The following is a 453,189-nucleotide window of genomic DNA, read 5'->3' on the forward strand; positions in this document are numbered from 1 at the left end:
AGAATGTTTCTTCCCTCATCAGCATCAGCATCTTTTCATTTGAATGATTTTAAGGGTATTAGAAGTTTCCGTTGAATTGCCTCCTAAAGCTCATGTCCTGAAGCAATGGTTGGTGTGTGGTCCTTCTCTGTGTTGAGCTGGAGCTCATGTAAAAAAAGGAAGATGCTGGTTTTGCTTTGCTCCTGCTGACGGAGAATAGCTATTGGCCAGTCCCTTTCTCCTGCCAAAGCCTGGAAAACGTTTCTGTCATTGGAATTCCACCAAGATTGGAACTCCAGCAAGCCCCATGGTTTCTGTGGTAGAGCAACACGGTCTAACAGTTTGATAATCTCTTGTGCCTTGCTTCTCCTGAGTGTTGCTTCACATCTAGCCCTAAAGGCAGGAGGTTGGGGCAGGTGATGGGCTTAATTACAAAGACTGGCTGTGCTCCTGCCTCTCTTCCACCTTCCCCCTTCCCATCTGGCTGTAGGAGGAGACTTTCTGCATCCTAGGGGAATCATACTTTTTTTGGGAAAATACATTTACGGATGAAAGATTGAGGTCTGGAATATTCCCTTCCCTTCCCTTCCCTTCCCTTCCCTTCCCTTCCTTCCCTTCCCTTCCCTTCCCTTCCCTTCCCTTCCCTTCCCTTCCCTTCCCTTCCCTTCCCTTCCCTTCCCTTCCCTTCCCTTCCCTTCCCTTCCCTTCCCTTCCCTTCCCTTCCCTTCCCTTCCCTTCCCTTCCCTTCCCTTCCCTTCCCTTCCCTTCCCTTCCCTTCCCTTCCCTTCCCTTCCCTTCCCTTCCCTTCCCTTCCCTTCCCTTCCCTTCCCTTCCCTTCCCTTCCCTTTCCTTTCCCTCTGTTCCCTTTCTTTTCTCAACAAAACAGGTGTGTTGCTTTGATACTGAAGTTGATCCAAGGAAAGGAAAAGAAGAAAGTTCTTCCAGAGTGTAATTAATCCCATCTTAAAACAAGTGTGTAAGACAGGTAGGATGTCTCTCTCTCTCTGAAAGTGCCAATCTGTCACCACTATCTATAGAAGGAGTCTTCACGAGTAGCTTAGAGTAGGTGTTTGACTTTTACACAGTTAAATTTAGAGGAGATGATTGCCACTTTTTAAGTCAGTCAAAGTGTTTGTTTATCAATGATTAACTATTACAGATTGAAAAGTTGTGAGAGAGAACAAAAGTAAAAATATAATGCCATTGATAGAGATATCACATAATAAGGAATAGCAGTAACAGCAAATGCAGATGGTTAACATTTACATTCCCCATTGTTTTTATTTTACTGTTAAATCTTCCCAGATTTTAAGTCTCGTTTGATCTGAAGAAGGAAAAATTTGCCTCTGCTTCGGTGTAAGCAAAAACTGCTGAAATATTTGTAGGATTAAGAAGTGATTTGTCCTGGAAATGTCAATTCTTCTATGTAGGGTCATTAATCCATAAAATGAATTTGCAAACATTTATATGTTTCCTTTAGTGTTTTTGGTGTTTTACTTGACATGCTTCTGACTGTTCCCTAAATGAAGATTGCACTCAGACGATCCTGCAAGGAACACAGTGGCAGTTTGTGGGACTTGGTTTTGCATGTATCTTGACCTGATGTATACAGTCTGTTACAGTGAAATAAATGGATTTGTCATTTAACAGAATTGTATTTCAGGCTGTTACCCAAGGGTTTCATTGTGTACAGTGCTTTCACCGGTCATAACTATACTGTAAAAGTAGATAGATAAAATAACTTTTTCTATTAAAAAAGTAGTTCTTGACTACAGCCTGGTTTGCAAAGTAGATAATACCTGTAGAAATGGCAGATGCTCAGAAGTTCTGGAGTATTGTGACACTAGAAATTTTAAAAGAAGTTGGAAAAAGCATATGGTATATATGGACGGGAAATCCTGTGGTAGTTTTGATTTTACACAGGGAAAAAAAAATAAAAAAGGAGTTGCTTAGGTCCATAAATCTGTTGTATGCTGTATTCAAATAGAGATTTTCATGATCTTAGCTTTCCTCTTTCCTCAGAACGTTGCTTTCAAGTACAGATGGGCCTACACCACAAGTTTGGGATCCAGATTGGGGTTTGGACCTGACATTCATCAGAGTGTAGGCATCTGAACCTAGCATCTGAGGTCAGCATCTTGTGGAATTAACAGCCTACTGCAAGGTCTGGATTGAGTCTATCTTCCCCATATTTCAAGGTATAGGTTTGGAAAATGCAAGGATATGATTTGACCTGATCTGTAACTTTAAGGTATTTAAATTAAAAATTGAAAGACTTTTAATGAAGTAGGAGGCTATATTTATGATTATTATTGTGCCTGAAGGATGAAATTGCATATAAGGATCTAATTCATTGGAGATTATAATAAGAGACATACTTAAAATGGTTTCCAATCTAAATACTGGTTTGAGGTCAATAAGAGTACCTATGGCAAATTATTCAGTCTCCTGATTTATAATCCAGTGCTTTTACTCCAGTATGGTTGTTTAATTGTAATTCAGCCTGTTCCTAGAATAAAATATCATACATTAATGAAACAGTATACCTAGGTGGAGAAAGAGACTTAGCCTGCAAACACTCTGAGTTCCTCTTTAGGCTGAGAATCCCTCATATTTCCGAGACTAATGATTTCTAATCCGTTTTTAAATGTTCCATGTGGATAGTGAAGGCGTAACTATCAAAACACGGTAAAATCATAATGCCTGTGCAGCTATAAATTACTGTTTTCAAAATGAGCTGGAGGTCTCCAACTTATTCCTAAGTGCAAAAAATTAGATAACATAGAACTGCTCAGACATTACTAGAAGCAAGTTTTCTGCCTTTTTCCAAATGCCAGGGAATTGTGGGTCTGCCCACAAACTCCATAGAAATGTCCATATGGACGGCAATAAACCTAGTCCTAGACAGAATACTTGAATAGACTGCAAACATTTCAGATCAGAGATCAATGGAAAGAACTGAGTTGTTTTATCGCAAATTTCTCTGATATGAAAAATGTCTCTCTAATTTTTCGTTCATCGAACTGTGAACTGCTTTGTATGAGACAATGACTGCTTATTCTACTGATGGTAAAGTGCTGCTTCCATGAAAGATGCAGCTTAAAAGCAATGCTGAAGAAGGAAGTGGCTTAGAGTATTTTCATAAGCCAAGTATATACTGGACATTTCAGAAAGCAGGTAAAAGAGAACCTCAGGCTCACTTTTACTTGAGTTAAATACAAATGCAACAATTACTTTTAAGGAAGAAAAAGATGCACGATTTAAAATATCATTAGGATAGTCTTTTGTGGGGCGCAGAAAAAACCTTTACAGATGTTATTGGCTCTTTGGGGTTATACTAAAAATAAAAATTTGGAGAAGTGCCTCATTTGAATTTATACTCCCTTTGTGATCCATCAAAAAGGATTCATCTCCTATTCAAATGACTAGTCAATATGTTAGTCAGATCAAATACCGCTAATAAGATGCTAAAAATGCTTCTGAGGAACAGGGGGATTTCTTTAACAAGCCATAAAGTGCTTTTTAATCCATTTCTGACTTGTTAAGTTCTTTGTGATTCTCACAACTGTTCCATCATGACGCAGTTCCAATCCTTTGTGCAGAAGGAGAAAATCAAGGTGTAAATCAAGGGCAGTGCATACATATTGCCTTTCCTCTTCAACTGTTCCCAAAGCCGCTGTGGTCCTTGTTGTACTTTCCTATCATACATCTATTTAAGACACTGGTGCTGGTGGATACTTTGGCTTGATAAACCTGTTTTTTATGAGATTTTCCAAATCACAGAGCATAAGTTTTGTGAAAGATTTAAAACAGCATAAAATAATGAAACCATGTTGTCTTATTAGGACAAGAGAAGAGGAGATCCTGGTACCCTGAGACAAGGAAAACTGCATTTTCAGCTGCTTAGCAAAAAACGCTCTCTCTACTTTGAAGACTTATCAGCTGAGTTATCTGTCTGAGGAAAGTGGCCTAATAATTCAGTTTTGCTGCAGACATGGCCTCAGCTGCATGGGGCCCAAGGACGTAGGAGTTCTCCAGATACATTTCAAACAGTAGAAAGAAATGTTGAATGGATGCAGATATTATGAAGAGGCTAGTTAGATTTTTTTGTGTTTTGTTTTGTTTTGTTTTTTTTTGCATATCATCCTGGTCACATCAGCAGAACAAATTTCTTCTTTAGTTAACTCTGAGCCTAAAGAGTGATCTTTAATATTTGCCTGATACTCAGGATGCCTCAGTGGCAAAACCCCTCATCTATTTGGCTTTAACTGAAGCTTCATATCACTTACATCTTTAGTTTTTTAAGCTAAACATATATAAGTCTTGGGATTTCAGCTACAGTTGAAACTAAATGATTAATTAAAAAAAAAAAGAAAGTCTGATTTGTTTTGCCCACTGACTGCTCATCTCTGAAGTGATTACAATAAATCAAACCTTTCATAAACCAAGTCTTTGGAGATAACCTTGAAAATGGCATACAAAATTCCTCTTATGGCTTCTTTTAATTTCTGAAAGCACACTGAATCTGACCATCCCTGTTGTTTCTGATTGATCAAATTTGTAGCTGATATTGTAATGTACTGGAGACGAGTTTTTCTCTACATTTTCTGTGGAATATGGGGCACCATCTTATAACGTATTCTTCATTCAATAAAAGTAAATGAGTTCATTCATGAAAATAAGGTTTGCAGGATTAGGCCTGTGAATATCAACCATTTGGGACTGAGAAAATAAATAGTAACATTTAATAAATATACAGTGCACTAAGACTATATTTATTAGTCTTTTGACATTTTTATCTGGCTCCTATAAAGAAGTCTTTGGAGCTGGGACAACTGGTGCAGGTAAATTTCCTACGTTGTGAAAGGATCTGGTATTTAGTTTATGGGAAGCAGGCCTGAGCAGATGTGAAAAGTTCAAATAAAGGAAGGCCAGATTAAACGCACTTTTGTGGCTGGAAAATCAAAACAGATGTTATTATTCAACCACAAAAAAATCTATGTGCACTTAAGTAGCATTAGGTGTCTGATCAACTACATTTTTTAAGTGAAAATAACAAAACGATTATAAAATTATATAGGCTGATAAAATGGCTTTAAAATTTTACCAATAGACTGACTAGTTTGGTCTTCTAGTTAATGGGAAGGTGTAGAAGTGAAGTAGATCTTATCTATAGAAATATGAGCAAATCTAATTTGAAGAGAGAATCAAGAGAAGAAGATACAGGCACTGGGAAAGAGTGTGGACCCTCCATCTGAACCCCAATGCATGTTAGAGCAATAATGATTTAAGATGGATGCACTTTATAATTGTCCATAAACTTTCCTGGGCTCCTGCCCATGTGAAAAGGTTGATCTTGGCAGAAGATGACAAGTGTTGAAGGTCCTCAGGAGCCCTTGAGAGCAAGTATATATTTGCAGGGTGTGAATGTTGGCAAATAGTTTTAAAGATTATTTCTAATTAAAAGAAAATGCAATCTAGGTTCAGAAATGTGTACATTGGAGAAAACAGCTAAAAGAAATAGAATAGTAAGGGAGGACTGAAATTGGTATCTTTGTCTGTAAAAGCAAGATCATGTAGACAGTGGCAAGAAGTTTTCTTTCTCTTTTTCTTTCTTTCTTTCTTTCTTTCTTTCTTTCTTTCTTTCTTTTTTCTTTCTCTCTTTCTTTCTTTCTTTCTTTCTTTCTTTCTTTCTTTCTTTCTTTCTTTCTTTCTTTCTTTCTTTCTTTCTTTCCCTTTCCCCCTCCCTCCCTTCCTTCCTTCCTTCCTTCCTTCCTTCCTTCCTTCCTTTTATTCATTCTTTCTTTCATTCTTTCTTTCATTCATTTGACAAGTGGCATGGTTTGCAGGGACTTTTTTGTTGTCCTGGCATGTTTCTGCTCTCGATGTACTCATGGTAAGCTTGCTGATAGTTAGAGGTTAATGAAGTACTCTTAATACTGACTCAGTGGGGTTGACAAGCCTTGTTAAATGTGCCACATAAAGTAGGGAGCTCTGGTCAATGCTTTCCTGTTCAGAGGGAAATGGAGTCTAAGACTTGAATATTTCAAATATCTCAGGAATGGTCAAAGAGATTATAAAGCTGCAGTCCATTTTTGTTGCAACTGTTTGAGCTGCTGCATGAATAACATGGGTATGCATGTTCAAGACGGTGTTGTGTGACCACAGAAATTTCTGCTGTCCACACTCTTATTCAGTAATTGATCATTGCTTGCCTGCTTCCTGGTCTTCAGAATCACCAGGTCTGACCTCTGTTAACCTCCAAACTTACCTCTAGGCTACCCTTTCTTGCTGCTTATCCAAAGATGAAATCTCCCTGAGTTGCTGAAGTGCCTGAGTGCCTGACCATGGGCAGTACGTGGGCAACCGAGCGTCACCATGCCCAGCAGACACAAGGCTCCCCCAGCCCTTCTGCCTGAGCGTTTCTGGAAACAGGTCACGGAGATCTGCTCTGAAGAAGTGGACTCATCTGTCGTGCAGAGGTAAGAGTGGTGCAGCCAAAGGATGGCTACTCTACCACGTAATTAGGATGGGGAACTTTGCTCAGTGACCCTTTAGCTCGTTTATTCTCTGTGTGTACTGCCATAGGACCCATCTTTGCACTGCAGTGTGCACTCTCAAACGTTAAGAGAACATGGGGTTGCCTGTTAAACTCGGTTTAATCTAAAGGTAGTTGCAGGTAATTTGGGCTCTGTCCTGGTTGTAATGGTCTTTTGTTAGAAGAACTCAAGATAATTGCTCTCAATATTTAGGTCATTTTAAGGAGGAAAAAAAAAAGGGCAAAAAAAAAAAAAAAAGCTGTAGCTCCTCATTCACACAAGTCTTCCCTACTTTTCCCTTACTTATTTAAAAATGCATCAGTGCTGGAGGCCACACCTTTTGGGAAGGTGACTCCTTAGCTGTGATTCATACATTTCTGAACCAGTTGTGCTTGGGAAGAGTGTAAAACTGAAAATCCCCACAGAAACATGATTAAATGTTAATTCTAAAGGTGAAATCCTGACTGGCTTTCAGGCAAGGTCAGGCTCCTAAAAGCCAAAAACTAAAGGTTTTTAAAAGTCTGAAACTCCTGTGAAAGTCTGTGTTTTAGCAACTTGAATCCAATTGAAATACAGTGTAATTAAGGCTTCCAAGACACTTGGGTTTTATTTCTAAGAAGCGCTTGGATGACCTGTAGGAAACTTCCAGCATTTTCAAGGGACCATGTAATTTTAAAGCTATAAATGCTGGTCATTTCTACCTGGAACCTAAACAAGCCTCTGTGAAAATGTATATTACTTAAGAAAAAAAAAAAATAAAAAATCTTGTGGCCTTAAGAGTCAGCTAATATTATTGCTTCTTCTCATTTGAAGAGGTCTCTCCCGTTCTCAAGGAGCCTGTTGTTTCGGTACTCATGTGAAGGTGGGAAAAACATGACGTGAAAAAGAGACCCTTTGTCTTTGCTTTCTTTCCTAAAGTGGATGCTAAGTATCTTACTGATGCGAAAGGGCTAGAGAGAGCAAAATGTGTAAATAATTTAATAGGGAAAAGAATTGTAAGATAGCAATTCACCAGAGTAAGGACAATAGAGTACAAAATGCCATAAAAGATAATAGGCTTATATGAATTGGCATGTGTTAGTGATTATGCAATCATTCATTTCCCACAGATTTCTTTTTATAGGAAACTTCGGAAAATCCCCAAAGAACTGACCGAGTCATTTAACCACAACAGGTTTCTTTTCAACATGGCTAGGAGTGGGCGATAAATATTTTCACATATTTGTGCGCTGATGGCTCGTTTTCACCCGCTGGAAGCAGCGGCGCCCTGTGCTGCCACAGCCACCCGGAGAAGCCGGGGACCACGACCCCACGCTGAGCGCGTCCTCCTCCGCCCCCCAGTTTCCTTCCCTCTCGCGTGGGACCAGGTGACGGATGCAGACGGGAACGTACTCGTGTAATTGGGGGCTTTCAGCCTGGTTTGGTGCACGCCTGGCGCGACAGGAGCTGGGGCAGCCGAGGAGAGGGATTTCTGCTCCAAAATGTGTTCCCAGCTCTGGGCTGGATGCAAATCCCTCTGGCTTGCAGTGAGCAGCTGAGTGCTCCTCGGTCACTGGCAAAAGTAGTCGTTTTCTTTGTTGCTGTCACAGACAGTTTAAATACTTACATTTCTGGCAGCAGTTTTCCCTCACCAGTAGGCTAAGGAAAACAAGACCTCGATACACACTTCCTAAGAATTTTTTTTCTTTTCTTTTCTCTTTTTTTTTTTTTTCTCTTTTTATACAGGTTATTTTCCTTGCAGTTTTCAGGACAGTTGCTCACAGCCTCCAAATGTCCCTGTAGCCTCAAGATGTGCTGTGAGTGGGCTTGGCCCTCTCCAGGCTGCCTCCCTCCAGGGAGGCCCTAAGGGACCTCAGCATCCTCATGTGTGCACGGTGTGTCTCAGGCTCTCCTCTCGCTAAAGCAGCTCTGAGCTGAGCGGCTGCGGGAGAGGTTGCTGCTTGCTCATTCCTCCCTCCCCTGCTCCGCTCCTCTTACTGGGGCTGCTTTGCTTTCTTTCACTTTGCTCTGCTTTGCTTTACTTTGCTCTGCTTGACCCTACGGAGCAAGCATGCTTACGCCATGGTGGTGGTGACTGCTGTAGTGCAAGGAGAAGATGCTCAGGTTTACGGTGTTTTTTGGAGCATTTTGTGGAACCAAAATATGACATCCTGGCTCAGAGTGGGCAAATGAGGCTTAATCAAACTCGCCTCAAAGCCTTCAAGCATAATTTTGCTGGTATCATTCAGACAATCTTAGTTGCTCTGTGCAAAGTACTATTCTTGCTCCCGTATAAGTAGCAGGATGAAGGGAGAGTCAGTGGAAGACTTTGAACTCCAAATCGCTTTAAAAGACTGAAAAAGGAAACTGGTTAGGGGATCTGGATCTCCCTCATGGTTTGGCTTTCAAATCCAGAATTCTGATGTCTGAGAGATGTCATAAATCAAAGCCATCCAACAGGTTACAGACATCTCTGAATATCAAATAGTTTATTGTTAAAAAAAAAAAAAGGAAAGAAAAAAGAGAAAAAGAAAAGAAAGAACAAAAAAGAAAGAACAAAAGAAAACTGCCCATTAAATCCCATTAAATCCCACAAGTGGTTAAAAATGGTCATTAGGAACATTTGCAAATGTTTAGCTTAGCTTAAGTTAGATGGACATAATTTCGATTAGGCCATGTACTTTTTTTTTTTTTAACTACATTACTAAGCTGGCTATGAATAGTAATGTTTTCATTTTTTAAATACACCGACTCCCTTCACAGTTTCAGCTCTCTTCTGTCATATTTGGAACTTCAGAACATGTGCAAGGACAGAAAAATACCAAAGGGATATGATACAGAGCGAGTCTGACCGGTCCCTTCCCAAACCAGCAACATGCTCACCAAAATCCTCACCCAGCACCAAAACGGCGGCAGCTTTGTGGCAGGAGACTGGGCCCTCCTGTCAGTTATCATTCACAACTACAGTGTCACAGAAGTTTGCTTCACCTGCAGTACCACAGAGTCACTTAAATCTTCGTGTTTGTGTTTCCAGTTTGCCATTAGAGGCCAGTGGCTTGGCTGCAGCCCCGCTGCTCAGGGTGCACAGCGAGCTCTTGGAGTCATGTCCCCGGCCTTCAATCTCACTATTTTCTCACTCAGTCTTTTGTAACATGCCAGTCAGTTTTACATACCAATGCATGTGGATGTATAGTTGATTCCACCAGGAAGGCTGATATTGCAAATGCCTGTTTAACCCCGGGTTGAGGACACTGGTGGCACGTAGCACTAGTCAGCACAGGATGCACCGCTGTTAGATGGGGGCTCATGCTAGGCAAAGCTGGTGGGTCACTGCACCGTGAGACAACATTTAGGCTCAAACAAACCTTAATAAATGTTCAAAGCATCTGAACACACATGTGGAAGCGTGGCTCTTCCTCCTCCCATACACCACCTCACAGCAATGTCTGTGCACGGCCTCACTTGCCGGGATGCAAAGTTGGCATGTCATTTTTAAATATTGCAAAATATTTTTGCAGTAAGAAAAGACAAATAAAAGGTAAGCCCTGAGTTGCCCATTAGATGCTTAATTAAACAAGGCATGAACACAAGTTGGAGTTACACTTGCAGCAGTGCATTGACTGAACCAATGAATGCCTGTGATTTTAAAGTACTGTTAATCTAAGGCAATGAGTTCTGAATAATGTTTATTAACTATATTTTAATGACTTGTCGGTTTTCTAAAACACATGCTGGAGTATTTTAGAAATCACTTAGTAAATGTAGTTTTAATTCTTTTCCCATATTCATGGGCTGCTGCTTACTTTAAAAAAAAAAAAAAAAAAGAGATTAGAAGGTTCAGATTTAGAGCAGCAAATTGCTGTGCTAATCTGCAGGTATTTCTTTTCTTGATATGGCCAGTAATGTCTAATCTTAGCAACGCAGGCCCAATCATTGTGCTTTTTCATTAGAGCTGCAATGAACTGTGTGCCAGGGACTTGAACTCTGGTGAGCAAACTGCTCCGAGCTTGCAAGATTTCATATGAAAATGTACTGTGTGTGTTAAAGAACAAGTCTAAAAAGAACCCGTTGAGTTTGTGCAGAAGCTGGAGAGTTCACTATATCAACGCTGGTAGGAACAGCATGCCTTTGGACCTCCATGCAGTGGGGTGGTTAGGGCTGGCCAGGAACAAGAATCCTGTGTCATGAAAAATTTTCAAGCCTTTAAATTTGTTTCCATTTCTCAGGAAGGAGAAATAAAACCCTCTGGTGTTATCTTTTTCCCTACAAAATATTATGGGGAAAGGCTATGGTGAGAACCTTCCCTGCCGGATGCCGTCTTCAATGTGGGTACCCCCATTTCAGAGCTGGGATCTGCACCTGGACCTCCCGACAGTCACGTTACCTTCAGGGTACGGGTGAGTCTGCGTTGACTTTCTCTCTCCCCCTCCTGCTACCCAAAAGCTCCATCTGAAATGGAAAAAATCCCACCAGTAGCATCTTTGGAGAAACATGTACTGTTTTGTGGGAGATTCAATGCAATTATATGTTTTTGATAAATACAGTTTTTCTTAACTTCCTGGGTGTTGTAATGGTCATGACTGGTCTGTGAGCCAATCCCAAGGTGCTGCTGAGCATGGAAGTCTCAATAACTTTTTGTCAGGTTTTCTAGTTCCTTGAGCTTTGCTTTCTTATGTTCTGGCATTGTTTCCAGTATTTCAGTGTTTCTGTAGCCAAGTGACCTTGCAGTCTGAGAGATGATCCATCTCCTCACGGAACAACCTTCTCTACCTTTGTGGTTTCCCTTTGTCTCTGTGGTCTCCTAATTTTTTTGTAATCTTTTATGTTACTAATTTCAAGTATCCACTGGGTTTGATCCTTACCAAGGAGCTTATTTTTATTTCTCAATTCTTTTGCTCCCAGATCAGGGGATTGATCTTGTACTTTGAAATCAGTGGTCATTTGACTGTGGGTATTAGACACACTTAAGCTCCTGAAGACCAAAACAGTAAATATGGAACAGAAGCAGCCTTGATTTAATATTGTGAGCCTAATAAGCCTCTGCTTTCTGTTTTTCTGCTTGGACCTATGGCCTACTGTAAAGCATTTAGGGTGTGGGGGGCACTGAAAGAAATCACCGTCACTTTCCAGAACAGACTTCAAAGGCAAGCTCACTTTTCCCGTTGCTTTTTATCTTCCTTCTATTTCTAGTGCTTACTTTTTTTTTTTTCTTTTCTTTTTCCATGCTGCTGTTCCAATTTTTGCCCACTTTTAATTTCTCTATTAACTTTAATTAGGCTCATGAGCTTGATCACCAGGTGGGTTTTCCCCAAGCTTCCACAGCAATACTTTCCATCGGCAGCTGACTTGCAAGGGAATTTTGTTAAGCTGCAGATAGGAGATAGAAGCCTAATGTTATCAAATACAGAGTGTTTCAATGCTAAGTGTATTTTATATCTGGTGAATTTGCCAGGAAGCATTATTTGCGTGATTATTTTTAAGCAGGCAGGCTTGAGAGCCCCTGACCAGCAAGGTATCAGAGGGCAAATGAGAGGAGAGCGATGTTAGCCAGGGAAATGATTCATACCTGTGAAGCTAACCAAATGCTTGTGAGTCTCAGGGAGGTAGCTCTGCATCTTCCAACTGCCTTTTTCTGACAAAAATGCGACATAGGAAAAAAAAAAAAAAAGGAAAGAAAAAAAAGAGAGAAATAGAGAAAAAAAAATCCCTGGATTCACTTCTGGAGAATCTCGTCACATGCAAAGTTGACTGCTAGGAAGGTTGGCACACACCTTTTGGACATTTTGTGTATGGTTTTCCTAGACAGGTTCTTACTGGGTAAGCTTTTCCTGTATCAAATACTAAGTAGTGTAAAATATGAGCTATCAGGGTGAATTGCATTTTTTTTTTTTTTTTATGATTTGCATATTCAGAATCTGCCTTGGGTCTTCTTGTTTTTATTCTTCTTCTTTTAAAACTACATTTACCTGAAGAAGGGCTTAGCTCTGAGTGCACAGAATAAGCGTTTTCTCTGCAGTTGACTTTAATCCTACCAAAAGAATTAACACTTGGAGCAGAAAACCTTCTTTGGGTCCTACAGGGCATTAGAACATCTCAGGTACTGGCTGCTGGTTTAATAAAAGGATAGGATTTCCATTTACTTCAGGCAGGCTTAATGTATTGTTCTTGTAGTGAGACAGTCAGAATGAGTCAGGAGCCAAAGAATACACTTTATAGACACAAATAATCGTAAATTCAGAATGTCACCTTTAGGCAGAGGCATTTTTATTATTGTTAGTGGAGCTGCTGAGTAGGTTTGATGTTTTATTCTCTTGAGTACTAAATGTTCCAGAGTACCACAGCCCTATCTTTATCAGGCTCACAAGGAGGGAGCACAGCCAAACTTGCTTCCTATACTTCTCTATGATTGATAGCAGATGGCATGCTTTAAAATAAACCTATCCATTAGCAGTCCTCAGTGTTTTTACTCAAGGCATTTACAACTGTCTCAACCAGAAAACACATTCGCTCCACAAGCTAGTTTCAGTCTGCAACAGCTGTACAGGTGCAAATCTTTCATTAACTCTTAAACAGTGGTGAAATAAACGTTGCACCGTATTTTATTTTTAGTGGAGAGGTTGTTCTTCAGAGGAGGAGTGGATTTTATTCTCCCTTTGCATATGGTAGAGGTTTGTGTTAAATGATATTAAGTTATGGTATATTTTTTTTCTAGCCTCTTGCACATCTTTAGGATGTCATGTTGCCTTAAGATCAATGTGGACATTTGTAGGTGTACTCTCCAAATGATCAGATGGCAATACTGAGGGAATTGTAATGGGGGACTGGGATTCCTGGGGGACTCGTGGCCTATTCCTCTCCCTCTCTGTGCAGAACCACCCAGTGTGGCCACACTCGGTACTGCCCCGTGGAGGAGAGGCCGCATGGTGTCCCCTGCCCCTGTCTCACTCTGGGGTCGATTTTTTTTTCTGGTTTATTGAAAAATGTAGGGAGATGCGAGCACACGCACATATTTTTCAACCTGATTCAGAGCTCACTGCTGTTAGGCTATTCTATACATAAATTGCTAAAATCTGTCCCTGTGTGCACTTTATTTTGCCTAGATTTCTATGCAATAGACATAAAGGATGTTAAAATTGGCCTAGAAGTCCATCCAATACAATGAACTCCCAAGCACCTCCCCAAACATTAGTACATCAGCAGCTAGAGCTTTAAAATATTAGTAGAAAATCTTTAATATTATCATTTAACATTAATATTAGACAAGATCTTAAAATATTAGAGCCAGATAAAACAGTATTAACAGGGGTATAGGAGTCATTAAGCAGAATAACCATCACTGACTAAATGGATGCTGAAACTTTAACATGCAAACCAGTGTAGATGATAGGAACTTCACAGAGACGAGAGGATCCTTTCATTTAAAAGGAGGTTGGAGAGACGAAGGTTAGGGATTTGAAAGCTGGTAAATAAAACAACACAGCAGGAAAAGTTATATGGAATGTGCCATCTCATTAGTGGCGATCATGTCCTGTGTTATTTTTCTTAAGCTGAAAAGATAAAACAAGAAGACAGGCAATATTCTGTTGCAAATAAACGGAAATTGGGGCATTTTTTTGTATAAATCTAAAGTAGCAGGAGGAAAATATATATGTGCTCTCAGCACTGGAAGTCCATGTAGGGTAATGGAGATGCTAAAGTGATTTAACAAGACGGTCTGTAGCTTGTGTGCCTTTTTTATGACATGTCAGGCAGATTTTGGGGAACTTGAGCTTGGCCCCATGGAGAAGGGGGTTCTGCCAGCCCAGGGAGTAGGGGTTTGCTCCTGAGGGTGGCGAGCCGCTGTACCAGCTTGTGTCAGCTCTTTCTGTGAGCACCTGGAGGACTGGGTGCTAAATGAAATGAGGGGAAAAAAAAACAAGGCCAGCTGTAGACATAAGAACTTTAAGAGCATCAGTACTTGCTTCTAGCTAATCTCTCCTGATGACTCCCGTAAGCAGGCGAGGCTAGTTGTTGCTGTTAATTATTCAAAGCCCCGCACCAGTTTCATAGCTGAGTGGAGTAAGAGGATGTGCAGTGTCCCCATTTCTCAGTCTGGCTGGGGGAAAAGGCTTCAAATGGGGTTTCTCCTGCCATCGCTGCCTGACACCCTGTTTTCAGGTGGGAAACATGAGCCTGAGAGGAGCTGCAGCTGACCCCAGTCCTTGGCCATCTGGCACCGTGAAACCTCACCTGTTTCGTTAGGGTCTGATGAGCTGAATGCAGGGAAGGGTTCAGTAATGTCCTCCTGCATTATAAAGCAGTGAGCGTGCTGACTGGTTTGGGGAACTATGTTCTACGTTCTTGTATGTAGAATAATAATCCGAAAGGTGCAAGGTCACATTTTTTAATGCTTCATCACAGGAGGAAAGGGAGGGAAAGGCACATGCTTTGAGGTCCACATCACAACTGCAGTGTCCTCAGGCAGTACAGCCACCACTGTTTCAGGATTATGTGTATTTTCTCTGCTTAATGTTCACATTAAGAGACAAGAGTGGAAAAGGCATGGCAGTGGAGTCATTTGGGTCTTTAGATACATATTCCTCACCTTGTTTGCTGTCCCAATAATGATACCAAAACATTTTAATACATCACACAGTGTGATGTAAATCAATTGGAAGAAATAGAAAAATAGTCATAAAAAAAAGCCTGTTGCAATAGGCCCTCTCGGATCTGTTCTAGAAACAAGGACTGATGATTGAAATAGGCCTGTTATTTACACAACCAAGGCATCTGCCATTTTTATAGATTTAGCTTCATTATAGCAAAGACCATATATTTCATTATAACCTTCAGAATTGCTGACTGACTTTTCTGTGAAATTGGGTTTCTGTTTGGAGACCAGGACTGCTCACACCCACGCAGGCAGCTCCTTTAGCTTGAAGCTGGGAAACTAAAACACTTTTGTGTTACATTTAGAGATGGCTACGCTGTTTGCTGCTTTTGGTTCACTGGTGTTATGGGGTTATTGTGTTACGGTGTTATCAGACTATTCCTGATGTGATTAGCAGCTTTCTGAAGAAGAAGAACAACTGTGGATAAAATAACTTTGTGTGAAATAACTTCTACAACATGCAGAGTCTGATGTGTTTGGTGGCCACTGACCTCAGGGTGGTTATTTCCAGGAGTCAGAGTGCACAGGTGCCTAAATATCTACAGGCATTGGCATGCACACTCCTCCAGGGAAGCAGGGAAACATTTTCTTCTTTAAACGAGAGTCTTAATGTTAAGTGTATTCTTAAGCACTATATGAGCTGGGGGGCCAAAGCACACAGTTTATTAAGATATCACAAATCATTGCAAATTATGTAGGGGCTGTATAGTATAGTTTCATTTAATAAAGAAAAAAATCCTTTTATTGCCCCTCCAACCCCTTTATTTATTAATAACCTAGGAAGATGTGATGTTATTAAGATGTGAACAAATTTGTCCTGGATGCCATCCAGCATACCCAGAACTGGTGTTGCACCATAATAACCACTTTTTCTGAACGAAGCAATAAGTCCCAGTCCCATCCCTGGGCTGGTGAGTGCTGGAGGGGAGCCCAGGATGATGGGGAAGGGGAGGGTGGACAGGGCTACACATAATCCCCAGTAGATATGGCCTTTCAGTGAATAAGATGGATTTCTGATGCTAGTCTCCATGCCATTCATAGCAGTGTTCCCAGTAGTAAAGTTGTGCTTGGACTAAAGAGCCCCCCTCATGCCCCCTGCTTCCTTGCCAAAACTAAGCTCAACTAAAATAAATCATATTTTAGGAAGCTAATTGTACAGCCAAATAACAGAAAGGTATTGAAAAACTGTTGTATGCCTAACATTAAATGAATTTACATTGGCAGTATGGAACACATATACTAAAAATAAATATAGGAACATGGCAAAAGTGTAAGCTATGGAATTTAAAAAATGTAATGCCAAATATTAGTTATGGTATCCAGACTTATTACAGAACTAATACTCTATTACACACAAACTTATACAGTTTAGATCGGTTCTGAATAAAATTTGCTCTTTTATCATTTGATTGTATTTCTTGGAAAACGGAAACATGTCAGGATAACTTTTTTTTATCCCTTTCCGGAAGTGTATTACAAAAGGTTTGTATAAGTGCCCTCACCAGCCTTTGGGCTGGAATATGAAAGTGCTTAGCGGTCCCTAGCAAGACCCTGGAAGCAATTTGGCAAGGACGCGATGCCATCCCAGGGAGGCTGCAGGGCACTTTCAGGCCCAGTCCAATTTCCACTGACGCCCGCGGAAATGTTCACACCACCTTCAGCACTGAAGATGCTGTCACCAAACCTGTCCCTCAAGAAGGGACATGTCGTTTGCAGGACTTGAAACCTGGCTGGTTGTGTCATCGCCTTCCTTGCTGTGCAGGAGGTTTTTTGGCAGACGTGGGGTTGGGAGCTTGGGGCTGCATCTCACCTGGTGACAAAACCAGCAGCAAACCATGGGGCAGAGCTGTGAGACTGTCCCCCAGGTCACCCACCCTTCGTCAAGGGCAGAGCAGATCCAGGCTGGGGGTGATGTCAGCTGGAAAAGCAGGTACAACCTAAACAGAAACAATCCATTAAGGGAGGAGGGAAAGAAAAAAACACACACGAAAAAAAAACTTTTGGAGAAGATTTTAAAAGTTTCCTGATGGATCAGCATCCTTGAGATTAAACATTCCCATATGTAAGTTGACATTTGAAAATGTAAGTCTTATGAAAGATAAGAAGGAAATTGTGAGAAATGCAACCTTAAATATTTTGAAGCATGACTTCCTGGATTATGTGGCGGTTGGCAAAACTTTCAGGGGAAAGATGCACGCCTCAAACTGCGCACGGTGTAGGGCACTCGTTTGCCTAAAAGTTTCCTCCTGTCACTCAATGTTTTTGTGTTCGAGCCCTTCCACACCTTCGGAGGAGAGCTGCTGTATCCTTTCTGCGTTGCTTTTAATCTCGCAGACAGATGTTTTAGATCAATCGCTCAAAACGGATCAGTTTAGCAGTCAGAAAACACTGTCAGAAAAGATTTGTTGTAGAGAAGACAAAACCGTGAAATAAAATTGAACTTTTATCCCCATTTGGATGGGAACTGTGCTTGGCTGGGGATCCCAAGGGGATGAACACAGTGGCCTATCATGTGTTGAAAAAACAAACAGATGACAGGGCTCCACAGTAATCAAGCAAACACGGCTTCCGAGAAGCAGTGTGATCACCATTGTTCGGTGCAGCGGGACCTAGGAGGAAGATAATTATAGGGGGAAGGAAGGTGGCCTCGGGCCTGCAGCGAGGGAAGCCGCTGTGAGCTCCTGCCGGCTGCGAGCAGCCCGTGCCACGCTTGCAGTGAAGGTGTGACACACGCACAAGGCTTGGCAGAGCAGTTGGACCTCATCTGAGGGGTGATTAACATGCCAGCGGTGGTGGGTGTCAGTATTTCCTCTCTGCAGTGGCACATCGTCTTCCCATGTCTAAAAACCCAGCGCAAGTAGGTGGGTGGCTCACGTAGCGGCCACAAGCCCCACGCGGCTCCTTGACAAGGCAGAGGGGGCTCAACCCAAACCTCCCAACCCAGTGTGGTATCTGGCTGCCTCTCCCTGATTATGTGTCAGCAGAAATTTCAAAATGTAAATTTTTTTATTTCTTAAATTTATTTTTCCCAGAAGGCTGTGTTGTGTCCCGTGATGGCCTGTTCATATGCTGAGCTGGAGCTCTGCTTGGCACCATCCTTCGGTCTAATCACATTTCGGTGCAACACCAGGCTTGCAATGGCAAATCTTCCTACCGAGGACTGTGTCTCTGCTCCACTGTCATTGCTGTGTCCTGCGTGCCCGTGCCGGGGCACGCCGTCTGCTTTTTGGGTGCATTGTACTTTGTTTTGGGAGGTTTTGCGGAGCGGTGCCTTCGCCGGCTCGCCTCCCTCTATATCCTCCGTGCTGGATGAGTTTGCATTGTGTGGTGTTTTCCTCTTCATTTATTGCAAACAAATCTGGTCTCTGCCATTTGTTTACTCTTATACTCTGTCTTTATGCCTTGGTATGCATTTTTAATTAGATGCGCTTCAGTTCTTTCGCTGCTTGTTAACACTTTCGGATGGGAAGTATGGTCCCCACCAGCCCTGCAAGCGTTCTCTCTGCTTAGGAAATGCAGATTTGTTTCTCCTACCCCTGATAATTGTCTGGTACAGAGACTTGGTCCCCAGCCCACCTACCTGCTGGCTCCAGGCGTTCCTGTGGCGGACTCTTAAGGCCATTCCCCTACACAGCCAGGGCAATCTGAGTGCACTTTACTCTGAAATACTCTGCGTACAGAGAACTAGTGTTTTGGCTATTTGTCTGGGCTGCTTCCGGGCCTCAGCAGCTCCAGCTCGGATGCCTGACATGGAGAAGTGGTGGACAAAGGCTGCAGTGTGCACAGATCAACTGCGTGCGTTGTCCAAAGCCCCTCTGCAGACAGAGATCAGGAATGCGCCAGGCTCGTGAAGGCATTGGCCACCCGACCAGTGAATGGAGGATGGATGAGCCTGGAGAGGGATCCTGAAGCCCTAAACACATGACAGCTTTCACAAAAAGGCATCTTTCCTGAGTGCCACTATTGTTAAAGCATCAAATTCTCTGTTTTTTTTTTTTCTCTTTTTTTTTTCCTTTTTTTTTTTTTTCTTCTTTTAAATAGTGTGAGCCCAATAGTACTTGTGTTGTTTTCTTCTGCCTCCATATCTGCCTCATGCCACAGGCAAAAGACTTCATCCTTGCTAGCTGCCCTCTATACCACCAGCTTTCTGGAGATGGTGTGGGCACTGGGATGGGAAAACTTGACCCCACTCCACCCTTTCTTTCCAGTTTGCCTGCCCTGCTGAAGCACTCACTCGCTCTCCTGTTTTGTCAGAAAGTGTGCGTTCTCCAGGATTTAAGCCCTTTGAGGGACTGCAGGACTGAAAAGAGGCAAAAATGTCTCTTCCCTTCTCAGACAGTCTTCCCTGACCCCGTTCTTTGGCTGGGGGCAAGGTTGCCAAAGGTCAATATCCACTTCAGTGTGTGGAGAGATCGATATCTGCTGAAGCCGGTGCCTAGGCTTGCTTCCTCTCCCTCGCCAGCACTATATTTCACAGAGAGGAGCCAAGAAATGTTTCTCCTCCCTTCCAAGAAAAAGGGGGAGAAAAAGAAAGGAAAAAAAAAAAAAGGAAAGAAGGAGAAGAAGAAAAAAAAGCCTTGTCTCCACACTTACTCCCACCAGGAGGGTATTGTGTTTGGCCTCTGCTCTGCTTTTTGTTATCCATTTGCATGGCATGATGTTTGCTTTGGCCGGCGGGGGAGCGGCCGGCTCCTTGGCCAGAGGATGGGTCGGGGCAGGGTCCTGCTGCGGTGCGCAGAGCAGGGATGCTCGGCCCCTGGTCCTGGGAGGTTTTGGGGTGTTGGGAAGCAGAGGGCATCCCAGATGGCAGGGTTTCAGGGTGGCAGCATGCTGGTAGTGGGAGCAAAGAGCTCAGTGCTGAGCCTGCAAAAAAAAAAGTCACTCTTTGGAGCAGCATCGTGTTGGCAGGGAGATGAAGTGCGCGGGCTAATAGGTCTCTTCCACTTTAATTTCTATTTGAAAATGACTCTTTGTTGCTGTTCTCAGACTCAGCACCAGCCGTTCCTTACGCCACACACCAGATCTTTCTTTCTTTTCTGCCCTTCGCTTCACGGAGAAGGCTTTAAAGCAAACAAACACAAAACTGTGAGAAACCGAGGGAAGATATGGACTGGCCCACTCGTTACTGCTGGAATGTGGAAACTATGAAGACATCTTTTTTTATTACCAATGCTGGAAAGCACAGTCACTGAGTGGGCTGGAATACAATTTATACTACATGCAGTAGTTAAAAAAAACTGCAGAAATGGGTGTAACCCTGGGCTGTGGTACAACTGGCCTTTCAGCCCCCACTTGAGATTCCTCCATCCCAGGGGGCAACTGTGGTTTGGAAGAAGAGCGTGCATTTAATTTCACTCGGAGAACTTATTGGAGTTGGCACTTCAAGAAAGACTCTGAAGTATATTTTTTGTCATGATTAGTGGCCCCCTCACCACTACGTTTGATTGTGTTGGAAGCGGAAAAGTTAAATTCTTATAAAATGATGATTTACAATCCTTGATTATCCAGGTAGGGTGCGCGGATTGCGCCAGCTTGGTCATGGGACTCCAGCCTCATCCGAGCTCATTGCTGTGAGAAAATAAAACTAAAATGTAAAAAAGCTGAAAACACATCCTCTGATTGCTCAGGGAATTTTCTTAGTCATACGTTATCTTTCCTAGTAGTTTAAGTTATTTTGTCTCCACTAAAACCCAAAGCAAAACACTGCCCTGACACTTTCCCCTTGATTTCTGATCTGCCGCAGCCAAATTTATTTTTATCTCGTGTCGTCTTTTCCCCTATGGTTATGCAAATCCTCGGAATAGGGGGCAAGGGGAAGAGCTAATTTTAAAGTCAGTAAATTCCAGTGGAAGATTTCTTCAGTCGCTCCGAGCAGGACTATCCTGGGTGCTGTTGCAGAGCTGTGGCTACCTCCAAATAGCACAGGGGTAGGTGCCAAGTGGGGAGGCTGAATATTTTCCTTGTAGACACATAACTTTGCCCACAGGATTGAAGTCTCTTGCCTTAATGCTCTGTTAAGCTTCTCTGCAAGTACAAAGCTGTCTTAGGAGGCACACGTTGGTGAAATGTATCTCTGTACAACCAGCTGCTGAATATGACCTCTGTGTGAAGAGGGTTTGGTGGTGGGTGAAGGTGGGACTCCTGAGAAATATCTTAGAGAAAACATGGGACATCGAAACCTTATTGCTTCTTCCAGCAATCTTTCTCTGTTTTTGTTAACACATGCTATATTTTGATAAAATTTTTGTGTTTTTCATTCCCGCCCCCCCCGGCAAGAGAATACGATTTTCTTCCAATTTTTTTTTCTTTTTCTTTTTTTTTTTTTTTTTTCCCTTAATACAAGTTTTCCTCAAAACTATTTAATCTATTAAATCTAATATGCAGCAGGAGATTCTCTGTGGATTTCCAGGCTGAAAATCCAGCAAGGGTAACCGTGGGGTCTGCTTTGTGAACAAACACAAGTGTACCAGTGTGTATATACAGGTGTAGGAACTGAAATGCAGACTGCTCTGTGCGTTTTACCAAAATCATAGAGGTAATCAGAGTATGTGGCATGTGTAACAGCTTCCTACCAGCACTGTGCTTTTGTTCAGCGTGCTGGTGCTGGGTTAGTCAATGCAATTTGTGGTCAATGTCTGGAATCGCATTCGGATCCTCTTTGCTCTTCCTTTGAGTACCATTGCAATACTCATTACTGCAGCGAATTAACCAGAGTCAGGAAACTGCTGTGGGGCCTGAAGTTTCTGTATCCAGCAAAACACATAAGCCTCTCCTGGTATGATGTGTCAAGGGGCCATAAGTGTATCTTTAAATGCTTGGTAAATTGGAAAGAGTTTAAATATCCATTTAGGCCTTTCTCTGTTTTGGGGAATGGAAGATGAGGATGTGAATATTTATGAAAATAAAGTTATTTAGGTGCAAGGTTGCAGGTTTGGAAAATTTGGCCCATAGAATACATGCACTAGGGGTGCTTGTGGTTGCATAAGATAACAAAATTCACAAGTTGTTTGGATTAATCTCCCAAGCTACTTCAGGGACATATTGTTTTCACATTCATGTAGCCTGATTAAGCTGCATATGAATTTATGTCCCAGTCTTGCAACCTAATAAACCTATACAATTTAAAAAGCATGACAAGGGCTATAGGGTTTGATGTGTAAATTCTGCTTACATGAGGCACCGTGTGCATGCCTGACTCTCCGCAGAAAGAGCTGAATGCATCCCATGTCAGTCCAAGAATGAACTACATGTCCGAATGCCAAAATAAGTAGAATAAATAATTTGTTTCAAATATGTGTTTGGGAGCTCTCAACCTAGATGCTCCCTTCCAAAAATTCAGCTCTCCGTTTGCAAATTCTCTGGAAGTACAGTTTTTGTTCAAACTTTTGGAGTCCCTTTGATCTGGCTGGAAATTAGAGCACATCAGGCCTCGTACGTAATCAGAAAATGCCGTGTGAAAACAAAGACTGCTGGGAGTAGCATCTTTGTGAAATTCCAGCTAGACCAAACTCGTTCGGTGCTGCTCGAGCCCTGAGCTCACTGGTCTCATGACTGTGCGTGCAGTCCGGGCTGCTCTCTGAGGGCGGCTCAGGGAAAGAGTTAAGCCTGTTCTCCTCTTCTAGTTGGCAGAAAGTTTGCAGTTTAAAATTACATACTGACTCTGGTGTAGAGACACAAGAAATTATAGAGCAGACACTGTCCAGGACAACGTATAATTTAAAATGTACTAAAGAATGTATACCACATGGCAAAGTAAGTGAAGTGCTTCTTCAAATATAAGTGTTTTGCATAGAAAGGCTGTAATTATCCACTCCTAGGGAAATGTTTGCATTCATTCTAAATCAATATTTACTATTCATCTCTTGTGTTCAACAAAACAAGGATTTAACATTTTTTTGTTTTAATGAGGTACTAAGACTACAATAATACTACAATGTAATTGTCTTGATACAAAATATTGCTAAATTATGTTGCTATTTTGGGAGCGAGCAGTTTGTAAAAGGAAGGGTATCCCTGTTTGTGAAATGTTACTGTAGTAACACACAATCCAAGCTCAGCCAAGCAGGGAGACTCACCAGTTTCAAAGAGACGTTAAGCTGCCTCTCTGTTAAGGCCCTTAACTAGGATCATTCGGGTGAGTCCTCCATCTCCCCCCCTTTCCACCCCCCCCCCCCGAAAGCATCAACCTCTTTATAATGATTCCTTTTCGGCTGGCATCTCAACAACAACAACAACAACGCTGCAATTTCTGTTTCTGGTTTTAAGGTTGCTTTTTTTCCCCCCCCAGCATCCTGCAGCGAGGCAGCGGGAGCCGGGCGCGGGCGGTAATTGGGCTGCCACCATCCCCACACACTGGTTCAAACCTGCTGTTGCAAATGGAGTTGCCTGAACTTCAACCTCCTGGGAAAATCTGGGGATGTTTCCATAGGATGGTACTAGAGCTCTGTCCTTTATCTTTTTCAAGGAACTAATCAACTTCTAATACATTTCCTGGGGAATACATAGTGAAGGAAGTGGTCCTAAAATTACATAGGGACGATCAGTCCTTCCTGCAGCAGGATCCTGGTGAGGTGAGAGCATTTGAGCAAGGTCAGAGGTTTTGGAGGAACACCACATGCAATCACAGCTTGTACCGCTGCTATACTGTGGTTTAGAGGAAGTCCTTACACCAAGCATCCTTCTGTTTGAATTTACCTGGCACGTCTTAAGAGCCGTATTTCTCCAACTACTCTAACTTAAAAAACAAACAAGCAAATAAACAGAACCACCATAACAAACATACTTTTGGCACTGTTGTGGCTCCATGTGAATCAAATCAGATAACTGAAAACACTTTGGTTGGGAAATCCTTTAAAATCCTCTTTTTTTAAAAAAATAAATATATATATATATTTTATTCTTGCATGCTGCTCACCATACTGCAGACTCTGGCCCACCCTTCCCAACATTAAATGGTTTCACTTCTACTGCTAAAATTCATGGTACATATAAATGTAGGCTCTTGAGTGAATTTCAGTCTTGTATCCAAGTAGATAGCTCTGTATTTTTTTCCTATGAGTTTGAAGTCATTCTTCTTCTCCAGAAAAAGTCATGCACATAACAGGGTGAATAGCCCTGAGAGAAGAGCACTCTCTTTCTCTAGCAAATGTTATTGTAACTGGTGTTTTAATTCTCCAGATATCTCTCAGTGTACAGGGTAACAAAAGGCTGTGTAGTGCCTAATCATTCAGCAGTGATCCAGGAAAAAAGCAGAAGGTTAAGAGCAAGTTCCTAAAGTCTGTAAAATCAATGGGACACTAGAAAGGGAACTGAAGTGTACCAGAAGGGACCTCTTGAGGGTCATTAAAAAAGCAGAAACTGATTATGAACAGAGCTTTTACCCGAAGAACTGGAGGGGGCCAGCAAAACCATTCTGCTGCACTCCAGTTAAATGTCTAATAGTGGAGACATTTTCTGCACAGCCCATAAAGGATAATGAGGACGGCTTTGATAGCTTTCAAGAAAGTTGTTCTTGTCAGTGTTCACAAAAACATGATCTGAGCATGCACTTCGAGCACACAGGCTACGGTGATTGCACATAGACTGTGAAAGGGAAGATGGTAACACACTACTGTGCCTTCCACCTCTGTAATATGCCCTATTTATTATACATGAGAAAAAATTGCATAAACCTAACTATGCCATGTAAATGGTAACAGTGAGGAAGGTTGGTGTTATGCTTACCAACTTGGTACCTCGCCTTGATGCTAACTGGGATGTGCAGAAAGGTGGCAGTGTCGGGTGATCTCATGTGTATTAGCTTAGATTCATATCTCTCTTATTCCAAAATAAATGAGAAATAATATCTTGACCTAAAGCTTATTGAAATCTGTCATCATCAGCAAAATTTGGATTAACACCTAATAGCTTTCTGTTCAGTTTCTGTTCAGTTTCTGCCCTGGGAAAGCAACCCACTGAAAGCCTAAAACACGGCAGTGGGAATAGAGATGTTTGTGCTCTTCCTGTTTCTGACCCTGAGCGTCTGTGAAATTTTGAGTGAGTCACAGTTTTTTTGTGATTCATTTTCCCAAACAGTAAAATTAGTACAAACTCACATATCTTCCTGGGATACTTTAAAAAATTATTTGTCAAAAAAAAAAAGTTTGAGATGCTATTGGAACAGTTTTAGAAGTTCAGGATGGTATTGGTCACCTTAAAAGGTAAGGAGCTGGTTCTGCTTTTGTACTACAGGGCTGTTATGTTGGGGAAAAACATCAGAAACAATTCTAGTAAAAATTAACTAAGTTGTTTGTACTTCAGAAGAAAAAAACTTTTCTGTAGAAATGGATATTCTCAGGGATGAACCAAATGTGAGTCAGTCTACCACCGGTAAAGCTGAATTGTGAAACATTTGTGTCATTGCTCTGTGATTCCAACTATCTTCAATTAATAGAAAAAATGCAGGAAATTCAGGTGGAAGGAATGCATGGAAATTGAAGTCAAAGAAAATATTCGTTGTGGCCTTGGCAAAGTGAATTTTCTAAGCTGAAGTAGCTTTTAAGCAATTAGCATCTGCTGAGTGCAATTACCGAGTGACACGCAGCCCCAGATGGAGGGCTCGAACAGCCAGTGGCCATCTGGATTTTGGTCTTTGCACGGGGAATGCTCTGTTCTGGCTCTCACCTGGCCTGTGAGACAGCCCTCCCTCTGCCCTGCGTGGCACAAGCAGCCTTGAGTCACGATGGGGGAGACCAGTGAGATGGTTCCTCCACCTATGTCAGATCCAAAGCTTCCTGAAGTCCCCAGAGAGATTATTACTGACAACGTTGACCTTTGAGTTGGTGCCTTGCCCCTAGTTTTCCAAAATGAGGTAAGTTACTGGGCTAAAATCCACTTTTGAACCATAAGTGGCTTGATATACTCTGGTCTCCAGTGGGACATATGGCTTGGGAGCCCTGGCCTCTGAAATCGCACATAGAAAATCAGCTCTTAAAGGGAGAATTTTGTCAATGGGCTTTTGTACTATTATTATTATTTTTTTTAATGCAGTGGTAAAAGGTATCAGGCCCAACCACAGAGAGAATTCCTTGAAGTAATCCAGTTTTTAAAGTGAAGCTATAGTTTAGTTTGTGAAAATCAAAGAGTAAAAATCAACTGACAACAGTTTCTGACTACTCTGTATCTAAAAATGGGCCAACCTCATTTAGTCTATTTAAAATTTGTGTATCCATACTGTTTGTATGCCAAGTTCAGCATGATGGAAACGAAAATGGTTGAGGTATAAACCCTTGGAAAACAGGGTTTATAATGGAAACAGTAATTGACTTTTAACTACCGCATCAAAAATACAATACTATAATACAAAGCCTAGCTCTTGGGATCCTAGCTCCACTTCTAACCTCAGGTTGGCAGAAAAACACCTCACCACAAAGCTAACTAATGTTTATAGTTTTTTTTTTTTTTTTTTTTTCTTGCAAAAGGAACATGGCAAGTGAAGAAAATTTATAGGAACAAAGCAAAATTGGCAAACAGTTCAAAAGTTCTCTCTTGTAAGTTTTTGGTGTTTTTCCCAATCACTGATTCTCTCTCAGCTCATAAGACTAAGAGGAGATGCCATTCTTCTTCCCTGGATGAATACTGTGTTTTTCTGATAATTTTAATCATGAAGCTTGAATCAAAACTGAGCCTTCCTCTCAGCTTTACAAATAGTTTGACTGTTCCTCCAGAGGTCACAGACTTGGTTATCCTGAAAGGACAAGATAAAAAAAGACAAATTCTTTACAGCTGTTGATTTCCCCTTCCCTGTGTGACCATGGAGAGCATAACAATGGTTCTGGGAATGGAGCAAAGTAAATCTTCTACTGATCTCATTAATGATGCTTACTAAAGATTGTCACCTTTGTTTAGTCTGAGCTGGGGTGCCATTTCTGCTGCCAGTTATAATTGTCATGACATCATGACACGTTGGGTTAGGCTGAAAGTACTGGTACCAATTCTCGTTAGGGGCTGAAAAACATGGAAGATCAGGGAGTTCGTTGGAGGACTGCCACTGAGCCATGGTTGAAAAAGATGGATTGTTCCATGGACATGGGAAATATAACTGGATACTGCAAGATCTGCATGCATTTTTTAAACAAATAAAGGAAAGAGAAATTCCATGGAGATCGATGTGCTTGCAGTACTTTAAAAATTATTGTTTCTCTGTGTATCAGTATGTAATCAAGTTCATATTTTAATAGGTAATAAAGAAAAGCAGAGAACAAAGCAGGAGCGTTTTATGTCCATAAATGGCTTTAGTTCAGTTACAGGTTAAGAAAAAAATGTAATTGCTTTGCTTTGCTTTAGGTATTGAAGATGATATACAGCCATAATCTTAGATTATGATGAAGCTGCACCTAAACTTCTGCCAGTATCGCTTGCTGCACTCATCCAGATGCGGAGAGACTGCTGGAAGGAAAGACCATGTCCAGGGTCCCTCATCCCCGAGCCAGGATGCACAGGAGGGCTGCCAGGTGAGATGAACGATGCTGGGAGAGTTGTAGGTTAGCATCAGCATCCGCTGTAGGCCTTCCATGCTGCCATTCCTTTTTAGATTCTTTTCTGTTTGTGAGCTGTTCAAATCCAGACTCTTCCAAATCAAGCTCCTGTCACCATCTATATCCATATGAGAAGAGTGGATATGCCAAAGCAATAAAAGACATTGTAATTTTTTATTCTTTCTTCCTATAGTTTCTGAGTGCATGGAAAATGCTTGCAATAGATTACTCAATGGGCAATAGCTGTAATAGTGGTTGCGACCATACCAGCTGGGTGCCAAGGCTGAGCAACTCAAAGGTCTGTTGATGATCCCTGTTAGTGCACATATGCATGTTCAAAATGAAGAAAATTGGTCATGTATATCTCAACTGTATAATTTGCCTACTTTAGGCAAATTTCCCAGTATTGTTTCTCTGGGCACTTTTTTTCTTAGTTATTGAAAACCCTTCACTGCAAACTATCTTAATGATGTTAGTGTAAAGAAGATCTGGTACCTAACACAAAGGATTATTGCTAAAGCCCCTTTTCCTGGAGTGGAGGTAACTTACCTTTACTGGCATCCATGTCTTTACTCAAATACAACTCCATTTGAAAACGATTGGGAAATTGCCAGTGCAAATACCAAATAAAGACTTCAATATTGGCCCTTTATGATGAGTGATTTATGATTTATACTTTCAACTGTATAAGCTATGCATTTCTATTCAGATTTTGAAAAACAAGCCAGAAAACAAAACAAAAGAAAAGAAAACAAAACAAAACAAAAACAACACACACACAATAGCTTAGTGAAAAATGTATATGGTCATGGAATGCCAGTACAGTCTTTGGCAAAGGATCAAATAATGATAAGGCTTGTCTCTATAGGGATATTAACGTTGTTAAAGAAATCAATGTGGAATAATTCTGAGCATGTATGTTTAAATTATGAAAAAAATACAGCATGAATATACATTTTACAGTTAACTGCTCCCTGTTGTTTTGGGCACTTGTCCTGCTTTAGTACAAGTTTTGAGGGGGAAAAAGCTGACTGGAGCACAAGCTACATTTCAAGTCCTATTTTAGTCTTATTTGTGATCATGGATTTCCCTAATTTTCTTATCATTTTTTCTTTGATTTGCTTTTCTAAGGGTATTATCTAGCTCAGCTTGGCACAGTTCGAGCGCACAACTGCAACCTTTTCCATGACCCAAAAGTCAGTGCCACTCTGTGGGCTGGCAGTTTGCAAATAAAACTTATCCTTAATGAAGTGTGGAAGCTCCTGTTCTTTTCCTTCCTCGGGAGACGTGCCTTAATCTCTGGCTCAGAGCCTTGTCAAATGCTGCAGTAAAGAACTGGCAAGCTCAGTGCTGCTAATGGATTGAAATTTCCACCAGGTTGTTCATTTTTTATTTTTTTGGGAGGGCCTTTTTTTTCTCCCCCCCCCCCCCCCCCCCCCCCCCCCGTCAATACTGCAGCAGCCACAGTACTGCTCCAGTCCTCATTCTTCTGCAATGATTGGTTAGGGAAATTAGTGACAACTCTACAGTACATGTAAGGGAAATGTATATTGTGCCAAAAAGTATCAAGGATTTGGTCTCTTATGTAGGTCAATTATTAAGGGAAAAAATAAGATTAAAACCAGGGGCTGTTCTGTGTATTTGAAGTTCATCCTGGAGATATAAAATTGTGGTGTTTATGCTTATAACTTTTGACAGGTTCTCTAAGTCATAGGCATTTTGTCTCTTCTATAGTAGAAGCTAAAAATGTTTGGATTTTTTTTTTTTTTGTTTTTGCCAGAAGGTAACCATAAGCTTCTGAATCACATATGAATTGCTTGAAAATACTAAAATGCACTATTGGAAATTTTGATAGTCTCTTGTATTTTTTTTCAGAATATGTTAGGCTAATATTGGGACTAGGGTGGCTCTTCCTAGTTCTGGCATAACAAGAGAAAACTGCATTTTTCACAATTTGGATTTTTTTTCTTATTACAGAGATGTGCTATGCAATCGCAGCTTGACTTTTCTACTGACACTGTTTTTGTGCAGCTGAAAATCAATTAGCAGAATTTATCTCTTCACAAAACCCTTTTGAATCCAGGAATCCAGACTGGACTTAGATAGGGTGCAAGAAGTTATGCACCTTTGCAGTGTGTTTTGCAATAACGTGTACTGAAACCTGTTGTTTTTCAGAATTTGTGAACTTTAAGCTCAAGAAAAAAAAAAAAAGAGAGAGAAGGAAGAAAGGAAAAAAAGCATTTGTATATTCACTCATGCTAGAGGCAGGAATTTGTAGTGTTCCCTTAATCGCTGCTAACCTGGTTCTGTCAATGTCAATAACTCTGTGACATCTTGGGAGGAGGAAAACCCATGGGCTGATGGGTACCGAAAGCAGTTCAGTGCTAAAACGTTATCAAATAATGTATGTGAGGTAGTGCTGTGTGTTCCGTGTCATAGTGCTGGAGGATTGCTGGTGTGATTACACTCATTTGAGACATAGGGGCTCCTTGAGAGAAGGCAGGCTGCCTTCGTGGCAGGATGGATGGAGGGAAATGTAAAAGAGGTGTTTTCGTACAGCTTTCATACGCCCTTGAATGTTACTGGCGGGGAATTTGGTGCAATTTATCCACCGAGCAGATGGGAAACCATGTTGGTACACCGCCTCAGTGCAATTTTGGTCTGTTTAGACTTTCAGGCAGAGCTGTAGTAGTCAGGGTCTTCCAGCAAGGAATTTATGTGTGCTCTTATGCATATTCCACCAGCACCTGTAAAATACCGTCTCTTTATACACTAAATGTTTCTCAAAAGCTCGTTACCTACAAAGGCTGGATCCTCACCTAGTGTAAATCAGGAAATGCTCACTGAGAGCCTGGCCAAGTACATTGTGAATATTTAATGTAAGCAAAGAGCAAAGCCCCTGCTTTTGCCGGATCAAAATGTTTGCATGCTGCGTTTAAGCTGGTGTTTTCCATAGAATTGCTTTGTACCTATGGAAGGTACTGAAATACTGGAAAAACTAATCTTGAAATATCTTCATCAGCAAGAATGGTATAACCTGCTGTGGAGGATCATGGAGACCTCATGTCTCGTTATTTCTGCTCCTTAAAGGATTTCATTAAGGAAGGTGTATGAGCTGAGTCCATCCATGCACCATTGCACATAGATGGTCTAGAACCTGCACATCATCTCTGCAGCTGTCCAGGTTGCAGATTCCTTAAAAATACTTCTGAGCTGCCTACTAGAAGAAGTGGTTTGCAATCTGTAAGGACAGTAGCTAGATTTAGGATGTGAAATGGCATATAAGAATTGATCAAGCTGTGATATGTCATGCCAGTTCAGTGATTTTCTGGAGGAAAATTTTAAAAATAAAACTTAAGGGTTCAACTTAAGGGTTGAATTTTATGTTAAAAATGTGCATTTCCAGAATGATTTGAAAGAGTAGTGAAAGACATCTGAGTCCTTGGGATTAAAAGGATTTTTTTTTTTTTTTCTGAAGCTCAGAGACAGGAACCATGGGAGTTGGAGAGGGAAGGCATGGGAAAAGGCCTGAGGAGAGAAATTAAAATCTAATTTGTTCAGGTTTTGCAAGGATGGTCTAAAGAAATTAAATCTAACATTAAATCTACCAAGTGATAAGAAAGGAACTGCTGGATTGGGGTGTAATGCTTTGCTGCTGGATTTTGGATGAATGACTTTGGACTTCAGGGTGCTGTCTGGACCTTGTACCACTGAAGGATATCATCACACAGTTTTTCTCTCCTCTACCTGCACAGAGCTTGATTAGTAGTGAAGGCCCAAAGTGACTAAGACATGTATTAATGTAAGGCCTCCAGTTGTAAATCAGTATTTGAAATAAATGGTTTTAGCTATTCATTATGGAAACTTCATTCTGAGAATAATTATAAGTCTAAAAGTGAAAGTGAGATTTAAGTCCTGTGTTGATCTGCAGAGATTTGGCAAGCAGTGTACATACTTAATCAGTCACACTGTAGCTTCCACGCTTAAGATGGAGCTTGCAGCTTGCTTGTTCTGAGAAATACAGTATATTCATTCATCATGTTAATTCAAATTAGGGCATCTGAGGAGTAATGACAACCTTATTTTGCAAAATTATTTGCAATGGTTTAAAGAATGTACCTGCCAATATGAAAAATCAGTAAATCTGATCATGGCATGTTCAACAAGAGCTCAACAGCCCAGTTTTGTACTATGCAAAATATCAGAATCCTACAGAGCAGCTCATACTCCCATGATTAGCTTGTCCAAAATTTGCATTAGCATTTGAAACTTTCCATTTCTTCTTTATAAGGAAGATTCTTTGATAAATTTCTGTTCTACTTGTCTCACTACATAGCAACATTCATCCACTGCACTGGAAATTTGGGCTGTATCAGAGCTGCACTAGAAATCAACATGCTAGTTACTAAGTTATTTTAGAAGTTTTTTTTTTTTCTTTCTGAAGAAGAAACAAAGTTTTATTATTACTCCAGCTTTTGCAGAGCCTACATTTCCTTGATACTTAGAGCTACTTACATCTATCTCCTTACTGAATTTCAGTGTTACCTTTTATAACATACAGCTCCTGATTGAGTACAACATACACTGTCTGTGGCAATAGTTATTGTTATTCTCTCTTCTTATATAGTTCTTACACGGTCCCATTAGCAGTTTCTTCTGCACCTCCTCCTTCTCAGAATAAAAAAAAAAAAAAAGAAAAAAGAAAAGAGAAATAACAATCTTGCTCTTTTTCTCCCTTCTGAATAGGTAGGAGAAAATTGCTTGATTAGATTATAGGGTCTGTATATGTGTGTAAAGAATTTATTGTGGGAAATCTATATTAGTGCCAAAACGATTAGTGTTAATTAATGTTCCCAAGTTTAATAACAAAAGAATTAATAGTGAACAGCCACTTACTATAAAGTGTTTCCTTGACATCTCTTGCTAAAAATAAAAATTCTGAGCATGTCACATAGATTTTGGGAAAGAAGAAAAAGAAAGATTAGGTAAAGAAAACATCTCACTGTAATTTAAACCATTATTTGTCTGACAGCTTTTTATCTCCTGTCTGGAAGAAATAAACATATTAAATTTTTTATTAAAATAGTTAGGCTTTGTAAGAGTATTTTTTCCCAGTGCAATAATAAATATTTATTTCTGCCAGAAACAAAGAAGTTTGTCTATGAGGCTTTTACTGATGCTTAGCCAAAGGTATGAGTCTTTTAACTAATAAATACAGCTCTTACAGACTTGCTTTCTCTTCTTCAGTATAAATTTTGATGTATAAGTAACATTCCTACAGAGACCTGGTCATCCACTAGTATTGATCATCTGCCTCCCTGTCCTCCAAGGCATTGGCACCTTTGATTATTGTTTATGAAGGATGAAGTGCACTATATCAATTAAAGAATAGCTCTGAAGTTCAGAGTTAAACCACAGCCACAGTAAATTTCCAAATAAATAACAAAGGCTTAAAGCAAGATTTTCAGACATACGGGCTGGACACTGGATGTGGCCAGAGAAGGAGTTTAACATGACCTAGCAAGCTCTTGCAAAATCCTCCTTCTGTTGCTTCTGCTCTTCCTATCCCCTGTTGTGCTCAATTGGCATTGCTTTAAATATCACCTCCTAGCCGTCAGCGCAGTGGGGCAGCGTGTCTGGACGAGATGGTAGGAGACTGGTGTTAGGCACTCAGATCAGAAAGGGGATTGCATCCATTTGGGAAAAAGCACTTGGCCAAAGTGTCCAGCACAGAGTGAAATTCCATCCTTTTGAAGAAAAACTGCATAAAAGAAAAATACTGTCAGATGTCCATGTACTATTAAGACAGAATAATTTATACTGAATTCTGCTCTTAGTGTTTTGGTAGATCTGTATGTGCTCCGCCTATGATCTGGATGTGGCTAGGGTTTCTATGTCTGTGCTTCTGGCAAATGTGGTCACTATTTAACCCAGACTGTATTTTTGTGCTTACCATCTGCTTAATTCTGAATGTCAGATCCACAACTGGCCCGCTAGTTATTTCTATTCAGTTATTTTGAACTCGATCGGTGCAGCAGTGAGGAAAGGATGTACTGGTTATACGAAAATGTCAGCCGAGCTCAATCTCTTCCCAAAAGCTAAAACTAAATCTTTTTGTGAAAACAAGAACATTCTCCTACATTTTTATTGTGTTTTCTGCAATCTTGTGCATTGTTGGTTTTTGTTGAATTTAGAAAAAAATGGAACTATAATAGAAAACTCTTACAAACTCAGCTTTAACTATCTGGTTTCAATGTGCACACAGCAAATGTTTATTATGTGATTTCCAGCAATATTCTGTGTTTTCAGGTGTGGAAAAACTCCAGTATGTGACTTAGCCAGGAAGTGTTTAGATGAAATGGCCTATCAGATCTTGATCCTGACCATGCCACCCTTTCAGCCTTTCTGGCCAGGCTACCCATATGCCTGTTTGAATATGTCTTGTGTGTCTATATGTCTGGAGTGTCAAACAATTGGGCATGTTTTTAATGACTCACTGCACCATAGAAATCTGGGCATAACCAAGAAATACTGTGAAAATCACTCACAGTGTTTCTTGTAAGAGAAATTACTTAATACTTTTTTATACTTCAGAGGTCTGATTCAGTCATAGTCTCAAACAAATATCATCACTGTTACCAGAGAACGTATTGATAGGTGGATTAGACAAGCAAGAGGGCTGGAAAAGAGGTCTGCTCCAAGTTTTCTGATGTACCTTGAGGACTGACATCTGGAGATGGTAGCAGTAGGAGAACTGCTACAGAATGATCAGGAAAGGGTATTTCTTTGGTGGCTATAGCTCGGGTCGTATTGCAGGATAAATGGGAGAGTCAACCCTTGAAGTCTTGGGGGTTTGCCCATCTCTTGGGTCTTTGCAAGGGTAGGGAGGTCTAAGCAGCACATGTGGTCCACAGCTCCACTCTGCCCAGCCACAGGGCACTAAACAGTGTTTCCAGGGCTTCCCCGCACCTTCTTGTTTTCCTTCGTTCTCAGTCATGAGACCTGAGAATGGATCACATCTCCGAGTAGCTCCTTTGAATAGGGTGCTGTGTATGCTCCATCTCTCTGAAAGGTAGCCTTGGCTGCCAGACCAGCAATGGGAGAGGGGACATGGAGATCTTACCCTGCATTCAGCATGTGTCCTCACTTTGGGGAGGTTTTTATGTGTTTCTTTCTTTCTTCTCCCTCAGGTAACCTTCTGACACCCTCAACCTCTGCTCAAAAACAGCTAAGTCAAACAAGGTACTCAGTATTGTTGAATAAACCTGTATTACACAGAGTCTGCATGTTGCCCAAAAGCAGTTATCCAAGCTCTATCTGCCAGAGATGAAAATGTTAAGGTATGGATGATTGTAAACCATTTATTGTTTATGAATTCAAAGTCCTCTCAGATGTCCCTGGGTGCTGGATTTTGCTTATGGATCTCTGAACTAGCTGAAGGAAATGTAAAATGAAATGTAGACAGACAGCTCCCTCTTGAATACATATCCATGGAGGCTCGGGAACACTTGTTATGCTAGCAAGGGTGTGGAATAAATTACACTGAGGAAATTTGCTGTAGATCCACCTATTTTGGACGATAGGCTGTGTGCACAACGTGAAAGCCCCTCCTCAGGGAGCTGCCGTCACCGTGGTGCAGACAGGTGGATCTGGAGATGCGCGGGCCTGCAGAGTGGCAGAGGACCAGCAGATCAATATTTAATGCGAAGGCTGCTGCAGCCCCTCACATGCATAATTTATTCCTGCTTTTGGGTACAGATGGACCTGAATCAAGCCGTGCATCCAGACTGCGGGGTATTAGAAGTGGGTCCAAGTGCTTCTGATTGTCCTTCCCTTCAAAATGGGGCAATTCAAAAGCTGATGTTCAACCATATCCCTCCTCCTCCCTTCACGCAGGGAAACACTTCAGGGAGGCCTTTGAAATTTGTGTCAGATTACACTGACTTTCTCTCACTGAGGGCACACAACACCGTACTGCAGAACAGAATTAGGACCTTAGAAAGAATTAAGCATTTCTGATTTTGATTAAGTGCACTGACAACATACAAGCAAACTCAATCTCATAAAACAGAACTTTATTGTACAAATTGACACACAAAATAAAAACCCATTGGGATTAAATGAAATAATCTGAAAAACACATTATGATGAGTAACCTTACCACCCTGGCTCATGTCAGCAAGTGAATATCTCTGCTTGAGATTTTTTTTTCCCTGACAAACGATTAAATACCAGTGATACGATAACATGCAGTGCTAACATAACAAGGTATGAGCAAGAGGGATTTGCTTTTGACTAGTTAAGAAGTAGGCTTACTAATTCACAAATTTATTATAAGATTAGCCTTTAATACCTGATAATCACCTTCGTCAAGGAAAATTTCTGCTCTTCAAAAGGCAAAGGAAATTTATAGATGGGTCTTGAGCCAGGCTTGTGGGTGGTAGACAACGTTTATGAGAAGTCCTGTCTCCCCCATGGAATAAGGGAAGAGATGCTTTGTTAGCAGGCTGGGTACAGCAGAGCAGAAACAAGACAGGCATGGCAAAAGCTCAGGAGCTTTAAGATTATTAATCTCTTCACAGAAGACAAATTTGATCTCTGTCAGACTGTCCATTAATTTTGATGGAGATACTTTTAAGATCTTATGTTTGTATTTTAGTGGACCTATCACAGCTAAATACACAAGTGAAAATGTATTCTTACAGCATACACAGATGAGTATTCCCATTTCAAAGGTGATGTTGTCATACAGATACAAGAACATCAGTGTTTGCTAGAGTCTTGTTATTATCTGCTTTGCAATAGGCCATCTGGACTTCAACTAAGAAAGGGCTCCCAATGTGTTAGGCTCATGCAAACATCTGGTGAAAAAAGGCCTTTCCGCCCAAGGACTTTTAGCTTGAACTAATAAAAGAGGCAAAGTGTGGGAGAGGAAAAAAGAAGGACAGAGGGGGGGAAAAAAACAACACCAACTTTCTGCAGTCCCACAACCTTTTACTAACAGATGGAAGTCTGTCTCCTGACTCCTAGCCTAGTCCGATTGCCAATAGAGGAGAGTGTGTAATTGCTGAGCATGAATATATACCCGAGTCACTCATGCGACATTACTATGAACAGGTACAAGAGTAGCACAAGCTCTGCAGTATGCAAGAAGTTACAGTACAGATGAATTGTGATATAAGCATTTGCTGCGTGGCTGCTATAAGCTTTAATGTTCAAAAACAACAGGCAGATGACAAAATTTTGTGCACAGGTGTAGAATCGGGTATAAAGTTTTCCACTGTGGATATCAGGCAGTCATGTCAGTTTGGTTGCTCTTGTATTGCCCTGTAAAAAAATAGGTGGAACAAGGTTTTGAGAATCAGCAGTTGTAGAAATGAGGAGAGCAATATAAACATTGTTACCTCAGACAGAATTTCTGAAGCTTTATTTCCTATGAATTTGGGTCTCTCATTTCCCTACTACCACCAGGTACCAACATCTTCACCTTCTTGCATTGCCCCCAGTCCCTCCACAGAACCTACAAACAATGCCTCAGTTTCCCCTGAACTTCTGCTTGCACGAGAGGCTGGGCACCATGCAGAACCTTACACATGCCTCTTGGCCAAGGCCAAGATAACAGAAATGGTGCTGTAGAGCCTTGTAAAGACTCCTGCAGCAGAGGCACTCCTTTTAATCTCGTACCTGTCTCCAGCTGCCAATGTTTGCAGAACTTACAGGAATTTAATTATCTTCAGGGCTTCTATCTCTCTATTGAATTAGATTGAAGTAAGCCAGTGAATTTTCACATGGTTAAGGAAGGAAAGGTCTGGCAGAGAGGGCTGATGTGTAAGCTTCATTTCTTCAGCATAGTTGTCCAAAAAATTGAACTCAGCTAAGTGTGGTATTTTGAAAAGTATAAAAGCATCTGAACTGTAATGAAGTTTGGTTATGAAAAAAAAAAAAAGAATAAATAATGGGATTAAATAGAGAAGAAAGCAAAGGTTAGAGGTCTTGTTATAGCAATCTCTTCCTTGCATGACAAGGAGAAAGAGATTAGAAGTCTCCATGACTGAGAATATGCTCTTCCCCAATGAAATAGTAGTTTCAAAGTCCAAACGTGAGAAAAAATGGCTTGTTTTTCCAAAGTATTAAAGGGATCCGAGGCTCAGGGTTCTTAGTCATTTGCTTTCTATCAGTTTCTACACACCGGAGCAGGACAAGCAGGTGGGAGAGAAAGTCCTGTCCTTCAAGCCTGCAGCACCCAGTATCAAAGGTCTTTGTGGGGCTGGGACCAGGTGAGGGTCCTCCTGGAGAAGTCGCAGGCAAATCCACACACCATAGTAGACAGAGAAGCAAACAGTTTTCATGTCTTTTAAGTGGCAATTTCAAGGCTAAATGTGAATGTTCTTGCACAAAGATATGGGCAAGAGGCCCTTTGGAAATCATTCAGCAAAGTTATAGAGCTGCCTGAACCTGAGCCAGGCAAAAATACTAGGACCTGAACCAAAAGGAAATATTTTATAGCTTGAATGCCTTTTAGCAATCATTTTTTCTATTTGGAAATGCTTTTTTCCTCTTGTAGCTTAGATGAAAAGATTAAAGTATGATAATGATGTAGTGGAACTGTCATGTTTGGCCAGGTGATAACTAAGCATTCTAGATATCCTCGTATTGGCTTTCAAGCAATCATGTATATGTATATTTTTATACCTAAAATTAGGTATGTATGTACATTCCCTTTCTATTTTTTTCATGCTATTTATATATAAATATACATATATATTTAAAGGTGATGGCAGTGATACACTAAATGAATTAGAAGCCCACTCTAACTCAGTTCATATGCGCACAGGGACTGCAGGATTCAAAGACTGAGGGTTACAGAATCATATAATACTTTGGATTGGAAAGGACCTTAAAGCTTATCCAGTTCCAACCTCCCTGTTACGGGCAGGGACATCTCCCACTAGATCAGGTTGCTCCAAGCCCCATGCAGCCTGGCCTTGAGCACTTCTAGGGATGGGACAGCCACAACCAATGGTCAAGGTGAGAGCTGATTTCTCAGCATATTTATTCTAAAACTCTTTCACAGATGTTATTAGAGGCCTCTCAGCTTCAGTTTTCATTGTTCCATACGGGGTGCCTTCAGCCTTCCTCCATACGTGGTCCTGGACAGGAGCTGATGGGGGCTGATCCCCTACCTCACACTCTCAGACCCACAGGTCCACAGCAAATTTTATTCCAGCCCACAGTTTGTAATGAGGAGCCAGTCACACCAACACTCTCTGTGATTGTACCTGCATTATTTATCAGCCAACGGACTTAACTCTGTCCCTTTTCTCAACCCAGCTGTAATGACTGTGTATTCAGGGTCAGTTCTCTCATCCCTTGCCAGTGGTGTGGGGTGAGGAGAGGCAGGGATTTTCCATGGCTCTCAGTGCAATTCCACTTCAGGTTTTTAGGGACTTGGATGCACCTAAGTGATTCTTAGGCATTTGTCTTTAAAAATAGAAGTATTCCTTGCAGGGAGGCGTAGTCACAGAAGCTGTAGCTCAAAATCAGTGCATGCCATATGACAGTATTAATATATAAAAACTGCTAGATGAGGAATAGGGCACAAAAAAACTGCAAGGCAGGCTGCTTGTAAGCACGGTGCTTACAAATTTGTCTGTATACTTTGACAGTCAAGCTAATTTTCTTTTTAATAATTCCATTAATAATTCCTAATAATTAGCTGATCTAATTTAGATTTTCATTTCCTAATTTCAAAGTTATATTATTACAAATAGCCAAGGAACCTGGCCCTTAAAAATGGTGATAATATCCCAACGACCTGGGACCACTGTTGGAGAAAAGATTTCGCCTGAAAGGATTTCAGGAAGTTACAAAACTCCTTTACATGGCCTGTTGGATCTGTGTATGATTTCCAACATTACACAAAATAAATACCAGGAGACTGGTGTGGTTTATACAAGAGTTTATAGAGAAAAAATCCACCCACCAGCTCCCTTGCTGAGGATTACAACCAGGTCTCTGCTGCCAAGTTCTCTGTTTAGGTAAAGCATGAGAAAATCTGCCATTTTTTTAGAGTCACAAAAGGGGTGCTACGGGGGGGCAGTGAGAAGCTGACAGCTCTTGCTGCTTAAAAGGCAGCTGTTCCTTCTCAGGTACTATTATTAATAAACCCTAAGGTAATGTTTGCTCTGAAATATGTCTAATTGAAATAATTTACCCTAACCCTTAGAGAATTATGAAACTGTTTTCATCATGTTCACACACAGCAAAATAATTATGAGATGCCATATGGAAAAGACATCATGTGGTATATGTATTTCTGAATGTATACTTTTTGAAATGGTTCCCACAGATAAATCATATAGCTAATTTACAAAGAGGAGGTGGATAGTAGTTCTTAAGTATGCAGTTTAAGTTTAAAATGTTTTCAGCCTGGGTAAATTTACAGTGGTGATGACATGCAGTAATTGCACTGATCACAGGACGTATATCACAGAAGATGTCGATAGCACCATTAACTTGCTCCTCACAAAATGGAGCAGGGAAATTCTGCTTGTGGTGCTCCGCTGCTGTGATGCGGCACTGCTCAGAGTTACGGGTCCTGCTTCATCGTAAAGTTCACCCAGTTGAGGCACAGGCAAGGAACCACTGCCCTGGCTGCCTGATGGTGGAGGTCTGTCTGAGCCTGGGGGGTCTACGGTGTTTTTTCCTGAGGCCCTATGGGCAGCAAGTTCTGTCCGAATTACAATCTCCAGCTTCTGATGGATGGGACACATCACCTAAGGGCAAGCCAAGCCCTTGTGATGCTTCCCCATCACCAGAGTGTCTCTGGGACCTTTCTGGTTTGCATCCAGAAAGCTCTGAGCTGACACCTAAGCAAAGGGAATACTCTCTCCCCATAAAACTATTTTGAGCAGAGCCCACAAGAGAAATGTTCATGGTGTTCTTATGAATTTTATGTTGGTCTTGAAGTTTTTACAAAAGGTTTTATTCTTAATCTCTACTCACCAGCATTATCATGCTTATGTATAATGTATCTATATATTTATGCAGAGCTGTGTGTTTCATTAGATGTGGTAGCAGAATTCTGTAGGGCACCTCTTGGACCTTTTCCAGAAATAATTGTGGTAGATGATGAGACATCTGAACCATCAGGAAAAGAACCTCAGAAGTTTTGAAGGTGCTTTTTGAATAAGGAACTCTTATTAACATTTCTAGAAATCTGGCTGGAGATCAGGCTTTCTTGTCAGACTTCTGGTAGTTCTTGTTTCCAGATGGATGGAAGAAAAATAAGAGAATAGCTTATTACACCCGTTCTGTTTTATGTCCGATGTGAAACCAGAAAGTGAAGAAGACAGACAGAAATCTTGTTCTGTCCAGTCCACTCCCTTTATTTTAATGATTCAAAAAACAAAATAAAATAAAAAAAAAAAGTGGGGAATCTCTACTTTCAGCAGTTCAAATTATTTTGTTATGTATTGTGTGTATATTTTGCTCCTATATTTTGTTGAAACTAGCTCACCACTCACTTCTGCAATTATTTCTATGCTGATTGGCGAAATAGTTGAAAGATGTTGTATACAAGGACAAATTCTCCCCAAGCACTCTATTTTGCAAGATCTATAGTGATGCACTGCAACTGCAGTGTTTATCCCGCAGTAATGACAGCATTATCCTGCATTACCACTCTAGGTAGTGTATTTGTCAACAGCCAGCTACTGATGAGTACAAGGAAAATATTTGCCCAGCTTTTATTCCATAGCTTTACCCCAGTAATGCCATTTCAGGAGGACCATACTGTATTTTTCAGATTCGTGATACATAAACCAAAAAAGCCGTGGCATTTCTGTGGCTGTAACGCCAGTCCTGAAATGATCATCTTTAGATATAGTAATTATAGCAATTTCGATTTTAAATGAAAAGGAAAAAGAAAAGAATAAAGAAGTGATATTCCCCACAAATACCTAAAAAAGGGAGTTTTCTAATACCCTCACTGTATGCAGAGCACTGGGGACGGCCGTATTTGATGACTCCCTAATCTTCCCAGGAGTAACCACATATGCTAATATTTACTCACTATGTCTGTACAGAGACAGTATCTGAATGCTGCTGAAGCATTAATGTGCAAGTATTTAATCTGAGCTTTTCTGCCATGGATAATTCCTGGGAGCCGCCTGCACTGGAGAGGTAGCCGTGCATCCTCCTCCTTTCTGTCATTCCTGCTTTTGGATGAGAAATGTGATGCTATTTCTCTATTCCTAATGTTGCACAGACGAAAAGGCATGTTCCCCTTTTAGCAACTTCCAGTCATTTGTTTTTATGCTCACTGAAGGTGTATTGCATTCTGTGCTATTAAAGTGCCCTAAACCAAAAGTAACATTTTTTTTTCTTGCGAGTTACAATAGATTATTATTTCACTACAGTATCCGAAAGCATGAAATAGAGATTTATGATACCCCTGTGTTTTCCACTTCACTTCATGTAATGCAGGGAAGGTAAAGTGTCTCTGGCTGCACAGTATCCCTCTTTCTTTTTTTCTTTTCTCTTCTTTGAGCTGTGTGCTGCGTGATTAGAGGATAGTGAGAAGGTCACTGACCAAACTTTATCTTTCACACAGTTTCCCACAGCATGTATTCCTCCTAGGAAACATTTTCTCAGCTCAGGTTATTTCCAAAAATGTTCTCAAACTATAAGAACAGTCCTTGCAGTAAAACATTTCATTCCCACTTTTTATCCTTTATCTAGCAGCGCAGTGTTGACAGCATTTATGTTTCTTCTATTGACTGGGCCAAGAACAACAGGATTAATGAGGTTGTCTCTTCATGAGTGCATTATATTTTTTCCTCTGACCTTTCAAACATGGGAATCTTCTGTTTGCAATATTTCTTAAGGAAGGAAAACCCCTCCTCGCCGGGGCCCGTTTTGATGGGGGCCGCCAGGGTGGGGGCCCGGGTTCCCCTGTGTTTGGGGCACCCCGTGCGAGGCTCCATGCCTCACGCTCGGCGACGTACGGGCCGAGAGGAAGCTGTGAAAAAGCAAAGCAGGGAGCAGCTTTGTTTCCTTGTGCTTTAAAGGATTGGCTGGAGGACGTAGGATATTTTAAGGACTTTCTCAAGCTCTGAAATTGTGATTATAGATTTTGTGCAGCTGCCTGCAGACTGTCTTACTGCAGGAACTGCTCAGGAGCTGGGTGGACACAGATCTGCTCTTTTTTATTTTTTAATTTTTTTTTTTTTTTTCCAAAGGATTGCATATGTTCAGGCTGGGCAGGCAGGGGAAGGAGTTGTTGCTGGGATTGCAGCCTTCCACAGAATGCTCTTGCGCTTTATCTTTCCTCTTCCTGATTATTTTTGACACTGGGTAACTGGAACGCAATCAAGATAGGATCATTTCTAAGTGCAACAGGACAGGGAACGTGAAGAATTTTCCCAAGGATGGGAGCACAACTATCTTTAAACACAACAAATAACTTTGCACATATGACATCTTTTAGTTAACCTCCTCAAAATACGTCAATTAGATAAGCTTACCATAATTAAATTTTTGCATAAGATTGTTAAGGGTGACTTATTCCCATTTTTCATCTGGGGATATGGAGGGACAGAGAGTCGGAAAAATTCCCACTTGCCCCAAAGCTGTAATACATGTGCATGTCTCTAAGATATTATTTTTTCTCTTGGTGGGGAAAGAAGCATCAAAAATGTGTGCACTCACATGTTGCATCTTTTGGGACAGTAGAGCCTTTACAGAAGAAAAGATACTTTACTGTCAAGAAGCCACTTGACCTCCTCCAAAGGTAGAGGGTAGAGAAATTGGCTTGATATCTTGGAGAGGGGGATGGAGGAGGGATAAGTAGAAGTATTGTATGTGTGTACATAGAGGTGTATGAATATATAAATATAACCACTCCAATGATTTAAAAATAGCTATACAATGAAGTGGAAAGAAGAAATATTGAAACACTTGCAGAATATGGTTTCCATAGGTGTGGAGCTCTGCTGCACACAAGAAATTCATCTGCTATGCAGGAAAAACAGCACTTATCTGCTGATTTTAAGAGAAAGCACAGTGCCCAGGGGACTCTCTCAGAGGCCTCCAGTGCTGGCTTTGCTTGCTGTCCCTGGTGCCGAGGGCCACGATGTTGGGCTGAGCTCCAGGCTGTGGTCCAGCAGGGCCAGAGCTCAAGCACCCGGCTTGGGTTTTAAGCAAGTTTGAGATCTCTGTGTGTAGATTTAAGTCATTCTGGAACTCCGAGAGCGAGCTAAACGGGTCTTGTAGACATCACCTTATTCATCCATGTTATGCCTAGGAAGAGAACAGAAATAAAGATTCCCGTCTCCTTGCTGTAGTGATTTAAATAATCCCATGTATTAGCTCTGGAAACAGGACAGGATGCTTTTATGGCATTTTAAGTTAAAAAGTCATCAGAGAACCTAAGATATTTCTGAACAGCTCATCAGAGTAATATTTCATGAGATTTTGAAATATTTCATGCTGAAAATAATGATGCTTATACTGTAAAGAAGGTAATTCCCCTGCACACTCTCCTCAGGCACTGGCAATAGTCACTTGCAAGTACCAGGAGACCACTACTTGGAGGTACTTACGATATCCAAGATTTAAGCATGAGCATATTCCATGTTTTAAATTTGTGTTTCCTGGCTTTCAGAGCTTTGAGTTTTGTTGCTTGAACTCTCGTTTCCTCCTTTCAAGATTTCTATTGTAGCTGAACTCGAGAGAACACTTAATAAGTCTGCTTTTGCTTTTGTCAGCGTTTAGAGCCATTAACTGTACACACCTCTGATGGGGAAGTTCTTGTATTCTATGTTTCTCTTCTAATAATGTACACAGAAGCCTAGTTCTGCTGACTTCTACTGTTATTTAGCTAGAATAACTTGATAAAGCTAATGAAACTGCAATTTGCTTTATGTTCCTTTAAGCAATTGAGCTCCCTGCCATTCACTTGTAAGATATTCTCATAAATCCTCAAATGAAAATAATTTTTGGGTTGTAACCCTCTAGACTTTAAGATTTTAAAATCCTGACACTTCAAGATTAAAAAAGAGAAAAAAAAAAAAAGAAAAAACAACGCACAAAGACAACTGTATCTATCTGTGAACGGTGAATACATGTTTGTGTAGTTTCCCTCATTTGCATTTGTTGGTAATTAATTAAAAAACATGAGTTTAATTAAACTTGGAGTTAGGGGATTCATTAAAATAAAAACAAAAAGCATTTCAGTTAAAAATGTAAAATAATTTGTTCAGTGGAGTTAGCTGGTGCAGCTTAAGGATTTGCAGAGAAATACCGGCAGTACTAAAACGTCAGGGACCGCCACAGCACACGGGTAGAGGAGAGCGGCTGAGCAAGGAGCGAGTGTGCGCTGGCAGCAAGCAAATTTCACGCTTTGGGTCCTTAAACTGATATAAGTGCATTTGCCATCAGGTTCTTTCTGGTCTGAGTCTGCAGCTGTGAAAAAATGACATCCATACAGGTCCAAACAAGAGGGTTGCAGACTAAATGAAGGTAAGATTTTTAAAATAAATGACAAACTTACAAAAGATGTAAAAAAAAAAAAAAAAAGAAGAGGAGCCTTAGGGAAATAGATCTCACTCATGCAAACTCTGTAACTAAATTAAACTTATTTATAATATCACAAGAAGTCCTTTCTCTTTCTGATCCCTTTTAATCACAACTAATTGTCTTAAACATTTGTTTTATTTTTGCCCTTTTTTTTCCCCACCCTTTGGAGCAGGGAAGGGGGTTTACTTTTTTAAGAAAAGACATATTATTCTGTTGTTGAAAGTAATAATAGAAAAAAAAAAAAGATAATTAAACCTAATATTTATTAAACATTTTTCTAACCTGCTCTCTTTGTTTCTGCCCCTTTGGCAGGGCTGGGCTTGTCTGACCAGCAGAAGAGAACAGACCCTCTTTAGGGAATCCTCCCATGCAGACAGCAGAAGTTTTGCAGATTTGGTGGGCACAAGCCACAGGAGCTAATGCAACATTTGCTCAGTTACATTACTGTTCCTGTGGGGCTGGAGCGCTACTGGAAAAGGAAGCCTCTCAGCAGGATTTTCTGATTTTTGGTCAAACTGACCTCAATTTTTATTTTTTTTTTCTACTTTATACTTCTCTTGAAGTAGTTAACTTGGGGAGTAAACCATTATTATAATGATATATAATACTCACTAAAAAATTCCTAGTTGTATTCATCAGATTCAGTTTCCTGTTTAATTAAGATACAACAAGAATATGAAACGTGTACCAGCAATCCTACACTAGTTAGCCTAGGGATGTGTTTTGAGGGTGGCTTAGTACCTATGTGCAGTATGTTGGGCAACACCTGTGAGCGTGAGAAGGACTGGATGTAGGAAAAAACAAACACAAAACCTATGTTGGATCTTTGAGACAAGGAGCTGCCTATGGGTGCCTGTTTCCCGCACCGCTGGGTGGGAGGGCTCCTGCATTAACCAAACACCTACGCCAGCCACGGTGCAGGAAAAGGTGGCCTTCATGCACAGGGAGCAGATGCTCCACAGCTGAAGCCTTTCAAAGGAGACACCTACAGAGCCCCTGGCCTTATGGGATAACTGAATCGTACATAAATAGTCTTTAAAGGGAGCATTGTCTGTCTTTTTTTTTTTTTTACAAAAAAAAAAAAAAAGAAAGAAAACTAAGTGGGTTTTTGTGTGTGGGTAAAGTAAATATGGTTAGAAAGACATGACTTGTTAAGAGCTTTCTTGAGGACCCCACACTCACAAAATCTTTTAGGTCATGTGTTTGCTTTCCGAAACATTTGGTAAGTAATAAGTGCCAAGGGACTATATGCACTCCATCTGGAATTAGCAGATTCCTCTTTGTTCAATTGTTCCTAAATTTGGAACCAGCTGACTTGCTTAAAAGTATTTTGATTTTCTTTTAAATAAATATGGGAAATAAACATAGCCCAGGACCTTCAGAGAGGTGCATTATTAGTCTTCTCCCTGGCTCCACGAGCTGCCTAAGTCTTAAAGAGGCATTTGCCAATTCTGATGCTTGCTGTTGCTTTATGTTAACAATTTGTTTGGAGTGGCCCATCATTTTTGCTTCCCTTTTATAAATAGTATCAAAGAAATCAGAGATGGAAAAAGAACTATTAGGTCATCGAATCCACTCCACTGCCAATGCAGGCTTGTTCCCTACAGTGTACTTTTTCCATCTCTTTGTCCAGGTTAAACTTGGAATTAAGTTTAAGAGCCTGTAGGTCTGATGAGAGGTACAAGAGCAAGTGGAGATTTTACTCTTTTCTTCTCTCTTTACTAGACAAATGTCTCATTTCTATCTCCACCTTACCCACAATAAAGAAAAGTCATGTCAAAAAATCAAGTACATGCTTTCTCTTTGCAGGTGTTGTAGATCACTACTTTATCCCTGTTAAAATTTAATTTTTGCTTGGGGAAAGCAAAAAATGAAGAGAAAAGCAACACTTCTCCTCTCTTCCCTGGTGTTCTATAACACCAAAGACTAAGAGCTTGAGACCAAACCACCTGCTTGTCCAGTAGGCTTATGAAAAGATATTGTTTCCTTGAGGGCCTTTACAAATGTTAAAAGCAAAACAAAACCAAAAAACACTGCCTCCTTTAAAATAAATAAATAAATAAAATGCAAATACGTGTGAGCAAACACTTTAAAGAATTGAAAGAACACCCTAGAATCACCTGAAATTGCACCAAATTCCTGATACAGAACTCATCTGGGGGGCCATTTGACACTGCAAATGTTTTCAATGAAAAGCTTGCAAATCAAAGCTCAGAACGGTTGTCCAACGTCGTTACTCTTGGCATGCAAAGAATTATTAAGAGGTGCAGATCTGTAGATTTGGGATCACAGCCTAAGATATTCAGTCTGTATATGTTGGTCTGCGTCCATGGATTCGAGTGGAACGATGCCTGTTTACAACAGCTGAAGACGGATGATCTGCTCTCTCCACTGACTGCAGAGAAGCTTAGTGAGACTTGCTTTCCTAAGTCAGAGCTGGCCTTTGTGAACTGTGCCTTACGATTCATTACAGAGCAGGATCAAGGTCTTTACCTTGTTCATGGTTGCTCAGAATTTTGTTTCATCCAACATTTGTTCAAAATATAAGCAAACATTTTATTCCTGCTTCAAGCTTTTATAAGAGTAGAAGCAGTGCAGCACAAGCAGATACATATTTTCTGTATGGCTACAAGGTCTTTTTATTTGGTCTAGTTACACATCTGTAACTATTTTACCAACTTATGTATTCATACGTACGGTAAGTCAAAGGAGCTTAAGTTTTCAGTTCTTACACTGAGTCACAATCATTCTGTTTTGTAGGTTGCTTCCTATGCATCATGTTTCAGCAGCCTAAGGGCTTCTCTAAATCATTATTCTTGTCTCTCCTAGCAATATAGAACTTAAACTTTAGTCAAACATTGCATGGGCTAGGGAAAAAACCTGATGAAAACTTCTTTTCCTCTGTCAGTCAATCCTTATTCTGAAGATCAAACCCGTATTTCCTCTGTGTCCTTGGAGAAGGTATATTAGTGGGATGAAGTGCCAATAGCACTCAGATGGATCTGTTGAAGATATCATTGTTTGGACTTGACCAGAACATGTCAGTACTGATTGGTCCTTTTAAAATTTAAGGTTATGTGTAGGTGTTCAGGAGATGCACCGAAGATTCATGGAGATGAAGATGTCTGCATACACCTTAGATTAGCACCTCTTAATTCTTCAGAGCAAATGAGCTCTCAGCTTTAAGAAACATGGTACTGTGGACTACCAGTTGTAGTTAATATATGCTGTTATATATATTTATTTTATATGTATGTTTATGTTAGGAAATATTCAGTGGAATTTTGTGATTTGAAAAGACAGACATTTGTTGTCTTCTGTACCTGCAATGAGTAAAAATATCTGCTATGAAAGGTGTTGGCATTTGTGAAAATTTTCTGAAAACGTGTCCTCCTCAAGGATTTTTTGATGACAACAAAAGAAGAAATACTCACTCTTGTTCCCAAAGAAATTAATTAAAACATTGCCATTAACACCTATGGGAGGACAGAACCCCAAATAGCTATATAAATGAAGAATTTGTGGTTTCTTTTTGATTATTTATAAATGGTTGTTATTGGTTATTATTTATAAAGTTGTGAAGAACAACTTTGTTATGAAAATAAATTTGTTATTTGTATCTTGTAAGTCTTTTATGAAATGAATATGCTTATGCTTCAAGTTTTATAGTCTTTTTATGTGACTTTCTATGCTCCTAAATGTCATTTAAATTATAAAAATTACTGATGGATGGCAAAAGTCTTAGTAAAAGACGTTAAAATGCACAAAAAAGCAAACAGACATATCATACAGTAGATGAAGCAAATCCAAATTTTAGAACAAAGGAAAATGTTATCAAAGTTTCGATCCTATAAACCATGGTTTCTTTTAATGGAATTGAAGAAAGGCCCCCTTGGCAGGCCAGGGTATTGCATCATGTTGTAGTTAGAACTACTGACTTGATTCTGTGCTGTTGTTTGTGGAGATGACTAAGTTGTCATTTTTAATTAGCTTTATGCTCTTCTCAAAGGCTAATTACTTTACTTTTTATCAAGATTACTTGATTGGCAATGACAAGGGTGCCATGGTTACGTATTTTTAGAGAATTCCCCAACCTGCACAATTATATGATTTTCTGTTCCCCCTGGATTCTTTGTGCAGTAAAGCCTTTAGTAAAGTAATGCTTAAAAAAACCACCGTATTTACTATTGATATCAGAAAAAAAAAAAAGTATTTTTATTATTATTATTTTTTTATTTTATTTATTTTTGGCAGGAAGGCCAGGGCTAATGTATTTAGTCAGTGTGAAAAGCCATTACCCTTAGTTTACCTCGCTGTCAGTGACACTAGTGCTGCTCTATTACCTTGGTTGAAGTTACCTCAGGCAAACTGAATTTGAGATGTGAAGCTTTTCTTTTTTTTTTTTTCCTCTCTACAGTTGTGTATCCTCCCTTGTCATCATGGAAATCTGGACCGACTTCAACACATGCTTATTTCAAAACATACAAATAAGGCAATCAGATACTGATGTTCAGAGCATTTACCTCCCTGTTTACCCAAATTTTGTTGAAGAGCCCTTGAGATAAGTAGGAGTGCTGCAGCCACAGGTGAAATCTCTCCTTTCTTTAGCCACCTGTAGATTACTATGATATATTCTTGTTTGAAACAGCAGCTGCCCAAAAGGAGGTGCTTGTGTGAATGCTACCTTGAAGGGGGAGACAGTGAAAGGGAGGATGAAAACTTCTCTGACGTTTTTCAGAATACAGTTATGCCCTGAGAATCACTACTTTATTCCTGTTCCGCAACACATAAATACACGTCAGATGTGTGGTAAACCAAATTCTCTCAGGAGCTTGTCCTGAAAGAGGAAAAGACACGATGATTTAAAGGCTACATCTGCAGTTCTTGCAGCTGCTTTGGTTCCTGCTGCTGGAGGAAAATTCCCTGCATCAACAGCCTCTTGACGCAGGGGCTTGGAGCAGCTCCTGAGGCAAAAACCCAAATGAACCAAGCATTGTCACTAGCCTGTTGGACAAGAGAGGAGTGGGAAGCCACCGTGCAGCTCACAGGAACGCGGTCACTTCTGCTGTCAGATGCCCCTTCTGGCATTACCTTTCCTGCTGCGTTGCAAGTGGAAGAGGACTCCAACCCATGTTACACTAATTGCATTCTCCAAAATCTGTGGAAAGTAAGATTAGACCAGGCAACTTCCTAAACAAAGTGAAGGTCAGCATGGTGTGGTACTGGCTTGGCATACCCTTGTATTAAAACTCACAGGAGGAGCTGTTGAAGGCTGTGAAGCCTGCTGGAATGTCTTCAGTTGTAGGAAACACGTGCGACATTTCTGTAAGAAGGCAGCTGAAGATGTGAGGATGTTCTGGAATGAAGGCTTGCACAACCTCTGTGTTTTGACGTTATTCTCCTTGGTGGTTGACTGGGAACGTAGCAGCTCCAGCTACCGCAGCAGTGCGGTGTGATTCCTTCCAGCCTACGTTGTAAAAACCACCTTCGTATTAAACATCGCTCCTCCTTAACAGGCTAGTAACACATCTATGATTTCAGTAATTAAAATAAGTTATTATTGCTTTTTGCTTATGTTAACACCCCAGAGCAAGCAGACAGACAAGTCAGGTAGGCCAGCAGTTACCGGGACTCTGGGAACAGGGCTTAGGCTCCCTGCTTCCTCTGCAGTGAGAAAAAGAGGCAGGACCAGACGCTAAATGTATTAAATGCCTTAATCCTATGGAATTTGATGGAAATTGGTGCCTAAATACTGTGGAGATCTATTTTAATCTCTATATACCTTAGTTCTTCATCTGTCATATAAGGATAATAATTATACAGCGAAGTATAACAACAAATGCAATAAGGAAAACAAAGTGCTCAGCTACTATAATCGCTAAATGTAAAAAAAAAAAAATCTAAGGAAGACAATATGCTTATTTCTTTTTTATGAATCTTGTTTATGTAGTACTATCCAATTGTAGAGAGAAGTGTTTACCTGCTTGTTTATTAATTTACAGTTGTGTTCCCCAGCTGCAATCAGAGCACAGTTTCTCTTTCAGAAGTTTATTAAAAGCAAGCATCAAAGAGAAGGTAAGGATACAACTCGACTTTTAGAAAGCAGAAGAAAAGTATTTATTCCTCAATGTAAAACTGAGGCTTTTTCACTTCTAAGCTAACTTTCAGCATCTCAACTTTCTATGTGGAGCCTTGCTTCCAGTAAAAATAAATGATCCCACATTCCGTCATGATAACATATGCTCATGCAGAGCTCAAAATTAGAAGGAATATGAAGTGTTCTATTAATTGCATGAATGTTGATTGTTAAAATCATGTGCTAATTGGTAATATCTGTGTGCAGTAGGTTCCTGCAATATGTGTTAGATTACATTAACTGTGCTTGTGACTCAGATATCAGGCATTATGCATTTTATAGAAGGATTTAAAAAAAAACAAAAAACTTTGTGTAATTAGGTTCTATAGACTATCGGTGTAGAAGACTTAGTGGAAGATTGTGTAAAGGGCATGTGAAGTTAGAGGCATGAAGAATACTGAACTCTAAAGATGCATCTGCTCCTCTTTCCCATGGTGTGCTTTCCCTCAAACACTCTCCAAAGTAATTCTCACCATGTTTGCCTTCAAGTAATTCCCAGGGAATGAAGTAAGAGCTCTTTCTCACAAAGAGGGCTACCATGGTGCTTACAATATAAATTTGACTGTTTCCATCTTTTTTTTTTTTTTTTGAGTGAGCTTTCTCAGTTTTCAGTTTTTTCCTTTGCATCGCTTAGGCTTTGAACCAAGAAGCATTCAGGTAAGTTACAGATAAATTAGATTACCACTGGTACTCACCTATCAATGTGGAACTTGAGCATACTTAGCAATGTGACTCTCCTCTTCCAGATGTGCTTCTTCTCCTTTCCTAATCCCTGGAGAAATTTTCATATGGATCTGTTTTGTTCATTGATGTTTCAATTTTATTGAGTGCCATGGGTATTTATCAAAACAGGCAAAACAGAGGGAACTAAAACTTAAAGCTAAATATGGTAAGTTATGAGTGGTTTGAGGTGTAATGGTGATTTTCACTCCCTGTGTTGCAAAGCTGTGGTGAGGGACTGGGAGATGAGTCTAACACAGAAGCATGGGGTTGCAAACTTTGATACCCAACCCATACAATATTCTGTGTCATCCTCTTTCCAGAAAAAAAAAAAAAAAAGTATTTGTTCATTCACATTTATGCACAAGAGACACATCAGTCCTCTCCTCTCTGACACACTAGTACTGTATGTTGGCTTGGCAGATTTCGATGGAGCTCTGTAATGTGCACAGGTATCATGTGCCTGCCCACTGCAGAGTAAGCTGGAGGGAAGGGTGGGAGCAGACCACCGTTAATTCATGCAAGCTTAAATATTCCCCCAAAGGAAGATTCAAAGTAGCAATGATTAAGAAAAAAAATAATCAGAGATTTCTCAGCTGTTAAAAAACGAAAAGAAAAAAATAGAAAAAAAAATAATCTGTTTAAATGTTTCACGGATTGCATTGAAAAGCATATTTAAAATGGAACTGTTCTAACTAGCATGATTTTAATTCATTTTACAGTGGACCAACTTGGTAATGATGCAATGAATTAAAACACGTTGTCTGAGAGGAAAAATGGATGCAGTTTTGGTAAAGAGAGCATTTACAGAAGTGTTAGAAGTCTTGAGCCTTTTCAGGGCTATTACTCTAATATCTGTTGATTTACTGATCTTGAAACAAGCCAACCCCATGGGTTCAAGAGCTTAATGTTAAGGCACACTTCGTCAGTTGTCCTGAGAAATGCCACAGATTTAAGAGGAAATCAGTTTTAGCCCCCATCCAAAATGTTGATGCTGAATCAAACAGTGCATGAACTATATTCAGAGTTTTAATTAAAAGAAAAACTGACAAATTACTCACATTCTAGTGTTCATAAGATGGTTATCCATTATAGAAAGAAATATTTTTTCTAATGTACATGCTCTCATACATGAAATAGTTTCTAGATTTATTTTATTATAATTGTAAACTATGGCACAAATACTTCATCTTACCTCCTTAAAAATGTTTTCCAATTTCTTAGCAATCCCTCCCCTTGCTCTCCGCCAACTCTGATTCACAAGCTGATGCATTAAAAAGGGTGAACAAATGTAGTAGATGAGATGACCACTGGAAAGAGTTGGAAAAAATAACAATTAAAAAAATTAACCAGAAGAAAATTGCTTACTAATTTTTAAGATACAAAGGTTAATCTAAAATGACTACCAGCCCTCGAAAGGTTAACTGTCAAATTAAATAACAGGGACATACAGTGGTCACTGGCTACCTGGGGGAATAAGTTGTTAAATTACTTAATTCAGTTCACATAATTTACACAGAGATTAGCTCCTTGTGTCTCTGCCTGGCTGCGCTTTGCATATTGGAAGCTTTTGTCCCCATCCTGTGCCCATGAGGGTCCTGCTGCAGGTGGGCACGATGGCATAAATGGAACATGTTTCTGTGGAGGCAGAAGTACATCAGGGAGTGGGGCAAGTTGTCGCTCTGTAGGGAATAATAAAAATCAGGTTACTCTAATTTCTTTTGAACAGCTACAGCTATATGGGTCACTATGGGCTATGGCATGATTCCCAAATGTGGGGTTTGGACTGGGGTCACCAAGTCAGGGCTGGCAGCGAGGAGATGCTGAGGAGCACCGGCAGCTCCGCCAGCAGCGCTCCATGCAGAAGCAGGCGAGGTCTGGTGCACCCAAGACCGAAGGACGTCACTAATTTTAATGAAGCCGAAGGGAATCCGGGACAATGCTGGATGTGTTGATGTGGGCTATTCTTTTCCCGTTATTCTCTGTTCCATTGTTCTGAACTGGCAGGATTTGGCAGCCTGGAGGTGGATGTCACCGCGTAACTTTCTGTCCTAGAGAGCTGCTCCGGAGGATGGCTGAGGTCCGTCGAAAGGCTGCAATGGCCCCAAATGCTCTGATGTTTGCCCCTAAAATCAGGCAGGGAAGGAGGGCAGGCTTACAGGGCTGTGTTCATTGTAGGTACCTCAGCAAAAGCCTCAGTGTCGCTAACACAGGGACTGTGGGGCAGCACTGGTCCCCAGGGTCTTCTCTTGCCCACGGACATCCCTTGCATGCAGGCCATGACATAAGCATCCCACTGGGCTGGAGGCCATTCAGGGCATTTCTCAGGCCACACTGAACTCAGACGCCCATGTCCTGTTTAAAAAGTGCTTTTTGCTACCTGCCAGGCCACTGAACTGGCAAAAATTATTTCTCCCCTCCCTTCAAGAGCGATGGTTTCCTGCTGTTAATCCAAACCATAATAAAACCTTAAATATATACTGTGAAAAATGTTATGCCTACTTAAGCAAGATAGTTGCCTGTAATAGTGTGCCATAAAGCAATCTGAAATGTTTATTGTCTGCTCCCCAACTGCAGTTTTATTTCTTTTTAGCAGTTTTTCTATCTACAGAATTTTCTTCACATTGAAAGTTTCGAAAGAAGTTTTTTCCCTTTCCCTGGATACTCAGTGATTATTTGCAAAGCAGATCCTGCTGCCAGTACAGATACGCACATGCATTTTTTCAAAACTTCCAGTTTCCTAAACTATTATAGAAAAAAATATCATTTAAATCAATAGAAAGCCTTGATATGATATGCTTTAAAGGGCAGCCTGACTTCCAAAGGAAGAGATAATGTAAAACAAGATCTCTTTTGTAAAGACTGAAGTAGGAAATCAGGAAAAGAAAAGAAGAAGGAAGAAGGAGAAAAAAAAAAAAGTTAGGGGGTGGTAAAGATGTTGCTGCTGGATCTCGCTCCAGAGACAAAATGTGTGTTTCATTGCCACGAATAAACTGTATCCAGGGAGCAAGCAAATGAAAAAGTGAGGACAGGAGATATCTTATTTTTGTTGTTTGTTTCCAAAGAGTCCACCCCCACATAGGTCACTTGGAATTCATTTGTCTACATCCTGGACTGCACGTAGGGGAAAAAAAAAATGCCTGGGATCTGAGAAAGAGGAATGCGATAGGGCATGGGAATCACAGCGTCACGGTGGTCACCAGAGCATAGTTTGGCTTGTCTTAAAACAAGCAAGCACCGTCGGACCTCTGTAATACCAGCAGATCGGCAGTGCTATCGGGCTACCTATCAGGGGCTGAATGCTTGAGAAAAAGTGTGTGGGTTTTCAGACGGAGCCTGGGGCGTTGGAGGGCTCTCGGAGCTGCTGCTTTCCTCTTGACATCCAGCACTGCTCGGTGACCTCGGCAACAATCCAGTGTACTGTTACAGTTCATTTCAATAATTAAACAGTTCAGGGATGGCAGGGCTTTCTTGTTGTCAATAGAAAATCAGGGCTGCAGTTGCTTCTTTTTTTTTTTTTCTCCCCTTTCCCTCCGCTGAAATCAGAAGTGTTTGTTTTTAATTATATTAGCTAGAGACAATTAATTTCACAATCGGAACAAAAAAGAAATGTTTTGCGAGAAGGACTGGCAACTGGTAAATGCAATTATTATTGTAGCACATTTTCAAAGGAAGAGATCCCAGATCCAACAAAGTCATATGTATAAAATTTCAGTCATATAATATAGTCTCAAACAGCAGATTTACTCTGCAAAAGATGGGAACTGCTCTCCCATCTGGAGCTCTGTTCTGTTCGTGCCACGTGGACCCATTTGATACCCGCTCCGAAGAAACACCAGCCAGCACAATAGGCCACTGCCCATCAGCTGCTCTGAATAATTGGTTGATATGCCATTTTAAACTTGCCTTACATGGAGATGATTAATATCAGCCTCCTTTTAAGTGCTGTCTTGCAACAACAACTTAAAAAAAAAAAAAAAGTATCTGTGCAAACAGCAACATTTACATTTTTTGCTGTTTGAGCAAAAACGAAAATAATTCAACTTTATGTCAGGGGTGTCTTGCAAAACGTCCTCCAATTAAAAGCCTATTTTTTGAGAATCTGGCTGCACCCCTTTCATTGCCCATCTGGCTCCCTCCCAGCTGCTCCCTGCCCAGCTCGGGGCTGCCGCTCACTGGTGTCACCGGCTCTTCTCCGTGCTGGGCTGCGGGGCTGCTGGGCCATGGTCTGCCCTCACTTGCACTGATTTACTCTTATGGGAATCGGTGAAATTGTTGTGGATTTATACTGCAAAAGGGCTTGGACATGGCTATGCTTAAACCATGTGCCCAGTGGGTTACTGTAGCTGGAGATAGGGGTTGGTGAGACTCTGCAGGGTGCATGGAGAAAATTGGACATCCCACAGAGAAAAGCACAGCTCCAGGGGGCTGAGCAGGAAAATGCTTTCATTCAACTCCTAAGCATCCCACGTGGGGAGTAAGCACCCCTGTCTTCACGCCGTGGTGGGCACCCATTTTCTTGCAGTCCCCAAGGCACGGTGCTCACATCTTCACCGAGGAAATGCTGCGCCAGGCAGTAAGAAACATGGCTTTATTGTCATTTTCTGGGGGGAACTCCACCCCGTGGAGCCCTCTCTTTAACCCAGCAATGGGGAAGCGAAGGTGGCAGAAGAGACGGTGAACACCTCTGTCTGTGAAACTTTAATTTCATGTGGGTGTAGCTGAGTCCCTACTGAAGCAGCCTCAGACACGAAGCAAAAGAAGCTTCACGAGAAGTGTGACTTGCAAGGGCCACCGCTCTGGTGAGATGGGGGTGGTGGTAACCTCTATTTCCATCCCTTTTTCAAGGCTGTTTAAACATTTTACATTAGAATACTTAATGTATATATTCTGTAAAATTCTGTTAGTTGCCTCGTGAGTCTGTCTGTCAAAACGAAGCCATTTTTAAGCTCCAAGCACCGAGTAGCAGCTGTACAAGGAATATTTTCTGTGCTAAAGGTCTGAAACAGAAGTTAAACATAGAGCTTTGTTAGACTGGAATCTAAGGCACTAGGTTGCAGGTAGGGTTATCAGCTTGGCCTTTAAAGTTCACACTTCCAAGTCCAAGTGCAAGAAAACTTACGTAGCAAACTGGCCTTAGCTGGAAGAGCAGGTAGAAATATCCCGTGTTCCCAAATTCACAGAGAGCAGAGAGGGGGTACCCACAAAACCTGCTGTCCCTTGTGATGGGGCTGATCTTGCTTTCAGGGGGAGTTCCCCAGAAGCCTGCTGAGCAGTGCTGATTTATATCATTGTCAGAGAGATCAGCTTTGCACTTTGACTACGTTTCTAGTTCCTCTGCTTGCCCTGTTGTTTTTTCTTTCTTTTTTTTTTCCTCAGGGGAAGTGGGGGGGGAGAGGTGAGAGGTGTGGGGGTGAGAGGGGCATGGGGAGGAAACCTTGCAACGCTGAAATGAAATATGAAGTTTCTCATTCTTTCCAGGTAAATGCATGCCAAATCTTGCAACGATATTGGCATGCTCCCAAAGTTGCAAAATAATGAAGAAAATGTTGAGATTGGGACTCTGTGCCCATTTTAGCAACATGCCTTTAAGTGCAATTAAAGCTGCCACTCAAGAAACACAACAAAAACAGAAGAACAAAGGAGAGCTAAAAGGTAACATAGAAACGTTCTGAAGTATCACCTTATACCTGCAGTTTCATTCTTAAAAGGTAATAATAATTATTTAGGGGCTGTGGGTATTTTGGTCTACACATCCATGGTAGGCCAAGTCTGGTCAGCCCAACGTGAGATGTGGTGCCTATGTCTAAAAGCAGCTATTTTAGGGGCTACACTGCACTGGTCTAGTCCATGGATGGGTTACCTACCAGCTGTCAATGTGGCTCTTGTAGACATCTGGACCACCTGGGAGGTTATCTTCCTACTGCTTGTATCTAGGTGTCCAGACCTGTCATACCACGAGGGAGACCCTAACTTTGTCTGTAGGATGGGACAATATAAATGTATAGAAGTGTAAAGGTAGTTTAAGGACACTTAAGTCTTGCTGCCACTTGCTATTACAATTATTGATTAATGCTGTTATTACAGGGAGAGGCCTCTCAGTGTGAAAGCGTTTTTGTTATTCTTCAGTCTCCACCATCATATTTTTTGCAGAAGTTACTCATGACAGATGCAACTTTCCTGGCTCCAAAGGTAGGGAAAATAAAACATAACATATTGCAAAAACTTATGAAAACAAAACAACTGGATTTCCCATGCTGTGTCCCTGTTCTGGCTGTAATAGGCTGAAACCAAGCTTTCTGAGTTGTTACCCTCAAAGGACATTGCACAGTAAGGTACAAAATCTTACAGTAACATTTAAGAAGCAGTCTGATCCTGGGAGTCACTATAATGGCCTTATAAAGACCTGTAGAAGAATGATTTCAGTGATCTATTATTCAAATTCCTATCCATCTATAGGCAAAAGGAAGAAATATTTTTTTACCCCTATGTTTTTTTTGTAGGATGCAAGAGAAAATAGCAAAAATGCAGGAACCCCTGGTGGTACCAATCAAAGTGCTCCTGGTACACCAATGGATGACATAGACTGACTCTGCTCTGAACTTCAGATCTCCAATCCAGTTTAAAAAATACAAAAAACAAACAAACAAACAAAAAAACACAAAACAGATGTGAACTGTGAATATCTCTTAGAAACTGCAGAGCAGAGAAGAAAATTAGTCTCCTTACAGATGTCATGGACAAGGAAACCTGAGCCTACTCCCATCAATTTCGGTGGTAGGCTCAGACTCACTGAACTTTGGTTGTCCCCCTCAAAGTGACACAGACAGAATAGACTGGGAAAGCAGAAGTTTATAGTTAGATGGTTGCTTCTTTTGGAGCCAGGAACTGCAAACATAATGACATGATTACAGCGCTGAAAAGTGATCTAAAGTAATAAAACAGAGGATATTTACCTTGAGGACAGTTGTGTTTTGTTGTATATTTAAGAGAAATAACATGTTTGGCTAAGATACTTTTAACACACAGCTTTTTTTTTTTTCTTTTTTTTTTTCTTTAATATGTAAAGGTTTCCAGAGTGACTCATGAGAGCAGCGCTCCAATTCCTGTTTCGTTAGCTGTCTCAGTAGATATGAACCGAGCTGTTGAGAAGATAGGAGCTGCTGCAAACTTACTGCTAGTTCTTTACCAGCAATTTTAACTTTTTGGTGTTTCAGGTTCATTGACATTGTCATTTTTTTTCTGCTTTGCAGACTGAGACGGGATTTGTACTAATAGGCAGGAGTGTTATTGTTCGACTGCTAATAGCTAAGCACTGTGTTTAGCAGGGGTAAGGGAAGCAGGTAGGTTAAGGACATAGAAATACAACTTTCAGGGTACTTCAGGTCCCCCTACCTGCTGCTGCACTTTCCTTATTCACTTTCAAAAACTTAGCTAATTGGATCTTGACATAATTTAGTTTTCCTGACTCCTCCATTCCCGCAGTGATGATGCACTACAACCTCGATCCTCTGTTGTCTGAAGACCTTTTAATTTGCATGGGAAGTATATGTATGACTAATTTATACCACTTGATTTTTCTTTTTACTCCTGTTTCCTTTCCAGCTTGCTCTTTAGCTGGAATAATATTTTCTCCTTGCTGATGTTTACAGACTGATACATTAACTAACAGTGATCCTGTTCTCCTGGAGCTTTAACTAAACTGGATTCTTCACCATACACTGTATTTCAGAGCAAGCTCTAGCAGCTCTCTCTACCATGACAGTGGTACTTCATCCTGGAAATAATTCACCTGGTGAATCCTTAGGTGCATCCTAAGACCACACTGGCTTTTTCACGGAGTTATGTTAATAGCTGAAATTGTCAGGTAATAAACTCATGTATATTCTCCCTGTTGCCTTCCGCTTGTGTTAGGTAGAATGAAATTTAACAAGTTTGTGAACCAAATCATAGGTCATAAAAGTTTTTTTTTTCTTTTTTTCTTTTTTTTTTTTTTTCACATATCTTTGCATTTTCTACTTCTGGCTGAAACCAAGGGCAAGAAAGCAATTCCCCTGAGACTAATCTTGGAGCCCCTTGTTCAGATGAAATGTTCACTCAGGTCAAAGGGACTTTGTCCCTTAAATGGGGACAGTCAATAGAAATCTCTGCCAGCCTTTCTTTTAAGATATGGTCTAAAATCTGTGTCCATGTAGCAGTAGCTTCACCCATCTTAGCTCAGGAGCCAGGATAAAGCAGTGGTTTCAATGCTATTAATTTAATTTTTTATACATTATAATGATGCAAATTTGGCAAAGACTTGTAAAATCATGTATAAAACAGAATTTTCCATTTCTTCTGTGTGCAGGTCTTCCACCAAGGGCTGGGAAATGCATAAAGCTCTTCCCTGTAGGAGGAGGTATTTCTCCTATTGGCACACGTGTGGCACTTCCCCCATTCCCTTATCTTAAGCTGAGGCTAATGCACTGTTGTTCTTTCTTGGTGCAGTGGTATCTCCCATATGCATCTGTAGAAAATTGTTGGAAAGTGTTCTACAAAGACCAAGAGAAATGTCAAAGGCAAGTGCAGAGGTGAGACTTCCTTAGGTTTGGATGCCAAAAACTCTGTCAGCTGTAGAGGTACAGCAAATTCACTTTTCATCACCCATCAGCAAAAATGGGAGAGAGAACTTAGGCATTTTTTGTTCTTTAGATGGAAGAAGCCATAGAACTGGGCCTTGAGGAGAGATTGCAGAATTTGTCTTAGGATAATTCCAGTAAACCTAAAACAGGAAGTGGAATTTAATGAGGGACTTTTCTCTTTTTATTATGCTTTCCAGATTCTAGGGCTTCAGATAAAAATCTAAGTGTTTCACTATTTGCTTTAGCTAAAATCAGAAAACAGCTTCTAACACACAGTCATGTTGATAGAGTCCTGCATAATTCCTCTCGTGCTAACTCCACACTGTTAGCACTTGACCTGCATAAACATCCCTCATCCAATCGCTGATTCTGCTGCATTTGACAGTTGATTTCACAAGAGATAGACCATTAACTCTGAAAATAAATTAACTGAAAATAAATAAATTTTAAAATGAAAACAAAATATAGCAGTAAAAAAAAATACAGTGAAACGAAATAGACATTAAAACCACAGTAAATGAGTATCTGAATCAGAAAAAGAGTCTAGACCCAATTGTTAGTCACTATACTTTACTTCAGTGGAAGGATGCCTGACTATAGCTGTGGTGATGTCTTTACAAAGTAGCCTCGGCTGTAATTCTACATCGGTAACTCTTTCCTGGCACTGTGTTTTTCCAAAACTATGGTGCTAATATCAGCTGAGGGTGTCTGAAGGGGACTCTGTCACTGGTTGCTATGACTCTGAGCTTTGTTTGTCCTGCTCAGAAGAAAAAAAGCTCAAATTTATTCAGAAAATAAATGAAAAATAGCCTATGGGCTGTACCTTCAGATCAAGTGAACTAGGGAGGGCTTCATTACTTATTGGTTGTGTATGAGGGTTCAGCCTCTGTTCTCATCTTGTCATGCATTGTTTTCACTTTGCAGAGTGAACATGACTATGTGGGAAGAAGAGTGAAGATTCATGCCCAGAAAACATTATTCTTACCTCACACCAGTTTTACTTCGTGTTACTTCGTTGAACATGCTAGGATGAGATCAGCTAGCTGTACAGTGAGGTGAGCAGCCCTTCCGTAACATTCAACATACTCAAAAACAGCAGCTATAGATCTGCTGATACACTCCCTGCAGTGCTGACAAAAAGTTAATGATGCAGGACTAGGCTTCCTTTGCTGTCGCTTAGGTTGTTTTAATTGATATTTGAGATGAACAATGTTACTCAGCACTGAATAAATGGACGCACATATTACCTCCATCAAGTGTTTTACACTCAGCTCACCTTCAGTCTCTTACTGTCTAATGGAAGCATAAAATACCTCCTTGCTGTGTTCATTTTGACTAGTTAGTAGTATACGGTGGCTGCATTGAAAACTGTTCATAGTAAAGAGTTTTAATACTTTTACTTTAGTCATCAGTGTGGATTTCTAGCAGAACATATCCTTGATTTTACTTGCAGATGTGACGATCAGGATATTTACAGCACGGGATGTGACCTTCGGCTGCCCTGGGTAAGTCACCTCCTGCACACTCGGATGTCAGCAGTTTAATACTGAGTGGGTTAAACTTGACTTTCAGGCCTCATGATTTGCTGTTTACTCTTTTGCCTTTCATTTCTAATTACATGCTAAAAAGTTCTCTAGGAAAGTGGTCAGTGCCTTTTGAATTAGTTTAAACACCCTTGGAAAAAGGAGGCTGCTCACCTCCTCCACCTCATCTAATAAGAACTTCCAAAAGACTGGACCTCCTGCTGTGAGGGAGGGACCGTGAGACCCCCTACCATGGGGTGGACTCTACCCATACAGAGCAGGATGCAGGTCCGTGCTCTAGAAAGGAAGCTCCTACAGTTATAAAAGATGAATTATTTAACCTTAAGCAAATTCATTTTGAAGATAGGAGTGTCCCACCTCATTCCAAAGGGCTTCCAGTTCTGGATTTTGGTACATTGTCAGACTGCTGAAGCCATATCACCCTCTCTTAAGCCTTAGCAAGGACTTGAATGACCCTTGCAGCCTTTGCCACCTTACTTTTCCCTGGCTCCCACATCACTGTGAGAGTCACCAGCCCTGCTAGACCACACAGAGTATGTGGGCCACGGCTCTGCGCCTCTCTGCAGGGAGAGGTCCTTTCTGCATTTGGGAAGTAGCTAATTGGACTGCACAATTGATTCACTTGTCTGCTTGTGGAGGGTAATTTTTCAGTTTTACATTTGCTGTCTGATAAGGCTCGTTGCAGTTTTGAAAGTTAATTTGGACGTTAACTAATATCTGGTTCATATCCTCGAGGATTAGTAAGATTAAGTTACTTATGAATAGGTATTCCCTATTGTTTAAATACAAATTGTTTAAAATATTTGAAACTGCACTCTTAATAAATGTGTTTGAATTCTAGCACCTGGCTGGTTCTTAAGAAGCTTAAGAAAGTTTTGTCCCAATTGATTTTAATAAAGTAAAACAACCAAACCAAAAGATCCAAGCAACAAAATATGAAGATATCTGAATAATATTGGATATCAAAGAAAACCATCTTATGGTACAAAAATATTTGAATCTGGAAGATTTTGACACTTGATGCAGACAGTATATTAAGAAGAGCTAAGCAATTTTTTCAAATCAACACAGAGGCAAAGGAGTTCCTGCATGTTGATTGCTGGTAGTGTTAGTTAAAGTGCAGCAATAAAGTTTAGTAAACTTTTTACCTTCAATAATCATGGGCTTACCTGGGTCAAAAGCATTAGTCATGGATATTCATTACAAACTGCAAGCTCATAAAAGACAGCATATGGCAGTACTGAATTTTTTGCTGTATAAAGTTAAATTCATAGTTATAACATCTGTGCAGAATTTGGAGTCCCAACAATTAGACTGAGGTCAATGTACTGAGGCAAAGATTGATGGCATTCTGTAAATCTTAAATGACAAGTGAAATAGGTGTAAAATAAACAAACAACTTTATTTCTTATTAAAGACCAGATAACCAGGGTGTGAATGTTAAGTGCTCAGTAATGAGGACCAAGAGGAGTAGTATAATGTTGTGGGTTGTGTAACTGGGTTGTAATGCAGAAGCAGGAGGTACGATATTGAGCAGGTTCTTGATTGCTTTTTGTGTTGATATAACAGAAATAATGGCTAACAGCCACGGAGTAAAATGCTATGAACAGCAACTAGTGAAATTATTCTTTGCTCAGACTGATTTGTGAAGGTTTATAAGTGAGGTGAGGAAGTAGGCAGTGTTTCTAGAGACTACAGAATCCCAGAATGGTTGAGGTTGGCAGGGACCTCTGGGTCCACCCCTCTGCTCAAGTGTGAACACCCAGAGTAAGCTGCCCATGGTCAAGTCCAGGTGGCTTTTGAAGATCTCCAAGGAGGAGACTCCACAACCTCTCTGGGCAACCTGTGCCACCAGTACTCAGATATTTGCAGCTTTGCTTCAGCACCTAAAAATCACTTCCAAATTTTTGCTCTTTCCATTTTTTTCAACCTTTATTTATTTATTTATTTACTTTTTTATTTTTATTTTTTATTTTATTTTTTTTTCAGTGACAAGAAAACTGCTTGGCAGGGAACACTTCCATTATAACTTAGGTTCTAGATTTTTTTTTTCCGTAATAAGCAAACTTTTCTAAAGCCATGTATGACCTTTGACTTGGTAAAGTTTTCAGTGTGTACTGCAGCATATGGGGAGAGAGCGGGAGAGATTGCAAGTGGTGAGTAAAACCAACATAACTGGGGTTACCCCACCACTGTGCTCATCCTTTGTTTTGAATCAGTTTGTCCATAGTGTCCTAGCCTGAAACTGGAAAAATTTATGACTTGCTGATGGAGGCAAAATTAGTGGCTAAACTACGTGTTTAAAAAGGAGGAAGGGTTAGTAGGTATTTACCCAATTTTTGAAGTAAAAGGTTTCAAACCAACTGTGATTAAAAAGATGAAAATGGACATATTATGACTTTATCACAAGCCCATGCATCTGTATGGTTCTGGTTGTACATGGCCCTCAGGTCACCGCCTTTTGTGGTTTGCCTACCATGTGTTCTATCTCTATGGCATATGCTACTCTAAAAGGGGAAAAAATATATATATAATAATATAAAAGAAACCAAAATCATACCACAAGAGACATAGCACAGAAATAACATCTGTTGCTCTTTTACCTGCTCATACTTTCCCACTTCATAGTTGAGGTTTCTGCTGATGGTTCACCACGCTGATGCTTCACTATGCTGATGTACGTGAATGTCTGTAGCAATGTGTCTGACTCTGCAGTAGGGTATGAAGAATGGGAAGAAAGGGGAGAAGATTATTTTGCTCAGTTGTGAAGTTAGAGACAAGGACTCTTGTGCTTATTTTATCCATGCAGTTAGGAAAGCATGCAAATGAAGTGTGAAACATAAATTATTCTCAAAACAGAACAGGGCCATCGAGGGAAATCCAAATCCGGGACAACTGCAAGAAATCACATAAAGCTGGGACTAAAAACACATGAAGAGGGAAAGGTGTTATTTCAGAGGGAATAATCAATTAAAAATGGACCTAGAATATATATTGTTTTATTCTGTATATATAATCTGGAATAGTATTTTCAAAGAAGATATATCACTTAAAAAACATGCTACACTGCCACTCCCCCCAGCCAAATCCTGCCCTCATGTGTGTCCAGGGTATTATGCCAACTGACAACACTGCACGTGTACTCGTGATTTCGTCATAGAGTGTTCTGTTTCCAAAGCAAGAAAAAGACTAGAGGACCTTGTTGGAAGTGGAAGTTGGGCAAGAAAAATATACTCTACTGACCAAAAAATAAAACCACGTGTAAACACTGGAAGTGTTGTATTGATTATCTTTAAACCGAAGTATTTATCAGTGTCATTTTTACTGAGGTTATCCCTGGCAAGCTCTTTATTGCTATAAAGGAAGCTCTCAGTTGGCAGCTCTGTGTAGTGGTCATTCTCTTAAAAATGAGAATTTAGTATCTTCTGGCATTATATCAAGCTCCAGTAAAACTCCAGAAGAACCTTATATATAACCTAACTCTGAAGATTGGCTCAAAATTTGGAACAATGAGTACATTTCTTAGTTTCAAAGATGAGCTTTTTTTTTTTTCATTTTCTTTTCTTTTTCTTTCTTTCTTTCTTTCTTTCTTTCTTTCTTTCTTTCTTTCTTTCTTTCTTTCTTTCTTTCTTTCTTTCTTTCTTTCTTTCCTTTCTTTCTTTCTTTCTTTCTTTCTTTCTTTCTTTCTTTCTTTCTTTCTTTCTTTCTTTCTTTCTTTCTTTCTTTCTTTCTTTCTTTCTTTCTTTCTTTCTTTCTTTTCTTTTCTTTTCTTTTCTTTTCTTTTCTTTTCTTTTCTTTTCTTTTCTTTCTCTCCTGTAAGGAATAATAATGTCTTACTTAAAAGACACACTCATGTTTTTGGCCTGTGCTCATGACATCTTGTGCAGTTAAGACACTGGGTTTCCTAAGCAAGGAGAGACACCTTTCCTTACTTGGGAGTAATCCAAGGAAAAATGGTTATGCTATGGATGCATGCAGGAAAGCTAGTCAATAGGTGACAGTGATCTTTTGACTGCACTTCCCAGCCAATGTCATATCATATTTCTTGGAATAAGGTACCGAGGAACTGAGAAAGTATCTGATGGGTTTACAGTTTGGAAAGATTTTATCCAAAAAGCCCTGATTTGCCAAAAACAAGTAGTTAAAAGGAAATATCTTTGTTTTTAGACTTACTCTACTGGAAGTGAGTGGATTTGGTTTCTGCAGGGCTCATCCACCTGCACTGGTCAATAATGGGGACTTCCCCAAGACATGGCCCTGAATGCTGCCAGTGTTGGTTTAGCCTACTTCAAGAGGAACCTACCAGCTACGGAGGGCCTACTATTACTGATCCCAAAAGCAATTTCAGTATCAGAAGTGCCCCAGCTCTTGCTTTTCCATGTTTCCAAACACCGATTTTCAGCATCTGACATTTTAAGAGAAATGTCAAAAATAATAATAATAATTAAAAAAAATCAATTCTGATTTGCAAAAATGAAAGAAAGTTAAGTTCAACTTTTGCAAGAGGAAGTTGAATAAACAGCCAAAAAATAAATTTCAGCCAGCTACAGGTGTATAGGTGTAATGGTCAGGGTTTTACAGATTTGTGCTTAGTAAAGAGACAATGGCTTTCATCAGAGTAGTGTCATTGTCTATTTGCATTCAGAAAGCAGTGGTTTCTTCACATTTATTCCTCGGGTTACACACTTTTCATGCGAGTTAACAGTTGTGTTTAGTTTCCACCCCAAAGAGGCTGGCATCCTGGTGGACTGCGCTGTGTGCTACGTGCATGTGCTGAGCACTGATTAGTTATTATTCATGAAGCTGTTCCAGAGGAGCTAAGCTTTGGCTATGGCTAGAGGAGTAGTACTTGAGGTGGTTTTGAACCTGCTCATTCCAATACTAAAAATATCATGTGAAGGCACGCAGCCTTACGAGGGTTTCTTGACAAGCTAACAGGGAGCACCGTGCTGTCTTGGTGCCCTGGGGCCACCATTGATACCTCTGGTACACCCCAGCTCTTCTTACCTACACTCTGCCCTGTATCTAGACTCATTTTTATCTCATTTTAGAGTTCACCGTACTCTGTGACTGTGCGGGACCATACATGATCTGAAATGGAAAACCTGACCATAGCTATCTGAATGGAAGACTTTGGGCTGGGTGTTGCACAAAAAAAAAAAAAAATTGTGTACTCTCAGGTCTGTGGTAGAAAATTTCTCCAAGGTGCAAGATGACCTCAGAAACATTCTCATGTTTGCGCTGTTTTTGTTTGTTTCTGTTTTATTTGTTATTTCTGAAAAGAGGGAAATAAGAATTTACAGATTTTTCTTTATTTTTTTCTTCAGAAATAAAATATAATCATGTCACAGTGCCCTGTTTGGGAGATACATTCTTGGCTTCCATGCTACTTAAACTGAGATCAACTTGTGTGGCCTTGAACAGAATGGGAGACAGGCATATTTTTTATTGCTGATTCCAATTCAGAAATTCTTAACTTGCTTAGAATTTGCCAGATTAAATGAAAAGTTACTGTAATTAGGGATTTATTAAAACATGGATCCTTGATCCAATACAATATAATAACTCATTTGTTTCAAATAAGACCTATATAATTGTTCCATCATTGGCCTAAACAATTCGAGCAGAGGCTTTGAGCCTATCCATTCAGTGCAGTCATGTGTGTTCTCCAAATCCACTTGCAAAAAGCAAAATGCTCTGTGAAATTTTTGATCCCCAAACTACTCTGCAGGCAGAAGCCCCTAAAACAAAATGTGTCATTGTAATTAAAAATTAAAGTGATGAAAGCCTTTATTATTCAGCACTACAAAGCAAAGGCTATTAAAATACTATTTTTATACATAAGGCTCTATTTTAATATTTTGTGAACAACTTTCCCACTCCATATCTTTAAAAACAATAGTTATTGATTTATAATCTTATAAATAAGGCAGTAAAATATTGTAACACAAAACTATAAATAGATATTAAAAAAATATATATGAAAATTGCTCCCAAGTCAAGTCCATATATGGCACTAGTCAGCAGAGGGCCATTTTACAGAGACATATAAACTGCAGAAAATAATTTCTATTGAAAATTCAAAGAAATCTGAAACTACACACTGCCACAAACAATGCAGCCATAATTAAGGAATTACCCATTCCTTCTCCTCATCTTTGAAATAAGCCTTCTCCTTTATTTAATTGGTTGGATACAGAAAACATATTACTATATTTGGGTCCTATTTCCCTAGCATAAGAATAGTCCTACAAGGAATTCCCTGTAAAACAGTGTTGCAATTCTACACTATATTAGAAAAAAAACACGGGAAAGTGTTATCCAATGGGCAGATGTTAACTTAAAGTGCACATTGTTTGGAAAAGGAGTTAATTAACAACTTATTAATTGGATAGAAAGTCTGAAACTGTTGTACTTCTAGCAAATACATAATTTTCTTCAAGTATTATTAAAGCGTTTTTGTTGTACCTATTAAAGATTCTTGTCTCTAAGTTAATTTCATTATGCTAATAAGCTATCATCGTTACAGAACCTAAGCTTTGATCCATGTTAATTGTCGTGATCTTCAAAGACAAAGTCACCACTTACTTTAAATGAATTTTACATCTTTTTAAAGAATCACACGGAAATTAGGGGAAGTAATTAATTTTTTATTATGTGTCTCAATATTTTTAAGGGAGGAAGTCAATGGTATTGGCTAGAATTCATTTTAACATTTAACTAGGGAAAACAGCATGAGGCAAAAAAACGTTCAGATGCAAAAGATTAAAGAAAATTTGAAACTGGGACCTAATTTGTCTTGATAAACTTTGGTGTTTAATATGCTTCTTTTGTTCTCAGTGTGAAACTGCAGGGTTTTGATTTGTAAAAACTTTTTGAAGAATTAATTCTTTCTAATTTTTATTCCTTTCTTTGCTTCCCTTTTACTGTAAGACAGTGGAGTTGACCTTCAAACCATAACACTTTAAATATCTATGAACATACAAGGTTAAATCTATTAGTGGTCTGAGATAGCTGTTACACACTTGCAAAGTGCATACCTTCTGCAGCAAATTTTATCTTTTACTGAATGATAACAAGCTCACATCAACCCTATGAGTTTTAAAAAAGAATAGAATAAGTGTAGTAAGTGATCTATTCCTCTTTGCTTTAAGTGTTGGTTATTTTAACCCTTTGATGTTATTCAAAGCTCAGTTGTTTATCAATAGGGTACTTTTCTATTCAAAATCAGGACCTAAGTGTTAGCATCAACACAGATATGACAGTTTACACAAATTCTCCTTCATCTGTTTCAGACTTCTCTTATGCAATATGAACATTTTGTATTTTATTTTATTTTATTTTACTTTACTTTGTTTTATTTATTTATTTATTTATTTATTTTATTTTATTTACTTATTTTAAGAAAGAAAGTGTCTGCTGTATTATCCTGACAAAGTCCAACATTTAAAGTCATGCCAAACTGAAAATTCTCTCTGTCATATTTATGGAGTACAAGCATCCTGTTGCACTTGCAATGAAAAATAGTGCCTTTTAAAAAGGCAGCAGGTGAGTAATTTAAGGATAGCAATAGTGATCAAAATCAAAAAACATATTACCTACTTCATTCTCCCTAGTTAGCAGCATGTAAATACTGTAAACGCAAGCAAACATCAAGTTAAACTGAACCTAGACTGGTAGGATTTCTGCTACAGACAGGTGGTGAGCTCATTGCAAGGATTTTTCAGTATTAATGCTGTACTCATTTAGACTAACACCAGGCTTGAGTGACCCTCATCTGGATTTAACCTATGACCTGTCAATCCAGAGACATACTTTCAGACCTCAACATCAGTTTTGCATTTATTTTTTTTTTTTTAAGCATAGATGACTTTAATCATTAAGCAGCTTTCATAACTGGAACATATACATGTACTATTCATTGCTCTTTGATTTGTAATCTAGGTTTTTGCCCATGTAATCCCCAGTGTCTGAGTGAATTCTGCTGAAGTTCAGAATTCTTTGATTGAGTCTGTAGTGATTGGGCAGAGAATTGCATTGCTTGTCCATCTGTTTTTTCACTTTTTGTGGCAGCATTTTTTGTTGTGCTAAAAGGTCCACAGATATGGTATGACTGCTTGTTTGTTTGCTTGTTTTTTTGTTTGTTTGTTGTTTTTTTTTTTTTATTATAGTATTTGGTTATTAGTTTCATACACAGCAGGAAATATTCTGATGAAACAAGATTTTATTTGATTTTGATTTCTTTTTAGACGTTAATTTTAAATATATCTAGACAAGAAATATATATATATATTTAATTTAGATGAACTTTTGGAAAATCACAAATTATACTGGCCATCAAGTATGACATGAAGGCTTAAGCCACCGTGTTGTACAGAGAAGCAAGAGCCACCTCACTACTTTGTTAAATCCAAGAAAAGCGTTTGCTTCCAAAGTGCCCTCCTCTTGCCTAAAAAATTTAAAGGCAAAATTCTCCTTAGCACATCTTTTCTTAATAATGGTATCACTCCATAAATGTTTATGTTAAAGCACAATTCAAGTGTACTCATCCCAGCAGTACTAAGCTTGTCAAGTGAGTCATTTTTTCACCTGGCAGTATGATGTTGTAAGACTCAGTTGTCTTAACTAATCCTGGCTAAAATGCAAAATTCTGTTTTGTAAGAAAATTTCTGGCCGGCTCTAATCTTAACCTCTTGCCTGTCTGTAGCTTCTAAATCGATGTCACAGTTGTACTAGCTTTGAAAACCCATATGTTTGTAAACTAAATAAACCTTGATATTCAAGGAGATGAAGACAAGAATTACATCTCTTGGCAATGGTGCTTTGTGCTCAGTTTCAGCTAATGTTGGCTCCTCATTTTTATGCCCAAGTTCTACGCCAAATCTTCCTTATCTATGCAAACATATTAACACCGACTTTGCTAATGCTGTGATGCATCAGCCTCTTATCTTCAGTTTTGACCGTAATGTTACATAATAACTTTGAAAATGCATTTTTTGATAGATCAGGGGGACCGCCTTCAGTTTCCTAACTCTTTTATGGAGCTGCCTCTTCTACCCACTGACTAAATTGGCTGCTCACTGCTCCCAGCCCGCTAAGGCAGAAAGGCTGCCAAATAGTTTCCTGCTCCAAAGACTCTCTGTATCCCTTCTGTGTCATGGGCCATGACTCTGCAACTCTAGTGTTTTTCCCAGGTATATTTTTCCCATTATATTAAACTTATATTATTTGCCTTTCATGATGCAACCCCAGGTCTTTCCAAAGTTGCCATAAACCTCTACTCCTCCCATTTTCTACAGTCTACCATTAGGCAAGGTTCAGAATCTTCTTAAAAAAAAATGTGTAATATATTAACCTGTAAAAACTTTGGTGCATAAACAAAATGGGACACTAAAATACAATTTATAAGTTCTTATAGGTGTTTCTAATACTGCCTACTAGAACTATTAAAGTTGCATAAAGATAAGAGAAAAACATTTGTCATGAGTTATATCTGGCTAAAAGTCTTCCTCTAGGAATTTCATAGCATATTCCTTCACATTGTATTATTGCCTTAATTATTTTTTGGCCTAGACACAAAAGCGCAGTTCCATCTCTCTCCCTGTCGTGTCCAAAGAGTATGCACATTCTGTTCATTCCAGATCTCAAAAGAAAAAGCCTAAAAAGACTCTCCTTTAGCTATTTAGGAAAGGCTCAGAAAACTTTCCTAAGTGTGGCTACTGTGTATGCCAAGAACTTTCTTATTCATGGAAGATGTCCTCAAGCTCTCTGCTATTGTTCTGAGGTCTTCCCCTCGCCCAGCCTGGCTTCTCGGCATTCCTACAACTGCTCTGCTCCTCACGACACCCAAGAATTCAGCATCCCCCATCCCATCTATGGTCTGCAGCCTGCAAACACAGAAAACTGAGTCAAGCTCTTAAAACTTCCAGGCTCCCACTTACGAAGCCAAAAGCATGAAACCTTGGAGCTATTAGGGTTTCTGTGCTCTTTATATTAAAGTTACAAGTTGTAGGGTAAGGGGATCAGAGAGCTCATTGGGCTTCTCATGGCTGAAAGTGTCTGTTAATGATCTCCCAGAAATCTCAGAAAAGCCAAAGGATGAAGGTCTTTGGTAGGCTGGCTCTCCCAAATGTTCTGTTTCCAACTTGTCTTTAGTCTGATATGGATCAAAAAGACCCCAGAAGCCTTGGAAATCATAGTCAATGAGCCTATTTAGTGTTTTATAATATTTTAGTCTCTACTGCAAAATTTTCGTACTGCAACTTTTCAATTCTTTCCTTCTTTCTTTCTTTTTTTTTTTTTTCTTTTTTTTTTTTCCCTCCTCGGCTATTAAAAATTCCACTTTTAATGCAAAGCAGAGATGGTGTTCTGTGACCACCCTATGAGCACAGTGATCTGCAGCTCAGTTATAGGAAATCATTCCCTTTAAACAAGAGACTGAGACCGTGATCCAAACAGGATTTCCAGTATTCTACCACCCAGATGACAGCTAGACTGCCCTGCCTATATTATGCTCCAAAATAAAACTGAAAATAATGCATATTTTCAACGTCTTTGTGAGAGAATATAGATTAAATGGAGTCAGGGAAGCTTCAGGTTCTTACTGGAGGTGCTCTACATGGCTAGGTGCAAACTTGCTCAGCTCAGTCTGAAATTCAGTCTGCACAAAGGGTCTGCAAGGATGGCACATCCTGGTCATCTTCATGACAGCACCTTAGTGAGACCCAGCACTTCTGGATAGGCTCTTATGTTGGACTGATTTTACCTAAATCAGGCATCTAAAGCTTAACTGTTTTTGTTTTACAATCTGTGACTGCATAGCCAGCTAACTGGGTATTTGCCCCCCCACCCCTTTTTTTTTTATGTATCTCTTAGAAAAGTAATGACATTCTCAGAAAAGCTCTTCAATTTTCCTGTTTTCCAGAGCAGTTGCTCATGAAAAAGAAGTTTGACTTGAGACTTGCTGTGGGAATGTTATTCAAACACTGGTTAAGTGCCAGAATGTGTTGGGAAGAAAGAGTTTCCAGAAAAATATCACCCTGATTAAAACCTGATTTTACTGAGTTTTCGTTATGCAAAGGGTTACCAGAATAGTAAAACAATGTCATTAGTCAGATTTTCCTTCCCTTACTTGATCATTACCAGTGATACTTTTATTGCTATTATTTGAATGATTATTGTCACAACAACTCATCAGTGAGCTACTTAGGTACTGCTTTCCTCTAGTCTCACTTATCACATGATAAGTTAGATGTCTTGTTGATGCCTGTCCTTGTTTGGCAGTTTTTCCACATATTCTTATTCTTTTATAATAAATTTAATTAGATATATGAGAAAAAGCTGGAAAGAAAATCATAATGCCAGTGATTTTTTTACTCCCTATGTTATGTTCTTCGTGAAGTCACCAGTGTAACTATCAACAGAAAACAGCCTGTCTTATGCTAAAGGAGAAAATTAAATCAGCAAACAGCAAAGGACAACAGAAAATAGTATTTTGATAATTGAAGGGATTATGTATAAATTTTCTCTTATAAGGCCATTTTTAAAGGTTGCATATTTAGGTTGGTTCTTTTCAAAAGATAGAGCTGTGGGCAAATCACATTTGATACTCTTAGTAAGATCTTCAAAATGGCTGTGGGTACACAACTGCTCTCTAAATATTGGATGGAACAAACATCCACCATGGGTTTTCTGTGAAACATGCCTTGTTTTTCATCTGAGCCATGGATGTGGTTAAAACACCCTACTGTATTCTGCAAGTGCTGTACTCCTCTTGGTAGGAGATTATAAGATGTTGGGGTTAACTGTCAGATGCTTTACTCTTCTAAAGACCTTTGCCTTTTAACTAAATGCTTGCTTATCTTTCTAATTTAACATAGTCCCACATTCTTTTTGTAGTAATTTTGGGCTATCTGATAACATATAATGGAAAACATGTTTATGTCTTCCACTAGTTCTTGTTGCATATTTCAAATGCTTAGAACAACAATTTTCAGAAGCTTTCATTAAGGTTAATTTAAAAACTACATTAAATACAAACAGATTTTCTCACAAACAAAATGCAATGTGTACTTAACAGACTTCTGTATGTTATATTTGATAAACTACCTCATATAAATGCAAATTCTGACTTTATGCCAGAACCAGGTGGTATGGAAAATATTTCTATTAAACAAATAATGCTGGGAGAGCAAACTTCAAGTTACGGTATGCTACACTGAGAAAGAAGATCTTTTCACTGAGGTCAGATGTATATTTATGTTATTTCTTCTAAGGACGTTGCTTCTCATGCACTAAAGAAGATGTTGTACATCTCAATGTAAAAGGCAGGTATACGTATACATAGGATAAATATCCATTTTTACCAAACTTGATTTTTTTTTTGGGGGGGGGGGTGGTGGTGTTGACGTTGTATGTGGTTATTGCTGACTCCATTTGCTTTACTGAACATCTGTATAGGAAGATATCACGCTCTGAGCTGAACTTGGAAACTGAACCAGGAGGGTCAAGAGAAAGAGGAGCAACTCTCAAACCTGGTGTCATTAGGTAGGATATGCAAAAGGAGCTTCCTATGCTTTTTGCTGGGTGCCAACTCCTCTTGCTGCAGTTGGATAATGTTCCCTTGGAAAAGGAACACGAAAATTAAAGCTGCCAGAGGCGACTCTAAAGAGCATATGATGGAAACAAATTGAGTCACCACCAATGTGGCTAACATTGTTGGTGGAAACTGGGACACCCGCATGAGCCATTGTTCGCTGTACCTCGTCTGGTTTATGTAGCTCACTGAGTTGAAAGCTGGATCTGCATTAACCTTGTGATTTGAGGAGGATTCATGCAATGTGGTTTCAATTGTCTATGGATGCTTTCAGTTTGTACTGCGCACTGCCAGTAACAATTGGTCCTACTGGTCTCCCACATTTATGGTGTTGTCTCAGCTCACCCTGCTGAAGCTGTGGTGAGGACTGTTTCCTGATGTGGTCACATTTAGTGGGCTGCTGATCGGCAAGTCTGCTAGGAGAGGGTTTTTTTCACTCTTCCCTCTACCCCAATAACAGCTGCTGCGCACAAGTTTTCCCTGAATAATTTTTGCTGTGGAAAAGGGCTTTTTTGTTTCTCAGGCTGGTCTCTGTCCTGACTTGGTCTGAAGCTGCCTTTGGAACTGTTGTGGACATATGAAGCCATGATTTATTTGCTGGGGCTCTACTCATTTGAGGATTTGTTCAGAGTGAGGCTCATACTGGTTTTACCACCTATTTCCGTTGCGCTCGTGAACACTGCTCCTGCCTGTGAACATTTTTCTGTGGGCATGGGGATGATGGGACCTACTAAAATAGCGAGTGATCACTTCAACCACCACCAAATTACAGCCATGCCTGAGGCAAATTACAACAGCTTTCTGACAGTGTCACCATGCTATCTTTGTGACAGAGATGGAGATAATGAGAATTAATTAATCAGTCTTTGATTAGAAAAAAGAGGAGGGGGAAATCCTTCTGCTGTGATTCCACTACAAAACACATGAAACTGGTGAGGCTTTTATTTGATGTTACTTCTCAAATATAGGGCAGGCATTGTTAATGCGGCATTCAGGATTGCGTGTTCGATCTCTCTCCCCTCCATACCCACCACTGATGGACCGAAGGAGCCAAAGGTCCTCATTTTATAGATAAATATATATTGAACACTAGCACCATGAGACTGATGCAGATGCTGTTATTGTTATATCACAAAAACTCCATCTTATCTGAAGATCTTCAGTCAAGTCCCAGGTACTTTCTCCTTGACCAGAGTCAACTTTGTCTTTCTTGCAGTATTTGGGTCTAAATTCTGTGTTGCACTCTTTAGACTGATGGCTAAATCCTAGAAATTTGTCCCTTATGATAAAACATGAACTACATGGTGCCAGTGTCTGACTGGAATTACAATTATCTAAGTAGATTCATTTGTATCCCTTTCATAGCAGCTTTTCTCTGGGCACAAGCTTTTTCTGTGGGGCATGGGAAGAACAAAATTAATCTTATAAAGAGGAAGGGGTTTACACTGAAATCAATAGTTACAGAATTAACTGGGTAAATGACTTTTTCTTAATTCTTTCTGTTCTCAGAAGATGCAGTTTTGATGGGTACACAAATCCAATGGCTGCCAAAAAGCTGATATCACATGAAGTATTTCATCTCAGTTGTGTTGAGCTGGACTAGACTTCAGTATTACTGAAAACAGAGAGTGTAAAAATGTCAGCTTAGGAGGTGTAAAGAATCTATTCTAACTATTAACCATGAGTACGGTAAAGAATAATAATGCAGCTATGTTGTAAAAAAAAAAATGTTATCACTTTTAAAAGAATAGCATAGCTCTCCCGGGTAATTTTTAAAAGTGAACCTAATATGTGATTTTATAGCTTGGAGTTGAATAATGCTCTAACAAAAGGTGTTTGCACTATATCAAAGAAACAGAGCATAGGATTACACAGTGGCAATCAGCAGGTCTGCCACAGTGCTGAAATTTTTGATGCCATTGCACTGGCTGGCTGGAACTGCAAATCCCAGAGCCCAATTCACAGGCCAAATTCATTTCTCATTGTGTACCTTCAGTGCTCGGAGCTCTCAGATTTTCACTTCCAGGCAGGCAGGAGCAATCCTATTATTCTTCTTACCAAACTTTAAGCTTAACTTCAGCTCTTCTCTGCATCTAGGGGATGCAACCCAAAAGATGTGGCAGCATCAAGACAGGTGTTCCCAGCCCAGCATTTAATGGCATAGCATTTATCTGCAATGGAGTGGTAAAACCTTCGAACATGCAGTTCACAGAAATTAATCGTACCAAGAGCATCTATAAAATCCACAGCACTCCTTTAAAGAAAGCACAATGTCAACATTTTTCAGTGTGTATCTTCTCTAAAGGCAAATAATCACTTTTCCCATTCATGATCTGTAAGTGATTGGGCTGATTTTTTTTTTCCCCCCTCCATTTCTCCATTTAGGTTGCAACAAAGGTTAGGCTCAGGGCATTTAAAATATGTATGGGGGTGCTACAGCTTGAATCATATGGTATATCTTCCTGCTGCAAATGTACGAGGCAATATAGCATCTGGCAAAATATTTCCTCTATACTCTGAGAACTATTGACATTTTTGTTTGCAGACCTGTTGTTAGATTTACACCTGCACCTTACATCTGTGCACAAATAGGTTTTCCCATCTGCCAACAAAAGTGTTGGTTGGTCATCTAAAGCTGTTTGGTTTTCTACAGGCTTCTCAATCTCCTTTTTGCTGGGCACAAAGCCTGGTAGCATCAGCTCCTGATCTATACTAGGCCCAGTGAATAACACATACACCAGCACCAGAGTGTCCCTACTCTAGGTCATATCGACCATGTTAATTCAGAGATACCATAGATATATGAAGCTTCAGTCAGGAAAATATATATTTTATTTTTATGTTAATGCAAGACATAGGTTGCAAAGTGAGTTGCTGTGCATAGGTGATCGCAGATGGATTTAGACATACCACAGTATCCTAGTAATTTTGTCAAAGGTAGAGAAGGGGAAGTTTGCTCTTATAAGAAGAGCACAGATATGGGAAAGAAAGCCTGTTTTCACACACCTCAGCGAACCCTGTTCTAGTTTAAAATACACATTTTTTTTCAAATTCCATTTTCCCTATGGACTTAGAGTCATAGAAAATTTAAAGTATATAAATATTTATACCATCTATGCAGTTCTATGACTAGTATGTTTAGCTTTGTATTGTATATAAAAACCACCATAGGACTGATATTTTGATAGGTGTAATATAGGTTAATACCTGCAACCCAGGTATCGACACCTGGGATATCACTGACATAGCAGGTACTTGGACCAGCCTCTGAGATGAGTATGCTGTGTGGCATGGTTAAACTCAAGCCACAGCCACCTTCCTTTGGATTCTTCTCATTCCAAATACAGTGAGCCTTTTGCATTTGGGTACTTTCTCTTGGATTTCTTTTACTAGTTGACACAGGAATTTCAAACCATGGCATCTAAATTCCAGGTCAGTGTTAAAAATTTGGTTTCCAAGTGAGTCCTTCATTTATTTACAAGGATCAGGTCACACCTATTGTAAATTCTTTTCTTCCTTATACATTTACAAGTAGTAATGAAAATCAGAGTGTTGAAAATTGAATATTATTTTATCAGGATGTTGGTTGCTTCTCTGTAGTTTGTCATTGGGCTCTACCAATTAGTAGCAAACCCTTATGTCAGATACACCTTACATCCATCTAGTGACCGAGAACTTTCAGCATCTTGAAGAGTTAGGGCCAACGTTTGAGTACATCGCTTCCTTTATGTTACCTGATAGCAATTCTGAAAGTTGGAATATTTATGGGCACTGAATTATTTTTAGTTTGGTTATTTCATTATAAAATTTTATTCTTAACATGTTTTGACCTGTTCTGTAATTATATTTTCATACAAGTTATGTACACAAAACAAAGTTTTCACTATATATATATATATATGTATATACACGCACATATATGTGGTTTTAAAAATGGGATACTGGTTTTGATTCCCTTAGTCTGTATAAACTAGTTTGTGTGTAGTCCCAAACACAACTTGCTACAATGTAGGGTATTTATGAATGGTTCTACATAAAAGGAATGAAAATAACTAATTATAATAATACCACTAAATGTCATGGCTGGATAGAAAATGGAAATCCCTTCCCATTACATATTTTCCTTTTTTTAGAAATGAAATTAATCCAACTCTTGGATGAAAATTCAAAACCACAACATTTTTCATACAAAAGGATTTCCAAAAATATCATATTTTTAGAAAATCACAATGATTTTTCAAGTTGCTGATAAAAAATAAATTGATTAAAACTTTTTTAGCCAATTAACCAGAAAGCTGTATTTTAACAACACAGAACTTATTCAAACCAACTATGGTTTTCCCAACAACATTTTCCTGGAAAGGATATTTTCTATTAAAAAGAAAAGTTCTGATATGGTCAACTAACAAGAGCATCTGGTGCACCCAGCTGGCCTAAGGTAAGATCCACTATAAGTACATAGCAGCAGATATTTTCCTAAACTGTTGTTTCAGATCATAGATAGAAGAGCCATCAGCATCTCCAAGAAACTATTCCAGTGCCCAAATGTCCTTGCCATGAGCCAGACCTTGGCCTGTCTGCATCAAAAAGGAGGACTGGGACCTCTCTTCTGGCAGACACCTGTGAAAGGGAAAACAGTGTTTTCCTTTTAATATCTAGCAGAGAGGTAGAGTATTGTGTTTCATTAGGATTTAACAAGAGGTGAGACCAAGAGCTGTTTAATCACCAGAATCATGAAGACTAACCCAAGTATGCCCTGGCTTCTTTGGAGGAGGTCAAGCAGTGGCAGTGAGGCATAAATGTCCAAGTCCCTTCCAGCTGTCCTGCCAGCTTCTGCCTTGAGCCACTAGAAAAATAATATGAGAGGCTTTTCTACTGCTAAAGTGTTCAGTAACAATCAAAATGTCTGGGAGGAATATTTTTATGGGAAAATTTTTATTTCATCACTTTCAGTAACCATTCTTGCCTATTTTTTCCCTAAGTGTTAAACATTTACAGATCTGTATATTTATTTTTATTTTATTTAATTTTAGCAGCACAGGACCAGCAGAGACCCTCTGAGCACTGGGTTTCACATCCATATCTCATAATCCCATTTGAGAATTGACCAAGCCTCTGGGGCTTCTGTTTCCTTCCTTCCCTTGTCCCTGTGCTCTTGTGGGATGGCTGCTGGAGAGCTCTCATGGTCAGATCCCTTTGTCAAGCTTCTCCTGAAGCTCAGTAACAGCCATATGATATCCATTCATACTTATGTTAACAGCAAATCTCCCTGCTTCTTTTAACCCCATTGGCTTATTTATAGACAGAAATTGCATCTCAGCCTTCATTTTATTGGTCTTGGTGTGCCTCACTGCTTTAATCTCCTCCAACAATACAGGCTCTCCTCTGAGCACCTACAAGTCCTTTGCAGATGTTGTCATCAGAATTAATCTAAACTGGTACCAGGCAGAGAGAGGTTAACCTGACACATGCTACCTTTAAGAGACCCATATGGCAGTGCATTTCATTTTGTATTTACTTCCACATCCATAGTTATTCCTTCTTGCAGTTCTTATGCACAATTTTAAACACCATTTATCTGCTTGATGGGTTTGAACCTGCCTGAATCAATGTTTTCTCTTTCTTAAATGAACCCCTGTAAATCCTCATAGGAGATGCCACATGGCACATTTCAGTTTACCCCATTTCCCGTACTCAAAATTTCACAGAATTTCTAGTCCAAGAACAAGTTTGCCATAAAGAACCTATGAAATGGTTACAGAGGCAAATAGAGACATACATATAAGAAAGCACATGTGTATTCACATAGAAATCAAATACATTCTATGCATGTAAAAATGTGTGTATGTAAGTGAAGTATGAATAAATACATATTTATGAAAAAGGCAGGTTTATAGGAAGAAAAATGTAGAACAAAAATATAACTGAGTGTTTCAAGAGAAAAGCTCTAGTGTGGTTGTTAGGTGAATCTTGAGACAGAATGAGTGGAGGGGGCATTTGTGTATCTGATTTCTTTCTTGCTAATGGTGAAAGGGACTAACTGCAAAATGGGAGATAGGATTAATGATTCTTGGAATTCGTTCTTATCCAATGAAATAAAAATACTGTTTGGGGTCACACTTCTCGCACCTTTTCTTAGTTAAGACTTGCTTCAGTCCAGCAGTAATGGGTTTCACAAAGCCACTTTTTGCATTGTTAAACAAATATACTTATTATTTGAGAAAACAATATTCAAAGCACAATAAACATTTGTAAGTATAGCATGTTATGTAGCCACATAAATTCTTTTTAACATACTACTTTGCTTCAACAGATAAAAATAATTCAAAATTAACTTGCTAGACTCAGACCCTATCTGCACGCACAGTTTCCATGGAAGTCAGCATGTTGTAGGGCAGAATTTAGTCTGTGTGTTTAATTCATCTTAATCACTATTATTAATTCATAAGTACTGTTTCCAGAAATGTATTCAGTTAGTTTTACATTAGTCAAAATCAATTGTATGTGATTTATTTTGATCATTCAAGATTACAATTTTGATGTATTTGCTCTCATCCTCTATGTCAAGCCAGGCAAAGAGAAAAGGCACTGCTAAGGATGAGGCGCCTTATATCTATTAACTTTATTCTTTATTTCCCTTTATCACATGTCCACACATTCTTTGGGGCAAACCCTGTCATTATGGGGACTTTCGCAGAGTGGAACAAAGCAATGGAAGATGTGATGCCATTTAGACCTGGCACTGCCTGGACCTGGAAAGCACCTGTATCCAGAGTCACGTGGTGGTCGTGCCAGGCTGGCACCTCTGTGGGTGATAAAGGTTCTCCATTCACAATGTAACTGGATGTGAATAGATGAAAATGGGCCAAATTCTGGCTCAGCATGATCACTTCTCAAAAGCTGTTCCAGTTCAGATCTCACTTTGGTGTGAGCCCACAGTGTCGAGCCCGTCACCGAACCTTACCAAGCTGTAAGGTGAGACATGTTGCAAGGGAGACCTCCCCATCTTGGGCATGAATGTACTGGCTGCATTTCAGTGGGCTTCTGAATTAGGTTTGTAGCGTTTTCTCATTCACTAGCCATGCCCTGAATATCTACCACCCGGCAGCCAACTCTGCCATGCTCACAGGCATCCAAGAGGGAGCCACATACAGCTGGGGGAAGCAGCAGGGAGCCAGAATCCAAATGGTGGGCTGGAGGGTGCGCCGACCTGGCCCTGCCACCAGTTCATCTTGGAAACTGGAAAACAGCACATCTAGAGGCAGCTGTGAGGATGTGTGGACCATCCAACCCCAGTTTTGGACATGCAGGAGGGCTCTGATGTAACTCTGTGCGATTCCTGCTTCCAGCTTGCAGAAACACTGGTTGTGACCATGTCTGACTTTTACAGGCAGCTTTGCTGGGGATTTGTGTTGAAAAAACTTGCAAAATTGAGTCCTCACTTTACGAATGTAAGTGGCGGCTTCAGGTCTGTGATGAATGAGGATTTTGTTTGGCTGTATGTTTGTATCATTAGGTTGAGCCCCGCTCATGTTACGTCTCCAGTTTGCACTTATTTGTGCGGCTTTCCAGTTGAAAACACCACTAACGAATAAAGCTGGATGTTAAAGTCCATTCAAATTCGTGCCATGATTATATGTCTTCTGAAGATGCTCATTAGCTGCCCCACGAATCTTTGTCTTTCTCCCAGTCTTTCCAGTTAAGTATTTCCATTTTGAAAAAAAAAAAAAAGCATTCCCATTTTCATCGCTTTAATGGCATCTCCAGCCAGAGACAACTCTAAATGGTGGAGAGAGGAAAAATAAAATAAAATCACGGTCACAAAAGCCCAGTCATTAAACCTGTGATCCACTTGAGAGGAACTTCCCTCCCTCTGCGCAGCGCCGGGCTGTTGTACGGTGAGCTCCGTTAAGCTGAATTCACAAAGCTTTTGTGGAATTAAAACAGCATGCTCCGTACCAAGATGCCTTCACTTCCTGTGCCTTAATGTTAAATCCTATAGTGCTGTGGATCTTATAAATGATTGAGTTATTTTTAAACCACTGGATGTCTTCCAGTCACTCTATTTCACACTGGATTAATTATGTAAGAATACTGACTTGTTCGTCACTAATGTTACAACTTTTAAAAACAACATGCTGTTTAAATTCAGGCTTGGCAACTCTTGCCTGAATCCCCTCAAATTTATGGCACCACACCCATAGCATAATAAAATCTTTAGTGGTCCTTTGTCTTTTAGCTTGCCTTCTATTTTTTCTCAAGGGTGTTTTATGCTGGAAGATGCATACAAAAGTTGTCCAGATGTTATTTGTATCAGAGCAGGGATTTCAGGCCAGCTATCTGTGGTTGCAAATGTTTATTTTAATGGGTTATTGTGCAATCCTTGCTGTGTGGACCTCAGTGGCCTTATATGTACGTTCTCAGCGATGCCAGCACATTGTTTTGAGATATATTATTCTAGTCCAATAGCACTGTTACTGGCCACTGGGGGAGCAAAAAATGTAACACCTGTAGGAGCACAGGCAATGTTTTCGCCAAGGTCCACGCGGCGGCTGGGTGCGAAGGGCCGGCGGGTGGGAGCGGGATGCGGGGGCCCGAGCCTGTGCTGAGACAAAGAGCTGCGCTCGGTCCCCACAGTCCATGCTGGGAGTTTGTTTTATCATAGCTCTCGAAACAAGTAGAGGGGTGGGTTTGTCATACATAGCTGGGAGTCTAATAAAGTCTTAACTGATGTTTCCTTGATGCTGGAGTAAATTGTTTACCTCGTAACTAAAAACACGCTGTGTGTGCACCAATTAGGACCGCGAATTTCAGCTCATTAAAATAAATTTCAAATGCGAGTTGCATGATGTGCTGTCAAGGCTTTGAACAATTGCTGGAGGAAAATACCGGAGCTTTCCATCGAGGCCACAGGCCGAGCCAGGTGGTGAGTAATAGCAAACGTCCATCTGTGGGCTCTGCTCTACCTGCACGGTCGCACCCGTGTGCTGGTGCCCGAGGATTCACAGACGTGGTGGAGCCATGCCGGGGTGAGATATTGCACCAGCAGACCATTCTCACCAGGTTATTTTGGGGTCTTTCATGGAGAAGAGTTCAATTCAACCTAAATTTGCACCCTAAAAGTGCCCTAAAAGAATTGCATTTTCAAGAAACATGGGTGACCAAGATGATGGTCATTAATGTGATGGAGTGATGCTCACTTGCATGTGCAAATAATCAAGCCTCTTTAACCTTTGAGACAAAATAGCTATCTTTTTTTTTTTTTTATAATATTGGTTTATGTATTAAGTCACATTATTTTAATGTGCTTGGTTAGCATAGATAAGCTTAAACCATTACAAGGTAGTTTAAACCCACATAATTTCCTTTTTGTAGGAATTTGTGTAATTTACGCTGCTGCCTCCAGCTTCCAGAGTTCCAAAATCATGCTTAAAATAATTAGATTAAAAAAAATACAATTGGAATTGTTCTCTGTCCTTTTATTTTTCAGCCTTAAACCCTACATTTCCAAACTTCTCTATAATGACAGGAGTCTAGTTTTAAAAAGCAAAAGTTAGTGTTTTTAAGCATGGTATGATTCTCAGAGTTGCATGTTAGATGTTACTGGTGAAATGGGTACCATCAGCAGCAAGGACCTTGTTTGTAATTCTGCCCAGCCCCACTTGTTTTCATCACTGTTCAATTACACAGGGCCTTTCCATAAGTAAATTAGTCCAAATAACTATTTTATCCCCAAATTGAAGGTATCGTGTCAGTTGTGAGTGGCATCAATCCTGCCATGGAGATAGCTTAATTGGGAACCAGTGAAAGCAGTAAACAGATGGCCTTTTGTAAATCTGGGGCTGGGATGGATGTTAAATATTTGTGTTCATGAGATTATAGAGTTGGAGAAAAGCACGATGGGGCCTTTCTGATGAGACCTCACGCATCCTACACGTGTGGGCCTGGTGCATCTTCTGCTGGCAGTCCCAGGGCATCATCCCCAAAACCAAAGGGTCAAATATTTAATTTTGGAGCTCCTCCATGCTGGGGAAATCCTGGGTGTAATAAAGACCAAATCCTTCCCAGAAAGCCTGGGGCCATTCACTTAAATGAGCTCCAGGTCTGTTTTGGTCTTGGGGTGCGAGGATGGTCCAGCATCGCTCCACCTGCAGGTCGTGGTGTGTGAAACCCTGCAGCAACGCCTGGGAAAAGGCAAATCCCCACCTCAGGTCTTGGCAGGCAGCTCGGAAAGCCATTGCTTCTCATTTTATGTTCTGCAGAATGTAAATGTATTTGTAAATTTGAAAGCAGCTGCTGATGCTCAGCAGTAAACTGGTTTTGTTTTACAAAACCTTTGCTGTTTGGTTTTAAACGAGCAAAGTTTCGCGTGTATCCAGCACTCCTCTTCGCATTTCAGGGAAGATTTTGTCTAGCTGCCTCTGTGACATATGGTAGTGCTTAGTGCGTGCTGTATGGCCTGGAGCCATACCACTGCAGCCTGTATGTGCTTCAGATCTCCCAGGCTCAGGGAATCGGGACAAGGCAGTATTTGAAGGCAAGGGACCTCCTAGAAAACGTCGGAGCAAGGCGTGATGTGCGGCTGTGAGGACGAGATGTTCCTCTTGCCGGGCCGCTGCTGAGCCCAGTCCCCGTGTGGAGATAAGGTGTCCATGAGCTCGCCCAGCTTCGGTCTGTGCGGACTGCAAAACCGGCCGCTAAATGTGCTGTGAAAGAAAGCGCAGACCGTGGCCATGGGAAAACAGCAAACAATCCCACTTCCTCAGGTAGCCCAGAGGAAACGGTGGCGTGGAGAACACTGGCAGGCCTTTCCTCATCTTATTTCTGGGGGGATGTCCCCGTTACCACCACCCTTTATGGGGCACAGCCAACCCTGCTGAGAAATCTGGCTGCCCGGGCACGGTGGGGAGGGAGAGCAGGGCTCCGAACAGCTTAAATACAGGGCGCAGTCCTTGGCACAAGCCTGATGCACTGCTTGGTTGTCACACAGCCTGCTCCTGGGAAGATGAGGACCAGAGGCATCCTCAACATAGTCCAGGGGCTCAGACCCCCCTCCCCATCCCTCATGTCTGTGTGTCAGGGTGGGAGAGCAGGGAAGGCGCTTGCGGTGAGGGAGAGGGATGTGGGTCTGGCTTTGCAGCCTCTTCTTGGCGAAGTTATTAATTTCTTCTGGGACCTTGGGAGACTCATTTAACCTCTCTTTGTCTCAGATTCAAACCTCTACAAGCAGTTATTATAACATTTGGCTGCATTATGGCATTGTTGAAAGGCTTAATTAAATTAAGTGTTCTGAGATCTTTGAATGAAAGGTGCTATCCAAGTGAAAGCCTGTTGATGATGATGACTCTAAATTATGAGGCCAAGTCCTTCACAAGTTTTACGCAGTCTTTGGTCAGACTATGTTATTTTTAAACACTATTTCATGCAGCATTAAAATGGTTTGGGGAGTGCCATGTGTGTAGTCATGACATCTGACCCACAGTGGGAATGATTTGTTAATGGAGGATTTTAAGGGAAGGAACCAGCCACACGTTGATCACATACAGGAAAACACATGTTGATCACATACAATAACTTTTTTTTTTCTTTGAATGGCTAGGACTTTTAGTTATTCAGAAGAAATATTCTCTAAGATAGGAAATGAAAAGGATCATCTTGATTATAGGTGTCATGGCCAAAGGATGCGTGTCTTCTGTCTTCAGACCTGTGAGTATACCACTGCAAGGACAGCATGCAAAGTCTGTCAAGGCTTCCACTAGTGGGTATCTTACCAGCAGCAAGAAGGTAGAGCTCCAAAGTCCTCTTTAAATTCATATTCCTTTGCTACTTATGCAAAATTTCTGCGCTTTGCCAGGAGGACTGTGCCCCTAAAACTCCCCATTTTTCTGCAGGCTTCTCTTCACTTGTTTCTTCAGCTCAGAATTCCTTCTGCCAGCATCCCTGACACATGCATCCTCAGCATTGTTTTCTCATTTGCCTTTTTTTTTTTTTCTGAATTTAAAAGACACATTTGTCCTAACTTCTTTTATTGGGAAGTTTTCTTTGCTATAATCTCACCAGCAACCCCAACAGGCCATTTTTTTCCCTTTCTCTGTTGCCACCTCGAACAAGCCATCAGTCCTTCTTAGCCCTTCACGCCACCTTGTTTTCCCTTTTCAGAGGTTCCTTCTACTGCACAAAACTCACCTTATCAAAGTCACCAGAAACACAACTGTAAAGACTTTATCAGTGTATTTTATACAGGCTTAAATTTTTCATGAGTACGATAGGTATAGGACCACAGATAGTTTCTGAGGCCGGGCTTGTTAAAGGTCTGCTTTACAGCCTACTATATAATAAGTAGGAGTCTTTCAATAGACAGGAAGGATGGTATTTTGGTTAAAGCCTTCAGGAGATCAGGATTCAGCTTCTAGCTCTGCATGCTTCCTGTGTGGTTTTGGGAAAGACACTTTGTGCCATAATTCCCCATCTGCAAACTAAAGATGATATTACATCCTGTTTCTCACCTTCTCCCTGCAAGCTCTGTAAAGCTGCAGAGGCTGTAAGCACTGGAGAGCAAATACTGTCATTTTATACACAGCACTTTCTACAATAGCATTTCACTTTCAGCTGAAGACTAATGACTATCGTAGTGCTAATAATAAATAATAATTGTCACTGTAAATAGTACTTCTAGCCTTATGTGCACTTGAAGTTGATTCTTCCAGACTTCCTGGAAGTTTATCTTGGGACCAGCCTGAGTAATCACATCAAACTCTACTAAATAAGGTGAATTTCTTTTCTCTCATATTTTCTCACTATTCACTGAAGGAGAATGAACAGTAGACTTAAGACCATCAAACTCATTTCACCTTTGTTATACTTAAACTAATTAGTCTCAGAGATGAAAAACACATTTCTCAGATTCCAGATAATCTTAAACAAAACACTTCATGCTGATTTTATTCTGCCTCTATCTGTGCAAAGATTAAACAAAACCCACAGTTGGTTGCATTTGCCAGGCTTTAAAAAAAATCATGCCATGGAAAGACAGGAGGAAAATAAATCCAAGGCAAGGTTTGCAGTGCTATGAGTTTGCTCATCCTTAGTTTATCTTCTGCAAATGAGCATGTATAAAACAGTCCACCTACTGTTCTAGTTGCTACGATATAATGCAGTTCCACTGAATGATCCTGTTAACCTAACCTTCAATTTGCTGGGATTTGAACTCTGAATTACAGCTTACTAACATAGTTTAACAGCTGGTACAAGGGCTTCTTTTGAATTTTTAATCACATGAATTAAAGATTGCTGGAGATGCTTTTCAGACCTCCACTAGCAGTGATCCAATGTACAGAAAGACAAGTATAGGTAGCCCCTGGAGGATTAAGAGCACAAAGGTACCATGGCTTGTGAAGCTACACTGCAGTCTTTGCTTGCCAAATTAGGAATCGCAGTGCAAATTATTCATACGAAGATAAATTCACATTATGGTTCCAACTGGACCCTGAGACATTTAGCTCTATTTTGAAATCCCCCTTTTCCCCTTGTTTTTTTATACATAGTGAGCACTGCTCAGAGCGCAGCTTTTGAAGATAAAGCTCAGTTTAGCAAAATGTTTCTTTTGTTCCGTATATAAAGGGAACACACACACACACACAGAGGCAAGACAGAGAAAGAAATATATATAGACTGATTGCAACTGATATCTGGAATGCAACGAAAACAAACATGACTGTCTGTGGATGTTTCGGGGTGGATGTAATCATTTGTTGCCGTCGCACAGTGCGTGGAATGCCTGTGTTTAGATTCTGCACTCTTCGCGTCGCCCGTTATTTATTCCAAGAAGAGCTTTCTTATTGAGGATATTTCTCAGGGAAGAAAAAAAAAAAAAGAAAAAAATTGAAAAGAAAAGCAAGAAAAAAAAAGAGAAAAATGTAGTTCAACTGGAAGCTTCTCTACCCTAACATGCCAGCTGATGAGTGCTGTGAGAACTTGGGAAAACACATCCTGCCTCCCAAGTTCATGAGCCCTGCAAGCCTGAAGATCAGCATAATAAAGTTGATGGAGTTGTTTAAACAAAATAAGTAGGGGGAAAAAATAAAATTAGGGCAGCAGGAACAAGAAAGCATGTTGCTTCTTAATTATGCTGTGTTCTCTCTCTAATGGATTGGCCTCCCCACACGCTCTAAGTAAAGCAACTGGCATGTGGCATCTTCTGCAGATCGAGGAGCAGTGGCAAGTGTACAGCTGTTCGTGCTGACACACAGGTGTTTGATTTTTGGATTCGTTAGCTAGACAGATTTTTAAGGGTGTATGGGGGAATCATCTGCAGTTGTTGCACAGAAAGTGAGTTGTCCAAGAATACCGGAGTTAATTATTATGTAAATCCCACTCCATAGCCACGGCTCAGAGCATGAATCAGAACCATGTCTCCCTGCTCCCTGCCAGCTCGGGGTCACTCTGATTTCCTTTCTGTACCCTTTTCATTAAGTGCAACATGTGAGCTGGCAGCAGATAGGGGCTGCGATGGCAGTGCAGAGGCAGGGTGGGGCCATGCCGGCCCCATCCCCATCCCCATCTCCATCCCCATCCCCATCCCCATCCCCATCCCCATCCCCATCCCCATGCCCTTTCCCATCCCCTTCCCCATCCGCACCCCCATCCCCATCCCACTCCTCTTGAGGAAGAGACAGGTGGCTGTGCTGAGCCACGGGAGGGGTGTTGCTGAAGCTATGGGGATGCTTTTCATGATCCTGGGGGAAAACGTCAACATCCATAGGTGGGGAGAAAGTTCAGACTTTGTTTTAGCAGCGTGCTGTGTGTGTACAGACAATCTTTTGCACTCGGAGCTCATACCTGTGTTAAGAGTGGGTGGCAAAGCAGTAACTTAATGCATGGTATGCGGAGGGTATTTTTGAGTGGAAACTGGGAATAACACCAGATCATACCAAATTCCCTCTATTGATAGCCAAGTGATTTGCCCTTTTACTTTCAGAAACCTCTTAATGCAACCATGCCTCAGTTTCCCCAACTGACAAGTTACCTGATTTCATCAAATGATAAACATTATAAAAATACAGGCCAGGGTGCTTTATTTCCTGCAAATTGATAACATCCTATTATCTATAGATGCTTTTATGTTCCATTCAGAGCCCACAAATGAAACAGAAGTGGCAAGAGTGAATCGAGAGCTCAGCATGAAAGGTTTTGGAGGGCTGCAGCAGACAGGCCAAAATGTGCTCCTAGGTCATTCAGGGCTCCTGGTGTATATCAGAGGACTGTCGATGGGCCCATTCCCCTCCCACACCCAACACCAATTGAACTGAGGTCCTTCACAGACTCAGGAGGGTATCCTGAAATATCATTCAAAACGAAAGAGAGAAAAAAAGATGAATACAAATGAAAAAAGCTAAAGCTTTCTCTTTGGCCATTTGGGACATAATGTCACCCTGCAGGCAATATAGTTTTGTTCTGTGTGCTCTGGGAGGCTGAGGTCCCAGTGCTGCCGCCGTGGCGAGCGCCATCCTCTCCGGGCTGCATTGCTCTGGTGGTGCCTGAGCATCGCTTTGATGGGCAGCACCAGAAGAGCGGCAGGAGCGGCGTGGCCAGCATTAACGCTCTCCTGTAACTCAGGCTTGAGTGATGAAACCGAAGAATGTGGAGCAGCTGGGAGTGGGTCTTGGAGTGCTGATAGTGGGCAAGCTGGGGAGTATCACATTTCTCCCCTGGGAATAGGCATTTTTCCTCCTAGAGTTAAGTCTTTTGTTTTGTTTTTGCATTCTGCTCTCAGTTTTGCTCCTTTCCCGTAGCTGACAATGGGAAATAAATCAAATCCATCACTTCTGGCTTGCAGTTTCCCAGGGAGGAGGAGAGGGGGAACACCTCAGCCCCTTCCCCCATGACTCCCAGCCTTGCTCACTGATCTCGAAAGCGATGCACTCCCGTGCCGTGGCACGCACGCCTGGCCCAGCATCGCTACACGGTTCCCGGGGTCTGGATATTACCATCCATCACAGCAGCTCTGGTTCCAGTGCTTGCTAACGTCTGAATTTCCTGCTGGCTCAATGAACGGCTTTCAGCTTGTGGTACATTATATAGCTACTGGGTGAATGGGGCTGAGCGTTCCCGTTTGGCTGCGAGCGCCGTGTTCACCTGAGCTCGCTGGCAGGATGAATAGTTCACCGCGGTTCTAGTGCTAACCCCCTTTGTGAACTAGCAGTGAGCCATGTACCTTATTACAAAGGCCGACAGCTCCCTGGAAACTTAAATCCACTCTTTCTCCTTCCCCTACCATAGGGAGCTATAAAAGAAAAGGACTTGGTTGGTAGGCATGTAATATAACAAAAAAACCTCTGTTGTGGCAGGATCCAGACTCCCCAGTAACAATGAGGATTACGCTCTCGCGTCAAAAATGCAGTTGCTAGTTTTAACTGCGGTACCTTATTATGGATTCCTACAGTGTGCATTTATGTCAGGGGCTCGGATGTTTGACTTAAGTCAAGTCTGGGCAGAAAAGAGAGCTCAGCGTACTCTTATTTTTGATATGGAGGGAAAAGATTCAACTTGCTACGCTGTTTCGATGAAACCTTCCCTCATACCACTTCTCAGAGAGCTTTAAATAGCCCGACACTGGCACTGGGCAGGAGCTGGCAGAAGAATAGATTTTTCATCTGATGGCTCGCCAAGGTTGTTTTCAAGAAGGAGAAGGAGAAGAAGAAGAAGGAAAAAAAAAACTTTTGCATGCCAGTCATTCATTGCCTGCCAGTTCCCATGGTTCTCCTATGGATGGTAGCCACATAACTATTCAAAGTACAGTAAACACTGAGGAAAGCAAAAAAGAAACTCATGAAGAGGAGAACAGCGAAAGGAAAGGAGCTGGATGGGGGATGTGTGGTAGTAAGAGTCGCACAGGGATCATTTAGGAAGTACCATGAGTGCTTACCTCATTTCCCTCGGCAGCTGGACCAGCGTGCTGGAGGCAAGACCTTGGGGCTGCTGAACGGGGGAACCAATGCGTGATACAGCAGCACCCTGGCAGGACGGGAGGGAGAAGGCAGCAACAATTTTCCCAGTCTCAGATATGATAAAGAAGGGTGTCTACAAATGTCTTTTAGCCACATATATGGTCCACTGTCTAGAGGGGCGGTCCCAGGGGATTTGTGTCACCACGCTGCTGACTTCTTTTCTGCTCCCTTTCTGGAGTGAAGGTAGTGTTTTTTGTTTGTTGGCTTGTTTAAAATCATTATTTATTTATTTATTTATTTATTTATTTATTTATTTATTTTTCATAAGACAGTGAAGGAACAGAAAAGAAGGGAGGTGAAGTGTTACAACTTTTCCTCCCACTGACCTGGTGCACTGGTGTGAAAGCATTTTTATTACCCGCAGCGTAAGTGAGCTGCAGGTAGAGATGCTCTTGAGAGATGGTTTGTTTCAAGGGAGATGTGTATTGCCTTCACTGTGTGTGACATGTTTAGCCTCAACGGGACAAGGACAGCAGTGTACCAAAGCGTGTTTACCTCATTCAGAGGAAACTTTGTAAATTTATATAGAGAGAAAGGTTATCACTATGGATTTCTCTGATATGTTTAAGCACAGGAAAAGTGCTCAGATTGGTAAAAAATGTTCCTCCCTCTTAGCAGTACAGTGTGTTTTACATCTCAGTTCCTCTTTAGTACCCTCCTTAACAGAAATCTATTTTCTTTGACAAGTTGACTGAAATCCTACAGATTTATTTGCTGTTTACATTATGACTTATGCAAATAAAACTGTACCAGATTGGATCTGCAGGTTGCTTTTAGCTGACTCAGAAACAGTGTATACTGATTAAAAGATAATGTGAAGTCTTGCTGCCCTGGGACAGTCCTGGGATGGCTCACTTTTCTCTTGAGCTCCTTGTGCCTGACGTTGGTGTTTAAGAAAGACAGCCTGTTCTTTGCTATCACCACCATACCTTTGCTATTCCTGTTGTTCTCTTTGGTGCTTTATGGACAGGCTCTCCCCTGCAGTCCTGTGCATGAGAAGTTGTCCCTGCTTTCTGTATACTTGTGTAAAATGAAAATTCAAAAAGGAGTTATTAATTGTATCAAAATATATCCTTATGCATTTGTTTAAGGAAAGAACAGAAAAAACAAACAAAAACAGAAAAACAAACAAACGAACAAACAAAACAAAACCCAGCCATTCACTGAAGGAAGAGAAAGGTGTTCTTAGAGAAGAGACTTGTAAAGGGCCACAGGAGCCTTTAGCTAGCTGGAGGGATTGGCTCTTGTGTGAAGATTAAAAGAATTGAAAACCGTGGTGAAATGCTGGCAATGTCTAAAAGGTGATGATAAACATCTGTAGGGATCTGGGGACTGTTAAACTGGGAGGACCAACACGACCCACATGGTGTTCCCCCAGAAGCTCAGAGCTTGGTGCTGAGCGATGCTAGGCTGCATGGTCAGAAGGGGACACTGGGCTGGCCGAGGCTCTGCTTGGACTTGCTTGGTGCACGCTGTGTGTTTGTGAAACCAAGAGAAGAGGGTTCCTGGGAGACTGTGGTGGTCCCACCACCTCCCTCACCAGCTTCCAGACCGCTCTCCTGCAGCTGCAGCCGTGATTCATCTATTCCCATGCTCTTCTGGCCAGCAAGAGCACAGCAGGCACCTGGTGTGCTAAATAATCCTCAAGCAGTAGGCTCAGAGATAATTAACTCCTTAGTCACCACGTCAGGGAATTCTGCAAAATGAATGCCTAGCAGTGGGACGGGACCCTGTGTGACCATGGTGGGAGCCCTGTTTGGTGTCGAAGCAGAGGCAAAGCAGCGTGATGGAGAAGCATGATGTAGGCAGATCTAACAAAGGGGCAGCCTACTTCAGAGAAATAGAAGGAAAATAAAATTGTCTGTTTTCAGTGTTTATGGGTCTTTTCAGCACACCTGCAAGGAATATTGGAGAGGACAGATGTTAGACGGAGATATTAAAGGCTGAAAGCCTCTCAGTCTCCATCCCAGCCTCAGGAAGGCAGGGAGCGTAGCAGTGTCAGGGAGTGTCTGAGGGAGGTCAGGCTGAGAGCTGATAAGCAAAGGGCTCCCTTTGAACCATCACAATGTTTCCAGAACTGGAGATTAGTGGCAGCCCAGGTGCTGCTTTGGGTGGCTTCCAGCGCTGCACATCAAACAGTGGGCTGGGACAGGATGGGGGGTGACCGGCCAAGAAGGAGCCCTGCCTACCATACCCATCCTAAGATCTGTGGGACCGTTCTCCCCATCACAAAGTTTCCAGTCATTTAAAAAAATTCTGCCTTTTTCTGTACTGGTTTCGAGGAATGATACAGCCTTGTACCACTAATAAAGATACACAAGGGGCAGAGAGTTGGAAATGGCTCTCTTTTGGACCATTTCTTGATGCTTTTTGTTCTGGTGAGTGAGGGAGCAGGAGGAACATGCTCAGTGCGAGCGTGTCCCCTGGTGACTCTGTGCCTGTGCAACGAGTTGGCCCTGCTGCATGGAGCTGCCTTTGCTCTCCTGATCTTCCACGGGGGAATTTGCAGCACGGAGTGCAGCTGAAGAAAATTTCCTATCCTACAAAAGTAATGTCTAAAGGGACAGGCCTGGTCTCTATGATGCACATTAAAAAAAAAAAAAAAGGTCGTGCATGCTGAGAAAAGAGACGTATGGCCATCTGGGACCAAATTCTGACTTTGTTCCTGAGCTGATGAATAATTCAGAGGGCCAAACTGATATCCAAGCAGCAGAGCGTGGGTGGAGACCTCTCGCTTTGCAGCGTACCTACTGCAGATAAGTCATCGCGCTGAATGACCGGTGCGGTTCCAGGGACACACAGTGCTGGGGGAGAGACAGGAAATCTGTTTAAATACAAAAATAAAAATAAAAATGATGAGTTAGAGAAAGGTTATTTAAAGCTTAAAAGAATTTGGCAAAATGTCTAATGCTGTCATCCACTTCTCTTTCCTTCCCGTTCCCTGGTCGCAGTTTTCTGCCATGTTAGCGTGTGCAGGAGAGGTGGCCTTGTCAAGCTTTCAAAAGGCAGCATACTGAAAAGGTCAGGGTAGTATAGTATGACAGAGCATGTAAGTCATTATCATTCTAATATTGCCTTTGTAATGAGAATGAGAGCAGAACAAATTATTGTGAAATACCCAGTAAAACTTGGGAAAACATCAGAGTTAGCATTACCACCAAAGTTCTCATTGCTGGCTTTTATGACGAGTGGATTCTATGTGTGTCTTCACAAACATGCTCTGAAGCTTGGAGGAGTCTGAAATAAAAAGATTTGTGGCAATTTCCATGGTAACTATTCATTTTTTCCCCCAACTGCATAAGGAAAACTCACATTACTGCAAGGTTGGGAGAAACTGAAGCTAACTAAAGAGCTTAGGGATTCTGTTTGATTTTTGTTGTTTGTTTTGTTTGTCTGTCTGTTTGTTTGTTTGTTTTAATTTCAGGTCTGTCAAAACTTTGGCACTTATTCCTGCCATCTGACAACATGAAACCGAGAGTAAGGTATTGATATTATATCTAGATCCATTTAACTCGTGCAAGTGCTATACAGCATAATTTTATTGCTAGCAACACAAGACTATTTACCTGGATCACTTTGTAGAGGTGCCTGTTTTGCGAAAACTTGGGTGACCGATAAGAAAGGAATATCTCACACTCTCTTATAGGTTCCTTAGCATAAATCAGTCAAAAATTTATGACGTTCCTGGCTTGGAGTGCAGGTCATGGAAGACCATATAGAAAATGATGACCAGATTAGAGAAACACCAGTCTGTTGGCAGTAAGTCCCAAATGATTTTGGGTACCTGTTTATGAGTGACTGTTGTGCTGAAACAAGTCCTTCAGACCAACCATCACCTCTGTGGTGGATCAAACCCAGCTAGACCAAGGGGCTTCACTGTCACTAGTGGTGACTAACAGTGACTTGAGTCTGTTTATGTCCTTCTGCTGTGTACTGTTTAATGTTGCTTCATGTTACTCCTCTATATTTCCATTAATATATGCATTTTATCTTACTCTGACAAACTGCAGCCTTTTACACACTCGGAGATTTAAATAAAGTAGATTATAGGTTGATTTATGTAAACCATTGAAAACTCCACTTGAATAGGTTTACAAGCTGGCTTTTGTCAGTTTAGCTTTCTTTGATATCCGAGATTGCAAATTAAAATATGAAATGAAATGAAAGTTACACCAAATCTGCAACATGTCATCTATAGCAAGGAAGCTGGCATTTCAGAGGAGTGAACTGTACACATTGCAGGGCTTTGATCTTCAGGTCGAGGAAGCTGCAGGCAGAAAGGTTTTTCGAAAATAAGTTGTGATCACAAGAAAACACCTGTTACATGTCCTGGCTCAGGTACCTCTGACAGACAGGAAAATTGGTTCCTTGCCAGGCCACGTGCATGATCTGGGTCGGATAATAATATTACAAGGTAATTTTATTACTTATGGAGCATTGTGTCACTGGGATGGATATGTTTTGGTCATTATTTGGGGTGTATAGTGGCTCCTGAGTAGCATATGGACTCTCCACACATTTATAGGCATACAAGAATGGTTGTCCTGAGTGGGACCGAAGGTTTGCAGTCCTTAACAGTGGCTGATGGAGATGTCCTCAAAATTAGGACAAGAAACACTTTGTATGCACATTTCTGGGCCCTCAAGAGCTTGTGGCTGAGGGACTTCCAGAGAACGAGCCATCCCTTGTACTTGCCATATAAGAATTGGATAAAAATGATGCAGAAAGTTTTTTTTTTTCTTTTTTTTCCCCTCTTCTTTCTTCCCCAAATATCTTTAGTATTGTTCTAATATATGAGATATGAAATATATAGGAGCACATTTGACAACACCAGAGGAGAGGAGTGGACATGGATCAAAGGGGGAGGATGGACAAGCATTCAGTTTCTGCAGTCATTTAATATTCATAATTTTTCTGGTAAAGGGATGTCTCAGAGAACTTCTCTTTTGAAACATTTTTTTCTGGAAAATAGTGATTCAAGATGGCTTTTGAACTTAAGTTGGGAACATCTGGGATTTTGTTTCAGCCTCATCTGTAGCGAATGTGAGAAAAAGTACATCTTCACGGTTAATTTTTAGCGTATGTGACAACATTTAAAGGGGCTATTAAAATGTTTAAAGGACAGCGCAGACATAAATGCTTGCGACTCCTCATATGGTGAATGATACGCTGTGCCCATGGCATGTACTCCCTTTACACGAAAGAACCGGAGTCCTGAAGCACATAAGAAACCTCTTGCTCTCAAGGTCCAATTGCTTTTAGCAGAGTTTGCACAGGAATAGGGATCTTTGGATTTTGGAGGGAAGGCTGGGGGCCCTGAGAAGGTAAGGCTGACCCTCCACTGTAGCAGGTAGCTGAGCTCCTCCAGAAGGTCTTTACCCAAAGATACATGAAGCTTGTCTCATAACCAGGTTATGGCATTCAGAGAAAAATTTTGAACTGGAGTCTGCCATGTGTTCACTTCTGATAATAAAAATATCTATTTCCCTTCATATAAATGTAATTAAATAAGTTCTCAGTACATCAAAACAATTTTGATGTAAAATAGGAAGAACATGGTGGTGAAAGAGTTAACTGCAGCATCATTAGTTTTCTGAGAAAGCGGTGGAGGGAAGAAATCTGGACCCAAACTTCAAATTCTGGTTCCAGCTAAGCTTCACAGGGTGACTTTGAATATTCTTTTTAAAAGGCAAAAACAATACAGTGCCCCAATTATTCTTTTATTTTGCAAAATGTCAAACTGCATGTGATCCATTTAATTTCTACAAGTGTTCCAAATGGGAGAGCTGTCTAGATGTTCCTTTAATTGAGCAATACCCTGCTTAGCAAATATAGATTCAAACATCCCTAAAAAAAGCTGCTGTAGACGTAATCCGCACACGCAGAGCTCCAGTTTGAAACCTGCTCTAAACTAATTTTTGGAGTTAAAACTCTATTTAACCTGTAGTCACAATTCCCTATTGAAATCTTCTTGTCTATTTTTCCTCCAGTCTAGTTTACAAAAATGATAATTTTTTTATCTTTTATTTCTTTCGTTTTTATTTATTTTTTATTTTTTAAATTGTCTATAAGATCTGTACATCATGATGGATCTGTGCTACACGTTCACCTCCCAGAGCTGAGGAAAGGTCACTGGCAGTTCACTCTCCTTAAAATTTGAGAAACTGAGTTGATCTTTAGTACTAAAGTTACATATAGAAGCTGTGAGACATAAAAACAATATTATGCCAGCTTGTCAGAAATTTGCCAAGCAGCTGTCCCTCAGGTTTCCCATATATGTGTATAAGCATATATATGATGTTTTCCAAACTATAAAAGGCCTGAAACACAAATAGAACAACTAATTGCGATTTACTCACCAGAGAACCTTGCATGGTTAAAAGAGTGGAAACCTTGTTTTATTTTTTTTTCTTTTTTCTTTTTTCCCCCCCTTATTGGCAAGAATGTGGACTTTGTTTGTCAGCTTGTGGGCCTACCTATAACAGTCAAAAGGTGAAATGCCTGAATATTAAGCCATAATCCATCATTGTACACACACTAATTACTTTCTGTCCTCCCCTTCTCTTGTCACCGTGGTCCAAAGCAGGTTTTCTGAGACTGAGTACATTCATCTGAGCTGTTAGCTGCTACGCTCCACCGCATCCTTGTATGATCTGCCTAGTCTCAGTCCCCCAGAGGAAATTTGTGCATGCATACTGTATGTGAACTTTAGATAAATAAATAAACACGAGAAACAGCTTCCAGATAATTGAAAGCGAGTGAAGGAGGGAGCAAAAAGAAAACAATTTCTCAGGGGAGAAACGGGCTGAGGTGGCAGGTATGATTAAAATCCATATGATTTATGAGTAGGTGCGTTACTAACATGACAACCCCTCAGTGTTTGGTTGGTTTGTTGCATCTGACAATAAAGTTTCTTTCTTTCTTTCTTTCTTTCTTTCTTTTTTTTTCCTACTTCTTTTTTTTTGTCCTTTTTCTCCCCCTTCTCCTTTCTTCCTCTCTCTTTTCCCGCCCGTCTCCTTGCTGCAGGTTTTGCTCAGGAGTTGGCCACTCAGGAATTCCTAGTGCCTGACTGAGCAGTAATTTAGCAAGCTCTCTTGTGCTCTTTTCCTGTCAGCATTAACATGTCAATTCATTTTAATAGTCTGGGCATGCGCAAAGGGGATGCATTTTCTCAGTAGGTATCCCATGAGCCCACCCCGTGGTGCAGAAATGTGTTATAGCTTGTCTCAGGCCACAGAGACTTCAGCAGGTTTATTTTCATTATGGCCAAGTGTATTTGTAAAGACAAAACACGAACAAGGAAAAAGAACATATAAAACAAGACTTTAAAATATTAAATGGGATCTACATGTCCGACTGGTAATTTATGACCTATGCACAGAATAGGTTAGAAAGTCTTTTTTCTCTCTCTCTCCTTTTTTCTTCTTCTTTTTTTTTTTTTTTTTTTTCTTTTTGAAATTAAATGATACCATGCCACATTGGGAATTATCTATAATCATGATTAATAGTTGAATTGGCTTTTATATTAATCCAGAATTTACTTGTCATCTTTCTTGTTAAAGAGCCTGCAGATAGATATGTATCTAATTTTTTGCCTCAAATATGGAAAACCAAGGACTATGCAGTCCACAAGCTATAAAGATAGTACAATAATATCTTTCTACCTAAAAATGGTGGAATTTTATATGCTTTAAAAGTTGTGAGTAGACATTGTAGATTTGTAAGATAGAAAGAAAAAAAAAATAGAAAGCTCCCTCTTGTCTTAAATAACATTTTTGTAGATGCAACCTAAATTAAGTCAAGGTATTTTGGTTGTACAGTACCTTGGTGTAATTAAATATTGAAGCGTGCTGAGCTGTGGTATCAACATCTGTACGGTACAAATACTTTTTCAGCCCAGCTGGATTCAGCTACATTATCTGTGACCTGAAAAAGGTAAGATCATGGTTTGCTTTTAAAGGATCCTCTTCATTTAATGAAAATACACTCTCATGGTAGGTTCTGCCTTGCCTGCTCTCCAGGGGTGCAGCTCTCTGCAGATGCGTGAAAGCTGCAACATCCTCAAATAGTGTGGGAAAGTGTTTATGTTGGGACACAAGGACAGTCGAGGAGGGGGAGAATTATGTCAGGAATCTGAAGTTAGGCGGGGGATTCCCTCTCCTTTGACCATAAAAGGAACTGAATTATTTCCTTCAAAAAGGGATCTGCAAAGTACCTGGTCAAGGAATAGCAAAAGCTCCACTCGACAGTGGTCAGCAGTGGGTTTCCCAGAATTAGCTGGCACAAGATTGTGTGGCAAAATGGTATGGCACAGCACTACAGAAAAGCAAAACCAAACACTGCTTTGGAGCTGGATTCTGTGTGTCTGTTTGTCAAACATTTGCTCTTTATGGCCTAAGTAAGCAAGCACAGGGACAGAGGAAATACTGAGGCTGCAGCTCCTGAATTGTTAAAATTATGAGAGGTGATGTGGCAACCACCATAAGAAAGTTTGATATAAATAAGGAAACACCAAAAGCTCTTTACTTGATGAGATCCTACAGCTTCATCAGCGGCGTTATATAAAATGTCCCAGATAGTGGTGTACGTGACACCAAACCACCTGTGGCCATGCCCCATAAACCCTATTGCACAGGGGAGGTTCATTCTGTCACCCAAGTGGCTGGTGGGTCTCAAAGAGGTCCGTCTCCTGGTGTGTTTAGGAATTTGGGTACCCATGGTACAGAGATGAGGGCTGGTTGCTGCTGATGCTTAAGGGTAAATGTATGGATAGTTCCAAGCTCATCTGTACCAGCTCTCTGAGGCCCTGTCCTGAAGAGCCCTGTTACTGCAGAAAGAAGTGAGTCAGGTAGAGAAGAGAGATCTGAACTGACATGCTCACAGAGCAGCTCTGTGAACTTTTGCTTCTTAGTTACCTGAGAGTCCACTTCTGGAAGCAGGAGGTAAGAGAAAGAGATTCTAAGAATGGCCCAGTAGCAATAAAACCCTGAATTCAAGTGCCTGCTTGGCTTCTCTGAAGTCTAGTAAGTTATAGAGCCAAACTTTTCTCTGTGTGGGATTTCCCTACTAATCAGAGTCCAGGAAGGCAGCATGGCCAGCTAATAGATAACATAGGTAAGAGTGATAAGCAGAGGATTAATTTTGAGAGCTAATTCCCGTGTACTGTCTTTTCCCCAGAAAGACGAAGGGTTCATCTGAGGAGGTGCCTCCATCTGTGCCAGACTTTACAAACACACATCCTCATCCTGCAAGTTCGGCTGCCAAGTTGTTCTACCTTAAATCACTTGCAAGCAGGGTTTGAACTGTAACTCATGTTGGATTCTGGCAAAAACAGGAATGAAGATGTAAGAAGTGTAATGATTTGGCTCCTGTGAGAAAAGGTGTGTGTGGAGAACATTTTTCAGCCACATGGCAGTTTCACCATGTCGTGGAAAATGCTTAACTCTAAAGAGTAAGTTGCACAATCTCTGAGTGTTTGAGGAAGATTGGTCATAGCAAAAGCAACACGGGAAGCAACAAGGGGAAGTCTGAGGCTTTAGGAGCTAGTGACAGGCAAAGGAGGGGAGCTGCTTGAAGGGAGGGGTGCACGGGCAGACGTGAACCCCTGAACTCCCCATCTGCCACAAGAGGCTAAAAGCTGCAAGGGAGTTTCAGCCCCTGTGGGCAGGAGGCCTCTGACATCATTTCCATGCACCACACAGCCAAGTGAGGAGAAAAGTAATTGCCTTGGATGGGAAGCACGATACGACATGAAACACAAGCATGTCTTTCGTAGAATTTGTAAGCCATAAAAGTATTTTAATAACATCTGGTGCAGGGGCGTGTTGAAGTTTAATTAATTAATCCTTGCAGAGGACTTGGAAATTCTGGGATCAAAGGTGTTGCAGGAGTGCAAAATGCCATTATTATACCTATAAACGTATGCTTGTTAACTTAAATGCTGTTTATTTATTGCCGCTATATACTTGTATGGCAGTATATATCAAGTATATTACAAACATTTTAAAAGTACACTTTTTCATCACATAAAGCTGTCCCCGTTTGGGTCCCCCTGTGCACACAGGCAGTCGCAGTGCAGCGGTGGTTAGCAGGTGCTGCTGCTAACGCAGCTCAGAAACCTCAAATTGACTCCCAGAAAGCCTCTGCTTTTTGGGGGTTGTCTGTGAAGTTTTCCACTCCGTGATATTTCTACGGATGCTGTTACACAAGAAGCACAGATTATGCACAGTGGCCCATAGCCATGGCTGAAGCCCGAAAACTCCACATCAGGTTTTGTCTCAGCTTGGTGTGTGGTTGCAGTTTTCTGCTTTCTCTCTTCCTCTAATATTTGTACTCCACAATAAAGAATACAAAGGGTAGGTGGGTCTGCTCTCTGCATACTTGGACTAGATTTGTGGAACTGAGGTCTGCGATCTGCCTGGAGGTGTTTTATTTTTGTTGTTGTTGTTTTACTCGTTTGTTTGTTCCTTGCTTTGTAACCATTTATAAATAATAGAAATCCTAAGCAGTGCTCTGTTCCCACTAATTCAAAATTTAACATCAAAGGTTGTTTACAAATCAAAGGAGCAAAACATACGCATCCTCAGCAGTCAGTTAGAATGCACAGTCTTTTTCTTTTTCCTGTAACGGACTATATAGTAAAATTATTCTTGCTCTAACATTTATTTCAGCTTTTGTTAAATGTTTGGTGTTGTGGCTTCCCATAGTTACATGGAATCCTCTTCTGGCTTACACTGGAAAAAAGTTTAGAAATGCACTCTGTGATTCATCGCACCATTATTTAGACTAGATTTGTAAATTCTGTGCTCCTGACAATAGCATCTTTGTGGATCTTTTTAAATATGGATGAAATATGAGTTTTCTTTCAAGGTACAAAATGTCATTAAGGGCTCAGGTGGTTAAAATCAACATGAAAAATACATGCTGCATTTTCCCTCTTTAAATGCAATAATGTAATCAGATTTCAAGTCATCTTACCTACCTCACTTACAGCTTTATGGAGATTAATTAGTTTTTAGCCCCCAGTCACATGATCTTTTCTGACTGCCATTTAGCTACATTTGCTATCTGACTTGAACCTGTAAGCTGTCTCCAGCCCCAGAGGACAGATTAAATTTTACTATTGGTTGCCTCTTTCCTTTGATTTAAAGGTAGATAGTTAGAGTCTTAGTTCAATTATTCTTTGTTGTTAATTAGCCATGCATCGTCATCATTTCTCTGGATAAAGCAGGAGAAGAAAAACGACTCAAAAGTAGGAGACAACTTCTTTCACGGGAGCGAGCTAAAAAGGGTTTTCCTGATCAGGTGGAGAGCCATAAAAGAGCTTTTAATTCACATCTATATCACCTCTGGCTGCTTTTTGTTTGCCGGGCTTTTATGGGCTGCCGATCGATACGGTTACCTTTCACTTCAGTAAAGCACGCGGGTCAGGCAGGAGGAGAGGGAAGATTTCTGCATCTAACTCAAGCAGGAGAGGTGTGAGCTGGCGGACGGCTGTTCGCATCTCCAGCACTCAGCTTTTGTTTTCCTAATTTTCTCTTTAAATTAACTTAAGCACTTATTCTATAGTGCAATTTTATGTAAAGGGAATGCTTTATTCCTTGTTGAGAATGATTTCCAAGGCCATTTTGTATCTAAATAAATTTCATTCTCCTTTCTTAAGTATATTAGGTAAAATAAATGTACAGTGGATAAAAGAATCTGTAAACAAAATCCTGCCCTTTATTCTCGTTATCCTGTTTACATCAGTGAAATCCCCCTTTTTCAAGAAAGAAGAGCACATTTTGGCCCGTATTGTGAAAAGACAGGAAACAGGTAAGCTTCAGGGGAAAAACTGAGAGGGGATTTTTATTTTATTTTATTTTTTTCTGTTTGTGATTAAAAATAAAGAGGTAAATAGTAAAGGGATTTGACTAGTATTGTTGCTTAGGATGGTGCACAACTGGGCTCCTCAGCAGCATATAGCAGAAGACCAAAGGGATCTTGGCCTCACTTAAGTAAACCAGTTCTCAGAGTAGCAGCACTGGTGGCACAGTGTTTCCTAAGGTGAGAGCTGGGAGTGAGTTAAGATAATGAAATTGTTATCTATTACACGTTGGGAACGCATCAGAGCCAAAGCCATTGAAGCATTTATACGGACATTATATGGGGCTGCCTATTTGCCATTTGTTTCCTAAATTTTCAGCAATTTGCTCTGCAGTAAACGCTCACCTTGGTTAAATGGGGCTCAGCTCAGCAATATTCAGCAGAGCCGTGGCAGTTCCTGGCTCCGGCCACCAAGGCTCCGCAGGATTTTCGCTGCTCAGGTGTTGCAAAGCCTAATCCTTATTCAGGAACCAAAACGCTCCCCTCTCCTTGCCTGCGGTGCTTGGATCCCTGCCTTTGGCAGTAGCCCCAGACTCCTGCAGAAGATGAAGACATCCCTCCATGCCTATAGATGGAAAGGCGCCAACATGGATGCCATCAGAAGGACGCAGCTGAGCATATGCTGAGAAAATTGTGGCATCCATACTGTACATGGGGAAGGGCTGACTGAACACACCAGTTTGTTGAAGCTTATGGCCCTGAAAAGGAAACATAGGTTTCCTGTAAATGTCATTCAGGGATATGCTAACTGTTATTTCCTGGCGCTGGATCATGATGCTTTCAACACATTCTGTTCCTCTACCTCTGCTGCCTGCCTGCCTGGCTGTGTGCAGCGATAGCTCTCCTGTCTTCTCACCTTTCCCTCCTCCCTGCACCCGGCAAAGGTAAGAGAGACTCAGGCAAAGTGAAAAACTGACTTTGGGATGGAGAACCAAGGGGGAAAGCAGAAATAGAATGGGATGACTGGGTCTTACGTGCCCTCCTGGAGCTGCCACCACCCCAGGAAGAGCGTGTAACCAGTGTGTTTGGGCCCCATTACTTTGACTCCATTATGAGTGAACGAGTCCCCTGGTGCCATTCTGCCATGGCATTTCATTTGTATGAATTGCTTTCAGCCATAGTGCCTACACAATGTCTGCTACACGATTTAGTCTTAAGAGGCTTCCCTAAGTACCATCTACAAGGAATTGTCTCTTCGGCTGTCTGCACTCCTCGTCTCCCTCCCTTCCTCCATCCTCCAGGTATTTGCTTGACAGTGGGAGTGTCAGCGACGGGACAGTGCGTGGCCAGATGACTGCATGCATACCAGCTGTGGTCGGTACCTGGGCCTCGCTGCACCTTCCTCGAATGCAAAGCAATTCAAGGAAAAGAGGTAAACACTCCCAAATGCATCACTTTGGGCTGCTGAGGGCATTATTCCAAGCCAGGAACACAGACCCCGAGCTTTTGTTCTGGTGATAAAGGGGATATGTTATCTCTATTCCAGCTCCGAGCTGTATAACGCGTCAATGAAAAGCAAGTTTCTCTGTGCAGTGAATAAGGATCATTGTTTCGGGGATAATGAGGCTCCACTCCCTTTTGGCTCCCTCTGAAAGCCCGCAGCCCTGGCGAAGTAGCAGTGCCGCAGGTCCGCCAAGCCTCTGCTGAATGCAGCGGTGACAGGCGCGATTTGCACAGTTATCATTAAGTGGCATGTGAGTGGTTCTGTGCGCCATGTTATACTGTATCAAGCCACCATAAACAAGCAACTGGCTACGGGACCGGCACCTCCTACCATCCACCCTTTGCCATAATGCTATTGTGTTTGATTAGAGTTCCCCCCACTCTCCCTCTGCCCTTCCCAGAAGTCAAGGAAAGAAAGAAAATAAAACTGGTATATTACATTACACGTACAAATAAAACCAGAGCAAATAAAGTAGATTAGTCAGGTACCGGTATGGCGATTTATTTTGCACAACTGAGATGAAGAAGGCTTTTATAGACTTGATGGGGAATGCATCATCATGTCATGCATCATCAAGATGGCACAAAACTAAGCAGAATCACATCAGGGCAGTCTGGAAAGCTTTGGTTGAAGCTCCAGGTGAAAGCCAGGGAAGAAAAAGTGTCTTTGAAAACTTGCCATTTCTCATTTGCCTGCCTAAGTATGAATCTGAATATTTTTATTTAGGGCTACCGCTGTATGGGAACCTTAAACCTAATAATATCTGACATGTAACAGGCGGTAAGAAGATACAACCTGTAGCAGTCATGATTGCTTTCAAGTGTTATTTTCATGAACAAAAGAGTCCTGTTTTATGAGAGAAAACCATTGATATAGGAAATGAGCCCTGAAAATGGCAGCGAGCTGCAGCAGCACCTCTGTAGTGCCTGGCAGAAGGCAGGGACAAGGTCAGTGCCTTAGCTTGGTGTTGGCTTTCTGGAGCAGCCTTACAAAGAAAATACTGGAAATGCATGAAGGCAATTCAGTCCAAGAAGGCAATAGCGGTACTGGTTTCAGGTATTCCCTGATTTATTGGGGAGTTTAGGGGTGACCAGTTTGGGGTTGCTTTATCTGTCCTCCTGTTTCTTCTTTGAGGCTAAATGCTCAACATTTTTTGCAGTTCAGCCCCTTGAAGTGTTCCATTTCTCCCATTGTCGGGAATACAAAAAAAAAAAAAAAAAAGGCAACAAATAGGCAGAAAGCCAAAGAAAGCAAGATTTAAACTGAACGGGTCTACTTTACAACTGGCTCTGAGTGTGACCAGGTTTGCTTGGAGTGGAAACATCTCGAGGCAAATGGCAATGCTTAATGCAAGGAGATTCGTTACCGTACAGATGCTTATTCCAGCCATTTCTGGATGCAGAAAAGAGCACAATATTCCCTGTGTTGCCCGTGAGGAATGATTGCTCATGTAGGATGCATTATTTGATACCTGTTATTTACTAACGCAGTTGAACTAAAGACCTAGGCACTACTGGACCCAGTTCACGAATATTTATTGCACCAAATCCAATCTATAATATAGTGTCAGCCTTGTACCAAAGCAGGAGACAGTAGTATTTATGATTATTAGTACAATATTGAATCATCCTGAACCAATTACTGGTCCAATTACTGTGTCATTATTATCTTCTGAATAGGGCTTGATTTGTCTGTGATAAATATGATGCAATTAAACTACCTTTTTACATAATAAAACACTGCAGGTGTTTATTCTTAAGGGTTTACGGATACCAACAACCAATAGATTTAATTAAAAAAAATCCTTGAAATAAATGTGAATTTCATTAAATTGTTCTAGCACTAGTGAATATTTTAAGACTATCTGCTGAAAGATTCTCTCTCTATAATCTCTTTTAAAAGCCATGCTAAGTGCAGAAAAACAATGACTTCAGCTTTTTAATATTTCAATAATTAATAACATTTCCTTAAAGAATGCATAATTGGTCTGTAATAGTACAACTTAAGAAACAAAAAAAAAAGTTATGTGGGTCAAATTATTATTACTGTTGTGTCAACGTGAGGGAAAAATGTATTCTGGCTTAACAAAGAATCTTATTAAATTCAGATTTTCTGCTCAATAATTTTAAATTTAATCTCATATTTTTAGCACTACAGTCATAAACATAATATTGACTTAACTCCAGTATGGTACTAGAAATAGATAGTACTGCAGCATGCTGTCTTTATGTTATAAGATGAGGAGGTCATTAATGTGAAACCCCACCTAGAATAATTTTGTCTCTCAAGAGTGGGGGTAAATAGCTGGAGCTTTAGCTTTAAACCAGCCCAGGTCAATTCAGTGTAAGGGTGTATGAAACCCCTTGCTGGGCTATTTTATTTTGCTTTTTAGAAAGGGAATTTTTCCTCCCGGCTTTGCAGCTGGACTGCCCTGCTGTGCAGGGTTCACATGGATGACGATACCCTTATCACCTTTCTCCATCCTCCTTCTCATGGTTGTATTCAATGCTGACTCATAAATGCAGAGTGCAGGTTGGGTTTGTCTTCGCCTTTTTTCAGTGTGAAGTGCAGTAGTGTCCAAAGCCAAGAGAAGAGGATGATCTACAAGCAGACCAGATATTTGGCACTGGCAGGTCTTGTTCTGGGGAAGGAAAGGCTCAAGGTCTCTTTTAACAGCACATTCAGCTCTGTTTAGGACAGGTGGGATTCCTGAATCACACACATGGTTGGGGAGGGACAAAGCAGAGCTGAACAGGACTCCAAGTGGCACAGTGGTACTGAGCCCCCAAACTGGGCTTGAGGTGGTGAGGCTCCCAGGGCTCGAGGCCTACATACGTGCCCTTGGCAGAGGGTGTGCTCACCAGGAGGTGCTTGTGGCTGTGGCTGCTGAGGAGCAGTTCCCTACAGTTCTTGTTGGTGGTCAGGCTGTGGCACGGGGCAGGATGTGTGCCCGTGCGATGTGCCTCCGCACTGCAGCCTCGCCAATCCCTCCCATCCATCTTCCGCAAGGCGCGGGACAGGCTGAACGATAAAATAAAGCTTCTGCAAAAGGTTTATTAAGCAAGACATAAGGTCAGGCTTTTAGTTACAAGGCTGGAAACGAAAGGTTACAAGCAAAACAAATATAAACACAATCCCAGCCTAAGCTTAAACAACTGGATTCCTTTTCAGTTGCCTAGTCCAGTTTCTCAGATCCTGAAGACACAGTGCAGCTGTTGGGATGTGAAGCATCCTAACTTCTGCCCTAGATCCTGATCCAACACTCAGGAGCAGGGGCTAGCAGCCTGGCTTCTCTCCTTCTCCCCTGGTACTGCTCTTGGGGTGCGTTTGCACTCTTTGGGGCTGCGATGAATCCCACCATTTTGTGGTGACCCCACTGCACACGCGGCACATAGACAGTGTGCCTTACCTCTGGGATGCCAGTGCCTGGTGCAATCCCATGTTTATTCCTCATACACATCTCAGAGGCTGCCCCCTGACCATGCTCATTTATCTCTGCTTCTTAATGTCCAGGCAAGGAGTAACTACCTCCTGCAGCATCACTCTTGCTTGCTGCGCAGGACCCATGCAGAGTTACTAGCACTGTGCACAAAGTGCTGCACTACCGTTCCTCACATGGTTTTTGACACCAAAACTGTGAGAAGAGATGACATTTAATAACATTTTTGACTTGTTTGCAAACTAAAATCAAGTCTGATTAGGCCAGAAAATTCTGCTGCTAGGAGCAATTAAATGGCCGAGGTCAGCTTCGTGTGCAGTGTAAACCTGGGCTGTTGCACTGGCTCTGGTGCTGGTGTTCTTTTTTATATTAGTCGCAGGTCTACGCTGAAGCACGGATCAATAAACGCTGAAAGGGAAACACATTGAGAGGGAGAGCTAAATTATGGAACAAAAAAAATAATAATAAAGGCCCAAAGAAATGACAATCTAATGGAGACATCCTGAATAGCTAATTCTGATAATTATTTCTAAGCAGCCAGTACACTTGGGTTTCTGCTGCAGTCCCTCTGCCTGGAGGAGTGGGACCCTGTACTGTCATCCAGCACCCGTTCATGAGGACTTGTTCCCTGAGATGCATTGTGTCTGCCATACAGCACAGGATAGTATAGCAAGTCTTAAAGAAAGAGTATTAATGGACGGATAATTGCCCACCTTGTAAAAATTTACTAGGAACCTGATACTTTTATCATTTGTCACAAACAACTCCATGGTGTAATAATGTAGGAAGTATCATTGGTGCTATAAAAAAGTGATGGTGCAAATTACACTTCTCTTTTGCTGAATGGTGTTAAATAGCAGGGAGTTCCTTTTTTTTTTTTTTTTTTTTTTTTATTGCCAAAATTTCAATAATTGTAGATGTACATTTGCAGGGATCGATTGATAATTTGGAAAATGCACCATCAATATTTCATTTTCTCTATTTTTTTAAATAGAAAAAAAGCCCAATTTCACAGTGGTAAGATTAAAAAAAAAAAAATCTCATTTTGTTTTCCTGTCTGTACAGTTAAGAAAGGAAGCTCATTTCTTGCAGCATAAAGGGATATTAATGAATAAAAAAAGCATTTTCCATATTGCAGAATAAAATTTACTGTTCTAACCAAAGATATTTTATATAAATTAAGAGTTTGTTTAAAAAAAATCGAAAATGGGAACTCAATTCTAGACAATGCTTAATTTAAACTAAGTGTTAAAATAAAAGCAATAACACTGAGAATAAATTAATGAACTACAATTAAATATATTTACAATAAGTGGTTTGGTTGGAAACACCTATTCTCTACACTGATAAAATAAAACCTGCATTCTGCAAAAGCTGAAATAAGTTAAACGAAGATGCTTTTAACAAGGTTATTACTTAAGCAGTGACAGGTTTACAGATTTTAGCACCATTGGGTTTTCACAGGAGCTATAGCAAGTGCTAAAATAACACACACCTTCAGGTTCATTAAATTCACCACTGTGATGAAATAACTGATATTTTTCTATATTACTATAGTGCTGCAAAGAACTGACTATAAATAAGATACACTAATAACAACTGTTTGCAGTGCTAAAACAATAAAATAATTCTTCCAGGCTTATATGCTAAGGAAGAAATAAGTGCAAAGCAGACTGTTAGCATGGTTATATCTGGTGTCTTTTTCTCCATTGGTACTGTGCCTTTAGTAATTTATTTCTCAAAGAAGTGCCCTATAAAATGTTTTATCATTCATTGTGACAGGAAGAACTTGTTAAAAGGGTACATGAGGAGGGTGCTTCCATCCCAAAATATTTACTTTCTCATCTGGTGAAACATTTCCAAAGACTCGTTTATGTGAAGAACTGATATTTAAAAAGGAGCATTTCGGATGATAGTAAATCCCACATTATGCTCTGTTTTGGAAAGAACCCATGCTGAAAAAGCAGATTTCTAATAAATCAATGGAGTATGGCCTTTGGAGACCTGGGAGACATATGGACAGTAATAGAGTATCTCAGGTTGTTTGGTGAACGATTCCATCTGGATGAGGGCTCGGTGCTATTCACAGCCCCCTTCTCCCCTGAAACACCTTCAATCTTACCCACAGACCCTATCTCAAATGTCAGACCACCTGGGATCTGCAGCTGTCAGCCTGAAAGCAGAGCTGCTGGGTGAAAACCCACGGAGCTTGGGCTGCGGGGTTTGCACCGGACGTATTCGGTGCCTCATTCCATTTCATGTACATATATTTTCCATATATATTTGTGTACGTGCATGTGTGTGCAAATACACCTACGCACACCTGAAGAATTGGGATAACTGCTTGCAGTGCCAGGTTTGTTCCCTGCAAGGGACTTGCGTGGCTCTCCTGCACTCAGGATATATAAAACCCATGTGAATGGGGAGAACCAGCCCTGGGACACTACCCAAATTTTGCAATGCTTTATCTTCCCTCTGGATAATGTGAGGTTTTGGTCTCTGGGAGCAATAAACTGTATTTCAGCAATATGGGTCGTATCTAAGCATTTGCACTGATTGCAAAATTTTCTTTCACATGTTTTAGGGGAGCTTTTGGTAATAGTGATGGTGTTGCAGTGTGGAAAACCCAGGCACAGGGTTTGATCCATCCCTCCGCAAAGCCACTGTACAGAGGCTGGGGGCACAGGGCAGGAGACTGGTAAGGTTGCCAACTGCTCATTCCCTAGAGCACTGGGGATTTGAGGGGATGGGGTCCAATCCCATTTCCCGAAACTCTCAAGGTGCATGCATAGAAGGTTAAACCTCTCCCAGATGCCATCTGAGCTCCCCACGGCACCCAGTATCTAAAATTACAAGGAGAAAAAAAAAATCTCCTATAGCCTCAGCTAGAGGATTTTTTTAACAGTGGCTCCATCCTTTTACACCCACCCAAAATGATTCAGTCTGAACACTATCTGCTATCGTCATCCCCCACCACCACACACAAATATTTGAGTGTGCAGTGTAAGCTCTGTAAGGGGTCTGCTGGGTGCCCATTTCTGACAAGTGGGATGCCAATAGCTCTTTGCACCTGGGCAAAAACCTTTCAATTTCTCCACCTACTTTATAAATGCCTTGTAACAGCTCTGAAAGAAGAGCAATACGACCATTTTATTGGTGAATAAGCAGAGTTGCAACAATATTAAATGACTTCTTTGGCCTTAGGCAAAAAATAGCTATGACTGGCCCACAAATGAAAAAGATGTTTTTCATTACAAGTCCTTTATCTAAAGAGTTGCCCTCCTACCTTGATTTTACACAGCCCATATTTATAATTCTTTTGGGGAAAAGGTTGGAGATATTTATTTATTTATGTCGATTTTTTTTTTTTTCAAAATGTGGGGAAAATTTGCTGGGGAAACTTGGGGCGTGAGTTGGTTTAGTGTGTCTGGTGGTCGTTAATAATTCATACTTCATGTGAAAAGAAAATTGATCAGAAGCATCCTGGAGAGACCAATCCATGTTCCCTCTGCCATCAGCTGAGACACAAACTAAACATGAGGCATGAACTGAAAGATAATATTGAGAAAAACTTGCAGATACCCCTCCCAATCCAAGTGGTGTGGCTGGAGAGGATGTTAAAGAGAAGAGCAGCACGGTGTCCTTTGAAGCCTGGTCATGGAGACAAGGATGTGGGAAAAGTTCCTGCAGCGAAAATGGTCAAAAGTTCTTAAAAGGAGGACGAGAGCTGCTCCGTTTCCTGAAGGCAGTGGTCCAGATCAAACAGTCCTTTGTGGAAATGTTCAAAACACACTCATCCTGGGATGAGGATGAGCTCCAGCACCCGGGGCAGGATGGAAGGTCAAAGGAGGAGCACTGGGGCACTTCTATAGATGCCGAGGTTGAGGCTGTGCCAGAGCTGATGAGATAGACAAGTTCTGTGAAGTGGTTATGTTTTCTACCAAAGAAATGCTCAGAAATAATTCCCAAATGGAATTTGGGAAGTGTTTGTTAAGTTTTAATTTCATCCTAGATCCGCTGATTCATCCCTTTTTTCTCTATGCCATTCGATCATTTAAAGTAACTTCTATGTGATTAGAAATCACGTTTCTGACCCAGAAAGAGAGGAATTTCACAGTCTCTAAGGAAACGTGCTGAAGAGAGGTTTTCTGGAGCCTAAGCCTTCACTCAGTTTTTCAGGCAGGGTTGGGTCCACCCATCCATGTGTTCACTATAGAGGGAGCCCAGGAGATGGCTGAAGGACTGGTGTGAAGTAGGGTGCGTCGTGCTCGCTGCAGGCACTTCTCGATTCAAGAGTTGCTGTTCTGGGACATGTTCTCAGCTTGAACTTGTAAGCCATCATGTACTGGTGGGTTTGTTTTCTCTTATTTCTAATATTGGAAAAGCTACACATGAGTAAACACATAAATTAATGATAGATATACTCCTTGTCCATGTAAATGTGAGCTATATGTGTATATTTACATATAAAAACTTGAGTGTTGTTATCAGTCTTGGTATCCTACTTGTTAAGGTAATTGTGTCATTTAAATTCTGTCATAGCTTGTTCAGGATAGATTCATTAACTGCTCCTGTTACCCTGGCATCTGAATACCTATTTCTTAGAGGTAAAACTGGAATAAATCCCTTAATTTTCCAGGTTCTTCTGACATTTTTGCTTGGGAATAATGAGATGCTTATACTCAACGAACAATGAGATCTCTGACACTGAAAAATACAATTGAGTTAATTGTTTAGGTACACTGAGGTACACTGTTTTTTATTTGTACAGATTGTTTTCTGTGTGCTGGCATAAGAACTGATGTTGACTATATTCCACAAATACTATTATTATCAGCTTAAGTATATTTTATATATACATGCATATATATATGCTTCCAACGTATCAGTCTACGAGAGCAGCAGTGTCAGATTGCTGAAGAGAGCTCATTGCTCTCCTTTCCAGACTGCTGGAGGAGAAGGGAAGAGGAAGAAACTGTACGATGAACTGACTAATGGTTTCTCTTCTTTTCTCTGTTTATTTATGCATCTACATTAACAAAAGGAAAAACCCAATTGTAATAATGTTCCTCTATATTTTACTGTGTAGCTAAACACCACGAAATGCTTGACAGTCTTCATGATAACCACGACAGAGATGCCATTTTTTAAGACAGGCAAACATAGACTGCACCATCTATAGTACAGTTGCTTCTTAATATCACAGTTCATGATATCTGTGTACCGTATCCTCTAGTTTATACAACCCAGTATAGTTTTTCCTACTCTATTCATGTGGCTGCTTTTAAATAGTGAACTATTTAAAAAGGAGTCCAAAGATGGATTTTAAATTCTCTTGCCTCGGAAGAGAAGTCATTGGCACCCTGAATCAAATATTCCCCAGTATTATTGTCACCACCTATTGGATAGTCATAAGTTTTAGGGCACATATCAATGCCAGGCAAACCTCTATCAGTGTGACCAGGGCTAATCTCATGATGACGTGTTGTGGTCCAAAAATTTTACTGCTTGGGTCCATACTAAACGATGTGTTGCCATAATACAAGTCAGTTGTTTACACCTGACTAGCGCTATATGCTAACCATGAAAAATCATTTTGCTCTTAACCTACCTGCTTGAAGCACTGATGTGTTTCATTGCATCTTGTGTTTATTTTTTTCCTCAGGATGTTGGACCACGAGGAACAGATACAGGCACAGGTGACTTAGTGCAATAAACTCTCATCATGGTTTGTCTGTCATTGGCCAGTGTATTGAGACTGCTAGAGTGGGTGCCAAGTTTAAAGATGTTTCTAAAGATTTGCCACTTTGCTGCTGAAAACTAAAGACTGGGGATGTGTCTGTTTAGGACAACCAGTAACCAGTGCTTGAAAGACATGAGCACCTAAGTACATTTTGGCCAATTTTGGTTCATTTTCTGCAAATTCTTTTAATTTTATAAATAGTTTTTTTTTTTTTTTTTTTTTTTTTTTTTCCAGTCTGTGCAAATGGCAGGAAGAAGCAGAGCCAATATTTGTAGTTGTTGCTGCTCTACACCGGTGGACTTGGGGCAGTAGAGATTCCAGCATTTTCAGTTGCCTTTCAATTGTACTCCTGGAAAAACATGCAGAGATCTGCCCCATTCCCAGATTTGAACTGTTTCCACAAATGTTTATCCTATCTCCTACACCCAACGTTCAGATATCCTTCAGAAAGGGCACACTAGTCCCTGGCCACTTCCAGAAAGCTGTGAGCATGGTGGTCTCCGCAGTGGTTTTGCACAAATTTTTTAGAGAAGTGACAAATTTTCCTGGATGAGGATTTGGGGGATGAAAGTCTGAGTAAGAGGAACCGTACTTGCAGTGGCATTACCCCACCTCGCAGTTCAGCTGGGAGCTTTTGCACATCACATAGGCTTCCTTGAGCCTATGCTGTTCACAAAGTGGAAAAAGGAATTGAAGAAGCAAAAATAAATATTAAAGCACGTAAGAATTAAATATCACCTATTTAAATAGCAATTACGCCGTTGAAAACAAGAACTCCACACCTGTACAAGAAAAGACAAGCAAGCCCAAAACATCTGTTTGCATCCACCTGCCAAGCACCTGTTTTGCTGTTTCAATGCCATTTGATTGCTGGAGATGTAGAGGCTCTTGTGAGGTAATGAGTGATTTTACATTATGCATGATTGAAAACAGGTGTTCTAATGCCGTACAATTCTATGCATGAATAATTCAGTTTGTTTAGAGCAAGATCTTTAAAAGAAGTATGGTCTTTATTTTTTTATAAATATTAAAGTTATTCTCTGCAATGTATGGTGGCTGGTCTTTTCAGCAGGCTTGCTGATGACCATTTTTGTGTAATTTTATGGGTAGGAAATAACACTGTGAAAGGTAAAAAAAAAAATAATTATACCTAAAGCATATAAGCAATGAAACTGAAAGGTTTCTTCAGCAAGGAGGGGGAAAAAACCTGTCACTATTTTAAGAGAGAAAACCAGATGACTTTTGGCAAAGCCTGCTTCTCAACACTAACAAAACAGCCCAAGAGCTTAATTATATGGAGGGGGCGAATGTGCCTCAGGGATAAGTAAGAGCTGGTCCATCTCTTGGTCCGAATTCCAGCTGAGTCTGAATACGTTTAAGAGTTTGGATTCCCCCGCTCTTTTTCATCGTGATTATGGAAATATTTATTACACAGTTGTATGTTTTGTGCTGGTGGAAGATGCTGCAGACTCAGGTCTTTATCTGCAGACCAGTTGTCGCATAGGGAACTGCAGTATAATTCAGCCCATGCTCCTCATCATGGAGAATTCAGCTGCTGTTTGGGATCACCTCCCAGAGATGGGGAAGGTATGGTAAGTCAAACTTAGAGATGCAGCCAGGTTTGCTTCATCCCCTCTGCTTCTTCCCAATGTAAACACGCAGCTGGCATGGCCTTGTGGCTTCAGCCAGGGCAGTTTTGAGACAGGGCAAAAAGAACTAAGCTGCCAAGGGTTCTCTTGCCTCAGTGCATGCTTGCTCGCTCCTTGTTTCCTCAGCTGGGGTTGTAATTTAGCTTAGTAACAGGGTTTATAATTAGTGTCAGTGATAGTGTTAGATGTTATTATGGGAAGAATCTGCTGGGAACAGGACTGAGATCTCCATGGGCACTTCCCAGAGAAGTTTTGTCACTTTGACCTGTTCCCCACTTCCATTGCAGCCACTCCCACAGCTGATTTGATGCAATGCTTGAAACAAAGCTGCTCAGAGGGCTGTTAGAAGGTGTTGTATACCTGACGGGCCAGATCCTGTAACTCCTGGGACAGGCAAGGTTCAAAAGCAGTGGAAGAGGCTGCCAGCCCTGCTAAGATGTGGTGGAAAATGTAAAATCTTGAAGGTGAACAGCATGGAAAGAAAGAGGGAACAGAAGATTTTAGCCCTTCCAAATGGTCATGCCCTGGTCCACTGTTGTTGAGAAGGCAATAAAGTGAGAAAAGGGTAAGAGAGAAGAAAGGGAATGAGGGGGATGTCAGCTGCAGGACTGTTCCTGCAGGACGTCAAAGCCATGACTCTGTGACCAAGCTGGTCTAAGCATGCAGACAGTTAGGGGTTTAACTGAAGTGGATCTCAAATCTTTCAGTATTTTATAATACAGTATGTTACAGGAGACTGCAAATTAGAGCTTATAATATCCTATCCATTCAGCTACTGAACAAATATCTGAGGTAATCTGATCTGCCTCACAAACCATGAGAAAAATCCTCATGTAAAGTACAAAAGATGAGTTACAGAATTTTACAGAGAGGTGGGAAAATTTCTCTCAGTTCAAATCTGGGGGTCATTCCCATGAGAGATGAAAGAATGTTTCACCATGTTTTGCTCAAATAAAGTTGGAGAGGTTTAATAGATGCAGACCCGCAGGCCAAGGGATAAACTCTTCTCCCTTTAACGCATTTGAGCCAATGCCCATGTGATCAACAATGTGGGTAATAATTGAGCTGGAGGAAAGAGATCTTAGTGGGAAGGCAAACAATGGGACAAAATGCTGTAAAATGTCTGAAAAGTTTACTTTTTATTTTTTATTTTTTTCCTGAGATGATAGGAGGAATACATCCTAGTACACTGAGTCTCTGCAATAAGGAAAGCATTTCCTTTTCACTCAGAGTTGTTGTTCCTCCCTGTCAAAAGCAGAAAATAAATGAAGTCTTATAATTGTAGCATGCTGGAGGTGATGGGAAGGGAGAATGAAAAAGGATTATGTGGCATCTCTTGGAGATGCTGCTGCCTAGCCTCCTGGGGGGGTCAGCAGTCCTGATGCACGTGATGGAAACTCAGTCTCCTCCAAGCAGCTGGAAGAAAAGCATCACATCTCTACTCCTTCCCAACTGCTTCTACTAGTTTGTAACCTATAAATGTAACTTCATTAAAATTGGTGGAAAATTTTCCTATAGATCTACAGATCTCTGTTTTTTTTTTTTCCTTTTTTTTTTTTTTCTTTCTTTCTTTTAACTTCCCATTGATAGCTGTTCTATAGAACTTATTATCAGATTGTTTTCAATGGATGATAAAGGGCTACTTTCTGTTTTCTACCTTAAGTCTTTAAGTCCAGGACATGTATCTTTCAGAGATGCCTCCTCCTCTCACTTCCACAGAGTATCCCCAGTAAAAGCAGAGAAGGTGTCAGCATCTTAGGTACTTTTGTGATATACTCGCCCTTGTAATTGACTCCTGTGAGGGCTTAAGTGTGTGTCTTGATTATTTTATGTTGGGTATCGATCTGTGAGCCAGGTCAGGTGTTTGCAGACAGGAAAAAATTTGGTTTTCTGCCTTCATTCCTTTGTGTCACACCTTTACTGCATACTGCCAGAAGGAAATGAATTTTTCCAGAAATATTGCCTATTATTGCTTATTTGCAAGCATGCCTGCATGAGCCAGGCCTTTTATAAGGTTTATAGATGAGGCACTGGTAAGATAAACGGGGACCTTTTTGTTATCTATGTTGGGTCTAAAAAGATATAGCTTCTGAAGCCTACTGAGGAACTCAGATGGAAGATGTTACATAAATCCAAAGTACCTATTTACAATTTTCATACCTTCTGTGATTTATTAGATAACAATACTTCCTGTCATCTTTACCCTTCACCTTCTTTTCCCTTGGTTTCTTTTCAAGAATTAACCAGGATCTGATGAACTTACAGGAAATTTAACACTGCTGACCAGGAGATCTAAGACCTTGCTGTCTCCGTTGGTGCTGGTAGGGGACATAGCAATGTACTTTCTCTAGGTACCAGTAGTCCCATTTCCTCAACCAGTAGTGAGCTCCTTGTTATTCTCGGTTATAATTGTGTTGAAACTGTCAAGTGTTCGTTCCACCTCTTTAATTTTGTTCTCAGAAGAAATCCTTCACTTCTTTGTATGCATAGGCTGCTGTGGCCTGGATCTCATCTCGTCTTTTAGTAACATCTTCCAGATTTGTTTTAAACTGATTAGACACTGCTGAAGAATCAGCTTCTCTCCCCCGGACAGTACAAAGCCAAGTGTTGACAGAGCTGGCTCCTAGCCATCAGCTACGTGATGACGCAGCATCGCATCTTTTGACAGCCCCAATTTCGTTTAGGACTCTCTGAAATGTTCACGCACACTGAAAAATTAAAATAAAATAAATCACAGGGTGACAGGAGGGTGCAATTAAAAAAGAAGTGCCAGCTTGACCAGAGGGTTGCTTTAATTAAAGGTCTTATTCCATATCCTGGAGCACAGAATCTAAAAGTTATTTCTGCCCTTCTAATGGGGCTGCATTTTGCCTCTGAATTTTGTTTTTGAAAAACAGAAAATGATCCTTTTTATTGGGCTACTGAGAGAAATTATGGGAAATGAGGTGAGTGAATTTAAAATTCTCTCAGTAGGAATAGGAAGGGAGGGAAATGTTTGCCCCTCCATAATTTAGTAACTTCCAGTGCAGGTTAGACACAGGGACACTTGTTCCCTTTGCCCACCTGAGCATAGGGGTTCATTTAAGTCACGAGGATTGCATGTGTTGTCACCACCTAGATTCTTTGCTGGACGGATATCATCCTCTCTTGAAAAATGAGGAGGAAATACAGGAGGTTGGAACACCAAATACTATTTCTAAACTTCATTTCTCCCTAAAGGTTAATAAAGCTCACTATGAAATACATTGAAACTTAGCAAAGCTAGCTGTAGTATTTGAGTCTTCTCATCACAGTGTCCTAAGAGATGTCTTGTGGTTTGACACATAATTAATATGTTTATCTATCTTTGCTTTCTTTCCTTCTTTCTTTTTAACAACAGTCATCACCATAATAGCCAAATATAAACATTTCATCCTGTTTCATAAAGAGTCTGGTCCATTCTATTGCAACACTGCTACTTTCCCAGCTCCCACAAGTGACACGGCGTGATGCTTGAAAAAAATTCTCCAAAATTTTCTCACCACTTTTGCTTGAAGTTGCACTGTTTACAAACTTGTGGAAAATGTGTCTCTTTTGCTTGCTTCAAGTGTCATGGGAACACATACTGAGGTCTGATCCAGTAGCACTGCTTGGTGTTGCCTCACACTTTTCAGGGGTCCCGTAATTAGCCCACAAGGGTGTTTCAGGATACAGTGTAAAGTTACATGCTGTTTGCCAGTGTCCATGGTCCCAAACACATGGGGAATCAGGCTGGCTCCAGCATTAAAAGCAGACAAATTTTCAGACAAACATAACTAATATTTTTATTATTCATTCATGTTGAAACATTAACATGTCCTCATTACTCTAAATTATTTCATTTTTAACTTATGGTATGCTCATGGAATATTTGTAAGAATTATTGGCTTTAGCTAATGTTATTTGTAACTCACTTTTTATAGACTTGACTGGCCAGGTAATTTCCACAGTATTGTTTTTGGCTCCTTAACTGGATCCTATCCTAGTTTACAAAGTTCTTCTACAGAGATAATGGAGTGCATTCCAGCCTCCTGTGAAATGTCAGCTCTATACCCGATGTTAGATGTGCAGTGATAACCTGGGTAGAGCTGACAAATACTGTAATTTCTTCCTTGGGAGTACCAAACACCCTAAAGATATCAAAAAATTCTTCCAGAAGAGGGAAAAAAAAAAAAAAAAAAGAAGAAGCAAAGGGGAGAGAAAGGACATGAGAGAAAAGTAAATAAAAGTAAATAAACCGTTATTAATTTACACTGAAAATGGGAAGTTAGTTGATGTGTGTAACAAACGTTCAGTAGAAGAAGTATTAAATAATTTTTTTGATGACTAGTGTAAATCAAATATTACTCCTTTTCCCCTCCCTCCCCCCCAAATAAAAAAAAAAAAAAGAAAAAAAAAAAAAAAAAAAAAAAAGAAAAAAAAAAGAAAAAAAAAAGAAAAAGAGGAATATAAATGTTACTGTTATCTGGGTCTAATCAGCTGAGAAAAGCATGATGATAAATAAGAAAATAAGATTTAGTAGAAGCGTAAATTGAAAATGGCGAATAATACTTTTTAAAAAAGGGACCTACTGGAATAAGTATGTCTCTGAGGCATTTGATTTGGAATATGTAATCATCTCCTTTGAGGATATCTATGAAAGTTATTCCTGAATGTTCAGAGGTTTCTCTGCTTTTCATTATCTATTTTTTTAACAAGGGCCAGAACTGTATGCATGATTTTCTGTGATATATTCACATGGGAGGTTTTCTTGTACTGGCCAAGGACACATCGTTTACAAGAAGGTCCTGTCAAGCATCCAAATGTCTTTGCTGAAGCTTCCATTTCAGATGACCCCACTGAATGTGAGAAAACCTTCTTTTAGGGGAATGGTATCTTCTGGACAAAGTCGCATCCAAAAAGTCTATTGTGCTTAACCCACGGCTGAAATGCCCAATGCAAATTAATTTCAGAGTGGTGGTAGAAAGAATGTATTCATATTTTCTCAGGAAAGATACCATGAGGGGGCTCAACCTCTTGCTCTGTTTTTTTCTTCTGTGCAGAATTACCTCCATGGATTTCTGAGAAGGTCAGTTGGATGTCTGGGCTCTGTGTTCCAGAGAAATCTGAAGAATTTGGGTCATCTTCCACTCTTCACTTAAAAATAACTTCTGTTAATGCCATTTGGAAAGCATATTTCTTTGAATATGATTTTGTGAAGGGGGCAAAGTTTATAATTTTGGGTGGAAACCATGTGAAAGTTAGTGGTTCCATCAGGGCTCTGCTTTGAACTTTTTGGATTTGTTCAAACTCAAAAGTCAAAGTGAAACTCGGGGGATGTGAACCGATTTGAATCAAAACCAAAAAAGTGATGCGCCAGATCTCCCATGAACCAAACCCACTGGGTTCTCACAGTTCTCATCCAAACAAAAATGTACTAATATAAATCAAATACTGAACCAAATATCCTCTTTTGCTCCATTTAGTTTTCATGGAAATAATGCAGAATATTAAAAAGATCTGCTCAGTTTTGCAGCAGCAACTACCAAAATATCCTGAGATCATTTGATAGCTGGCATTTAATATCCTGATCTATTTAGTTAGTAATCTAACCCTTTCTAACTAGCACATTTTGGCATGCACAGCATAACCCCTTAACATCTTCCTCGGTTGTACAATTTCACAGAGAAGATCCATGTACAATTTGGTCCTTTACATTCTTGCTTGAAGAGCCAAGAAGAGAGATTGAGTCGTAATTGGACTAAAACTGAAAGCAGTGTGATGAGCACAAAGATGGGACACTTAGCTGGTATATGACAGGCTGGAGTACTGAGAAGATATTTAATGACATTTTTCCCTGTTGTTTACCTTGTTTTGGAATATACCATGGCTCTGAAATGAGAGAAAAGAAAAAAAGAAAAAAGAAAAGGAAAGAAAAAATCCATGTTTTGCAGTACCAGCACTCATCATGTACCAAACAGTTTCTAACGCCATAAAAAAGTGCTAGTCATGGAAGAACAGCAAAGGTTTCATTCGTAACTAAGACACACTTGTTTGTAATAACATGTGTGCTTTCGAATGTTGCCAAGTTGCTGAGGCTATCTCTGTTATATACAATCTTTAAATATGTAAGTGTTAAAAAAACCAAGGTAACGTAAAAGAAATGTTTTTTAAAAAAGTTTGATCAGATGCTTAAAATCCAGTCAAATCAAAGACAACCTGTTTATGACCTTTCTATGCTAAAAGCTAGAAATGTCATTTTTTTTTTTTTTTTCCACAAGATTAATTACCATCACTTTGGGAGTAGTGAGCTGGACATTATTATATGATGTCAATTAATGATTAAAAAAAAGGTGGTTTGCAAATGTAGCACCATAGTCCCTGGTGCATTACATCATTTCTGAAAGATCTTAACACGTGATAAGCAGAGAACATTTTAACCTAAAAGTCTGAGTGTTACAACCTCCTTTTTGTTGTAACAACCTATGCACAACCTTTTGGCCTTGGAGTCACTTGCAATAAAATTAAGAAGTCAAAAAGAAAAAAAAAATACACATCTTAGTATGAGAAGACACCCTCTTGTTCCTCTTGTTTTGCTGTCTAACAGATAATGCAACAAAATGGGTTGGTATATGCATTGAAAAACTTGGTGTTGATCTTCATATGTACACTGTTCTCAGCAAGATTCATCATCAAAATCTCATGCTTGGAGTCGTAAGGTTGCTGTGATTCAGGTATTATAAAATATATAATGTGGTTATCTCTGTGAGAGTGCCTCGAAAATTTCATATGCTGAGCGAAATTACTCCTGCACTTGCCTAGGCTCTGCTTTCCCAGATGGGGTGACAATGATCATTTTATGTGCCTTATTGAATTCACTGAAATATTTAGAAGGTTTTCTACCTATATTTTACATCTCCTTCTGTTATAACCTTTTTGCAGCAACAGTTTGATTTCTTTGTCAATAACATACATAACCTGATCCATTTTCCTAGGAGCTCTTCTCATCTTTCAGTATCAAAACACTGTAGAGGTTCCTTTGTAAATGAATGATATGCATTTAAAATACCTTTGTAATAATAAATACCACATGAACATATGTATAAAGCAAAGGATTTCAATTTTGATGACACTTGCTTCTCAAGAACAGACATTCTGGAAGAAAAAAACGTTGCCAGCCCCAAATTGATTGACATTTGTTTACTTAACTCTCTCTTCTTGAAAGTCTGCACACCTATTTCAACCTTGAACAGTTTCCAACTGTGGTATACTGGAACATTTTTTCATTTATTAAGTTCAGTGTTGCCAACCCAAACAAAGAGTAATCAGTGATGATCCAAGCAGACCAAGCTGTCTAGCACCATACAATGTATCTGCATGCTAATTTTCAAATTCCCTCACATTTCCAGAGAACTAATGGGATCATTTTCATTCTGTTACAGCAACTCAACAGTTACTGAATCACCATCTGTGTTTTCGTTAACCTGAATCAGATATGAATTCTGTTATTGCAAGGTAGAGCAGCTTGTTTAATGATTCTTAATCTTTTCTTTAATTAAATCATGCAGCCAACCTGAAAAATCTATCTTAATGCAAATTAGGAGCTTTTTTGGCATTCGCTTACAGTAATGCACTAATAAGGTTAATTTATGAAGGTTCTCTTCCAGTCTGTACAGATGATATTTGTTCACTGCATATTTTTAGCATATTGTCCCTTTTTGTAATATTTAAAAAAATAATAATAATAAAAAAATGGTTATTTTCACTCACACAAAAGAAGAAGGCTGCGATCTGCTTATTGTTTATTAGAAAGAGCACAGAAAATGAAAATCAGCCTCCTCCTTCTGCGAGCATCTCTGTGTGTGTGCAGAGGCACAAATCGAGGACTGCTGGGTTAAACGGCCTCGGATGAGCACTCTCCTGCCTTGGGCTGCTGGAGAAAATCGGGCCTCGGCTCAGATAGGCATCTTGAAGTTATCAGGGGAGACAGAGAGTTTCTCTGAACCCTTTTTTTTTTTTTTTTTTTTTTTTCCTCGTAGGTGTGAATTAATAGTATAAAGATTAAATAATTCTTGTGAAATAAGCTCGAATACATTTCTCGGTTGCACAATTGCTCCAGCTCTGGGTTCTGATGATCTCAGTCAAGAAAACCTCTGTCTTTGTGAGCATTCCTCCCAACTACAAAATTAGTTGAAAGCTGTTCAAGTTGCTGAGTAAAGAGTAAACTTTTTTTTTTTAAGGTTATTTTTCAACACCCACAAGCAAACAGGGACGGCGACTGTGAATTTCGACACATGGCCTTTGCTATTTAATTGAAATCACCGAGGCTGTCTGAAAACTTTTCAGAAGAGTGATTTTTCATCAGAGAATGATGGTTCTTGAAATCAGGAATTCTTTTCATAGAAATCTGCCTGTTTAGACCAGGAATGAGATTTCAGTTCTAGGAAAGGTCTTTTTATCCCAGCTAGGAATTCAAATGATCACTCCCCTTTTGCAGCAGGACTGCCCAACTACAGCAGCCAGGGCACCTCTTTCTTCTCCTCTCTGTATTTGCAGCTGGAATTGCTCCATGTCTGACTACATTAACGTTGCACAGCCCAAGACAGGAGCTCTTGCCCAAAGAACAGGGAGTCAGCGTGGCTGTGACTCTCTGTGTTTAATTAAAAGGAACGGCAGGATGGAATGGCTGCAGGATGGATGAAAACTTCCTTCGAGTTCCCAGAAGCCGGGGACTGGAAACAGTATCTCACGGTATTAGTGCAGTGATTCCTGTTATGTATTCTGGAGTGGTTGTGTTTCTCTGCCGCGAGGAATTTTACTTTGCCCACTTTAGCATGGGTTATTGCATCTGAGTAAGTGGGAATGTGGGAGTTTTCCCTCTTCCTTTCCACCCCTTCAGGTTGGAAAGCTGTTTTCCAGCCATCAGTAGTCCTTGCTGTGTAATATTAGCACAGCGAGAACAAAAGGTAATTGCTTTCCTTCCCATTCAATTGTACCTATGTGTTCTTAAGTATATTACACGTTTCGCTTCATGCTTCACCCACTATTAAAATATGCAGATAAATGAATATCAGGATAAGAATATTTTAATAAGAAACTATTTTCATACTGTCTTCTCTAAAAGCTACCTATATAAGGAAGTGAGAAAAAAACAACATTAAAAGAAAATTTCTGATAACAAATTTTGGACTCCCCTCCTCCACCCTGTTCCTGCCCTTTCAACTTTTCATGTACACTTAAAAATATATGACCCATCACTTGGTTCCTTTTAGCAGTGAGAGAAAATAAATATTTGTCAGTTTTACCCTAAAAAACACTATTTGGGAATGATCTTAATTGTTTTTGTTTGTTTGTTTTTCAGTTTGTTTTGGTTGGCTTTCCCTTCTTTTTCATTCTTTCGCCTGCTTTTCATGGAGTGCCAAATCTCTGGGGGACACGGCAATACCTGGTGGTGGCTATTTTCCTTACACCCAATTACAGCATTTTCTTAGGTATTGAAGCAGTACTGGGCTCAACGAACATTGCAGTTATCAAACCACCTCCTAATGAAGGTACTCTGTCAATCTGAGAATATGAGAATCAGAAACTGAGCTTCTGAATCATGAAGATCTCTCCAGTAAGACCACCATAGAAAAATATGGACAAAACTAGTATTATCCAATGGAGACATCTCTACCACATTAGAAGAAATGGAAAGAATATGATCACTTTTGACACTGACAATATTGCTAGGCTAATTACCACCTCACTAAGCAGAGAAATTAAGGCAGAGAGGGTATGCTCATGATGATAACCTTTACCCTTAGCAAGCTTTGCATTTTCCCAAGGCTGAAGACAGTTTAGCCCTGACAAATCCAATCAGCGATATGCAGGCATAACCTCCAGAGATAAGCTCAAACTTTTAGGATCCAGAGGGTGAAAGTGGACTGCAATAGGTCACTATTAAAATATATACAATATAGCTTGTCCAATGCTGAAATGGCACAATTGGCCTGAAGTCACTTCAAAGTCTCCTGGCATCTGCGTCTTTCCCCAATGGCTTTGTGTAGTAAAGTGTTAAGTTCTCCTGACCAGTTATGTATTTAAGGCTGCAACTTTAAAGTAAGGAATTGCAACCTTAGAGCAAAGCTGCTATTTTGAGAATTTTAAACCATTATTGACTCCTGTCAGATCAGTTTCTAGACTTATTGACTCAAGAAGTAAATATAGACTGAGAGAAAGCGAGGTCAAGTCAATATTTATCTTGCAGATCAATACATTTTGATACTAACCAAAAATTAAGCTCAATAAATGCATATATTATATACAGCAAGGTTAGGAGAGATCCATTCAGAAAAATTGTCAATTTGAAATTTCCCAATGGAGTCTAACCTTTTGGATTCAATTTCCATTAGAAATTTGGTCCCTTTAAGGCTTCTTATGTGATAGTGATCACTATCCCCTGTCACCCAATTGGGTTTCCAAACATGGCTGAGTAGCAGTGAAAGAAAAAAGGAAGAAAGATGAAGTGAGAAGTTGGTCACAGGAGCTCGATTACGGTATTGGGAGGAGGCTAGTGAGTTATGGCAGTGCACAGATGTGCCAAAAGAAGCAGGATGGGGACTAGAGCAAATATGTAATGTGATATATGTAATGTAATACTGTAACGAAAATATGAAGAAAGGATGGAAGAATATGGAGGTGGACTTGTGGGAAGATATGGCACCGGCTAATCACAAGAGGGCTCAGGAGTTTTGCTTTGCAGCAAACAGCGTGCAGCGGTGGTGCACATTATGACACACCGTGGTTCTCAAAGGATGTTCATTTGCAGTTGTTCCCGATGCAGCCTGGCAGCATACAGCACCAATATTCCTGTAGCTGGGAATTACAGTTTGTTGTTTCCAAGTATCCCTGTACTGCTTGTTTTGATGCACACCTGTCACATCAAAACCACTCCCCTGCCCTTGGCTTGGCCGTCAAGAGCTGCTCTTCTGGTTCTTTGTGGCCCTGTAGCTGGGCTGGGCAAGTCCTGGCCTCTTCTGAAGGCATCGCCTGGCCCCCTTGGGATGTTACAGTTTAGCTTCAGGGGATTAGGCCAGTTTTGAATGCACAATATCAGGATAGAGTAGAAGTGAGGACAGAGAAGGGGATCTTCACTGCAGGAGACCTAGGAAGCTGGGATTATCCAGCACTGCATGTTGGTGGCTAGTGGTGGTGAGCACTTGTCTCTTCTTTGTTCCCTAGTCCCTGTACCTGCAGTGCCACGTCTGCCCCATGCTGCAGGACCCCGAGGACAGATGGGGCCGCCCTGGCGTGGCAGCAGAGCGGGCTGCACGGCACCCAGCCTCCTGCCCGGGGCCAGCTGCAATCTGTCCCTGCTCCAGCCTCTGATGCGCTCCCTATTTTGAGGACATTTTCCTGAACATCTTTTAAGCTATGAATCTACCCTTTGGGGAAGACACATGCTCTAATGAAATGAATTTCAAACGTGTGTCAGGGTATATGTGAAAGATTTTTCAAGAGAGTTTTTTTTTTTTTTTTTTTTCTCTAAAGCTTCAGAGCACATCCTTGGATGCTTTTGCGCCCCAGATAACACCAGTGACCTCCCATTTACATAGCGCCTCTCAGCCCAAAGGATCTCCTGACGCTTTGCAAACTTGGCACAAGCTTCTCTCCATGCTCACATATCACTTCACCTAGTGCTGGAGTCCGGCCAGGTCCTGCAGAGAGGAGCACAGCACCTGATCAGCAGTGCCCACAATGCTGCACAGCCACTCAGGGCAGGGAGCGAGCAGTACTTTCTCCAAATGAAACTCCAGGCAGAGTTTAGGCAGGCTGAATGTAATTACCCAGACTGGAATTTGGCCAGAGCACTGCAGGTATAGTGGATACATTCCCTGGAAAAGCTGGGAGCGTGTTATCAGAAGGAAAGGGCATGGAAATGATTGCATGGTTCATGCCTGGTCAGAAAACACTATTCTTGTCTTGCAGCTCATCTGGAAATAAAATAGGTTGCAAAAATAAAATCTGTGCTGCTATGCAGAAGTCTTCCTCACAGATTATTTTAAAGTGAATGGAGAAGTGAAATGATATACTAATTGGTAAAATATGATTTCATTTGAAATAAAGTGGAGAGACTCACCAAATTTAGCTCTGCAAATGTAGCAAAGTATATTTCTCATCCAGCATAAAAAGGTGCCATTTGTTTGATATCAGTTTGATGAATTATTAATTTTATCACAGTTAAGATGACAGCTAATATTAGAATATTGAATTATTAATTTTCAAATGTGGCAATAAAAAACCAGAACAAACACAAACTGAGTCACATTTTAGGTATGAGTTGACTTGCTTACATAATCTGTTTGAGAAAACAGAACAGCAGAGACAAATATTTAAATTTTGCCAAGCAAATGCTTCTACCTTCGAACTTCAGGTATGACTTTTAGCCTTACTTTAGAAATAATATTCCCTCACGACTCACCAATTTAAGTTTATTGGATATCATACACCCTCTCTATCTGTAGGCCAGTACAGTCTCTGTGTAATTTGCTTGGCTGTGAATATGATTTTTGGGTACTCAGGCCAAGGAATAATACGGAAGCATGTGTAACTTTTGTAGAGCAGTCATCCAATTTTAGGATGAGCAGGTTGAAAAATGTAAGTTATTTGTTGGTAGTAGTATCTGGTTTAGTCTTTTGTCACTCTTCTTTTCCTGCTGTTACTTTCACCATTGCTTGTCATGTGACATGGCGTAAATAAGCACTTCAGGGCTTGCTTCCTTAAAAATGTTTCTGTGAGATTTCAGCCCTAAGAGCCAGCACGGGATTTATCTGGTTCCACTGCTGCCCTACAGGCTAATACTGATTTTCCTGTCAAATGTCTTCTTTGCAAATATTCTTCCTTCCCATCTCTCCAGATGAAGATGGGAGCTTCGAAGTCTTGCTTATTCCATGGCAAAATAGTCAACAAAAGATTTCCAAATGTCATACTTTTTTTTTTTTTTTTTTTTTTTTTGAGAAGCAGAGAGTAGTGCAATATTGTCCCTGAATGTGAGCAAGGGTTTGAAAATGGGCACAACCTGTGAGCATCAGGGATGCTGACCAATGTAGGTGGATTTTTGAAGGCAATATTCCCAGGCAAATGAAGAGAAACAGCTGTCTGTCCCCAAGCCTCATTGGGAATTAAACCAGCACAAAGCTGGATTAACTTCTATTAAAGAATGAAAAAAAAAAAAAAAAAAAAAAAAAAAAAAAAGGAAAGAAAAGCCCACAAACTTGTATTCCACTGCCACATATGGCGATTATTTAGACTACAAATATTAGGCAGGGTTAGCTGGTTGGGTACTAGAAAGAGACTCATTTAAGTCACTTATTTTTATCCTGATGAAAAAAATGGGGTGGGGGGAAAAAGCATCTGTCACCCATCTGAGTTTGGAGAGAGCCTGTGCTACGCCGAGAAATGCAGGAGGGTGCCTGAACATCGCCAACGTGCTGCAAGGTTGCACAGAGCCATTGAGGAAGTGCACAAAATGCTGCAAGGCAGCAGGGCAGCCAGCGGTGCCCAGGACGTGTCTGCCTAAGGCCCTCCACTGCTGCCGTACTTAAACCTAAGCACTGGCTGAAAGTGGGAGGTGAGGAATCAGAGCTAGAAAGCAGGTAGCCCTTAAAGTACAGCTTGCATAGGAAGACCGAAATGCATAAATAAAAGTTTCTCACACCTGGTGAACTTGTTTGGTGCCTGGATGGATGTTGACTTACTGTGAGTTCACCTGATAGCTATTGCAGCAGCAAGTATGTGGTAAATATTCAGATGTTTTACAGGTACAGTTGTTACTTATGGTGCAGGTGCATTAAAAATAGCATCTGCTGCAGATGTGTGAATGCTCACAGCAAAATCCAAAACGTTGGTTGAAGTTTTTTTTTTTCTCTGAACAGACTCAGATCAAGAAGAGAAGAAAGTAAGCTTTTCAGTACTTAAAGAGGGCTTATAAGAAAGATGGAGAGAGACTTTTTATGACGGCATGCAGTGATAGAACAAGATGTAATGGTTTTCAACTGCAAGAGGGTAGATTTGGGTTAGTTAAGAGGAAGAAATTCTTCATTATGAGGGGGGTGAGGCCCTGGAACAGGATGCCCAAAGAAACTGTGGATGCTCCATCCCTGGAAGTGTTTAAGGCCAGGCTGGATGGGACTTTGAGCAACCTGAACTAATGGGATGTGTCCCTGCCCACGGCAGAGGGGTGGAACTAGATGAACTTTAAGGTCCCTTCCAACCCAAACCGTTCTGTGATTCTGTGATTCCACAGGTTCCTCTTGATTCAGTGTGTATTGACCAAAGTCCCTTCTGCAGGGAGGTGGTGGAGATGCTTCCTGAACATGATGAACAACTCACTTTTCCACTCACTCCTGTTTCATTCTTATTTTTTTTCTTTTTTTTTTTTGTTTTCAACCCGAGATGGGGAAGCCCGATAGCAACTGCTTCTCTCCTCCAAGAAGAGGTATGGGTTTAACAGACCTTTCTACTTCAGTGTGACTTTTGATGTTCTGAGTCCACCTTGGGAATAGTAGTGAGCCATGTTTGCATTTTGTTCATTTTTGGATTTACACATTCTTGCAGAAGAGACCTTTTCTTACCATGCAGACTAGGTAGCAGTTTAAAATAAAAAATAAAATAAAATAAAATAAAATAAAATAAAATAAAATAAAATAAAATAAAATAAAATAAAATAAAATAATAAAATAAAATAATAAAATAAAATAAAATAATAAAATAAAATAAAATAAAATAAAATAAAATAAAATAAAATAAAATAATAAAATAAAATAATAAAATAAAATAAAATAAAATAAAATAAAATAAAATAAAATAAAATAAAATAAAATAAAATAAAAAAAAATAAAAAACTGTTGGTTGTATCAGACTGAGTTTCAAGATCTGTCTGTCTGTGCACAGCCCAAATCCCAGACAGCTCAGCTCAGTGTTTGTACTATCTAATGGGCATTACATTACCCCAAATACCTATATCTCCCATTCAGCAACTGTTCTCATAGTGGACCCCAAAACCTTTTTAAGGGTTCTCCTCTCCATGACCTATCTCAATAGGAAGAGCTGGAATGAATTGAAAGATAACCCACTCTCGCCACCTTTTAAAGGTGATTCTTAGTATGCGGGTTTGAATTTCTCTGGTTTCACACATTGCTGGTTATGTTGCCTATTATAAAGGATTCAGTAAGACACACTTTCTCCCAGTGGTATTTTATTTTGACACATCTCAAATGAAAATACAGCTCATTATTTTATACAGAATTCAAATATGTTGTCACCTGGTTTTCCTGCATTAAAATACGATTCATTTTTGCTGTAGGTACATAAAAAAGCAGAATGAGTTTGTAATAAGCCTATTTAGTAATTTATTTATGTTTTTTTGTTCATCTGAAAATGGGGCAAATGTCAGGCTTTGCCTTCTTTTAAAATGTCTTTGTGTTCAGAATACAAGCACTCTCTTGTCTGCTCCTGTTGTTTTCTTTATCTTCATAGTTTGGGTTCTCAAGAGGCATTTGTAAATTTTCATAAATGTAGTAAACTTTTCAGAAAAAAAATGCTCAGAGACTTTATTTATTTGAGTTTAAAAATATTATTTATCAAACCTTGTAATAAATCTTATATCAACACTGCAAGGACAGGGTAGCCCTTTCAGATCAGTCAAAAGCTGAAACCTTTTAAAGGATGCAGATTAGGGCTTGATTAAAAGAAAACTAGTATTAGACCATTTCTGGTGAAGTTTCTGCGGGCAATACAGCAGTTAATGTGGGGCCTGCTAAGCAAATCTGTTTTGAACATTTTTGTTCTTTCTCTTTATGAAATATATAATATGTAAATCATGAAGACTTGGCCCAAGTGGGTGTGCCAGTCTGTTAACATCACCTGATCCAGAAGGTGTTTTAAATTATGGGAAACACAAGAGATCAATACTTCTCATGACATCTCTGGCACATCGAAGAAAAAAATAGCAAAATAATACATTTTTGTATTTTAAATTTCAACAGTATCCAGTCCACATCTGAAAAAGCAAGCCCATTTAAGCTTTTGATTAACCAAAACCAACATTGAAGAGGTGGCCTCTGATCTGCACGTTTGAATTTCAGTCTTGGAACAGGCTGCAGAGGCTGGATTTAAAGTTTGAATTTTGTTTCATTTGCAGTAGAACGGAAGAGCTGGCAAGCAGAGACACTACCAGTGCTTTGTGGAAGCCGACATATGAATTTGTTCTACAAATGTGCCAGGGACACACTGATCCAACAGTTAGATCACTTCCAGAAGACACGGAGTTAGATCTCTGAGCTCACTTCCAATTCCTTCCAATTACTATCCAATAAAAGAAAATTTCTGAATAAAGTAAACCAGGTAATTAATTATAGCACTGAGCGGTATCCCAGCAAGAGCTCCCAACTTCAAACATAAAAAAATAAAAAAATTAAAAAATAAGCTAAAATACCCTAATCCTTAGAACAGAGAAATTTCTTCTCATCAGTTTTGAGAACTTGAGGTTTCATATGGGTTTTATATTTGTGTGATCAACTAAAGTGAGACAGAAATAGCTGAAATGAGCTTTAGTGGTAGAAAGGTGGAGGAGAAGGGTCTGTGGGAAGGACAGAAAGAAGAGTTAAATGGGTACAGTAACTTCAGCTAAGTATGTGTAAGGCAGAAAACTTTTGAACATTATGCAGGATGACTCAGGCTGAATTACTGCACAAGAAGAACTTTTTAGTCCTTTTTGTGTATTTTGTATATATAAAAACGCCTTACTCCTAATATATCATGAACCAGAGTTCCTTTTCTGCATTACTGTTGAAGACTGCTAACTTTAAGGTCTGAAGTCTCACCTATGTTTCTATTCTTGAATCTAACCTGTCGATAGCAGACCATGTTAGAAAAAGAGGTCCCAAGGAAAAACACCACAATAGAGGATATATATCAATAACAAGGAAATACAGCAGTAACAGTGGTGTGTTACTATTTATTCTTTGCTTCTGAAAGGATCAGAGGAAATTTGACTGTCACTGTGATAGGAAAAGGGCATGAGAATGAGCACCATCAGGAAAAAAAAAAAAAAGTACATTAAAAAATTCCTCCTTTGCTGGGATGAATACAAGGGAGGAAAAGTGTTCTTACAAAAAAAAAAAAGAAAAAAAAAAGAATTGTGTGGTGATTTTAAGTATGGTGTGAGAAGGAAGGACATATGAGCTGCAAAGAGCGAAACAAAGACGAATTACGTGATGTGTTCAGGCTGGGAGTGTGCTTCGCATGACAGCAGTAAGAGAGGAGAGGTGGAGATTAAAAAAAAAACAACACACAACACAGGATCTGCTTTATTCCAAGCCATTAATGTCACCTAGGTAGTAAGCCTTCCTATGGTGCAATTCATTCATTATCATACGAGGAACTTCATGAAAAAAATCCTTTAGGCATAAAGGGATAACACTCCTGTCCTCATCCTTGTTCATCAGCTTCTTCCTTTTCCTGCTAACTCTCCTCTAGCTCACTCCCTTTTGTACTTTCTCCTCAAATAATCATATTTTTGTCATAGTGATTGCTCTATTGCACAGTATAAACCTTTCATCAAATCCTGTAGTGTTCCTCAAACCTAAAATCATGCTTGGCTTTCAGTCTCTTTTTCCTTGCACCATGCCAGATATGGCTTGCACTCAGTATTATCAAACTGTATAGTCCTTGCTGCTGGAGAGGAACACCTCTGAGCTCACCGACTTCCATTCCCTTGTTGTTTTGTAGCTAATTATATTTTCTGATGGCTCCCAGTTTCTCATGATGCTGCGGACATTCTTTTTTTTTTTGCATTGTCGCCTAAAAATTAGAAAGCTGTCTTATTGTGAATGTTTTAATATCACCATAACTAAACAATTAATTTCCCTTTCCTTAAGTACCGGTGATTACTCTTGAAGAGCAGAATGCTCTGAGCTTTTAATTCCAGTGTAAGGACAATTCTATGATAGGTGGAATAAAGCAAGTAGCTACTTTCAGTTAGGTTGTATGATATGGCATTATCTTACACGCACTGTATGGTTTGGGTGAAGAAGCTACATCAAAACTTATGGGGTTTTCATCATTGTGCAAAGGATCTGAGTTCTTTGGCTACAGAAGGCAGTGGAGCCCAGCAGGCCAGCGTGGGCTGATGCCATCATAGCACCTACTGTACCCTTAACCCAAACCTACAACGACCCAGGGCCATTGAAACACTAGGATCCTATAGGGACCTGCTTGGCCACCCCATTTGGGATCGTTTTTGCAAGATGGGATCTTGGTCTTGTGTGAAAATTGTTGACTGAAAGAATAAAGCTCTGCTGAGCATCGGCTGAGTAGGTTTTCTCCTTTCTCTCCCTTTTCCTCTTTTTTTTTTTTTTTTCCTTTACTTTACTTAAGGAGGGTGGAAAATGATTGACCAGAAGCTGCCCCAGTGCTGGGAGTGTAGGAGCTAGGAAGCAAGATAACCATCTCCTTAGTGTCCTGACCAGCCTGTCTCTATAAGGACAACAAAAAGCAACAGAAATGTCAGAGAGGATGAACAAATTTTCCTTCCCTTCATGTAAATTTTTCTTCCTTTTTTTCCCCCCTTTCTTTTGTAGCTGGAAAAGGTTTGAGATTTCATCATCTTCCTAGGTTGATAGCAAGGCCCTTGTGATCCAGCTGTGAGTCACAATTCCCAGCTGGGTGTCTCTGAAGAGAGGAAAGGATCTCGGATGTGCCCCGACACCCGAGCAGTGCAGGCCAGGAACATCTGTCTGCTCCTTCCCTTTATTCAGACTGTCCTGAAGAGGAGGGAGGCAGGCAAGTAAGAATATGAAAGGCAAAGGATCAACTGGCCGTGTTACATTAGCCAACCTAAATAATTCCTCTTGGCTGTGGAAACAGCCTTCCCATCCAAAGCTGCTTTTTTTTTTTCTTTTTTTTTTTTTTTTTTTCCCCAAACAGGAACAATTTATCTCCACTTTTGGGCAGGTTTCTTGGCCGTGGGCCAGCTCTCTCCATCGCCTCTCCCGTGCTGTTTCCCGGCGCCCCTCAGCTGACCTTACCAAGTGCCTCAGGGACCAAACTTTACTGAATAGCAAAATCAAAATATGCAAATGAAGCTCAGATTATTACATATATAATCACGAAAACATTTTTTCCTACACTATTGCCCGTGCCCAGCTTCCTGCCCTACGACGCTGAGTGCTTCAATGCTGTATATAGCTGTTGAGCTGAAGCACCCGAGGATGGCTCTGAAGCAGGAAGAGTTCAATCTGCAGGCTGGTTTTCCAGACACTTTCTTTCTCATTCTCCGCAAGATAGTTGATATTCCTCCGGATTTTGCTGCTATTATTTGGGTGTCTCTACTTCACAGCGAAGGGTAGATGAATGCCTCATGCAGCCTCTTCAGTCCACTCTAGTTCTATTTTAATCTGAGAAGCCTGTGCTACTTCGATAAATGGGTGCGATTCATGCCAAAAGCTCAGTCTTCCTGTAAAGTTAGACATCTCAGACTGAAAAATAAGTAAAAGGTAAAGCTGCTTGAAGCAGTGCAGGGAGCTGAGTCCTGCCATCAGATGTAGAAGGTATAATGTACACATCCTGATGGGCACTCTCCTTCAAAGGAAAAATAGTGACATTTACTTGGGCATTTTTATGAATGAGAGGACGCATATTGTGAAATCCTACCACCTCAGCAGTTCCACAGGCATTTAAACTCTGAAGCCCAAACTCTCTGCATAGCCAATGACGAAAAGTATGGGATCTTGATGAAGGATATGGAGGAACGTTAGTCTGAACACACCTACTTTTTATTATGATTCCAAACTCTTTTTTAATTTCTATTTTTAATTAAATATACTGTATTTTGATGCATATATAATTAGCAAAATATGTCACTATTATTAGAAATAAAACAATATTTTCCACTAAAATATCCATTTTAAATCTGCAAGGAAAAAAACTTGAACTTCAATGAATTTTGTAATTAATGCAGCTCTGCACAATTTATGATATAGCCAGCAAATAATTGATTTACACAGCAAGTCCAAGCACATAAGGAAACCCATTGCACAAGAGCAGTCTCTGCACAGTCCCCATGAGGTGCTCAGCCGCAGAGGTTCATGAGTTGGAGAGCAAGTGGAGGGGAAGTGTCATCTGCAATATCTGAACAATGAGCAGAGCACCTCACCACAAAGTCAATTACCATTTCAAAGTAGCCATCCTACATGTTCAGGAGCCAGATGTTGGCATTATGATATTGTGATATTAATTTAAAGGGAAGGTCATTTTCTTCTTCTTTTTTTTTTTTTTTTTAATGTTGACTTTCTGGGAATTAAGTAGGATATTTTCAATGTAGTTGAAAAAAGAAGCTACATCCCCCAAAGCCAAATGTTCTTGTTTCCTGTTTGGCTCAAACTCTATCATTTCTCTCTGGAAGAAGCACAAAATGGAAAGCCCAAATGAATCTCAGAGCATGTGGTTTCAGGTAAAGTTCCAGTTCAGCTGATCTTTCTAAAAATATACATATACCTTTTCAGCTGTTTCACTTACAAAGCCTATATATAATTTACCTCTATAAAGGAAGACTAATAGTGAAATAATCAAGTTTAACAAGGAAAATTTGGGTGACTGAGGTTTAGGACATGTAGCATTGACTCTTTTGTTATCTCCTAAATCACATATTTAAATCTAGTTTTTGTGTCTTATGACCAAAATCCCTGCTGACTCCTCTAAGCAGATTGACCTGAGAGTCTCGATGCCTCTCCTAGCTGGTTTGTGTCCTCATCCCCGGTGCCAGGAAAAATCCTTTCCCTCTGTGTTTCCTTGTTAGCAATACTGGTACAGAGGCCAAGGACCGACAAGTTTTCTCTTAACCATAAAACCTTCTCCTCCAGCAGGGAAAAAGTGAAATGATTGACAAAACTTTTGATATTGTTATTTGGTACGGGAAACTGGAAGCCAGCATCCCAGAAGCCTTAAATAGTCTATAAACTATGAGAAGAAAAAGAAAAAAGAAATAACTTTTATTATTATTATTACTGTTATAGAGTACATTTATAATATGTTTCACTTAAACTAATACTTTATAACTGTATCCGCCACTGCATTCACCCAGCAACATTTGTTATTTATCCAGTTGGACATACTAATTTACTTTTATCAAAATACTTGAGAAATAATTGTCTTACCTCTCTTAGGACATGCTACAGGGTTTATTCTCTCCTTACTATCTAAGTAGCTATAGTCATAAATCCTCATGCATTGAAAGCAGAATAGGCTTTATATTCTTAGCAATTTCTTATGACTTCTAGGCTTTTATCCCCAAATCCTAATTAACCATTATTAAAAATAATGTGGTCTTTCTACTAAGTGAGATATACCAGCAGGATAAGATGTGATGTGAAAGTTCCAAGTATCATATAACATATTTTTGCTGCTTTACTTTTCCTCCTTTATTAGATATTTCTAACATAGTACTGCATTTTCATCCAAAGTGACAGGATTCAGTAGCATATATTTTGCAAACTGACAAAACAGAGCCATTGGATTTAGATTTCTAATAATCAAACAGCCGTACTACATGACTGTACATGTCAGAAACTGAAGAAAGCAAATTTATACACAACAACGTGTATTTTGTGGATAGCGATAACCCACCCAAATCTAATTTAATCAAATATTTAAAGAGGTAATAATTAATTTTTAAAGAATTGAAGTGAACCGTAACTAGGAAGAAATGTTATTGTTTATTTTTAATGCCAGAACTGTATTCCTGATGCATTTTTAATATTTTATTAAGGCAGTAACTTTCATACTATATTTTTTCAAGTTTTTATATTTCACTGATTTTTATGTTTTGTTGTTGTTGTTGTTGTTTTTTTTTTTTTTTCAGAACAAAGGTAAAATATTCTAGGAAAGCTTAAAACTTGAAATGATACATTCACTGAGGGAGTTCTGTTAAAACTAATTAAATACAACTAGAAATATTTTTAAACAAGCTAAGACAGCACCTGGCTGTGAGCTGGGTAAGGTTCTTTCAGCCAGTGACTGTCCCCTTTCCATCAGAAACTACTTTCTATTCTGTTTTTGCACAGAACAGAATAGATCATTCTTACTTTATAGAAGAGGTATTTGCAAGAAAGGTTTTAAAGCCCATTGCCTTTTGAACCTGTATTCTGCCCTGCCTTGTTTTTTTTTTTTTTTTTTTTGATGAAGTGTCTCTCACATTTTGAGCCTTTCATACTCAAAACTGTGGAAGCCTGTTTATTGCACTCTGGCTCCAGCCCTAGTTAAAGGTGTGAACTACCAAAGTGGAAGGGGGCACATACACATTAACACTGCTGTGGAAAACATCGCTTGACAGATGGATGCATGTTAAATGGATGTTTGAAGAAAGGTGTTTGCAATAAAAATCTTGAGTATGGCATCAGAGGAAGACCACACACTATTTTCCAGTTTTATTTCTGTAATATATAACGGTCAAGCTTGTTGTAGTCCCTATGCTTTTTACTGTCACTTACTTTTCTGTGTTATTCTCAGGCAGCTTTGCACAAGGGTTCAGACGCCATCTATAAAGATATATATAAATGTATACACTTGCTTATATTTGATATTTTTTACCAATATTTTACATATTAATATCTGTGCATTTAGTTTATAGATTGGCTGTTGTCAAGGATCTTCTATGGAGTACGAAGATCTGAGGCAACATGGTATAAATTGTCGGTTTATTCAATGAACAAAAGGGTGTGAGGATAAATTGAATTTCTTCAGTTTCAGTTACCAATTCTTGATATTCAGGGGATAAAGCAGGTGCTCTTAACACCACCCAGCTATGGAATTTGTAATATGATGTACAGATATACCCTCATTTGGGATTATCTGTCTCTGAGAGCTGAAGTGTTTAAATACTGATTGAGAATATACAGACGGGATTAGGTACAGCCAAGGTCATGAAAAATTCTTTTTTTATTTTTATTTTTAAATTTTTTGGGTTTTTTTTTTTTTTTTTTTTTTTTTTTTTTTTTTGCAAGCAGCAAAGAAGCAGACTGCATATGTGTCAGGGAAGTGGAGTTGCAGACAAGAAGATCTCTCCATATCTGCTGCTAAGGAGGTTGGAGCCCTTAGCTGTTCCCTGGACAGATAATAAGACTTTTTAGGCAGAGCACTGCATACTCTTTGTTCTTTCTTTGTTCTTTTCCCAAAATATTTCTGATTCAACCATTTCCTGCCTACAAAGGGAACTTTTGTGCCTTCTGACTTAGGCTGAATTAGTTTCTCTTTAGGAACAAGCAAGAGTGACTTTTTTTTTTTAAACAATTTCATAATTGCTATTTTTATTTGTTTGCTTCTTTTAGTTTTCAAATATCCAGTCTAAGAAACCTTCCACTTGTGATTATCAAGAAAAAGGTGTGAATCATAACTACATAAAGTTTGCAACCTTTAGATTCAAGTTTGTTTATATAAATTTACAAGTATGAAAGGACACGTCATCAGACCTTGGGGGAAGAGAACCCACCCAAATTGTCAGTGATTTCACAGTCTGTAACTGGTTTGTTCAGCCTTATTGAGACCTCCTTATAAGCTGTTCTTGTGCTATGACAATAGATTGTTTGCAGATTCTTAAAATGTCCCGACTTGATGGAGAAAAGGGCTTTTTTTTCCTTTGCAAATAACACTTGACTTCAAGAGGAACATTTGAGGCTACACAACCACAATAGGAACATTCGCACCCACAGTATGAGTGGTTCAAAAATCCTGTCGTCTCTCTCAGGCCCAGCTCCAACAAGCACTTACACACATGCTTAACTTTATGCACACGAGTAATCCCATTGATTTAATGGGATTATTCCCATATGTGTAGTTACACACACATAAGTGTTTGCAGGATTGGGGTCTATTTCTCTTGCAATGGTTTGAAACCTATGGAAGAAAATACTGTATGCAAGTTAGATATTATTTAATGGCCACACATTACACATGAATATTTCTGCTGAAATCAGTGAGGCTGTGCCAGTTTGTGCTGGCTGAGAAACTGGCCTCTTCTGTTTGAAGTGCACACTCTCTAGATAGCCACAACACATTTGTGACTATCACAGCATAGAAAGGGGAATGAAGAAATAATTACTAGTAAAAATACCAGGAGAGAAAATTCTCCATGTCTAGAGGCTACTGTATTCTAAAACTCAATTTATAACTTGACAACTGCATTTAGAAAATGTTCCACTATGTGTAGGATATTCCGCTCTATAATGCAATAATTTCCATCTATTTCAGATATGTAGAAAGGTTTACCTTATATATATATATAAATCTGTATACACACAGATGTATTGCAGAAAAGTACTTCCAAGCATAAGAAAACTATGTATAAATATAGATGTTTGCATGCATGCAAACTTGCATGCACAGGATGAGCGCTTTGACAAAAATAAATTTGGTAAAAATAACTGAACTTAGAGTTGCCTCTGACTTGGATAGTTTACTTTTAATTTGAAATTCTGCAGCCAAGATATTTTTTAAAAATTTAAGGCAAGTAACCATCTGCCATAAATGATAGAAATTGAATATAAATAAAATAGTACTTGTAGTACTCCAATGGAAATCACATGCCAAACTTATCCACAGTCTAGGCAGCAGGAACACTTTTAGATGTCAGGAACAAAAGCAGGGAAAGGAGTTGGTTTGGCCAGGACATGTTTTGCTGTGTGTGGTGTATCTTCTTGGCTGGCCTGAACAACATTATTAAGCAATTTGGGCTGGAGCATCATTATGCTCTATGAAGAATTTAAAGAAGATCTTGACTTGAGTGTGTTGCAAGAGGAGTCATGCTGTGCCATTGGGTATAAAAATAAAATCAGTCTTATGCCACTGGCACATTCGAACACCTAGTGGGATATGCCGGGCATCAATGTTCAAGGTTTTATATAAGGTAACAGCTGCTTTGGTCAGGCAGTTAATTAAATGTGTTAATTTTCCATACAACCAACAGTAGTGACAACAGATCAAAGTGGGATTTTATGACATTTCAGGGTCCCCTTATGTGATCACAACGATGGATTGCACCCACATCATCTTTCACATCCCTTCACTGAATGACACTGCCTTTCCCCTTTGGAAGCGGCTTCAGTCAGTCTTTAACTCAGTAAATAGTGCAATGGTAATGCTTTGGTACTACTTACTGAATATTGCCAGTTGTCCCAACTCCAAACTTGAAAGGCTGTTTGGGCTTATTCCCATACTGATGTTGGTTTAGTCAGAAGATGCATCAATTCATTCGCAAGGCTCAAGTATTTTTATTTTTCTTACTCCTGTCTTTCCTTATTAGAAATGTTCAATGAGCAAATATGTAGAGTGGAAATAAACTAATAAAATATTTTTGCATAAATATTGTATTCATCATATATAAAATTACAGAACATTATTTCCTTGTTCTTGATAGTTCAGCTTGTTGCACAACATTGCAAGACGACAAATTCAACCTTGTCTGTAACATTGCTGCTTTTATAACACAATAACTCAAATGCATCCAGAAAGAGAAGGTAAATGGGGACGATTCATGGAAAAGACTAGAAAATATTTTTAGAAATATTGGACTGACAAATATGCAGCCTGAATAATATAAATGAACTGAACAGGTTTCCTCACCACCAAATGGATAATACGCCATGAAGAAATGTGGAAGAAATGTAAAGTGCCAAGTTAAGCATATAAGGACTGACCAAAAATGAGTCATACTCCCACACATTTGGCTCAGAATTTGAAATATTTGTTTTTAGTTGATTGGGTAGCCACTAAAAGTACATAGTAAGTTTTGTTTGAATTTGATCTGTCACTCTTTTTTGATGGGTGACAATGATTTTATGACATATGTCACATACTGTCACATCATTCAAAACACATTAAGTCATGCTCTATACAATCATTTCTGAAGGCAATAATGCTATTCAACATGACGTGACATGATGAGATATAACGCAATTCAACAGCTGAAAAAATAAAGGGAAAATTTTGTAGGTGTGACATGGATTCCAGAAATTACATTGTAATGAATCTTAGGAAGATCCCAGGAGCTAAGTTTTCAAAATAGGTCCATTGCTTGACTCGTGTCTTTAGGAGGATGAGATATGAATTACTCCATGCAGGAAGGCAGTTGGTAGACACTACAGACATGATAGCAGTCTGTCATTGGGCTTGGTGGCACAAATTAGTTCTTCAGGAAAAAAGTGTTGGAAAGAAGAATCTTATGACAAGACTTGAACTGCCTATGGCTTGAAAGGCTGTATATCTGTGGGTGGCTTAAAGCATTTAAAATGTCTGAAGTCTGGAGAGATGTCCTGAGTAGAACCCATTCAAAAAAGCCAAGTTTTTGCTGGTTGTGGTCTTCCAATATAATTAAAATAAAGATGTCAGCAGTCTGTATGAACTCTGCTCTTGTTTCCTAAAGATGATTTTCTTTCCTGCCTTAGGACTATCAGGATTACAGTGTTTGTGTTGTATACGGTGTCATGATGTTTGTTATTTGTCCCTTCATCTGCAATTTGTCCCCAATTGCAATGAAGCTATCCTACTTATATACTCAAACAACCTTTGGCTAGATCAGCAGGAAGATACCTCTTTTTACATGCCAAAAGTATCACCTAGGCACAAAATATAAAGTCTGACAGAAGGATGAAAACTGCACTGGAAGATCCCAAATTCCTCAGCTAGCCAGGTTGCACTATAAATATTTTCCAAGTCAGTAAAACTTCCTTAGCCATGCACACACCAAATATCATGTGCTTGCTGTGCACAGCTGAGTATTACACAGCTCCCTACCTACACCTGTGTGATCAGAGTCTGGATACTGCAGAATCAGAGTTGGAAGCTGAAGACTACCCACACTGAAATTCTTCTTTACCTGCATACCTGCAATCACTGACCTGAATTTAGATTTCTTTTTTCCTAAGATAATTCCCGAGAAGGGATTCTGTGGCTGGTTTCTCCTCTTTTGAAGCTGATATTTTCTTAATCCTTCAAAACTTCCATTGGAATTTTTCTGGCTTCCATATCTTAACAATAAGCAATATAGTCCTCATACACCAGTGCATAAGATACAACTTCAGTGGGAGAATCAGAATAGCTGATCACTAGGGAATTAGAGTTCTCATGCATGTGGGAAGGGGGTCAGAAGGCCCTTTGACTTCAGCCACTAATTCTTAGATTTGTTGCTAACCACTGGACATTGCAAATGAGGCACATAAGACCATACTCATAAGACCTGACATGATGTCCAAAAGGGTTCTTGTGGCTCTGAATCCAAACAGAAAGATGGACCCAGCTTGCTGAACTTATTTGCCACCCTCTTTTCCGAATTTTCTATTGACTTTCTTCTTGCATCTCTACTATTATTCTTTTGGCCTAATTTCCCCTGTTAATTGTCTTGAAAGACATCCTTGATGTTTGGAGTTTCACTATGTGCTAGAGCAGCTGTGAACAGATCTGAGTAATATCCATTGCCCCCTTTCTTTTGTGACTTTTTCCCAAAAAGAAACCAAACCCCTGCAGTTCTCTACCTATCTCTTCAAAATGCTAAGTAATTTACAGGCTGACTATCTTGAGATTCTTCCACCATTGCTGCATAAACCAAAGAGAAACTTGTTTAAATTCTCACTTCATTACCACACCTGTTGGAAATCACTGCTAGAACCTAGGTGTGAAAAATGTGTCTGTACTATACCTAGGAAGAAAAGCATACACACCAGCCTCGATGTAAGTGCATCACCACTGCTATAAAACAGACAAAACTACTTTGGTGACATTCACTGTTACGGTACGTTGACAAGTTCCCATTTAATTTACTACATATGGTTCTACATCTCCATAGCTACTCTCGTGAATTCATTATTCATTAAATAAGTGATGAATTTACTCAAATATTGCAGCCACATGGTCGACACAAATGCATTCTAATATTATTAACACGTTGCCAACTTGCAACTCTTCGAAGTCTGAGTAAATGTTTTGACAAGAAGAGGCAGCAAGAACAAATAAGTAGTAGCAGTCTAGATGAAGTTCAGCCATAGTTCTAACAGCTTTAAAGTCTTAACAGTGTTTTCACTGGGGCAGTACCAGATAAATTGCTCTTATGTGTGCATACAAGAGACTAAAATTCCTTTGAAAGTTTATAATTTCTCATGGGAAAACACAACATAAAAGTTACTTTTACTCATAGAAAAACAACACCATATTTTCCTGTCAACCTTTGCTGTTGGGAATTTCAAACTTTTTGCATTTTTTCCCTGTGATTCTTTGTCGACCCGAGGGACAGGCGTTTACAACATAATTTACTTTCAGCGCGTCTCTGTAAATCATTGTAATACTTTCTATGGCTAGTAAGAAAAAAAAAAAGCACTCTCAAGTTGGACTGACAAACTACTTTTCCAAGCCTTCAACAGGAAAGTAAAAACCCCTCTGTTTCAGGGACATGGAGAGATATACAAAAGGAATGCATTTTACAAGACTTTTACATGAATGTTTGTATTTAGAGGTTGTAATATTTATTGGGAAATATTTATTGAACTGTATTTACTTGCAGTAAAATATACAGAATACATGGAAAATAAAAAGTGTCTGTAACACAAAGGAAAAAGCACCAACATCTTATTGTTGTAGAAGGCAGTATTTTTTTCTTACTGTTATTGAGATCTGTTGTTGTCACTGTTGTTGTACAAGCTTAACAGCGTTGTCTTGGATTAGGTGATTTAAGCATGGTCTGTTATAAAAAAAAATAAAGCTGGAAACCTGTAGAGCCTTTCAGCCTCACTTTTTGAGGCTGCTGCTAATATCAAGGCTCATTCAGTTTTACATTAGAACTTGATGACTTGCACATTGGTTGAACCTTCACCTTTTACAACCTTAATGGGGATTTATTAGCTATTTCACAGTGTGTAAATTTGAATCTAGGTCAGATGAGGAAGAAAAATAGGGCAAATCTGGGCCTTAAGTATAACCTGCATATAATATATCAGGATAAAAAAAAAAAAGGTGCAAAATTAAACAGATGATTAAAAGTGTCTAGAGCAGTCATAGTTTGAAAAAAGAGCTTGATAAATTAGGGGTGTTAGTAGGTGGCTTTTTTTTTTTTTTTTTTTGAGTTCAAACCCAGGTGAATGGTGAAAGTCTGGTTTCCACACAAATTCAGCAGATTAAGGAGTTAAAATAGCTTGTTAACCTGTTTCTGCTAACTGCTCGCAAGAGGAAATGTAACACAGGTGTGTTTGATATTCACAAGATTAAAGCTTTTGTCTACCATCAAATGTTCACCACATTAAAGCTGTTTTAATGAGGTACTGGAAGATAATGAATGTAAGCCTCTAATTCACTGCAGAAGAGACAGCTTGTCCCTGCTCTGACCCTGCTGCAGCCAGGTATCTACAACTACATATTAGTCACACATAGACCAAGAGACGTGTGTGAAATGAAATAGCCATTACCCGCTGCAGTTCGCATCTGCCAAAAATGGATCTGGTTCAGGTGCCAGAACTTTTCTGCTCAATGTCCTGGAAATCTGTCCTCAGATATCCCCAGTATGATGGTAGCTGTCCCTTACCAGCTCTTACAGGAAGGCTGCCTGGAGGAGGAAGAAAAAGAGAAAAAAGAAAAAAAAAACATAAAAGGCAGACACAAGGAGGAAGGACTTTTACAGTGATTAAGGGAAAAAATAGATGCAAATTAATGTTATTGCTCAGTTATCACTCATCCTGATACTTAGAGGTGCTTAGAATGTCAATAGCTGGAGTGAGTAAATGTTGGAAAGGGCTTTCTGGTTCAGCTAGTTTTGTACCTAATGTTTGATGGATCTACCCTCCCTACTAAGAGAAGGTATGTTGCCTGTTTAGTTATTCTTAATAGAATAAGCTCCAAATAAAAATAAAATAAAGATCCTGAAAGGTTCTCCAAACCAGATTTATTTTGGCATGCATATGCAGGAAACTATGTACTGTAGCAAGTTTTAAATACTGTATTTGGACACTAATTCTCAACTGCCGTCATCAGTTTGCTGACAGCCATCTGCTTGGACCCTGCTCCTTCCTCCCGTTCAGCACCGCTAAAGTAAAATATTGACAGAAACAACTTCTGCAGCAAAAGTGGAAAAGTTAATAACATAACTGAAGTCACACAGGATTTTTCTTTAATGTTCTGGAGCTCTCCTACAGTTTTGTTTTGCTCAAGTCTTAATTTAGAAGTGTCCCACCCACCCTAAAAATAGGAGGTTGTATAGCCTGCTATCTTTAGATGAACAGGTTACCAAGGAGAAATCTATCACCATAAGTGCCTACCAGATAGTTCATGTGACTTAATCCTAATGAGCAGTACACGTGCTCCCAGAGAAGCTGGCACGCTGGGAGGTGCGTTGTCAGTCAGTGCAGGGAAAGAAGTTGTCACGGCACGGCTGTTGCTGAGGCTGCCGAAAGCTGCAGTAACACGTGCAGCAGATTGTTAAAATTCAAATTTACCTGTAAAAAGATTTTGGACAGTGATGTAGAGAGCCTGTGCAATCCCTTACATTGTGCTTGCAGCAGACTGCCAGCTTGATGCTCTCAGAGCTGCCTCGGCACTTCCAAACAAACCCTGAGCCTCGCTGGACTTGGATATTTTTGTTCAGATCATGGTTTGTGATGTTCCCCACCTGAATGAGTCTGAGCTGCTCCATCTCAGTATGAAGCAGGCTCTACCTTCAGCTATTTGCAGGAAATGTCATTAAAGCTCTTGCACACAGGGCAATGCACAGTAGATGACTTTGCCACTTTAAATTTATTTATCATATCTATTTATAATACATGAATCTTTTATATTTTATGGCAATACCATTGCTGTTTGTAGATTTACATCTCTTATTAAATTTCACACACAACAAAACACAATGCTATAGAAATATATAGCCCTACAAACTGATTCAAGACTTCTAATGCAAGTGGTCTTACCGTCTGCAATATTCCTTTCTAAATTGTGCCATTACATCCCACAAATTGACTTGCAGTGAAAGACAATTTCTTTTTATTCTCTTACAACTTTGTAGTAGAAAGGGAGAAAGAATCTATCCCATAAAGAACAGAGTAGTTTCCATGCTGAACTCTCTACCACATACATCTGTGGCCACAGATCTGCAGATACATATATGTCCAATCTGAAATCAGCCTTGAGAGTTGATGAGTATGTTTTTTTTGTTGACAGGATCAGTGGTAAATTTATTGGAAAAATAATGCCTTTGGGAAGATCAAAAAAAATAAATTAGAAAAGTTCCATTGTCAAGTGGAAAATTTGAGTAGTGATGCAGGGAGGGTAACAGAAGCTAGGAATTGTTTGTGAGTGAAGACAAAGTCTCATTGTCAAAACTAACATCGGAAAATGGCAACATTACTTTTTTTTTTTTTGAGAAACATTTTCAAAATTTGACCTGTTTTTTCTTCCCATAGTACAACAGTAAGTCTGTTCCATCATTCCCAGGCAGTGCATTGCTTTCCAGTGCCTGCATATTGTGCAGCCCTGCAGGTGAGTGTGTGGTGAAGGGGGCAAGCACCACATATCTGCATTGGCAGGGCAGTGAGATGTTTCCTTGCTATTCCCGCTCATTTCTGCCTTCCCCATTTGCACCACTTCCCCACTCTGGGCTAACCTTCCCAAACCTTGCTTAAAGTCCTTTATGATAGTCTTCCAGGCACCTCCACCTCTCTCCAGTGACCCTGCAGCTCTCTTCATCCCCAAGTACAGCAAAGTCAGATCCCTGTGTCTCAAATGCTGAACCATGTAGCTAGAAATTCCATTTCTGCACCACAACCTAAACCACAAAAACAACACGTCATTCTTAAGAAGCTCTTAGCCTGATAGGTAAGGGTTCTCTAAGAAAATGCAAGTTATTTTAAACAGCCTGCCACAAGTGTGGTGAGGATGGCTTACCAGCCTTATCGGTCTACCTTGTAGGTTCTTTGTTATGGTCTGTAGCTGGAGGTGCTGAGGCATCTTAAGAAAGCCACAGGCATAAACCACATAAAGAGATTAAAGATGTGATTGGGAGAGGCAGGAGGAAGTGCTCCTGTCTTCTTGTGTACGTTCTTCTGAAGGTACTTGCATCTTCTACGCAGGCCCATACATTTCCAGAAGTGCCTTTAGAAATATCTGTGTGTTTTCCCAAAACCATGAAAAAACAGCAAAATCCAAGCGGGGAACTGTACTTACAGAACCAAAATCAAGCATGATGGAAAAACTATCCAAAGACATCGTTGCTCTTTCATAGTCATCCATTTTTCCTACTATTTCTCTATAGGGAAGAAGCACAACAGATTGCTGCCTCTTTGCACATTGGCGGAAGGCTTTAATCCTTTGTCAAGGCTTTCTCAATTAAAATCACAGTTAAATGCTGTAGGATTTAGCTACACATGTTAAAGAAGGTACGTTTTCTCTAGCAGCCATTCTCGCTAGTTTTTCTGTTGCAGTGCTATGCAGCTTCATGTGCATATTTATTTTCAAGGTCCAATTTCTATTTTAGAAGTCACAGCAAGTTCTGAGACAATTTGGAACTAAACTGTTGTTGTTGTTGTGGGAGATTTCTTTTGTACCTGAAGTAACATTTTATTAGGAAGGAGGATGTGGAGGAAGATGTATTAATTTATTTTGATAATATTGTTAGAACTGGTTTGAGCTAAAAAACTTATTTTAATTTGCAAAAATATATATATAAACAGGGCATTAATGATAAAGAAGTCATAGAAGTTATGAAATCCACACTGCAAAGTATTTTGTTTCTACAACATCTCCAATGCAAATGGTGAACATTCACTTAGGTTTTAATTCCTGACATAGAAGAATGTATTTATTATAAAATATGTATGGGAAATAACAAACTTTCAGAATGGGGTTATAAACCTGGTCTAGGTCCCACAGATAAATTATATAATAAAGGAATACAATATCATACATTTGGGATATTAAAAGAAGCAAGTATGTCTTATACAGAAGTCCATCTAAGGAAGACTTTGTTGCCTGTTGTGACGTGGTGACATCCGAGAGATCAGGACACTTCTCTCCCATTAAGAGCAGTTGCCAGAAGTACAGAGCACAAATCTCAGCATGCTCCTGCTGGCACGGGATGTGGCCTGTGGCATTCATCAGCGTCCATTCATGACCAGTGCCTGGCAGGGGAATTCCTTGCCATAAAGCTGTGGTCATGAGTCCAATCAAAAGCTACAAAAAAAAAAAAGAGAGGAAAATTGGTAAAGGTCTTTTCTATATATACTTCTCACTGAAATGTAATATCTTCAAACTGCTTCTTGGTGTAGCATCTTTGATGCCAGCATTTATGTCAGATGAGTCTTCAAATCTGACAATTGACGTCACTGGAGAATCTACAAGATTTCTGCTAGCAAAGTCTCATAAAATAGACCGTCTATTTTCCCAGCAAACCAAACTCTTCTTCCTGACTAGCATAAGACATAAGCGTGCGCCCAGTTCTGTATATCCATATCTAATTGCGAGGTCACACCTTTCTTTAATGAGTTTGCTAAAAGTTTATAGCAAGTTTCCTCAGTGACACAGGTAGGGTTTCATTGATCTCCAGCTGGGCTGTCATTAAAGAGGATGGGGTTCCAATTTCTGATTAATGAAAATTATAATTATGTACAGATAATGGAGAGAGAGACATGTTTCCATGTTACTTTAAACAAAGAAGAGTTAAGGCCTTATCTTAACTATGCATTGGCACTGCAATGCGAAATGGTCATGCAAAATTAATTTTTAATGTGTTCAATTTATATTAAAAATTTCTGCAAGTGTGTGAATTTTTTTTTTCTAAGGCTGGAGTGCTACTTCATTTACAATATTCCCTGAAGGTGTTTTTTTTTTTCTTTCCTCTCCTTTTTTTTTTTTTTTAAAGAGACTCTTAAACTGAAGCCATTTTAAGGGTTTTATGAGACATTATGTGAGCTTTCATATGCAAGTTAGTCGTTAAGTACCAGATATTATATTCTGTAATATGCTTAAGTGATATTAGAGGCTGTATATAGCCTGCAGTAATGGCTATTGCTGCTTTTTTAATTTATCAAGAAAATGTTGCTTAAATAAGGAGCAAATCAGTGATTGGGTGTAGAAAATATAAATGTAAAGGAAGTAACAGTATTGTTGCAACACACTTTGCATGTCCAGCTTCACTGGGGAGCAAGCACAGAGTCTGCTTTCCCCTACTCCTGTTGCCACACATGGCAAGTCCCATACATGCAGTGCTTAGAGGTATGCCAAAAGAGAAATTTTACTGAGTCTCACTGAATAGTATTTAAACATTGTTCCTCAAGACTTCATGAGAATTAATATTATGCCCCTGGAAACTGTGTTTGTTTGTTTGTTTATTTATTTATTTATTTTTGTACAATTCTTGGCATTCAAACAAAATAACATCTCACATTTGGACTTAAACCGGTGAAGTTTTTGAATGTTCAGCCTACAAAGAGAAATATTTTTGTTAAGCTGGATTCATTGGTCAAGCTATGAAAGCTAGGTTAAAAAAAAAAAAAAGAAAAAGAAAAAAAAAGAAACAACCCTCACATGGCAAAGAAACTTAAAAAAAAAAAAAGGAAGAAAATAAACCTTTAAGCTAACACACTTGTAGAAATAGAAAAGTCACTTCAATTTAACATTTGCTTCTTGCTTGTTCTGACACAGAAATAAACACTTGCAGTTGTGCTGAACAGAAGTGGGATGCAGGAATGTTTTGCACAGATCACCCTGAGCAATGCTACCTGATTTTGGCCACAGAGGCCTCCACCACCCACCTCCCCTTCCCTTTGACTGGAGACCAGGGGCAGGCTGCAGAGCTCATTCCTTCTCCTCTGATCAGGGACCACTCTTCTGTGCCCAGCTGCAAATTCCCACTTTCGTTCAGAGTTATGATTGAAGAAATGTATTTTAAATGAGAAATCATCTTTTCCATTTTCTTTCCCTCTCCCAGCTGCTGATTCCCACCCTGATTCCTGTTTTGGAGCTGTGATTAATGTGCTTCTTTTAAAAAAAAAAACAAAAAAAAAAACACATCATCCTTCTCTCTCCTTCCCTGCCTCCTCCCCCTCCTCCTCCTGGTCCTCCTCACAGCTGTGGATCCTCACTCTTACTTCCTTCACCATCTCTGTCATTCCCGCTCTCCTCCCTCCCCTGGCTCGCTTAAATATTTCAGAGAAAAGCAATCCGGCTTCATCCAGGCTTCACGGCACTGCCTCTCCTCTTGCCTGCGCTCATTCTCGCTTGCTGTCTCTGGGAGGAATGGGGCCCTTGGCATGTTCGTAGCCGCCTCTCTAATGAACTTGGTTGCAAATGAGCATAAAGCTAAGCACCAAATTGGCAATATGGACCTCGGCAAGAGCTAGCAAAGGGATTTGAGGACCCTCTCTTGAAGAACAATTTTGCAGGCAATGCATGGGCCCAGGCTCTCCAAAGTGATGTAGCAAAAGCCCAGGACAAACATCTCATTCCCTCTGTCGGGTCTCTGCATCTCGATGACCTCATGCCTGAAATCTCTTTCATGCCAGAAGTCAGCAGCCCGGAGGGACTTTCTTGGCTGGGAGAAGTTGGCCAAGTGGGACACAGGTCCGTGCTGCAGGGCAGGGGAGGTCAGGACAAGGTTAGCTGTTTTCCCCTGAATGATAAAGCCTCCCTTGGCCATTTTTTTCACTGTTTATGATTGCTGTGAATTCCCTTAATGGGCTGGGATACTTGGCCCAGCCTCCCAAGTCTACAGTAGCTATCAAGCAAACTGTGTATTCACCACTTGACAAACTGCTCCTCCTTTCACCACGAAATCCTCATTGATGGCTCCCAAATCTAAGCAAGAGGAAAATACAGTAGCCTCCAAGGGAAATGTGGTAGCGTTTAGTGTCTACAGCTATTGCATGGGGATTTCTTATGGTTAGAGGACAAGCTGCTGCTTCCCATCACTGCGCCTTTTAGGTGGCTTTTGCTTTTCTTTGGGGAGCTTCCTGCAATTCATTCACCTGGTTTGGATGAGAAAGTCACAGTGCTGCCAAGTGTATTTTGGTTTGTCTCTTTCTATGGCAAATTCACAGAAAGCTGAACTGAAGGTTAACAGAAAACAAAGCAAACGTACAAATAAACAAACAAGCAAAATCCAATAGACAGAAAGCAGTAATAAATATAACAAGTCTATCAGCACCTGAGCCACCTCCTCTCTCCACTGACCCCAAGCCTCAGCTTGCTCGGCTGCAGAACCCTTTCCTCAGCCGTTTCTGGACTCTGATTTTAGGAGCCAACTTCTATTCAGTTTCAAGCTCTTTCATATGGTTTTCTAAACCATTTTACGCATTCCCCTAGGGCTATGTGAGGAAGCTTCTCTATGGAGGTTTCCTGTTAGTGTCCATGTGGTCAAAGGCCAATTAGGCTTTTCAACAGTCACAAACTTCAGTCCTGTAATTTTGAGCTTGAACTGGCTTAATCCATGGTAAGCGACACCAGCATCTGCTTCTCTTCTCCCTCCCACCCTTTCGCATGCACACAAAAACTCTCACAAAATTTATGAAGATATCTTCCCATTCTTCACCTGTATACATGTGCCTTTATGTCTATGTACTAGCTATGTGTGTGCAAGTATGTGCATATGTGCTCTTCACGTGTGCTGATGTACCTTCCCCTAATTATATACAAACAGATGTTTATATATAGAATGCATATTATAAATTTAAATCAATACAAGAACATAAATCTGAATAAATCACAGCTAAGCTGCAGCTTAAAATAAACATTCTGGAAAAAAAAAGCAAATAAACCTTTTTTTTCCTTCTTTTTTTTTTTTTTGGCAGAATGTTTATTTATTTAACAACAGCGATGCAGTTGCTTACACTTTCTACAAATGTTTTATCTCTTCTTCCTCCGCACCTGTCCCTGAGTGAATAGAGCCACATCTGTCTCATCTTGGCATAACAAGTACACATCTACATCTGTGAAAGATGATTCCATTTTTGAAGGAAACACTGTCTACTTTTACACTCCTGCAGTCTGCTAGAAATTATTACACAATGGATTTTGTGTCTTGCAGGAAGGCTGCTAAATAGTGAATAGCGAGATTGGAAATGATACAATAAAAATAATGCTCTACTTTAACAAACAGATAGCCAGATATAAATATAAATATATGTTTATTCTAAACTTTACAGATATAATAGATGCACTGATTAGTGTTACCTTCAATTTACTGTTTCTAGCATAGCGGACTCCCACTTAAAAAGCTCAGGAAATGGAAACTGTAGAGTACAGGGACAGTAATTGGATATAGACACTGTCACCCATCAGCTGCCGAGTCAAAGACTGGATGAATTTGGTAACAACTTAAAAAAAAAAAAAGCTGATGGTTTTTTAGTAGCAAATATGAAATGAAATAATGGGCTCCACAGAAAACAGTAGGTGGGGTTTGGATCTTTCCCCAGAATTCTCAGTACCCTTTATTTGTCCCTTCCCAACAAAAAGGTCACTTTTGGGCGGGGGAAACAACCCCAGCCTGAGCCAGGGCATGGGAAGATGTGCGGGGAGGAACCATGCCCAGATCCGGCAACCTGCCGTGGTGGTACACGGCATGAGATGACTTTTGGTCCTCTGGGAAAGCCAAGGGTGCCCAGCTGTGGGGTCAGCAGGGCCAGTGAGCTCTTGATTTAGAACAGCCATTTGCTATCCGGGGTTAAGTTAATAATGACATTCAGCAGCTCATTAAATAAATGAAGAGGTGAGCTTTAGCTGATATAGTTAAGAGTTTAATGAGGTAAAATAGCAAAATAGCCAAAAACCTCTTGCTGACTGCATCACCAGTGATACTGAACTGATGAGTAGCAGTTGTGTTATGGACTTCTTTTATGGGCTTGGCTATGAAAGCTGAAGCAAAAAATAAAGGTAAAGTGTCCTGGAGCTCCTCGTTCACTGTCGCACTTTTTTCACCATCGCTACCTCCACTGTGTACCACGGCTCTTGTAGTAGCATAGCGGGAGCTGCAAAAACCAAGCCGGAGGGTGGCAGCCAGGAAGGTCTGCTCAGCTTCTCACCTGGAGGCCTGGGAGAGCATTAACCCTACACATTTGTGGGACTCAGTGGCTGGTGCAAGCCATTTTATACATTTCCCCAGAGGTACATGAGGAAGCCTTGTGCTGACATGTCTGCATCTGCTGCCCAACCAGATAACATGCTATTTTCAATCTGCATGGATGGCAGAGAAGTTTCACTGAAAAATGAGGCCTGGCCAGGAACTTTGTCTATGGAAAAAATATGTCTGTAGTAAAATTTGGTTTCACTGCTTTCCATCACTTCCTGGCCATTTTTCATCTTTTGCCAACCTGGAGATCTGTGCAAAGTATAAGAAACCTTCCTTACTGTGTTACCCACTGAGAACTTTGAACTTAAAAAGAAAAAAGGAAAAGTAAATACTGAAGTGACAGAGTTGTTTTCAAAGAATAACGTTATTTCTCTCTCACACTTTCTGTTGCTTTTCCTTCACTGTGTTGTAGGACAGAGTGAGAGCAAGACTGATTCATTCCTCTGTGATTTCAAAACAATCCAAAACATGGTCAGATCAAAAAGAAATCAGTAAGTGTTCACGAGTTTAGTTTCAAAAGTGAATTATTTCACTGGCGAAAAAAATTCCAATCAGAGTATGCTATTAATTGTAATTGTATTTTAAAACACATATGGAGATTTAATGAAAAATCGTCCTGGAACCTTTATCAGCCTAAGACCCTTCACATCATTACAGAAAGGGTCCTTAATGCTTCAACAAATGGAGCTGATGATTTTCATTTAATGCAAATATGAAGAAGACAGAACAACTTGTACTGAGCTAGACTGTCCTTCTGCATACTGCATTGAGGTACATAGGTCTCATATGCCATGATGCCATCCCTCTTTCCTCTTTTTTTTTTTTTTTCAGTGTTTCATGTACTATCTTTAGGCTTTCTCAAAATTAACTGCTTGATTTACCCATCCTTCCTGGGAATTTATGATTCATATCTTCTTTTTTTTTTTTTCCTCTCTCTTCTGCCAGACCTTTCCAACTCCCAACTGCTGTTCCTTCTTCTATATTAAGCACCCCAGGCACTGATGTACTTGACAATGCCCTGTACTTTAAACACACACACAATAGCACACTAGCAATCTGAGAAATTTTCTAGCATGACATACATACACGAACTTCAGATTCCCGTCCTTTCACCATCTTAGCAGATACCTTTTATTTACTTTCTTATCTTCTTTGCATTTGTTTAAAATATTATTGTTATAAAGCTATATATTTATATATATATATAATCATTGGCAGAGTTATATAATGTGTATTATTTACTTAATAGCTGTTCTGGTCTATTGGGTAAATATATAGTCAGGCAGTTTTTAAAAACACGTATTACATACCCAAGAGACCAGAGAGACTCTGAAGGAGCTGTTCCAGTCTATTGGGTAAATATGTATTTAGGCAATTTTTCAAAATAGGTTAAAAACTCCTTTAGTGCCATTCTGGTCAATTGGTTAAATATGTATTTAGGCTTTTTTTTTTTTTTTTAATGCCTTTTATGTATTTGATAACTGAAGAAACTGTAACCACTAAGTATGTTTTCATAATTTTACCTATGAGTATCACTTGTATTTGCTCTCTGTATTTCAGCTCTGTTCCCTGCTGTTGTATCTATCACAAGGCCAAGAGCCACACATCATGGTCGTCATCACAGAGAGCACTGGCATGAGCAAAGGATAAAATGAACATTTGCACATGCAAGCAACATTATGAATGACATTAACCCTTCTGATTGTAATCCTTGCTCACTAAAAGTGATGCTCTGCATACAGTTTTCCTGCATTTGGCTCTCTGTCGGTGGACTGACATACTTTGCATTGTGCTGTGCTGGTTAGATTGATGGATATTTTTAAACCATCTGCATTTTCGATATTCAGAGGCACAAAATGGCATTCAGAAGCCCTGCTGTCAACTCTGGGTTTGTTTGTATGAGTGAAGTTTAGCACATGCTTAAGTATGAGCTAGATCATGGCTCAACTAACAGCACTTACATCACTCTAAATTTAAATACCTGATTTTATACATATAAAATGATATATATATACACATATATATTCCTCCCAAATCATTTTAGGTGTTCAAGGTGATAGGATAATCAGATGTGACGGCTGAGCTATAACACAAGTTTCTGAAAATCTTAATGTAAAGTAGCTATGACAGATGTTAACATGCTGGGGTTTGTATAGCTTCTGTTATATTTCAGCTGAAGATATGTATTTACATGTAGTTCTTTCTGAGTGATCTCTGGTGACAATTTTATACATTGATAGAAGCAGGGGCTGGGCTTTACACAGTGACTCAAGGGAGGTAAATAAAGAGACCTTTTCAGGCTTGTTCTTATTAATCCATAGCTTTCAAGACAATTATATTTGTTCCATGTTCCCTCTTTTCTCTGTCTCCCTTTAGGGGTCCAGCATCTCCACAGAACTGCTGTTGTAAATTAATCCAAATCTTATTGTTATAAAAATAGGAATGAACAAGTATGTCCTTCCTCTCTTCCCACTGCTTGAGCAGACAGCCTAAATTCCATTTTGGTTTATTCCTTAATGACACATTATTAACTGTCCACACAGAATCGATCATATTCAGCCTGCAAAGGTCTGTCCATAGTTAGAGTATCTTTGTTTGCCTTTGCTGGTAATTGTTTTAGGTTGGAAAGGTCTTGGCCAGCTTCCTCCAGGTGGGTTCTCAGCTTTTCTTGTATACATACGCTCATGGTACAGAAGCCCAAATCCTCCTGTATTTTGTACCTCTATTGTCATCAACATTTTAAAATTAATAATAGTCCTTGCAAAATATAATTCTGTGCCACTGGCAAGTGAAAACACCATCTAATGTGAGAAGAGGGGGTTGTAACTTTAGAGGAAAGTAACGTAGAAGAAAAGAGGCAAAAGCAAGCATGGAAACAAGAGGAACACACAAGCCCAGGAACAAGTACATCTGCAGGTGGAAATGAAAGTTTGGTTAGCTATCTGTATATATCTTAAATAGGCCTATGCTAACCTAGAAATACTCATGTTGAAGTCAGTGGGGCCACTCCTTTTCTTAAATTTAAGCCAAGTGTAATCCTTTACAGATTGTAGTAAAATGATGTCACCATTTCAAATCAATCAACTAGTTTGTTTTATATTAATACAAGTTTAATGCAAGTTTAATTCTGAGGAATTTTTTTTTAAGAAGAACAAATATGGAAAAATATTGATAAGAATTCTCATATGGAATATTGATACATGAAAATATTGATAAGAACTCTGAATAATTTGATGAGTTATCACCAAAACAAATTTATTATCCAAATTATTAGACCAGCTGTAATGCTAGTATAAAAATAACAGTGCATTTGAAGTGATGCTACGTCAGTCACATAATTTCATAAACAATGATCAAATCCCATCAGTATAAAAAAACATCTTGTCTGTCGAATATTATGAGATGCTTTCCAGATCCACCAGTGTATCCAGGCCTTTCCATTAATCAGTACTATATAGGCTTTTTTCTTTATAAATCATTGAGCTGGATGCCGAGAGATGCTCTCAACAGGAACTGTTGCTGTGTAACATACTCAAGCCTGAAATGTGATTCTATTTTTATAATACAAGGATCCCTGCTGGCTGAGGGGAGTGCTGGTAGGTCCTGTGTCCAGATCTGGATGTCAAGTTCATTCTGTAGAAAGGGTAAAATTCCATACTTATTAATATTCTAGTTTGTTGGGGTTGGCAGGGGCCAGGGATTTTTTTTTTTTTTTCACCAACTTACTCCATAAGTTATTGGTGAGGTTTTTCTTTTCAAAGGATACTCATGCCTTGCCAGGCAAAATGTGGGTAAACTGTAACTGAAGCTTCTGAAATAGCTCTGCCAAACTGCTTCAGTCCTGCCTATTAAACCATCCTCACGGCCCTCTCTTAAATTAAAAAAAAAAAAAAAAAAGCTTATGCATTTTTGCATTTTTACACCAAAATAATTACTGAGCCAACTAAGGCAAAGTACTTCAGTAGATTAAAAGACAAAAGAAAAAAAAAATTTCTAAAAGTATATTAACTATCTTTACAACACACAATGTATATAAAGAAACAGCCACTATTGTTCCATAGCCAGGAGATTTCTCTGCTTGTATTTGGCAGTAACTATAACAGGGTAGGATACTGGGTTAACTTGCTACTGGCATAACCTGATTTGGCAACTTCTGTGATCCTAAGAATATTCTTATTCTATCAAAACATGTGACAGCCTTGTGATGGGCATGAATGGGGGATGAGATCAGACCACCAAACCCAATTACATTAGATTAAACAGAAATGTGATGTTTTCAATAGTCAAAAAACACTGGAGACATCATCAAAGCTATCAGTGCCCATCTCTTTGCAATCTCTACTAGGATCATTTTGTTCCCTCAGCATTGATCTACTACAAAACTGAAAACTAATTTAAAGGAGGAAAGATCTTCAGATATTTATGTCTGAATATATGTGTGGGCAAAATGCAGACTGAAAGCCAACAACTTGTTATGATAGCCTGGGTGAACACTAAACCTGAGGCCCGGTCCGAATCCCATAAAGAAAGACCACCTTCCACTGCCTACAGTGGACATTAGACTAGGCCCACGTCTCCTTCCAGATCTGTGCCCACACACATTTTCTTTCTGAACTTTTTCTGTTGCAAAAGTTGTGGGAAGTCTGTGCATACAACCACGGGATTTGTCTGGGTGTCCTTTGGTCGGAGCAGCTGAAGCAGAGAGGGAAAGAGAAAAATTCCCACTGAGGAGGAGGTGCACAGAAGTACCCATGAGTGCAGAAGGGATAAAAAACATCAGGCAGCATGTTTGTTAGCTTAGTGGTAACCCAGCCCTGTCTAACAGGCATTTATATTGTCTCGTGATATTAAGTAAACTCAAAATCATAAAACCAATGAAAGAAGTTTATCTATTGAAACTAGCTGGACTCAAGACACCCCTGTACTCTGTCACCATCTGCGAGAGAAAATGAAGGTGCTACAAAATATCTGCATGACATGTCTTCTGGCACTGACTTTCCCCTCAAAAGCACACACCAGCATATCCAGGGGCTCCTTTCCCTTTGAAATATGAGTCTTATTTCTGTAGTCTGCTCTCAACACCACTCAGACTGAAATGGATATTATACATTACCATTAAATGTCATCATTTTACTATTTTTCTCTGACCTCTGCAATGCAGCAGTGGAAGTAGAGACTCCTCCTCAGGATTTCTTAGGATTTCTTTGACCCGGAAAAAAATAAACAAAAAAACCCACAACTCTTTCTCAGCCATGAAGAAGCATGAAAGTTTACATCGCCAGCCTGCTGTGTTTGGTCCATTTCTTCTGGGAAGAGTGAGGGAAGGAGACCAGTACTGAGATGCCCCCTGGATGTGCAGACATGCTGTAAACTGTGAGGTGACTCTAATGAGAACGATGCAGATCCAACAAAGCCAGTGGGACCAATTCAAATGCGGATTGAAATAGAAAACCCCTCCTCATGCCAAAATCTACTCCTGTGCTTATATCTGTGGCACACATGGATGGACTGAGCTCCAGCACATCTGAGCACAAGGCTTCTGCCTCCAGGAGATGCTGAGCCCCAGGCTGGGGTAAAAACTCCTCCTTGTCAGGGAGTAGAAGAAACCTCCAGCTTTGTAGGATGCACATCTGAGAGGGGGTCAGCATAGATATTGTGCTATTTTTTTTAATTTTATTTTATTTATTTTATAGTTTTACTAAAACACATAGAAGAGAGAGGGGTCTCCTTACAGGATGTCATGCACTATCCACTGAGAAGAGATAAACATGAATCCTGTTTTTTTTTTAATCTTACACCGTATTATCCTGAAACCAACTTAGTATGTATTGACAATGATATCTTATGATATTGAACTTAAAAACAAACAAACGTACAAAAACTTCAAATGCTTTCAGACTTCATTTCATTTTAGCTACAATCTAAGTGCTTGGAAAGCCTATGGTGGACTTCTTTATCTGATGTATAAAAAAAAAAAAAACAAAATTATTTATTTCTCTAAAATGTTAGTTAACTAGCTTGTGAGAAATTTTCTTACAGGGAAAGTTTCCAAAATCACTGTCATGCAGCTTCATGGCATTTTCTCAGCTCTTGTATTTGCTCCTTCTCCACACCTCTTCCCCAGTGCATAGAGGCACATCTGTCTGTTTTCTGCCTTATCAAGCAGACATCTACATCTGTGAGGAAAACTCCACTTCCTTAGCTAAAAACCTGTATCTGATTGTGGTAATAAAGCACTACTTCCTCAGTTCAAAACATACATCAGACAGGACCAATTACTTCAAATGACTCATAGCAACAGGCAAAGCAATAGTCGTCTTTTCAAAGCCTTTGAACTTCTACCGCTTCAAAGGTGTACTAAAACGTGGTTATGAGGCGATTGTCTAAAATTGCCAAATTACCAGTTTGCAAGCTTTGACGTTTGTTATTTTGAGCAACTAGACAAAGGAAAGCAGTTCGCTCACCCGCTGAGAAAAAAAAAGAGCAAAACATAAAGATATTTCCTAGGTGAGGAGAGCTCTTAATATGGTGCATTCTTGAACACAAAACAGAAGAATAGTTATGCTTTAAAGTAATCAAATAAAATAATTAGATTATCAAACAATACACAACAATAATGCAAAATGCAAACAATATGATCCAAAGCTACCGAGTGAATTTAACAGGCTCTTAATCACATCCTGGAGGTCAGAGAGGCTCAAGGCGTTATTAATGGGAATCAAAGCTTTTCACCTTTAGGTCACCAATCTGAATGTAGCACAGGTTGGTTGTGACTGAACATCATTACCATCTGGTAATTACTGGAGAGGCTATCTGACATGGGCTTGTGGTCTCAGCAACCTCAAAAGGGAAGTATTTGCAGAAACCAGCAGGAGAACATGCCTCAACTTCAGTGGGCAGTTAGGACAAAATGGTGTCATAGATTGAGGTCTGACCCAACAGAAGACAAAAGTATCTGCAGCTCAGAGCCCTTACTTCAGTGAGACTTCATATATGTAGGAGGTTACAAATGAGAGTTTCAGTGCTTTCTACTACTTCAGTTATACTAAATGCAGTTATGAAATTATTCTTTAAAATTGCCAAATTATTTGTTTCCAAGATATCAGTGGACTGGTGTTGCATTGGAGAGAATGTTAATAACGCACTGTCCTTGATGGTGGTGGGTCCTCCTGACAAGAACTATGTACATTGATAAAGACATGCAATAAAACATTTTTACTCTCGTTGGTTAATAGCTCTTCTGTGGACAGACTGATCTACTCTCTATAACTCATAATCATGAAATTAATTTTTAAAAATGAAAGAAGAATCTTATACTGAAAATCATAAAGTATGTTCTTATTACCTACTGTTCCAAACACCATTGGGCCTTCATTATACAACTATTTTTTTTATCTTCCAATATTAAGACCACATTTAAATAAAGACATCTTCGATAATCTATTTCTGCTTGCTTCACTTTCATATTATAGCATTGTTTTAGTTATATCATGATTCATTTAATTGAAGCTTTATCTACTTAAAAATAAAGGTGACTGAGCATGTATTCAGAGGGCATTTGACAGAACCTACCACATTCCATGTCAAATAAAAAGGAGGTTTTGGCTCACCAACATTGTGGCATTGTTTGAAAAGATAATGAAAGCTGAATTTATCCATATAGGTGGATACTTTCCACAAGTCTTTAAAGAAACAAGGGAGAGGTTTTACCATCACATACTTTTGCACTATATTTATATGGCAAAAAAAAAAAAAAAAAAAAAAGCTCTGAATCTCTTCTTTTGGAATGCTTTATATCTATTCACATTTGTGTACAACTTCTATCAGCAGGTTCCAGCTCCACTAGATCATACTTACTTTGACTTGAACATTGGTCTTCAATATCAGAAGAACCTTAGTGGTTCATTCAGGAGGTTTTGGGACTCCTCTGGGCCCATTAGGAATAAGCATTAGAGAATGGGCTCTGATGTTACTAATTTTTCTAGGGGACTGGGTAGACAGAGCCTGGGTAAATCCAGGTGAATAACTGCTGAATATTTATTTTTTCATTCATTGTTATATTTATTCATTAGTTTACTTTCAATAAATTATTGGGGCTTATTCCCAAGAAGGGTCATTGTGAAAATTCAGCACTGAGAATTCAAAGTGCCTCACTCAAATGGTACTGGACAGAGCAAACTTAACAGGATCCCATTCCCTAGCTGGTGTAACCAGCCTTTTCATTATGTATTTACTCATGTTTATGAAATCAACATCCAGGTTCCATTTACATTTCACAATATCTACATTAAAACTGTTGTTTTAATGCTATTCAAATACAGAAATGTAATAAAAGAGAGGCAGAAAAAAGTTCATTTAAAAATTCCAATGAATATTCACAGAGGAGAACTGCTCAGGGCTAGAAGTCACTTCTGGCTTTGGTAAGAGAAAGCCTACAGGCACTTTTTTTATGAGTAAGGTACATCTGTTCAGGCAGTGTACTTCGCTATCACCATAGTTTTGTTTTCTAGACTGAAGATCCTTCAAGTCTAGCAGCTCAGATGCTTGCATCCGTCTGTACCCTTTTGGGTAAATACCTGTCACTTTAGGCAGCCTTCTCTGATTATCTCCTCCACAGTGAGATTCAGATTGCCCCAGTTGTACACTGTTTTCTCTCCTCTGGCACATGGTCAATTGCCACCAACCCATGTCTTCAAGCTTCACTCCAGTTATGGAGTTTGCCTCCAACAGCTGCTGCCTTCTCTCACTTATAAAATGGAAAGGACCTCTGAGATCATTTGATGGAATGAAGGCACATGGGCTACCCGTTCACTCTCTCTTCAGTTAGTTTCTACACCCATCTCTTTGCTAGGCACGTTTGGATGTGTACAGTTGGCAGATAGAGCAACTCCGTTGTTGAGACCTGGCTTTGTTACACTCTATGACAAACAATGTTATGCAAAAGAGGAATGAATTTTTAGTGTTATGTAGCAAATCAGTTTGTTACAATTCTTTCTGCTGAACAGAAATCTCTTTTCTATGCTTTAAGGAGTCAAACAGCAGGTACTTTTGTATAAAGCTAGAGCTTCAGCTTTGTCTCGAGTCAACAAAAATGCTCTGATCGCTCCAGGGAAAGAAATTTTAAAAAGAATATATTCTTATCCTTATATACTTGCCACTAACCTGAAAGGACCAAGGAAATGCACTTAGGATCTGTGCAAGAGGCTGAAAATGTCACTGCAATCTAAGCCAATATCACTCTCATTTCTTCCACTCACCATTCTCCATGTCAAAGTCCAGTCTGTACTTTCCTATTCTCCCAGAGCATACCCACTCACATCTATAGAGACTTTATTGACAAAAATCACGTTATGTTATACCCAATGTATGTTCTATTTTCAATTTCCTAGAAAAGTGAGGTATTAATATTGCCATTATTCTTAAATATCAGTAGTATCTCTGAAAGAGGATCACCAGCCTGGAAAAGATGAGAAGCACTGGCAGAGAGCATAAATTGCCCATGTATTTCCTTTCATCACAGGACAATGAACGCACAGAACCAGGGAACAACCAACCATTTGGAGGAACTTTTTATGTTCTCTATACTTTGATACAACTCTGAATGATGTTTTCTGTCATCCACTGAGGATCTGAATTTATGAGCACGTCAGCGCATACATTTAAACTGAGGATGCCCAGATGGGGAAATCCTCTCGCTAGCAGTATGGAATACCCATCTGCTGCATATTAATACTGTTCAAGGGATTATTGCCTCATGCTGCCTGGCTGTTACAGTTGGTGTTTAGAGGCTGGGATGTAGGCGTATGTACCAGCATGGCTCTGGAATGAGGATTAGGTTGAACCACCGTGGGACAGTGGCAAAATTAATTGAAAACTCTGAGATGGCCCATTCTGAACAGAAAAAGTTTTGAAAAGGAGAAAGTCCTCTTACAGTACCAATTCAGTCAAATAATATGTTTATGGCACTGGTATTAGATCAAGAGAAACAGTTAACTGAAACAATGAAATGTAACTGTTAAAAATTATAAGCTATCAAATGTCAGCTAGGGACATTTAAGGGAAGAACTGAAGCTTATAAATAAGAAATGATGTAGAAATTAAACAAACAACCCATGGAGACTCAGGTTTCTTCCTTTATCTCTGTCCCCCCTCCTGCCCCCTCCCCCGTCCCCCCATTTCTTATGTTAAACCACACAATAAACACTCTTTGAATGGGAGAGGTTTAATCTATGTGCAAAAAGGGAGTTAGAGGCCAATTCAGCTTTATTTTTTTTTTCTTTCCTTTCCTGGAGGCCTCTTTTTTATTTTCTTTCTAGGTATTGATTGTGAAAGTGATATCACACCAGAAGGTGCATTGATATGGTGTTGAGTAACAGAAAACTGCAAAGACTCCTTACAGTATAATCAAAGTCTCTGTCCAAGCCCCACACTCTGATGAAATCCAATCAATAGGGACGATTAAATGACACATACAGAGCCATCAATATTAAATACAGTCCATTTCCTGTACAAGAGCAGTGCAATGTAAAGTGGACAAGATAAAACTTGAATAGGCAGGTTATTTACGATGCCTGTACAGCATTTAAGCAGTGATGAAAGTTAGAAGCACACATCATTTGCATATTAATCAGAAAAGCAAGTAAGCTTTTGCAGTGAGCTTAAAATATAGTTTTGTGGGTTTGCAATGTTTCCAAACGATAACTTTTTCAAGTTATATTTTTTGAAAGGCAAAGTCACAGGGGATTTGAAACCAAACTAAAATATTGTAGATGCTGCAATCTGTGATTTTGACAAGTCATTTGGTTCTTACAGAGCCTGTTCAGAAGACCAAATCACTTGATGTGAAGGATGGGGTTTGTGATAATTCATGACAAAATCACTCTGCATTCTGCATCCAGAGGTGGGCAGAAGCCTTCTAGGAAGCACCGTATTTTTTTTACTGGGAGCAAACCCACAATATCCAGAGAGTTTTCTTCAGTCACACAAACACTGAGGGCATGTCTATGCTGAAAGGCAGTACAAGGCAGCCAAAACCCAAAGCAGCAAGTCCTCCTGGTATGGTGCAGTGCTGTGCCACACAGTGTCGGCAGTGTGGGTCCACTCACATGGGTTCAGCACTGAACTTGGCAGAACTTCTCAGCTCCCAACTCCAGGCTGGCATCACCTTGGCTGGATCTGAGAAGGCATTTCCAAACCTGAGGCAGCAGTAGCAGAGCAAACCCTGCCCAGCTTGAGTGCAGAAGCTTCACAGCCACTGACAACCACCTTTGTTTTTATGCAGAGTGAAGAAAATGTTCACCTCCTATGCTCATCCTGATGCTATTGTTTCTACTGTAACAATATCAGGAGAAGTAGAGGTAATTTTAGATTTGAATCACAGAGAATGTGATTCTCAGAGAATGAAAGACCTTATTTCCAGCAAGTCACCTTCCCCAAGAACAGTGGCTATACCAAGCAGATGTGATGTTTGTGGATTTGGGATCTTCCTGTAGCTATTAGGGTTATAGGAGGGACCTGGGCATCTGTCTGGCATGGGCAGAATGCATGCATTGAGCTTCTCTTGAGTGAAGAGATATTGAGAGAAGGGAGGAGAGGCAGTCACCCATGCGATCTCTTCTAGTTTGGGATGCCCAGGCAAAGGGACTGCTTTTCTGATGGTTGGACCTCAGTGCCAAGAGGCAGTATACATCTTTTACATAAACAACTGTTTAGACACCCCAGAAGAAATGATTCTTCTAGGACAGAAGGGAAAAATGAGGCAAGGAAAGGTGTTTGCTATAGCCCTTGTGCTTTGCTTGCCCAGGAAAACAAATAGCTCAGTCACTTTGATTAGTCACTAGAACAGACTTTGTTTTAAATTCAAAACCAAAAGAAACAAGCTGGTACAACCAGGAAAAGAAAAAAAAATCAACCTGGCATGTCTTCTATAACATGTCACTCCTGCAGAAAGATTTTTCCAAAGGAAGGTTTTTCTTTGTCGCATTCGCTGGTGAGCTTGCTTCAGAGATGCACTGTGGTGCTCTCCCTGGGCTGCACACCATCTGAGGCAACCAGCTGAGAGCAATGCCTTTTGGTAAACTCCCACCACCTCTCTGCTGTGCTACACGAAATGTTTTCACCAGTTCTTACAGATTCCATGTGTTGCAGCCACTAAAAACCACTTCTAATGAGGCTGGTTTCCTTCTGACATTTTTTTTCATACCATGACTTCATGATGTGCAGGTGGGAAAAACAAGAGCAAATTAGATATCTCCTAGGAAAAGCAACAACTTCATAAAAATATAAAAATAGGTTAAAAATATGGATTGCCAGCAAAACAGTCAATGATGCCACACTGCCTTTTGTTCTTAAAAAGTAAGAAAAAGGGTGAATGACTTCACTGAAGAGGGAAGGCAGACAAAAGCATCAGCAGATTGGTAGAGAGGTGCTGCTGTGCTACCCCTTATCTCCACATTGTTCATTGCTTTTCACACATGAATTCTTGTCATATTGATTGCTAAATATGTCTTTTTATTTTCTCTTCTTTTTATATTAATTCATTCTTTTTCAGCAATAAACTTTCACAGTCCCTTTGAAGCCAGTAGATAAAATTCCTTATCACCAAAACTTGCAATGGTTTGAGTGGAAACCCTGTAGGACTGTTTACAAGTTTAAAGTTAATCATATATTTATGTCCTTTGTTGTAGTGGGCCATAAATACTTGGCGTCTTCAGTATGAAATCCCTTCATTTTAACACAATTTTCTAGGATTTTTAAAAAACTCCTTGATAAAAGTTTTACAGAGAAAGTGAGCCTGAAAAATGTTCTTGGAGATGACACTACTCTCTGCCAGGACACTTTCACAAATAGTGTGGGGACAGCAGGTTGTTTGCCAATGAAAAGCTACTTTCTCTTGACAAAATTGAAAATTGATGACAAAGTGATTGGGTATTTCTCAAAATGCTGTCAAAAGTAATGACATTGGGTGTGTTCCAATTAGTTTTGTAGGCTTTCAAGACACAGCTCTCTCTCCTTGCCTTATGTGTAAAAACTTTGTGTTGAGAGTCTATTCCCCTGAAGGACAGCTATAAGTGCTACAGCTCCCAACATTTTCTTGGGAATAAGATTGAACTGACATATTTAGTCTTGACTAAATTAGCAAATTTCATTTTGCAAAATCTGATCTTTCTTCTCCAGTTTGACCCAGCATTATTTACACATGCTGCAGGCTTGTAGGTCAATTTGAAGTCAAGAGAATACGGTACAGGATGCTGATAGGATAATGAAGTTCATTTTGATTGACCGGTAATTAACTACACCTTTGTGAGATAGAGGCATCACAAGCCCTCAGATACACTGAGCATGCCACTGCCAGGAGAAGAAGGGAGACGAAAGCTGCAGCAACTTCAACATCTGGCCTCTTTATGCTGATGGAGCTGGTAACCAAGATCTCCCTCTCTCCCTCACTATCTAAAGTACAAACAACATAAAGACAGGATTGGATTGATATGGAATGCTACATAAAATGTTTGCTTATAATTATTTCTAGCACCCTTTTGAAGCTTAGGGATAAAACATTTCTAATTATTCATCAGGCCGTTGGAACTCCTAGGCCTCTGTAATAGGGATTTAGCAGAACAACAAATAACATACAGGGATCCAGATGAAAGGAGTGAATTTGAAGGGATTATTAACATAAAAAAGCAAATGACTATTTGATGGAGTTACAACAATGCAGAGAGTCAGACAGGGATAGCGAAATAATGCTAATTGATAAATACATAGCTGCTTAAGCTTTAATTTGAGCTGTAGAATAGTTGTAAAATGAGTGATACCTGTAATTTTCTTTAAAAAACAAACAAACAAACAAATAAAAAAAGTTTGAAATGAATATATAAGGAAACCCCCTCAAAAAAACACCACCTCAAATGCACCTTTTCTGCATCCCTCCATTTTCACCACTTGCTATTGTTCCACTGGTTATTACTGTTGCAACAAATAATTATTTAAAAGGCAGAACCAGAAAGTTCTAATACTTTATATACTTTGTATAGAGATTTGCTTCCCAGTTTAGGATGGGAGCCAGGATGTATTTGTAAGATCTTGTGGTCTGTGCAGATATGAACCCCACGAGCCACAGGAATCAAGTGGTAGCAGAGGAACGAAGAACTGATTTTCTGTTCACTACAATCAAGTACTATAAAAGTTCTATGTGATCATAATCAAAATTTCTCAAAGAAAAAAAGCAAACAAACAAACAAATAAGCAAGAAAACAAACACTCCAAAACCAACAAACAACCCCCAAACCCAAAGACAAAGTAAACCAAAGCAGAATTCATGAACAGTTTGAGGTGCTTGTCCAGTCCTATTCCCTCATTTCTCATTAAGACAGCCAATCTTTAGTCTTTAACTAAGGACCCCTAAAAGATAAAAGTGGAATGTAAAACACTAAATAGGATAAATCTCTCATATTCGGCCCTGTTATGAGCAGGATCACTACCAATACACTAACAATTCCCCATAAAAATAGTTTTTGAGAGAACAGAGGCTGTCATGCCTAAAGGAGGGAACGAAAGAAATCTGAATTTGTACGTACATGCGGCTCAAAATCCATGGATAGGAGACTTACCAGCCACTCTGCAAGCTGTGTGCTTCATTATATCACAAACACAGTCTTAAAGGGCAAAGATATGCAAAGCAGATGTATTGTAACTATCTCTAAATCAGAATTTCAATGTAAGATGTTCTTCAACAGCTCTATACAGTCACTTAGAAGCTTTCTTCCCCTCCTTAACGAAGGTAAAACGTTAGCATTATAAATTGCAGCTTACAGAAATCATATTCAGACTTTAAAAGAGAGAGAGAGAGAGAGAGAAAAACTGTACGCACTAGATTAGCAGGGGTGGATCGTCTTGTTGAGAGTTGTGCTGCCAAAGCCTATTAAAGTAATTCACGTTTTATACATAGACATTACCATTTTCTCTGAACTATAACGTCCTTGGAGTATTACTCCACAGAGACATCCAAAATCCACTTTAGATGGGGCTCAAAGGCGCAGTTTGAGATTTACCTGTGTGACTTGTCTTGCAGGTGACAAGCATTAAGGAGGAAAATCTACACTTTGTCAGATAAGCAGGAATTCTCCGTTTCTTAATTCACTTGGAAAGAAAGGATAATTACCTGAACTAAATTTCTGTGCCCATCTGAAATGGACTCTAGGGACAATCCCGCAGATTAATGTTCTAAGAACATAAGATTCAGAAAGAGAACATAGAAAAAGTATGAAATAGGATCTGTTTTAACAACCTGGATCAAAAACTGTATCCTGAACTGAGGGGAGGGAGAATCAGAGGACGGGGTAAATCCAGAGCAGCATTAATGCATTTTGCTGCCTCAGCAGATTCTGATTTTGACTATAATAATAATGATGATTTTTAAAGGCTGACTTGTTTTTTCCCCCACATTCTGATGGATTTGGGAGATTTCCGTGACCTGAATGCTTCAGGCAAGATCCTAAGGTGATGTAAATCAGTATTGTTCCTCTGAAATATGGACAGATTCATCCCTTCATACCAGCTATCGCTTTTCTGTTCATTTGCAGTATGGTAATAATCTGGGGATGTTAATTATTTTTTTTTTCTGTGTTTTATGCGATGCTGCCTCTGCCTCCTCCCTGCCTCAAATTGTTTTGGTTTTGTTCTTTTTGTTGTTGTTGTTATTGCTCCATGTCTGCTAAGTAAATCTGTGGCGTGTTACTTTAAAAATGAAATAAAGCTTGTGTTCATAGTGACAGTCAATAACACTACAGCATTATAATCAATTGCTATTTGTAGCAGCAGGACTAGCAGTGGGGGCAGATCAGTGCAAATTACTGTCACTGTGTGCTGTCGTGTTGTGCAGCCAGCCTGCATCACGTAAGACAAATGATACCACATTCAATGGGAGCAGACAGTACTTAGTCATACCTGTACAATGGCAGCGCAGCACATGCTGGCTCCAAATACGATGGGAAAGTGGTTGTAAACCTACAGAATTGATAGGGAAGAGAAATAAATTAATCCAGCAATGAGTTGTGCTGCTAAGATCCGAGGCTAAATGCTCCTGCTTTTGCAATGGGCTGAAGAATGGAGGATTACAAGTATCTGGGGATCTACAAAAGGGTTAGATAGCTTTTTAGTGAACACCAGTGACGTCTCTGTTGTAGTTTAAACTGATGGTTTGTACAGACGCCTGCAAGCCATGGGGGTCTTCAGTTCAAAACACCTGTTATGATCAATAATAATGCCAAAATGAAATATAATAGCTTTTTTTTTTTTTTTTTTTTTTTTTTGTTTCTCCTATAGACACAGGAGTGTTTGTTACTGCTATAGATCACAGCAATGTAATTTTTTTGTCTGTGTTTCATCTGAGAAAAGAGATCCAGGCTCTGATCTCAGTGGGGGAGATTGCTGTTATGTGAGAACTGTGCTCTACGGCTGCAGGTCAAACAGGTAATTTTAAAGATGGAGCTACTCAATCCTTTATCTTTCAACACCTTTGCCTCTATGAATTTATACACAACCCCTGAAACTACAGAGAAATGCAAATGGTGTTTACTGAGGCAAGAAAGAACTTGCTGTGGACCAAGACTGCATCCTTTGGAAAGAAAACCTTGGCTAGGAGGGCAATGTATGCTTATGAAATCACGTCTGATTACCTGGTTGAAGGATTTCTTATTGATTTGGGGAGGTGCTAGAGAGACTGCACTGCAACGCATACTCCTGCATATAGCCATCAAGCAGAGAGCACGGGGAGTGGTAAGGAAAAACTATCTCCAGTCCCCTCACCTCCTAATGCTCTCCAGCCCAGGAGAAACGCATCTCCTGGCGAACGAGTGATTCAGCAGCATCGCCAATTCAAACACTGAGCTCACTGCTGGGACTGCTGCAAAGGATGACAATTTATTGCCTATTTTAATGATACAGTTTGCGATATGCATACTTGCCAACTGGGAACTGGAGTGAGATCAATGAGTTATTTTACGTAGGTCCCTGAATTCTGGGCCAGAATGAAACTGTTGACCTAGAGGTGAAAGTCTCTAATTTTATTTCTAGTCCCTCTGAGTCATGTAGTCACCAGAAATAACACTGACAGCAATAAAACCGAGCAAACAAACAAAACTAAGCAAACATCAAATATTAAGGAAAAAAAGATTTTGCCAAAGAGGCTCAGCACACATTTTGTGAGACTGCATAATCTTTGACAGTGAAATCTGGAACATAAATCCCCTCTCTCCTGGAGCCTAGTATTCTTCTCCGAACACAAATGTTTTATGATAAATATTTTTGTGCCTGTGGAGCTTTGTGCAAAGTTGGACATGATATTTTTGGCAATATCTGAATGTCAGTAGGAATCTGAGAAAGTGTCACATACTGTACTTGAGCTAGTCGTTTGCTGAAAGTCATGCCTTTGAATTTACATGTCACATACGTGATTGGCTGAGCAGAGCAGATCACATCTAGAGAAACAAGAAATTTTCTTGCATTCAGCCTTTTGCATGGGAAATCTGCCTTTAATATCTGCTTTGATCCGTGAGCTGAATTACAGAAGTCATCTGAAGTTGCAGCATCCACCTTCCTATTGCCAATTCTCTGTGCCTTTCAAAAACAGGCAATGTTCTCGTGTATTTTTAGATACAATATTTCTCCTGTTTAGCAAGATCAGCATTGCTGCTTTTTAGTATTACTACTATTAATATAATGAATAATAATTATCATCATAATGGATTTTTTGCTACCCCTTTAGAGGGTAGTTTCCAAAGGAAATTTCCGCATCTATTCCTGGCTAGCAGGCATACTAGTTTGGGGAAAATAATCTTCCACTCAAGGTAGTTTAACTTAAAATAAGGACTTTTGGCCCAGAGATTACTGAGGAAAATTGCTTCGTTTTGCAACTGTAATCCCTATATTTAAATAAATGGGATTTTCCTTCAGAGAGGTTTGAACTATGGAATTTTCCTTTGTTGGACCAGAATCAACTGAGTGTTTGCTGCTAATCAAACCAAATAAGTTAGCTGAACAGGAAAATGAGTTAATTTTGAAGGACCTTCATACTAAAATTACAGTTTTGAATATAAGCAGAGTATTTAATCTAATTTGTTTTGTTTTTAAATTTCAGGTTTTATGCAACATAATTCTTTTGAAGACAAGTAGGGAATCAGTCCCTGGCTGTAGAAATCAACTTTATGTGATCTGCATTTAGGATCTGATTCGATTACCATTGAAGACAACAGGATTTGGATTAAATCTTTACAGTAAGTGTTTTTTTTCAGGTCTCAGACAATGAAGATTCAGCTCTATAGCACCCTGAGATCAGCCACTAATTTCAGAAAACTAGCACACATGCAATGAAATCACCACATTCTGTAGTGACAACATATTTTGCAGAAACAGGGCTGTGATGCTGTTAGTGGCTTGGTTTGACCTGATTTTACTTTACACAAATATAAAATGTCAATGGGAGACACCGACAGTGGATTTCTTAGCACTACATTGTGATATTAGTATTCTTTTTTTTTTTTTTAACACAAAAATGCTTGCCATTAAATTAATGCACTACCTTTTTTCTTTACCTTTACAGAAACTGTATCTTGTTATGATTGCAATACTGAAATATTGCAGGTCACTGCAGAGCACAAACACTGAACTTGGAACGTTTCTATACTATGTATACCCCCCAAAATACATAAATTGGTAATTATCTGAAAAAAATACATATATATTGGTTTGCTTAATAAAGATTTAGGGTTTACTTTTTTGGTTTTCTGGTGCTTGGGGAGGTGGGGGATAGATGAGAGACTGGAGCTGCAAAGTTAGCAGAAATCCATATATGCCTTCCTTCAGTGACTGGTACCTTTTTACCTCTTGTGAGGAGCCTAACCGGCTGGATATATGATACAATATTATTCCAAACATTATTAAAATATACAGTATGTATTGTAATTAGCTTAAAAGCGTCAAATGGTAGGAAAAAAAATCACCTGCAATACAAAAACTCTTGCTATTATAATGATACAGTGTGTAATTCAATATATCTGTTTAGATATTGACCCTCTGCATTATTAATGGCTTTAAAAAGGGTACTGCTGTCTTGTAACTCCTTAACAGGTGGAAGCCACTGGAAACCTAACATTTATTGGTTTCTATATGCCAGATTACTTTCAAACTAAGAGTCAATGCAAATATATTTGCAGCCTGAATTTAATAGGCAAAGTAAATTCTGGTTTTTATTTTTATTTTTTAAATTATTTTTTCTTAAAGCTTCTTAAGATATTATTGGGAAAAAAAGAGGTTCATTTCCATTAAATGTGTATAATTTTTTGCTGCTCCAAAAATCTACTTGGATATGAAACATTTGGAAAGCCACTGTCCATCTTTCTGAATAAGCTTTCAGCTTTAGGAAAATCCTAGTCTGCTTGGCTGAGACCTCTGGTGAACTGAAGTACCCATTAGATATCTCATATTTTCTGACAGTCATCTGAATCTCTGATATCAGAGTAGCAACCAAAACAAAAACACTATATTTTTGTACATTTACCTTTCAGACAATACTTCTTGTGTTAGATGCTATGCTTAAATACCATCCCAAAGCAGAGCACAATGCCTCACACACCAGAAATTCAATGCAAGGAAATTTCACCGTTGATTTTCTTTAGTTTGTTTTGTCTGCCTCCCAGAACTAAGTGGTGTTCTGCCAATTAAAGACAAAATATTCAGAGAACACCAGGTATGTCCAGTTAGAAATTACCTTTTATATGTGTGTGTATATATATATATTTCTGAATCCTGTTTTGATCAATTTTTATATATATAAATACACATCCTCAAGTATTTTTAAAACATTTATCAGATGAGTTATATTTGAAGATCTCAAAATTTTTTTCCACATATATCATATATGTAATAGAGAGAACTAAAATGACCTTAACAATAAAATAGTTTTTCTGCTGTGGAAAAATCAGATAAATATAAACCAATATTTTACCAAATACATTATGATCATTTCCCCTAAGGGCCATATCCCGTGTGACTTTCAACACAGCAGAAAGAATTTATGTGTAAATCAGCCATCAAGCATAAAACAGCAGAAGAAATGAGAAAAAAAAATAAACAGAAAGAACAAATTTTAAATGATTAGATTTCAAAATTCCAAGGAATACTATAAGACTGCAATATAGAGCTATGTGTATATCTTCCCCTATGGTTCTTTTACTCAAATTATTAAAAGGTTCTTTTACTGAAATTATTAAAATGTACCACATTTGTATCAGGAGAAAGCATAAAGAATAGCCATGCCCTCATTTGTAAGATCACCAAATATTAGCATTTCCCTTTATTCTGTCAATTTATTTACATATTTTATGCTATAGTCGATGTACACTGATGTTTAACTGATTTGGAAGTGCTGACCTATAATCAAGAAACAGATAAAAGGAAAGTTTAACTTCCTTTTAAATATTTGCTCTAATTGTAAAAGTCTGTTTGTAATTAATTTGGTTTCCTCAGGGAGCAAATGCATTTGTTATATGAATTTTATTGTGGTATTCTCTTAGCCCATGAACAGTGAAACCACACTGTGGAAATTTCAAATTTAATCTACTTCCAAAAACACCACCCTATCAAAATATCTTTATTGTTTCATTACCTATCATTTACTTACTACAGGTGATGCTTGAAGATGCATCAGTGAAACAAGTCAAATTTGTAACTTGTCGGCCATGGAGCTTTTCTCCATCATAGATTTCATCTTTTGATTGATCCAGGTCTCAGCATGAAGTACCATATGCAGTACAGAGGAAACCTTTGCTGGTGACACACACTTTTCATAGATCTGACCCGGTTTTATCCTTTGGGATAAGTGGAAATGGGGGTTAGGTTGTCTGATATAACCTAGGAAAGAACATCTTTTTTCCTTCTTGGTTTGGAGGAAGAGAAGAAAATGTGAGCTTGGATCTGCACAGGTCTTTCCTTCCCCTAGCGTTTCTCAGGGAAAGCTGCTCCAGCCTCTCAGCCAAGGAATTCCTGATTTCATTGCAACCACGAATTCATTTGCAAATATTCTCAGCCTTCCCAATTGAGTTAGTATTGTCAACTGAGCTGTAAAATGCAGGAAACCTCTTGAACTTCAGCCGTTTTTAGAGTCCAGCTAGACTGAAGTTCTGACATTTTCATGCTTTTTTTTTTCTTGCTTTTTTTTTTGTAATTTTGTGTTTCAATATGACAAAATGCATTCATCCATTCTATCCAAAAAAGAAAAAAAAAAAAAAAGATTATTCTCTGAACTGTAGTGAAATGCTGTGAGCTTTCAGAATCAAAAGATAAGCACACAGACTTCTGTCTGTTTCACCAAAATAAATCTGAACTCTCGTCTTAGGTCTTCACAGAGACTTTCTTTTCCAGAGGAGCTCAGAGAAAGCCAAACTGTAGCATCACAGCTCTGTGTTGATTGAGACATGGGCTATGATTTGCAGGTTGCACGGAATTGCCACCAACACAACATTTGCACACATTTCTGAGAGGCGTAAATGAAAACACATAAAAGAATTTGACAGCATAAAAGGACATTAACTTTTGTTAAAGCTCACGGTTCACATTTTGCTGTAGTGCCATGTTTTCAACAGAAAGATTAAGGGTGAGTTATTGCTGCTGAGAGAAGCACTATCGTCCTGGTGACTCACTGAATGAAGTCTCTGGCCTGGACTTCAACAGAGAAGTTCTGTCATCGGATTAGGAACGACTTTTTGTTTCACTTGAAACATGCTGACTGGACTGAAACTCTTTGAACAATGCATGTAAATATATCCACATATAGATGCTACATTATATACAAAATGAACAGTTCATTTGTGAAACTGAGCTTTAGCAAGAATCCTGAAGTCACGGGTGAAGGCAGTGGGCTGGGAGTCAGGAGGCCTGGGTTGATCTCCCAGCTCCGCCAGATTTTGTGTCATGGTGAGCTATCAGAGCTCCCTATAACACTCTCCTTCTCAGATTAGAAGAAAATTTGCCTCTAAATTTTACATTATTTTTTTTTAAATGCCATCTATGCCATCTATATTACACTGTTTTACAGGTGGGTTGAAGCTATCAAGGCTTCCTTTCTGTCATTGCTTAGATGCATATAGTGCTTAAAGTAACTGAATTTTCACCTTTGGCTGCAATCTCACTAGTGAAGTATAGTCATCGGCATCAAAAGGTGGGAAAGGAAAGCAGAACCACCTACAAAGCTGCAGCCCTAATTCTGTGAACCTACGTGAAGTTACCAGTTGAGGTTTTGACACTAAGGGCCAAATATGGTGGCTGTTATTGAAAACAATAGATGCTGAAAGCAGAATGTTCTGCCTCCTGCTTTTATAAAGTCACACAGTCAGGATGTTTCCCCTGCGCTCACCCACAACAGGAGGTGCTGATGGGGAGCAAAGCCTTTTCATGGCCTGTGGGACTGGCAGGAGCAGGGGCAGGAGCCTGTTTCTGCCTCTCCTAACGTCCAGAGACAGAAACAGGAGGGGATAGCAGAAGGGTATTCTGTACACTTATAAAAAGAAGCAATGACTGACATTTAAATCGCTCCCCCCAGCCATAAGGGAGTGGTGAAATATTCAAGGCTCGAATTCTGCCAGTGGTACCCAGCACCAGCAAGGAGGTGCTCAGCAGGAGCATCCTTTGCAACATCTCCGTGTTAGAGAGACGCAGCTCCTAAGTGCATCTCCCGGTGCCCCCGGAGGATATTCGACTACCTCGGCACTTTGCAGTGCCTTCCAGCCCCGGCCGCTCGAGCTTTGCACCTCTCCTTGTTGTCTCCCTCCGTGCCCTGGGAGGCTGTTGCTGCAAAAGCCATAATTTAGCCTTTAATATTTTGATACTTAATGTGACGGATTTCCCTTTTAGTGCACATTGATTTGCTCTGATTGAGGCATGAAGCTGTGCAGGTTTCCTGCATTTCAGATGATTTTAGTATAAAACATGCAAATCCCACAGCGCATCCCCCTGTTTCTTTGGCATTATGTCTGCAGAACAGTGTCACGAACGATGACACCTCTTCACAGAAAAACAGAGAAATATCTTTTGCAGGATGTGAGATTTCTAACGAAAGCTTCCCTGTGACACGAGCTGTTGAACTGTCTCCACAGAGTTCTGATTTAATTTGAACTATTCCTGCCACTCCATCATAAACAACACCATCCAAAATACTAGGCAATAATTAAATTTCACTGGGAAATAATAATTAATAAGGGCACAAGTGAGCTGCCTCTTCATTTAAAAAAAATATTTCTTTGCCATTTATATTTGGTTCATCTGAATAGTTCATGGGCTGTGAAGATTAACAAATTATATTGAAGTCTCCCACTTTAAAAGCATTATCAGTGAAAGGACTCTCCCAGTTTTACAGCTGTGTATTTTTATAATGCATTATGAAAATGTTATCTTCCTATCTAAAATATTCTCTTTGAACTAGATAGCTTTCAAATTTGCTAGTAAGAGGCTATTTTGAAGTATAACTCAAGCCAGTATCTCTCTCAAACCTATAGATTGAATACATTAAAAAAATATATTTTTTAAAAAAATAACTGGAGACAAAAAAGGGGTGAAGAGGAGGATTCACATTCAACACGAAGAAACAATAACACACTTTCAAAATCTATGTGGTCCGGATTTATACCTCACCCTCGCAGGGTAGGATAAATATATGATACTATTTTTCAAAATGTATTCTCGTAGCTAAAATAGATTTAAGTTGCCCTCTGTCCTTCTCTCTTGCAGGAGTTGTGTTTTTGCCCGCATAATATGGGATATACACATGCATATTTATTCAAATTTCTTTTTTCTTTTAGACATTCCTGCAGCTCTTTTGTTGGCCAACTGTAAACTGATCACTTACAATTGTACTTGAGTGTTTAGTGACCAGAAAATGTACAAATGCTGCTGCTGCCAGAGTAACTGAAAGTGCACAAGCAGATTGAGGGAAATACTACAGGCAAAAATTAGCCATCATTAGTTACCCCTGCTAATATTGCAGAAAATTGAAATGCTTGCCTCACTGAGAATTGAAGAGCATTTCTGAAGTTTATCCAGAACAAAATACCTGACTTTTAAATACAAATAAGATATAAAGAGTTCTGATGCACTATTGTGCATTAGCAGTTTGTAGGAAAATCTGCTAAAGCCCTTTCATGGGAATCAATCCCAGATAAATGCAGTCCCGTTAATTACAATTTTAACAGCTTCAGATGCCTTTTTTTTTTTTTTTGGAGGGGGAGGGGGGAGCAAACTGTGTCTCTGCTTACGATGATAAACACAGGACTATAAATGTCAGACAAAGGCCAAAAACATCGTGGAGGACAGATTGCTGGAGACTCAGCCTAAACGGGAGGAAGGCTTTATTTTCCGGAATCACTGCAGTAAGTGTAAGAGAGCAACGATACTGACGTGTGCAGTACCTTTACCCTCATAAAAGAGCTTAAGCTCCACCACTCTATCGTTTTTCTAACCCTGTTATCTTGGATGAAACAAATGTCCATGCAAGAAGCAGCTAATTCTGTGCAAGTGTTGTGCAATTTAAAGAGATGCCCTTCTGAAGGTGTCCTAATCTCTTTTATCACTTCTCAGCCTTTCAAGCTCCCCTTTGCACTCCTTCACCAGCTCCATCTTTAGCTTTATTTATTCCTGAAGCATTTTATCTTTGAGGTCTTCTAGGAAAAAGTAACACAGTACCCTTTTGGTGTGTATCGCCTACCATTCCCTCCCCAAACATGCTAAGGTAACTTTCCACTGATATTTTGTGCATTCCTTTTCACAGATGACCTTACTGTCGCTATCTCTGTCAAGCGCGTTTCGGCAGCACCTGTTCCAAGCGCTACAGGCTTCCATGCACATGTGGCACCATATTGGAATGATGCAGTTCATTTGACATAATGCAAGTAGGTAGGGTACATGTTGCCCAACATATTTAAACAGCATTATATTTTGATCAAGTAAAGCTTTCGAAATATTGAGCACAACGTTGAGGTTCAGGCTTGATAATATATAAATTGCAAAGGTTCATTTTGGATCCTCATTACCAAAGCCAGCCAACCAAGGAGATAACATAGAAAAACATGCCATTCCCTTTTCTCTTATTTTTTTTCTCTTCTTTTTTTTCTCTTCCTTTTTTTTTTTTTTTTGATAATGCCATTATACACAAGGAAAGATTAATAATTAACCACACTGAAGACACCTCTTCTACAGTCATATGAAATATAAAATATGTAGCAATTCTAATATTTCTGAAGCTGTTATGCTTCTTGTGAAAAATTAAAATGCATAGAACTAAGTACCTCCCCAAATGACAAGCTTTCAAAAAAGGTATAAAATATTGTTAAAATAATTTCCTGAACAAACAAAAACCTTGACCTGTATATCAAAGCTCATACATCTTACATGCTCTCTTGTCTCTTCTTATTTATATTAGGATTTCAGCACCTGACTGTACAACCAGTACATGTTTTGTGTATCTCTCACACTACAAGGATTTTTTTTATAACACTAGCAGAGTTGTATGATTATTATTTCTATTAAATTCTTATTTTGAATTGCAGAAAAACAACAACAACAAAAGAAATATCGAATTAGACAAGCTACTTTAATCTTGCCTCCAAAGGTAATTAGAGTGTGCAATTTGGTAACCTTTTGTAAATACACAATATCCTCTGCCACTGAACCAAATGAACAGATGATGTTGCACAAATAGTGTGGAGTTATTTGTATATAATCCTAATTCATCAGGTAAATTGCATCCAAAGACAAACTAGGGAACCATAAAAAAAATAAAAATAAATAAATCTCATGCTAAAATAAAAAAGCAGAGTTTATAGGCAAATATAGTGCTGAGTTATTGTTTACCCCTACAAACTATATCTCCCTTACACTCTTAGACCACAACAATACAACTACTAAAAGGAAGGGAACAATGTGGAATTTTGTATTTAATATTGATACTTGGAAGTCACTGAGTAAGACACTTGACATTTTCAGAAAATACTGTCTGGCAAAAAAAAAAAAAAAAATACAGTAATTTCAACCCAGGGTTTCCTTACAAAACAAGCAACACAATGAGCAGAACTAATCCTGTATTGCTATTGCTTCAGATTCACCTCTGTGGCCACTCAGACTCTTCCTTACATCTTTATATTTAGTTTGTCTCTGACCTGAAATAACAAAGCTATGAACTGTTAACCAGAGGGGGAGACCTCAGGCTCCTTGCTTTTAATCTTCCAGCATGGCAGTTCTTATTTTGTCAATAATAAACACATTTGTTAGCTATTGTACAGTCTTGAGTATGCATCTATCCATTCCTAAAAGATATATTGGCACTGGGCTATTAAATATCAATAATTCTACACATGCCTAGTAACGCTGTTAGGGGGCGGGGGGGGGCGGGGGGGGGAAGAACCAGACCTCACATATTGAGAGTTGAGAGTCAGAGATGTATTCACCAGTTGAAGTAGGAGAGAATGAAGTACAAGGTGGGTGGCTCTCTCCCTGGCATGGTTATATTATTGTGGCATTAAACTGAGTTATGTCACCACGTTCTCACTACCCAGGAGTGGGACAGATGGGAATGCATGGTGGGAGTGTACCAAGAATAATGCTGGTGTGTGTCCTGGTGCGAGGTGCAGAGAAAGGGCTGAGCTCCTGGCAGGTGAGCAGAACACAGAAAATCACCGAAGGGACTGGAAGCGGTGCCGCCACCCACCGCTTCCCCAGGACGTCTCCAGTGCCCATGTGGTTTCCTCTCTGACTCCACGCAGCCGCTAAGCCCCTCCATGGCCCCTCTTGCCTCCCACTGAGGACTTTCTCTGTAAGGTTAAATTTTTTCATGCTTCATCTGTGTATTTTTTAATCTGTAGCACAAGAACTGGTATATTTTTCTTCATGACTTTCTGTAGCACTGGGTTCAGCTCCCACACTGCATTGCTCCAGAAGCAGATGAAATGAAGGGGCTCATCTTAAAATCCAGTTTTTCAGGCCATTCCTTTGGGAGCAGTCTTTGCCTTGACGGCTTGGGAAACTAAGTCCATACAGGGAAAAAAAAAAAAAAAAAGGCCAAAAGCTCTCGAATCCACATTAACAGTCTTTTTGAAGTCAACTGGCTGAAGCATGCCAAGTCATATTGTGTTATTGTCCCCAGACCCCACTATGACGAGCCTTTTTTGAAGATATACTTTCCATTTTTCAAAACAAGCAACAATTAGACTAAATCAGCTTAACCTTGGATATTCATGCAGTTTTGGTCTAAACTACAGATAAAACAGCTGAGCTGATAGGTGTTAAGGACGTATGGTAATATTAATGCATGGCACTAGACTATATAGCTTCACAGGAAAGTTCCTGTAATTGGGATTTTTATCCGCTGGAAGTCAGAAAAAATTATTGACAGTTTCTGGGTCCTAAATGCATCACCGTTTCAAGTAAAATAACAAGCTTTGCCTCGGGCTGCAGTTCATGCTATGTGATCACTTGATACTTTGTCTATGTGGCTTCACATGGTAGGAGAGAGAGGGAGAGACAGAGAGGAGCCTCCGTTGAGAGAGGAAGGAGTCAACAGATCACTTCACAAGCAATTATTATTTTTATTATATTATTTCAACATCATGATAATTAATGACTGAACTTCCAAACATGTTTGTGTGAATTCAGTGTACTGATAAGAATGGCTGCATAGTGGGTGATTTATATTTGTTTCTGATTTTTTGCCTGGGTGCTTAGCAGCAGATTGCCATTCTGTAACTGCATTACTGTGGGGTAACTGGAAATGTTTTACAGGCAAGTTCTGCCATTTAGCATGCAACCGTAATATGGTTCTATTATCCATTTTCAATCAATATTTAACCTTTTCAATAAACAACTTAAGTGTACTAAGCCAGAAGGAGGAAAGCTAATTGCCACATGATATATTTTGTTGCCAGGTATACTCAGCTGGCTAAAGTAAAGTTAATTAGGTTATAGGTAGCACAGGAGCATTTAGAAAAATATATCTTCTGCCTCATAAACCTTTTGTTCAGTCAATATCATCAACAAATACTTGTGGATGATGCCTGTAATATGATGACCACTACCTCAAACCCCAGACTGTGCATTTTGCCCTTGCAAATGGCATATGTTGCCAAATGGTATTATGGTAAATGATGGAAGTGAGCGGTTGGGCACCACCAACCTCCCTTCCAGCTTTGTGTTTATGCTCAGGATGATAGTTGTTTGCCTGGCTGCAGAAAAGCCTCCTTGGTGGAGGGTGACTCTATAATATGTAACAGAAACATTTTTTGAACAAGATAGAAAACAAGAAATTAAGAGGCTTTATTGTTACGCTGTAAAAAGCTCCTTGTTTATAGTAACTTCACTGAAGCAGTATAAGCTTGAAAATACTGTTGTTCATAATTAAAAGATGCTATTGTCCACTGTTCGTATATGATTTCAGTTCCATTGAACCCTTCAGAGACCTTTTCATTTTGCTATTGCGATGCAGAAACCAAAAAATAACTTCTGTGTAGTCTCTTTCAAAAAGTCCGTGTTTCACTGGTAATCATAACAGTCTTAGATAGGTGTGAGTAGCTATTTTTAAAGGAGAAAAATAACATTAAGAATTCACAATGTCATCTTTAGTGAAAAGAAACTGAAGAAATACTTTAAAACAAAGTCTGCTCAGAAATTGTTTTCTGTGGGCTCTTTCCGTAGAACTATTTTTATTAGTATTTCATCCATTTTAGATACATATTTTATATTTGTTCATCTGATGTGGAACTCAGGCAAGCAGTCCTGTTCAGCAAAAAATGAGTGATTACTGCCCATTTAACTGAAGGGAGTCTTTCCCTGGATCACACTTTAGATCTCTTGCTTATTTGCCACAGATAATACAGTATAATACGGATTCCAGGGAAGTCAAATGGCAAGCCATGCAGTGATTTCAATGAGACCAAAACTCAGCCCTGAATGATCAACACTGATCTTTATTATCTGAGGGTAATAATGTACCACCCTAGTTTACCAAAAGTAGCTGCTCTGAATATGCTATAGTTTCAACCAGACTGAACGAATGCATCTGTCTTCATGAATGGTGATTAAAAAAAAATGCAAATCTTCTTACATCTTTTCTTCCTGACATTAGGTCATTGCTTTATGGCCTTCTTTTCATTTGCACATCCATAGTAATTTCTATTTTTGTACACTATTGAAAATATGAGATTCACTGGATCCAAATAGACATTCTTATAATAAGCAGATTGTACTGAGCTACAAAAGCTGCAGTATAATAAAACAAATTGTATGAATGTGAGAAGAATGTGTAAGAAGTTTCATCACAAAAAAATGACCAATAACATTAAGATGTTTTGTATGAGGAAAACACTCCAAGCACTGTTCTTTGTTACTGTATAAAAAGCCTTTTTGCAAAGGCTGTTCCTTGACACAGAGTCTTTATATGTGAAATAATTTATTGCCATACCTGTAACTGAAATAATGACTAAATCATTTTTAAAAAAGTCTCATAGCTCCAACAGAGTAAATCTTCTACAACTTGCTGCAGTGCTAATCGTAAGCATGTTATACAGTAAGTTTGCCTGAAGCTAAGTTAAGCAGGCAGATTAGGACTGTAATATAGTATCAGGGCTCATAAATCAAGTGTGCTTGCAGATTTTCTTTCACTTACTGCTCCTTCTTACAGTTCAGACAAGTCATAATTACACATCAGTAGGCATTGTGAACAGAGGAATGAGCTACAACATAACGCACAATAAACCCTGTCATATAAAAGCAAACTGGATAAAATAACAGAAGCAATACTCCATTTTACAACATCACACTAAAGAATTACACCATGCCATTGTGTAATATTCTGATCAATCAAGAGCCCATCCACAATTGACAGTCCCAGTAGGCTAAAATTTACTATTCAAACATATTTTCCATTTGTATTTATTATTATTGTGATTATTATTATTATTATAATATATCATGAATAAGAACCAAAAAAAAAAAAAAAGAGCCACAGGTTCAAAATAAAAAGTGCACAATGCAAAATACAATTAAAGATATTTTGCTAAAGCTTTATTATGGATGCAAGCTTTAGACAAATAATAATAAGGAAGATGTAAATGATTTTTCATTCGTATTATGTTAGCATTATGACACCGAGCACAGGTTCTATATGCCTTCTGTTTTAAACCAAAGCCATGCTGACTGATGTCACCTATTTATTTCAAGGCTTAGAATGAGATCAAAGGTGCTATGGCTTTAGCATATGACATTAGCAGAACACTTAAAATGAGATTTAATGAAATAAGAAAATATTGGTTATTTTCATTCTAATAAAATAATTCCAAAAGAATCAGGAGATAGTACATAAATAGCAAGCACTGCATAGAGGCATGAGGGTTCATGGGGTTCCCATATTCTACCCTAGAAAATCATCCTACATTTCCGCTTTTTGTATGAGGAGAGCAGACAGGAGTGGAGCTGCTTCGCATGTCACTCATGCAATGGTAATGCTCTTTTGTTGCCCAATGACTTGTAGTGCAGCCCTGTGGTTTGCCCTTTGCTGTACTCATCTTCGAATGAGTTTTCCACATGTGATTATAATCAGGCCCCCTTGCTTTGTGCCTCAATGGAAGAGTGTCAAAGGTTTGTGCCCATGGAGGTACATGGAGAGGGAGAGGACAGTGTTGCTTCCAGAAGGGCAAAGTCTTGGATAACTGGCCTTTTTGACAAAGATTCAGCTTGGGTGGTCCAGATAAGAAAAAATAGTCCCTGGTATTTAAATATGATTAGGCTTGAAAACATAATATCTCCAGAATTCAAACTTTTATTTTTCCAAATTTGATTGATTGTACATGTTGGTACTCACAAAGATTTATTTCTATGTTATTTTCTGGTTTTGCTGGACTTTACGATCCTAAATCATTTAAGTGTTTTTAAAAACATCCATCCATGTACATGTTTTTAGCCTTCTCCTCTGCACCATGCTATTGGCATGGACAATATGACATCTGGAAAAAGGGAGTACTGTGGTCTTTCTCTGCCTTGTGGAAGACTATGTCCCACCTACTTCAGAAACAGAAATCAATCAGTCAAACCCCCAAACAACAAGAACAACAACAAACAAACAAACAAACAAAGCAAAACCCAGTAAGCTGAAACTGCAAGACTGGTGTCTCAGGCTGAACTTCCCACCATAACTTGTCCTGTTCTTTGCTGGGATTAGATCCACTGCAGAAAGCTGAATATTTTAAAGATTTGTCTTACAGAAATCAACTTCTTAAATTTTGAGTCAAGCATGGCCAAATGGGATCAGAAATTGCACCACCATAGAGGATTGTTCATACTTGCCGGCACTTTCAATGTAATATAAACTACTAGTGTTTTTCCTTTTTTCCACACACTATCTTGGCTTTTCCTTGGCTTCTGCCATTTTTCACAGATCCAGGTATCATTTTTCTAATGCTGGACTCGAGGTCCACCTTCCTTAACCTGTCCAGAGTCCTATATTATTTTGGGTTCTGCTCTACGTCTTCTGCATCAGAGAATTCACCTAGCTTAAGCTTTAGCTTATCTTACTGCTTTCTTGGTTACTGCCAATGGCGTGTACTGATGAGTTTTTTCATGACCTCATTGCTGGGACCCCATCAGCTCCTGAGCAAAGGTCACTGACTCCCCAAAAGCTGGCAGCCCTACGTCAGTTACAAGCTCTTACACAATTTCACCTTTTTCATCTATCCACTTAAAATATATATTCATTGTGTTTTCTTTTTTCATTTCTGTTTACTTTTATGTCTGTTCCTTGTTTGCCCTCTTCACCTGGTAAACCCACCTTGTCTACAGTTAATGGGAACTACTTGAGACAGCCAGTGTATCAGAATCAGTAGCGAGTAGAGTGCAGTGTTTAACTTTTGACTCTGCCACTGAGTCTTTAATTATTATTATCATTCTGTTTCCATCTTACTTTACTTTTTCACCACCATTTGCTCAGAAGTCCCAGTCAAGGGCTCAGACAAAGTCCCTAACTTCAGATCCATGAAACATGAGCTCTTCTGTGCAACCCAATGACTGTTTTTTCTTGTTGACTCTGGTGAGGTACAATTCTCCTTCCAAGGAGAAGCTTGGCAATTGATAGCCTCCTTGGAGCTGCACAAACCATCAAAAAGACAGGAAAACATATTTATTCCTTCTCTGGTTCCCACTTGCATGGGTGTGGTCTTCACCCAGGTACACTTCACAGGGTGATTCCTGGTTTTCTTCAGCAGAAAAAGTGCTAAAGTTTTAGACTATATTTTAAGAATGAAGTGAGGAAATGCAGGCTTATTTGATGCTTATTCAAGAAATGTTTTATGCATATTTATTTTCCTTTCAAAGAATGCAAAACGGTATCTAGTGAATTTATAGATTTATTTTTTTTAAAATGTAGTGCCCTTCTGTGTCTTTACCATCCCTCCAAGGGCTAGCCTTGCTCTATATTTGTCTGAGCAGTGATTTTATCTTGTAACCTCCTCATTGTCTTGTCTCTCTGGAAGTATAACAGCCATTCTTTCATTAAAGGTTATTTTTCCACAAACGATCTCTACCACTGCTCTTTTCCCACATATCTGTCTGAAGATTTTGGATTTTGGGCAGGACAGTGACTACGCTGGTGGCAAGTCCACATTTTGCATTAGAAGCTTTTGTTTTTTATGGACTTTGACTGCTCTGTCAAAGTTTACCATGCAATTCCCTCCATCAGATATCAAATTCACTATAGATTGTGAATTAATAGTCTTATCTGATGAGAAGGTTGAAGAGCTTTGTGCTATTCATAAGCCAAAGGAGAAGTCATATATTCAGATGCAAATTGCCTCAAACTATCAGGCTGTTTTCCCTCTAATATGTCCGTAATTTGTAAGACATAGGTAGAACATTTTATTCAATTAACATTATTAATCACTATTCATTATTTTTGTAATTATTTGGGAAAAAAAAATCAGGTTTAAAGCTGCATATGCAGCAAATCATTCCTGCGGGCAGGTCAGGAGAAGATTTCCCACCATGTTGAAGTAGTATGTGCACTTCAGTCCATCCCAGAGCATTAGGACCTTGTCCTTAGAGCCTTGCCCTATATTCTCACACACGTATGATCATTCCATAAAAGAAACAGCTATAGGGCCCTGAGATGATTATAAATTCTGTATAGAGGTAGAGTCCAGTTGCTAGGGAAAAAGTGGCAGTCTATCTGTAGTAACCCTTCTTTTGTGTTGACATTCACATTTTCTGAGGACATTTTCAGTCCATCGCTCTGCCATTAATTCCAGCACAGCTTGAGACAACACCAAGGGGCAGAGGGGTTGCTTGAGTTTAAGGACTCTGATATGCTTTGTTTCTGAATCAATATGAGGATCTGAAAGGTGGTGGGCTGGAAACAAAACAAAACAAAACAAACAAACACACCAAAAACCATAGGCATTGAAGACCTGCATAAAGTTCTGCAAAAACAAACGTAGAAATAAAATTGCAATACATCTAGCCATTAACGTAGATGACAATTTGAGTCAGCATTTCATTCCTAGAGTAAGTTAGTGAGTTCTCATTGTTGGCTGAATTGGTATTTCTTAATGAATGGAGAAGCATTGGTAAAGTCCATAAAAATGTAAAATGTCTGAAAAGCAGAAACCAAGTACTTTAGTGTTTAATGTTCCTGTTACATAGTAAGACGAAAGAGCAACTTTTCCAACCACAGTATGGCAAAGCATTTGCTATAAATTGTATGTGAGGCACTAACTTGGTCAAACATTATCATCCTTATAAACTTTATTATAATTTTTAAAGGCAGATGTTACAGTAAGATGAAGTACAATGTGTTTTATCCATGGGTAGTGGGTCACATAAACAGCTATTTGCACGCATTTGCCAACTGATAGGATTTGGTAGAGATTTGTGATAAAGGCAAATATATTAGCATGCCCATGAATCAATATTGTTTAAATAGTGTACCAGAAGGTTCACTGTCAATCACTAGTTTCTGAAAGTTGTTCATCCCAACTGTTAGGTGAATACTGAATATATTCACAGAAGTTTGGGATCTGTTCATGAATAATTCATTAAAAAAAAAAAAGCAACTGATCAATTTGCAATTAATAATGATTCAGCTTCTCCCACACAAAACAACACTAATATGGGGCTTACCCCTCTGCTGAATAAGCTCCTTAAAGACAACAGAAGCAGACTCTGGTCCTATCTCTGCAGTGAATATTTAATTTTTCTTCTTTTCTAAGCAGTGGTCTTAGATTTTTTCCCTTTTTCCTCTGGCTGTCTGCAGCACAATGAACTTCTACCCTGACAACTTTCTGACTAACATTTCTTCTTGAAATAAAAGGAAACTAAACCAGTTAATTTTATTATTCTCTTTTGCTCAGGTGCTAACTTCACTCTTTCACACACAGTTTTTCTAAAGTAAATTTCATAAAGCCACTTTAAATCAGTAATACCACATAGTAATCCTATTGCGAAAGAGAAAACAGTGAGTTGCAAGAACTTGTCTATTCTGCTTGTTTAATCACCTTTGAAGGTAAAGGACTAGAGAAATAAAATCAAACTAAGTGGGAAATTCAGGATGTAGAGAACAACCTGCTAAACTGGAGGTCTGATTTTAGCCAGGCTAACAGGAGAGAAAGAGATGCCAACCTTGTTAGCAACATTATCACTTTCTGTCACATTTCTGGATTCCCAAACACAAATACACATCTCTTTTCCTCTTCAAAAGATGAATTCAGAAATTGACTGGGTTGAGCTGAACACCTAGCTGCCCCCAAGATCAATAGCATGGATCATAGTATCATAGAACATCCTAAGTTAGAAGGCACCCACAAGGATCATTGAGTCCAATGCCTGGTTCCACACAGGACCACACAAAATCAGACCACATGTCTGAGAGTATTGTCCAAATGCTTCTTGCACTCTGGCAGGCTGGGTGCCATGACCACTACTTCGTGGAGCTTGAAATATTTCTCTGAAATATCGTCACCTGGGTAGAATAATACACTTTGTACTGAGATATGTTCTGGACTGATTCCATTCATCATACTGAGTATAATTTGGCATTTTCAGTGCTTTTCACCCTCTGCAAATGAGGGTTTCCAAATCACTAAATAGAGCTGAATTTTACTATATAAGGAAGATATCTCAATTGCCTTTTTGTATTGCAATATCCCGATTATCCCACCCATTATCATAGCAGCTGGCCATGTACTGCCACAACAGGTCGTTCTCCAGGGTGATGTTTACTCAAACTACAGTAGAAATCATTAAGAAACTGAAACTAAACCTTTACAAGTGAGGAACAATGCAAAGCTTCAGTAATGAAGTACACTAGCACAGGATCTCTTAATTCATCTGGAGCCAGAAGTCTGTATCGTGTTTTTCTGCATGCCTATTTTTCATCAAACAACATACAATCTTTACTTGACTATACCGTATATCTTCTCTGCCTAGTGGGAACCCTAATTTGCTTTAAATTGCCAAAGTGCTCATTACGGAATGCTTAGTAGCTAGAGTTTGTACATAATATTTGGAAATCAGCCTTAATTTTTCTGCCTGAGATGAACACTTGGATTTCAGAGTAAACATAATCAGAGATTTACACAAACTCAGTGAACCCTGTTTATTATATTTGCCTGGAATAGCTACAAAAGAGGTCAGAGGTCCAATGTCTTCCTGCAGAGACAGATCATGTTCTAGCTGGTACTGAGGAGGAAAAAAACAGTAGGTGATGCTTTAATGAATGGCTTATCATGTGGAACACACCATGTGATAATAGCAGTGCTGGTAAGGAAAGAAGGAAGTAAAAAAAAAAAAAAAAAGAAAAAAGCATAAAGGCTTTTGCTAGGTTTACATTGCTTAAAAGCTTACATTTCAACAGTAGCAGATGAAGAGGGTTTATTAAGAATATGTAGTAAAATCTGCAGCAAGTTGAAAGGAGCTTTGAACTTTTTGTTTAAACGTTATTTTGGAATTGCCTGTGTGATGGCATTGCCCTAACTAAATAGAAACACATACCAGAATATTTTGATTTTGTGTGTCATTTTTAGTTATAATTTTTACTAAAGTGACCTTGATCTAAGAACTCTTTTCACAAATAAATAAATAAATAAATAGGCTCACAGACAGATTATTCCATACACTAAGGGGATAGTCCATAAAATAAGTTACAATTTGTTTTTTGTTTACAAAAAGCTGTCAATTAGGAGCTGTAAAAATGCTTGTTTTTTGTTTTGTTTTGTTTTGTTTTGTTTTAGACTAAAAATTATGGGGATAGATTTCTCCAACTCTTCCACATAAAACATTTCTCTTATATGGCACAGGCCAGATCCACATCTTTCAACTAGACTGTATAGAGTACTTATTTCTGAATTACTCTTTCTTCTTGTTTTTTTTTTTAAGAAAGAAGAAACAGGTTCAACACTGAACAAGAATATGTTTATCTTCAGTTGTGTCTCTCTATCAATTATTACAATTTTTTGCTGTTTTGTTTTGCTTTGCTTTTTAAGCAGAAGTCACAAAATCTTCTTTCCACCTTTTACACAGAAAACAATGCCTTAATAAATAGCTTGCTGGCATGAAAAATGTCAAGATACAATGACTCTCATTATTGATACTTTTTAAAGTATGGCCCTGGGATCTCACAGTAAAGACATTGGACATCCAATCCCCTTGAAAGCCCAAGCCTCTAGTAAGATATTCCAAAATATTAAAATGGGGTAAATTTCTACCCAGCTTTGAAAGAGGGGAAATTACATGTCCAAGTGGATATTGGTTTGTAGTTATTAGAGGAAAAAAACCAAAGTGTGCCAAATTTAGCATTCAGTCTGTGAGGTTAACCAGAACACTGAAATCTAAATTTCCCATGGCCACCTGAACCCTGCCTGCTTGGGCTCAGAGTGAAGTGTCAGTCCTTGTGATCTCACTTTGCAGGATCAGGAGTAATAAGAACTAAACATCTGAGCTAATAGAGTAATTAATTCTCATTTACATGGGATAATTCTTGTGCAGTTAAAACCTCTGGCTGAAGTCTGAACAGTGTGGAAAGAGATCTCCGTAGTGAGCAGGAAGAGATCAGGACTGGTAGCATCAGATGCATTGCCATATATTCCCAGTTCTATAGGCATTGTATATTGGTCACGTCTTCCTGGGCTCATGTTAACAGGCAACAGCAAATCCTCTCCCTGAGGGTGTAAAGGCTGATGAGGACATCCTCTCCTTCCCTGCTCTTTGCAAACTGCTGGGAAGAGCCATAATCTGCCCCCAAACACTTCTTGTTAAAATGGCCCTTGAGTGTGATAAGCACAACACCCATGCTGCTCATCACTTGCCCTGTCCCTGCTGTGGCTAGGAGCCTACAGAAACGACTCATTATGACTTAACCCCTGGTTGCTCACAAAAAGGTGCATTTCTGGTCTTGATCTAGCCCCAGGAAAGCAAACCAAACCCTCATGGCATGCCGAGGAGCAGGCAAAACCTGAGCCAGAGGCACTGTTTGGTACTGGGTTCATACATGCTTGTCATGTTTGTAAAGTCAGATAAAGCACATAACTGAAAGGTAAATCCACAGCACCATTTAAGCTGGGGTTTGATCTGAAATACTCTGCAGCTTTGATTTCTGAGACTTTCATCTCATGCTCAGCACTAAGTTCTACATGAAAGTCTCATGTTCTGTATTGTTTTAGAAAGTTGCCAGGATAAATTATGGTAGCAGCAGGCACCAGTTCCTCCAGAAGCCATTCCCCTCCAGTGGCCACTCACAGTGTGCAACACATTATCACAGGGTGATAATGACAACCTTCTCTGAGAAGCCTTTCCCACCCTGAAGCCTAGACATCTTTGGGGGTCATGAGTGGAAAGCAAAGGTTTCAGGCTCCATGTTTATACGTGGTATAACTTCACTGAAAAACACAAAAACGAGGAATGCATCTGGCCTTTTCTCTCAGCAGTAGACACTAATACAAGTTACACAGCCATCAAACTTCTATTATAGTCACACGTATGAGAAGTTAACCTTATTAATGACTATAATTAAGACAAGTATTTAGAATTCTAGTCTCCTCTCGATATCTATAGGGCAACAAAAAATCACATTTGGATATCACAGATCAATTAAGAACTCCTGCAAAGCAGTGTTCAGGCTGCACAGGCTGTGTGAGGCATGCACACTCCAGCTGCAGGAAGCAGGCATCCCAGGTCATCATTTGCCTCTGGCATATCCTAGAACTGCATACAATCCATGCAGCAGGAGCAGCAGAGTAGCAATATTCATCCCACTCTGGACTCCAGGTCTCAGGAAGACCATCCAGGAGTTTGACTCTGAACTATCAAGAGTACAAATAATATTTTCAAGTTATATAGATTGCATATATTTGTATATGCATATATATATGTTACATATGTGTGTATATATACGTATATATAAAAGGATGGAAAAAAGGAACTATGTCTTTTTCTATCCAAATCCTCATACTATATATATGTCCATATGCATGCCTATAATATAACAAACCAACATCTTGCAAAGAGTCTAAGTATTCCTGAATGGCAACGCAGAATATATGAAATTTCTTCATGGCCTAAATCAGTGACACTACGCAGTTTCTCTGCTGTCTTCTGAACCTCAGCACCCACACCACACTGCCCCCACCTAGCTTCAAGGAGTAGGCTTAGCCCGCGGTGATTTGTGCATCTCGGGTGTAAAACCAACCACAACCAAACCGGAGTCACTGAGTCCCAGCCAGCCATCTCAAGGTCCCATTTGCTCTTTCACAGCATTTCTTAAGAGGGGGTCCTATGCTCTGGCATTAGAGGTGGAATACTATCTTGCTTGTATCTGTCCCCAGTCCTGCTACAGTCAACATGCTCCAAGCCTGCCTTTCTAAGCAAAGCACTTTTCTCTCTGGCCCACTGGCACCCAATTTATCTTTTGTTGTCTTATATTCCATGCTGGGAGCTTTGGGACAGGGACTGACTTGACTGTGTGCCTAGGGCAGAGAGGTCCTGGTTCCCAAGAAGGTTTCTGACAGCATGTTTGTATAGACAATAATTGCAACTGCAACCATATATCATAAAACTGCTCAGTGATGGGCTTCTGCTGTGTCTCAGCCAAGTTTTATTTTTATTTTTATTTTTCCCAGAAACTCGAAGCAATATAGAGGAATGACAGTGCTGAAAACCAAAAACTTTAGTGTTGGTAACACCACCCATAACCCTATACAACATTTCAGTGAGTTTCCTATGATATATCATGGGCTTTTTTTTTTTTTCTCTCTTTTTTTTTTCTCTCTTTTTTTTTTTTTTCAGCAAATGAACAAGGGCCTGGCCACAATAAATAAATAAAATTCCTCCTGTTATTTACAATGGATGCTTCTAATTTGCTTATTACTTTGCTTATCTATTCATTGAGATAATTATCTGACACCTGCCAACAGCAGATTGTTCTGACAGATTTTTATTGGCTGAGATCAATTTGTTACTTACCATCTGTCCAGCTAAAGGTGGTTTACAGGTCAACAAGCTGGTGAGCTTCGGAAAATCTTAAAATGATCTTGAGCAGTATCCTTCCTGAACTAATTTCATTTTAATCTCCCATAAAGCACATGAAAGGGTGGACTTGAAAATTAGTTTTCAAGCAGAGTGTACCAGAAAGAAAAGAAAATAATTTTTCTTTGGTGTGATCTTGTATAGTCTATTTCATATGAGGTTTCAAAAACATAAAATAAAATCAACAGTTGAATTGACTAACTGAAAAGTTGCCATATAACACTACAGAACTCTGAAGAATGCAAAGAAAAAGGATATCGTCCATAGTCTAACCACCCCACTTTATGAATGTGGAATATGTTTCTCCTGGCATGGAAAAATTTTAAACCATAAATTCCCCAGCCCTTATTTCTCATTGTGGTCCTGCTTCCTTGCTGATGGGTAAGGATGGTTCTCCTCCCACCTCTCACGAGATGTTTCACACTGTGACTCCTGATGCTATGCCACAGATTCGATGTTATGTCGGCGAGCTGGGCTGCCATCCCCAGAGTCCCATATCACCTTTCTTTTCCCCATGCAGAATTTCCAGCACAGTTCTGCAAATCCACATTTGGCTGCAATATGGGTCTCTGCCAGCCACTTCTCTGATCGATGTATCTGTGGTATTTGTGCTTAATTTGCTGAATATCTGGGAGTGCTGGAAGGCCTTTAGTATCTGCTGGAAAATTATAGGCCAATAGATTGCTATTCTATATGAACTGCCAATGCTCCAACAACTGTGCTCAGTGTTCTTATGAGTCTTTCTCTGGATATTCAGCTTCAAATTTTCTTTTTATTTCTGTACTGAAATAGTTTTTGATGGAGACTGAAGGGAATTGTTTAAATTGTTCATAAAAAAAAAAGAGCATTTAGATTTGACTTCTGAGATAAAAAGGTAAATTAATAACCACCTATCATTCATTTAACAATTTTTAGAATTACAAGAACCATTTTGATGGTTTCAAACCATTTCAAACCACTTTCCAAAAATGGAGGGAGAGCTGACAGCTATTTCTTCAGGTTGCACAAAAGAAACCATGCTAACTTGACTTCTCAGGGCTCCAGAAGTGAAAGAAAGCATTTAAAGATAGTGCTGAATTACACAGAAGACTTCTTTTTCTTGAAAAAACTCATCATAGTTGTGCCAGGAGACCTTCCGAATGACTATGGATCATTTAGAGATAGTGGCACTGAAGGTCCCCAGGACAGTGTTTTGTGTCAGTACATCCTTCTCTGGCACCTTTCTGATTGTTGTGCAAATGCTCCAGAGGTCCTGTTATGCAGCGATCGCTGCTCAGAGGGTAACGGGTCTATTGTGATAATGTGGTTGAAGGAAAATATCCAGCCAAGGATTTGAGCACAGACAGAAATCCTGAAAACTAAACTCCTGATGACATCTTTTGTTGAGAAGAGAGTGACTGTAGATGCTGTAAACAACAGTCAGTTTTTTATGTTGAATATTGCGGCCATTTTAAATTAAACATAAAATTGTCTCCAGAGCACAGTTCTGTAAGTCAGAGAAAAATGGTTTTGCATTTTGGTGCATGATTTAACCTGAAGAATATGTATGTTTATAAATATATATTATGCATGTGATTTTTTTTTCTTCCTCAAATTTTCAAATCATATGGGGTGTCAGGCTGACATATTATGTGTTACAGTTGTAAGCTAGAAATAAACTGAAAACAGGTTTTAATGAAAAGATATGAAATGGAGGACTAAACTACTGCCTACATAGGTGGTTTTAGAAGGTGTAAATTTAAAACACCTTTCCAAAACTTGTTAAATTATTTCTAAATTAATATACCTTTGTCCTTCTTCAAATAATCGTAAAGTCATCAGGGTGAATCTTCTTGAGTGGGTCCTCCGAAAGTCAAGAACTTTTCCAGAATTTATAAAAGCATGGTGAGTGTTACTCATTATCAGTCTGAAGAATTGATTCCAGTGGAAATCCAATATGTTCTCTCAAAAATGTCTAGTGTATCTGCTTCTCAGCTGAGGTCTTAGAAAAAGTCTTGATGACACCCTGTACTGAGATGGATTACAACAGGAAATGAAATGGTCTAAAACCAATATTTTAAAATTGGTGCCTATAATTTGACATCTGAATGTGTATTTGGAGTCGGTGACAGCTGTGTGTTCCTAGCACCTGTGAAAACCAGGCTACCTTACTTATTAAGGATTTAGAGTCAAGACCTGCTATTGATTTTTGCGAGGCTAGGATTTCAGTCTACATGACAAGGGCTGGCCATTCAGGCTTGATCATTTTTGGCCCAAAGAACTAAGTTCAAAAGTCTTCCCAGAATCTTTTCTGCTCATTTATCATAACCTATTCCAGCTCTAGCATACCAACTTAATTTCATTTCAGTTTCCAGTTTGATATGCACCGCGGGGATCTCTTTCCCAGGCAAAAGGCAATATGAGGTGAGAAGAAGAGCATGCTGCCAGCACAGGTATAGGCCTGCATAATGGAGCTGTGACACTCTGAAAGAGGTTTTTCATTTTAACAACTTTTCGAGTGGGGAGTGAAAGACATAATGCAGATGGCATAATTGAAGTGGGAGAATGAAACATTAAGCATGCACAGAAGGGATTAGAGAGGAACTTTTGGGGTTATTTAATTTTGGCTCAGTTGTTATCTAACAGTTTTGTCAGAAAAAAATAAAAAAATAAAAAAATTAAAGCTCTTTGTAAGTCCAGAAAACCTAAGGAAGATTATTACCTGCCTAGGAGTATGTAAAACCTTGTAAAACTATCAGACTTGAGAGAATTTATTCTTTATTATGTGATATCATGTTCTACAAAATATCTTTCCTTGCACAGCTCTCACAGGTCCCCTTTCTTCATTTTTATAGACTTGTCAATTCTGGGAATGATCTAATCATGATGAGGATTTAAGGTATGTATATGTTTTGTACTGAATGCTAATAATTCATGAGGTCTTGGTTTCAAAGATCTTCTCTGTGAAGTTCTGCAGTTCAAAAAGGAATGCCTTAACATAAAAAGGATGCTAAGCCTCATATTTAACACCTAATGAAATCATTAAAGAGAGATCAGGCATGATTGCAAATGTTAATTTATCAGATTTCACACATGCCACAAGTATGGTGAACAAAGAAAAGGAACTTTAAACACCTTTGAGGTCTCATTAATTGAGGTAGAAAATAAAATAGTGAGGAGATTTCAAAGGCTGGCCATGCTCCTTCAAGACAAACTGTGCAGAGGGACCAATTCTGTATGCACCTTGCGCGAGGAAAGTCCTTCTGAAATCATGGGGAGTGTTGCCAGCAAACAGACTGCAGGATCGAGTCAAAAATTGAGGCACTCTGAGCATTTCTGGGTAAGAAGCCCTGTTGTGTGTTAATGACACAACCACGAGCACACCTGCTCCCAGGGAGAGCACCATGCCTGTGGTGTCGGTTACCTACGGAAACTCCAGGAAGAATACATATGAGGATAAGAAATAGTCACTCTTTATTCTTGTCAGTAGGTTTTGCCTTTGACTCCACTGATCAATATCAGCCGTGCATTGGTTACTATGGGAATGAGGCTTTCCTGCACTCAATAAACCCCAAGTTCCTTTTTTTACAAAGGTGAGCAAAATACTTTTAAAAGAAGGTTTTATCTGCTTTATGCCTTGAGGGACTCTGCAGCCATCACTTTAAAGGTACTTGGACACTTTGAAATGCAGAATATTATGATGTAGCTTTGGGCAAGTAAAGACTTAAAACCATTTGTTTACCCCAGAAATCAATGTCACATTCGTGTAGAAATCTATACTGTCTGTGTGCCTAGCGTATGTGTGTGTCAATGTACTCATGTGTGTGCGCACATATGTGACTATTTGTGCATGTGTGTTTGTATTTACATGCGTTCTAAATTAGCAGATACATGGAGATATAAACCTTAATATGGATTACATTTAAAGCTTGAATACAAGATATACTGAGATAAAAAATATCTAATACCTTGGACTGGTCACCTCAGCTGAACTAATTAATCCACCTTACAATGACCTGGGCGTTTCTGGTTATAATACTGGGATAAGAAATAACCTAGTTTCCATTTTTATTTATGATAATACATTGTCTGATTATAAAATATTTAGCAATGCATTAAAACACATTACTTGTGGCATATAGTGCCAAGCATATGTGAAATAATATGTATGGTGTTTCTTGAGTAGAGTTAATTTAAAAAACAGCTATGATGGACAAGATCTTGGACTGCTGCAATGTCAGATCAGTAATGTAACCTCTTCACAGACTTTCCAGGTGAAGCAGGAGAGTGGCAGCAAACTGCCACATAAAATGCTGCCAACTACAGCCAATCTGTCAGATGTCTATTCTTGGGATCTATTGCTAATTGGCTTGAAGGATGTTAAGAGTGAGTGAATTATTCTTTTTTTTTTTTTTTTTTTACCCTTTTTGTTCATTTATGTTTCTCACATTTTTACTCTTTTGCTAGAAATAAAAACAACAAAGAGTAATTGTGATGTTTTTCTCTACCTGGAAGTAACAATAAATGACTGGAAGTTACAATAGGAACTATTTGGGTATCTTCCAGAACACTTTATGGATCAAAGAAGTTTACAACAGAGACTCGAGGCTTGTCGGTATATCTTTCCTTCCCCATGCACAGCTGAATAACAGTCTAAAGGGACAAGAACCTGCTGTCTTTCTTAAGTTCTTGTTAAGAGAAGAGAAGGTTAAATACACATTTAAAGGCCTTATCATCAAAAATCTGTACAGGCTCTGTCAAGTTTTATATGGCATCTCACGGCAGCCAGGGCTAAAACTCTCAGTGAAGGTGTACATTGGAAGAACCTTCTGACAACTGGTAAACAACAGAGAGGCAATTTTAGAGGTGTTGTAACAGCTACAATATTTGGCAACCCCTGAAAATTGTGTCTAAACTTAATCTGTTGATTTAAAATCTGGCAATTAAATGAAAAACACACAAACTCATGCTGTCTGGAAGAAGAGAAGAAAACACATCTTCACTTTTGTCTGAAGTTTTGAGACATAATATAAGAATTTTGTGTCACAACTCGATACTGTTAAAAATTTCTGTTAGTTCAAGATTATGAATTCTTTAAGACTTAAAAGAATATTTTCATGAGGTAAAAACAGCAACAACAACAGAAACTAGAGATGTTTTACAGAAGTTCAGAACTGAAGTTGTAAAAGAGTTTATATGAAACCAACTTGGAGAGGAAGCTCACTTTTGTTTCACAGTTTGCCAAACTAATGGGACCAGAGAGAGTGCTTAATCAAAGTCAATATTGTCCTGCTGACTCTCAAGAAACAATCTAAAAGTGCTTTGGGGGTTCTTTCTATGTTCATTATCCTTTCCCGTGTCACTTGGTGTCTCTAATGATAGACAAAGAAGCACTTAAAATGTCTCTATTCAACTCTCTTCACTACTGAAATCTCAAATTAAATACTTATCAAGAAAAAAAAAATCATATTTAGAACGAGATCGTGACACAAGGATCTTCCGAAAAACAGCCTAGGATAATTCAGCAGCCCCACTGGATCTTGCATTTAGAGCAGTCTGAAGTGTTCAAGTGACTCAGCAACTCAGTGGTGGGTAATTTACAGCTCACTCCTCATTGTAAACTGAACTGTTGGCTTACAAACTAAAGTGCTTCTGCATCAACCTTTGCTGAATGCAAATGCAGTGTGTCAAGCTCAAGCAGCAGATGTCAAAGCTAGGACGTTTAAAACTAAGGACATAATGTTGAAATACTTCTCTTCTGGACAATTAAAGGTAACTATGTTTAACTGTTTGGAATTATCCAAATTTAAGACCTTACTCCAGGAAGGTATAGTCAACAGGCAACTTAGTTTGGAGGGTAGAAAATGAACAATATACAGTGAAAAGCAGTATGATTTTCTAAGCATTAAAATTTCAGATTAAAACAAATCTCACTTCTTTACAGATCAGAAATACATATTCCAGGGAGAAAAAGAGGAGAGGAGAGGAGAGGAGAGGAGAGGAGAGGAGAGGAGAGGAGAGGAGAGGACAATGAAGAATCAATGAAGAACCAATGAGCACAAAGCCCAAATTGCTTATGTCAACAGCAACAAAAAAGCAGCGCTTTTTTTTCCTTTGCTAATCCTATCAGACCTGATTTTAAGGGACTCACTCAAGAAGTGAAATACTTCTTGAGAATGACACTAGGTAATAGAATCTTGTTTCACATCTAAAACACTAAAGAGTTACTCTGAAAGAATGTACAGATTTTGCCTCTTTACCAGTCTTAAACTAACAAAAAATCTCTTATTAAAAAGAGGTGGATGAACCAGTGTTTGTAATAAGTGCCAAAGATTAAGCTTTATTTCTGCAAGGAAAAATAAAATGTATATTTTATCCAAAGAATTTAAAGCTGGTTGATATCGTACAGAGGTCAACAGGAATTTTACCAATCTAAGAACTTATGGATTTGAACCTAATGCATTATCTCATGCTAATACAATATAGTTTGGTTTTAAAGCAAAATGTGTATGTAATTACTTTTAATTTGATTATAAATTTTCCATCTTGAAGTAAAACACTAAACCTTAGTTGCAGTAGAAAGACATGCAGCATAAAAAACTGGCCACATACGTACTTAATATAGTGGGCATAAAAATACTAATTAAGATAAAACATTATACCACAGTACCTACAATAAACACAAATTAATAAACCAATCAGAAATGTGAGCACCTTCAGGAAAATTGTAGCATGCATCATATAATCTCATGGAGATAAGTAAGGAATGTCTAATGTGAATTTTTTTTAATGGACCAGATAATTTGGGGCATAACTGGGAAAAGTCTCCATAAAGACTGTAGCCTGTAAAGATGCGTATGTAATTTGGAAGAAATGGTATTCTCCTGTACAGGGAGTGCATGGGCTCAGCAACTTTGGGGCTCCAAGCCCTTAGAGAAATGGATGCAAAAGGATCTGTTTTGTTGGCAACAGCTGGCAATACTCCAAATGATAATATGAAAGAAAATTTCATATCCTTCTCTAGAGAGACAGTAGGAAGCAATAAATATTTTTTTAAAATTAGCTAAAGTAGTTTTTCTCCATCTAAAAATGTCATAGCATTGAAATACACCACCTCAATGATCGCTCTGTGCTTAGTAAGCACTGTTCAGACAGAATAAGCTGCCTCACACAAATAGTTTTTGTTGGGCACAAAAAGCACTTTCACAGGAAAGTTAGGTGTCTTTCACACAACAGTGACCAACCAAGGCTTTGCAAGTTATCATCCATTAGAAACTACTGGAACAAATGCTCACTTGGATATTCTGGCTTAAACCATCAAGAGAGTCTGAAGTAGATGATGCGGTAAAGCAAATGTCCAAAATTGATTTATGTTTGTTTTACCATGTTTGTATGTTATAAATGAATACTGACTTTATCTATAAATGCTGGAATTCAGCTGTTTCCAGTTTTAATTCCTATCAGGATATGCTTAAAATAACTTCAAAGTAAATTACTTACACGTACAGGAGCTTACAGAAATTCAGAACTTATACTACCTGAAAAAAAAAAAAAAAACTCAGGTTTTTTTCATCTCCTAGTTTGATAGCAGAGTTTATTGTTGTTCCCTCCCTAAGATGTCTTTAAAAAGAATTATTTAACTGAAAACCCTTGCAAGATGGAAAGAAGTCATGGTGTAGAAGCTGACAAATGGAGGCTGCCCCTCTTCCAAGCAGTTAAAATCTTGAAGATGTGAAAAAGATAAACACAAAACCAAATGGAAGGCCAAAGGACATTCTCTAAGACTACAGTCATTTGTTCATGAGACTTTCAGTCACTCATCCATCCCAGCAGTTTAAAAGGTCAAACAGGTATAGTGACAATTGGACTGTTTGTGAGATCTCTCATGAAAGTGAACATATGGGACATATGGGTCTTTGTTAGTTCAGCTCCCTGCCTTCAGGTGTTATTCTGACAGGTACAATGTGATTAGAGAATACAAAGGTCCTTATTTTCATGCTGTTTCTGTTTGCATTTTCACTGAATATGGTACCAAGAAAAAGGAAAACAATGTTTTTAAATGGTACATAATTAAACTGTGGAGTCACTAGGATATAGTAGAAGCCAAAAGTTTTATAGTTTCACAGAACAACTTGGAAAACTCATAGAACTGTCCACAAGAAGCTATAAAAAGTAAGTATACAGATAGACCCTCTAGCTCAGGGTTGAGTGGGAACATCCCAGGATACCTTGACCTAAGTCAGACCTTTCCTGTAAGCACCTACCAGTTGCCACAGGTAGAGAGAGGACACAGGGCTATATGGCATGTCCTGGTCTTACTTCTGTAAGGAATGATTAATGATTGATTTTCATCCAGTTTTGACAGTATGAACCGCTTCTGAAAGATCCTAACCTCTTTTATTCCCTTTTTTGTTTAAATTGTTTTGTCAATTTTCCTAAGCAGAGGGAAACTAGTTGTTAGCATTTTCCTCTCCACTTAAATTCACTCTTTGGTTAAAACACATTTATACTAATATGTTTCATAAAAATAGGTCAACAGGGGAGATCACACTAAATCCCAGCTGAGGGAAAAGTAGAGGGTAAATGCAACCCTGATAGACATCAAAGAAAACAACCAGGAATTCAAACTCAGATCACAAATCCATAGAAAAAAAATCATTGATTTCACTACACAGAGAATTAATTGTTCTTCATTTCTGGTGTGGTCCAAGCTTCCTTTTAATCAAATAAAATCTCCCTTTGCATTCAATGAGAGATATCCCAACATAAAAGGGATGGTACACCTGGTTTTCTGGATGTAAGCAACACTTACATGAAGGGAACTGTTTGCCATGGTTTTTTTTGAAATTACTGTCTCATAATTTCTTAACTTTTACTTTAATTTTCATCTTTCAAAAGAAAATTTTTGTTCAATAATTAAAATATAAAACAAAGAATGTGTCATCTAGGTGTGGATGTCTAGACCTTAAATCAGAATAATGGTAAATGTGCACAAGGTCCAAAAATAAAAGTGAGGTCCAAAAGTGAGTAAATTAAATTAAATTAATAAGAGTATAACTCTGTGGACAATATACAAGGTTGTCTGTGGACAATATAAAAATATACAAGGTATTTAACCTTCTGCTTCAAAATTTCGGGGGTTTGGGCACAGTCACAGGTCATCTACAACCACAGAGCGAGAAAGAACAGTAATGCAGTCTAAGTGTTGGAATGTAGGACCTCTTGTCTTTGACTGATGCCTGGAGACTGGGAAAACCTTTATCTCTGTGTAACCCCTTGTAATATTTGCCAGCTGAGCAAATGATAGAAAACCTGCAAATAAGTTTGTAGAGTTGGATGTCTGAAAGAATAAACTGGTAGTTGTACTCTAAAGCCATGCAGGGATTGTATTTTTCTGAGTGTCTAATACCTACAGATCTACAGATCCCTGTGCACATGTTGTTCTGTATATTGCTGGAAACAACTGAGGTGATAAATATCAAAGTATATTGAGCGACTTTAAAAATCAGTCTCCAGTCTGGAATCACACCAAGGCTGGAGAATCTATATCCACAAGAAGTCATATGAGTGATAGAAGATACAATATTTTGGATTCTTATCTGAATCCATGGGTCTTTGATCTTTTCAGGTAGCTTTCAGGATAGAAATTTCAAGCTGAATGGTTCTTGGATACTAAGACATTTAAATGAATATACGAAGAAGAAAAGAATAAATGTGGTCGACTGAAGAATGTAGCAAGAATGTGGAGAGCATTTTTTTTTCCTAGTATAACAAAAAATGAGAAAACAAATTGTCTTCTTTTCTAAAGAAAATGCAAGCATTTTCTAAAGAAACTCTTGCAAGCAGTCAGATTTGCTCAGAGCCCTTCTGGCCAAGATACTGGTAATAAAGACAAATCCTGAAAAAGAAGAGGAAGAAAAGGTGGACACTAAAATGCCTGATAGAAGTTATTAGTGTTTTTTTTTTTCTTTTTTCTTTTTTTTTTTTTTCTTTATGCTTCTCAAAGGAATTAACTTAAACACAGCCCCATTGCAGCTGTATAAGTAGCCAGTGGCTGGAAGTTCACTCAGCCCATTAAAAAACATGATATTATGAGAAAAAATAATCACTGTTGGCAGCCCTGGAGCGGTGGGCAGGCATATTTTGGCTCTTAACACTCTACTGCACATCATCCAGATGCCATGTACGTGGCAATGAGACGTTGGCCATGGTGAGCCCGTGGCATGTTCCCTGTCGAGTGTCCTGCAAAAATGGTGAGCAGCTCTTATTTAGCTCAGGCTGGCAAACAGGACCCTTCGCACCACTCTGTGCCCACTCAGTTTAAAAATGATTCATCTTTATGTTTTTTCCAAGGTTTCCATGGTGAACATGTGCACATGTAACAGTGTTTTGTTGTTGTTGTTTTTGTTTTTTCAAATAATGACTTGGATCTTCCAACTAAGAACCCTTCTTGATCTGCAAATTTCCATTAAGGAGTATTTTTTTTTAGATTTTTAATGAAAAATAAAAAAAGAGAGAGAGAGATTGACATAAAATTGAGTGCTGGTCATCTGTTCTTGGTGGGGTTATTTTTACAGTGACTCAGTAGAGTACTGGGTGAAATGGCTCATCAGCGTTCCAGCGGTTCTGTGACCATGTGGACTAGGATGTATTTGGTGTTTGTAGGTGCTAGCGTTTGTTTGCAAAAGGAATAATAATAAAATAATAGTTTTCCCCAATATGACGTCCAAAGAACACTAATGAGTGTCACGAAGACCTTCAGGCTTTCTTTCCATGTGTATTTGCTTGAAAAGATAAAGTTTATCCAGAATTAGAAGTAATCCAAAAGACAGTTTCACTGGGAAAGTTTCTGTAATGTTGTTTACGTAGGAGACGTGAGGACATATTAAAAGATCTCATTTAGGCTTGCATGGTTATCACACACACAAAGCTCAGCACTGACGAGTTTGCTTTTCATCCATGGCCCTGAAGAGCTCTCAGCTGCTGCGTCCAGATATTTTCAGGGATCTGGTCTCTTTTCGTTCTTTCCACAACACACCGAGCTATCAGACATCAGACATTAGATTTTAATCTTGCTAAAACTGAACTGATAGTTTCTAGAGAAGTTATTATATGAATAGTACTCAGAGGAATCCAGCTCAATCCCCACTGCTAGAAAAGTAAACCTTCCCATTGAACCAAAGGGCCTTAGGGCAGATCATAGAAATTTTTAAGTAATTGTAGTTAATAAACACTACCTTGTTGTCTGCTCCACAGCAATACGAAGCTTCAGCTGTCAAAGGTAGCTCCCACCACCCACTCATGGGGTGCTCCATGGGCTACCCTGAAATGTACATATTTTCAGCACAAACCACAAGCTGGAGGCAGCTCCATTTTTGTGATGTTGAAGCAAATTGGGACGTGGGGATTGCTCGCATACCAATGTTTTGTCGCTTTCCTGGGCTCAAGCAGCTAGAGTAGTTGAACATATCATTCTTTCCCTTGTCTGAGAAACATTTACTGCTTGTCACAAAAGGTTTAGGGAAGGCATACTGTGTAATAGCTCAGATGACTGAAAACAAATTTAAATATAAGAAATGCACTGGCTTATTTTTTGCATGTTGTAAATACTCTTAGAAACGGCATGGGGCCTTATTAAGTTTGAACCTCAGGTCTTTCAACTTCCTCAAGAAAAGAGAACAAATGGTAAAAGCATGAGGAAATAAGTAACCTCTGTGATTTCCCACTTCAGTTCAAGCCCAGATATTTTTGTCAGTTGTTAATTACAGTCATATTTCTTTAACACCTTTAAAAAAGAAACAGCAAGCAAAAGATTTCAAAGAGAGAGGTTGCACCAGCTCAGAAAAGTTCTGATTTCTCCAAACACGCGGTAACCCACTGGGCAAGGAAGATCTGTGCTTCCTGCAGACCCTATTGCCAGTTCTTCACAACTGAAACTTTTGATTATTTTCCAAACTCTTATTGAAATCAACTGGGCTAGTCAGTTTAAAAAGAGACCCCTGTGCTGCTCTGTAACCCTTTAGTCTTTTGTTAGGTTTTGTTTTTTACATGCTTTTATTGCTAGATACCAAAATGCTCTACCAAAATGCTAGCAGAAAACCTAGAATACGACATTAAAGGGGCAACTATTATTAATATTATTATTTTTATCAACCATTCTAGCACAATTAGTTGACATTGCAACAGTTTCCATATTTGGAAGAGGAAATAAATACAAATTCTACAATACTAAAATCTAAAATGTGTCTCATTAACATGTGCCTGAAAATAAATAAATAAATAAATAAATAAACAAAAGCTTAGCCCCAGTGTCAACACTTTATAGCCTATAGGTTTCAACACAATCACACGATTACAGCTGAAAAAACAATGAGAGGATGGATTATGATGATCCTATACCCAGAAAAATCTCAGTCCCACAACTGAATCTCTAAGATACCAAATTATTTGCCATTCGTTTTGCCAAACACATTTAAAACCTTCACTGGTTCAGTATGCTTGGGAGACTTAGGGTGGACATGTTTGTTGCTGTACACCCTGAGGTTCTGCTAGAGGATAGGGTTTGCAGAATCCTTGCAGAATTGATGGGGAACAAATGTTATCATTTAAATATTGAGTAGAGAAATATGTTCTCCTCGATCCAGTTGCATAATACTGATGACTTTAAACTCCCAAAGTTTTCTTTTTTTCCTGATGAAGGACAGTGAGCAAAGGAGCATGTGAGACGGACAAATACAGAGAGTTAGGTCTGGGAACATATTCAGTTGTGAATAACCAACTGATAAGATGAATCACTGCTATGCACAGGTGCCTAACATTTGCTGTGTGGGAGCACAGGGTGATGACTAGGTTGTTCATCATGCCACTGTGTCTTAATGCAGAAAACTTTCCTGGCTTTACATCGAGACTGTGGTATCCCCTATTTTTCCCAGTGTGCCATCTCATATTGGAAACTATCAGTTACCCAATAAATGAGTAAGCAAAACCAACAGCCTATGAGCAATAATGTGTCCCTAAGGACGATCAGCAAATCCCAACAACCCTCATCAGAAAAATAATTATTGTGTTTCTGGGGAGCACTTAAGGGTCACGTGCAGATAGCTCTTGGTCTGGTTTGTAAGAAGCCAGTGCCCAGGGAGCCTGGGGATTCTCAAACACAACTCTGGCTGGTGGGGAGGCCCATAGCAGCGGGCTGTGCTGTTGCATACTGGCATACCACCACAGTTACACTGGAGGAGGGTTAAGGCATGGCCATGAGTGCCTAAAACAGCTCCTGAGAGCTAGAAAGGTCGCACCTCCCACTGTTGCCATCAGAGTGTGGCAGCCACTGCTGCCTCCACATCACCTGAACCCTCTCCAAGTTCCTGGCCATGGATTGTGGTTGTAAAATGCTCCAAAAACCTATTGCAAGGGGCACATTTCCCTTTGGAGAAGCAGAGCTGGCCAGCCGAGCTTGCAAGTATGCAGCCGGCTGCTTGGTACGGAGCTGCCACCGTGCCACTGGCTCCAGGGCTGCACCTCCAGCTCTGCCTCTCCGCTCATCTGCCCAGCCTTGGAGACAGAGCTCTCTTAGTTCAAAGACAGGTAGAGGTCTCAGTCCTTTAAAAATAAATAAACGTCATGTATGTCACTTGTGGTAATAGGTGAAATCTATTGATGGGATAATTATTTATAGTTTGGAGATTTGGGGGCCAAACTCTGCTCTCAGTTACACTGTTTGGGCTTGGGAATAAATAAGCTGAAGTCAGTGTGAGTCAGAGCTGAATTTGTCTCTAAATATTTTAACTGTAGCATGAGTTTGCTGTCTACATGACTGAATCGCCTTAAGAAATTCAGTGCCTCCTCTTTGCCTTTGCCAGTGGGGCCGCAGTGATGCTTGGGTTTATTTAAGGCAAGCAGCATTCATGCCTCACCTCCTGCATCTGCGCATTATGCCCCTCACCTTTCCTGTCATGATGGGTGCTTTGTATGTAGGAGCATTTAACTCCTTAACAATTAGTGCCTCGATTCAAGTCCCATGTTTTATTTGTCTGGATTTCCCAATCTCTTGAGGACTGATTATAAATGTTCTCCAACAGCACCACGTCATTTACTGGGGAGTCTACGAGCAAGGCAGGGCAACTTCATCAAACGCTATAACTGTGATTAGAGACAGCCTAATAGCAACAAATATATTTGGTTGCCCTTCACAAAGACCTTTCCCCCAGCTGCTTATATATACGCGTTTATCTCTGGTTTTGCACTGTCAGGAAACAGGTGCTTTTCTATTAATAGATATGATGCAGCAAGGCAAGAAGAAGGTGCAGCAGTATATGAAAACAGGTGGTCTACAGTTGAACAGTTTATAAACAATAACTAATCACTCAAGACCTGTAGCAGTTTCTAATGAGGACTATAATTACAAGCCAGGTGGCTGTAGTTAGAGGAATACATTGTTTTTAAACAGGTTACTTCACTCAACAGCAGTTTTACGGGAGGCAGGATTGTCTACAACATATGTTCTCTCTGCTTCTCGTTTTCTTTTTTTTTTTTTCTCCCTCTCCCTGCATGTGTACGTAAGGATGCCTAACGCCTTCCAGTATAAAGCCCTGTTTTCTGTCACTTACGATTTTGCAAACTTGTAATTGCTCTGGCTGAATCCTGAGCGCTTATGTCAGGGCTAATTTTTGGAAGAATTCAGTATAAACAATTTAACCATTTTTTTCAGATTGGTAGTAGGGAAAATAAGCTATTTTTAGCACATTAGGACATTATAGCACAGTGCTGTTAGTGTGTCAGGTACACAACTTGGTCAGAAAGAAGCTCAAAAGTAATGAAGGTCTACATGCCCAAAGCCCGTTGTCTTTATTCAGCCATTTTAATTGGTCTAATAAAAGATAGCTCCTTCTCCTATAAATATTCCCCTATTCTAAAAAATTGCTTTACTTTTTGAAAAGCCCTGGTGCCCCACCGCATTGACTCTAGATGTTGGGTCCTACAAGGACAATGTCTGCAATGCCAAAGACTTGCACTCTTTTACCACTCCCTTGAAAATTCACCCCAACATGGCCAAGCCACAGGCCTCCAAACATGCTCAGAATTTGCAATTAGATTCACAGAAGATTTCACAAGCAGGGGGCATGGTTCACTCCTCTTAGTGCTGGGGGAACTGGGCTATCAGAACCACTGCACTGCCCAGGAAGGGACAGGAAGCTGGGAAATATTAAGGAGATATTAGTGATAAGGTAAAGGGACTGGGGAGCTGGAAACAAAATGAGAAAGGCCAAGAAGCCACAGGTGGGCAGAAGCAAAGCTCTGCTGTGGCTCTAAATTTTCCAGTTCTGCTCAAGACCCATGGTTGGTTCAGTATGGTACCATGTGATGCAGCATCTGAAATATTCTTATCCCTGTTTGCTGTGTAAAAAATACAGGAAAACATGAAAATAAGACTACCTCAAGGCTACATCAAGGCTGAAAATTAATTCACTTACATCATTCCAAAGTCAAGGTTGCTCAAGAAGCTTGATTTGAAATGACTGGCTGAACTTAAGCACCTTTTTAAGAGATTTGCTGGATCAGTGGATATGTGTTATGATAGGCAAATAATTACAAGATCACATACTAATTGCCACAGATCTTTTTGGACAGTGCAGGTAAAACAGATTCTATGTTTAGAGGGTCTGCTTCATTTGTTGCAGAATTCGGAAGGTCTGCAATCAATGTGATGGGGAACCACGAGAGGAACAAACGTTTGTTACCATTTAGGAGGTTGAATGGCACTCCGGAAAACTGGGTCCTGCCTGTGCAGAGGTTGTAAGTGAAGGCCAGCAAGTCCCTTAAGTCCGTTTCTACAAGAAAGCAGTGTGTATCCTTGTCCCTATATAGAGGTGATGATTTCCCCTCATTTTGACCATTTCGAGATCTGTAAATCTCCCAGCTACACTGAAAATGTCTTGATTTGGGCACTCAGTTTAATCTTAATCTTTCTATACTTCAGCATTTCTGGTCAGTAAAACAAGAGAAGTAATGTTTAGTCACAAGGATATTGCACAGTAGATTTGTAACTTTGTGGGAAAAACAGTGACAAACTTAATTTTATATCCAATAAAGAGTTTGGATAGTGCCATATATTGAAGAATTATTATGAAAGGAAGCACATAAGAGGACCACTTTATTCTCAGTATACTCAGCTTACAGTCTATTCAAGCATATTTTCATCTAATATCAATATGCAGTTGCTACAATTAGTGGTAGTCTCTACAGATATACAGAGGGACAGGTAATGATTATGTGATGGCAACTTTACTATAAACATTTTTAGACTGAAGCTATGCTTATAATGATGGATATTTTACATATATATATATATATATAACAGACTATTTCTAATTCTTAGCCTTTTCCACATCCTTTCCTAGAGTCATAACTCCTTTATTTTGTGTTTTGAGAAATTCAGTTTTCGTTTAGGCTAGCTATGAGAAGGAGGACACAAATATGGCATTTAATAATTCAGGTTGATGCTGGAAGACATGGCTTCAATTTATAGGGCTGCTTTCAGGACTGCAGTGAACCTGCCTATAGCTGCTTGAGTTCAGGTTTTCTGAGAGCTTTTCAACTTTTTTTTCTGATTGTACATAAAGGTCAACGACCAGTTTAAATACTGTATCTTGCTTATAACTTTATTTTAGCTCTTATTTTAACATCTCCTTTGTACTCAGAGCTACTACTTTACAATTTCCTTAGGATGATGGCATCATTTATTGGAAAATGCCATAATCTCATAAAGGACTTATTGTAGTTTTGTTTTGTTTTCTTTTCTTTTGTTTTGTTTTTCCAAAATCTTAGTTCCAGGAGTCTTATGCGTGGATGTCTCTAAAACATAAGTTGATATCTTTGTATCTCAAGCCTTTAATCACCCCAAAGTGCCTTTTTTCCACTTCGCTTACCCCAAGGCTGTAACGAGAGGCATATATTAATCTTATTTACATGTCCTTGCAAAGCATAGCTGTCAGCATACATATTTATTTGTCATCTGGGGTCTGATGTCTGAAAAAAATATATTATTTTTCCCATGGGGTTAAGGTCTCCCAGCATGTTGGTAAGGGCAGCAGGTAAGGGTGCAGCCTGCACGTGACAGCAGAGAGGGCCCCAGGGGCATCCACAAGCCCCTCATGAGAGATGGCCCACAACAATGTGGAGAAAAGAAGATCCAGATCTGCTCCTGGCAGTGTTATCTGAATGAGAGGAAAGAGAGACCTCTCTGAGTCTGCATAACCCTCAAAGGGCAACCAGACTGCCTTTAGTGATGGGAATTTCAGATCACAAGAAGTATGAAAGAATTATAATTCTCTGGCTAATTATTAGCTACAATGAAGCTTAATAGCTGCTTTAAAAGTTCTGGGTTTATACGGATTTATTTTCATTTCTTTACCTTTCTGTCTTTGTAAAGCTGTATGAAACTGTATCTGAATATTGATTTGGATGTGATAAAATGTTTTTTATTTACCTTTGTTTTGGTCTTTCTTCACTAAAGAATTCCTTACTGGTAACCAGCCAACTTCCTTGTGGGTCCCTTCCAAATAAGAATATTCTATGATTCTAAGTTCAGGTAGAATAGTAGGGATGGAAAAAAAAAATATATATATATATACACATATACATATATATATATATAATATAACTCTAGTATGGGATCTGTCCTTGAAAGTTATCCAGACTCAGCTAGGGAAAGCTCTGGCTGGCCTGCTCTGATGTTGGTGATAGTCTTGCTTGAACCACAAGGCTGGGGTAGACATCTCCATAAATCCTTCCATCCCACTTCTCCTTGATGGTATGTGAAGTCTGGACAACTGGGAGTTCTCATAAAGATGCAAAGAAAGGAGACCATCCAATTGTCACTAAGACTCTGTCCCAGTCTCTAATTTCCTTCTTTTCTTACATGAAATCTTACAACATCTTACATGATGCTGTACAGTGAGAGATGAGGTACAGGGCCAAGTAAAGGAAAATGAAGCAGAGGACTTCATCACACCCAGCCCATTGTGGGGCTCTCCCAGGTTTACAGCTGTGCTGCTCTTCCTGCAATGCAGATTTCTGGGGTTACACCCAGTTGGGGAGTGCTGGATGATGCTCTCTTTCTACACATTGTGCATGCAGGAAGGGCAAATTTGCTGCCTCTGGGTTTTCAGCTGGGGGGGTTGAGATGGATTAATCATATGTCAAGAGGGACTTGAGCAGTAATGAGTGACTTTATTACTGTCTTTACCAGTTGGAAGAAAGGTTACATTCAAAAATTGGCTTTACTGAACTGGATTTTAGGTTAAGTTCAAAATGTAGCTTCCGCTGTTAGAACTGAAGGGTCATATAAAATTCATTGCAATAGAATATTTATAAGTATCTGGGATATTTGTAGGAAACAATAATGGGAGAATCAGAGCTCACAGATAGAAGGGGGAATTGTTAAATGGCAAATAAGAATTCCATTTTTTTCCAGCACTTAGCCCTCCATATAACAATAATTATTGCAAATCTCGGCAATGATCAAATTTCACTCTGAACCCTGGTTAAACGTATGTGCACGGAGAATGATTTTTGCGTTGATAACTTGTGTGTTGTTACCATTCTGAAATCGGGGGAGAGAAGCATTGATGTGCATGCACATCGCACCTCCCAGGCTGCCTTCCCCATGCCGAGGTGCAGGTACCGGAGGAGGGAGGCTGGGGGATTTACATGCCTGGCTTCCCATGGCTGGGGAAGAGGAAAAGTCCTGTTTGTTTACAGCCTCTTCTTTCTAATCACATAATTACATCTTTGAAGGCAGACGTCCGACAAAAGCACCGAAAGTGAATAAGGTAAACTTGTAGAGGCAATTGTTCCGGCTATTATCTCATCACCTCCCTGCTCCTGCGAGGTAGAGACAGTGGCACACAGGGTGGGTGTTTGCACAAGGCTATCATTTTACCTCGCTGGAGTGTGCCACCACAATTATCTCCCTGAAATAGGAAAGTAAACTGGCTGTTGCGGAAACAGAGGGCATTCAAATGGAGGGCAACAGAGCAGACCTAATTAGCTTTAAGTACCTGTAATCCTGGGAGATTTTACCGTGTGATAAAAGCCAGCGAAATTCCCTCAGGTAGGAGCAATAAGAGCCCAGCCAGGTTGGCTATGTATCAGGTGTTGTGTGTCAGCTCTGCTCAATGCAGCCTATTGATCTAGAAGTTGCCTGTATTTTCTGCCACAAATTGAATTTAAATTGCTCACATGAAGAAGACATCTGGCAGGTTAAGGTTTACCTGCTTCATTTTAAAGATATGTTTTTCCCACCACCAAATAGGTTGTAAAGGGCTCTTTTGGAAATAAACCAACCAGAGCTTTTTAAAAGATGTAGATGTGCTTATTCACAATGTCCCAGTTTGAAGTAAGGAGTTGGCATCTGAAGAATGCATTTCAAATTATTGAAATAATAAAGTGTGCACAGATTAAGCCCCTATATCATGCCTTAACTCCTGCTGAATGAAATATCTAGCTCTTAAGACAAAATAATATAGTAGCACTAGTGAAAGGTATCGTGCTTATTTGCACTTCCTTGTTTTTTTTTCTGAGTTTTTATTTATTTGTTTGTTTGTTTGCTTTATTACTTTTCTATTATTATTCAAGGATTATGGGCAGTTAAATTACCAGTTTATTAGTACATGGATATTTTTTAAAATATGTATATATATATATATATATAAATGCTCCTAAGTGGGACTCTAACAAATGTGGACCTCTTATAAGAAGTGATTGTGCAAAACAACAGTTTTTCTGAGTATTTTTTGAGGGATTTGTCGACACAGGAGTTTCACGTGACCTATCTCTCCAGCCATCCAGGCCCTGAATTAGCTTAATCTGCTTTATAACCAAAGAGAATGAAAACACTGTTGTCATTTTGAAAATGCTTGTTTTGATCCCATAAGTTTACACCTATGGTCTCATACGTGCTTGAAGTCTTGAGAACTTTGAGTATAAAAACACTAAGACAACTGGGGTTCCTTTCCTTTTAGGTCTCTGAATTAGGGACATAAATTGAGTGAGTGTATTCTACACTCATGGATAAATGCAATTATTATTAATGTTATTAAAACCTCTGCACATGTGTGCAAACAATAAAAGCCAGTTTAGCTACTACAGGAATAGGAGAAGGAGAAAAAAAAAGCCCCACACCTTCAGGTTAACAACAGGCATAGAAAATACCTTTTGAAAATGTTATTACACGCCTACTAGCTCTTTATTTTATTATTGTTACTTAATGTACCTGATAACTACCATTCTGCTTAGACACCAGCCTGCTTGCCTTTCTCATAAGACACCTTAGCTGCTGTTTGGACAACATCCCTTTCATAATAATGCAAGATGCAGGCTAGACAGCTGTTTTTTTCTCACTCATTTCACTCTGTTATTGGTTAACTTAGTGGAAAAATGTAAATTTTCCAGGGACTTTAGGTTGGAGGTATCTCAGCCAAGGTAGAGATGTGCTTGACTTGAGGTCTAATTTAACTCCTGTGTAGTATTGATTGGCTTGGACCACCAGGGACACTTAGAGTCTTCCTTTGCCAAAGGTAGACAATGGTATGAAAGTAAAGTGTAATAAATGCCCCTGTCCGGTCCCATGTCGATATACAGCTGCTTCTTTTTTCTCCTTTTTTGCTGTTTTGAGTGCATCAGTATTTCACGTTTATTGTAGTGTGATGAAACACCTTTCAAAATGGCCAGAGGGACACTCAGCAGTAAGCATTTAGGCAGTACAAATTAGAGTGAACAGGAGGACAGTTAGCAGGGAATATTTCTGAGGTCAAAGTAAGCTGAATAGGAGCTGAATCAGCTAAAAGCAGAGTTGAGAGCTACAGTACCTACTGCAAAGTAAATATAGATTACATTCCTTTAGACAAATTGATCCACCGGAGGATGATAGCTCTTCCAGAAAAAGAGGTTGCTACAAAAGAATTAAGTATTTTACACTGACATACATACAAAGAACCTTTAAACACAGCAGCCAGAGACGTATTGCCAGGGTAGTCCGAGCTTGGTTCTCACATGAATAATTTGCAGCTCGCTTCAAGATTTAGGGATCCACAAGTCAGTATGCTCCTGTGGACGCTGGCTACTATTCTGCCTGGTAAGCAGAGCATTAAAATTTAGCTGCTCAACTGAGCAATACTTCTCACATATGCAAGCAGAGAAATCATAGGATCACAGAGTAACTCAAGGGGGAATGGGCCCCAGGAGGCCTCTGGTCGCACCTCTTGCCACCACAAGGTCACCTCTGGGCACCAACCCTGCTGCTCAGGGCTTGACCCACTTGGGTCCTGCAAACCTGCTAGAAAAGTGAAAGGACATCAGGGTTGACCTCAATAGTGGTAATTCCAGAAACAGCAAGCAGAACCTTGGCTGTGGAACCATAGCAGTTTCTGGAAAATGGACCATGCAAGCAGTTTGTCCAGAATAGCTCTCAGGTTTCCCAAGGAAACTACTAAATTCCTGAAAAAGGTAATAGACTTTCTGAAGACACTTATCCCTCTCCATTGACCCAACAAATGACCTAGGTAATAATTTTTGGCACCTAAAAAGTCTGACCATTGTGTACACACTATTTAAAATCAGTGAAATACTCAGGGAAGAACATAAAATTGTAATTGCCAATAAAGGTGCCATTGTCTAACAGTTGCAATGAGTCATTTAAATCCACTTTATCTCAGTAGATCAGCATCAGTAAATATATGTGGTTCCACAAATGCCCCAAAGAAGTCCCTTCAACATCACACCACAGAGATGCAGAGATCCGAACACACGGAGAACTGTGCAGAACCATGACCTCAGTAAGTGATTGCCTTCTAGGGTAAATAAGAAGAAATATTATTGAAAATATAAATCAACTCATTTTTCTAAATTAGGAGTGTGAAGAAAATATTTGCATTAATGTTTTAAAACTATTGGAAATATTAGCCCTCTCTTTCCAGAGGTTATTCTAGCCTGAGCAAACAATGAGGGCACTATGGAGAAAACCTGAAGACTCTTCTCCAAGCTAAAGAGCTTGATGCACTTCTGCTGGATCTCTGCAAGTTCAAAAATATTGTCCTTTTTGCTACACAGTGACACACCTTCCTCAAGGCAGTACCCAGGTGCACACCTGGAATAACAGTGTGTTGTTTGATTAAATTAAAACACAGCTGCATCTGTGGGTAAATTCTGCCCACGTTATCTTCTCAGTTCTTACAGAAAGCATCTAATAAATGATGTTAAATGTTTACAACAAAAACGTACAAGGCTATGAGACTGGTGGCACCACTGCCATGACATTTTTATTTTTTCAAAAAAAGAGAGTGCCCAAGATAGCATATAATTCGGAGCCAGGATCTCATCAGCACATAGGCAAGCCTAATGGATTTCCACGCTCAGCCCTCCTCTGCCAAGAAGCTGATTTTTAATATGGAGAGTACACTGCTGGTCAGGATGGAGCAGCCCTGGTCAGTACCCAGGATCCAGGCATCGGTGCAACTTTTGTCAAAGCTAGAGGTTTTTCATAAGCATGTCATTACCAGAAGATGAAATATTAGCTTTATATACAGTTCCTATACTTACCTAGGCTATCTTGCATTTTCTGATTCTACCCTGAGTAACTGAGTACCCTGAGTTTTCAAGGGTAAGTAACTTTGTGATTACATTTTTTTCAGCCTAAAAGCCATCAGTAAAGTGAATGGTGCTACTCTTGTAAGTGCTTAATGCCTGATGTAAGAGTTGCATGATCTAGTCCAGAAGTAACACAGTTACCTCAATTACGGCAGTCCCACAAGGCTATTCACAGCAGTACTTAGGAAATGTTGGAGGCTCAGGCTCTGGTATTATAAACTCCTCAGGGCAGCATGACTGTACACAGGATCTCATCAGTACTTAACAAACAAGTCCTCTATGAGACACTAGACATTTTTTGTACTAGACTCCTATTTTTATTTTTATTTTTTTTTTATCTAGAAATGAACGTATTGTTATTAAAGCGATAGCAAACCATATCGCTTTCCCTAAAGCAAGGCGACGCAGAGAGCTGCCATGTGTACTTTTGTGCATTTTTACATTGTTATCAGGGAAAAATATGTCTTGCTATTTCCCAGGGGGTTCCCTAGGACACTGTCTCAGTGTGAAAGGGCACCACGGGGCTGCCTTGGACAGTTTTCTTTCAATAAGATTTTTTTTTTCCTATTGTAACCACTCTGCTCTGCTGCTTCACTGATTTCCCAGCTGTTCTGCAGTGTCTGAAGTCAAATGCAGCAAATCTGTGGCTGAACTGCTCAGAAATAAGCAGCAGATCACGGCAAGCATGAGAAAACCATGGATATATCTTCTTCAGACAAAATGGTTTGATTCTCTATTGTGTGCTGGGGACATGATGTGTGGTGTTTGTACCCAGACTTCAAAGGCAAAAATAACTCTGCCAGGTATTAATTGGGGCATAATAAGACCCTGAGTATCCTATATCATAGGGATTTCAAAATGTGCAAGGGTTCCAACACAGAAACTTAATTTGTTATTACTTATATCCACGTGCAAAGCTTTGAGTGTGTTCCAAGTATCACTTAGGCTAGACCTAAGTCGAAGGAGTAAATTGTCCAAGGGAGCACTGAGCTTTCCCTGCTATCTTGCTACGCAAGGGAATGACAAGATTGAAGGCCCTTCCATTTGTTCATCTTTTTCCATATAATGCCCCAGAAGGCATTGTTTCTTGTGTGACTTCACATAGGGAAGAAACAAGCCAACGAACAGGCAACGTCTTCTTAATGAAAGCTAATGTTATATTTATGATGCATTTTTATTGTTAAAAATCCTTTTTATAATATCATAATATTTATTATAATATAGCATAAAATGTATGCATGTGATAAAAGAAGTCTTGCAGGAATGTGCAGTAGGATTTGAAATTTGAAGTAGAATAACAGACAAAATGGAATGGAAGGGGCATTTGCTGCAAAAAGCAGGAATATCTGCTCTTGCTGAGAAGTTTCTCTAGCCCATTGAAGGAAGTTTTCTTTCAAAATTGAAATAAAAAGATTCTATCAAATTCTCAGAAAACAAAAAAAAAAAACCTGACTCAAAATTCTAATTAATTTTTATACAAGGCAAACTAAACCATCTAGATGCTTTTACTCTGACCTCATTTCAATCAGTTTTATATTAATCTTAATTTTAATTAAGTGAATGTAATGGACTATGTCTATTTCACCCTCTCTAGAGGAGTATACTGCTTAAAAAGGTGCATAAAAATATTTTTTCACTTCTACATAAACATGTTTTGGTGTACGCAATCCATCAAACCTCTGGCTAAATTAAACTAAATTAATGTTAACAAATTTAGCAGTATTTTTAATATAAATATATATTTGAAATTATTTATTTATTTTGAATGTTTTAATTTTCAGGTGCACATCACATTCTACAAACATGTTTTCTCCACATGAGAAAATCTATACCTTGTTTTTGCATCCCATAGTATGCCAGGTATTACCTCCACATCTAGTGATACAAACTTCATATATTGTCTGGGTAAAACTGAAGCGCTTTAATTCAGATGCATCGGAACACTTCACAGACAGGTGATGCTACAGTTCACCTTTTCAGGTGTGACTGCTAAGGTCCGCCCTACAAACCAGTAAGTGCTGGTACCCAAAGAAATTAAACAACATCCCTAAAGACTTCAGTATGCAGGATCCCAGCAGGACAGCCCTTACCTCACAGCATCCTGCTCGAGTAAGCAAGTTACTCTTACTGCTCTGAAAGAACCAAAATTCAATTTCTCCACACGCACACAAAACAAAACCAAAAACCAACCAACCAAACAAACAAAAAGAATCACCACTTTCTGAGAGGTTCAGAAACACAGTTTCAGTATTTCCCAGCATGTACCTAAGCACAACCGTTGTTGCTGTCTCCATGTTTATTGCTCTAGGCGATGGAAACTGTAGTTTCTATATTTAATGTATTAAAACTGCCTGGTCTCCAAGGTAGCAGGGGTATCTATATACACTAGTAGAATACATTTCAGGCTCAATCACTTTGAAAGCCTGGATAATAGAGGAGCACTTGTACTTCGGATAACAAAGTTATTTCCTTTAACATCAACAAGCTGCTCAGTTAGTAACTGCATCAGGCATTGATTTTGTTAGCCTGTTTGTAGGCACTGTAGGGGCCTTTTTAACTGATAAAACTAGAAAAAAAAATGCAGATCATTCTTCATGTGCATTATTTCACAGAGCAGAGCTGACAGGAGGAGCTATATTAATTTCACCACTGCTGATTTGAATGTCAGTTGAACATCTGTAGGACCAGTCCTGGATCTGTCATCTGCAACCTCCTCATTTTGAGACAGATTGAAGCTTGAACTTACATCTCAAGCCAAATTTTATACCTGGTTCCTATTGGGACTGTAAATGTGCATTCATTTCCCAGGCTTGCAGCTTAGATCCCAGACTAACAGCTTCAACACGCAACTGGATTCAGATGTGGGCTTCTTCCTGATGTCCTCCAGCCTATTTATTTCAGTGGGCCGAATATCTGCCTATTTACTCATTTGTCTTTACCAGGTGCTAAATCAAAAGTATCATAAGCTACTCATTATACATTCTCAGAGTATAACCTGGCCACCTTTTTCTTTTTCTTGTAAAAAATTGCTCGATCTACATTTTTCCTTACATTGCATGCTTTCTATGAGTAGCAGCAGTGCTGCAGAACCCGGCACATCCCTCCTCCCACTCCTCACCATATAACTCCTATTATCGGTAATGGGAACTAGGCATGTACATGAAAATGAAAGCAGATCCCTTAGCGTAAACTTTTTGACAGAAGTGTTCGTAACAACTTTTCAAAAAAACATGTCTCGTTTATTTTCCCCTTTCTTCCTCCTAGCTTTATGTCAGTCATCAATCGAACAGGAGACAACTCATTTCATTTCTCTGACACACCATGATGGACTTGTGTTACAACCCTGACTTATTTTGAGAACTTCAATTTCTCAAGCTGAAAGCCTGAATGTCCCATGCTTGGAAGGGCTATTGATCTGATGTAGATGGACAGCTCAAGAGGAACTGATACATTCCTTACAGCAATTTTTTTCTGACCACTACATAATGTAGACTTTCTGGTTGTTTGTTGACATCTAAAAACTTTGATTCTGTGATTTAACTGATACTCTTTTGCTGTTTTTTACTCAATATTTGCCTGTACTATTTGATGTAGGAGTTACTTATTATCTACCACCTAGAATGGAAAAGCTGGTTCACTGTGATAAAATATAAGAATTCACAAGGCGGCAGGAACCTATAAATGCACATCACAATAGGACAGCTGCAAATGTGGGCCACTTCCAGATCCTAATCCTTCACAGTTCCTTTCAGAAAATGTAATGTAGCCACGGAACAGGTCTGGATACACGCTCCCTGCCTCAGACAGGAAGGACCAGCCACTGCAGCAAGCACAGAGCAGGTTGTGTTAGGGCACTGATGGAATAAAAGCTCCCACACCAATTTAATCAAGCAGGCTAATTTTGCTTCAAAGCAGGATAAATTCCAGATATCTGTGTGTCCTCCTTTATGGGTTTTCCCAGTCTCTGCCTCGGCTCTCCCGTGCTTCTGCGTGGACAGCAGGTACCTGTCAAGCAGGGGGACATCACAGAGATAGCAGAGCCCCAGCACCACGCCAGCAGGAACAGCCTCTTGGCTGTCTGCAGATCACAGGAAACAATTCATTCCACTCTTAATGATTTACATAATTTCTTTGGACTCACTCCTGGCTTACGAGGTTTTCTGCTTTTTGTATTCTAGCTCAGAGAACTAAATGAGAGTCTTTCAAAATCTGGGGGGCTGCTCCTCCACTGGGGTAGCCCTATGTGAAAGAATTAGCACATGTTAATACCAACCCAGAATCAGGCCCTGAGTTTCATTATCAGCCTTGCCTTTAAAGAAGGACCTCCTCCTATAGGACTAATTTAGAGCAATGAAAATTAAACTGCATCTCATCTAATAGTCAAAAAGATCTGCAGAAATTGTCCTCGTTTAAATACCAATTCAACTCTTTCTGTCACAGCAGGCTAGTGTATCCATTTTTTCTTCTAAAAGCCAAATACTATTCAAACAAAACAGTCACTTCCATGTTAATTATATGAAACCAGAAAAAAAAAAAAAAAGGAAAAAGGGAAAGAAAAAAGCGACATGAAAAAAAGAAAACAAAATCAAAAACAAAAGGATATTAAAGCATTTTATGAGAACCTAGATTGTGCAACTGAAGCATGATGTGGTCTTAGACCTTTACTTTGTGCACAGAGCCAGACTTTATTCTTTGATTTGGTGCATAGGATCACAGTTTATTATGATTATAATGGTTATAATTTTGTTGACATTTGAAAGAAATAAGGAAGGAATAAGCAATAGAGGTAAATGAGGTTGTTGCAGAAAAAGGCATCTGTGAATCTGTGCTTCAGCTGATGGGAAGAGAGTATTAGCACCGCAGAGTGCTTGCAGTTTTGGTCTCCTGCTAAAGAAAAAGCAAACGACTTTCCCCAACCCCAAAATCCATGTTATCATTGGGCTATTTACTTGAGTTAAATTCCCGGTGAATTAAGAACAAAGACTTTCAGGCTCTTGGGGTATTAAAAGCAAGTATATTTTTTATCAGAATTGCCTGCTCGGAAGTGATAGGGTCAGGTTCTCTGTCAGTTTAACCCCTGGCATCAGCAGACCACGGCTGCCACTGTCTGCTTAACACTGAGGAGGGATCTCTGCTGCAGGATGGAAGATCCCAAAGAGTATGCAGCAGCCACCCACTGAGCGCTCCTTCCATCCTGAGCTGGGAACATTTCTCAGCAGAAACAAGCTAAGGGGACAACAAAGCTTTGGAAGACTGATTCAGTGCAGGCTTCCCAAACTTTTTTTTTTTCCTTTTTTTTTTTTTTTTCACAGCATGACCTATATTTAAATAACTCTCCAGTTGCTGTTCCATCACAAAACTACCATCTCACGCACAAAATCCCACATAGTATCTGTCACTGGCACCTCAGAGGAGCAAAGTATTTGCAGAGAGCTCAGTATTTCCCATTAATAACCTCTTTCCTCTTGCTCTGGAAGATACCACAGGGCTTGGGTCAAGGCAGATTTCTGATTCCCATGTGCAAAGGCCAGAAACATCCCTCCCAGCTGTTCAGGCCATAAGTATGGTCACCTCTCCTCCAGGAAGCTTGGAAAAAATCTTTTTTCCCCACGGAGAAGCAGTAATGCTCCAGCTTTCCCTTCCAGAGGCCCATTTCCCAGCTCCTTCCCACCCAGCACTTGGTATCCCAGGTCTCTGAGGTGATGGCAGGGTGAAGGGGACCACAGCAGGAGCCATCCCTCCACACTATGGAAAATGCAAAAAAATAAAAAAAAATCAAATAAATGTTTGTGGAAATTCCCATTTGAAACCTCTACTTGAACAAAAAGCATAACAGCTTGCATGAAGTACAGCGCTGTGACTCTTGCTGTTAATGCTCCCAATGACATCATTGTTTTCCAAATCACAAAGTGCAGAAGACTGGTTAGGGAAGCTGAAGAGCAGGAGCTGAAGGCAGCGAGAGTCTGGAAGGATGTTAGAAGCAAAAGATGTTTCTTTGGATTGTCTTTCTTATTTTTCTAATTCCTTTATGTACGTGGGTTAGGTTTTTTGGCACATGTCACTGCAGTAATGTCCAGATAATTAAAACCTTAAATAACATCAGACCTACCTCAGATCACTGTGTAACTTTGCTATTACCATTCCTGTTCACACACTCCTTAGTACTGTTATTTTTGTGTGCACAGTCAGTCTCAGAGCTTTCAACCAAAATGGTTTTTCAAGTAAATACTGAGCAGTGAGGCACAAAAAGCATTACCAAAATGCAAATGTATAACAGCCATTGCATTTTCAGTCTGCACTTCACATAAATACAAGGTGCTTTTGTCAAGATTTCTGTTTTAGAAATCCACGCTGTTTACTGCCCATGCGCTCCAAGGGCTCTTTCTTCCCTTTAGGCATGAGGACGCTCGAGGAAGACTGGCGAGTTGCTTTTCCAGGTGCTGGAATAGTGCAAAGCAATTGAACCATGTTCATGGATGGGGGCCATCTAACTAACTCACATGGCCAATGGTGTGTTTTCCTTCTTGGCAGTGGTTTTGTTCCAGGTGGAATAGTCTTTCATCCCCATAAAGGAAACTCTTGCATGTCTCACTCTCAGGTAATGGCCTACAACCACCCAGCTGCAATAAAACATGGAACTTTTATGCATACATTGTATGCATACAGACATACACGCATACATCGCTCTCTAGCACCACACACACAAATGCTGCACACTAAGTTAATTGAAGAAAAAATAAGGACATTTTTTCCTGTTCTGTTAATGCCAGAAAACCCCAACATAGCTGCAGGAGAGAGCAGAGCATTTTTACAACACAGACGCTCCAGACCAGGTTCCAGCTGTCGGAATTTTATGTCCTTGAGATACTTCTGGAATAACAAAGTGTCATGCACGTCCCTGCCAGTACACGAGATCAGCACATGAGATCAGACGTACAGATGTTGCCTCCACATCCACCCACTGGCATCTTATTATCAGTTTCGTTAGTATCCTCCACCCATTTTCAGCCAACTAGGAAGTCAGGAGTTGTAATTTGTGAGAATGAGCTGTATAGCAACCATTTATCTGAAAAACAAACCTCTGCTGGCAAAAACTTAGGAAGCAAATAAGAATCTTATGGAGGTTTTCTGTCTTGGCACATGTAGGTAACTAATGGGGAACTGCGAATGCACAGCCCCGTGAGCAGTGCTACCTCTTAAAGGTGAACAGAGGGATGTGGATCAGAACTGGACACACAAAAATTGCCTTTAATTGGCTGGCAATTTTTTTTTTTATTATTTTTTTAAGGAATGTCATAGCACCTGATTTTTTTCACCTTTATTCCCTTCCTTTGCTAAGAAATGAGACGTTGAGTGTAAATGCAGGCTTGTGGAGGCTGCTGGGGGAAATAGCCTTGCTGTGGTGACATGGTGAAGCCCTGCCTGCTCCCTGAAGGTGAAGGACACGGTGAACCCCTGCCTGCTCCCTGAAGAACCAGCGCTGCCCACTGTCGGGACAGCCAGAGCCTTCGTTAGGAACTGATGGGCATTAATTACAAGGGTCAGGAAGGAGCTCCCACGATATCTCAGGCCCTTGCTGAATTTCCAGCATCGCTACTATTTGTGCTTGTTTAACGTGGCAATCTTATCAGCGCCGTGCACAGCTCAGAAAGTTCTGCAGAGGGAAACGAGCTCAGGAGGAACGGCTGAGTCAAGATAAGTGTTGTATTGTTAATTACTCCACTAATAAATCCAGGAAGAAGGTGGGTTTGGATTCACTGCTGTACAGGCTGGTATTCTGGCAGCTGGGGAAAGACATCTGCTGAGCCCAGGCCTGCGCTGTCTGTGTGTATGATCACACCTTTCTAATGAGCATCTTAAAGCGCTTCCCGAGCAGAGAGAACTCGGCCTCGTGCTCTTCCCCTCTCACAGCGCCAGGTACCCAGAGGTGAAGCAGCTCGGAGGAGCCCCGAGCTGGGTCTGGCCAGGCTGAGCCCTAGGGGGGGTCCAGTCCCCGTGGGGTCCCCGTGCTGTGGTGGCAGCACACGGACCGACCCCTGCGCTCCCCGAAGGAGGTAGGACAGGAATTTGCCTGTTATGTTTTTTCCTTCTTTGCTGCAATTATGATTCCTTGCTTAAGTTTCCAGCCTTTAATTGGGCTGGAAAATTACAGTCATGGCACAGGGGGAGAAAGAAAAAAAATAATAAAATCCCAGCTACTCTGCCTGACCGAGACGTCTGTTTTCATTTACTGCACCGTGCTCCTGAGATTTTTTTTGTTAAGTAGACTAGAATAGGGATATCTTGAATTAAAAAGATGTTCTGACCTTCTTGGCTGCTCTGCCTCTCCCTGTGCATAGCGAGGTGCCCAAGACGGCCTCTGCAGGGGAGTTTGGCCCGGGTAACGTTGTGTGGGAGGTGATATAAATAGGTAAAAGCCTCACTCATGGGATACAAGCTTATTTCTACATACACCTTCCTCAGTGGCACACAGTGGCACATAATTTCTTTGGCTCCTTCTTGCCAGAGAGGCCCACTCACAAGTTTTCTGTTGAACACAGCTATTAGCACTGCATTGCGTTCCCAGGAAAAAAGTGCCACTGACAAGAAAACCACTTTGGTTTCTGTTGCACAACATGGGAATCCAAGCAAGCACCGTACTTTTTTAATCAAGTCCTCTAGCACAATTAAGCAAAGTTTGGAGGGTTAAAAAAAGTGGGTTTTCTCACAACTGCCTCCCTTCTAACCAGAGCAGAGTTCGAACACTTATAAAGATCAAGCTCACTGTTACCTGGAATTCAAAGACCATTCACCTGATGGCAAAGAAGGAGGATAATTTAGCTAAAATCCCCCCAAAAGTTGTGGGTGGGCGAGGCCAGGGGAGGTCGGGAATCAGTTCACACAAAGCATTATAGAGCAACTCAGTGCAGTTCTACTTCAGAAGGACTGAAGTGCATCACCAAGGCAGAGCTGAATTCAGCAAAACGCAGCCTGAGACAGCTGTACAGTGGGCAGCTCTTTCCAAAAGCAGCTCAGAAAATCAGACTTTCAATTCCAGTTCGGTTATAGATAATTTAAGGTTAAAATCAATCATAATAGAATCTCCCATTTTCTTCTCAGAATCTTTCTCTTTTTCATTTCTCATTAAGTTCTAAGAACATAACACTTTAGAAAGTAAATCCTGTAGCGTGCGACGTGCAAAGGTTTTGACTATTTACAAGCTCTTAAACATAACAGTGAGGTTTTAGCACCTAAGCAGGTGCTCAGCTCTTTGCAGGACAGTGCCCACCAGTTAAATGTCTGTCTGTTGTTTGATAGTGCTAGCTGGACATGCTTAATGCCAAATCAGTCTCTCACTTACAGCCATGGACTTTTTTGACTTCAGATGACTGTGTACAATCTATGAACATTGACTGGTTTCTATAGTTAATTTTATCCTATAAAATTACAGCTATCTATTAATATTCACGGGCAGTATTCTGTCAGCTGAAGCCAAAAGGATTCCATGGTTACAACCTAAGTCTACAAATACATTACTTTATATATCCCATTATACCTTAAAATACATAGGCCACATATATAAGCTGATTTTCTATTCCAAAAGTGAAAAGCCATTCACTGCCCCTTTTCTCATTTTAGAAAATCACTAGGCAAGCTTGATGACTGATAGATTTTGCTCATTAACACACGTTTTGTACAGCAGCAAGTGTGAAGTATACATTCCAATCCACCAGGAAGACTGAACCATATTCTTAAAGAAATCCAAGATATTTATACTCTTGGGTTGAGGTCTACAGTGGCAGAGCTTTATGCATTGCACTCCAGCAAGCACCACAGTGGTAACTCTGTGAGACATCAGAATTTTTGTGAACATCTTTCCAAGGAGCAAATTGTGCCAATGCCAGAAAGAATTTATCTCCTTGGTCCTTTGGCAGACAATTGAGCCCTGGGAACACCCCCGTTCAAAACTTTCACCTAAACAATCAAACCAGCGCTGTTATTCTTCCCTTTCATCATCATTATGTTCACCCTTAGTTAGGAGAAAATGCAGTTCAGTACTGTGAGATCCCATGAAATTATGAACCCCTGCCTTTGAGCTGAAAAACCAAGGAGGCATTCATTTATTTTCAATCAGAGGCCATTGATAATCACCTGTGTTTTAGTATTTGTTTAGTGTACTGAAGACAGACAAAGTTCATACTAAAGTGCCAGCACAGTCTTCCATTAATCTACAGCTCAGTCCCTTAAAGGAGGAAGTAACAACTCTGTAATGATAAGGCTCGTGGCAGCAGCCAGAGCGCTTGAAGGTCTGTTCTTGTAAAGAAAATTTTTCAATTAGTTAAAGAAGCCAGGAGCATCGGCTTTCAAAAAAAGAGTTTCCTTATGAATCTTTGATCTCTCTTACTGTACCATGTTTCTCATGAAAGACAGTTATAGTGGCACTGTTTAAATAACATCTACAAAACAGTTCAATTTGCAAATCAGTAGGATTATAGTTTCCTTTATAATCTTTATTTAAATGAGGTAGTGTGAATGAGCTGTTAAATTAAGGGCTTGTCTATGAGAGTGTCCAACTAGAAGAGGCCAATACTTGAGAATAACAGGGAAAAAAAATACACCACAGTTCATGCTAACCAAAAGCTGGAAAAGGCTAATTTGAAATGCTTGGTCTCACTTTTGGTTCAAGAATCTGAAAACCAAATTCAGGTTGGTTACTCACACTCTTAACTACCTGTAATCCATGCTGTTATTTTAGGATGCTGTAGTTTATCACACTTGAATAGAAATACCAACTTCTGGGCATGCCAGAAGCTGGGCACGACCAGTCCCAGATGTGCTGGAGACCTACGTGCTACCCCAGAGCACAGTTACACAGCCAGTCCTTGCTGCATGTACATGGTGTTGCAGGTCTCCTGCTCAGGCTGTTCACCCCCGTGCATGTTCCCCACAACCTGCTTCATCCAGCTACAAAGGCAACAAAATCCACCAGGGAGGCATGGGTGCGAGATAGCCCTCTCAGAGTCCAGAGGCTGCTGTAAAATAGGGTGAAGGAAAGTCGTGTTTTGAGCCTGGAGCTGAGGGCAGGAGGAACAAGGACCAGAAAGGCAGACCTTGGAGAGAGGAGGAGAAAAGATGACCCTTGTCTCACCCTCAGTCCCCTCCTCAGCTGGAATTAGTTTCCTATTGCCCTGATCTCCTTTCCAAGAGATGTCCCTTAAGCCCTGCTGTTTCCTCACCAGGGCCAAAGACTTTGTGTTTAAATGTTGCTGAATTACATAATCGTTGTTTCATTTTCGGGGTGGATAAATAGGAGTTTTAACTTCCTTGACATGCTCCTTGGTGTCATCAATGTTTTCCAGTACTCTTGTGGTTGCTAAAGTGAGCACAAAGAGGTCCCGAGCACCCGGTCAGTGGCACAAACGCCTGGTGGTGTTCCTTGGCAGAGGCAGCACAAAGCTCTCATTCAGCATCTATGAGATCAGGCTTATATTTTTTTATGGCAAGTGCCAGTTAAGCATAGATGTAGGATGTTTCAGCATTTATGATAAAAATATACCAGAACATAACCGCATATTTCATAATGAAAAAATTGCATCTTGAAAGCATTTTTGACAGGGTTCCACTTTAGAAGTTAATGGCAACATCAGAGGTACAGAAGTCCTAGAATAAATGGAAAATTGGCTCCAAATATTAAAGACAGAGAGCAAGAAACCAAGAAAAGCATAGTCATAGATGGATGATACTGCTTTGGCAGGAAAGGTAAACAGTGAGGAAACATACCGCCAGATGCAAAAAGACTTAGATCATTAAAAGGGAAAGAGATGAAAAAACCATTCAACACAAATAAATTAGAACAGTATCACCAATATTGTCTGTCAGCATTTCTGTTATAAATCCTGGTTCACAGGAGTGTATTCCACATCTGAAAAAAATATCTCCCAAATGGAACTTGGCATGCCAGATATCTGGCCAGGATTAGCGTGTCTTTGGTCTTTACTAAGTTTTGAGAGACATGAATGGAAATTTAATTTGGATTCACAATGATTCAGCTCAGATGCACCAGTTTGTGCTACCTGAAGTTAGAAGAAGCTCTCAGTATTTTTTTTTCTCTTCTATTAAGAACAAATAGATGAACTATTAGAATTTAATATTGGATACCTTAAATTTTATAACACTATTTTTTCAAAGTTGTTCAACAGCCTTTGATACAAAAAATGGAACAAGAGAGAACTGATAATGCCTTATCTGCATGTAACTCATCTTTGAAAGGAAAGGCTGGCTGTATAATTCTTAAACTACCAACAGTATAACATATCCTAATCAGAACTTAACTAAATACAGAATTATCTATGAGCCCAGAACAATCTCGAATAAACATGAAGTAGTAATTTTCAGTAAACATGTTTACTGCTTTATAAGAAAAACTAATGGTTTAAGGAAAATAATAATAATAAAAAAATGAATAAATAAAAGGATGATTTAATCCTTTAACCACTGAACTCACCCTGGCAACAATCTGGTCCATATCTCAGGTCCATATCTCATTCATCCCATTATTAATCCATAATTTTTATTTTATTACTTTTTTTTTTTTTTTTTTTTTAAATCTGATCATCAATAGAACAGTATTTGAATCTTTGTACAACAATCTTTCAAATCACTGTAGGAATTCTTCCATAGGATATAGAATTATCTTCTACTGGAAGCTATAACATAGGCTGATATTATAGATTTTCCTTTGGCAGGCTGTTTTGATATATGGATATGAAGGATTTCAAGAGATTTGTCAGTGTTAAATTGTATTAAACATAAACAGTTTAAATAATTGTATGTGTATAGTAAAGTGCCTTTGAAAAATAAGGCTACAGCTATGTATGTGCTGGTAAAAAATGAGAAATTCAGAGCTAGGAATAGGTCATGCCCTATGATACATGGTGCGCATCGCTGCTGCCTTTGGAAATTCAGCTCCTTCACCTGTCCCCGTGATGTGATGAAGACAGAGGGAGTAAGATAAATTGCTCTTCATAAACAAGATAGGCCAGGGTAGCAAAACTTTATTATTGCCAGCAGAAGAAAAACAAAGAACAAACAAACTATCCAGAAAGAGAGAGGATATATTTACTGCTGACCATTGATACTTTACTGGCTCTGCAAAGCATGCTCAGCAGCCTGTCCTTTGTTTGTTTTGTCTTCTGGGTGACTTTGGTGTCGCCAAACTATCACCTCTTGTATAAACAAGGTCTTATAGGAAAGAGGCTCTTGTGTTCCTGTGCTGGTGACTCAGCCCACGAGTGGTTTGAATTCGGGATTTTCCTCATCCTGTCATCATAACCCACGTCCCTTAGCGAGGCTTTGTCAGAGCTCTTGACTCACGGGCTAAACCTACACACGTCTGCCTCCTGTGCGGGTATGGCTGTAAAAGGTTTCAGCTCATTACTTTTTTTTTTTTTTTTAACCTGTGAGAACATGCATAGCAAGCTTTTATGCACTAAAAACAACCCAACAGAAAGAAAACCCTGGATCTTTCAAGTGAACCATGAGTGACAAGAAACAAGGGAACCACCTAATGGCACTGGGCACCGGGCAGAGTCCTCAGTCCTGGCATCCGGACGGGAACAGCAGGTCCCAGTGGTACGCACAGCAGACACATGAGGAAGTGGAAGTAATCAATATGTTATGCATTTTCCCGAAGAGTATTTTCTTCCTGCACATAATATGTGTCCTGAAGAGTGATTTAGACAGTGCCTAAACTCCAAAGGAGGCTTCCTCCCCAGCCGGTGTGTGCATAACACACCTCTGAAAAACATCAACACACACTTAATGACATAGACACTAGGAGAACCTTAGCAGAGGTGAATGCAAAAAAGTACTAGGAAAATAAAACAGTGTTTTGAAAGTGAAGACTCAATGCATCAGAGGAAAGAGGAAAGACAAAAGCTACAGCTCATGCCTCTGCAAACAGGCAAACAAGACAAAAAGGGTTTCTTGTTTTGCCTTCCAGCTTTGCGCTTCCCCATAGCCATTGGTTTCCAAGTTCCATTGTGTCCCATTCAAATGCTTAGCTCTCTGGATCTCTTAATAAACTCCACACACATCTATGCAGCTCTGTGTAAATAAGAAAAGCCTGCTGCACATCCACACCCTCGTTTTTTGCTGGGAAATATGACATCTGTCTGGGAGCAAACCTGATGGTGAAACGTTGCCCTACAAGGTAAGCAAAACCCCAGCTGACTTCATCAGAGCAGCATTTCACCATGTGGCCTCGCTGCTCGGGGCTTGGCATTGTAGCCTGGTGCGTATGCAGATCGGGTGGTTGGTCCATGCCATGTGCTATGGCACAGATAGCAAAAAACGCAGGGCTTTCTAATGCATCCACATCTCAGCACCTTGTTTGTGCTTTTCCCTGGTGCTGTGTACTTGCAATATTTCGCTATCTTGAATTTTTTAAGGCACAGGCCATCTCTCTGCCATATCTTCTGACATCTTCTTAATCCAGCTTAGATGGACACTGAAAGGGAATTCAACAGACTTGTGCCTTGGAAGAAATATTGAGAAAATCATACATTGTAAAGGTACTGAGAGCGATACCTTAAGGTTATGATATTTGTGCTGAACTGGCATGGTAATGCTGCAATTTATGCTCACTGCTGGACACAGATTTTTCTACTTTTACTATACATACAACTCAGAGCCTAAATATGTTTTCTGTGTAGTTTTTGTTCTTTATTGGTAGACATTTATCTTGGGGAAAATGTTTTTTATTTTATTTTTTATTTTTTTCTCCTAAAGTCTCTCATCCACAAACTGTTTTCTGCTGCAGTTACATTACTTTGTGTCCCTCTAACATAAATTACTATTAAAAAAATCCATCTTTGAATTTCTCTTTAACTCATATTTGCTATATCTCCAAAATGAGTTAAATGATTTTTAAAAATAAATATTTTACTTTAATCTATGATAGCTGAACAGACGTTTGCTAAATGAAGCCAACAGACATGAGAGGATTTGTTAAGTATTTGAGTTTTCTGACACTGCAGATTGGAAGGGAGCAGCTAGGGGCTTTGCCAAAGACAGGACTTTGATTTTTTTTCCCCTCACACCAGCGATCTATGGAATTGAGGAATTACACCAACCATGTATGTAACACTGCTGTATTGCAGTACTAAAGAAGCTGTGCCCTTTCCCACCATACATGGCACCCTCCGAAGTAGATAATATAGGTCATAGCTTAAAAATGTGAGCAACGTCTTTAAATATTAAAAAATTACACACAGCAATAATAATGAATCAATAACATTTTTTTTCCCCAACAATTTCTGTACAGCAATGACTGGAAAATGATGGCACAGATTCATTTCAGATTCTTAAAACCTTAAGCTTCTGAAATCAGAGTCTTCATATTAGCATTGAATACAGCAACATTCTGATTTAAATTATTGACAGCCTGAACTAAATTAGTTAGCGTCTCATCTAGTTTCAACAGTCTGCTATTCATTGAGTCGTTCAGATGTTGGATGGATTCCATCAACATCTCCTGAACACACTTTTTTTTTTTTTTTTTTTAAGCCAATCTGCTGCTCTCTGGTTCCTTTCTGACACTTCCACCCCTTTCTAATATAATGTTCCCTGAGCGCTATCACCCCTCATTTCCACACGCTTGTTCCCTGTCATTCTCACTTTCCGTTCTGACTCTGCATTTTCCTCCCATCTCCTTGTCTTATATTGTTTTCTTTAACAATTCCCGTGATATATCAGACCTGCTGAAATGGTGGTGATCCTTTTGTTTTTACAGGTCTTAAGCATTTCTTATGGATCACTGTTGGAAACAATGCACTGTGATTGTCCCAAAACCGAGTTTCAATATGCATGTGGCTTTGCACTGAATACATGAAAGTATCACAGAAGGGAAAAAAAAAGTCATCAGCCTTAGGGAAGGCCTTGAAGCCATATAGATTTGCATGGGAGAGAGAGGAATTTCCCCTCACTCCATACAGAAATCCAGTACTTTCATTGACAGTTGCCTTCTCCTCCTTGTACTTTGTGTTTCTTGATGCCTCCTCACAGCCTTCTCCATCTGCTGTGGTTCCCCACAATTTCCCTGCCGTACTGGCTGGATGTTACGGGGTGGAAAGAGTGGTTGCGTGGGGATGACGAGGAATGTGGAAGCTGGGAGAGTGGGAAACACAGGAGAAATATAGCTTTGTGAAGGAAGCATTGAGGAATGTGGAAGACTTCTTCTGGGGACCAGGAAAGAAAATCCCCTTCTGGGAAAAGCCTTTCTGACAAATATTAAAATGTATTTGTGTTTAGTTTGATGTATAAGAATAGGAGAATTCTGTGTTGCTTTTTTTTTTTTTCATACCCTAAACTCATTTTTATCTTTGTGAATCAGTGTTAAAAATTATAATCTTTTTCCTGCTCTTACTTCAAAATTACTGGTCTCCAGTTCCCCATGTATCCTCCTAAGTGACATAATTTAAGCTCCCACTTGCACCATAACAGCTTTTTCCTTTGCATGAACTTGCAGCTGCAAACCTCAGTGTAGGTGCAGTGGCTCAGATAACAAACACAAAACCAAGGTAGCCTCAAGTGCTAGCCCATCAGTAAGGGCCCTGGATATTTATTATAACTGTATGTATAAATCATCTACCAGCTTTAGGTCAACAGTGAAGAGAGGAAAGCCACACTGTAACCCAGATTTCAGGGAAAGGGGAAAGTACAAGCATGGGAAAGACCAGTAGTTTAATCCTTGAATTCTCTCAACGAGGGGAAAAAATGTGTGATCCTAAAGCGATGGTCCCTGGCTCTAACTTAGGACAGTTTCTTGACTATTGTCTTAAAGCAAGGCTTGCTCCAAGGATGCCTGAATGAGGCTATGCATACAGTCCAGAACTGGACAAATATCAAAAATCACCAAAATAGACATATACATATTTTTAGTGCATTTGTGGATGGCAACATGGAGGTGTTAATCCCTCATGTACAGCCATTAGCAAAGAATTCATTATTCTGCCCAGTGAGTTATCCCTCTATTAAACGTTAGGAAGAATTAGCCTAATATTTACAGTCAGCTATTTGTTGAAGAAGTATTTGCCAAATCTTCAGCACCTCCACCACATGCACAAAATCATACTTTAAATGAAGTAATTCTGAATTAAACAAGTGTGCTAGTACTACTAGTGGGATTTATAGTAACTGATAACAGTCTAAGAATGTATTTCACAGATTGCTTCTTTATATTGCAAAATGAATAGAGTTTTATATCTGAAGAAACAAATCTGCACATTAAAAATCAATGTTTCTCATGATACACACTTGGTATTATTTCTGGGAATGCTACAGCTGGCATGCACAGCCTAGTTAAAATATTATAATTTACTTGACTGCATGCATAGTCGATTTGCAGTCAAAACTGCCACTTACTACATGGGAGGAAAAACAATGACTTCCATGCTACTGGAAACATCAAAGGTACTTTTTGCACTACTCCCCCTCAAAGCCTCCTGGGAAAAGCCCTGACTCATAAGCTTTCCACTGGTTACTAGAGTGCTTCTTAGGTTTGAAAAATAAATAAATAAATAAAAATCATATTTTGCTACAGTACCTCTACAGAAAAATCCTCAACAAGCAGAATGGATTGAAAAATTCAAGCATGACTAAAAAGTACATTCCCCACTAGTCAGTGAATTTTGCTCCCTATTTGTCACTGCCACCTTGGAGAGCGGTGAGCATTAATAATGCATGGGTGCTAGGAATGTATTAGCAACTAACCTTGCGAAGAAAATCAACTGGGGACCCAGAAGAGCTGTTAAAAAAAAATAAAAAGGAAAAAAAAAAAAAAAGAAACAAAATCAGAGCTCTCCAGTATCCTTTTATTTATTGAAGAGATTTTGGGAGAAGTGTCAGGGATGGCGGCATCTATGTATCATTGTAAACTAAGGCTGAAAGTCCCCGGAATGGGGTTGTAATTGAGTTCATTGATCACATTCAGGAGGAGAGCCACCCCCACCCACGCAGCTCCCTCGCACTGGCCACTCTCCAGCAGCAGGAACACCCCAGAGGATAAGGGGTATTTATGCAAATTGGCAGGTGGAGTAGAAATGTCTTTATTAAACATGTGCTTTTAAGGAAAAGCTTCGGTTCTGCTATTATTCATGGTCGCTGATATTTTGCACATGTTAATTGTGATCAACTTCTTTTGGAAGCTGCTCAGCACACTACACTTGTGCTCTTTTTTCCTAGGCTAGTGCCAGTGCTATGCGTGGCAAAAAAACTTCACCTTTGCTATCTCCTACAACCGAAGCATAACGATCACAGGTTTACTACTACAGATATTCAAACATGGTTATTTACATCTTTTATCTTATAGTGAGATAATAACATATGGATTTTATTCTCATTTTGAAACTCTTCAGTCCTTTCAAATCCAAGTACCCAAATATATCTAGTACCCAATGAAAATATTCTGCTTCCTAAAATAAAACAGGCTTACCATTGCACTTCTATAGTTTGAAACAATTTGTACACTAAGCTGCTATATCCCGCTGTTAGACTTGGCAGTAATGGCTTCAGTTATATATTTATGTCCTGCCATCTCCTTTTAATATATATTGTTTATATTACAAGGCCTGTTTTCTGGTAAAACAATCTTTATAAGTTTTGCATGGAATATAGTTGCTTTTTTGTGTTATTAGCCAAAACAAATATTGTGTTTAAATCCACCTTATTGAATCACTTTCTCAATTAATATACCCAACTTGTCAGTGTAGTGGGAAGATAGAGAGGAATAAAGGAATATATATAAGGTTAGAAGAAAAAGGAAAATAACTTGGTTTTCCTTTTTCCTTCTGCTGGGTATACAGACAATAAATAAATTAATTAATTAATTAATAAAAAATTGTTTGCCTCTTCAAGGAAAAATGCCCCAGAATGATCTGTGCATAGCCATATTCCCCTTGAAATAATCAGAGTGGCCTGATGCTCCTAGCAAAACTGTTTGCTTTGTAACTCATCAGTTATATTTTTAGTTACCCACTGCAGACCTTCATGCAATTAATTCATTAAGCTCATTATGACTTAATGTTGCATCCCAAATTCAAAGTTCTATATATACAATTTAATCTTTGGTCATTTTTTATTAAGATGAGCTTTGAACGAGCGATATTCCCCAACAGAAAGATAGGGCCAACTCCCTAATTAAATGCTGCAGCCTGTGGATAAGCTGGAAACCTTACTGTGACACAATCCTCCTGCTTTTCACCTGCTTTCCTAATACTTATCAACTAATTCATGCCATTCTTCTAATCTTTATTTGATGTTGAAGACAAAATAAAGTTAAAAGACACCTGCTGGTAGATAGATTTTCCACTGAACATGCTTATACAGGCCTTTAGGAAAACTAGATTCTGGCATCCTAAGAGGATCACATGATTAAGATCTGAAGATTGTGAAGAGAATTGGTTCAGTACCAGTTTCCCATTCTCATTACGATTGTTCTCCTGAGAAATGAGTAATTTTTCACCATTGTTTTCTTGACACGACAGCCTTTGTTGAATTTTAGTGTAGTTTTTTTAGTCATCCTTCTTTCTTTATCCCTTCTCCTTTTCTTCTCCCTTCTAACCTCCCTGTGTATGCCACAGTTGTTTAATTTTTGTTATGGAAATGATTAAAGTTTTATTTTGTTTTGTTTTGTTTCATTTATCTCCCAAGAGTTCTTTAGGGTGATAGTCACTCTGTAAATGAATGTAAAAATGCTTTTGTCACATTAGCTTGCATGTTAACTGGTAAAATGCTTGTTATTTTACTCTGATGTTACATTCACAACAGGATAACAGTTTTGATTCCGTTATGCAAAAATCTGCATTATAAATTAGAAGGCATATTTCACACTTTTTTTATCTTGGGCAGATTCCTACAGTAGTCATTAGGTGTTAGGATGAAAAATCTCCATTTTTCATAAATCAACTTGTGCTAGCTCAGCTCGTATTAGCTTCAATAGGTGCTAGCTAAGGGCATACATGCTGGTACCTTGCTTGTAAGATGTGAATCTTGGTAGTGTTTAACCCACCTCAAGAAATTTTAAGCCTGAAAAACCTCATACATGAGACTTAGCGGAAAGCAAAATATCTTGGGATGAAAGCATTTTTACAATCCATTTTTATTCTTATTCTTATCCTTTTATTCTTATTCATTTATATAAAGAAAAAGAAATACTTAGCTAAACAGAGCAATAATTACTAGTTATAGTAGGATACCAATAGTTAGGTCCCAGATATTTCAAAAATATCTTTCAACTGCATTGTAAAGTTTCTTTGTTCAAAGACTTTTTTTTTTCCAAAATGTTAACATCTTTTTCCTTCTTTTGCCTTCTTGTATAGTTTCAAAGGAAGCCCGAAATTAGTCAGGGAAAAAAACAACAACAACAAAAAAACACTGTAATTCCATGTGTATTATTACTAACAATATTAGCATTTTGAGGGTCCTTTAATTTTCCAGGTTTGTAGACCATTATTATAAACTCTGCAATACAATGGTGTAAAGTCCATAAAGGAGCATCTTATATTTAAAATCCCTGTATGTTGCAGATGGCTTAACTGTGCAACTTTTGAAGAAGTTCTGAATGCATAACACCTTAAGAAGAGATCTAATTTGCTTTCAGAATAATATTTTATATCAACAGACCAAGTGCAATCTGATAGGTTACAACAGCAACCATCAATCAACATGACAAGCTCAAAGGGATGTTCTCACAAGCTAAATACACAAAAGAATAGAGATGCCTTGAGGGAGCCACAAGCAAATTTGGGGAGCCTATTCTCAAAAAGTGATCCTCCATGCTCCTGCCTCATTAAACTTGCACCTAGCTCTGGCACTCACAATCTGTACATGCCAACATTTTTAGCAGGATTATCCTTTGGAAATCTACATTTTTGTCTGTGTTCTTGTGGGGCCTGACCTCTCTCTGACCAGCACTTCGGTGCTGTCAGGGATGGGCTGCTTGCTCCCCCAAGCTCATATGTCTTTGTGGAGCAGAGCTGCAGAGCCAGCACACCACATATTGCATATCGCAATAGTGCATATTGCTCAGCCCCCCGAATGGTACAATTAAATCCCTTCTCCTGTTCTTTGTCCAATACACAATATCTTTGGTTCTATTTTTGCACAGTGTCTGAAAGAGTTAGATCGTGGTGTAGGAGCTAGACTCCTATGCTCTACGTTGACACACACACATATTAAACACTGGAGCTTGAATCATTCTGGTCAAAAGCAATGCAAAGGTATCTCTCCTCCATGCTCATGAAGAAGGCCAAAAGAGTCATTCAGGCCTCAGAAAAGATTTTGTTCAATAAAGAACTTTCCTTTGGGTTGTAAGACATCTCTTTGAGAATTCCCTCTGAGATAAGTCTTCTCTCTACAGCATCCTGATTTTATCTCCCTATCTGATAGACTCCCTATTCCAGGTCTGAGACCAGGCACAGAAGAAGAAAGAACAACTCATCATCTTGTTTAGACAAGTAGAAATAAGACTTATTTTCCCACTTTTCTATTGCAGGAAAAAAAAAAAAGTATATATTGGGGTGAGGGTTTGCAGGGATAAACTTGAAGACAGGAAGACAGGATCTGTAAGATGGGTGGAATAGGTACCCGAATAACAGGTTGATAGCCATGAAAGCAGCATTTACTGATGCACTTGCATGCAGCCACTTATACAGTCTAGGCACTTTCTACAGGCACAGCTCAGAAACGCCTTTCAGGCAAGAAGTCACATCATCTTGGTTCCTTCTTCTGAAGTGGCCCAAACACCAACCAAGACCTCAGGTAGTGCAGTAGATTTCTCTCAGTAGGAAATAACTCATTGCCTTGGTCCTACCCTTGGTGAATTGCCAGGAATGGTTCCTGAATATGTATATTCTCACATAACAACCAAACCTTAGGGACTCCACACAGCTCCTTCACCTCTCTGTGTATGAGTGTCCCTGTATGAACCCAATGGAAAGACTCCACATCACTGTGCTGGGATTTAGATCAGAGCTCATATACCCTCATGGCAGTGGTACAGATACATGTGAAACACATATTTGAACATTAAGCAATTAAAAGGGAAAAACAAAACAAAACAAAGCAAAAACAACAAGAACAAAACCAACCCTAAACCCTTTGAAACTGTAAAATGAACTCATTTACAAATATGCACTCTCTGTCTTGAGACAGAGACAAAATGCTGTCTTTTCTCTTGTCCTTGCAAAATCTTGCCTTACCCCTTACAAACTCTAGCCAATTTATTTTTGTAGAAATGGAATTTACAGATTACAAAAATGGTTTGCTCTAGTCATCCCCATTCCTTTGAACTCTGAGGCCATTTGAATTTGATCCTGACCAGGCTGACCATAAACCATTCTATTTGGATAATAGAGGAAATGGAACAGTTTGTCTTCAGTAACCTTATAATAAACTGCAGCTTACTAGATATGAATTACAACTAAAATAGCAAAAAGAAATATGTATATGTATCTATTTACATGTACACTTCATATATACATGAGTATACTCACATAAATACACATACAACTTCAGGCCAACAGAAGTAAATGAGTGAACAGCATTGGCAATACTAACATTGTTTTTATTGTCAGTTAAAATGAACAAACTTCATCTACTTGTTCATTATATTTTTATTGTATTAATAAAATATTGTTCATTTAGATGAGCATGATAAGAAAACTATAACTTGTCTACTCGTAATTCACTATAATCTACATTCAAGGCTGTGTGGATTAGTCACAACTAATAAAGTTCCAAAGTATATTCTATTTGGATTTTAAAGCTTTGCCATATATTTTTCATAAAATCATTGAAGAGTGGAGAACTATATACAATTTTACTCCAAAGTCTTAAAACTCAACCGAGCAAAAGGCACAAGTTTTGGCTTTTGTTCTGTCACATTCAAGGGTGTAAAAATATGGAAATCTTAAAGAAACAGGAAAGAAAAAGGTGTATCTATTGGTGTTATACAGATTTTACAGTGGGTTCCCACTTTTTTTAAGGTTTGGAGAGATCCATATAAAGACAAGAAGAAAGACAACCCATGAAACATATTCCGTCTGGGAGCCAGCAAGAATGGCTTTAATTTATACCTTAGTGGCTTATTTTATCCCAAACAGTGTATGTAGGGCCAAATTCATTAAAGTACTCAGAAGTCAGAGCTTTGCCAACATGGACTTAGGCTCCAAGCTGTAACTTCAGTCCTCAAATGCTTAACTGGCATCTCAGCCTGGATCTGCTCCAGGCTTGAGCCTGGGCAGGGTTTCCCCAGGTATGGATGGCCCGTGGGTGCTGTGCTGCACCCAGCTTGCAGGGGCTTAGCACCCCTGGGCTGACTGGAAGGCTGGGAAGTTCTCCTAAATCCCTAAATTCAGAAGTGGTTCTGTAAACTACAGGCCACATTTCAACCTCTAGAGAGTAGGTAGGAGAGAGATGGTGAAGTCAAGTGAGCAATGCTAAACCCTTCCTACACTGCACGATTAAATATGAAAAATTTAGTGCAGCATCATTTTCTAAAATACATTTTAAGCCTTTCCAGTTCTCTACCTTGCTGCACATAAGAGGAAATTAAAAACGACAACAAAACACACACCAAAACTTTAAAGCTTCCTTGCATCACAAAGCAGGGAATCCACAGTGCAATGAGAACAGTCATTATTAAAGGCAAGAACTGCAAATCAAAGACGCTCTTAGACACTCCTAGGCAGCTCCTGGCCCAGTGCTGTTTCCCAGGTTTACCAGCAACCACAAGATTCCTGGAACTCCAGCACAGCACATGCAGATAGCCAGTGGCTGCACAACACGTTGTAAAACATGTTGCCTTAGTGCATGCTTCTGGAGGTGATGATGAGAACAGAAAAACTGAGTCACAAAAGCCTAGCAAGAAAAACTGGAACAATGAAATGGCTAATTTGTGTGTGTTTGAGAGAAGAAATCTGCTGATTTTGCTTTTCTGTCATTCATTGGCTAGCAACATTCAAGCCCTGCATACACATGTGACCATGAGTTTATGAATGAAAATGTATGTGAATTCAAAAGATTGCACAAAATTAACAGATGATCTATGTCTGGAAATTCGTGCGGGGTGTGCATTATTCATTAATTGCCTTTTCATTTGATTATTCACTAAGCACTATTAATTATTCCCCTCTTTAAAAAAAGCTTCAATGATCTAATCAAGAAGAGAGGGGGAAATATCATGTGTCTTAGGAGACCAATAGCATGCATGAAGAATCAAAGATGAATAGGAAACAGTCAAAATGAAAAATATGTGAACACCTACAGCTAATGTTTGTGAAGGATCTAAAAATATCTAGGCCATTCACAGAAATCAGGATTGGTTCCTAAATATAAAAAACATTTACCAGAAAATTGTTCATAATGAGCAATTTAACCAGCTATTCAACAGTGATCCAAGCAATTCTCTGATTCAGAAAATGACAATTTGAGCAAAGAGGCATTTGAAGACTGACAAAGAATATTTTGACAGGGAATATCTGGAAAGGAGCAGAATTTGGTGTAAACTTATCTAATTCTAAGAATATTAGACAGCTCAGCTATCCGGAGTCTTAGGTGTCTATGATGAGGGGGAGACATCTGTTTCTGATAAAGAGAAAAGGTAGTTTGTGAAGCATCCAGAAGCTGATTGTAATCCTCACTTTAATTAAAGAGGAGCAAGTTCTTCACATGACATCTGCTAGAGTTCCCTGGCACGATCAGCTACTCATTGCTCTGACTTCCATCATTGCAAACATTTTCTAAGAGCCAAGTGGAGACCAAGGGGAAGAAAGGTGGCCGCAAGGACAAGATTGCTTTAATTCTAAACTGGTGCTTTTTATAAACTTCAGATATTGTAACTTTTTTTTTTTAAAGTTCCTCAGAAAGTTTTATTCCAAGTGTCTGCACATAACCATAATTCATATCATTCTGTAAAACCTCATTTCCAGAACTATACACAGTGTTTTGTTTTTTTCTTTATTTTTTATTTTTAGGTTAACACAAATAAGCCTAACATGCCTAATGATATGTGATCTAATGAAAAGCAATATTGTTATGGTACATCACTCACATTTTCATGCAGACAATACTTATCAGGTAGATAATAACATTTTATGCTGGGAAATAACAAGACTTTTCTTAAGTAAAGGAGCCTATAATCTTCTATAATTCTGTACAAAAAAGACATTATACCAAGGAAATTCTTCTTGGCAAACTAGGCTATGATTAAAGGTAGTCGCTGGTACTTGTGATCATTTCCTAACCTTAATCTTTAACTCTCCTCCAAGTTTAGTTTTTGGTAAACTAGTAGTTTATGGTTAAGACAAATCTTGATAACAATCCAAAATCTTCCTGAAACACACAAGTGGCTTGCATTCTCTAGCAGATAATTGAATTCAGATACTAGCTTTCCTGTCAAATCTCTACAAAAGTAAAATACATCATGAAAATCCAGCAACAGGGCTCAGATGACCATCACGCATAGACAAAAATAATAGCACAGAGATTGCACCATATAAAATCATATCTCCCACAATACTTCTCTGTTTAATATTAAAAGGTTGGCAAAGGATTCATAATATTCTGTGTACTTTGAAAGCATTTATGATTTCTTTTTAATTGCCAGAAATGCATTTCCTTCCATTGACACACACCGTAACTCTTCCCTGCAAAATTATCATGACAATATCCCAGCACAGGCACAGAAATCTTTCCTGTCCATAACCACAATCATAATGTTTCATGAAAGAATGAAACTATTTTACTTGCCTGCCCTTCTTCTTGCACACACACACACATAAAAAAAAAAAAAAAAAAGAAAAAAAGTAAAAAAGTGAAAAAATGGCACTGGCTCACAGCAGCTAGATCAATAGGATTTTGTCCCGCTGACAAAATCATCTTTCTACAGGACGTCTCTGATATTAAGACATTAGAGTTCCCCGACAGATTTCACATTGAATTCTGCTACTCTTTAGTTAACAAACAGCTATTGCATATGTTCGGTTTGTCTCCTCGTGCCAGGGAGCTGGTGTGCTATAGAAGCTGTGTTTCTGTTCAATTTTGCTGTCAGATTCATTGCTACAGGAAAAATGACTATAAGTAATAAAAGTCTCCTGTCCAAAGCATCGAGAAGCTGGTGGAAGAAGGATCTAGTGCAGCTAAGCTGTCCTGATCTATTCACAGACAAGCTAAATAAAATAAAATAAAATAAAAAATTAAAGGAAATAAAAAACTTGGAGGAAAAAAAAATAAGTGTGCCTATTTAGGATTGTGCTATAACCACTTAATCTAATGCAGATTTTGCCATTGTTTTCTATTTATACACCAATTCTCTTTTCTTTTTTTTTTTTTTTGGGCTTTTTGTCTCCCAAGTAGGAGTAATGGTGTGGCATTGAGCTGCAAAAGTCAGGCCAGGTGAAATGGAGAGCCAGACCTTGCACTGTATCCAGATAATTTGCATTGAATTTCCCAGAGCACATCACAGAAGTCAGAACAGGGCTCTTGGCACCTCCCCGCAGAGGTTCTTCCCCACAGAGGGGTAATTGCCATCAGTCTCTCTCTGATTACTCTGATGTTAAAAGAACCGGACTTGTCAGAGTCGCTTAATTCCCTGTCCAAGCCAAGGACAACAGAGAGTATAAGAAAATGTGAAGATTTTATTTAATATTGGAGCATCACCGTGTTCAACAATTATGATAATAGTAATGAAACACACACAAAGAAACATTTCTATTAAAAGGATCCTTGCTGCCTTGCTCAGGAAAGATGCCCAAGAACTTGAGCCTGGTTGGAAGGAGTTGCCTTTGAGAAGTGTTGGAGACAATGGGAAGTTAACGTTCCCCCAGCTGACTTTCCCCAGGTGCCCAGCCTGCACCCTGAGGCCCAGGGCAGCGATGCTGAGCACTCAGTCCTGGTGTGGTTCAAGACCTAAGTCAGAGGCACCAGAAGAGGCTCTGATCTCACTTCTTGGAGAACCACACACAACAACACTACCGGCTGTCCCTGTGATGGTGTTGACATTGCCAAAATAACAGGCTTCTGAAGGACTACTCCTCTCCACAGTCCCTACGGGAAGGTGTAATGGACAGCTTAAATAATATGTAGCCTACAAAAACAGCTGCACTCATGGCTTTGCACGTTATATGCTGATATTACCACAACTCATAACAAATGTAACTGGCTTACAATTAGTTTAACTGTACCGGGATAAGGCATGTTCCCTCCCTGCACCAGCTCTCCATCCTTCTACAAGGCATTACTTAGTGAGACACTGAAACGTTCTTCCTTTTCAGTTTGCAAATCGACTGGCATAGTACAGATATGAGTAGAAATAAACATATACAGGAAGGCATACTTTCAGTACACTTCATCTGCTGCTATAAAATATAACGGAGATGAGTAAATTGTGTTTCACTTGTTTGATGATCAATACATGAGGGCACAACATGCTTTGTGTGAGTAAAGGAACAGGAAGTTATTACATGAAATGCAAATATATGTTGGAGAACCACCTGCTTGACCACCACTTGGTGCACTGTCTTTTCATTCCAGTCCCAACGGAGCTGAGCTCCTAAAACTATGTTTCTTTTTTACAATTACCTGAAAAATCCATAGGCAGCTTCAGCAGTGGAAATATTGAAATGCTATGAAGATGAAAGGCAATGTAACTAAGCAAGCCGCAAGCATCTGATGGGTCTGAGGTGCTATCTAAGAGCACAGGACAGGATGTACCATTAAATCTCCTGGATTCATTTTGAATCCTGACTTCTGGGGTACTGCAATTTTGCCTTTGCCAGCAGAGGAGCACATCAGACTTTGATGCATCACAGCCTTTGGCTCATCCCTGTAATTATTCAACAGTCCGCGACTGGCAAATGTAAAGCATTTTGCATCCACTCTGCTTCCACTGCCTCCCAATAAATGCAATTTCTGTTCCCTAAGGAAGCAATAGTGACCGTCTGAGCAGAGTCTGCATCCTAACGCTTTGTTACCAATCAAGAAATTTCCAGCACTGGGTAACAACAAAAAATCAATTCTCTTGGAGCACTTTTAGACCTGATACAAGGTACCAATATAAAGCATCAATACAAAATATCTCCGCAACAAAAGAAATTCCCACGCAACACCTGTTTTTGCAGGCAAAACTCCCCATTGACTTCCTTGCCCTAGAGAGGACCACATCGTAGGCACCGGCCCCTAATTTCTTGCTGCCTGTAATTGCTTCTCAGATGTCCATATCAAACCTCTCCAGAACACAGCCTTTGTCACTGTATGGCTGTGTATCTAAACCATCTCCAGCTCTTTCATTCCTGTAGAATAATGAGTCTATGGTAAATGCTGAATTTTCCCTTTAGTTTGAAAACCTACCACTGCCTGTTGCTGCCACGCTGCAAGAGATAATATGCTCCATGCCTACAGTACGTTACTGTTAGCCATATAAATAATAATAATAATTTACACACAACTCACACACTTTTTTTTTTTCCAGTATTTCTGCAAGCAATCCAGAGGCGACAGGAACAAATTGATGGAGACAGAAATGGGAGAATCCCACCCTGTCAGAAGATGAATGAGCTGAGCTTGCATGATGTGAACCATGGCTGACAGAAGCGAGGGGGAATCAAAGAGTGAGCAACTTTTGACAACACACGCTTCACAGCTCTGACCACTGAGGATCTACATGATTATCTCCAGACAAAATAACTGTGAGTAAAAGGCTTACATACACTTAAATTAAACACAGCAGGGTTTTAGTAATCTCTGTTTGCATTTTACTTTCTGTTAAGAAGGAAATTGCTTGGACTTGGAACATTTCATTTAATGGCATTTTTAGTTACCTTTTGTACTTCTAATGCCATAGTCTAAATTCACCCCAAATTACCCAGGAAGGCAAAGAAACTTTTGTCCTTTATTTTTAATTGCAGTAGCTTCCTTACCAATTTTACTAAATTAAATGTGTTTTAAAACATCACCGTATTTGAAACCTAATTATCCCAATCTCTGGATGAAGAATAGCTAACAATACAAACCCCATTTATGTAATTTATTTTGCAAAGGAAAATAAATGGAATGCAGTTGCAGTAATGATATACATGTTTGTAATCCTACCCTGCTTTTTCTCTTCCCCACAACAACAACTTAGGGAAGCTGCATCTTTTTTAAACAAATGCTTTAAAAGCATCTCTGCTGTGGCATTTGTTATATCTCTGTATTGGTCTTAAGATGAGGAAAACTCTGCATAATGTCATGTTCCCTCTAAGTAGCATGAAGGGCTTTTGTTTTGTGCCTTTTTTTTTTTTTCTTTTTGCTATAGCTGGTCATGAATGAGGATTATGGCCTGTCACCCACAATAAGTCATGAATGAAGATCATGGCTGGTAATTGTAATGTGTAAAATAAAAGAAGTGGGAGATGCAGGGTTGAGATGCACTGGTTATTCAGAATACCCTAGCTGAGTAGAGTTTAATCTTTTTAGACCACCTAGTCCTGAGAACTTACTTTTTTTTTTTTTTTTTGAGGGTTAAGCTGCCATTTACTTATTGCATTTATCAATTACTTGTTGAGTTCCCAGTAGTCCCATCACTATTGCGTTCTATCCCAAAAAAGTCTTTTTTTTTTCCCAACTGAAAAAAACTCTTTCCCAACTCTTGTTAAAATCAAGCAAAAAAAGCAATTCTCCCTAAACCAAAAAAAAAAAAAAATAGGGATAAAAAAGTTATCACAAAAGTGCACTAGAGCATTTTCCATAGAAGAGTTTTTCATCAGTCAACCAACTTTTGCAGAAATCTTCTATTAGGCTTACAAAAGGTGTCTCAGAAATTAACCTGAATATAAAAAGATGTGTAAAAAAAAAAAATTAAAACAAACAAACACACAAACAAAAACTAAAACAATACATGAATTTTGTTTACATTCAAACTTATTTGAATGTGTTTTGAAGGTGCTTTCAAGCTCAGAACCTGCTCAGTGTGAGTAAATACTAGGACATATGTGGTCAAACAATCTAAAATACTTGTTGAAAATGACTTCTACAAATATGTCTTGGAAATTTGCTCTGCTGTTTTCTGTGGGGTGATGTTATTTGCTCTCTGCAAGTGTTCAGATGAGCCCTGACTCGTTTATTCATACAAATATTTGCAAGACCTTTGAAGTTTGGATCAAATGCTTATTTGCTCAAAAATTCATATGAGTAAAGACTTTATTTATTATTCTTCACTCACTTTCTATCCTTGTTTTCCATTTTAAAAACAATCAAATATCCAGTAAAGGAATGAATACAATACCCATGTGATTTTGATGACAAATTGTGTATAAACAATGACTAGGAGAAATGATCAGTGCATGAATAAGCCCATCATTTATTTGTATAAACTATCTAGTAAATATTTTAAAATAATAAAAATTATTCATAGAAAACAGAACAGCTATGTGAGCAAATCACAAGCAAAAAAAAAATAAAAGAAAAAATTTGTGGAATATTTTATTTGCCGTAAATAATTTGACTACGTGTATCTTAGACCTTCAAATGTAAAAATGAAGCTCAACCATTTCTTTCTACACTTTCCAACACAGTTGGACATAAGATAAGGTTAGTTCAATGGAATTCCTCTCAATACTATTAAGATATTTCTTCAATTAGGCATTTCACACAAATATTCATACCTGAACCTCTTTTTTTTTTCCCAAAAAAATTTTTTTCCTTTCTTTTGTACATGTGCTACTTGTTAATGTTGGTTCTTCTACTTGATAGAATTTCTGCATTGATTTAATCGTAAAAGAGTATGTCAGTCCTTTTTTTTTTTTTTTTTTGGCAGAAGAAAGGAATAGCATTAAAGATATTTAACACATATGGCCAGTGGATAGAAGGAAAATAAATACATCAATTGTGAGGTCTTCCAGCTTTCTTGGTGTCCCTTTATGTTCTTAAAAACAGGTTAACTATCAAAATCTACTTTACGTGACATTAGTAATAACGGTAACAGAAGTGTGACTTTAAAAATAGTTTGCCTATTATCTAGCAAGCATTTATTTATGCAGTGCTGAGAAGAGCTGAAGTTGAAAACATCCTTTCAGGTTTACAGACATTTAAGCACATTATTAGGAGCTGTGGCACACCAACATGCAGGTATCACCCAATTTCATTACTACCTGATTAATTAACCTGATTAAAGTGTGAAAGTTGGCACCCTGTCATTACAATCCATGGGAATAACTAATGAGGATCTATGAAATAATTTGTTCTTCAAATAAAAAAAAACTGAAAGAAGAGGTTTTATCTCATTATTCTTCTTTCTTGTTATCACCTATGCAAAGCCAAGAAGATTTTGTAAAGCGCCCTGTCTAAAAAAAAAAAAAAGATAAAAAATAAAAAATACACTATGTAACATCTTAGGAAACATTTCACAGATCTTTAACAAAATGTGGTGTTATCCAACACCAATAGGCAAGCCAAGAAGGTTTCAGGGAAAACTCAGTAGACAGCAGGAATGTGAATATAAGTCCTTTCTGTTAATAGGATGTTGTTCTTTTTTAGCGTGTTTAGAGGTTCAAAGAGAAAAAAAGACATACTTGTGTTATTGAGAATAAATTATACGACAAATGTACAGACCTTGTTTTCTATTAACACATTACCTACAAATAGGTAATATCTTCTATTAGTGTGTTTATTTGGGACTATCAGCTTATGGAAAAAAATAAACCTTGACTTCAGAAAACAGTTGTTATGAACAGAGGTTATAAATTTTCATTAGTTTGGCTGGATTTGTCACTATGGCAAATTTTCAATATAACATAGATAAAGGAACAGGTTCATGAAGCAGTTCATGGAAGCTTTAAACATCTAGATATCACTTCAGGTATACAGACCTAAAGTTTCTCAAAATGACTTACCAGAAAACCAAGTATTAAACAGTGAAATAGTCAATGGACCAGTCTGCATTCAGTAGGCTTAGCTGTAATATGTATAGGCATGGAGATGTTTGTTGTTGTAAATCATGGATTCTAAGCAGAAACCCAAATGCTTGTGGGATTTGGACGCTAAATTATGTATAGATGTCCAGGACACTAGCAGCAAGATGAGCAAGGTTGTTCCTCTGAAGAGCAGATGGGTATTAGTTAAGATAAACTGTGAGAAAACGAAATAAAGAGAAGCAGAGGCAGCAACAGTTCTAAAGATTAAACTAGTTGCAATGGGAAAAAAGGTAGAAAATGTCAAGTGGTTTCCTTTTTTCCCTTCCAGGAGATGTAGAAGGAACGAGAATCAAGAAGAAGAGGGGAAAGTGATGGTGATGATCATCAAAGGGGAAAATTTAAAGCTTTAATTAAAAGCAGAGGCTGTAGATTTAAAAAAACAAACAAACAAATCAATTCACTGAGAAAGAATGGTAAGAAGTCTTCTTGGACATTGCCTGGCTTTGTGGGAAAGAAAAAAAAAGGGAGAAATAAAAGATAATCCTTGCATTATGGGCTTATATTGATGAGAGCTTCAGGCTGGTGTGAGGACAAACCGTGGGCTACCCTACCACCTGTTGCACCCTCTGGAAAGGTTCTAGTCACTCTCCATCACTGTACTTTCAGAGGAGAAACTGAAAGCAAAGAGAACAAAGAAGATTTCTGACACTTGTTCCTTAAATCAGAAGACACTCTCCCACACTCAGAAACAAAAAAAGGAAGAGGAAATGAGGTAGCTAAAAATTTGCTTATATCTTCAGATTTTTGTTACTGTTTTAGTGGTAGTCAGTGGTTACAGGTGACACGTGACTTCCCCAGACCTGGTGTTGTCTTTTTTTTTTTTCTGTTGATTTTTTTTGTTGTTTGTTTTTTAATTAATCCTTATTTGTGTGCATTTTGATTGGTGTCATGGCTTATGATGGGGCGCTGCAAAGCCCTTCTCTCTCATAGACCTTTAGTCAGAATTTAGTCCTGTTTCTCACTGGGCCACTTAAATATCTTCATATAGTCTGACTTTTGTCTCTTTTTGAATAAAAGGAGACAAAAATAAATGCCAAAACTGATTGAAACTGCCTTGTCCGGATTGGTTTTTTTTTTGTTAATGTACGTAGCAGGCCTTCACTATGGCAATAGGCCTGTTTTCCTTTGCAAGTCTCCTCTTTCATTTAAAAGCAGAACATTTGAAAAACAAAGTATTTCTGTTTTGCTGGTCTTTCCTGATGGTCAAAAACTTCCCCAAAGTGCTGAAACCTGGCAGCCGCCAGCCACCCTACCATCTCTTCATTTGCCTGCACGCAGACACACAAGATGGACTCTCAGCAGCCATAAACGAAATAGTTTAACTGTTTTTATATGAGGATCTGTTTTCTTTGGGGAAAGTAGAAACTGAAAGCAAGCTTTTGACTTTGCAAGGTAAAGCAAGGGTTTCTTTACTGGTTCATTCTGTATTAACAGCACTGAAAAGCTTCCCAAATTTCTCATGCTATAAAGGCAGTAGAGATACCAATTCCTAGTTGAAAACAAAAGCAAAAACCCCATCTTGTTCCATTTGCAGCAAAATACCAGAAAAGAAAAGAAAGAAAAATACCGTGTCAAAGATTCTTGTTTCTCTAGTATAACTCTCAAAGATGCAAACAGAGAGAGATACCAAAAAGGCACAGAAAAAATAATCAGATGTTGGCACCTGTTCACCTCTCCTTTTACAAGCACTAAAACACACATGCACACACACACACACACATGTATTTAACTGATGGAGTTATAATTTTTTGTTTCTGAAAACAGGCTTTAGATGATCTTATTTATTTATCAGAACTACTGTTCAATTTATATTTTGGCTTGCTATTTATTATGCAAAATAACTTGCTCATATTTTATTCAGCAGAGCATTTGATTAGTGTAAAGGTTTATTTGCTGGCCTGCATAACAGTATTTTGTCTAGTCTGCAGGCAATATAAGATATTCCAGATCATTCATAATTCTGACTGACTCCAAAACAGAAAACTGTTAAAAAGCTGAAACTCTCAGAGTGTAGATGGCAGCAGGACCTTTGGTTATAGCAAGTTACAAGTGAATTCTGCCTTTGATGGAATGACTTGCTATTTTTTAATTAGTAAGTAAACTATTTTTACGCAACAGATCCCGATTTACTGCAGGTATTACATGATCATGTGAGAAAGCTTCTCTTCAGTCTCCAGCCTCTGAGGTTTCCTGTACAGCACTCCCATACTAAGAATCTATTTTTAAGAGTTATCTGCAGTCTTTTTATAGGATCTTTTCATCTAACTCTATTGTATTTTATTAGTTTACAGGTGCCTGATATATGTTATTTTTTATTATTAAGATTAAAATGAAGTGCTCTGGGGCATATCTACCTAAAAGGTGCTACAACAAATAAATGTTTCTGCTCCAACAACCCAAGTCACCAACCTAGAGCAGATGAATTCAAAAGATGTCTTTAGCTACCTGCGTATTTCTTACTTTTTATATGCAATTCAAAAAAATGGTAAAGTACCAAGTGTAACTATTAAAGTATAACCAAGTATAACTATTGTACCAAGTATAACTATTAAAAAGGGGACAATGGAGGCAGTCCAGGAAGGCAAGCCCAAGAAGCCACTAATGCATAAACTCAACGCATTTATTTTAAATAACAAATTATGAGCCAGATTCACTAGGAAATTGTTGGCTCGAGTACATGTACAGAGGAAACATAGTTGGAATAGTTTAAGTGAAAGATCCAGGACGATCTTCCCTGACAAAATACCCTGAATGAGAAAACTCTCTGTTCTTATCTTCTACCCCAGTGCAGCTCAGGTGCTCTTTAGGTTTACAATACATGTGACCACCAGAGAGGTGAGGACAGACACACTCCCCAAAGGAGGGGAAATTTTCTGTTTTCCCCCAAACGTTTTAGCTGGGAGTGAACACAGTGTGAAGGGAACCCATAGACAGGCAGAGAGAAATACACATCTCCATAAAGACACTTCTTAAAAAAAGAGTAAAAGAAAAAAAAAAGAATAAAAAATCTTATTCTCAGGGCAAAGGAAAGCTGTCTCAGCAGCATCACTTTTAAAATGGATAAAAGCCCTTCTCAGAGCTGGAGACAAATCAGTGGCACCAGCTTTAACAAAGAGAGAAACCTTACTTAGGGCTAAGAGACAGCAGGAGTGGTAGGAGTACCAGCTGGAACAGAGATGCACATCAAAGAAATTAAAGCCCTATGGCTGAAGAAATTACATGGATACTATAAACTAATAATTTTAAATATTAAAAAACCCTTTTCAGGCTAAAGAAAAGATACACGTTTCGAGCAGGCAGCCCAGGGTTAGTGAGCACTGAGTGAGCACAGCCCCTCAGAACCGGAGACCTTTACCTTGATGCCTCCTAGGTAACAAAGTGAATTGTTTAATCCCTACTGCTTAAAGACACAGCTTGCTACACATTTTTCTTTCCCCCGTGCTTTTTAGTTTCTGTTAAAATACATTTGTTAATCGCAGAGCAAAGTTGCACAAAATGTTCTCTTTCAGAACAAGGGCTTACACACAGCCTGTGCTTCACTCTGCACCGATGCAACAGCTTGCTTTTCAGCATGACTCTAGCTTTTCCCTTGCCCTAGACATTAGGATTGATAGAGTTAAATTTAAGGTCTAATTTTCTTTACTAGCAAAATGTATCTCATTTGCTATCAGTGCATGCAGTATACTTTTTGTCAACATGGTAATTCAATGAGAAAGTCAGGCTCTCTTTGTTATCAGATTTACAATGGTTTCTTAAAAAGACAGCTTGTGTATACCTCCTGCCTCACTAGAATACTTGCTTGCTTGGTTCCTAACAATGGCTCATTAAATTCAGTCAAACTAGTATGAAACTTACCTTCAAACAGTTTCACTTGCTGAACCCCATTCTCAAAGGATTTTCTAATCTGCAATTTCTATTTTAGACTTTGACCAGGAAATTGGAGAGAAAGGAGCACAGAGCACTTGCTGCAAAAACACCAAAACCAAACAAAACTTGATGATACCATTTCAGAAACAGAATAGATTTATGTCACTCCTGTTTTGAAGGCAATCATCCTCACAGCAGTTATTTTTAAAGAAGAAGCATTCACCATTGGGTTTGGCTGTAATTAGTCTCATCTTGGAAGAGCAACCTATAGATTCAAGCAAACTTTTTTTTTTGTTTTTCCTCCCCCAGAAGTTTGTTACTCCACTGATCTACAGAAGAAGGTTCAAACCATACACAGCTCATTACTGGCCACTATAAAGTTAAAATGTTCATGCACACTTCACCCCCCCACCCCACCCCCAAAAAAAAAAAAAAAAAAAGGAGAGAGAGAGATTTCTCTGGAGAAATAGCAGCACAAGGATACAGTTTTCCCCTTTCTATTTGGAAACCTTTATAGGAATCTCTTGATACACATTTTTCTCACTCCCTTTGTTATATAGTATCTTACTCAGCATTGAAATTGTGGCCAAAATGCAGATATATATTTTATATGAGCAGCTAAAGGAGGAAAAGGTTGCAAGTGAAAGCCCCAAAAAGTTATTAGAGCTTGGTGTCTTAACTCGTTAGATATGAAAAATTATGAATCAGAATGTATACTTTTTTTTTTTTTTTTTAAGGGACATGCATGTTTCAATAACCTTTTATCACCTGACATGGTATATGATTAAGAATCTGTAGATGATCAGATCGGCCAACCAAGGCTTCTTAATTAAACCACAACAATAGGGCTGCATATAGGACATTGTCTCTCATTAGCTTTTGTTTATGCTTGCCCCTGGAATCCGCGTGCAGAGCTGGGCATGTAAATGTCACTGCACAGCTAAAGACTTCCATGTAACCCTACTGCCTGTCCTTGTCCTGCCACAGGGAAGGGTTCACCACCGCTTCCCAGATAGCAGTCATGTGAGCAGCACATCACTGTGCTAATACAAGGTTTATATCCCATGGGTAGCTCAGACCACACGTGTAGTATAGCAAAAGTGCCATCTGGAAGTAATTCCCCGTTATTACTTCTTATCAGGACTGCTGAGGGTTTTTTATTTATCAAGTATAAATGAATCATAGGGCAAACTGATGTATGCTCATTAAACTATGAAAACTTATTAGGCTATCCTTTTACTGCTCAAAATAGAAGTCTAATAGAGGTAGGCTAGATCATGCTAACCTACAGCATGAATGTGACATGCAAAAGAAGAAATAGACTGAAATCTGTCTGAGTTATGCCAGGAAATTACATATTCTTCTTAAAGTAAAATAAACACTTGACAAAGCTGTTAATCATCCCTAGTGGAAAGGATTTACAGATTCAATATTAAGATGATGAGCTTCCCACTGGTCTTAGGAGCACTATAGTCAAATGAATCAATTTTCCTCTGAAATCATTTAGATAAAAATTACATTCACATTGAAGAATATGAATGGTTTGAATGCTAAAATGTCACTTTAAAAATGTGTCATCCCTCTAGTGAGCTCCTATTAGTTCTCAGTTAATATTTAGTATATTTTGAATGAAAAATTCAGACGGTATCTTATATGTAAATATGTGTATCTGTAATGTACTTCTACATTACGTACTTTCGTACATTTTCCTCCACAGAATCTGTGGTGTATAAACAAATATAATCTGCAAAGCATGAATTAAAAAAAGTACTTTTAGGACTGATTTTTAAATATCACTCATAGCCAGACATTTTGCATAAAGCCACACTAAAGATCTGCTTCATAAAACTAAATTTGCACATTAAATAGTAGAAGAATAAAGAATACATATTTATCTTGATTAAGATGATTTCATGAAAGCTCTCAACAATTAGGGATTTTTTTTTTTCAGTAATTTGAAACAATCCTTTGTTGGGAACATATTTGAAAATTTACCTACAGTTAAATTGTATCAGGGGACTCTAGTAAAACAAACAAACAACAACAAAAAAAAAAAACCCACAATTTTTAGAAGTTACCCATTCAAAGAGGGAGGGGGAGAGAGAGAAAAAGAAAGAACGAGCCAGGGAGATTATAGAATTTAATGATTAAGAATGTGTGCAGTGCAGTATAAGTACATTTGTTTCCTTGGAAACAAACTAGTACTGTTGCACTGAAGAAATTTGTAAGCATTAAAAAATTCTGTAATCAGGCCCCAGGAGAACATATTAAATTTTTTAAAAGGGATAAATATTTGACATTCCTGGCCATTTTCTGACTGTACTTGTTGATGAGGCCTGCTGTCAATGGGTGGTGTTTCTAACGTTGGAGAAATGGATATGATACGCGAACCTGCACAGCCAAGAACACACTTTTAAACAGCTAATCCATGCAGCAGGATCAACAACTCTGGCATCACACAGGAAGATTTAGATCTTTTAAGTAGCAAATAGATGGCAAAGGCAGCTCAATGCAAATAAAGGTAGAGTACCAAGCCTGTAATAAAGATTCAAAGGGGGAATTATTAAGAAAAGGGTCTAAAGCCTCTGCCTAAGTTGTCCTTGCTTGCAGAAAGCAGCAGGCTGGCTCCCAGGGAGAAGGCAGGGTAACAATGCTTATGATGGGTACAAATTTTAGCCTAATGGAGTTCTTGAGCTTGACTGATTCACATAAAGCACTGTGGCCTGCTTCCCTGAACCTTCCCCTGTTCCACAACCAAACTCAACACTGTTCTTACCAACTGCCCACACTTTTGCTTGTAAGAAACAGAACCAGGAGCCCCAAGAAACCAAGGAGAGGAGGACGCTTCCATTCACAACCTGGAGGAAAAATATCCAGAACTTCCCAAGAAATGTTCCTTGAGTGAGATGTCCATTTGCAAGTGAAAGTGATAGCAATAAGCAAGAAGAACATGTCGGTTCTGTCTGGGTGGCTATAAACAATATTTTTTTCCCTCCTCATGTTCTATAGCTTAACCTTATGCCAGGTTACAGAGCTATAACAGCAATGTCAGTTGACCTGGGAACCCACGCAACTTTTTCATGATGTTTCAAAATAAATACTCTGTCTACTAATAAATGAATGCAGGAAAAGAAGAGACCTGTTTGATTGTGGCAAAGCAAATTTTACTTCATATCACCAAAGAAACAGGAAAATATGCAGATCAGGTCTAAAAATATTAACGCAGTGAGCTCATTTGAACTTATCCCCATTACAAATGAGACTGAGAGATGTGGCGGAGGAGGCTTTGTAGTTATGAGGAAATAATAATTGCCAAATTGATCCTTTGGTTTCTCCCGAATGGAAAAACTTAAGACACGGGAAGTTATACGGACCAAAAATGTGGTTAAAAGGATTATAGATACAGGTTTTTCATGCAAGTGGGAACCTTGCAATTAGTTTCCAGGAGCAGTCTTGGGTGCAGAAAGGGAAGCTTGTGCATTCAGAAAGAATGAGAGGAATATAAAATGAAATGCACCTCAATCAAAAAATCAGAGCTATTCCTGTAACTTCATCACTTAAAGTCAGTGGAATAATTCTCCATCTTTAACAAAACTGGAAAAGACATTCTTTTTGCCCACTTGGATACAGACCCTGGCAGGAGTACTGGTGGGGTTTGAAACTGGCTCACACAGAAACCGATCATAGCTCCAAAAGATCAGATGCTCTTGGGAGACATCACCAGGTCTGGAGAAATGAGGAATACCTTTGCAACAGAGTGCCAATAAGCAGGATTGCTTCACAGCCAGTCTTCTCAGAAGCTTTTGTAAACCTGGAGACTGCAGGCTATGGGAGACAGTGGGATCCTCTTTGACTGCAGTGATATTTTCACCCTTTCATATCGTGGCAATTTCTTTTGCCTCAGTGATTTTCTGCTGCTCTTCAGTATTTTATGGTGTTTATAAAGAGTCAGAACAGAGAGCAAAAGGCTTTAATATAAAGTTAATTTATAACATCAGGTTAATTTACAACTGATAATTATGTCTCCTTTTGTCCTTTCTTTTGAAAAGCGAAGATATGAGTGATATTTTTGTCTAATACTTTTGTGACTACTTGCTTGAAGTCACTAAGTGCTGGGAAAGACCATCACAAACTTCAGCCTAGGTTTGGCATTGTGCATTTTATTATGGAATTACAGAAAAATTAATCTTGGGGGGCATCTCTGCAGTCATCTGGTCCAAACCCTCCTCAAAGAAGGGCCAACCTCAGAGTTGGTCACTCGGGGCCTCCTGCAACTGGCTTTGGAACATCTCCAAGGATAATCTCTCCTAACAGCCCTGCAGGGCCCCTCTTTCACTAGCCTCAAAGAGAGGAATTTCAAGGTTGATACAACATATTGGCTTTTTTGATTGTTTGCTTTTAGATCCTTAGGCTGATACCTTGATTGGATAGAAAGGAAAAATAAGTTCACACGAACATGCTAGGCTTTCCTGTAGCTAATAACAGAAAACAAAGCCCTTAGCTCTTAACATAACTCTGCTCTCAGCTTTGATTCAAATCAACTCAGAAAACCACTATTTTTTTTCCTTTTTTTTTTTTTTTTTTTTTTTTTATAATTATACACCTGGATATCTTATTTGGCTCAAAACTAACTCCTCTACTTGTAGAAAAATGTTACCAGTCCTCCTTCTACTTCTTCCTGCTTAGGCCAGACATGTAGGAAAGGTAAATCTCCATTCCTTTTGACAATGGAATTTATACACCCCTGCTTTCTTCTCAAGGATAGGTTCATAATTCCCCTTCAGGTAATAAAAAGAAGTTCCACAAAGTAAAGTAGATCCTAAATGCAGATTCTCTAGTGTGTGTTTTCATGCTTTGATGCAACAAATCTGGGTTTTATGTGCTGAATACACAAAACTCCCTGTGATGTTAATACGTGTTGCTTTTAGATAAAGGGACACAGACAGTTTTGATTTTTTTTTTTTTATGGCATTATTTGCTTTACTACTCTTACACAGATTGGCACTTCCTCTTCTGAATATTTCTCTCTCTGCCTACCCGCCCTGTATGTTGCTTTTCCCAAAATTCTTCATTCTTCAGGGTAAATTTGAGACTGGAACCTCTGACTCCTGTGTGCTGTAATTATCTATGGGAAAAGTAAAACTGAGCCAGCTCTAGGGAGAGCTTTTCCTTTGGATCTCTGCAGGGACCCAAGGGTATTGCTCCTTTGATACTATTTTGTTAAGAATCTTCAAGTCTGTATGTGTGCAGTGGAAAGTTTATTGTGATATGACCATGTGGTAATAATATATCAAAGTCCTGCATTAAAATATTTCAAAAAACATGAAAAATGGGCTGTTCATAATACTAAAGAAGGACAAGCAAATTTGCTGACAATGTGGGTAATTTCCTGAAATCAGAGTTCATCTTGTAACAAATCCATGTTCTGTAGACAACAGAAACAAGCAAAGCATAAATCACTCACTCACATATACTATCTCTTCTGTCCTGATAATCACATGGGTTTTGGATCACAACAAAGGAGACCGTGCCTTAGAAGAATAATAAGGGCTTGCTCCAATATCCATGGAAAACAATGGAAAGGCTCCCATTGACATGAACTTCAAGGAACGAATATTGCATCTGGCTGTAACACCACAAAGGTCTTAAAGCAAGACCAGCAGTAAGCTTTGTACCAAAGGAACATATTGAAGCCTATGATCTCCTGCTAGTTATGAATCTTTACTTTTAACTCTATATAATGAACAGACACATGCAAGAAAAACATATAACTCTGGCACAAAAAAATGGATTTGTCCAATTTGACAAATTGATATTCTTATATGTGCAAACTATTATCCTGATTTTATATATATATATATATACATGAGTTTAACTGTTGGAGCAGTTACATTTGAGAACATACACACTAAAATTATGTTATTTTACATTCTACATACATACATTAATGACCAAAGGGTCATTAAAACTTATTCTAGTCTTTGGGTTTTCACGATTGCATATTTCTAAAGTAGCAATTTTATCTTACAATGTATATGAATTTAAAACTACATTATTTAAATACAATTCCTGTTCTGAAATGTTTTGTAACATATCTTTTTTTTTTTTTCCCCAAGCAGGAAAATAAAATTTGGGGGGGTAGGAAGATGTCCACCTACTAAATCACAATTTTGGACAGCATTTTTAAGAAAAGAAAGAGCCCTTTAACACAGGAAAAGTAAGGCTGGAGAGCAAATAAATTAGATACAGACATGAGATAATAGAAAGCACAGTAATTGGAAGACAAGTTTTATTATTACAGGTGGAGATAATGTTGAAAAAAAAAGTGTGGGAGAATGCCTTGGGCTTGTTTTAAGAACAGTGTAAAAATACAATACCTATATGTTTGTTTTAGCATCTTCCCTTGTAAAGACTTTTTTTCCTAATAATTATTTACTCTTCACATGTAGAAATAGGTTTATTGAGTTATTTAAACATGCCAGATACTTAGGAGTTAACATCACTACATCTGAATTCAAAGTCATTCTTTTCCTCACGGCAATATTTCCTGCAGCCTACATAAAAACTTCCACTTCTATAATCTGCTGTAAAATGCAGTGATGTCAATAAGAAATTCTCCTACTGACCTACAGAAGTTTTCTTGATTTTATTCTCTTATAAGAAATAAAAGAAAAATCAGGTAAGAATTTCTGTCTACTCTAACATTTTTCTTCTGGGTTCAAATGATCGTGCTGATTATTTTTCTGGGAGACCGACACCTGGGCACATAAAAAAGTTTTGCAAGTATTTTCTACATCCCATTCTTCAAATTGCAAGAGAATTGTGTGTTCACAAATGCTACCATTAGCCTTCATTTTAAAAGGAAACGATGGCACCAAAATATGTGTACATGCTGCACAACACTTTGCTTTAATGAGTTAAACGATCATTAACCTGCTGCTAACTGATACAAGTAATGATCTAAAGTACATGAAACAGAACTAGAAGCTGTGTAGCTTTTCTTTTGTATTTTTAAATTCAAACTTGGAATGACAGAAATATAGGGTATGTCACAATTTTAACCAAAAAAAAAAGCTTTCCTAGTTGTGCATTGGCTATATTTTGATCTGTGTTCAAACAGAGAGATTATCCTCTTTATGGTGAAAAGATAGAGATGATCCATGAACTAATAACTGAGACTAAAAGCAGTTTAAAAAGCTGAAAGAGAAAGCAAAATGAAACTTGAATATTAACCTTTTTGTTTTCTAAATTTGTAGTTCATACCAGTGGTCACTTGTGGTTGGTTCTCTGTAAATCCAATACCTTTTTCATGACAGCCACTGGACGCTGTCATAGTACAGAGTATTTCAGTAGTGAGGTTGGATCGGAAAACATTCAAAAAGTGGGTATCCAATACAAATTTTACAAAATTATTTCTTTTGATGAATATGTATTCTTAAAATAGTTTCAATGACATAACCTTCCAGCAAATACATTTTATAGTATTTTTAAGAAGTGAACACAAAAAAGGATGAATGCTGTTAAAGCGTTTTTATTTGATTATCCAGATGAATACCTGTGTTGCCTTTTGTTTATTATAGCAACACTGTCTGAAAATACTGTAGGGTCAGATCTAATTCTGGTGTTCAAAAGTGTTTTCATTCACTTCCATGAGAGTCATATCACACACCATGGCTGAAATTAGGGTGCAACAGCCAGGATCCCACAGCACAACTTATTTAAAACTCTAACTTCCAATTAGTAGAGTGACGAAACTTGGGTATTTTCTGTAATAGTTTCTTATCCTTCAGGATAAGGAAATAAATAAATAAATAAAAGCTGATGAGCAAATGAATGATTTGTTCTGGTTTCAGAACTAATGACATTCCAACTGGAAATCTATCTTTGGATACCTTTTTCAGCCAACTCAGGAACAGAACCTGAATCTTTCTTTGCTCACTTAAAATTAGCACCCCATGACATCTAACTTTGGGTACTGATTAAGCAGCTTTAAATGTGAGGCAGATCTTCCAAAACCTCAGAAACAGTTCAGGAAGAATGCATGTCAACCAAAAAGGCTGCAGCACTGGGAGGAGAACTGAATAGCCAGCTATCCCCTGACTTCAGAGCAAGTAAAGCAAATGAGGGGTTCATAATTTTGTCTGATCTCTTTCAAAGGGAAAATTGAAATGAGATGCAGATAGCCATCAGTGCAAAGAAGGTTTTGTCAGCAATGAAATGCAGACCACCACATCTTTTCCTCCTTTACATGTGACTTCACATCCCTGAGTAACATACCCCCTCTTGAAACTTCACCACGTAATACCTGTGTGGAAGCACTATAACTGCAGGACAGTAGGAGATATTGGTATGAACCACATAGGCCACAAAAATAAATATGCATAAATATATCAGCGCAAGAGTTTAAAAAACAGCTCAAAGGAAAAGGGTGTGCCTCTGCTGACTGTCCCCAGCTTGGGAAGTGACGGACTGGCAAAGATGTGCCTAGATTTCACTTGTGTGTTGTCCTCAGTAAATAAAATAACTGGAGTTTTTGCAGTGATTATTCAGCCCTCACAAAGTATTCAATGGGTTTAACACCCCACTTCAAGAGGGAACAATGGGAACTGTCTAATCAGACTATGCTCTTCTTTTCAGATCAGACATCAATGGTCATCCCCAGTCACTTCACCCTCCTTTACCATTGACTTCACCATGAACATTATCAGGTCCTTCTCTTGAGCAGTAATAATCACTTTATACTAACTCGAAGGCTGATCCAATGTTTTCATTGTAAAATATGTGCCTCATTTTAGGCGAGAATCTGACATATCATGGGAAATCTCCATCAAAATATATTGCTTAAGCAAACAATGAGAGTTTTTCTGATTAAGATGTACAGGAGACACATTTTCTAAATATCCAGGAATCCACTTCTGCAGAAACACATAGGTTCATGAATAAAACCAAGAAAAAACAGGTAGGTAGCAGACAAACTGGAAGGGGTTAAATTTCTGCAGATAGATCAGGAAACACAGTGTGAAAAGCTAAATTTGAAGGAATATATTTGTTTTAAGCCTTGAGGCATAATGCTCATGTTGAGTAGGAGAAAAAAGCTGGAGAGCTGGGGCCATTGATATGCTGATCACTGTAACAATACAGAGTGCAAAGACAATTTAAAACTTTACTCCTACATCTGATTTAAAGTATTGTTGAATACAAGTTGTTAGAATCTATACAAATAACTATTCTTCTAGTCTATGTTTATGATATTTTATTAATCTTTCTACTATTACTATTATTATTAATAATACAAGAGTACTGTTTTTCCAAAGCTGTATTGTGTTCTCACAGACATCCATGCTTTGAAGAATTTCCTTTCAAAATTATAAAATATTTATACAATAAATCATCAGATGATTTAAAATTAAATCATTCTGGTTGTATTTATATTCACGAATCAAATGTGACTTTTCTCGCTTTACATAGGTCTGTGCTGTTTTCAACCTCAACCTTTGCAAATGACATTTTCATTTAGAATCTTATCATTTCATAATTATTACCTTTCAGAACTCCTAGGGAGAGAACAAAAGCTCCCTCTTTGTATTTCCATTGTTATGTTTCTTTGAAGAACAAATTAAATTTCAATCCCAGCCAAAACAAACTTTTAAAGTACAAAATAAATTAGAAATTACATGAAAAAAATACCAAGCTGTGAAAGCTTACTGTGGCCTCTTGTAAGCCCAGGTATAGTCTAGATAATTTATTACTGTGTTTTCTTTGTTTAACCACTGGACCAAGCTCAGCCTAATAAAACACAGCAGAAAATATTCCTGAAGTCAACCTGAATTGCTATAAACTGATGCCAGGACTCTCATGATATTAGTAAAGGGTAGGGACTCATTAATACCTCCAGGCTGATTATTTACTATCTTTCAGATTATCACTACTTTTTAATTGTCCTCTTAGCTGTCTGAAGAGGAGTTATCTGATTCCTTCTCAGCTCCCCTGCAAAATGTGGAGCCACACTCCATGAAATAATACCATATTTGCACAGTTGCAACTAATGGTAATTCTTATTATTATCAGTTTCTTTTAATTTCACTCTAGTGGGCAGATTATTCTTTTTTTAGGCAAATGTCATGGCTCAGATTCATAGAAAAGCCACGAGTGCTAGTAGCAGCCACAACAAAATGGAGCAAACAGAGTTTTTGTGAGCCCTGAAGGCACTCTGCTTTTTTCAGGGAAATTTCAGTTTTAATTAAGGAAACAAACAACTTTTGCATTATCTCAGTGTCCTGAGTATGTTCACTTTCCCCATGTCAGCAGAAATATTTTGGCATTTCAGTGCTGTTGCCTCACCCCAACCCACCTTGACGATCACAACGCTGAGAAACGGAGACCAAAGAGAGGGGAGGGAAAAAAAAAAAAAAATCAGCCTGGAAGAGCGAGGAGGAGGGGGTGAGGGGGGAGAAATCAAGGGACCTGGAGAGAGTTCAACTCTCAGCAAGGGACAGGAGCGTAAGTGGCTCCTGGCAGCCCCGTCCGGATGAAGAGACAGGGTGGCGGCACTCGAAGCCTGGCAGGGAGAGCAGCACTGATGGGAAGGAGAGAGGCACTCACCTAATAAAACAGTGGCACCTGGGCAATGCATTGGCATGCTCACTCTCTTTCTGAAGGCCTGGGATTGGGGCTCCTCCAGGAAGCAGGAATATTGTACAGGAGATTCACTAATGAACAAAAGAAGTGAGGATGGCACAGCGGAGGTGCTAAGGTCACATGCGCAGCATCCCAGCACAAAAAACTGGCCCAACTTTGATTAAAACCTGCAAGGTTGTTACGTTTTAACATTAGCCAAGCTGCGAAAGCTTGCCGAAAGTCCCCTGTTCCAAGTTAAAAGGAACTGTGCAGTCCAAAATTATGAGCAAAACAGAAAAAAAAATATTTTTTTTGGACTAAAAAAATAATTTATTGAAAATAAACGTTACAAATCAATTTTATTTTCCCCTGGAGCCTTGCAAAAAGAACCAATATTCATCTGATATATTTCATGTAGGACCACAGCTATACGTTAATCTTTATGATTTAAGATGCAGTTTGCCTAAATGCCCGCTGCCAGCATGAAGCCCCTTGCCCAAGGCTCAGATGCAGGCCTGGAGATGGGACAGGAGTAGAAAGCCCCTGATGCTCTCCCACCACGGCAGAACTGGTACAGCAAGGGGGCATCATGGCACCAGACCCTTCTTGGCTTGGAAAGGGGCTTAACTCCTCAGTTATCGAGGTCTCCAAACACCTCCAGCTGCTGGTTTGTAAATAGACAATTTTGTGCCAACCATGTCCTCGCTAAGCCACAGCTGCAGCATCCCATGGCATCCCTGCTATTGAAACCACCTTGCAGTTTCCATGCTTTTTCAATTCCCAAATGAAGCAGGCCCAAACTTTTGTCAATTGCAGGTTTCTGCAACAAGCCCAATATTACCGTGTTATAAACCATCCCAAACCGTTTTAGCTAGGGACATAAACAACTTTTTAATCCTTTCAAGTGATATCACTGTTTCAGGAGTGTAAAGAATAATATATTATTCCAGTCATTTGATCTTCTTGTTTTGGATGTATACTGGATTACCTTTTTTTTTCTTTTTTTAATCCAATTAGGACAGCTTCTTTCAGCCTAGGTACAAACAGGTGGGGAGGTCCTCTTTCTATGAACAACGTATCTCACCCTAAGTAAAGGGAGAATCTGGTTCATCAATATTCCTCACCTACAGTTTTAAGCATGCTACTCTTTTATTTCTCTACAATCCTGTTTTGCAGAGCAACTTTCCCAGACAGTAAGATGCAAATCCACTGCCATCAACTTTCTGTTATTCAGAAGCGCTAAGAAGTAAACCACCTGGTATTTTTCTTCAGCGCCTATATATGCATATGCAAATCCAACAGCTTAAGTATCTGCCAAACTATTTACCAAGTTTGTCAGGGAAACAGCCTCTGAAACAATCTCCTTTTAAAATAATATTCTGCTGCTAAATTCTCCTTTGAACGCTATTTTTGTCTCAAGGAATATTCACCCTCGCAGTCTGACTGCTTGTTAAGAAAAAACAACAAAAAAAAAAAACAGTAAAATCTCACTGTCGGCCTATGTTCTAGTGCCAGCGTTCAAACATCAGGATCCCAACAGTATCCCAGCGCCTGAAAAACATGTCCTTTTCTTTGAAATCTGCCTGGGTTGCGGATGAGAAATTGCCAGTAGAAATTACAACATTTGCCATGACTGAGATGGGGTTAGTTTTTGCATTTGAACTGAATGAAACCATGGAAAATGTTGTTAGTAACAACTCCAATGTTATAAAAAATCACCAAGTGACAGATTTCGAGATTAAAAGGAAATATTAAAAATCCCTTTCAATATTTAAAGCTTACTTAACTAGTAGCACTTCACTTGACACTGACTTGTGTCATTTTCTTTCATTCCTCTTTTGATCCATGCAAAGCAGTTACACGATTGCAAATATCTTATCATGTCACCTTCTCATATGGATATGAGATGAAAGAATATTATCTCAAGCTGAGTGATAAGTCCTGTACCAAACCTACGGGTGGAATCTGCGCAATCTGATGCTCAATGGGAGCACGGAGGCGGCAGCACAGGGCATTTCTTCTTGATATTCTTTGTTAAGGATGGTTAGGAAAATGGTCTTATTTTAATAGGTTATTCAGGGCTACTAATTAATGTGGGGATTTTACACCAGGCTAGCTGAGCTTTTTGTCAATGTACAGGGATCGTTCAAATTGCTTTTATTTGCTTGGTTATGAAGTGGCAAACCATCGATATTGTTTTGCCTCTGATTTTAAACGTGCAAAGGGCATCAAAAGGCCTATTAACATGAAATAAAATTAGCCCTCATCTGTTTTATTTTAAAGTGACTCCTTCTTTTCCCCCCCTTTTTTTCCCCTTTCTTTCTTATTTAGGGAACGCGGTTCCTTTCCCATACTTGGTATGTAGTACATCTTTTTTCTCAGAGTTAATTCTCCAAGTCTGGTCTGTCAGCCAGTATAAACAACACTTGATGAATGAGACTCAAGGTGTTTAGTCACCTGAAGCAGCTGTTTGAAGTAACTCTACACACAGCCTGAGGCCCGTGTTTTCACAGCTGTGGGAACTCTTCAAAAGCTTTCCCTCTTGGCCTGCTTCTTTGCTGTGGCTTTAGACTCTTAGCACAAAATCTGGACAATTTCAAAAGGGCAGAATGAAACTAGAGACAGTAATTTTTGATGATTTTGGGCCAAAAATGGTCTAGAATAAATAAATGAAGTACATTTGAAAGTGCTTTACCTAGGTGGGCTATATATCTAAGAATCACTCGCTCTTCATGTGCCCATGCTCTCACTTAAAAGGGGAGATGCAGGGCTGAAATACTGCTCTCTGTTTACACGGCAGTATTTTCACTTTCTTCTCTGATGCAGCTACATTAAAACTAAACGTTTATGGGCCTGGAAATACACATACCTGAAATAAACTCAGCAAGTTTTTAGAACTTGGAAAGCTCTACAAACTCATAAATAGACCTGCAATGATTAGTGATCTGCGCTCCCCGCTGGGAAGCTTTGGAGAATTGGCCTCGCAGAAGTCATATGATTGCTTCTCCTGGCTCCAAATCTGTGCCTTCATGATATGCCTCAGTGTATCCATGTAGGTAGCCAAATTAGTGATGAGCCCGAAAAAAATAATATTAAAAAAAATTGAGCAAGGCGCTGAGCTGGCAGGGAAATTACACTTTTACAAATGCAGGACCCAATGATGCAGCTGGGCTGAAATATTATATGCGGAATGAGGTCATGGATCAGAAAATGAATTTTATTTGGGGGTGGGAGTGGACTGCAAGCCTTAAGCATGACGATGAATTTGCTGGAAAATCCCGAGCGATAAATGGCCAGGTTCTACCTCCCTTGGACGTGTAGCATTGCCGTCCTCAGAGGCACCGCTGCCAGAAGATGAGGCTCCTCAAGGAGTCAGACAGATATTGCTCAATGCCGTGAGTAACGATGGTGCCGTCAGACCAGCCCAAGAAGGTGAGCATCCCACAGGAAAGGGAGATGGAAAATAAATCCAGCAAAGCATTGATGTGAGCACCAGAAAGGGACGTTAGTGGATGGATTTAATCCGCGAGGCTAGGTCAGGTGGATGCTTAATTCACTGAATAATGCTTTCCATTTCCAAGTTCATCCAAAAAAGGAAATACAGATACATCTAACCTCAGCTTTCAAATGTGTCCAACAAAAGGCATCAGCAAGTCTGCCAGAAAGAGAGTAAGGATGGGACAAACTACTCCTGAGACAGTAGAACAAACATGCCCCAGTCTTAGCTGTTTTAACACCACATGCCTCCCACACATTATGCCATAAATCCTTCCCTTCTTCCTTCTCATTCTCTCCAGTTTACAAAAATTCTCATGTTAACAGAAAGCGTTTAGTTTAAATTGATCCTCGGCCATCCTTGGCATGTATTATACACACTCACCCTTTTATGTTTTATAGCTTATGTCATTCTGTATTTATCATTTAGTTAAGGCCTTATATTTTTGGCTTGCTTTTGCCCCTTATCAGATGATAAAATGTTCCCTCAGGAGGGAGAGAATTTTTATGAATTATGATGATAGTATAGAAAATAAATGACTTATTGGCACTACAGTCAGGTTATACGTGCAACTGTGTTCTTCGAAAGTGTAGGGCAGCTTGAGCAAGGCGTGTGTAGAGGCACCGGTACTCTCAGGAAAGGAAATTCTCCCAAGGACAGAGTGACCATGCGGTGACAAGGACAGTAGTGCTACTTGGTCAGAGGCTTAGAATAAAGCCCTTGCTCTGTTCCAGGGCCTCTGCCCAAAGCTGCTCATTCCTTCATGCCCAGCCCTCTCCAGTGCATAAAAATGCCAGAAGATGGGGAAAGTTTTAGATGCTCTGAGAACATCAGGACATAAATGTTTCCTGCATATCTGGGATTTAGGCATAAATAAGTCCTCTTAAAGGTCTTCCGTGGCATTACCAGTATTTGGATGCCTGCAGATCTCTGGATACCTTTGTTTTGCATTGATATGATGGATGGCTCTGTCAAACTATGTCCAGGCCACTGTCTTCACTCTTCTGATGTTCTCTGCTTCTTAAGAGGCTTCTAGCAGCCAACACTGCCAAAACCTGGAGAAAGGAGGTTGTCCCCCCTTCTACAACGTCCCTATAGCACACATGGTGAAAGCGTGTCTTACACTACCAGAGATGCAGCTGGGCTATTCTCCTCTCTGTAGGATCAAGACATAAGTACTGAAATTGGTCACAGTACATCAACCGAGTCAAACTTTACTAATGATCTACTAAAAATCTTCAACACAGACAAATCTACTGCTGACCAGCATAAAACAACAGTTTCCCCATGCATACATGCCAATTATACATATATAGGCTTGCTGTCTTTCATTTCAGGAAACAAATCAAATAGGAGGAAAAGTTATTAGGCAATTAAAAATGTTTGCTTAGCTTAAACCAGAAAACTGGCTTATATTACCAAAGCCTGGAGCTACAAAAAAAAAAAGAAAAACACCCCATGAGCAGCCAGGGTAATGTGCTCCTCAGGCAAGAACTCCAAGAGGAAAAAAAAAAAAAAAAAAGGTTAATTTTAACTTAAGGGTAAGTCCTGTACAAGTGAACAAGGACTCCCAGGCATCATCCATGCAAGGCCACTACCCCTCTGTTGGCTGGATGACAGGACCATGTCTGCCATTTGGTCTGCTCTTCATAAAGTGATTCCTGGACCTCTCCATCACAAACACCCAAACAACTTCCAAAACAGATAGTTTCTTGTCCTTACAATGGTGCTTTCAAGGGACTGTTCCCAGATCTGTGCAGTAGACAAGGAGGACGCCAACTACATGAGACGACATGGACTTCCTGTGGCCATCATCTCCAAGCCCTTTGGCAAAGGGCAGCAGCCCTGTACAGCGAGCTGCCTTCTTGGTTGGATTAGCTTTAAAAAGATGTAGGATTATAAGGCTTATTTTCAAGGTAGAAGCTAAGGATTTCATAAAGGCTGAACAGCAATATCCTAAGCCCCATATGAACAGTAATGCAAACATTCCTGGCATTCAGGATAGCGTTTTATGAGTTCCTTCTCACCATAAATTGCAGCATTTTACAACACATTTTAATTAAAACATATTCAAAAGACCACCTATGTAAAGTGATGACTTTGGGATCCATTTGGTATGACAGAGCTGTGTCCTGCCAGTCTCCCTAGCTGGATCATTTAGGAGTGATTTTATAGAGTTTATGTATGAAGAGAAAGAAATCTGGGTAGGATTGATTTTAAAGAAATAATATAGTTTTGTCATGCAATAATTTATTCTCATTAACCATTACTCAAAATTGCGGGATGCATAGGCAATGGCAGCTATATATAGAAATGCTGTTTTATCTTTAAAGAAGAGAAATAAATCAAACTACAGGTGATGAGATGTTACAGGAAGAACCATCATTAAGAGATTCTTCCTCTGCACATGCATGTAAATAGTTTTATGGGGATGTCTTGTTGAAGATGATGGCTTCCTTATGAGAAACAGTTTCTGATCTAAAGGTTACCTATCATGTAAATACATAAATGTGAGATCCAGCCGGGAAGTCTGCCTACAGGCAAGTCTTCAGGTGAGTACAATGAACAGCCAGAGTTTGATGAAAAGAATTCAGGAAGCCCTATCAGTGCCTTCTTTATAATGGCTCAGCAAGAGAAAGACAGAGAGAGGCACACACAGAGAGAAAGAAAGAAGGAAAGAAGAAGAAAAAAAATTAACTTCTAAAAATATAAAAAGATGGTGTAATGTTTCAGGCTGAACACATATATATACATATAGAGAGTGCATGGTGGTTATTGGAGACACTATAGTAAAAGACACTTCTCTCTTTCTCTAAAACATTTTCCCAGGTTAAGTACAATTCCCATGACCATCATAATCATTCATCTGGCTCTCACACTGGATAGTGGTACTGTGCGTTGTATTTGGCTGTGAATACCAGTGCACCCAATGATTTCCTTTTCCATGACATTTCTGAGAAACAAATACTGGATCTGATTCACATCTAGCCACAAATATGAATCAAAACCCAATACAAAATTGGATACATGCTGGAAATTTGATAACTTGTGAATATGAATTTACTCCTGCAGTTGCTGAGCTGCTATTGGAAATCTGGAGCATGCTTGGAATTACAATTTTTGCTTTCCAAAAACGTGCATAGTTTGTTCCTTGTAATCATATTTCTGATGAAGTCAAAGGCAGAAATCCCAGTGAAAGAGCTGGGGAGGAAGGACTTTGTTTTAAAGATGTGTGCTTTATGGAACCTTTCCTACTTTCTGTCCTTCCAGTGTAAAATATTAGTCAGTTATCTAATCCCTTTCTTGTCCTGCACATTCACAGAGACTTGAGAAAAGAGGTTACAACTTTTATAAATTGGAATAAAGCGGCCTCTGTTTTCTCATACTTGCCAAAGCATACAGGGTCACACTGAAACAGTCACCCACACTGGCCAGTTACATTTCTTATTTAAACAATAAATTAGTGTCAAAGTTTCAAGTAATTAATTTCTATACCAATTTACATACTTAATTCCTTTCATTTTTTTTTCTTTCATGTTTTGAAACTGTAATACAGCTAACATCTATTTAAAGCAACCTCCCCTACCCGGTGATTGATGCTAGATACAACAATTACAATGCCAGTGCTGGGGATAATTCTTTGCAGATGTTGTCAAATTACAGGTTAAATGAGGAAAAAAGTTCCTTTCTTCCGGCCACCCACTCTAGTTCTCTTGAAATAGGTGCACAGTACTGTATATCCTGTGCTGTAGGTGCAGTAATTCCCCACTCAGTCACTCATCTGGTTTAAATGACTTCCATTTGCCATTTCAAAGGATGACAGAACGCTATGTTCAGATTGTTTTGCAGGTACCAAAAATGCAGTAACTCTGCTTTGTGTTTTAGCTGGCAAAGAGAAGTGAGCTCTATCTGGCAACGCTATGCTGGTTTTCCCTTTAATGTAAATAACATTTGCCATTGTGGACAAAAAAAAAAAAAAGAAAAAAAAAAGAAAAAAAAGGTTAGATTATTTTAACCCTTTGTAAACCTTTCCACTCTGAGATAAAACAGAATCCTTGTCTTCATGTTATAATCATAACAGTATGTATTTCGTGTTGACAGAAGAAAGATTGAGCATGGGTCCTGCATGGCTATGCAGCTTGAGGAGAGGTGATGAAACTTCTCCATTACCCGGCCCTTGTAGTAGGAGCCAGGCACAGTCATAGTCCCTGAACGTGAGAGAGGGAAGGTAACGCGCCATAAACAGAATATGGAAAAAATCAAGAACAAATTGAAAAAATGGCTTTGCCTGCCTTTGCGTGTAGTCAGTAGTGGGCTCTGCTCGAGGGCAGAGCAGACCAAGCCATGCTCCAGCTGAGCAAGAAAATCTTCCCCAGCGGCGCAGCCCAGTGCCACGCTGCTGCACGTGTTGTGGTTCACGAGTGGGTGCTGGACATCGCCATTTCCAACGTATTTCTATTTTAACTTTTTTTCTACCTACGTCAGGCTATGATCACTTCTTCTCGCAGTGTACAGGAACTAATTCTGGCCAAACAAAGGCAAACAGGAAAAATTTACACATAGAAGTTGAAGCACAGGACAGAACAGCAAGGTTCACAATGCATTTTTGGCCAAGGCACTGTCTTGTTGTGTAGACTTATTCTCTTTGCCTCTTCCTTCCATATCTGATCACCAGCACATTGAATAAATGCACTGAAAGTGGCTGCCAGGTAGGGCAAAGGACAGCCTTTAAGTACCCGAGGAAAATAGCTATTGAGTCACTCCGGGAGGACACATGCATGTGGGTCACTGTGGGAGCCAGTTATTTCTTACAGAGCCCTGGTGGAGTCCTCTATTATCACATTCCCTTTATTTATTTATTTATTCTCAAAGCAAACTCCATTCCTGTTGTAACACTTCTGTTTCATAATAGACTCCTCAGGGGCATCTACACAACTGTGTGCGAGGTAACTGTTGCCTGTTATTCCCCACTGAAACCCTAAATGTACCCCCTCTTTTCTTTAAATCAGGACTCTCACTCCAACCAGCCATGGTAACGTGCACTGCACCCCAGGGAATTGTGCCCATATTTTTAAACCTACAGAGTTTTATCAGAACTGAACTGCGGGTGAGGACACAAGCATGTGATTTGTGTGCTGAGCTTCAGCATCTTGGCTCAGGAGAGGAAAGCGCAGCTTGCTGATGAAGGCTTGTGGTTTTCCTGTTTGTTGTCTGGGAAAAAAAAAAAAAAGAGAGAGAAAGAGAAAAAAAACTACATGTGGAGGTGGGGTGCAAGTGGGCAGAGTGGGGCAAAAAGAAAAAAAGATGAAAACAAAAAAAAACACATAAAGGTATATTTCTAAGTAATGAGGATGTTCAAGTCTCATTGCTTTACAGGTTGAAAAGAGTGCAGCATCCCAAAGAACAGGATCAGAGATCACAATCTGTGAAGCATGGACCTAATGTCAATCCGGTATTTGACCTGTGTACAATGGTTTTGAATACTGCAACACCGCTGCAGCTTCTAGAAGCTAAAGGGTTTTGGTCTGCTCACAAATGAAGCCAAAGAGCCTTTGCATGTAAGAATGTTTCAAGCTGTCCAGCAATACTGCTGCCCAGCCAAACAGGCAGTTGCTGTAAAAAGGATAAAGAGCTTCCTGCCAGCCTCCTGTACTCTGTTGTGTTTTATTATATGCTTTTGCCACACTAAGTGATTTTAAAACCAAAGGGCTTGCTTTCCTGGTAAAAGAGGGTGGACAGGATTGTGAAACATGAAGGATGTCTCATCTGTGACTTTCAGGAGTGTCTGATGTGCAAGGTCGGTTAAGAATGTACTCGCTGATTGTACGTCTTCCTTTTACATGGACTACCCCAAACTGACCATTATTTTGTGCTTTCTTTATAAAAATGTAGTAGTAAATGTTACGGTTTTTATTCATGACACAAATTAAACACAACTGTTCAAAAACGCTACTGTGAGCACATTGCTAACTTAAGAGAATGTGCATGCGGTAGTGGCATAAATATTTCATGGATAACTTGAATTTTTGCTCGTATACATTGACGACTTCAAAACCAGTTTTCTCCCACTGCTTTTGCCAAGCGAGCCCAACTGTCCATGAAAGAAAGCGTGAAATGGCCACGAGTGTATCATCCAGCGGTAGAAAGTACAGATTCCTCAGCTGATAGAGGAAATAAATTGCTTTAATATATATGATATTATATAGCAAGCCTCCAAACATTTGTGGATTCCTGCACTGAAGCCCAGCCCTGTAGATAAGCACAATCTCTGTCTGTACATTTAAAAATATATTTGCGGCTGTTTGTATAAGGGATACATTCCATAATATTTTTGTTAGCAACAGCCCAATATTGATTTCCAATGGCAATAATTTCTAAGCCTTGACTGTGAAAAAACACAATCTTGCCCCCATGGTGTTAGATCTCAGAAGCCAACAATGTCATAGTAACCATATAGCCACGCACCAAATCTTTGTTTAGATAAAGTCATTTGCTTATTTAAATTTATGGCAGAATTTATATTGCTATCTACAAATAGATATCAATAGTTAAAGAGATTTTACAGCTTTTTGACATTTAATATGTTATACAGGTTTAAAAGGCTCTGGAAAATGGATGAACTATCTAAGCCGAACAACTTTCCACTTGTAAAAGTGCTTCTCAGAGTACCAAGAACTCAGATTTAATACTTAGCCTTGCTTGTTTAAGCACATGCTCAAATGTGGACAGGTTTTTCATATTTTAATCCTGACAGAACAATGCAGTCTCCTCAGAGCCAATGCTAAATGAAAAAATGACAGACATATCTTATTAGGGAAGATAATTTAAGTAATACTTATTTTTAATGCTTCACTTAAGCAATACTATTTTATGTCTTCAAACACATACAAAACTCTTCTCTTTCCGCTGCTGATTTATACTACAGCTTGCACATCACAGATTCTTATAAAAATAAGATTTTGAGATGATTTAAGTCCCTAACATATTGTAAGAGCTCTATTATATATCCCCCAAACACAGTGTGATGGATCCTATATTTATGCTGTGCTTCCCTTCTTCACAAGCATAATTTCCATTTGCCAGATAACAACTCAGATAAAATCTCTAAAATAAAAATAAACTTATGCACAAAACTGTTTGAAAAGGATAATTTATCTTATGGAATAGTCAGAAACCTAGAGAATGATCTTTGATTAATACAAATAATAGAAAATTTCCTAAATAACTTTTGCTCCTGGTAAGCTTCCAAGCAAGTAATTCACAAAATATGACTTTCTTCATTGGAAAGGTTATAAAATTTGTTTGTTGGAGGTAGGGAAGGAAATGTAATTAAAGGCTAAATTCAGGCTCACATTTCATCTTAACTAAAAGAATATGTGTGATTTGGATATAAGTCACCTAGGCACTTTTTTTTTTTTTTTAAGGCAGTGCACATTGTCAGCAAATCAAATTATCCAATAGCAGAAGTACATCTGGCTGAGCTGGCTGTGCCAGGTAACCTTAAATAGAAACTCTGCAGCAGTTAACTGTGTTGCAACACTGGGCTTTGCTGGTAATACTTATCAAAAGTTCCCCTTTGTAGCATTTCTATAAAAAATAAAAAGGGAAGAGGTGAAATGAAAACATAAAACTTGTTGGGGTTTTCTGTATTTATAAAAATAAAAAAACAACAACCCTCTGCAGTTGGAAATGCTTACAAAGGCATATATAAAATACAGCAACTCCAGTTATTTTTAACTGCATATGGTCTACATAAAATGAAGCTATAGATCATAGAAGCTATAATGAAGGCAAGTTAAAGACCATAGCAACTCAAGTACTTTAGCTAGTCTTGAATTTATAACATATTCAGGTAATACTTAAACATTCAAAGGACAAACATAACAAATTTCTCTGTTATCGGCCATAAAAGAAAACATTAATTTGTTGGGTTGGTAATTGTTCAAAGTATATGAGTGGCATCTTCATCTTGGATGTCCTGCATGCATGTCTTTACATTGGTTCCAACTTAGAAGTCAATTTGACAGACACGTTGTGGGTATTTGCACTGTCTGCTAGATTTTAGATCAAAATCAAGTTCTAGACTCTAAGTGCCTCACAAGTCACTTTTAAACTGAGACAAAGAATTCAGGTCTGGGGCTGAGCACTCAACTCAAAAAAACCTTCTTTTTCCTAAGGCAAATACTATATGAAAATGGATTAAACCCCAAATTTTCTGGTCAGCTGTTTTGCATACATAAGCAGGCAGTTCCATGTGCAGACAAGTGACCTGAAACTTTGGTCCTTAACCTTCGAGAAGTCTTGGAAATGCTCTGTTTCTGCCCAGTCTCAAGTAAATTCTAGCTTCATTCTGTCTTCATTATTTCAGTGAGGTTATGCATAAAAAAGGTACTATATGATATGAATAAAAATGGTAAAATCTGACCTAAAATGAATTACCACAGGGAAATTAAGGGACTTACAAAAGAAAGACAGTGCACCAAGAAAGCATGTTGGAGCAGAGATGCCAGAACATACACACAACGCATTTGTAAGTTAAACCATTTTTCCACACTTTTAAAGTGTATTATGGCCTATTATAACAAATAAAAGTTCAATTTTCAACTTAGAACAAATGCATCAATGCCAAACAGAGCCACCTATGTCAGAATCTCCTTTTTCAAAAATCTCTTTTTTGTACTCGTACTCTTTGAACAACGAACAATTATATTTTTGGCACCAGGACTAAATGTTGTGAGGCTAAATCCTCCAAATAGTTGCTTCACTGATGCATCTTGGGTTTTACTAACCTTAGCTGCTTTAACCTAAAGCTTGCTGTGAGTTGTATAAACTCAAATTATGGATCTCTCCTCATTTTCCCAGTTATTTCCCTCCAAATATTCCCTTTTGTCTGATCCCAAAGCAAAGGACTAAAAATATGTTTGTACAGAAATTGTAGTGATAACGACCTTGGCCTGTGCTTTGGCCTACCGCATCCCAAGTGGCATGAAAGAATTTCAGCTAAGGTGAGCTGAAGGGCATATGTGCTTTCTGAAATAGTTCAATAAGTTTTGCTAGAGCCACGCAGAAGAGATGGCAGAGACATCCTCTGTGCTGCACACCCACTCTGAGTGTAGAGAATATTGATGATTCTCCGGCTAACTCAAAGCTTAAAATAAATGTCTGGATACAGCTTCTTCTTGATGTTACAACATATGACTTTCTAGCATATGTTAATGAGAAGGTAAGCGCACAAATCCCCGATAATTTAGACCACACTCCAAGCTGTTCTGGAGATTACACTGTGTAACGTGTTTCTCATGCAGTTCATCAGAGAAATTTTATAGAGCCATTGACTAACCCCAATTTAGTGACTACATGCAGATGAGGTGACATTCAGTTATCTTATGACTATGAATTTGGTAACAGCCAACACTGACATTAGTAAAGCTAGGCTATTTGACCTTGTGAAGACCAGACACATCAATAGATCTGCACACTTCATCTGACACTGATGCAACACCTCCCCCAGTATTTTCCATTTACCTCTTACATGCTCTAAATCATAAAGTGTGTTTTGTAAACCACAGGTCTGGTCTTTGTGTGAGTGCTCCAGTGATCCTGCAGCGTGAGATTGGAAATAGTACGGGTCGTGCAGCTGAGTTTGGTTTGCGAATGGAAATAGGTAATAGTGGTGAATGCCTATAAAAGATTTCTGCCTGTGCAGAGGGAATTCTGGCATCTCAATGGGCGAGAGCAGCAGTAGCCTGACCCTAATAGCAGTGTAACACGAGTCAAAGGAGGGGGATCATCTGATCAGAGAAACTGGAACAAAGTTATTTTTGTACAAAAGAAAGGCATTAAATGTCTACTGGCTATAGAGAGGAGAAGGAGGAAAGATCTTGGTCTCCAAAGTCTGATCTGCAGGACTCCCACACACTTAACCGGGTGCGTTTCACATTTATCTGCCTTAGCCGGGGCTCTGAATCACCCTTGCTCAGCACCGAATCTGTGCCTTCACAGACTCTCATGCTTCAAAACGCTGTCTGTGAGTTCTGCAGAAGGCCTTCCTCTCTCCCATGCAGGGAATCTCGAAGTCATCACTATCAGGTAGGATACAAAGCGGGGGAGGATGAGGATGAGTCATAGCAGAACTGATAAAACCCACTGGCTGCTGGATCCAGGGGAAACATGTTCAGATAAGGGGAAGAAAATCTCTCGCTCCTTTCCCAGCCCTGCTACAGCCACCTCCCACAACGCCCCAAAGGTCTCTAAAGCTGTCACAGTAGCTAAGGAAGAAACAAGAAGCGTGCTGAGGTTTGGATGGTCCCTGGAGTCTCCCAGGGTGAGTTCTCAGCTGATCAGCCTCTTCATGAGGAGCTGCCAAGAGCAGCAATCTGCACAGGGACTTGGAGTGACAACCTCATAGACTCCAAGACATGTTGTCATATCCCTGGGTATCGCCAACCACCAAATCTAGGCCCAAGAGTAAAGCTCCAGGAGATACAGCACAGTTTCTGACCTGGGGCGTTTACTCCTTCCAGTGGTGACCATGGCCATACGTCCATCTTATGTGACCCCCCTAGTCCCACCAATTCATTTTGGAGGTGTCAGTCTGCAGGCAGCTTGCTCCTACAACCCAAATTACCTGTTGACATCTCTTCTTCCTGTCCCAGTACCCTTTGCTTCTGAAAGACCATGAGGTCTCTCAGGTTGAAGTTGTTTGTTTTTTTTTTTCCTCTTGCTACTATATGGGCTAAAAGATTGCAATTATTTTTTATTTTTATTTTTTATTTTTATTTTTTTCAGTGAATGGGGTCTACAATCTTGTCTTTAAATTCTATTTTTTAAGTTAAAAAATAAGTCCCACAGAAATCCGCATGACTACACACATTTGTGACCCAGCTTTGTTAAACAACAACTAACCAAAGCCTTCAACGAGAATTGGAAAGAAATTTATTATTTTTTTTTTTCCCCCAAGATTTGAAAAACACTGGTTTGGGTCTTTTTTTTTGCAATGGTTTTTGACTTTTGTGTGTTTCTGTGCTCACATGTGTGAAGTGCTGAGTCACAAGAAAGTTTTCCAGCCCAGTTCTGTGCCACTGTGAAGCTCATTGCTCTAAAATCATGTTCGTATAAAACATCTGCATATTTGGGTGCTTCTCCGAGCTCAGTTTGGCATTCAGGCCTTTGGAGAGCTGCCCAGGACAACAAGAAAGTTCTGCAGCATTTACACGATCTGACCCCACCTCGGCAGAGAGGCAGCGCAGTGCCGAGGTGCAGCTCCTGCTCCATCCCCGTCCCACTCGGAGCAGAACCGGGGGGTCCCCAACTGGTGGCCGATCCCTTTTCATGGTCTGGGGCAGGGAGACAGGGAAGAGTAAACAAAGCAAATCCCTTAACTCCACATATTCTTGCTTCTCTTGTTTCTCTTTCCCAAAATCTTATCATGTGAACGCAGTGTAGTTTTTTGGTTTAATAAGAATAATAATGGCTCAGGATGCAGGAAAATGACTCACATGGAAGCAGTCCAGCTCTCTGAGTTGGTTCTAGTCAGGTCATGATGAATCAGATGACCCTTATCTTAGTTTAAGACTGTGAATAAAAGCCTCTCCCTTCTCCAGCCTGGCCAATTTTTGTTACATTATGCAGCATATCTCCTTCCCCTCTCGCATTTCCTAGCTCTGCAAATCTGCCTATTACCTTTGCTGCACCATTTCCCGTGCATACCTCCCTCCTGAGTTCACCTCTGAGTAAATCCTCATCTAGGCTCTGTAATTTCCCCTTGTCTTATGCCTTCTTTTTCCTGTTTGTCCTCCCTGAGCCCCAGTTTTATCACTCCTCGCTCAAGACGAGTACCGCTGTAAGCTTCCTTATGCCTAGTTACACTTGACCTACATCCCACCCAAGCCAAAACTGTTTTACTTGCTTTAAAACCTTCAGTGGCCTTGTACCTAGGACCCTTGAGAAACATCAGTTGTATTTGAAACCAGAGCAGAAAATAGACCCCTTCTTATTTTTTATCAAATCCATAATATAAACTATGGCAAGACTCTCCAAACCAGGGATGCAAAACTGCTTTTCTGTCCCCAACCAAAGAGTTCACAAAGATTTGAGTTCAAACCTGCAGTTCCTGACCACCTTGTCTTGTAAAAAAACGATAGATTGAATAACAAATCCCACACTGGCAACTTTCTATTCCCTCAGTAGCACAGTTGTGGACACCCTGTCCCATATTACAAAATAGTAACTGAAAAAAAATAAAAAAAATAGCATTTAGTATTGCTATGTGAAGGAGAAGTCACAGGTCCTTTTACAGATCAATAGCTAGGCTGGTTTAGCTAGAAAAAGAGATGTTCCCTTAACGGGACTATCTTTTGTTTCACATTTCTGCCTTTTTTGCTTGCAGACAGAGGGAAACGAGGAGACCGCAGGAGGACGATTAACCTGTGTTACACTTGAGTAAACCCAGATTAAGAAACAAAGGAGCAAAAAGTGTGAATTCAAAAAGTGATTACACAAGCTCGCGGAAGATCAGTCAAAAAATTCAGCTGTCCCCAAACAGCCGCAAACTCAGAAAGTCCCTGAAACCCAAGTTACCAAAAGCCAGGAAGGCATACCAGTGTCCTATTCTTATACGGCTTCCCGAACTAGCCACTGTCAGAGACAGGGTACTGGGCTAGAGGGAATTTTGGTTTGGCCCAGAACAGACTTTCTTATATTAGCAGGAGTTGTTGAGGATCTCTCACTAATCTTTAATGAGAGCAGCCTTGCACCACACCAGGGCAAAGCCAGGCAAGACAACCGAATCCTGCTCGCTTGCTTTAACCTCTCACCCTCACCATCTTGCCCTCTCGCATGCTTCTGGAAATCTGAAACGCAGCAAAAGCTATTGCTACAGCATATAACCCAGCAGTAAACTCGGTGAAAGGAGTGCCACACCTGGTACCTAGCGTCCCTTTCCTGCATTCACAGCTCTTGCTGTTTGCATGGGGCTGTACGGGGTTAAAGCTTGCTTGGTGTATGGCCATTTATGACCCAAATGGATCAGCATCTCTGGTGCTCCCACCTGTCTGCTCACACTGCTTCTTGTTCAGAGCCATCCATGAGATGCTGCTGCACACACTGCGTGCACTAGTGCACAAGAGAAGAGACAGCACGCAGCTGCCTTCCTATAATTACCATCCATCACTCTACCTGCAGATAGGGATGCAAATAAAACAGCTTTCCCCCTTTTCTCTGCAGAAACTCCAATTTTCTGCTGTTCAAAACTGTGGGTAGCAGACGATCGAGTTGCAACGACACCAGTGTGAAACTGCCGTTGCGTCATCAGCTTGCAGACGGTGTTACAAAACTGAGGCAAGACGAGGCTCTGGGAGGTTCACAAGTGTTTCAACATAACCTGAACAGAGTTAAAAGGAAGCCTGGACTAAATCTGGAGATTTCTGAATTTGACTACGTACTGCTTGAGAGTCAGTTGTGTCAACCCTGGGCATAGAAAACCTTGTCAGCCTTTAGCTGATATGCACTGGATGTTTGGTGTTGAAGATCTTCGCTGTATTTTTAGGTTCATTCAGTTAGAATCAAAAGACAGCTTAGGGGAGACAAGCCCACATATGTGGATTACAAAAAGATACCAAAAAAAATAAAATACTCGCACGAAGCTTTTGCGAATGCAAACTGCAAGCCATAGTTTGCTGAGTTTAAATCCAACTGTAGTCACTAGTTATCTGCAGTTCTGATAAATATTCATGTATCATATGTTCATATCTGACTGCAGGAGAGGAAAAAGGATTCATAGAGCTTTGCCTGCCCTATGAGCTTTTTATCTGTGCTTTACTAACCTCCTTATACTTAGTAAATAGGAGTGTTTCTTTGTTCAGACTAACACTTTTATTACCCTTGCACATTCAACAAACCTTTGTTCTAAAATGCTTTGTGCCCATTAGGGCTTTTGATTATAGATTACAGCACCATTTGGTTTATTTATTTATTTATTTTGTCATGGGCAACATATTCCTCTTTCATTGAGCAATATTCAGAAACTTGGAAATCTAACCTGTGTTTTAGTCTCAGGACAGGCACATTCTTATGGTAAAAACCTTCCCAATTGAACTTGGGATGTATTCAACTCTTGCATGGTTGATACTTGGCCAGGTTAATTATGCAATCACCCCAAGTAGAAGAGGACAGCAGGATACACGAACATTTTTCAAAGACTTGTTTTTAGTACAGAGACAGTTTTCTGGAATCAAATAAAGAAAACGGAGAATGTCTGTGATTTACAGTGAACTGGCACTCTGAAAACGCAGGGATTTAAAAGATCGACAAGGCCAAATTTGCAACCATTTAGAGAATGATTACAGCATGTGTCTATGTATCCAAGTTAGATTTAATCAAGCTACCTTGGGCACCACCAGCAGAGTAGCTGTGGCAGCCGTGGACTGCTGTACAAGCGTGCTTGGGACTGGATGTCTTCTCAGGTAATTGGCCCAAACTGAAGTCCATGCTGGTATGGCTCCACTGCCACTAGCTTGCCTGGAAGCTGAATTAAAACCAGTTTAGTTGGGCCTATATGTCCTACAGCCTCTCTGATGACTCGTGGAGAATAGTGGAGAATCGGATGGGGCTTGCCCGTGCAGGGCACGCCGTGTCAAGCAGGGCTTTCTGTTCCAGCAAACAAACCTGCTGCTGCGTCCTGGCCCAGCCAGGGAGCAAGGGAGAAAGAGCAACCACTGAAGAAAATATTTTGTCTTTCTATTTTTAGTTATTCGTGAATTTTGGGAAAACAAACCAAAAAAAATCAACAAACACTGGTCCTACAGTAGTGGGTGCCAAGGGCAGCAGGCCTAGCAGACCAAATAAAGAAAATCTTTTTAAAGCAAAGTCTCATTGTGATTTTGTGTCTTGGTGCCTTTCCTACCTGGACACAATACCCTGTATGTGAAGGTGGATCCCGTGGCTATCCAGAGGTCCTTTCCCACCTATCCTACTCCCATCCTAGTTCTCATTTCAGCTCGTAAGAATAGACTGGAAGCACTGCCAGATAAATACTTGCTGTGACATCCCATACGTGCAATAGAGAGTAAAGTGTTCCTATGGTCCTGCCATCATATAGATTTGTAATGTAATATACAGCCCTGTTCTTTCGTTTGGATGGCTGTCACTAGGCTGCCATCTAAAATGAAAACAGCTTAATGCAAATGGGATGTCAGCTCTCGGTATTTAAAAATCATGAGACAGAATCCAGAAAGTCAGAAGATTGGCTTTAAAATCATGGTAGTTCAGGAGACAAGAATTGCATTGGTTTTAATTGTTTTGCTCTACTAGATTCATGTTTTTAAGTTTTTTCTTAGCAGACACATGGTCTGTAAACATACTTTTAAAAGATCTACGAGTTCATACTAACAACCTTACTCCAGCACTTGGAGCTTTAGGGAAAACATCAAATATCACAAGATTTGTGTTAAAATCTCAAAAGTTGCCAAAGCTTCAAAGAAAACAAACAAACAAAAAACTACACCAATAACAAAAACAAAACAACATCGTAACAACAAATACAATGACAAAACAACAAAAACAAAAACAAAACAGCAACAACAAAAACACACACAAAAATGCCTCGCAAAATTTGGCTTAAAACACAAACTATTTATTAACTAAATCCTACACTGTCAAGCTAGCTGTTGATTCTGGATGACTCTAAACAAACTTCAGACACCTCAAAAAGACCTGATTTCTCAGAGGGCATTGCTCAGTTTTAATAACTTAGGCCAAAACTTTTATGAAAAGAATGCAATTATTCTGATTTAACATCAGCCAAAAGGTTTGGAAATAATTTTTTTTTTTCTGAACTCCGAGATCTCCTCAGAGATCCTTACCAAAATAAAAATTAAAAAAAAAAAAGAGTAGGAATGCGCAGCTTTAAATTCAAATTTTAACATTTCCCACAGCCCGTGTATATGCATGTTCTCTCTTTCTCTTTCCCCGTTCCTTCACCACCGATCTCTGCTGGTCAGAAGATAAAGCCATCCATATCACCTTCTGCTAATACTAAGAAAGGCAGCAAGAAATAAAAAATCAAGTCCCTGTCATATTCCATCGAGCACGCTGGCTAGATATGGATGTCTCGCCCCCATTTACAATCTGAACCAAAAGATTTGAAGCCAAGAAAGCAGCTGGCACAATAAAAACAGTAAAAGCTCTAGCTGGCACCTCATGCTGACAATGACTAGCCAAATCTCCATGGGGAAAAATGCCAGTATAGATTTCTGTGACAAAAACAACAAAATAGATTTTTGTCAATGTACATAGATTTGACAGGAAGTCAGACAAATCTATCAATAATGAGTGACATATATCTGCAATATTCCCAAACAAAATGGTACATTTGAAGACAAACTGAGAAAATAACTAATTGTGTTACGCACGACACACATTCATCTGGACTTTTTGATCATAAGACTGTAATCCATTAATGCAGGTTATGCTGCAGTTACCCCAGGAAGAATTGGCCAGAGACACCAATGTAGTTCTCAGTCCTTTCTCAAACCTCTTTCAAAACATTAGTAATTCAGAAGGGGACAAATTACTTCTGGGGTTGTTGCAGGTAAAGTCAAGCATTTCTGAGATGGAAATCTGGATTTCCAACTCTGACACATACTTTTTAAACAAAATCTCCATTTCCACACTTAGAGGATTAGGACAATATTAAAAAGCAGATACCAAAGAGTTGCCATGTGGTCTTTTTGCTGAGTGATCATACATGAGATATAAAATGTTGTGCTATTCAAATGACAACATTGCTAGTGCTCTGATATCACTGAACAACATGAGTGAGAAATTGTCATTTATTTCATAGCCCTATGCATACTGTGTTGCATCATCCACACAGAGCCCATAAGAACCAAGCAACTTCACGTCTGGAAAGATCTATGATAAAAAAAATAAAAAATAATAATAATAATAAATAAATAAAAAATAAAAACTACCTATTCAAGAACTTAATTGACAAAGCTGAATCTAACATAACGTTTATGTATTACAAGCAAAGCCTGTTATCATGGTGCACCTCAATGTGTGCTGATGGATGAGGTATCAAAGATCTCCAGGCATGCAAATTTTGCCCAACTTCTGGCCAAACTGTGGACAAATTTTGACTGAGTTACAAAGATATGATTGGGTTCAGAAGGCACAGTGATTTGCTTAAAGTGAGTGTCTAGCAAGACAGATATGCAAACAGATGGCAAGACCCAGATAGAAAATGCTTTTTAAGTGAAAAGACAGAAACTCATGAAAAATGTCTTACTCATACAAATTCTATAGAGCCTTTAAAACATCTAAAGTAGTTGTCATACATAAATGAACTAGATAAGCCAAAGTCATCTTTACTTGGGAAGAAGTGTGTCAAACACATTGCCCCAGTTTACCACGAGGTAAATGTTAAGCTGCCATAAGGTAAAACTGCCCCATGCTTCCATATAAATTAGAAAAGTATGAAAGTTATGAAAGGTGTCCCAGCCACTAAGTCCTAGATATGTACTCTAAAAATTAAAAAGCATCTAAGAGTTGTGATGTCCTTTTTCATACCCGGTTCACTGACTGATGGAGAGAACCACCAGAGCTGCCATGCTTGTATCTTAGAACCTCCAATACTCTACGCAGCAAGCTCAAATCTTGTCAAGGAAGCTTATAGAAGCTCACCAAAACCTACATTTCTTCTGAAATTATTTAAGAATATCGTACATTGCCTTGATAGTTATGATGTTTACATTGCTTTGATAGTTATGGTGTTTACACCCTGAAAATATTTAGTAAGATGAATTGGAAACCATAAGAAAAGCAACCAAGAAGAGGAAGGTGTAGCAACCTCCACATGGCAAATATTTTAGGGGAAATCAAGAGCCAAGGGCTGAGACATTTCTAGCCAAGTCTAAATGTTGGTTTGGACCCAAAGGGCTAAGCAAAAAAAAGGAAGAAATCTATCTAAAATAAGTCTCTTTCTCAAGAGACGAAAAAATTTTAGGAGGAACTAGAATAAACCTAAAGCACATGACTATGGAGTGCTTGAAGGAGGTAGAAACTGGGCATAATAAATCTTAACCTAAGGTCATGCCTGTTAACAATTGTTTTAACTTTTTTTTTTTTATTTTTTCCTCTACTGCACCAAAACAAACAAAAACAGAAAAAACCACAGTTGGATAAATTGGAATCTAGGTACGTAATTCTTGCTGATATGAGTGTTAACTAAAATCTATGAGGTAGGAGTACCTAAAAACTCTAACAGTCTTGGCCCATTTATTGATAACAAATTAATCACTAAGTCAATTTTAAGAAGACAAGTTTGTCACTCACACCCTACATGCAAACACACACACCCAGGCAGACACAACTCGTGATCCACAGCTCGTGACTCACAGTTCACCCCCAAATGTGGCCGTGTCTCCGGCAGTGCTTGGGGCTGGAGAGCGAGAAGAGGTATGGCCAGCCACAATGAGACCATCAAACTTGCACAATATTACCATAAAAACAAATATGTTTGAGACCATCCTTTTCTCTGAGCATCTTAAGCCCCCTGGATTTTTCTTACTTTTTTTTTTTTTAGTGGCTTTATCAAAAAATGTGAATCTGCGGTTCTGAATACATTTAGTTCTGTAAGGTAATTTCCCCTTCAAAATGAAAAACGGAAAAGAAGTAGGTAATGCTTTAATTTGTTATTAGGAGTAATTACTGTCTGGCCTCAAGGGGTTACTTCTACATTGGTTTTAACAAGAAACCCATTTAACATATATTTATCTTTGTAAATTGTTCTGAATGATCAGCAAATACCTAATCATCTACAAAAAGCTGTTTAAAACATCCTTATCCTGATAAGAGGAAATTATAACCTATGAGACCAAAGAAGCTGACGTGATGGTTTACCCTGTGATACGCGTTTGCAAGAAGAAAAGAAATAGGTATGTTCACACGTTTTCTTTGAATCTTTTTCTTTGGTTATTAACACATCAGGAATGAAGCTATTGTGTTCCTCACATAGCTGTACATGTTAAAGACGGGCAAGAGCTTGCAGCTGAAGACTCCTGAAGTCCTGAACAAAAGGTGAATTCCTGCTGAACCAACTGGGCTAAATCCAGTTGGTCTGGAAACTTAGAGAAGTTCAGGACAGGATTAGACCTCATAGGAAGCTCATATAATGCAGCAGATAAGCAAAAAACCATAAATGAAGAGAAAATCTCAATACTTGAAGAGCAAGGGAATCGAGGCTTCAAACCTTTTTGTACTCCAAAGAATCACAAATTGTATTTATTATTTATTGAAGGCCTTGTGCCATGACTTGGGTTAAAATCATACTAAAATTGGACCTCACAGCTTTGCTTTGATACATGAAAACAGACATGAATGTCACATCATTCCTCTGCCCTGCTTTCTCTGCTCATACGAGCAGACAGGGGAAGGAAAAATACAATAATTTTCCTCTCTAGGGACTGCATAGCTCAAGGGACTGGTAATAGGACACAAGCCTTTCAGCCCTAAATCAATTACTCAGAATTGACTCAGGTTGTTAGTAACTAAGTTTGTTTGTTTGGCTGCACAAAATACATAAAACATATCCACTTGCACAACGAATGTCAGTTTTGCATGGTATAGACTAGAAGCCAGAGATGCTCTAAGGATACCTTCCCACCTTTGTGCTACTGACTTTGAGAGTCTAACGAAACCAAAACCTAGAAGTAAAATGTGGAAGCAATTGTTATCACATGTATATAGTTAAAAATACCCGCACTTTGGACAAAAACCTCTCAACAGTTTCTTGTAAACCTCTCCCGAGTCAAACAAGCTCACTCAAGGTTTCCATTACAAAAAGCCTCAGATGAGCAGGTCTAGGAGTTGGCGTTACGAAAATTTCAGCAAATCTGCTTCCAAGGCACACCATTAACTAAGAGCTGGTGTTTCTTTTCCTATAACAAATGTAAATATAATTTTATACAAACATAATTTTACCTTTCATGAGGCTTAAGAGATTCCTTAACTTCACACTAACTCGTATAGGAATGATAATGAACCAATAAATAACCACGTGCAGGTAATATTGAATATCCACCAACATCTAACTACAATTACCAGCTCCATGAGGCTGAGCTGACCATGGATACAGGAGTATAAAGTGATTAAAATGGCTGGAAATCTGAATGGAAATGTTCTCATGAGAATTATCAGCAAATACCAGACATTTCTTTATGCACTGTGTTGTTTTTTTTTCTCTTTCAAGACCCAGATCACAACCAGGAAGAGCTAAAGCATGTGGAAATTTGTAAAACAAACACAAAAAGTTTTCAAAACTTTCATAAACCTCAAAAAAGTTTGTTTGGTTTGTGAAATAATAAAATAATAATAATAAAAGAATAAGGAGAAAAAAAAAAGAGAGAGAGAAAAAAGAAAAAAAAACACCTCTTGTTCTTATTTTGTCTTAAGTGGTTCAATTGTCCCTGGCTCATCCGTATGAGTTTGCTCTGTGTTGATACTCAGCATTCATAGGTTTTCATCCCAATAGAGATGTTCATGAACCAAAACAACAGCAACAACAAAAAACCACCACCACCACCACCAACAACAACAAAAAGTACAACAAAATACCAAGTGAACAAAACAAACCTACAAGTGACAATAATTTTTGGATGTATTTAAGTCACACAGAACTGCAAAGGAAGGATTCTTTCTACTGTTACAGATTTATTCCAGGCTCAAGACTCCAAATTGTTCTTTAAAATATATTTATTTAAGAGTGTGGCCTGCAGAAGACCTGTAAATGGAAGCCCTGGTGTATGGAGTGAGACTCATGGGGATGGGGGGTGGTGGGAGAGGGGGACGAGGGGGCAGTTCTGCTATTCCACCCTGACACAGGCAAGCAGACCACGCACACATCCTCCTACCCCTGCAATCCAGATCAGCCCCTTGGCCAGAGTCTGCTGTATCACACAGCTGGGAAGTTCTGCCTAACAGGAATGGAGAGGGGAACCTATTAAATATATGTATCACTCACACAACCGCATTATGGATCATGAGCTATATATATATTTAGTTGGATGGATGAAAAGGTATTTTCCATGGAAAGATAAGAAATTGTTTCTATTTGTTTGGGATGGTGTCATGGCTAAATGGACATTGCTGAGACCTCCATGTAGGAATGGAGAGGATCTGCTTGGGTGAAGGAGCCTGGGCAGCAGTGGCAGTAAGGGAATTTATTAGCAGGCAATACAAGAAATGGACATGATTGTAAATTATTTTTTTTCCACCCAAACCAGAATTTTTCAGAGCCTTTCACAGCACTGATATAAGATTAAGTGAATTAAGGACTTTGCTGTGGTGCACGTTGCTTGAGAAAGCAACAGAGCTGGTTGGTTTGCAGTATGCCAGGGTTAATTCTTGTCTGCCTCAAGAAAGCAAAATCAAAATTCCAAAAATCTGTATGTGTTTTTTTTTTTTGTTTTCTTTTTTCCTAAAAACATGAGTCCTCATTTGGGACAGGTAACTAGATGAACAGAACCTTATAATTTCTATGGCCACTACTAAGCAAGGGTAGCATCCCTGCAAAGGCATAACTACGGACCTTTATCCAATGCCCACATTTGAGGTACATTTCAGAGCTCAACACCATCCTCTAATACCATAGGTGTGCACTGCCAATGTCACCCCCCCCCTGTAAATCACCTATTGCCCTGGTGCAGTCATGTGTGGTCATTACTTTAAAGAATTTATGGCAAGGCTTGCTTACACACCACGGGACTTACTTGAGTTGCAGGAATGACATTCCAAGCTCTTATTTATTTCTTTATGTGCCAGACCCTTAACGTTATTCCACTGCAGCTTTTTGGCGCATGAATTTATGGCACTGTCTAAAGCTCTAATACTTCTCTTTGAATATACTTGTGGACGTTTCTGATCTCACTTTAATTGGGCATGCTTTAGGCTCACATAAAATATTAACATCTTAGCCAATGAAAGTCAGTGCCCAAAGCTCAGATGGCTCTAAAATTAATATAACCTTGTTTCTTGCTCACAGAAGCCACAAAAGATCAATTCCTGAATATTTTTTTTTTTTTTTTTTTTTTTAGTATCTGATAGCTCATTTTATCTGGGCAAAACACGCCTTTTTCATGATTTCTGGGCAAGCTGTGATGCACATATATTGTTTGTCAAGTTGAAATAAGGACAGGCTGAAGCTTTTGATATAAAAATGATTTGGAGAGAGCTTGTTTATTCTTTCAGTTGACTTTTTCTTAGGTACACACACCTAAAGACTTCCACATCTCAAAAATCAAAAGGTCTGTTCTTATTTTAAAAGTTAAACAATGTTGATATAACACATTTATTGACCTCAGCAAGGAGGTCTATACTCCTGTACTGTCTGTGTGCGTATCATTCCCATCGCCCCCTAATAAGACCACATAAAAGAGGGGTCGAGGAAGCTCCTCTTTTAAAAGTACCTACAAGTTTCCTAAAACCAGACAAGCAAGTAGCGGAATAAAATTCAGAGGGATGCCCCATCGATGGCATAGCTGGAGCAGAAGCTCAGCCACATTGCTGGGCACTGAGAATTCACACAGAGGGAACTACAAGGTAAAAAGGTTTGTTTAGCTTTTATAAAAGCTTTTATTTTATTTTATTTTTTAAGTCCCTAAAATGAACAATTCCTCACTCGAAGTGCACTGTTTTGGAGCAGAACAGGACAACTTTCAACATTTAGAGAGTTAGAGGTGTTTTTGCCACATGGGGACAGTCATGAAAATGGGATCATTTCGAGAGCAGCCTCCATAAAAGCTGAGCACAAAAAGGTCTTTGGGACCTTCACGTCTCCTGAAGCAGGACTGCCCAGTGTGTTCAGAAATACTTTGGTTCCTAACAGTACTGCTGTGTGCTTCCTCTTTACCAACAGAATACAAGAAACAAATCTATTCCCTATATTTTCTCAAAATGTCCCTAGTTGTTGCTTTAAAGGAAATACGATTTTTTTTTTCTCTCTAAAAAGAGAAGACAGTGGCCAAGGGAAGAAAATATGATCATCTTTAACTGTAATAAGAATGAAAACTTAGTAGTATTTTAATTGTTATTTTCTAATTTTTTTTCTATCTGAAACTTGAAAAAATATTTTACTTTCTTTAGAAGCTTGAAAAAAAAAGTGTTTCAGGCTGGAAATAAGATTCAAAACATGAAAACGTTCATCACCTAAACTTCTGTTAACTCCTGACACCCCTCTTGTCTTCCCATACTACAAAAACAAATAAACGAACAAAAAAAAAACACAAAATAAACAAAAAAAAGTTTTGACCCCTCCAGAGACCTCAGAAACTCCTTCATTTTCCACAGAAAGTTCTCAGCTGACTTTATGATGGTTCCAGTGAGTAACCCTGCACAGAAAAGCTCAGGGCTGGTGAACGGAGTCCAAGTCGGGAATTTATGGGAAAGCATGTGGAGCAGATGGTGGAGAAACGAGAGAGGAAGGGAGCCACAGCTGAGAGAGAGTGAGTGTTGAGACTGTGTCAGATGGGAGAAGGAGGAAAATTATGCTGATCTAGAAATGTGCAGAGGAACTCTTCAATATCAAGTCAGTAAATACGTAGGCAAAGATGTCTCTCTCACTCAGGTGCTTCAGGGCTTCCATCTTCCCAATATATGTGCAATTGGCATTTTAATCCTCGCTACTCCCCTAAGAAGAGAAAAGCTCCACGGGCCTTTCACAGGTCCTAGCATCAAATCTCGTGTCTCAGGTCAGCTGCCATCCATGTCTCCCTCACACTGAGACCTTTAATCCAGCTTCTGTGCAATCTGAACTTCCAGGATGGTTTGAACTTCAGTTTTCAAATGATTTTTCCTTCTTTATAGTTATAAATAAATAAATGACAAAGCATACCCTAGAAAAATAACCCCCCAAGACTTATTTGTAATAATAGTCATTTTTAACGATGACTAATGAAAGACATTGTTTTCCCTCACTTCACGTATATCAGTCCCCAAAAAGTTATCATCTTTGTACACAAGAGGATTTCCCCCCCCCTTCAAATTTGGTTTGTAGGTGTGGATTTTGTTTTCAGCACACACATCACAAACTGACCTGACAGTGCAGATACATAACCTTTAAAAATAGCAAAAAAAAAATAATATTAAACAGCAAGCTCTTATTGTTTGTATTTTAAAAATTGTCTGATTTTCTACTTTTTACTTTGCAGTCAGTCTGTAAGCCTGCTTTCGCTGAAAGCAGCTTCCTTTTAAAGAACATCATACCTTTCAGAAACGAATCCTCATCTGAGCCCAGGCTGAGCAGCCGAGAGGAGAAGCCCAGACAACCCCTTACCCCGAGATCATCCCTTACCCCTCACCCCCAGACACATGACCCTTGGCACAGATGGGAGTGGCCTCGGGGATGCTCCATTTTCCCCCATGGGAAGGAAATCCCATCTTCCCCCTCCCCTGGTGACACCAAAAAAGCCCAGGCCGGTAGCTCTGCTCTCCCACAGCACCAGTCCCCAGCACTGAGGAGCTCCCCACTCCCTTTCCCCACGCTTCCCAGCCCAGCCCAGCGCCAAGCAGAGGGCTCGGAAGAGCCAAAACCAGGCTGCTGACAGCAAAATGCTCTCGAGGGCTGGGCACAGATTTCCTCGCACTCTTTCAAGCCTGCGCCAAGCGCCTCGGCGTATTCCGGCAGAAGCAAAAGGTATCGCAGCCGTCAATAACGCTGCAACCTCTGCTATTAAGTGTCAGATCGAAGTGACAGGAGCTGTCCTCGTTTCCACCCGCCGGAGCCGGGCGGTGGGAGCTGGCCGGGCTCTGTCACAGAGCAGACTGTCAGGAGGGAAGCACAGCAGAATAACACGGAGAGCACGGTCTTACAGGCTGAAATCCCATGGAAAAAGCCATGCTCGAAAACACGTCTGGAAAAATCAGAAAGCAATAGCTTGCACCGGGGTATCAGAGTATGTGTTGCTGCTTTGCAAAATATTCACAACCTGCAAGGATGTTTCCTCTCTCCCATCACAAGTGTTTACAAGCTGTTTGTCAGAATAGGGCTGCTGTGGGCTTTATAGCCAGGATTTTAAATGGTAGTTGAGGTGCCTAAGGACGCAGACCGCTATTTTTCTTAAAATCTGAGTATCAAAAATATCCTGGACTCTCCCTGTAATTCCTGACCTTCAGTGTCAGCCACATCCTCCAAGGTGAAAACAAACCTTTTTTTTTTTTTTTTGTTATTACTTACCCACACCTCTTGACATATTTAAAAACATAAAATGATACTAAAATTAGAAGAAAGCCTGTCACCTGTGACAAACCAGTTGCTAAAATCCTTTCAGTTTACAGTCGTCAGAATCAGAGGGATTTAAAAATAAAAATGCAACAACTTGAGGAGCCCAGCTCAGAGCACAGGGCTGGAGCTGACCAAATATCTATGCCCCACGCAGGCAGAGGTCACTGGCTGGGAGTTGTCACACACCAAAGGCTAGACACCATGTCATTCGGGACACCGGCCAGTTATTTCTCATGATACCACACGATCTGCTGGGAATCTGAGGGAGTACACCAGTGACTACTGGAATTGCAATTGCCATTTACACTCCGGGTCCCAATAATAATAATAATAATAAAAAGTGACGGTTTCAAAAGAACGAACTAGTGAGTGACAAACTTGAAAAAGCTGGGAGAGCCAATACGGACAGCAGCCTGTTTTTAAATGACATCTTCAAACTTTTGAGGGATGAGCTAAAAAAACTCAGAAGAAGAGAAATTTTCATTTTCTCCTGCTCTCTACGCTGCCATTTCAGCACTTCAATTTCAGAGCCCAGACAAAAGACAGAAATTTTAAAGTTTATGAAAAATAGCAAGATCAGGATGAAAAAAACATGCACATCAAAACCCATTATAAATATTAATGAAACTTGCCAAATGCCTAAAAAATTAGTTTGCATATGGGCAGAGTTTTTACTTGCTTCCCTGATTTATTTTTGTTTGTTTCTTTCTTTCTTTTTTGAGTGTGGGGCAAGCCAGTTTGTCCATTCCTCCTGCAATTTTGTCATTTTCAGCCCAAACATGGCCTTCATCTTATCCATGCCTGGCCACCTCTGGGGCCTGGGCCAGCACACTCATGCACATGGTCTAAAAGGTGGAATGAGAAATAATGGTGCAGGGTAAGGGGAGTGATTCTTTCAGCAGTTAAGCAAAGTTACGATTTAAAATCCCTTGGAAAAAGCATCTCTGACAAGGGTAGGAGCACTAATTCACCTGGAGGAGCGTCTACCCCTGCAAAGAGCAGCTGGGTTTCAAAGAGCATCAGGATGTGACCCAGCTCTGCTGAAGGCGCAGCACCAAGCGTGGGGTTCACCCGCTGAAGGACAGTGGTGGCACAAGGGCTTAAGAACAATTCATCATGGATCCCTTCAGATGCAAAATAAACACAAGGCTATGTATTAGAGGAGTAAAAGGCTGGAACAGGAAGAAGCAGTGGGTTTTAGGTTCATTAGTTTTAAGATAGGTTTTAATAAACCTACAAAACAGATTAGAACAGGTGGCTCAAGATATTTTTATGCATATTTGCAAGATACGTTCAATACTGACCCAAACAAAAGTATTGGTTTTGTTGCTGTCCCCTTCCACTCCTCTTTGCTTCCATTAACTTCAATATTTCTCCTTAACTCCTATCTTAGTTTAGAATCAGTGTCACTGGGGAAGGGTCATCAAGTTATCTATTTACGTTTTACAGTATCCATCTATAGGGGGCCCTATAAATAATTTAAAAATAGCAATAGCTATAATGGCTTTTTAAGATCATGAACGAAGACGCATTCAGAGTTTTAAAGACCACGCGCTCTACAACAGAAGAATATGCCCAGTCTTAGGTATTGGGGTGCTTCAGCTCTGTAGGAATGCTGCTAAAGAAAATGGGGAAAAGGTGTAAGGGATTCCAAGGAGGAGAAGCAAGGCTATGAGGAAAACCATTTCAGGCTCTATAGAAAGCATGACAGACAGCAGGAAGGTAAAGATGGGAGATGATAGATGAAGACGGCAGAAATGGGAAAACTAAAGAAAAACACTTTCTTATTTGTCCGTATCACTTACACAGACAAACGATAATGTTCCCCAAAATTACTCATTTATCAGATCATCTAATCCTCTTCTCTGAAGATAATGTGGGCTGATATTTCTATTCATATGGCAAATTCAAAAGCGTATTGAAGAACTACCTTGCTAGGTTTTTTGCTGTCATCTTTTTAATCAGTTTAGAACACAGAACAGAGTTACTTCTATAATTATACAGTTTAACCATTCTCTCAATGCTTTATAGGCCAATTGCTTAAACTAGAAGTGAAACCACAGACATGAGTAGTGTATTTTCTAATCACATTATTGTGCTATAAATGATCAACAAGCTAAGTGGAGTTAAAAATCAGACAGCCATGTTTTAAAGCTATTTCTTTAGAAAGCAGCATGTATCGCATACCTTCCACTTTACAGAGTGATTTCAATAATTTATTTCCCAGAGGAGTTTTATGACCCTGGGGATAACAAATTTAGCTGTCTAATTATTAGTGCACTTAAGTATAGGAATAGATTATTTTTCTAATATTCCAGTTGGTATCCTCATCAACACATCAGAGCTAAGATTTAACGCGCTCGCTGTGGCAAACCTCTGCTTAAAAGCACTAACGGAGGCTGCTGAAGCACTACATGGCAGTCATAACACAGCACAATAATGGCAATAATCATACTCTTTTTTTAATTGTATCCATCTGAGTTATAGTCCAACACGCTCCAGTTCCCAACAGCAGCACTGAACTATTAATGTCAAATTCCGCAGCAGTGTATTTTGGGGGGCTTGTAACTTTGTCTAAATGCAGCAGGTTGTTAAAACTCGTTGTTACATGTTTATCGGCAAGTAAATAATGAAGGGCCTGAGAGTTTTAAAAACTGGCTTTTGCCATTACTGAGAGATTCTGGTTGATGTTTAACAGTTACTATTATAATCCTTCCTGTGTCAAAAATTATAGCTGATGTTAAATAAGAAAGCGTATAGTTTTACAAGCTCCCAAGTACCCTGCCTTTAAAAGTCTCCATATGTCTCAGCAAGATGAGTAATTGTCCATCAGCCTATGGTTCATTAGGGACCAGAAATCAATTGAGTGGGAGGGTTCATCGTAGCAGGTTATACAAACCTTGGCTGTGCTGGATTCCTGATGAATAGAGTAGTTGGGAAAGAGAAACTTTTATCTGATGGCTCCAAGGTAGTTAGGCTACTGACAGCTATGTAGCATAAGGCTAATTGGGCCGGTAAGGAACAGAGGTAGAGGACAGGGTCCAAGCCGAGAATCAAATGCTCCTTTGGAGCTCCAGGGCCAGCAGAAAGCTTGTCTGGGAGGATGACCTACTGTGTAAATGAAAGGCTCACAAAAATTAACCAAGTAGAGAAATGCTCCTTAGACAAAAAATATATTTTACAGCCGTGGTTAAAAGCGTGCTGCTGTAAACAGCGGCTGTGCATGTTGCAGGCTAGTTTCTGCTTGGATTTTATCACCTATTAAAATTAAAATTATTTTGGCTGAATCCTTCCTCTCCACGGATCATGCTTCCTCTCACATTCTCCCTCCACAGCTTCACTGATTTGGAAAGGTAACAAATTCTTAAACTGGTATGATTTCATTTATTTCAAGGAACCGCAGATCCTCCCCATCACCTCCTTGTAAGCAGGCTTTTACTGCAGTCATACAAAGGGAGTGTATGTGAGAAAAGTTCAGCATCCATTTTACTACTGTGTTATGTACAAAAGGAGTTATGAAACAGGCCAATATTATAAAAAGTCAGCAATTAAGAAGGACATTTTGGGGAGAGCAATGATCTTCAGCAACAGACGATCTCTCTTCCTGGTGCTGAAAATACTTGATTTATACTCTTTCAGTGGAATGAATAGGATGAACTAAAGTGTCTACATCTGCTCAAGACTGCATGGCTTTAATCACTGCTAGCCTTAGTGGTCTGCATATGCTTGCAGAAATTCTTACAATGAGATGAATAAATACATGAAAGCATTTGCCCGCATGACAGCACAAAGCAGAGGTTCTGAATAATGATGGATGAACCTCGAAGGAGATCATAGGTTCCATTTAGCCGAGCACTCGCACATTATGGTAAGAGCCCTAACTATGGAAACCACTTAAGCCTGCAAAAGTGGACTGCAAACTGATGCAAGAACTACATCTTCACTGCTTCCGTCTTTAGTTTAAGTTAGAATAACATGGTGTCAACTTTTCTCTTGGTGTCACAAGTCCAGGTACATTAGGATTTTGAGAACCACCTCCGTATAGAAAAAATTACCTTCATTAAGGAGACTGGAAGAAACTCAGTTTAGTTTCAATTTAGTTAATTATCTACCTATTATTCGCAATCTAAGCTGAGCAGAAAGACAAATATTTCTAGTTCAACTCATATTGTATATTTGAGGAGAACTTTACAGAACATGACTTCTACATAGGTTCACTGCTGTGTTACAATCACTATGAAGCAATAAGACTATTGCCTTCATGTTGTCACTACATATAACCAGATAACATTGATTTCCTATATTACTACAACTATGGAGTAAGTGGAAAGCCAAGTATAAAACTTGTAGAAGCTTATCAGAACGTTTTTCTCTGAAAATAAAAATCATCTAAGGTCATTTTTGTCTGAGTTTCCAGGTGAACTCAAACACAATGATCTGTAAATCTTCCAAAGGAAATTTTGATGAGTTTCATTTTCAGTTCTGAGGTTGAGAGTATTCTGTTTTCATAAGGGACACAGCCAGGGACTTGTTTATGATTGCTCCATTTCTCTGAACTATAAGCTGCAGCATACTTCACTTCCTTTCTATGAAAAATATTACTTGGTTTGCTCATATGAAAGATATTGCTACATCCTCATTTGTAGGAGTTAGTCTACAGATTGCATCCAAGAATACTGGAATACTAACAAAGCCTCCCCATGATTTCAGCAAGCTTTCGATCTGGCTTTATATGGGCTGTATCTTTACTACCAAAGCATGCACAAGAGTAGGTAGAATTCTAGACCTTGTGTAGACAACTGAGATGACAAAAAAGGAATCATATATGCTGCCCTTTAGGCAGTTACTCAGATTTTCCCTTTCTTGCTCTTCGCTTAAGGGAAAACAAAAACAAAACAAAACACTAATAGTACTAGAAGTGCTACTTTTATTATTATTATTCATATTTTTTTTTCTCTAAAAGACACTAATACAAGAGACCGGAATGCTCAGCACAGTCCAAATCTAGAGCTAGACAAAGACATCCCTGGTATTTAACTTCCCCCCCACCTTAAGTTGTTGTTTTGAAACTTTCGTTTTTATGTGAAGCTTCATGACATCCTGAGTCAAAGCAATAAATGCAGCACATTTTCTGGGTCATAACACTCCCATCCCCTTCAAGAAATCACGCCAAATAGCTATGTCTGTATTCACTCAAAATAATACTTCCTCTAAAAATGCATGACATCTTATATGATTTACATCATGTTATGTTGAGGATTAGGTTAATGACTTCTTGTGCTTCTGTGAACCATTCAAAGTACTGTGGCTCAGAATATTATATTATATTAAGCATAAATAGAGTATACTGCTGCAGTGGCGGGTTATTTAACGTGTATTTTTACTAATATTGTACAGGTCTAGAATAAAGGGTGGGAACAACGTATAACAAGCCCCTTCTTCCTGTGTGGAAACAAATGTATTATACTGCTCTTCAGGGCTAGCTGGTCTATTTATAGATGAGAATCAAATATTTTTCTAGCTTTGTTCTGTGGGTTTTATTTGGAACGTGTGTTTTAAATAATGAATTGTTTCATTTCAAACACAATGGCAAATATAAGAGTAATGGTTAAAAGAATTTTTTGGTCATTTGTTGAAGCCCTATTTGGATGAAATCCAGGACAGGGATAATATTTGGTTAACTGAAAAGCTAGTAAACAACCAGATCACAGTAGTACCAAATGCATCCACAAGATACCTCCATTTTTACAAACATAAGTATTACATACAAAGATTTTCTCTACAGGATAAGGTGTGTTTAGCTAAAATCACAGGTTGCCAAGCCAGAGAAAAGTTTTGTAGTCATTAAGGTGCTAACAGGTGGGCAAGTAGCATCTCAATGCTCAGTTCCATTCTGAAGTCAAAACAGGGCTAGGAATTACTAGGAAAGGAACAGAGAACAAGAACAATCATTCACATCATTTTTAAGATCTATAGTTTGGCCGTACCTCGAAGGCTGAAGTCATGGCATTTTGATCACCCTCACATTAAAAAGGATGCAACAGACAACTACAGAGAACAAAGAGCAGCAATCAAGATAACCAGAAGTTGGACTTGCTCGTCATCGAGAAACGAACTAAACTAGTCAGCATGAGAATGATTTGGTTATGACAACATTGTACTGAAGCATATGTGGGTACAATGAGTTATCAAAAAATATATACATATAAATAAATAATAATAATAATGAGGTATCTAATAAGTCAAGAAGCTGTCAACATTCAGATAAGCAGGTATGGAGCTGCAAACTAAAAAAATCAGGTACTTTATACACGCTGTTCATAACTGAACTGTGAAACTCATCAAAATACAAGTTTTAAATCAGATTAGATGGATTACTGGAGTACTCATCCAGTGATCAGTAACAGTAAGTAACAGGATGTGATGATACCGCGATATTCACATCACCTTTCCTTCAGGAAGTCTCTAATTCACTGACAGAGGATTGGTGAGGACATGCCAAGGACGCTCTCTCTGGGCTGTTCTTATGTTTTCCCATAACATCTGCTATTGCCCACTGGTGGAGATGATTTTTGGTTTGATCTTTGCACAGTCACTTCTGATACAGAAGTGGGACAACATACTCACTCATACATGCAATACTAGCCTAAAACTGACATATTTCCTTGGATTTGTTTATTAAATCACTTGAAAAAAAAATACTATCGTAGGAATGTTAGGAAAACCAAGAAATTTCTGAACTAAACCCATCCTTTAACATACAATTTATCATGCTTCTATGGAGATTCTGTGAAAGAGGGCAAGCACTACAGAAGATTATTATCCGTCTATTAGGTGGAGCGAGCTACTTAGTCTTTGGAAATTAACACAGATTGTTTTAATGCTTTTCTGAGTCCTTTCATCACAAACGGCTGTAATTCACCACAGGAATAATCCACCGAGAGCAGGGGTGATCTAGCTCCTGATCACTTCAAATGACGATCGGGTGCTTTCTCCAAGATACTCCTCAGACAAACAAAACTTACTGGGCTCAATCCAGAGGTAACTCAGTGAAATTTAATGGCCTGTGATATACAGGAGGTCAGACTAGATGATCTAATCATTCCCTCTGGCTTTAAACTTTATGAATCATGCTTGAGGTGGAACTGGTAATGGGAGTCATCTAATGGGAGTGGACATTGAAGCAACATCTCTGGTGCTTAGGGGAGCAGAGAATGCTCACAACATTTGGCCTGAGGAAGAAGAAAGCAATTAAGCAGTCCTCTCATATGAGAGAGAAGCAGCCAAAAAGGATTAAAGGGAGAGGTGTAGGCCTTGGAGATTTGGCATGAAAAAACTGAGGCCTTAGTTAGCCTAAGCGAGGAGAGAAACGAACGTGGCCAAAGTCACGCTTGACCTAAAGTCTTCTGGGCAAGACCAATTCTTTCTGTTCAGTGCATTCCTCTGCCCCTCTCACCCCTGAATGAACCCAATGGCTCCAGCAACGGCAACCACTCTGTTACGTGAGCTGGGGACAGCTGATGTGAAATTTGGGGTTACTGGTTCCCCTTCGTTTCTGCACTTAAAGCTTTGGAGAGGGTTGCCACATGTAGGGCTTTTGCATTTCTAGCCCTGTGGCGTCCTCCATACTGTGCACACAGCCCATATTCTCATAAAGGATAGCTTTAAAGTTCCACTTGGGTTGGTTATTTTCGTTGCCCAAAAGTGATAGTCTGTCAGTTAATCTGGAGATCTTCCAGCCACGTGACAGAAAGGAGCACTGATATTAGAAGCAAATAAAAAAATGCCTGGCAGTGTCTACGTTCTTATGCAACTACCAATAGCACAGTGAAAACTGCTATTTGGATTTTAAGGGGAAGAAAACGTGTAGCTATTAAACAGAAAAACTTGTAGCTCACGGGTAGCTTTATGTTTGCTGATAGTTAACATATTAGAAACAACAGTATAATTTGCTGCTCTGCATTTTTAAGTTTTACTTCTAAGAACTGTACATTATTTATAGAAATAGCCTGATTTGCATGCAGTCTCTTTACAGCTGCCGGACTGCATACCCAGCCGTTTACACGGCACTGCTGCATTACAACTTATCTCCTGTAACTATCTGTTTGAATAGGAAAATGAATATCAATCTGATCAAATACACAAGTCTCTTTGCATGAAAATCAATCCTCTGCAGAAGACATATTTGAAGATTTAAGTGGGGTCTAAGTACTGCTTAGTCCTTGTGCATGCACAAGAGTGAATACCACCCACAGGGAAAAATATGGCATGGAAAAAAAATCATAAATAACTTTGAATAACAAAGACATTTGAAAATGTCATGATCTTCTTCACATATTTCATAAACAGAAAATGTAGTATAAATTCAAGGAAAATATTAATAATTACAAGTTATTTGCTCAGCCCTACCGATCAGCAGCAGCCTAAAATATACCGGCAGATGTCTAGGCAAAATAAACACAGTTGCGCTCAAACCACTTTTCAAAATTGTACGGTGAGATTTGCAGCCTTTTTGGAACTTGTGACTTTTTCATATTTGCTTACTGGCTTAAAATTTTTAAAAGAGAAAAAAAAAGTTTGCTCTCTGAACATGAGTCTTACTGTCTTTCTTTTTAATTCACATGCTCCCTCAGATCACAATATAACGTTTGAGACATCTTCCTTCTGCTGAACATACCACCGTCAAAATAACTTTACACACAGTTTACAGCTATTGTATGTAAACTGTGCTTTGTACCACAGATAAAAATTTATGCTTCTTTTATTGATAGAGTGGTTGTGAAACAATCAGCTTTTATTTAAGATAAATAAATAAATAAATCCACACAGGTCTCACCCACACAACCAATTGTTGATTGCCTACAATACAGGAGATTGTTCCACTACTTAGATACGGGTTCATGAATTAGTAGGCTCTGACTGAATTCAAGTGTTTTCATTTACCAGATTAGACTAATTTTTTTTTTTTATTTTTTTTAATGCACTGACTAGAAAAGTGCATATCCAGCTCAGCTTCAGATATTCGGATATTTATAGCATTGCAGAAAGAAGATGCATTAAGCAGAAAGAATGCCACTATCACCAGATCACCATATTTGCTAAACCCAGATCGTATTTGTTATCCAAGGAATACTGCTAAGGAATGCATTTCCATCTCTCTCCCATTCTCCGTTCTGATGGAAGCTTTTGAAAGTTGTTTTCTGATTATGAAATTTCTGATTTCACACCTTTTTCTATTTTTTTTTCTTTCTTTCAGTTTGGATTATTTTCCAGATGATTCTTGGGCTGTGGATTGGATGTGAAGTACATTTAGAAGGCTTTATTCATCCAGTATTCCTCCAAAAGCAAATAGGAATTTTCCTTTATTTTAGACTATGTTAACATCTTGCAATTTTTTCTTAAAAGTTTAGTTTTAAGAAAAGGTTTGTCATAATCAAATCGGAAACAGTGTCCAGAAAGTAGCAGGGTGTGACACCACATACCAATGACACATCAGGGCAATGATGAATATTATAACCTATAAAGTATCACATTTTGTTTGTTGCAAACAGAAACTTGCCAAAGACAGTGTGTTCTAGCTAGAGCTGTGAAGAAAAAAAAAAAAAGGGAAAAAGAAAAAAAATGCTAATCTTTGTTTCCAAAGATCTGAATGCAGCCATGGTAATTTTAATGTATATTTGCAAATCAAAACCAGAGTGTTTTTTTTTTTTGGTTGTTGTTGTTTGTTTGTTTGTTAAAACAATAGTTTAAATGCCTTCCAAGGAGATCAAAAATTCAGTGAGGTCTAAGCAATAATTCCCCCATAGCAGTCAATTTCAGATTGAAAATAGCTTTCATGGATAATTTGCCATTTTTTTCTTCACTCTGAAGAAAAACAACAACAACAACAACAAACACCTTCCTGTTTTCATTTAGAATAAAAATAATAGTGAGGCAAATTGTATTCCAAACGTTTAACTTTTCATGAAACAGGTGAAAAGTTATTACATGTTGGTGAGATTTTTTAAATAGGATCTTTATTCCTAGCTTAAGGGGAGCAGAGAGAAAGAAAGAGAGAGGAGATGAATGGCAGTGACATCTGAAAATATACAACTCCTTTATATTAAGAGAGTTTGGTCACATAAACCTTCTGTCTTGTTGCTTTGAGACCCTTTAATAATGTTTGATACCACTAAAGTTTATTGTTTTTATTCATGAAAGTGAAGAAAAAAAGAAAAATAAGAATTTTAAATAATAGGCTGATCATAAACCTGAGCTCAATGAGTGATGAAGGAGCATTTTCCTCTGGGGAATTACAGTAGTTGGAAGGGTTTGTTTGAATATAACACCAAGTTAAATTAAAAAAAAATAAAAGAAAAAGAAAAAGAAAAAAGGATTAATGGTTCAGCAGGTTAAAGGGAAACTTATTTTCTACATCAGTCTTGCTATGAGCCATCCTGAGTGTTAGGTGCTACAGCAATAAGTCAAACTACTACAACCGAAATAATGTTCTTACACATAGTTTCAGGCTATTTTATGGCAAAAATATAGTGGCCTTTTTAATGAGAAGATGTATACGAAAAAAATAAAGTTATTATTCTAGATTCAAGAGCTGATTTACACTTTGTTTCCACGGAACAGATTCGATTTCTTTTTTTAAACCGCAATTGGAGATATTTAAAAATTATTTTTATTGAACAAGTCGGAGGTTTGAAAGCCAAACAAATATGTGCGATAGAAGAATGGACTATTTTATCTAATTTTTTTCATATATAACTTTCAGACGGCCTCCAAATTAGGATACTGCATCATTAAGCTTTTGACATTTGTCCAGTTAAAACTATTGACTCATACTTTCATTTCTTCCCCCTCAAATTACTACAGTGCCACAGCTGATCTAACTATATTTTCCATTTCTTATAAATAGCCACAAGAAAAGTATTAATTATCCTTGTACGATTTAATGCACCAACTGCCTTAACCTTTCAGGTTTTCTTAAACGCCAGCATAACAAGGCATATCCATGGCAGCAAATGTGATTTATGACAGGAATCTTTAATTTCTGTTTTTAAATATGTTACCCACCGATCTGCATACATTTAAATTCGCCTGCAACACTTTTCTCTGTCTTGAGGCTGTTGTTTAATATTCAAGGATGATTTTTGTCCACATACATTTTGGTCTATGTCACCTCAGATTAAATTATTACTGTTTGCAGCCTTTTTGGAGCAGGCCTCAGGCCCTTATTTACAAGAATCAATGAAACAGTAATGAAAATCCATTTTTCATACTATCAGCTCTGGCCTGCTTTTATTTAGTTAGCTGCGTCTAAGCAAGCAATTCATTTTGTGCAAATGTCACGTTGATAAAAAAGGACGAGCCACGAAAGGGTTAATCGCAAAATAAGGCCTTGGCTTCCACCACCCCCCTGACAGCGGAGCACATCTGTAATGGTAAAATTAAAAAAATATTTTCTTAATGTATGCAAAGTAATGTATATTGACACATAAGCAAGCCTTTTCATGATGAATATTGAAATATATATGCAAAGCACAGGAAATGTGTAACATGTTATAGATCTTTCAGTGTACATTTAGAGGAAATGAGCCATTTATATTCCACAATTTAGTGAATACCTACTGTTTATTGGTACAGAGCACATAGGAGTATATTTGTCTTAGTAATTTATTTAGGTAAATATATTTATTCTTCTAGGGGTTCTTGTGCTTTTTCTGGTTCTATAGTACTAGACATAAATATTTAACAATGCATTGTCTCAAATGTTATTCATGTAATTTATCAGGGGAAACAGTGGAGCTGTAATAACTTTTAAGCCTGTACCTTCACTTAAACCTGAGATTGATTTAAAATGTGGGAAACGGAGCCTGTTTCTCCATATACAGTAACAACAGGGACTGCTTCCCCGAACGAGCGAAGCATGAGTCACACCAATCCGGGCGCCAACTAGAAGAGAGGGTAACTGCAGACGGCTCACTCCTCTTTTTGGGGTTGTCTTCTCTAATCTCCGCATAATGAAAGCATGAGTGAATGGCTTTTCAAAATAATTACTCTTGTTACATATCACCTCATTTCCCTCTGCAGCCTCCCTTGTTTTCGTGCTGCTGAGGTCCCTTCTCAGGCTCCCTCAGCTCCGGAGCCAGCTTTTGACCTTATTTCTCCATCAACACTGCCATGCCTGCTCCAGGCCTCCTGAACCCACACGCGTTCGCAAGGCCTGCCGAGAACCTCAGGTGGGAGGGATGGTTACACCAAAGGGTTTTTTTTCCTCCTTCAACTAATTCCTGAAGGCTTTAGCTAGCCAGTTTCCAGGCAGTTCAGGACAAATTTTCCCTTACTTAATCACTGATGCCTGAACATGGGCTTTATGAGTGGGCCTGCTAGTGTCTATTAGCATACTCTGTCTCAGCGTGTGATCGTCAGCTCCTCGGTGAACACATTCACACTCCTGAGAGAGCATTTTGCTCCTAACTTGAAGGCAATAAGGATATTAACTGATTAGCTCCTCTCTGGGCTCTGTTTCTCTAGGTCTGTAGCTCCCATTTTGGCGATTCAAGGGGGTTCAGACCCACCTCCTCCTCAGGCTGGCACAGCCATCGTCCTTCTTGGTCTGTAAACCCAGGTATGTTTCCTTCCTGCCTAAGCACTTATCAATACTTCACTTCTGCAAGCACTGTTGACGCAATGCACAGTTAGTTTATTTATTTGCTGAGGCAAAAGGGGAATTATGTCTCTCTCCCTCTACCTCCCCCCAGATGCAGACCAGTGTGCAGCCCTCCCATGGAGCTGCATGAACCCACCAAGGAAACGATCTTCAGGTGAAGAATGGCAGCAAGACTTGTATGAAGAGGGCACACATTTTCCTGTTAGCAGCACAGCCTTGAACAAACGTTAAGCGTGGTGTTAGGAGGCGCAAGTGGGAGAAGAAATAATGTCGGAGAGATTGGCAAGGAAAAAAAAAAATCCCTCTCCACAGAGATTTAAAATGGTGAGGAACAGTTCTACATGGCCAAGCTTATGGTAAAGTGAACCATATTCCCAAATTGTTGTGCAGCTATAGGCAAAGAGACTGCAGTGCAATTTGCATTAAGTGTGGAGGTGGGATCTCAGAGCTGGCTCAGAAAACACAGATACTATGGACTGCTGTAAAATTGGGCTTGAGCCATGGAAAGTGGCTCAAGCCCACTGGTGGGGCTACAGCAAGAAAAAAAGTGTATTTTGTTTGGACCCGCACTACTCTATAGGATGAGTTATATCAATCAGATAAGCAATACTTCTTTGATCCTATCATAGTTACTGTATGGTAGAGCAAATAACCCACACAGTTTTTTTGTCCTTCAGGAAACAGAAGAAGACTTGCAGAAAAGCAGAAACACCCTTCTTCTAAGGACAGGTGTCCCATTACCTTACCAGTAAGATAATGTGGGAATTCAGAATAGGACTGACAGCTATAGATTAAAGAGTAAGCACTGCCTCCTGCACCTTGTAAAACATTTTTTTATGAAGATATTACTGTTGGTATCCCACTCCCACCACAGGAACCACGAGACTACTCCATGACAAAGCCAGCATTCATCCACAATACCTCTCTGACCTGCCAGACAAAATCCTCCCAAGAACATCAACTATTCTTTAGTGCTATAATAACAAGTTTTTTTTTTGTTTTTAAATTACACGTGGCATTAATCTTCATATATTGAAGATTATTTCCCGATCCTCATCTCATTCTGCAAGTGGACACACTAAAAGAGGAAAATTATTGCAACCTCACTTACAATTAAGTATGTGAAAACTGGGTGAAAGTGTCCTGAAATTTCTATTGTAGGAAAGTCTATAAAGTTGAACTTCATAAAAAAAATATATATATATGAAGGTACTACTAATAAAAATATTGTTACAAGATCACTATCATTTTTCAGAGGTGCTTTGGCTTGTTTTCAGGAGGTCAACATTATTTTTTGCTAAGCATGTACTTAGTACCTTGATCAAAACTTTTATATTCACATTTTTTCTAGCATACCTATTTCCTGTTGCTTTCTTCCTGGTTAAACACCCATTTTATTTTTTCATACTGTGCAATGTACCTCAGTTAGCACTGATAAATTAATTTTCGTTCTTTAAATTTTGAAATTTCCAGCTGTGTGAATTTAACATCACAAAATGTGAAGAATGCCTGTTCTTTATATTTTACTGTCTTGCACTTTTTTTTCACATTACATTTAAAATGTCTCAGCTATGATACACAATGCTTCCAGTTAATGATAACCAACACTTCATCAGATTGTTACAAAGAATAAATGACAGCATTACAGCACTTGTACAGCCTTTATCACATTAAATGACAGAGCACTATCCTCAGAACTCAAATACGGGTGATTGCATTTCTGATATTTTGGTTATTTCCTGAGAAAAAGTCTTCTTGGCTCTACCAGTGTATATTAAGGTACTATGTGGACAAAATTATCCACTGCCTGATGGGTCATGCAAGTCCTGGAAAGCCTGGATGCCGTTTACTTAGCGGCTGACCTATTTGCTCTGATTCAGCTAAGTGTATCTCTAAAGGAACCCTTAGGGTTTACAATGTCAACAGTCCTGTTTTGTTTGTTTTCCTCCTCAAACCACTACTTGTTTAACAGAAGCAAAATATGAGATCAAAAGGGCACTTACTTAATTTATATCAAATTTTGTCATGTGGCATAAAAAAGGAAGAGAATTTCAGCAATGTTGTCAGGGCTGCACACACGCATGGGGAGATGCAACTCATTCGCATCAAGTGTATGCCCACAATTTCATTTTAGCCATCATGCTTTCTACCTTCAATCCCAAAATACAGAAGTGTAACACCATTAATAGAAAAAGCAGAAAAGGATTATTACTGATTTTTTTTTCTTCATTTTGAAAGGATAGGAGCACAGTAGGCAGTTAAGCACAGTTAGCCTTCAACCCAATGCCCACACCTTGAGACTACCTATAGTAGTCTGAAGTCTCTGCTTGCTTGCTTTTAGCTGTACAGCCCCCACGGTTAGGCCTCTGGAAGTCTCGGCTATTTTCCCTAATCCTTTCTTCCTTGACATTTTTTTTCTGACTTGTTGCAGGCCAATGTAGACCATCCCAAGGCCTACTAAAGTTTAATACCTTTTCTATACCTCCTCTGGCAGGCCCCTGGCAGTCTTCCTGTCTTTCTCCTTTGTGCAAGGAGGAGTCCGTTTACCCCGTGTTTTTGCATAACCTACCAATGGAGGGTCATGGGCTGGGACTTAGGCTCTGGAGGGCTATGTGCTCACCCCAGGAGCTGTTGAATGCACTGCACTGCCAACTGACCACACCTTCCACAAGTAAAGCTATACCCAAACAAGCAAATATATTACACGACTACTTTAACAAAATTCAAGTGAATGTCTGTGGGTGATTATGAAGTATCCTCTTTCCCTTTTTCATTGTTTTTCCTCCAAGAAATGTTTTATATGGACCAAAAAGGAAAGATGAAGCAAGTCTCAGAAACCAAGGGATTTGAATTTGCAGTCCCATTAACAGCAAAGAAAATGGAAGACCAGATGTTTCAGGCACTTAAATGTCCTTTGGTGTTCCTTAATTCTCCTGATCTGGTATTGCTCTATAAACTTTCTCAGAAGTCGAAAGTTTCTTAAGTCCTCCTTCTGAAACAGCTCTTCTAAGCAATGAAGGAAAAAAAATATCTTGTCCTTTACATCAGCAACAGCAAAATGTGGCCATCACGTACTATAACTGAAAAAGATTCATGATTGCTAAGAAATAAATAAAAATCCATAACCACTATGGAAAAGTATCATTTGGAAGCTGGAGGACAAAAAATAATAAAAAAAATACTAAAAAAAGGAAAATAGATGATTCTGTAAACTGTTCTGTGAATACTATTTCAGATAAATATATTTCCACTCCTTTCACATCAAGGCAGGTCTTGAGAAATAGGATGTTGCACTTCTTTATGTTCCTTCAGACTACGCCACTATGCTACCTGCCATGCTATCCTGCCAGTGAAAAGCATAGAAATAATATCCAGCTTAAAATGTCACTCAGTTGAAACACATTTCACAGAATCACAAAATGTTAGGGATTGGAAGGGACCTTGAAAGATCATCTAGCCCAATCCCCCTGCCGGAGCAGGAACACCTAGGTCATGTCACACAGGAACGTGTCCAGGCGGGTTTTGAAAGTCTCCAGAGAAGGACACTCCACAACCCCCCTGAGCAGCCTGTCCCTTGAGGGACTTCACTAGATACAGGCCTCCAACTCGACTCCGTCCCGTTAAACGCAACCCTCTGGCTTCTTCCCTTCAGCCAGTTTACAGTCCACCTCACTACCCGATCATCCAGACCACACTTTCTCAATTTAGCTGCAAGGATGCTGTGTGAGATGGTGTCAAACTCTTTACTGAAATCAAGATACACCACATCCACTGCCCTGCCATCGTCTATAGACCTGGTTATATCCTCATAACAGGCTATCAGGTTGGTCAAGCACGACTTCCCCTTGGTGAAGACATGCTGACTGCCCCTAATGACCCTTTTATCCTTGACATGAGTAGAGACAATGCCAAGGAGAAGTTGTTCCATCACCTTACCAGGGATGGAGGTGAGGCTGACTGGTTTATAGTTACCCGGGCCCTCTTTCTTGCCCTTTTTGAAGACCACAATGACATTTGCTTTCCTCCAGTCCTCAGGCACCTGTCCCGATGCCCATGACTTACCAAAGATGATGGAGAGTGGCCTAGCAATGACTTCTGCCAGCTCCCTCAGCACCCGTGAATGCATCTCACCAGGGCCCATGTACTTACGGATGTCCAGCTTGCTTAATCAGTTCTTAACCCAGTCCTCATCAACCAAGGCAAACTCTTCCTTTATTCAGACTTCCTCTGGGGCCTCAGGGGTACAGGGCTCCTCAGGACAGCCTCCAGCATTGTAGACAGAGACAAAGAAGGCGTTCAGTAACTCCATCTTCTCCTTATCTTCTGTCACCAGGGCACCCACCTCATTCATTAATGGGCCTACATTGCCTCAAGCGTTAGTTTTATCCGCAGTGTATTTGAAGAAGCCCCTTCTGTTGTCCCTGACCCCTCTTGCAAGGTTTAATTCTAGGGAGGCTTTAGTTGCCTAGTTGCTTCCCTACATTTTCAGACAACAGCCTTATATTCCTCCCAAGTGGCCAGCCACTCCTTCCATGATCTGTAGACTTTCCTCTTCCACTTGAGTTTACCTAGCAGTTCCCTGTTTAGACATGCAGGTCTCCTGGCTCTCTTTTTTTGACTTTCTACCTGTTGGGTTGCTCTGATCTTGAGCTCAGAAGAAGCAGTCCTTGAACACTAACCAGCTGTCTTGGGCTCCTTTTCCTTCACGTACCTTGTACAACGGGATTTCCCCTAGCAAATGCTTGAAAAGGCCAAAGTCGGCCCTACTGAAGTCCAGGGTTGCAATTCTGCTCGGTACTCTGTTCCTGCCACATGAGATCCTAAACTCCACCATCTCATGGTCACTGCAACCAAGGCTGCCATCACCCTTCACCGCTTCAGCTAGCCCCTCCTTGTTAGTGAGGACAAGATCCAGCAGCGCTCCTCTCCTTGTTGGCACGCCCACCATTTGCATCGGGAAGTTATCATCAATACACTGAAGGAACCTCCTGGACTGTGGCTAGCTGGCTGAGGAGGCCTTCCAGCAAATGTCAGGGTAGTTAAAGTCTCCCTCTTTCACCAGCCATCCCAAGGCCTTGAAGTCTTTCATTCCCCTCAGACCACGGTACGCAGCTTCCTCCCCACCTATCTGGAAGATCAGTAGTGGGCAGTAGTCTGTGGAGTGCACCAAGTTGGGAGTGTCCTGGTGACATCCATAATCCAGGCTCTAGCTAGACTACAGACTTCCCTTCGATGGGGTCAACTCTGCATATCGGGCGAGGAGCATCACCCTGATGCTCCTTAGTATCTCCACCCTGAGCTCAGCCACCGCGGCAAGCACACCCTCCCCCTGAGAACAGGCGGTCTCCCTGCTCAGGCAGAGGCTCAGGCGCTCCCTGCAGCCAGAGGCCTGAACAGCCACGTCTCCGGGCAGGCCCTCGGTGTGGGTCCCCACAGTGTTTTTGGAGTCAGCTCTCTGCCTAGGGGTCACCACAGCAGGCGTGCGACCTCGCAGACTGCCATTACTTGGGGCAGAGCCCAGCTCCCGGCCACACCACTGCACCCGCGCTGCGCGCCCCTCCCCGCTCGCGGCAGGAACCGCGTGGAGGCCGTTTCTGGGCGGAGGGCCGGGGGGCGACCGCCATTGCCCTGGCAGCGCCCCCTGCCCGTCAGCCGCTCTCTGGAGCCGGCGGGTGCCGCCTGGTCGCGCCGCTGGCCCGGGCCGCCCCTGGCGAGGGCAGGGCCCGAGGTCCCCCAGTGACGCGCGGTCGGGCGCTGCGGCTGCACCGGCTCCGAGGCGGGCGGCCTCAGCTACTGAGGGCTGGTTCTGGCTCTCAGTCGTCTAAAACAATTTCAAATAAGTTTGCTTTTGTGTCTGTTTACTGACCCAGCACCTGCTTGGTGGGCAAGGCACCCGGTACCTGCACTTACTTGCCAAGTGCAGGTAAACACAGAATTTGAGTAGTCAGGCAAAGAAAGGCAAATAAGCGTATGGGATTTTTTTTTGTTGTTGTTGTTATTTTTGTCAAAAATATCACATCATTCACTCGCTCTGGTCACAGATGCCTGAAGACGCCTATAACTTTCAGCTACCAAACCTGTGTCCACTACTGACACAACATTTGTGTTTTATGATGTTTGGTTGCTGCTGAACATCTGGACTGTTATTTCTTAGCCCATATTCATAGTAACCTTTGAGTCAGTGCAATTCAGGAAGTCAAATGATACCCAGCGTTTTTCTCCAGGTTGCCAAATGATTCCCACCATTTCTCTGTGAGGCACCAAGTGTCCCTGTCAAGAAGTACAGAGCAAATGCACCCAGTTTGACTCGTAGGGTGCCAGATGCATATTGCTATTCTGATAGAAGTGCCAAGAGACACCCACTGGTTCATAAATCAGTGAAAACCGTGTGACATGAGAAGCCTTTGTTCGTTTTGTATATTCCTGGAAGCCATAGGTGCTAGATGCAAAGATTTCTTGGTGAGGATTGAAAGGTTGGGTACAAAATGCTTCTTCACGTCAACCAACCACTTCAGTGGCCTGCCAAACTAGTCTTCTAGAAGTGCCTTCTCATTAGTTTGACATATTTCCCTTTTAGCCCCCATTATCAAATGCTTGCTGCAAGGTGAGCCTTAAAAGCAGAATTAACAGAGCCCTCACAAGCTCTTTTCATTATTTTCTCAGACGCCCAGTTTTACTTCCCTGTATTGAAAAGTTTGAAGGCTCCTCAGTCTAATGAGCATTAAAATCTCAGGAGTATTTCTGTCTGTGCACTTACAGAGTTCACTTCTCTTTAATCCTGGTGCCTCATTAGTTACTTCTATAAAGCAAAGGCCAAAGGATTGAGCTTTATGAACACAAGCATGAGCTCCGAGAGCACTAACTTCAGAGCATGTGGCAAAACCGGGGTGAGGTGCTGTCACGGGAGACACTAAGTGTCCCACCGGCAGAAGCCCGGTTATGCATGAGTTAAAACATTTGTGACCTATTTGAAGATATACATCTAATGAATGATACCTGAGGTGTGAACTGGAGTAGATTCCCTCGGTACATTAGTGCAGCTCCCATTAGTTTTAATGGGACTTACATGAACAATTGTCCTCTCACAGCAGGAATACGCAAGCACCTTTAAATACCCATTATGCACAAAATTTGTTTTTAACTTTTGTTAATTTAAAATATATCTAATCATATATTTATCCTAATATCAGATCCTCAGGCAAAAGCATGTTGTAGGAAATGGGTACACATAGCTTGTGTTTAAAAAAAATGTGACTTCATCCTTGCTTTTATAGGCCCTCTAGATTCAAAGGAATAGCCCCTGGAAATAGTAACTGCTGTGATATGCTTATGGCTCCATTTACAGACTTTCTTATAGGTTCATAAATGGAGACTAGGAGGAGGAGGGAAAGGAATAAAATTTAATAACTGAATAAAAATGTAAATAAAGATTTGCCTAAAATTACTTGTCCAAGAAATAATTCTCCCTCCCCCTTAAGCTAATACTTTGATAAGCTCTGAACAGTGATCCTGATTTGGAGCGTGACCTTTGAAAATGCTCTCCAGCTTGATTAAAGATGTATTAAATTTGTTTAAATAAACCTCGTTGTAATGGCACATCATTTGTAAGAAGCTATTAGGGGGCTGGAAACTGTGCTGCTGTATTTGCATGAAAATGTGCCCTGCTTGAATTGAGGATCTCTCCTGAATTAACTGCAAAGGAAAAGTGACACTTTCATAATTTTTTTTGACAAAGGAAAAAAAAACTTGCAAAACTTTATGCTAAGGTCTATGAGAAAGGACGAAACTGCACATTGACAACAGGGCTATGTACAAAACAAACACACTTCTCCAAACCACTTTCCTCTCTTTTTTGTCAAGGTTTGCTTGACTAAAATTTCTTTCTTTTTGCCTGCTTCCTCTTTTTTTTTTTCTTTTCTTTTTCCCCTGCAAAATGTCTTTTGAAAATAAAAAAAAGACAATAAGAATCCTTTCTCCAGTGTGGTTTTTCAGCTATGATTGAGAGAAAAGCAGTCCGATGTTAACAGCAGAAAAAAAAATAGTAACACAAAAGCTTGAGAGACTGGTTGACATTGACTATATTAAAAAAATAACTGTCTCCTTTGAGCAGGGTTTCACTAAGTCAGGTTTTGCAACAGTTAGGGAAAAGGAAAATATAATGTTGGGTACCATGGAATTTATGTGATTAGACAGAAAGGTGGATGAATAGATAGATCCCATTCCTGCTTGAAGCATATAGATTGCCAAATGTACTTTAATTTCTTCCAATAGCTCCCAACTGAGTGAGTAACTGCTACGCTAATGAAAAAGTCTCTCTCCCTTAAATCAAATTTTAAATTAAAACCTTCCCCATTTCCTAGCTAAAGCCAGGGCTCTGGGATACGCATGTACTCTGGAGCCCAGAATCCTTCTATGTGCTTCTTGTTCCTCACCTCCTATTTGAAATGTCAGCCTTCTACAGCCATCCTGGTTCTTGCATCCTTCATCTTAGGTTAGATGACAGCTACATAAAGGCAGCGTGGATTCATTTGCACTTGGTGCTCAGTTCTGTGGGTGCTCAGTGAGCCTGTGTCAACCCTCTACCTCCTACCCCAAATCACTAGCTTACACTTTAGAGCATGAGGACTTCTTATGAAGTGATGTTATGTACTTTTATTTTCCTAGTTCTTGTTTTTATTTAAGCTCAGAGCTCTTATTCTCAAACTTTACTTCAAAACCACAAGGGAAAAAACATGCAAAATCATGTGTTTCTCAGTAAATTACTGGAGTCAGCAGCATTGCATGATGCAAGAAGCTATTGGTATGGGCAATCTGCAGAGCAAGGAACATCTGCCCTTCAAAGGTAGAACGATGCTTAAAGAATGCTATTTTGAACAGTTATCCTAGAATCATGTAGGTTGGCAAAAGGCCCTTAAGATCATCAAATCCAACCATCCACTTCACCATGTGGCTCAGCTCCACATTCACAGGTCTAAAATACGTCCAGGGATAAAGACTCCATCACTTCCCTGGGCAGCCTGTTCTAGTGCCTAACCACCCTTTCCTTGAAGAAATTCTTCCTGATAATCAGTATAAACTTCCCCAGTGCAATGTGAGTCCATTTCGTTGTATCCTATCACTTTTCACCCGAGAAGAGAGACCACCACCCACCTCGCTGCAACCTCCTTCCAGGTAGTTTTATGGAGTGATGAGGTCTCCCCTCAGCCTTCTCCTCTCTAGACTAAACAACACCAGTTTTCTCAGCTGTTCCTCATGTGTCTTCATCAGCTTCATTGTTCTTTTTTTTTCTAGCATTATGTTTGTTTGCAACCACCCCCCTCTTTCTTTCGCCAATCACTTGTACGATGAAAAATTAAGCTTTGCAGAAACTACCAGTAGATTAATTAACTGTTACCCAATAACAACCACATGGACAGTGCACACAGGTGAGCCAAGACACTCTTCAATGGGAACTCACGTAATTGGCAGAAATCTTTAAATGTTTTAACAAAATGCTCACCAAATGAATAGTGAACCAGAAATAAAGAAAGATGAAGTACTAGAAATAAAATTGTCAACCCAGATTATAGAAACAGTCAAATAGAGTAGTAACCCTGATATTCACTAACCACCTTTAAGAAAGACACATTAATACCAGACAGCTTTAAGACAAAAGAAATTCCCATTTACTGAATGATAATATAAAGTACCCACAAATATTTTATTTAGTAGACAGCTTAGGTTCTAGAAGATTACTTGGTGGCTGAGTTTCACAGGCCAATTCAAGGAGGTATAATTATTTTGCTTCCTGAATGACCCTTTCTAAAACAAGGAAAGAAGAATCGCTTACATTATGCTAAGGTCTACTTCTGCCACATTCCTCTGTATTTATTTTTTGCGTTAAGCTTCTATGGTCTTCTATATCCATCTGCTTATGGGACTTATGATAACCACCCGTCTCTGACGTCTACAAACCTCTGTTATACACAACTCTGTCGTCCTCGTGCATTGATACATAAATTGACGTAAGGACCCAAACACTATTGCAAGTAGTAAAGGACAGCTCTTTAACTCCTTCTGGTGACTCCCTGTGTAACACCTTTCCATCTCCTATTTCATTGTATGATGTACTGGCTAACATCTTACTGAGACTTAGCAAATGAAAGCTGCACTCCCTTGACTGAAACCATACCACAGAGCAGCCAGCAAATCTTGCTTTCCAGATTATTGAGTCTTTTCTAATTCAGCACCAGCGCAGTGCAAAATACATGGGTATTTCAGTAGGCAGGATCCAAATACCATCCCTGTCCAACAAGTACCCAGAGCAACAGGACAGTCAACCTCCTTCTCCCATAAGTGCTCTGCTCATTGGTGCACAGTTCCCAACATGACCAGCACCCTTTTGAGTTTTTCCCTATATGTGGATGGTCACAATAGCCTCTTGGGAAGGGAATATGGAAAACATCCTCAAAAAAGAAGAAGGTTTTCCCCACATCTCCACCTCTTTGGTGAGGCCTCTAGAGCTCCAGCCAGAGTTTTCTTGTGCAAGTGGTAGGGAACAGAGCCACCACCTGGCAGCTGCCAGCATGAGAACTGTCACCCCTGCCCTGGTTCATGGGGACCCATCCTCTGTGGGTGCAGAAATGGGAACTGGGTCACCAGTGTGGGGCTGACACCCAAGCCCTAGGCAGCTTAGACCAGCCCAGAGCAAAGCAGCACAAGTGCTGAGAAAGGAGAGGAATTTACATGGCACAGAGGAGAGCCTCCAAGGATCCCAGCTTTTAATCTACATGCCTGCAGCCAGCCCTAAACCCTGCCTTAGACAGACAAGTAATTTCTTATTTCAGGGACTGGCCTTCCCCTCTCAATTGCAGTGTAGAGACCCATTAAAAATAAAACAAACAAATATAAAAAAACTGGTCTATGTGGCTGCAATGAACTGCTGCCAAATGAAGGAGCCCAGTTTTCTTAAAGTCTGTACCATCTTCACGTTAAAGAACCACATCATCTTCTTCTGACATGTTCTCTCATCTCTTTTTGGTCTTAATTTGCCATTCTAAATTGAGATACTAGAGCAGGTGGAGGCAACCCAGCTCCAGGCTAATTGGTTCATCATGCACGTTACGATAATTTTCATTCTGGATTTCGATTAGGTCAGTATGGAGACTGCCTTGGTCAGAGTCTGTAATGATCTGCTTATTAACTCTGTTGCAGGGTCCTTGACTATACTCATGTTATTAGAGATTGCAGCTGCCTTCAGCTCTGTGAACCGTGCAGTTTTATTGGACTGTCTAATGTCCTGTGCTGGACTAAGTGCTTGGTTTCTGTCCTATCTGGCGCCAGGATTTCACTTTGTTCTTTCAGCCTACCTCCAGCCACACTGAAATTCTTTGTGTTATTCTGCTGGGGTTTATTCCAGTTCCACCAGTACTCATTAGACAGTGCATTTCCTACCAAAGCACCATTAGGGAGGATGAGGGCTTTTTTTTTTTTTTTTAATTATTATTCTGAACAGATAACCTATTTGTGAACTTTCCATCAAAATTCTGGTATGGCAATGTAGTCTTCAAATGGTTTGAAATTTAGCCTCAGAAAAATTAGGCTTTTATTAGGGCTTGACCAAATCCAGAAAAGATCACTAGTGATTGACAGAACCTAAAAATATCATTGTGACAAAGGGCAATATTCCTTATTTTCCATTACAACAATATTTTGATAATGGAATATTTTGGCAAATCTGGAATCATTTTTGACACTAGGCTTTCTACATCTGAGCACAATACTAGCACTTTCAGTATTTCCTCATCTAAGCAGCGTTTCCAGAAAAAGACATTTTCTTGCTTAACTGACAAAGATCCTTTTTAATGTTTTTATCACAACAAGATTTGATTACTGCAATGCATTTTTTGGCTCATCTTCCTCTTGTTAGAGTTAGTTCCTTTCAGTGGTTCAGCAAAACTTCTGCCATTTCCTAAAACTGCTGACGATAAAAATCCTGTTTTCTATTCTTTGCATTATTCTTTGAATTGCTTCCCTGTTTGTTGATATGTAACCCTTAAACGGTCTGATTTTTAAGAATGAAACTCTTTACTAGGTACATGGGAAGGATCTTCTGATGTGGGTGGGAATATCCCAGAGATGCCGGGTAACTTCAGGGTGTTGGAAAAGGTCACAAGAAAGGGATAGAGGGATATTTCATTACCTGGAAAGAGGGATATTTCATTACTGGGAAAGAAGAGGGAAAGCAAGCCTTCAGGGAGGGTGAAAGGTGTCTGTGTGTGTGAAGAGAGGTGAAAATTAGCCTACGTTGGTCACGTGAAAGAGATTATAATTTCCCCAAGAAAAAAAAATGATTTTCTACATAACTGTTTTTCGTGAGACATAGGTGTGCAATTTCCCTGTGGTTTTTGTGCCAGAATTTCTATTCAAGATCTCTTGGCTTTCTGACATGATACGCCTGTTTTTCTTACTATTTCCATTCCCATATGTTTCTCTATTGTTGACATTCTGGGAGGTATTAATTCTCTTAATGTTGTCAATAAAGGCAAAGGCATTTAGATCAGACAATCTGAAGTGATCAGCCCTGGACTGACTCAACTCCAACTGATGGCTGCAGTTAAACTCCCAGAAAATTTAACTGGAATGAAATTAGACGGATAAGAATGAACACCCATGAAAAATAACCCCCTCTCATGTATTGCAAGCAAAACTTTAATTTTCATAGGAAACAAGTCAATTTAAACTTATCTTGTGGAAGAATACCTGCTATGTAGAAAGCTGGACATTGAACTGCCCAAGCTGGGGCTCACTAGACCTGCTTAAATGTAACGAGCCTTTGCTCTGCTCCAAATCTAAATACTATCATTTGTTAGATAGTGATTCAATTCCTCCTTCTCTATATTCAAGTTTTTCTAGGAGGTTTGCTACAAAATTTGGTTACCACACACCTTGCTAACTTTTCAGATGAACATCCAATAACTCAGCAGTTTTGAGTGTTTTAATATCTATTTTTATTTTTTTATAGTGGGCTTTTTTTTTATTTATGTATTTTTTTAATGGTTGGTTTGTTTGTTCATTTGTTGGGGAGTGTGCTGGGGTATTGGTTGTTTGGTTTTGTATTTGAGAAGTAATGATTTATCCAGAAGCATAAGAAATCTCTTTTTCAAGCCTCAATCAGTCTTCAGTCCCAAAACAGTGATTTCCATAAAGGTCCAGGTTAGAGCAATACAAATCCCTAAACTGTCCTCAATTTTCATTCTTCCAGAGTTGAAGGAAAAAGTGTGACTGCTCATAGCCTACTAATTACCTGTAAACTTTTATTATAAGGTATCATTAAAGTCCTTCTACACAGAGTAAAACACGAGTAAGAAAATGAATCATAAGCATGTCAATGATAATTCCTTGACCAATTTTTCTAACACCTGTAAAATTCTTCAATAGCTTATCTTATTTCTCATGCTCGGCTGTTTAAAAAGTTTAAATGTAAGCTTTAGTGATTGCACCGATAGTTATCATGAATTTCCTTGAGATAATCATAGAATAAAGCACTGTGTAAATGGACTGTAATTGTAAATTTTTGGTAATAACGTAATACTAGCATTAGTTAATTATGGGCTATATTTGATCCATATGTAACACTCTAGTTGCTTCAATTTAAGTCAGTAATAGCCCAGACTGATTTTAAATGTGAATGATTTCTATTCCAGCAACAATAAATCATAATGAGAGACATTGGATTTTATTCTTTTAAAAATTTACAGCAGGCCAGGTATTTAAACTTTACACAAAGTTAGAAATCCAGGGATAGGTCTTTTTGGGAGGGTTGAGGGTTTCTTTATATATTATAGAAGCACGTCACCTGGTTGGTGCCATGTGTGCTTCAAAGAAGAGTACTTTCATCAATTTTTGTTGTATATTTGAATAAAGAAAGGCAGAAGACAGCCCCTAGCTGTCCTAGAAGGGTGGGTCCCAGCTCCAGACTCATCCAAATACACCAGGGCTCGATGGAAACCAAGAACCATGCTGCACTGCAAAGCATTTATATAGTAGGACTGCACAGTGAGTAAAGGTCCATTTCCAAGCAGGACCGGCCCTTTCAAAGCAAAGTGTATAGTACAGCCCAAGCTGTCTTTATCATCTAAATATTCAGATAAATTCTAAAATTTAAGTGAAATCGTGGCTTAGTTGAAGGTAATGGGAAAGGTGACTGTATAACCTGAAGCCAGGCTTAACTCTGGCTAGGCTCTGTAGAAGATTTTTTAGCCCACAGAGAAGCCCGCAGGCCTTGAAAGAAGTCATTACAAAATCATGATGGAGTCAAAAGCAGCCAGTATAATGCTACAACATGGCTAGGAGTCACGTCTGCTATGAATTCCAGTTTTAGCTGGTATAGAGCAGGGTTACTGAGATAATGAAGGGACTGGAGCACCTCTCCTGTTGGGAGGCTGAGGGAGCTGGGAGTTCAGCCCAGAAAAGGAGACTTTGGGAGGATCCTATCAGTGCATACAACTACCTGAAGGGATGGTGCCATGAGGATGGGGACAGGCTTTTGTCGGAGGTGCCCCATGGACACCAAGGACAAGAAGCAAGAGGTACAAACTGGAACACAAGAGGCTGTATCTAAATCTCAGGAAGCACTTTACCACACAGGTAAAGCAGCACTGGCACAGGTTGCCCAGAAAGGCTGTCAGGTCACCCTCCTTGGACATTTTCAAAAGCCACCACCTGGACATGGGAGACCTTAGTGCTCCCTACAACTACTGAAAGGAAGGTGTGGGGAGCTGGGGGTTGGCCTCTTCTCACAGATAGCTAGTGATAGGACTAGAGGGAATGGCCTCAAGACGCACCAGTGGAGGTTCAGGTTGGAAATTAGGAGAAATTTCTTCTCAGAAAGAGCAGTCAGGCATTGGGAGGGGTTGCCCAGGGAGGTGGTGGAGTCACTGTCCTGGGGGGCGTTCAAGGAAGGGCTGGATGTGGTGCTTAGGGTCATGGCTTAGTGGGTGACAGTGGTGGTAGGGGTTGGACCAGATGATCTTGAAGGTCTCTTCCAGTCTTAATGGTTCTCTGATTCTATGGGCAACCTGCTTTAGTTGTCCCTGCTTCAGCAGGGGCCTTGGACCAGATGACCTCCAGAGGTCCCTGCCAACCTCAGCCATTTTGTGATTCTGTACCCCAGTAACACTGGCACAGGGTAGAAGCACCACTATGTTGTATATTTGTCCCTCTGCATTTCAACTAGGTGACAAAGCTGAAGGTTACCAGACAGGAATACAGGGCAATTAGCAAAACGACAAAAGGTATTTGCAGCATTTTGATGCAAAATGTAATGACACCTGTGCAACAGGAGCTGTCACATGATGTTTTACATCATGTCACGATGATGTCACAAAACATACTGGAGCCTCTCAGATGATGTGCTACATCCTCTTACACCACTGGGTTGCAAGTGATTCAAACAACTGCTGTTCATTTTGAATTAGTGTAACTGTTTGTGAAGACACGTGAAAATAAAAACAAGGGTGTAGTAAGAATAACATTAGCCACAGCCATATTACAGCTATCAAAAGAATTAATGAAAGTGATGTGTGACACCTGAAAAATGACTTCAGGAGAAGTTACAGGTTAGCATTTGAACTGTGGCAGACTACCAAGAAGCGCCTGGCAGGCATGTTATCTTTTTAAGAAGTCAGAAAGGCCAAACTTCAAAGGTATAATGCAAATAAAACACAGGTGCCCTGCCACAACCACTGTATGGCAAGAGAAGCTGAGCACACCTCACTGCCAGACAGCTGGAGCAGTCCCAAACACATTGCTGTTGTTCCCAGAAGTGCTCTCTCTGGAAAAGAATACCTCCAGGAACATATACTGAAGGAGTGAAAATGCTAATTCGCTGGCACAATTTTCCTCAAGAAATTTCCTGTCAGTAAGGGGATAAAAATAAATAGATAAAGATCATGGAATGTCTGTGTTCCTTTTCATTCAAACCCCAAATATGTTGTTTTTTATTGTTGTCTTCTTTTAATTTTTATTTCCTAGGCCAAAAGCTGCATTCTAGCTCTCTCAGAGCTATCACTGACATAAGCCATCCTTCACACATGAAGCTGTTTCATGTAGTCGTTACTTTCCTTGGTGTCTATATGAGAAGTTCTTAAAATGAATTGCAGCTGGCCTGCAGGATGTACATAGATTTTTTTCCTCTTTCTTGCTCACACTGAAATAGCTAAGCCTAATAAAAATCTAGTTTGATTTGCAAAATGTATATCCTTAGGCTGATCATATGATTCATAGATTCATAGTGCTTGCAAAATAGAGATTAAAAAAAAGTATTTTAGGAACCAGAGTTATGAAAATAAAGAAGTTACGTAACATCTTTAGCCAGAATTAAACATCTTAGGTACACAATGTATCTGGGGAGAACAGCTCTTTAACTTGTCTGAAGCTTTCTGACATAATAGTTTGAGTCAAGTTTGTCATTGCCACAGTTAGGGCAGTATTGTGAGTGAGGGGGATTTCTAGCAGCACTCATACAAAGAGGGTGGCAAGGGAAGAGCAGTGCTGAGGTTTGGGGAACAAACAGTGCACTTTGGGGCTGATCGTCAGTCCTCGTTTGCTGCATCTGAGCCCAAAAGAGATGCTCACACTCTATTACAGGGAGGCTGGAAAATACTGATTTGCTATGGAAAGGCATTTACATCAGAAAAAAAGCCCTAAGTAAGTTATGCCTCAGAATTACAGGTGCTCTTCAGGAAGGAAACGTCACATACTGCTCCTGCATTTCCAAAATTAACCAGTTTACTTTCACTGGTGAATGAATTCATTTGATCAGCTTTATAAAGAACAAAAGTATCAGGAAGATGAAGGTTTTCACTTCAGGTACTATGAGTCTCTCCAGAGTCGGTCCTACTGCAAAGTTAAATAAACCAAGCTGACAAAACTAATAAGTGGCTCTTTTGAGGTGAAAAATGGATTTCACAATTAAGAATCAATTTGATGCAATCCCACACTTCGACAAAGCAAAAATCCTTTATATTCTAATAATTATTCATTGAGCATCTCCTGCATTGACCACACACTTAATGCTGTCCACTATGCTTAATCATTTATTCAAAGAAAATTTCTCTTGCTGACAAGGAATCAGTGTCTGTTTTAATGCCATGAGTCTTGTTTCTGGGGAGTTTGCTGCCTGGCTTTTGAATTGCTGATGAATTTGGTAATTGCAAAGTCAACGCTACTGAGCCTGGGATGCTCTGCTTTTTAACAGTTACATGATATTAAGGTGTTGGTAGACACAGCCTTTTCCACTTCATTTAACAAAGCAAAAGTGTTTTATTTGAGGTATCACAGACAGAAAAATGAAGGAAGAGCACCTGCCTGTAGCATTAGCATCAGCTGCAGTCAATGGGGTTCTCCAGGATAGTGCAGATTTTACTGTTACCCCTCTGCTTGTGATGCTGGTTGTTTTTTTGTTGTCATTGTTGGCTTGTTTTTTTTTGTAGTTTTTTTTTTTTAAAAAAGGGGAAATGAAAAGTTTTCCCATGCTACGTTGAGGCAGAAAAAGGAGAACTGAATGGTGTGAAGGGTGTATCTATGGGACTAAGGCTGAGCCAGCGTGCTCAACTGCAGTGCCCCACTGAATCTGAATCTAGCAGGATGGGCGATGGACCAAAGCAGAGGACCATTAGGGCAGGGGCCAGGGTTTTCCTGGCTGTTCAGTCAGCGCCTTTTATTTTCGCAGAAACAATGGACGCAATTTTGCTGAGCAGTTTGCTGACAATGTAGCACTAAGACACCGCTCCCAGTATCACTACGTGCACAGCTGCAGAGCTGCTCCACACAAGCAGAGTGGTGAAGAAATTTCCCAAATGTATCACCAGGCATCACCATCATCCATAGAGCCAATACTGTCAGAATCAGCTTTATATAATGCTCTGGAATATCTGCTGCAGTAAATAAGTACCATTAATTCAATTACACTGTAGGATCATTTTGAAATTAGTTGGGTTACAATGTATCTACAAAATCAATTTTTGAATCTTGAGTTAGAAGTCTAGCCCAAAGCAACTTTTGTTACTTTGAAAATTTTCTTTTTTTTTTTTCCTTTATTAAGTCACTTCAACAGTTGAAAAAGCCCTTCAAACATACTTATGTAAACTTATCTTTTGTGTTTGTCTGCAAAGGAAAAGTTAGCACTGAACATTGCCCTTGCCTATGAACTGCGCTTTTGGGGAGAAAATTCGGTCCCTTCCATTTGAGAAATGAGATTTGTTAAGTGAGGAGGCCACAAGGCAGTAATAAGACTATTGGCAATTCGAAAGACAAAATTAAAAACAAAAAAAAGCAAACAACTGAGACACAGAGTCTAAAAATTATCTATGACATACATAGGAAAATGTTTTCACAAATTCTCCAAAGGATTTTTAATTATTACAGATTGTATTAATTAGTTAATTATGCAATAGATGGTTTTGGAACCATTCCCATCAACATTATGTATACTTAAAAAAAGGAAAGAAAGAACAAACTGTCCAGCCCTGTAAACCTCCATTTCAGTCCAATGGTCAGAGGGGTTACCAGGGTGCATAGTTTTTGCCACACTGCACACCTTCTTGGAAGGAGAATAACAAATGCGCTAAAGGAGCATTGGCACAATTTTTTGTAAAGCCACAAAAATATCTTTATTTAAGCAATAATGAGCAATGTGCAGGGCATCTCCTGAGGATTAATGACTATCTGGGAGAGGTGATAGCTCAGAGGGTAGCTCAGGGCCATTAACTCCAACTCATCATTAAAGGGTGCTTATAAGAGCTTTTATACCTTTTTAACACTACGCAGATAAGAAGAGCTCCCAGGCAGTTAAACATTCATCTACTTGTTTCAAGTAGCAACATATACCGATATATACTTTGGACCAGACTCCATGGACTGGGCACAGAAAAAGGAGCAGGGAATTTGACAAAACATTTTTTTCCTTCAGTTTGATTTCTAGTTCAGATTAAATCAGAATTTAGAGCAGCCTTGAGACCGCCCTTAGTAGCCATGGTTTACTGAGCTTCTGCAGCTTTTAACTAGACTGTTAAAAGTAAAAGTATATTCAGAAAGACCTCCTACTCTTCTCACCCTAGCAAAAGCCTTCCAGGTAAATATTACTACCTGTATTAGGGAAGCTGTATTAGGGAAGCAGAGGCTAAACCTGCCCATAAGTAGAAAGGAATGGAATGAATGTGCATCTCCATTGCTGTCTAACGTAGAGGTCTTCTTCCCTGGTGATGAGCCCGTACCCCAAAGTTCATATAGAAATCCCATTGGGGGATGATAAAGAAAAAAGACACCTTTTAGTAAAAACTTAATTCATCTTCTCTATATCATTCCTCATCCAAACTCATTTTTCTAGACCGCACCACAGTCCAGAACATTGGCTTTCCAGCAAGTAAGAGACCAGGAGGGGAAAAAAAATAAAGAAAATAGGTAGCAAGAGATAAGAAAACCAAAGGGGGAAATCTGATATTTTACCAGTCTTTCACATCGCATTCCCCACAAAGCATGTTTGCCAGGATAGTGAATCATCTTCAGGTTGGAAATGAGGAGACATTTCTTCTCAGAAAGAGCAGTCAGGCATTGGGACAGGTTGCCCAGGGAGGTGGTGGAATCACCGGTGGTCCCTGGGGGGTGTTCAAGGAAAGGTTGGACGTAGTGCTTACAGACATGGTTTAGTGGGTGACATTGGAAGTAGGGGGATGGTTGGAGCAGATGGTCTTGGAGGGCTTTTCCAACTTTAATGATTCTGTGATTCTGTTCTATGACCTGCAGCACCCACAGGTTGGAGGATACAAGATAACAGCAATACCTTTCAACGCTGCCTTTTCAAGCAGCTTGACTAGATGATCTCTAAAGGTCCCTTCCGATAGAACTATTCCATTTTATAAAAACAGTTGGCAATTGACTTTTGACTTTAATCAACAGCAGTTAAGAGCAAGAGGAGACTTTGGCCATGCCTTGGGGGCTGCAGGTCTGGGAGGGGCCTACAGGGTGCACAGCTCTGCTGGTGGGAAGGCCAAGGCCAAGAGGGCTGCAGAGGGCCTTGAGACCCTGCAGGAGTGTCAGATGGGTACCGAAACCTAATGTGAACTGAAAGCACTAATTGAGCCTGGAGAGGAGAGCTGGAGGGCTGCGTGTGACATTTCTGGTGGGGGGAATAAAATAATAATAAAGAAAAGACAAAATGAAGCTATCTTTGGAGCATTCTATAATCTCAATTAAAGGGAAAAAAATGAAAATCTGACATTGAGGGAGGCCCATGAATTACACTAGTCTTGAATAGTTGTAGCAATCACCATAATATTCCTGTCCGACCCAGACATCAAGTTCATCTCTTCACCTCCTTGGTGCTTTCTAGAATTCAAGCATACTTTTGTCTCAGATCTTGATGAGTTGTCTTCAAAGTCATCAGCATTATTTTCCCTGTTCTTTCCCTGTACCATCCAAACATGATAGCCCCCTCAGCTGAGAAACCACGTTAACCATGTGTGCAGTGGTATACTATGCTGCCCATACTGAAACATTTATTTTTTTTGGACAGGTCTTCAAATGCATTAAATCTTTAAATAAATAGAAAATTACACCCTCATCTTAGCTTTCTAGCCAGTACTTTATAATTTCACTCATTTTCGGATACATTGTTCATGAAAGTGGAATTTGGGTCTTTTTTTTTCTTTTGGCATATGGAAACATTTTTAATTGTTCCTCCAGTAGCCCACTAAATGATTTTGTTCTACTTCACCCGCATTGCTTCATTTCTTGTATCACTGCTTGTCCTTTGATTACAATTGCAAATGGAAAATGTTTGAAAGTTGGTTTTGTTCTAAGAGCAGCTAGGAGCGCACTGAATTAGTAGATTAGCCTATCTGGCAAGTGAGATCCAAGCTCAGAGGATACTGTAATAAATTTAAATGTTCACATACTAAGCTGCATGTCCATATTGCACAATCACCACCTATTACAGTGTCTAATTTAAAGATAGTTTGTGGCCTTTGCCCAATATTTGTAACACCTAAATAAACAGGACTATTCCAGTTAATCAAAACATTTTCTCAGTCCAGCTCTCGTGAAACAAGTTGGCTGTTACCCTATTGCAGGAAGAGGGGACACATTTGAAAGTAAAATAAGAAGATGGAGATTATTTTGTCCATGTGTCATGCTTCATAACTGTTTTTGAGCATCTTCACGGCCAGTAGTCGCCTTCCCACTGTCCACAGCTGAGCAGAGCTAACACTGTTGAAAACTTCCCTCCCTCCTCACTCCCCTTTTTCTTTCCACTACCTTGAGATTCAGATAAAAGCAACAGTCCCAGAACAGGTTTATTTCCCTTCTGCTAGGAACAGATTCCCTAAAGCATTTTAACAGTCCACAGCATGCACGCATGGGTAACCCGAGCCAGACACCTGGTGACAGCTCGCTGGCACCAGCACGCTAAGGCACAGACCCATGGCCCACCTGGAGTGCTTGGTGGGCGCATAAGATGCAGAACCACCCCATGTGTGCACCTGAGCAGGGTGTGAAATCCCCAAAAGTTAGCTTTGCGCCTTCAAACCCACCCCGCTCCCAACCTCTTATGGTGGAGGGCACCCAACCCCACTTGGAAGTGGGCACACAACCACTTAAAAGGGGGCAAACTGCTCACTAACATGTCATCTTCCCAACCAGATGGATCCAAGATCCACAAATCAAGCACGAGCTGTACAGGGGCATTCGGCAGAGCTTGTGAAGTGACACTTTTTTGCACATGACACTGTTATTGCTCTTCCTCCACATAAGGCACCTGGAGCACTTCAGTGACAACAGTGCTCATATTTCCTACCCCTCACAGATCATACTCTAAAGAAAGAGATGATGGTTTTTAACTCAGCAATAGTTGCTACCTTATGCAGGAGTGACATGTGGTTGATTACAACCATAGTCCCAGGGTGACGCTTTGGTACGGTGTGGGGGGCCTAGCTCTGCACAGCAACAAGTCCTGTTCTTTTCCTTCCATGGATCAGCAGTTTCTGGGCCCAAAAAGCTCTGCAAAGAGCTTCCATCATAAACAAAATGAAGGTGGGAAGAAACCAGCTGGTCATCAACACCTCATCTCTCCACAAGAAGTCAGTGGAACCAGTACCTGGCATTATGGGGCTACTCCCAGTGCCAGACTCACTGTCTTGTTGCAGGAACACATCTGCTACCTCTTACATCTAAGTAAAGCCATGGGTCCTGCTGAGTTCCTCCCATTCAGCATGGGATGGAACAGAAACCACAAAGAGGATCCTATACTCACGACCAACTGCAAAGACAGTATCAGAAGTAGGAGCATCACACCCTAGATCACGTTCCAAACACAAAGTAGGAGTGTCTTGCTATAGTGACATGTTGAGCCCAAATCAAATCTAATGGAGAAAAACTACACAAGGATGAAGAAACCCTATTTTCACCTGAGCCTTAAATGAATATCTCCACTGAAAGATGGGTTAAAGTGGGAGAAAAAAATATCAGCTTTCCAACCACTGCATGGTTCACCATTACAGAATGGGTATAAATTGGTATAGAACTATCCAAGGCACACACAGCTTTCACTCCACATCAAGATATGAAAAGATATTTAATGTTTGGGGAAAATCAGCAGTTGGGTGCATAACTCATAACCAGGAGCTTTACCCTACTTAAATGCATATATGCTACTTAAAAGAAATGAGGATGCTTGTAACCCTCAAGAAACATTACAAGCAACCTTAATAAGAAGCACAGAAGGTCTGTGTATGCCTGCAGTATGTGTAGTGACTGCTTGCTATGAGTTCCAGGACTGATACCAGATCCAGGAGCTGCTTGACAATGAACGTGCAATAGTTGAGGACCAGCAGCAATAAAAAAGTAGTTCTACCCAGCAGCTGAAAGCATGTGCAATTTAGAAGATTTGTATAAAAAAGATCAGTTTTTGTAACATTCATGTTTCTTTAATACCTTTATTTATTTTGTAATGAGTAACAGGGGCTGTACATCCACCATTCACAAACCTTTAGAATCATAAAAAGGAAGAATAAAGTTAACCTATTATGGCTAATTAAAATTAGTTTGTTGTGAGTTTAATCAATTAACACTGAGTTTTCAAGGCAATATTGCTGCTATTCACGCTCAGTGGAAGCACTTTCAGGCAGCCCCTTTATTGCAACATCTATGTTCAGATGACCTTTACTTCATAAAGGACTGAGCTAAACATTTTATACACAGGGCAAAATCTGTTTATTGAAGGATGCCAAGGGACTGTCTTTAGGAATGCGATTTGGCCTCACTTGGGTAATTTACCAAAGACAGAAGAAAGTTGCAAACCTATTTGTAGCCTTCATTTGAAAGGCATGCCATTTCTTTGTAATACTCCCTCATCTCAAGATCTGTGCTGCAGTCCTGCAAATAAACCTCCTCCCAGACTGATGCTCTAGTGATTGTCCTGGTAAGCCAAAAATGCAAAACACAGGACAAACAAACAAACAAACATCCTTCCACACAGCAGATGCTTTCCCAATTACTTAATTTGACTTTTGTGTAATTCAGACATGATTTCAGTGAATAATATTTTCCAGACTGAACTTACTTATGAAGCAGTTTGTGGTCAGACATCAATTACCCACAGTAGGCAGCATATCACTGTGAGGCATTACCTTCTCCATTCAGAGAGTAACAGAGATAAGGGCATTAATACCACTGCTGGGTCCTTAACTCAGAGGGTCGGTACCTTTACCACGTTCCAGTGAGGATCCACCCTAGTGATTGTGCAAGACCATATGTTGAAATGGCACCTGACATTCACCTTGAGCTCCCGAAGCATTTGCTGACTTATTGTCCACATGGAGGAAAAAATACATTTAGAGCTAACAACAGTACCCTGCCTGGGCAAGGGATGTAAAACAGATTTCTGAGCTCATTGTGGAAATCCCTTTTTTTTGTTGTTTTGTTTGCAGTCCAACTATTAACATGGCTTTTCTGCAGTGAAGGGGATGAGCAGTTATTTAACTCCAAAAGGAAGGAATATTTAAATACAAAGACACTGCAGCATGAGTTGGTCTTACTGTACTGCTAATGCTTTGCTCTGTTGTCCAGTCAGACCTCTGTGGGCATTTCAGCTCATGGCTCAGCACAATCTCCAAAGTCTAAACCAGGACAAAGTTCTCCTATACATGATTGAGGAACAGCTCAGGAAATGGGAAAGCAGCTTTGGCCATACAACCCTGACCTCAGAAGCAAACTAAGGTCAGTTTACTTCACTGTGCTCAAGCAACAGGCTTTTGAGGAAAAGCCTTTTGGCCTAGTAGGATGCACGCAGTTGGGCAGCAATCCCTGCACCCATTAGCAGATACCCTGGCAGGGTGCTGGGTGTCCGGCGACATCTTTTGGCAGAGCCATAAAATGAAGCCACTGCTGGGTGCTGAGATGCTCAAAAAACCCAAGGTACATTTTCATGATCCCTCAGGGACATGTATTTCCCTAGAGTCAACACACAAGGTTGTATTTTCTTTTCTTGGCAATTATTTTTTCTAAGCTAAGGTGCAGATGGAACCATAGCTAAATCAAAAACTTTCACAAAAAGTCCTAGTTCCTAGTGCTTGTTGTCAAGTAACCCATAGGTGGGAATTCTTGACTCCCTTTCAGAAAAATAGGGTTTAATTATACCCAACCCCTTCATAATTTTCTTTGTACTAAACTATTACTGGTGTTAAAGCTCATTTTAAACTTGAAATAAATGCCCACAAAAAAAAAGTAGGTATGTTGATAAGAAATGAAAAAGCCTTATCCGGTCCGTGGAGGTGTCCAAAATTAATAAGTAAAAAGCTATGAAGTGTAAAGTGTTGCTGTACCACCATAAAGAATCTATCCAGGACACTGCTTTTACTGTCAGTTTGTTCTGTTCTCCACCCCTCCCTCCTTTCCCTCACTTTGACTTCAGTTTCTCCCCAAAACTGCTCCCCCGCTTTTTTTTTTCTGAAACTGCCTGATAGGTACTACAGCATGTAGTACAGAAAGTACACAGTAGTACACAGTTTCTGTGGACAGAAAAGTATTAAGCCCTCTTTTCCCTAAATAGTCATGAGTGCTTTGTGAAAGTTCTTGAAGACAGACCACCACAGATAATTTCTAAAGGTAGAAGTACCTACTGAAATGCAAATATTCTCTAAGTCATATTGGATGTATTTTGCCAGCTCTTCTAAATGATACTTTTTCATAACTTATTGACTAATATATACCCTTCCAGGATTGGAAAGTTATATGAAATGCAATTGAAAGGGTGCACACATTAAAAAGAAGCTCTCAGAATAGAGTGAGATTCCCCATATACAAAAAATCCCAGTAAAAAGTGTTTTTTTTGTTTTGTTTTGTTTGTTTTTAAAAGCTTCACAATGAACAATTACTCAGTTTCTTTAAGTTTGGTTGCAATTCAAGCCCTTAAACTTGTATGGGTATTTGTCTATTATGACAAATGTACCAATTCTTCAACAGTCAAACACGAAATGACAAGCAATATCTTGGAAAATAATTGTAGGTTTTGTTTGCTTGCTTTAAACGCAGCTGTAGTAATTCTTCGAAAGTAAACCAAACTCATTCTCAGCTAAGTGTTGCCAAGCCCAACTGTATCACACTCATCCAAGCTACTCATTCACCTTCCTTTCCACTGTTTTTGCAGAGAGAGAAGTTGAGTGTTATTCAGAAACACATTCAGAAAGGCAAGATCTGGAAATGGAAAAAACTGCTTTCATTTATCATACTTATTAGCATCAGATTAGAGAGATTCCCAGAATCCCAATTGTGAGATAAAATCATTGTGTTTCATGTGAAGTCCTATCTGGCTTTTGAAATTGCAGACTGGTGGGAAAGGACAAACGCATGCCTGCAGCTTCCATAAGCTATGAGATGGCTCATTTTAGGAGACTAAGGAAGCAACATTTCTAAGAAATGACCCAAGACAAGTTTTACACACACATGTATGTGCGCAGTTTATATAAAAATTATCATGAGTTACTTGAGTGATCTTGGACCAGCAACACAAAATTTAAACATTTAAAAGTTAATTATATATTTTTTTTTCTCTCAGTCATTCCCATCAATTATGCTATAAGGAGTAATTTGGGGTGAGGGGGATTGTTGTTACAACTTCAATTGCCTTCATTCCAGGACATTTTAAAGAAAAAAGATTTTTTTTTTTTAACCAGGTGCTGAAGTTGGTCCCTGTCCTCGAGCAGGTCCTTATACTCCTGGCCCCAGGGAAGTGAATTCTTATTGCCACTAAGGGGCAAAGATTTAATCAAAGATGCTGAGGATTGAGATGTGCAGGCTGAAACTCAGCTCCAGATGATGGGGCTGATATTTTGATGTCTGTCTGCACTATGTATGTACACGTCCACCATGGTCAAAGGAGAGCAAGTCAATGGCATGCATGCAATGCAGAAAGCAATTCAAATGACTAAATGCAGGTATCTGACTTAAGTCAATCTGAAGCACTTTCTTGGCTCCACTGATTACATTGACTAGATCTCACTGCCACAGGAGGATCCTTCACACCGAGATCATATGAGGAAACCAGAATTTAGCTACGCCAGACTGGAGAAGAGACGAGCTTTTGGTCTCTAGTTTGTTCTCAGTTTGAGCTGAGGAAACATAGAATCAGTTCTAGATTTTTTTGCCAGTTCTTTAACATACCAAAACCATTTCAGCCAGGGTTTACTTACCTTTACCCACAGAATTGACAAGAAACTTAAACTCAGGGAACTGAAAACTACAAATTGAGTTCTTCTACCTCTGTTCTCCTCCTTCAGCGTCAGTTTTAGTTTGATAAAGTGAACAGTAAAACAAAGGCCTAATTTTTATGAGTGTTAAGGAGACTTCATTGACATTTAAGAATATTTCAGTTATCACTTTGATATCTAAATAAGCAGCAAGATTTGCAGACATGCTCAGAGTACTAGGAGCAGCAGAAGGCTGAGAGCATTTGGAAAGCTATCCCCAAATTTCATAAAAATTGGCAAGACTAATTATAAGCAACTTCACTCACTAAGCTTGATGCTTAAACTTGTGGCACACTAATTGCCATCGGGGATGAGCAAGGACTTGGAATTCCTCAAGTGCTTCAAAACAAATAACGGCTTACCTAAAATTTATTCACTTATTTGAGCTCCAAAGCTACTTTCCAACTCATGCAGTTAGGAGTCTTTTTTTTTATGGTTGTTACAGATGTTTCCACCATGGTGTTTGAGATCAGTGTCCCTTCACTGATCAAATGGTTCATGTGAAAGCAACTGCTCTGCTTCAACATGAGTCAGTCCAAAGTGTGACTGAAGGCTGCCGTGAAGAGGCACTTGAGTCCAAAATGGATATCAGCAAGCAGTTGAGGGACGCATCTACTTATAAAAATCAATGAGGCTTCAATGGCATGGATACTTCCACGATTTTGAGAATTGTAAATATTATCCGAAGAATCCACCATTAGATACTTGCTACCATTATACTAAGGTCTTATTTTTCTACATACATATTTCCATAATCACATTAATGTACTGAACTTTTGCCAGATATATGCTGAGAAGCTGACTCTTACAGTTTTCCTTGCGTATTTCTGTTTCATCTTTATTTTTGTTTAGTAGCCTGTAACTTTAATCCAATTCACATAGAAATCAGCCCCGAAGTGCTCAAACTTATTACTCAGGTTCGTTGGATATCTAAAAACGTACACCCTTCTGTAACTGGAGAGCAGATGAATGAACCAACCGAGAAAACCAACAACTCAAGAATAAAATAAATGGCAACGCACTCACAGTTCACTACATCAGTCTGACCTGAACATCCTGCGAGAGAATTGTTTTTAAGAACAACTCCAGCATGTTTGGGAAACAGCGCATTGTCAATATAATCTTTACAATTACAGTCATACGATCAGTACATCTGGAAAATAACAGTCAAGTGATTAGTCTGAACTTCATCTGGATCGGGCAATTTTTACACGGCTCTGTCAAATGTCAGACCTCCTTCTCTCTCACCAATTTCAGAAATGTTGCACCGTGATTTCAAGCAGTGAATCATCCTTCCCTGTGCCAACCATCTGTTTTGTCTGCCCCCTCAGTGTCTGAAATTAGATGACGGAGGGCAGGGCAGGCTTTCTAGAGTGGCCATTAATGTTAGTGGAGGAGGGGCTCTGGCGACAGATTTTCCATCTGAAATCATGGACTGTTAGAACTGGCAAGGACTAGAGAGGAGTGAGAAAAATAATGAAAGGAAGAAGAATTAATAAAGGAACAGGGAGGAAAAAATATCCTAGAAGAGAGCAAGGGACAAGGAAAAGGAAACGGAGGGAAAAAAGTAAGAATGTCATCATATGAAGCAGTAAGAGACTGATTAGAAAGAGGGAGGACAAAAAAGCTCCTGAGAAATTTGGAAATTTGTAAGTGCAGAGCAGTGATTTACCACTCAAAATAAGTGAATAAATAAAAAATCCTATAGTCCCCACTGAAAATTTTAGTAATCCTGGTACATGTTAAAGGAGGATCAGAGGAAAAAGTTATGAGCAGGATGGAAGGAATAAGATGACTTCATGAGCCATGCTTGAACTCCAGGACTGGCTACTTCCAAAGAGAACCTGCAGAAGATCAGGGATTAATAAGAAGAGTACTAGACCCTGGGAAGATCATGAATATGCAGATGCAGAAGGGATTAGTTGGTCAGCAGCAACTGTGATGGATTTTATTTTATTTAAAAGAAGTCCTGGTCCTAAAGCAGTTAGGTAGAAGTGGCCATTTATTTAAGGCCGAAATTTTACCTTTACATGGAATTTGCTGTGGAAATATTAGAGTTACTTACGAATCAACCCGCAGGAGGCTATATAGGATTCACAAATATTTCCAGTTGATAAATAATGCAGAAGGCAACAGAGAAAGGTGTGCTATCTTCCACCTAATACAAGAATTTTAGACACTGTTTCACTGGCTATGGCCTACAAATTAATTTCTTACTCCAACACATTTCTGAGAACCCTTACAGCAACAGATTTAGACTTTTTTAATAATCTTTTCCCCAGATCCAGAAACATCTGCATGGGAAAAGTATAAGACTGAGTCGTCCCATTGTCCTTCCTACAATACAACCTTAAATTTAGAAAAATAAAAAAGTTATATTGCAAAAAAAAGTTGCAAGCAAAAAAACTCACAAACCAAATGTATGAAATTAATCTTTGCTCTTTTCTTTCCTTTCTTTTAAAAAACTCTGATCAAATGTTGTCATACATCCCTCTAAGTGCATTGTAATACTTGCAGAACAAGGAGGAATTAAGTGTGCCAACTACCTCTGGTCTATCTTTCATCACTGCCAGCATAGATTGTCCCTTAGCATAAAGGAAGGGACATGAATTGCATGTGAATGAACAGTTAGGTCTGTCAGCTAGCACTCTGCTGTATGCAACTAGCATACTTCAGTAAATGAATTTAAAAAACTGCTGGAGAAACTTTTTTAAAAAAATATATATTTATGAAAAAATCAGTGTGAATCAGTTAAAAAAGTAAAATATTTTCTCAGAGTATTTGAAGTAGGACACTATCCAGTAATAACTAGTTTTAGACCTAAATTACACTAACTTCTTGATCTGTGGTGAGACAGATTTGTCATTCATCTGATATATAATTGAAATGTTTATCACTGTTATAAGGAAGCAGTCATTGGGTTGTATTGCTTTTTTACCCAGAAGTATGATTTAGCTTAATCTGGTCAAACACAAGCTTGTCTTTGTCAGAAGTCTAAGGGTCTACTACTGCATGCAGGTCAGCGACCTTTCTGTAATATTGCTGCTACTGAACAAGGTATAGGTTTATACACTAATAACATCTTCAAAAGACTTGTTAATAGATGGATCTTGTCAGATGGAAAATAAAACATCTGATTTATACAATATTCATATATTTTAAAAGTGGCTTTTTTTAAGAAATCTTGTATTACGCATATTTCTGCAGCTTTATTTTTGTACTGTGTGCATACTTAAGAAAATTTGAAATAAAATTAACTCAATTTATCTGGGATAAGTGGGACAGTGCATAAATTATTTTAATTTTTAGGGGGGCTAGATAGCTGTTAAATGCTATAGAAATAGTTTATTTAAAGTCATATAACCTTTTATTCATTATTCAGTCTCAGAGAGTAAATATAACATGTCTGCGTGAAGATTATTTGTTCCCAAGAGTAAATTGATGAACAAATCCAGTCTTGCAAAAAAAACCCACAAGGTATTTTAGTGTACACAACAGATAGAAGTTAAAGGCTTTCAAACAGTAATGGACCAAATTTTTAAGCCATCATCAAGTTGTGCTCTGATTTTGCATCCGCGATTTTGCACCTGCAGTCAAGCACAAAATTGTGGGCACAGTCAATTGTAAGAGCATCTAGCTGTTTGATTGTACCAGCAAATTAAATACTAACTGTTGATGCCTGGCTGCTATCTGCTGCACCCATCGTGAAATTCAAAGACAAAATTAGATTGCTTTTAAAATAAAATGGTGTGCATATCTGAATAAAGTTACAAGTATACTTCCTGCATTTAATGACACATTCACATTAGATTGGCTGAAAATGGAAAACAGCTTCCTTTGAGAACTCAACCTGCACTAAGATCTTCAAAAAAAAAAGCTTTTGATTTGCAGTTATAATGCTTGGTTTCTTCTGCATAGAATTCAGACACCTAAGTGATGCTGAAAACTCATCTATGTTCTCATCACACTGTCCTTTCCGCCCTCATGGATTTCAGTAAAGGTAAAACTGAATTTTTCCTTGGAGAGGTATTTACCTGCCCTTCAAGAGAGGCAATACAGTAAAACTGATGGTTGTCTGACCACTGCTGTGGCCTCAGCATATGGGTTTCTGCATATCCAATGCCAGAGGTTACTTTCTTATAATTCCCCCAAAGATGCACTGTACTGTTCACAAACAGAATAAAGTTTGCCCATTAGTTCAGATTGATGTTACGTTGTAGAGCCATCTCTGTCACCATTTTTACTTTATGACAGCTTTCGGGGGAAGCCATCACTACTCACAGCAGTAGGTTTAAAAGAGAAAAGTATTACTTTCATAATTAACATATGGTGACTTTCTTGCTCTTACAAATCAGCATAAGTCTCATTTCCTGGTGTCCCCAAGCAAATATTCTTAGCAGTCACAAGCAGCAGTTGGCTACCATCAACAGGAGAGCAGACCTGACTGAGACCTCTTTGCCATCCCATCTGCTGGTCTGCAGAGGTTTGCAAGTCTTGACAAATGACAAAATGGCATTGACCATTTGCTCAATGTCTCTTCCCTTCCACTGATGCTGCTACAGTTATGTTGGGCTAGCCCACAGCCTTGTTTTGTGCACATTAAAAAAGGATTTAATTTCTTTGGAGCAGGGAAAAGAAAAAAAAGAAAGGTGAAAGATTATTTGCATCAGTAGGACGGTCAGGAGATAAGATAACAGTGTTATGTGCAGAAACTTCTTAGAAGAAAGCAATCAGTGATACCTAAAGTGTCATTAAGGTGTCCTAGAGACTAACATACATACAGAGTTCACCCAACTCTCATCTGGGCTTTAGCTGAGTATTGTGCGTCATTTGATTCATACAAGAAAATTAGTTTCTTTCCACTTGGCAAGACCAAAGAGTACACATTTTTGGGTGCATGTGATTAAGACAGGGGAGTTTGCTCTATTCCTTACATTTACCAGAAGTCTTAACTAGATGAGAAAGATGCAAGCATTTCCCAAAGATTTAGAATTAGTCCAGCAAAACAGTAAATAACCTTAAAGTTTTTTTCTTCTTCTTCTATAGGTTTAAGAAACATTAAATTCTTTTCCCTTCCTTTCTTCTCCCCTTTGCATTCTCTGGTGGGTGAAACTACCCATGTTTGTAGTTAGGCAACTGGCTCAAAATCACTGATAAAAGCAAATGTTGTAAGTACAAAGCACTGAAAAGCCTAAGTCTTCCTTTAATGCTTTACTAGCACTTCGCTAATAGGCCCATGGGGTGCAGTCAGTCAATAATAACCCAATAAAATCAATAACGATAAACAAGAGTCAGTGTTCTAATAAAAATAGAATTTTTAAAATCCAAACCAGCTGTTTCAGTGTTATGTACAAACACAGGCCTGGTGCTGAGGTTCACTCTGCTTCCAAGAGCCAGCTGCCAGTCCCACATGCGGCTTCCATGGAGGAGAAGGCTAAAGCAGTGGTCAGCACAGTCACTGTTTATTGCCAAGGTGTATGTACGAGTTTATTGCTTGCTTTCTCCTGTGATTTTATTGATGCTGTTGAATTTTGGTTTGTTTTCTTTTTATATATTTGTTTCATATGTTTTATTTGATACAAACTGGGAAGATTTTTCCTCCACTGTCTTCCAAACAGAAGAGCAGCGCATAAAATCAGCTTTGGTCACCTATGAAATGCTTTCCCTTTGTTGGGCTCTGCCCTCTCCTATATAATTACCTGGGGATTAAGCCTACTGTTGCTGTCTATGCAGGGGCTGGCCACACGCTGTGTTGTCTACAGAGAGCATGCAAGCTTCAGGGAGATGAAGAGGTACAGGACTGAAGAATCAGAGATATCTTGGTTTTGCTACAGTCAAGAAAGATCTGCTTTTATTGGAGTCTTCAGGTTCAATATCATCACTCTCATTATTTAAATGCAAATACCTAAAAATGGAAGTACTCAGAACTGGAGAAAAATACCAGCATGGATGTCAAAGCTAAGTCATAAATTAATCTGAACTCCCTAAAAAATAGAAAAAATATTTCTAATCTTGTTTGTGAACTATGGCTATGCTATATGAAGGTTTGAGATCAAGAGTTCCAGCCATTTTTTTTTATTTTTTAGGAAAAACAACTCTCTACAATTTTTATAAAGCTGTTCAAATACATTAAGAAGATTAATTAAAATTTCCTAGATTTAGAACCAACTTTATTTATAGTTCCTTTGATATATAGAATTATATTCTATTTTACAAATGACAGTTGAAAAACGGGGTTGTGGGAAGTCTCATCCAGACCCTAAATTTGACCCAAATGTTTTTAGTACTTTTATCTTCCCACTAATGGGACCTCCATTTACAAAAAGAAATATGAGGTATTTGAGAGTAAAAGTAGTTCAGCCTGGTACAGATACTTCAGATTAGGAACAACCTACTGCTAGATAACTATAACCTGGAGACATAGGACACTGGAGAACAGGAGACTGAAAAAGGAGAGAAAATGCTCTCATGGACTTAGAGCAAGTGTTTGAATACATTGGCACCACTAGGAGAACAAGGGAGTGAAAGACGGGAGGTGTATGAGCAAAGGTAAAAAAAAAGATTAAAAAATAATAAATAAAAAATGCAAGCAACCCCTTTAATCTACATAGTTGTAAGATAACTTCTGCATATGAGTTCTGATGAGCAGTCTGGTAAATGCTCTATTAGACTTTAGGACCTCTGTGTAACAGTGCCTGGTCAACCAGAAAGCATATGCAGATCTGATTGCCACTTACCCCCCCCCCTTTTTTATTTTTATTTTTTTTTAAAGCTGAAAGCAATTATGGATGCTTTTAGCTCAAGAGTACAATTGCACAGGTGAAAAAGGAAATCACACTGGCTACAGCTAGTGAGAAAAGTCTACCCAAAGATTATTTTCAACAATTACACCATAGCTGGATATCCTGACATAGATAAGTAGCAAGCAAAACAAATTTGGCTCTCATTTACACTCAAAAACCACCCCTCTAATGGCCCAAATAATGTTTCCTATCATTTTCCCATGTACCCTTAAACATTTTTTTCCTCTCTGCAATCAGATTTATCTTCTAACATGCAGCTTCTTCTGAATGCTCTCTGACAAACCCCATCACAAAGCGCTATGTTATGCTCCAAACATATTTAGAGTAATGGTTTACTCATTTTCTGCATGAAAAGATGGGCACAGTACTTTGCAGAAACCATCAAACCTCTTATTTTGCGTGCTTTTTTCTACAGTGCTCTTTTTGCCAACATCATTAATTGCACATAACTCTACTGCATGTACTAAGAAACGCAGACCTGGCCAAAAGCAGTTCCTGGCACCATTGCCATTCCGATATACGCATTTCAGCTTAACAATATTATCACCACATGGTTTTGAATCTTACTCAGAAAAAGTTCTACCATCTCTGTTACAAAGGAAGAAGTGGAAAAAACTCTTGGTACAAAGTCTCATTTTAAGAGAGCAGAGAACATGCTATTAGCAGCCATCAAGAGTCCAAAGCTATCCTTTTCTCTGGCGTTAGAGTCATACAAGGTTTCTAATATCCTTCAAGACAACCCTTATTTTACCGCAGAGACAGAAGACCGTGCTGTGTACAATTTTATGTGCAAGAGGTGTGGGTGTCCAATCAGACAGAAATACATAGTACCGCGCTCATGAAATGAATTACACCAATGTCTGTTATAAATCTTTAACATAGCTCATGAGATCAATTAAGATGTTCAAGCGGCTACAAAAAGGATGATTGAGGCAAATGGTAACATCAGGATGACCATATGGTAAGGGAACGCTAGAGCTGTGTGGACATAAAACGCACGCCATCGGAGTGCCACCAGCACCCGCACACAAAACAGTGAGCAGGGAAACAGCAAGACACCGAGAAAAATACCAGAAGAAAAACAGAACAGCGTGGGAACTGATGCACATGCAAGATCCAATAACACAGGATTAATAAAAAAGGGCAAGGTGCCTTGTTCCAACGAGTCGCAGGTGTAAAGTTTCAGTGCACCACAGAGCTGATGTTCCCAATGCCTAGCAGCACCAGCAGAGAGCATGTGGCCCAGCCCCAGCACACCCCATGGAAAATGTAGCTGAATGTTTAAAATAATTATATTTAATACAAGATGATCAGCTGTAAACAGCAGTGATTTTATCTTTCTCCTGACCTGCAGGGATGGAACAAATTAATTGACTGGCCCTTTTTAAAATCTCAGACAGTTTCTTTCAGGATTGCCCATTGGGCTGTGTTACTGCAAGCCATCATCTCTGCAGGAGACAATGGCCTATGGACAACTTACTTCACATGCAGTTGTGTTATTATAAGGTGATAACAGCACCATTAAGTCATATCACTGCTGTACTAAGGTTAAAGACTTTCATTTCCTAAGGTTGTTCAAGCTGCTGAACTGCAATAGACAATTTAGCTTAACCTTTCACAGCAGTCCTAAATCCATACTTACTAATGAAGGCAGCAGCGCATATGGGGAAACCGTGTTCCCAACACCTGATTAAGAATGGGGGAAACTCAGTATCTAAGTGCTAAACCCATCTTTTTCAGGGTCCTATTCCTTCCCTGAGCAGAAGATAAAACTAAGTAGTTAGAATACTAGACCCCTAGCTTAAGGGTATATAAAAAATGGAAATAAAAATGAAATGAATCTCTGATAACTCATGTAATTTCCCTCCCATCAGTATTAAAACTTTTTCAGGATAATTTTTTTTTTTATCACAGCATTTTATAGTGTTGGGATTGTTTTGCCCTTTTTAACATCAGAAAAAAAGATATCAGATTTAACACTACCCTTATTAATTGTAATTAGATGTCTAAAAATAGATTTTTTTTATTATTGTGTTTATTTTTCAAGCATCCATTTTTAGACCTGGTTCTTTCCTCTTAGTGAGCCAATATTGCACATCAAAAATGCGGAAATAAACACTTTACAATTAAAGAAATATCGATAGAAGAATTAACATATTTACAAGAGAATGTTGTCATCTACTCAATGCTTAAAGAAAAACTGAATAAATAGCTTTGCTTCAGTTCTGGCTTACATAGTGACTAGAGTCAAAACTGGTGAAAGATGAAGCCGTCAAGGTGAAGGAGAGCATTAAGAGATTTTTAAAATTTACTACAATATATACAGGAAAAAAATGTCTAGAATGATAGGTTTTATGTGGATTTGAGTCTATTGAGATTTCCATGAGGACCTGTTAGACATTCAGCAAACCAAAAACAACCAAGAAACAGCTAATTCATATTTTATATTCTAGGACATAGCAGAAAAATAAAAGTTGCATTACTATTTTCATGAAAGTCTTGTGTCACAACTTAGAAGGGTAGACACAGTTAGCAACTGAATATGCTAGAATCAGAGATCTGATGCCTCTCAGTGCTCAGAGCCTAAACACAAACCTGTCCATCTCTCATGAAGAAAACCCTATTAAGTGATCTGATCCACCAGATTTGGCCCTCTTAACATGAAACAACGTTATTTTTGCTGCCCCTATGACCCACCTGAGTAGATAGCCCTGATGGCAGCTTTCCTGCTTTCAACAACAGAGAAAAAGCTGAATTTCTGCCTCTAGCGGAGAGAGAAGCAAATAAGTGGGGGAAATAGCATCTCTTGAGTGATTGCCAAAAATTCCCACAAAAAATAAACACAGTCTGGTGGTTATGTTCTTAACAGCTGTGTTAATGGGGTTAAAGAAACCTTAAAGAAACTGTCTTTTTTAAATGAGCTCTGTTCTTAAAAACCTGATACAGTACAAGTTTTGCTTTTAAACCCAGCTGCAACTCAAAGAAGCGCCGCTCCAGCAACAATAGTGACATGAGGGGACGTGGAGGGGCCTCGTGTCCTGGTAGAGTTGTAGGCAGGGCACTGATGGCCAGTGCTGTGCAAGACTTCAGTGTTTTCTTAAAGAGCAAGCGAAGAGCTGCAAGTGCATATAGCAACGTTGTGTGGCACCTCATCACGATTCCTTTTCTTCGGTAGCTTGGCTTCAAGCATATCAATATTAAATTATATTCCTCTTAGGCATAACCAAAAGTTCCTTCTATTAGAAACTCAGGACACCACAAAACAAAAACAGAGCAAAGACGATGTTTGCACTTAGGTTTTGTTTCTCTTGTAGCAAGAGCTCACAGGATAAAGTTTAGGATAAAGAGTTATCACTTCTGATCATGTCTCTGGTCCTCTCTCAAAACACACTATGGTACTAGTCCATAGTATATGATAATGTAACAACTCTTCTGGAAATACTGTGTGGCAGGGAGATACAAGGGAAGGCACTGAGACAAGCAAAAAACAGTGCCAGGGATCACAACATGTATTTACTTCCCCACAATTAAAACATTGCCTTTTTCTTTTTCAACTTTTTTATTGCTATTTCAGTAGCACTTGTGGTATAAACGTGGTCTACAACATGAGAGCATGTTATCATCACGTACAAAATGTTTCCGAAGAGAAGGAAAGGCAGCATTTACTGAGCAGAACAGGCTCCTCAGCAGTGTTAGCCACAGCCCAGAGCCTCACAGGGCCCTCACCTTCACCACCCGATTTTGGACCTCGGGAGAGCCACAGGCATGTTTTTTCCTGTGGCCCTCACCAGTTCCCACCACTCCGGCTGCTAAATCTTCCTTTGCAAAGAGTAGATGCCTTCAGGTTCCTGCCCTGGTAGCGTGGAGCCAGAAACAATAACCACCACCCAAGACACGTACATTTTCAGATCAGAGGCACCACCACAGCCTCCCCCACAAAAAAAACAGTGTCCAATCTTTGGTGATTGGATCACCAATCTCCCCACAAGGGTAGGTGCAGAGTTTCCCATGCACAACCACCCCCAGCACACCCATCTCCACCTGGCACACAGCACAAAGACAAAGGACTGCTGCAGAGTAAGCATCGCCAGCTGCTGGATAACTCCAATGCAAGATCTTTTCTTTGTGAAGAAGAAACTAGATAGCAGAACCATCACAGGGACAATCCTACTGCAACTTGTGGATGTATTTTGGCAGTGTAAAAATTAGAATATCTCCTTCCCAGGTGCATCACAGAGAAGTTAAAGGAGAGGTTTAAACTATCTTTAGACACATCCCTCGACTTCTACTCCATGCGCATTAGAGGCCCTCAGGGATATATTGTTGTAGCTGTGCCTGATCCTACCTTTGAGCAGGCTTCTTCTTGTGGCCCTGAAGCTGCCTGAAAGCAGCTTCGTGTAACCAGTTAGAGGTGACTGCCATTGCCATACTCTGCTAGGAAAAAGAAAAAAATACCTTTGCAAAATATTATAATTTGTGAACTTGTCTTTAAATACATGTAAATACAATTATATTCTAAAAATGAAAAAAAATGCTTTGGCTTTACAGTTTCAAAGTGGTCTTTCCACTTTAAGTAGCCTTTCATATTGGATGTTTTCTTCCAGTTTGAACATAAAATTCAACATCAAAATATTTTTTCCTCTTCTAAACTTGGTTGAAAATTGTTAATCAAAGTGAGCATTAAACCTTTCATGGGGAAAGAATTTGCAACCATCTATGAACTTAAGCATCATCTGTAGGAACAGGTATGTCAAAGTCTCTTCTGGCCCCCAGACTTTAGCCATGACAGCCCATCACTGCCCTGCTATCATACAAGCACAGACAGGGGCTGTACGCATGGTATGGGAGAAGCCTGGGGAAAAAAATGAGGAGGATTCAAGGTCAGTAAGTGCTATACTAAATCCTCCAAGATTTGAATATAGGTTTACTTTGCACGTGGATAGCAAAGGTGCTATAGTAAAATTGATGTGAAGAGTAAAAGTGAATGGGAGACCATATCAACAGACAGGGCAGGAGACAGTTTAGTCAAGACAGAAGGCAGACTTGAGTGTTCAAAGAGCTGTACTTTGGCCCCTTCTTCTCATACCAGATGGATTTTCTGGCTGAGACTTATCTGCAGTTTTCCTCAGCTACTTTACAAAGGGAACAGAGCAAAGAAACCACTTGGATCTGTTTTCCCTAGAACAGGAGAGAGAGTATCTTCAGTGCTGTTTTGGATCTAATAAGTCACAGGAGGCATCTTACCCCTTACCTCCCAGTTCATACATTTGTTGCATTTCTCTGATTACAATCCAGCTTTCTCACTTTCCACTTGACTCTAAATTCTACAAGAGAGCTTGATTGGGTTCAAAAGAGGAGCACAGAAAAGCTTTGGAAAGTCATCCGAGTCTCTTAAATATGTAGGAAATTCATGTGTTCAAGGTATTCACAACCAGAACACAAGAAAACCAGCTTGCCCTAAAGTTAGAGCCAAAGCAGAGACCCAAGTGTCATCAAACTGGGGGTGCTGGGAAAAGAATCTAGATCCAGGTTTTTCATCTGGCCTCATCTCAGTGATACACTGGCCCAGATCCAAACGCGCCAAAATGCTTTGGTGCTCTAATCCACACTAAAGCCCTCACATGTAGCTCTATTCCACACTTCCCAAATCCTCTTTTCTCTTGAGCAGACAAAACCCCCGATTTTCATACATGCCAGAAACACTTTGTGTTTGATCCTAAAAGCAATGATTTCTCCACTGTCACTTTTTTTGATGTCAACAGGATGTCACATATCAATGAGGAGTAAGGTCAAAGGAAAAAAAATCTTCTCACCTGACTGCTACATAGGAAAAGAACAGACTGCAACACCATTACATAAATTGCTTCCAGCAATTGTAGCTTTCTGTGTTCTTGCAATAAAGTATAACAAGTCAAAATTCCTGTAATTTCTGGGTCTTCAAGGATGAATTCCAGTTTGATGGGTTTTGTGGGGTATAAACAGAGACCTGACTTCAACATGTGCATCATCCCAGGTCTCTGAACTTTATGAGCACAAGAAGAGAAATAACTCGACCACAAAAAATGACATAAGGAGCATTAAGGGCCTGACTTAAACCCACAGAAAGAAACACATTCAGAGCTAAGCCTAAAAATGGGCTTAAATCATGCTCTTGAGGGCTAGAGGGAGAAGAGGACTGAAAAGAGGTGAATTCACACAACTTCAGCATTGTACTCAAGTTCAAACTTTTTAGCCTAAAGCCTGAAATCGCTGATGGTTTTAGGACACAGTGATGTTATCGGGGGCAGCACCAGAGACGTTTCCCTCACACCTCCATGGTCCTACAGCAAGCACTGGCTGGCTGATGTTCCTTGGAGAGCTCCTGCACCATCCCAAAGCCTCCTAGATAGCCTGGGGGAAAAAATAGCATTTGTGTTGCTGGTGGAAAACAGACTCTTACAAACAGGTCCAGAGCTGTCAGACAAACCTGGAATATGAATTATTCATAATTTTGATTTTTTTAATTAAACACAGATTTTTAAGACAATTTGTCCACTAAGTTTTAGCTTCTAATAATTACTTTTTTTAACCAGGCTCCTTATGAAAGTGTGAAACCAGTCATTTACTCTTGATTGCATTCATTCTCTCTCTTTAAATACTCCCAGAATTCAATTTTACATGAATTTTAATGCCACACATTAGTAAAAAGATGTAGTCAGGATAGTGAATCCATTAAATTGTTTTTGGAAACTCTTAGAAAACTGTCATGCTACTGAAGTGAACGTTAAAAAGAAAGAAAAAAAGTAATTCCTAGAAAGACACCCCCTCCACAGACATTTCCTAATTCATTCTGCCTCTGTTCTACTACAGTAGACTTTAAATGTCAAAAGATACTACCACAGAAGAAACATCTTCGCTTGTTAGTAAATCTTCAAGATACCCAACAATATTGCATTTATACCTCGTGACTTTTAGTGATGTCTTTTACTGATACTTGCAACTGCCTCCCACTCAAACACTACACCTTTTTCTTCAGTGAAAACTTTCATAAAGATTCAGAGGTAGAAAGTTAACTTTCACTTGAAGTCTATTAAGTCAGTGCAGCAGGGAAAAGAAGTTTGGAAAGATACTCTCAAGCCAGAGAGATATTCATCTCTACCATAAACCATGCCAGCTTGTCATCTCCAAGAGGTGCTCGAGGCACAAAAGCAGTTTAGTGACACACACAGCATGCTGTGGACATAAGAATGCATGGGGACATTGCAGTTCTCATCCTACTACAGACATCACCAACAATGGGACCAAAGCCATTCCTGAAAACTCAAACAACCTCCAAAATTTGCATGTTCGTTTTCCACTCCCTTTCCAGCTCCTGTGCAGAAGGGCCAGCACTATTATGGCCCACAATATGTCCCTTCTCCAAGAGAGCTACAATGTCATTAACCCATGGCCCCAGCAAAGCAGGACAGGAACCAGTAGGATGGCTTATCACAATTTGCATGCCTTTGAGAATTAAATGATATCTCCTAGATTTGCTCTTTATGCATACAAAATACTATTATTTTTTATTTTTTTTTTTGGCATGACTTTCAGGATCAGGTCCTTATGCATTTATTTATTTTTTAATCCTGTAATGATTGCAAACACTGATTTTTATCTATGGGAAAACTGTATACAGCAGGAGATATCAGCACGGGTGCACCAGATTCAGTGAACTCACCGAAGGAGCAGATTTCCAGACTGATTACAAAATGTAGTTTCAGATTGGCTTGCAGGAAGACTCCAAACTTTAATTAGTGCAATAGGAGGGGAGTGGGTGAATAAGTCCAAAGCCACCATCTGAATAATTGTCTATTTGTTTATTATTATAGCTTCCACAGACCAATTATTTGCTTAAGAAAATACCTTTAAAAATCCACACATAAAAATCAGTGGTTTGTTTTTCCAGTGTGGGGTTTACACTTTAAGTTTCAGCAACATAATGTACCAGATATTTGATGCTACAGATGGTTGTGGGGAACCAGAAATACTTGAGGGAGGCAGGGCAGGATGTACTTTTTGTATCTCTTACTAAGAGCTAATGCTTTCTCCGTAGCTTTTTAGCAAGAAATTCAGCAGAATTACATTGGTTTGCAACCACTTCTCCAAACCTGACTGAAGATGCAGCCACAGGGGCCATGCTAATTATGCTAAAGCACATGCTAATGATGTGCTAGAGGTTGCATTCATGGTTCCAAAAAGGGAGTCTCACAATTTATATTTTCATGTAAAACTGCGGTGGCACACGGGGCCCTCTCAGGACACACCCCACGACACACCAAAGCCGGAGCTGCTCCTCACATCCTCCCCTTTTGCACAGGTACCAAGTCTCTTTCCCTGGCTCCCCCTCTCCCTTTTTAGTGTTAACAGTTAATTATGACACACGTTTCAATTAGCGCTCCGGCCCTGCGATCAATGACCCACACGCCTTTGAAATGGCAGCGACACGCACAGCATGGCTCCTCCAGGAGGAGCCACCGCAGCGCACTGGGCGGGTTCCAAAGGGTTAATCCCAGAGTGAATTCTTCAGATGTGTAATTTAATACTTCATAACTGCTGAAAATTGGAGCCCACATAATTTATTTTCTTTGGTCTGGGCACATTTGCCTCATGCTTGGCTGTGGCTGACTTCAGAGAGACACACCTAAAGCCCTCAAGTGTCCCAAGTGGCCCATGTCAGTTGTGCGGAGAGATTGTGGTGCTTGGAGCGAGCCCAAGGATTAGGTGTTCCTGAGAAGGTTTTTTTGGCTCTACAAAGCCCACGGATGTCATGGGAATAGGCTGCACTCCTTCCCCCGGCTCCCCCCCCTTGAAGGCCACATATCAACGGGGTATCTAACCACTCAGAGACAGGCTTCGCACAAAGGTATACATTAAAATAAATAGAACATGCAACCAGAAAGCGCAGAGAGGGAAGGAGGAATTGCTAAGCGGAGACGGGAAACAATTGCTTCATTGTGGAGCCGGCAGCGAGGAATCGCAGAGCCGAGCTCCACCTACAGTCCCCTTTGCAAAGCTGACTCCAGCAGCCAGGCACAGCTGGGCTTCCCTCCTTGGTCTGCTCCAGGAATTTTCATTTTTCTCAATGATTTCTTTTTTATTATTATTCTTTTTTATTACAAATAAAAATCACATTTTTGTTTCGTCTAAATGTGAAAGTGGGTAAAATGATAGCATTATCCAAGTACTTTTGAGGTTAATTTGCTTTCTGTATTTTGAAAGGGAATAGCCTGCTTTTTCCTGGAATTAATTTTAGGGTTCTGTCTCAATCTCTGACTTTCGTTTACACCAGCTTCGTATCATCTGACAGCATTTGCCATTTTTATTGCTGTTTGAGTGAAGTTCAGTAGTTTCATCATTCCAGTAAAAAAAGTTTAGACAAACTGTATTCTTGCTTCCCTTAAGAAAAAATAAAATCAAAGTTCAAAAGTGATTGGGATTGTAACTTTCAAAAGCATTAGCCAGCCTCTGAAAGTATAAGGGAAATCATTCCTATTTTCAATTTACACAAACAAAATAATAATCTGAGACTAATTCATGCTTTGTTATTGGTGGCATGCAGCAGCCCATCTGCAGTAGATGTACGTTGGAGGCAGAGCACCAGGTCACATGGTGGGGCTGCACGCCCAAGGAAACAGCGATGCTATCTGAAGCCTGGTCACCAGCCTGGGACACACTCATAGCCTCACCAGGTTCCAGCAGAGCCCCAGGCTGAGGGTAGCACTGGCTGACATTTCCTGCCCTGTGGCAGCTTACACACAGTGAGTTTTCACCAGGTGGCTTTTGCCCTCTGGTTACCTGCCTGGGATGCAGTGCTTCCGCAGAGGAGATTACAATTTCCCCCCCCAAAAAAGCTGGTGAAAGCAAATGTTGTCCTGCAGGAGGTTATTTACTCAGGTTATTTGCTCACTGCAAGAGCAGCCTCCCTGCACCAGTACCATAACCAGACGTTTGACTGTGCAAATGGCACATATCACAGAATCATACCTACAGCCAAACTTCAGCTCCCCAAAATCCAGAAGGGATTAGAAGATACGGATGAAGGTGTTTTCCAGACGATTTTCTACCACCTCATTAAAGGAGCTCTGCAAGTGTGCTGCATGCTTCTTAAGTGATAGAAGAAATCAAAAACAAAAAATAGGTTTTATGGCATATTTTGTTCATTTGTTAACTCAGACTCGTAAAAGCCCTTTTGCTAATTAAAGCAGCGTGCTCTGTTTGATATTCAATCTCCTGACAGTGGCAGCACTAGGTCTGTTAAGAGGTAGAAACCTTATTCCATTAAAGGAATTCCTATACTTGGATTCCTACAATATCATTTGGAAGGACAAAACTAGAATGTTAGAAGGAACTCCAAATCTTGGATGGAGGAAAGGAGGTGAGCCTAAATCACCCCAGGGAGACTCACGAGTAGCATTTCTTCCCATCCCAGACAGTAAGGACGATCTGATTTACATCAGCTGGAGGACACTGCTAAGAAAGTTCTGAAGAGCAGGAATTATCAAGCCATGATCTCCTACTACTAAGACTGTTGCTTTCAAAAAAAAGCCACAGAAGTGATACAAGCAATGGGGGGTGACTAAGGCTCAGAGGCAGCCTTGACGTTTGTCATGGACTTGCAATCCATGTCTGAAGGAGATGGAGCGGGGCATGGTCTTATAGGGGAGCGAAAAGAACACAGTGAGACACAGGGGAAAGACCTCACTGAAAATAAGGTAAGAGATCATTAGCTTAAGAACCTTTTATAAATAAATTATCAAGTGCTGCCAGAGTCTGCTAAGACAAAAATGCTCTTATATGCTCAGGAGACAAGCCATTTAAAAATTCTCCATCTCTTGCAAGAATTTTTGATGAGTATTATCATCTCACTTCATGGTCCAATATGTCCAGAATTTACATAACTTTCAAATGGTAGTAGGTATTAGCATTTTCACATCCTAGGTGAGAAAGCAAGTAGAAAAGATTGAGTGATTTGGATGTCAACAGCAGCGTTAGAAATAGAATACACTGTTCCATCTCCTGTGCAGCACGGCAGTTCTTGATGCACACTTTTACAAGGCAGATATTTGACCTGTTACACTATGATGCATGAAATAATAAGTAATGAGTGGGCGGGTGATCTCACCAGTGTCTTTAAACCTCCTGGAATGTGTGGGTTACAAGGTTTGAATCATACAGAAGTAGTACCAAATTTGCATGCTGTTTCAAAGAAACTGCAGAAGAAGGATCCTAACTGGTGAGGAATGAAGAAAACTGAAAAATGTTAAAGAACAAGAAATGAGTCAAGGAGAAACTATTATGAAAACATAAAATAAGAATATCTACCTGTATTTAAGGAGACAGATGTTCAGTCAAGCCCCTGAGAATTCCTATCCCTGACACACTTCTTCCCATTTAGAGAGAGGAAAAAATATATTTATCTATATATCCATCTTATTTGGTGTGACAGAAGACAGGTGGGACATTGATCCCTCCTATCACTGTCAGCCAGAGCAACTCCCCTACCCCAGCTCCCACCCAGCTGCCAAACCACTATAAACGAGATCAAAATCAGAGGTCACGTTGCAGAAAGAAAGATATTAATTTCACCCAAACATCCATCTGTGCCCAGGCTGAGTTTCTGCCCCTACGTTATCCACAGCTCCAAGCAGCTGGGAGGCTCAGGAGGTCATTGCCAATAAGACCACATGGCCAGGCTACACATTTGTGAATGAAATGAATTTTCTCCAAATGTAAGACAGTAGACCATGGATGACTGCCACCTTTTTTTCCACAAAACCCTCAGGAAGATGAGTACACTGTATTTCTTCAATTCAATGCTGATATATCTGATTTCCCTCCAGGACAGACCAAACATTAAATAACATTGAACAGGCTGACTGTGAAGCTAAAACACTTGCAATGAAAAGTTTTCATTCTCAGCTTATTTCCTAGTTTACAAAAGCTCTTATCAAAAAAGCTTTCTAAATTGGAATTAGCAAGTGATCCAGGTCTCTAAAGCCCAGGGACTGGAAGTGAAGATTTCTTAATTATACCAGCAGGGGCTTGATTTCTATTCTTAGTGCAGCTGGGTAATGTTGTTAGGTTCTTGCCGAGCACCGTTTTTCATTGGCAGGGATAGCCCCTGGTTTACTTCAGCAAAAATATAGAGCACTTTAAATTGAAGCATCTTCGTGTATGTGTGCAAGGGAGCATGCACACTTCAGCCACACACACAGCTAACTCCTCAGCACAGCCCATGCTCCTTTAGAGTTCACTACCTCCTTTCTTGGGAATTTAGTTAAAGCTCCAAAACTGGTAATTACTCTTCTTTTAATATTCTTTTTTTCTCCCACAGGGTGCTTTTGAAATACCTTAATTCCTGCTTCAGGGCTAGAGACCAGCCCCAAAGAGGCTGTTGGGATAGTGCCCCAGATGACAAGTGGCAACACAAGAACCACCAATGTTAAAAACTTCCATTCACGGTGACTGAATTTCTGCACAAATCACCTCCCTGCTATACTCCAAGGATATACCCAATATTGGGAACAACCACCAAAAAAATCATCTCAAACCCACCATTATATAGTACTAGAATCCAAAATTTTACCCCAAGAAAGAAATCACTACAGATTAAATACATAACTCTCAAATCCTTGAAATGCTCTAATAAAAAAAAGTCACAGAATAAAATATTGTGCAAAGTATAACAACACATGCCCATAGCTGCAGTTTAAGTGCACTGGGGGTAAGGAGTAGGAGAAGGCAGCATATTAGTTTATCTTCTTAAGGCTCCTCCTGGACAGAATCCAAAGAATTGGGTTCAATCCTCAAGTAGGTCATATATTTTTCTCTTTAAAATATTTGACTCATACTGGCAATGTTCTCTGAAGAAAAATGAACTCTGGACACAGAACAAGATAAAGCTGTAGTTGTTAAAACAGATATTTGAATCTCATGAGTTGATGGTTACTAGTTGCCTTCGTGAAAGTCTAGTGGTCATCTGAGACATCTCTCATTTTTGCGCACACAACGCGCTTAGAAAATGCCAGCAGTCACAAGACAACTAGTGGTCACATGCAGTGCTATCTTTAAAAGAGACAGAAATATTACATCTTTACTTTCCTATCTGTTCAAGCTGCCTTATCAAAATTCAAACTTTCTTGCTGGGAAACTGTTCTCTCTTTGGTACCTTTTCTGCCAAAATCCAACTGTAACAACAAAAGTTTATAAACAATGAAAATTCCAGCTGCTTGACATCAGCGATGTGAAGCTTTCACTTCACACTGATACAAATATTTACCCTGAGCTCTGGCAAAGCTTTCCTTGCCCATGTCGCCCTTAATCATACATTTTTCCTTGATTGAGTTATGCTTTCCAGTACGTGATTTGCTCTGGTTTACTTTTTAACACATCCCAGAGGCTTCGTCAAAATCAGCTCTGTGCAGGCCATGTCATTTGGTAGCTGCCAAACATGCTATTCAGAAGGACCTTGGCAAATAGCAAAACAATGTCTTTTTCTAACTGCTCTAATAAATGTGTTTGTTTTTTTCTGACCACCATTTATTTTTTAGGTCCCACATATCCATAAAGCAATGAGCCAAGAAGATAAGCAGAAACACACTCATTTTCCCTTTAATCTACTCTCTTGAGGCAATATGCTGACTTCTCTTACAGACACCTTAAAGCTGAGAAGCTGAAAACTATCGATGACTCACATTTTATAATTTACAAGACAAACTTTATTATCAGAGGGAAGAAACATTAGAGAGTCACTTTGTTGCTGTATTAATACTCACAAAACTGAGTATACAAGAGTCAAAACAAAAAAATACCTGAGTACATAGGATCATCACAGCCTATTTGGACGATTACAATTAAATATATTCTTACAAAAGAAAGAAAAATTGACAGGTTTCTCAATTACATTAGAAGAAACTCATTGAAGTCCTTCAAGGAGAAGTATCTTATCTACTACCAAGGGAAACTTCCTTCAACATATACATGAAAGTGTACTCATATCCCAGTGCATTAATCAATACAAAATACTACTTTTGCAAACACTCCACCCTCCTTTCCCTTTTGATGCCTCTCTACATCCCAGTTTGCACTGGGAGAGTAAGAAAGGAAGCAAAGGAAGCAATGTACATAAATGCTGAAGTATTTTGGGTCCTGGAGAGAGTCAGAAGTTACCGTAACTTCAAAAGAAAATTGTCTTAAAAGCCACAGCCCAGTTTCAGGTTGATCTTTGTTAGATGCGCAGGGACAAGAATAGATGGGTCTCAATGAAGAGAGATGAGAATTCTGCTACCAACTTGAATAGGATCAAGATTGTTTATAACATCTATTTTCATGACATATTCGGGTGTAAATGCGATAAGACAGACTGGAGACAAGCTTATATAATTTTTCTCACCTGTTCATTTCCTAGTGACCCTCACTGCAGCGCCTGGTAAAATTTTAGAGAAGATTATTCTGGGAGTTATTAAAAAACACCTGAAGGACACCACAGTCATTGGTAACAGCCAACGGGTTCACAAGAGGAAGGTCAGGTCTAACAAACTTAATCTTCTTTTACGACAAGATCACCCATCTAGTTGACCAAAGGAAACCAGTTGATGTAATCTTTCTGGATTTCAGTAAAGCTTTTGATACTGTCTCTCACAGTATCCTTCTGGACAAAGTGACCAGAAGAGAGTTAGATATAAGCATAATAAGATGAGTGAATAATTGACTGACAGGTAGGGCCCAAAGTGTTCTTGTAAATAATGTTTGCATCTTGCAAAGCAGAGAAACCTGAAGCATTCAACTATTTAAAATGGTCAAGTAACTACTGACCCACTTGAAAAATAAGACTCAGTCCCAAAACCATCTACTATTTCACTATTAAGTTGGTGCACACATTCTAGGGTCCCAGCTGAGCTGTTTGAAACCCTAAATACATCAGTTCTGAGTTTCATGAAGAATTTTTTTCTTTCTAGGCATGCATGTTCTCACCATCTAAAGCATACTTCCCAGTGGTATTTCATATATGAAATGAGAAAAATTAGGAAAAAAAGTATTTTATGGTCCTAATAAGTCACTCTAGTTCAGCTCAAAACTAGGCAGTAAATATTTGTGAGTATTCTGTTCTTTGATAAAGTTTAAATCTTCCAATAAAACAAATCCTGTGAAAATTTTGAAGTATTGTGGTTTTAAGTTTTGCTTAGTTCATTTACAACAAAATTATATTGAGATATGTGATTATGTGTGTAGTGATCCTGGCTTCAGCTTGAAGTTACCCCTAGAGCTCTCAGGAGAAGTGGCAAAAGGGAAAAAGCAATCTGGGAAGACTTTTGTATGACAAATTGTTAAGCAAATGACAGATTCACACTTCAAGCTGGTCAGTGCACATAACTGAAATACAGCAGCTGAAGTGAATTTTCACCTCTGGTTGAAGGAGAACCACCACCCACAGTGGCCCCTTCTCTAGTCCCAGCATGGCAGGAATGGGGATGACTGGATACTTGTGATAAAATCAAATTAGAAAAGTAAACTTGTAGAATTTAAAGTGCAGATTAGATTGTCTCTCACATTTTTCTACAGTGTCCCAGCTAAACCTCACATTGTAAATCCATTTGCATCCATAGCTTCAGTCTTTAAATAGAAAATATTTTAAAATTGATAGGTATACACTGAATGTTTTGAAATCCTCTAGTAAAAACACATTTTAATGTTAAAGTCATTTAGGAAGCTAAGTCTCAAATACCCTCGTATCTAATATATATTTTTAAAATTTGATTCTGGAATGACATTAGGGACATTTTAACATTTACACCAAGGCAGTATGACAGGAATCCAATAATTGTATATCTTGTGGTTACTGTTAGCCTTCCAGATATGTATTTTCATCACATGAATTTCTGGGCACATTTAGAAATTAAAAAAGATATCATGACTGACAATTTGGTGCCTGAATTCTGCAAAAACAACTGGGAAGACATATCATCAGAAAGGGCTAAAATCTAAAAGAAACTAAAAAACATACAAACAAACGTAATGCACTGACCTCGTGACCACACAGACAAGAGATGACTTTTTTTTAAACCTAACCTATCTATGTCTCAGCTGGACAATCATAAGACCGTAAATAGCCAATGAAAAGGAAAAAGATGTCTCTAAGGATTAATTTCTTTAATTGCAAGGAAGAAATGTAAAGCTTAATTCAGATGCCCAGAAATGATTTGGTGCCATTTCAGATTCTCAGTGAATCCTCCATGTTTCAGGACACAGGACAATACAGAGCACAAAACCTCCAGAAGCTGCAGTATGAGCTTAGGCAGGAGCTTCTCATTAGATGTGTATTTCTGGCCAACTCAACCCCAAAATGCTTTATGTCAAACAGATCTTAAAATCCAATATCCCTCTGATGACAGTAACATTACCCCAGGTGACTAGCTCACCTATAGATAGTCTAGAAAGGTAACGTCAGGGAAATTAAACCCAATCCATGTGCCTCCTGCACAAGACATATCACAGCACACTGATCAGGAAAGCAAAAGGGGATTTTCCCACAATCTTAATTGTGAACTCATAATTTGTAAATGAAACAGAAAAGTATATAAACATCACAACTTTCTACAGATTATGAGTGGAAGTTCAAATGTGCCACCAATAATCCAAGGACAGGTTTGCCATCCCCTCTGGTAAAGTACCCTTAGCCCCAGAAGTGGTCCTGACACCAGTCACTGATCATAGGGAAAAATATATATATGAGAAGCTAAGAAAAACAGAAGTCAGATGGAAACCATGTGATGTATTACTTACATTATTGAAATATTTAGAGTCACAGGTGAAGCAAACAATTTGGACTGAAAACATCTTCCAGAGTTTCTCAGCCTCACCTCAACAGAATTAAAACCAAGAACTCTTCCAGGCTTTTGACCACACTGAGGAAAATATCAAAACTGTAGTCAGCTAAGATTTTCCTTATTAAATTGGTTCTATATTTAATGTATAACATTTGTTGACTGAAAGAAACTCAGGTAAAAATAAGACTACCCCTACTTTATCCTCAAATGCTTTGGAATTTAAAGTTTTTCCATGACTGGAGTGGAAGAACAATGCCATATTGACTAACACCAAAACTTCACCACGTATTTCAACTACAGTAAAGGATTTCCTAGAATTTGATGGTACAGCTACATGTAGAGAACAACTGCATCTTTGTTGTAACTGTGGACTTCTCTCAACAGCTTCTGTATTTCTTACCCTCGCCATCAAGGATCACAAGGACAGTTACCAATATCAAGCTGTTGATGGACTTCTCCTGTGGAATAGACTGAGGTATTCAGCTTCCTTTCCCATCAGGCACCAAATATCCACAATTTTAGTTACAATTTTATCAGGCCACAACCTTGCCACTAACATCAAACCAAGATGTATCATTACTTTACTCCTCTCCCTGTGGTCACTCATCTCTTTACTTGTTCCCTCAGTATTTGTGGCTAGAATTTTCTAGCTTCCTAGAACCTTAAGTAGATGCTTTTCTCCAGCTTTTCAAGGATTTTTTTTCCCCGTTTCTAAGACCACTAGAACCAACATGGAACTTCAAAACTAAATTATTTTTAAGTCAGTTTTTTTTCCCCCAGCAATATCAACAGGAGAGTTCACTGCTGTAGCTATTATGTATGTCATTCCCAGGTGCAGAGACAGTAGAGGGAGCACAAGAGCACACAGAAGTATTAGCTACAGAAGTCTTTGAACTTAAGTGTTCGGTCCTAATTATTATTTGTTTGGGGTTTTTCTTGAACATTACCCACCAGCATAATATCCACCTCACTAGTTACCAAATGGATAAAGTTAGACAAGACAAACATAATGCTTTGAAAAAAGCAGACTCAAACACAAAAAGCTTAGAAAGCATAGACAGAGCTAGAAAGGTCTCTCTAACCAACGACAAGAAAAAAGGGAAAAAATGTTTCTTGAAATGTACATCTTAAACATAATGCTGAGTAACTTCCTATTTTAGTAACTGCCACAAAGTATTTCTGACCACATTCAGTGCATAGCTCATAATATTAAATTAACAGCATTATCCATCAGGGTCAACCAAAATTTATCAGTTACATTGAACCTTGGTCTAATTTGTTTGTTACCAAATAGAAATAAAGACAAAGTTTTCTTGGTTCTGGATTCAGCAATCAAACAAATCTCAGCTCAGATTCATCTAACACTTGCTGAATTTCCAGTTGCTAAAGAATTCCTTTCATCTGACTGATGGAAGTCTCTAGACTCAGCTTGAATGAACTTGGTGGTTTTTTATTATTATTATTTTAATCAAAAATGTGGCTAATTCAATTATTTTTCATTGCTTTAGCTTGAAATCAAATACAATATTGCATTTCTAAATGAGCTTCATTTCAACTTTTCAGTTATTTGAACCTCAAAGTAAGATGAGGATGACAAAGCTTTTATTAATATAAAAACAGAGTAATCACACTGATATTGGTGTTATTCCACTGTTACACCATTTTAAAATGAAAACTTTCACTTGAATTTCAAGTCTGATGAAGAAAAAAGTAGTCTTCACATGAATCCTTATGAACTGCTGAGCTGAACATTCTAATTAATGTGCATAAAACTGCACTCAAAGTAGGGTACAAATGCCTACTGAAGGACCAAGTATAGTTTCATGACTAAGTATATACAAGATGATGCTTTTCCACATTATCTCAAGTTAATTATGTAAAATACCATTCTTTACATAATACTGAAAGTTCTGCAGACTCATTCGGAACTGGCTTAAAAGCAGTGAAATATCCCACCCTAGATTAATTTTCACAGAAGTATCAAAACAGTTTTATTTTTACTTCCTCTCCAAGTCAACCAATTCCTTGTAAAATGTAATTCCTTGGATATTTGCCTCCTACCTTATCATACATGAAGCATTGGGTGCTATGGTACAGTAGAAGAATAATAGCAATGTAGAAACAAGAATCATAGAAGATGAGAGAAATCACACAAAAAAATCATTTGTTTTCAAACATTAAGTCTAGTATGCATTAAACTTCTCCAAACTGCTCTGCAGAACTACTTGATTATTTTGTTATACACCAATCAGCTCACACCAAAAGTCCTGGAAAAAATATTCCCACAACCACTGCCATCACCCGCAAAAAAAAGTTGCCTTACAGTCATTCAACTCTGAAGGATTTTAACTTGGCTACTAAATATGCTATCAAAACAGTTACTCCTTCCATTCTCAACAGATCAGAGAATCTGAACCCAAATATGAGAACTCAGGTATAGGTCTCATAAGTCCAACAAAACATTCAAAAGAAGAGAAAAAAAGAATAAATAATAAATCTCCTGGAGAATTTGAATACCTTAGCCTTCTCAAAGACCACAGAAGTCCTTACCAGTATCTTTTGTACAACTCCTGCTGGCTATTTGGAAGCTAACTACTACTGTAAGACTTCACGAAATTCCCATGTAGTACTTTAATACTTTTTTAAATCAAGTTACTGCATCCAGGATACTGCATTACATATCCTGGGGTGCATCAAGCATGGCACTGCTAGTCGGTTGAGGGAAGTGATTGTCCCACTCTACTCTGCACTGGTGTGGCCTCAAGTACTGTGTGCAGGTCTGGTCACCACAGTACAAAAAGGACATTAAACTGTTGGAGAGTGTCCAGAGGAGGGCGACAAAGATGGTGAAGGGCCTAGAGGAGAAGACATATGAGGAGCGGCTGAGGGCACTGGGCCTGTTCAGCCTGGAGAAGAGGAGGCTGAGGGGGGACCTCACCGCAGTCTACAACTTCCTCGCGAGGGGGAGTGGAGAGGCAGGTGACCTATTCTCTGTTATCACCAGTGACAGGATCCATGGGAATGGTGTTAATCTGAGGCAGGGGAAGTTTAGGCTGGACCTCAGGAAGAGGTTCTTCACCGAAAGGGTGGTTGCACACTGGAACAGGCTCCCCAGGGAAGTGGTCACTGCACCAAGCCTGTCTGAATTTAAGAAGAGATTGGACTGTGCACTTAATCACATGGTCTGAACTTTTGGGCAGACCTGTGCTGTGCCAGGAGTTGGACTTGATAATCCTTATAGGTCCAACTCAGGATATTCTATGAGTTTTCTGAAAAATAAGCTCATCTCAGAGTCCAATTAACACCCAAAATTTGAGTCTCAAAGTGATCTGATTTAAAATACATATATTCTTAAATATGTGGATAAGTGATTTACAGATCAAGTGAAAGCAGAGGAGGAAACTTGATCAAAAACTACCTACAGTAAACAGTATTTCACATTATATTAAAAGTACCAGGTAATTACTAATTCTGAGTTAGAAAACATTTTGAAAAAACTCTTTACAGAACAAACTTCAGCATCATTTTTACATCTCATAAGCTAATATTAAGCTACAGTATATGTTCGAAAATGCTAAGCATTAGCCAAGAACATTGAAGCATCGTTGATTGTAGCAGTATCAATGTACACATGATGCTTCTGTAAAATGCACGAAAGATGGCACTAACAAAAGATACAGCTAATCTAACTTTATAGCAACTCAGAAAAATGCACAATACTGTACTACTATGCTGTCAGGTAATCTACTGCCTCTTTAAATAAATCTAAATATTAGGTCTAGGAGGGATCAACCTGAGAAAAATGCTAAAATATAACTGCTAAAGTTAATACTTACTTAATACTTGCTTTTCTACAAGACTTAAAATGAAAAGGCTTTCCAACTATTATAAGATGTACAGTCTTAATCTACATTTCAATAAGATATTTAAAGGCAATGCTGAAACTGTCAAGGACCCTTTCTTAAGCCTGAGAGAGACCTACAAAGGAATGCTGACAATTTCGTTTTCTGTGACACAGAAGCATTATTTTATCAAGAAAATATTATTATATTCATATTCATTTTAGCACTTCTCTTTGCAAACCCCAGATGCATTTGGCTGCACAAATGCTATAGTAGCATTCGTGTTGTCAAGAGCCCTTACGATAAAGGTAGATGAAGAGATCAGCATAAATGTACATTCTTCTGTCAGAAAGGCTAAAAATGAAGCTAGAATGAAATTTCTCACTGAAATACCCGTAAAAATACTCTAAGAAGTGTCATTCAACCTGTTGTTTTACTATAACAGCCATCGAAGTATAGAGGGTTTTTCTAGTATCTCTTTGTTACAGTTTACATACCTATTGTTAACATTAAATTCCTTCTTTATGCTACATACACATTTTCTGTTTCCTCTTTTTAAAATCTTAGAGATGTTTTAAACATAGTATGTCAAGCACCTAGTTAAATTAACTCTTTCATTAATGTGGCTCCAGTGAAAAAGGCTTATATTGTGTGAATGTATACATACAGACCATAAACAGTTTCTAATTAGTCACATGTGGATTCAAATGAGGACTTGTATGCTATAAACCAACACTGAAGTGTATAAGGAATTGTCAGTCAGATCAAAAGTCAATCCAAAATCATCCCATTTGCAGAGCTGAGATGCTGTCACAATTAGTTAGCCATAAATGTTTAAAACAGCAACCAAACTTTTATTCTAATTGAGCATGAGTTGAAAGGCTGCACACTTTGATGTCTTTGCTTTTATCATTTGTATATAGCTTAAAACAGCATTTTTTTTTCCTTCTCTTAGAAATAGGAGACATTACTTCTTATTGAAAATATACAGGTAGGTCAAGCTGTATTTGTGGACTCAATGTATGGTTTTCAATCATGCATGTAATCGCTTACAGCAATAGTCTTTAAAAGTGCAGTTACAGTAGTTTCTCATTACTATTTAACCTTTTCTTCCTGTCAACTGTTGACTTTTTTTTTTAAATTCATCTTCAGAATATTATCTGGAATGAGATCCTACTTCTCTTAGGGAAACTGATCCCAAGGACCTAAACGACGACATCATTTTCAATCTTTTTTTTTTCTAGGAGGGGAGAAGGTAGGGAAACCTATTTTCAGGAAGCACATTCGAGCAGATGCCTACAATCTGAGAATGTTAACTGAAACTTGAGAAGCAGCAATGAAAAGTCCATACCTAATCTTATTATAGAAACACTGTCTGTTAAACAAGGGAAGAAAAATACACACAAAATGCTGGTCAGGTGGAGCAAATGAAGCAAAGGATCCCCTCACCCCAGTTTAAAGTGGAACATGAGCACAGTCAGTGAAGTATGCCTCAGACCACCTCTCCTTTTTTTGAGAGGAGCTGGCAACAGAAGAAGTTTGTAACATAATACTCCCACCTCTGCCTTCACTGTGGTCTAGTAGGATCTAAAGAAAACACAACAAAAATGAGCTTATCTTCAACAGACACTACAGCATTCCTCAAACCCATTGCCCATCTAACAGCCTTTGCCATCACTGGGAGATTCAGGGGTTTAGTTTAATGCTGTCATTTATAGGCTGAGGTTGGGCAATATCACTGCACTTGCATCATCTGAGAATGAGACAATGCTGGACACGTACCTATGTACACAGACCTGGATTCATTTCTCTCCCGGTAGGATGCAAGCCTCTTACCAAACTATCAGCACCTACACATAGGTGAAGGTACAGGGCAGCAAGAAGACCCTGGCTAATGAGAGACACCTCTTGCGAACTGGCTGCTCTTGTACTTTCTTCAGCACTGTCTAGTCAGTTGTAAAAATCACACCCCTGGGAATGGGGCTGCAAAGGCTGTCATCCTCCTCCTCATTTCATGAAGGTTCTCACTCCCCAAGATATTCACCACTCATGCTGTTCAGGATTTGTTTAAACCCCAGCTTTTTCCTAAGACAACTTGCATACATAGCACTAGCAGCAGTTTATTGTAATCTGAAGGAAGCCACTTCAGCATCCTTCCCTGTGAAAGAAAGGAGAGGAAACAGTGAACAACCTAGCCTTCATTCTTCATGGAAGGCCCATGACAATGCAACAGCTTGTCTCTAGAGACTGCAAAGTCTCTATGAACCCAAAGGTTGCAGTTAAGACAAAGAAATCCTGATGTTAGGGACTGTACAAAAACATGCCAAGGCACAAATTCAAGTTCCAAGGATCTAAGAAGACAGATGCAAAAGGAATGAGAAAATGATGAGTTTTTCCAGATGAAGAACAGAGGAAGAAGACTGATTTTGTTCTTTTTTTTTTTAACTTAAGCACTAGTGTAACCTGATTGTTTCCAAAATGAGATAACGCAACCTTTGATAGTTTGTCCAAGGACACCCCAGATATCTGTGGCAAAGCTGGGAACTCCACACAGCCAGGGGTTCATTCCTAACACCATCCTAATACCCGTGAACAGTCAGCCAAAAGGTGATTAGAGAGAAAGTCTCCTCAGACATTATTGACATTGAAATAGCGCCCACCATATTCCCTCCAGAGATACTGTGTCAGTGTTTCTGCTCTCCCTCGCTGGACAAGATGCCAGATACACTGGGCACATGGTGACAGCAGGGAAGGTAGTAGTTCGTGCAACTTAGCTGTAGTTTGAAATTTAAAAAAAGGCTGCAGGATCTGTGGAAACAGGGTATCTAGCAGTGATTGCGGCCATTATTTTTCTCTTTTATACTGATACCTTTTAAACTATGCTTGAGATCTTTGTTGTTGTTGTCTAGTACCCTGTGGCACTGGCCTGGTGTGATGAGACTTCAGCAAGATACGCACATAAAAGCATACACTGCAAGTGTGACAAATTGCAATGACAAGGTTGGGTTAGAGGTAACTTGTGAATGATCTAGTGAATTGAAAATGCCTGCGTGCTCTGCCTAGTAGCAGTGAAAAGAGAATATGGGCAGTGCCAGTTGCGTGCTGCAGGCAGGAGTCTTGCTGAGAACACAGGAGAAACACACCATACCTTATTAACACGCCCAGCTTCTCAACGAGCTCTTTAGAAAACAAATATATAGCATCAGCAATCAACCATATTATTATTAATAATGCAGTTAAAATGTGTGGAGGAGGTGAATTTGGTATGAATCCAGCATCTGAATTATGTACTATTAAAATGAAAATCTCTGCTTAGGTACCCAGAGAACACAGACATTGCTATAAAAACCCAATACACAGCATACAAAGGCATGCAACTAACTAAAACCCATCTCAAGTCATGAATAAAAACAATGCAATAATTTTTTGCACTCTAGAGCATCTTTCATGCATGGTTCAAAAATCAGTCTGCACACATTCCCTGGTAAGTACAGCATTTTAGCAAGATAGATGAGGAACAGTATCTTGGTTTTCAGGATGGGAAACCAAATCAAAAATAATCCAGCATCTGAATACCAGTGAAATTGTATTGATCAGAGCACATTACAAAATGTTGTGTCAGGCTAGTATACCAAGATAAGTGCACCCTTTGGGAAAGCTGTGTATCTCTTTGGTTCCTGTCCTCCTGCAGAGGAATGCTGAAGTCCCTTTCCTCTCCATAATCCAAAAAAGTGGTAGATGTTGAGCTATCGTATACATTCTTACATTAACTTTGATTTTGTCATCACCACTTGTGTCCCTTTCTTTATCTGCATAAACCTACAAAACTAACACAGTACACTATCTGAGATTAGACATATCTCAGCTAGTTCAAATCAGAGCTTAAATTATCATCATAGACCTCGATGACACAGTATGATAGACACCTAAATTCACAGAAAAGCACACAACTTTTCTTATGACAGTTAAAATCCCTGAAAATTTAGTCAGAAGACATAAGCAAAAATGCAGTCATGGTTTGCCCCAAAATTTTAAGTTACAACAGCATAGTATAAAATAAGGCTTACATGTTATAACCTTTATAAACTACATAAATCTTTATGGTGTGGCATGGAACGTCCCATGTTGAAAGGCACCCACAAGTATCGTTGAGTCCAACTCCTAGGTCCACACAAACTAACTAAAAATTAAGCTGTATGTCCAAGAACATTGTCCAAACACTTCTTGAAACCCAGGAGGTTTGGTGCTGTGACCACTGCCCTGCGGAGCCTGTTCCAGTGCCCAACCATCTGCCTGGTGAAGAATGTTTTCCTAATAACTAATTTTTAATTTATTGCACCACTGAATTACTTCAGCTATTTTTCAATAAATATCAAAATATAAAAATGAGAAACCAAAAAAATATTCTCTTGATACGTATTCCCTGGAAAGCAGAGAGAATACTGCAACTCCAAGTAAGGTCTGATATTTAACAGCAAACTCGTTTCCTGTTTACATGTCACATGTTCCCAAAGCCATTCAACACCTTTACATTCTTTCCACCCAACAGCCAATGTGTCAATATCCTCCTTAAAACTTAAATACTATATCCTTCCCTCTATTTCACCACAACTCTGGGATTTAAATGATTTCCAGATACTATCACAACACACTACAGATAGGAGGCCTCTACATACATTACCCCTTGTCCTTTTTCCACTCTGTTGCTGATAACTTCACCCAAATACGAGATGTACCTTTGCTTGTGAAAGCCAGTGTTTTATCAACTCTGCTCAGACTTTTGTATTTAATATGTGAGATGCGAGTCTACTCATTTTTAACATTAAATCTATATTCAAACACCATTCACCTAGAACTTGTAATTTGTGATAGCCAAATAATTATTCTATAGAGTGGTTGCCCTTAAAAACACTATTTATAGGTACCAGTTATTGCTGTTTTTTTCCTTGATCTAGAGTGAAATTTTGTACTTCATAATAAATTAGAGAATAACAACCACAGTTAGATAGGAATTATTAAAAAAAGCATGGAGCTCTGTTTCTTGAGGTACTTTAAGACAAGCAGTTTTCTTCTTCTATGTGCAGCTTATATTTCTTTCTTTCCCTCTCATGGATCATAGACATTTTTGCGTGCACAAAATATGTAGCTCTATATCACATTGATATTTTAGCAAGGTATTCACTTTCCACACAGCTTGATTAACAGAGAAGAGAGCATCTTGGACACTAACCAAAGAAAGTGTAAAGAATTCAAATCCACTGTTGTAAGTGGTTGATGCTCTGAAGGCTACACCACACTTAGTCTAGTTTTCCATGATAGATTTAAAAGGCCAGTAGTGGCAAATGGAAGTAGAGTCAAAAAAATACCTATTATCACTGAAGAATAAGATCTACACCAACCAAGCATCAAGGAGGGGATATACTATTTTTCAGAGGTTCCAGAAGCATCTTACATTATGCATCACACTATCTTGTTTTGCTTATTTTTGCACAACGTATTTGGCCAGGTCATCAGCTGAAACTAGAGACCTGCATTTCTGAACAAGGACACTGCAACTCACAAAAAAATGATTTGATTTTGGAAATAGACAGGAAGTGAACAGTACTGCATAGAATGGAAAAAAAAGTGTGAAATCTTTCACTTATTTTTCCAGCAGAAACCACCTACAACAATCCTGAAGATCAGAGGACAGTACTAAGGCCAGAACATCAATCCCATTGATTATCGTAGTAAAAGTTACCCAGCTAGGACAAATGCAGTCTTTTTTTTCTTTTTTGAGGAAAGACCAGAAACAAGGAGACAAAAGACCATTCTTTCAATATGCCTAGGACTGACCAAATCTAATGTATGACAGAGCTTTAAGTACATATACTTTTTCTTTAACATATTTCAAGTTGACCTAAATAAATCACTGAATTATTTACTACTTCCCAAATCTAAACCTTTATAGACTTCTAGATTTACCTAGAATTTATATATTTTTTAATCCACCCCGTCCTTGTGGGGGCAAACATTCCTATATATTCAAAAATTCTGACTTAGAAATTGCTGTAAAACCAACAGCATTTGTTTCTACCTCTCTGTTATTATAAGCCAAGATCTCATTCCTGTTGATTAATGATGCTAACCAATGGCCACTGACAACTGATTACCATCAAGAATGTGTTTTCTCTACTAAAAAATTGGCTAATACTTTAACAGAAACATTATTCAGAAGTTATACTCCCATATCTTAAAATTCGAAGTATTCTGTCAGGCTGAAAGGGAGAAAAACATGTTCCCCACCCCCCTTGCTTTTCATATAGCTGATGAAAAGAAAAATGTTTCCAGTTTTGCTGTGCATTTTGCTGTAAATTTGTCACACATCTCTAATCATTTCCACTAAATGTGGTTACTAGCTTCAGTGACAGTTTTGTTGGGAGAAAATCACAATCCTTAAAAAAAAGTGCACATTTTATTAGTTTCTTTTTGAAATTTGTTATCATTGCTGCAAATATGTCTCCATTGGAGAAGTGGAATACTAAGGAAGCCATCACAAGGAGGAGGATGTGAGGCATCTTATCACAGCAATGAGTGGGAGTGCATTTCCTTGTAGTTGCTGTAATAGTAGTTTTTTAGTTTTTTTTTTTACACTACAAGGCCACAACGATAACATCTAGGAAATGGCACCGTGCTCCCTGAAAAGTATCATGAATATTCCAGAGATGGATGATAACCAGATGCAAACAAAACAAATTAATTCATAAAAAATATATAGACACACTTTGCATTGCTTTAAAGATAAATAGGTGAAGGAAGCTTCAAAACAGGATTTTTGAGCCTTTTTTTTTTAAAGCATTTGAAGGAGGAAGAGCTTAGCACAGGGGAAGCTCCAGAACTGCCATTTCAAGTGTTTTGTTTTTCAAAACATATTTGATTGAGGACAAAAGAAGGATGAGGAAAGTCTAAGTAGAGTTTTCAAACAAAAAGGGATGACTGGGAGGGCAGAGTTTTGCTTGAAGGTTTCCGTTACATACTGTACATCCAGTCTCCAGGCACAACTGAGGCGAACGAGCCAAAACGCTCAACTCGATCAATGCCATTCATTCAAAAGCCCAAATGTGACAGTGAGAGACTGTGGGAAGCAGCCTAACACAAATGGAAAATTTGCAAGTGAAGAACTATAATAATCGTCTCCCATAACAGTCAGGTCAGGTTTCGAGCCCCCCCGCCCCTTCCCCCACTCTCACTGGGTACAGTTTAGCTGGCACATTTTGTTCAGGATACTTAGGAGAAAGACTAGAAGTTCGCTGCTATGATAAATAGGTTAGGTAACTCAGGCTACGACATGGACAAAGAGCAGCAGGAGTCTCAGTGAACTCCACTGACTGTCCCATATTTAGGAAAGAACTTGGGCAGGTATAGAAAATCTCTTAATTATTTCCACATCCACAGCTGCTACAAATCAAACGCTTTCCATTGAATACAGTATAGTGTAGCAACTCCCCAGCTGGGGATATCAACTCTTAGCTCCCCAGGCACATGCCTCTGTGCAGCAGAGCAGATCTACCACAGGCCTTCAACGTGTCAAGGGCAAAAGACCTAAGGTTCAGCCACCCCAGCAGGTTACCACACCAACTACATTCACATTTACCACCGGTTAGCTCTCTAACATGAAGTAGCAGCCCAGGTGCACCCCTTACCATGGTCTGCAGCAGCTGCTTCCCCATTCAGGGACCTACCACAGAAAGGCTAAACTTTTTCAGGTTCACATGCTAGCCCACCTAGCAAGAAGTTTGTGTTGCCAAAACCTTTACAGTTCCTACTACCACATGCCTCCTTCCCCATCCAAAGCTCAGCAAGAGAAATCCCTATCACGCACTCATGGTTCCAACTACTCAGACTCATTCCCTTAGCTTTAACCAGCACTTGGACTAGTTGATCTATACTGAAAAGTCCATTTATGCTGGGAGTGGTACAAAAGCAGTCTACACTGAAAACTAAACCAGTGGTTCAGAACTTCAGTAGCCCCCCTATGCTTTCTGTGACTGTTAGCTTCCACCACAGGCAGACACTGCATCACATTCAAGAAAATGTGACCCAGAATTCATCCCTCCTGGTGTCAGGCTTTACATTTTCCTATATTGTGGCAGTTTCCTTGCCTCTGTTACTACACAGCCCTTATTCCTTTTGTTATTAGCAAAATGAAAGGTAGACATATTTCATTGTTAAACTACTATTTAAAAGTAATTGAGAGATTTTTGGATTTTGCAATGGTTTCTGTTAACAATTTGATTTTAATATATCTTTTTTACTTTAAATAATTAGCAGTAACTAACACTAATACATTCAAATTCACAGCCATCACAAAATGTGCAAACTCATGCCTATATGTGATCCGTGATTACATTATCTCTTATACCATGTCTAGTAAAACCAGATTAGGTGTACATTAATATACTCATCCATGTTGAAGCAGTCTACCACAGGAAAGTAAGAATACGTCTCAAAAAGAAGTATTTTTATTTTTGGCAGGGCAAATAAATAAATAAGTAATAATAATCTTGCTACAAAGGTCAGTTTTCCCCGATCTTCATCTCTATACCCATAGCTCTCTTGATTCCATTTGTACATTTGGCAGTACATTTATACCTACATAAAGAACTGCAACACCACCATTTCCATTGGATTCAGTTAAAATGTCTGTGACACTACAGTATCTCAATGAGCGAACTTCAGGTCACAATCAACATATGATCCTCTAAAGGGACGCGCCATATAGAAGCCCCTAGAAAATATTTAGGAGCAGCCAACCAATTGTACCAGGCCAGAGAGGTCCCAGGGACACACAGCAGGGTGGAGGGGTGATACAGGAGGAGACAGAGACTAAAATTCCCAAAAAACTTCCTTAGGAAACTTCTTAAAAGCATCATAAACCTCCGCACAGAACTTGTTACGACTCAAAAGACCGCTTACTTGGCCAAAACCAAGCCTAAAAGCCAGGAGCAGCCCTCAAGCTGACAGCAAGTAATCACTTCTGCCTTCCATGGCTACTACGGGTTTTCTCCCGCTTACAATTATCTTCACTTTTATTCCAATAAAACCTGGCTTCGTTGAATTTAAAGCCCATGGACCACAGAAAAAAATACCTGGACAAACTCAACATGCAGCTCTAACTGACTCAGGGCCATAACACAGCTTCACAACCTCTTTATTTGTGTTATTAACACTATAAAGACTGAATATAAATCCTCCAGGTCATAGACAAAAAACAGACCGAACTTTGCATCATGCACCAAATTCATCAAAGAGCCAAAAACCATACTGCACTTACCTTGATGGGCCACGGAGCTGCAAGTGACGCTCAGAAGCAGGAACTGGTGAAAGAATCCCCTCACTCGAGCATTACAGGAAGTTTGCGTTACCCTACAGTAGAGCTTTTCAACCCTCCCAAAGGACCACATTCAGGCCCAGGCAGAAGGAAGTGTGGGAGGTGATACCCAGCTGCCCCCCCAGGTGGGGCTCATCACCACCAACGCCCTCAGGTGAGCACCACCACCCCATACCAACCCCCAGCCTGGTGCTGATTCACAACACAAATTATTTCTTCATGGAAATGTGTTCTTGTAGATACTGCTAAATATGTACAAATACATAGTCACCTGTCAAATCCCTGCTGTCCCTATAAGCAAACTCTTTTCTCAGGTTAACAGTAAGTGATTTGTTTTTCTAACAACAAAGCTTCCATAGTGAACGCCTTTGAACAAATAATCATATGATAATCACTGTATCATACATTGTATTTCTGGCATAGCCTTCATACAGCACAGATTACCCCATTTGATTCACTGTCACAGTATGTATATTCCCCATGCCTTTGTCTGTCTCAATTCAACCTTTGAGCAGTTTTGAGAGCTCTCTGGTCCAAGAGTAGTCTGCATACCCCTCCCAAGGATAAGTGTGATTTCCTTCGCTTAAGAAATGTTAACCTTTTCAAAAGCTAATTCCAAATGTTCTGTTTGCTTTTTTTGTGTGTTTTTGGGTGGTGTCAGTCTGGTACTTTTATGAGTCAGATCTTCATAACTGTAAAGTGCAATTAACACAGTTAAAAGCAACCATAGTTTCATTATAGTTTTGTGCCTCAGATTAAAGACATATTTCTCATACGCTCTACTTTTACATGGCATGTTATACTGAAATCTTTGTGACACAGTTCTATGGTTATCTTCCTTCAATCCAAGTGAAAACTGTCAAAAATATATGATGTTCCAGAACTTATCATCATAAATAAAGTAGCTTTGATTCCCTTCCTTTCCATTACACTCATTTATTCCTAACATACAATATTCAGTAATGCTGAAACTTCCCAAGGTTTGCTATTTGGTGGTGCATCTGTCTTTGCCCACCAGAACCTCTTTTTTTTTTTTTTTTTTGGTTAATCCCTCCCACAACCTCTTGCTCTGCAAAGCAAAAGCACTTAAAATACAATTTGAAATATCACAAAGACAGTCCAAGAATTGGCTTTTCTCCATGGGAATAGGACTTTATTCTCTGCTTTATTCTCTGTTCAGATACACCAACATGAAACTGATACATGAAATCAGAAGCCAAGTTTTAAGCTCCAGCTTTACTGACGTCCCTTGGATGAGTCCTACAGAAAAAAAAAAAATAATAATAATAAAATGAAAAATGAAGTGGGGTGGGGTGTCAGAAATACACCAGGCATAAAGCCATCAGCCTGATGATGGGTCTAAATCCATCCTGGTCCTACACTCCTTATAGATCACAGCATCTGCAAGTGCCTGGATTTTCTCCCTCCTCCCAAACTGAGACCGTAGCAAGGGTCATTCAGTTGCTGCTTTGTCTCTATTCAGGCTTAGTGCAATACAATTGATAAGCCAGACTTGCAAATCCCCAGGGCTGCTTTAGAGATTGGGTTTCATTCTTAAATGTAGACTGTGCATGAGCATGACCGCTAACAGGTAGGTGCGTGCTGGTAAACATGCTTTTAAGCTGCAAAGACCTTTTGTTAGATTTTTCAAATTCGCATTCAAGCATTAGGTTTGAATATTTAAATGAAGGGTAGAAAGAAGAAAAAAAAAAAAACTTAAAATTAATCTGGAATGTCTATTAGATTGCTCTACAGATGTTTCCTTTTTATTATTATTAATCTTTTTTTTTTCTAAAAGATTTTCTGAAATTTTCTAAAAAGTAAAGTGGGAAATGAAACATAAAAATGTAAATAGCAACACACAGTTATAAAGACTTGTATTTTGAAAAAAAAAGTCCCATTATTCACCTGTTTATCAAATATAGTAGTAAGGCACAAAGCAGATGGATAATAAAAGGACACCACTTAACCACTTAGCTAATCTGTCCAAATTGGAAAGAAGATATTCAGACTCAGAGGTACTATTTAAATAAAGGAATATGCACCATGTGGTTCAAAGCATTGTATAAAATGTCATGTTAGAAATGCTAATATTCTAATAAATAGATATATCCCATCTCACATTCCTTTGGATTTAAAGCTTTGCAGTATTATAATATGCTAAGTTAAACATACAGGGCCACAGTCAGAGGTGACACAAACAGCTGTGCAAATTACACATTGGTGAGCGTGTGCAAGCTCCGGTAACTTGCAGCAGAGAAGGCAAAGTACACGGCCAGGAGCCACATTACAATAGGGAGTAGCTGGGTAGGAGCAATAGGAAATAAATAAAATTATGTAAATGAATGCTATGCAAATGTGCCACATCTTTTTAAAAGGCAACGAATTGCACGATATCTATTTCTCAACACAAATAATTGTCAGGATCCTGGGTATACTATATTCAGGGGGCTGGTGGTGGGTGAATAAATATCGGGGCTGATTATTTGACTGATTCTAGGATGTAAGTGGTTTTTCAGGTAAACAAGACCAGTGCCTGGAGCAAAATACCATAGTAATATGACCAGAAGAGTGCACAGATAGGTGTCATACAATGACATTCGATTAAAGATGGTTGAATACATTTTTCAATTACTTTTTTAAAACTGTAACTGGAATTCTTGGTTTTCATTGAAATGCATTTGTAAATTAGAAGCACACATCTTGAAGAATATTTTATTGTTTGGTCACAAACACTATGAGTAATGAGAAGCTATTTCCTGACCAGCTCCCCTCTGCGTAATAAGTTGAACAATGGCTATTCCATGAAGAAACCAAGATGATGGGAAGAAAACAAATCTTCCAAGAACTCCTGTCAATCATCTGCTGACTGTGGTGTAAAACATTGACCACTGAGGCCAGAATTCAGTTCAATAAATTAAAAGAACTGAGGAAATTATTTCATTCTTCTTAAAGGCAAAAAGTCAGGAAATGTAAGACAACTATCCGTATCGTAGCTGTGTGCAAATAAGTTACACAACCCAAAAGCGCTCCTTCTCCTTCTGGCTGACAATGCAACGTGTGTCACAGCAGACTTGTACCTCGAAGGCTCCTTCTCTTTTCCTGTCTGTGCATTTCCTGCAAAGTTCCTGGTAAATCCTGCAAGTTTCTGGTAAAGAACACAATGCTCAGGTTATATTTTAAAACATTAACTGTGTTGCTTTTCATCATCCGCAGTTTCCTGTCGGTGCTGTAACATCACATATTTATATGCACATGCATACATATGTATACAGACATATACACACCCCTAGATGTTTACAGGAGGATTTTGCTTCTTTTGCCTGAAGGAAGCATCAGACAAGTACCTTAGGGCTCAGCCATGATGCTTTTCATTTACGGTGCCACTGAGCGTGTAGGTATGCCTGACCGTGAACCCAGTGTGCTCCCGTCACTGGGGACAGCAGGTTCTTTCGTCTCCCTAATGGACGTTCCTATGAATGTCTGTGGCCTACCTGACTATAATCCTTTAAATTTTAATTCACTTTACATTTAGCCGAGTCATAAATACCATTTAGGTACCAATATTCTGCTTTATGCAATCCCTAAGGTGGTGCTTTTATTTTAATGAAGCCATTTGCAACTTAAGAGGAAAAAATATTCCATCTTTGATTGAATATATTTGTCAGTTTTATTCCCGACTGACATTTTTATGTGAAAACTTGAATAAAACTAAGGGATAGCTTCTTACCAACTGGGATAAAAGTTTCAGTGTGTTTTTGCCTTCAAAATTAGCTAAATAAATGGTCTTTGAAACTCATTTTGAAAACATCAAAGTTAACCTCATCTATAATCAAAAATAAATTCCAGAATTATATTACATTACAAATGAAAAAAATTCTCAGTTATTCACTATTTTAGAAAAAAAATATACAACAGATAACATTTTTTTCTATTTAAAATGTCATTTTCAGTATCATAGAGTGGCATTGACTTACTTCTACTGCTATATGAGAAGCCAAATATTGGAGGTGTTCTAATATAATTTGTTTTCTCCATTTTTGTATTGTGTGGTAATTTGTTTGTAGTAACGTGTCATTTCACTGAATGAGAATGTGTGTTTAAGTGATGCTAGTTTTGCTTAATGTGCTGATAGAAAAAAAAAAAAAAAAAGAACTAAAGCAATTTCATGTTAACTGGCAGTAAAGTTCCTAACTTGAATATGCGTAATACTCTCTTCCTGAATAATTTGCTTTTCCTATTTCTGTAGTGCTCCCATAGGGAAGTGCCCTTCCCTCGTGTAAAACAGGAGATTGCCTTGCATTTAGGTCTCCCTGTATCAGAGTAAATAGGATTTTATCACATCAATACTATTGCTGACCAAAATGAGAATTTTTGTATTAGGGGAAACTGTAATATTTCATCATTTCTAATCATATTTAAAATCACACAGATTATTATTAAAAATATTTTAAACAGAAATTATCATAGCAAAATATGCAGGCCTGTTCTGCCTGGTGCTCCTGTAACTCAGTTTGAAACACCTTGCACTTCAGGTGCCTTCTCATTCCAGCTCATTCCCAAGACATGAGAGTTGTGTGGTTTTTGTACAGATGTATGGCAAGCAGGGCACTTGAGGTAGCTGTTCTATGACTCTGCAAAGCACTGCTGGTATTAGAGCAAACACAAATCAACACTGAGACAACAAAAGTAAGAAATTCTGACTTTCAGTCTCCTTAAAAACCTAACTGTCTCTCAACAGAAGGTGCAGCAACAGAAAATGTTTTCCCAAAAAGCTGTTGAAAAGCATCAGAAATATTTGTAAAGACAATTCAAGCTTTAGTTTCACGCTCATAAAATTTCACTGAGACAGGTAAATGGCATTATTGCCTTTTTATACATAGCAAATTACATCATAGGTCCCACAAGGCAGTGAGCTGCCTAGCTCCTTCTGGAGTCAGTCTGAATTAAGCATCTGGAAACACTACAAACACTTAATACTGTGTATAAACCAGATCACAGCACTCCAGCACTAGGGAAACCTCACCTCTCCCAAGGTAAATAAAACACCTGAGCAAGAAAGTGGTGCTCCGGAGTTAGCGTTATTAGAATTATTAACTCAGAAACTTAATAAGAAGAATTGTCTAGTCTGTAACATATATATATATAACTTTTTAGATGGGTAAAAAACTTTTTAAAATATATTAAGTCTGTTTTATAAATGTTATAGCAATGTTAAGATAAGTTTTCTTCAATACTTAATATTTGTTAAGACCTGAATACTTTTTTCTTGTGGCTGTACATAGTTGATTTACATAAACATGCAAAATTATTTCACATTGGTCTTTGTAGGTTAACTTAGCCACTTATTGACACTTGTGGGTTTGTGTGCAAGTACGTGTTTCAACTAAATATATGTTGTAGTTATTTTCATAAATGCTGGGAAAAAAAATAATAATAAAAAGTTGTGTAAATGTCTAAATATGCACATTTGAATATCTGTCCAGCCTAGTCCAGCCTTTTGGTTTCATTCTGACCCAGTCCAGTGGCCTTTCTTGATCTTTTGGGAAGAGGCAATTCTGTGAAAACTGAACACCTCTTACTTAGCCAAAAGATTAAGACTGAGAACCAATTTATATCAATTTCCACGGTGCTACCAAGTCTGAGTTCTGTCCCTTGAGACTGGTGAGGCTGGATTGCCCCAGTTTGGCCAACGTGACCACCCAAGCATCACTATCTTGTTTCCTACCCTTAGCCGTTAAAATGGAAAGGAAGGTTAATGTTACTAATTACCTGCTTCAGGAAACACCTCTGAAAGCCCTCGGCTTTAGCAATAGAAATCTGACTCCATACAGTACACTACATTTGGTTTGATCCACAGCTCCTTAAGTCAGTGGGAAAAAATGCAATTAATGTCTAACTAATTGATGGATTGGGGTCAGTACTTGAGTTTTCTGCATATTCAGTTGTCTACTTTTTTCTGCTTGGCCAAAATTGTTAAAGGTTTGTTTTTAATTAATTGACTACTAATGAATACTGCCAAATTCACACAAATGAAATCCTCCTTCCATCACAGATTCCTGAATGCCACAGCATCCCCATAGGCCTGAGTTCTCAGGAGGCACAGCTCTGCACCCAGGGCTGTGTGGGCACTGAGGTTTCTGGTCAGGCTGCAGGCTAGTCGTGTTGCTGTCTATTCCAACATTTAAAGTGAATACAAATGTCTCTAGCAAAGAGATTTAGGTCAGTATTTACATATTTGTCCAGTGACATTATGGGTGCTGTCAGCTAATACAACAAATGCATTTGTTGTTTTGATTGTTTATATTTCGGTTGCTTAGGGTTTTAGTTCTGTTTAGATTGTTGATATCTAGCAATACATACACTTGGAATAAGGGCAAAGTCAAGGTCAGTGCCCTGGCAGATCCACTCCAGACCTTGCAGTCTGGACGAGGAGTTGCTGGATACTCTTGGGGCAGTTCCTATACTGACGGATGTGCTCAGGAACAGTCTCTCTCGCTACTAGTGAGAGTCTAACATCTCATCAAGCAAACATTGTTGAATGGTTAGACTAGAAGTCTTTGCATAATATACATTTGATTTAACTACTATTGCAAAATAACTAATGTAAAAATGCTAGGCAAGCTCTAAGAAAACAGTGAAGTATTCCTGCATATTCTCATAGGGAAGTCAGCCCTCTCCTACCCCACAAAGAATAATTGTAAGAGTAATTATTAGTGTACATCAGAGGTGGCAATGTAGGGTGGATTTTTTTCTGTTACATGTTTTCCTGCTACAAACTAGATCTAAAGACCCAGCTGATTTCCTATACGAACAGGCATAGCAAGCTCAGCAGCAAACCTCAAGCATTTACAGTGAGGAAAAGCATACCTAATTATCCTTACTTTATGGGTAAAATGAGACACAGACAGGGTGACCTGGCTTGACCCAAATCACTCTACCTGGCAGAGATGCAGCTATAGCTGGTCACTTCAGTACCAAACCAACACTTTATACTGTCCACCTCATTAATTTAAAAATGTATGAGGTTTAGGCATTATCATATCATAAAGATGCTTATAAGAGTGGATGGTAGGGTATATATAGGACTCTGGCCTGTGGCCAGAAGCTCTGAATTACACTTTTTCTTGGCTGCACCACTCACATTCAGTCTTATATGAAACCTGAGCTAATAACAGATCATAGATATCTGTGCCAGGTGCTGAAATGATCAATTATTTTTCCAAAAATAATCATATAAGTACAGTTAAAATCCCAGAAATATGGTGTCTGCCCATTGAACAGACATACAGATTTTGATAAATACTTCCTAGGCCATCTTTCCCATTCACTGCAACTCCAAACATTCTAACTGAGAAAAGTGTATCTCAAAAAAATCATAGTATGAGTTGCTCAGCGCCATATCACATCTCTGTGACTTCATGCAATTTCCTATTTGCAATTGGATTGAGTAAGAACAGCAGGTTTTGGTTCTTTGTGGCTTACTAAAGACTCAGATAAGTAAGCATGAACCAGGGGTGGTTATGTCACTGACAGACATTTTTGCTTTGAAATCTGATCAAGCAAAGAGTGCAACCACCAAGACCTGAAACCACTCTTAGATTCGTGGCTATTCTACTCAACTCCTAATTTATATGGATTTATAGCATAGTTTTCTCCAACTTTTCTTTTTTTGGTTCCAATTTATCTATTTTATTTTCTTGATTTGTAATCCTCATAATTCTTTTTTACTGCTACTATGCATCTGGATGAAAATTTAAGAGCTTTTTCATACTCTGAAGACTCTTTTGTGTTCAGTAAGGCAGCAACTTTTTACTTATCAAACCATTTCTCTTTCTGTACTTGAGCATGTGGATCATTACTCTACCTTGTGTGCATTCTGTTGCATTTCATCAACGTCTTGGTTCTGACTGTACTTTAACCTCTTCTGACCTTGGACATTATTTCTCTGCTACTGTAACTTGTTTTTACATAAGATCTTAGCCCAAGCGGTCAATCTTTCACTTATGCCCCTGCAGTTCTTCGTTAGAGTTTCAGAGTTTAAGGACAGAAGTAAACTTAATAAACTTAATATCTTTTCTAACTTCCTAAGGACTGCAGACCCCCACATTACATTCCTGCCTGGGTGCCCCTGTATGGTTTCCAAGAACTTAGGTTAGAAATTGGGCCTCCAAAAATTAAACCATTATGTGACAAAAAAAGTTGTCAATGATAACAAAGAAAATCCATGTGATGGCCTGCAAGAGGACATAGTTGTACTATTGGGTGCTGAGACTCCACGTTCTCAAGAGGAGGTATGAAAGATGGCTCCATGGCAAAGAACATAAAAGTACATTTTTCCCAGTTTAATTTTTAAAAGGGCATTCTCACCCTCCAAATTAACATTTTCTCCCCCAAACGTGCACATGAGCACCACAATGTTTCTTGTACATAATGATCAATTAACATTTCCCAAAGTGCTGTTCACCATGAGTAATATCAAACAGACACACACAATGCTAGGTCATCCCCAAAGTCCACTTTATCTGTCCTACACAAGTTGACAGGGTGCCCAAGTGCACTGCAACATGCATGCCACATCACATCCTTTGAAAGCAAGCAAATATAGTAGAAAACCAAACTTAGAAATTCAGTCACCTCAGATCTTAACAAACCATCTTCCCTAATTTCTGTCTATAGCAGACTTCCCCTGACATAAGACTCTATGCTTCAGAAAATGTAAAAAAATAAATAAATAAAAACATTAGAATCTAATAGGAACCTGCCTAAAAGCTGACAGATGTCCCAACTATTCAGAGGTGCTGCATCACAGAGCTGGCATTAACAGGCTGTGGTATTCTAGTTAGCATTAACTTTGTTCAGTTTATTTGCACTCATTTCCTTACAGCACCCCTCCTGATGGCCCTTTCCTTGGCATTGTCAGGCCTGCAGAAGTCAGCATGCAGATAGCCACGCTGGTTTTACATCAGCTATTTAGGACGTTACGGCAGCTTAGGCATGGTGCTGACAAATTTATAGACATAGAGCTGAGACCAAGGGCTGAGACAAAAGAGTTACCACAGCTTGAGGAATTGCTAGGAATTTGCTGAAGTGCGTTGCACAATTTATATGTTCTTGGGCCATCTCAAAAGAGGATAAAACAAGTTAAATTAGACTTCTTTCTTTCAAGTTGAAGATAATGCATTTTACCTTCCCATTGCCAGAGGCTATGAGGGTGCACCAAATAGGTTTCTGGGGCTCAGCTGATGTTTGTTAATTTGTCAAGCCACAGTAACTCAATCACATACCCGAATCCCTAGCAAGAGTCACTGCCATTATGCTAAATGCCTTATGCTAGCAATCAGAATACAGTTATAGATATTAATGTACCATCTTAGAAGCTGCGTTCATCTAATACAGAAACCCTGGAAAATGTGTCAGAGAACCTTTTGCTTTCCCTGTTCCTTGGTGATGGTGGATCCAGTGGAGGTTTGGCCCTGTCACCATATCACATCTCACCACTGACAGTGGTGATCCCTCTCTGCCAAAGCAGGGAGCTGACACAGGCAAGAGGGTTACTGCTTTTAGGGTTTGGTGACAGCAACAAAGACCTGTCTCTGTTGGAAGAAATACTGTGTGGGTTTTTCTCTCAGTGATTTTTCCAGGTGCAGAATATCTGGGATCTTCTTGCCCAGACAAGGGCACAAGACTGAAGCTCTGACTGATCACTCGCAATTACCACTTTGAACTGAAGCCTGAAATCTGTGGGAAAGCTATTCTACATGGTGTTCACTCTAGCCATGTCCAGATAAATTAAAACCACAATGTGACCCTTTATATTTATTTCTTCCCCAGAAAACAAACAAACAAACAAACAAACAAAAAAAACAGACCTTTAGTTTTTCCTCTCTGATTTAGCAAACGTACTTCATGTTCACTATAAGGTTTTCTTTTTTTAATTCTACTCTAAATTTCACTGTGTTTTACTATTTACATATTAAACTACATACTAGGGCTGATGTTTATCGTTCAGGCCAGTAAATTAAGTATTCCATCCCTATATTTTTCTGAAGTATGTGCCGCACTGTGTAGCTCTAGATTTCACCTCATTATTTCAAAATACACTCCTTAATTGACTGAGATAACGCAAATAATTTTCTTATTGATATAGTACCCTGTGTGCAGCCACAAGAGGAAGGCAGGTCAGGATCTCTTCTACACACTAGAGCAGAGTATTGGTGCCAAAAACAGCATCGTGGGTACTTAGAATAATATTATTGTACGTTAATATTGTAGCCTGTCAGTTTCTTTAAAAGAACACAAATTTATTCTGCTCTCAATTTATTCTACTCCTAGCCCCCTCAAACTGGTAGTGAGGAAATTAAAAGCTTCTGGGAGTTGGATACTGGGACAGATTCTGCAAAGCAGGCTAGGCAGCTCCTCCTCATTTAACTTTTGGCCAAAGAGCTTTTGTGTGGTGGGTACAGCTGAGCCCTGCTGGAAATGTCATGGAAGTGTGCAGGTCTCGTGCAGCTGGAAGAACAACATACAGTGCTACAGTTCTTTTCCTGAGACACGGCATAAAAGCAAGATACTGAACCATAGTTAGGTCTATAACCAAGCAATATTTACTTCAAGCCATTTCAGTTAATACCTGTGAAAGGATTAGCACTGTAGACAAGCCATTAGTGGCAACAATGATTATCTACTATATGTCATAAGGTGCGGTGAAAGACTAAAGTGCAAAATTAAGCTCTTTACTAGCTTAAGGAGATTTTTGGTTTAGGTGCCTATGCAAGAATAGACTCTGCTTCACCTTATAAAACAAACATTAAGGATCAGCAAATCACGGTGCAAGACACTTACAGGACTTGGGTGGCTATTTGAGATATGAAATAAAAGTCACTTTATAATAGACTTACAGTAAACAAATAACAGGAATTATCTGGAGTTGATGAAAAGATTATAAATTAGATATCCCTGAATGCTATTAAATATCAGAGTTACTGGATCTTTTGGCAAACTTACTGAAAAGTTGCAGTGTTTTCAATGTAAAATCAGACTCTCTGGTGAATGGTAATGATGTCAACACTCATTGTATTTCCATCTTGCAGATGCAGATTATAATACACAGCAGATAAACTGACTCACATATTTACTTTTTGAAAGGTGACAGGGCAGAAGGCAAGTACTGCCCCCCAGGTCCTCATCCACAGCACCCAGCCATGCGTTCTTAGCCTGGAGTAGGACCGGGTCTATTTTTCTATGACATCTACTTTGAAAGGGACAGTATTAGCCAACTCCAATACAATCTGAACCAAATGTGATTCTCAGTAACCTGACTGCTATGTTGGGCTGCAGATGGGAAATGAACACAACAAAGATTCCTCCCAGCCTGTCTTCCCAATGGCAGAGGAAGATTTTCTCCTCTGAATTTGCAGTGCTGCAGCCCCTTGGCTGTAGGATATACCCCGCCAAGATACACACTGTTAGGAGGAAAATCTAGCCTGGAGTTAAAGCTGTGTGGATCAGAAGCAATCCTCCACCTAAGCTAGCAGATGAAGACAGGCTTTGATTCATCCATTGAAGGCATGATTGGCTCTTACTCAACTATATTGCCATTGAAGGAGCAATGTGAGCTACTGTTTAGAAAAAGCAGGTAAATGTTATAATGGGTTACAAAATTGTATTTTTTAATAGGTGATCAAATCTTTGTGGATTCCCCTGGTGAATGCCCATAAACCTATGACAAAAAAACATTAGCATGACATATATGAACTTATGTGAACATAGGTGCAACTGCACTGTGATCTTGCAGTGTTTGCGCTAAATGAGGCACAACTTCAAGGCTTGAATCTCAGTTTCTTACATGGAGAATTCACTCAGGTAAAAGCACGAATTGAGTTCTTACACATACTAAATTATTTACATCTCCAAAATACATGTTGCTGGTAATACGATATGTAATAGACAAGTATAAACTTAGTTATTCACATGGTAGCTGGTTTCCTTCAGAAACAAATACACAATCAAGTCTAAATACTTTTTTTTCCTCTGTCCCAATTAGTTTCCATCATGAGCCTTGAACAGAATGCTTAATGAACATACAATGACAGCTGCCCTCACCAGATTAATCTATTGGTGGTCATATTGCTTTCACTGGTTTTAGCATCTTCACTTTCCTTAAAGAGGGCATCCCCTGCACTTGTATCTTGCCCAAACTAATTACACAAATTCTGCTGATTTCTGTCTACTACTATTCTAAACATTAAGTTCCCATGTTTATGCTCAACCACTTTTCTTGGCTTCCACTGTACAATTGCCTGAAGGTAGGTTAAAAATTAGTGTTCTTCAACAATACCGCTAGTACTGTAAACCTTCATTAGACCTTTTAAATACTTGCCCCAGACTGGACAAAATTCCCCATTAAATCCCCTCTGATTTCTGGCAGTCATTAATGAGAATGAGCCACACTGCCTCTCAGGCTACCCAGCACTCACGTCAGCATCTTGCACTGTCAGGACCAGCCAGTGCTGCACAAAGAGCAAGGTTTTAAGTACAACACAGCTCTTTTTCTGCTAGAAAACTATACGTGCCAAACAATCAGGTTTTAGCCTTCAGATTGGCCATTCAAGAATGGTTTTACTGATGATAAAACTGGCATCTATCTAGTGCTTTTCAACAGGTGAACTATCTAATAAGCAGCAGAATCCCTGTGCTAAAGAGATTACACTCTGAAGCACTGAATGTAGTAAAATGCTGCATTAAATTTAGCAGGTGCTCGGCATGCATTTATTAAGTGATTATTCCCTGTGCTGATACTTCCCTCCTCCTTATTTCAAAAACTGAGCTTTTTTTTTTTTTTTTTTTTGCAATGACTCTTCCTACATCTTTGAGCTCCCTCTCCGTTGAAGAAATTCACTGCTGCTCCACCAAAGGCCCATACATCAGATAATTGGAGTTAAGAGCTATTTTGAAGTCTTAAGTTGCACTTGTCCTGGCTCTCTATGCAGGAATGAATTTCACTCCCTGTGTATGTGCACATTCGAAGGCTCTAAAATGTTTTAGACTCACAAATTGTCATTCTGTTCTGATGGCTTTTTATTGTGTATGAGGCTAAGCTCTTGAGTCATGGCATTTGCTGCTGATTGGAGAGGGAAGGAACCACTTCTAAGGAATTACAATGTTTTCTAAATAATTCTGAATAGATATTATGAAAATACATTACATAAAGTGACTGAACCTACTTCAGTTCACTTCTGTTTTCTTTTTTCATTCATACACATTTAAAAGAAAATTAGTTTAACTTTGCCTCAAATTAAAAACTGAATTTAACTTATTCTCTATCCTCTAATTAATATTATATATGTATGTAACATACAGTTGCAGTTACATAGATGCACTGTGTAGAAAAAGCATCCTTAAACCAAGCTCTCTTTCTAGAGCCAAAATAAATAAATAAATATGGTAAATTCAGAAGTACCATTTATTAAACATTATAGCCTTTATTTAGTATTCGTGTACTTTATTTCTTTGAAAGTAACTCAGAGTAGCTTCAGTTTTCTTTATCCTTTCTGGAGTGTAGTGCCCTAGCATCTCACGTGGAATTTATAAATACATGATTACAGATTTACGTATAGCAGCACACTTAGCTGTGGATGTTGATGAGAGACAGGAAAAAAAAAATATGCAACCTAATAATAACAACAAATTTGATTACAATAGCCTTATTTTTTCATGATAATTCATATGAAGGAATTTTATGTTTGTCCTAAGAGAATTTACCTATAAAAGACTGTGATGTCTGCATTCATGCAATGCATTTCCTGCACCTTCCATCACAAAAAGCAGCTCACTATACTCAAAAATTTCTTTCTTTCTTGTTTTAAACATTCTGAAAACCAGAATATAAAAATTCTGCATGTTATTCAGCATTGCTACAGGGGTTAAATTGTTAATGCTTTACTTTCACAGTAGTTTTTTATCAAACTTTCTTTATTCTTTCCCTGGGGATAAACAAATGGACAGCTTTCCTCTCTAGTATTCCTCCTTCCATTACCATCACAGCAGAATGCATCTGAGACTATAATAATTCAGTGATGAAATACAAAATGTCGCAATGCCATCTCTCTTAAAGTGAACTGAGATTTTGTTATGCCATTTTAGGTGCACTAATAGCTCCTAAAGTCCCATGGAGTATCTTAATGTGAATTTAATGAGCTGATAGCATATAAATGACAGTACTGTGAGGGTGAAGGTGACATAACCTTTTTCCTTCTATTTGATGTTTGTCTTTGAAAAAATACAGATCTTTTCAAAACGTACCACATTATTACAAAGTGCCGCATCATTCAGCAAGGAGGCTACTATTGTTTTATCATTTTAAAGCCCATTTTTTTCGCTCTCTTTATGGCACAGGAAACAAGAGCACTTTTTATTTCATCATTAAGGTAATAAAAATCTCAATAATTTCCCATGAGGAACAGTGCCAATACGTGGCACTCAGGTGCTCATGGCCATGTCGTGTAGTGCACATCCAGTGACAACCCATCATTTTTAGCATTCATGTTTGCCCTGATAGCCATTCTAGTAACATGGCATCAGTACGGCTGTGTGTGGATCACACCTATACCATCTTTATTTCTCTTGTGTCATTTTTGTTTCCTCCTATCAAGGATAACACTAAGAGGTCTACTCATCATTGCTGACTCCCAGACTCAGTATGTCATTACTGGAGCATTGCCATTTATAACGAGTTGCCTCCCTTCGCCAGCCCGCTCTGCTCGATGGTGTCACACCCCATTGTGCGCCCAAATCCCAATCACCTTCCGTGCGGTAATGAGCTGTGATCCCATCAGCACTGGCTTGGATCATCACTGACACCATCGCGCCCAGGGGAGGAAGGTACCGACGGTAAAAGATAAATATATTGGTAATCAGATAGCAGCAGATGTATAGAAAACATAAGTGGCAGATTAAGGAGGTAACCGAATGTATTAGGTTATTAAAGTTTGCCAGAGTGTAGCAAGGCAGCTTTCCCACTGCAGTTAGAGGTATTCTGTTTAAAAACGTTAATTCAAGCTTAAGAAAGAACATCTCAGGGTTTTTTTTCCCCTCCCTTGAACACTTAGGGACGTGGCAGCCAATGATTTGATCACTTCCATGCTAATAAAGACTGTGTCCCAAAAAGAAAAATAATCAACTTTCTTTTATCTTTCACCAGATCTTACAAACATATTGCTCCTAGACAACGCGTAAATCCCAGAAATTTTAGAAGTTTTTCATTTTTGCATTTAGGTCAGTCAAGGTGGGCTCTTTTATTTGCTTTACTTTAAAGCACGTGTAGGACAGATTATGAATTAGATCTGAAGGCAGCGTTATTTCAACATTTTTTACAGTCCCAATGCTGCTACACTCAGTACACAAGAGGAAATAAATTAAATTTATAAAAGTTATTTCTTCCACCAGCATAAACGATAACATTTGCTCTTCTGAGAAAGATGTACCTTGGGCTGCATTTGACAAAGGAAAAATAAATAAATAAATAAACAGCTTACGTGTTTCAAAAAGTTGGAATTTTGGCAATCTATGAAATTTGTTTAGAAAAACCTTTTCGTTGCCAGGTGACAAGGCAAAACATATCACATATGCTTAACAACCAGCTTGTACATATTTTGTCTTTCCAAGGTTTCTAGGGCTGGTCAGGCACAATGATGCATTACAGCTGAAGGAGCTTCCAGCAGGGACAAATGTTTGTCTCTTTCCAAAAGAATTTTCCTAATCCTTAAGAAAAACAACTCAATATTTCTCATTGTTTAATGATTGAGTAAGGATTAATTCTATTCAAAATTCATCGTATTACCAGTCATAACATATATCGATGTGCTTGCTGAGAATGCATACTACTGGTTTTCTGGCACATCATGTTTGTTAGCATTTCATGGTATAGTACGAGCAAGTATAAGCAGGAGTTCTGCTAATACATACAAATTTCTTATAATAGTCTGACATTCTATCACTGCTCTAGTGTTAGAAGACAAATGTAGGCAGTGTAAAAAACTACAGACAACTAAGGATCAATGATAATAATGGGATAAAATGTACATCCTAATACTTACAAAAGCTATGGTTACCACAGTCTAAGCACCTTAAGATCTCTGATATTTGCATGTTAGCAACATTTAATTTCACTGAGGAACTTTCTCATTTCAGTGGAACTGAATAATTGGTTAAGTTTGTAGAGGAAGTCAGAGACAAAGCAGAAAAAAAAAAAATGTACTCAGATTCCCCCCAAATCAGCCATCATCACCAGAGGCTCATCCTTCCCTCTCAAAACTCAGCCCATGCTTGTGAACATTTACACGTATCCCATGGCCTGTAGCTGGAGTTAATGGACTTCATACATGAGAAATTAATTGTGGGGATAATTCTGAAACAATTACCTTTTCTTGGAATCGCAGTCAACAACTATTCTAATAAATCATGGTGCTGCTCACATTATAATGATCATTAGTAATCAAATGCATCTGTATACTCAGCCTGTTTGCTCACTTAAAGTCAAAATACTAAAAGGCAGAGCAGAGTGAAGTGTCCAAGCTCCTGTTTGCCAAATGTGCACTATGGACACAGAGGGTCAGTCCACTCACTTCTAAGCACTTTACTGTAGCTGCAGTCGTAAATTGTTTGTGCCATACTGCAACTTTTGATCCCACTCTTTCTCGGAAAGAGACTCATGTTCGTGCCTACATATGCTATGTACATACATTAAGTATTGTCTTTTTTTTGTCTCTTTTTTTTTTTTTTTTTCCCCTTTCCTTTCTAATTTATGGTGTCCCTCAGAAGAGCATTCAGCATGACACTTGAAATTAAAATATTTTTTTATCCCTCTTCTTTCTTAAGTATCCAGAATATTCTGCTGTATTAGCTTTCAAACTGTAGGCATTGTTTTCTTGTGGATGTACTTTATGAGAACATGTAACAAAGTTAGCATAACACAAGTCATTTGCTAACAGCGACATATTCCTTTAGAATCCTTCATATAATTACAGAACATCTACATACCATAAAAACAGAATTAAAACCACAGGAATTTAGGTATCAAACCTAGTCTGAAAGATAATCGTATCTATAATAACACTTGTCAGTAGAAAGAAATAAATCAATTTTCAAATAGCATTATTGATCCATTTTGAACAGTGAGTCGTTATTTCTTTATTTCTCTGTGGTAGGGAGGAGCTGCCCCACGTCTCCTTCCCACCCAGCTGGGCATTGCCTTGTAAACAGGTTGGGTTTGATACTGGAAATTTTTCTTCTCTCCACACCAATCTTCCTCATTTCCCACGTTCTTTAGGGGCAGCTGCAAGGCAGATGTCAGCAGGGAGCCAGGCATGCAGGGGATGAGCACACACATTGCCCTTCTCCTGCCTGCTACACCGACTCCCACCTACCCTGGGGAGGGAGCAGGGGGGGGAAGTGCAGACAGAAAACTCAACCCTAAAAAACTTTTTTTTTTTTTTTTCAATTGTAGAATATAACTTCTTGAATTAGGTATCTGGTAGGAACACTTGTGCTTGCAAATTCCAGTTTGCTCTCCCTGCCGGTAAGCCACGCATGCCAGCAAGCAAATTTCCTAGAATCCTCATCAAAAGACAACAACAAAGGGCAATAATGATGGTCAAATCAAATTTATTTAAAAGGAAAAAAAAATACACAAAGGCTTTCTGCATTACGGTCCAGCTGCAGTATGCATCTACCTGCTGCCATTAATATTTGCCAGTCCTCTAACGCCTTAAAAATTCAATTCTGTTGACCTCCTTTGCTTTTTCATTGTAGATTATACCCAGTTGCAGTACAAGGCATCCATTTAAACAGTGTAAACTTACACTGTGAGATATGATCCCAGATGAGGTATTGCCTCAAACAGAAAATGAAAAATATTCCATGCATTTTAAACATGAATCAAAGATCATAACTTACACAAATGCGTAATACATTTCTGCTATTCTCTGGCAGAAAAGAAAAACAAAACTGGCAGCTATAGCAATTGTATAATGGTAATTATTAGGAGAAATAATTATGCAAAAACCTGTTCAAATTATATACAGGATGGAATGACTCAAAGCGAGAAGAATTTAAAGTGATAGTTAATACTTCAGCAAACCTCTCTATATGGCACCGGGCAGCAAAAATCAGACAAACAAATGTATCTGTTGAAATCTTTCTGGCTTCTGAAGTTTTTTAAAAATTGGACTATACACAACTATTCCTGCTCAATGCCTGGGGTCCTGCTGCAGGGATTTCAAGGTTGGGAATGAAAAGTCTTTTTCACCAGTCCCTTTGCATGCTAGCTGCACAGGCTGGTTTATTGGGCAGGCTCCAGGCCAGCCAGGGCTCTATGCAGCACTAGGGCACAAGTACTCTCCTACGCACGTGAAAGGAGGGTGCCTTTACCCAATTTTATTACAAATGGATCGTAATCACATATTTATGTTCATTCAATATTATCAGTCCACCCTCAGCTGCAGGTGGGTTTAGAAAAATTAAAACACTGAATTAGAGGTGAGAAATGGAGCAAGATGCTGCAGCTGAGCCAGGTAGTCCCACAGCACTGATGTCCAGCCTTTATCGTCACCCACCATGGTAAGATTATTTTTGTCCGTCCACAAAGCTGATACTTCTCATCCAACAGGTTTTCATCTCTGGTCCTGATCACTGTAACGGGCCTCATCCTGTCACCCTGATATTCTGTATGGGTAAAATTTCAGTCATTGAAATTATCATCTTTGAAAAGTCAAGGAAGGCTCACCACATTTATTTATTTATTTTTTCCCCTAAATTTTGTGGGCTTTCCCACATTCAAGTTTCTTGTTCATTCTGTTCCAGATCTTGCTTCTCAAACACCTCTCCTTATTTTCAAAACTTCTGGTTGTGTCATGTCCCTTCCTACAATTAAATCAATGTTTTGAACAACTTTCATCAGCATCCTTTATGGTGATTTTACTACTAAAAAGCCTATATACAGTTATTGTTTTGTTCTTCACCCTACAGTCATCAAATACCAAATCCATGCATGTGCTTCTCTTTCCTTCTCAAGATACATAGAATGGAAAATGTGCTCAGGGGCTCAGGAGAAAGGATTAGTCCATCAGCTCTGATCCAACACATGCTCTTTTTTTGTCAGATGTTACCATATGTCTTTGACCTCTTTACGGACCATTTCATTGCATGGTCTGAATGCTAGATCTGCTATCATGTTCACAATTGTGAATACTGTACAAAACTTACTCCTTGAAATTCTGATAGCCAGTGAAAATGCAGGAAGGAAACTGACAAAGGCTTCAGGATACAACTTAAAATGTCAAAAGACAGAAAAACCATGTTGTGCTGACAAGACAGTCATAGACAGTGAAACTTAATCAACTTATCATATCAAGAAAGTTGCTTCTTTCTGTAAGGAAAAAAAAAAAAAGTTATTATTATTTTTAAAGGGTCATATATGGTTGTGGTTCCAAAGTCTAGGACAGCTCAGAAAACATAACAAGTTTTTGTGCATAGGGAATACGGGCAAGTGGTTCATATGATTTACTGTTATTAGGAATAGCGTTATTTCCTTCAGTATTTAAATATTGTATTTATTTCTTCAACACACATAATCAGCTCACCGTGTTCTTTCTAATTACATTAGCTTCCACTATACAGTCCTTCAGTGTTACAGCATTATAGGAAACAAATACAGTGCCATAAAACCAAAAGCCCACTATGGACGCAGACAGTAAGACAGTTGCCCAAAATTTAAATTAGGAAAGATAATATTCAAGTATTACTTGAAGTAATAATGTATAATTTTTTAATTTTAGCAATTATGCATCCCCTACTCTAGATTTCTTTAATGCTGTTGCCTGCTGGGCACCTCCATGAGACAGGGAGATGTTATTATCCCTCATTTAGGGATAAAGGCCTGAAGCACAGAGTGCAGTTGATGTGACACGTCAAACTGACATGGTGAGCCTTGGCTATGTAACAAGTACCATGGCCTTGAGATGAGTATCCATGCAGGACATCCACAGCACCAGCCGAGGAAGCCCTTCAGTCTCCATTTTCTATTTGTTTCCTCAAGAGCTCAGGTTAGAAGTACTATTTTCTTTACTGAAAGGGTTGTGAGGCATTGGAATAGGCTGTCCAGGGAAGTGGTTGAGGCACCATCTCTGGAGGTCTTTAAGAAACGTGTAGATGTAGAACTCAGTAGCACGGTTTAGTGGTGGACTTGTCAGTACTAAGTTAAAGGTTGTACTATATGATCTTAGAGGTCTTTTCCAACCTGAATGATTCTATGATTTTGATCCCTTCTGCCTGCATTAAGCACTCTGGGAGGAAGGTTCATGATTAAATCCACACCATGTACCTTTTTCTGTGCCAAAATTTGACTGACTCAGGAGTTTCAGTGCCTGATCTCACCTTCCCTCCCTGCACAGCCTCTTCCCAGGCACACCCTGCTTCACCAAGACTTCGCATGTTATTTCAGCAGTTGCTGTAGCAATTTACTTCTCACCCCCCTTCCCTTCTCTGATGTCTCTCTCTCACTGCATAACACACATAATTCCTGAACATTTTATTTCTCAGATTTCCCTCTTTCTTTATTACCAATTGCATCTTGGTAGTAACTCTAAGACCATAAACAACAGAAGAGTCTTATTGTGGTATAAGGATAAATTCAACTAAAAAGGTAATAAAAATATTGAGAAATAAAGGATAAACAAACAAACAAACAAACAAAAAATGGTGTGTGGTTAACATGAAGGCAGTGACACTGGATTGTATTATCAGAGATGGATGAAGAAGAAAATGCTGTATCCCACCCACTAGATCATCCTGGTCTCTATAGCCATAAGTCCTTCTCTTTGCTGCCCATAAGGTGTCACAAAGGGAACGGGAGCAGTAGAGATACTTGCTAGCAGTCACATGAATGGGACCAAAAAAATACTGGACGCTATGCCAGCATCAGTGGAGAAGAAACGAGCAGCAACATCCACAAACTTCAGAGGAAAGAATCTTAATATTTTTCCCCCCACTTTGGCTTTCTGCTGAGTTATGTGGCAAGCTGGAACTGACACTGCATATCTGAGGAGGTGAAAAGGAGGAAATCAAACTGAGTTCAATAAAAGACTGAACATTGTAATAGCAGCAGTTTGGGGGTTATTCATTTGTATTTTGTACGACATACTGTGGACACATATTTTGCTTTCCAATGTACTGAAGTTGTATGCAATTTTTATTGACAACTGCATTATAAAAGCTGCCACAATTTAGTTTGACATGCAGCTTTTGCACAGTGGGAAGATGTGGCAAATGGTTTGTTTTTTGCCTTACAGGAAATTACTGAGGTTTTCAGGACCGGAAGAGAAAGCAACTATTTTTACTTCACTTTTATTGAAAAAGGTGAGTTGCATTTTTGGGAAAAGGAATTTCATTCCAAGAACTAAAGTGATTAGTTCCTATATCCCAAGCCCATTTTTGTAGCCAAGAACTCTCACACCGTGTGTTACAAGATCACCAATGAAGCTGCTAGCAATGTTGCTATTCTTGTCTCCTTTGTTAGGGTTAATACCTTCTGCAAAGCATGATCTACTTTTAAGGCACAAGATAAAAGTTTAATAGCACTGGTAATTAGTTCCAACAGTGGTGGTTTCTTTGATATCTACAAGGGCCTTAGTTAGGGTCCATAAATTCCATTTCACTTGGGTCAACCATCCATCAGGTGATAACTACTGTTCCCTGCTACCCACCTGGACTGGCTGCAGTGTGAAGCTGCAGTCAACATTGAGCACTGCTTATTCTTACAACCTAATGCAATAGAAAGGTTTCTTTGGTTTGTCTGGATATTTGGCAGAAAGCTTTGGCTTACCATCGGGTCACAGACTTTGCATGAATGCTGTTATGCATATTTTATCCTCATATTGTGAAATGTACATCAAGCTAGGTTGCTTGGATAAACTTTACCAAAAAAATGACAATAGCATAGCAGTGAATGGAATTTACAACTCATGCTTCCCAGTACCTTTACAGCACAAAAACTGTTTATTAGCACAAGTTTTCCCTTTGCATGTTGTGTTTACTTGTTTCCCAGCAGGGTCTGCTGATGTTAATGGACTCACAGCAGTACATTCTACTTCTGTTATTACAGGTCTAATTCAGTCATTAACATTTCATTAATGGACTGGCCTCCTAGCTGTTTGCATGGCTGTCTAGATATTGATGAGCTTTCTAGTATAGAAAACTGGTATTTAAGGCAGACTCTTAGAGGTTTATTAAACTGCTAGTGAATCTTCATAGCATGCTGTCATCTATTTTAGAAGATAAAAGCCAAACCATTGAACAAATTTGCATTGCAAAAGTTGTCAGCACCTGAATTGAAAATAAATCGCATGCAAAAATGCTCAGGAGGGGAAAAAAAGCACAGATTCCATATGCTCCATTACCTGGATACACGAGTTTCCAGCTCCTGCCTTAAAACTGATGTGGCTCAGCACTGCCAAGTCTGCTGTGCTCTACCTTGGAAGGAATTGCACTTCGGTAGGATACAAATTGATTCCTTTTTCCACCTCACAAGGGTGTTCTGCAGCTCCAATAGTTCATATTTTCAGAGACTTTGAACTGGAGTTTTTAATCCCGCCCACAACCTACTCCGTTGGGAATAGCTTTACTGGTACCACTGGAATTGGTCTAAGAGACTGCTCAGAATAGCAGAGCAGTAGTTTGGGGACCTTTGACATTACTACCAAAGAGGAAGACATCATAATTTCTAGAGCTCAGTAATTTTCTAGCATTATCAACAGTGAAGTGGAATCTAGTTATAGAACTATCTAGGTAATTTCTGTACCCCAATGGAAGGTAAGTGTCCTTGTGAAATTGCTCAATGGAGTTATGAGATGCTTCCTTTTACCACCTCAGCCTTTTCCCCGTTAAAAGACTGTGTATTTTGAGGCACCACAGAGAATTGGAATATATTGTATTGTATCATACGAGTGTCTAATGCAAGTACTTTGTGAAAATTACTAATTTGATATCATAATTATGCTTGTAATATAAAATTATTAAGCACTGTCATATTGCACAGTAACTGGAACTTATATTGATGTAATAAAATGTATTTCAATTCCATTACAATAACTTTATCATATTCTTTAATGGTATCCACAGTTAACAAAAATAAGATATAGCCAGGAAAAACCCAGCTGACAGGTCCTGTATACTACAATATTAGGTCATAACAGATATCATTTGTGAGCTCTCTTATGTACTTTATATTTCTGAACACCCACAACTTATTTTATTTTTTTTTTTGTTAGAGAATGAGTTGTTAAAAAGTAGAGGTAGGATTAGAGGCAAGAAAACAAAATCCCTAGAGTAAGTTCCCTTAATAAGTATGGCATTATACATGCCTTTGATTTCTGCTTTATAAATGGAGCTATAAATATTATTGATCCTAAATTCATATTTTTTTAAAGGATCTTACTAGTTCAGTCAGTCAGTACTATGTCAGGGTGACATGAAAATAGATCTCATTACCAAAACTGAAGCTAATTATCTTGATAAATGTACCTATGCTTGGAAATTGGAGGGTGGAGGGGGTGTGAAGAGAAGAGAAAGGAGGGAAACTGTGTTTTCATACAAATATGTTCAAGTGTTTTTCTCCTCTGTAGAACTGTCACAGCCCAGTATGTATGAACTACTCATTTAACAGTGGGGGAAAAAAATAAAAAAGAATAGAATTATGAGAAAGGATGACAAATCCTCATCTAAACATTTTCATCTAGGCTTCTTTTGTCTGTCAGGGTAAATAAAATGAAGAAACAAACTGCAACTGGGGTGGGGAGAGGGGGAGCAGTCAGCTAAAATGTCATGACTTGCTTCTCTGCAGGTGTCAACTTGACTTCACTGAAATGGCATACAACTTTGATTTTCTCATCAGGAAAAAAATGTTTATTCCCTTTACCAGACCTAACAGATAAGAAACTACTGTGTGTAGCATTGCATATTTTGATATTGTGGATATCTATGTATAGCTATTATTGAGACACATGCTAAAAATATTTTGTGTGCTTCATGTTGAACTGTTGTCATGAATTATTAAAATGATCTGTTATGTTTTCATTAAACTGGCATTCTTAATAATTTAAACACTGGTCTTTAAAACACTGACTGTATATTGATGATATTTGCAGGAATAAAGAGAACCCCCCAATTATTCTACATCTTGAATATATTTATTTATTTACCTCTCCCATGACATTATGCATTACTATATGCCTATATTAGTTTATTGTTACAGACTACGCTGTTCTACATTCGATTTGTCATTGAGAATTTAGCTGCTTTTAATCTTGCAGTCAGTATTTCCAGTTACAGGAAACTCATACTTTCAGATGGTTCAGGTACACATCATGGGTAAAAGTTCAATTTACTTTAGGAAACGAGGTAGGAAAAATCTTCAAAGTAATTATACAAGTGTTTATGATAGTTTATAGTGAACCAGTGGTCCATTCAGATGGCAACCTTCTTGCACCTGAAGAATGTCTGATACTAAAAAGGAAAACCAACAGTTAAGAGACATGTGAATAAGTTCACAAGTTGTAGTCTGACCTCAACAAAATCCTCAAATTTCTTCTCAACTATTTTGAACAAAAAATGTATTTTTTTTTTTCTGGTGACAATGGATGAAAATGAAGTTTTGAAAAGCCTTTTGACAAATCATTTAGCTTTGGTAATCATCTAAACTTTAACAGTGTTTATGTTGTATTGCATCTTATATGGGAGTATCTAGGACCATTTTACTGCCTTCAGGGATGTGCCTCAAGGACGGATGTTTGAAGAATGGTCAACAACACTGGAAGCAACTGTTCTACCATGTCATTGCATCTTGGATATGCGCTTAACAACTATATCTCCCATAATCCCTGGAAGACCTGAAAGTTGTTACAAAATTACTATTTTAATTATACTAAGCATAATCATTAATATACAATAAATATTAATTATAGTTATTATTATTAATTTAAAAATATATTCAACTGCTATTTAAATTTTTTGGAAGGGGGGAGTCTGATTTGTCAAAAAGAGAAACAACTTTATTCTTTCAAAGCAACTGTGAACAGCTTTCAGTGAGGAGACACTATATGGATTTCATGATTTTGGATCACAAGCCCTGCAAGCTTGCACCCATCTTCACAGATCCTAAAAGTATCGAGCCCAGACTTTGACATTAACTTTTTGCATTACCTTTGGAAAGTCACTTAGATCCTCTGCATTTCTGTTTAGCTGTGAAATCGGAATGAGAGACATTTTCTTCTTTATAAACAGGACTTCTTAGAAGAATATATTAAAATAAAAAAGCCAAAAATTATTTTAAAACATTATAATAACATTACTTTTTAAACCTTATAATAACAACAATGAAAACTGCTTTAAAGTTAGAAGCTATCACAAAGACTTCAGTAATTATTCAACCAAATTTAAAGTAGTGCAAATCTAGCAATGTCAGAGACAGAAGGTAATATCCACCATCTCCTACCTTAGCTACCAAAATGACAACATTCACCACAGGGATTTAATGAACTTTCTAAGGATATTTTGGTATGAAAACCAGTACAACTCACACATCATCATACTCACTCAAATACGTCCAGCTGAACCACAGAAAGTGTTGCTTTAGACTTTCTGCTTTTTTGGTTTCATCTCTAGATGAAACACAAACTTGCTTGAGAGCAAACATTTTTCTAAACAATGAAGGGTTTATCTTGTTACTCATCCCTGAAATGATGACCATCAGCAATGGGTTTACAGGACTACAAGAAGTATAAGAAGGTATTCAGATTTCAGGCTGTCAAATTAAATTGAAAAAAGAACCCATTTTACTGTTAAAAGTTCAGAGAACAACTCAATTTCATAATTTTTTTTTCTTTTGCTGAAATTAATCTTTCACAAATTTAATAATAGATTTTTAGAAATAAATTTTCTGACAAACAAAATAGCCTGTGAATTCCAGAATAAGAAAAGAGTCTAAAATACCGAAACGCTTTAAATATACAAGAATAACAAATTGAGCTTAATGAGAAAACAATAAATTAATTATCCCAGTTATTTGCATTTGTGGGTTGGTCAATTCCCTTAATCTCTGTGTCACTTGATTACACCACAAAGCAACAAAACAAGAACTGTTTCAAAACACCTCCCCAAAACTGAGAACAAGACTCACAGCTTTCCTATGGAAGAACTAGAGATGACAAAAATCAGAAATTCTGGGAGTCAGTTGGTGTTAATGAGACCCTGTGATGTGTTACTGACGTAACACCAATACTCATTTTACACAGCACAACGATAGCAAGATTTCAGAATATTAACTTCAAACATCATGCAAAGTATGAATAATTTTCATTGCTGCAAATTTAAAAAATGCATCATATTTCTTTCCCACATATGTCCTCGTAGCCTCATAAAACAAACTGTGTTTCATTATATGATTATGGGCTTGTGCATATACATCACGAAATGTTAACTACTGCAGAAAGTAGGAAAATAGATTTTGACATTGGAGAATTATTTTTGCTACTCTCCTGTGCCTTTAGATCAAAAGGCAGAGCTACTTGGCTGTTTAATCTGGCCTGAGTCCAGAACTGCGTACCATGGTGAGAGATGCCAAGAACACTGATGCCACATGAAACAGAAGTTATCTTCTAAAACCTCTAAATAATCACAGGACAATTTGTATTTTAACTGATATAAAGAACAATTTCGTTTGGCTTTCTTGCCTGGTCAGGAGTTATTTTCATATAGGCAACTGAATTCTGTTCTTATTAATAAGATGTCTGAGATGCTGTGATCGCTGTTATAGCATTTGACATCCCTTCCATACTGTACCCACTGAAATGCGTGCTTTTCTGTTCATACCATGCTATAAGGGTTACCATGTAGTGGTAAACAATCATAAAATATGCTTTTTCTCCTGCAGACAAACTCTTAAGTTGAAATTTAAATGTATATGAACAAGTCCAGTTTGTACTTCATCACTATTTAAAACCATCTAGTTAGTCCTGTATACTTTCTGTCCATTGTAAAGTATACTGCTACCCTTTTAATTAATTCACAATACAGACTGCTATTTTTTGGTTTATTATGTTCCTAAAAGGATAGATGATTTCAGATGCTCTAGATGTTTTAAATGTTGGAAAAGCAGTAACAAAAGCAAATTTGTACAAAATATCATTACATTTTATGTTTGCAATTCTGTTTTTATTTATGATCTGTGATTCTGTGAACAAACTCTACATATAATATAAATGGCTACTTCATTATATTGCAACTGCTGTAAGTTCTCAGTTTCCACAGCATAACTACTGGTCAGCGTAACTACCGGTCAGATCTTCCAGCTCTCATGCTCAATGTATTTTTATCTGTGCAAAGTGGATGCTAACAGAAGTATCCTGGCATGGTATCACTCTTTAATGCATTGGCTAGGTGTAAAACATGGGAAAGATGCAAGGCTGCAGAAATGTGGACTCATTAGGAAAATGTATATAGCAACATATCAGAATTGTCCATTTCTATTTCCATAAAGATACTGGCAACAAGAAAAAAAAATCAGAGCAAAATTAAAAAGGGGTATTATCCTTTAATGGATAATTGTATACAACTTTCTTTAGACCATAAAATAAAAAAAGCAGCTAAAATGGAAGGGAATTACTAGTTGTTTTAATATACATTGAAGCTATTACAGCACTGAGTGTTTTCCCTAATGAAACTGTGGAAACCTCCACACTTGGAGGGGCATGAAAATGAGGTTCAAGAAGATACTGAAAATATAAAATGAGCATCAGAAGATGTCAAAACAGGTATCAGACCTCCCAATCTGCATCCCTGTGTTTTACTGCCATGCATTCCAGTAACACATTCCAGTCTACAACCGCAGTGCTGCCAGCCCTCATGGCCATGCCTGGTTTGGGGAATCGTGGTCCCCCTTCCTCTCTGGAAGGAGGTGGGAACTGCTCAGCCACTGTGATAAAGGGAATGCTGCCACTTCTTGATGCGTGAGCACAGGGATTTCTTTCAGGAGCAAACACTGGTAAGCAATGTTCTAGGCATTACACAGCTTTTCATTCCCGAACACCTTGAGGCCTCCAGAAAGACATTCTGGGAGGGTGCAGAGCACCACGCAGGTGGAAATGGAACTTTTTTAACATTTTAAAATATTTCTTAGACTCAGGGCTGCATATTACAATCAGATTTTCCTTGTTAGCATGTTACCTCTTTTCCTTTGTACAGAACTGTCTTGAAGGTTCATCTACCCTGTCTTCAAGGTTCAAGGCAAATGTAAAATACATTCCCAAAGCCATGGGAACTGTACTGTTTGCAAAGCTTTTCCGTACCATTTCAATGAAATATCACTATTTTTTTTATGGAATGAATATATCTTAAACAGACCCTTAAAAATGAGAAATATGGAGGGTGGGGTGGGGTGGTGAAGTTTGACAATTATTAGTGAAACAGAAGATCGCAGCATGCAGGTTTAAATCCCAAACAATTCTGTCCCCATAAGATTACCAGGAAGAGTTAAAATTCATATCTCCTGTCTGAAAAAAGAGTGTTACAGGAATGTAATCTGAACTTTTCAGAGTTAAACTTTTGTTACAAATTAGATATAAGATTTATTGAGATGCTTCATGTTTAATAAAATACTCATAACAGCTTGTGATATTTCACAGGATAAATACACAGTTAACAATCCTCATGGCCTTATTTGTATAGCAGATCTAAGAATAATAAATGGTTCATTCGGTAGCAGCATGACAACAAGTTATTTCAGGTGATAAAAAATGTGTGAGATAGGAGTCAAAATGACAAAACTCCAAGGACTGAAGGTTCTAGTGCATACAACATTTAAGTCCCAAATGAGGTTACACTAATCTGAGCATCACTTAAATTCCCAAACCACCTGAAATAAGGAGATGGAAATTTCCACACATTTTCCCAGCAAAATCCACAACCGTTCTTTTATTTCCTGCACAGCCCAAGAGAGCTTAATCTTCTCATGTTATTCAAATCTAATAAAAGATTAATATCATCTTAGTATAAAATAATATATAATTATCTGAAGACAAACACATGCAATTCTTCATCCTGGCTATGTCCCTCAAACAACACATAAACAGAGAAAGTTCACTACTTCTTATAAAGTACTTTCTCTCAAAAATACTAACAAGTTAAAACTCTCTGATTATATTTGACTACAGAAAAACACACATTGCTTTCATTTTTGGAAATGCTGAGAAGGCAGACACTCTTAGGGAGGTCAATGAGACTTACTGATTACACAGTGTTACGGAAAATTAGGCTACTTATTTGGGAACTAAATATGGACTTTAAGAGCATTCAATGAAGTCACACTTTTGAGTATTTTGGAGCTGGCCTAAATTTTTTAAAGAAAAGTTTGAGATGTTGAACAACAACTTTTCGGAAGAACAAAATATTTATTATGTTCTTCATAGCAATTAAAGGCAATTCACATAATCAGGAAAAAAAAAAAAAACAAAAAAAAAACCAGAGAGGTGATTTGGAGGGGCCGGTTATTGGCTACACTTCCCTTTTTCCTGTAACAAAATATCATTTTGCAATCTACTCAAGGTACTTAGGATGGCCCCAGCTCTTGTCGTCTTTGACTCTTTGGTATCTGAAGGACAAGCAGAAGATCCGCAGGATGGTTTTTGCACCACCAGTGTTGGCTTCTCACCTGTCCCTCAAGATAAAAAAAAATGGAGTTGAGACTGTTTAAAGAGAAGGGACAAAAGAAAGGGATGTAAATAAACACTTCCTGTTCTAAGGAAATTGTTAAAAATTAAACACTTTCTACAAAAGCCATTCTCATTGCTTTACCAGGGTCAGTTTATTTCTGATGTTTGCCTATCCGAGTCTCGGCAGGAAGCCGAACCCTTGATATTTAGCTGTTTGACATTCACAATAATAACATAAACTGACTAAATAACTTTCAAAACCAACAAAAACAAACAACAACAACAACAAAAACTAGCTAGACATTTTAAACTAAGACAACTGCTATTGCTATCAATTTAAGTAATCACATTCCCAGCTGACAGATGCAAAGCTCTCCGTTTTCAGATAATGACTTTTCCAGCTGACAAGAGTCAGGGAACAGGAAGTGTATGTGGGGATAAGTGTTTGGGAATTAGAGGACAGCCAAAGTTTGTGGCTACCTGTATTATCTTAACAAGGTTAGTTTACTCCTAATGGCACTTTTAAACCTGAAAAATAATGACAACAAACATTTAAAAATCCTTCTAGTACAGCCATATACTTTCTTATGATACTGGGTAATTTTAAAAAGTTTTTATTTTCTGTTTGAAAGTAAAATAATTACATCAGCCAGTAGTTGCAGTTTTCAACAGTGCTTTTGCAAGGCAAGGAGAAATGGTACACGTTTTATTGTTGCTGTCTGCACTTAAGCCAAAACTGTTCCCTGATTTTCAGCAGTATTGGAAATTCAGTGCCTCACGACTACGAAAAAGACCCATTATCAGAAATATGGTCAAAGCATAGAACTGACAAAATTTGTACTATATTCATAAAATTCACTGTCCTATGAAGTATTAAGCAGGTTACTAGGCTCTGTGGCCTTATTTAACGGGTTCAAAATTTCCCTTCTTGTAATGCTGTAAAGCTAACTTTTCAGGCAGGGGGTGGTGGTGAAGGAGTGGTGTCTGTCCAAACTGCCCCAATACTTCACAGACAGGGCTAATTAAAGAGCCATGCAACCACCGTAACTGCCTAGGCAGTATGCTATACGAGACCTTTCTCGCCCATATTAGACAGCAGTGTATTTAATCTTGTGTAGCGTTGGGAGAAGAGGCCACATGTTAGCTCTCCCTGGAGCTGTCAGGAGCATAAAGCTGAAAATCTGATGGCAGTTTCATGATCCAGCCTTTTCCTGTAGACCAACATGTCAGACAGCAACTGCTAAGTTGCCCTAAAATAACAGAATCTCCATTATACATTAAAGTAACTCAACCTGCTGGGCTGATCATCATAAAAAGTTATAACCCAACATCATACTTCAGCATTTACCAGAAAAGGAAAGTCTGAGGAACTTCAGCTACAAGTCTGTAAAAGTATCAACATAAGCCAGCACATATGACTGTCAAGCTGATATGAAATGAAATATTTCTCTTCATGATGACAGACTGAAATTTTTATTAGGTTTGACCAAGCCGGAAACTAAATATTGTTGGTTTTCTTTTTTTTTTTTTAATCTTGTGCTCCCTATCCTGCAATAATAATAAGATTGTGTAACACACACACAAACAAGAAGAAAAAAAATCAATTTTGTAAAAACCAAAGAAATAAAAATGTAAAATTCCTGAGCAGCCACATCAGCAGTCTTCATATCAATGATATCCAAAAAATTACAAGAAAAATTGTCAGTTTTTCAGTTTAACTCTTGCTACAGCCTTATTATATCTATTTCTATTTCTTCTCTATCTACTAACTTTTTTCAAGTCAAACTTCCCACAGTCATAATAATAAATCAAATATGAGGCTTGAACTCAACATCTCTGGTTTTTCTCTTCTGCTTAGAAGACACTGGAGGTACAAAACAGCATACATGAGAATCATAACACAATATGGAATATAGAAAGAAAATGAGCTAAGTACAATCATGACGAGAACTAAAGGCTGTGAAATCTGATCTCTTAGAAAAAGAGCATATATGATGTACAGAAATAGCACCCAAAAGTACAAACATGTATGAGTTCATATTGTGCACTCTCTTTTTAGTGCAGCTTTCTCACATCTGCACACACAAAACTTTTTTTTCTTTTCTTTTGTTCTGTTTGTATAGCTTTAGCATACGTTCATTATAACAGTATGTCTTTTTTATTAATCCTACTGCAAGGAGAAAGCAGAGGTGATTGTGGTAAGGTATGGAGGTTCACAGATAAGCTAAGGGAATGTAAAAGAACAATATCAGACTTTCACAGAATCTATCAAACACAGAAAGTCTATTCTCTCACCCAACAACATTTCTCACTGAAGCATGAGGGAGGTCTCACAGCACACACTAATGATAGGAAATGCAGTCCAAAGCTCCACATCTTGTTTTATTTACTTTTTGAAAAATTAAGCTTCATTGAAAACCTGCTTTGGCCTCACACCCATAACATCACCCACCAGAAACCATTACTTTCCTTTGAAACGTGCCTAGTAAACTTTAAAAGGCTATCCCTCCAAAATCAGAGTATATACAAATACTTAAGGGGTTAATAAACTCTTACAATATACCAAAATCACAAGTTTTATACCACAACTCTGTACAATTGGGGCTCCTAAGGGAGGAGTAATTGCATTGTAGTAACGTTAAAGTTTGATTTAGGTTTCTCCATCAGCAGAATGAAGTGCGTCTTACTTCTCAGGTGTGAGACTTGGCTGCTCTGCCTTTTGCAATATATTATCCCAACACTGTCAGAAAATGCTCAGCAGCGCCAATTCTTACTAAACTGGGTGTGTTATAAATCCAGCGTAAGCGGGGGATTTCTTATGCCAACAATGCTTCTCAACCTTTACCTTATTACCACACTTCTTGGCTGCTGCAAGATAAAAATCTTTTAAGCTTTTTACTGCTTGTGTGTGAAATCTCAGATAACATAGCCAAATGCAGGAAAAGTTCAGGGCTGTTTTATGACTCCTTTTTATCAAAAAGTTTGATCTACAAAGCCTGAACGCACAAATTCATTGCTGTTGGATGAGGTCAGTGAAACCACACCCATTCCCTCGACAGACCTTCCTTTTCCTTTAGCAGACAACTTTACATGGGCTACAAAAATATGCCCTGTCAGACGAGAAACACGTGCCCTCAGCTCGAAGGCAATGCCAAGTAAATCAGGAGCTTTCTACGCAGCAGACTTCAGTGCTGTGTGTGCTTAAGACACATTATCTGTGAGTTTTGGAGGTGAAGCCCCTCCGTAATGAAATTCAGCTGAGCAGGAACTAACCTAGAAACACCAGCAGGAATGCTGAGGGCTAATGACAAGACAGGTTTGGCACAGGGGGACGCATGAAATAAAATCACTACAGTGAAGATTTCCAGAGAAAAATGTTAATCATCTTGTAAGAGGGAAAGTGTGTGACATGAGGAACGGGAAGGAATGGCAAACACATGTCAGGCAGCACACTTTATTTACCTTTCATTAGCATGTCTTCCTAGAAGGTTAAATACTCCAGGAGAGGGATGGGATTTTTCTTATGTTAACTAATCCAGAGAAAAGTGAACGGAGATTTGCTTTCTTCAGCATTCATTGATATTAATTGCTTTATTGAACTAGCTGTGGGAACACGGATTTCCCAATGCCAGCATAAAGGATCATTATTTATAAGCTAACTGATCCCACAAATTCTACACTTAGCTCAACATTTCCGTTGGAAACACTGAAAGAATCTTTAAAAAAAAAAAAATCATTATATTTCATACTTTGCACTAAAGCACACCAGCTAAATGATACAGGTTTTCCACGAAAAAAGAAAAACAAGTTTTTAAGTCTCACATAACAGATTCCAAATCAGCTCTGAAATGCTGCATATTATTACATTTTTCCTCCAATTATTTTTCATTCTTTCCCTTTTCCCCTGACTTACAGGTGTCCTTAGTTACAACCATCAGTAAAAACAAAACACATATGCAGACTATAAATCTGTATTTGTGTACTGATTCATAAGAGTAAAATATCTTTAGTTCCTCCTTCCAATTTCCTTTCCCTATTCAATTCATAATTGTACTGCAGTATATTGGGTTTAGGCTTTCAGGAACTCATTTTTGTCCCAGAAGGTTGGTTAGCAGAAAAGACTTGCAAGTAAACGTTCTGGCTTCAAGAAAATGTATCAAGCAGGAGAGACTTCCAAGTAGAATAAAAGCAACTAAATAAACACTGCAACCTTTAATCAAAGTGCTAAGTTGTCACTGTAACCCTTTGGAGATAGATATGGATGACTCAGTCCATCAGAGTTCATGTTCAGCAGTCAGTGACATCAAATTATATTTCTTAGAACCAAGGAGTTAATAAATTCCAAGAAGTATCAACAATGAATGTTAAATTCTTTTGTTCTAATATATCCCCAAAATGCTTATAGCATTGCTGCAACTTTGCTGTTCAAAGATCAGTTTAGGGGCTTGATGTGCTGTTTTAAATCATAGCTGGGCTAAACTTGGTATGTAAATCGCAAAGTTATAAACTTTTTTTTTTTTTTTCTCATATTCCTTTCTCTTTGTATCACAGTTGGATTCCTTCACCAGACCCCCAAAAAGTAATCATTTTTGGCATATTTTAGACACCAAATATGTAAGCTATAAAGGAAGAACTAGGTTTTAATTTAAAGTTGTAATCACTCAGTCCATACAGAGCTGCCTGAAAAGATGCACAGTATCCTTTGTGCAGATATATTTGATTCAAAAGATCACGTTATGGCACAGACTTCGGTTAAAGAAAATCCACCGGGGGAAAATAGCTTGGCTGCGGTTAGCAAACTCCAGGATTCTAAGCCTGCATTTGAATACCCTTGGCCAGGTGGGACACGGCTAGGTTTGGCTTTTTAATGCAAAAAGTATAATTCAAAAAATGAAATGAAGATAGATATTTGACTTAGATATTATCTAAGATTTGCATAGCAAAAGTGATGTGGGCTGTATTAATAGTCAAAGGCTGATCATGATAAATGCTGGCTTAAACTGATGCCACTGACTGCTGCTCCAAAGCACATCAGTAGAAGAAAGCAAAGAGCACATGGAGACAAATGTGATCATCCTTTAAATTATCTGTTAAATTTGTAGTTAAGTAACCAGTTGTAAGGATGGAGTTTCTACAATTTTCAGTATAAGGGAGACCAAACAAGCACCTTCACAAGACAGGGCTCACCTACATTCTGCAATCAGGACTTGATATGTTGTGACATATGATGACCAGGACTTACGGACTGTGACAAATTTCTCTCCTTGTAAGACAGCAAAGGAAAAAAGAGATTGGAGAACTTTAACAGAGAAGAACATCCTGTAACTATAGAGGAAAATATACAGAAGCTACCAGCAAGCATAAAACAGATGGTAGTTATATTGCCAATAAGCCTGAGTTTAGAAAGCATACCAATCATCTCTAATGATTATCGGGGAGAGGAGCTATGAAGAGAAATGCAACTTTTATATTAAAAAGGGGATAAGTGCTATATAAACTTCTCAAAATTTATAATGAAGGGCAACAGTTTGCTTACCCAAAATAGCAAGAAATCAACATAAAGCATAGTTCTAAAATTTCACACAGAGTGCATCTCTCATCCCTCTCCTATATTAATACAATACAATGGTAATTCTCCTTAAAAATCCAAAATATGAAACAGAATTTCAAGTTTAGGACAGTAAATGGTAGGCCATTACCATAGAGGAAAGGAAGCATTTAGTAGCCTCCTCCCTGTCCTTTCCAAGAAAGCATTTTTTATTTCTTTCCTTTGTTCCCACAGCTGTTCCTTTCTGCAGAGTATTTCAAGGTTTCAGAATCTGTTAAACTGAAGATTTAATGAGTATATGTTGCCAATACACAGCTAAGCTTAGCATTAGTTTTGTGTGTTCCTTTGTATATCTGTGTGCACATACTCCATAAACTTGGAGGATGACCTGTGTCTTACTCAGGTGGAACTGGTCACACTTTGTATTCAATTGAAGTGCTCAAAGAAAGTCTGAAAAAAACCTTTACGTCACTTATTTGAATTGGGCTGGCATAGAAAATCATGTTCATATTGTACTCATTTGTGGTCTGCTTCTCAGGAATTTTAACAGATGACAATTCAAAGATAAATTTGCTTTAAAAATAAATGATGAAAAATAACTGGCTTCTCAGCACTTATTTCATAATCTCGAAAGTATGTTCAGATTTATATAATTAAAGTAGAAAATAGAAGTCTAAAAATGAAATCTGGTTTTGCATTAGAGCAGTCGGCATTAATAGGATTCTTCCTTCGTTCCCGTTGTTTTCTGCTGCAATTGCACACCCCTTACTCAGCTTGAACAAGTCACTAGGAGCGGGGAAAACACAGCCCTGACCTGCTTGGGCTGCAGCTGATGCCACTGTGCAAGAGCTCCAGTCTGGAAAGTAGCACAAAGCACAGACCACTTCTCAAAGGCTACCAGAAAAGGAAACAAGAGACACCAAGCAGGTCTCCCCAGCCTGATTCAGAGAGATCCTCTCCTCTTTATATCTATCTTAATCATTTGACTTCAGAAGATATGCAGTGAGAAGTCCATGAAACATATATGTGCTCACAACTGGACAGAGACTGCTGAGCCACAGCCTACAGGTGTAAGAGTTCACACGATTTTCTTCCATTTATATGAGACCTCTTGCTGCGGCTCTCAGCACTCATTCCCTTCTTTAATCTATAAGAAAAAAAATAAGGCTTACTTTCTTTCCTTCACACAGCAATCATTTGGAAGCTGAGGGTGTTATACTATAGCACAAAAATTATACAAACAGCCAAAACAGTTCAAATTTGATCCTGCTGACTGAGGTGTAGGGCCTAGGGTCTGACTGTAAATCTTAAAATCAGCTGTATCTCTGGAGAAAGCAGATTGCTTTTCTGGACAGGGAGCTGATCAGCAATTCTCACAAACTTATGAAAGCTCCATTAATTTTCTATAAACTAAGAGTGGCCAAATCTACTCAAATAGCCTCAGTATTCTTCCTAGCCCAAAGTCAAACTTGTTTTCTAGTCTGCTTTATGCAGACCATGCTTCAAATTCAAGTATGCCTTGTGTCCCTTCTAAAGACCTTTAGCAAAAGCCTATGATACTGTAGGTAAGTTCTAACTTTTCTAACCATCCCTGCAACACCAGGCTTCAGGTATGTCCGAAGACATTAAAGACAAATAAATCATATATTTGAATACCACATACAGCAAGAGAAAGAAACAAAACAACCCTGGTTTAAGTTGCAGAAGCAAAAAATCCACAACCACATGACACTACAGTTTGTTGCTCTTCTAAGTAGTGTTAGTACAAAGAAGCACACACCTGAAAGCAAAGCAAAACAAAACAAAACAGAACAAAACAAAAATAACAAAAAAAAAGATTTTAATAAGTGTTTTTCTGTCTCTAGTAAATTAGACTAAGTCTTCTAAATCAATTCAGTAAAAAAATCAGCGAAATAATCACTCATAGGGCTGCCAATTTCTCCTTTATTGTAGAACCAGCATAAATTCTGTGCATAGGTCATCCATTTCTAACTATCATTGCACCATTTTCCAGCTTTATCTTCACATCATCATACCTCTCCTGTATTATCCACTGCTTCTTCAGCAATGCCACCCCCAAGATCACGTCCATCTGCTTCCTGTCACGCCTACACCCATCTCTATTTATATCATGTGCAGTCCAAGTCTCTCTTCACCCATTTTTCAATATCTGTGACTTCCATGGTTGCATTAGGAAGTCAGCTTTCTGAAGAATGGCTTAAAAGGTGCACGTGTTCATTTATTGACACACTAAAACGATTGAGAACTGCCAAGCTGCATATACAGCTAATATGACTGACTGAACGAATCACCAATTTCTCACTGTCATATTCAATAACACTATTTTTCATCAGATTATTTGTATCAAGGTCCCCATTTTCATGTGTGCGCTTTATAGGTGTTACCACAATGGAATTCTGACCTAAATTATAGTGTTGGGGTCATCATCTGTTATCCTAATAATAACAATAATAAAGCAGAGCAATTGGTACGGGTGGGCTAATCTCCTAAACTGTAAAAACTTGGATTGATTACTGAGTACTAGCTCATACAAATATTTCTTGTATATGAGGAGAGAATAGTTTCCTGGACGCCAAATGTAAAAAACTGAAATTGAAAACTTCACAACATATGAATCTGACAGCAAGCAGAGATGGACTTCCAGAACATTAAGGAACAGGACTGCAATTCAAAAGTCCCTGTCAAATTGCAGAAATGATCTAAAAAATAACATTAATTAAAGAAGGAAATATACAGACTTTATGGTCAGTTAGGAATAACCAGGATGTATCAGAAATAAATACAGAATAGGGAACATCATGTTCTGCATAAAATGATCCAGTCATATAATGGAGCAAGAGCTCCACAATCATAAATTTTATACATATATATGTGTACAACTGTAAGAAATGTGAAATAACCTATTACACTCCTTGGTCTGGATACTATTTGGCCCAACTGTAGTACTATACACTGTCATGAAGTATCCAAGTGAAGAAAAGATCTGGTTTAACTGGAGTGAAAGTCCAGAAGAAAAGAGCAAAAATGATAAAACATATAGAAAAATGGACTTGCAAAAATAAATAAATAAGGAATTAGTATTGTTGCTTCTGTAACAGAAGAGACTGAGGAAAAATGCACATAAAATATGTGCAATTTGATGCAAACAGGAAGGAAGTAAATTATTATACATGACAATTATGAACAGGCAAAACCATCAATATATTAAAGTTGCAGCCAAGGACATTTTGGTGAAATACTGAAAAAAAAAATCTCAAATTTAATAAAATAACATGCTACTCAGTACTACTGCTGATGTCTGAAATGAACCTCCAGATGACACTTATTTAGAAAACTACAGGTCAGAAAATACACAATAGACTGCCTGGTGTCAAAAGAAAAAAAAAAAAAAAGCTATGACTGTTTTGATTAACTTCAGGAAAAAAAAAAAAAAAGAACAGTATTTGGCTGTATGGGAATAAAAACTTGAAAATGAGAAACATTTTCAGCAATTTCATTAGGATTTACATCCTTTAATGTGAGATATACTTAAAAGCTATTTTTAACCAAAGAATCTTATTAAAATAAGAAGATTGCCTGGTTTACTACTTGTAGTTGTTTCAAGCAGTGGAGGCTGATGATGCTCTTTATAAACAATAGCGAATAAATTTAAACAAGCTAAAAGATGTTTAATGTAAAAAACTGTAGCTTGAGAAAAAATATGTTGTTGTGGATTGCATATTTTACATGCAATTTATGCTGCAGTTTCTCTTCATTAACCACATCTCGCAGATTTTTCAAAGCAGCGGCATGAATATTATTAACATGTGTTAAAAATGTGTTTAAAATAATGTATAAAGCTTTGTGTTTAAAGAGAAAGTTTAGGTATAATGAACAAGGGTGTCTGCATTGTATATATCAGTTTGTATGTTGATATAGAAACCAGACTGTGTGTCTACAGACACATGCACATATATATATTGCTTTAGAGTTCGTGTTTTAATTAAACTGAACTAGACCTTAACAAGAACATCCAATTCATAACTCGCTCATTCCGTTCTATAGATTCTTATTAGTTAAAGCAGAAATAATCCATTCTGAAATGTGACACATAGAAATTGCTAGTATCTCCTTTCACTGTATTTCTTTCCTTATCATTGGTTTCCTTTTACTACAGTAATCTCAGGAAAAGTCCTGACGCCTTCCATTTTTCTCTGCATTACTTCCCCGTTGTATCCATCTTCCAAAATTGCTTTTGCTGACACAGTATTTATAATAGAAAATTGTCGATAATGACAGACACAGGACTTGAAAATTACAAAAATTAAAAACTTTTAATTTGAGCACTTGACAATATCCAATATCACTGCATCAATCCAGTCCTACTAACATCTCCACTTCAGTGTGTCTTTTTGGTTATAACTCTCAAATACAGCACCTAAACTATCAAAAAATAAACAAAATATCAAATAAAAAATAATTGTATAATCAGACTTACATATAAGGTTCTGAAGTAGTATCTTTTGGCATTTTAGGTATGAGACTTTGAAATACATTCAGCATTGATTAAATTTACTCCTGCTGATGTAAATAGGAGTATTATTATGTCAACGGAGCATTTTTAAAAAGCCTTTCCTGCTGTCTAATGTCAAGTACTAACCTGAACTCTTTATCAGCAGCATGTAGTGTTTGGTGTATACTAATTCTTACTTTTTTTTTTTTTTTTCAAAGTAAGCAAAAAATATCTGTGGATATTTTTCACTGAAAACAAAAAAATCTATTATTTTTGCTGAAAAAAAAGGCTCCCCCCCATCACCCATCTCACTGAAAAGAAAACCAAGATACACTACTCTGAAAGGCTTTCAGGGTGACTAGATGTTAATTTTCTTACACTTCATATACTGGAACCAAGCAACAAGACAAATTCTGTTGACATTTTTGGAAGATACCTGTGCGGCTATACTACGTCTAGTTAGAATAACATTAACCAAATTGAAGATTAATAATAGTACGTTCTTCTTGATTAAAACTTTCATTTGGGGATAGTTGTATAATAATACATTACTTTATATGAACTTCATGTAAAAATAGAAAATGGAAAAAGTAGAACTTAGTAGAAGCAAAGAACAGAAATATCTGTATGAACATATTACAAACAAAACATATTTTCCCCTGAAGAAGCAGGCTAAATATAATAAAATGCACTTAAAAGTTATTAAGTTTTCATTACAAGTAGCAGAAAAATCCTGCTCCTCCTCCTCCACATTCTCACCAAACTGATCTTGCAGCTTATCTTTCTTTTCACTGTATATCATTTGCTGGAACAGGTTTGCTGCTTACACGTCTCTGCACAGATATATTTTGCCCATGTATACCTGTTCACTGATTTGGCAGAATAATAGTGGCATTTCTTCAGCTTTCAGTGCTGCTTATTTCATCATCTATTGAATGTTCATATTTCCCTTCTCCTAAGTCATCCAACCATATTTTTTGGACTTGGCATAATAAGCTCATCTTCAGGAGACCATCTCCACATTACCGCTTGATAGTTTGCACGCAATATATGTGGAAATAGATTAAAAACTAGCTGGAATCAGTTTCACCAATTTTGGCACAGACAAGTTGAGAACAACATTTTCTGATAGTAATTTCTTCACTTTTTGGACATAAAGACAGTGCATGAGTTTCGGTAATTTCTCAAAGATGTGTGGTAAAAGCCTGATGCATGTGCAAGCTTTAGCAAGGCGTTTTTTTGTTTGTTTGTTTGTTTGTTTTGTTTTTTTAATAAACTGCACTTCAGTACATAAGCTTTAGCACTTCCAGCTTTTTCTTTTCTACAGAAACACGTGTGGCATTGCACCACAGAAGGCACACAGGCCAACACACCAATTCATGTCATGAATCTTACTCCAGACCCTATTCCAACTTACTGAAAAGCTGATACAGGTTAAGACCCAAGAAGAGCACAAGGAGGGTTCTGGTTTTGGCAGTGATTATGACCTATTAGTACAAAGTGTATGAAGCACTAAGCACCCACAAGAAGTAACATATAACACTTTTTATATTGCCTCTGACCAAGATGATTCCAGCAGCTCAGTGTGCTTTGGTCTGCTTAAATAGGAGGATGCAAGAGCCACAGTATGGCTGCAGGACATGACCCAAAATGCAAACTAGAAGCAGGACTAAAGCCTCCATTAGGAAAAACAACAACAACCCCCCCCCCCCCCCAAAAAAAAAAATATATGTTTTTTTGGTTTCAGGTTTTGCCTTAAAACATAACATTTTCTGCAGCTAAAAAATACAATAATCAGATGATTTTTTGGCCAAACTATTGAAAGTCAACACCACTTATTTAGGTCTGAATAATGTTCTGTTTATTGTCTTAAGAAAAGAAAGAAGATTTCCTGCACTTCAAAACTAATGGCAATGTGTCTGTTAACCAGGCAAGTCAGGGCCAGGGGTTAGGATCAATGTAACACCATCTGTCCAGTCTTTCCCCTTGCTCTTTATAAACATATTCTTTAACATGTCATAAAAGAGCAGTCCACAAATATTGTCACATACCTAAATAACTATTAAAAAAGCACAGCATAACAAACTAAGGGATAACTCTCACAAAATGAGGGAGAGCATTGTCCTAAATGTAGGTCTTTAATGCCTTAATGTTTGCAGAAGAAAGTGTGGGGGGGAAGGATCGTTTGTTTTTAACTTTCTGTTTATTTTATAGTCTTGATCTTAACTACATGTGTCTGTTTTACAAGCTGTTTCCTAATTTTTCAGCTGGTCCAATTTCCCCTTGCAATGGTAAGGTTTGCAACTACAGAAATCCTCCACCTTGGGGAACAAGGCCCCCAGTGCTGACCAGAGATAGTCTGTGCTTTAAGATTGCTTAGAAACCAGGGCTTTCAGAGATGGGACTCCACAGGCTTGATATGTATAACCCTCTCATCTTAAAAATATTGGTAATCATATGTAAATAAAAACTCAATTGGAAAATAAGTCATTTGAAGCCATGTTGGCATGAGATACATGCACAACTGGAAGCAACAGCTGAAATCAGGTAGAGCTCTGTGAATTTTGCAGAGAGCACCAGAAGTGCTCCTAGGAAACCAGGGTGGGACATCAAATCAGGGTATTCCAGGTCTTCAGGAGAATTTACACACAGAATCAATTCTGAATCCAAAATTTGCATGTGTATGCTGTGCAAACAGTTATGATACATCCATAACCAGATCCAAGTAACTGAAAAAAAAAATACTATATATATATATATAGTATTAGTGGTAGTTCTAAATGAGTCTCAAAGCAGCCTAGCCCACAGCCAGGCTGTAAAACATCCTGCACTTCTCCTCACTCAGTGAACCCTGCTTCATCCCAAGTAAATCACAGTGCAGAATGAAAGTCCAGTCTAAATTAAAACACTACAGATGAATGATAGCCCCCAGGCTTGTGCAGTTATCTGATTTTCCATAGAAACTAGCCCAGCTTCATCCCATCTTACTTCAGACATTTAATGGTGTTGCCTACACTAGATGTCTACTACGCCTAAGCTTCCCCTGCCATGGACTGAAATAGGCAGGTACTTCTAATGGGCAGCTGGCCACAGGTGGGTCTCTGGTGTTGTATATCAATTAGTTTATAATTAAGCAAGGTAGGGCCTGGTACCTGGCTCTGAGGACAAGGAACATGATATGGATAGCACAGTGATGACTGCCTGACCTCCCTAAGCGCAGAGTGGGGTGTCTAGGCTGAGGAAGACACCTTGGCCCTGGCCGAAGCTGTGCCAGGGACTGTGCTAACAGCGTAGGGGATGGGTGAGTTGTACCAAGTATGCACCTGGGGAATGGGGGTGAGTCGTGTGGGCATGAGCTGGGTCCCCTCTCTGCAGAAGGGCAACAGAAAGAAACCAGGGAAACTAATTCTAATTTGGGTGGTTCACGTGTCTTTAGCTAGGGGTATATTGACACATGATCTAACAGCCCACAAAATTAAGAAAAAAGGCTCTCGATAATGTGTATAGGGCAGGTTATTACTTTATTATTTCCTCATACTTGTGTTAACTCCAGTAACCCTGGAACAGTTTAAATCCATTAGCAATTCTGTCTTCTGTTCTGCATCACTCAGGCACCATGACTAAGTCTGCACTTAAACGAGACTGGGATGCTTAAACTGGGGTCCTTCTGAGGCTTCACCCATGACATAGCTTCAGCATTAAGTATGAAGGGAAGAGTAGAAATGAAAGGATATTTATTATAAAACAAGAGAGTTTTTTAGAACCAGCCTGGACATGTGACATTATTTGGAGATGTGACAAGTCTTTTTATAAGAAGATTTTAGTGCTGTGCATTGGAGTTGACTGTTGCCTACTGCACTACACTTCTGCATATTTCCTAAGCATTTATAGAAAAAACATGATTCGTCTCCCAACCCTTTTTTAATATCCAAATATATTTCACTGCCAAACCAGAGATGTAACCAAACTTCACACCAAGTGATAAGCAGATCATTTTGCCTTCTCTCACCTCATTGAAGTTTCTCAGATATCTTTGTTTCTCATCTTCAATGTCGTCTAAATAGTTGAACATTTCTGCACTTTAGATCAGCGCTTGTTAATCAACAAGAAGATAGCAGCTAAACAGTTATTTTTTTCTCATCCAGCAATCAGGTCTATGAGGTCTATATACAACCCCAAATTCTTAAACTAAAAGTTAAGACAGCCTTTCCCCAGGGAAAAGCTAACTTCATTTATAAAACATATTTGATTTCCTTTTTCTAATCTCTTCATAGCCTTTTTACACTGCTGCGTGCTTTAATTTTGCTTTCAGTCAGAAGTTTAAAAACTTTAGCTTCTAATAACTGGAAAAAAATGGTTATTTAAAGATAACTGCAACTTGCTTAACATGCCAGACTATCATATGCTCACTGCTTTGAAGCTGCAAATTAATGACGAGCAGGAACAGTGACTATCTTTCAGAGGAAACTGACCTCTTTCTAATGGCTCATCGCTAATGTCATCTGTCTGCTGCATCTCATTATGTGAATTTCACGGAGTAAGAAAGTATCTTAAGGCTGTGCACAAATAAAAAGGACCTTCTAGTATTGAGCACTTTGAAAATTTTTGATCTCTCAAAATACCTTCCTTAGATACTGGTTTCCCCTTTTGTGCATGGCACGCTGCTTATGTCATCTATTCTCTGTGACTAATTATGTTAATTTTGTGCCATAAAAGTAACTGAAGGCTGTTAAGGAATAAAAGCTTTTGAGTGGCCTTATTTCATAAACACCCCTTTTGAACAAGGCGCATTTAGTCATATTTGCAGTAACAGAAAGAGTCTTGTGCTAAAAATACAACAAAGGCTCTTGAATATGGCCATTTATTCCTACTTTATTAGGTAATTTATGAAAAGTATGAAGGGAAGCCTTTTTGTTACTATAATTTGCATAAAGCTGGTGCCCCATTAATGAGATAACTTCCTGCCTTTTGTGTACCACCAGCTGGAAATAGAAATATAGGAACTTTTCTGTCTCCCAATTACTTAACCTGCTGAGTTCAGAGTTGGAGAGTAAACAGGATTCATATCAGTCAAAGAAGTTGATTTATGCTGCTCTATCTTAAATATTTTTATTTAATTAAGGAGCCAGTGAAAGTGAAACATTAAAAATATACTAAATGTCCATCAACTACATGGGACCAAACCTTTAGACCTGTGCTTTAATTTTGCACCTGTCCTTTTGTGCTGTCAGTCACAATTAGTTGTGCTACAGACTGTATCCATCACAAATGGAAGCAGACATCTAAACCTGACATTTTGAAGGTATCTGGATGCCAAGGGATGCAGATGGGGTCTAGGCATCAATTTCAAAAATCACCTGGAAACTCAATTGGCATCCAGTGCCCAGACACTTTCAAACATCCTATTAATTGCCTTTCTGGTGCCTAATACTTTAGAAATTCTGGTCTGGGTAGAAAACGCCCTTCCCTAGAAGCAACAACTGAGTGTTTCCCAATGAGATGAAGATCCCTCATCTATAGCACTGATCTTTATGCCGAAAGTTCAATCTGTCTTCAGACTGGCCTAAATGGTGCAATAGTACAGGGTATTCTGCTTAAAAACAGAGGTATTTATTTTCGTTTTCAAATATTTTTCCACCTTAGTAGCAGCATTTTTACTGCTAAACTAAAAGTAGTGTTTATCAATTGTGGCATGTGAGAATCATTTATACATGAGGTGATGATTTAGCCATAAAATCAATGGACCAGCTCCCTATTTAGATATTTTTACAGTTTACTATCTCCAGATTTATTTCAAGTGACTTAATTATAATTAGAATAACAACTGCTCCTTAGAAGTGTGCTGAAACACACGCAGGTTACAAAAAATTAAAAATAAAAAGATTCTATGTATATAGTAAGACTAAGTTTCAGCTGCATAGTGTTTGAATAGTTTGAGGTCAGTTTGTTGAAGCATTAAAGATTGCTCAGTGGTCAAGTTGCTTGATTAGCTGTACCCACCTAATCTGTTAGATCAGAATAAAAAATGTCTTTTGCTGTGGAATACTGCATATGACAGGTTCGTACTCACCATACCCTGCTGCTGCTCTTTGGTTGTACTTTGAGGTTTCCCTCCTTTCCCATCGCAGAAAAGCTGGTTTCATCACTGCTCAACTCTAAAGGAGGAAAGGGCAATCAAAACCACATATCACCTCATCTAGTTAAAATATGGATATATTTAGAATAGCTGCAATATAGTTGCCACTGGCATTTTAACTATGAGCTGAACCATGACTGCTGACAGGATAAAGGTTGTCACAGTCAAGGTCCTAATTACTCTACAAATTGAAGCTCGATTGTAAGATTCATCTACTTGTGCTTAAGGCAAAGGGCTGGGGAGGAAGGCCTACATGGACTCCTTTCAGGGCCAGCAGAGAGACGCAGACAGCTCAGATGGGCTGATTCATACGCTTTTGAAATGGTTTGAGTACAGACTTAGGAGGTATGAGCTGAGACTCATATATATATATATTTTTAGCCCAAATTGTACTTGAAATAACACAGTTCAAATGATCTGAAGAGGTCAGACTTTGAATTTGAATCTTGAACTAGTTCACAATCACCTAGTTTCCTGTACATTGCACAAGAACGGCTGTGTTCCTACCTGTGGCAAAGACAGACCACAACTTTTTCCAGTTTGCTCACATCAGTTTTCCATATTTTTACCTGACACATTAATGATATTGAATATTTTGAGCAGTAAGTTTTGATGCTAAGGTCTCCTTTACTAAAAGATTGCATGGGAAAAAAAAAGAAAAAAGAAAAAAAAAACCAAACACATATTTCAAGGACCTGGTAAGCAGATGGGAGCAGACATAGAGAATTCACTCCCAGCTTATAGTCTTGATGCAGCAAATCAAGTAGGCTGGAAAGCATTCAGATAAGTCCATAGTGTTGCTTCTCTCTTCTGGGTGTGAATCATTCACAAGTGAAGAGCCACTGCTCTGCCACAGAGAAATCTAAGGCACCAACCTGATGTCTCCAGGGATACTCCCTATAGACTGCTGCCCAGAACAACAGGGTACCACAGTTCTTAAAACATCCACAACTGCTTCTAAATCACATGCGTACAGTTATTTGTATTGTGGGTTACAGAAAAATTTAGGAAGCTCTGTTCTTTTGTTGTTTCTTGCTTGAAAAGCAGAAATGGAGGCAGGAACATCTCATTTGCAATGCTAGAACATAAGAACATAGAACATTATGTTCTAGGCTGACCATCAAGGAAAACCATATGCAAAACATTCTCACTCCTGACACTGATTAAATAAATCTAATTAATTCACTTTTTTTTTTTTTTTTAAACCAGGAAAAAAATATATCTATATATGCATATTATTTTTTTTTCTAAGTAAATATTTTTTTCCCTCGTAAGGCAACTTCTCTGTCACATTTCTCTTCACATCAGTCTGAGTCCCTCAGTCCTGCAACGGGTGAGTCCAGCCCCACTGGGCAGGAGTCTGTGCAGCGGCCCTCCCACAGAAGCCTGCCCCTGAGACAACAGCCCTTTTATGCACTGCTTGTGCTCATGTCAGACTCCTTTGCTCTGTGGGTTGGCTGTCCCCATAGCCAGCTATATGGTATGGCCATAAGCACATTTACATTACCCCCGGTCCTGCCTACAGCATTCCTAGGTGGAGAGGGGAAGGGTAGGGAAGGTGGTGCACAGGCACACGGAGCACCTTCCCTCCTCTTCTTCCTCCTTGCTGCTGCCAACATGTTGCAAAGCTCAGCCAAGCACTTACCTGGGACATAGTTTTGCACGTGGCTGGCCCAGACTTTCCAGAGCATTCTGCAGGAATGTTGAAATTAAAGCTCAGCTGCTGTGGGGAGAAGGGAAAAGAGAAATAAATACATGTGTATCAACAGGAATGAAGAAATATGCCTAGAAAGACTTTGGGTGTTCAGTGTTTAAGATTCAGTGGAATATGAGTCTATATAAAACTTGAAATAAAAGAAGCCCATTGACCTATTTAATGGGACTAGTCATTAGTGCCACGAGAGCTAAGGAAAAAACAGCCTAATGAGGAATTAAAAAATAAAAAAGGAAAAAAAAAAAAAAAACTCCTACCCATGCCCACTAGCCCAGGGCTAGCTTAATTAAAGTCAATGTAGAAATCTGCAAGAATAAAGAAATAAACAGTTAAACGTGTTATTTTTTTATATTTTTATCCCTGTATTCCTGTCTTCTCATTCTCTGTGATTGTTTTCACTCTCAAATAAACCAACAGCCTCATTTGCTTTCTATTCTCTGCCTAATTTGGATAAATATAAATTTTGCTGGGCAAATCCAGAAAATAAGTTGTTACCCTGAGTATGAAGCCTTGATGAACATTGTTTTTTGATTCTGATAATTACGAATATTTATAGTATGTGGTTTAAGAGGGCAGCACTAATTGGACAATGGTTTCTGGACTCTCTTCTCAAAGCACTTAAATGATAAATCATTCACCAAAGACTGATAATATAAATAAAGTGATAGATTGGCTTTCCCCCGCTCTTCCTTTCTTTTGATTTACAAAACAGCTCCAATGAGCTGTCTGTGGCCGAAAAGCCAGTATTACTATCAAGTTAGAACATTGTTATGTCTGTTTACAATGATTTGGGAGACTAGAGGGGAAAAGTTTGAATCAACAAATATTTTCTACATTCCTACTGGTAACTCCAAGGCCCGTTTTCAGGGTTTTCCAGCCTCCCCCCCCCCCCCCCCACACACACCCTTGTCTGTTACAAGTTATGATGTGTGGATGAAGGCTTTTTCCCATGCAGTAATGACTGTATACTGAGATTTCAAGGGGCTGTTCATGACAATCCCATTTTCTGTGTAATTTCATGGTTGTCTTCTTGAATGAAGATATTGGCTGCTCTGAAGCAGGAGGTCAGATGCTCCTGCTCCCTTTCAGTATTGTTCCGGAGTATGTTTCCTTTCAGCTGATGAAAAGTAATTCATCATTTACACCCTTGAATTCTGCCAGCGTTTTTTGAACAACTTTTCTTTCCCCGTGGTACCTTGGGCCCATGAAAGAGATAAATAGGTTCAATACAGCACCAGGCCCCGGATCCTGGGAGCAGGTTCGGCCTCGGAGGCCCTAAGCTGCCCCTTTCTCATGATGGAGTTTGTCACCTTTCTACCTCTGGAAGTCAAATCCTGTCGACTCAGCCATCTTTCAGCCTCTCTGAAGTGGCTTTGGCACCCACTGGGGCATGTGAGCTTAAAATTGATTTTTTTTTAAGATCTGTCAAGTTCCCTTAAGGGAGTGGGCTGACAGCCGGCAGGCCCCGCGGCCTATCACAAAGCGCTCAATGTCTAACAGACACCCGAGGAACTTCCTTGGCGGGGGCAAGGGGCCCCCAACTCCTGACACCTCGGGAGGGCGGCGTTGCTGAGAGACTGGCCCTCCGCAAGAGACATTTTCCTGCCAGCCTGCTCCTTTCGGAAGCCTTTTAGCCTGGCTTTTTTTTTTTTTTTTTTTTTTTCTGAAGCAGAGCTGTTAAATGAAATAGTGATAGCCAGCCTGGCTGGGGTGCCCCAGCGGGGCGGTGCTGCCACCTCTGCTGTCCCTGTTCGATCTGGGGGGATGCCCCACACCCAGGTCACGTTTCCCTCCACGGCTGCACTCCAAATCATTCATTACAATGCCCCTAACGCCCTCAAGTATCGGTGGGCACAGAGTCATAGGCAGCGACAGTTACAATGCAAAGAAGAAAATTTTCAGCTATTGCTAAAAGAGAGGGGAGCATATTTTAAATAGATAGCTCTTTAAACAGCCACTGACATACGCAGTTGCAGAAAAAGGCATCCAAGAGCAGGACTGATAATTTTAGCAGATTTGTGCAACCCTATGCAGACCAAGGCTTCACCTCGGGAAATTTTGGTTGCCGAAATGCAGTACAACAGTATCTTCACACAGCCTCACAGGTAGGTGTCTGTGGGCATTTCAGTACCTGACCAGGTAAAACAAGATCAATTTTGAAGGAAAGTGTCAGCAGATTAGATCACTGGAATGAAAAGCAGAGCTTGTTACAGAAACACATCTAACCAGGGCTTAGTCTAAAGCAGTAATTTTGTTTGCAGTAAAACTGAGCTATTCCAAGATATGTATTTAAGCATTCTCAGACACAAAGAGGTTTAGTAATATAACCCCCACCCCCACCCCCCCTTTTTTTTTTTTTTTTTCATAAATCTCTCGTGTTTGGAGTAGTCTTTTAGAAAAGCAAGTACACTTGATCAATTTTTGTCAACTTTTTTGCTCACCACGTACTGCTGTTGGGGACTAAAATACGGAATACTCCCTTGGTTGGCTCCTTCCTCCCTTTGCTAGAAGTCTTTATTTTTAACAAAATCATCCTATGCATCAACGTTATCAATATATATTCTCAGTGGGCAAAAGGATTGGTTAATTTGCTGTTGTAGAGACAGCAGGGGGAGCAAACATCACTGCATCGCGGGGGAATTCACAATAATAATACTGGCTATTAAAAAAAAAAAAACACTTCTGAAAAGAAATAGACATTCTGAAGAAAACAATTCTTGTATTCATTTATTATTGCCAGCCAGGCTAAAGCTATAGGTTAGCCCAAACTTTTCTATGAAAACCATTAGCAAAGGGAAACAACAGCTAGGAGAAATTATAAGTATGCAACAAAAGTAATGAGTGAGTCAAGCTCTTTGTAACTCATGACCGGAATGCTGGAACCCCGCTCTTGAAGCTAAAAGATGAATGAATCTTTGCAGCTTTTCGTAAGTAATCTTTTTTTTTTTTTTTTAAACTGTGCCTCTTTCTACAAGCAGAGTGGCACACTATGCACAGACATGGCAGAGCCCTACCAGATCCACCTGACAGTGCATTTTGGTTGTGGTTGGGTGACTCGGTGACTCAAGTCTGAAGTACAGTGCAGGGTCAAAGCAAAGTGCAAGCTGGAGCCAGACGTCTTGGCTTTGTGCCCAGCTCGTTATCAGGGGACCATCTGGTGGCAAGACCCTGGCCAAAACAGTCTTACCAGACCCAGGGGCCAACACACCAGGCTCATAACTATGTTATCTCAGGTACCTGAGATATGTCCCTTACCTACTGCACACCTCCTTCTGCTCATGCTTTCCCTACATAGTTACAAGTTACAGTGTCGTGTTTTTGGGTGCTGCCCAAAATGAATGGTATCAGTAGCTCTGGTTTTCTTTAAAGTTTGATTGAATCTCTGAAACCAGATTGATTTTTTTTGCATCTAGTACTGACAACCAGGTCACATTAATTGCTTATGAAATGAATTTTGTGATATCTCATGTTTGTCAGTTCTTCAGGTGAGGATACACATGTTGCAACTTAAAGCAAAATATTCCTCCTTTGTTCAACAGCTCTCCATCTGCCCATCCATCCACCCATCTGCCTCTGTGTATTCACACGCAAAAATAAAACCTGCTAAACAAATCCATTATCTCTTTGTCCATGCTATCATGATTTGTGGATCTATTCTTCTTTTTAATTTTCTGGAGTACATTCACAGGATATTATTATCATCTCAAATATTTTTTCTGCAGTTAGCATTCAGCAATCCTTCTTCGCTTTTCTAATTAGACTTTCGGTTTGCTTCTGCCTATCTTATATAGCCTTTCAACTGCTCTACCTTACCAGATTTTGTACATTTTTTTCAACACCTTGTGCTTATTGCTTATCTTACTCTTTACTATACAACCCTACTTAGCCACATTGGGCATTGTTACCTTTATCCGCCTTTAGACTTAAACCAGGATGAATTTCAAATGTCCTCCAACTGTTTCTGAAATATATTCCAATTTTCTTCAGTAGATTTACCATACATTATAATAAAATCCTGATAAAAATTCCTTAGCACACTTTGCATTCCCTCAAAGTCAGCCTGCCATAAGACTTGCATTGCTTCTTACTCCTCAACAAATATTTTAAATCAAATGATGTTGAGATTGCTGGATCTTTCATACCTCTCAAGTTCAACACCCTTTATTACCCTTGGCTCAAATCCTTGAATTAATTCAAATAGTTTCTGAAAGACAATTCAATAAAGTGCACAAGAAACTGGAGGCAATCTTACATTACCTTTAGAGACGTGAGTATTCCTTCCTTAGTTTTACCATACTTATTGCAGTCAATAATGGAGTAGGTAAAAGCCATCATTATCAAAGTTCTGGCTCTCTTGAAGGCCTCTCTCATCTGCAAGCAAAGAAGTAAAAGTTCAAAGCATCATTCAGAAAACCACCTGACTACCTTTACTGTGCTTAACTTTTATCAAAATTGACATTGCTATGTCAGCCAAAATACTTGCAGCATTTCTCTCTGAAGACATTCATCTCCCAGGAATACTGATACAACTCCTCCTCTGTCTCCCCATTCTCTCCACAAACCCCAGACTAGTATCTCAAAACCTCAATTTCTTGCCTCAACCATATCTGTGTTATTCCAATAATATCATGCTTATCCTTGATACTCATAGTTATCATTGATAAGTCTTTGATGTAATAAATCCTTGATATAGTATCATACTTATCCTTGCTATAAGATATAATCAAAAATGAAAGCAGAAACTTAAGATACAGAGTAAAATATATTACTTGCCAATTTTCCACAGTAACTTTTCATCATTACTCCAAAATTACTTTTTAATGCAAAGAGTAGTTCCAATCACATAGAGGCCCACATGATTCAGATACTATCATAATCACAATTAGATTACATTACTGCAATCAGGAATGGAGATCATTAAGAGAAAGAATATAAATTGCTTTAGTTTTACAAGTACTGAGCTAGCAAAATTATAATTAATCTCCATTTATAATCTTTTCTTTCATAGAACTGCAAAGCATGCTACTTTTTTTAGGCCATCAATACAAATTAGAACTAAGTAATAAAGCCCTAACTACTACTACTGTGCAGTTCTCAGTCGTAGAAACTTTCACATTATGTACAGAAGGCTTTTCATGCAAACAGTGCCCTCAGCATAGAGGGTTTTTTTTACTGCAATAAGTCCAGCTATTTCTGTAGTAAGTTTGCTGTTTATAACACAGAATGCAATCGAAACTGTCTATCTCTCTTCCAAACAATGGATATGAAGTCTGCTTCTAAAATTGGATGATACTTTTTCTGAGAGATGAGACAATAATGACTTAGCAGCAGAGGCAAAAAAGCACAAATACAACATTTCACAAGTTTTCAGAATTTACCCTACAATACAAGTATGTGATGATGTCAGGAGTGGAAAGCTGGCAGACAAGGCCTCATCTATCTTGGGTGTATATTGCCACAGTGAATATACACAGCTCTGATAGAAATTTAATGTTGTCGTATATGCTTTTTCCTAATTTTAGTTCTCCATTTTGAGAAACAAGAATGCTAAAATCAGTGGCAGCCTTGCCCACATACTAAATATTCTTCTAAAAAGCCAAACCATACCTTCTCTGACAGATGAGAAAGAAATTATTCAAAAGGAAAAAGGAATCAAGTGAACCCTCTTTTTTAAATGCATAAGTGACTTTCTTTATTAATTATACCAGGACAGAGCAAAACCAAAGCAATTGTTGGAGATTTGCTGCTTCCAAGAATAAATGACCATCCCTGGTCAGAATCTCTTTTGTGCTCACTATATGGCAAGGAGAAGAGTTTTAAATCCATGTGAAACAAATTGGTAAGATCGCTGTGGATTCCTTGGTTGAATTCTCTCTTCACAGTCCCCTGTATGTGGGCTACGCTATCTAACCCAGTCTTTGTCCAAACCAATAATGAAACAATTAAATGGGGTCAGCTTAAAAACTAACTTTTAGACTAGATAAGCAGACACTGGATAATTTATGTATTACTTTAAACACTTGTCTCATAACAGCAGCTTATTCAAATCTAATCTGATTCCACTAGTACTCTACATTAGTACATCCTATACTAAATGTTTTATTGAATATATCTTATCCACTCCACTGTCTCTTTAGACAACAGAGCACGCACTTACTTTGAACAGTGTTATTCAAACCCCTTAGCTTCTAGAGTCTGCTCTTCTTACTCAACATCACCAATAATCACCTTCAAATTTTTAATGTAACTGTCAGGACCCTATTTTTCTCCTGATGACACATCAATATATTTTCAGGTTTTCTTACCATTTTCTGCAGTTCTTCACAACAATAAGCAATATACTATGTAATACTTTTCTACCATGCAGGTAATTATGAGCCATGCTGTGTTATGAGTGGCAGGCATGGACGTACTCAAGGGACTGTCGTGACTTCAGCCTTCTTGGCAGCAGAAGGAGGTGCATTACGCCATTTCCTATAGCTGACTACGACTAGGTCAGCTTCTCACAGTTAACTTTTTTTTTTTTTTTTTTTTTTGCCACAAACAACTGCTGAAGTTCAGTGATGTTTTCAGGCTTAAGTCTGTCTGAACAAATGAAGTTTTGGATGACAGTCTTGGATGTAGGCCTTTAAAATCTTTGTAAACTCTGTTTCAGATATGCAAATGCTTTGGGGATATGGCTCTTGATCAAGTTTTCATGAACATCCACATTCCTATGCTGAAAAGCGTGTGAAATCAGTCATCTACCAGACCCAAGTAGAAATTGCTTGATTTCAGTTTCCTTGTCTGCTTTTTCTATATGCCTGAAATTGTCTTTATCATCTTTGTCTATGCAGTCTTTATATTAAAATGTTTTTCCTATTTACTGTAACCAATTCAGTTTGGGTCAACATTAAAACCATGCCACTCACTTCAAAGAAATCCAAAAGAACGCAAAGGAAATCTAAGGAGAAAAGTATGAACACTAGACAGCATCCAGAAAACAGTATAAGACCAATATATTTGCTATTTTTTTAATTAAAAGCTAAGACTATTCGGTAGTTCACATAGCACAGTTAAATGAACAAACAAAATTTATCCTACTAAAATATTATAGATCCAGAATTGGCAAAAATCTTGATGCACATTAAAAAGGTAATTCAGACGCTTATGTTAAAATGGATAAGGGAATTACATATGTTAGGGGTTTTTCTGCTTTTGGTTTGTGGGTTGTTGTTGGTTTTTTGTTTTGTTTTGTTTTGGTTGGTTGGTTTTGTTGTTGTTTTTGTTTTGTTTTAAATCTGCCAGCAAAAGAACATGATCTTAATGGTATGTCAGAGATAAAGTTGAAACACCAGAATGCCCATGGCAAATTCGGGGAACAAAGACTCACTCCTACAGAATAAGAATGAGCAGTTATGTATAGCATACTGTTAACTCAAGGTGTTTTTGAAAAGCACAAATGATGAACATCAACAGCATACACACAGACATATACATCTATTTTCTTACATCTAAAAGTTTTCTTCCCAGTGCAGTGGAATAAGAGCTGTCGAGCTACTGCAATGATGGACATATTGCTGGAAACCAACTAAAGAGAACAATGTGCCAGAGGTATCCTGTGTATAACAAGGAAAAAAAATATATATATAGAGAGAGAAATAGAACTCTTTCTTGAACACCGAGAAACAGAGACAGCTTCCCATCTGCAGCATCAACCCATGTGTGGGCTACACAGGTGAAATGAGTAGCCAAACATCTTTCAGGTATTATGTTACAGTGAAATAAATCTCCTTTCACATGGAAATCATTAAAGAAATTGGTATGAAATCACTGCTGTAGTCACTATTATTTGCACTGTTTTCTTTCACTGTAAAGTGAAAACAGTTGGAAGGGGTGTTATTTGCTTGTGTGCATGCGTTTTCTAAGATGGATCCAGTTGCTGTAGGATCTGGTGTGGCACTACCCATAAGCAAACTCTGTGAGATGAACCTGCCTAATGAGAGAGCTGAAGCTTTCAGGCACCTTGCTGAAGACAGGGACAAAAGCAATACAGTGGCACAGAGGCTAGTTGGAGGCCTGTAGCTAATGGTGTCCCCCAGGGGTCAATACTGGGTATTGTTAAACTTGTACCAGTATTGTTAAACTTATTCATCAATGACTTGGGTGATGAGTAGAGTGACTCCTCAGCAAGTTTGCTGATGATGCAAAGCTGAAAGAAGTGGCTGATACCTCAGAGGGCTGTGCTGCCATTCAGGAGGATCTCGACAGGCTGAAGAGATGGTCAGAAAACAGGGGAAGAACCAGCAGAAATGAAGGAATGGGAAATGCCTTCTGCATTTCCTTCTTCTGCATCACAGACAATCTGTGAGTTTAACAAAGATATTGAAGGCTTGACTCAACCAGTCCACAGGCATTTACATAAGTAATAGATATTCATAACAAATGCTGAGGTAGCCTAGAAAGGAGAGGCAAGAGCCACAGAATTTCAAGACAGCTTTGTGTGGATTCGATCAAAATGTATACTTTTTAAGAGCTGAAGTAACAAAATCTCTTAAAAGTTTGCCAGAGTTGTGAGTTTGCTGTTGTTTAACCCTGGCAGGCATCTAAGTACCACATAGCCACTGGCTCACTCCCCAGGTGGGATGGAGGAGAGAATCAGAAAGGTAAAATTGTGAGAACTTACAGGTTCAGATAAAAGATGGTTTACCTGGTAAAGCAAAAGCTGCCAAAAACATGACAGAGTTCTTCATCAACAGATTTTTCAAATTAAAGTAAGCTATGTTTCTAAAAGATATATTCTTTTTTTGAGTGGGAATTAATTTAGGGAGCACTATCATTTGTACTGTACAGGTCAAGCTATATCATTGCAATGGTCCCTTCTGACCTTATGAATTATAAATGATTTAGTGACCAAAATACTATCTCAAAAAATTAAAAATACTCTCTCTAAAAGCATAGATTTCAATACCAGAAGGGTTCAGTCAGTCCTTTATCATTCAGATGTAGATAAATTGAGTCCTTGCACTTTTCTCTCTATCTCTTTCTCGTAAAATCTAAGTCTTGTCTGTTCTACATAGATATTCATGACATTTTCTCACAAGAGCTGTGATTTACTCCAATGTCTTCAGCCAAAAATATTTCTTCTCCCCTCTGTTTTATGTTATGTGCTTGCCCAAAATTAAGTGGAAATAAGAAGGATAGGAGTGGGAAAATAAAAATAGAAACAGGCTTATCCACATCACCAAACAATACAATTTTGATTTACTTTTTAAAAATTCAAATGATATACATATACAATGTAGTTTCATTAAAAAAATCCTGAAAATGTAAAAATCAGAAATGTGGGCTATACTAATAAGAGAATATTTATCAGCCAAAAACAAAACAAACAAACAAAATAAAAAGTTGCTTATAAACTGATAATTTCTGTAAAAATACGGAAAAAGCCAAAAGAAATTAAGAAATGGGAATCATATAAAAGCTTTCCAAGTTCAGAAGAATTCATGTAGCTCACGATACATGAATTCACCAATGATGCCTTAAGCAATAACAGCTACAAAGCAGTGTATTGAGCCTGCTGTATATGCAATATATGTCTCTAGATATTTTGGACACTTACCTTTCATAAATAAGTAAAAATTTTTATATATATATTTAAAATAAAATATGGTAACACCCCTCTAAGAAAATTTCTCTAAATTGTCTCTACATTTTCTCTAAAAAAAAAGGGTATGTCATATAATAGAGAATAATACAATCCAAGAAAATATATGTCCCAAAATAAGATGACATTTGAAAAAGAAATATGGGAGAGTTATATAGATTATTCATCCAGTTTCTAATTTTCTAGGGGAAAAATTATTAAAGTATCAATGTTTCTGTTGGTAATAGGAAGACATTAATTACAAAGAAACTGAAAAAAATTCTGTAGCCTACTGATCCGGAAGGTAGATTTTAGAAATTTTAAAAATTAGAAGTAAACATTAAGGATTGATTATTTTTGAATGAACTCACTGCCCAATAAATAAATAGATAAATAACAGAAAAGAAGAATGACAAAGTATTTAAAAAATAGAAATAAAATAAGCACTGCAGATGTAATAGAAGCAATTAGTTGAAAAGCAATTCCATTGTCCTCTAGGTATAGGGCTAAGTTATAGGTCAGCAATATAGTCTTGTAAATAAAGTTTTAAATACACAATAAAAATAATCCTTTCAGAAAGTAGGCTAAAAGAACTTTATTTAGGCCATAATTAAAATCTGATACTACAGCCAAAAAAAAAATCTGGATTCAGCGCAATGACCTGAAAATTGTTCCTGTCTCCATGTAGTAGATCTATTGTGTCCCATGAGAAAGTCTGAGGATGGGGCAGCTGAGATTTCTGTCTCTCTCCCACTCTTGTGTATCCCAGTGCATTCAGGGGTCATCTAGCGGTTAGTGAATTCCTCAGGAGCTGAAATGGTGAGAATCACTGCTAGATGACCTCTTCCTGGTTGTCCTGCACAGTCCTCACCCTGAGCATGGCCTTTGCTATCTTTCATGCCAAATGAGCCTTCGGAAATATTCTCATTCAAATGCCACCAGTTTTCTTACAGTGGACTTTCTGCAGCTGAAATTTCCGTCAGACTCTGTTTTGTCCATAACTTTTCACATGAGAATTATTTATAGATTGTTTAGGAAGTATTATGGGGGCTGGTATCCTGTAAGTACAAGATTTGTGTTCTGGAAATGTTTGCCATCTCTTGGTACTAAATATGTCAAAGTGGACTGCACAATATCTGGGACTTTCACATGATTAGACAGGACTTTCTCCTTCAGAGAGTAGCCTCATAATCTAAAGATAATTGGAAATTTATTGTAGCAATTTTGGTGAAATTATTTTAAAGTACTTTCATTTTTCTGTGAAGCTCACTATAGTTCATTTACAGTGTTTGCAGAAATTATTTACCTTACAGAACATTTTCTTTTTTTTTTTTAAATGAAATTTATTACTTTTATTATTTGTACTTTTTCAGCTCCATGCCACAAAAGCAGCATTATTCCACCTTTGGCAACTTGTAGTTCCACAGTCATTTTTAAGGGTTAATATTTTTTACACGATAATATGTACAGCTGAATATTTAAACTTTTAAAGTAGGACTGAAGGGGAAATATACAATGAGGCCTGGAAAGGAGCATGGTTTGATTCCACATGTCAATATATGAACCTACATAAATTTCTTTCAGTAAAAATTACAGGACGTAACGATTGTGGGAAACAAAATGTGTATTTTAAACCTTATAGTGCTTTCATAAGAATGCCATTGTCTTAAATAAAAGCTCTTTGATCTTTTTATGGGAGGAGAGAAAAGCAAACAAAATAGATACTTTTCCAAAGTTTCCAAACTTTTCTTTTATATTTTTATATATATATATTTATATATTTAATTTTATATTTATATCTCTATTCTGTCTTCTATTTTCCCTGAGCAAAGTAAAAATAAATAAGTAAACAGACATATAGATTGACAGAGAGAAAAGGGGATTCATTACCCCATTTTTGCCTACATTTAAGAATATTCACCAATAAGCAGAATATTCACCAATAAGCAGAACTTTCTATGTCTCTCTTCCAGGCTTTTTTCACACGCTGTTACTTCCATTTGGAACTTGCCTGCTGTTGCTAGATCATCATTAACACATAGGGGACAGAGCACTATATATATATATTTAAGAAGGAGAGTTAAGAAGCTTGCAGGGATGGGAAGAACAACATTTACTGAAGAAGAAGATGAAAATCTGTCCTGCAAAAATCTCAACTGGAAAAAGGACACTTGTTCAGGCTCCTGATATCCTAAATTAGAAGAGCCCTTTTGAAGCCTAAGGAATTAGGAATTTGGGGCCATGTTGACTTGAAAAGACCTTTTCCTACTTCTTTGAATGTCCTATCACCAACTCAGGAAAAGTAAATACCCATACTACCCCCATGCTCCATTCAAGTATGTGAAGTGTAATTGGAATAGGCTCAAATTAAGAGCAGATGAAAAATATAGACCAAGATGACAGGATTTTCTTCATCAGCTTTTTGATGTTTTTGAGACATTTTCAAGATGCATTATCTTAGTCAAGAATTCCTGATCCCCTCCACTATGATGACAAAGTTCAACTTTGAGTCATTTTAGGATGTAATTGCCACAAAGGGAATGCAAACTGGGAGAGCCGGACTAGGTATTTATCATTGTCCAACTTACTGCATCTCAAAAACTGCTAATTTTGACCAACTGGTATGGGTCCTGGCCAGAGGCCTCTTTCTTTACACATACCACCCTACATGTTAGCAGGAGCTTCTCCAGGTATGAAATGGCAAACCTAGGCACTGAAGTAATTTAGGAAATGCAGATAATAACTAGTCATGTCATCTTTTCCAAGAAGAATCTTGTTTCTTTAAATCTCAAGCTTGTTATTAATAATATTGTGCTAATTAACCAGTTCTAAAATGCGCAAAAAAAGGTCAGTTTATGAAATAATTCATGAAGTATAATCAGAATGATAGGAAATATGGCAGCTGGGCGTTCTGCATGGTGATGCCAAGTTACATTACACATGCACGTTTGCTTCCTCAGTGGCAACTCAATTCAAGGCTTCAGAAGTTCCAGGTGTTTTGATAAAAGTCAGGCTATGACAGGTGAACATATTTCAGAGAGAAACAAAGATAGCAAAAGGAAAATAACATATTTTTCCTTGCCATTACTGTAAATTATTTACCATGGATTTCTTGCCTAGAATTTCACAGATATTAAACAGAAAAGCATCTTTCCAACATTACCTAGGTAATCCATTTCTGTAGTGATCTGCTGTGCCTCAGTGAAAAGCCTAAATATACTCAGAGTTATTTGTTTAGTTGCTAGAAAAATACATGTGCCAATAAACACTGGCTTTCAGCTAAGACTAATGACCATAGACCAATATCAGTGTAACTTGCAATCTACTGCTTGCTGAAGCTGAACCTAAGTTTCTTGCAGCTGAGTTAGTTAAGTCAAGTGTAATGTTCTACTCTGTCATTTTTGGCTGCAATGTTCTGTAGTTGAGTATAAAAAATAAAATAAATAAATAAATAAATAAAATAAAAATCACTGATAAGTATCTTTAGCTAAACCTCATAGGTAATTAACAAATGAGCTGTAAACCATTTCCTGGCTTTCATTGATACTAGCTATCTTGTTGGCCAACCAGTTTACAACCAGTGAAGCCCAATCAGAGGCAGCACATACTTGCAGCTGTTAAAATGACAGCAATGGTAAGGTAATGAAAGTTTCTTACAAATACGCACACGCTCAGAAATATTTTGTTGTTGTTTTTTTCCTAACCCAATGTTTATTTGGTGTTATTATACTTTTGAACTGCAAATACTCCCTAAGGCATTGTTGGAGAAAAGCGGCAATACCTTGGTTGATTATTTGCCCCAAATGCATCTGTTGTTGAGCAGCAGATTCTGACACTTGGCTAGCACTTGCCTCCCCTTCTGCCTCCATACACCAGATGCAGCCTTCTCAGATGTGCTGAGTTTCTGTAGACAACACAAATACACACTGCAAAGACAAAATACTTCAGAAGATAAAACAAATAGCTTCAATGAGATGAAGTTCAGTAACTCAGTTTTTGCCAACACAGGTGTAAAACCCACTTGAGTTACGGCCAGCACTTACAGGATGCAGCCCAACAAGAATGCACTGGCTAGATGGGTTACCACCAAGGCGTAATCAATGTTTTTCTGTAACCAGTACCCATTCACAGGTAATCTTTTGAGGTAAAGGTGAGAATATGCTTTCACAAGCTCTCTTGGGGCTTGATTTTGATTTTGAGTAAGACAAAGGAGAAAACTGAACTTTCTGCATCTCTACAAGGAGAAAAGAATCTTCCTTTTTAGAGCCTCCGTTTGCACTCCAATTGTTCAAGAAATGAGAGAGGCTGACAAGGAATGGAGCTGTTTCACCAAGAAAAATATGGTAGCAATTTTCAAAAAAGGTGAAAGGTTTCTGTGATGTTAGTGGAGTGTGTTCTTCTTGATACTCACTAGGAGAATAAGAGAAAACTAAGCTGTAGGAAAGAAAATTTAGGTTAGGAGTTGGGGAAAACTTCTGAATTGTGAGGATAGTTACCAACTGAAATAATATGCCAAGGAAGTTAGGAAATCTCTATTACTGCAGGCATTTAAAAAGAATTAAACAAACATCTGTCAAGACTGACATAGGTATTGTTGATCTTACCTTGAGGCAGGGATGCATTAGATGACCTCTCAGGTCTCTTTTGCCCTGTCTTCTCTGATTGCTGATTCATGTCTTTCTTTTTCACCTCCCTTGATGTCTTTACTTATGCTACCAGACAGGAATGTCCACTAATCAATTCTATCCCTACAGTTAATGCTTTTTCTTTGTACAAACGGTTGGCTTGAGGAGTCAGTTTCAGCCATAATCAAAACGATTCCTTAATAAAAACACCCAAAATATGTGAATCACTCTTCACTTACTACTGTAAAGTTGGGTTTTAGCATAGACTGGAGCCACAAACAAGACTTTTAAAAATAATAATACATAGAATAACTTATAACACCGTTTATGAAACCACTTCCGTCCTTCAAAAATTTTCACATCATTTTCAAAAGAAACAGCTACAGGTGCTGTTATTTAAAGACATCTATTTTGTTTTTCTCGTTATTGTGTTGTACAAAAATGAAAGTAGTAACAAGGATATCACAGTTACACTTAATTTTAATTACTTATACCAGTATGTTTTACAGTTGTAAGTATTTAAAACAGATACTTTTTTCAAGTGTTTTCTACTCTTTGCCGTTCTAACTTCCCTGTCTTCAAAATCACTGAATAGCTCCTGGCAATGTTTATATTGTAGCAGGGACATAATGGTTCCATATACAACATTTTGCAGTGTTTTCTTCAAGGTTTGAATAACAAACTTTCCTACAGGTGGATAAAACATTCTTTATTAGGCATTCATGATACTAAAAATAAGCTTATTATATTGTAGAGAAAGGCCTTAGAAAGTTCAATTTTCATTTAGAAAAGCCAAGAGACCTGAAAAAATATTTTTATAGATCATATAACATTAATTTCAATTAAGTCATTTGCCCCAAGAAAGAATATACCTAAATGGGGTTCAGGAGTTCCTAGATAAATATGAAGGGTTAGTTCCTTTCTTGTTTGCATTTTTCTATATTTTCTCTCTTTTTGGAAAGCATTTCTGTTTCCGTGCTGGGCTCAGACAACACATGAAGGATTTGTTTCCATTACCATCCAATGTCTACACAGAGGGAAGAACAGAGACATTATCAGTATTTGCTTTTATCTTGCTGCCCTTTTTGTTCTAGACACATTTTTGCCAAGTTAATAACTCAATAATGGTAACTGGTAACTCGATAATAATTATATTTGATAGTGTATTATATAGTAGGTTTTCATTTGTCAATCTTAAAACTCTTCTCCAAGGAAGCTAAGTATTGCACTGTGTGATCATACCAAGATACAGACTCATGATGTAACTTGCTCAAGGGCAGAGAGCAGGCCAGTGTCACAATTGGGAATATAGCTGGCATTTTCATGATCTTTAGTGCAGTGGGCTATTTGCTTCATCATAAAAGCAACTACATTGTACAGTTTGGCTACAACTTCCCTATTTATGTTTTTTGTTGTTGTTGTTGTTTTTTTCACGATAAAAATGGCTACCCAATAGCAGTTATTAGCAATGTATGATATTAGCAATGTATTAACAATAAAATTGGCAAAGATATTAGCAATGTATGATCTGGATTAAGATTCTACAATGATAAAAAAATGAAAATCAGAGTAGGTCACAAAGATCACTTCCAATATGTGTGAATTCCAACTATGCTTGTGTGTAACAAAAGTATCCTTATTATATATGTCCTTACTATAGACTATTTAAATGCAAAATACCTACCTTTTATCAGGTTGCTATACTATTACTCACTGGGAAGGAAGCCTATGTAAAGGACTCATGGGTATTTTACTTCCTATACTTACACCAAATGTACTGCCTATTTGCCTGAGTAATAATAGGCTGCTGTAACAGTAATAACACATACAGATATCAAACTGGTATGAAAGACACATGTACACACACCCTTTCATAATACTGTACTTAAAATGCATTCCATTGTAAAATTTTTTGGAAAGCAATCATGTAGTCACATCAGACAAGTTTTGCACTAAGACACATACTAAAGATATGCCAAATTCAGGAGATGTTATCTGGTCACCATATAAATCAAAGCAAAAGGACTCCTATTAACTTTCATGGGATACAGAATTTAGTCTAATCTATAAATTAGCTCAAAAGAATTAATTGACTACATTCTATTTATACCCAATTTTACTTTACTATGTAAACTTTAACAAAAAATCTCATTCCATAAAAACATTCTAGCAATTTGATCCTTCGTAATATTAGCATACTTTTAAAATGCAAAATCAGAGCTAAATGTTTTAAAAGCCAGCTCTTTAGTGCTGCACTTCAAATAAAATCACTGGTTTAGTTGCTGAACTAGAGTTTAGAAACATATTTTGTAGAATATTGCACAAAGGCAAAAATAAGTAGTTAATGAACAGCTCTATATAATTCTCTGTAAAATATTAGCATTTCAGGCAGCATCCAAATGTGTGTTCCCTTTGTAGAGCAGATATGTTGCTGAGATATTCACAGCTACTTAAGTAATCTCATATTCAAACTATAACACAAGACAGTGTTTAATGTTCCAGAGCTTCGAATGATGGAAGAGAGGGGTCTTGAACTAGATGTGCTGACTGGAAAATAGCATCAAATGAGTTGTGAGAAATCCAGTGCAGACTATTTCAACTGCATCTTGAAGGACTTCCTTTAAAAATTAGCTCCAAATATAAGCAACATTACAGACAGGAAAAACCATTCAAACTTGAATGCTGATTCTGTAATTCAACATACACTTAAAATGTGAGAATTGGGTAGTTAATTACTGCAAAAGATTTATGGAAGGCATTGGAAGTCCGAGACTGCTGGCAGGATATTTCATGCAGGTGGAGGGGTTGAGTCCCAGAACCCATCTTGACATGACTGAGCCTAGCTCAAAATGTCTTAGCAGGACATTGTGGGATCTGATGAGCCATAGAAATCAACATCATGGCCACACAGCTCCAGCATGCACAAGTTTCCTCACTAGTCACATGGTTCTTGGTGCAATTGCCGTAATACACATTTTATTCATTAAAATATTTTGATTTTGTCTCTGAGACACACAGCCATGATCTGTCAGTTAGCATCAGTTTAGGCAAATGGCTCTGTTTTGCTACATGAGCCAAATTCTCTCATCATACCTGCTGCAACTAGATCATATACTTGGAAACCACATTTATTAATATCAAGCATACTAGTATACTAATAGAAGTACCTCTGAAATCAGCATTGAACTGAATGATTTGTGAAAAGAGGAAATTAAAGTGAAAGCTTTAGGTCCAAGTTATTATTTTGGGTCAGAAGTTCGTAGCTGCCTTATTCTGGCAAATCAGGATCAGCCTTCAGGAATGAAAGAGATGACTTGAATGCAAGTCATAAACATGAGCTGTCCCATTGGACTTCTGTGCTAGATGAATGAAATGCTGTTAGAACCTGAGAGAGACGTTTGGATTTGGGAAGGAAAGAAGATAGTTGACTAGGAAGAAAGATCCCCGTGAAAAAGTGTACTTTATAGTATACTACAGGCTTTATAGTATCTTTGGGGACTTTCCCTCTTTAACAAAGAAAATACTGGGTGGTCATGGACATTCAATCTAGCAGTCTCCCATAATTAATGAGAGACCAAGGAATCAGAGCTATTCCAGGAGTGTGTGGATTTACTTAAAAATAGACATAATCTAGAGAAGGACAACATCCCACCGAAGTGCATGTATATATTGCTTATAGACCTTCACTCCCAGACACATGGTAAGAGCTGTACACCAGTATGCCACCTCTTACATCTCCATAGTCTGAACCAATACATCCACTGAAGAAAAGTCATGCTCACAGGAAATGTGTGTGTGTGTGTATAAACACATACTTGATGTTTTTCTCAATTCTCATCATATGTTTCATTCAATAGACTTATTAATCAACCATAAGAAATGAGTTAAGATGTTGAAACAGTCACGGCCTTTGTTCTATGTCAGTTTTGTTGGCTTAGCTGACATATAGCTACAAGGCATGACGGATCAAAGTAATTAAAGTTCCAATCATTTACCTTTCTACATTCAGTGTCAAGACAGCTAGCCTTCACCCTGTGTTCAGAGCATTTTCATATTTTTTTTTAACATGTTATAGCTGCACCATTTGCCTTGCTGTACTTAAGAATTTGACAGCATTTCCATTATAAAGTTTGTATATGAAGGCTTGAGATTCCCTCCGGATTCAAACTTTGCACATAAACTCACAGACCACAGGCAATCCAAAACCAAGCAGCTACTCCTTATTTTCCTTTTGTTCATTTACTTTAGGGTTATTTAGTTAGTTTTTGTCCATAAGAGAACCAAAAGTTGCCAATTCTGTTTCATTTAATTTCAAGGTACATTTTTTGTGTTTTGTGATACACAAATGAAACTTATTTGGCTTCTTCCATGAAATATGGTAGGTAATTAGTCGTCAACATTACTCTTCCATCATACACATTATTTAGAACTAAGAGTATGAAAACATTTGGTCTAATGAAGAACTTTAGGGGTATGTAGCAAGGAGTGATTTTGAGGTATTTCAAGAATGGGAATTTGGTGTGTTTTTGAATCCAAACATTATTTTAAACAGTAAATTCAGATTTTCCCAGATTACAGAAAAAAAATATAATAAAAATCATAGAAACCATAGAATGGCTCAGGTTGGAAGGAACCTCAGAAATTATCTAGTTCCATGGGCAGGGATGCCACCCACTATATCACGTTGCCCAGGGCCTCATCCAACCTGGCCTCGAACACCTCCAGGGATGGGGCATCGACAGCTTCTCTGAGCAACCTGTTCCACTGCCTCCCCCACCTGCTGAGTGAGAATTTCCTCCTAACCTCTAATATAAATCTCCTCTCCTCTCCTCTCCTCTCTCCTCTTAGTTTAAAACCATTCCCCCTTGTCCTGTCATTATGTGAATGAGCAAAAAGTTTCTCTCCATCTTTTTTATAAGCCTCCTTTAAGTATTGAAAAGCTGCAATAAGGTCTCCCTGAAATCTTCTCTTCTTTAGGCTGAACACCCCCAGCTCTCTCAGCCTTTCTTCATAGGGGAGGTGCTCCAGACCTCTGATCAACTTCATGACCCTCCTCTGAGGGGATAAGACTCCTTATCCACTGAATGGTCCACTCACCAAACCCACCTCTCTCCAATCTGGAGATCAGGATGTCATGTGGGACCATGTCAAAGGGCTTAAAGATTTTCAGGTAGATGACATCAGTCAGTCTTCCCTTGTCAACTGATGCAGTTGACAAAATGCATCTTTGTTAAGTGAAACATAATTTGAATCTTGGCAACAGTATTCACTAACTAAATAGAAGAAAGCAGAATAGAAAAATGCAGAAAAGCAATATCAGGAACTAAATAACTCACAATCAGTGAAAATGACTGTCTCCTGGAGTCTTGCCATCTCTTTACCTTCTCTTTCCTCACAGCTTGCCTGTTGCCTAAAAAGGCTGGTTGGATCTATCAGGCTGTGGAGTGGGAAGTCATCTTCTACTTCTCATCATGGTTTGCATAGGACCTCGTATAGGACTGGCACAAGGCATTTGACATGTTTATAGTCTCCCATGCACCCAGGTCTTACATACTGCACATAAGTCAACTCTAATACAAAGAAAATAAAATCTGCCTATGTTTTCTGTGAAGCTGTAGTATTGGATATCTTCATAAACTTTGCTTTCACAACAGCTATACAAAATCTGATGGGTTTATTATACTTCAGAAATTGATCATGAAGGTGTAGATTGCCCATATTTTGTCACAGCAATCTGAGAAGTTTGGGGAAAATAAAATTAATTAGTTAATTACAAAAAATAAAAAATAAAACCACACCTTTATACAGAGGCTGGCTTTCACTCAACCTGTTTTACCATCATATAGCCTACAGAACTCCATAACATTCACAGACTGTTCCGGTCATGTATCAGGCCTTCAGAAGGACAAGAAGATTAGATAACTGCAGGAATGTTACTGCAATTCCTACCAAAATATTCTGTCCCTGCTTGGAAAGAGTTGAGGAAACAGTGGCAAGGGGAGACAGAGGAGACATAAGCTTTCTCCTTCCACATTATTTGCATTGTTTGTAAAAATCATTCACGAACAAAAAAGGAGGATAATTCAAAATGAATGTCATTTATAATGAATACCTCCACCAGCATTTTTATAAATAAAACAAGGAGCAATTATTTTTCTGCTATGTATTTACGAGAAACGGGTAATGCATTGTACAATTTAAAAAAAAATAATAATAAAAAAGAAAACAGAAGGACATATAATTCCTCAGAAGTTTAGGACTGACAAATCACAAAACATTACCTACCTTGTCAGAGTCATTACAGGTCCATCTTGTGTCAAACTCAGTCAACATACGTTTTACTATTTACCTTGATTAGGGTGATATCAAGCCCAAATTCCTGTCATTCCTCCCATTGTCATCTCACTTTTCTCCCTTCAATGATTTTCTAAAGTTCCCAAAGCATGAAATATCGCTTTGATGCTGCATCACATCCACTTAGAAAGCTCTGGCATGTAGTGTTATGTTTAAACCAACATGCAAATGTAATCAGGAATGACACGTCGTCCCAATAATGCAGTCACTCAGCTTTGAGAAACTCAAAGAGACAGATTATAAAACAGAGATTGTCACAGTCACAGGTTTGTGCTTTTGGAAATGAGTCTCCAAGTTGAATTTTAGGAAAGCTTCAGTCTTTAAAACATTCAGCCATGGATCTAGAGTTGGCCGTCAAGGTCTGATGGAGAAGGCCCACAACCTATGCAGGTTGCCACCATAGCATCAGGGCTGCTGTAAATGTGGAACGGGTTGCTCTGAGGGTTTTCCTTCCTCATCTCTATGACACTGGCTAATAACAGTCTCAGTCAAACATTCCCAAGCTATTGACCCCAAGAATAGGGGGCAGGGGAGGGAAGTGAGATTTTTCTCACCTCTTATCCAGATAATTCTCATTAATATTTATTAACAAGACAAGATTGTGCTAACATCCTGCTGGAAATAGCCCCTGTTGTGACCCACCCAATGACCAGGAGGAATATGAACCCTGTCGGTCAGGGAAGCCCTTCTCCCCTGGCACTATTCAGCGTGTATCACCCCAAAAGGGCTCCATGCGTGTTGTTAAAGCAAATCCTACGTGTTGGTGATCGCCATCTGCCCACAGCCCCTCATCTGGGCTAAGGTCACCCAGTCCCAGCGGAGGGTTTAACTGCCTGGTATTTCATGTCTTAAGCAGCACATACACACTTGTGTGGGCCTTCTGCATAAGTGTGACCCTTGGTGTTTTACTAGCAATATTGATTTTGGCTTTACAATACTCCTGTTATCCCTATTATAAAGATGAGGAAAAAGGCACAGCTAAATGACTTATCAAGGCTGACAAAAAAGCGAGTGTCGGAGCTGAGAATAGAAACCAGATCACCTGAGGTTTCGTTTCTGGAAACGTTTCCCCTTTCCTCTTCCTTTGAATCTTTGTTTAACACTGGGGCAGGTCATTTGAAATCTGGGCAATATTCAGATATGCTTTCTCTCCCAGGAGGAAATAAAGCTTTACAGGCTCACTTTACAGAGGGAGCCAGTCCGCTCAGACTGCCGAGCTTTTGCAGCTCTCACAGGACGCTGCAAAATCCAGCAATCAGACCTGTGCAGCCGGAATGCTTTCAGAGGAGATGGCAATGCACAGAAACAGCGTATTATCTAAAAACAGGCTCACACAATATGTTTCTATGGACATCAGAAACTAATCTCTGAAACAGTCCCTGATGAGGGCCGGGTTGGCCTGAGCTGCATTCTGAAAATGTTCCAATTCCTATTTTGCATCCGGCGTGTGTTTATTGGAGAAAAAGTAAGTTCTCGTTTAAATTCTGCACATGCATTTGCACTGTGACCTTTTTAGGTGTTACCTCATGGCTCTATCTGAAATTGGTAATAAAATGCAACTTGTGGTAAGGAACTGCTAGGTGACTTTATACAACTATAATTTTACATTCTCAAAAGGCAGAAGATGTAATTCCTTAAGCCACACACGGGAACATGGTGACACTGGGCTGGATTTTTGTTTTCAAAGCCAACACCGTGTGAATAAAGCCAAGTCTATACAATGATACAAATAATGAGTTAAACAGATATGCATTTTAGCTGATCTTGATACAGAGTAAGAAACCAATATGAAGTCTTACTGAAGTAAGGATGCTACAAAATGCAGATATAAACAGCTCCTATAGCAGACGGTACTGAATCTTGATGTTTTTATGTGATTTTACCTATAACTGCTACCTTAGTGTTTCTGGAGAGTCTCCTAAATCTGCCACACTTTAATAATTTCTAAGACATCCTATTCATGTATGAAATAAATACCACTGACAAATGTAATTAACTGACAGTGAGAGGGTACCCTGGAAAATCTGATTTTATGCAAACTTCTCTTCTTGTATTCCTTTACTGCATTCCAGAACTGCTCAGATTGTAAGACTAAAGAGCCATTGAGTTAGGTAGTGGTCAAATGCATAGTCAGAATAGGAAAATGAAATATTTAACATTGGTCAGTTTTCTCATAAAGTCCCACAGAGAACACCACCAAGCTCAGTGGCACTCTGCCCAGACACAAGTTCAACTGCACAGATCCAACTGGACAAACAGGGAAAAACTACTTAGATGCAGAGACACTATGCACATTTTCTATACATTAAACACACTCAGATGTCACAGTAGTTTGCTACTGTGGTAGTTACATTTACACCAAGCAACCATAGTATATACTCACAACGAACAGGCTTCAGAAATTTTTGGCTGTCTTGGAAGACTCTGATCAACCCTTTAAGCAAGATACCAAGTCATCAGGTTTCCCAGTATGTTACAACAGAAATCTGCAGCAAAGTTGCTGTGGACATGCAGCTTCTCCAGCTGCTCTGCAGATGAGCAACTAGATGTCTGACCTGGAGGCCAGAGCTGGGGCCACCAGGCACCTTCCTCCCATGGGGGTCCCTCAGCTGGGATTCCCTCCTGGCAAGGTCCTTCAGCTCCACTTTATCTTACACAGAGGTTTCTGAGTGGGCAGCTGGAGAGCTGCCTTTTTCATCTTTCCTGGTGGAAAATCATTTGGAGGGGCAAACTAAAATTTTCTGTTAGAAGATATAAAATAGATATCTTCACTGAAAAATAATTTACATTTTGCCTCCTAATCATAACACTAACAAGTTAGCCAAGTTGTAATTTACAAATGAACATGAACAACATTTAGATCAGGACTCTGTCCTATCCTGCATTTCCAAATGCTTATTGTTCAGGTTTGGAACTCTAAAACATAGACAGCTATATCCATGTCCCAAAATAGAGACTACTCATGTAGGTGTTGTCATTTTCAAATTAAAACAAGACACAGCCACCCAATATGTGCAAATGAGTCCATCTAGAGATATTTCTCCCCTCTGTAGAAAATATGACTCCCATACTCTGCCTCTGCTTGTTCTGGGGCTTACTTATTTACACCAACTAAAAGATCTGAACAATCAGATTCAAATTCTTTGTAGAGAAAGGCAGGGTAAAATGAAAAAGCTATTCAGCATCAGACTCTGAAACACACACAGTATTTCTACCTACTAACGAGTGCCAACAAGTATTTAAAACCTAAAAAGACTTAGCAGAAAGGTGGAGGTGCAGCAAGGTAGCAAGATATGAGCCATCTGGAGCTACCCATGGGTACTTATAGATTACTCACTTGCCGGGCACCTGCAGGGAAGGGAACAGTTGTCTGCATTTCTGAACTGACAGCAATATTGTAACCCAGCAGGTACAGGAGGTTATGTGGTGTGATTTAAACTAGAGACATACTTTGCAACTACATCAGCATTTTGCTTTTCTACTACACATTTATTTCAGCTGACAACAGTCTCCCTGTCCATATTTGTAGGGTCACAATGCATTAGAAAAACATTTCAGAGTTCAAATTTGGGTTTCAATTCAGCAACTAACACCAACACAGTAAAGTCCTTAAACATTTCTAGCACACTGACTGTTCTGAGAAGTACTTTCTGTAACTAGGAACCTTGAGGCAACAAAAACCACCATGTCTGGATAGTTCCGAGCTTACAGACAGCTTCCCATGGATTAGCGCACATACAATAGTAGCAGAAATGTCTGGATGTTTTGTCAGATTATACCTATACCACGCCACCAGTGGACGAACCCCCAACACCACTTACATTGGCATGAAGTTCCTAAGTGCAATTGTTGGACTCAATATTTCTATTTACACCAACGTACTCATTTCCACAAACACATCAGATAATTGTTACACTTATTTCATCTAGAACCTCTTTTCATAGGTGACAAGACCAAAAGGGTCTTGCTGGTTCATCAAGTCCTTCACAGTGTTATATTTGGTTCATAAGTGCTTCCCTAAAGTGATCCCGGTCTACTTTATAGACATGCTTTGCCCTCATAGGAAGATTATTTTGGAAACTTATCTTTCTAATGTTTAAAAGCTTTCTACTTCACCTGCAGTGTGTTCATTATCTGTTCAAATTCATTTGTTTTTCTGTGGCAACACTGCCTTTTAGCTCAAATATATCAGTGAGAAGTAAAATCAATGTATGGTGGAATAATGTAAATATAAAACAACAATAAAAAGTCACAGAAACTGTCTAGTCTTTTTAAACATTGTAAATTCACAGAAAGTGACTTTTCCATAATTAAAAAAAAATAAAAATGTTTCAAGTCTGGCTATAGTGTGTCAGCTCAGTAGGAACAATCTTTTCCACAGTGTGATATTAGTAAGGCCCTTTCTTCACCATTAGGCTCTAAGAAAGAGTTGAATTCAAATTAACAGTAACATGTAAAGCAAGCATAATTTGGCTCCCAGTAGTCAACCTGCCCTTCTACTGATGTCATGAAGATCCAGACAGTCACATCTTCAGCTTGACCATGGCCTACAGAATCTCCCTTCTGCTCTCCAAAGAGACTAGCAAATGGCCAACATTCAGCAGATCTGCCCTACATGTATAGTTAAAATTATTACCTGTGCTTACATAAACATAAATGTTTACTGCTGATTAGCAGTACGCAGCAAACACAGCCATAAAATATTCCTTTAGAAGGAGTTTTGTCTTCCAATGCACCAGGAGAAGGCTTGCAGACAAAAGGCTAATTAGATTTCAAGTTTTTAAAAATCCACAGTCAAAACACTCATAATTGCCAAAATAATAATAATAATAATAATAATTTAAACTGGTATAATATGATCCTAAATTTCAGACACATCTTATATTTTCATCAAAATATACAATTTGATGCCCCTATGTCAATTGGGAAATATAACCATTTGCCTTAAAAAATCACTTCCCCAGGTTTTCCTGAAGTCTTTTCAGCATGAAATCTAAACCATTTCTATATCAAACAGGAAGACTTTTTTTCTTTCAATTTAGAATGACAACTCTTTCAAAATATTATTCAAATGTATGTAGAAAAAGCTTTCAAAGAAATTCTCCCATCATAAATGAGAACATTCATTTTGAGTGAAATGACATTTTTCATTTGCCCTGAAATTATTGTTTACTTTTATACCTCCAAAATATTCATTTCAAATAGTCATAAAGTGAATATTACAAAAGTCTCCTTTTAATTGTCAGAAAACAAATGAAAAAGATTGTACAGCTCTATCTATGATATAACTGCAAATAAAGTACTCTTTTTACAAACTTCCATAATGATAATTATTAAGAGGTAAGAGCAGCTGAGGAAATGGGTGGAGAAAAATAAATAAATAAAATAAAATAAAATAAAATAAAATGGAAGTTACTTATCAGTTGGTTTGGTTTAGTTCTAGAATAATAAAATCTTTATTATTTTATTATTATAGAAGCTTAATACTATATAGGTTAGAAAGACTGAAGCATCACCATTGCTATACAAAGTTGAGCAGGGCAGCAGAGTCACCAGTGAAGCCTTCTCCACTGCAAAATCCCTTTTGCACAGAGCAGATGCTGGACAGGTAATAGTCCAAGGACAATGACTATGAACAAAGTGAATTGCTCAACCTGGTTTCTACAACTAGAAAACTCACATAGGAGTTTTTTTTACCACAAGGGAAAAAAAAATCAGCCTTTTTCCCTGAAAGCAGACACATGTCACTGGAAGGAATTAAAACCTGGTCAATGTGGATGCTATATATATTCTGCTTTTCAGTTGCAAAGCCTTCCTGCAGCTCCACCAGGCTTTTAGCATGCGAAAACTCAAACCCTCCTCAAGAAGAATTCCAGTTGCAGTAAGAAAAACTGACTCAGTCAGACATCAGTAAATCTTTTCTCCCCATATGACTTCATAATTCCCTTTTGTACTTTTCTGTTCTATCAAAGATTAATACTTTATCAAGAAGATTAAAAACTTAGAAACTTGGTCTAACAAGTTATGCATGAGTAAACAGTACCAAGGTGTGTGTAAGGATCTGTGCAAGATCAGTAAATTTTGTTCTGGAATAGAAAGATGAAGTAGGGCTGTGTGAAAGTGGATATCAAAAAGAAACATTTGAAGTATTTTTCTTTAAAAACATCAAAAAATAAAGTAAGAGTGAGAGAAAAGTTTCAGTGTTGGTATGCTTGGAAGTGTTTAATCCTAAATCTTAAATTCATGCAACTGTTGTCTCAGCAGCAAAGGGAACGGATTCACATTATCAAACAGATCTTCATGTTTTGGCTCAGAGATGATTGTGCCTTTCTGTTCTCAAATCATTGTGTTTGAAGTTTGAGGTCTTCATGTTTATGGATGTGTTGTTAGCTAAAGAAGCCAAGAGTAAGCACATTATTGCCACATATAATAGATCAAAAATATTGGTATCAGTTTGGCACAAAATCATAAAATGTGATCACATTTTGTATGATTTTTCTTATATATATATATGTATGTATATATATCACTTTGATTTTGTTTGGTTTTCTGCAAACAGAAAACCTGAAATTTTTCAAGGAAGTTTTTACTTCAAAAAGAAGATGTAAACATACAAACACTTCTAAAGGTTCCTGAAACAGCTTTGAACATTACACCCCTAAAACAAACAAACAACAACAACAAAAACTACAGAATTTTCTTTAAAGAAACTGTTCCAGTGAAATGGATTAGTGCACAATGCCAACCACTGAAGTAAGAACTGAGATTTCTGGACAGTCCCAGCCATAAGTAACCTCAAGAAAAACAACACTCTCCATGTTTTGGATTAGTTATCTCATTAAAATGTAATTTAACATAGTGAGATGCTGAGACATGAGAAATTTTACTAATTTTCATGACATCAACTACACATTCCCTAATTCTTGATGAAAATTAATAAATATTAGTCTTTATTAGACCAACAAAGAAGCAAGTTCAATGCCTCAAGATTTTAAATATGACGCATATAGGATGCATCTTCTAAATGAGGAGAGAAAAGACCCTTTTGGATTTGAAAAACTTTAGGCATTCCAGATGGAAAAGGATGGTAGTTGCAAAAGGTGGTCCTCCAAACATTTTACAGAATCATTTTCAACTGAGGTTCAACTATTTTACGTCAATTAATTTAACTAACATATACCTTAATAATTGTACATGATAAAATAATATCTTTGAGAAGTTATCCTTTCCATAATTTTAAAGATTAGAAGATGAACTGTGACATAGGTGACATCTTCTCTAAATTTCCACTAATGAAAATCATCCAGCTTTCCATTTCAAAAACTGATTTTTTTTTTTACTTAGAAAAATGTAAACAGGATTTTTTTTAAATGTAATTTCTCAAAAATTCTGCAAGTTGGTAATTTTTTCACAATGCTTTCCCACAGAAAATATTAGTTTTGATTAATTAGCAGTTTTGGATGAAAAACCTTTAATTGAAAAGTTTGATTAACAAATTTCACCATAGATACCCATGATTACTAATGACTAATTCCCACGATAAAAGTATCCAGTTTCAACACCCAGTCATTTTCCATAGAGTGCTCTCCTCATCTCAAACACAAAAATTGCAAAGCCAGGAGCAGAGGTTTCACTGGCAGTTCTCAATGTTCACAGAGCTCTCTTGAGAGGATGCTTTCCTTCCATGTTCAATGTCATCTGTACTTATTCATACTGACAGTATTGATTCTTTCTGTGAAGTCCAGAGAAACACTTAAGTTAGGTAGTCTGGAGTCTGTTCAACAAGACATTAAAAACAAGAAGCTAAATGTGGAACTAGTAAAATTATAAATTAGTCAAGAGGAATTTGTCTGGCAATATGATGAGGACCTATTATTCCACGTTGTTCCTTTATGTGACACCTCCAACCGGAGAAAGCTCAGTGGAAGGTTTGCCTCACATGAACTGAAGAAATCCACAGGCGTGATATTTTGATCATCTCTGACAACTGGGTAATGAGAAAGAGCACAGTCTTGCTGCATGTGGTTTGATGTAATTGCACATCAATAAGCACTGTAGATGACAAACAGAAGAGTGGTGCAAAAATATACTGTGGTTGGCAACTGTGGGTGAGGAGGAACTTTTGGCATAAACGAGCACAGAAGCTTATGTGGAGGCAGATGACTTACCAAAGAGTTGCTTGCTTTCAACTTTGACAAGTGTTTTCTTTCAGTGTTGGTGATGTACCGAGCTAAACGTATTGTTACACTGAGATTGACAGTTGAAGTTCGCATTTCAACTGCTGCCCATTTAATTCACGAGCAGTAGATGTATGATGAAAGTTTAATGTCATCGACAGTTTTAGCAGAACTCTGTGGAAGAAAATATCTGCTGAAATATTTGTCCAGCTTGGGTATACCAACTAAAACAAAGAATAGTCAACCCAGAATAGAAAGGCAATGTGGTGAGTAAGTAGTTCACAGTCGCTATCTCCTTGAAAAATGTGAAAGCCAACAGAGGTCTCTAGAATGGAATTGAGTACTGCGCTTAAATGGAGTTCAGGTGCAATTCTGAAGTGTAATGAAATTTGGTCAAAGGTGCTGCATGCTCTCATTCAGAGTTTGGTCAGGTTAAAAAAAATCTCCAAGGTCCATTTTGGTAAGCAGTGTGATCTGAGGTCCTCTTATAGCCTCCAAACCCTCACAGGTACCATGATGGAATTCTATACAAGGAGAGGTTCGAAAGGGTTGGTGCACAAAATCCAGGTGGTGAAGAAAAATGCAAGTGACCCAAGATGTGTTTTCTATGGTCTGTGTACAGTGCTGCAGCCTTGGTCAGCTCTGAACAGTGCCATAGGATTTCACATGGGAAATACTTTCTCTGAGATAAACGGCAGGTTCTGACTAATTGTGGTTATTAAGAATTCAGTATAAGTTTTTCTGAGTGTAGACCTGTGAGCTCTAACATCCTGGCCAAATACCAAGTTGGATAATTATTTTGCCTACCTAAATGTCCCCTTTTTCATTTGAATAAGGTATTCTTCATTTTCAAAGCTGTTATACAGTGCTGTTGAGCGCTGTTAAACAGCTGCAATATTTCACCCCAGAGATGGCTGCATTTCAGTTGTGGGTGATGTGATCCAAAGAGTTTGAATATCAGTTTAATCACTTTGGCATCCTTCAGGAACAAAGTCACTATTTAAATGTAAGATTATTGTAGAGAATAAAATTGTCAATAAATGTAGTAATGTCTATCTCTAACTATAAGCAATTACAGAGCTAATCTCCAGCTCTCAAAAAATAACACCAGATGGTATTTTTTAGAAAAAGTCAAATGTAGAATATTATATTTTTTTTGCATTTTTCAGTACATCATGATGGCAAATAATATTATGTGAATCCTGCAAGTACAAGAAAAATCTGCAAGTATAACATTCTTCTCTTCCAGCGAACATCCTGTGAATTCATAAATATTTACATTTTGCAAGTTATAATTATGTAGCACTGGAGGAAAAAAGGCAAAAAAAAAAGTGACTGTATATACAAGTATATAAAAGAACATTCATAAATTAAAAATGTGCATTGTTCTGAAAATGATACCTACTGTGTTTTTATGTCTTTATGCTGAACCATAGCATAGCCTCCTACCTCTCTCTCAGTTGGGTAAAAATTATAGTTGTAGGTTTGAATGACTATTGATTTCTTATTGTAGTTTCTATTAATAGTTGTAAGTCATTATGTATGAACTTATCATTGTAGGTATTTGCTAATGTAGAAAGAAAAGTTTGTATTGCTACAGGGATAATCCCCCTTCACAAATTGACAAACACAGTTACAGATGCACTCCAAATATATATTTTGTGGAAAACAAACAAACAAAGTAACAAACAAAACACAATTACCTAAATTGGCACAGTTAAATGCTATCTTGTTATTGTTGTGCTTTTTGTTGTTGTTTCATTTTTACTTTTTTTCTTTTATTAGTTAGCTTGGTGAGGCAATTTGTATACAAGAGGATAATTTTAGTGTTAATAAATCTGAACTGCTTGAAAGTCTTAAAGCTGAAATTTCTGTTGCATGAGTCCTACTTTTCAGCAGTAACTATTCATTGAAGACTATTTTTATTGAAGGAATTTTACCATTCTGATTCATGAATAATCCATGAACAGATGTTGATTTTTTACAAGTTCAGGTGTTATTTGAAATTGTTTGAATACTTTATATAAATATATTGAAACCTCTGGGTTATTCATACATTTTTTTTGTTCCATTAGTCTTCAACTATTCATTGTAAGATGGATTGTTCCCCCTTACAAATAAATCCTTACCAATATAAAAATGGTTAGAGAATTGATCCAGATATATTATTAATGATGCAATTTTTTAGAAAAAAAATAATGGATTTACACAAATTATTTTGTCTTCCCTTTGTGTTTGTAAATCTGTAATACACTTGTTTTTAAATGGTCACTTCCTCTGAATGTTTTTATGAAAACTGTTTGTATCTGTTCATGACAAATAGAAAAGGATTTATGAATATGAAAATGACTTTGATAGCTTAATTAATAGTTATAAAATCATTTTTTTCTCTCTCTAAAGTATTTGTTCAGTGCTGCTGATTTAAAAACAAAACCACAGTGACAGTACATTTCCTGTGTAGACAAACTTCTAAATTTCATTTTTGATCAGATGACTGATCAGATGAATTCATTTTTGACCAGGACTCACTTTTCTCTTTTCCCATGTTTCTACACAAGTAAAACATGCATTCCTTACTCTTGCTTTTCATCTTGAAGCATGTCAAATTTGCATCCACGCCATACAGTTTATCACATGAGAAGCCTGTGAACACAGCAGGTGACTTTCTAACAATTATTTTTACCTTGTTAACGTGTACGCTAGTACACTAATTCCAGACAATCAACTTCATCTCTTCCAAAATGAAATAAAACAGTCACCACAACTATTGGACTCAGTCAGGTTTCCAAATCACTTAAAGCACTTGGCTCTAAAACACTTTTACCTGCATTTACATAAGATTAATCCTTCCCTCTTAATCTTGAGTTAGGTCGCTTTTATGTGCCTTCCGGGTAGTCATTGGACAGACAAATCCACAACACAACTCCAGAAGGCAACTCAGAATAGTTTATTGGAGCTGCAACTTCTAGGTTTCTATGGCCATTCCAAGGCAGAAGATCTACACAATATTCTAACAAGTGACAAAATTGTACTGATCTTCAGAGACCTTACAAGACCATCAGCAGAAATGCTCTGGGAAGTGATTAACTTTTCTCTGTTGACACACTACCTTAAGTAGAAAGGAGTAATTGTCAGTATGTCCATGGCAATAGACAGGCACTGGAGAGCTCTGTTCTGGGTCTCTGTGTTTTTGTTTGTTTGTTTGTTTGTTTATGAATTTGGAGAAGGCAGGTGAGAGACTTTGAACACGTATATTACTATTCAGATATGATTTTTATATGATTAGGAAAATGTAAAATTTTACTAGCTATCACAGCTATAGGGAGCTTGGCTTGTGCTTTTGAGGACTAGCCCAATAGCAGTCCTGAGAGATGGGGATGTGAACTTAGAGTTCACATTCTAAGCAAGTTAGAGATTTTTCTATGCACTTGCAAGATACAGTAAGGTTTTTTGGTTTTTGTTTAATGGTTGGGCAGTGTGGTAACCATATGATTTTTATTCCTGATTCTTTCTCCCTATGCATAATATTCATGGAAGCATATAACTGAGTCATTAAACCAGGTATGTTTATATGTTACCACATATTTCAATGTCTTAAATATACTAATCCCCATAGTTGACAGCACTTATGTTGCAATGACCTGCAGTCATCTGATCAACTTTCAGAATACTTACTAGCTATAATCAAATATATTCTCATCTCTTATTTGAACGAATCAAACAGAAATTGAATACATTTTTTTATAAACACTAGCAATATGTTCTCTTCTCTGATAATTTTGACATTAAAATTCCATTTTAATAATCCCATCCTTCAGGCTTTGCAGACTCTTAAGGTATTAAAGCAAAAATTATCCTAAGCAGTTAGATTATAATGTATTTAAAGATTAGACATTTCATGTTGAATATTAACTGCTCCACTTCCCAGTGGAAAAAAAAAAAAAAGCAGTTTTTTTTTTCTTGTATAATTTATACATTTTTTTGATAGGTTGACTATATAAAGTTCAAACCTTTTATTAAAAAAAATAGTGTTAAATATATTTGTACTCCTGTATTATATTGAAAATGTATATATATAAGTATGAGGAAACATTCTTAATTAAACCATTATTATATTTTGATGTCTTAAAAATACACAAAATGACTGTTCAATCTCAATACAGCAGCAGACTTCTGAGCTGAGGCAAGACTGCAAATATTTTACAAGTAACTTTTATTGACATCTTGTAAAAGATGGGAGTTATATCTGGACTTTGGGTTTCATAATGATAAAAAAGTACAATCACTACCTAATCTATGAAAAAAGTAAACTAGACTAAAAATTAAGTTTTACCCTAATTCATATATATTTTAGCTATTTTCCTAGCTAATAACAATTGAAGATAAAATTATAATTTGGGTGGGGCAGAATTTTATACTTAAAATTAGCCAGCACAAGGAATACATCCCATAGCCAGAGTAGTTATGATATAAATTATAACAGGATAGCAGGAGACCTAAGACTGACTGGGCAAATGGAAACCGTAGGAATATAAATTGTATTCAGCAATATTATATATTTAATAACTGAAATAAAAACTGTAGTAAGATGTTACCGCAAATGTAATTATTAGCTTAAAAGCAGAGCAGTTGTGTGATGATAAGTGGTAAAATAGATATCTGATGCAGTCAAAGGCTTCCTCAGTGCTGGCTCTTATTTTACTTACCTACCATACCCCATCCATGAGCATCTCAATCTACACATCTGCTCCATTTCTAGGTATGCCGCATGACTGCTCTCGTTACTACAGCCCCCTGCACACAGTCCTCTTGACTTACTCTTCATTTGCCTTTTGTCATTCACTGTCTCTTTTAAGTCTCCGTCACGAAGTGATGTGACAGCTATCAGAGTCAAACAAATCAGCAGGCCCATCCCTCATGAACCCAGCCTGGGAAATCAGGGCCACGCGTGCTATTTGTTTCATGGTGTGGAGGAGTGCACTCCGGTGCCATCCACACGAAGGAGCCCCTTCTCCCCTAGTACAGCGAGGAGAAGCAAAGAAGAAAACAGTAAAACCTGTGGCCCTAGTTTTCTGCTCTACTTAGTGCCAAAAAAGCTAGCTTTGGGCTTAAGCCTATCCTCTTGCTTATATTCAACTTGCTTATTTATTATTTTTTTTGGTGCTTCATGGAATGCTCTAATATTGGTCTGGACCCAGAATAACCCTTCAGAAACAGCTTCCCCGACTTGTTACTAGCATGGGCACAGTCTTCTTGCCAAGCTAACTAAGCTACTCTGCAATAGGCACTGGAAGAGCAAAACAAAATATCCATCTAAAAAATTACTGTAGAGGAAGTGTTCAGCTTTAACTTCACTCACAGTCTTATTCCGCGATAGCTTCTTCATGTAGACAAAAGTTCACATACAGACAAAAAAAGCCTGTCTTTTTAGAGTTTCAACTTTTGAACATGCAACTTGCAGTGTAGCCCAAAAGACTCCAACTCTCTTCTGCCTGTTCTCCTGGCAGCAGTGATGCCTACTTGCCACTAGCATGACTTTCCTTCCTCAAGGCAACCAGTGCAGGGTGTTTCTCCTCCTCTTGTATAAAGAGGGTGGGGGGGGAAATCTTGTAATACAAAGAGATTTCTTTTTTTTTTTTTTTCTATTCACGGGTAAACAACATCAAAGACAGTCTGGCTTTGTTTCCACACTGTATGACACCATAAATACACACCCTTTCCTGTACCATTACTTGTTCATTTTTTAAACAGTGTGCTTATGCTATTAGAAGTGTATTTTGGGTTGTTTCTATGGAACATTTAACATCTTTTCTTTGTCCTTTTGCCTTGCCCTTCAATTTTGACCATGATGGATCTAAGCATATTTAGGACATTAAGGGCAAACTAAATTGTTGTTTATACTGTTAAATGTAAAAAGCATAATGGTAGGGTAGTGTCTATATTCTGGAAAATAAGTACACTTGTCTGATTTTTATTATATATCTTCTCTACTGATGTGTACTGAGAAAATTGTGGGGTCTTTGTTGAAAATGCAATATGAAAGTTTAATACAAATCTCTGCAGGATATGTCAACCTGAGCATACACTCAGCAACTCAGAACAAAGGAAAAATACTTGCGCTGTGGGAGAGACTCCAAGAATGCTTAAACTGATCCACTGCAATCACAGGGCTTGTGGACACAGGTAAGGAATGGACATGAGTTATCTCCTCCATCAACCATCACAGTTAGGACCTGGCATCCTCATCTGCCCTGGCCCCACTGTTGGCTACCACGGCCAGCCCCTGAGGTATGGGCTAAAATAGACTGCTGTACATGATGCAGCTCACAGAGAAATGACTGCAAAATCTGGAGACAAGAACCCACTAGGACTTTTTCCAAGCAAGATACACAATCTGATGGTCTGTGCATGCAAGGGCTGCTAATCTGTCCACAGCTCTTTGAACATACACACACCACTTTGCCTGCCCAGATGTTTTCTGATTAGTAATGAGGTCATTCACAATGCCAAAAACGTGGCCTTGTAGTTCTCCAGCGCTCTTGGAAAGCCACGGAGTGTTTAAGGGAGATGGAAATATTAAATACAACATACATATAAAACACAATAAATCAAATGAATTTGTTTAGATGAGAAGCACTTTTTTGTTTTTGTCAGCATAGCAATTGTATATTCCATGATTATTATAATATTTTCTGACATAAAACTGCTGTATATCTGACTGCCGTATCTGACCTAGCCCTCTGGTTTCACCCCTTTTTGCTTTAGTCAATAGTTCTTAAGAAAATATCCTTATTTTATATTACTTCACTATTTCCAAGGTCAAAATTTGAAAATGAGGGGCAAATCTGTGCAGATGACCGAAAAGCCCAACCCCAACCAAACCCGAGGGAGAGACATTCCTTCACCACTCCAACCAGCCTTCCTTCTCCCTTGGAAAGCTGTTGACATTGCCATAGTGATCACTCCACTCCACTGTGGTTGCTTTTACAACTTTGCATTTAACTGCAAATAACATCAGAACATCCAAAGCCCAGAACCAAACCTCTGAGCATTGCTCCTACCACCAAAACGTTTTACAGCCATTAAGAACCCAGGAAGGAGCTGCTCATGGAGGCCAAGGGACAGTCCTACACTGCTGCACTCTGGCCCCACTCTAGGAAAAACCGTTTGGGAATCATGGGGGAAATTCAGCTCTGGAGTATTTTTGGAAATGAAAAATATTACTACCTTTGTCAGTCTCTGCCTATGTTGCTTTTTTCCCACCACCTCAAACTCTCAGGTGAGCAGCAAGGTTGGCAGGGGTTTGCAGAGAACCTGAAAGTTTTTATAGAAAGAAATCTTAAGAAATCATAGAAGGTGAGTGAGAATAATTGTCTGGCATGAAAACAGAATAATCAAAGACACAGAAAACTGACTTTTGAATAAAAAGCTAGGAAGTTCATGGGGGCTCTTCACCCAGAACCAGGACCTCAATAATTATTTGGGGGATTTTCTACTGTGACTCTTTCTTGTACAGTAGAAACATCAAATTGTAAATAATACTTTCTAAGAAATAGCACTTGGATACTTATTGCTTTCCCATCTCCTTCTACATATTTCAGGCTCTATACAGTGTCCACAACCTGTGCAACCTCAGCACTGCAATCCGGAATTTGCCATAATAAGTGTCTCTGCAGCAGGACTGCATGCAAAAGTATAAAGGATTGGGATTTTTTAATTATGTTTTTCTGCTTAAAAAGAGAATCTTGAACATGTGAAGAGCATAACACAGGGACTGATGTCTCCACGTTGCTGAACAGTATGAAATGAATTGTGCCTTGAGAGATGTGAGGCATCCCATTCTCCTTAGCCCTGAACCTAAAGATGACAATCTGGAGCATACTGAAAAGTGAAAATGTGAGTACAGCACACACACACACACAAAAATAAATAAATAAATAAAAAGAGAGAGAAAAAAAGAGAAAAATAAGTAAAGTTAGTTTCCACATAAATAGGATATCTATTTCACAGAATGTGCTTTCTATTAGATTTTAGGAGGAAAAAAAAAAAGAGAGAGAAAAAAGAGAAAAAAAGAAAAAAGAAAAACACAACGCAACACAACCATACTTCTGAGACAGAAATAAAGTCCTCAAAACTAGACACTTGTTGCTGAAATTAGATGTAGCTTGATATAGAGCTAATATAAATGAATGCCCTTTGAATTAAAATATTCCTGATAAACCTTCCTTATTCTGGCTGCTCTCCTAATTTAATTAATTTTAGAACTTTGGATGAGTTCAAACTTATAACATTTGGGATTTTAAATTCAGGATTTTGTGTCGCATTTTATGCCAGTTAGTGATAATGACATATCTCGAACTTCAAAGGTGTCTAACCAATTAGAGATTCTCTGCAAGAGAAAATTTAGAGAAGAAAAATTAAAGAAAAACTGTACTGTAATAGTTGTCCACAAATGCTGAATATTAAGCATATTTTGAGAATATATGTGTAGAATTACATGTACGGTTTTCTTTTAAATTCTGACTAATTTGAATTTTTAGGATAGGAAACAACAGCAGGCTGAAGAGCAAACTCAAGGGACTATCTTTTACTTGTACAACCCTATACCACCATGATTTCATGCTGCATGTGTTGCTTGTTATATATCCTAAAAATTCAATTTTCTTATCCCAGAAGGAACGAGCTATAAGAGGTGAAGCCAGTCATTTGATCATAAAGTGTTGTCAATGTGAAGGAAACTGCTTTTGAACACTCTGCCACCACCCTTATTTGTGGTAATCATGCAAATCACTGTGAGCAGTTCTGAAGCCCGAGTTCATTTGACTTCGAGTCAAGCTACAGTAATCGCGTA

The 453,189-nt window shown here is 39.0% G+C and overlaps 2 long non-coding RNA genes across 16 annotated transcripts; one reads left to right on the forward strand and one right to left on the reverse strand.

Moving 5' to 3' along the window:
* Positions 1–146,238: 146,238 nt before the first annotated feature.
* On the reverse strand, positions 146,239–417,560 carry LOC106041018 (uncharacterized). Of its 15 annotated transcripts, XR_007162892.2 has the most exons (6): positions 416,868–417,560; positions 415,489–415,566; positions 413,778–413,862; positions 393,142–393,227; positions 387,151–387,313; positions 384,707–386,610 (listed from the first exon to the last, which is right to left on the reverse strand). It is a non-coding gene; the product is annotated as an uncharacterized lncRNA (long non-coding RNA). The 15 variants fall into 15 exon arrangements; XR_010832308.1 differs by lacking the exons at positions 384,707–386,610; positions 387,151–387,313; positions 393,142–393,227 and adding exons at positions 368,208–369,147; positions 370,968–371,035 and having other exon boundaries at positions 416,868–417,552; XR_007162898.2 differs by lacking the exon at positions 387,151–387,313 and having other exon boundaries at positions 416,868–417,553.
* LOC136791135 (uncharacterized) lies at positions 229,591–249,332 on the forward strand. The gene is made up of 3 exons (XR_010832489.1): positions 229,591–230,531; positions 244,848–245,064; positions 248,597–249,332. It is a non-coding gene; the product is annotated as an uncharacterized lncRNA (long non-coding RNA).
* Positions 417,561–453,189: the final 35,629 nt, after the last annotated feature.

The sequence above is a fragment of the Anser cygnoides genome, chromosome 6, assembly GCF_040182565.1.
Source record: "Anser cygnoides isolate HZ-2024a breed goose chromosome 6, Taihu_goose_T2T_genome, whole genome shotgun sequence".
In the NCBI taxonomy this organism is placed as follows: domain Eukaryota; kingdom Metazoa; phylum Chordata; class Aves; order Anseriformes; family Anatidae; genus Anser; species Anser cygnoides.